The following is a 535,377-nucleotide window of genomic DNA, read 5'->3' on the forward strand; positions in this document are numbered from 1 at the left end:
ATATAGAAATATATTATGTATATTAATATGTAATATATAAATATATTATATGTTAATATATAAATATAATATATATATTAATATATAATATCTAAATATATGTTTAATTTTTTTAACTGAATCTGCATTTGATCTTCTCAAAAAAAAAAATCTAAAACCAGCCAATTCTCACCTCTGACCAGATTTTGTTTGAGAAACATTCTGACTTTCCTTAAAAATTCACCTCCCAACTCATTCGCATTCCGGTGTCTGTTCAGTTTCCGTGGATTCAGGCAATAACAGGGACTTTGGAATCCATTCACAGAAGTTCTGAAATCTAAGCCCTTTACGTCTACAAAATGGTTTGAATTACTTGGAAATGCATCTAATTAAGATTATCATAATGAAAGTCAGCAATAAAAAGTAATAAAGTAACACCACAGTATGTGGAAATTTCCTATTAACTGCTCAGAACTCCAGAAGACCCTTTTCTGACCCACAAGCTGCCTTCTCAAAACACACAGGAAGAATTAAACTTGGCCACATTCTCCAAGGAGCATCAGGCATTTGCCTTTTTAAACACTTAAGCAAGTAGCTTGAGAGGTTATCCACCATACATTCCAGGGAAACAGAATTATACAGCTGGATGCTTAAAACCATTAAAAAGTTTAAAGAAACTGTCCAGATTTAAGGTTTCAAGACAAACAGACTGAAAAACGCTCTTCAAAAATGCTTTAAGATTTTCCTTTCTAGATCTTAATATCAGAGCTTTGTAAGCAACTGTTGGAAAGCTCAGAGCATTTGTACTCTTAGTCTTGGAATAATGATATCCCCGAGTGCATACACATACCGATCTGTACAAATGAACAGATTATTCCAATTCTTCCCTCATTCTGCACCAAGTCCAAATTCAGGACTGACACTAGTCTCTGCAGACAACGGAGGAAAAATGTGACAAAGATTTTCCAGCCGGCCCCTCCCCTCCTCCTCACCCGCCCTCAGCACATACAAGTACACAGCAGATTCAATGCGCGGCTCTGATTCGGGGCCAGTTTATGCACCATGACATCAGTGCAGTATAATGAGCCAAGTTTAAACTCCATCTGGGACAAATAATGTCCAGGCACACTGTGACTTCTTTTGTTTATATACACTGACTAAATATGTCTTGGTGGTAAATGAACTAACTCTTAAGATTTATTTCCCAAGGCCTCCAAAACAATATTCTGCACCCCTGAAGCAACTCCCTGCCTCCAGTTCTCTTTCCAAGGCTATGCGTAAGTGATTTTTAACAGAACACATGATTTTGAAACATATAATTAACATCTTGAGGAGAGACTAAGTCCAAGAAGCCCTTCATCAATCTGAAACAAAGAAAACGAGGAACTGGCAAGCAAATGGGTGCCGTTTCATGGCTCATGGTACAAATACGGCATGACACTTAATTCTGTATTCCCCCTGAGAATCAGAGTAAGCAGAGGTGAGAGATCTAAGGAATGCTCACGGAGCAAAGTGGCCCTTTTCTTTCTCCTTGGAGAATAAACTTGGGGTGTTCTGTGCTTGCAGTTTCGACCTCAGTTAAGGGAAACAATCATAAATTCAGAATGAAAAACAAACAATGTAATAGATTCGAGTCTTACAAGAAGTTGTTAGATTTCTTCAAACACAAAAAACTGTGCCTCTGGGGTGATGTAATTTTTGAATGAAAACGAAAGGCCGGGTTTGGGAGGAAAAGAGGGCAGACAAAAAGGTCATCTCCTTGCTCCTTGGGACAAGGAACCCCTGCTTCCCTTCTTTGGTCACCACTGTCTCTCTCCACAGCTGTGACCCCAGAGGGAACCACGCCTCTGCTGCAAATCTCAGGGAAAGAACTATCCCCCTAAGGAAAGAAAGGGAGGGGCTCTGGTGACCTGGGCCTAAAATGACTTCACTCCCAGCTCCTCCTCCAGGCCTCAGACACCACCACTACCACGTGGCCTGCAAGCTTCAGAAGCTCCAGGCCCAGAATCACTGCCACCTTCCAGAGCTCGTGTGAACATCATCATATAAGATAACAGGAATACTCTTCCCAATGAACTTTATCATGGACTATCAGGTAAAACTGGTCCCAGGTCTCTCCCAACTGTTTACCTGAACAAGAAGACAATGAGACATCCCTAACCCAAGCAACTCTACACCCTTTTCGATAGGTAGGTTCTAAATGGATTCAAATCCAGCTGCAGGTACTTAACCTTTTTTGCCACCAGTTCTGTCTGTAAAAATGATCAGCACCTTATCAGGGTGTATGATTACTGGATGAAACGAGGTATGTAAGCCCCTAGCACCAACTCCCCCGGGCACCTAAGAAGCCCTCAGGCAGTTATCATTCACCCCCCCCCCTTCCTCCACCACAAAGGGAACAAAGAAATCAAAATATCAAAAGCCATTGTTTCCAACAATTCAACATACTGCCCACTAAGAAAGATCCACTCAACCATAGTGGAGACCAAAAGCCTTCTGGTGATCAGTAAGCTTACAAAGTAACATTTAAGATTGAAGTAAATGCCAAAAACTCAGATACTTAGAATTCTTTCAATGTCAAATATCTGACTTTTAATGAATCTTTTACATTGTTAAGGCACTGAACTCTCTGGAAAAGGCAAACTTACAGAATCTTTTATCCCACACTTGCCCCTTAGTTGGAGTAATCATTACAGAAGGAGCCTCTGTAACAAAGCTCCGGTCCAAAGGTGGAGCAGGTCAAGCCGGTGTATGTAGTGCCTACCTTCTGGTCTCCCGAAGAGAGGCCCTTCGAAGTCCCAAGGCAGCTTGAAGAAGCAGTGATGTGCAAAGGCCGTCAATAAAAAAGTGGGAAAACTCTTCAGTGCCTGACCCTGAGGAAACGACTTTAAAAATGAGAACATGGGAGCGCCTGGGTGGCTCAGTCCGTTGAGCGTCCAGCTCTTGGTTTCGGCTCAGGTCAGGATCCCAGGGTTGTAAATGGAGTCCCTAATCAGACTCCACACTGAGCATGGAAGCTGCTTAAGATTCTCTCTCTTTTCCCTCTCCCTCTGCTCCTCCCTAGCTCATGAGCTCACTCTCTCTAAAAATCTAAATAAATAAGAGAAAATGGAGACTCCTGAGAAGTAAATTGGATGTGAACCCCCACCTATTAAGGGATAATGTCCTCTATCACCCAACTCCACCCTCAGTGGATTCCCTGGGTCTTTAAAATAGGTATTATTCACAGACAGGGTATACATAAGCCTAAGGTCTGATTTCCCATCACAACCCCCAAAAGAAACTTATGGCTGCCATTCCTTCGTAATTCCTAGTATATTCACATTTTATATTACTTTTATTTTCAGTCATGACTAAAGTCACCAAATAAATCATCAACAAAACAGTCATTCCAAAAAGATACTCTTCATATGGACTTTTTGCAAGGTAAGGAGAAGATGGGTCTCAAACAGGCCCATTCTGACAATGCAAAACAAAAATTAAAACGGTGAAATCAGGACAGATGGATGAGGTACACGACTCTGGCTGGTTCAGCTACCGAACAACATCCCTGAGCAAAGCAAGCACATGCTTCAGTGTGTCACAGTTTCTCCCATAAGCTAGAACTCAACATTCCCACAAAGACCAAAGAAATTTCTGTCTGAAGTAGTAACACACTTCAGTCGGTGCTGCATTTTTCTAACTACTCAGAAAACACGAGAACATTTTAACGATACCTCTTAAAAATTAAGTCACATAACATAACTAGGTAACAAGCGCAAGTCCGTTACTCTCCAAATCTAAAGTTTGGCTCACATGATTTAATTTCCATGTCTTGAAAATAATAGCAATGGAACCCTGATGACAGCTTTACTGACATATATACTTTCTCGTCAACCTGCCCCCAAAGCTAGACAGTCCGCTCCAGCTCTGTTGCTGTCTCCATTTAACTGCCCAATTATTTGCCAAGCAGAAACCCTTAGCAAAGGAATTTTCTAAATGGAGGCTATCCATTTTATCCAAACGCACACCTACTCTACCGCAAGGAGCAAGAAATGGGCAATAAAGAGTGGATCCAGGAGAGGCAGGGTCAAATTATTCCAATTAATGATCACGCCAAACACACCTGCTGCCCATAAAACACATTCCCTTCCAGCAATGATCTGATCTGATGGTCGCCTATTAAGGAAAAAGGCCCAGGGCAGAGAAGCAATAGCGATGTAGGAATGAACACGAAAATGGCACACGAATTCTGTTTTTTCTGGAGGCCCACTACAGTTCAGCTTCAGTTTATTCGAAACGTAGAGCTGGCTGGAAAATTACTAAGAGGCACCTAACTCTGGCCAACCCCAATTTAAATGGGGAAATAAATGTAGTCTGAAGGTAGCTAAACCCAGAACTGTAACCTAGTTACAATACTGTTGTCACTTGAGCAACTGGCTTCTCCGTAGGCTGTTTAATTTTTACATAAGCATTTGGAACGTAAAGATTCATGTTACTAATTTTATGCAGCTTGCTCACTATTGTCTTGTATGTATCATTTCTATATAATCTTACTTTTAAAATCAATCATTTGAACAAAAAAGAGAAAAGTCTGCCAACACGAAAATGGCTATATGCAAACATATGTCTTAACACATGTAGACGGATTTTTGCTTCCTCTGTGTGTGTATATATATTATTTTTACTGCACTGTGTGATACAGCAATGGCTGTCACATCACATTTAACATGACACATACACATTTGCAAAAGAAAATAGACATTAGAGGTCGGAAAACTATCATATTTAATCTTATCCAAGGAGAAAGTTAATACAGAAATGGTATGAAATGCCTCATCTAGGTAATAACCAGGAAAAGTCTGCTTTGAAAAGATTCTATTTCAATAAGTATTTAAGGAAGCCTCAATTCTTGGAGACTGAAAAGCAAGATTATAAACGCAAGTATCTGCATCTCTGCCCTTGGAACAATGATAGCTTGCATCTGTGTTTAATGTCCCTAACTGGTCTGTGTCTGTAAACAGTAAAAACCAAGGCGCCGGGTTGTTCCTTCTGCCCTTCCGATGCTTTGGTGAGCTCTCAATGTGGCACTGATTGGGGGCCCAAGTTCTGCTCACCGAAAAGCAGAGGCCAAAGAAAACAATACGTGGGTCCTAACTTGTAAGACATATAATTGAAACCCTCCCACAAAGCCAGGTGAACCAAAGCCCACAGCAGTTCATTTCACAAGTCGTAAGTAGAAAACTAAGAGGCTGAAAATCACTTCGTAAGTAGGATACAAAAATGAGTGTGCCTGAAAAGTCAAACATTTTTGCTCTATTTAAAACATGAACTGCGTGAACACAGGATGCAATTTCAAAGGTAAAAAGGTTGACAGTTTCCAGGTTCCAACTCGGATGGCCATAGCACCCGGGCGAGTGCGGAAACCGAGTGAAGTGGACAGAGTGGGGCCTGAGAAAGACGGTCCCCATCTAACGCGGGCAGTTGCCATTTTCTGCCAGTCATTGTTGCCAAACGGGAAGACCAGCCCAGTGTCATCAGATCTTCTGGGATTTCCAGATACATAGAAAGATCCAGAATTTTATGTAAATCTTCCAATTTTTAAGTACTGGCAACCTAATTATTTTTTCAATAATTGTATCAATTACAAAGAAGGGGGGGGGTGGAGAGGCCTGTATGACAGATGCAACAAGTAGCCTGTTTCCAAGCCCTGGTTTAGACGAGTTAAATTTGCTCATTTCACTCATCCTTCACCCATTCTGAAGGATTTACCGAGTGCTACCTCAGACGCCAGGCGTGGTGTGAAAAAGAGACACGGTCCCTGCTCTCCTGGAGTTTACAGTGCAGCCAGACGGTCAAACATTGCAGTAAACTGAAAACAGTCATAATGTTAAAACCACCGTAGAGTTTAAAATTGCCGTTGTTTTGCAATGCAACTTTGCCACTCCAGTGTTCTCCCTTAATCCTCTCCTTTTTGAAGGCAGCTCAATTTCTCCCATTTGAAGGATACGGCCTACGTTTTGTCTCATTATTATTGCCTTTGGCTAATTAAATTCTGAAGTGTCTCTCAACCCAGACAGCTCAGAGCTGTCATAATTACATGTCATATGCTGTAATTATCGTGGGTGCCACATATAACAACAGCCTCTGATAATATAGCATCAACATTTTCCTTTATGAGACAGAGATTATGCATAGGCTATGACTTTTCAGAAGCCTTTGTAGTGAGCGAAACTGGCAAACCTAAGGCAGAGAGGATTGTCAAACCAGACCACAGACCTGGATAAACTCACGCCTTTTTTTTACAGCTGAAAGCAGGCCCTCAGAAGCAGGGGTGGCTGCCTGTGCTGCTGGAAGGTAGTTCTGGGGGAGAGGTCCCCCCACTCTGCATCTCTATGGGGTCAGTAATTCTGAAGGACATCATGGGACACACAGCCACACTGGATGCATCGGAGGACAAAAAGATGCACTGACAAGAACACTGAAGAGCAAAGGCGCCAGAAAAGAGAGGGTAGAATGTACAGATGCAGTTTGGAGCACCGCTAACATTAGCGCTCTCCTGAATATACTATCCCTACAGAGCAGCGTCACTTCAGAAAACAGAACCCGATTACCTGATACGCAAAGCTGAGTAATAATCCCAGACTTCCCTTCAAGTGAGGTGTCTGTTCAGGCTCAGCCTCCCCACAGACACCCTTCCTAGCCAGGTCAGTCTTCCTGCCCGCCTATTCCACTCCCGGTCCACCCCTCCCCTGCGCTCCCAGGGCACGGACATATCCTGCAATCCAAGCACTTCTCCTGTGGCTCTACACATGTATAAATACAGCCTCTTTATTTTGGTAAACCACGTTTTGCTCCCCAACTCGATCGCTCCTTCCTTCAGGGCCGGAACAGTCGCATTCATCTTTGCATTGCCAGCACCTACCAGCACCTAGGGCAACGCTGGGACAGAACACATTGGACAAATACTTATTAAAACGAACAAATCTAGGGGCGCCTGGGTGGCTCAGTCGGTTAAGCGTCCAACTTCAGCTCAGGTCATGATCTCACGGTCTGTGAGTTCAAGCCCCGCATCGGGCTCTGTGCTGACAGCTCAGAGCCTGGAGCCTGTTTCGGATTCTGTGTCTCCCTCTCTCTCTGACCCTCCCCCATTCATGCTTTGTCTCTCTCTGTCTCAAAAATAAATAAATGTTAAAAAAAAAAAAAATTTAAAACGAACAAATCTATTACTGAATCACTCCTTAAATTCAGTCGTAAATCCTACCCTCTCTCTCCTCCTTTCTACCCCAAATCTCCAAGAAAAGATGACCGCAGTCCCTTGACACCTGCGGCCTTGTTATGTGTGAGGGGTAGAGAGAACTTGGATGGCAGCTTGCGGTAACCATTTTCTCTCAACATCTGTGCACAACTTGTGCACTTCTACACCTGGATGCCGAAGAGTCTGCCCTGAGACCCAGCTGCCCCACGATGAGTTTCCCAAACCCAACACTTGACCAACCTACCTCTCTATCTTTGACCCGAGCTCCAGCCTCTAAATAGGATTCTGTCGTAAAAAGAGCTGTTATGTAACGTTGCTCAGCAATAATAGCTGCAGCCTCTATTTTCACCACCGGTCCCATTCTCATTTGAGTATCTTTCTGTTTCCCGGGCAAACTTCCCAAGAACTGTTTACCCATTTGTCTCCGCTGTACTGATTGTAAAACACTCTCTGTGTCTCCCTGACACGGTGGCTATCAGGATATTTAAAGAGTAAACCTGCATGGTGAGAGGATTTGAACTACTGAATGCACGAAGGGAAGCCATCAAGGAAAAGTTATTAAGAAGATATCAACCAGAACAGAAAGGGTCACTGGATTAGGAGGAAAAGCACATTTGATGTAAAAGACACGCCGATGACGAGCACCATCTGAACGTGGAAAGTTTTAATATGTTTAACGTGCTGTCTGGAAATGTGTACTCAAAAGAATGCTCCAGGAAATCTCTGGCTGTGTATTCTGTCTAGTGGAAACAAAGGCTTTCGAAAAGAAGAAACAAAAGGGGGGGAGTGGGGGGGTGGGGAACTCAGTCTTGATAAAATGACATGCTGAATGCTGATCAAAAGGAACAGGCAAAGTCAAGAGAACTACCGACAGGGCTGAGGTACTTTAACCTGTCTTCCAGGGCAAGCCTGTTTACAGGTTATCCTGAACTGGAAGGAGAAACAAGTTTTCTGTTTACATTTAAGGAGATCTACTTCCTGAAGAAGAGGCAGTAAGAACACTCATTAGCAATTAATACTGTGCAAGCTTAAAGCGGGGCGGGGTGGAGAAAGACAAAAGAAATATAACATGGTTACCAAACATTTGCTACTTTCCCTCAAAGAACAGTAGGACAGAGGGGCATCTAACCCATCCCCACTGACCCCTTCATGAACACATATATGAGAAGAGTCACCAACAACATGAGAATATAAAGAGGCATTCCACCCTCCTCTAGGTTACAAGTGTCACAGATTAAGTTAGCAAATCAGCAAACTCTATGTTAACACTTCTGTTCTCAACCTAATGGTTTCCTTATTTAAACCCTGGTGACTGCTGTAATTCTTTTTTTTTTTTTTTTTTTTTAATGTTTATTTATTTTTGAGAGCAAGAGAGACAAGAGTGTGAGTGGGGGAGGGACAGAGAAAGAGAGGGAGACACAGAATCCAAAACAGGCTCCAGGCTCTGAGCTGTCAGCACAGAGCCCGACACCGGGCTCAAACTCACAAACTGTGAGATCATGACCTGAGCCGAAGTTGGGCGCTCAACCGACTGAGCCACCTAGGCACCCCTGACTGCTGTAATTCTTCAGGGATTATTAAAATATTAAACCAATAGAAAAAGTTGGAAATTGGGCTGAGGCTTACTCTTTTGTGCTTAAAACTAGCTATTACATTACCTCTAAAATATGCTAATAGTTTCTAACAAAGGTAGTTAAATTTATATACCATAGGTTCTAAAAATGTTTGCACCAATATTCTGATTATTGATGGGCATTCACTATAATTGATATGGTCATACACAAAAACTCAGGTCAGGAAACCTGATTTTTAGAACACAAGAATAGTATGTGGGCAGGCATATTAAAAGAAGCAAACTTTATTTAGCTAGGCTGATCTATTCAGAGGTAGAACAAATTATAGTGACAGAAACAGAGATACTTTATTTAGAAAACAACAGTTCAAAATAAAGCTGCTCCCATTTCAATCCTAGGTAGATATCCAAGAGAAATGAAAATATACATCCACACAAAAATTTGCACACAAATGTTCACAGCAGTACTATTCATAATGGCCAAATAGTGGAAACGACCCAAATGTCCATCCATTGATGGATGAATAAACAAAATGTAATATATCCACGTGATGTCAGTAAAAAAGGCATAACGTATCGATACATGCCGCTACACAGATGAACCTTGAAAAGGTTACGCTAGGTGGAAGAAGCCAGCCACAATAGGCTACATATAGCACGAGTTCATTTACATGAAAGGTCCAGAACGGGCAAATTATCTACAGAAAGAGAAGGTAGATTAGTGGTTGCCTGGGAATATGGGGAAGAAAGGCCTGGGAAGTGACTGCAACCGGGTTTCTTTGTATCATGATTAGAAGGTTCTAAAATTGTGGTCATGGTTGTGCAATTCTGTGACTGTAGCAAATTCCAATGAATTGTGTACTTTAAATAAGCAAATTACATGGCATTTGGATTATATCTCAATGAAGCTGTTACATAAGCAAAGCTGTTAAGTCGCTTCGGTCCACACTCCGTGTTTACCATTGTTCCTGTTCGTTTTTTAGTTGGTAATATACAGTTTTCTTACATCTTCAATCATAATGAGGGTGGCTTTTCATTTTAAGAAAAGAATCATCTTTTTCCTGCTACCTCTAGAAAATGACCAAAGTTTCAAGCTTTGGATCATGAAAATTAACAGTGTCTCTTATTTCGAGAGCCAGAGTAGGGCCGCGTATCTTGCCAAGGACCCGTACTAACTAAATCCAGAAACCATCAGTACAAAACTCAGGAGGAGGAGGCCTGTGGGGACTGAGGAGCTTTCTCATAACTGCGGTGGTTCTTTTGCATATACGGAAATGTTTAGAATGTCCTCCGCACAGCTGCAAAGTATTAAGAATGCTATAAACACACACACACAAGGTAAGCCTCGCCATACACGCTCCCGGCAGAAATGCAGAGGCACAGCCCCGTGGCCAGTGGGCAGCTCTTTAGAATGGTAGAATTGGAGAGGAGGCTCAAGGGCTGCCTCCCTCAAAATGTCACCCCCAAGGGCCTGCCAGGCAGCGCCTGCAACATCCATCACTGAAGTCAGCCCTGTGTCTCCAAAAGGTCCACGTTGAGATGAAAAGGTGTTGCCTCAGAGGGACAGCGCAGTAAAAACCTTCAAAAGCATTAGTAGGGCTTTCCATGAGGAGAGAGCTCTCGCAAACGAGCCTGGAGCCTGCTTCAGATTCTGGGTCTCCCTCTTCTGCCCCTCCCCCGCTCAATTCTGCGTGTGTGTGTGTGTGTGTGTGTGTGTCTCTCAAAAATAAACATTAAAAGAAATTTTTTTTAACAAAATAAAATAAAAATGTGACTTGATACACCAAAATTATGAAGCAGCTTCTACTTGGAGCTGAGGCAGACACACAGAGCAGTGAAATGCCGCATGGCCTGAAGACGTCATAGTCTTTTCAGGCTCTGGTCGTTTCTAGGTACAAAAAAGTTTACTTCTAAAGAAAGAATTAGAAAACTGTGTGCTAGATTTCATAGACTACAAGAGGGTGTTCTGTGCAGACTGAAATCACAGCAATGAGGAAGGAACCATCAAAACACATAAATGGTGCACAGTAGTAACAGCATGAGTAGGTGGCCTCGGGTCTCCCACGTACACACGTGCAAACAGGAACTAGGTGACGACGCTGAGTCCCAAGATGCGTTCCAAGTTGAGTCACATTTGAGCACGTTGGGGTTTTTTAAACCTTTTAATTAGTGAGAAGGGAGACCAGACACCGCACCTTGAACCATTCATGGCACTCTGTGGAGATCTTCCCATGAGCAGATCAGGGGGAGAACGATGAAGAGCGTAAGGACTAAAGCCAGAAGGCTGCCGGGCCATGGCCCTTCACTCGGATTTTATTCCGGGTGTCACAGGACAGCTCTGAGCAGGGCACTGACGTGATGCATGTGTTTTTTTAGCAACTCTCTCCAACGAGGGCGGTGTGGCAAATACCTTCTGTGGCAAAAATAAAAGCAGAGAGACCAGTGAGAGGAACTGTCCTCCCTGGTGAGAGACATCGGCTTGGAGTCCAGTGGTGGGAGCGGAAGTGAAGTGGACATGGCAAATTATGGTTTCAGCAAGTGGTCCTGAGATGAAGCCAACAGGCCTTGCTGACAGGCTGGGGAGAGGAGGGTAGCAGGTCCAAGTGAAGACGTTGGGGTTGAGGAGCAATGGAGCTAAGGGGGCCGAGGCTGTGCCTAGAGGAGACCTGCCACAAGGGAGCCGAGACAGGTGGTAACTGGGAAGGGCTGTGGAGTCAAGGGAGAGGCTCTGGCTTTGTTGGGTGGGGGAACGGGGTGGCTGTTTGTGCGTTTGAGGTAAAAGACACCACGGTGTGATTAGTGGCAATGATCCAGCACCGAGAGAGAGAGACTGAAGAGTCAGGAAGGGAGATGCCTGTATCAGAGGTGAGAAGGGGTGAAATTCACTCAACCAACCAACGTTTACCGAGCACCATTAGATATTCTTTGCTCTTGAGAGGGTCACGGTCTAAAGAAGAAGAAAGTAATATAAATAAATGAGGCAGCAAAGTAAGATCCAGTAGAGGCAGAGATGCCGCATGAATGGGCTATGATGGAGAAAGGGTGTTCCTGTACCGGGAAGGATTGCGGGGAGGGGAAATGGGCATGTACTCCCATCACCTGAATGGCTGTCTAAAACTCAGTTGAATCACTGACAGAGTTTGGGTAAATACTCTTCAAGCAACTGTTCCCAATTCTACTTTTCCTAAGACAGAAACTTTCACGCTTCTAAAGAACAGCACGAAGACAAACGCTATTTATCTAATAGAAAACTAAGCAGACCCGGTTTTTGTGGTCAATAAAAACCATGTGTTATCAGAACAGCTCATCTAATAATTTCCTTACAGTTTTACTTACCACTTAAATCTCTCTCTTCCCAAGCGTTACATGAACGAGTTCAGAAACATCTTTTCTACTCGGTAGTATTCAATAATACTGACAAAGAAGTTTTACAGAAAAGAAGTACCGTCATCTTCTGAGCAGCAGGCTCTGGGTATGGAAGGGCGGCCCCAGGAGCCAGAGTGGGTTCACATGGGCCTGTGCATCTTGCCCAGGTCACTCACGCCCTGTGTGAGATCAAAACCTGACCCTCCCTCTGAGTGTCCTGCTCTGGCCGACCAGGCAAACCAGTCAAGCATAATATAGGACATGAATAAACAGACATTTTATTCCAAAGACTTGTACATATTTTCAAAATGATTCATTTCCAAAATCAGACATTTTTGTGACGCTTCACCAGGAATACTAACTGAATGAGATCAGATTTGCTGTTCTCAGAAAACACAATGGGATATTTTTTGAAAGCATACAGTAATTCTACAACAGCACCGCCTACCTCCGGAACTATTAATGTTCAAAATCACAGATATTGAATCTCAAGCAAAAACAATGACTGAGCTAATGTTTTGCACTCAGACAACTGTACTTAAATTCCCCTCTTGCTGCACCAACCTGCTGGGCTGCATCTCCATTCACCAAGTGAGGCATCATGGCGACCTCTCCGTTCAGCAATGGTGGCAGTTCCAGAGGGATTTGGTCGGTCATCATCATTGTGACGTACATTCATGGAGAATTTCCCTCAACTGGCTTCCTGCAAAAGAACCACCATCTTTTAAAAAGGACTCAGGACCCCGAAAAGTCATCTCTAACAAGTCAGCAATTTAAGTGCATTGTGATGAAGTCAGCTGAAAATCAAATCATTGTAATCACAGAGTGCTGCATTATTTTTTTTAGTATTTGTTTTTGAGAGAGAGAGACAGACAGACAGACAGACAGACAGAGCACAACAGGGAAGGGGCAGAGAGAGAGGGAGACACAGAATCTGAAGTAGGCTCCAGGCTCTGAGCTCTCAAGCCCAGAGCCCGACGTGGGGCTCGAACCTATGAACCGTGAGATCATGACCTGAGCCAAAGTTGGACGCTCAACTGACTGAGCCACCCAGATGCCCCTAGAGCACTGCATAATTGTGTCAGTCCCCAAGAAGGGTAAAGCAAAAGCAAGAAAACAGCCTAAACTAGGAGACCACAGACTTGAGTTTCCAAGCAGCTATGTGAACATAACCTCCTGGACCTAGACTTCGTCTTTTAGTTATAATTTTTTAAAATATATGAATAACAGCAACTACCCTGCCCCAGGGATCTTTTTGGATCTAAAACTAGACAAAACTGTGAGAAGGTCAAGTGTCAAACAAAAACTGGTGGTATCATTATCTTTAATTACAGAAAACAAGGCCAAAGAGGATGACCTATAAAAACAGGTGTTCCCTTTCATTAAGATCAAAATACTGTTCATAAGCAGTTAATCCAAGCAAGTTAACAAAGGTTATACTGCAATTGTTACAATTTCTGACCTTGCCATTAATTTGGTAATTAATCATGTTCTAATTATCTCTCTCTCGTCATTTCCTTGAATTGAATTTAACCTGCTGTGTATTTATATCTTTATCGCTGTGGAGATCTTGAACTTCCCCATATCCCAGACAGAACCCAAGGCACCTTGTGCAGTGTAGGGCTGAAAGGCAGACTACCTTGCTTCACGGAATAAATGATTTTCAAACAAGTATTCAAAACAGTACAAAGTGCACTCTCATTCCAAAATGGTACTTGGTACCAATAATTAGCTTTCCAATACAATAGTCGGAAAAACAATAACAAATTCCTATACAGAATTATAATTTGTTCTTTCAGAAGTATTTAAACATCCTTCACTTATGCCTAAAAATTTATGGCACAAAAAGTTTAATAGCATGTGCAAGGAAGAGACAACAAATACATGCATTTAAGTCCATTCAGAAGTAAAGCCACATAAACTTTTTGTCATTCATAATAAAGTCCTCCCAAATATCAAATGCAAGGATATTTGATCAATGAACACTTTAATACTCAATGTCCAAACCAGGCAAAACTGTGGGACAAATCCTTTAATGACTGTCTCAAATCTGTCCCAGATGGGTATGACAGAAAACAAATATTTTTCTCATTCTTAAACCCCCCCATTCTGAACATTAAATATACTTCCCTCTCCCACAATTCCACCCAAAGAAAATCCTTCTCTGGAAGTATCAAATGATGCATAAAAGCCACCCAAGAGATTGTAAACTTTTTTATTTTAAATAGGTAAAATTTTACACTATTCATTATAACCCCATTTGGAGAAACTAATTATTTTAAGCACCAAACAACGAAGTCTTGTCCCAAGTAAGGAAGCACATTCTATAATAACAGGTCTTATAATTCAGTGTTAATAGTACCATCATGCTGTTTTATGAGGCAATTACTCAGTTCCTAAGCAAATAAAGGTACAAAACCCAAAGCCCAATAGTTTATCCTGATGAAGGAAACAGATTCTTGCTCAATAAAATTAACTAAGGTAATCCCATTGACACTGTCATGACATCACCGTTTGAGTAGGTCGAACGATGGAGAACTGATGTCCATGTCAATTGTATTCCTAATATACTTAATCCTACTAGTGCATGAGGAAAGACCAGCTACTTTCTCCAGACTGCTGATATTACACAGGCTTGTTTCTTAAGTGGAATGTTTTACTTCACGTTTCTTCCGAACTGCAGGCTGGATAAACAGGGCAGTAATTTACATCAGGGGTCTATGAAGCCTCTGGGGTGAAGAAGCACTCTCCTCTATCTTTTCTTCACTCCTCCCCAGGAAGAGTTCCAAGGCACTTGCTGGCACAGATTATGGCTCTGTCTTCTCTCCCTTCCCTGCTAAAGCAGTGAGGGGCCAAAGCCCTTTGCCACGCAAGCAGTCCCCGGTCATGTCACACGCGAGCACAAGGATGGAACCTGCACCTTTTTTCTCACCCAATGAGGCAGCAGGAGCAAACCAACTTCAGGGCCTGCCGGTAGGTCCCTGCAGCCTGGAGGTCCCGCCACTAGGCCAGAGAACAGTAAATGATGATGGGGGGCTAGGAGGAGGGGGGCCAGGACTGAGGTCCTTAGTCAGGACCTGCTTTGGGCTAAAGCTATTTATGCTCCACTGGTCCAACCCAGCTGCCTGATTTTCAGTATTTGGGGTTGAGACTCAAATCCAATTCACCAGTGCTATTTTATTCCTATTTGTCACTGTCTCTTGGGGATAACTGCAGGTACCGGGTAGCAGGAGACAGTTGTAATCCGACACAAAATTCAACCGTTCCTGGCCCGCTGGCCCTAATACCAAAGAATATCTCAACACCAACATTATATCTTACAGTGACAGTTGCAACGGAAGAAAGCTCCTGGTTGGTGCCATGTTACACAATGGGACTCGCTATTAACAGGACATAGCAATCCTGTCTTGCCAGGTAACACTCTTAAGCACAGATGTCAGTTCCAAATTATGGAGTTAAACTCTAGGCCCTGCAACTCTGGGCTTAGGGGAGAGACCTGAGGCCCACACGGGTTTTATAGACAGATGTAGGATGGGAGCCCAGAGTTGCAAAAACACCCGAAGAAACCCAAGTCCACCGGCAAAAAGAGGTAAGTGGCATTTGCTTTTGAAAACTGTACAGGCAATTCTGGTAATGCAACTATTCTATAAAGAAAAAAAGATGCCTGAATCCTTTTTTTTTTTTTCTTCCCCCCTACTACAATGGATTGTCTACTTCACAGATGTATAGTGGTTATTGCAGACTGCGGAGGGGAGCAGGGGAGGGGAAGGCAGGAGGAACTGCACATAAAATAAAGTCAACTATACGACCATCACTCAGATGGCAATCAGTGAGAATTTATAAACATCAGACACTCCTACTGTCTAAACTCAACCACACTGTTAGTCATGGAGGAAAATGGAAGGATGAATATAATGCATAGAAAGCCACTGTGAACCCTGGCACAGAGTCTCCCTTCTCCATAACCAAAGCTGCTGATCGATCCTCTTTTTTCCTAGGCCACTGGCTTGCTAAAAGCCGACGTCTGTTTTCTAATCTCTGAATTTTAGCAGACATAAACCAGACTTTATCCTGAGTGGAATATTAGGTAAGAGACTCATCGAGGTGAGGTGGTACACACAGCCAGCAATATTTAAATTCCCATTTCTAGGCTCCATATGCATACGTAGGAGAGTTTCATTTGCCTGAAATGCAAGAGATATATTGAAATAATCAGTAAGTTATCTCTAAGCAAGATAATGCCCGGGGCACCTGGGTGGCTCAGGTCATGATCTCGAGGTCTGTGAGTTCGAGCCCTGCCTCGGGCTCTGTGCTGACTGCTCAGAGCCTGGAGCCTACTTCAGATTCTGTGTCTCCCTCTCTGCCCCTCCCCCGTTCGTGCTCTCTCTCTCTCTCTCTCTCTCTCTGTCAAAAATAAATAAACATTAAAAAAAAAAAAAAAAAGATAATGCCCAGCTATTTAGCAAGGAAACCACCTCCAAGTTGTCCCTTAACATTATGACGGAATACAATTTCGCATCACAGATTGAAGGATAAGCGAAAAGGCAAGAAGGGGACTTCAAGAAAAATGAAAACCACAGATGCAAAACATAAAATAGGATACACACTAGTACCTTTTTGGTTATTTCCCAGTGATGAGGAGAAATGTAGCAAGTTTCCCCAATACAAAATGCAAAGTCAAATATTCAGGTATTAAAGTGGGAAAACCACACTGCCATTAAACATTGACAGTTAAAGAAGGTTTAAGTCCGGGGGCGCCTGGGTGGCTCAGACGGATAAGCAGTTAAGCATCCATCTTCGGCTCAGGTCATGATCTCACAGCTTGTGAGTCTGAGCCCCACATCGGGCTGTCTGCTGTCCGCACAGAACCTGCTTCAGATCCTGTCCCCTCTCTCCCTCTCTCTCCCTCCCCTGCTCGCACTCTCTTCCTCTCTCAAAATAAATACTTCAACTTAAAAAAAAAGAAGGCTAAATCCAGCCAGAAGACTTGGGAAGGCTTACTAGGCATCAATCATTCAATCGATCAGCTCCTGAAAAGGTGAGTCTCCTGTGTTTGGACTGGTAACCCAAATAAACTGCACCGGTCCTCCATTGGAACAGGTGTGCCTCAACCCCACCGCTCTGAGGAGACCCATGTGACATACCCAAGAGACCCCATATGACTTTTTAATGGAATGAAAAGATGAAGCAATAAATGTGGAAGGCTTACTACCCAAACAGTTGACCATGAGGACCAAAACTTACTCTATTTGCAATGACTGTGGATGGAAAGTCACACATCTTCATTACAGAGAAGGCTGGCCATAACTTTAGTTTTTCTCAGGGATGTGGGGTCACTGTTTACAACAACACTGTGTGCAATCACAAGGTGATGTGTTAAGGAGTTACTGAAGCATTTTGACCTTGTACGCAGAGAAATTCATGCCTACTTTTTGGGTTTTTTCCTCTTTCTCATTAGGCAACACTGCAAACCATCCCTCCTCACATTTCAGGATGGTATCCTAAATTTGCTGTCTTACCTCTTCCTTGGGCTCCTTAGGAAGCCAGACTGCTAGTCATGTACACGAGTAGAAAGAAACAGTCTCTGTGGGGTCACTGAAGCTCCCCTATGTGCCTTGAGCCACCTTCCTTGACCATTTGCTGATTATCAGCTCTAAGAGAAGCTGAATGGCCAGATGTGTGATCTCTGGAAAACTGAGCTGTAACTGTTTTTTATTTGAGTCAGAAAGTCTCATGACAAACCACCCTGACAAAACATTCATTTTTCTGGTCTGGGTTCTTTCTCCCCTAGACAAATGTGTATCCGGGCTGGCCAAATGGATCACGGAACTCAAGTATTTCAGACAAGGCTGTACCACATTCACACCGTCCCCTTCACACACAACAGAGTTCTTGCAAGGATCTCATTCTTTAGACCACTACCCTTTACAAATAAAGAATAAATGTGCTGCAAGACTAATGAGAATTAAAAAATGGAAAATGGATGATCTCTATTACAATGCTTTTTTCTAATCCTCTGAATTTATTTACTTATTTATTTATTCATTCATTCATTCATTCATTCATTCATTTATTTATTTATTTTTACACAGGGCCCCAAGGTTTCACTCCTGTTCTTTATTTTGTTCTTACCCATACCCATGCTTCCATTTCAAAGAATTCGGTAACAACCACAGGCCTTCACAACCTCTCCCCCTAACCACACATCCTAACACTAAAACCACAAGTGCTTCATGCCCAGCTAGTTCTGTCTTCTGACTGACAGGGGAGGGACGCCACACGAGCACTTGTGGTTAACTTCCCCCTCTCCTGCGAGAGCCAGTCGTTTGCCACCTTGATTACCTGCTAGCAAGGCCCAGCACTAGGGAAGAAGTCCTGAGCTAACAGCAGGCGTGGGGGCTGGGCGCTCTGAGAAACGAACAGATCCTCACTGTTAGTTAAGACATTTAACTCCGTCCAAATATGCCCCAAAGCTTTTAAAGAACACCTTATTTTAAAAGAATATTACAAAAGGTCTTCAGTTTTTACATTACTCTAGGCAACTGGCTTATTACTTTTTCCTCTTATTTGGCTTTCCCAACTCCAAGTCTAAAAAGGTTTTCCATGGTATTTTGGCCCCAGCCTATACCAAGAAACACACTGGCCAAATTCATGAAAAACTGGATTCTCAGGAGAGAACCGCAGATCCATTTCCAAAGGCCAGAGAAAGCAATTATATATGAGGAAGCTTTTCTAACTTGAAAAAGCCAAAGCCCTAATCGCTGTTGGGAGAGTTTTTAAATCGGTGAACCTGGTCTTCAAATTAGTAACAAAATGTCCTGGTCCCTCACTCCATGGGCCGATGACCCAAATTTCCTTACATTAATTCAAAATGTGAGTGGGCAGTACAGTACACAAATTAGTTTCAGACGACAAGAGAAAAAGAAACATAACAACACCAAAAGGAGCAAAGTATAACCCTCAGAACCAAAGGAGCCCACACAGCTGCAGGAGAAGGAGGGGACTCTCTGAGGTACATCTCAAGTCAGGCCCTGAGGCACAGGCTCCCAGGCTCACTTTACCTACACTCTGACGTTGTTTTTGACTGATTTCTAGACGATCCTAGGGAAGTGTCTAAAAAGCAGATGCGGTGAGGAAACCAATAAGAAGAACGCACATGATCAGCGTTAACTTTTCGCCTCCATTCTGCATTTTAAAATGCACTTTCAGAAACCAAATGGGTTCCTTGATGAGTGGGACATTGATGAAAACATATCAATTACGGGAACTTTTTATAAAGCAGTTGGGCAAATAAATAATCTACTAAATATTAACCCGTAATTAATTATTTTATTAAATTTTTATTAAAATTAACATTTATTGTTTATTATTAATATTTATTAAAATATTAATCTAAGTAATACTAATTAGATTGATTTTTTTGGCCTAATAAATACTCTTCAAAATTCATGCCACTGAAGATAACTGTGATTCCATAAGGTTTGTATTTTTTCCAATAAAACAGAGATTAACCAATCACATTCACATAATCTAAACAGCATGTAAACATTTGGCCTGCAACATGCTTGTTCTACAGCCAGAGAAAAATACTGTCATGGGTACATTAGTAAAACCATAGCTTGATTCACACTTCAAGAAAATTTCCTTCTCTACTAAAAATATCAATTGACTTCTAACACTGTGGGCCAGCTTTTAGAAAATTGTTACAAACGTCCCAGAGAAACGTTCTAGCCATTTACACAATACTAATAAGAAAAAGCAACTTTTTCTTGTTGCAAAGGCAAGAAAAACCCCAGCAGTAGTCAGAAAGACAAAAGGACAAACTAACTCAATCATGGAAGATGGGGGGGGGGGGGGGGGGTTACTTTACCAAGTTGTGTTTGGGGCAAAAGGGTGCTACGAGGTAACTAAGAGATCACTGTATTCTTTTACAACAATATAACTATCAGGTAGCTAATGCTTTATGAGTGATTACAAGTTTCTAAATGGCTAAGTCTAATAAAAATTTATTATGACAAACATTTGTGCAGCTGATTTACATTTGTCCGTGCCGTGGCTGTAGTAAAACAAAACAAAACAAAATGTAGAAAAGTCAGAATTATGACAGAGAATCACAGAGCAGAGAAAAAAGAAATAAAGAAAAACTATGTTCACGAACCTTGTCTCATATGGGTGGCCTTTATGCCCATATGCCATCAGTCAAAAGACTGACAACTTCCTAATGTGTGGTCTCCCTTTGTAAGCTTTATTAGCAAGATTCAGAAAGACAAAGAAGGAGGGAGAGAGCTCAGAGAGAGGAGGGGAGAGAAGGAAAAAAGTTAGCTGTACACATTCCTGACAACTAATACGATGTCAAAGTATCATTTGTTATTTTATCTTCCTCATCAGAAAAACCTCTTTCCTTACTGCTCCACACTGGTTTTAAAAGGTAAACCCCTGGACCGGTATTTCAAGACCTGGAAACTCTGAAAATGGTTGTCATTTCTAGCCTTCAGAGCAAAACTAGAAAGAAACAGCTTTCTAATAATAACTATGGAAACACCAATAGCATCAATAGGGGAGGAAAAGCGATTAAAACAAAACAGAAACACTGTGCAATCATCTTTACCTCTGGAGCTGAGAAAAATCTGCCCATCGATCAGCACACATCTGTTTTTACCACCTCCCTGCGCCTATGAGAGGAGAGTTTTTCTCTCCCTTCTCGGCAACATGAAACCAGCTCCCTGCGCCTGGCTCTGCCCATGCAGATTAGCATGTGGCCATTTACAAACCTGGACGTGAGAAAGCTGGGTTGGTTTTAGTGTTTTTTCTTGCCCTCACCTCTCCCGTACCGTGGACTGGAAAGGTACTTGGAGACAGGAAAACACTCCCCTTTGCTTTTTAATAAATCAAATTAAATTGGGGGGGGGGGGGGAAGGATATGGAGAGGGACTATGGATTTTTATCTGAAATTTTCACAGCCCCTTGGCTATCAAGAGCTCAAAGGACCAGTGTGTTATGGTAAAAAGCATTACCATAGTCCGTAGGACTTCAGGACTGAGTACTGACTGCAAAGCCTGAGTTCTAATCCGGGGTTTGCCCATTTACTCTGAAGTTGAAATGTCCCCTTTCATAAAAGGACAAGAGTATAGATTAGCCTTTAAGGTTCTTTTCTGCTCTTAACAGACCACACTTTCAAACACCACTGCTGACTTAACACAGATTAAACTCAAGCTAGAAAGAGGCTTACTCAAACTCTGAAAACCTATAGTTGCTCTTACTTGTGAAAGTAGAACCTGAGCCTCGTGCATAAAAGGGAGGAAGGATCTAAGTAAAATGTTGGAAAAAAGAATGTATTGAGCAAACGGCGATGGTAATCACTGTGTTTTTATGCCAATGAAATCTAATTTTACAGCTGAGTTCCACACAGCTGTGGAAGAAAGACTCTTGCCACGGCTTGCCACGTGAATGAAAGGAGGAGGGGTGATCACTGTTCAAGCAGAAAAACCTCTTGAGACATGAGCAGTACCTGTAGGTATGCACCCAGCTGGTTGGTTGAGGCACAAATTGTCTGGAATTTGTCTTCTTGTCTGATATGGGTTCATTAGCGAAGTTAAATCACGGTCGTCTAAAAAGTTCTCAGCCTTAAAAACATTCTTGCTTTTTGCATCCAATTATAAACACAGGACATTCAGGTGCAGTGTTTAAATCCACAAAGAAATCCTGTGAAATCGAGTTCAGATTAAAACCACCACCACCTCCCTGGATTAAAATAAATAATGGCTTAAGCAACAAGTAAAAAAGAATTGTCCACTGTGATCTGGGGAACAAGGAGGGATGCCAACTTGTCTAATATATAGGCCTTGCCTTCAAGAATACATACATGTTTGTGTGTGTGTGTACTTTTAGTTTGCCTTTGCCTAAATGGCAAAGCACACCCATGTCTGAACTCAAAACTACTACGCAGGGGTGCATGGGTGGCTCAGTTGGTTAAACATCTGACTTCGGCCTGGGTCATGATCTCGCCATTCCCAAGTTCGAGCCCCACGTCAGGCTCTGTGCTGACAGCTCAGAGCTTGGAGCCTGTTTCAGATTCTGTGTCTCCCTCTCTTTCTGCCTCTCCCCATGCTCTGTCTCATGCTCTGTCTCTCTCTCTCTCAAAAAGAAATAAACATTTAAAAAAAAAAAAACCCTACTATATAGAAGGCACCGTTTTTGGTGGGGGAAGGGGAGTCTATATATCTACAGATTATATGTAAACACTATACTAATCTGAGGCTACTTTTATAATTCTCCATAAATAATACAGAGGTTGCTTCCATAACTCAATACGTCCCAAATCTTTTAAAAAACATAAAACCGGGGCACCTGGGTGGCTCAGTCGGTTGAGCGAACGACTTCGCGGTCCGTGAGTCCGAGCCCCGCGTCGGGCTCTGTGCTGACAGCTCAGAGCCTGGAGCCTGTTTCAGATTCTGTGTCTCCCTCTCTCTGACCCTCCCCCGTTCATGCTCTGTCTCTCTCTGTCTCAAAAATAAATAAACGTTAAAAAAATTTTTTTAAATAAAAAATAAAAATAAAAAATATAAAACCTATAGGAAAAAAAAATTACAGCACTGTATATTTACAGTCTCTGGACCTGAGTTCCACATCCGCATATACGTAACAACTCAGTTCTGCAAATATTAGCTAAAAAGGAAAGGGGACCCATCTACAAACAAAAGCTTAACGAATGTTTGTTTGGTTTGTTCAAGTTTGAAGTTTGCTTTGTTTGAAGTTTACATATGTAATTAGACATTTTTATTAGAACACCTCAACTCCAGCTACACTCAGCACAATAAATCTGACCTCCCAAGGATGACACTCTAGCACCTGCAATGAAACATTCCAAAGCTATGAGCCCTTATTTACACACATATCCAACCTAACTTTCCCCACATACTTTATCCATGGATGCAGGTAACTGAAAATACATATTTTCAATGAAATTTGGACTTGTATGGCTCTTTCTTTATATCCTTTTCTATAGGGCATTGAAGAAAAGTCTAGAAAACTATAGTCCAAGAATGTAAAGGTCATTTCTTTGAGTTTATTTATTTTGAGAGAGACAGAAATAGCGTGAGTGGGAAAGGGACAGAGAGAGAGAGAGACAGAGAGACAGAGAGACAGACAGAGAGACACAGGATCCCAAGCAGGCTCTGTGCTGTTGGAGCTTGAACTCATGAAACCATGAGATCATGACCTGAGCTGAAACCAAGAGCTGGACCCTTAACCGACTGAGCCACACAGGCACCCTTGGAAAGGTCATTTCTAAAGCCCCCTCCAGTTCTAAGACCTCCTACCACCATACCACCTACCTCCAAACTGCATGAGAAGGTAGAAAGAGATGAGATGTGAAGTCAGAAGACAAGCTCTCCTTCCCAGCACCCGCAACTCACTCCTTACCCAGCCCTCAGGCACCACTATCTGCCTGAAACCCCCACAGCACTGCCTGTCCTCTGTGGTTCAGGGTATTCCTGCACAGGATGTCTGCATCTCAGTTTCTGCATCTGTAACAGGGGTGCTTAACATGGCTTCTAGACTCCCCTTTAATAAAATCCCAAACGTATTAAGAATTAAGTTCACATTTGTGCAACCACTGAGTACCTAACAGCCACACATAACACCCTTTATTTGGGGGTAAAAATGTGTTACAAGCACCAAACAATTGACTGCTTTCTGGGAAAGGGTTAGAAGAAGAGCTCCGAAGCTCTTCCTTTAGCCTGGGGGGGGGGGGGGGGGGGGGGGGCGGGTGGCAAGAGTTCTGTGTGAACCACCTCGCACTAATGCTCATCCAGCTTCACAATATTCATGTGAGGTGGGCGGTGTTCCTTTTTTACATATGTAGCAACTATTGAGTAATCTGCCCAAGGAGACTCAAATAGAAAGTGATGGTAAGAATAGCCAACTGATTATAACATTCAAGATTCTCCCAAGGAAACGCAAAGTGGACAAGCTGATGCAGAATTCACAGGTTAGTGGCTTTAAAAATTATATAAAACATTATCATGGTGTTTTGCAATGTTCATCGTTGTTGAATCACTGTTGTACACATGCAACTAATAAACTATTGTGTGTCAACTGTATTTTTATTTTTATTTTTTTTTAAGTTTATTTATTTATTCTGAAAGAGAGGCAGTGGGAGGGGCAGAGAGAGGGAGGGAGAGGGACAATCCCAAGCAGGCTCTGTGCTGTCAGTTCGAACCCACAAACCGTGAGATTATGACCAGAGCCGAAATCGAGAGTTGGATGCTTAACAAATGGACTGAGCCACCCAGGCACCCCCTTTTCTTTTCTATTTTTTGTTAATGTTTATTTTTGAGAGAGAGAGAGCATGCACACATACACACACAAGCAGGGGAAAGGCAGAGACAGACAGACAGACACCAAGGATCTGAAGCAGGCTCCACGCTGTCAGCGAAAAGTCCAACACAGGGCTCCATCCCATGAGCAAGGAGATCTCAACCTGAGCAGAAGTCTGACACTTAACCAACTGAGCCACCCAGGCACCCCTTCCTTTTTTTTTTTTTTTTTTTTTTAATTGAACAAGCACATGACACAAAATTCAAAAAGTAACTTTCAAAGCCACTCAGTAAAAGTACATTTCTCACCTATCCTCCACTGCTCCCCATACAACAGCAACAACTCTGAATTTTTGATGTATCCTTACCAAGGTACAGATTTAATAATTTTTAAAACATTTTTAAAGTAGCTTAAGGAAGGTTAAGCAAATTCATTGTATTAGCATGTAGCCCAGATGGTTAAAAGTTAACCAGGGAGGGGGAAAAACCCCTGCATAAACCATATTTTAAACTAGTAGAGTGATACTCTCCATGGTGACTGTTAATGAGATGTGCCAGGACTAACCACAAAAGCAAGAATGCAGCTGACCGAATTATTGATGAGGTGGTTAGAATAAGGCCTTTCGTACAAAGGGTTTCGAGATTCTATTATTTTCAATATCTCAAAAGGACTTAGTTGAAAGATACCTTCTAAAATAGCATTATAAAAGGACCCGAACATGGGGCGCCTGGGTGGCGCAGTCGGTTAAGCGTCCGACTTCAGCCAGGTCACGATCTCGCGGTCCGTGAGTTCGAGCCCCGCGTCGGGCTCTGGGCTGATGGCTCAGAGCCTGGAGCCTGTTTCCGATTCTGTGTCTCCCTCTCTCTCTGCCCCTCCCCCGTTCATGCTCTGTCTCTCTCTCTCTGTCCCAAAAAAAATAAATAAACGTTGAAAAGAAAAATAAAAGGACCCGAACAAAATTATCATCTGTTGGCTGAACAAATATTTGTTGAGCACCCACTGTGTACCAGTCACTGTACTAGAATCCTAGGATTCTAGAAATACAGGCACGGGGTTAAGCAGCATTACAGTGAAATGTTACACTGGATAACTAAAACAGAATCCAAGCTGGATACTTCTGATGAAACAACACAGAGTCAACAGACCTCCATGCTCTATGAACCCTTTCATCGGAGATAAACTCCAGTGTCTAAATTTGGTTTCCCAGCTGTGGCCTCTTTTCTCGACTTAAGTGTTCCAGAAGAGGAGTTTGTCTTCAAAACATGCCCCCTACCTCAATCTTCACTTCTGATCAGCCAGGAGGATACTAAAATTGTTTCTCGAATCAGCTCATATAGAATTCAACCATGTTTACGTTACATACCCAGTTTTGTTTATGTAAACAGATGTCATAGAACACTCTTTATAAGGAAAACAATCTGCACCATTAAGATCGTTGGTGTTTTGTCTATTTATACTTAAGTATGTATTTCAAAGATTTCTGACATTTCATTAACAATCGTAGGTGTTGGTTCAATTTTTTTTTTTTTTTTAATATCTCATTCTTTTCTCCACCTCTAAGGTGGAGGGGGTGGGTGTCAATGAGAGAATACTATAGGATACACTGAAAACCAGCATGGTGTTATTTCTTGAAGAATCACTACAATTGATGACATTCTCATAAGCAACTTGGTATTTCACTTAAAGTGACTAAACACAAAACACACACCAGGTGTTTCTTTGAGCTTAAAACCTACTGAAACAGAAAGTCCACATGAAGTGACAAAACTCGCAAAGAAACAAATTAGCAGGTGCAAAGACTCATGTAAGGAAACATCTATTTACTATTTCAGATTAACTTATTACTATAAAATTTTAGTATGAGATAATATATGCAACCACATTACTAATTTAGACCAACATTTTTTAAAAAAACACAAAAATGTGGAATTCTTTAGGAAAACTATTTTCCTCTTCTCAAGGGGAAAAAAAAAAAAAAACTGTCACGTACCACAGAACATTAAGGAGGTTGGTTTTCCTAGATGAAGATAATGACTCCTATCCACGTGCTTTACGTGCAAGTGGATGAATCTAAATGTTAGAATGTATGATGCCTGCCTATATTCTAAACACTCCCTGTGAACGAGGAGGACATCATTAATTACACTAATATAATTTATTAAGAAAATATAAGGGGGCTACATTTATTCATTTAATAAACACCTAGGTTCTGCTCAGTGCAAGATACTTTTAATCTGAAATCATGCAAATTCTAAACCTGAGGAGTCTGTTAAGATGTCAAAATCTTTCCAGCAAAACAATTTTAAATGTCAACTCGGATACAAAACCCGTATTCTCCAATTCAATTTTCATATTTCCCATAATGACAATGCATGAAAGACACACGCAAAAAATATTGCCATGAATGTCACTGAAGAACTCAGAAGCATGGGAATGAAAAAGACAAAGAACATTTTAGGGTTATTAATAGTTCTCACCTCAGGATCCCCACAAAAGGGTCCCCCACACCACACTGTGAGAACTACTGCACCAAACTAAGCTGCTTAGATGTAAAAGAAGAAAATTTTAAGTTCACTCTCTAGTAGACAAAGATGGCTGTCCTTATATTATAGTCTGTATATTCACAATTCACCTGACAGATTCTGAACAAAATTATTAATCCAAATGAAAAGCTATCCAATTCTAGCAGGGATTTCTCTCTTTAGGACTTTATGTTACACTCTTTAAAGCACTTTGGGGAGGGGCACACTGCCAGTGCAGAGCCTATTTGGGATTCTCTCTCCCTCCCTCCCCTCCTCCCTCTCTGCCCCTCCCCTGCTAGCTCTCTCTCTCTCTCTCTCTCTCTCAAAATAAATAAACAAACTTAAAAATAAATAAATCAATCACTTTGGTGAAACACATTCATTTGGTAAAATCTTGAAGGAAGTAAGAACAGTAGGCTGGTGGGATAAGAAAATGGATGTTGAGGGCCAGGTCCCCCTCTGCAAGGATGGTCAGCAAAACTGGAGGTCAGGAACAGGGGAGGACCAGATTCCAGTAAATCCAGGCCTGCTAGATGGGACTCCCATTCAACCTCTCCTGATCAGATTCATGCCCTGTACTCAAAGCAAATAATCAAGCTCACAACAATCATCGTGGACATGATAAAGTTCCCCAGGTCACACATAAGGCCAGCATGCTAGCTCAGTTCATCATCCAGCTGGTCTGCTTTGTAGGGAGGCTGGAAAAGAGTCATTCTACTGGGAAAATGTTTACTCTTTCAGATGGAGAAGGGAAAACATGAGACCATTGAGTTGATGCCCCTTGATGAAGAAATCTCTGGAATCATGGAAGTAGCTGGAAGAGTTAAGAGCCAAGGCAACCATCATGTGTGCATCTTATGTCCAGTTTAAAGAAGATAACCATCCTTTTGATCTTGGACTTTACAATGAAGCTGTGAAAAATACCCATGAGTTCCCTCGGTTTTTTCCTTTGGGGGTTGTACAATATGATTGATCTTGATGATTTTTTTATGATTGCAAATGAGCTACACTGAATACTATTTAAGGAGGCCCCGGATATTTGAAGGAAAGATTTCTATGGTTTTTAGTATTTAATTTGTTCTCTTTGTAATGTCTAACAGAGTTAGGTAAATGAAATTAAAATCTCTTTTTTTTTATTTATTTATTTTAGAGACAGCAAGCACAATTGGGGGAGAGAGAGACAGAGACAGAGAGAGGGAATCTTAAGCAGGCTCCATGCTCAGCACAGAGCCCGATGCGGGGCTCAATCCCACGACCCTGGGATCGTGACCTGAACCAAAATCAAGAATCAGATGCTCAACTGACTGAGCCACCCTGGTATATGGTCAGATAATCTGCAAGAACAAAGAAGTTGCCCTGAATTTACTTTTCTGTTTTATTAACAAAAGTTTAAATGGTTTTTAAAAGATCTCAAGTCCAAGGAATAAAGACAAAAATTTGTGTTGCCATTCCCAAGTAAGAATCGTGCCTGCTCTGATCGCTAGACCTTCGTTTACTGCTCAACGCCATCATTCAAAATCCAGAGACAACTTGATCTAGTATCTTCTAGGGTCACTAACTTATTTTCTTTTGCCTCAGCCTATTATGTCTTTCATCAAAGAATCCAAAAAAATCTTTCTGAGGCATAAGAACTCTTACAACAAGAAACTCAAGTTTCAAATACAGACAAATCAGTAAGACAGTGACATTCATCTCCTAGAGCAACAAATTAGTAAAATTAAAATACAGCACGGCTAACTGATTTGCATGCAACAAACAATACTAGATAAGAGACTTCCCTTTTATTTTTAAAAATAGATTTAATAAGCCTATTAATTTTCCACCGGCCACTATAAATAAATGGAACTCCAAAATATCTTTCTCTCTGCAAGGGCGTCCTGGCCAGTCCCTGTTCGGCTGACCCTGAGTGGAATGTGTATTTACATGGCCCAGGGGCAGCATTGTGTGCTGGTGGGAAAACACTTCTCACAAACCTCCCATTCAGCGCAGGGCTCCACAATAGGTACTCACACAGGAAGCGGGCCTTGCTAACAGCACCTCTGGTTGTTCCAGAGAGCTTTTCCAAGGCAGCAGGTCCAGTGAAACCCTGCAAATGCCACGTTCACAGGCCCTAACTGCCTAGACTTCAGGGTCAACAAAGCTAGTGTTGCCCACAACCACCACCCCGGTTCTTCCCAAGGTGAAACTGAAATGGTGAACAATTTCGTTTCATTTTCCTAGCTTATCTTTCAGGACATCACTCTGTTCAAAAAAGTAAAACCCACAAACACACACACACGCACATGCACACACACACACACACACACACAGCCATAACATTTTTTTTCTCAAACTGTAAAACACTCCAAGTGTCTATTGCTCTTCAAAGCCAAATGAAATGTGTCAGTATGGAATATGGACTTTAAAATATCAAAGCTTCAAAAATCACTATTATATCTACTGAAAATTATGATTCCTTAAATATTGACCATTTTGTTTAAATGCAAAGGATAAAAACTATTATTTTAACTCCTAATAGAAAAGCAGGCATTGTCAACATCGTATCAATAATGACTTCTGCACAAATATGGGAGGAAATAAAGGTAGCTGCTTATATATGCCATCAAATCCATCAACTGGTGGTTGGAAAATGCAGTTAATAAACAGGTTTTGTCAATTCAATGCTAAACTACTGAACTACTGGTAATTCTTTCTCCTCCCAAGCATGTAAAACACACAACCTGGTTGTTTGAAAAAATGTGTTCATTAAATTCTCAATACCCCAGTTTCTCAACCTGCAAAAGAGAGGTAACAGCTGTTTCCTACAGTAATATTTTTAGACCATTAAATAATTTAATGATATTGGGCAAAGGGCAACCCTCCTGGATAGTTTTCCTCATTTCTCTAATTAAAGTACTGACCTCCATCATCAAGGTCCCTGCCAGCTCTAATAATCTATCAATTTGGGCACAGCAACAAAGAATATCACAATTAACACATACATGGATTTATTAGAAGTGTAATACTTAAGGCAGCCACCGTAAAAATAAAAGGTATCTGCACCCATGCCAACCATAAATAACACCACTTACTAGCCACAGGCAGTCACTTTTGCAAGACAGAAGAAGTAAACCAGAAATACCAGGAGGAAATGCTCACAATGTTTAATCCGAAGGTACATCTATTTATGTAAAAAAACTGAAATGAAATAGTCAAGATGTAGACAATGTTTAACCTACAGATAACGAAATGACGAGTCAACTATATTTTTCCTTTGTACTTACTATAGCTCTTAAAGTAGCCTACAATGAGCAACTGTAGTTTTTATAATGATAAAAGTTAACTTTTAGAAACTTGATGTAATCCCCTTCGTTTTGCTCCGTATGCTTGTTTAAATGTTTGTAACTCAAAATGCTTTCAAATCACTGTCCGACATAAAGTGTAGACCTAAGGGGGTATGGGCTTACCCAAGTCTCACAAAACTGGTTTCCACCAATCAACCGGAACTGTGGGCCAAGGCACTGGAAGAACCTGCACACGGTTAAGGAATAGATTCGGTAACATTTATAGAACCAGCCCTCGGGTCATGCTTGCTAAGTAATCCCTAGATTAGGCCCGCTCACCAGGACCAACCCAAACAGTTTTCTGTGTTTTTGTTTTGTTTTGTTTTGTTTTAAAGGGAGTAGGGGAAAGGCAGGTTCCCCAGCCTTACTTTTTTTAGATAACAAGCACTCCAAAAAATCCTCTTCCAACTGCCAAAATAAATCAAACTTGCTGGGTGGAGGACTCTCTGTCAGTCAAACGAGACTCAGCAAAGATAAACTAATAATAGAAATCTGTTACATACTTACTTAGCTGTGCTAACTATGCTAGTCCTTAACTAGCACAAAGGACTTCAAAAACTCTGGCTCTGAAAAGTACAGGGTGGAGTCGGAGAGTTCCCTCAGGCTTGGCAGGCCTCCTTGTCAGTGGAAAAGTACCCACCCACTCCTATCTTCGTGGGCTCTCTCCACCGCACCCTCCCTCATGTGAAACCTTCTAAAAATATTTGTCCCATATTTTTATTCCCTCATCCCCATATATTATAACATGCAACACATGTTCACTCTAGGAATCTGGAAATACAGAAAAGCAGGAACAAAGTTTCAATTATTCAGAATCCTATCACCAAGAAACATCCACTGTTAAGAGGTGATGTGCTTCACTTCAGTTTTTTTCTATCCGTATGAAATCTATAAAGTTGGAGGGCTACAATTTACACAGTGCAGACCAATCTATTCTTTATTTGATACTTCATGATCCTAACAATAACGTTGTCAACTTTAAAAGATAAGTAAGGACTGGTTCCTAAAAATCACATTTTCAGAGAAGGCAGTAAAATCCTCTTCTAGGGTCCTTGACTTTGGCAGAAAGATAGGGGAGGAAAAACATATTTAACCCACATGCCCAACGTGCACCTAACCCAGTGTGCAGCCAGAGGCATTAACTTCTTTCTAGAAGGTATCAGAGCATAGCGACAGAATACTCTTAGATTGTGTACAAGTATTTAAACAGAAGGGGCGCCTGGGTGGCACAGTCGGTTAAGCGCCGACTTCAGCCAGGTCACGATCTCGCGGTCCGTGAGTTCGAGCCCCGCGTTGGGCTCTGGGCTGATGGCTCAGAGCCTGGAGCCTGTTTCTGATTCTGTGTCTCCCTCTCTCTCTCTGCCCCTCCCCCGTTCATGCTCTGTCTCTCTCTGTCCCAAAAATAAATATAAATGTTGAAAAAAAAAATTAAAAAAATAAATAAATAAACAGAATTATGAAGTAAATGGTCCCCACATATCACTGTAAATTCAATTCTTTGTTCCATGTTTATATATATACAGGTTTCTAAAAAGTAAAGTTTTACTCTCTACCTCCTAAGAGCTATAGGATGTTTTATGTTAACTATTCATAACACATCTCTCATAACTATAAACCAAACCTACCCTCCCAGCAGAATATATATGCCAGGAATCAAGTGTTCTGGTTGCCCCAAAACACTTATCCCCGAGCATCTAGGCATACTGATGCCAGGAAAATTATTACCAGGGAACCGAAGTGACAAAGACTCTGATGTGACTTAAAATATCTTAATATAAAGTCTGAGCATATATATCATCACAGGACAGAATAGTGAAAAGTTGGACACTATCTCATCCATACAACAGAAAACTAATTTTAAAGTGCTGTAGAAATGAATCTATTAATAAAGGAATATGTTTACAATCCACTGTTTATAGGGAAATGACATAAAGGAATCACATATTAAATAAAAGGTCTAAGCCATGGTCTTATTTGTGCAAAACTAGGACTAGTTTATTTTTCACACAGGAAAAAAAAAAAATAGAATATACCATAAAGTGTTCACAATGATTATAGTGAGGAAAGGAGAAGGAGGAGGAGGAAGCTTTTATCTACATGTTCTGATACTTGTTATGATGCTTTTGTCACGAGGGTGGGGGGGAGGAAGTATATGGACCACAGAGCATCTTAAAGGTGATCTCATAATATTTGTCAAAGAATCTCATGGAAAAATGAGAAACGGATAATGGATATCTGGTCAATGACAATTCTATTACATAAAACACACCTCTATGACTTCCTGACATGGGCCACTGGTTGTGCCGGCCCCATATTCTGAAGCTGTGCACTAGCTCACAGGTGTGGTTTCCCCTTCACTTGAGGCACAGCTGGGCAGACCAGCAGTGATGGTGAGGACTGTGAACCTCCTAGAAGCGATTTTCAGTTCCAAGATAGATCAGAGAATCCTAAATCTAAAAAGGAACCTTGAAAAGTTCAGTTCTGACTCAGACTTGTACAATTATCTAAACATCTCTAACAGACCAGAGGCTTGAAACTATCATAACTCAGAATTTTTGTATTATACTATATCCTTCAGTTAGTTATCCCAGGATTTCCTCTCCCAAACAGTCAGTAAAAATATGTTTCTTCGGAATAACAGGATGGCAGGAATAGATAAGGTCAGGATTAGCCAGACCTGTGTCTGAGTCAGTGAAAAGCATAAACTGTTGAACATTTTAAAATCACCACAATAAAAGGAATTCTTCCTTTGACGAAGGATGTTATCCCTGACCCTTCCTTTCCATCATCACCACCACACGCGGCAGCACCCTCCTTTAGGAACTAAAGCAAATCACTTCTAGGTCCTGGAAATACCTGAAACCAGCTTACTCTGCCCACCATCCCACTATGCACCGCCCCCCTCCATCCGTTCTACCCCGCACGCGCAGATCATGAAATTCACTTCCGGAACATCACTTCCGCTAAGTCACTGCTCGCTCAAAACCAGTGATTCTTGGAGCAGAGGCCAGAGAAACACCGCTAAGGGATGCAGAACCACGGACTTCGCGCTGTGGGAGGAGCTGACCCACAGCCCTAACCATTCAGGCGCGTGCTTCTCCAAGGATGACGCAGGAACCCTTCGACGGAAGTAAGCGGGGCGCCTGCTGAGAAATGCAGCTTCCGCACAAATGTTCAGAGCCGCATTATTCATAAATGCCAACCGAGGAGAAACTACCCAAACATCTGTCAACCTCAGGATAAATTAATAAGATGAAGTACAGCCACATGACGGAATATTCTTTGGCAGTAAAAAGGAATGACGTACTGATAACAGGCTACAACATCAACCTTAAAACAGAGTGTGCTAAGGGGCTTGCCTATAGTTTCACGGGTTAGCTTGACCCAGATTGCAATTCTCTGCTAGTCCCAAAACACCATGTCTGTGGGTTAAAAAAATAGATTTATGTATGCTAGCTGAAAACAGCCAGTCACAAAAGGCCACATACTGTACGGTTTCCTTGGTATGAAATGTCCAGAAGAGGTGAACTTTTAGAGACAGAAAGACTGGTGGCTGGCTGGGGCTGGCTGGGTGTGGGGGTGGAGTCGGAAGGGACAGCTGACTGGTACAAAAATGTTCTGGAATTTGACTGTCGTGATGGTTGTATAATTCTGTGAATATGTTCTACAAAGATTGAATTTTACGTCTTAAATGAGTAAACAGTATGGCATGTGAATTGTATCTCAATAAAACTTTAAAAATACAGATCTCTCCCTTCCACCACGGAGCTGCTGAAGCAGAATCTCTGGAGGGAGGGGCCTAGATATCTTCCCTCGGCAGGAGGGAGGAGGACACACATGTTTACTAAGTACCCCAGAAAAGTCATAAAATGCGCTCAACACCCCTCTAGCCCTTTCCCAACGCTGTATATAAACAGACTTGGTATCGTATTCTGTTCCTCAAAACCATTTCTCAGGCCCGATACATCTACTTTAGTCACCCACCCTACATGAATGTATTTCCCACCCACACAACCACCCCTCCTAATCAGTGACTCTCGGGGGAGCGGGTGCCCACTCAACCTTTGCTCTTGGTACTCTCCTCCTGGGACATCAATCTGTTCTGCCCAGGCCTTACCTGCTGCTTAAAGCTACCTTAGGATTGCTCCCATTCATGATAAACTCTACTAAGAACCCTGTGGACATTCATACCCTCAAGTGTGAAACGAGGGTGATGGACTACTAGACTTCCTTCCCTATCTGACAGCTTGCGCTTCTCAGAGGAGAGACTCCAGAGAAATTCTCGACAAGCAGACTTTCTTCCATTCAGTTCGCTTGTTACCTCCAAATAATGTGTCTTGTGCAACTTCTTCCCCTACTTAATTTAGTGTATGGGGAAGTTAAATAACTTGAGGAATTTGTTTGAAAAGGCTGGAGAATGTGTATGTGTTTAAAGGTCCTCAAGATACTGCTATAGGGTCTGGCATATGGTAAGGGCTCAGGTATTTGACAAATTCCTTGATGCCTAAGAAGTCACTCCTTGAGCTCTAGTCTATTCACAGACTTCTAGGTTTGCTGAGGTATCCACACAAATCTTTGGTGTGGGGAGACCTGTAATTTCCACACTGCTTCTGTTTGACATACAATGTTTGCTGCCCTTCTTTTCCAACACTACCAACTCGTGGCAAAAACACCTGTGATGTGTTTTGGTTTTTCTGCCAGTAATGATGGCTTTATGACAGCATCTGAGGGACAGCGGTACATCTAAGGTTAGAGGTACATTCCATGGCATGAAATGAACAAAGATAACTGGCCCATCTTGTGGTCCATCTGCAATCGTATTCTCTGCGGCAGGCTACAGCCATTCATTACAGTCCCCCACCCACACACACAGTGCTAGGTCAGAAAAATGCCAGAGCACTCGGGTAATATTACTGGAAGCAACACAATTTTGAAAATTGTTCTTCAGTGACTACTCTTGTCAAGATGAATAAATACAAATTCCACATGAAAATGTGTGTCAGAAGGCATTCTACTAATAAAAGCCAACTTTTTGAAGAAGCTAATAACTTTCGGATCACATTTTATAGGTACAAGTATGCCCTTTTTTACTTCCAGCAACTACAGTGATAAAGTTAACTTTGTAAAGCTAAAATCCAAGATGCTGCAAAACAAAAATACAGGGGGCTGTACGTGTACACACACACATACACATACACACACACAAACTCTCTCTCTTTCTTTCTCTCTCTCTCTCAAATACTAGGATATTACAGAGTACTTGAGATTACAATGCCCATGTCTAAACCTACAAAATATCTGACTTCTGTAATTTCTAATATTTTTTCAGATGCTTGCAATTAAGAGAAAATATCCACTTCTTCAGATTGTGCTGTCTTTTTACATTTTAACATTACATAGAATAAAACCTTGGTAATTCAAATTAATTGAGGAAAGGGAAGTCCCATCTAAATGTATACAAAGAAACATCTGTAAGAGCAAATTCAAATGCAGCTGAAACTTCCAAAAGCACTGCCAAGTGGGACTCCTACCTGCTCTACTTAACAGATAAGACACACGAGTACCTCTAGCAACCGCTACTTAAAAAATATTTCCCAAGTACTTCAGAAGAGTTTTATTATATTCTACTCCCTCTCCCGGTTCCCCAATCCCAGCCTCATTTTGCTAAGTTATTTTTCAAACTCTTCACAGATGATGAAGAGATTATTGGGGTGAAAAATCAGATTTACCGCATTCTCTTCAGTACCTAGACCAAACTAGGTAAAGAATGATTTAGTTTGTTTTCTGTGCTGGACCCTAAGTAACAGTATCAACTCATATTCCTAAGCCTATCCTGCTACATGAGAAAGCAAAGTGATATCAAATACTACACTGGAGAATCAGGACACCTGGGTTATTCTGATTCTACCAAGAACTATGTTGGTGTCCCTATGCACAAATCCTTCTCCAGCTTCATACTATATGCTGTTTGGTGAGAGCCCTAGATTTTTTTTTTTCACATGCCCACTCCAATTAATTCAGTACAGTATTGAGAAAGATTCACTGCACCAGTTCCGTGATAATGAGAGAGGGTTGCCAAGGCTATGAAATTGAAGGAGGAGAGCCATGTCACATATTTGCCACCCACTGGTTAGAAAAAGCACCATGGACCCTCCCACTTGGGCGTTCTCCTCAATCAAGAACTGTGGTGGCAAAAAAGAGGCATATTTGGTGCTGGGTTAGAAGGATCCAGAAAGTCTCCGGTCTCTGCCTCTAATTCATTCAACATTGCCGACAATATTAGTATCTGATAACTCAATAGTGACTAATTTTAAAAACTGTTCAGCAGGGGTGCATGGCTGGCTCAGTCGGTTGAGCAACGGACTCTTGGTTTTGGCTCAGGTCATGATCCCAGGGTTGTGGGATCAAGCCCCATGTCGGGCTCCATGCTTAATGTAGAGTCTGCTTGAGATTCTCTCTCCCTCTCTCTCTCGGCCCCTCCTCCACTCCCACATGCGTGCATGTGGGCATGCACACACCCACTCTCTCACTCCCTCTCTCAAAATAAATACAAAACCACTTAAAAAAATAAAGTATATTTCCGTCTCACTTAAACCAGAACTCTGAGTATTATTTGGCCATCATCCATCTATCTATCTATCTATCTATCTATCTATCTATCTATCTATCTATCTTAAAAGCCTAACTGCTGGATAAGTGAGTAAAAATACTATTTTTTAATACCTTCTGTACAAACATCACTCATATCCTAAGAGAATGCTGTCAACACAAATGATGAGGTCATACTCTCTTCCATGACAGCTATCTTTTGTAAAGTTTTTAAAAAAGGTTTTTACACGATCAGTCACACTTCAAAATATACCTCTGAAGATGCAGATCTCTAACTTGATATATGTAGATTATATTCCAATTTTTAAAAACATTTCATAAGAGGGGCGCCTGGGTGGTTCAGTCTGTTAAGCGTCCTGACTTCAGCTCAGGTCATGATGTCGCGGTTTGTGAGTTTGAGCCCCACATCGGGCTCTGTGCTGACGGCTCAGAGCCTGGGGTCTGCTTCGATTCTGTGTTTCCCTCTCTCTCTGCCTCTTCTCTGCTCGAGCTCTGTCCCTCTCTCTCAAAAATAAACATTAGAAAAAATTTTTTTTAATATTTCATAAGAAATTCTCACGCCAGACACACTGCCTAAACTCTACACGATATGAGCAAAGAGGATCTCAGTGGCAATCCAATATCTGGAGTTTAATTCAAGTTCTCTTCTATCCACCAGCTGTGTGACTTAGGTTTCTCAGAGCTTACGTACACCTGCAACATCATGTGGCTGGACTAGCTGATCTCGAATTCCCTTCTAATTCTGATTCCGGGATCCCAATACAGCAGTTTCAGCAATGTGGGATAAATCCTACATAAAGGTCTAGTTAGAAGGAATTTTCCCTGGATAGTACTTGCTTAGCTACATCTCTTTAACGAAAAATTACAATAGCCGTACAGCACTCACTCAGGTCACACCTTGAATGATAAGCATTTTTAGGCTGCCAGCTTTTTCTAGAACAAGATGAGGCAAGCACTTCTCTGGTACTAAGCTTCTCATTACTTTGAAACTGAATGGTTGTTTGATGAATGGTAAAAACTTCGAGATCTGAAGGCAAAGTGGTATATACTAGACTATCATTTCTTGCTGTATGTAGTGAGCGATGTCCTGAACATCCCTGAATAAGGTCTGCCTAGAACTTCAAATTCTCCTTCAGCTTTTTCACAAGGTATAAGAAGGTCACAAATACAGAATCACTTAATTCTCATAGCCCCTGGCAAATACCAAAGACTCCAAATCATATTTTTTACATCGGCATGAGCTTTTCTACCACGAGGGTTTGATTACCCCTCTAGCATGTTACAACCTACACTAATTTCAAAAATGCAATCAATCTCAGCATTTAAAATTTGCAATGGATTTTTAAGTTTGTTTTTAAAACAGCAGCACTTTCAAGATTATCTAATCCATCTCTTATTTTTGAGAGGTCACACCAGTGATTAATGGGAAGGGTAAGGTCTCTGGTCTCTCCAATCACTTCATATTTCTGAACATATTTTCTACCTAAGTTTATAAAGGAAATTTGAGCAACTGGGTGGCTCAGTTGGTTAAGCATCTGACTTTGGCTCAGGTCATGATCTCAAGGTCTGCGAGTTCGAGCCCCACATTGGGTGAGCACGAGCCCCTCTGGTGAGCAGAGCCCCACTTTTCTCTCTCTCCCCCCACTCTGTCCCTCGTGGGATTCTCTCTCTCTCTCTTTCTCTCTCTCCCCCTGCCCAAGCTCACTTGCACCATCTCTCAATAATACATATATATATATATATATATATACACACACACACACACACACAATATATATATAGATAGAATATACATATACATATATATATGAAACAACGGAGTTAGAAGCTCTTTACCACACCCACACACATATACACCAACTCTCGTTTATCAAATTCCAATGGTTAATTATCCTCCCGCCTTCTCCTCCCATCCCTGACCTCCATCAGCTTCTATCTGCAAAGTCCCAAACCAGTCAACTACTGAGGCTCTCAGAGAAAACAAGTATTACCTACATTAATAACAGGAAATCTCCAAACGACACACACAAGGAAAAGATGACCACGCCTAAGAATGGTAGTTTACAATACAGGCATAATAAATTATAGGTCTTAACTAGAAGCACATTACCTTAAAAAAAAAAAAAAAAAAAAAAAAAAAAAAAAAAAAAGGTGGAGGGGGAGTCAATACAGAGAGATTTGTTTTCTAAACAAACAGGAAGACTCAAAAGTATCCTCTACATTCCATCTGGATTCTACAGTTTTAACCAAGTCACTGCAAAATATCCCTGGGAGTAGCCTGGAGGAAAAGTAATTGCAAACCCAAGGAAAAGTGAAGGAAACAGATACACCTGTAAGGAAGCGGGAACGAACTACATGTATCTATTTTTTCCTAAATCCATCCAGGTGGGAACTTCCAAAGTATATAAAATGGAACAAATAAGCTGCTTTGTACTAATATATCTTATGTGAAAACAAAATTCTACCATAACCAAACCTGAAAACTCTAGATTGAATAGCTCGAGGTTCTTTAATACTAGACTTCACAGAACTAATATACACTGAGAATCGCTCCAGGGTCACACTTTTTTGAACACAAACTTGTCTCAAGAGCTAGGGTTCATCAGATAATATTCTTTGGGTAATACTGCTGTAGCTATCTAATTATTTTCAACTCTCCTAATGAAATGATGTGATATCTCTATCTTTTTTCACCTAAGAACTTAGCCCAAATTTTTGGTAAAGAGTCAAAGAAAATTGGATCCACTGGTTAACTCCATAATCAAACAAGCCATTCACAAGTCTAAAGGACTGACTGCACAATCTTCTTCTTCCACGTAATATCAAAATATAAGTCGCATTTCCACATTAAACATGGTTTGAAATTGTCTAGTTATTCGAATTTCCCCTAGGAATAGTATGCCATTTGTTCTTTCTACCAAAGAGATCCAAGGCTCAATTTTCCTAGTCCCCAATGCAAAAAGAAACCTACAACATTCACTTCCCCTGGAAGAAGTATCACTTTTCCCAAACAGTAAACTTTTTTCTCAGCCTTTTGCATTCCAGGCCACCACTACAAATAGAAAATAGTCTCTCTAGTAAACAGGAAATGTACAAATGGAGAATGTACACCTTTCGGGCCCTTCTAACGCTGTACCTGAGCACAAAACAACGTGGCCATGCACTTTCAACATCTGAACCAATTACGCATTAACAAACAGTTCAACAAAGGAAGCATTTTTTCCCCAGACCCACATTCCATGCGGCCACTTCACAGTCAAAGCACTGAAGTTCGTTCCTCTAAGTCAGAGCAGCTATCTCTTCCCCCTTGCATACCATCAGCAATCACAGCTACAATCATAAAAAGGCTAGACCTAAAAGAGAGATGTTAGACAAACATTACATCAAGGGGCTACGATGTTCGAATGACTACAAAAGCCAAGGACATAACGTCAATGACTAAAGTGGTCCAGTTTGCCTTTTTCCCTCTTTTGTAAAACATGGCTAGAGAGAAATACGTCTTCACATTTAAAAATTGAAAAGCTGAGGCGCCTGGGTGGCTCAGGAGGTAGAGCGTCTGACTTCGGCTCAGGTCATGATCTCACGGTTCATGAGCTGGAGCCGAGCATTGGGCTCTGTGCTGACAACACGGAGCCCACTTCAGATCCTCTGTCCCCCTCTCTCTCTGCCCCTCCCCACTCATTCTCTCTCTCTCTCTCTCAAAATAAACTTAAAAAAATATTTTAAAAAATTGAAAAGCTAAAAGTATGCACATAATAGTAAAAACCAACAGACAGCTTCATTATCTATGGGTGTGGTAGGGTCCCCTCCCTAAGGAAAAAACAGAACAAAACCTTAAGGCTATATGCATTCGTACGTGACAACATCCCTCAGGACCTTGTGACAGGAGACTACTTAATCAGACTGCATGTCCGTGTGTTACTATGTATGGGAGACAAAGAAGTAGAAAATATATAAAAAACTACACCGCATGGCGTTGGGGGCTCAGTTCTTTGGTGAGAAACCCAACTGAGCCCTGCCGGCACAAATCAAGTTGCTTCCTGGAAAGATAAGGCTCGGTGTCATGCCTCTCTGTGCAAGAATCCTGCTACATGGGGACGGCTACAAGCTGGAGAGTAAATGCCCCTTTAAAGAGGGAGCTCAGCTCAGGCCTCACTACCATGCAGGAACGCAGGCCCACACTGCCAAATTTCCAAGAACGATCAGAAATTTCATTTTAGGTGAAATCCCTTAATTTTTAAGTGTCGCTTCCAAATTCAAGAACAAACAACACTGTGTAAGGTCAAAAAACAAAATCTGCAGGCCATATCCTTCAGCCCAGTTTACAAATTCGATCCCATCAAACCAGATGGAGCAACCAAAACTACCCAGAGAGGTCCCATCACTTGTCCAAAGCTGAAAACATGATCTAAGAAATGAGTCTCATCAATTTATAGCACCATCTAACTACCACACGTTGTTTCATTTAATCACCAAATTTACTGAGCACCTACTGTGAGTGAGATGCTGTTGCAGACATTGGAAATTCACCAATGCACAGGTAGAGGGGAAAAAAACAAAAAACCTGTCCTCCTGGAGTTTACATTCTACTAAAAGGAAACAAACAATGAACATAATAAGTTAGTTATGTAGTGTGTAAGAAAGTGATAATTACACACACACACACACACACACACACACACACACACACACAGCAGGGCAAGTAGAATCAAGAGTACTACATATTAGGGCACTTGGGTGGCTCAGTTGGTTAATGATCAGACTTCAGCTCAGGTCATTATCTTGCAGCCTGTGAGTTCGAGCCCTGCATCAGGCTCTGTGCTGATAGTCTGTGTCCCCCTCTCTCTCTGCACCTCCTCTGCTCGCACTTTGTCTATCTTTTCTGTCTCTCTCAAAACTAAATAAACATTTAAAAAATGTAAAGCGTATTAATTTCATGTCCTACAAAGATTTTGTTGGGGCCAAAATGTTTTCTAAGCCGTTACAAAGTCTAACATGGCTAACATGTAACTAGACAAATAATTTTTGTACGCTTCAATTCCCTATCCCTAAAATAAAGATCCTAGCCTAGCCTACCTAACGCCCACTATTGTTAAGACGATCTTTAGCTACTATCTGAGAAAAGTGAACATGTTCTATTTTAGTGAAAGAGTCATAACACTGCCTATTAAATCTTTCCAGGTATTCAGAATACCTCTTAAATGTCCCAAGAGCTTATTAGATTCTATCCTTCAGATGCAACAAACAGCCACTAAAACCGTTAACATTTCCTTTCCCTTCTAAGATCTGACCACATTCTGAAGTACCATAGTAAGATGTCAATTTACAGAAGAAATAGAATGAAGCTGTTCATATTTTCCTCCCATTTTCATTCTCCTGATTATCCAGCACTGACCATTTTCTCTTACCATGATTTTGCTTGCCAACAGCTATGTAATGTCTTTTACTCTCTGTGAAGTTGCTAGTATGCATTACGTGTGATCGTCTCTTTCCTGCAACCCAGAAACGGACAGAAATGACAGGGCAATATTGTTGTGAGATACACTCCATCAGTCTCTGGTGCTCATACAAGTCCTGCCAGGTAAGTAAAAATGCAAGGCCCTGCTTGTGCCGTACCCAGGCTGTTTCTCAGAGTTCTGTTTGCAGTGAACAACTTTGACAGATGGGATGAGGTCTCTCCTCTGGATAAAGACCAAGTTCACCTACTGCACGCTACAACAGCAGTGGTTTGCCCCAAGTCTAGTGTTCCACGTGTGTGCAGCTCCATCTGGACGCTTCGGATCACCCCTGAGGGTCTGGGGAGCCAGGAGGAACTGACACAAGCATGCTGATGTCTGGGCTGTTTGGTACGCCCCTGTCTGTGGCACGGAAGTCCCTCGTCTTCTGCCAGCATAGGACAAACGGCAACAGAAGAACTATTAGCTTAAGGTAAATCAAATGCCAGACTGAACAATGCCAAATCAAGTTAAAGAAGCCCACACTTACTTACTCAAAGAGGTCATTCTTAGTAAGCTTATAGACAACACTTACAAACCATCTTATCCTAAATGCATGCCTGATTCATATTGTACTTTAGAACTAACGTCCACAAACATATACGCATATTACTAATAGAGTGCCTCCCACATTAGGTTTCAGAAATAGTTAATAAATTCCAATCGAATCCAGCTATCATTAATCCTTACCTCGTCTAAATTAAGTAACTAGAGAGCTGTGTCTGAATCTGTACCTGGCATTACAATCAAGTCTCCCACCCTATCAGCACAGACTGCTTCAGAAGACAGGGGAGCAAGTTCTAGGCAGAGTTCTAAATATCCAGGGGCGCCTGGGTGGCTCAGTCAGTTAAGCATCTGACTTCAGCTCAGGTCATGATCTCACAGTTCATGGGTTCGAGCCCCACATCGGGGTGTCTGCTGTCAGTGCAGAGGCTACTTTGGATCCTCTGTCTCCTCCTCTCTCTCTCTCTGCCCCTCTCCTGCTCATGAGCAATCTCTCTCTCTCTCTCTCTCTCTCTCTCTCTCTCTCTCTCTCTCAAAAATAAACAAACATTAAAAATCCAGATTAAGTCCAACTTCTCAGGGCCTCAATCTGTTTACCCATGAAGTAGGAGGGCTGGGCCAGAGGGACACATCTCTTTTTCCAGTTTTGATGATTTCCAGAATCTGATGATTCTACATTCAGCCTATACATGAGTGGAACATTCTTTACTGCTTTGTTCAGTGCTGGAGTGGTTTTATGAAGTGTGGTCCTGCAGAAAAGCTGGAGAATGAACTAGATGTCCTCTCAAGATACCTCCTGGCCCTATAATCCCATGATGTGCTTATAATGGAATTTGGCTATCCTTATAATTAGAAATGTAACTTGCTGGTCACACATCTGGATCAGATAAATCTGCACAAATAGCATTTCACCAGAAGCAGAAATGCCAAGCAAATGACAGCTGTGCTGTTACATCAGCCTTGCAAATAACAAGGAATACTATTTATCCATAGAAAGTAAGTGACCACAGCAGACAGTAAGTAATAAAGCTGACTTTGGGCATGGGGGAGATGTTTATAAAAAAAAAAAAAAATCTATATTGGTCAGACTTCCTTATTGGTTCACAAGGCTGGTACAGAAAAGAATTCCCATACATACCTCAAATGCCAAAACACTATTTCCTTATTTCCTGCCATCCTAGTTAATGATGAGTTTCTTGCCATTGAACTTTTGTAAATGTAAAGCCTCCTCTGACTTGAATGTCAACGTATCACATGGAACCAGGAACCTAATCCACAATTAAGTATTATCAAAGTGTCAAATGTACTCTGGGAATACTCACAACCATAGAAAATAAATGCATTTCAAGTTAACAATTAATTTCACTCAACCAACGTGCTGGATAATGTGAAACAAGAGGAAATTATTTTCCTAAGAAGAAATAAAAGCTCTTCCTAGCCAATTAGGTAAGCATTAACTACCTTACACTTTGAAGCACATTTCTTAAACCCAAAAACTTAATGTGTTAACCTAACTGCTCTGAGGAATAACTGACAAAATGCAAGACTAACGGCAGATGGGAATTGCTAACCTTACCCCCAGCCGTTCAATCTTGTAAGTTACAACACTGCTGAAAATTTTACTTTCCACGTTCAGAAATACATTCAGACTTTGGGTGATCATGATGTGCCAATGCAGTGTCCATCAATTATAACAAATGCACCACTCTGATGGGGGAATAGGGATAATGGGAAGGCTATGTATGCGTGGAGGGAAAGGGGTATATATATGAGAAGTCTCTATACCTTCCTCTCAATTTAGCTGTGTATCTAAAACTGCTCTTAAAACAAACAAACAAAGAAAACCTTCCAAAAAATGGACTCAGTGTATTATAGATTTAAGAAGAAAGTAACTTTTATATCAAGTCAATGCCCTGCTTTGAAATGTATGTATGAAATAAGATCCTAAGATTTTAACCTATAAAATGTAAGGCTCAAAATCATCACTTGACATACAAAACACAAATACAGAGAAGCACAATATCAGCATAAAACTCAAAATTCTAGACTTGGGTCCAATTTTGTGCCATGTACAGAAAAAACAAAGAGAACAAAGATCAGAGAGACAATGAAACAAAAGATACACCACAGAAACCAGGGTTAGATTTCAGATCAATGGAGAAAACAGAGATGATTGGAGAAGTAAAGTCAGTCAGAAGCAAATTTCTGTGGCCATTAAATGGAAGAATCCAGAAGGTAATCCGATTCTTCCCATTTTGCAATACTAACGAACAACCACTAGTAACAACCAGTGTCTTTGAATCAGTCCTGAAAGGAGTACAGGGATAGAAAACGACGCAACAGATGAATCTCTGGAAAAAGAATAAATCACAACTTCCAACCTTTATATATCAGTTTTTACATATATATCAATTTTTAAACTCAAACCTTAGACTAACATGACATCCTGATGGTCAATCAATTTTCAAAAAAGTGTTAATTAACTATTTCCAAATACTGGGGAAACAGTTTAAGTAGCTGAGGTTCTAAACTGATTCTAATTCCTAAGAAAGTTACTGTAAGGAAAATGAGTTAGCACTTCAAAAAACCTAACCACCAGATTCAGAGACTCAAATAGACACACACATTTTACGCGTAATCATGGGATGTCCTTAATAAACACAATCAGCAGGAGATTCCTAGTCTAGACTTTCTTTGGGGCCCTCAAAGCTTTCTACTAAGAACATATCAAATCTGAGCCCGTGATGGTTTATCAGCAAACCACCTTTAAATTACAGGTGAGAGCAGAGCCTTCTGGCTTTATGCCAAGACGAAACATCACATGGGCAGTTCCCATCCCTTCAAGCTATTGCTAAAAATTCTAAGATTCAAAAGGATGTCTTCAACCTAAAAAGGGCAAGAAGTCTCAGGAGAAGGTCACAGCTGAACCACACTCAACTTCAACAGTCAATCCATGAGAAAACCAAGCATATTCCAAAGCCTCAGGTACAAGGCAATTACTGAAACTGGGTAATGCCGCCCCCCACCCCACCCTTTCCAATAATTCTTTCAGGTAACTGAAGGTCATTATCAACTAGCCTTCGGAGTGAAGTACAAACTTTTGATAAGATAAACCTTATTTTTCTGTTGAGGTTCTTCCATAGTTGTTTTCTTCATTCAGGTTTTAAACAACCTCCTCATTCGTGTTTAAAAAAATAATAACTGGCGCTATTTGTCAGTCTTTTCTCTTTCTCCACCCTCTATTATTCTAAATCCATTCTTTTGTTTTAGAACGCTGTTTGTGACTTCAGATTTTAAACCAAGCATTCGAGATTCTGCGCAGCCACACAGACAGGATTTCAGTTACCAAGGCTGCCAAATCAACAGCCAGTCCAGCAGTGCAAAAATCCAGTCCCTACCTTTTTTTTTTTTTTTTTTTTTTTTTTTTAAAGAAATAGATTTTCTGCCTCCATGCTTTTCATTTCCAGGAACAATACTTCTCTCACGAAAAGCCAAGGCACCGATCAGAACTCGGCCTTCCCTCACCCAACACCTCACGTTAAAAAAACACTCCCAGGTCCTATCTTTCCTTACTAGGAACTCCTCATCTTAAAGGATATTGACAATTTGCCAAATTGTGGCTATTGAGGCATTATTTGCCCTCTCAACACATTTCCCTGTGTACAGAATTGTGAGGACTGAAGGAAGACCTGAACAGTGGCGACACAGGGGTAATCCTAATACCTGTGCTTCAAATACCTGCCTGCAAAATTTCTTTCCAACTATCTACAGACCTTCATGTCAATATCCACCCAACTCGCCTGCCAGTTTGTTCTTCCTGATCTCTCCTCCTATTAAGCTAGCAGGTACACTTGGAACTGTAGATCCAAACACAAAATCCCACCAAGGGCAAAGGCACAAGGACCTTCTAGATTCCTGCAACTGATACAGATTTATTCTTTTATTCTAATCAGCACATAATAGAAGATACTGAGACCTCATCTCAGATTCTGTGTAGCTTAACAGCATAACATTTATAGTACTTAGTAGAAGAAATCATGAATTCATATTTTTCATGTCTCCCTAATCCTGGGGATACGCAGATTTATACAAATGTCCATCCCTGTCCTGTCTCTGTGACACACTATTTCTGTAGGGTGTGGGTTCCATTATCTCAAAGGTTGCTTAAATACCTATGTAGGAGTTTAGCAACAACAACAACAACAACAACAACAACAAAAGTGTGTCCTTTATCTCCTGTATCAAAGGGTCAACAGACAGTCAAGTAAACACATTCCCATAGCAATCATATGACACTCATCACCAGAAGAACTTCCTGTAAAAGGCGGCCATGGCCAGGAATCTCCAAAACTAGCGTCTGAATTTCCTCCCGCAGTTTAGGGAATGCCCCTCAAATCAATGAGAACAAGAAAGATGCCTGGGTGGCAGCAGACAGAAAGCTATTATTAGAGTCAAAAGCATTTTGTGCAGATTGCCCTCATCCAAAGGCGCCGTGTTTTCATCTGCCACAATCTAAATGTCTCAGTATGCTTAAATATTTACTTCAATCAACCTACTGCTCGCAGAGAAGCTACGATGAAAAGGGAGATTCCTTTGTAATCTGAAATTTACCATTTCCACACTAAAAATGAGTACTTTCTTACAGACATTGTCATATTGGTTAAATGGCATCTCTCACCTTCTTCTGACAAAGAGATCTGCATTCAGTTGGACGTGGACACCTGTGCTCACCCTCCCAAATCCCAGGATTCCATTAACATGACATTATTAGAAGATAGCTATTTTCACAGGTTTTAAATGGAGAGGAGGGGTCTTTTAAGGATTAGTACAAAGTGTCATTTCACTTTAAAGAATGTCAAGTGGAAGTTCACAGAAAAAGTTAAAAATAAGAAATCCAATTTGGATTTGCCCGAAATCATACAACTAGGCAGATTCTCCTTCTCTGTGTATTTTATTTGGGTTACTACTTTTGGCTTTGAGGCATCATTTTCTCTGAAAACAAAAATGATTTTTTTCCTAAGGTGATTTTAATACTAGTTCCTTAAGTACTTTTTCAGTTCGCCTTTATGAACTTAAAGTATTAGGAAACTCAAAAGTATTTGTTTTAGGGGCTCCTGGGTGGCTCAGTCGGTTAAGCATCCAACTTCAGCTCAGGTCATGATCTCACTGTCTGTGAGAGTTCAAGCCCTGCTTTGGGCACTGTGCTGTCAGCTCAGACCCTGGAGCCTGCTTCAGATTCTGTGTCTCCCTCTCTCTGCCCCTCCCCCACTCTCTCTCTCTCTCTCTCTCTCTCTCTCTCTCTCAACCTCTCTCTCAAAGATAAATAAACATTAAAAAAATAAAATAAAAATTTAAAGTATTCCAGTTTTCTTCTTTGGAAAAAAAAGTCAAACATTTTTTATAGTGGGAGCCTTTCTACAAGAGATCAGAGAGAAGAATCCATTAATTTTCTCTCAGACAACCACACTGGAGGCCAAAATCTTTAACCAGGGAAGGGAGAGAGCATTCATCAGTTAAGTGTAGTAATGTTCTAGGGCTTTGTTTATAAGTCCATCATAAATTGCCACCTTTCTTGGACTAGAAAGCTTTAACTGATATATATGTAGTTCAGAATAAAGTAAAGGAAGAGGCAGGCCTATGTGAAAATGCCACCTCACAGAGATTTTCCTGCCCCTAGACCAATGCAATCCCAATCTGACTGAATAATGTCACATTTAAGGCTTGGTTTCCTTGCTCTTTGACTCTACACATTTTCTCATGTTACAAATATATTTACATTGCTCATTAATAAAATTCCTAAGTTGTTAATTTTTTAAATAGGAGAAATTCTATTTTTAAAAGAATAAATAAATTTCCAACTACACCTATGCACAGATTTTTAAGTGCTTCCAATCCCTTAAATTATATTCAATTCAGAACAGACATGATTTTTTTTTACCAATCCAGTCCCATTTACTTCAAATGCCAGGTCTCCAGCTACCTCTCTTGAATAATCCTACTTACCTATGATTATATTCAAGTTGTACTTATGTGGCTTTCGTGTACATAGATTTTCTTTTCTTTTTTTTTAAATTTTTAAAGTTTATTTATTTATTTTGGAGAGAGAAAGGCGGGGGGGAGGGGGACACAAGAGAGGGAAGGACAGAGAGAAAGAGGGAGACACAGGACCTAAACAGGCTCCAGGTTCCAAGCTGTCAGCACAGAGCCCGACGTGGGGCTCGAACCCAGGATCTGTGAGATCATGACCTGAGCCGAAGTCGGACGCTTAATCGAGTAAGCTACCCAGGTGCCCCCCCCTTTTTTTTAATTTTTTTAAGTTTATTTACTTATTTTGGGGGGGGCACACAAGCGAAGGAGGGACAAAGAGAAAGAGGGAGTGTAGATTTTATTTTCTAATGTGAATGCAAACTTTGAAGAACCACATTCCTATTTATTTTGTTTACTTAAACCTCTTCCCCCCAATATACTACTTTATATAAGACAGACATTTTTTATTTATGTATGTATTTATTTATCTAATATAATTTACTGTCAAACTGGCTTCCATACAAACCCAGTGCTCGTCCCAACAAGTGCCCTCAATGCCCATCACCCACTTTCTCCTCTCCACCACCCCCCATCAACCCTCAGTTACAACAGACATTTTTTAAAATTCAATCTCTAAAACTATTAACATTGGTCCAAATTTACCCATGTCAAAGTCACTCTAGAAATAGTTACAATTTTATTTTAAAATTATACTTCGTTGTCTTAAAAAGTTAAAGACCCCTCTTGATGCCCTTGTGACCTGAAGAGAATTTACAGGCTTTTATCACATATAATGGAAACTTTCAAACTTCCCTTAACCACTCTGAAACTCAAGAAAAATAACTTAGTATTTTTGTACTGTGATCATTTTTTTTTTTTTTAACTAATTTCCACTTCGTTTTTTTAACGAATTAAAATAAAGGAAAACTGTATACATCCACTCTCTTCCTAGGAGCTGCCATTTCATCTTTGCGGAGACGTGCACTCAAGTGGAAAGGCAGGAAGAGCTCACAATTCAGAAGGGAAACACATACAAGCATACAACACAGAGCCATAAAAGACCACGTGCAATTGAGCAATTGAGCACTAAAAGAGAGCTCCATGGGTGAGGGCATGGCTAGGACTCATCATACTCCAAACGGCAGCACAATTCTCTACAATGTACACTCTCTGAAAGCAGTAATTTTTGTTCTGCTCTCTGCTGTATCCCCATGCCTCAAGAACAGTCCAAACAGTGCTCAGTAAGTATGTGCGGAATAAATACTTGTAAAAAAAAAAAAAAAAACAAAAAACAAAAAAAAAACAGAAATTGTGCAACACATAGTAGACATTACTAGGAAAGAAGACAGGAAAAAGACATGGCAGTGGTTAAATTTTATTTTGAGATTGTATTTCTTCCGGTCACCATTACTTCAAGGTGGGCACAAACTTTAAGTATCTAAGGGCAGATGACCATGATGGTAGTCAAAATATCAAAACAGGGGCACGTAGGTAGCTCCGTCAGTTGCGCATCCGACATCGGCTCAGGTCACGGTCTCACAGTTTGTGAGTTCGAGCCCCGCATCGGGCTTGCTGCTGTCAGCACAGAGCCTGCGTAGACCTTCTGTTCCCCTCTTTCTCTTTCCCTCCCCTGCTCCCGGTCATGCTCTCACTCAAAAATGAATTTAAACATAAAAAAAACATTAAAACATTAAAAACATTAAAAACATAAAAAAAAAAACCATAAAAACATTAAAACATAAAAAACATTAAAAACATTAAACATAAAAAAACATTAAAACATAGAAACATAAAAAAACTGTTTTTAAGAAATTCAAAATATCAAAACACACAAGGAAAACCTTTAAAAAGTAGGGACCTTAAGGCCCTTAAAAGAGAAGAACTAAAGGCAAATAAGCTAACTGTAGTTGAATTTGAGTTAACTTTGAAGAAACAAACCTGTTCTAGGTTGCTATGGAGCAGTATTTTCTGAACTAGAGGCCAAGACCCATTCCTGTGTGATATAATCAATTTAGTGGGTCACTGACTTTCTTTTTAAAAAATATATAATAGTACAGAATTGCATCACAAAGAATAAAGGCAAGCACGGACTTAACGAAACTTTTGACTTTTGATTCAGCTATTACATACATAAATATTTTTGTGTATGTGTATTTACTGAGCTACTATACCTCAAAGCGTATCCTGGTCAAAATATGTGAAAAAAATACTGCTACACAAAGCCTCTCAACCATGACTATTTGGGTTCAATGTAAAAATGAAAGATGTCAAAAAAAAAAAAAAATTAACTGATTCATCATTAAAGCTGAAGACATTCTGTCAGGAAACCATGGCACCTGGGCACCTGGGCAGCTCAGTCAGTTGAGCATCCGACTTCGGCTCAGGTCACGATCTCGTGGTTCATGAGTTCGAGCCCCACATCAGGCTCACTGCTATCAGCGAGAAGCCCACTTTGGATCCTCCCCTCTCTACCTCTCCCCCACTTGCTCACGCCAGCGCACATGTGCATGCTGTCTCTCAAAAATCAACAAACATGAAAAAAACAAACAAACAAACAGGGCACCTGGATGGTTCAGTTGGTTAAGCATCTGACTCTTGACGTCAGCTCAGGTCATGATCTCACGGTTGAGGAGTTCAAGCCCTGAGTCAGGCTCTGCGTTCAGCACCGAGCCTGCTTGGGATTCTGTCTCGCTCTCTCTGCCCCTCTTCTGCCCCTCCCCACCTCAAAATAAATAAAATAAACTTAAACAAAACAAAAGAACTGAAAGAAACCTTAGTGACCACCTGGTCCAATTCTTCCATTTCCCTAATCATAAACATAAAGATACCTCACACCAAACTGGTAGTTAGGGGCACAATGGCTGTTGACCATGTGTCAAGATGTCATACAGGTGGCCTTGACATCAGTTGAAATAAAGAATTAGATGCCCTCCCTGATACCTCAAATCAAAATTCTTTAATGTAAAGCTACAACCAAGTATTCCTGTGCTTATCTTTTGACGATCAGATCTACACATTTTCAGGAAAAAAGATAACAGGGACTTCATTTACATATATGTCATTACTCATAGGACTCGGGACTTCAAACATGATAAAAACCATTAAGGAAAAAAAGCTTCTTCTTTTGAAGTCTGAGAAGACACAAAGACAAGGAAAAACATTTTTTGACCAAAAAAATGCATTAGATAACCCTTAAATAGAAGAAATTCCACCTTGAGGTAAGTTACAAAACTTAAAATGTCTGAAATGGAAATGCCCTTTGCCACGTTTGGGAGAAATCAACTTCCAGTCTTTGAGTATCTGCAGCAAAGTAAAAAGGAAAGATTTGTGAGACCTGCTCATCCAATTTCTAACCAGTCCAGACCCACCTACATTTTCACCACCCTCCATTTCCATTCACAAGAGCACAAAATGACTCCTTAGAGCAAATCCCTCAGGAAACAACTACTAACTTCCATGAAAAACCAGCAACAAACATTTAAAATTACATTAATTCATGTTTTTAAGTCACTGTCCAAGTTCGGGAGGCCCGTCTGGTCCTGTATTTTTTTACCGGCCCTGGGCACAAGATGACATGATTTGGGGCAGCCTTTCTTTGTTTCTTCCTCTTCGTTTACTTAGTAAGAAGAAACCCACAGATTCTCTAAATTTAGAGAGTAGAGAAGTATGGAATCTTCAATTTTTCTTACGTTTCATGAAAATCAAGAAGTTCAAGTATAAGTATGCCCCAATTTATCGCACTTCACTTTATCGTACTTTGCAGCTATTGCGTGGGGTTGTTTTTGGTTTGGGTTCTTTTCTTCCCCCCTCAAAGTGAAGGTTTGTGACAACCAAGCAGCAGGCAAGTATACCAGCACCATTTATCCAACAGCATCTGCTCACTCCGTGTCCCTGGGTCACATTCTGTAACCGTGGCAGGGTTTCAAACTTTTTCAGTATTATTATATTTGTTACGGTCATCTGGGATCAGTGATCTCTGGTATGATTATTGTTATTGTCTGGAGCACCACAGCCACACCCACACAAGATGGTGAACTTAACCATAAATGTTGTGTGTGTTCTGACCGCTCTGCCAACCAGCCACTCCCCCATCTCTCTCCCTCTGCTCAGACCTCCCTATTCCCTGAGACACAACGACATTGAAATCAGGCCAGTTAACAGCCCTACAATGGCCTCTAAGTGTTCAAGTAAGAGGAAGAGTCACAAGTCTCTCACTTGAAATGAAAAGCTAGAAATGATTAAGCCTAGCGAGAGAGGCATGTTGAAAGCCAGGCGGAGCAGAAAGTTAGGCCTCTCGCACCAGTCAGCCAAGTTACGAATGCAAAGGAAAAGTTCTTGAAGGAAGTGAAAAGTGCTATTCAAAAGTGAACACACAAATGATAAGAAAGCCTTACTGCTGATATGGAGAAACTTTTTTAGCGGTCTGGATAAAAGATCAAATCAGCGACCACATTTCCTTAAGCCAAAAGCCTCATCAAGGGGAAGGCCCTGACTCTTTTCAATTCTATGAAAGCTGAGAGAGGTGAGGAAGTTCCAAAAGAAAAGCGTGAAGCTGGCAGAGGTTGGTTCATGAGGTTGAAGGAAAAAAGCCGTCTCTATAACATAAACGTACGAGGTGAAGCAGCAAGTACACGTAGAAGCTGCAAGTTATCCCAAAGATCTAGCTAACATAATTAAGGTGGCTACACTAAACCACAGGCTTCGGTGTAGACAAAATAGCCTTATATTGGAAGAAGATGCCGTCTAGGGCTTTCATACCTAGAGAGGAGAGGCCAATGCCTGGCTTCAAAGCTTCAAAGGGCAGGCTGACTCTCTTGTTAGGGGCTAATGCAGCTGGTAACTTTAAATTGAAGTCAATTGTCATTGACCATTCTGGAAATCCCAGGACCCTTAAGAATTATGCTACATCAACTCTTACCGTGCTCTATAAAAAGCCTGGATGATAAAACATCTATTTACAATATGGTTTACTGACTATTTAATCCCACTGTTGAGACTTACTGTGCAGAAAAAAAGATTCCTTTCAAAATATGACAATGCACCCGGTCACCCAAGAGCTCTGAAGGAGATGTACAATGACATTAATATTGTTTTTCATGTCTGCTAAAACAACAGCCCTTCTGCAGCCCATGGATCAGCAGTAATTTTGACTTTCGAGTCTTATTTTTTTTAATTTATTTTCGAGAGACAGAGTGTGAGCAACAGAGGGGCAGAGAGAAAGGAGGAGAGAATCCCAAGTAGGCTCCGTGCTGTCAGCACAGAGCCTGATGCAGGGCTTGGTCTCACAAACCTTGAGATCATGACCTGAGCCAAAATCAAGAGTTGGACACTTAACCGACGGAGCCACGCAGGCTCCCCTTTCAAGTCTTATTACTTACGAACTACATTCCATAGCCTATAGGTGTCATAGACAGTGCTTTTCCTCACTGAGCTGGGCAAAGTAAACTGACAACCTTCTGGAAAACATTCACCATCCTAGATGCCATTAAGAACATTTGTGATTCACGGGAAGAGATCAAAATAACAACATGAGCAGTTTTGGAAGAAGTTGATTCCAACCCTCGTGGGTGACCTTGAGGGGTTCAAGACTCCACATCCAAAGCTGTGGTAGAAACAGCAAGAAAATGAAAATTAGAAATGGAGCCTGAAGAAAAGACTGAACTGCAGCAAGCTCATGATAACACTTGAATGGCTGAGGGGTGGTTTCTTATGCAAAGAAAGTGGTCTCTTAAAATGGAATCTACTCCTGTTGAAGATGCCCTGCAGATTACTGAAATAACAAAAACTTCAAAATATTACATAAACTTAGTTGATAAAGCAGTGTTTGCGTTAGACAGGATTGACTCCAATTTTGAAAGAGGGTCTACTATAGGTAAGATGGATCCCATCAAACTGCATCCCATCAAAAGCATCCCATGCTACACAGAAATCATTTATGAAAGGAAGAGCCAATCCACGAGGCAAAGTTCATTGTTGTCCTATTTTAAGAAATCCTCACAGCCACCCCAAACTTAGCAACCACCACCCTGATCAGCTGGTTAGCAGCCATCAACACTGACGCAAGACCCTCCTCCACCAGCAAAAAGATTACAATTTGCTGAAAGATCACGATTAGCATTTTTTAGCAATAAAATACTTTTTTTTAATTTTTTTAATGTTTTTATTTATTTTTGAGACAGAGAGAGACAGAGCATGAGCAGGGGAGGGACAGAGAGAGAGAGAGACACAGAATCCAAAGCAGGCTCCAGGCTCTGAGCTGTCAGCACAGAGCCTGATGCGGGGCTCGAACTCACAGACGGTGAGACCATGACCTGAGCTGAAGTCGGACGCTCAACTGACTGAGCCACCCAGGCGCCCCAGCAATAAAGTACTTTTTAATTAAGGTATGGATTTTCTTTCTTTCTTTTTTTTTTTTTTTTTTTTTTTTTTAGTGACATAATGCACATAACAGACCACAGTATAGTGTAAACACAACATTCGTACGCACTGGGAAACCAAAACTTTCATTTGACTCACTTCACCCTGATATTCACTTTATTGTGGTGGTCTGGAACCGAACTCACGGTATCGCCAAGGTAAGCCTGCGGTTATGATTGGCTCATGGTTAAAAACTCTCTAATTCCATACACATACATTGTCACACTTTCACACACACCAGGCAAGAAACTTTTGTTATTGGAAGGAAGTTGGCAGAACAGTGTGAGTAGTGTGACACTGATGACATCAATTTTGCCAGATGTAGGTCTGCAATAAGCTAACTATCGTTTCCAACTGCTAATCAATCATGTGACTGTGGCCACTAATGGACCTGGGGCCTGCCAAGTTTCATGTGCCCGATAGTTACGAAACAGCTTCCTTTGCATGGGTCTCAAGACAGACTTAAACTACTTTTTTTTTTTCCAGGCCTTAAAGCATAATTCATGCTATCAAGTAGCAAACTAAGATACCTGAGACATCCTCCACCATGAAATCATCCTCTTCTAGCAGGAAGGCAAGATGCTACAGTCATAAGCAACTAATCTCCCTAAAACAAGTTACTAACGTGCAAACGCACAAAGTAAAGGGCTGCTCTTCAACAGAACTAGTCTGTCTTTAAATTCGTGACGTTTTCACTCTGGGGTAATGATTCCTGTTTAAGAGGCATGCAAGGCTCAATCGTCCTTCCAAGTCCTTGGTACAGTCTGCTTGTGTGTGTGCAGACGTGACACGTGTGAGCGCACACACATTATGGTTTCTAAGTTACAGAATGCACAGGATTTGGAAACCAAGAACCAGATCTGCACGCTGGCCTAGCATGAGTTTGGAATCGTTGCTCTCTCTAGCACAGCAAAAGGGCCACCTCAGCGGGAGTCACAGCAGACACGGGTATAGCTCAGCACCCACGTGCAGTCAACTGTATATGACCTCTCTCAAGACACAGGCACACGTACCATTAAGTGACTGAAAAAATGGGTCCAACAAACGTTGATCCATTTGTAGGTAACTATCTCAATACAGCATTTGCATGGTCATAACCTGATGAAGTCGTCCTCCAGAGTCATCATTCTGTGACACCAGCCTTGCATGAGATGCAGCACAGCACGGTCCTAAGTTCATGAGGGAAGACCTTGTTTCCAGAAAGAGAACAGTTTGGTTTGGGTTTTTTTTTTAATGTGTTACTTGAGAGACAGCGTGTGAGCAAGCGTGGTAGGGAAAGCAAGAGGGAGAGAGGGAGAGAGAGGGAGGGAGGGAAAAAGAGACAGAGAAAGAGAGAGAATCCCAAGCAGGCTCCACGCTACTAGTGACATAGGGCTCAAAGTCATGGACCAGGAGATCAGGACCCGAGCCAAAATCAAGAGTCAGACACCCAACCAACTGATCCACCCTGGCTCCCCCAGAGAGAATATATATATATATATATATTTTTAATGTTAATTTATTTTTGAGAGAGAGAGACAGACAGACAGAAGAGGAGTAGGGGAGGGGAAGAGACACAGCAAGACACAATCTGAAGCAGGCTTCAGGCTCCAAGCTGTCAGCACAGAGCCCGACGCGGGGCTCGAACCCACGAACCACAAGATCATGACCTGAGTCGAAGTTGGACACGTAACTGAGCCACACAGGCGCCCAGAGAGAACAGTTCTTAAAGGTCACATGGAAAGGAAAGCAGGCCAGGGAAAACACAAAAGAAGAGTGATTTTATTTCCTGGCCAAAATAAGGAGAGTTTGTCTGTGGAGAGGACATAAAGGCAAGTCAGTCAGTAAACTTACCTAAGCTGTGCAGTCACTACCCAGCACAAGGCTGACTTAGTTCTAAAGCTTTGGCTAAAAAGGTAGCTACAGACCACACTCTACAGTGTCCTACATGAGCAAAACTCAACCCAGATGTCTTTAAATAATGCTCACCCCTTCCTTAAATCATCATTAAAAGTGTAAATGGAGAGTTTATTGGCAATGAGGCAGTTAGAATAAACATGCAAAATCATTCTCAAAGCTATCTTTCATTCTACCAATAAACCGTAATTCTCTTTTCAAGAAGTCAAATCACTTTCTTGTGATATGCGGTTTCCCATCCCTAAAGAAGTTTTCACCAAGTGCAGAAGTCAAAGTCCACAGTAACTAAATGATTCGCCCAACTTCAAACAGAAGCTAATACCAGAGCCAGGAATAGGGTATAGTTGCCTACCGTTCCGTACTTTTTGCCTTAAAGTCCCAATCCACTCTCGCATCCAATCCTGACTCTCTCTGTTCTCATTTCGCTACATCTGAGAATCACGAACAGGAACCGAGCAAACAAGATTTGTTGAAAACACCCCACAGCCTTCCGAATTCCCAAATGTTTGTGGAAACTTCTCCATACAAACCTTTCAAAGCAGAGTTCCAGATCCAGTACTTAACATCATAGCTGATATAGCACCTGGCTCTAGGACTCCAAGTCCTTCACTTAAATGCTAATGATAACAGTTCAATCCCATAAACAAAGAAAAGGTCTGTTTTAGAACTGCAGACGTGTTTAATTATGTCTGCTGAGTGGCTAAAGTCCAAAACCTGCCACCATCTGCAAGCTCTGTTGACTTGCCTGCATTTCAGGTCCCCACCGCTGCTGATGGAAACAACCACTCCGGACCTTTTCATCAACATAAAGAAAAGATTAAAATAATTAGGTTTAAGTGCCTCATAAAGGCTTAGATGAAAGCACATTATAGGAGGCAGCAATACCATAGTTTATGTGGTCTCATTTGAAATGGAACCTGGCTTTATTACCAATGAGTGTACTGGCTGCACGTTGCTAGGTGGGAGTTGTGTTCTGTCAACACAAATCTACCGAGCAGGCTGTAGGAGAAAGAAGAAAAACTCAACACTTCCTTCTTAAGAGCTGCTTTTGGCCCACAAAGTCCATTTTACTGTCTTATCATCTTTCCTTGATGTTAAGTTTGACCAAGGAGCTGGACTCTTTACAAGCCAAGAGCTCTCCTCCAAGGCTGACAAGCATAAGGGAATGTCAAAGCAATTTCTGCTCAGCTACAGAGGAATTAACAAGGGGATGCCTCCAGACGTGGTAGGCCAACCATGTCTCATGTTAGTGATCAAACAGGAATTTGTTGTTAGGCATTATGGTTTTAAGCATTCAGTTAACTGATTTGTAAAAGTATTTTTAACTCATAAGAATCACTGCTATTGAATGATACAATCACTGACTACCCTACTGAGGTCAAGATACTGAGTCATAAAATGCCAAGGAGTTGTCATTTCTCCAGGAAAATGCAAACTATAAATTCTCCCCGGTCTCTCAGACTCTAAAACTTCACTGTCCAATACTGGGGCCACTACAGCTACATGTGGCTATTAAAATTAAATAGAATTTAAACTGTCGTTCCTCGTTCACATTAGCCATGTTTAATGTGATTAGTGGTTATCCTACTGGATAACGCAGGCAGGATATCTCCATCATTTCAGAAAATTCTATCGGACAGCAGCGGTCTAAAAGGACATGTTCTCATGGACAAAAACGCAAGGCCTATGAACTAATAGTATTTCACCTTATAAACCAAGTGTGGCACTCTAGCAGAATTGTTAAGGGCTTATACTATGGAGCCCAGCTGCTGAATTCCAACTGACAACTTACGAACTGGGTTGAGACTAGCACCTAGCATCTCGGTGCCTCAGTTTCCTATCTATAAAACAAGGATAGTTACAACATCTATCCCCACAGGACTATGGTAGCAAATAGATGAGTTAGTTAAGCGCTCAGAACAGCAAGTACTAAGCCAATATGTGCTGTTGTTATTATTAAGCCTGACAGTATGCTTCAGAGCCTTAAAAATGCACACCGTTGTTTCTAGTTAATGAGTATTTTGTTCTTTTTAGTATGTGTGACTGCCTGTAACAATCTCCATGCCCTCTCGGGACACTTAAGAGAAAAGATAAGATTAATTAGCCAAAACTTGCTTTTAAGTTTGATTACCTTTCACAAAGTCAGCTCCTCACTTACAAAGAATAAAGATTATTTTATTTTATTATTTATGATAAAAGTAAAATTCTAATGAATCAATTAATTGATTACATATAAACTAGGCTAGTTTCTCTAACTCAGATTAAATTCGTAGCATATAAACATATTTTTAAAATATATATAGGCATATAAATAAAGCCCATAAATCCATTTACTTATTCTATAAAACCCAAGAATTCTCCTTAATAAGCACCTGCAATTAGCAAATACAGTTCTTGAATGGAAACCTACTATTAAAGTTATATCCAACTTACTGGAAATTCCCTACCAGTTGAGCCTAAATGATTGCATGAGCTTAAGGTACACTATTTAGCCTGTTTGAAATAGCTGGGAAATATAAAGGTTGAAAACAAACAAAACGGAAGAACATTAATGGCACTATATAAGAGTTTAAAAATTTATGAAACATCGGGGTACCTGGGTGGCTCAGTCAGTTAAGTGTCCGACTTCTGATTTCAGCTCAGGTCATAATCTCACAGACTGGGAGTCTGAGACCTGCATCAGGCTCTGTGCAGACAACACGGAGCCTGCTTGGGATTCTCTTTCCACCCCTCCCCCACACCTGCGCATGCAGTCACTCAAAATAAATAAGCTTAAAAAAAAAAAAAAAGCTTATGAAATATCTTCATTTTTTCAACAAGAACAATCAAGTCTGAAAAATAAGCTAATTTTAGCACTACCAAGACACGCATTTGTTTGTTACTGTGATTAACTTTTTCCCAGTTTCAGAAAGTTTGTCAGCCAAAAATCTGAAAAGTGCTGATCAGTTAGAAATTGCTTAATCTCAACCACAACTTTATACAGCAAAAATTCCAATGTTTCGTTTGTGAAACTTTTCTAAATAAGAAAATAAACTTTTGAAAGACCTTCTCCGAAAAAATACTGAAATATGTAGAGATTAAATGATAAGAGGTCTGGGATCTGCTTCAAAATATTACAGCGGAAAGTGGGGAAGGGACAGGGGTAGAGTGAAACCAGAGAGACCATGAAGTGATGTTTATTTAGACAATGACAAGGACACAGGGACCCACCACTATTCTCTACTTCTGTGTATGTTTGAATTTTTTCAAAATTGCAACTTTTTTTTTTTTTAATGTTTTATTTTTGAGAGAGAGACAGAGCGCAAGCAGGGGAGGGGCAGAGAGAGAAAGAGACACAGAATCTGAAGCAGGCTCCAGGCTCAGCTGTCAGCACAGAGCCCGATGCGGGGCTCAAACGCCACAAACCGCAAGACCATGACCTGAGCTGAAGTCAGAAGCCCAACCGACTAAGCCACCCAGGTGCCCCTCAAAATTGCACCTTTAAAAAAAAAAAAAAAAAAAAAACCTCACCTAAGTAGAAGGTTCTTTTGCTTAATGTAGAAGGTAAGGGGTAAAAATCATAACAAACGTCCATCGGCAGAATTTATGATTATGCCCCAAGGAGTGTTAATTCTTTCATGTGACTTGGGTTTTGGATTTTGTTCGTCTCTTTCTTCACCAATTCCACAGAAAGAAAACCATAAGGTAGATTAGCTCACATTCTCCAGAAATAGCCAAGGGTCTTATAATTCTTGACTCAAGATGTGCCCCTTTTTTAAGGCTATCAAGAAGCTGCCTTCTGTTGATGGATCTGAGGTTAGTATCTGAACATCTAAAATTACACAATTATGGTAACCTAAGTGATTTCTAACTCCATCGGTCATTTATCAAGTTGCAAAATATTCTACGAACAGTCTCGGAAAATGTTAGCATGGTAAAAGTATTTCACGGTACTTATCATTAAAAGTGCATTAGACACGCACCTACAGATTTTCAGTTAGAGGTTCTTCATTTTTGAGATGATATGAAGCACTGGAAAGAAAAGCGAGTGAGGGGGGTGGAATCTGTTTAAGTAAAAGGCATATTAACTTGTAAACAGCATTAGTGGCCCCTCTAAAAATGGTTTCAGGCTATTCCCTTACTTAGAATGGAGAGGAATAAAGAGCCAATTCAATGAAGAGGACTAACTGGAATTGTTAGCCAGATTCCACCACTGCTTTCCCAGGGGTGAGGAAACAGGAGTAACCTGGCCAGAACATCCAGGCTCTTCGGGCTGAGGCACCAAGGTGCTCTGAGTGGTGAGTGTGGAAGGGGTCTGCACCGCCCAGGAACTGAGGCTGGCCAGCCAGTTAGATTGAAGGACCATGGCAATAACTTCTAAGATTCACCAATTCTTTGAGGAGCTCAACCTTTGCCCAAGAGTGTTAACCCTGTGTTCGCTCACTCTGACCACATAAAAGCCAGCAAACATTTTACAAAACATTTTGCTTAGCTAAGTAGAAGGAATAAATAAATACCAAAGCAATTCTGACTCCAATCCCTTTGAGACAGACGACACATCTAGCCCGAATGAAAGGAGTAGCCGAACAAGGCCATGTCCTGAGGCTTAATTGTGGTTACCCTCTGAAATGGCCCATCAACCTACAGTTACCAGGTCACGGAAGTGGACAATGACGTTTCTCAGCGAAAACACCAGAAGCTGACGCAAGTAACTCTACAAGGAACAATGCAATATGTAACACAGAGAAGATTTATAGAGGAATATGGAGGTTCAGGAGAGGATGTTATTATGCCCTCTCCTCTCCTGTACAACTTACCTATAAAGACCACAACTGCCTGGATTCAAATCCTGACTCCACAACTTGCCAGCCCTCTCAGGGCCACAGTTGCTTCATTTACAAAAAGGAGATGATACAATATCTACCGCATGAAACTGTGAAGATTAGGTGAAATGGGTATAAAGCACTTAAAAAAGTGTCTGGCACATAGCAAGGACTCTGTCTATGTTTTATTATTACCATTATTATTATTATTATTATTATTCTCTTTCCCTACAAAACATTTTTATTCTTGCTATAAATAAGTGCTCCTCAAAAAACATTCTGTCCCACAGGCACTTGGGTGGCTCAGTCGGCTGAGCAACCGACTTTTGATTTTGGCTCAGGTCATGATGTCATGGTTGGTGAGTTCGAGCCCTGCATCAGGCTCCATGCTGACACAGAGCCTAGTTGGGATAATCTCTCCCCCTCTCTCTCTGCCCTTTCTGAACACTCTCTTGTGCATGTATAAGAGATAATAAATAAACAAACAAACAAAACTTAAATAAAATTAAAATTTAAAAAAAAAAAAAAAAACCATTCTGGCCCAAATACCTGCTCCATAGTTTTGAAGGAGAGAACCACACACTAATTCAAGTAAACTGTTTGAGGAAACGGCAGGGTTGAGTACTTAGAGTAGTGGGGCCACGCTCAGGATCCTCAAACACGAATATCTTATCTTCTTGTTTCGTGTTCTTCTTTACTCAGTCGGCACGGCATCGGCTGACACTAGAGATGTAAGAGGTGAACTTATAGTCCCTCCAGAGGAGCCCAGAGTCCAGTGGGAGAAGAAACAGGTAGGTAACAACAACAGGGTAAAAGAACAGAAGCCAGAAGCACCTGGAAAGAGCTGTGGGGGCTATAGCATGGGTTCCACTAGGATGGGCCCGTGTGTTAGGAAATGTAGATTAAAATCTTTAGTACCAAAAAAAAAAAAAAAAAAAAAAACTATGTCATCACCCTATGACTTAAGGGCAGAAGAAGGGCAGAGGAGACACTCCAAGCAATGGAACACAGGTAGATTCCTGAGCGGCAAGCTGACCGGTGCCCATGGGGAGCATGGGTGTGGAGGCCGGGGAAGATGCCCCGAACACTGCCTGCACTCAGGGGCCTTTGGGTAATACCACAACACACAACCTGAAACAGTCATAATCCCACATCCTCTGTGTGGGGGGGGATCTAAAAAAAGGTGTTCTACCATTAATTCTCAGAGGAGGTCTCTTCAAAACAAACACGAGGGGGACACTCCTTCAAACGTACTTAATTAGTCACGAGGGCAAGTAGTACGGAAAATTACTGGGTTCCCAAGGTCTACGAAAGAGCTGGTTCTAGAGTACCACCTCCTGGCCCACAAGTCACTATGAAACTACAACCTCTTATACACTCTGTATAGGCCTCATGTAATTTTCTTAAAGGGCGATGACCTTCCACTCCCCTGATATGGGTACACTGCAGCGAAAACCCAGCAGAGAGTGTTTTTAGATACAAAATTCCTGGGGCGCCTGGGTGGCTCAGTCGGTTGGGCGTCCGACTTCAGCTCAGGTCATGATCTCACTGCTCGCGAGTTCGAGCCCCGCGTCGGGCTCTGTGCTGACAGCTCAGAGCCTGGAGCCTGCTTCGGATTCTGTCTCCCTCTCTCTCTGCCCCTCCCCTGCTTGTGCTCTGGCTCTGTCTCTGTCTCTCTCACAAATATGAAAAATAAAACTTAAAAAAAAATTTTTGTTTAAAAGATACAAAATTCCTGAGGTACGTGTAGCTCTATGACTCACGGTAGTCGCCTCTTTTTCTTAACATACGCAACACTAAGAAAAGGTACCTTTATTTTTATGTTCTTTGATAAAACAACAGCATTAATGTGGCATTCATAATTGTAATAAAGTGACAGGAACTAAAAGGAAAGCCCCAATCTGGTGCCTTTGTGAATGTGGTAAAGCCTCAGAGATCAGATTTACATGAAGCCGCACTAACCTACCTCCGCTCCGCTTTGATCCTTCCCATCAAAAAGGTAGCAGGACTTCAAAAAGCACATCAACTGGAACGGAGTGTTCCTGCAGGTTAGGACCCAATCCCAAAAGAACTCATGATCTGATTACAGTACCATATAATAGAGAAAACTAATACTGCCTGAACAATATCTAAACAGCAGATTTAAAAAGATGACAAAGAGGCGCCTGCATGGCTCAGTCGGTTAAGCGTCTGACTTCGGCTCAGATCACGATCTCACAGTTCATGGGTTTCCGCCCCACGTCGGGCTCTGTCCTGACAGCTAGGAGCCTGGAGCCTGCTTGGGATTCTGTGCCTCCCTCTCTCTCCGCCCCTCTCCCGCTCGTGATCTGTGTGTATGTGTCTCTCTCTGTCTCTCTCAAAAACAAATAAACATTAAAAATAATAATAAATAAAAAGACAAAATTAAGAAGCAGAGTAACAACCTAGAGGAGGATTCTGGAAGCTCATGAAGACTGAGTCAGGAAAAAGTCCTAACCAGGCCTCAGGTCTGCACAGAAAATCAATTGAGAAACGACTCCCCGCAAAGCAGAGACTCGGGAGCAGCTACAATCTAAGCAAAGGGAGAGCTGGCACGAGCCCCAGGTGAAGGAGTATTGTGTGCTTGCTTAACTGAAGAACACAAATCCTCATGCTGTTCAAGACGAGTGCTTCAAAACAGCTACCTCTGTCAAACACCTGGACAATCAACTGAGAGGACAAGAATCAAAATTACAGATGTTTTGTCTTCAACCTACATACCGATATCTCAAAAGAGATAAAAATTCCTTTGTGTGGTCTGCAAACCGAATGTCACTTCCCCATGAGTAGCACTGTCTTCGAAGACAGAAATTTTGTTAGTGTTCTTCAAACTCACTGAATTACACAATAACCACAAGAGTAACCGAACACAGTGCGGGAGCAGAAGTCTGCCTGTAGGCTTAGGTCTTAATCTGAGCCTTGTGACCAAGCTTTACTAAAAGGCTCAGCTTCGACAAACCCCCGGTTTCCCAGAGGAAAATGAGCTTTCGTTCCTGAAGCCTGTGGTCACCTCGAACCTGAAAGGGCAGGATACTTGCAATAAATTCCTCCAAAGCTATATAACGGCAGACAGCAAAAGAGAATGATCTCGTTACTATCTTGGGCAGATATACTCTCTCTCTGAATGTTTTCTCATTTAGAATATAGGAATCACCTCATTCCCCTTCCAGGACTGACACGAAGGTACATAAACAAGGTCATGTGTGAAACTTAAGCTCTAGTGCCCAGGAGAGCAAAGCATGGTAACTGTTGGTCAATGGCACGACTTCTTCCCAGCTCATGGCCCCAGACCCCACCTCCCACCCAATGCTGGAACACCTATACTTCGCTGTTACCCTATCAGCCACAGAATCATGGGGAAACATGAAAAGAGATAAGTAACACCAGCTCCCATCAGAGATGGGCCAAACGACTAAGGAAAGCCACTAAATAACAGTTGTGGGCTAACAGCCAGTTTATCACAGAAGCACACACAACCCAAATGAAGCCTCTGACCTGCATTTCCCAAATCATCTCAAATGGCCCTTGGTATATCTCCGCATTCCAACTCTTCATGCATCCTTGGTAAATACTAAATATCAAGGGTACTGAGATTGACAAAGCAAGTATATGGACCACATATCCTACCTCGATACCACTGTCACCAAGAACAAATGTATTCCAAATATTAGATTCTGTAACTCTAAAGCAACATTTTCTTCCACTCACTTCCTCAGGGAAAAATAATTAAACATAAAAACTTCACAGAGGGATAAAGTAAGAAGTCAATGTTCTAATATAAACATGACTAGCCCAATTCTATCACTGCAATATACTCTTTGACTTCAGTACAAAAATCTTTTCTGACCATCTGGAGCTGCTCTAGGCATGAGGCCAAAACTTTGCAATTCCTTTTCAAAGTAAATGACAGATCAGTAACTGCCACGTTGCTAATGCACAGCAGAAAGGAGCACCTCATATCCTAGTCAGTGTTCCCTGGGGTTTTACACATGTAGTAAAAACAAAGTGCTTCCACATAAATCTGCCCGCTTACCAATATTCCATGTCACTTCTGAGCAAGATGGCATTTTTAGGGTACGATCCTATCACCCAGTTTCACAGGCAAAAGTAGGACCTTCTGCAGGTTTCACTAAAAGAAGCCATCTCTGAACTAGAATGAAACCTATGTATGTCAACATTTCAGTTCTCCAGAAATGGCACATGGGAATCCCCTAGAAATATGGAGTCTGTCCCCTGCAGTGACTGAGACGTCTTTGAGATCGCAATAAACATGGAGTCACATAATACACAGGGCAACAGGAGTGACCCCGGTGATCTATAAAGTTGGTACAGACCTCTTTTTCAACCCCCTTGACCAACCAGCAGGATCACTTTCTTCATTCAACCAATAAACCAGAGAGCCGATTACATGCCAGGTACACACAGTAATGGTCAATGGAAATTGAACTTCTCAACACCTCTGCCAATTTCATGCACTATGCTCATCATAAGAGCAACCTGAAAGCTGAGAGACTTAAATTTGGCAATCTTCCCCTGGAGCATACTGAGTAGAAAGATATTGACCAGCGATGGCTATGGACTTCCTACAAATATTTTCCTCCAGATTTCAAGGACATGAAAGTTATCTCTAAAGTCACACTTTCCATTGGGAAACTAGCTTACCCTTTCAAGAAAAATATTTTAAAACTGAACAATCTGAAAATGTATCTGGTAGCAGGCTGTTTCTTACAGAGATAAGCTATAAGGAGTTTTACGGAACAGTAAACAGTAGCTAAAGACTGATTACAAAATTAAACTGCAGACAGATCACAAATAAATAGAAAATAGGCTACTACAGGTCTCTCACTCCCCTGATGAGCAAACTCTTCCTTGAGGATGCATTCACAGATTCAGAGCTAAGAGAGCTGGAAAACTCATTAGAGATCTTTTCCCCCTGATTCTACCTACTTCACCTCTTAGAGAAGTTATTTTGTGTGTTTGCCTTCAAAGGATCATGTCATCATTACCAAATTATTCGTATCTGAGGATCCTGATATGGATACTCATTTGGAGCCAATTCCAAATGGAACCCTTTTGTCCTGTCCTGAGATTGGAAAAGAGATGGACAATCTTATCTGGCACAGTGGCAAGAGAATTCAGATACCAGTAAGAAAACAGAAGCAGAAACTTTAAAGCAGAATCCTCAGCACAGGAATGCATAAGGAAGATTCTTTGTCCTTAGTCATTTGGAACAGAAGAGAAAGAGAAGTGAATGCTGACAGAATTACCTTTCCCGAAGGGTTTAAGAGGCTCAAGTGGAAATTCCAAAGCAAGTATCACCATCAAAGGAAATTTCTGGGAGGAATGGAGTAGGAGGAGAGGGCTTCAACAACTGCAGGATTCTGAACAGGAGGAAGCCTTCTAAAGAAAAGCAGGACTTTCTGAAGACATTTTGGGGTGAGGCGGGTGATTTGGCAAAATGCAAAGAACAGACCACAAGTGAGAAAAGACCAAGAATGCTATGTAATTTTCAGGTGCCATGGAACACCAGAAGAAAAATGAGAAATATACACAAAACTCAAGGCTTGCCTCAGAAGTATTTAACAAGGAGGAAAGGGAACAAAAGCTACAAGGAAGCAAGTGATGACAATGGGTCACTCAAAAGAAATCTTAATGATCTAAGGAGAATAAATGAGTTTTTGCAGCAATAGCTGATATAGTATTTCGACTTCTTTCAAAGGAGTTACCGATAGTTAATATTTTAAAGAGGGAAACTATCTTTTGACTCCACCTAAATTCACTTAGGTCTTTCATTCGTTCTCCTCTCTTTTTGATCTCTATTAGTTATTCACTTAGTTAAGATTATATTTATTTTCTCTCAGGGGTGCCCCAGTGGCTCCATCGGTTAAGCGTCCGACTCTTGGTTTCGGCTCAGGTCATGATCTCATGAGCTGTCAGTCCGAGCCTCACAGCAAGCGTCCCCTCATGCTTAGTATTCTCTCTCTCTCCCTCTCTCTCTGCCCCTCCCCTGCTCGCTCTCTCTCTCTCTGTGTCTCAAAATAAATAAGTAAACTTAAAACAAATTGTATTTTCTCTCAGTGCTATAGGGGCATCAGGAAATAACAGAAATTAAAATGAGAGAAAGATGAATGAATGAATGAATGAACAGACTGATGAAAAAAGTACTTGGAAATACTGTACATAAAATCAGCCCTGCTCAAATTGCAAAATGTCAATCATAATGCTTAAAGAATCATCAAGTAGTGATAAAGAGAAAAATCCCACTTTCAGGAAGGAGAAAAGTAGCAGATACCTGGGGAACTAGAGACAGGTAACAGGCATGAGCACAGGGGGAACTTGCCGAGCCAGACAAGAAAAAGAATATTATTTACAAATGGCTGCAAGGAGGAGTGGGGGGAGCGGGCGGGGATTGACTCTTGATAGTAATGCCAGCAGGGCACCAGCTTCAGATATCTTTATTGCATCACAAGAAACTGTTAAGAAGGAAGTAAAACTGCACAAACTTAACCTCAGTACCAGCATGAGCGTCTCATGCAACCACTTTTCTCAGTATCCCTAAACAGGCAGACATTCTGATACAGAAAACAAATCATGATTTTTGGTAAGTATCCCCTGGTACCAGGTTCACGCATCATGCGTAAATTTGTGGAACCAACAAGTTAATCCTGGAAGAAAGATCAGAGATCTCTTTGGTTCTTTGCTCCAACTTAGTCAAGATTGTGTAACTTGTACACACATAATCACTTCCTGCCCACTGAACAAAACAATTAATGGACTGGGCACAGTTTCTGAGATGATTAAGGGAAGAAATCAACCCGGCCATGTCTCACTGCAGTTCATTTTTAAAAAAAAAACACGAAACAGGAAAATATAGATATCATTGTTTTGTTGAATAGTGGCCATTCTTTCTTTACATGAGTTTCCTCCCACAAACAGACTGTAAATGACATACTGGGAAAAGAATTTGCTTCAAAATGGCTCTAACAGGGGCACCTGGGTGGCTCAGTCTATTAAGCAGCTGACTTGGGTTCAGATCATGATCTCGCAGTTCATGAGTTCGAGCCCCACGTCGGGCTCTGTGCTGACAGCTCAGAGCCTGGAGCCTGCTTCGGATTCTGTATCTCCTTCTCTCTCTGCCCCTCTGCTGCTCACACTCTGTGTGTGTCTCTCTCGCTTTCAAAAATAAGCATTAAAAGAAAAAATGGCTCTAACAAAATATCCACCATCCATATCTTGCATTCGTTATTAAAGGGTAATGTGCAGACTCTGCCATTTTGGAAGGGAAAAATAAAAACTGATAAACCTTCACAAGTTCAGAAGCATGGACCATTCATACAGGATGGAGCCTACAGAGGAAGAAGTACCAAATCAAAAAGGAAGGAGAGAGAGAAAGGGAAAGAAAAGCAACTATGGCTCCCAGTCATGGCTTTGATGACTTCCCAGGGCTGGTTCCATGACCTCAAGAGGTCCAGGAACACTTTCCTGACCAATGAATCCAACCTTTTGCTTAAGCTGGTTTGAGTGGGTTTCTGCTATTTGCAAGACAAGTAATTCTGGACTACTATTAAACACCAAAAATCTTTCAATCTTCATGTATTTTCAAGCATCTCAGTTATTTTTTTTTCAAAGGTCTGGATTTTTAAGCAATCTCCACACCCATGATGGCACCCAAACCTACAATTCTGCAATCAAGAGCCACACACCCCCCGACTGAGCCCGCCAGGTGCCCCATCTCAGTTACCGTAAAGTGAAAATCTCATATACTTCCAAGAATTAGAACTGGAACACAGCTTTAAAATTAAACCAAACAAGTTTTCTCCTGCTTCAAACACAATGGGCTATTGGTGTCAATGTGCTGCTCTGTTAAGTCATTTATTCAGTAAACACTTAATGATTACTTCTTGTTGGCCAGGCACTGTATTCAACGAAAAAGGAAAGTGTCCCTGCCCTCAAGGAATTTGTTAGTGAGGAACACAGAGGGAAGTTAGAAGTGTCTCTGCTCCTCTCCTTGCCGCACGCCTCGACTCTTGGGCTCAAACACTACTTCTAACTGAACTAAAGGCTCCCTAAGCTTCAGGTACTGGTTCACGCAAACCATCAGTTCCTCTAGTCTTCTACTTCTAAAGGGGAAATGAAAAGTATGATGTGGGCCTGCAGGGTTTTCTCTCACCAAAGTGGGTAATCAGCCTCATGACCTAGGGGACATCGAGGAAAGCTTGGGCATGGGTCCAACTCACAAACATGCCTTACCCTCTGTCTTCTATCACCACCAACTCTCACCTGCATGCCACCGACAACTGCCACCCCGGTGCCCCAGAGCAATGGGGCTGACATTTAAAAGAGGGACTTATCATTTCTAATTAAAATCCACCACCTTTCACTTTTTCTTTAAGATTTTATTTTTAAGCAACCTCTACAACCAACATAGGGCTCAAACTCACAAAGCCGAGATCAAGAGTTGCACGCTCTACTGACTGAGCCTAATAGGAAATTAGGCACTCCCACCAGCTTTCATTACTTATGCAGAGGTTCGTTACAAAATTGAGTCATGAGAATCCTAAGAGTGAACATTCGAGAATTAAGTGTCAACTGGTTCACCATGAGGGTCCTCCGTTGAAGATGGAAGCCCATTGTGGAACATTAATAAGCAACAGTCAATTCAAGCCAAAGACCTCCCACAACTAACAGGAGCTGACTACCTGGCTAAATCTTCACATGCCTGCAAATCCAGATGTGTATTCCCTAAAGATATAGGTCAAAAGATGCCTAACTGGTTTAAAACATTTCAAAATGAAGGTTCTCACTAACTACATCATTCAAAAGAACAGAGGAAGGAATATGTGCTACATGGCTTCTATTTGTCTAAAAGTTTTATTTCACTAAGCTAGATAAACATCCTTATATGCAATCATCCATCTAGTATCCTGGAAAAAATATCATTACGCTAAAGGTTAAGCAAGTTTATACAGGCTATCAGCTGTAATGTTTTCAATGATTACTTTTCCACGACAAAACACGAACTGCGTTACTGATTAAGAAAAATAAACAATAACGCCTAACTTGTATCTCTGCCCTGATTTCTTGCCAAACTTAAATACAGCAGATGTATTTCCAATAAACAGGTTAGACAATCTACAACAAATTCTAGCTAGGTGGTCAATAATCCATACAACCACTTCAAACCTAAATGCCTAATCATGAAAACAATTTTTCAGCTCGAAATGTTCAACTCCCAAACACTCTCTGAATATCAGATGAAATTCTCAAAGCCATTTAACTCTATTTTTACATGTAAGTTTCAAACGTCCCATGCCATAGGGTGCAATTAGTGTCAGGAATCCAAAGAACTAATCTCAAGAGTCATCAAAAAAAAAAAAAAAAAAAAAAAAAAAACCCTGGGAGAGTCTATGGCTCCTATGGAAAAAGCTAACAGAAAGCCATGTTTCTTTTACAAATGAAATTACAAATATGGATTTTAAAAATGTCCCCCAGATATGTTCTACAGCATGATACTGCCAAAATGTGTTTTACAAAACACACATACAAGCTATACGTACTACAATTACCATGAAAGAATCCCCTGCTTTGCTTATTCTTGCGCATAATTATAGTGACAAATGAATGAGGAAAATAAACGTTATGAAAAATGCTGGTATTGATGACAACCAGAAGCAAAATGTTAGGAGCCAAAGAGTCACCACTGTAGGCGAACTGCTAAAAGGTTTTAGGAATTAAGACAAAGAGAGAGGACAACATTCAGAAAAGCTCCCTTGGTTCACTGTTCTCTTCTTATAAAGATGTTACAAACTCCTTTCTCACAGATTGTTTCAGGAAGCAAAGAAAAAGTTGTAGGTATAGTCGATAACAAATATGATGACCTTCAATTATAATGCTTCAGCTCTGGAACGCAAGAAGTTAGTTCTGTTGTACACGAACTACACATCCATTCAAGTAGAATGATTTCTTTTACCTCCTCTGGACGCAAAGCCTGACACATCTCCTTCTTCTAGCGCTGGCTACTCCTGATGTTAAGGAAGTCCCTTCAACTTAAGACCTTCCTTTCACCACGTGTTTCTGGGAAAATCCAATTGCTTTTGAACGTCTTAGAAGAATGAATTATATGGGACGCCTGGGTGGCTCAGTCAGTTAAGCATCCTGATTTTGGCTCAGGTCATGATCCCAGGGTCATGGGATCGAGCCCTGCGTTGGGCTTCACACTGAGCCTGGAGCCTGCTTGGAATTCTCTCGCCCTCTGCCCCTCAACCTCCCACCCTGCTCATACTTCCACTCGCTCTCAAATAAATATGTAACTATATAAAAGAATGAATTATATACCAACTGAGAATCTGTAATAGAACACGCCAAAAGAGCAAACATCAAAATAGCGATAAAGATCTTCTGCCTTATTTTAAAAAAAGATATAGGAGGGACATCAACTTGGTAAACAAATAAAAATCATCTTTTAAAAGATCTTCTAAAAACCAAAGACACAAAAGAAGTCGTGGAAACCAAGTGAGCTGTGAGATTAGGAAATGTAACTCTGAAAGGCAGTATGACTAGGATGTGCAGGGACAGGCTCACATATTTTCTCTGTAACATTAACTAATACCAACTTTTTCTTCTTGTTACTGAAACCACAAAGTAATTGATTGCCCTAATGAATAAACAGATTTTCCTCAACATGAATGTTGCCTTTGAAAAGCAGATTTATCTTCTGAAAGAAAGCTGTGACAAAGCCTTCCTTCAAGCAAGTTTCCAACAGCCAGTGGGAGATGTGAGAGACGGGGCAGTCTGCAAACCTGTAGTGAACAGTCTAGAAGGGAGCAAGTTCTGACACTATTCAGAAAGCTTTTCTACGCACCTAACTTGCAGAAATCCATTCATGATTTCAATGTGGATAAGGGCCAAATGTCCCTACAACTGAGATTAAGAATATCAAGTATTTTTTTTTTCCCATGACATTGTTCTTCTCCCAGCCCAACAGTCAACTTGTATGCTGCATTGTATGATTTTTTTTTTCCTCTCCCCGCAAGTTAGAAAATTTAATTTTCTTCGTTTCCAGCCAGGGGCCACTCAAACAAATCTAATGGGTGTAGACAGCATTTCCTGCCTACTGTAAGAAAATAATAGGATTGCCATTATTAACATGGCCTGAGGCATGCACTGAGGTGGGGCACTGAAGAAACTGACCTTTAATTTTCATCAGTTAGCCTACACTGACTGCCTGGTTTTTGTTTTTGTTTTTCTAATAAAGGTGAAGGTTATTTTTTTTCTCCAACACGAAGGTCTAACACTGGCTCATTCACTCTCATGGAGCAAGCCAGGCTCCAATCCCTATTATCCTTTCCATTCAACGGTGTTTATGTCTAGAAAAACCCTGCCGGTACACAACCAGCTAAAACTCAGTTTTGTTTTTCTTCTCTTACTTTGTTGGACCTAGGCTTCCAATCTGTAAGAAGTTGGTGAGGTTTAGGTTCTGCCAAAACAGAGAAAACTATTCACGGACACTCCGCCAAATAAAGAAATGAGCATCCCAAGAATGAGCGGCAAGGGTGGCTAAGATTTCCGGAAATACTTCAAGGTCTCAACCTGCAGGGCTCTGTTCCCCAGCAGTGGCAGTGTGATGCCATTACAGACATGAGGGACACCGTCTGAGGCGCTGACCCAGAGATGAAAGGCAGGTCTGGGGAGCCCCATGGTTTCACCCACCGATGTCAAGGCCTGATCTTCTCTCTTAAAAATGGTTGGAACAACATCCACAAGAAAAGGGAGAGGGAATGAGAGGGAGGGACTCTGCTTTATTACAACTCCCCTTTGATCCTAGACTTTAGGAGAGGAAGCAGAGCTGTCATAGCTCTACTTAAAAAGGGACAACCTCTCTTTGAGGGGGCAGGGAGGAAGAAAAACACTGGTAGGAGCACATGTAATAATTAAGTACTGCCTGGCGTTCAGACATGCTTCTTTTTCCCCCAAAGGGCTTCTTACATATATTATTTCATTTTACGCCCGCATCACCCTACTAAGGCAAGCAAATTAATGTATGGCTTTGGAGAGGAGATACAAAGCTGTCCCATAAACAAGGATACTCAAGGAGTCAGTGGCAAGACCAAGAGAAAAATCAATGGCTTATATTCATATCCACCTAAAATAACTGGGAACACTTTTAAAATAACGATCATCCTATTAAGAAGTATGTCCAGGAGTTAAATGACTGTAGTCAGTGAATAAAATAAAACAGCAGCCATCACTTGCTAAGCGCTGGCTCCAAGCTCTGTGCCAAGTCAGAGAGTCCTAACAATTCCTGTTCAAAAAGCCACTGAGACTGAGTAACTTAATCAAAGTCAGACTTTGCAATCTGCAGTGGGGTCTCATTCCCCAGAGCACACGGGTTCAGTCATTCCTCGACAAATGACAATTAAGGATTCACCTTTTACCAAAAACATGAATTCCAAATGAAATGAGTAGTTTCCCATGTCCTGCCAACACAGAAATCGTGTGGAGAATCTGCTTTTACAGACAGCAGCTCAACAATTCCCAAGGAGAATGGTTTCTCTTGAACCTTAAAAGAGGTTTCCTTTTCATCTAACCTACCTTGCAATTAAACTTTCTAGAAAATCATTCTATGCTTTTTCATGAAAAATATTATGAAAGCTATTTCTTGAAACCTGTTGTTGAAGGCACACAAATACAGCAATCTGTGTTATAAACACTTAAAACAAAACAAAACAAAAAAAGGTTCTCTATTCACCTGCCAAGCAGAACGTCTGACAGTAAAACTGTCCCTCTACTGAACTCATGGATGACTCAGTGGAAACCAGAATGTGGAAAACTTGCCACCCCACATGAAATATAATAGGAACAAACTCGCTCACCTTTGTGGGGCTACATCATTCCCAAACCCTGGCCTCATCTCTTCAGGCCTACAATCCCTGCTTCTCACAAAAAGCGAAGAATAAAAACTTTCAAGACTTGCAAGTTCATGGCAAACACCTGGGACCCCGAATTATTCCAAATGAAATGAAGCTAAGGGGACCTAGTAGAGAAATGTATTCGAATCCTTAATTCTCTCTCCTTTTAGCCAACTACTAAGCCCTGGTAGGTCTGAACAAACTTCTGAGAACACCAAACTAAACTGAGAGGATCAGAAAGCGAAACAGAAATAGGAAGTGGCATTGTTTCCATGTGTAAATTTAATAGAACAAGCAGCAGGCAAAATCTAAAAAAGACAGGTTTTAAAATTCTTCAGATAGTTACAGGTATCATCAAGATGCAGTGAAAGCCACGGCCCAGTAATCACACAGCAGGATTAAAATATGTCAAAATCAGACAGACCTGGAAATAACTGGGTTTCTTCACTAATGAAGAAATTGTAAGTTAAATGAAGATACCTGTTGCTAGTTAAAGCCTGAAGTAAAATACAAGCCTTTCAAGTTGCTACCCATTTCTTCTCCCTCCTCCTTGAAAAAAAACAAAAAACAAAAACCAAAAACAAGAACAAAAAAAAAGAGCATTTTAACAATTAAACTTACTTCCTAAGAGGCTCAAAACTACAGACTGTATAATTTCTTTGAACAGGCGTCTACATACATGGGCGAGTTGTAGGATCCCTTCACCCAAAATTCAGTAAATTTCCACCTTTTGGGTGACGGTGGCACAAGGGCTGGACAGAAGAGGAGGGTCCAAGCAATTTAAAAACAAAAATAAGGAAATAAGATGCCCAAATCCTAAAATAAACACATTCCTTTTTTTAATAGCTGCTTTAAACTGTTCTCTTCGAACCCTAAGGTATCAAATAGGTTTTTAAAAGTAAGTATTCTTGTTAGTTGCAGCCATGGTAATCTGTGTGTGAGCACCTGCCGTCAGCAAGCCTGAGAGTTGGGCTAAGACCGAGGCTTCCCAGCCTCCAGCTTTCCAAAGAGGAGGGCACTCAGGCAGCCCAGCTTGGGGCAGTACTTCTCCGGACGGTTTCCCATTCACAGCCTCCCTCCTGGGCCGAAGAGAAACAAGAAAAGGTTCAAAGAGCCCTCCCCATTCTGTGGCAACACACGCCCCAGAGAAGCACAGGGCTCCTTTGGGGCCGGGGAGCATTTCCGGGAAGGAGCAAGAAGTATTTGGATGAGACAGCCTGAGAGCTCCATCATTAATTAGCCTCTTAGCCCGCACAGCCCCACACAAGGAATGAAAGAAAGCAAGTCGGGCCGCACTTCAGAGCCTTGTCCTGAACTCACCTCAGTGAGCTCACTTTCTAAAGATGGAGTAGAGAACTAAAAGATTTCTAACAAAGGAAGCATTTAGGGATGCCAGCTCCCCAGGTTTAGCCTGGGCCGTCTGGGAAAGCACAGGGCTCCTCTGAATCCTGAGGTCACCTTTCATTAACCACAGGGGCTGCTGCTTTGAGCTCAGAGATGAGGCTCTCTCTAGTCAGTTCTGTGCTGGTCCCATCCCTGTGGTTGCCTCCGGAGCAACCCAAACACCACAAACTACTAGCCTCCAAAGGAGAGAAAGGGTTAGTATTCGGAGAAGCAGGCTCTGCTTTTCCAGGTGCAAATTAGAAGCACAGGATCTTGCTCTGTGCAAAGTAACTTACATGAAAGGCTTCAAGGAGAGGGATGCAAGTAAGATGAGCAAAACTGAACCACCACTCAGTGAAAAACCTCTCAGTTTCTCAGACGTCCGAATAGGGCAAAAACTTCACTACCATTTCCGAGCCCACTGCTCTAGATTTTTCCCATTCACTACATTGAGTTTCTTATAGATTACTTTCTACCAAGTATAATTTTCTTCTCTGGTTTCTCTCATCCTAGGGTTAAGTTGCTATTACAGAAAACAATTTAGGAAAATCTCTCTCTTGGGAAACATCCAGAATATCATAATTGTTTCAAAAATAAATTTTAGGCTTCTGGGCAATAGACAAGTTCAGCACATGGAAGGCCTTCAGCTAACACTTGGCTTTAGAACCCAGCTTGCTACATTGGAAACACAACTGGACGTTATTCCAAGTCGGAGATACAAATAAGATATTTCATGTAAACTACTGAGAAGCAGTGTAATGAAGCTGAAAAAAGTTCTGGGATCAGTCTAGGTGATATTCTTAACCTTCTCGAACATGCCTTCTAATCTTCAATTCACTTACCATTTCTAGGGCACCTGGTATGCACCAGCTTCTGCTGTAGATACTGGTAACACATACAGAAAAACAAAATAATATCTACCTTCCAGGGCTAGTTTTTTGAATATGGTGCACGCATATATATATATATATATATATATATATATATATATATGTCTGTATGGAAATGCCTGGCATGTGGTAGGTGCTTCACAATTGCTGGTCACTACTATTATATTTCACATCTGACTTGTGGTCACAGAGTGTAAGTTTAGCGCACAAATGACAAGTGTCCTAAGCCAGTTTCTATATAAAACTGCCAAGAGCTGGTTATTGTTTTACCCTAAAGAATATGAGGATAGGGGGAGCCTGTGTGGCTCAGTCAGTTAAGTGTCCAACTCTTGATTTCAGCTCATCTCATGGTTCATGGGATCAAGCCCCGTATCAGGCTCTGCACTGACAGCACAGAGCCTGCTTGGGATTCTCTCTCTCCCTCTCTCTGCCTCTCTCTTTCTCAAAATAAATAAATAAATATTTTTTTTAATAATAATAAAATAAAGACTCCCAGATCCCACCCCAGACACAATGAATAAAAGCTCCCTTGCACCATCCACCCCACTCATGTTATAATACTTTAAAAGACTCTTCTCTTCTCCAGTATACTTTAACTCCACCTAAAATAGCTGAGGCCATTCTCCTCAAGTTTCCATGACATCCTCTTTGACACTTTCTCCATGGCTTAGTTTTACACCAAACACTTTGGCCACTAGTCTAGCAGAATCAACTACCTCAGCTGGGCCCCCAATATCTTAGCAAGGCACATTTTGGTTTTTTTCTATCCTTTCATGTCACCCTTCTAGAATGTCCCTGTAAATTGATCATTTTAAACTACCACAAATCCCTGAAAAGTTACCTTTTTCATAAAATAACTTTTAAGTTTTTATTTTGAGAGAGACAGACAGCACAAGCAGGGCAGGGGCAAAGAGGGAGGGAGAATCCCAAGCAGGCTCTACCAGGGCAGAGCCCCACACAGGGCTCGAACCTGTGAACAGTGGGATCACAACCTGAGCCAAATTAAGAGTCAGTCGCCCAACCGACTGAGCCACCAGGCATCCCATAAAATAAATTTCTTAATTTATAATTCCCAAACTGAGTCCCAATAGATAGGCAAAATATATACAATCAAGGACCACATTTTTAGGGAATAGAAATAGAAGCTGTTTGTTAAAAATTTTCAAAATCCATTAGTAATCTAATATAGATATGAAAAAACTCATGTATTCTCTGGAAAACCCTTATTTACATATTTTTTCTTTTTTTCCTCTTTTTTTTTTTTTTTACCATAAACTTTACATCCAACGCGGGGTTCAAATTCATGATCCCCAGATTAAGAGTTACATGCTCTATGGAGTGAGCCAGCCAGGCGCCCCTTTCATTTCTTTAAAATAGTAATAAATGAAAAGCCAGGCTTGCACTGAAGGTGACTCATGCCTTTGTTTTGTTTAAATATTATATCTCTACTATGAGAAAAAAATCAGGAACACTGTTGGAAACACAAAAATGTCCACAATATGGCCCATGCTTCAAAGAGGTCCACGTCGGTAGAACAAATACTGACTGAGCACCTGAGATAATGCACCAAGTTTAAATGGCACATTCAACCTGGGAATTCATCCATTCAACCATCCAAGGAACATTTACTATGCACTCACCACGAACAACCCTGAGTTAAATCAGTAATCATCCTCACATTCAAGTAAGGGTGACAAGGAGACAACCAGACAGCACGGAAAAGGACAAGTGTTCTAAAAAGTACAGGTAAAGGGAGAGAAGAATTTAAAGAAAATACAAAGTACCTAAAATGATGGTTCTGGAATGGAATGAGGCTATGCAAAATGGAATGGGACATTCTTTTCCTTTGAGTAGGCCAAAAGCAATGAGGAGCACTCTGCAAACACGTTATAATTCTTCATATCTCCACTAGATGTAAAGACACCATGACTCTCAGTACCTTTTGGTATCAGTTGGTAATGATAGTTACCCCTGGAGTAATTAGTGGGCCACGAAAATGGCCTGCTATGGTATGAACGCTATTTAAATACACAGCAGAGAAAATACAGTATACCCGTAGAGAGGGCACAGCGCACACACACTACCACCATACCTTTGCAACTTTACACTGTTTTTTCCAGGAGTTCAGGAATTAACGAACTATCAGGGACAACAAATACTTTTTTCTAATTACATATGCATGTAATTAAAGTAATGTAATCTTCCCTAGAGCTTATTTGTACATGAACTTAAACCTTCCCATCTGAATTTTTGTATCTTCAGTATTCCTAGCATGCACTTCGCATCTGATGTTTAAGCTTTGTACTTTATCACTTCATGAAAATCCCACCACCTTTTTCTAAGTGACCTACCCAAACCCAACACCAGTATCTCAGAAGGAAAACAAAACAAAAACCAAACCACCAACGCTCAGGGTGCAGTAACGACTACAAAATTTTTAGCTGCTAGAGACAAGTTCAGATGCATAAAACAGAATACTACATGCTTTCTTTCACTCTATCCCTTCCAACAGGGTTTAGTCTAAGGAACTGAAGAATGTTAGCACCTAAACACTTCCAACATGAGTACTGAGATGACTTAGGCCGTTTCTTTAAGTGGAAATCAAACTTCTTCCTACAGTACTGAAGATGACCAAATGGAATAAAAAATATGACAGGTCTAATTATACATCCCTGGTTTTTAGATGACTCACAGTGAAATTCGGGATAGACTACCTTTATGTGCCTCTCCATAGTCTGTGGATGTTAATAATCTGATTCATCTTAATATTAAAATGCCTTTTTGTTTTCCCCTCCAGAGATCTACTACTTTTTAAATAGCTTCTTAAATTCAAGTCAGTTAATCAAATGAGGACTCTCCGAACTCTAAAAATGGCCTAGGGGAATCTCCCTTTAGAATGCAATAGGAGGAAGAAAAGGAAAAAAAAACAAAAACAAAAACACTGCATACCAGCATGGAGGTAGACCAAGGGGGAGCAAAGCGAGACAAACTGAGATGGTATGGAATAAATCTCCTTCAATATTTTTTTTTTTATTGTAGTAAAATACACAAAACATCAAACATTTTGAGCACTTTTCAGCATACAATTCAGCAGCGCTGAGCACATTCACAGTGTTGTACAACCATGACCACGATTCGCTTCTAAAACTTTTTCATCATCTCAAACAGAAACTCTATACCCATTAAACAATAACTCCTTTCCCCCTCCCGATAGTCCTAGTAATCTCTGTTCTACTCTGTGACTATGAATTTACCTATTCTAGGTACTTGGAAATACACAGTATCTGTCCTTTTGTGTCTGGCTTATTTCACTTAGCATGATGTTTTCAAGTTTCATCCATGCTATACAATGTATAGGAATTCCAATATTTTTTTATGGTTGAATAATATTCCATTGTATATATCTACCACACTTTGTTTATCCATTCATCTGTGCATGGACACTGGGTTGTTTCCGCCTTTCAGATATTGTAAACACTGCTGCCATAAACACTGGTGTGCAAGTATCTGTTTGAGTCACTGCCTTCAATTATTTGGGGTACATACCTAAGAAAAGAACTGCTAGGTAATTCTGTACTTAATTTTTTAAGAAACCACAAAACTCTACCTTTTACGTTCTCAACAGCAATACACTAGGGTTCTGATTCAATGTATGTTTAAGTATTTTCTGATTCACTAATTCAGAATATTTATTTCTATAACTCTAAATCGGAATGATTTTTCCTGAGACAAGAAAAACCACAAAAGAAATATCCAAAGACTTAGTATTTTCCTCCTAAACAATTTAAACAATGGAAGATACAGAATGTATCATAACAAAAACTTTGTTAATATAAAAGGAAGCATAATATCCTAAAAATATCTTCAGCATCCCACACATACAATTTGTAATGTAAAAACAGGTCAATCTGACCCCTAAAAAGTCACATACTAAAAAATTTCATTGTCTGAATAAATGGATGTAAATATACTGAGATATTTTTAAAGAAATTTACTCTTCTTACCGGTCAGTTCATTCAGCACCTGCAATGAAACTGTCCAGGAAGGTCTTGCTTTAGTAAAAGCAAAGGAGAAGGGTGTGTGATGAGTTTATTTAAATACTACTTGCATCCCTTTCCCCAAGTCGGCCCCAACAGCAGAGGCAGGAGAGATGGGCAACTAAAAGCAATAATGCTGTTCTTAAACCTTTAACACCTGCTCTCACCAATCCGCCATCAAGTGCTTACAGGTGGTAAAAGAAATTAACAAGTAGCAAAGCAAACAGAAAAACTCCAAAACCCAATGAAGAGGCATAGTTGGAGGCTATTGGTGGGGGCAGGGTGAGATAGATATTTACTTGTTGTGGTGATTTACTCTGCATCCAGAAATACATTTCTAACTTTTGCTGGTAAACTGTTCCTAGAAGGGGATGGCATTGGGTAAATCAACAATGTTAAAGGGCTCCTGCATCTCTGTCAAAGTCCAGCAGTAGAACTAGCTTCAACCCTTAATGCAGTTTTGCACTGCTTTTAAGTAAACTGATTTTTCCAAAGTGCTTAAAAGTAGTTTGTTCTCCTAATTTGGTAAATATTCCCTCTGAAGATCTACTTAAACTTCTGTTACAGTAAAACCTTTTCATATAGAATAGGAAACCAAACTTTATCTTAGACCCGCCTGGATACTTGCAAATTCCTAATTAGTTACATCAAGAACAATGGAGTTATTTTTAATAGAGATCCCTTTCACATGTTGTAGAGAATCTGAGTCCCGTAAAAGTAAATTAAATCAAGCTATTTCCTGGGATATTTCCTGAAGATTTTGGAATCTTCAATTACTTCTCAAACATAAGACATTTGCTCATACATAAAGACAATTTTCTAGACAATTATTTCAACAGAAAGCTTTTCACAATTGAAGACTATGAGTTAGTATTAAACCAACTTAGTTTAGGTAAATTTTTCTGATTGGTTGCCTTTATAAAAATCTTCATCTTCCAGAGTCAAAACGGGGATGTATCAGAAGCCTTAAGCTCGGATATAAATTTAGTTTTAAACATAGCCTGTAAGCACTCCAATTTTAACACTTCTCAAATTTCAGAAAGGATTAAAGAACTGAAGTTGCCACCATCCTGCCCTAGGAGTTTGGTGGCAGACACGGTTCTCTACACAACATCCCAAAAATATGAGCAAAATACCCCTTCTCCTGTAAGTTAATAAAAAATGCTTTGCATTTGCCCCAAACAAGTCAGAAGAGAGTAGAATATTACATAAACAAAGAATCTAGTCTAGAACTCAATACATGCCTTCTGAGTCAACAAACAAGTGAATGAAAGAAAATTAAATTTTAAAATCAAGCATAACCATATAATAGAAGGAATATTTAAAAACACTGATGCTTACTAGAATCTCAAATAATGCTAACTTCAGCTCAATCTCACTAAAATCTTCTCCCTCCAGTTGTTTAAAACTGACAAGCAGTTGTCATGATATCAAAGAAACAAAACATTAGGAGCCAATCCCTGAACCAACAGGGAGTATTGCCAAGGGCATCTCATCAGCCAAGGGCATTGCAAATTACACTCCAGGAGTAACGGAATGCTAAACCTGCATAGCTCAACCCGGGACAAAAAAGATTCAAGGGCCAATCCACTGTCAAAATGAGAAATACCCCATCTGTGGATGGCTAAACACCATGTCTATCTTACCCGATTTTCATTTGGTGGCTTAAAAACTTCCTGTCTCCCTATCTCCACCCCGAATCCTTCATATTTCTGGTCAACAAGGACCGATCCTTGCCCATAAACCTGAACCAAAAACACCACCACCACCACCACCCCCCACCCCCCACCCCGCCCCCCGCCACTAAGCTTGTGACCAGGGGCTAGCCTCTTCTTAGCTCTACCCTGCAAAGTGCCCAAGGACCATCAGTCGTGAGCCTGTTCTTCACCCCTACACAGACCTGCCTCTGTCTAACCACAAGGATTCAAGTATTTTCTGCCTCGCTGAAACACGTAACACCATACCATACTGTATAGTCTAAGGCAAAAAAGGATATATGTGTATACACGCTTATGAGTAGTTTCCTATTTTCAAAGGCATTCAGAGTCAACTATAGAACGATGCTTCTCCTCAAGCACTTAAATGCATTCCCCACAGCTGCAAGGATGAGAATTAAGGTTTGCTCGAACATGCCTTACCACAAAAAACTCATTTAATGGATTAACCTCATTAACATGAAGAAAAGGCAATTGTAAGTTCTAAAATGGAAATGCAGGTAAATTGCAAAAATCCCTCTACACTGAAAATATTCTCCTCCCCACCACCCCCCCCCGCCCCCATTTCTCAGCGGTAATTACGGAAAGCTCAAATAATAGGCTTACTAAGATACTACACAATGACTAAAGCCCTGTGCCTCTATCATTCAGTATTGGAAGTTCCTCTAAAAGATTGCACTCTTTTCCCTGCCTCTTAAGAAAAACCCTGAACCACGCAAACTGGCATGCCACGTCAGCAATGCTAGCCAGCTATAGGCTACATCTAAGGAAAAACTTCCCCAAAACATGGAGCTGGGATGACTTATGTACAGTACAATTTTTGAGACGTCACAAATCAACTATTCTACTAGGGGAGGGAGAAAATGAACACAGCAATCTAAAGCTTTAAGCTTTATTTACTCATCAGAAAGGGGAAAATAAATCATTTTTCAAACTGTCCACGTGCAATGTGGACGTCCCTAAAAATGTGCAAATTAATAGAATAGGAACAGCTCAGTTTTAAACTTTGATATATAACAAACTATGGAGTTTGCATACAATTTCCCCAAATACTTTTCAATACACCGACTCATCAATCCCTTGGGACAACTATTTGGGGGGGGGGGAGGGGGGAGAATGACACGGATGAGATGTTTTCTCTTCATAATAAAATCGGGACACCTAAACACCTAAACTGAGAGAGGTTCAGAAGTTTATCAAAACACACAGCTAAAAAGTAAAGCAAGTCTTTGGCAGCGTAGATGTTCTGATTTCAAACTGATGTTCTGAAGCAGCCCTCACTAGACTTCCAAGATTTCTAATCTTTGCCCATTATTTGGCAACCTTTCAACATCTTTCATCTTTCAAGGTTTTAGTAAGTCTCCCATTTGTATCAGTGACTTGACATTCAACAAACGGAACCATGCATCATGAGTTAAACGGTGTTTCCTATATTGGTCATACTCACGAGAACACTGTAATCCTATTTATAACGTGGTCTTTATCCTGGTTCCTTGAAAATAACTGGGCTCCCAAGGGTCAGAAATGGGTATGAAAAGGGTGTTTCAGCTCTCTCAACAGTGTCATTAACTAATGACTTACCTGTGACTGAATTTACAAGTTTGAAAGAGCTTGGAGGCCATGCAATTCACAGAACACTAACATGATACAGATCAACTTAGAGCTGATTTAGAAGTACAGGTCTTTCAGGATCATGTAATGCTCTAGCGTCGGGATGATGAACTGCAACCAACCCTGGGAAATACGGTAACTACGAAAGGTACAACAGATTCAGGTATGTTTATACTGAACCTGGAAGTTACTTCTTTAAAAATCCTAACAAAAAGAAATGACTTTACCATTTGTCTTTCCCTGCAAGTAGTATGCCCCCCACACACAAAAGTATTCGACTACTGGACATTTATGTACAGAATCCAGATGAAGGCTTATTATTTAACATGAGTTGGAATTTTCATGATTTCATACAAAATCAAGAAAGTTGTTGAAATTCCTTCTATTAAAAGAATTCTAAAGTGCAACAGAAATAAATGAAACTCACTAATCAAAAAACCACTTGACCATTTGCCACCAAGTGTTTCTGGAGGTTTATTTTCATCTTAAATATATTCTTCCCAATTCATAGATGAATCTAGTGTTTTATATCTGAATTTTACTCTTTGACAGTAAAGCAAGGATTTTAATTCTTCAGATTACATGTCCACCTACATAAGGAAAAGCGAATGATGGTTTCACTGTATTATTTACCTGCCACTTATGCAGTCATATGAAAAGAATCACCCACTGAACTGGCAAACATGGCTATTAAGCGGGTCATTTTTTTTTTTAACTCCCCATCAGTGACTTTTCATATTGCCTATTTACACTCCTTTATTACACTAAAATAACCAAAAAGGTCTGCCTTTTCAGCAATTCCTATAAACAATTATTTCAAGCAAACAAGAAAATGTCATTTGAAGTTTTGTCCATCAGTTTTAATTATGCTATGTAAGCATTTTTTTTAATGTGCTTATTTTATCCACTCCAGGTATAAAAGCAATACTGAGCTATCACTAACTCAGCATTTAAATTCTACTAGAAGGTTGACTCTAAGCATCTTCTGGTGGTAAAAAAGAACACTGAACTAGATCTAAAAAGCAGTATGATCGCGTTAAATGTGAATGTATCTGGGAATCAGAAAAGTTCTACACTGTGATCTCCAATATGGTAACCACTAGCCACAAGTAGCAGTTTAAAATAACTAAAAGTAAATACAATTTTTTTAAAAAGTAAATAAAATGTAAAACACAGTTCCTCGATTGCAGTAGCCACATTTCAAAAGCACAAAAGCTAATGTGTCTGGTGGCTGCCATGCTGGACAACACAGCCATAGAGCTATTTCCATCATTAAAGAAAACCCTGCTGTTGGTAGCAATGCGATCTTACACAAGTCAGTTTCATTTCTGAGAACTTCAACACCCTTGTGTATAAAATGTTCATAACATCACCTAAATGTAAAGATTGTTATTAGAACTTTAATGAGATAATGTATTTAAAAGCACAGTACATAGGCCTTAGTACACATTAGATATTCAAGAAAGAGTAGTTATTAATACGATTCTACACTAGACTTTCGCCAAGGATGGCAACCGTCCTGGGCCTTGTCTTCCTAAACTGTAATGTTTGAGAAGTTCTTTTGGTTAACTTCTAAGGACACTATCAAATCCTTCCATAGTAAATTAAGTGTTAAGGAGAGCCATCACTTACTGAATAAATTACTACCTAGACTCCTAGAGCTTCCTAACCAATCCCAAGCATTCTTTCCAAAACCCCCAAAGACTGGCTCTCCAATAGTCCGCAAGTCTGATGGGAGCTATTTACAAAGTCTGTCCTAAAAGGTTACGGGAATATCTTTCTGGAACTGTATATACTGTAATTAGAAACTAGAACCCCTATTCCATGATGATATCTTGCACTTTTAACATCTCTTTTAAAAGAACATGATCTTTACAGATACATGTTTCTTTCTTAGTATTTAAACCAAAACACTTTAAAAGCACATACGAGTTTAAACACAACTTTTTAATGATTTTTTTAAACCAGCTATGCCTCATTCTTAGCCATTTGTGGGTGACCCTCTAAACAAAGTGAGAATTACACCTTCATGGGTGAGGTCCCCTTTGCACGGCCAGAAACATGCCCAAAGACTTTACTCTCATTAACAGCTGTTCCCTGGGAACCAGGACACTGAATGAACGCTGGGTCCACAAAGCCTGCCTCCAATGAGGGGGAACCAAGCCCCCCCCCCACAAAAAGCACAAAACCAGGGCCACTGGCTGCCTTGGGTTCTGGACCTCTTCCCCCGTCCTGTCCAGGTCCCCAGAGTCACAGTTTTAGCCTGAGAGTGGAAAAGCAACTCAGGCAGTAGAAATCAGAACAGAGTGGTGCATTTTTGCCCAAGGCCTGTAGCCTCAAAAAAAAAAAAAAAAAAAAAAAAAAAAAAGTGTTATTCCAGAGCAGATTCCTTTTCTTCCGGGTCTGTCTGCTCCCTCTGACTCTTTGCCCACAACCACAGTGCCTCCCCTTTCCCAATGCCCCACCTCGCTCCACGCTTTAAAAAAAAAAAAAAAAAAAAAAAAAAAAAAAAGTGGCTTATTCCTCTCCCTTAGTTTTTCCCTAGCAGGGCCTGGAAACTGGCGGAAATTCAAATCAAATTAGCTGCACATTAAAAAATAAACGGACAAGCAATCAAAGGGTGCCCACCCAACAAAAGACCTCGCCCGTTCCAAAATATGATTAAGCCTGGGTGTAAGAGGGGGAGGGAGACTAGAAACCGACAGGGATGGAGAGATAAAACGTGCGGATTGGGGGCCCCAGCGTCGGCTCATAGCGGCCCAATTCCAAATTTTGTTCCAAGGAAATGCTAGGCAGAAGAGAAAATAAAAAGTTGTAACTTTTAAGGAAGTCGCAAAACGGCACTGTCTGGATAATATGCCACTGCTTCCCTTCGTCTGGGATGGCAGGGTGGGAGCTGAGATTCGAAAAGCTCCAACTCCAATCGCGCACTCCTGGAAGCCTCTCCGCCAACGGCGCCTCCAGGCGGCCCAGCCCAGTCTCCCGGGACACTGGGCCCCGTGCTCGGGCTCCCACGGGGCGCCCGGACCCGGACCTCTGGGAAAGTTCGCTGGCACAGCCCGAGGCCCCACTTTCCTCCCAGGGTGACAGGCCCTTCCCACGCTGGCCGGCCCCCGCCCCGCCGCGGGCACCAGACGGTCCGCGCGGCCCCTCCCGGCCGCCTCCGGGCGCGGATTCCGCCGCCCGCCCCACCCCCGGCCGGGGCGCCCCTCGGGGTGACCGACTGACCGGAGCTACGCTGGCCCACACACCGGGTCGCCCGCTCCTTCCCGCCGCGCCCCGTTCCCCCGCCCGATCTTCCAGCCGCTAGGCTCGCCGAGTCCGGCCGTGGCCGCCGGTTACCGCCCCCAGCCCGGGGGGAGCCCGGGGGGGCAGGACGGGGAGGGAGGACGTGGCGCGCACGGAGGTGGCCAGCGGCGAGGCGGGGAGTGTCCTGGAGAGGCCCGGCCGGGGGCAGGGGGCCGGCTCGGCTCCCGGGGCTGCGGGCCCGGACCCTCCCCGCGAGCATCCCAGGGTCTGAGGTCCCGGCCCGCCCCCGCCCGGCGCGGAGAGGCGGCCCCAACTTCCAGCCCCACTTCGCACGCCCGCCCTCCTCCCTCCACCATATGGAAATCTACAGCCTCAGAAAGTGACACGTCGAAGATTCCTCGGCCTCTCCGCCCGCCCTCCCCCTCCCGGGCAGCGTTCCTGCCGCGGAGATTCCGGGAGGGGGAGCAGATTCCTCGGACAGAATCTGCTGGGAAGGATGGGGAGGGCGAGGGGGGGAGGGAGAGCCCGGGAGCCACTGCCCAGATTTTTTTTCATCAAGAAGAATCTACCCGCTTCTTTCCCTCCTCCAAACCCAGGCAAGCTGGGGCGACGGGAGGGGGGGCCAGAGCCCAGCAAGATGCGGCCCCAAAGTGGAGACCAGCCCCCTCCCGGGCCCCGTGTTCCCGGGGTGCCCAGGCGAGCGCGGGGCGCCCTAGCACTCTGGCGCCAAGTTTTCCCCGGGAAGCCCGGCGCGCCCGGAGCGCTCCGGGACAGGATCGCACTCCCGCGGACTCCGCGTCCGGCCGGGGCTTTCCAGCGCGCGGGACCCGGCGGCCGAGGTGCGGGGTCCCGGTGCCTCCAGTCTGCCGATCGTGCACGCCTTACCTTCCCTCGGGCTGAAAAGCGGGGCTCCGGGCGCGCCACACACCGGGTCGCCCACGCCTTCCCAGCCGGTAGTCTCGAGGATCCCCGCTGCCCCTTCGCCGCTCCCGCCGCCGCCGCCGCCGCCGCCGCTGCCGCCGCCGCTCTCCTCCTCCTCCGGCCGCCGCCGCCGCTCAAATAACTACCAGGAGGGTTTGATGGGGGATTCCGCCATGTCAATGATGTCGGGACCACATGGGGATTTGGGGCCCGCCCACTGCCGTAAACTGCAGAGTAAAACCGCCGCCACAATCTCAGCTCCGCAGGACTGTGGGAGCCACCCGTGCGCCCCAGGCCTGCGCAACTGACGACACACTCTTTGATTCAGCCAGACTAAAGAAGTCGGAGGCTTTGGGGAACTAGCAGCTCCTAAAACTCGAGGGCTGGCGTTCTGCAACAGATCACCAAACAGCAATATAAATGCAGTGTTTGCTGAGTAATAAGCAGAGCGAAGACTCTATGACGCTTTTTCATTTACACATCTATTAACTTTTTTTAAATCCCCACAACCTTGTGAGCTATTTTGTCACTCCCTTGTCTATTTCCCACAGCACTTGTTCACACAACCAACATAGCATGAACAGATTTTATTATACCAAAGTTAAAATGTCTGTTTCCCCCTTTCAGTACTCATATGCGCTCACAAGGGCACTGATCCGTATTCATATCTGTGTTTCTGTCCTGTCAAACATAGCTGAGTGCATAATGGGACCCCTTAGATAACTGTTGAGTTTATATTAAGTAAATGTAACGTATTCCTCTTGTAGAGGCTCAAAGTGGTTAACAGATTGCATCCCCTCCCACCCCTCAAATTATCCAGGAGGGAAGAGGCAGTTTTCCCTGCCCTCTCTCCTCAGCTTCCCAGGTATTCTAAATAATGACATTCAGCATCAACTGTCAGATAAAGTTATTGTACATAGTACTGTATTAAAGCCAGAAAAACATAAAAGAATACTGCAATGAAAAATGTTTTAAAAAGCTGTGATAGCACTCAGAGCTTAGCTCAGACATGTAGAGATGGGATATTATCACAATTGCCTATGAAGAAGGAGGAGGAGAGGGGAGCAGAAGGAGAAGAAAAGAAAGATGTGTCCAGATTTCATGTTAATGAGTTTTCTTGAACCTGGCAAAGAACTGAAATTTAAGGCAAGCAACTAACCCCAGTCTTCTCAATTTCTCTTGCCTGCTTTTACTTCCTTTTGCCAAGTCTTTCCTTCCACATGTGAATTTAACCTTCTGCCCTCTGAAGTTTGCCAATTTATCTACTCATTTCAATTCTTCCACATACTTTACGATTAATTTATTCAACAAACATGTATCGGGGTACTTTATCAAGGCACAATGCTAGGTTGATGCTGGGGATACAAAAATGATTAAGACCTGGGGTGCCTGGGTGGCTCAGTCAGTTAAGCATCTGACTCTTGGTTTTGGCTCAGTGTTTGTGGGTTCAAACCCCACATCGGGCTCTCTGTGGACAGCACGGAGCCTGCCTGAAAATCTCTCTCTCCCTCTTTCTCTGCCCCTCCCCTACTCTCTGTCTCTCTCAAAAATAAATACATAAACTTAAAAAAAAGTTTCTTTAAATGAACAAGACCCAATCAAGTGGAGGACATAAGCACTAGATTCAGAGCAATGTGAGAAGAACTAAAAAGAATTACAGAGTTTAGGGGGACAAGAGCTATCAGACTGTGGGGAGGCGGGCAGTGATTTTAGCAGGAGCTCAAAGACAGACGACTGCATGATCTTAGGACAGTGATGAGGAAGAGGTATGCTCCAAACAAGTGACAGCACGTGCACAAGGACAGAGGTGTGCTTCCAAGTCATGAGAGTTCAGCAGCACTGCAAGACCTGGCTCTGGGGGAAGCTGGAAAAGCTGAGACCAGAGCTGGAGGGGCGGTGGGGGGCACTGCGTTTTTCCTTTCTTTCTTTCTTTCTTTCTTCCTTTCTTTCTTTCTTTCTTTCTTTCTTTCTTTCTTTCTTTCTGTATTTTCTTTCTTTCTGTTCTTTCTTTCTTTCTTTCTTTCTTTCTTTCTTTCTTTCTTTCTTTTTCTTTTTTTTTTCTTTCCCAGGCAGGACTATCACCTAGGATTAGAACCGTGTTTTTAGAAAGATGGCTTCAAGAGCCCCTTTGGAGACATTTGGCTGAAAGAAGCCAATAAGGATGGAGGGCCACGTTTGCCTAGATTCACTATTATCTCACACATCCCCAAAATCAAATCGTAAATTCCAAAAAGAAAGGAGCTATTTCTCAGTATTCTGGTTTTTGGTTTTGGCTTGTGTGTGTGTGTATGCTTTTTTGGTCCTAAGTTCAGCAAGTGCTTGAATCCTATTTCTCCTCGCACACTCCTGTTTCTCTCCTGATTTCAGTTATTTCTGCCCGTTTCTTCCACTAGACTGACTTCGTTCTAATTAAGAAGAATCAATATATAGAATACAATTGTAACTGTATGTTCATATACATGATCTCAGTGCTTCATTCATCTTCTTATCCCAGCACCTCATACCAGTTTCGGCACAGAAAGAAACCACAAGAAATGTTTGCAGAATGAGAGGAAGTATGGGGTAGGCAAAGGGCATGGAAATTATAATCACACAAAAGCCAATGATGATGGGCAAGTTATTAAAGTTCTCTGAGTCCTCTGTTAAACATTTAAATAAATATTTATTTGTTAAATGGTGATTTGCCTTCTGTTAAAGTTGTAAGAATTAAAAGCCTCTAGCAGCCAATACTCAATAAATAAATATTGGTTTCTCTTTGAATGAATGAATGAATAGAACAGGAATTGAAACTTCAAGGAAAAAGATGGACCTTCAAAAGGGCTCTGAGGGGCACCTGGGTGGTTCAGTCAGTTGAGCATCTGACCCTTGATTTCAGCTCAGGTCATGCTGATGGTGAGGAACCTGCTTGGGATTCTCTCTCTCTCCCTCTCTCTCTCAAAACAAATAAATAAACATTTTTAAAAATGTCAGAAGGGCTCTCAACTGTACGTTGAAGGGTTCAAATTGAATACAGTGAGGTTATAGAGTCATGGAGTGATTGAAGTAGGTTTCAAAGCTGACTATTCTGGCAGCAGGATGCAGAAGGCTCTTGTCAGAAAGGCATGCCCTGAACCTACCCTGGATGGGAGATGATACAGACTTAGGCCAGAGAGATGGTCTGCAGATGGGAAGGAGGGCCTGACTACAAGGCAATGAGTCTTCCCATATGGTGTTGACAACCCAAGTCACCTGCCTCTCTAGGTCCTAAATTATGGAACTGTAATCATAACTTTGCTCCAAAAGCATTTTAGAATTTGCTCAATTACAAAAATTAACATCCAAATGAAGATGCCTAGAAGATAAGGCCTGTATGAAAATATACAGACTTGTAAGCCTTTCTGTGTGTGTGTGTGTGTGTGTGTGTGTGTGTGTGTGTGTTGTGTGTGTGTGTGTGTGTAGGCTTCACACTCAGCAAAGAGTCCATTGTGGGACTTGAACTCAAGCCCTTAGATCAAGTGTCTGACACTTAACTGACTGAGCCACCCAGGCACCCCAAGCCTTTATATTGTCCATGCAATATAGGCTGTGTTGCACTAAAAAAAAACAAAAAAACAAAAAAAAACAAAGTGATACTTCCTGATTTCAAATATGTTATAGCAAAAGAAATGCAACTTTAACATGTAAGAAAGCATGAGTTTTAAAACTAGCATTGAAAAAAATCTTAAACCATGAAACCTCTGAACACATTCTCTAGGTCTAGACTGTTGAAATTTAAACTTCTTTCTCAGAGATCACTACAGCCAGGAATACACAGTATCTAGAAGACCTAGTTAGGTTCCTGTCTCAATATCCTTCCTTTGCTAGATTCTCCCAGGCAGGCGCAGTCTTGCCCTCTAATCTTGAAACCCAATCTTGACCTTAGATAGAGGGCATTAACTCTTTGCCTTTACTTCTTGTTCTGATGTCCTGAGCCAGATCTGATACCAGTCTCAATATGAACATTGACAAAAAAGCCAATTAATCCTGTTTGGATTACTCCGAATTTACTGGAGTACTAACTAGAGTAAAGGACAGCCAGCTCAGTCAATAACACAATCTAAGAGCAATACGTCAGCCTCAGTCAAACCCACTTTTCTAGAACAATGTTATAGCTTCACCATATATATATATATATAATATTATACATAAATATATATTTTATATTTTATATATATATTTTGTAAAGTCACTTCAAACAAGAATATCCATTCCATAGTCATCAGAAACTATTCAGGTAAAAGCTGAATGAGTGCCAGGGCTCATAAAACCACAGGGTTGACAGGGAGCTAAAGGTTTTTGAGGTGCTCTTCCTCCCCGATCAGAATCTGTTTCCATGTCCGTGACAGCTAAGCACCCAGCTCAGCCCGAACGCCACCAGGAAGAGGGAAACGTTTCTTGCGGAGAATGCCTTTTATCAGCAACGCCAAATCTATACCAAGTCTTCTGACACCTGCCTCCTTGCCACTTTCCCCCAACGGTCCTGTTTCTGCCCTCTGGAGGCGGACAGAATAACAACAGTTGCCTTCCACATGACTTCCCTTCCAATGAATTGACCATCCCTGTCACATGCTCCCTAAAGGTTCCATTTTCCTGGATAATCATCTCAGACATGCTGAATTCTTATCTCATCACATGGCTTCCAGATCTCTCTCCTTCCCTTTCTCCTGCCACCACTGCTGGCCTACTTGTTCAACCTCTCCAAAAGATGAGTATCCAGATTCTGTTTACATTTTCCCCATCGTCAGAACACAACCACAGAGTGGTTTCCTGCTTCAATTTGGACAAAACGCTGTGTCATTACAGGTTAATGTTGTGTTGATTTCCTTAGCTGCCTCCTCATCCCATTGAATCATTTTTCCTTCCATGAAACTTGTCAAGTTGGCATACATTAGGAATGCAATCGATTTCATCTTACTTGACTTTGATTAATGTTAATTGCTTGACTAATTTTATTACATTTTATTTGTAAGTTTTATACTCACATTCCAGCCTACCTGGGCCTTTCTAGACATTGAGTCTTTCACCAAAAAACCTTTACCGGCTTTGTGACGTTCATAATTACGACAACCATGCTTTCCATGTTGCCATCCAAGTCACTAACAGAAACATGAAACGAGACAAGGCCAAGGATGACCACTAGTAATTTTTCTCCAGTTGGAAGCAAATTTGAGGCAAAGTTATTTAAATAGCTATGAATCTGTCCATCACCCTGGCTTACCTGAACCACACCACCAGAGAGGAGCAGGTTGGTCTGACTCTTCCTCATTCATAGTCATTGTTAGCCCTCTTGCCCACTCTCATACCTGATTTACTCCTATGGTCACCTTCTCTTCATAAGAGGTCAAGAGCTCTGTGTGATACCTGAGTCTCTTCATCAGAGCTGTGCTATATACTGTCTTCCTCGAACAAATTCAAAATTTTCCCTGGAGAGAAATACATGTAGGTAGAGATAAAGATAGAAGTGGAGATAGAGAGATATAAACTAGAGATAGGGAGAATGTGTCTTTCACAGAGAAAGGAAGCAAAAAACACAAACAAATAGTTTTAGCTCAGCAACGTGCCTGAGATACAAACCAACTTGATCAAGGAAAAATTCTGAAATTGGCCAGGAAGCAATGAGTTGAAAATGGAGTAACCTTTCTGCAGAGCCAATGGTGCCCATTCTGTTTGTGGAAGGGTAGGATGTTATATTTGAAATCATCATTTCTAGTCTTTTATGTAGTTACCACAATATTTCTTTTAGTTCTTGGAAGCATGCCCCTTGGTACATTACATGTAATCCTGTGTCTCAGATCTTACTAGCAAGGGGTTACATTTTGATCACATTAGCATTAATAAACACCCTTTCTCTGACTCTGGCAGCCACCATTATTGTAGGATTGCTCACTCCCTTTGTACTCTTTCCAGTTCTTTCTAGAAGTTTCCTGTGAATTTATGAGCAAGTTCTTCAGGTTGCTTCAGTAACTTGTTCACTCAGCCAGGACAGCTAATATTGTATCTACCTCTGTGCTGAGCCCCCTGCTGTTGATAGAATTGTGGAAAGGGAACCCCGATTACCCCAGCACCACAGACTCACTTCCTCTCCCTTGACAAATTCAGTTAATCCTGGTCATCAGATAGAGGGTCCTTGGCTCCCAATATTTGATGATCTATAAATCATACTCCGTTTCCATGAATTTGGCTTTTTTTAGATTCCACATATAAGTGATAACGCACAATATTGGCCTTTCTCTGTCTGACTTATTTCACTTAGCATAATGCCCTCAAGTTCCATCCATGTTGTTGTAAACGGCAAGCTTTCTTTCTTTAAAAAAATTGTTTTTAAGTGTTTATTTATTTTTGAGAGACAGATGGAGAGCACACATGCAAGTGGGGCAGGGGCAGAGAGAGAGAGGGAGACTGAGGATCTGAATTGAAGTGTGCTGACAGCAGAGACACTGATGCGGGGCTGGAATTCACAAACCTTGAGATCATGACCTGAGCTGAAGTCGAATGCTTAACCAACTGAGCCACCCAGGCACCCCCTCTTTCTCTCTCTCTCTCTCTTTTTAATGTTTGTTTGTTTGTTTATTTATTTTGAGAGAGAAAGCTAGGGAGGGGCAGAGAGAGAGGGAGACACAGAATCCCAAGCAGACTCCACACTGTCAGTGCAGAGCCCAATCAATGCAGGTCTCGATCCCACAAACTGCAACATCATGACCTGAGCCAAAATCAAGAGTCAGATGCTTAATCGATCGAGCCACCCATGCACTCTGAGATTTCCTTCTTTCTAATGGCTGAATAATATCCCATTATCTTGATGAAGAAATAAGCTTTTTTATTTGACAATGAGAACAAAGCAATTTATTGAGGTTCCTTTTTCCCTTGGTTGCTAAGGAAGTCAAGGTAAGTTTTGTTCTCAAGTACAGCAGTTATCCTTAGCCTAAAATTTCTGGTGAGACCATTATACCTTCCTCTTTATTACATGATTCATATTCACTTAATCTTTATTTTAATGAACCTATCTTATCTCTGTTTTATTTTATGCTGCTCTATCTTTATGGGAGGTAAGTATATTATTTAGAACTCTTTGGTTTCAAGTGACAGGAAACTAATTCAAACTGTATTGGAGGTAAAAAAAATATTAGGTTTAGAATGAAAGAGCTTATTCTAAACCCATTTTGAAATTCCTGAACCAAGCACTAGCATTAACAGCACATATACCAAAATTGGAACGATACGGAGATTAGCATGGCCTCTGCACAAGGATGACACACAAATCCATGAAGCATTCCGTGAAATAAAATAAAATAAATTTTTAAAATAAAATTCCTGGGGGCGCCTGGGTGGCTCAGTCGGTTAAGCGTCCGACTTCAGCTCAGGTCACGATCTCACGGTCCGTGAGTTCGAGCCCCGCGTCGGGCTCTGGGCTGATGATGGCCCAGAGCCTGGAGCCTACTTCCCATTCTGTGTCTCCCTCTCTCTCTGACCCTCCCCCGTTCATGCTCTGTCTCTCTCTGTCTCAAAAATAAATAAACGTTAAAAAAAAAAATTTTTTTTTAAATAAATAAATCAATAAAATAAAATTCCTGAACCAAAATAACACTAATACAAATGACACTAACTGTAATTTTTTTTTAAGTCCACTTATTTATTTTGAGAAAGAAGGAGAACACAAGCAGGGAAAAGGCAGAGGGAGAGAGAGGGAGAGAGAGAGAGAGAGAGAGAGAGAATCTCAAGCAGGCTCCACGCTGTCAGTGCAGAGCCTGACTCAGAGCTCGATCCCACAAACCTTGATATCATGACCTGAGCTAAGACGAGGAGTTGGACGCTTAGCTGACTGAGTCACCCAGGCGCCCCTGTAATCTTTTTTTTTTTCAAGCTTATTTATTTATTTTGAAAGAGAGAAAGTGAGCATGCATGGGCATGAGCAGGGGAAGGGCAGAGAGAGAGGGAGAGAGAGAGAGAGAGAGAGAGAGAGAGAGAGAGAATCATAAGCAGGCTCCATTGTCTGCACTGAGCCCAACAAGGGGCTCGATCTTACAACTGTGAGATCATGACCTGAGATCATGACCTGAGACAAAATTAAGAGTCAGACGCTTAACTGACTGAGCCATCCAGGCACCCCTGTAATCATTTTTTTAAATTCCATAGTTTACATGTGATAGAGCAACAAATACATTGTTTATGCTTATCAGGATAATCAACATTCTTTCACTTACTTTTCATTGATTAACTAGTAACATTTTCTGTCCAGCTTTATGATAATTATTCCAAAGAAGATGGAATAAGTTTAAACATCCCTCCCTGGGGCACCCGGGTGTCTCAATTTGTTAAGCATCTGACTCTGTTTCAGCTCAGGTCATGATCTGAAGTTTTGTGGATTGAGCCCCACATCAGGCTCCACACTCATAGCACAGAGCTTGCTTGGGATTCTCTCTTTTTCTCTCTCTCTGCCCCTCCCCTGCTTGTGCTCTCTCTCTCTCTCTCTCTCTCTCTCTCTCTCTCTCAATAAGTAAATAAACATTTTTTTAAAAATCTCAGGCAGAAATTTATTTTTATTTATCCTACATAGGACTTAGTGCACTTATCCAATCTGATGATCTGAGTCCTTCATCAATTTTGGAAAATTCTCAGTCATTATCACTTCAAATATTGTCTCTCCTCCATTATCTCTATTTTCTCTGGAACTTTTATTAGATAAATGTAGGATCTTAACCTCTCATATATTTCTTTCTTTGTCTTTTTTTGTTGTTTCCTATTAATATCCTTATCTACCTTCTAGTTCACCAATTCTCCCTTCATTCATGCCTACTTTTCTCTTCAACTTGCTTACTGAGTTTTCAATTTTAAGATTATATTTTTCACCTCTTGAAGTTTTATTTGGTTAGTTTTCAAATCTTCCTATTCCTTTCTTGGAGTATCTTATTTTTCTAAGGTTTTATTGAGATAGTATCATTTTTTAAGCAGTTTTATTGAGATATAAATCACATATTATAGAATTCACCCATTTAAAGTGTCCAATTCAGGGGCCCCTGGGTGGCTCAGTCAGTTGAGTGTCTGAGTTCGGCTCAGGTCGTGATCTCGCGGTCCGTGAGTTCGAGCCCCGCGTCGGGCTCTGGGCTGACAGCTCGGAGCCTGGAGCCTGCTTCGGATTCTGTGTCTCTCCCTCTCTCTGACCCTCTCCTGCTCATGCTCTGTCTCTCTCTGTCTCTCATATAAATAGACATTTAAAAATTAAAAATAAAAGAATATAAAATAAAGTGTCCAGTTTAACAGCTTTTTAAACTACTTACAGAATTCTGTATCCATCAACAGAATTAATTTTAGAGCATTCTCATTATTCCCAGAGGAAACTCACCCCTTTACCCATTATTCCTCAAATCCTCCCAGCCCTGTGAGCCTGAGACAACCACTAATCTGCTTTTTGTCTCTATATTTGCCTATGCTGAACTTTTTATATAAATGGAATCGGACAACATATAGCTATGTCATTAACTTCTTAGCCTACTTTCAAGACCCATTGATGTAATAGCCACATGTATCAGTAAGTCATTTCTTTTCATTACCAAGTAATATTCCATTGTTTGGATATACCACATTTAATATATCACTTCATCCGTTGATGGACATCTGGATTCTTTCCACATTTTTGTTATTAGGAAAATGGTGCCATGAACATTTGTGTACGGGTTTTTGTATGGACATGTGGTTTCCTATCTCTCGAATGTATAACTAAGGGAGGAATTGCAAGGTCATGTGGTTATTCTATGTTTAACCCTCTGAGAAATTGCTAGGCTGTTTTCCAAAGCAACTGTAGTACTTTACATCACAATCTTGTATTTGCTTTCCTTTCTGGTGATATAAAATTCTTTCTTTTATGTATGTAATACTCAAATATGTTTACTTTGCAGTCCTTTTCAGATTGTTCAATTACATCCATTTCTTGGGGTTGCTAGTCTTTCTGTGTGTTATTCTTACTCATGCTAGAGTATTTCCTTGGGTGCTGTATATTGGTTTGTGAGCTTGTCATTACTAGATTTTTCACTGTGATAACTAGGATGTGGGACTATACCCCCATGTCAGGCACCCAGAGGAATCAATAACTTAGCACCATTTTTGTGTTAATTTGTCAATTTAAGCCATTCCTATACTATGAAGATCACATAAACTCCAAGTCTAAGTCCCCAGGAGATATAGGCTGAGAATCCTAATTTCTGAGAATAGATTTTCTTTCCTTTTTTTTTTTTTTTTTTTTTAACTGTGGCCCAGGTAGAGACAGTTTTCTTGTTATCTCACTATGCTAAGGAGCATATCTTTTTTAGCGGAAAACATCCCAGATTTATTTAGAAATCTGTTTTAACTCTCTACTTCCCATAGACCTAAGGGTTCATTTTCTTTCCCTATGTGGGTATTAAAATCAAAACCTCAGTAGGATGTTTAATTTTTTATGTCAACTTGACTGGGCTAAGGGATGCCCGGATAGCTAGTAAAACATTATTTCTGGTTGTGTGGGAGGGTGTTTTCCAGAAGAGATTAGGATTTGGACTGGTAGACTGAGTAAAGATTGCCCTCAGCAATGCAGGTGGGCAGCATTCAATACATTAAGGGCCTGGATACAAGAAAAAGATGGAGGGAGGGCAAATTGACTCTCTGCCCTTGAGCTGGGATATCTATCTTTTTCTGCCCTCGGACATCAGTGCTACTGGTTCTCAGGCCTTTAGACTCAGACTGAATTACACCACCCACTTGTCTGGTTCACCAGTTTGCAGATGGCAGACTGTGGTACTTCTTAGTCTCCGTAATTACGTGAGCCAATACGTATAATAAATCTCTCTTTTTTTAATGTTTTACTTATTTTTGAGAGAGAGTCGGAATTGGGGAGGGGCAGAGAGAGAGGGAGACAGAGGATCCGAAGAAATGGGCTCTGCTGCAGACAGCAGAGAGCCTGATGTGGGGCTCGAACTCATGAACCACGAGATCATGACCTGAACCGAAGTCAGATGCTTAACCATCTGAGCCACCCAGGTGCCTCTAATAAATCTCTTCTTATATGGATATCTGTATATATCCTATTGGGTCTGTTTCCCTGCAGAACCTTGACCAATATACCTAGCTATTACTCACAGGTAATAATCTTCTCCAGAGCTAATAAGACATCAACTTACAAACTCTTCACTCTTCTGTCATGACACACAAGAACTTCTTTTTCTTCTAAACTCAAATATGCATTAGGCTTTACTCCTGTTATTGTATATTATCCTGTATTTCTTACTGTTTGTGGTGGATTTGCAGCATTAGCTTTGTCCACTGCTTTTCTGGAAGTGAAAAATTTCTACCACTAATATTATATTATATTTTATTATTCCCCTTTCATAGATGAAGAATCAGAGGCATGGGAAATTTAAGAAGTGTTCCATGGGGCACCTGGGTGATTAAGCGTCCGACTTCGGCTCAGGTCATGATCTCGCAGTCCGTGAGTTCGAGCCCTGTGTCGGGTTCTGTGCTGACTGCTCAGAGCCTGGAGCCTGTTTCAGATTCTGTGTCTCCCTCTCTCTCTGCCCCTCCCCTGTTCATGCTCTGTCTCTCTCTGTCTCAAAAATAAACAAACGTTAAAAAAAATTTTGCAAAACTTAAAAAAAAAAAAAAAAGAAATGTTCCTTACGTCATACACCTAGACACTGGCATTTCTAGAATTTAAATCTTTGAAATCTTTAAATCTAGCCATGAGCTCTAATGACAATATTTGGTATTATCTTATTATAATATTGGTAAATAATTATGCCCATTATCTAATGCTATGATTTAGTACTAATGTACCAAATCTGTGGTAAAGGGAATGAGAGATGATGTTGAGTTTGTTCTTTACCTGGTTTCCCTCCTGGCAGCAAAAACATGTGCCTCAGCTCTAGACCTCATAACTTCATATCACATCCCTCCAGAAGATAGTCTTTTCCAGTAGAGCTAAGAGAAAGCAAGGAAGTACCTCCTTCCCAGAATCCCTAGTAAATGAATACTAGCACTTTGTCGGCTCTGATTAGATGATGGGCAGGGGGGAGGGGGTGTCAACCCTTAAACTAATTATGGTGATTCAGACAAAGGGATATAACGATTGCTTTAAACCAATCTGGGCCTACCTCTAGAGCTCTGAATAGAGTCTATCTCACTAAAACCAGTGACAATAGGGGAGGAGTCTTCTCCAAAGATATTTGGTGAAATATTCCCAGAAGTGGAGGAAGGAACGTTTGGTAGCAAGAGACATTTCATAAGCAGGGAGGACAGGAAGAGCATTCCAGTAATAAGCAAAGGAAAAGGGTGACGTGAGCATGATAGATAGAACGTAAAAAGGGGCATGCAGTATATTTTTTCTAATTGTTATAATACTGGAATACCGTACAGAGCCAAGCTAAATTTTTTTTCCTGATTTTTTTGTCTTTCTAAAGAGACTATATTTTGTTCTAAGACCAAAAACGTGCTTCAGAGCCACAATCTCTGGGATCACAATCATTCCTCATCCTCGATTTACTGCAATCATATTCTCCTCTCAGCACTCCATGGAAATGGTTTCTGACCCCTAATCAAGGCCTCCCCCAGGCTGAGAGACGTACAAGCACCAGAGCCTTGGGCAAGGAGGGGGCAAGAGCATAGATCCCTTCTAAAAAGCATTGTCCCCCAGTGGCCACCTCCCGTGACAGTAGAGGTAGAAGCAATGTGAAAGAAGAACCAGGGCATCCATTATGTTTACAGCCGTGCCGAGATCATGAACCAAATGGCAAAAAAGGAGTCAGAATGGGGAGGGGGCACCTTTTCAATGCAGTGATTCCACCCCCCATTCCCCACCACCCCGCCAATTCCAGCCCCCAGCTCAGGCTTGTCTTCAGACTTGTACCATCTGATGGTGGAAACTAGCCAACTGCGAGCATACTTTCATCTGCTGAGGATCTGGGTATAGTAAAAATTGAGGGACAGAAAAACAGGTTATGAAAGTTGTGGAATGTTTTATGTGTTTGCATTTAACAAAATAGTGCCTTTTATACTCACAAAGATGCCTGTGTTGTGGAGTTAAAACCCCTGCCTTTACTGCGTCCACCGGTATCCCCCTTCTCAAAGCTCCCTGGCCTTGACCTTGGTGTCTAAAGCTACGTGTTCTTTGATTTTTCTCCCCAATTCGGTCTCATTTAATGGTTCAATACACATGTATCGAGGATCTACTTGTGCATCAGGCACTGTGCTCGGGATGTCAGCAGTGAACGAGACAGACACACTCCTGCCCTCATGGACCAATTTTCCTGGCCTGGCACACAAGACTCATTGCATTCCAGCTTGACCACCTTTTCTGTCTCATCTCCTTCCTGCTGCTCCACTCCTCCCACCCTAAGCTCCAACAGTAACAAACTGCACGTCGTACTCTGAGAACACCAAGATGTTTCATGCCTCCAACGCCCTCCCTTTCCTCCTTTTGTTTAACTAGTAATCTATTTGTCCTTCACATCCCTCCTCTATGAGACCTCCTTAACCTGCTGAGTTTATAATCCTTTCTTATTCTGTGCTGTTTGTATCTTGTGCACATTCTTTTGCACACATCATACCCTATTGTAATTAATCATGTGCTCTCAGTGATCTCTGTCACCACACTGTGAGCTCTTCCAGGGCGGAGAGTGGTTCTGCATCCCACAGGGCCTAGCACAGAGCCTATTATAGACGCTCTGTAAATACCGATGAATGGAATTGTAGTATTTGTATGCTGTTATTAATAAGAGGAACGCTTACGTAGTGTTCTTTGTTTAATTTTGCTTACTCATTAAAATTCATGAACAAAAGGACTAATGCCTTTTTAGCATCTTGATTTAAAGTCATTGAAGAGGGGCACCTGGGTGGCGCAGTCGGTTAAGCGTCCGACTTCAGCCAGGTCACGATCTCGCGGTCCGTGAGTTCGAGCCCCGCGTCAGGCTCTGGGCTGATGGCTCAGAGCCTGGAGCCTGTTTCTGATTCTGTGTCTCCCTCTCTCTCTCTGCCCCTCCCCCGTTCATGCTCTGTCTCTCTCTGTCCCAAAAATATATAAACGTTGAAAAAAAAAAAACATTAAAAAATAAAATAAAATAAAGTCATTGAAGAAATGAAAATGGGTTGAATTTGTGTACCATTCAGAGAATTGCTAGCACTTGTCCATTTGACATTGTGTATATTGTACTTGATTAAAGGATAAAATCCAAATTTGATACTGAAATTTATATAACTACTAAGGGAAATACTATTCACGATTTTGTTAAGATTATTGTTTTTATTTGTTTCAGTCACCTCTACACAATGTGGGGCTTAAACTCATGACCCTGAGATGAAGAGTCATATTCTCTTCTGATTGACCCAGCCCGGTGCCCTGCTATTTGTGATTTAAAAAAAAAAAAATTTTTTAACGTTTATTTATTTTTGAGACAGAGAGAGACAGAGCATGAATGGGGGAGGGTCAGAGAGAGAGGGGGACACAGAATCTGAAACAGGCTCCAGGCTCTGAGCTGTCAGCACAGAGCCCGACATGGGGCTCGAACTCACAAACTGCGAGATCATGACCTGAGCCGAAGTCAGACGCTTAACCAACTGAGCCACCCAGGCGCCCCGCTATTTATGATTTTTAAGTATAATTTGAAGTAGTGTCAAGACTTCCTTTATCGCTCCATAAGCTTTTATTAAATATTGTCCTTTAAAATTATTAAGCTTTTTTCTATCTAATAATATACCCTCAAAGTAATTCATTCGAACAGTATACAAGTATGCAGAATGTTTGTGAAGTTTTCTTTATTTATGCCCCGTGCACACTTCCATATCTTCCCCTGAGAAGTAACCGTAATAATTCTTTTGGGTAAGCTTTCAGAAATTTTTTGTGTTGCAAAAATATATTGTGTGTGATCAGTTGATTACACAAATGGGGTATTATGCATATTTTTAGAATTAAACCATCTAATTCCTTAACCCCTTTCAAAGCTGTTTCATTCTCATACTTCAATACTTCAGTCAATCTCATGTCTTTCCCGACGTCATATTGAAAGCCAAATGTAGTTTTTAATGCATTTGTCTGTGTCTCTAACTTGACCTTATCTCCCTTGATGCTTTGTAATGTATAGATTGGCTGAAAATGCAAGAGAGGTTGTTTTGCGTAAAATATCCGAAAAATTGATTCAATTTTTGGTTGTTTATCAGAGAAGTCTTAACTTTTATCCCTTCTACTTCCCTTATACTTCAGCTCAAGTCCTTCTCTGTCCACTCGATATTCACCTCTACATTTCTGTTATATAATTTTACCTTTCATCATATTATAAGTTTATTCTAAACCGCATTTCATGGGAAGCCTCGCTGGCTCAGTTGGAGGAGTGTGCAACCCTTGACCTCTGGGTCATGAGTCCGAGCCCTACTTTGGGTGTAGAGATTACTTAAAAAGAAATAAGTAAATAATCTTGAAATAAATAAATAAACAAATAAACAAACCACATTTTATTAAATTTCACAAACCTTTCACTGAGTACATTTTTCTAACCCTCACTACTGACCTTGCCATATCTGGGTTCATAAGTCACTTCCATTTTGTATTTGTTCTTTTTGTATTTGTAATTGAATTTGTATTTGTAATTTTTCTTCACATTAGTTTATATTTATTTTTAAAGTATTTTGGCAAAGCCATACTAGTGGGCTAATTTCACCCAGAGTAAACAGATACTTACTTATGTTGGGCAACGGAGACTTCTCCCACCATCTATATACCATACTGCCTAAAATTTTACCAATAAAAACTCACTGCGTCAGCCTAGGTATTGCCCTATTTCTGCTACTTTCTCTTAAAATGTAAGCAACCTAAGGAAGTATAGCACCCTGGAAACCAAAACTGAAGTGAGAACATTCATCTGATTTCAGGTAAATTAACAGCTCAATCAGAAAAATTCTGAGTAGAATAAAAGAGAAGAGCTGTAGCTTTGCCTGATCAAGAGGGCACAGAAAAGGAGACATGAAGAACAAAACTACCTCATTCCTGGTAATCTAAGGTTTGCCTTGTTTTCAACTTGTTAAGGTTTTTGCAGTGAAGTTAGTCATGTCTACTTTGTGTTGGCAACATAAGGTACTCTAATGGCTCTGTGTCTAGGAAAGAGGAGATCTGTCTTCACTCTCTTTCTCTTTTTTTTCCTTTCTTTCTTGCAACAAATATTTATCGAATGCCTATTTTGTGCCAGGCACTGTTCTAGGTACTGAGGATACAATGATAAAACAGACAAACATCCTTGTTCTTGTGGAGCTTACATTATAACAGGGAAGAGACAGACAATAAATGATAAACATAAGGAATCAATAAATGATATACTATATAAGTAGGTGGTATGTTCTGAAAGAAAAAGAAAAGTAGAACATGATAAGTGAACCCAGGTGTCCCTGGGGTATAAGTGGGAAGTTTGCAATTTTCAGTAAGAAGATTTAGAGTCATCGAGAAGATGCCTTTTGAACGAAGGTGATGGATTTAACTGTGGGGATATCTAGAGGAAGAGTGTTCCAGGTAAGGAGAGAGCCAGGGAAAGACCAGAGGTGGGGATATGCCCGGCTTATTCAAGAAATACCAGGGAGGAGGGACCTGGGTGACCCAGTCAGTTAAGCATCTGACTTTAGCTCGGGTCATGATCTCACAGTTCGTGAGTTTCAGTCCCGTGTTGGGCTCTGCAATGACAATGCAGAGCCTGCTTGGGATTCTCTCTCCCACTCTCTCTGTCCCTCCCCCACTCGTATTCGTGCTCTCACTCTCTCTCAAAAAAAGAAAGAAAGAAAGAAGGAAACAGGAAGAAAGAAAGAAGAAAAAAGAGAAAAAAGAAAAGAAAAGAAAAGAAATAGCAGAGGGATCACTATATTTAGAGTCTAGCAAGCAAGAGGTAGAGTAGTACAAGTTAAAGTTGAGGCAAATGGAGGCCAAATGGCGGAGGGTTCTGTAAGCACTGCCTGAGTAAAATAGGGAGTTAACACCAGGTTCGGAATGGAGCGCAAGAATAGCAAGAACGGGGGCAGCTGGTTGACTCAGTGGAGCATGCAACTCTCAATCTCAGGGCTATGAGTTCAAGCCCCACGTGGGGTGTAGAGCGTACTTTAAAACAGCAAAAAAGAATGGCAAGAACTGGCTGAGGTGTAAAGGGGTCACTCTGTCTACCGATTGAGAGTAGGTGATTGGGCGCAAGAGCAGAAGCAGGGAGACGAGTCAGGAAAACTACGGCAGTAATCTCGGGGCGACACCACGGCCGCTTGCACCAGTGTGGCGGATGTAACGGTGGGAGGATTTTGCATCTGTTTCAAAGATGGAGCAAACAAGATGTGTTGACAGATTAGATACGGGGGTGTAAAAGAAAGGGAGATAAGGAGGAGGCCAAGGTTTTTGGTGTGAGCAATTGGCAGGATGATGCCATCAACCAAGGCAGGGAGGGCTGTGGGAGAAACAGGATTGGGGGAACAACAGGAGTTCAGTCTGGGGCACGTTAAGGGCGAGATACCTACTAGATACAACGATTTCGGAATGGGACTCAGATCAACAGAGGAACTCAGATCAATAGCCTAGAGAGGTTGCCTGGCTGAGGGTCTGATCTGATCTGAGGGAAGCCAGGTAACCTCTCTAGGCTCCATCTGTCAAGTGAGAAATTTGGACAGGAAGAACTGCTAAGTCTCTCTAACACTTTTTGATTCTAATTTTTGTGCTAATTTACACAATTACTTGCATGTGCTGTCATGCACTACACTTTACGTTTGTAATTTGAAAACGGGTGGTCAAGGCAGGCCTCATTGAAAAGGTTCTTGTAAACAAAGGAAATAAAGACGTTAGCCATAAAGGTACCTAGGAAGGAATTTTCCAGGTGAAGAGAAACGCCAGGATAAGGACCCTGAGGTAAGAGTAAGCCTGTTCAAGCAATCGCTGTTTGAGAAGTATGGGTTAAATACAAGGCACATACCCGACTGATAAAACCCCAAAGAGAGCAAAAAGTCTTTCATGAGGCATAAAAAACACATTAAAAAGTTTTAAAGAATTCAAAAGTTAGTGGAACGTGAACTAGCTTAAAAAAAAAACAAAACAATTTGATGATCCAAGCATAAATGAATCAAACGTAAGAATTACTTTTACCCTTATATCGCTATAAAAAAAATTCAAAAATAAAATTATCGGCAAATATACTTTAGAGTTTTTGTTTAAACCTTTCCTCCTTTTCAAAACAAGAGTCTAAATTTTTCAAACTGCAGTTTTCAAAAACAATCTCAAATTTAGCAATAATGAAATAATTTTTTTTTTTTTTTTTTTTTTTAACTAGGCTCCATGCCCAATGTAGGGCACAACCCTGAGATCAAGACCTGAGCTGAGATCAAGGGTCAGACACTTAACTGACTGAGCCACCCAGATGCCCCCAAATAATTTGTTTTTTAAAGAAATAATCCCAGGGTGCCTGGGTGGCTCAGTCGGTTAAGCGTCCAACTTCGGCTCAGGTCATGATCTCATGGTTAGTGAGTTCAAGCCCTTTGTTGGGCTTTGTACTGACAGTTCAGAGCCTGGAGCCTGCTTCAGATTCTGTGTCCCTCTCCCACTCTGCCCGTCCCCCGCTCATGCTCTCTCTCTCTCTTTCTCAAGAATAAATGAACATTAAAAAAATTTAAAGAAATAATGCCAATTGAATCAATGAATAGGGTAACTAGAAAAATAATACAAATGACAAGGTAATGAACTTTCTAGTTGTATGAAATGCTTTTTGATACAATTAGGAGTTTAAAAATTAAAAGCAAGGGAGATTTCCTCATGAGACAGGCTGAATCTTTTCTGGTGTTTTCCAGGATTCTCACATTTCCTAAGAGTTTTGGTAAGCCAAAAATATTCTTTTTTATCTGCTCCCCTAATCAAAGTCTGTTGATCGCTAACACAAATTGGGAGAGATACTCCATAAATTTAGATGTCATGTGGCTTCCTGGCTTCCTGAGGCTGGAATAATTGAAATGCAAGTGTGGAAAGAACAGGGAGGAGGATGGGTCAGGTGAAGGAGGGACAGTGAGCGGTGTATGCTGAATGTGAGTTTAAGATAGTTATAAGGCAGGCAGGTAGATTAGAAGTCTCAGATCATGGTCCTATGTTAACAATAACAACAGAAAACCTGTACAGAGCACTTACTATGAGGCAGGGAATGCATTTTACCTGTCTGTAAGAATATCTTTCTTCCATTCTGACAAGTGAAATATATAGCAAACTGGTCATAAGTTCTTTAAAAATTTAAAAAAAAAATTTTTTTTTATGTCAAATAAGCTCCATGCCCAACATGGGGCTTGAACTCACGACCCTGAGATCAAGAGTCACATGCTCTACCGATCGAGCCGGCCAGGAGCTCCATAGCCGTAAGATCTTTAAATGTAAGATTTGAAAATGTATTCAGCTCCCTTTTACCTTCTAATGTTGGAAAGAAGAATTTCACTAGCAGCCTATTCCCACCCCTCCACCCCCACCCCCACCCTCTTCACATGTAACTTATTCATTCTGTCTAGAAGCTAGTATGATTTTCCTCTTTATCCTTGGGTAAATAATAACAGAAAATACTTCAAGAGTGTTTGCTACATGTGCTGGGAAAATATTTAAAGCAGTTCACGTATCTTAATACTTGTGATCATCTTCGCAACACTTTGAAACTATTACAATTGCTATCCTTACTTTACAAGAGAGAACACCGAAAGCAGTTCAACAACCTGGACAGAATTGAGCCAGGATATCTGCTGAAGAAGAGAACATGGGAGATAAAGCAAAATGTAAATACCGTTTTAAAGATACTGATCTTCATAGAGCGCAGGAAGAAAGGAGAAATCCCAGCAAGGATGACCTTCTGCTTAGATACTGGTACCCTGATATGTGCAGCAGAGGAAAGTAACTAACTGAAAGAATTCTTGGGCCCAATGCAGGGAGACCATCCTGGGGTACATCACACCTCTTTCCCTCTAAAACCTACTTAGAAGGAAACAAAATCTTGACCATAAGCTTACGGGGCCTGCCATGATTTGGGTCTCTCGGTACACCTTCCAACTGTAAATATGCGCGTTTTTGTTTGTTTTGTTTTGCTTGCTCTTTGAATACTCTCCCTATGTTTGGGGAATTCACCTCCCTGCCAGATCTTGACCTCCCGCACAAGCCACACAGCTTTTTTTCAGCTCTGCTTTTATCAAGAATAGAAACTACTCTTGATGTGAATGGCTGAAGAACTGGAAATATTTAACATGCAGGAGAGAAGATTTTGGTGGGGGAGGCTGGTGAAGGAAAGCACGGATAGCGGATAGTGACCTCTCCAAATATTTGGAGAGCCTGGAGAGCCGGCACATGAAAGAAGGCTGTGGCTTAAGAGCAGAAACTGGGGGTGGGCGTTGGGGAGGAGATGTGGGGGAGAAAAAGCAAGATAGCCAAGCGGGTGAGGGGAACTACTCCAAGCATTCTCCAAAACGATTGCGTTCCATACAATTTTTCTAAAAGTCATCTTTCTTGAGGTATTGCCTACATACGACAACAATGCATCTATTTTAAGTGTTCATTTTCCTGGATTTTAACAAATGGAGACACCCACGTAACTACTCTAATCGAGATACAGGACATTCCTATCACCCCAGAAGGTTCCCTCCACCTCTGTGTCAGTCACCCATTCCTTCACCCAGCCCTAGCCTGCCGCTGATCTGATTTTGGTTGCTAAATCTAGAATTTCATATAAATGTAACCCTACATTCTATATGTGTTTTCTCTCCCTGGGCATGGTTCTTGAGATTCATCACTGTTGCAGCAGGCATCAGTTGCTCACATCTCGTTATTGCTCAGGAGTGGTCCACTGAATCGCAGCATACCAAATTTGCTTATGCGTTCATTTGTTGCTGGGCATTTGGCTGGCTTCCAAATTTTTATTGTCTTGAAGCTTCTATGACCATTCACGTACAAATGTTTTTGTGGGTATCTGTTTTCATTTCTCATGGGTAAATACTTAGGAGTGAGATTGTTAGGTTACATGGCCGGTGCATATTTAACTTTTTAAGAAATTGTCAAGCTCTTTGCCAAAATGGGTGTGCTAGTCTACATTCCTGCCAGCAACATATGAGATTTCCAGTTGCTTCACACCCTTGCCAACATTTAGCATTGTAAGTCTTTAAATCGGAGCCCTTCTTAGAGGCCTGTAGTGGTGTCTTATCGTGGTTTTAATTTGCATTCCCCTAATGAGCAACGATTTTGGATGTTGAGCATTTTTTCATGTACATATTTGTTACATTTCTGTCTAGACCAATGTGGACTACATTTTGACTGAATATGGTATAAAGGTCAAGAGTCAAACTTTTGCATCTGGAACTACAATTGTCCTATCATCGTTTGTTGAAAATATAATTACTTGTATATTGAATTATTGTGGTCCATCGTGGTCAAAAATCAAATAATCTTTTATGCATGAGTTTATCTTTGGACTCTCTATTCTGTTCCATTTTTCTCTTTGTCTATTTTTTATGCTGGCACCATGATCTTCGTTAATGTAGCTTTATAGTAAATCTTGAAATAGTGAGTCTCCTCCAACTTTGTTCTTCTTTTTTTTTTTTTTGGTTGGGATTCTTTTCCAAAATTGTTTTTCCTATTTTAGGTTTTTTGCACTTCCACATAGAATTTATAATCAGCTTTTCAATGTCACGATCTTTTCAATTTCAGCGATCTCACGGTTTGTGAGTCCGAGCCCTGCGTTGGGCTCTGTGCTGACAGCTCAGAGCCTGGAGCCTGCTTGGGATTCTGTGTTTCCCTCTCTATCTGCCTCTGTCTCTCTCTCAAAAAGAAAATAAACACATTAAAAAATAATATGAAATAAATAAATAAGAACTCTCAGCAAACAACAAGCAGAAACTTCCCACAACTTGCTAAAGAGCATCTCGATAGCCGACATCCTCCTAGGGGACATCACACTGAATGCTGGAACACTGAATGCTTTTCCCTTAACTGGATAAAAAGCAAGGATGTCTACTCCTTTTACTCCTATTCACCCTTGTCCTAGGAGTCCTAACATAAGAAAAATAAATAAAAGGCATAGAGATTGCAAAGAAAGAAGTAAAATTGCACTTACTCACAGAGAATATGATCATATACAAAGGAAAGTTTAAGAAATCTCCAAAAACACAATGTGATCTAATAAGTGAGTTTAACAAAATTATAGGAAACGTCAGTATACAAACTAGCAACAAACAATTTAAAAGTGAAAATTTTAGGGGCGCCTGGGTGGCGCAGTCGGTTAAGCGTCCGACTTCAGCCAGGTCACGATCTCGCGGTCCGTGAGTTCCAGCCCCGCGTCAGGCTCTGGGCTGATGGCTCAGAGCCTGGAGCCCGTTTCCGATTCTGTGTCTCCCTCTCTCTCTGCCCCTCCCCCGTTCATGCTCTGTCTCTGTCTGTCCCAAAAATAAATAAACGTTGGAAAAAAAAAAAAAAAGTGAAAATTTTAAATACCGTTTACAACGGTGTCAAAAACATACTTCAGGAAAACTGTAACAAAAAAATGTACCAGATGTCTACACTGAAAACTATAAAAGACTACTCAGACAATTTAAAGAAGGTCTCCGGAATTGGAGAGATATACGATGTTCAATAGTTTTTGTCAACGTTAAGATGTCAGTTTTTCTCAAATTTACCTGCACATTCAATGCAATACCAGTTTTACTTCTTTCTTTGCAATCTCTGTGCCTTTTATTTATTTTTCTTACTTTAGGACTCTTAGGACAAGGGTGAATAGAAGTAAAAGGAGTAGACATCCTTGCTTCTTATCGAATTAAGGGAAAAGCATCCAGTGTTTCAGAATTCAATGTGATGTCCCCTAGGAGGATGTCGGCTATCGAGATGCTCTTTAGCAAGTTGTGGATGTCTCTGTTTGTAGTTTGCTGAGAGTTCTTATTTATTTATTTTTTATTTATTTATTTAATGTTCTTGTTTTATTTTTGAGAGACAGAGACAAAGCACGAGCAGGGGAGGAGCAGGGAGAGAGGGAAACACAGAATCCCAAGCAGGCTCCAGGCTCTGAGCTATCAGCGGGCTCGAACCCATAGACCGTGAGATCATGACCCCAGTGGAAGTCGGACATTTAGCCAACTGAGCCACCCAGGTGCCCCAAGAGTTCTTCTTTATTTAGTTATAAAGAATGAGTATTGAATCTTGTCAAATGCTTTTCCTGCATCTCTTGAGATGATCATACGGTTTTTCTTCTTAGGTCTACCAAAATGATTGACTTTCAAAGGTTAAACCAATCTTATTACCACTTGTAATAAAAAAGCCAGACAATCACAAGTGTCAGTAAGGATACAGAGAAAGTGAAGCACTCATACATTGTTGAGAAGTACAGCCACTTTGGAAAACAGTTTGGCAGATCCTCAAAAAGCTACACATAGTGTTACCATATGACCTAACAATTCCACTCTAGCTATGTACTCAAAAAAAAAAAAAAAAAAAAAAAGAAACCATATATGTGCATGAAAACTTGTACATGCATGTTCACAGCAGTATTATTCATAACAGTTTTCAAAGTGGAGATAACCCAAATGGCCATCATCTGATGAGCAGATAAGCAAAATGTGATATATCCATTTAATGGAATAATATTCAGCTGTAAAACGATATTAAAAACTGAGACATGCTACAAACTAGCATTTTGGATGAGCCTCCAAAACATGATGCTAATTGAAAGAAGCCAGTCACAACAGGCCACATACTGTATGATCCCATTGACATAACATCCCCCCAATAGGCGAATAGAGACAGAGCAAATGAGTGGTTTGTAAGGTGAAGGAAGAGAGGATTGGGGAGTGACTACTAATGGAAATAGTGTTTTTCTTTTAGGGTGATAAAAACACTCTGGATTGGTTACACGATTTTGCAAATATACGAAATCACTGAACGCCGCTCAAACGATGAATTTTATGGTATGTAAATTACATCTCAATTAAAAAATAATAAAACTTGGGGCGCCTGGGTGGCTCAGTCGGTTAAGCGTCCGACTTCGACTCAGGTCACGATCTCGCGGTCGGTGAGTAAGAGCCCTGTGTCGGGCTCTGGGCTGATGGCTCGGAGCCTGGAGCCTGCTTCCGATTCTGTGTCTCCCTCTCTCTCTGCCCCTCCGCCGTTCATGCTCTGTCTCTCTCTGTCTCAAAAATAAATAAACGTTAAAAAAATTAAAATAATAATAATAATAATAATAATAATAATAATAATAATAAAGCTTTACATTCCTGAGAGAAACGTTACTTGGACATGATGTATTATCATTTTTTACATGTTGCTGGATTTGATAAAGTAAAGCTTTGTTAAAGATTTTTGTGCCTGTTGACATGTAGTCTTTTCTTGTAATGCATTTGGTTTTAACCTCAGCATAATGCTGGCTTCATAAAAACAATTGTATTGAATTCATATTTTCTTTTTAAAATATTTGGTAGAATTCACCAGTGAAGCCATTTGAAACTGGAGTTTCTTTGTGAGAAGACTTTTAACTACACAATTTTTTTTAGTGTTTATTTATTTTTGAGAGAGAGAGAGACAGAGAGACAGAGCATGAACAGGGGAGGAGCAGAGAGAGAGGGAGACACAGGCTCCAGGCTCCAAGCTGTCAGCACAGAGCCCGACGCAGGGCTCAAACTCACAAACCGTGAGATCATGACCTGAGCCGAAGTCGGATGCTTAACCGACTGAGCCACCCAGGCGCCCCAACTACACAATTCTTTTATAGACACAGATTATCTATTTTTTTTTAAGTTTATTTGTTTTTGAGAAAGAGAGAGCACAAGTAGGGCAAGGGCAGAGAGAGAAGGGAGAGAAAGAGTCCCATTCACTCAGGGTTCCATCTCAGGAACTGTGAGACCATGACCTGAGTCAAAATCAAGAGTCCGACACTTAACCAACTGAGCTACCCAGGTGTCCCTCCATTTGTTTTTTTTTAATGAGTTTTGGTAGTTTGTGTTTTTCTAAGAATTTTCCCATTTTGCCTAAGCTGTCAAATTTGTTGGCATGAGGTTGTTCATGACACTCCCCTTTTATTCTAATGTCTGGGAGATTGATGATGATATTCCTGTTTTCATTCCAGATATTGATAATTTTTTTTTAATTTTATTTGAGAGAGAGAGAGAGAGAGAGCATGAGCAGGGTAGAGGGTCAGAGGGAGGGAGAGAGAGCGAATCCAAGCAGGCTCCATGCTTAGCACAGAGCCCAACATGGGGCTTGATCCCATGACCCTGGGAGCACAACATGAACTGAAATCAAGGGTCTGATGCTCAACAGACTGAGCCACCCAGGCGTCCTGAAGCTTAGATTATTTAATTAGGCATTTACAGCTACAAATTTCCCTCTGCACACTGGTTTAGCTTCCTTTCCATGAATTTTGATATGCTGTGTTTTCATTCTCATTCAGTTGAAAATATATGCAAATTTCCTTATAATTACTTCTTTGAGTTACTTAGAAATGTATTTTTCAATTCCCAAATGTTTAGAAAGTTTCCGAAAATCTTATTCTTAATGATCTCTAATTTTGTGGTAGTTGAGAATATACACTGCATGTTTTCAATGCTTTTAAATTTATCGAGACTTCTTTTAAGACCCAGATTATATCCTATCTTTGTGAACATTCCATTAGCCCTTGAAAAAGAATGTGTAATCTCTTACAGTTTTGTGGAGTGTTTAAGCAGAGTGTGAGTGTCTAAGTTGCACGTGTTGTCAGTGCTATCCACGTGTTCTGTCAAGTGTTAACAGAGGAGTGTTGAACTCTCCAGCTATATTTGTAGATTTGTTTGTTTTTCTCTTCCATTTTATAAATTTTTGCTTGATGTATTTGAATCTGTTTTTTTGAACTTTGATTTTATTTATTTACTTACTTACTTATTTATTTTTAATATGAAATTTATTGTCAAATTGGTTTCCATACAGCACCCAGTGTTCATTCCAACATGAATCTGTTTTTAAGCACATGAATCTTTAAGATTGCTGTATCTGTCTGATAAATTGACCTCATTATAAAGTATTATTTTTTTCCTGGTTCTGAATTCAAATTTGTGTGGTATATTTCTTTATTACTTTTATTTAAAATTATCTGTGTCTTTATATTAAATTTTTTTTTAAATATTTTTATTTATTTTTGAGAGAGAGAGACAGAGCATGAGTCGGGGAGAGGCAGAGATAGAGGGAGACACAGAATCTGAATCAGGCTCCAGGCTCTGAGTTGTCAGCACAGAGCCTGACGTGGGGCTCAAACCCATGAGCTGTGAGACCATGACCTGAGCCAAAGTTGTACCTTAACTGACTGAGACACCCAGGTGCCCCCCTGTGTCTTTATATTAAAAATTTTTTTTAATGTTTATTTATTTCTGAGAGAGACAGAAACAGAATGCGAGTGGGTTAGGGGCAGAGAGAGAGGGAGACGCAGAATCCGAAGCAGGCTCCAGGCTCTAAGCTGTCAGCACAGAGCCCAACACAGGGCTTGAACTCACAAGCTGTGAGATCATGACCGGAGCGGAAGTCAGATGTCAACCAACTGAGCCACCCAGGAGCCCCTGTGCCTTTATATTTAAAATGGGCTTATTGTAGTTGGTATATAGTTGGGTCTTGCTCTTTTTTTTTTTTTTTTTTTTTTTACATTTTTAAATGTAAAATATAAATAACATAAAATATTATGGTATTATGTGATAAAATATACATAACATGGAATTTACCATTTTAGCTATTTTTTAAGCCATTTAAAAAAATTTTTTTTTAACGTTTATTTATTTTTGAGACAGAGAGAGGCAGAGCATGAACGGGGGAGGGTCAGAGAGAGAGGGAGACACAGAATCGGAAGCAGGCTCCAGGCTCTGGGCCATCATCAGCCCAGAGCCCGACGCGGGGCTCGAACTCACGGACCGTGAGATCGTGACCTGAGCTGAAGTCAGACGCTTAACCGACTGAGCCACCCAGGCGCCCCTTAAGCCATTTTTAAGTACATACTTCAGTGGCACAAACTACATCCAGATAGTTGTGTAACTATCACCACTATCCATTTCCAGAATTTAAAAAATCAATCCAAACAGGAACTCAGTACCTATTAAACAATAATTCCTCAACTCTTGCCAACTCCAGTCCCTGGTAACCTTTCACCCTTTTGAGTTCCATCCACCCTCACTCCCAATTTCCCCAACCAACTACCCATGCTTTCTTCTCCTGCCTGCTCTAGATCACTTGTAAGGCCCTTTCTGATCTAAAGATTGTACTTTTTTAAATGCCTTTGGATTTAAGAAAAAATCTTGATGTCTAGATGATATCTTGCTATTCACAAAGATTAATGGGCTTCTTTAAGTTTATCTTCCTGGTTTTTCCCTCCCTTGGAGCTGTACATCCTGCAGAAATTATGCTACTATGCATTTAGTAAAAATATTTTATGATTACTTTGAAACTCAACAAGCCATAGCTAAATGCAATTAAGAATTGATCTGAGCACAATGACAATAAAATCTATAAAGATCTTTGGCTTTTCCCTCAGTGCATCAAATTGCTGAAGTTTTCTTCAGATTTCTGGTCCTACAAATACCCATTTGAACTTCTTGATTTGGTGAAAGCTAGTATGCGTGAGTTATAAATTCCTTGATTGCACAAGAGGAATCATTCTTCTGGAAATGTAAACTAGAAAGCAGCAAAAAGAGATTCCTCCTTCAGTCTTTGTGCTAATTGGAGTATTATCTACTATGTACGCTGGTTTCTGCTATGTTCACAAGCTGACAAACTGGACAGTACATTTTTCACATTGTTTCAGCCCATGTAAATTTTTCTAAATAAATGGTTCCTGCTTGCCAAGCCTCAGTGAATAACACTGACTTATTCTCTGTCCACGAAGCTTACCACATGGATTACATATATGCATTACTCACACAACACAATCATTGGCCCATACGCCAGAATGAAATATGATTTTACAGTTGCCTCTAGAGCACATATTTCCAGATTTGGTTCCACATATAAGGAGACAGATTTGCTGTTTTTGTGTTTTTATACAGATTCAAACACGTTCAACTCAAGCCGAAGTATATGCTCCATAGGCTAGTTCTTTTGTTGGAGGAAACGGTTGCTTCTTTTCAATCTGTCACCTACGTAAAAAAAAAGAGCAACACTGTGCTGTTTGCATTGTTAAAACTTAAAACAGGTCCAAAGGAAAATGTGCCTTGGAAATCCTTCACTGATTTGTTTTTGCAGAACAGCTGGAGGTGAGGCCCACTGTACTAATCATGTCCAGTTGCTGCTGGTCGAGTTGCACATTCAGGAAATTCATAATTAGGTGGTTATATCCCCTGAGTTTCCCCTGAAGCACACTCTTTACGACTCTTGCTTTGTCTTCTTCCTTGTCATTCAAAACAACCAAAGAAGAAGAAGAAGAAGAAGAAGAAGAAGAGAAAGGAGGAAGAAGACGAGGAGGAGCAGGAGAAGGAGGAGGAGGAGAAAGGAAAAAGAAAGAAAAAGACGGAGAGACATGAGGGGAAAAGGGAAATTGGAATAAAATTTTAAATCATGACACCTCTAAAATAAACCATATGGTCTTATGACTGCTGGCTCTCTCTTAAAAAAAAACCACACGCACACACACAAAACACAGCCACAGTATGTGTATATATTAGTGTGTGTGTGTGTGTAGTGTTCAGAAACATTCAAAAAAGGTTAAAAGAGTTAAAAACATTTCAAAATGGCGCTGTTCTTAAAAATTACATTCTGTAAGGTTCACCTGCCCCTGCTCATGTTTTTATTTCAAAGAGTGTGGATTTAAGATCAACTGGTACTACATGGTCTTCAAGGTTTAAATTTTAACATTTCATTTCATTTATTTTATTTTTAAGTTTATTTATTTTTGAGAGAGAGAGAGAGAGAGAGAGATAGCATGAGTCGGGGAAGGGTAGAGAGAGAGGAGGCAGAGAATCCCAGGGTTCGAACTCACAAACTGTGAGAAGTCAAGAGTTGGATGCTTAACCGACTGAGCCACCCAGGAGCCTTTTGTTTTATTTTATAAAATTTCATATTATTTTAATAAATTTTACACATTTCCTTATTCTGTCTGCTTCTCTCCCACCCTCCACCTTTGGACTTGTTTGATAGCACAATGTTGGAATTTGTAGTTTAGGTGTTTATCAATCCCTTACTGATTGATAGCATGTTTCTTACTCTATATTGGAAGATCTGACTTTTTTATTTTATTTTTTTAATTTGGTTTAGTAATCTCTACCCCCAACGTGGGGCTAGAACTCGTGACCCTAAGATCAAGAGACACATGCTCTATGGACTGAGCTGGCCAGGCAACCCCTGAAGATCTTTTAGTGTATAGTTGGGAACAGCAGGGTTTCTTAGGATCTTTAATTCCTTATGAGGCAGTTTTAGAGAAAAGAAGGAAAGAGAAAATGCTCCATGAGACAAACTGTGGTGAGGAATATGAATCATTATTTTCCTAATAATCTTATACTACTAACTGTTAATTCATCGATCTAACTGAAATAAACAGAGGTTCAAGTTAAGTGCTACATGCTAATTAAGCAAAATTAAAATCAAACAGAATTCTTCAATAAACAAGCCATAGAATTATCATATGATCTAGTAATTTCACTTCTAGATACCCAAAAATATTGAAACCAGGCACTTAAGTATTTGTACACAAATTTTCATAGCAGCACTATTTTCAATAGTCCAAAGGTGGAAACAATCCAAATATCCAGCAATGGATGAATGGATAAACAAATTGGGGCACATGCATACAATAGGATATTATTCAGCCATGAAAAGAATGAAGTCCTGATCCACGCTAAAAGATGGAGGTATCCTGAAAACATGTTAAGTGAAAGAAACCAGACACAAAAGTCACATACTGTATGATTCCATTTTTATGAAGTATTCAGAAGAGGTAAATCTATAGGACAGAAATCAGATCGGTAGTTACCAGGGGCTGAGGGAAGGGGAGATTAGGGAATAACTGCTTACTGGATACAGAATTTCATTTTGGGGTGATGAAAATGTTTTGAAACTGGGGACCTGGGTGGCTCTGTCTGTTACGCTGCCTACTCTTGATTTCGGTTCGGGTCATGATCTCACACTTTGTGAGATCGGGCCACGCATCGGGCTCTGTGCTGACAGCACAAAGCCTGCTTGGGATTCTCTCTCCCTCTCTCTCTGCCCCTTCTCTCTGAACATGTGCTTGCGCGCGCTCTCTCTTAAAATAGATAAAATAAATTTAAAAAAAAGAAAATATTTTGGAACTGGATGGAGGTGCTGGTTACCCAAAATTGTGAATGTACTAAATGCCACTGAACTGTCCATTCTAAAATGGTTAATTTTAGGGGCGCCTAGGTAGCTTAGTCAATATAGCCTGCAAGTCTTGATCCTGGTATTATAAATTCCAGCCCCAGGTTGAGTATAGAGATTACTTAAAAATAATAAATTCTTAAAAATAAATGAATAAAATGGTAAATTTTATGTTGTGTGAATTTCACCTTAAAAAAAGCAACAGTAGAGAAAGAAAGAAAGAAAGAAAGGAAGAAAGAAAGAAAGAAAGGTGAAAGAAACATAATGCATGTTTTCTCTTAAGATCCCATTACTTCTTGGAGGCTACAAAATTTGAAGTTCTTAACAAAGTTGTACGAAGGGCCACAATCTGGCAAAACAATCTAGCTGTGCTTCATTTTCTCAAAAGCTAATTTAAAATGTTAATTCATATATTAAAAAACAAAACTTATAAACATAGCAATAATCATTTTCATACATTTTTTCTCTAAAAATAGGTTCTCATGTGAATTATAGGTGCATTCTGGGCTTCACTTCCAAATTCTACACCCGATCTTTCTTTAATGTACATGTGAAACCAATACATTACTGAAGGTTAATATAAATTCAGCGTTTCTCCATTAAGTGATATCTCCTCATATCAAACAGAAACACTTCCTCCTCCAGAAACCCTCTCTACCCCTCCTTAATTTCACTAAATCAAATTGGTAACAGAGGAATTCTAGTCCAGTCTTTTCTTAAGGAATATGAGAGCTTAACGTAGAAAAAGGGCAGTAGCATTTCAGATTAAATTATTTTCTTCCCCAAATTTACAAGTAAAATTATAGAAAAATAAGACAATACACATCAGCTAAAGAATAAAATGGGTGAAGTTAGGCAGGAGAGATTTTCTCAACCCCGGGGACTGTGCACATTCTTTCTGGCTCTCAGGTAGAGCTAGACAGGTAGACCAAGTCTTCTCTCCCGGGAGACTGTAAGCTGGGGCACAGACAGACTTCCTTCTGCTGTCTTAACAGGGCTGACAGTCTGCCTGATGTCACCATGTGTGTCCTCGTGGGCAGAGACTTCCAGGCAGGCCACGATTCACTGAACTGTCACTGGGTGACATATACCAGCAGCTGGAGCTGAGCCCTGATGAGCAGATCACTCGAAACCAAGCAGAGAGAGGAGGAACAAGCTGAACGTGGCTCTCTATGAATTAGACTTACTGGAGGGCAGAGAATGTAACTTAAACTTGAACAGAAAAGGTAATACAAGTACCTAATGAGATCTAAGGGGTCCAGAGAACAGACTTCCCAGATTTAAATACAACAAAAACATGATTTTTAAGTTTAAAATCACTGGTGAAGGGGCGCCTGGGTGGCTCAGTCAGTTAAGCGTCCAGCTTCCTACTTCGGCTCAGGTCATGATCTCACAGCTTGTGAGTTGGAGCCCCATGTCAGGCTCTGTGCTGACAGCTCAGAGCCTGGATCCTGCTTCAGGTTCTGTGTCTCCCTCTCTCTGCCCCTGCCCCGCTCATGCTCATGCTCATTCTCTCTCTCTCTCTCTCTCTCTCTCAAAAATCAATAAAATAAAAAGCATTAAAAAAATAAAAATAAAATGACTGGTGAAGAAATTGGTAACTGTTGAAATCCAACTAGTCGCCTGGAAACTGGATGCAAGACCTATTACAAGCCCAGAGCAAAAAAATGTAAATCATAAGCAGAGAGATGAGAGAGAGGTTTAAGAAAACTGACGCGAGAATATTTGGAGTCCCAGAAGGAGAAAATGAGGCACATGAAGGAGAGGGCATATTTAAGCAAAACAAAATGAAGCATACAAAAAAGATTTTTTGGCATTGAAGAAAGGACCCCAAGTTTCAGGCAGGAATGATAATTATGGCAATTTTTTCATTTATATAGATAGATAGTTATAGATACACATACACATTTATCTATATTTGTAGATGTATTAGATTTATTTATATGTGTATATACACACATATATGGCTAGATGTATCCTGGTAAAATTTTTGAACTCCAAAGGTAAAGTAAAAAATCTCATTCTTTCTGTGTAGAAGCTTGTAGGTTATTTATAGAAGAAAAAGATTACATTGTTACTGAAATTCTCCTTCGCAACACTGGAAGCTAGAGCACAAAGGAATACATTTCCAGCTTAAAAATATACCTCACTTATTAGGGTACAAGAGAGATGTTTGTAGATATGTGTGAATTCTGAGAAGTTGCACATCTCATTACTCATCTGGGAAAAATACTAGAAAAACACTTTAATCATAATATTAAAAAAAAACCCAAACAAATAAAACAGAGACTTGACCAGGAGAGAACACTATAGTGAGTCTTGTGTTTGTGATAACTAATTGAAAATGAACGAACAAGGACCCACTTGGGAATGTGTAATGTAAGTACTAAATAAAGACCCTAGAAATAGAGAAGTGTACTAAAAAGGAAGCTTCCAAGAATAATCTTGGATTCAAAGAACTAAATGACCTCAGCAAAACTAAAGAATGGTGAGGAGGAGCATGAGGAGGAAGGAAGCACAAATATTCCCAAGGCTTTATCTCTTGGGAGGGGAGTGAGGAGGAAATTGCAGTAGATGCCTTCTTCCAGTTGTTTGTCGTGAGTGGGGAGTGGTATTGGGCTAATAAAACCCCTCAGTCAGGGGAAAGTTGGTGTCGGTCTTTTTTTCATGCACTACCAGGGAAATATTGGTTTGGTTTTCTATGAGGGCTGGGAAAGGCAAGTAACCATTAACACAATGTAAAAGGGGAGCTAACTCTCAAAGCAGGTGTTATAATAGTAATACTATGGAACATGGAATTGAAGTTTAAAATCTCTAAACAGAAAAAAGAGGGACCCTATATAATGATAAAAAGCATCATTTATGAAGAAAATAAAACATTGCTAAGATTATTTTTTAAGTAGGCTCCATGCCTAACGTGGGGCTTCAACTCACAGTCCTGAGATTAAGAGCCACAAGCTCTACTGACTGAGCCAGCCAGGTGCCCCAACAATACTAAGTTTTTATGCAACATAGCAGCTAAACAAAATTTTAAAATGTTAAAAATGCCAAGTGCCAACTGTTACATAAAATATATAATATTTTATATGAGCCAAAAATACTTGTCTATAAGCAAAAGACTTGAATATCAGGATTGACTAGTTCTGATAGATGATAGATAGGTAGATACATACATACATACATACATAGAGGTAGACAGACAGAAAAAGACATAGATGAATTAAATAATATAATCATTATGCTTGCTTTATATAGATATGCTCATCCTCATTATTATGGATTCCGTTATTGGTGGATTTGCCCATTCGCTAAAATGCATTTAAAATGCATTGCTAAAACGCAACCCTCAAATCAGTATTTGCGACACTTTTGCAGTCATTCACAGACATGTGGCAGAGTAGCAAAAAATTTGAGTTGCCTGATGGGCACATTCCCAGCTGAAGTCAAACAAGGTGACGCTACCTTCTTGTTTCAGCTTTCATATTACAAGCAAGAACCTTTTCCCCAGGATATTTAGTGTCATGTTTTGCACATTTTTATGCTTTTTGTTGGTGAGTTCACTGTTTCAAATGGCTCCCAAGCATAGTGTTGAAGTGCTGTCTAATGTCCTAAGCACAAGAAAGCTGGGATGTGCCTTATGGAGATACTACACGTGGTAGATACATTCCATTCAGACCTGAGTTATTGTGCTGTTGGCTGTGAATTCAATGCTAATGAATCACAAATACCCATTAAATAATGTCTTTCAACAGAAACGCATATAAAGGAAGGTTATATACTGATTGGTTGACAAAAACGTTGTTGGCTCATAGGAGCCCAACCCTGTTTTTGCCCTAGAAGCAATGGTTGCGTGTTCACGGTCACTTTATAGAACGTAGTTACTGTGCTGGGAATAATGAGAATCACCTGTATATGGATTTAGAGCGAACTTTCAGCTCCTCAAACATAGAATAGCCATTTTTTTTAATATTCCATGGAAGATTTCTAAAAATTATTATGTGTTTTCCCTTAAAGAATACCTAAAATTATGGTTTTCTGGTCATAATTCAGCAAATTAAGAAATAAATAAAAATGATACAAAAACCTTCACTTCATCGGAATCAAGAAGTACATACCTAGATAGTTTGCTCCTAAATTCAAAAAAATATTAAAAACTGTCAAAAAAGCAATGAAAAATTTAAGATTATCTAGAAAGTAATGAAAATAATATTTCCTACCAAGGCATATAGTACTTGGTAAAAGCTCCATTCACAGAAAAGAGTAATACCCTTAAATTTTTTATTATTAAAGAATAAAGATGTTAGGGGCACCTGGGTGGCTCAGCTAGTTGAGCGTCTTACTCTTGATTTCAGCTCGCATCATGATCCCAGGATTTTGGGATCAGGTCCCATGTCCGGCTCTGCCCTGAGCGTGGAGCCTGCTTAAGATTCTCTCTCTCTGTTCCTCTGCCCCTCCTCCCTGTTTGTGCTCTCTCTCTCTAAAGAAAATAAATAAAAATAAAAAATAAAGAAAAAAGATGTTAAAACATAGAAATTTTAGAATATTTACAAAAATTAGAAAAAAAAAACAGCTAAAGAAAAAAAAACCAAACTAGGAAGGGGGAATTAAGAAAGACGAGACCTGAAAATAAAGAAATAGGAAATAAAAAGAGTACAAAGAACAAAAAGCTCAAAATCAGTTGATGTGAATGACGTACAAAAGGAGAAACAATTTTCATTTGAGGTTGAGGAATGCAGGGAGAACCAAAAATATACAAGATTGTCAATGACAAAGAGCACGTAAGGACAAATACCAAAGAGAAGAAAAGAAATAAGACATTATGTGCAACTCTCTAAAAATCTGATATTTGAAACCTAACAAATGATATAATAATTAACTCAAATAAAGACAGGAAAGTTGAATAAACCATTTTTAAGTAGGCTTCACACCCATTGTGGGGGTTGAACTCACAACCCCAAGATCAAGACATGAGCTGAGACCAAGAGTCCAGTGCTTAACTGACTGAGCCACCCAGGCATCTCAAATAATCCAAAGTTTTTAGAAGTGATTTAAGATCTAGCATTTACAAAAGCAACAGGATCAAGTGTCTTCATATCTGAATTCTAGCAAAACTTTAAAGTAAATAATGGCGAGACGATTTAAACTGTTCCTGATCTTAGGGGCTCCTGGGTGGTTCAGTCGGTTAAATGTCCGACATCGGTTCAGGTCATGACCTTACGGTTCATGATTTCGAGCCCCATGTGGGATTCTGTGCTGACAGCTCTCAGCTCGGAGCCTGGAGCCTGCTTCACATTCTGTCTCTGTCTCTCTGCCTCTCCCCTGCTCAAGTTCTGTCTGTCTGTCTGTCTCTCTCAAATATAAATAAGTATTAAAAAAATTTATGAAACTGTTCCTGATCTTAGAAAAAAATATAGGAAAGCACTCTAATTAATCTGATGAAGACAGGAAAATTTTAATACCAAAACCCAGTAAAGAGAGTGTCAAATAATAATTCATGTGACCAAGCAGGGTTTGTTCCAATAGTGCAGCCACCCTCACTAAACCCAACAACATAATTTTTGTTCTTTTTCATTTGCAATCATGTCCAACTCGCAGAACAGGACAAGAACAGTGAAAAGAACTCTCATGTACCTTTCACCCAGAGACACTTTTCAAATTTTGCCAACTCTTCCAGCAATGCACTTTATAGGAAAAAGATCCACCCAGTGCCATGCGCTGCACGTAGCTTTGTCTCTAATCTCTTCAGATTGGGAACAGGTCCTCGGCAATCTCTTGACTCTCATGACCTTAACATTTCAAAGACATCACAGGCCAGCTATTTTGTAGACTCTCCCAGTTTGGGCTTGTCTGATGTGTCTTCACGATTACATGTGGATTATGCATCTTTGGCAGGAACAGCACAGAGTGATGTGTGATGTTGCATCCCCTTGGGTGGTATTCGATGTTGATCTGCCCACACCTGGTAGTTTGCTTACCAGAGAAAGGTGGCATTGCCTAGACTTCTCCACTATAGAATTTCTCTTTTTCTCTTTGTAATTAATAAGTTCTTTTGCGGGAAGATACCTAGATAACTAGTAAATATCCCGTTCCTTGTCAACTTTCACTTACTAGTTTCTTGCAATGCTTTTGTCTAGATTGTTTATTTTTGTGATGATGGTTAAGTGGAGAATTTGATAATTTCTTCTACATTTATTGGTTAGCATTCTACTGCGAGGAAGAGCTTTTCTTCTGATTTATTTATTTCTTTATTTGTATCAGTGTAGACTAAAGAATTCCTATTTTACTCAATGGTTTACCATCCCTTACTGTTATTTATTTTGATGATCAGATTGTTCCATATTTTCCAAATTTCCAAATTTCCAAATTTTCCAAATTTCCATATTTGATGTTCCAGATTGTTCCAAATTGTTCCAAATTTCCAAGCTTGTTTCTATGTCTCTTGGGCAGATCCATATCTTTCTGTGAGCATGCCCTTATATTCTCTCCTAGCAAGATGTGCCAGCCTTATCTTTTACTTTGCTGCATTGGCCTTGAAATCAGTCATTTCCCTAGGAAAGCATGATTTGCTTTAAAAGAAAGTTTTTTAGAAGCCAAGATCTGGGTAGTAGGTGTGGCTTATTGCTATTGAGATATCACTATATCACTGTGTCTAGGTTATCTAAGTGGACAGAGTTAGGAAATACACAGAATAAAGTCACAACAATGAGATACCACTTTGAATCCACTAAAATGACTGTCATGAAAAAGACAGCTAATATCAAATGTTGGAGAGGCAATGGAGAAACTGGAACCCTTATCAATTGATGATGGGATGTAAAATGGTATAGTCACTTTAGAACAAAATTTGGCAAGTCTAAAAAGATTAAATACAGAGTAACTATAAGGCTCAGCGATTCCACTTCTAGATATATGGCCAAGAGAATTGAAAACCTGTCCACCAAAATCTCACATATGAATGTTCATAGCAGTATTGCTCATAATAATGGCCAAAAAGCAGAGACAATCCAAATGTCAATCAACTGATGAGTGGATAAAAAATATGGTGCATCTGCACCATGGGAAGTTATTTGGCAATAAAAAGGAATGAAGCACTGATAAATGCCAAACCATGGATTAACCTGTGTAGTGAGTTGAATGGTGGCCTCCCCAAAATATTGTCCTCATCTTTGTTTCTGGAACCTGTGAGTGTTACCTTATTTGGAAAAAGACTCTTTGCAGATATAATTCATTTACAGATCTCAAGAAGAAGAGAACATCCTTTATGCAAGTGGGCCCTGAATCTAATGACAAGGGAGTGACAGGTGTCCTTATAAGAGAAAGGCAGGAGATTTGAAAGACACACATACACAGAAGAAGGTGAGATTAAGACTGAGACAGAGAAGGGAGTGATGTGGCCACTAGCCAAGGAATGCCAGCAGAAGCTGTAAAAGGCAAAGCAAGATTCTCCCCGCGAGCCTCCAGAGGGAGTGCAGCATTGCCGATAACTTGATTTTGGACTTGGCCTCCAGAATTGTGAGACAATGAATTTGTTTTAAGCCACCTGGCTGGCAGTAATTTGTTGTGCCAACCTCAGGAAACTAATACCACCTCAAAAATATTAAACTAAGAAAACGAATCCAGAAACAAACAAACAAAAAACACGTATCGTATGATTCTGTTTATATGAAAATTTCCGAAAAGGCAAATATGTAGTCAGAAAGATCAGTGGTTGCCAAGAGCTGAGATCAAAGAAGGGATTGACTGAATGGGCAGAGGCAACATTTCAGGGTGAAGAAGATGTTCTAGAAATGTATGGTGGTGGTGGATGTACAATTGTATAAATTCATTAAAAACAACAAATTGTACACTTACGTTGCACCTCAATAAAACTATTATAAAAAATAAAAAGTGAAAAATTTAGATATATATTTACGAAAAATTTTTAACACTTATTTATTTTTATGAGACAGAGAGACAGAGAGTGAGCAGGGGAGGGGCAGAGAAAGAGGGAGACATAGAATCCGAAACAGGCTCCAGGCTCTGAGCTGTCAGCACAGAGCCCAACGTAAAACGGAGGGCTCGAACTCACAAACTGCAAGGTCGTCACCTGAGCTTACCACTGGCCACTTAACTGACTGAAACACCCAGGCGCCCCTAGGTATATATTAGACAAAGAAGGAGAAGAACTTATATAAAGAAAACTGAAAAATCATTTTTCTCCCTCCATGGGTATGGCAAGCATTGTTAACTAAGATAGGAAATCCTAAAGTATATTTCTATATGTCATATCAACATATATTTATTTTAAAAATTTGTAAAATTTTTGGCCAAGGATGCCATAAATTATATGAACTGAGAAAATAATATATTTGAAGAAAATTATCAGCAGCTGACAAAACACGAATTTTTCTGATAATGCAAGGTAATCTTAGATGTTAATAAGAAAATGGCAAACAATCCAAAAGAAAAATAGGCAAAGAATATGAAAAGCAAAGACAAATGGTCAATAAATAGATGATAGATAGATAGATAGATAGATAGATAAATAGATATGCATAAACTGAAGCACGATGAGAGAATGCAGATTAAAGCATCGATCAGGTATCATTTTCTACTCCATCAAAGTGGGGAAATTATAGAGCAATAGTATCTATTGTTGGTGGGAATACGATTAAGAGTAACAGTCTCCTATTTCCTGTGGAAATACCTCAAACTGTTATCGGGCCATTGGAAAGCAGTTTGGTAATGCATTAATGTAAGATACAGACACACTTTCGCCCCATTCTTAGATGGTAATTTCACAGAAACGAAGGATCAGCACATGTGAAATATGTACCAGGATGCTTATTTTATAGCATTGTCCATAGAGGTGGCAAATTAGAGGGGAAAAAGAAAATGCACCTCAATGGAGAAACTTGTTCAAACAGTCACGCTATATCCACAACCACACTGAAAAAGATAGAGATAGCAAGTTAGAGAAAGAGATACTAGTTGAATTAGAAATTCTTTCAGGTACTACTGCCTGAGAAAAGCAAGTTGTAGAGAAGTATGTAAAAATTTTTTAAGTTATGTATTTATGCATATATGTGTATGAATATGTGAGTGTCTTTTGCATCTGTCCCTCATAAAAATACCATTTCCTATTATACTTAATAGCGAATATATGAGATGCTTCTTTGAGGCCAGATGAATATCCTGTTCCCCAAATGCGTTTCATTCAGTGCATTTTGTATCCTGGCCCAGATGAATTAATTACATTAGGTAGTTACAAATGAATCTTTTATTTTGTATAAAATAAACTTTATTGGTGCACCTGGGTGGCACAGTCAGTTAAGTGTCCGACTCTTGAGCTCAGCTCAGGTCACGATCTCACGGTTTGTGAGTTTGAGCCCTGCATCGGGCTCTGCACTGGTGGCATGGAGCCTGCTTGGGATTCTGTCTCTCACTCTCTCTGCCCCTCCCCAGCTTGTGCTCTCATTCTCTCTCTCTAAATAAATAAGTAAACTTTAAAAATAAAATAAAATTAAATTAATTTTACTGAAATACACTGAATCATTTTTAAAACCCTGTTTTTGTTCCCTGGTGGGTTTTGAAGTTTGAATGATCTACACAATGGCTTCCTTTCTTTTTGTCTTGGCCTGTGAAGACTCAAAGCAAATAGACTTACTTCATGCTTACTCATTATCTCCATGACCAAACTGAATACAGTCGATGTTTTCTGTTTTCTCTCAGACAATCTGACACTTCCAGGGAAAAAAACTATAACATATTAGCCAATGGGACAGGTAAATTATGCTTTCGATTTTGGCACCTTCATCAGCAGTATAGATTAGTAAAACTGACCAGAATAAAGTTTTATTATTCTAGGTTCTATTTTTCTGCACTTGACAGTTTCTTTTTGAAGTTTCTGCCAAAGCCTCGTTCAATGATATTACCCACAAGTAGCATTTTTCTGAGTATGACATTCAAAATCTGTCTCTATAAAATAAATTAGGACATTCACAATACTGCACTTTTACTGTCCAGTTTTTGATGTTAAATACTTAGAGTCTTTGAAAATAAAGTAGACCCTTCTGAGTACAAGTGACTAGTACAACGGAAATCTATTTCAGTTCGCAATGCTTCATCTAAAATCATTTTTCAAGAGAATCACCATGTGCATGAAAAAGCTTTAAGGTTTGTTTGAATGATAAGGTTTATGCTTTTTTTTTTTTAATTTTATTTAAATCCAAGTTAGTCAACATTTTGTGTAATAATGGTTTCAGGAGTAGAATTTAGAGATTCATCCCTTAGATAAGGTTTATGTTGTATTGCTCTATTAAAGATTCATCTGAAAAGAATCAGGCTAGGTAACTTTTTGCTTAGAATGAGAACAATAGAACCTAAACCCCATGCTGGTTTTTTCCCAAAGGGTAATTTTTTGGGTTTTTGAAGTAATATGGAAACCCCTAGCACAGACCCCTAGACCCCTTAGTGTTTTATCAAATAAAAATACAGAATTAAAAAGTAAATTTTTTAATCATAAAGTTTCACACAACGTACTCTAGTTTTTAAAAACTTTTTAAGTGTTTATTTTTGAGAGAGCGTGCACACGCATGAATGGAGGAGGGGCAGAGAGAAAGAGGGAGACAGAATGTGCAATAGGCTTCAGGCTCTGAGCAGTCAGGACAGAGCCTGACACAGGGCTCAAACTCAAGAACCACGAGGAAATCATGACCTGAGCCAAAGTCAGACGCTTAACCAACTGAGCCACCCAGGCGCCCCACACAATGAACTCTAGAAGCATTAAGAAATCTCACTAAGGGGTTAGGCGAATAACTATTTGAACACTATGAAAAAATTTTTTTTGCTTTTTCTCTAATTTGAACTGAAGGTGATTGTACGTCCATAGAGTTAACATAAAAGCAAACATTTTCATATCTCAGAATGTTGCAGGGGCTAAAATGAAGAACTCAGCTTCAGAGATTTGAATTCTGGTCCCAACTCAGCCATGTGGAGATCTCTGAAGGCTATGGCTTGCTAGATTGTAAAAAGAGGTAGTTGAATTAGGTGGAAAGATTATAATCTCTTTTCATGTTAAAAATTCTATACCATTAAGGTCAATGAAGCTTGGGTACATATAAAAATGGCACCAAGTGATTCATTGATTCAAAAAATATGCATTGAGCACATATTACATGCCAGGTATTTGTTCTAGGCACTGGGAATACAAATAACCTACCCTTTCAAATATGGAAGAAATATAAATATAGCCAGTTAATATAACAGGCATCTAATAAATCTTGACTAAGCCATGTTATACACATTCTGCTGTTACACCATTTCACTGCACCACAATTTCACTGAAACCACTCTTGTCGTCAGTGACCTCCATGTTGCCAAATCTAATCACCAGTTCAGTTTTCAGTTTGATACGTCTGTAGCATTTGACCCAGCTAATCATTCTCTCCTCCTTGGAGCATTTCCAGGAGTTGGTTGCCAGGACGCCATTCCACGATTCTGCTATTAGAATAGCTGTTTCTTTTCCATTTTCTTCGCTGTTTCTTTCCATCTCTCTTAATCACTAAGTGTTGGGGGGCTTCAAAATCCATCACTGGGTCTCTTTTATTCTCTATTTACACTTACTTCCTGGCTGAATTTTATCCAGTCCTATGGATTTAACTACTACTGACAACTTCCAAATCTATATACTCTACTCCACTTCTTCCCCGAGCTCCAGAATCACATACCAAGTACGTATTTGACAACTCTAATTGGAAGAAAATCCAAATGCCACTCTCCCCCTTGCTCACTCTGAGACTCTTGAGATTTACATGAGGAGATGTGGGGGGAGTGTATTTGGGGCCGGTACCTGTGATGGATGGGGATGAAGGAGGCAGCACTGAGAAGTGGGAGAAAGCCGAACTACTACGGCAGTGACGACAGAGTCCTCAGCTGATTCTACAAGGAGCATTAGAGCTGGGATGGACCCTCAGAATTGTTCCAGTTGAGGCAAAAGAGATCTGAACCACCGCATGAGCCAGTTATTGGATGCAGGCTACCCCCAGGAGGGGCACAACCTTGAGCAAGGTAGTTTCCTCCTACAGAGAGCAGTTCCTGGAGAGAACTCAGCTGTGACCTGTCAGCTGCCAATATTCACGGTAGCTGGCGGGTAGGAGTCAGGGGGAGGGGGCAGGAATGAATGTCTCCCCCTGTAGGAGGACCTAGGTGGTGCAGTTTTTGCTCTAAACACCCAGTATCTGGTAGCATCTCATACTCCTCAATTTACCTCCCTTATGCAGCTTTATTTTTTTCTCAAAGTGTAGACTATATGTTTTACTCATTTGTTTGCTCGTAGATCCCTGCTAGAATAAAACACCACGAGAGCAGAAGCTTTCTTTCCCTCTTTCTTTTTTAATCCTATATCCCCAGCATCTAGAAACAGTGCCTGGAACAGAGTTAGGCGCTCAATAAAGACAGTCAATGAGTGAATAAATGCACCACATACTCGCTATATTCTAGAAACTATGCTGTGTTTTGGCATTACAGAAGTGAACAAGACAGGCTCAGTCACTACCCTCACAGAGCTCACAGTCTAGAAGAAATTATATACATATATAGCAGACATAGATAAAATACGCATGTGTCTACTATATTTTTAAAAGTGCGATCACAGCCAGCTGCTATTATATAGTATTTTACTAATCTATCTAGTTTCAGCCCATCTGATAGTCCATCATATAAAACTTTTTACTGAATGACAATGTCAGAAGACTATAAAAAGAGTGGAAACTTTAGTTAGAGAGTTATTTATTGCTCCGGCTAGTTTTCAGAAAGAAAAGTTAGATCACTGGGACACATCTTTTGCCCAATTTAGGAGGAAAGAAATAAGGGACAAAATAGGAGCAAGACAAGCTCAGAGAAAATGAATACTCACTTTTCACTGGAATTTTTATTAACCAACATCCTGTTTTCTAAAACGCTGGAAAGCAAGGCTATAATTGTATCTAAATAGATAAGGGGTAAAATGTTCTGTAATGAATGGATAATTTATAGTCACTTTGTACATAGAAATATAATTTTTCCATTACTTTAGTTTCGGGGACAGCTGAAATGTAATAGGGACTAGGAAATAACACTTCAGTTTCTATGTCCTCATTGTAGAATCATATGCTCATCTTTTTATTTTTTAATTTTTTCAATGTTTATTTATTTTTGAGAGAGACAGAGACAGAATATGAGTGGGTTAGGGGCAGAGAGAGAGGGAGACACAGAATCGGAAGCAGGCTCCAGGCTCTGAGCTGTCAGCACAGAGCCCAACGCGGGGCTCGAACCCATGACATGTGAGATCATGACATGGGGCCGAAGCTGGACACTCAACCGACTGAGCCACCCAGGCACCCCCAGATGCTCATCTTTTAAAAAGCAGATTATCTCCCTAAAAGTTATGTTTTCTGCTTTCTATACGCAGCCATATTTTATTTCCATCCACAACCAACTAAGTGGTTTTGCCTTTTAGAGCGAGATGAATCCTGTTGCTCCCTGAGTGTATTTTATTTGAAATGTGAAAGCCTTTCACTCTGTGTTTTCTGTGTACTGGTGAACAGGAACAACCAACATTTAAATTCTTGGTTTGTTGTAAACGAGGTATTTTGGCATTTCTAGAATAACTTGTGTGCAAAATCTCAAATTGTTCTATATTTACGAGCTCACTAGTCTCTTCTTCCTTGCACATTACTGTCACAATGCAGAAGTATAAACTGGAAATGCATGAGTTTATGTGCCTCTCTTCTCTGCATTACTTTATCCTAGAAGCAATGTACGCCTTGAGAAGAATAAACATTTCTATCTTACAAGTGAAAAAAAGCAAGATTTTTTATGCTCATGGATAATAAAACCATTGATTTTCACTTCAGACAGCTTGACGTGGTCTTTTATTTTTTTTTAATTTTTTTTTTTACGTTTTTATTTATATTTGAGACAGAGAGAGACAGAGCATGAGCAGGGGAGGGGCAGAGAGAGAGAGGGAGACATAGAATCCAAAGCAGGCTCCAGGCTCTGAGCTGTCAGCACGGAACCCGACACGGGGCTTGAACTCACGGACTGTGAGATCATGACCTGAGCTGAAGTTGGACGCTCAACCGACTGAGCCACCCAGGTGCCCAACATGGTCTTTTATTAAAATAAATTCAAGGAGTGCCTGGGTGGTGCAGTCGGTTAGGTGTTCGACTCTTGATTTCAGCACAGGTCATGATCTCACTATTCCTGGGATCAGGCCCTGAGTTGGGCTCTGTGCTGAGAGCATGACAGCTGATACCTGCTTGGGATTCTCTCTCCCCCCACCCCTCTGCCCCTCCCGTGCTCATGCTCTCCATCTCTCTCTCTCAAATAAATAATTTAAAATAAGTTCTAGATTTCTGATGAATACCTTAACTGTCAATTTCATATTAATTTGTTGAGATGTCACCTCTATTCCTGGATATCTTTTAGGGAAGAGTAGACAACTATTAGCCTGGTTGTCATAGTGTGCAGATCCAGTTTAGTTCTATCATTGCTTTGACGACTGATGGTTAATTAGATGGCAAGGTCCTTAGAGCAGGTCTTACAGAGCACACCAAATATCGGAACTCTACAAATTATTTTTGTTGATAATTAATTAATCCTCCTTTCACAATTAGAGGTGATACTTGAGTACCTCTAAGCACAAAAGGGCTGCTGCATCCCTCAATTTTAGAGTTAACAATATTTGATAAGGAGGTAAAGAGCCATGGATAGTTAGGTAGTACAGAATCTTACAAAGGGAAGTGACAGGAAATGATCTCTTACTATGAACTCAAATGAGTGTCAGGTGTGGCAATTCTAACTTGTCCGAAACCTCACACACCATTGCACCTGTGTCTGCCTCACTTTCTCTGTATCTCTCTCTCTCACTTCGTCTTCTTTTTCTTCCTTTTTTAGAGATATGTATGTATGTATGTATGTATGTATGTATGTATTTTGAGAGTGGCTGAGACACCACCGGTGGGGGAGGGGGGGTGTGCAGAGAGAGAGAGAGAGAGAGAGAGAGAGAGAATCCCAAGCAGGTTCTGCACTGTCAGCACAGAGCCTGATGCGGGGCTTGAACCCATGAAACTGTGAGATCATGACCTGAGCCCAAATCAAGAGTCAGATGCTGAACTGACTGAACCATGCAGGCGCCCCTCCCTGTCTCTCTTCTGTTCATCTCTCACTATCTCATCCTTTATTTGCTTTCTTTGAGCTTCCCTGCTTCTTCCTTGTTTTGTGCATTTTTCTTCCTTTTCCTGACCCCAGCTTGTTCGTGTGCACTAACGAGAAAATATATTTGAAGTATATGTTTTAGGGTTTCTAATATTTTTCCTACAAAAGTTTTATTTTTCTGTTAACTTTATTTTTCAGTTTTGGAAACAGAAGAGTAAAATTCTATACATTTCTTCATTTAAAAGCTTTTCAATTATGTCTAGATTTTGGCTTTTATGGGCTGGTGTAGTTTAAGTTGAAAAGAAAGATTACTTACTCCAGGTTTGGTTATTCCTCTAAGAATAGAACCCTGCCCATAATATGTGTCCAATAAGTGATTTTTGGATGAATGCTCAATGTACAAAATTAAATTCTTACTAGGATACTCAGTAGGTGCTCTTGGTAGCATGAAGCATCCCCGAGGCATGGATACGCATTTAAGACATAAGCCTGAGTGGGGCAGCTGGGTGGCTCAGTCAGTTGAGCGTCTGACTTCGACTCAGGACATGATCTCAATGGTTCATGAGTTCAAGCCCCGCATTGTGCTCTGTGCTGACAGCTCCAAGCCTGGAGCCTGCTTCGGATTCTGCGTCTCCTTTGCTCTCTGCCCCTCCCCCCCCCCACTCTCTCTCTCTCTCTCTCAAAAATGAATAAACATGAGAAAAAATTAGTAAGACATAAAAACCTGAGGGTGCTACTTATTTTTTTGCTCATCTACATATCCAAATCTTTGGTAATAGCCAGGTAGAGTTCCCCTGCATGAGATTTCTGTGTAACAATACCCAGAGGGGTTCTGTCATCAGAAATCTTATGAACACTCAGAAACACAGGTTGAGAACTACATATACTATCTCCCATGCTTCTGTTCAGTGAACTCCAGAACAGTGCTTCTCAGACTGTAATGTGCAAACAGCTCACCTGGGGATTGTGTCAAATTGCAGATTCTGGTTCAGTATGTCTGGGGCAGGGCTTGAGATGCATTTCCAACAAGCTCCCAGGTGATACTGCTCGGGCCGGTCGGTAGATCGCACTTCAGCAGCAAGGGTCTAAAGGTAATAGGGTTTTGTTACCACCCCTTGGTTCCTTCACATTAAGGAACTGTTGATGAACCTCAGCTAGAAAGGGCCTGGCCTGTATTTTCTCCTGTCATCTGGCCTGTCCAGGGGTGTCTGTGTTTGCCTTAGGGTTTTGTTACTGATGACGTAGATTCCTTAGTATGGACTTGTTAACCCTGGGAACAGCTGCTGGTTGCTAATTTGTGCACCATTTGGATGCTGGTTCTGGCAACCACATTCTCTGAAGCTTCAATTTTCTTTGTTTTGCTGGGGAGGTAAATGGTGAGAGAAGGGACAGGAAGAGTTATTTCTTGCTTTATATGTAAGCTGCATAGCACTGTAATACTTTCTGTGTGATACCAGTGGTGATTTGGGACACTACCCTCAAATAATATGAATTTCATGCATGTTATCTCCTTGAATTCTCACAGCAACTTGGTGATGTAGGTGGTATTAACATTATAATATCCATCTTAGAGGTGAGAAAGTGGAGATGTAAAGTAGTTCAAGAACTCCTACAAGGAGCTTCCACAAAGGAAGAAAACAGCAAAACTGGGGTTCACACCCTCATATGGTGACTCCAAGTCCAGTAGGAAGATGGACCGTCCAAGCTTTGGGGGTGTCTTTGGATCCCTACACATCCACAGATTTAATTTTCTTTGGTTGTTCATTGGCCTGCTCTCATATCTGCCCTCTTTCTACAGAGTTAGAGCAAGAACAACTTGATCCCCTTGACAGTCTGTTGACCTCAGTTTGAGAAAGATCATTCCTTGGTTTTTTAATTTTTTTTTTTTTCAACGTTTATTTATTTTTGGGACAGAGAGAGACAGAGCATGAACGGGGGAGGGGCAGAGAGAGAGAGGGAGACACAGAATCGGAAACAGGCTCCAGGCTCTGAGCCATCAGCCCATAGCCTGACGCGGGGCTCGAACTCACGGACCGCGAGATCGTGACCTGGCTGAAGTCGGACGCTTAACCGACTGCGCCACCCAGGCGCCCCAATCATTCCTTGGTTTTAAAAGAAAATGGAAGAGGGGCCTTTGGGTGGCTCAGTCGGTTAAGTGTCCAACTTTGGCTTAGGTCATGATCTTGTGGTTCATGAGTTCGAGACTTGCATTGGGCTCTGTGTTGACAGCTCAGAATCTGGAGCCTGCTTTGGATTCTGTGTCTCCGCCTCTCTCTGTCCCTCTCCCTCTCTCTCTCTCTCTGTCTCTCTGTCTCTCAAAAATAAACATTAAAAAAATTAAAAATCAAACAACAACAAAATAAATTAAAAAAAAAACACAGCTTTGTTTAAAAGAAAGTGGAAGAATATAATATGTAAATGGAGAATAAGGAGGCAAAATTAAAATGAGGATAAATGCCGAGAAATGGGGTTATCCTCTTCCCCAGTTTATCTCTTTCTCATCCTTTTTGTATTCCGCTACGGAATGGAAGACAGCTTTGTAGATACTTAGACTCCTGACTTCTACTATTTTAGGAAAACTTATTTTTTCAGTATTTTATTTTTATTTCTTTCTTTATTTTTTAAAGATTTTATTTTTATCAATAATCTCTACACCCAGCTTGGGGTCAAACTATAACCTCGAGATCAAGAGTCACAGGCTCTACTGACCGACCCAGCCAGGTGCCCTTAAATTTATTATTCTTTGAGAGCTTTTCAGCATTTTATTAGGAAACAATTTTTCTACTGTAGTCAATGGTCAAGTTATTTGAAGTTTAGAATCCATAGTATTGCTCATATTCACATTAGACGCTATGCTTTGGGGTGACTGCATGCACAGGGGATGTGATTGGTAGGAAAGTGAATGCTGCATTTGTATTCAGTGTTTTCTTTCTAAAAAATTTCAGAGGGAAAGAATCAGGCAATTGCTGTACATTGATGTTTCCGTGGGGGCAAAAATGTAACTCACACAAATTGGAAAGTGAAAAAAAAAAAAAAGGGTTTAGCAAATTTCTCTTCAAACTATTTCTTAGAGCTCTCTAGAGCTCTCTAGTCTGCTCCATGAGCCACTGGGATGAGGCATAAACTTGTCAGTTAAAGAGATTTTAATGTCTTTCAGCTAAAAACAGGCTCTTTGGTAATTTGTGTATTTTGGGTAAATATTCATTGTTTATGGATACCCTCACCACCACTCAGGTCTTCTTTTAATGGTCCTGGAGGTGAGGCTGGGAGAGGGGGTGCTGGTCCTTGAGCTCTCCTAGAGTTGTTGGATTAAAATAGGCCCTTGATGCCCTCCAGGATGATGGCCCTTATCCCTCCTGGTTATAGGCATACCCTGCTGACATCTGCCACTGAAATCTCTGGTTACGAAATTGGCATTCTCTTGATTCAGCCAAGGCCTAGACTATTGCTGGTGCTGCAGATCCTCTGGTTACGTCCAGAGCCAACATGGTTGGGAAAGCCCATTCTTACCCCAGGCCCCAGCAACCTCCTGGCTGGCCACTGGCTCTCTACTCGGTCATCCCTGACAAGGGTCATGTGGGAACTTCAGATAGCAGCCAAGGGAGACCTTAGGGGCACTTCTCTGGCTTCTCTCCACCTGGACCTGTTCCTCAGCTATTTCCAACCAGCTTGGATGGTGCCATGTTAAAGCTGGGTTTCTCCTAAGGAACTTGAAATCATCACAATGTGTATCCAAAAAAGTTAGGAAAGGGCCCCTGCTCTGGAAAACCTCTAAACATATCTGATTGTCTCCATTTCCCCATTTCTCATTATCTTGATCCAAAAGTAGGCAGGGAGATGACTAGCCCATAGGGATTTTTGGTGACAATTAGAAAATGACACTCCTCAGGTGAATATACCTTTGGGCCAGGCTGCAAAGCTTGGTGAGTGGAGAGACAAGGCCTAGAGAGACCTTCTTACTTGGTTCCTTGGCCAGGTATCTGGGTGCAGCAGCAGATTGCATAACCACTTGCAGTAGGTCTGGAGGAAGAAGCTAGAACCCAAATATCTGAATGCTTTCTTTTCTTCTCCCTCTCTTATCTTCTCAACTCCTCCCCAATGAGCCCCCACTTCCCCTTTCTCTTTAGGGAGTCACGAACTCCCTTTATGTCATATCCTGAGTTACCATTCTTATTGCTCATGTGAGATCCCTATGAACTGAGCCTACTGTGTGTGGCTATCAAATCAAGTCTTGCTATGAACTAATTACCCCCCCCCCCCCCGGCCCCGTGTAGTAATTAAAACAATAGACTTTTATAATCTCACACAGTATCTGAGGGTCAAGTATCCAAAAGTAGCTCAGCTGGGTAGGTTGCCATCAAGCTGCACCCAGGACTATAGTCTCTAAAGACTTTACTGGGACTGGAGGATTCATTTCCAAGCTCACCCATGTGGCTGCTGGAAGGAGGTTTCAGCTCCTTACTGGTGGGCCTTTCAGTAGGGCTTCCCATCATATGGCTTCCCCCAGAGCGGTGATCCAAGATAACCTAACCCAGGAGTGACATAGTATCACTTCTTCCATAGTCTGCTGGTCACAAAGACCAACCCTCCTCTAGAGTGAGTGTGGGAGGGACAGGAGAAGGGTGTGAATACCAGGAGGTAGGGATCAACAGGGGCCATCTTGGAGGCTGGCTACACATAGTTCTGCCAGCGTTCTTCAATGGGTGCAGCACTGACATGTGGGGTAAGACAACTGTTGTTAGGTAGGACTGTCCCAGGCATTGCTGAACATCTCGGCATTCCTGACCTTCACCCACTAAATGCCAGCAGCATTTCATAGTCAATGTGACAATCAAAAGTGCCCCTGCAACATCCCTAAGATGGGCAGTATTCACCCCTTGTTGACAACCTATCTAGTGTGTGAATCAGGAGCACCTACACGTTGGGAGTTCATTAGGATCAAAATAGATCAGTTTATTACTTTCAAAAATATTACAACCATTGCACTGGCACCTCCCCGTATGGTTTGAAGTGACTGAGCGATTGATAGTCCTATAGCATGGAGGACTGTAATTTGAAGGAACACTGAACTTGGAGAAAATGCTTGCTTCATCCTCCCTTTCCCATTTATTTGCTGATGACCTGGAGCAAGTTCTTCAACTCTCTGAGCCTCACCTGTGAATAGGAAATACTACTACTCACCACGCAAGGAGACAGCTAAAGAGAACAAAGCACCTTTGAACCACACATGGCTTACTCCTTCCAAAGGCACTAGAGTGTCCCAGTCCCTGTGGTTTGTAACAGGAGTGTCACAGGAACCAGTTAACCCAACAGGCCTGCGGAAGGGGCCAGGGTTCCCCTGACAGGACAATCAATGCAAGCCTGGCTTCACTCCTTCACAGAGGCCTGAGATTTTCCTAGCTACCCAGATGACTGCTGGGCTTTATTTTGGGGACACACCTGGTTGTCAGCTAAGCCCACCATTTCTTCTATCTTATTGCCTTCCCTGGTCCTTGGCCAAGGTGTGACTCTCCTGGGACAACTGTCTTCTCCCATTTCACTCCTCTGTTATGGGTTTCCTTTTCCCTAACCCGAACTCCACTCCTCCTCTCCTCCAGAGCATTTCCATATTCTTTTTGGAAGGTGATCACATGCACCTTCCACTTCTCCACGAAATGCCTCCACCTTCTGGAAACCTGGCTCACTTCTGAACTTTGTGCTTCCCCTGCAGCATCCTTAAGTTGACTTTTCCTCCAAGATTTCAGGCAGAACTCTTCCATCCATAGCTGTCTGCCTTTTTCATGCTCTGGGTTAGGGAGTACTGCTGGAGAACATCACCCAATTTTCCAGAAACATGTAGTCCAAATTCATTTCCAGGTCACCTGGGCCATCAGCACTGCCCTGGAACTCCTGCTTCCCTGGTCAACATGTTCCTTCAGCCTCCATAGCATCTGTCATAAGCCTTTTCCTTCGTTCGCTTCAGACCTTCTACTTTGCTCCTTTGTACTTCCTCCTCACCTCAGCCCTCAGATGATGCTGCCTGCTACTCCACAAAAACCTAGAAGCCCGATGCGGATGCCCACAATTTCCTGCCACCCCTCCCATCACCTCACCTGTCCCTTTACCTGCACCTACCTACCTTCCCCCAAGACTAACGTCTCTGCCTGAACCCAGGCTCTCACATCTTGGGCTTCTTCAGGTGCTTCCCACCAACAATGATCCTCTCTTCTATAGTTCAATCTTGACGTTTTCACTGGATCCTTCCCATTAACTATCCTCAAGTCTTTTCCATCTTAAAACAAAACAAAACGAAACAAAAACCCCCAAACAAAACAAACGAACGAACAAACAAACAAACAAAACCAAAAGAATAAAAAAAAAACAAAACCACTCCCTCCAACTCTTCCCTTCCTTCCCTGGCCCCACACTTTCCTCCTATCCCTCCTCCCCATCACAGCTCAAGTTCTTGAAATAACTGTTATCATTTTCCTGCCATTTCCTCACCTCCCTTTCCTCTCAATTGACCGCAATCTGCTGGTGCCCACACCTCTCCTCAGAAACTGCTTTCACCCAGGTCATAAACTGTTTCCCCATTGCTAATTCTCATGAACAGTGCTCATTTCTTATCTGACCTGACCTCTGAACATTTGACACTGTCCACCACTCCCTTCTCTGTTGGAAGACTCTCTTCCCTTGCTTCCATGTGACCACATTTTCCACCCCTAGTGATCTTTCTGAATCTTTAATCGTGTCCCTTCCCTCACTCCTACTTAAAATTCTTCAATGATTTCCTCTTGTCCACAGGATATAAAGCTTTTTCATGGTCTGTTCTCTCCCACATGGTGTCTTGCCACTGCCTCCCCCGACTCATCCTTCAACTACACTGAACTATTTGTAGTTCTATCGGGTTATTTGCTGTGTGTTCCTCTGGACTTTTGCACATGTTTTTTCCTGTTCATTCCCTCTTGGCAGGTTAACTCCTTTTCATCACTTTTTCCATGGTGCCTTCTATGGCCTCCTTGTAACAGTTAGATGTTCCTCCCATCTTCTATCATGCGTTTGCCTCCATAATAGTACTCATCTTGCTTTAATTGTCCATCTACTCTTAGATTTTAGGGAAGAGACCTTTCCTTCCTTGCAGTTTTAACCCTAGAGTCTACACAGTGCCTGGTGCATAATAGGAGCTCAAGAGCTATAGGGAATAAATGACCCTATGAATGTGTATCACATGAATGGCATACGAACACTTATAAAAATTAGTTGAATTTGAACTTTAGGTGAGGGAAATATTAGGGAGATAAGAGATGGATTTAAAGGGGATAAAGGACCAAAGAGACCTTCCTCCTTGCATCTCGTGTTAAGGTCAGACAGCCAGATGCTCTCCTATCCTTCCCCTTTATCTTCTTTGACAAGGGAAAAACACCTGCCACTTAGAGAAGCCACTGTTGACCTTGGTGTTGCCATTTCAAAGATGATATTGAAAACAAAAGATGGGCCAGGATGGGAGAAATAATTATTTTCTGGTTTTCTTTTCACAATTCAGGTGGGAAAAAGAAGTACAGACTCAAATGGAAGAGGAGAAAATACCCTAAAAAATACAGCAGATTCCCCGGGCTGAAATTTAAGAAATATTTACTGTTTAGAATTGTTAATGTTATTTAGGTAGAGATCTTGAAACGAACAAGCTTATTACTTTACCCTGCAAGTTAAAAAAAAAAAAAAAAAAGACAACAGAGGCAAATCCATATATTTTCTAACGGCAAGGTCCCACCTGCCTTATTTATTGAAGAAAAGAGTGTACACTTGCTAGTAACACCCACACGTAAGTAAATGAAACACGATTATGCAAGAATCCAGGGAATGTCAACTAAAACCAGCCTGGTATTAAATAAATAGAAATGACTCCTTCCCTTGTTGTAGCCACATGGACTTTCCCTTGCACTGCCGATCTCCAACAGATTTCATTTCTATCTGGTTTGTCTTCAGAACTGGGGAGGAGAGATCCTGGATTTGGCAGGTGCTGAGCTTGGAACCCACACTCACTCCAGCAGTGCTTCTGGTTCAGATGACTCTTGAGGCCAGTAACACTTCCAGCCCCAGGGAAACCTCTGTTCCGGATTTTTCCCTCAATCCACAAGGGAGTTCTTTTTTTGCAAAACGCTTTGGCTGTTCCTAAAGCTTTCTCTCATTTTGTCTTTTGAAAACCATTTTGTGGGGTTGGAACGTTGCAGGTTCCCCCCTCCCCCTCCACCCAGATGTTTCTGGTTCTCAGGATGTACACCTGTGAAGTTGGGCCACTTGGGAGAAATGTTTGAGTTTTATTTACAGCGGAGAAGAATGTGATCTTCACATGCAAATGTTCAAAATGGTTATTTTGTTCTAGGGAGTTGACTGCAAGACCTGCTAGTTAGCAGGGATTTGAAAGGAAAATATGAAGGTAAAATTATCTAATCATCAAATATATTTTGAGTGTCTACTCTGGCTCAGCAGCACTGCTGGGAATCGTGCAGTGGAAAGAAAACAGGGAGAAAAAGAGAAAGAAAGAGACAAATCTATTCTAGTTAGGGAAGGAGGTAGAGGAAGATGACAATATGAAAAAATAATAAGTCAACAAGAGTGCAGTTTGTTAGATAAAATTGTTCTGAACTCTGAAAGATCAAATTACACGCCGAGAGTCCTGCTTTTTGCAAGACTGTCAGGTTATCTCCTTGCTTCAATGAGGGATAATATATATGAAGTATCTAGCATAATATCTGACACATAGTAGGTGCTCAATAATATTATTTCCTGCTCTGGTCTTAGCCTGAGCTACTCATCCATGAAGGTGATTCTGTATACCAAGAATAAGTGCTTTCGCGTTCAGCAAAATGTGCCACTTAACGTCAATCTAAAGGGACTTTAGGTACAGCTGTGATGGAATATTCTTCATACAGTCAATAGTTACTGTTAGTGAGGCGCCTGGGTGGCTCCGTCGGTTAAGTGTCTGACTTTGGCTCAGGTCATCATCTCGCGGTTCGTGGGTTCGAGCCCCGCGTCATGCTCTGTGCTGACAGCTCGGAGCCGGGAGCCTTCTTCGGATTCTGTGTCTCCCTCTCTCTCTGCCCCTCCCCTGCTCATGCTCTGTCTCTCTCTCTCTCTCTCTCAAAAATAAATAAACAGTAAAAAATTTTTTTTAAAGTGACTCACTTCATTTCATATCACTTTCATAATAAATATAATCAAGAAGCTACCATTTGTCAAGCACAGTGATAGGCAATAGGAACCCAGAAATTATGAAGCCATCATCTCTGCTCTCAGGAGTGGTCAGATAGAGCAGCAGTGTAAGATAAAGCCCCAGAGACAAATACAAATAAATTCTCTCGGGGACTCAAAGAGGGAAAGGTATTCTTGGGGGAGAAGGGAAGAAGGGAGAAGGAGAGAAGGGAAGAAGGGGGAGAAGGGAAGAAGAGCGTCAGCAGGGGCTTCAACAGGTAGATGACCTCTGGGATGAGCCAAACAGAAGTGAACTGAACTTGCAGGGAAGGGAAGGAAGGCAGGAAAGCCTCTGGAGTGTCTAGGCCCCCTGAGTTGCCCAGTTTGCTTGAAACACAGAATGGGCAAGGGGCACGGTGGGAGATGGGCCTGGAAGGGGGGTGGGGACCACAACATGAGTGTCTTCGATGGCGCGGTGAGGATTGGTGTTTCATGTGGTCACCTCTGGTTCATGTTGAGATTTTAGAGACGAGAAATCACATGACCGGCCATGCATAAGACAGCAGGTAGGGAATGGGAAGACCAGGTAGGAAGTGACCATAATCAGCCAACTAAGAAGGAAAAGAGATCATAGGATGGTGGTGGCTGTGGGAACGTACAGAAGGTTGGATCGGGATACTTGATGATCCTGTTTTGCTGTGTTTGTGGCATGTGTCACAAGTTGAAATTACTTTTCTTGCATGTTCACGTGACTATGGTTTTTTCCCCCTCCCACGATTATAAATCCCACAAGAGCAGGGACTTTGTCTCTCTTCTTGTTCACTGCTTTTTGGTGGCTCCAATGTTTCCTGAGCCACAGCAGCGATTCAAAAAAACATGTGCTGAATGACCGCATGACTGGTGTGGAAATAGAACCGATGTGACTTGACAAATGACCGATGCAGGACAGGTGGGAGGCAGAAGCGGTGAGATGTTGTGAGGACGGTTTCCAGCTTGGTCCCTGGAAGAATGCTGAACACATGGCTGGACTGGTTTCCCACATATCAACTTACTTCCTTTTGCACTTATGCTGTGTATCGTTAAGAGACGATTCTTTCCTTGCAGTGACTCTCGTTGTTGTCCCTGTTGTTGCTGTCATTGTCCATTTGTCGTTTCTTTCTTTAATAGGTAATCTTTCATTTCCCTTCTAATTTTTCCCCCAGTTTTATTGGATACGTTTTGCCGGAGGTTCAACAAGGAAGTTTGCCTTGTGTTTTTTATCAAGAGTGTTTTCAAGGGAGGAGGCTTCTTCCCTCTTCAAGAGAACAGGTCTCAATATTTTATTCATGAAATATTAGGACCCTCGGAGGTGTATACAGTGAATGGGAAAGATTTATCTGCAATCATTAAGAAAAGAATCTGGGGCTTGGCTGTGTACAAATTCCTGCATGTAAAAAAAAACTTTCTAGTTTTGATAAATACTGCTTCCAAGACTTAATTTTTTTTTTTTAAACAAGGTAGCACATTTTGGGAGTTACTATTATATTAAAAGCAGAGAAGAAAGACATCTGATAAGGAGGGAGAGGGCACGTCAAAGAAGACACCATCACAGAACTGGAAAAGATTGAAGGGCATGTGACTTATGGATGATTTTTGAGGAGGGAATTTGTAGTCTCTAGGAAAATCCCCAGGGGTACAGAGGTTTCTAGGGCCAAGAATTATGGAGCCAGGGATTGGGTAGAAACAATTGGCCCATCTGCTATGAGAAGATGCTGTGGCCTTGCTCCACCTGGAGATCAAGCTAAAAGAGTCTCCATAGAGAAGGTGGTACCTGTGTCGTGAGGACTCAGAGGAAGGAAAATACTGGAGGAACATTCTCTAAGAGGCATTTCATGAAAACTGGCAGTGGTGTTGGTGCAAAATCATAGTGTTAGGAAGGAAGCTCGAAAAGAAGCAGCTCACCCAAGCCCAAGCAGCGGTAGGTATGTGGAGAAATCAGTGCTGATAGATATAGTAAGGAGAGTTTATGATCCCTCATTCTCACATTGCACAATTCTGGGGAGGGGGGCACTCACACATAACTTATGTAAACTTATGTAAACACTACACTCCTGGTGGTGGCAGTCCCATAGATGCTACTCCAGTCACCTAGCTAATATTCCTCATTGCACCTGTCTTCCAGAAGAGTGCAATGAGGAGTACTGTCTATAGGGAGATGAACATCTTGAGTTTTGGTGTTAGAATTCTTTTGGTTGCAAGTCACAGAAACTCAACTCAGACAGCTTTAGCAGTAGAGGTGATCTATTGGCTCATTCCTGTGCATTCTAGGGATAGAGCTGGTCTCTGTTTCCATCTCTTGGCATCATTGCATTCCCCTCTGTGTTAGTATCATTATCTCCTATGGTTGTGTGTGATGGGGGCAGGAAGGGTGTGTGTGTTTTGTTGGGGTGGGCGTGTGCTGGGGGTGTGTGTGAGTGATATTTTCTTTGGCAGCCCCCCACCCCAGAACCATGTGAAAAAAAAAGTAGAGAAAAGCAGTTTCTCCTACGGAAGGAATATAGTTATCTTCTGGATTACAGAGATCGTGAAACCACAAATAAAATGTCCATGAGCAGGCTTGAATAGAGTTGCTGGTGGGCCATTAATTATCACATCTTTTAAACTATACGCTACAAATCACTGCTTTAAAACATCTTTCCTTCCTTGTTGAGGTAATTCCATTACATTCTTAAAGAAACTCAACATGAAGAATTCTGCTTAAAAGTCTTCTTTCATGGTCAATTTACAAATTTAATTAATATGGCTTGGTAAGTGATTATGCAATTCTAGAAATGAATATTACTGGATTAAGTTGTAATGAGTACTTTATAGAGAAAGTCAATACATGGTGTGTGTTTTCAGTCTTTGTCATCTGGTTCTAGTCTCTGTTTGGCAACAGCATTTTATACGTGGCTCTGTTAGTGCAGCCAAAAAACCTTGCATACTTCACAACTTGCCACTCTTTTCAAAGATTTAGTTAGAGACTGAAGCTTATAGCACATGCTGCTGGATTCATCTTCTAAAGTGAGAGTCTCATGGGCCTAAAATATCTCTTGTACCCACACATTTCCTGGTAGGCCAAACTTCACAAAATAAACATAGATGACCTCTCATCCATCCAGTCTTCCGGAAAGTTTAGAAATGATGCAACCTTTTGGCAATATTACATGACACATTGCTTTCCTTGTGCAGAGCGTGAACTTCCTTCATTCTGCACAATCAGGACAAACAAGCCTTTACGTTAGCACTGCCCCGGATTCTGAAACAAATTCTCATCAAGTTTAACAAAACTAGACATTAAATAAATGGCCTTGGCTTGGGGAAGAATGAGTCAACATGAGACACCAGGGGAAGTCTCGCGGTTGCTTCATAGTGACATATTAAGACATTTGAGAAAGTAGAAGCTGGTTTTTCTGTCAATACCTTGGTTTCCTTTCCTTTCTTCGTCCCCCCTGCACGCAGGAATAACAATGTCTGGAATCAATATAGCGCTCTTCTTCTGTGAGGTTGAGTATTTTCCCACACGTGAAGCTTCCTGGCTGTGCGCTTTCCCTACACGGGAGAGTGAGCTGTGAGATTTTCTACTGCTCCTCTCCCTGCCTCGTTCATCTCTGGACCACTAGCCTAGCTCTCCACTCGTTTTCTTGCTGGGATGGCATATTCTGGCTTCTTTTATTCAACAAATAGAAACAAACCTTTGGATGTTGATCAGTGGGCTATGTGCCTCTTTTAACCCCTTTGGTTGTTGCATCTAGTTTCTGCTCACTCCAAGAGGAAGAGATATGCCCTTACTTGTTTCCCAGGTATTTTTGTTTTGTTTTGGTTCGTAAAGATTTTTCTTTGTCCCACCATTGCCCCGTTGCTCTGTTTTCTCCAGTCCTCACAGATCCTCCATGTTTTAAAGGGCCACAGTGTCACAATTATGGGGCATAACTAGGCACAACCCAGTTAAAGAATTCTGGACAGAGAGGTGATCCCAAACTATTGTACTAATAAGGCCTTTCACACTTTGTTCCCAATCTATTTTTCCAGCCTGTACTCCCTCTAATGCATCCCATATGACGGTGCTTCTCACACTGGACAAAGTGAAGAACCAGCTGTTTTATGTCCCATCTATCAAGGTCGGATATGTGGTCCTACTGTGCAGGGCTAGCGTGCAGCTTGGGTGACACTCCCCTCGCCGCACATGCTTGACCACACCTGGTTTATATCCTGCCCCAGGACAAGAGGCCACTGACCGTGCAGTGTCAAGTTACCACCGTTTCTATAGCCTACTCACTCGTGATTTCTTTCCTTATATGGTCAGAGAATGTAACAATCACAGTCCACTGACCACACTTGGAGTAGCACAGCCATAGGCTCTATCCTCACCAGGCTCTTACCAAGAGCCTGAACAAACCTTGGTTGTTATTACTTTTGAACTCTGACCCTAAGTTTTCCAACAGCCTGGGTGCCTCTGTTCCCCTCACTTGCTTGGCATGTCCCTACTTGTCTCTGAAGGCCCACATTAATTTTTTTTTAAGAAATAATTCGCCTAACATATGTTTATCATTTTAATGTGTAAAATTTAGTGTTGTTAGCACATCTACAGTTTTGTGCAGCTGTATCACTACCTAATTCTGGAACATTCCTGTCACCCAACAAAGAAGCTCTCTACCCATTAGCAGTGGCTACCTACTCCCCACTCCCCTCCAGCCCCTGGCAACCACTACTTTATGTCTCCAAGGATTTCCTTATTCTGGACATTTTGTATCAATGGAATCATATCATACATAGCCTTTTGTGACAGGCCGGTCTCACCTGGTGTCATTTTTCCAAGGTTCATCCATGTTGTAGCATATATCAGTTCTTCATTCCTCTTTATGGCTGAATAATAGTCTATTATATGGATATATCACATTTTGTTTATACTTTTACCAGTGAATGGGCATTTGGGTTCTTTCTACTTTTGGGCTCTTATGAATATCACTGCTAGTAACATGTACTAGTTTTATTGTGGATATGTTTCCATTTCTCCTGGGTATACACCTAGGGATGAAATTGCCGGGGTTGTGTCATACCTCTATGTTTGACTTTTTAAGGAACTGTCTACGTAATTTCTTCACATTGTTGCCAATACTTTTTTTTTTTTTTTTTTTTTTTTTAATTACGGCCATCCTAGTGGACTCTATACATATTTTTCTTATGTGAATTCATCTCTGGCTCTTTCTCTTTCCAAAAAGAATCAACTCCCTTTCCCTCTCTGCTCTCACAAGAAAGAATAATACAGTAATAATAAGAGTAGCTAATTTTGGAGACTTTGTGGGTGCTACGTACTGTGCTAAGTGCTTTACATGTGTGAGCTCATTAAATCCTCATATAATCTTTTGTGAAGTTGGTGTTCTTATATCTTCTATTTTATGTATGAGGGCACAGACAGAGAGAGAAAATTGTCTAACATCCTGTACCTGCAAGAGTGAAAGCTGGAATTTGAACTCCTGGACATGTTGGACCCCAAAGCCAATGCTTTGAACTATTAGGCTTTTAATAAATAGAAACTATTAATATTAAAATCTCTTTTTTAGGAGTACCTGGCTGGCTCAGTCAGAGGAGCATGCTACTCTTGATCTCGGGCTAATGAGTTCAAGTCCCATGTTGGGAGTACAGATTACATAAACAAATAAATAAATAGACTTTTTAAAAAGGTTTAGGGGTGCCTGGGTGGCTCAGTCGGTTAAGCGTCCGACTTCGGCTCAGGTCATGATCTCACAGTCCGTGAGTTCGAGCCCTGCGTCGGGCTCTGTGCTGACAGCTCAGAGCCTGGAGCCTGTTTCAGTCTGTGTCTCCCTCTCTCTCTCTGACCCTCCCCCGTTCATGCTCTGTCTCTCCCTGTCTCAAAAATAAATAAAATGTTAAAATAAATAAATAAATAAATAGGTTTAAAAAACCAAAACCCCTTCTTTTAGAGCAGGCCCATGCTGTCTAGTTAGAGCTAGCCATGTTTCGTTGCGAAAGAATTGGTGGAACGTTATCCCTGGTTTACTCAAAAGTATTTCTACAAAGTACAGTCAACAGTTTCATTTTTCCACTCAGGATCTTCCAAAATACAAAGTAAACTGTCCCATTCCCAAAGCTCTCATCAGACCCCCTATCTAAAGCCCTGCAGTGTCATCTGTTTATCCCCAGTCACTATCACACAAAGGGAGGTATTTTTTGATTTCATCTTTGAACTTGATCTTGAAGAAGACGATTTGGAATTCATTGAACACATATTTATTAACGTGTCTTTTCTGACTGAGATGTGCCATGAGGATATTCTTTTCTTTCTACTGATTTTCTTTCTCTCTTTCTGGGCAATAAGAGATTTCAAGATACTACTTCACTGTGAGCAAAATCTCTGTCATTTTTTTTTCTTGTGCTTATTTTTCATCACACATAAACCCTAATTATTTTGTTAGTGGGTATCCCCTGGTGGGTGGGCATAGGCTCTACCACTTACTAGAGGTGTGTGTGTATATCTCTAGGTCTGTACACATAGATATATCTTGCAGTGATCACAGTAATGCTATGAGGTGTGTTTTACTATCACGAGTCTATGGTTAAACCAGTAGAAGTGTAGAGAGATTAAGAAACTTACCTAAAATCACACCTGTAATAGTAAAAGTAAATCTTACAGCAAAGGGTCTGTTTAAGTTATTTGATCATGAACCCCTCCTGCCCCGCCCCCCCACATTTTAAAAAACAACACTTCTATAAATAATTGAAGAGACTGTGTAATACACTCTCCCCTCCCCCTCTCTTTGTCATTCCTGCAAAGCCTTCCCAGAAGGAGTTAATCACTTCCTTCTCCTTCCTGCCCCGGCCATGTTGTGTCACGGCATTTAGGATGCTGTGTTGTAATTTGTTTGTTTACACCATCTGCCTCTTTCTGAGGGCAGGGTCCACGTCTTATTTTCTCTGTATCTTTAAGTGATACCTAAAATCTAAAAGGTGTCCAATCAATGATTATTGATTTAACTCTCTGTCACGGCCACATTTGACATGTGCATACTACTCAGAACCCCAGGTGAGGACAGCAATGAACATTGCTCCGAAACAAGGAAGAAGAAAACAAACTCATCAATTCCCAGTGCTTCTTGGGATAACAATCCAACATACCTAAATGCCTTTAGTTAAATAGGTCCTATGGGTTAGTGTGGGCCTCGGGTTGGCATGTGTTCTTATCAAATAAATCTGCCAAGATGGATGAGTCAACTTACTTGAATGAGTATGCATCAATAAGGCTTAAAAAAAAAGATGCTCGTATGCCATCCTATCTTTAAAATTTTTTTTTCAAGGGGCACCTGGTTGGCTCAGTCGGTTAAGCGTCAGACTCTTGATTTCAGCTCAGGTCATACTCTCACAGTTTGTGGGTTCGAGCCCTGCATCGAGTCCCAAGTCAGGCTCTGAGCTGACACTGTGGGCCCTGCTTGGGATTCTCTCTCCTCTCTCTTCCTCTTTCTCTGCACCCCTCCTCCTCAAAAAAAAAAAAAAAAAAAACAAAAAACCACAAAAAACAAACAAACAAACAAACAAAAAAACAAAAGCACACTCAGTTCCCATCCTAACTCCTGAATTAGAGTTTGCATTTTAAGAAAAAATAAATTCTTTTCTATCCAAAAGTGCTTTCTTTCCTTCTCATACCTTGGCCCAGCAGTGGAAGATTGCTTATTCTGGTTCTGAATAAAGCTGGGGCAAAATTATGTTGGGCTTTCTTCTTTTGGTTCTGTGCTGACAATTCCTTTTATTGTCCATATTCTTCTGTACACTGGTCCATGACCTGATTCCCTTGTCTCCCCTACCTCTGCCTTTTTGTCAGTCCATTTCTGTATCTGCTTTCGAAGAAATATTTTTGGGGGCACACGGCTGGTTCAGTCAGGAAGCATATGACTCTTGGTCTTGGGGTGATGAGTTCAAGCCCCATGTTGGGTATAGAACTTACCTAAAAAAATTTTTATGTTACCCTTCTCTTTTCATTATACACATCAGTGGTACATGTCCCTGTGAATTAATGCAATATCTCCATGAGGAAGGACATCTCACAGAGGTCAATTGGTGGTCCTCAGATCACATAGGAAGAGGAAAACTAAACCCAGAATCCGGATTTCTGCTCTGTTCTGTGCGAGTTTTCTCTCACTGTATGTATAATTGTTATTGCTAAAGCCTCATGTGGTACCCACCCCTGCCCCTAAAGTTTTGGAGAGAGACATGAAAGGTTTTCTTCTCACAGGACATTAAGGGAAAGAAATTGTGAAGAAAACTGTGAAGAACCTTCAAGATAGAGTCATTATTTGCCCAAAGGGCTAGGTTAAGTACACAGGAAAGGGTAGTCTTCCTACCTCCTGAGGGTGGACCCAGTTCATCTGAGGAGGCCATTCTCTGGCCATCCTTGAGATGCACGCAGGCGGTGACCTCATCCTTCCCTGAGCAAGTGTGGCCACTACTGAAAGGGCAGACACCCCCCAGGGAGCAGGCAGGCGGGCCAGGATGTGGGGAGGGTGATTCAGCAGGTAACAGCAGTTCCTTTCACACCACCCTGAAGGAACACCCAAAAGGCTCACCTTCTCAGAGGAGTTTCAGAGGAGAGACACCAAACTCCTAGTTGCCCCTGCTAATTTTCCTCAAAGATGAATTTTGTTTCTCCTTTTAGGAGAAAAAGCCCATATCCTGATTTACATAAATCACAAACTTCCTCATGAATCTGATCACAGCAGTATGGATTCATTTTCTTTTATTCTGGAAAGGATTGACCATAAGCACCTTTCAATTTAATGTCAGCTCCTGATAAAACATTGGGTGCTACAGGTTGAGGAGCCCCTGTATCCATCCAGCAGAGTCTGAGGCCCCCAACACGCAGCTGAGACATGTGTGTCAAGGGAGGAGAAGAATGGAAATTTTGAAAAAGTCTCTCCTTGAACTTCCTTAATCTACTCTGAGTTTAATAAGCATAAAAATATGATGTGTTGGGGTGTCTGGGTGGCTCAGTTGGCTAAACCTCAGAGTTCAGCTCAGGACATGATCTCACGGTTCATGAGTTCGAGCCCCACGTTGGGAGCCTACTTTGGATTCTGTGTCTCCTTCTCTCTTTCTCTGCCCCTCCCCCACTTGTGCACACACATGTGCTCTCTCTCTTTCTCTCTCTCAAAAATAAACAAACTTAAAAAATATGATGTGTTACCAAAACTCTAAATATAATTAGTGAAAAAATAATAATAAGTAAAATGATTGATACCTGAAAGCTTGTAATAAATAAAATTAATTTGAAATGCGTTGGTGTCCTTTTCCTTACTGCTAAACACTTGGATCATAAGAACTGAAATGTTGTTCCCTTGAAGCGTAATTTAAAGTGTATTTTTTCCTTTCACAGTGAATATTTTTAGACTGGACATTAACATGCAAATTATATGGATTAAACTCTACCAGCACCAACCCCCTGCACCTTCATAATAGCCTGTGAAAAGTCAGACCACAAAGGCACAAAGACGGCCTTATTACTTTTAACCTTTGAGGAAAGCGGCTTCATCTACCACTCAGAGTTTACTCGGGTATCAAACTTACAACATACCTATGGCTCCGAAAGGCCCTGCCAGATAACACCCCCACACACATGCCGAGGTGCTCTTTGGACTCTGCTATGGAGACGGCTTGGAAATTAACGACACAGACTGAGAAGGACAAAGACAGGGGGAAAGGGATTTCTGAAATGTCAGGGACTCCCTCCTGCTGACATTTTCCTAACAGCTTGTCAGGGGCTTTCTCTGTGACACTGGAGCTGGATTTTCCCACAGGTAAACTGGATATTCAGTACTTACTAGGGACCCCTGCTTTTCTTGGAAGCCACTTGGGGGATGGGGGTGTCACCTGATGTTGGCTACTTCAGCTTGAAGGCCCTGGGCTAGTTAGTGTTGGGCATCGAGGGAGGTGAGGTTTGGTGCTTCCAAGGTTTCCTTGGTCCTAGCCCCCCCTTCTCCTTGTTTCTTAAGAAAGAAATATGATTCCTGTCATTCCCCTGCTTTAAAACCAACTTTGGACTTTTACCGCCCATACACGAAGTTTAAGTTATTTAGTATAGCATGAAGAATCTTAAGAAACTGGCTCTAGCCCACCTTTCCTTTCTCCTTTTTGACACTCATGACTTGTTTGCCCCAAGGATCCTACAAACCTTTGCTGGTCCCCAACTGGAGGTCACTGCACAGGCTCTCTTCCTGGGTCCACCTGCTCCACTGACCTTGTCTAGGCAACATGCCCATGGGACCCAGTCAACTGTTAGCCATGGCCACGCTCCCTCTAGACTTGTTTAAAACCTTTATTGTGACACTTATTCCATTCGAATATGATTAATTTGTTACATTTCTGAATCTCTTACAAGACTATGAACTCCCCAGGGTGCCAGGGTGGCTCAGTCGGTTGAGTGTCCAACTCGTAATTTTGGCTCAGGTCATGATCCCAGGGTGTGGGATCACGCCCTGCATTGGACCCTGCACTGAGCATGGAGCCTGCTTGAGATTTTCTCTCTCTCTCTCTCTCTCCCTCTGCCCCTCTCTCCCACTCCAACATTCATGCTCTCTCTGTAAAATAAAATAAAATGAAATAAAATAAAATAAAATAAAATAAAATAAAATAAAATAAAAAAAGATTATGAACTCCTTGAAGGCAGTGTCTGTATCCATTTCTCTCTGAATTCCCATCTTCTACACAGACTCTGGCAAGAGCAGTTATTTTGGTGCAAGACATCCATATTATACTCTAGTCATATGCAATTTACTAGCCCTCCCATTTGCTCTGCCTGGGATTTCATTTCCCTAGAAGGGTAGGAGTTAAGTAAGGTTGAATTTGTTTCCTACCTGCAAATGATGTCAAGTCAAATTGGAAGGCAATATTGAATCAACGACTGCTGGAGAAGGAGTCAATAAAATTGGATTCTAGCCCTAGCTCTGATACTAAGTAGCCGGGCATCTTGAGAGAGATTGCTTGGTCTCTCTGACCTTCAGTGTCTTCATTTATGAAATTAAGACTTTATCCTGGGCGATGTTATTTTCTAAGGAATATCCATAGTTTCCTATGGGCAAAAAAAATCCTCGGGGGAGGTTTGAGGAAAAGACAAAATGAAAAGGGGTTGGGTGATGTAGCTTTTTAGACACGAGATGATTGTGAAAGGGTCCAACACTGGCCTGCTTCACAGAGTCCTTAAGAGAGGAGAGACTTATTCCTTCCTGATGTCTTTATGTCTACACCCCAGCGTACTAGAAAAGTCAGTCGTACCCTGTTTCTTCCACTACCCTGATCTAGAGGTTCATCTCCCTTGAGAAGTTCTTCCTCCCTGCCCTAGTACAGGGGGCAGGCTTTGAGGAGGTAAGCACAAAGTAGTGGGAGGTCCTTCACAAACGGAGGCCTGTGATGGGTGGAACTGTGTCATCTAAAAAAGAGACACTGAAGCCCTAATCCCTGGTACTTCAGAACGGACCTTACTTGAAAATAGGGCTGCTACAAAGCTAATCAAGTTAAAATGAAGCCATTAGGGTGGGCCCTAATCCAATATGGCTGGTGTCGTCATGAAAAAGAGAAATGTGGACGCAGAGACAGACACACAGAGGGAAGATGAGGTGAAAACTCACAAGGGGAAGACGGTTCTGTGACTGGAGTGATGCATCTACAAGCTGAGGAATGCCAAGGGTTGTTGGCAAATACCAGAAGCCAGAAGCAAGGAAAGAGTCTCCTCTCAAACCGCCAGAGAGAGCCTGGTCTTGCCAATGCCTTGATTGTGGACTTCCGGTCTCCAGAATTGTGAGACGATACATTTGTGTCGTTCTAAGCCACCCAGTTTCTGGTACTTGGTTACAGCGCTGGGAAACAAATCCAGGATTCAGGCTGAGCTATGTGGGCCGCACAGAGGAAGAACGGGGCACTCGTGCCTGTATGCACATACATGTGTGTGTTAGGAAGATGTTGCTGGTGTTGTAAGGTAATTACATCATGGGCAGGTAGTGGGCCAGCTCCTGGGAAACTCAGCTGATGCCATTTGTCTGAAATGACTTAAACCCAAGAGCAGATTCTGCTTCTCCTTTCTCCCTCCCTGTTTTGCTCTTCTGTCTTTCCTTGCCTTACTGCAACTTACAAACCCTCCCTCACCTCCTCTCTGCGTTGGCTCCTTTAAAAGGGACATTTTATTCTGATGTTTACTTAGAAATGTTAGTCCTACAAACTATGGCCTGGTTGACGAGGCCTCCAGTGAGGGAGGGAGAGAGGCCTCTTGCTTACAGGAGATTTGGGGAGGTTCAGACCCTGGTGGCACCAGTAAAAGGAAGCCAACCAAGGTAACCTTCTTTTTTTTTTTTTTTTTTTTTTTTTCCAGTTCGTAAATCCTCCTTGTGAAACTGGTATAATAGATGCTGTATAAGAACTCTGCTGAATCCCCCCCTCTGGAATCTTCGGGGCGCCTGACATAACCCTCGCCCTCCGCACGGTGGAGGGCAGAGAGGCTTCCTCTGTGTGCTTCATCACCGCTTTCCACTGGATCTGGGTTTGGGCTGCTTGATTTGAATGGAGGATTGTTCGCTGTAGCCAGTGACCGGTATAGCTGCCAGTTCCAACACTTAAAAAATACAGTACTGCTTTTAACGTAGAGCAGAAGGGCGTTGAAGCAAGGACGCAGGGGTTCCTTGTCAAATACACTGCCCATCTGTCCTGGCTCTCCTTGGAGGGGAGGGCCGATGCTTGCCCAGGCAGAGAGACAGTTCCCCGGACCTCCACCTCCAAACCAGCAAAAATGGGGAAGGAGGCCCACTTCATCTCTGAGCTCTTGAACAGACCGTTTATTGGGCGGATTCAGACTGATAGTTCCTTTCCCATGAGCTCACTCTCGGAGTTGGTATTTACAGAGTAACTATGGCTGAGATGTGTGCCACAGACATCTGGTATATGCCTCGAATTAAGTGCTGTGAGAGAGAGATCATTTCTGCGATTGAGGTGGCAAGGGCTGTTTCATGCTCTATGAATTGGTATAGACATGATACACATAGTTTTTCTACGGAGATGAAATGGGATTACATGGTTAAATATTCACGTTTTAATTATTGGAAAGAAATACGTTAATGAACTATTATTGAAATATTTTCCGTATAGAGTCAAGTAGGAAAACCCAAAGAGTTAGGCTTTTTCTGTACGCTTGCAATGAAATAATTTCATTGTTTGCTGCAGAAGGAACATTTTTATAAAAGAACCGAAATTTTTCAGTTGCCTAAGTGCCTTGACCATGACTGAGTACAACTGCTAGGAAGCCAGGCTGCTTCAAAACTCCACGGGAGTGTTTGGATACAAAGAGAAAGGAGATTCCCTAAAGAGGATCACATTTATTTTCTTGGGAATGGGTAGAAGGCAGAATGAGATGGTCTCTGATTATTCTCTGGGATACAGACAATTCACTTAAGAAACAAAACAAAACAAAACAAAACAAAACAAATCTAAGGCATTTTTGTTTCCACGTCCTCATGAAGTGCCGGGAAGGGACTCTCACCTATGTGGAACCTACCTTTGCTAAGCCACTGGTAACATTCTTCATGAAATGGATGAAAGGGTTAGAAATGGCTCTTCTGCCCATCTTAAGGGCAAAAGAAACAGAATGGAGAAATAATAACATCTTGATTTCCTAGGTGAGCGCCAGTGGGGACAGAAGCAATATTATTATGAGAGAACAGGAACACATCACGAATGGGTCTCAGAAAGGCAAAATGACAGGACCACAAACACACCTCATTGAAAAAGAGGTGCGTTTTCCTATTGTTCTTAGGTATAATGAAGGGCAGGAAGATGGAGAATAATATTCAAGGCATCTGCAAAGGAAATGAGCTGCCAAATGGCCTTTTTTGGTGCTGTAGTATGAAAGGACACCTGCCTTATCCACCAAATAGGCGGGGGTTTTTTTCAGGCTTTTTTTTTTTTTTTTTTTTTTTTTTTTTTAAATAAGATTAAGCCTTGCTGTTCTGAGGAATGAATCAGAGGCATTACCTTTACCACAAAAATAACTAATTGAAGGAAGTGATTTACCTCTTTCTTATTTTATCACATCAGAAGGAGCAAAGATTACAAGTAAGATCTAATTTTTCTTGCCTTATTGATCATGTCTGAATGCTGACCATGTTTTTATAAAAGAAACAATGCTATGTTCTCAAATTCTCAAAACGAGGAGGCCAGAATGACTTCATCAAATCTATAGTAGGAAGTGCAGAGCTGAACAATACACTAGCTTGTGTGTTTTGACTCCACTGTCTCCATGGTAACACGCATGAACAAATTAAGAAAAATATGAGCCATTTGTCTTTAGGGTAGAACTTGCCAAATCTTATTTAGGCTAATTAGTTTTTAAATTAATGATATTTTAGATAGTTAAAATGTTTTCCCAAGAATTCTCATGCAAAAACCTGTTGTATTTATTGACTTTGGTATAATTAAATGTCCGTATTTTTAGACTAAGCCAGTTGTAGAATGAGAATTACTAACTTGCATAAATTAAAGCAGTAAGCATTTCAACAAAGGTTGTGTAGGTAAGAAGCCACAACAACTGTTAAAAAGTTAAAATTTTAGTTCGTCTGATTATTTGGCATCGTGTGAGTCCCATTTCTTAAGAGATGGAAATATGTCTTCAAATCAATATTTATTTTAGGCAAATCATACTAGTCTACGAAGGCCATGTACTCAGGGAATGAACAGGAGCACAACGAGGGGCAAAGCTATGGAAATCAAAGGGGTGTTAAAAGTTGACCCTCAGCAGGGGGCACCTGGGTGGCTGTGCTGACAGCTCAGAGCCTGGAACCTGCTTCAGATTCTGTGTCTCCCTCTCTGCCCCTCTCCGGCTCGTGGTCTGTTTCTCTCTCCCTCAAAATAAATAAACATAAACATTTTTTTTTAATTAAAAAAAAAGTTGACACTCGGAGTATTGATGTCCAAGAACCTTATTCAATCTCGAGTATCTATTAACTGTCTTTTATCAATGGCCAAAGCGAGGTTACATAACCTTCTCACCGCCCTAGTTTAAAGACCATGAGCAAAAGGGTACAGAATTGCTCAAGAACCTATCCTGGGGGGCCAAAAACACAACTGGCACTAGGAATTGTGTGGAGCATGCTGAAGGCACAGGGGCCCTCCTTTTGCTATGTAAGACTCATGTGAGGTTAGGAAGAGTTATGGAAAAGAGCCAAAAAAAAAAAAAAAAAAAAAAGTAGGGATGCCTGGGTGGCTCAGTTGCTTAAGCATCTGACTTTGGCTTAGGTCTTGATTTCATGGTTCATGGGTTCGAGCCTGGCATTGAGCTCTGTGCTAACAGCTCAGAGCTTGGAGCTTGCTTCAGATCCTGTGTCTTGCTTTCTCTCTGCCCCTCCCCGACACATGATCTGTCTCTGTCTCTCTCTCTTTCTCTCAAAAACAAACAAATAGACATTAAAAAAAAAAAGTGAAAAACCTGAGCTTTGAGCACCTGCACAGAGACAGCCAGAACCCTCTCTGCAATTGGTGTTAAATGTTTGAACACAAGGGAGCAGTTGTTCCCACACCACTACTGCATGATCCTGAGAAAAGGATCAACAGATAGTGCAGGACTGGCATTATGGGAAAGGAAAAAAAACTGCCCAAAAGACACAGAGAATTCCCTGAGATTCGTGAAGGTCTTTCACATTTTGTCAGTGAGGAAGGCTGGAGACCTCACTGAAGAAACATCCTGTGTGTTTTACTATGAATACACACACACACACACACACACACACACACACACACACACAGAGCTTATTCTGCAGTGCATTGGCATCGTTCTCAATTAATAAAACTTCCTCGGGTTCCAAATTTTAAGACAATATTGTTAAGAACACACAGCTGATCCAGGAGTGTTTGACAATTTTAGTCAAGATTCCGCTACTGAAAGTAGGCAGACTAGCCACACAACACTGCCCCTGTGGCACTGTGCCTGCGGCAGTCCTGCACTGGAGAGGACTGCCCATTGCTTGGGGCGCTGCACCCTCTGCCCTCCGCCCCCCACCCCCCCACCCCCGTCAGCTGGCAAACCCGGAAACATTCATGCAGCACACAGACAAGACTACAAAATGAATTTTCTCCTGCTATTTGGGATGAGGGGAAACGAATTCCTTCTTGTTGTTTACGACAACAGTTTGGGTAGCATTTAGAAATATAAACACATAGTTCAAGAGAGAATAAAGAAGATTCGAATTTAAGATGATAAACTTAGTTATTGGTATATTGTATATATTTTGTATATTACCAATACATATATCAGGAGTGTTCTCTGGATTTCAGAAAAGGCTTTTTATTTATTTATTTATTTATTTATTTATTTATTTATTTTTTCAACATTTATTTATTTTTGGGACAGAGAGAGACAGAGCATGAACGGGGGAGGGGCAGAGAGAGAGGGAGACACAGAATCGGAAACAGGCTCCAGGCTCTGAGCCATCAGCCCAGAGCCCGACGCGGGGCTCGAATTCACGGACCGTGAGATCGTGACCTGGCTGAAGTCGGACGCTTAACCGACTGCGCCACCCAGGCGCCCCAGAAAAGGCTTTTTAAAGTCACCATGCTAAATGTAAAATCTAGAACTAAAATGCTTCCAGAAGAGCACACAGAAATTTTTGCAGCCTTGAAAAAGTTTTCTTAAACACAACACCATAATCCATAAAAAAGCAATAGATTGGATTTCATCAAAATGAAAACAGCTCATCAAAAGACACTTTAAAAAAATCAAAAGGCAAGCCACAGACTGAGAGAAAATATTTAAGTATGTATGTCTGATAGAATATATAAAGAACTTATACAATCCAACAATAAAAATAAACTCAATTTTTAAAATGGGCAACTGTTTCACAAAGGAGATGTATGGATGGCCAAACTGGCCATGGAAATACAGTCAATATCATCAGTCATCAAGAACATGTGAATAAAAACCACAAATGATATATCATTTTACACCCATTAGAATAACTAAATTAAAAAAAATTTTTTTTTCAATGTTTATTTATTTTTGAGAGAGAGACACACATAGAGTGAGAGCAGGGGGAGAGGCAGAGAGAGAGGGAGATGCAAAGTCCAAAGCAGACCTCAGGCTCTGAGCTGTCAGCACAGAGCCCCATGCGGGGGTCGAACTCACAAACCATGCGATCATGACCTGAGCTGAAGTCGGACGTTAAACCGACTGAGCCACCCAGGCGCCACTAGAGTGGCTAAATTTTAAAAGACTGACTTTATCGAGTGTTGGTAAGGATGTAGAGAAACCGGGACTCTCATACGTGCTGGTAGATATGTAACATGGAGCAACCACTTTAAATACAGTCCCACAATTACAAAACTAAGCATACACCTACTCTATAACCTAGTACTTCTCTTCCTAGGAATTTACCTAAGAGAAATTAAAACAAAAAGATCTGTAAAAGAATATTTAAAACAGATTTATTCATAATAGCCTAAAACTGAAAAGAGCCCAGGTGTCTATGAACAGTAGAATGGCTTAAATAAGTGTGATATATCCAATGAAAGGAATACCACTCAGCAAAAAAAAGAAAAAAAAAAAAAAAAAAGTGATGACTCGTTATACATGCAACATAAAACCATTATACTGAGTCAGAGAAGCCTTACTCCAAAGAGTACATACTATACGATTCTATTTATATAAAGTTCTAGAACAGGCAAAACTTTTTTTTTTTTTTTTTAACGTTTTATTTATTTTTGAGACAGAGAGAGACAGAGCATGAATGGAGGAGGGGCAGAGAGAGAGGGAGACACAGAATCGGAAGCAGACTCCAGGCTCTGAGCCATCAGCCCAGAGCCCGACGGGGGGCTCGAACTCATGGACCGCGAGATCGTGACCTGGCTGAAGTGGGACGCTTAACCGACTGCGCCACCCAGGCGCCCCAAAACTTTTTTTTTTTTTAACGTTTTTATTATTTTTTTTTTTGAGACAGAGAGAGACAGAGCATGAAGGGGGGAGAGGCAGAGAGAGAAGGAGACACAGAATCGGAAGCAGGCTCCAGGCTCTGAGCCATCAGCCCAGAGCCCGACGCGGGGCTCGAACTCGCAGACCGCGAGATGGTGACCTGAGCTGAAGTCGGACGCTTAACCGACTGCGCCACCCAGGCGCCCCAAGGCAAAACTATTTTATGATAAAAAAAATTTCATAGCAGTCGTTGCATATGGTGAATGAAAGTGGGGATTAAGTGGGAAGAAGGGACATTCTGGCTTGGTGGGAATGTTCTGTATCTTGGTAAGAGTTTCAGTTATATTTTCCTGAATTCATCAAAAGTACACTTAAGTTTAGTGCATGTCACTGTACATGAATTTTATCCTAAAAATCTGTGGATGAATACTGAGCTCTAGTCAGTGAGATGCATGTTGAAGTGTTTAGGAGTAAAGTATACTGATGTCTGTGACTGACTTTGGAATGCATTAAAAAAGGGGCAAATAAAGGAATAGATATGTGATATGTGATGAAGCAAATTAGCAAAATGCTACTTGCAGAATTTAGGTGTCAGGTACTGGGAAACGGTTGCCCATTGTATAGTTTTTTTTCACTTTTTCTGTATATTGGAAATTTTTCATTAAAAGATGTTGAGAAAAAATTAAGTTAAGGGCACCTGGGTGGCTCAGTAGGTTGAACATCCAACTCTTGATTTCGGCGGAGGTCATGATCCCAGGGTTATGGGATTGAGCCCTGCTCAGGCTCTGCACTGAGCATGGAGCCAGCTTGGGGTTCTCTCTCTCTCTCTCTCTCTCTCTCTCACTCTCTCTCTCTTTCCTTCTCTGTCCCTCACTCCCTCTCTCTCTAAAATTAAAAAAAAAATTAACTTAAATACACACCTACCCTGTGACCCAGAAGCTCCACTCCTAGGTACTTGCCCGAATTAAATGAAGGAATATGTTCACACAGAAATTTATCCGAGAATATTTATAGCAGCATTGTTCCTAATAGTTCTAAACTTGAACAACCCAGGTGTCCATCAACAGGAGTATGGGGGTGTGAATTGTGGTGTATGCATACACTAGAGTGCTACTCAGAAATAGAAAGGAATGAACCACTAACACATACAATAAGATGGCCGAATCCCAAAACTGTATGTTGAGCCAAAGAAGTAAGAGACTGAACTTAGAAACAGGCAATCAGAACAGGGGTTGCCTATGAGGGATGGGAATTGATGGGAAGGCCCATGGGACCACTCTCTGGAGTGAAGGAATGTTTTATATCATGATTGGGATGATGGATATTCAGATGTGCACCTTGATCAAAGCTGACTGAATTGTACATTTAAGATCTGTGTGGGGCATCTGGGTGGCTCAGTCAGTTAGGCATCAAACTCTTGATTTCAGATCAGGTCATGATCTCATGGTCATGAGATCAAGCCCTGAATCTGGCTCTGCCCTAACAGGGAAAGCCTGCTTGGGATTCTCTCTCTCCCCCTCTCTCTGCCCTTTCCCTGCTGGTGCACGTGCTCTCTCTCTCAAAATAAATAAATAAAAACGTTAAAAAAAAAAACCTATGCATTCCTATATATAAGGTTTACCTAAGGTGGGTAGGGGGAAAGCTAGGGAGGAAAGTTCCCAAGATGTAGGCTGAATTGTCTTCCTCTGTGTGACTACAGATGACAATTTAGAGGCAATAGAGAACTCTGAATAGGAGGGGGCAAAGGTGATAGATTCCATGTTGGTAATCCAACTCTGAATAATGGGATGAGTCTATTCCTTGAGACATCCCAAGATAGGAAAAAAAGACACTCAATATTTCAAGGTGTTGTAAGATGAGACAAAATAGTAATATCTTAGTTTGTGGACAATATAGATCCAACCCCAACTTTAACTGTACAGGATTATAGCCACACTGGTACATTTTCCCCTTTGTCTTAGGAAATGTACAGAGTAAGTTCCCATAGGGAAACTAGATGTCAGAACTGATGGATTGAAATCATTGCCCTTTAACTCCCCCCAGGCCCTCTCTGGGAGTCTATTTCATACATAAGGCGAAGAAGGTGGGCTAGCTGCTTTGTTTCCTAGCCTTCAGCAGGTTGGAAGCAGCAAATTAGAAATGGGGAGGAGACAGTGAAATAGCCAGAGGCTGTCACTCAGACAGCAAGTGACAGCTCACAGCAGGCAGAAAGGATGAAGCGAAGAAGAAATATAAAAAGCCAACCTAAATGCTCAAGCACACAACAGTAAGCGAGGGACCCCTGCAGCTCAATTTATTTAAATAACTCCTCAGTGCACTGCAGTGTTTTACAGATCAGCCTAAAGTCTTTCTTAATGTCCTAAAAGAAGAATCAAGAATGTGATGGCATCATTATACAGTTTCTAAGAAGTCAAAGAATTGCTGTATTTTCTTAATTTTTTGATGCAATGTAAGTAGAATAATAAACATTTTTGGTTAGAGAGATGAACTCTACTTATTAAAAAATGCTTCTGTAAAATACTTATTCCCTGACAATAATGAATAATACGCTTCTTACTTCTTAAGATTAGTGGAGGCTAACCCATCAAAATCATACGTTAGGTGGCAATATCTTGAAAAAGAAAAATAATAACACTTACCTCTGTTACCAAAGCTGAGGTCTTGAACTTTCTATCTTTCCAGACTTCTGAATCAGTGAAATGTCATCCCTATTATTTCATAAGGGCTTTATATATTGAGACACGTCTTGGAATTCCTTTCTTCTGAATGTCAATCATTACATCAGATCAGGCCTTGAAAACTTTATAGCGGTTTTGTGAAAAGGCGATCCATTTTGTGTGTTTTTTCACTGAGCAGTGTAATGGAGCCAGCTCCTACTGAGTCGCGAGAGCCCATTGTAGCATCTCTTCCCAAGACTGAGTTCAGAGATTTCACATTGTCAGCTTGAAAACGGCCACGGTGGGAGTATTTGTACCATGAAATCAACAAACACTATCAATCAGTGTTATTTTCTTTTCTTTTCAGAGAGCCGGTTGCTAAACATTTATCAGCACGCCACTGGTTATATCAGATGCTTTAGATACATTGGATGGTCTTAGATTCAATTGCCACCACCTATGGTTCTTTCCTAAATAAGAAATGTAAATTATTACAGCTGGTCAGTCCTGAGCACAATTGGCAAGGTTAGAAAGCTTGTTTTGTTACTTACATTTTATTGGTATCCGGACAATCCAGTTTAATTATTAAATTACTTAAGCAATGGTGACACAACAGATGGGAAATAAGCTAAGTAAAAAAGAAAATAAAGTTTATAGGGTCAGTACTGTTATAAAATATGATCCTAATAATACTTGCGTCAAGAAATCCTATCATTTGTCAGATCCTGAGAGGTCTTGGAAGAAACAGACAAGTAACTGAAGCAAATATTAGGCGTCAGGCTTCCTATTTAGAATAGAAGTGGATCACAAGCCTCCACAGAGACAGTTGTTTTTATCAGGGAGGGTATAAACCCTTCTATTATCTGGATATTTGATGCTCTTGAGACAGGCAAGTTCATTTAAAGCACTCACTCTACCAGTGAGTAACATTTGTGATTGTAGGGAATTCCTAAATGTCATTGCTTATGTAAATCCAACCTGATGACTCTTATAACCTATTTGGGATTTGAGCTTTGACATGTGCTCACCTGTAGGCACTTATGTATTTTTGGCTAGGTTTTATTGCTTTGTAAAAACCACGAACAATTGACTAGGGCCAGAGCTGTCGTTACAGGGGAAAAAAAAAATGTTCAAATAGCTTTTTCCATTCCTCTTTAAAGCTAGGAAAGGACTATTTATATGCTTTCAAAGAGATAGATTGGCTATTCACCCCAGTCTCATATTTGATCCTGAAAAGCAACAGAGACTTTAGGATGACAAATATCTGTTTATCTAATAGATTCTGGTACTTACTGCAGTCAGTTCATCAAATTCTCTGAATAATTCCATCCAAAAATTTGAATTCACAAATGTTTATTTAGTGCCTAATATAAGCAAAGCACTCTGCTGGTCATTACAGAAATATAAAAGGATGGCCAAGATATGGTTCCTGCCTTCAAGGACTTTAATACATAGTGAAGAATACACATTTAGCGTGTTATAATCAATTGCAATTTTTTTTTTTTTTTTTTTTTTTAAATTTTGAGCCCGGGTGGCTCAGTCGGTTAAGTGTCTGACTCTTGATTGTGGCCCAGGTCATGATCTCAGTTTGTGAGTTTGAGCCCTGCATTGGGCTCTGTGCTGACAGTGCAGAGCCTGGTCGGGAGTCTCTCTCTTCCCCTCTCTCTGCCCCTCCTCTACTTCCTCTCTTTCTCAAAAATAAATAAATCAACTTAAAAAAATTTTTTTTAAATACCATAAAATATTCAACTCTGAAGATAAGAACAGACTCCTTCATGTTTAGAAAAATTTGAGAAAGTGTGTCTACTTTCTACTTCTTAGGGCATGTCGACTTCTTAAAGGCAGGAGGTTCTCTATCACGGTTTCAGCTGTGTCCAGTGAAGATTTATCAAGAGTTTTGTTCAATGAATCTTGTCCCTTTGTGTTATTTTTATAAACATCTATGATCACTGAGTCTAAAAATTAATAACTAAAGATCCCTGGGTAGGAAGATGTCAAATAACCAATTTATCTCCTGATGGTCTATGCTATTAAGTTTCCCAAAGTATTGCTTGTACTGTTTTTAATTTTTCAATTTCAGTAGGACACTTGAATTTCATCTGAAGAAAAAAAAAAGAATCAAAATGACTTGTCATCATGCACAAAATAGCAATTCTACTTATAAAGTTCTAATCCCATTACTTAAATGTTCTTTGTTAAAATAACGTTATGCTTCCCAGGTATTAATAAATATTGAAAAAAATAAATATTGAAATATATACAGGAAGGAGAAAATCTGCATTTCATATAAGTGTTTTCATAATTTGCCAACTTCCTTAAGTTGGAATTTTATCAGAAAAAAATAGAGAAAACAGGAAAAAACTGAAGCCAAAAAAAAGGCATATTGAAATCAAGAAAAAAATTGGGTGAATCCCAAAAATGCTACTTGTAAATTTGCCAAAACATTTTAAAATTTCATATGAGATTTCATTCCCCCTTCCATGTGATTTATTTAACTCTAGCCCAACAAATGTGGCTGTGAACACAGGCACTAAATCTTTAATGCCAAAGTTGGCCAGAAGGCAAAAGGCATACTCCATTCTTGGGACTTTGCCGCTGTACTGCCCACCCTCAACACAAACCTCTACCTTCTCACTCCCACCTCCCTCCCCACTCACCTCCCACCCCTGGCAAGCCAAAACAGATTCCTTGGAGGTAAGCCATACTAGGCCAGGGCTAGTGTTCCTTAAGAACCTGCAGTACAGGGGCGCCTGGGTGGCCCGGTCGGTTAAGTGTCCAACTCTTGGTTTCAGCTCAGGTCAGGATCTAGTCTTTCGAGAGTTCAAGCCTCACAGTGTCTGCGCTGACAGTGCAGAGCCTGCTTAGGATTCTCTCTCTCCCACTCTCTCTCTGCCCCCCCACCCCCCACTTGCTCCAACTCTCTTGAAATGAATAAACTTAAAGAAACTAAAAAAAAAAAAAAAAAAAGAACTTTCAGTACAGTGAGCCAGTCACTTCATCAATCTGGGCCTCAGTTTCCTCATTTGTAAAAGGTGAAAATAGCTGGCCTTCCTGACTGTTTTTCTGAGGCTCAACGATCTTGATGTATGAGGAAAAGAAACATGAAAACCCTTTGCAAATGTGGTTACTGTTTATTTCAGATTATCTAATTTCCAAGTACATTAAAGAAAGTTTAGGTTTATGAAACCACATGATTGCAGGGCCGTTTCCTTTCGCTATATAGGGAAGTTCCAAAATTTCCCATGTTTCACCCATTAATTACGTTAGTTCATTAAGGACAAGGTTGAGTGGGTTAGTGGTTAGGTTATGGGACTAGGCATAATACTTCCTGCATTCTTATCTGACTTGGCCATTGTTTTGTTATTGCCTCAGGGAAAATCTTAATGCCGTAATTTGCTGTAAAAACAAATACATATCAGGGATATTTACTTTGAAAAAGGGTTATAAGACTTTGAATGGATTCATATGAGAGGGCTTTCTACGTGAATCTTGTTCTTTGGAGCCAAATTATATTGTATAATTCAAAATCAATAAGAAAGGAACTAATTTTAATTGAGTTTTACCTTGTCTTAAGCACTGTGCTTACATTCTCGTTCAATCTTTACAAGCTGTAAGGTTTTTAACATTACGGCCATTCTTACAGATAAGGAAGCGGAGTCTCCGTAATTTACCCAAACGTCATCAACTACAGGACATAGGGCTGGGATTAAAAAAACTCTCTTCTCTTTAATGTGAAATCTCTACTCCTCTTACTAAACCTCTGCTCATCACAGTGTGGTCTGTGGAGAAGCAGCAAGGGAATCTCTTGGATCTAGTTAGAAATGCGGAAACTCAGGCTTCTCCCCTCTGCTTCCTAAATCACAGTCTGTGATCTAGTTAAGAGTCCCACATTAAAGTTTGAAAATATTTCGCTAGACCACCTGGCCTCTCAAACAGACTGCTGACATAATTGCCCCTCTTCACAGCTGACCTGGTTTCTGGATGAGCCCCCAACACCCACACGCACCCCCACGCCCCCACACCAGCTCAAGCTCCGGGCAAAATTCTCTTTATATAAGGCACTGGTTTATTCCGGCATTATAACCTCCCAGTATTGTTTCATAATGAAGTGTGTGTATGATCTTTTTCTGTGCCACAGTATGCACTCTATGACAGCAGGCTTCGTCTTGGCCATCTTTGTACCCTGTGAACCTGTGGCTTAAACTGGGGTTGATCAAATGAATGATTTAGCAGCGCTTCTTAAGTGTCTCAATACTTTTTTCCCTTTGTTATCTCTTCCCCAAACGTAGCTGCCAGGCCTGACACTCCTCACTGTGAAAGGCGCAACTACCATCAGTTGGAAGAGTGGCTAGTAAGTCGTGCAGGCTGGATCCTAATCTAGCCCCAGAGAAAGGCTACCGTGTGCAGAATCTCAGTGCCGGGAAGCTTCCCCTGTCTTTGCCACCAGGAAACCTCATGACGCTTGGCAAGTCTCTTCGATTTCCTGAATTTTCATTTTCCATCAAAGACAGATGAAGTTTGAGTTCTAAAGTACGGGAATTTTTCACCTATTACAGTCTGCTCCTTGCGTTTCCATCACCTCCAAGCCTTCCAACCCCAAACCTTCTCTTTAGCCAGAGCCTGAAACCGAAAGAGGGGGAAAAACAAGGAAGAAGGTAAGTATGTCTCACAACTGATCTTAAGCCAGAAAAGAAGAGACCTGAGGTAAAGTCATTCACGCTGATGAACTTTTGGAGCTTTTCTTAATCATGGCCATTCCCTGTGGTGGCAGCTCAGGGGTACTACTTCTTGGGTATACTGCTTTGTGTTTGGTACCTAGATGTCCTCTGCGAAAGACACCAGATTGGCCAGTTGGGCGGCAAACTGTGTGCAGTTCCGGAAAAGTAGAGAAAGAGATACATGAGTATACCCTCGGCGCTCTACAGCAATGCTTTACTACTACCTTGTCTCAGTGACACAGTTGTGAGGTGTCTCAGATCTTTGTTATTAATAACGGTTATACGACGTTGAACTTTGCAAATGATTTACTTTCTCTCTCTTTTTAAATTTTTTTTTTCGACGTTTATTTATTTTTGGGACAGAGAGAGACAGAGCATGAACGGGGGAGGGGCAGAGAGAGAGGGAGACACAGAATCGGAAACAGGCTCCAGGCTCTGAGCCATCAGCCCAGAGCCCGACGCGGGGCTCGAACTCACGGACCGAGAGATCGTGACCTGGCTGAAGTCGGACGCTTAACCGACTGCGCCACCCAGGCGCCCCTGTCTCTCTTTTTAAAGTGTTGGAGTGAATTCAAGTATCCCGACCACGGTCACTATTTTTCATCACTCAGTGCCTTTTGTTAAATGTTTATTTGGAGGGAGATAGAGCACGAGTGGGGAGGGACAGAGGGAGAGAGAGAGGGAGAATCCCAAAGCAGGCTCCACACTCAGTGTGGAGCCAGGCATGGGACTCGTTCCCAGGAACCGTGAGCACATGACCCCAGGCAAAACCGAGGGTCAGATGCCCAACCGACAGAGCCACCCAGGCATCTGTCACCTTGTGCTTTTTTGAGTGAGAGAAGGAAATGAAGTTATAGAGAGTTCTAAAGGAATATCACATAACCAAGACCTTATCTTACCTCTGCCACAGCTGTGAAATCCAGATATGGCCAAAGGGTTGTGCGATTCAGATGCATGTGAACATCATTTCTCTCGTGGTGCTCTTGGGAATGTTGACATCGTAGTTTTGCTGACAGGGAGTTTCCTTGTGAGGTTTTCATGGCCTGTTGAAGAAACTAACATGTTTGGAACACAATTCAAGGCTAAACAAAGAGAATGGTTGGTATTTATTTAAAATGCTTTCCATTAGTAAGAGAAGATTTGATAGTTGTGGTTTCTCTCACTACCCTTAGAACAGAGACTTTTAAATTATTTTGACTGTGACCTACAGTGAGAATACACTGTCTAAAGTAACCATGGAGTATGTGTATTATATTTAGAGAGGTTTATGTATAATTATATATATACAGATGTCATGATTTATATATGAGTGTATATATAAATAAAATTTTAGTTTCACAAAACCATGCTTACTTTTAGTGTGTTAATAATATTTTTTATTCTATCTCAGTAACTAAAAAAGACTAAATGCAATCCACTAAATTGATTTCATGACCATTAATGGATTGCAGCTCAGAGTTTAAAGATGTTGCTTCAGAAGCATCCTCATTTTACTGCCATGAACAGTTGCTTACTGCCAATTACTGAAATGATCAATCTAGTGTCCTCTTTCACAGATATAAGTTAGAGTTCTGGCCAATAGATCATGACAGCTGCCTTAGTATTAGATGACTGGTTTGACCATGATAAAATAAAAACACTCTTTCCCATTTAATGGAACTCAGTTAATTCTATAAAACATGTGGTCAAGCTGCTGTTGTTAAGGCATTCATGGATATATTGTCCTATTTTATCCCAAATTTATAAAACACTATGCTGTTGTGTTGATCAAGTCAGTAGAAAAGAAACATCATCAAGATAGCATTATAACATCTCGGTGTACATTCTTTCTTAAAAAAAAGTTTATTTTTTTTGAGAGAGGGAGCGTGCACAGGAAAGAGAGAGAGAAAGAGAGAGAGAGAATCCCAAACTGACTCCATGCCATCATTCCAGAGCCTGACGTGGGGCTCGATTCCATGAACTATGGGATCATGACGAGACGAAACCAAGAATTGGATACCTAACCAACTGAGCCACCCAGGTGCCCCAGGTATGCATTCTTATTAATAAGGCAGTGGCTAGAATATTAGTGTTGGTTTTCTCTATGATATGTAAATATCAATATAAAATATAGCGTATGGTCCTCTTCAAATTTTTCCCATCTATTTTTGCTTCAATGGGATTCAAAATTAGAGGCTAACAATTTTATTTTTATTTTTATTTTTTAAATTTATTTATTTTTGAGAGACAGAGGGAGACAGTGAGTGGGGGAGGGGCAGAGAGAGAGAGAGAGAGTCAGAATCTGAAGCAGGCTCCAGGCTCTGAGCTATTAGCACAGAGCCCTATGCCGGTCTTGAACCCATGAACCATGAGATCATGACCCGAGCTGAAGTCGGACGCTCAACTGACTGAGCCACCCAGGTGCCCCTAACATTTTTCTTTTTTAACTTTTAAAAGTTTCAAATTATACACCATGAAGACAGGTTTATATGTGCAAAATGTTTTTTATTCTTCTGAAACGTTTCTATACTGAAAAAAACTTTTCCGTATTTTTGTCATTGGGATTAATTAACTATTGTTCTCAGGGTGATTTTCTTAAATAAAAGCAAACATAAAAGAAATGTTTCTTTGCTTTTATTTGAAATGTGTTTCTTTTCTGGCCATTCCCTTAGAAGCCAGTGTTGAAATATAGACTCTAGTGCCATATGCCAATTCTGACAAGTAGAGTTCAGGGAACAACCAACGCAGAATATTAGACAGACCCTGGGATAACTTTCTACAATTGCAACAAAGAGCTGTCTAAAAGTAGCTACGCTGTTATTTTTAGAAACTGGATTTTGTGATTTTTAAACATCAAGCTGATTTTTGCCCTTGGAGAAAAGCGGAATGCAGGAATGTAACCCAGCACACCTGCTTAAGCAGGAACATTTTATTTTTTAATTTTTTGAAAAGGTTGTTTATTGTTTAGTAATCTCTACACCCTATGTGGGGCTCGAACTCACAACCCAGAGATCAAGAGTCGCACACTCTACCGAGTAAGCCAGCCAGGTGCCCCAAGCAGGAACAATTTAACGTTCTGTTTTGGAATGTAAACTGGGTGTACTGGTAAGACTCTACCCTGTATAATTTGAGATATTTTTTTTAAACTGATATCCGAATGTAGATAGACTCTTCTAAGAATGAGGATGGGGGCAGGTGGCTCAGCAGCAGTGGAGAGTGGGAGAGAGAGAGAGAGAGATTGAGAGGGTGTGAGCCACGTATGGTACAGAGCATGGGTAGTAGTAAGAGGGTCACAGTGTGTGGGGGCTCTTCCTCTGGTCATAAACCGTCTAGGCAGTAATGTGATGGCAGGATGGGGAGGCTAGTGTGGAAGTTCTAGTTAGACTTGGTCAGGAAAATATATGGGGCAGTTCTCTGGGAAATTTTCAAGTAATGCAGAAACCTTCTGTTGGGGCCTCATTTCTGGACATTTTGTAATAAAAAGATAAAGTCAGGTACATATAGATGATGTAGAGTGTATATTATATAGATTAAACAAGCATGGACACATTCCTTTTATAATGTCACAAAATATTTGCATAGGTAATTATTTTAATCACATTAGAATAGTGATATCAAGTGATATGAAGACAGACCTTTGCCTTTCCCAGCATAGACCAAAGATTCCCTAGCTAGATGCGAACTCATTGAGGAAGAAACAAGCTCACCTTCTATTTTCGTATGGTTTAGCAAAGTAAGTCATTCTTTTTTGCTTGCCATCTTAGAGTGCCTATTTCTGGTGGTCTCCAGAGTGATTATTCCGTAGCTTCTTAAAGAAGGTATAGAGCTGGGTGACTGGATAGAACCTAAGGGTGAACTGTTGAATATTTTGTAAGGCGGAGAAAAGGTTTCCACCATCTGTTTTTCTCCTGTGTAAGCCCGATCCTAGAAAGTCTGGGAAACTCCAAGTCACCTTGGTTTCCTGCACTCACAGAGCTCTCCATTAACAAGCCACTTCGTAGTGGGGCCAGTCAATGGAGACAAAGCATAGCAACATGATAAAGAACAATGGAGACTGGCAACTTACTTTTAAACAACTTGGCCACAAACATTAAAATAAGCAAAAAATATATTCCATATATATATATGGATATTACATATGTATATATGGATATGTATATTTACGTATCCATATATACAGAGACAGCACATGCAGCATGTTCAAGATTGGTAAATCTAAATTTAAAATTGTTATATTAGTTTTTCAACTTTTCTGCAAATTTGAAAATTTTCAAAATAAAAAGTGCGTGTGTTGGAGGAGGAACAGTAACAGAGAGGATAACCAGCACAGATGCTACATTTAATGAGGTTATTACCTTTAAATTATATAGAATTATGCTATCTTATGTTATACAGAACCTAGCTTAGGGCTTTGAACTTAGGAGGGATTCACTTATTTTTTGAATAGCATAGATTAAACTGCTTGTAAGAACATGCTAAGAAAACCTCCCAAGGGTCCAGTCCCTTCTCCGGCGTCTTGGGGCTGTGTGACTCCAGTATCCACCGTCTCACCCTTGAATGGAGGCCGAGGGTGAGGAAGACATATTACCTTCCTCTACATTGGTTGAGCGGTGAGCTGCATGAACCAGCAGCATCTCCAGCCCTGGGACCTTGGTAGGGTGCAGACTATCACTCTAGCCCCAGACCCACTAAGGCAGAATCTGATTCATATGCACCTTAGTTGTGTCCCTGTTAGAATAAAATGGGCTAAAGCCATTTACCTGTGTTAAATGTCTCCACGCCTGCTTCTGAATCAATGATAAATATATAGCCAAAAAAAGATTTCTGAGGACTCATTCTTTTTCTTTGCCAATGCTTAACAGAGAAATGTTTTTCTAAATAACTATAAGTAGCTTATTTTTTCAAAACTTTTTTTTAATTGTGGGTGATAGTGATTTTCCACATGTGAGCTAAGCATCACCCACAATTCCTCTGATCATGGTGACAGAACATATTTAGATTATAGGTCATATAAACTGAAGGTTTCGTTAGCCCTGGAAAATACAATTCTAAAATAGAAAACGATACCAATTGGGATGCTTTAGTTTTAAAAATATGAAACTGTTCTGTGGGTTGTAAAAGTTTGCTAAAAGGTCTTCTTGACATTTATAATTCTCTTCCCAGTAGCCCTTTAACTAGAGACAATTTAAAAGTAGTTTGCTGAGAGTTCAAGAGTTTAGAAATGTTTTTTTTTCCCCCTTTTATTATTCTGCAGTCTGCGCTACCATAGCTGAGGAAAAGGAGAGGAAAGGGGGCCTTCTATCTTCTGCAGTCTCGAGTGAGGGTTGAAACTTAGGGCCTCTGTGGTGATGCTTTAGGAAAAAAGATCAGAGATGCAGATGTATCTGTGACTTGGAGATTTTAGTGAGGTCCTTGTTACAATGAATATTGTGGACCTTCTGGATAAATATGTCCAGTGTAATTATTAAGCTTTAAAAATACCAAAAGAAAAAGAAAGGGAAAAAAAAAAAAACCCCTCACATTTGGAGCTCTGCATCTGGAAGCCTTTTTCTCCCCTTAGGAAATATTTGTGGCTCTTTGTTCCTGTCATGGAGGAAAATGTGCTTGTAAATTTCACCCAAGAGAAAGCATATCTTTGCATCCACCACATCAGGAAGGAATAGATACAATCCCACAAACATATGCCAAAATCTCCAGAAATTTGACCAAAGGCTGGGGGAGGGGGCTTGGGGGAGGTGGGAGGGGTGGAATCATGCAAGAAAAGCAACCCAGCCCGGCAGAAAATTTGCCAGCTGAGGATGTTGTCTGTGCCAACCTTGGCCTCAAAGAAAACACTCCACCCTCTTAAAACTGCTAAGATGGCAAGGAAGGCAGTGCCTTCTCTGGCCATCAGACCTCCCTGGACAAATGGATGCCTCCAAGAGCAGCCAAAGCAAACTTCCCCCTACATGTTAGACATACATCTATATGCACAGAGGTCAGTCTTGTGTGTCAGGTAGTTGCTTGCAGTGTGAAAGGAGCCAGGGAAATCACCCCGAAGTTTCTCTGACTGCCTATCTGGGTGCCTAAAATTCAACCAGTATTGTTCCTTTCCCTTTTAGTCAGGATATATGCTCACCCTCAAATTTCCTTGTGATGTTAAGTAACCCCAGGGTAGGGGGGGGCATCTCAGAGTTTCATCCAAGACTCTTTTGTATTAAAACCTGAGGTCTTGTTCCTAGCACCGGGACCCCTAAGGCAACGATTCAAATGAGACAGGGTGATTCCTTTGTTCCTGCTGCCCACGCTTCCTTATTCTTACTTCTTAACGGGGGTATGAACTGTTTTTACACAACACAAAGTAATTTGCTCTCCAGGTGAGGCGGAAGAGAAGAACTGATGGTTTATTTTCCCCGTTGTTTGCTTCCTGAGTGTGAGGATGGGCTCACCTGGAATTCCTTAGAGCTGCCCCACCATGCCTGGAATCCAAGACTGTCAAAGTGGTTTCCCCCATTTGGGGGGCAAACCCACTCCTTGTATGGGGGACCTCTGGATATCAACTGTTGCCTTATCAGTTAGGGACAGAGTAGCACCTGGAGTTTGAGAGCGAGCCAGTCACTCTGCATATTTTAAATGCCCTCCCTTACAACCCATACAGTTAGAACACTTTATATTGAAATGCTTCCTGAGGTGAAACCCTGTACTGTAACCAGAAGTCTCAAGGGAAGCATTTATTGCATTAGTCTTAAAAAAAAACCACTCTTATGATGAATTAAATCTGTTACCTTGAATATTTAATTCCTACCATACATAATTTTAACCATCCCTTCCAAACAATTTGTTTTCATTACAAGGCTTAATGACCATCTCCTCTTGCCAGAATCACACTAGCCCTTTCAGAAGGAAATGTTTAGCATCCCCCCAGTAATACTAGAGCTCAGCAGTTAGAGGTGAATTGGGGAACCTTTGCTTTGTTGGTTTGGGTAGCTCAGATGTGGGGTCGGGGCCTGTGCACGTGAGACAGGTGCACACACACACACCTTCTGGAATCTTAGGCTGGGAAGTGTGAGTGGCACTGATTCCTACTTCCGGCTCCTATCTCAGTTTGCAGGCTCCTGACATCAGGTTTCTGCAGTGTGCCAAGCAAGAGCTCTCTCCTACATCAAGCCGGGAATGGCAATGGAACATTCGAAAAGCATCTAGGACTCTTGAGAAAATCTCCCTCTAGATAGATAGTGTCTTTGGCCCCTTTTGCCTCCTTCAAGCTTCTCTTCCTGTCTCCTGGGACTTCTTCTTCCCTCCTGAGGTACCTCCCCTGGCCTGCACCGGCTGCTCCCCCAGCCCTGCTACCGCCACTATGGGACACATCCCATAGTCTTTAGAGACCACTCTCCTTGCCTCAACCTCCTGGCCCTTCCCTTTTCTCCAGCCTTGCCTCCAGCTCAACTTCTCTTCTGGTTCTTCCTTGCAAGCAATATTATACTAACTAATATTTTGTGGTACTTGCAGTTTATAAAATACAGATAATTATGTTGAGCACAAACAATGCTGTCAGGATGGTATAATTATCCCCATTTGAACATAAAAACAAATGTAAGGCTCTGAGGGTCAGGCTCATTCAGGCTGAAGAATAACTGATGGGTTCATGCTGTTCCACTCTACGTGTTAGGGAGCTACCTCCATCAACAGGGCAGGCTCTGTGACTGCCCGGGCCATGGCATCTTCTTTAGATCAGTCTACTGGACTTCCCAGGGTCTGCCAAAGCCCCCAAGGTTACATGAGAAAGCTTCTTTCTTGGGTTCCATTATCTCAAGTACATTTATCCATGTATTATATATATATATATATATATATGTATCAGATGTTATCTCACCTTTTGTTATCATCAAGTGACAGCCTTATGCCTGCTAGAAATAGCCCAGTATCTCCTCAATCATTTTTAGGTGGTTGTATTCATTAGAAAGGTAGTGTCTGGGGCACCTGGGTGGCGCAGTCGGTTAAGCGTCCGACTTCAGCCAGGTCACGATCTCGCCGTCCGGGAGTTCGAGCCCCGCGTCGGGCTCTGGGCTGATGGCTCGGAGCCTGGAGCCTGTTTCCGATTCTGTGTCTCCCTCTCTCTCTGCCCCTCCCCCGTTCATGCTCTGTCTCTCTCTGTCCCAAAAATAAATAAACGTTGAAAAAAAAAAAAAAAAAAAAGAAAGGTAGTGTCTGAGCCAAAGTGAGTGTTTGAATTGGGTGGGGTGAACCGGCAGCCTGGGTTCCCACTTTGAACAAGGCCTCACTTTGGGCTCCTTGGTAGGCACGAGGGCAAAAGAGTCTCCTCGATGCAGATGCCTGGGAGGGAGATGTGGAGAAGCACAGGGAAGGACCTCTTTCCAGTCTGAGCATGGAGGGAAGGGGCAGGGAACAGATTTTGAGGACCTTGATTTCTCAAGTGATTTCCTGAGACTCATGATACAAGCAATGTCGGGGCGGGTCCCAACTGGGAAGATGTAAAGGAGAGCCGTGGAGAAAGGCATCTTGCAATTTTGATGGAAAGAGCCAGCCTTCTTGCAGTGTTAGGGAAAAATCTGTTGTAAGATGGCCGACAGGACTGATAAGGGAATTCCAGTCCTTGTCAGAAGACTCCCCTTCCGGGATTTCCTTCCTATTCTGCTTGCCACAGGCATCAAATTACTACCAATTAGGGATGCCAAAGTAGCAGACTATAAATTGTCCCCTCTGTTGATGCTCCGGGCTCAGATCTCTGGAGAATGATCTCCTCTGGGCCTACCGGTGTAAAATAAATATCCTACCTCCTTCCTTCCACTTGGTTCTTCTGCCAGGGTGATCCAGACCAGTTTTCTGTAACAGCAGAGGGAGGCTTAAAGGAAGCCCAGCCCATGTGAGCCTTTGAGGGAGACAGTAGGAGGGGGCGTGAAAGCATCTCTCCTCTAGGGGAGCGATGGAGGCCTGAGAAGGAAACCTGGGAAAGTCATCCCAGACTCCCACAAAAATAACTTGGGGCCTCCTTCAGGTGGGGAAAGATCTAGGCCTTGTAACTATACAGGAAGAGGCTATCAATGGTTATATGGTAATAGGGACATCTATTACCATGATTAGCCAGCTCTTGGGTTGCTGAGGTGCAAATATTGAAGAATATCAACATAGATTCAGGCTAACCTTCCCCTTTTTCTTTTTTTCTTTTTCTTTTTCTCTTTCTCATTCTCTTTCTTTTTCTCTCTCTCTCTTTCTTTTTTTCAAGTTTATTTACTTACTTTTGAGACAAAGAGAGATCGTGCACAAATGGGAGGGGCAGAGAAAGCGCATGAGAGAGAATTTCAAGCAGGCTCTGAGCTGTCAGCGCTGAGCCTGATGTGGGGCCTGAACCCACCAACCATAAGATCATGACCTGAGCCGAAGTTAGATGCTTAACTGATCAAACCACCCAGGTGCTCCCTTCCCATTTTTCATAAACAGTATAGCAACTGCACATTCCCAATTACTGTTTTTGAAAAAAAAAAAAAAAAAGTATTTATTTGTCCACATAATGTAGCAGTTATGGGCAAATGTTCTTGAGGATGACTGCCCACTGGGGACTGCCAGCTTTCTTAGCACAGGCCCATGATGGAGCGGTGTGTGGGCCAGCCCAACCTCTCCGGCCCCTGGCCTTGTAACCTCTGACAAACTCCCCTGTGGAACAGAGGCACGTAGGCAGGAGGCGGTGCTTGGATCCTCCTGTGGAGAATTGAGACAAAGAAAACGAGGGGAAAGTTAATTTTCTGCGAGTGTATTTCCTCATTCTCTTTCTCCATGGAGGCTGTATGTCCAGTGGGAAGATAAGGCTGTGCGAACAAGCAGAAGCAGCTGAGCTCAGCCAACTGGATTGAAATCTTCACTCTTACCCAGGGGAATGGTGGGCAAGTCTCTTAAACCCTGTGGAGGACTGGCTGATGGGTAGACAGATGGCTCTAACTGTGGAAGGCAGGACCACATCCCAGTTAAGAACTCTGTGTTCAGACCGTCAGGTGTGAATCCCAGTTAAACTACTAGTGGGACCTACTAGTGGGACCTGGGGCCAAGTGTTCAACCTCTGCGAGCCTCGGCTTCCTCACCTGCAAATGGAGGAGTGGGCGACTAACTCATAGGGTTGCTGTGAGAATGAAATGAGGAAAACAGATACAAGACCCATTGCTTCTCTCACATTTCATGCACTCAGGAAATATCACTTATTACGGTGGACGTTTTCGATGCACTTGTGTTTATACCTGAGCTGACATTATTTTTTAATGGGTATTTATCTTCATTTTGTTACAAGCTGTTTTTCTTTTTGAGGAGCCATTCTTACCTTTCACTGACCTAAGACCCCCACCCCTAAACTCATTTTTGGCTTAGGGGGTCCCTGTTTTGTGTTCTTTGTGTGAGGACTTCTATTACAGTATTTACCATAGGGCATTTTGCTGGGGTTTATCTCCTTCAGGAAATTCTGGATTGCTTGAGGGCAGAGGCTTTGTTCCCAGAACCCAGCCTTAGTTGGCTTTCACCAAATACTTGTTAGATAAGTATAGAAGAGAATAGATATCCTTATCTAAAAGGAATTTTGATGAACCTGGAAATGGAAGCTTCAATCCTATCCTACCGTATGTATCAGAATATAAGTGGCCCAGCCTGAAGCTGACGTGTGGGCCAAAACAAAGAGATCTGGTCATGTTTTCTACCTGCAGCAGGAGTGGCTGACTATGAGGCTGTCCTTTCAACTGGTGGGTTGACCTGGAAGAAGCTCCCCCAGTCTCAGTATAGAAAGAACAAGGGGGTAGCCCTTGGAACTGCTTTATAGAAAATGAAGAACTTGAACTGAGAACTGTCACTATGTGAAGAATTGAACTTGCCTTCTCCCTCTGCAATCAATTTTACTTCTAGGTGCTCTCCCCAGACCATCCCCTCTGCTGTTTCCATAACCCTGGAATTCAATTCCTTCTCATTTCTTGTCTGAATTACTGAGTCACCAGGCTTGTTGGTGTCTGTCATGCCATCCCATTCTCCATAGTGCTTCTGAGGTGAGCAGTCTATAGAACAGATCTGTCCCCATTCCCTGTCTCTCCCTCACCTGTCACTGTTCAGGGTCTGTTTGCTCCCCCCACTGCTCCCTGGATAAAGGCTGAATCCCTACTCGGGCTCCCTAACTCTTTCAGGGTGGGCCCCTGCTTTCTGTCCATTTCCTCCTTCTCCAGCCCTTCCTCCCACTTCCCTCTTCCTTTTATCTCCAGACATATTAAGCTGCAGGATGTTCCAGAGCAGTCCCCTCTCTCAAGTCCATGTTTTCATGTCCTCTAGAAAGTAACCCTTGTCTCCTAGGATAGTTTACCACCCCATCAATTGTTAGATACAAGGAGGTACCCAGATCTTTCCTCCACTGTGGCAATAACCATATTGGATTACAATGAGCTAATTGCTGAATTCATTCATCTAACTTCCATTTATTTCATCTCCTTTTCAATGCCATTATAGTGTGCTTACCAGCCATCTTTGAGATACATGTTAGAGATACATGTACCCATAAATAAGCCAGGAAAAAAAATCCTGCTTCCATGGAATTTGCATTCTAGTGGAAGGAAATGAATGATAAATATATGAACAATTTATTTTCCAATAAAAATTTGATACAAATCTTTCAAGGAAATAAATAGGGTGAAATGATGATTAGCTAGTGTTGGGGGTATGTGAGTGGGAAATCAGGGAAGCCTTCTCTGAGGGAGGTGATATTAGAATCGAGTCCAGAAGCACAATGAGAGGAAAGCTATACACAGAACTGGAGATGGAAGATGGGTTCCCGAGAAAGGACTGAGTTTGGCGTGCTGGAGGAAGGAGAGAGAGCCACTCTCCCAGGAGCATGGCATGAGGCCCCAGTAGACAGTGAGCTCCTTGAGACTCCAAGAGGAATCTCATACCTTACCATGACCATAGGCTCTAGACATACCCGGTGTGATAACAAGTATTTGAATGAGTAAATATGATTTTGAAATTGGCTTTTCTTTGGTTTCCCACACCAAAAAGCTGAAAAGGTCTTCCATTTTTCTAGAGCTTTTATCCTAGGAACTATAGTAAAATATTATTTTTTCCCCCAGCTTTATTGAGATATAATTGATATCATATTATATAAATGTAAGATGTATGACGTGATGATTTGACGTATCAATACATTGTGAAATGATTACCACAAGGTTACTTAACACATCTGTCACCCACGTTATCTTTTTTTTTTCTTTTTTGTCATGGGAACATGTAAGATCTACCCACTTAGCGAATTTTGAGTATGCAATACAATATTGTTAACTATAGTCACATACTGTACATTAGATCCTCAGAACTTATTCATCTTATAATTGAAAGTTTGTACCTGTGACCAACCTCTTCCCATTTCCCCCCAACGTTCAGTCACTAGCAACTACCATTCTACTGTGTTTCTTTGAGTTTGACTTTTAAAAAAAATTCCATATATAAAGGACATCTATGGTGATGTCACCGTATTAGAGCAGTTCAGGAGAAATTCTCATTGAGAATCAAGGAGAAAAAGTTCTTTTTGAGGAACAAGTTTGAAAACTCTTCCAGAAGGATGCTCAGTAGGGGAAAATTCTTTAAAATAACAATCACAGAAGTGGAGGGAGAGGTTGGTTTATCTTAGAGAAGTTTTTGTTTAGAAGGAGAGGTACTTCAGGGAATAAAAACATTGGCTGCCAAGGAAATTAAGGAGTAAGCAAGCCACAAATATTCAAGACCCTGTCAAGCTGGGGTGGGAATAGGAAGTTCCTGTGAATCTCTATATAGTAGTGAATCATGATGCAAAATTCATATCTTAACACGGAAAGTTCACAAGGATTTTGATTAATTAGAAGACAACTTTAAAAGGATGTGATTAATGCTGGAAAAAAGAGTGAAAAAAAGGATGTGGTTAAGAGATAATAGAGTCATTTTTTTTTAATTCACATATTTCACAATGCTTTATTTCTTTGTTTGTTTAAGGTGTTTAGGGGCCAAGGGCTTCCCTCACTATTTCCAAGGAAATTTTTTGCTTGTTTGTTCCTGTTATTTTGGCAGTGCATCTATTTATATTGATAAGAAGAACTACCTAACTAGCCAGGTGAATAAAATGCATTTTAACCCCAGGGTGATTTTTATCCCGTGTTATGCAGTACTAGACCTGATAGATTTTGGAGAGGATAGGTAGCAATCTTCTCCAAAATGAAAATCAGGGGCGCCTGGGTGGCTCAGTCAGAAGATTAAAAAAAATTAAAAGAAAAAAATCAACATAGAATAGAGTCCAGAAAAGAAACCACAAACAACTCCCAAGAATGAAACTGATAATGGCTAACTCGATGGCTTAATCATGTGCTTTTTAAAAAGATCAGATTTATCTTTATTCACAACAAATTCATTAAAATAAATTTATCCAACACCGAGATTATTAAATGTTTCTTTATACGGAGTATATAGCCTCCTTGGAGCATGAGTGCAACAGGAGTCCCAGCTTGAGTCTATGAAACTTTAGACTTTGGAGGGGAGGGGAGAATGAGTTCAGCGTGTCAGTTGTCGCTTAGATTTAACCCCAGGCCTAAGCCCCACGGGAAATGTATCTGAGACGCATAGAGAGAGTGGGGTTATCAGAGAGAAAAACCCTGAGGAGCTTTATTTTAAAACATGACACTAGGGTGGGAACAAAACTGGGGGCTGCACAATGGCAAGAGAGGAATGAAATATTCTTACCTACTTCCCAACACAACACTGAAGCTTTGAGGACTTTGTTACCTCCGCTGCAGCAAAAGGCAGTGGGACCCACAGACATGGCAGCAGGCACAGGTTGCCCAGTGGGTGATGGAGCAGCAGTGAGTGCAGACAGCAAAAGCAGACCCTCTGGGAGCACATGAGGTATACGTCCAGGGGCATCTAGAAGTATTTGAGAGACACAGGCAATTGAGGTCCTGCAGAAGGTAACCGTGGAAAGTGGGTTAGGGGCAAATAAAACTTGGGTTCTTATTAATTTGACTCCATTAGAACCCTCAGGCTGTGGAAGCCTGGGAAAACATGAATTAAATAAAATCCTGAGTTCTGTGTGGGGCAGAAATAAGGAATAATTGAAGTGAAATTAAAGAACAATATGACTTTGTGCAGTGTTCTTCGTATCAAAAGTAGGTAGTTGGATGGAAAAATACATTGAGACCACAATCCTGTGGTCCATGCAAGTAATGCATGCTTTTATATGTTTTGACTGAATAAAAAGCAAATTCAAGATGTTACTTGGTGACCTACCATCTCCAAAAAAACTTGTAAGGCAAATTAATTATGGAATTTATAGTTGCAAGCGCATTTTCCCCAGTTCTTCTGGTTTCATGTTTTTTACTCACAAATCTTGTTAACTTCTAATATACTTGTGATGTGGATTCCTTCTTAATGTAGAACACATTTTAATATTCTTGTTTTTGGCAAGATTTTACACAAACATGTTACTTCCAGAAAGTGATTTAAGAAAGAAATGTTAATAGAAACACCTTTATAGTATTCATAGGTGTTGAGTCTTTAAAAATACGTGGGATCAGATTTAAAAATTTTTATCATTTCTAAAATTAGCACATTAAAAAACTCTTATCCAGTGTAATAAATATGCACCATGGAATTGCACAGTAGATAAAAGAGAGATGAATACTAATTTACAATTTTAGTGTTTATTGATTTTTTGAATTACAAAAATAGCATTCTCGTTGTAAAACATGTAGAAAAAGTTGAAACACATTAGTAAAAAAATAAACCACAAGCCATAATCCCAACCTGTTAAAGGCAACCAGGTTAATATGGGGGTGTTCCTTTTTTCTATTCTTTTATGTGTATTATATATACATATATAAAACAGGATCATATTGTATAATAGCTTTTACATCCTGATATACTTCCCGCAACTATGTTTTCTTGCCTCTTATTTCTCTAGTAATTTAAACTATAATTACACCTTTTCTATTACTAATAATCTTTATGTTATTTAAAGCCATTTGAAATATTTTTCTCTCTGCTTATCAAGCTTAAGAATATAACTATTAATTATCATATGCGTAAAATGAGAAGTCTTTCAAGCTTTTGCTGTCTTTACTGTCTCTCCCCACCTCACAGTTTTGATTGATGTACTCTGGAATTTAGATGTAAATTACTATTGTTATTTTACATTATTAACTATTCTTTGGAGATTGATTTTTGAAATTTGTTTTGTCTTCTAACCATACTAATCACAGGTTTCAAGATGTTGATCTAGGCTTAATTGGTTTCCTTTGCTCCCTATCATCTGCTTTTATCACGTCATCCTCATTCTTGAGGTCTTTCTTTTGATCCCTCCCTAGGTTGGCTGGATTGTATCCCTAAACTGCAAGTACAATATTTTCTGAGCACTGGCTAATGGGAGAATATTGGTCTTTCTTATAAATGAAAGTACATTGTTCTTTTCCTCCCCAGCTTGGAAGCTCGTCTTCATTTACTGCTGCTATTTGGTTCTCTGGAGAAGGTGATGGTTTTCCTTCCCTTGGGGCAGTAGCTCTCAACCTCCGCTGTACATTCAAATCACAGAGAGGGAGATTTTTTAAATGTCAGTGCTGAGGTTCCATCCCAGAATAATTAAATCAGAATGTCTAAGGATGGTGCCCATACACTAGTATTGTTTAAAGGCTCACCCAGGGGCGCCTGGGTGGCGCAGTCGGTTAAGCGTCCGACTTCAGCCAGGTCACGATCTCGCGGTCCGCGAGTTCGAGCCCCGCGTCGGGCTCTGGGCTGATGGCTCAGAGCCTGGAGCCTGTTTCCGATTCTGTGTCTCCCTCTCTCTCTGCCCCTCCCCTGTTCATGCTCTGTCTCTCTCTGTCCCAAAAATAAATAAACGTTGAAAAAAAAAAATTAAAAAAAAAAAAAAATAAAGGCTCACCCAATGAATGATGGCTGGGGTTGAGAAACACTGCTTAAGACTTAAGTTGTTTTTTTCTTGCCTGGATGCTTGTAGGGTTTTTTCCTTCTCCTTAATTCTTGAAATATTCGATACGATATGTCTAGGTACCTGTGTCTCTTCATTACTGCCTGGTAAACTTTAATTCTATAAACTCAGCAGTTTCCCCCTGTTAGTTCTTTGTATATTGCTTCCCTCCTATCCATTCTGTTTTCTCTTTCTTGGATTCTTAGGACATGTTGATGGTATTTCCTGGATCTCTCTCTCCCTTATATTTCTCTTATTTTCCCTCATCATTTTGTCACTGTTATCAGTTTGTTTCAAAGTCATCAGTACTGGTTCTGGGTCTTTTGGGAGTCATAGACGCCTTTGAGAACTTTATTAAAGTTAGATTCTATTCCCCCCAAAATGGCCACATCATAAAGTTGCATATCATTTCACGGACCAACTCTTTTGATCTCTGTGATCCCTACATGAAAGTTCATGTCCCCATGATAGACTCCTGGTCTAAATGAAGTTCCATTGCTCACTCTCAAAGAGCAGGGGAGAGAGAGAGGCTCAGAAATCGAGTAGCTGTTCCCGCACACATATGAAGTCCACTTGGGAAGGGGGTACTTCCACTGCCCTCGGTTTGGTTTGATGAAACTTATTTAAGTTCCAAGTTTTCATGGTGTTCTGACAAGATGTCTACCATTATTTTCCAGTCACTTGTTCTTGCCCTGCAGGAGTAATCAACTGTATGATAGCTAGCAGAAATCACACGGATTTTCTAGTAAGTACCCCTCTCCTATCTTCTAGGTTTTTACTTAGAAATTTAAAATACAATGGATGGGTCAAGAAAGGGACCATCACTCTCTTTAACACAAGTGCACAATCCCTGTCTCCCAATCCTGCTAAATCGCTAAGAGATTAGCTCTCCTGCTCTCACCGTTTTCACTCCATAGATGTTGCTGCTCCATTATGTTTAGGTTTCTAATACAACAGGAGAGAAATCTAAGGAAAGATGATTTGCCTTCCATTCTGGATGAACGACATTTTTCTTCTGCTTGGATTCTCATAAGAATCTTTATTTTACCTTGAAATTCACACTTTCACTAGGATGCATCTAAATATCTTTTCATTTATGATCTTTTTTCCTTGTATCTAGGAAGCTATGTTGGTCTGCAGATTAAATTTTACCTTTAGCTCACAAACATTTTCTTTGTTTGTGGTTTTAAATATTGCTCGTCTTACATTGGTTTAGATCGTTTCTCCAAAACTGCCATTATCCACACAGTGGACCCTCATTGTTAGTGTTCCATGTCTGTTATCTCTATAGATGCACATTTGTCTTGTCTGCTTTCCCTCTCTCATTGGCCCTGGAAAAATTCATCAAGCTTGTCAGCTGTATTCATGATACAGTTTTCTACATTGTCAGTTCTGCTCTTCACTGCTTCGAATGAAGTACAAAATCTCACAATTGCAAAGTAATTTCAAGATGCTTTTTCCCTTAGTCATCCAGTTCCCTTTTCATTTCTTTAAAAAAAAATTTTTTTTAATGTTTATTCATTTTTTTGAGAGAGCACACGCGTGAGCGCGTGGGGGAGGGGCAGAGACAGAGGGAGACGCAGAATCCAAAGCAGGCTCCAGGCTCTGAGCTGTCAGCACACAGCCTGATGTGGGGCTCGGATCCATGAACCATGAGATTATGATGTGAGCTGAAAGTCTGACGCTTTACTGACTGAGCCACCCTGGCGCCCCTCCCAGTTCCCTTTTCATTTCTCTCAACTGATTCCCTCCTGAACTCTGTCTGTTCAATTTATCTTGTATCACTCAGTTCTGGGTGTACAAGTTTTTTTTTTTTTTTAATTAAGAGCATATATAGATACATCTAAAAATTTTTGTTTCTGAAGTATCTATGTTTCTCTGATATGATTCTCTTCTATCTTTTGCATGCTATGTTTTCTTCCCTTTATACTACAGATTCTTCCGTGGGTTATGGCAGAGCTGGCTAGTTGTGCCCCAATATCTGTTTTGCCTTTGTCCTTTTTTTTTTTTTTTAAGTTTATTTGTTAGTTTTTGAGAGAGAGAGAGAGCGCGCATGAATGAATGGGAGAGGGGCAAAGAGAGAGAGGGAGACAGAGAATCTCAAGCAGGCTCCTTGCTGCCAGCACAGAGCTCGACATGGGGCTCCAACTCATGAATGGTGAGATCATGACCGAGTTGAAATCAAGAGTCGGATGCTTAACCAGGTGCCCCTGCCTTTGTCCTTAGTAATAGAACTCTGCTTTCTAGCTGGGCACCTGGCCCCTGAAATAAACCTGCTTGTCTCTTGGAGCTAGGCATGCTCATAAAACTAAGTTCCAGCCAGTGGGATATACGTAGAAGCACTATGTACAGAGCTTCTGGGCAGTGTCTCTAAATGGAAGGGAGAGTGTCTCTTTGTCATCTTTTCTTGTAGCTGGAATGCAGATGTAATGATTGTAGCTAAAGTAGCCCTTTTGGACAGTGAGGTAAAAACCATGTGCCAAGGATGGCAGAACGATAAGATAAAAGGGGCCCACTGAGCAGCACCAAATAAGGACTGGACTGTCTACCTCTGGACTTTGTTTAGGTGATAGTAAAATAAATACTATCTTATTTAAGTCAGGATTACTTTGGGTTTTCTGTCACAGCCAAATTTAGTCCTAACTGACATGAGACTTTTCTGTTTACTTATATTTATATAGTGAGAATTCTTTTTTGCTACCTCCTCCAGAAACCAGGTAAGGGGATTGAAAAAAAATATGTTTACTCTTTTTTTCCCCACTTTTTAAAAATGTTTATTTCCGGGGGCGGGGGGAGATCAAGCGAACGGGGAGGGGCAGAGAGAGAGGGAGACACAGAATCTGAAGCAGGCTCCAGGCCCTGAGCTGTCAGCCCAGAGCCTGACATGGGGCTTGAATTCATGAACCATGAGATCTCACAAACTGTAAGATCACGACCTGAGCTGAAGTCGAATGCTTAACCGACTGAGCCACCCGGGTGCCCCTGTTTATTCTTTTTCTTAAAAATATTTTTAGACCACTTAAATCTAAAATGGAGTTGTATGGCTAGTTCCTTAGACAAACAACCTGGGGGAGTCAGGGCCATGTGAAATCCTGGAAAGGAAACTTGATCTCTATCATTCCCTCCCCTTGCTAACCTATGTATCATAAATTGCATTAATATACATGTGTAAATATATGTATTTACCATCCAAATCTAGAAATAGCTTATTTCCTACAATCCAGCAGGCTCCCTCCTACCCTTCTCCCGGTCACAATCCTTGCTCTTCTGCCTTCTATAGCTGTGGATTAGGTTTGATGGCTTTGGACTTCATACAGGTGTAATCGTTTGGTAGTAACTGTGGCAACCACACAGGTGTATCACTCAGATCACCCTTCAGGAGATAACCCACCACAAAGAGTGCAGTTAGGTGACAGTCTCCAGATGTATGTGTGCCTCAGCTTTTGGCCTGTGGTTCTTCCCTTCCTTCCTTCCTCCCTTCCTTCCTTCCTTCCTTCCTTCCTTCCTTCCTTCCTTCCTTCCTTCCTTCCTTCCTTCCTTCTTTCTTCCCTTTCTTTCTTTCTTTCTTTCTTTTTTTCAAGTATAGTTTACAGACCATGTTACGTTAGTTTCAGGTGTACAACATAGTGATTCGACAAGTCTATATGTTATGCTGTACTCACCACCCTGTAGCTGCCATCTGTCACCATACAATGCCATTCCAATACCATTGACTATATTCCCGAAACTGTGCCTTTGATCCTAGTGATGCTTCAGCCTTTGAGTTAAGGTCATGTACGTCCGGGGTAGCATCAGTCAATGACTGAGCAGGCTGATGAAGGCTTGCCATTTGTGGCTAGTGAAAGCCCTCTCTAAGGGTAATTTTTGTATTGAAGCTCCTCATTGAGCTCGCCAAGATTTTCCTGGAGCTGCACTGAAGGCTGAGGCTCTTTTTATGCAACTGTATCCTTCTCTTCTAAATGTCAGGCTTGGAGCCTCTCCCCTGCCCATTACTATTCCCAGCAAATCTTTCGTACTTCTTTTCTTTTTAGATTTTTTTTTAATAGACGTTATTTAAAAATTTTTTAAAAAATATTTATTTATTATTTTTTCATGAAAGAATTTACTTAGATAATATGCAAATCTCCCACAAAATTCTCCACACAGGGTAGTGATTATGCCTTGTTACTTTACAGTTTTTTAATATTTATTTATTTATTTATTTATAATTTTATTTTTTTAATTTACATCCAAATTAGTTAGCATATAGTGTAACATGATTTCAGGAGTAGATTCCTTAATGCCCCTTACCCATTTAGCCCATCCCCCTCCCACACCCCCTCCAGTAACCCTCTGTTTGTTCTCCGTATTTATGAATCTCTTATGTTTTGTCCCCCCCTCCATTTTTATATTATTTTTATTTCCCTTCCCTTATGTTCATCTGTTTTATCTCTTAAAGTCCTCATAAGAGTGAAGCCATATGATATTTGTCTTTCTCTGACAAATATCAGTAACTTCACTTAGCATAATACCCTCCAGTTCCATCCACATAGTTGCAAATGGCAAGATTTCATTTTTGATTGCCAAGTAATACTCCATTGCGTATATGTATACCACATCTTCTTTATCCATTCATCCATCGATGGACATTTGGGCTCTTTCCATACTTTGGCTATTGTTGATGGTGCTGCTATAAACATTGGGCTGCATGTACCCCTTTGAAACAGCACACCTCTATCCCCTGGATAAATACCTAGTAGTGCAATTGCTGGGTCCTAGGGTAGTTCTATTTTTAATTTTTTGAGGAACCTCCATACTGTTTTCCAGAGTGGCTGCACCAGTTTGCATTCCCAATCTTTTGTATTTCTAACTCAGTCTTGGCGTCTGCTTCTTGGAGGACACAACTGCCATCTTACTTTTTTGAGTCTCGCTTATTTTGCTCAATGTTATGTTGAGACCCATCCATGTTTTCTCATAGGAGTAGTTTGTTCTTCTTTCATATGGATATGGATAGTCTAAAATCCATATACTTGTTCTCCTATAGATGTTTGGCTTCATAAATAAAGTTGCTATGACCATCCTAGCACATGTATTTTGGTAGATACAAGCATTCATTTCTGTACGGTAAGTACCTAAAAGTGGAGTTCTGGGCCGTAGGGTATACATATGTTTAGTTTTAGTGGACACTGTCAAACACCTTCCTAAAGCAACTTTTTAATCACTACACATCTATCAACAATTTATGAGCGTTCCAATTGCTGCACATCTTTGCCAACACTCGATATCGTTGGCAATTTGCTTTCCTGTTACTAATAATGTTCACACTTACTGGTCATTTTCTAAGCTGACCGTTAAAGCATTTTACCCATTTTTAGTTTGTTTTCCTATTTTATTCTTATTGATTGCTGGAAATTCTTTATATGGTGTGGATATGAGTCCTTTGTCAGGTATATCTATTGCTAATATCTCCTCCCAGTCTGTGGCTTGCCTTATTACTCTCTTAATATTGTCTTTTGACAAATATATATTCTTTGTTTAAATGAAGTTCAATTTTTCCATCTTTTATTTTCTGGGTAGTGCTCTTGGTGTTCTATTTAAGGAGTTTTGTCCAGGGATCATGAAGACATTATGCTCTCCTCTAGAAACTTCATTGATGTACTTTTCACATTTACATCTATGGTCCATCTCAAATTAATTCTTCCGTGTTGTGTGAGAGTGAAGTCAAAATTGAAAAAAAATATATGGTTATCGAAATTTCAACTTACAAAGTTTCTTCTTTGTATTTGGCGTAAGGGCTGTGCTATTTGACAGATTTTGTGGTAGGCTTCCTATCTAGGGCTTCCAGAGGTACCTCCAAGCTTACTGTGGGTGTGTGATACACCCAGGCCAAGGATTCCAGCCCAGCGCCCACTGCATCGTCAAGGAATACTGCTGCTAGTGACAGCCTGAGGCTTCGGGGAGCTACTTAGGCCTCGCCTTCATGCCCAGCTCCTCAGACACAGGGAAGGTCTCCAAAGCTTGGGGAAACCATCCAATAATACAACTATGGCCACTGTTCACAAGCTTTCTGTTCCCAACTTCTACTGTTGTGTTAACCCTCAAACTCACACAATTTTCAAGACTGAAAAGGATCACTGATGTCGTCCGCTTCCAAGGCCTCACCCCTCCAGGGGATGTTTCTCCTTTGGTGTCTGGCAAATTTGGCCTTGGATGTCTTTTTTAAATATGGTCCCAACTGCACAGGATTTAGAAGAAATTCTTTTGAAGTTTCTGGCATTTGTATGGTTTCCTTCCCTAGCTTCCAGTACTGATTTAGGGTTTTGCATATTTTTAAGTTTTCTAGGTCATTTTGGATGGGATTGGGAGGCAGGTGGTTCAAATATGTGCCCTCCGTCTCCCATATTTCCCCTGAAATATAGTAAGATATTTTTTACTTTTAGTCTTGTGTGGATTGTGGAAAAAACTCTGTATTAGTTCTGGGAGAAAATGTATTTATTATTAATAGTAAACTATTAATATTGGCAATTAGAATTTAATATTCATTCATTTACACATTTGTTTATTATATGTTTCACTTCAGGCTTTTTTTTCTAGGCACTTTTTGAAAAGTAATTGCGATCTTGCTGTATATCAAATTTATATATAAGTATTTTTAATTTTTTTAATGTTATTTATTTTTGAGAGAGAGACAGAGTGTGATCAGGGGAGGGGCAGAGAGAGGGAGACACAGAATCCAAAGCAGGCTCCGGGCTCTGAGCTGTCAGCACAGAGCCTGACGTGGGGCTTAAACCCACGAAGCATGAGATCGTGACCTGAACCGAAGCTGGACGCCTAACCGACTGAGCCACCCAGAAACCCCTCAACTTTATATATTATTTGTAAACCTTTTTATTGTACTGTGAGCATGTCTTCATGTTAATTATCAGTAACATGGAGAAAGGAGAAATGCTCACAGTACAATATATATTCTTTATATATGTATTATAATCCAATTTTGAAACACCTTGTAAATGTGAACATATATCTATATTTGTTCATACAGATAAAGGAAAAATTATGGAAATATATACACCAGACTAAACAGTTAAGAGTGAGGATGGTATAGTAGGTGAGGGAGGCTATTTCTTTTACTTCATAAATTTCTATATTTTTAAATTGTTCCCCCCAAAATTTTTTTAAATAAAAATGTTCTTTGTTTCTTGAATTTCTTAATTCAGGGAATGCATCACATTTTATTATCCATTCCATTATGTTGCTATTTAGGTAGTTTCTATTTTTCTTATAGTATAAATGTCTCTGTTGTTAAAGCTTCACACACACACGCACACACACACACACACACACACACACACACAATTCCTTAGGATTTATTTTTGCAAATAGAATTACTCCTTAAGAACATTGACAAGCCAAACGCTCATTTTCCAAAATTATTTTTTCATTTTCTATTTTACCTTTAGACTGTAACCCATTTGCTTCGGTTAGAATTAGGTTTGGCAGTTTATGATAGAAAGTAAAAACTAACAGTGGCAAAAAACAAACAAGCAAATAAATAAAGTCACAGTAACAGCCACTTCGAAAAAATAAAGATATCAAAAAATTAAAACAAAACAAAACTAAGTGGCTGAAATACTTAAGGTTGACAAAGCTTCATGTATAAGATTCCCAAAAGCCCTTGTATTTTGTTAAGTCCAGAGGAAGCAGAATGATACGGTGCTTCATGAAATCATTAGGCACCCAGCTGTGTATGTGCCACTGTGGCTGCCGTCCTTAGGGTCACAGTATGATTGCTGGAGCTCTAGCTGTTACATCCCCATCTGGCAGCAGGAAAGAGGAAGAAAGCTGCCCAAAAAATACTTACTGAGTTTACTTTCCTAAAGTGTTGGTGGACTTCCAGAAGTCATTTCATATGGCTTTATTTTATAATGTAAATGTGAATGTAACATCATGTATAATGTAATGTCATGTAAATATAATAATATAATAAATAAATAAATATGTATATCTCTCTACATATCTACATCTAGCTACAAGGGAGGCTGGGAAATATATCCTCCTATTAGAGCACACTGCTGTCTCAAAATCAAATCAGGATTCTGTCACTGGGTGAAAAGGGGTGGTAAACATTGTATAGGAAACTGGCAAGCTCTGCCACAGCACGGTATCTACCATTCTGCTCTGACCATAATTGAATGTTTTCTGGTTTAAATTGGACTTTTTCTGTGGTTATTAGTGAGGTTTTGTATTTATATACATACATATATGTCGCATGTGGGGTTCTCCAGAACGCACATCCCAAGATGGAGATTTGTGATCAGGAAAGTTCTTGGGGTCAATACCTGTGGGGGAGACAAACAAAGCAGGACTCAACAGAGGGAGAAGCTGGGCTGAGGGGCAATTTCACAATTGTCTCAGATAAACCATGGGGGATTTTGAAGCTGGGATGTCTTTTCAGAATTGTTCCAAGTTAGGGCAAGGGAACAGATTTTCATACCTGCACTGACCAACCATTGGATGAAGGGTGACTGAGTAAGGGGAGCATGGGTGAGGCAGATTTCTTTAGCCAAGGCAATTCCCAAAGCTGGAGGAGTAAGTCCCTCAGTCCAGAAGGATAATTAGGGTGGGGCAATTTCATTTCCTCTTTTGTAATTTACTGTTCACTTCCTTCATTTATTATCATAACATTAAACTTAAAAAAGCACCATATAAAACATCAATGTTCCTTTTATTTAAATAATCCCTGTTTTGACCTGCCCATCAAGATTAGACACTCAAGAACCTTCTACCCAAATCTGACACGTTAACATGAATGTATCATTTGTTTCAAATTTCTCTTCTTCTCATTTTATTTTTGAAAAGAATTTTTAATGTTTATTTTTTGTTTATTTATTTATTTTGAGAGGGAGAGAAAGAGTGGGAAAGGGGGCCCGAGAGAGGGAGACAGCATCCTAAGCAAGCTCTGAGCTGTCAGTGCAGAGCCCAATGCAGGGCTCAAACCCATGAACCATGAGATGGTGACCTGAACTGAAATCAAGAGTCGGATGCTTAACTGACTGAGCCATCCAGGCACCCCTCTTCCTCTCATTTTTAAAAAGCAAGCAAATATTATCTATACAACTAAAGTTCTATCTCTAATTCTTTTCCACTCTCTCTCTAGAAATAACTATTACCCTGTTTGTATCCCTCCTGTGTATGTTTTTATACTTTTAGTGCAGATATGGAACAGATAAATTTAGTGCAGATAAACCTATACAACTGAATATATTATTAACATTTCAATAAATAAATAATTGAATATCTATTAATTAGGGTTCAAAATAAATAGGAATACTATTTCTAAATATTATGTATACATGTTCTTGCAATTTGTAACAAAAAGGAATTTCTTCATGAAGCTACAACTGTTGATTCAATTCTCATTGTTACCCAGGTCCCTGCCTCCTTGTTAGAAAAGATGGAAAATCCTCTCTTGGCAGAAGCACCAGAGAGAGTGTAAGAAATTACTTTAGAGGTCAATGAACAAATCATATTCAATCTCTTCCACAGTGATTCTTCTCTTCAATCTCAGACCAAGAGGCGTTGTGGTAGTGGTAACCTGGGGAGCGTGAATCATTCTATGTTTGTTAAAAAGCAAGAAAAGGCTTCACCATTAAAGTCATTTGTAAACAAGAAGTTTCCTACAAAGAAAATCTCAGGCCCAGATGGCTTAATTGGTGATTTTTACCAAAGGTTTAGAGAATTGACCCAAATCCTTCACAAACTCTTTCAAAAAATGGAAGAGGAAGGAACATTTTCCAACTCATTCCGTGAGATCAATATTGCCCTGAAACTGAACCTAGACAAAGAGATCACAAGGAAAGAAAACAAAAGACCAATATCCTTTATGAATATAGATCTAAAAATCTCCAACAAAATACTAACAAACCCAATCCAGCGGCATATTAAAGGGATTACACAACCACAAACCAAGTTTTATACCAGGAATGCAAGGTTAGCTCAACATGTGAAAATCAATTAAAATAATACATCAGATAAATAAAATAAAGGATAAAAACTACACGATCATCACAATAGATGGAGGAGAAGCATTTGAAGATAACCCAACACATTTCATGTTAAAAAGATTCAACAAACTAGAAATGAACAGGAACTTCCTCAACCAGATAAAAGGCATCTACAAAATACCCACGGTTAACATACAAGATAGTGAAAGACTAAAAGCTTTCTTCCTATGATCAGAAACAAGATAAGGATGTCTGCTATTACCACTTCTATTTAACATTGTACTTGAGGTTATGGCCCAGGAAATTAAGCAATAAAAGAGAAAAGAAAATACATCCAGAGTGGAAAGAAAGAAGTAAAGCTATCTCTATTTGCAGATGACATGACCTTGTCAGAACCTATGAATTCAAAGTGACTGTCAGGGTTGTTTTTTTATGTTTTTTTTTTTTTCATTTATTTTTTGTTTTAATGTAGTTAAGAATAAAGATCAGAGGTAAATAGTTCTTCTGTTTGAGCAGGACTTGTGATGGCAGTGTCTTTGTCACCTGTAAACCTTTAGGACACAGCCTAGAAGTTGGAGATTGAAGAAAGGAAACAAATAATGGCACCGGGGAATAATGTAAAGGTCTATTTTCAGAGTTTATTTCAGGATAAGTCTTTGCAGTTTATCAGAACACGTAGGAAGTTTTCTCCATTTAATATGATTTAGACAATATGATCTCTAAGAATTATTATTTATCTTTCAGATGTGTGTGGGTGTGTATTTCACCCATAGGACACACACAGTCAAGATCAGGAGATCACAAAGAGAATGAGAAATCACGTCTCCACTTGACCCTGGCAGAGGGAATCCTGAAAATATTGGGTAATGAATTGGCAAAGGCCATCCTGGATTACTGTTGTTCTAGATGACAACTTTATAATGGTTATTCTAGATGAAATTGCTCACATTTTGAGAATTAGACTTCTGCTGATTAGGGTGCCTTATGGGTTGTTTTGGTTGTCAAGCTAGATTGCAGGTCAGGGCACACCATTGTGGCCAGGAAGTTGGGGTTTCTATGAATGAGATTCTCATTCTAAGAATTGAAATGTGACCTTTACTAAGAGAGGGAGGAAGTAGAGAGGTGATCCTGGACCAAAAAGTCAGACCTGGAACTGAGGTACGCCAATGAGTAGAACTCTATGAGATGTTTCCTTTAGTTGGACTCTGGAAACAGTTATATATAACATTCATGGCTTTATCTTAGTTTTTACCTTTGAGTAAGTAATAAACACACCCAATACAAAATTTAAAAATTATACAAAAGGTATACAGGGGAAGGAAGGCTTCCCCTCCCCCCTCCCCCACAGATAACTCAAAACCTTGATCAAACCGATCAAACTCAAACCTTGAATAGAGCAGCCTTGTTTAATGGTGCTCTGAGGACCTGAGGGTTGAGACAATGAAGAGAAGTGTAGCCTTGCAGTCCATCCCATCCCCTGAAGCCCACTTGGCAGTGACAGCATGATTTAGGGTAGGATGGGAGGGAGAGAGCTGTCCAGGAGTTTGGGACGGTGCTAAGTGTCAGGGTTGGCTGAAGAGCGTGATGAGGCTTGGAGGAGTCATTGTAAGCATAGTGAAGGTGTAGGTTGTTGGCGTGCACTGACACTAATCCCATGTGAGGCTCAAACCCTCTGTCTCCACATGTACAACTCAAAAACGACCCTTGAAGGAAAGGGGTGGTGGGGTGGGTGGTGGATGGGTAGGAAGCCTCCTTTTTGCTTGTACAAGAATGGAGGTGAGCCAGTCGGCAAACAGCCTACATGTGGATCAAGTCAGGAACCAACATGCTCCCCACAAACACAAATGCACACACACAATGAGCCTTTTTGAGAGGACAAGGCTACAAAATTGCTTTTTTCCCCTACAACCTCTGCCTTTTGTTGCATCTCTCTGCTCTTCCATCTGCCTTTCACCTCCTTCTCTCTGCTTTTGCTCCCCACCCCATCCCCTTATTGGACAAATACATGTACTTTCTTTATTACAATTTCGTTTATCTTTACCCCAAGAGGAATGTAACTTTGATAGAAAAGAGAGTTCTCATTTGATTCTCTAATGATATAGTTTTGTGTCTATTTAAGGCAAGTCTTTAACCTTTCTGAACCGTAATTCCCACATCTGTAAAACTGATGACTACTTACACATTTCCCAGGCTTGCTGAGTAAAGCAATTATAAAACACTCAGTAATGTAAAAAAATAATGTAGAAATTAAGAAATCTGCCAATTCCTGCTTTGAGCATTTTGGGTGGTGCAGACTGGAAGCTCCCAGGCAATCTCTTAATGTAAGACAACTGGCCCTGGAGAAGACACATTATTGGAGATTCTGCTGGCTTCGCCAGAGGGGCGGAAGTCTACAGAAGAGGAGAAAATGGGAGACTAAAATCTGTGGTTTTGCAGATCAAGCCCCTGGGAAGACAGGGCTGCCTCGGGGTGACTGCTGATGGCAGTGGTACTATCTAAAAAACTGAGATTTGAGCTAGCCTCAACGTGGGGAAGAACTGTCTGTGACTTTGTGCTGAGACAAGAGCTTCATTGGGATCAAATGACTGACAATAACCTTAGAGCACATTTCCTCTATGAAGAATAACCATATAAGCTTAAATCCCTGTAACCGTGTAAGCCGTGTAACCATATAAGGCTAAAGCAAATGAGAAAAGGTTGAAATCAGATCTGTACACTGTATGTCACAATTTTGTGTGTAGGTGGTTTTATTATTTTTCTTAGAGTCCACATTTTCAACAATTAAAATCGTTATATAATTAGAAAAAAAATGAATGAGAAATCATTTTATGATGGAAGCAGTCTAATAGCCCTAAATATAGAAATGGTAATGTAATTATGGAACTTTAGAAATTGTTAAAAAAAAACCCAAAAAACAAAATAAAGGGTATAAAAATCAATATGAGAACATGTCTATGATATAATAAATGTAACAAAAAAACAGGTATATGTATATACAGTATGGTTAAAGCTATGTAATATAATTATACATAAACACTAGAAGAAAGAATATACAAAAATACTAATATGTTTTCTGAAGGTTTTTAAAATCTGTGAGCAATTCTAAAACTTTTTTTTCTAATATTAACCTTTCTTAAAAGGTTGTTTATCACTTCAAAACTTAAAATATAGTAAAAATGATACTACTTTTTTCAGAATTCTTGGGGACCGGGGCAGCTGTAAAGAAAACAATAAATCTGGAGTTCAAATGGTTGGTCGGGAATGCTGTGCCTCTGGTGTGGCGGGAATTAGAGATGGCCTCTACCGAGAGGAAGAAATTTGAGGCCAAGGATGGAAGGTACATGGGGTCCCTGCTTCTGTCCTGGGGCCCATGGAATAAGATGGGCTGTGTGATCTGGGAGAGGGGGCTGGATCTCATGAATTTGGGGGATTCATGTTGTTCTCCGAATGTATTTATTTTTTGTAATACTCAAGCCTTCAAAAAAAATCGTGTTCAAATTTGCTGGCCTCATTGCTGCTTGTAGAGCAAAAAGGGGAGATCCCTGTGACCAGGCTTAGGGAGAGCTGTGCTCCACCAACTACAAAGGGGTTGCTGAAAGGAGGAGATGAATCTCACAGAAATGGAGGCAGGAGCTCTTGACTCAGCTTTTCCTCTCCTAGTTGGGCAGTGTGAAGAGGAGATCCGGAAGCTTCGGTGCTTTATTTTTGCTCTGGTTGCAGGCATTTCCCATTAGTGGTCAGGCAGCTTGGAGCAGTGGGAGAGGAGGAGGCCTATAGCCCCAGGATAGCAGGTCGGTAGCTGTGGTCTGAAGCTGCTCTCTGTGCAGTCGCTAAGTGGCCAGCATTCCCCAGCAGTCTTTAGTTCTGTCCAGTTTCAAAATGACACCCAAGCTGCTCAACCTCCTCATAAAAGCCCAGCCACTTCAAGAGGAGGCTGAAGGTTTGACAGCTCAGTATCCTTCTCAGTGATGATTTTTTTCACCCATTGTTCACTAACTTGCTACCTCCTAAATAGCTCTTTCCTCCAGACCTGCTTTTCCATTCCTGCTACCACTCCCTGAACTGTTTCATGATTTTATGTCAACATCATTGCAATAACCTGGGAGCTGATTTCCCTATCTCTGATCTTAGGAGCCCTGCCCCTAAATTACCAGAGTGCTGTTTCTAAATAGATTTGACCATGTGGCTCTTCATTGATTGCAGGGTCTCAGTCTGAGATTTAAGACCATCTACAATTTTTCCCCTTCTGCATTTCCCACTCCATATTTTACCATTGGCCATATGTTCTAGCTACATAACATTACTTAAAGAGCCTTCTCTTCTTAATCTTTTTTTCCATTTCTCTCTCTCTTTTTTCTCTCTCTTTTGTCTTCATTTCTTAAAACAATAAGAACAACAATAAAACCCACAAGCATGGGCAATAAAAATGAGGGAAAATGAAAGTTCACCATCTAACAACTCCAAACACATAATTACTTAGGTATCATTTGATAATAATTTATTATTTCTTTGTGTACATTCTAATTCTAGATTATAGACCTTTTTATTATTCTCCCTTTGAAGACAAAAACACACATTTTCAGAGAAATCATGGTGGTTCTCATTTTTTTTTAAATGTTAATTCACAAATCTCACGGTTTTAATCACAGGTTAGAAGGTATGGAATTTAGTCCCTAAATGCAGAAAAGCAAGATACTTAACTTTCTTTACTTTGCTCTGACTTGGTGTATTAATTTCTGTTTCCACCCCCATTCTTCTGGGTGTGGCAGACACGTAATTTCAGTTGATTTGCTATACCTCTCTCTTCTTTCTCCTTGGTCAGATCTATGTTCTTAGGGAGCTTGCACTGGATCGTCAATTTCGTCTAGCCGCATCAGCATCTTCTGAGATGTCCATCACCGTGATTGTTCCTTGCGCGTTGTTTATCGCCAGCCATTGAAGAAGCCACTGGGGAGACTCCCATAACCCCATGTGGTCTCATCGGATTTCAGGACTCCTTCCGTGCCACTTTTGGGTGTGGGGAGATCATTGTTTGACTCTCACACAACGGCCCTGCTGGGGAGCTGCACAGGGAAGGCTCTCAACCATTAAACATGCTGCCATCTCTTCTCTGGGGCCTTACCTCCTCTTTGGAGAAGAGCCTCAAGGGTAAAGTCCAGGCCCCTGTCACTGTGACCTTCTGCTCTCTATGCTCCTCTTCCAATTCTCCTTTCCTAATCTTTTTCTAGTCTGGGTCTTTTCTGTTCTTCTAAGGGACTCCATTCAGAAATCTGAAGAGTCCCTTTCTCTGCTTAATGCTACCTTGACCTTTTCCTGAGATGACAAAGGTCTAATCCAGTGCTTGAGCAGAGGGAGGAGTCAAAGGCAGAAAAGGAAATACTGGGGAAAAGCAATGTTTCAAAAATATTCTTCTTCCACAATAGCATAGATAAAATTTTGTTTTCTGCTTTTTAAATTGACCATAAGCATGCCTCGTCTTTAAAATTGTAATTCCCACTACTTGTCTAATAATATGTTGCTTAAATTCCACGTGGGTGTGGGATTTGTTGTGTTCTTTTGGTTGTGAGAAACACTCGAAGCTAGCTCTAATGGGGCTGGCTTCATAGAAAGGGCAGTGGGAGAGAGGCTCTGTATCGAAGACAATTTTGGGATCTTTAGCACCTTCTCACTGCTGCTAGCAATCAGGCTTTAGAGATAGTACATCAGTTAGACACATTTTGTTTGGGTTTCTATCCCTGTTTATATTGAACAAAGAGGTTCTAACGTAATGGGCTTCCCTAGCTCCGGATGCTTTTTGAAAGATCCAAGTATGTACCTTATGTCCTAATGTAGTTCCCAACTGCACAGATAGCATCAAACAAAAGCATTTTGGATACACGGAGAGCTGAAGAAAATAAGTAAGAAGACTCAGTTTGTTATGTAAAAATTTTAGTTTGCTGACCATGATGCAAAATCCAGTACACTAGATTTTGAGTCCAATTGTTGAAGTTCAAATTTCCATGGTACTTGATTGTGTTTGCATGAAATGTGACATAATGATATGTCATATAATGGTACATATAAAATGACCTCAGATGTGGCAAACATGTTGGGAAGGGGGTGAGGAGATCAAGGAAATTATTCTGAAGTAGGGTTTGCATAGCAAACACAGATTCTTCTGTCTTTAGATTCTGTATTTGGGCTGGTGGACATTGGTATGTGGAAAAGGACTAAAGTCTCCCCCACTCTCCCATGCTTTCACCCCACCCTTGCCACCAAGGGCACAACCACTGGTGTTAGATATAGGCTTAGAGTATCTGACAGATCTTACTTACTTACTTACTTACAGATCTTGAGCAATATACGTAACTTCTCTAAATGTTACTTTTTCATTTGAAATGTTGATAACCATACCTAACTATTAGGGTTGTTGTAAGGAGTAAAGAAAATGTGAAGTCCCTGGCTCATAGTAGGCATTCAGTAGAGGCTAACTATTATTAGTATTATTATTGCCTGTGAAAGGGTCTGTGAGCATAAATGGAATGATTATGAAGAAAAGATGAGGTTAAAAAGAAACGAACACCAAGAACAAATCATTCAGCCTGTGATGACTGCCCTTTGGGGAGTTTTAACAGCTGATCATTGCTTGATTTCATAATATTTATTACCTTTCCCAAGGCCCCACAAAGGATTGTATGTCATGTTTATTAGTTTAAATGATTTTAGCCCCTTGAGACTTTAGATTTTGTAACACCCTTTGTGGTACTGAAGGTTCTCAGGGGAGTTACCAAATCAAGACTGAGATTTCCTTTAAAATGTTAACAAAAAAAGTAAATCAATAAAGTGTCTTCTTCTTCCTAACATAACATCTAATAAATGGCTGGATTCATATCTTAGCTGACAACAGAATGTTATTTAATCTCTTGCCTCTTTCTTCTATCTCACTTCTCCACACCCCCCAAATAAGCACGAGAAATGAAAAGCTGCAATTTCACCTCCAAGCAATGGTCTGGGCATATAGATAGGACATTCCAAAGGGCGGAACAGAGCATGTGCTAGAAATAAGAAAAGAAGGAAAACCAGAGGGTGAAGACCAGCAACCATGGCCTTCGAGAGTAATTCTAAGACAAGAGACAGAAAGGAAACCCGGAAGTGGGTGTGGGGGGTGGTGGGATGTGGTCAAGGGCATCAGTTCGCACTCTGAATACCCCTAGGGCAGGAGACTTCACTCAGTCTCGTTCTCAAAGCTTCTTCTCTTGAATGATCTCTCCAAAAGGATAAATGTCACCTGAAGTCATAAATTCTGTATAAATGTTGATGCTCTTACCTGAGAGTATTCCAGCTCCCCCTGGAAACCAGGATTTCTCAGGAAATCTGAGTGGCCAGCCAACTTCTGCTGTTAACGGTATGGGAGAGCTCCAGGAAATGATCTCTTTTAACCTCAGTGCCTTCATTTGCATTATTTTGTTTAACAAACTTTTGTGTAGCACCTACCAGGTGCCAGGTATTGTGATTCACCCTGATAATAAAACAGAACAAGAAAGACATGGTCTTTGACTTTCAGATGCTTATCGGATAGTACAAGTAGACCAAAAACAAATAAACAACTAAATGAAATAATTACAAATGATAGTGGGTCCATCAGAGAGGTAAAGAAAGAACATAGGTCAAAGCAGCATGATGGATGGAGACCCTGAGACTGACAAGGTAAGTGAGCATGAGGACCACCAGCAGCGGGAGTGCGGGGTGGGCGCGGTGGGGGTGGGAGTGGGGTGAAGTTGGAGAGGCTGTCCTGTGGGACTAGGCTGCAGAGACGGGCAGGGATGGGGACTAGGCCATGGGTTTCACATGAAGAGAAGTGAGAAGAAACCCATGGAGGATTTTAAGCAGAGATGAGATGATCCATGTGTGGTTTATGAATATTTCAACATTTCTGTCTGTTTGAAAATTCTACTATTCTGTCTACCCCCTCTTAGTTCTTTGGCCCAAGTAGTCCTTTTAATAGAAGAGAAAATTCTCTAATATAAAGAGTAGTCCTTGGGTTAGAAAATCCCTTTGTAGGTACCTGCTGACCTCTCCTGCCATCTCTCTCCCATTTGCCTGGAACATTTACCCCTCTACCATTGTAACAAATCCCACCTTTGAACTTTCTTGGCATTTCCCTACAAATCCAGTGTCAAGGTATATGACCCGTACCTTATTGACTTTTGAGGAACTATGTTCCAACTTGTCTTCAATTCTCTGTGAACCTAGAGTGTCACCTGACTGAAGCCTCTAGCCTTAGCATTGGTAAACCACAGTGATTCTTCTCCACGAAATCATTTACTTTCCCATACCATTTGCTTGAGAACTGTGTGATAAGCTCGTCAAGAAAAAGAGAAGGAATCTAACAAACATTTGGGTTGTGTCCTGTGTCTCCCACAAAGATAAAGTTGTTCTCTCCAAATTATGGCCTCCAAAGACATCCTAAACCCTTTAGGCTTAAGTGTTTTAGGATATCCAGTGAGAGCTCAGCAAATACCACATGGCGGGGAACCATGACCACAATGTCTGCTTTTAAGCAATTTAACTCATGAGATGTGAGCAGAGAACTGGTCTTTCAAGACTCCATTTCTCACAGAAGCACATGTAATTTCTTCACCATGCCTTAATTTAGTCTGGCAGTCAGTCTATTGGCAGGTATTGTGCAGCTTTTGTGTTTTACAGCCCCACATGAGAAATGGGGAAGGGCCGGCTCGGATACCTTTGGATTTTGTATGAGCTGTTGGTGCCCAAAGTTGATCTTTTCCAGCAGCTGGTAAACAGATTTAAGATGCGGAATCTCCTCTTTTTGTTCTCTTTTGCCTGGAGAGCCATAAATGTCAGTCTCGTAACTTCCTCACAAACAAAGCCCATTGGTACGTTAGTAAACGCAGACGGGATGTACGCTCAGAAGAAGCATGTGAAGACACTTTGTCACCTTCCGTCCCGTGGTGGGGCAAGGATAGTGCGGGGAACGCGCCTGCGCAGCACGCACAGGAAAACTATGTTTTTAAAGCTTAGTTGAAAGGTAGACTTAGCATTCACCTGAAACAGGCAAGTTAGGTGCAAGACTATTTTCGTCAGGTTTTTTCTTTCTACAGTTTGAACAATTTTGAATTAAGGAAGATTGGATTATTAGGTCGGAAATGAGGGCCCTCACAATGCACAAACCATCTTCTTAGGATGCTTGCACTAGTTGTACAGGAGTTAAAAAAACAAACAAACAAACAAACAAACAAACAAACAAACAAACAACACATTTCTTTCCTTGCCTTTTACACCCATTCTCATCTTTTCTAAAAACTCCCATTCCACACTCTACCTTTTCCTAGAGGATTATGTCTAAGTTGAGGTTATTTTAAAATTTGCTGTCTTCAGAATTATCTGTCAGTTTTCTCCCCCCTAGAATGTTAAGTCCTCCTGGCAAAGCCTTACAATCTGTTTTCCTTGAACCTACAAGAGCCTTGTTAACTGTGTGATACGGGGTAAACCAAACATTTGTGTAGTGTCTGTCTGCCTGGGAGATAAAGCTGTTCTTGCAATTAAAGTTCTGGAAGACATCAATAACTCCCTTTCATTTTAGGCATTTCAGGAGAGTTGCCTCAAAAAAAAAAAATAGGAAAAAAAAAAGAAAAAACAGTTTTACAAACTCTTTGGATGTGTGGAGAATCTCACCGTGTTGCAGTGAGATAAGGAGTATACTTTTTGGCAAATAAATGAATTAAAGAAAAGATTGATACAGAAATGAACATGTTAGTAACATAACAATGACAATTCCTCCAATTATTTTTGACCAGGTTTTTAAAATGAAAAGCGCTGCTTGATCCTGCTTGATTGAATGACACCATCTCTTGGTTTTTCTATTTTAGTTTCATGTATTGAATTTTTCTAAGACTAAAAACTGCTAATTCCAATAAATTAATAGTTAGAAGGAAACATTCATTTATAGTAAAGTTCTTAGTTTTTACCAAAGGTTATGGAAATGACCAGGCCTAATTCTGGATTTTAGCAGACTACTTTTCCAAATGTTGCAATACAAATGGCTAAAATTCAATTAAAAACATTTTTTTAATGTGTATTCATTTTTGAAAGAGAGAGAGAGAGGGAGTGCGAGTGGAGGAGGGGCACAAAGAGAGGGGGACACAGAATCGGAAGTAGGCTCCAGGCTCTGAGCTGTCAGATGCTGGGCTCAAACTCACGCACCATGAGATCATGACCTGAGCTGAAGTTGGACGTTTAACCAACTGAGCCACCCAGGTGCCCCTAAAATTCAACTTGAAAGGCTTCTCCTAAACATCCCTGAGTTTTTTTCAAAACTTGTATCCAGGGTTATGCCAGTTTGTAAAGTGTCCTTAAAACCACAATGATCCACAAATCCCCCACTGAGGATTGAAATGCTTTGCTTAAGGAGCAAAAGACATATTTTTGTGAAAAACTCTTACATAGGAGAACACAATTATTACAACAGAATGATTTATAAAAAGTAACTTGTCTATTGTTGGTGAATGCTAGTTTTCTGTTATTCTAGGGAAGAGGCCCAGTTTCTTCATTTTCTAGATTAGAATCCCCCTAGATATAATATGTGGTGGAGGTGAGAGTCTCCCTCTGTGTGGATGTGTGTGTGTGTGTGGGGGGGGGGTTGGGGGGGGTTGGGGGGGTGGGGTGGCTGGAGAGAATATGACACAGTCAGTCAAGTCTAAGTACAACTTGTGAGATAGTTAAACCTGGAAAAGCAAACTGCTGTTCCCCTAATTTAAATGCCCAGCAAGCTGACTTGGCTGTTATTGGTAAGTCTAACAGAAGATGAATCTAAATATGCAACGTGGACTCTTTGGCACCTCAACTCACGCTTTGGGTAATTTCCTAGGGGAAGCCCTTAATTAAAGGCATTCTCTTCCTTCTTTCCCCTCCTTCTTTCCCGTTCTTCCTTGATGTCCACTGACGAGAATCAAGCAGGACACTACCATGTATGCAACTAGTTTCGGCTGACCTGCATGCAGTCTGTCTTGAATTTGAAATTAGATCTTCAAACTAATGTCATCAGCATTTTACCAAAATACTCACTGATTTATAATGCGTTCATGCAAATGATAAATGGCAAAAAAAAAAAAAAAATTGATCACAATCTGAGGGTCTTAGCTTTAATTTCTGCACAACGTAGTTTGAAGGGTACCCAGAGGTATTTTCTTCCAACAGCTTTGAAACCATATTCAGGATGGGCCACAGTTTCATCGTGGTTGCTGCAAGGATTCGGTGTCAGGCTTGTTTCAGAGTAGCATGAACTAAGTGGATTTTATTATTATTTTTTAAAAAAATTAAAGTTTATTTATGTATTTTGAGAGAGAGTGCACGTGCGCACGAGAGACAGCATGAGCAAGGGAAGGGTAGAGATAGAAGGAGAGAGAGAATCCCAAGCAGGCTCCCCACTGTCAGTGCCTGGAGGCCGATGCCGGGCTTGAACTCACCAACTGCAAGATCATGACCTGAGTCGAAACCAAGAGTCAGATGCTTAACCAAGTGAGTCATCCAGGGGCCCTGAACTAAGTGGCCTTTAAAGCTCCTTTGTTGATAGGATTCTGTGGTTTTGAGACCCAGAGCCTTGGAATTCTCCAGAAGCAGACATGAGAATTTCTACAGTTATTTGTAGTGCCACAGGACAGTTGAAAGTGATCGGTACTCCAATTCCTAAGTAGACTAAGGCTAAAGAAGGAAGGAAAAGAGGAGGAGGAGGGAGAAGGGAGGAAAAATAAGTACAATAGAAGTCTGTTTAATATTTAAAGGCCAAAAAGTATGGCATACTTACCTCTGAGCACTTTCTCCCCTTATATTTTACGTGCATGTGTGCGTGTGCCTGAGAGAGAGACAGAGAGAGAGAGAGAAAGAGAAAGAAAAAGAGAGACAGAAGGGAACTGGTACAATTGGCTTACATTTTAACCTTCATTTCATTTACTTCGCATGGTCATCTTTAAATGAAGTCTTCTCAATCCCCCGCCTCCCGCCCCACTCAATACACTAAGATCCAGGGCTTAATCCTGCTTGTCTTCAGAAGCCTGCCTTGACCATCCCAGCCCAGGACAGTTTGCCCCTTGGTCTCTCACTTACTATTTGAACTAGCCATTTGGCTCATATCAATGACAGTCTCATGGTGCCACTTATCTTGCCCCATGTGTATATCTTATCTGTCCAATTAGATTCAGAGCTCTTAAGAGCAAGAGAGACTATCTTTTGTTCTTTCGTTTTGTTTTGTTTTAAACTGTATCATACATGGGAGCTTAGCACAGTGCTTTACACATAGTAGTAGGTGGTCAATAAATACTTGTTAATTGATTAAAAATTAATTAATTAATTGATTACAGTTTGTGAAAGGAACATGTTTTGCAAGACCACCTTGTGGGCCCAAAGAAGAGGAAGGTTTAACAATCTTCATGCATCCACATTTTTCTTTAAGGAGAACAGAACTCCTGCAAGGTTCAAATTTGTGTGATTTCAGGTTGAGGATAATTCCGCTTCTGCTCTTGTCACAACGCCTTACACTTAATAGGCAAAATATCCACCCTAGCTGTAGTATCTATTTCAAGTTACGTATTTTAACAAAAGAGAAATTTGGAGATCTGTGTTGAACCGGTTACAGGGAAAGAAGGAATCAGTTGCTGGAGTAGTATTATTTGTGCTTTCATATCCCCCTTCAATATATCAAAATTTGCTTCTTCAAATTTCTCTCAAGAGCACCCTTCTTCATAGCAGCCAAAGATCTAGTAAGGATTAATTTTCTTTTCTGCTATATTTTTGTCCAGATCATACCGTTCAGCCTAGACTAGAAAACAGGGAAATGTATGTGTATATATATATATATATATATATATATATATATATGTATGTATTTTGTATCCTGGATGAGTTTAAAATAGAGTTTGTCACAACAAGCAATAATTATGGAGCACTTAATATTTGTAAAGTGCTTACCAATCTTTTACCAGTTTGCCTTTGAAATAGCATTGTTGATGTAGGCCACTTATCTTCTGAATTTCCAGATGGAGAAAGGGCAGAGAGGTTAAGTGGCTTGCCTGAAATTTAATAGTATGTTACTAGTACTGCTCCAGTATTAATGCTCCACAATTCCTGAGGGGACAATGTTATCCATGTTTCCTTTCTAATTTTGAAGGAAAAGCAATCCTAGAGCTACCCATTATCTGCTGATTTGTAGGATGGGAGAAGTATTCGGTTCATGGCTTTTATTTGTTAAGACATCAGAAGGTACTTTAATCAAATAATACTGAACAAAGAAGTTTTGAGTAACGTAGTGCGTGAAGAAAATCATTTTGTGGTGGAGAGGCCCGTATAAAGCTACAGTGAGACTTTTCAGCACAGTAGCCAAAGAATCAAACCTCAATTTAAAAAGCTAATGAACAAAGCTCTCCTTTGCTAAACGCATTTTTTAGGCGATATGATTTCTATTTTATGTGAGATGATTTTATGCTTTGAGAGAGGCAAGGGGGGATGGGGTCAGACTACTGGTGCTGTGCGGAGGGTATTGGTGAGGTGACCGGCTCTCCCCGAATCTGTTTCCAGAGGCCAGCTCCAGGACGCCATCCTATTGACTTATCACGCCTGAATTCAGTAAGTGACCTGGAATGACCTGGAGCCTTAGATGTTTTTTTCTTCTCTAGATCTGTCCAGGTGATTCATACATGCTTCTTTGCATGCCACCAAAGAAATCCATCTTGGGAATGCTATTTTGCTCTGATTGGCCTCTTGTGCTGTGATTGGTTTCCCTCTTGGGAGATGAACTGCACCTGGAGAGGCGCAACTGTTAGGAAAATGGATTTTTATCCAAGTTCATTACTATCCCTGCTCAGATATGCCTGCTGTTCCGGTTGTTGCTTACCTGCTTGTGGATCAGGGTTGTATGACTCTCACTTAAACATCACTGATGAAGCATTATATTGAGCCTGTCAGTATTTAAACTCTTGGCCCACAAGCCAAATAGAGCAAACAAATCCCACCCTTTTTCAAGTTCACTAGCCCTGAATCACCTTGACCAGGTTTTAAAGGAAACTCCTCTTTAGTGGGGCTCTGGAAAAGCTGGATGGAGAGTTAGCTCCTATCCTTCCTCTGTTTCTTTATATATCAAGAAATGTTTTAAGAGGGAGAGAAGTTTGCACCCTTAATAAAGTCTCCCCAGCTCAGATAGTCTTAGCCTCATCTCTGAAACTGTTCATCAGGTAGATGTTGGGAACCCTGGATATATTTGGAGAGAAAAAGGATCAAATCGAGCAAAACACAGTATTTCAAAAGTTACTTCTAAGGAAGAGATAAAAAGTGCTCTTATTTGAAGTAGCCAGTCTCCTTCATTCTCTGAGAAAAGATTTTTTTGGTTACTTTAGTCAAATAAGTTCACAATAATTCTTAGGATTTATGTGGAAGAAAGAGTGAAAGTTGTCTCTGGCTTTCTGATAGCTGAATTTATCTTATACCTGCATAAAGCCAAGTCTTTAGAGATATGGCCTTCAGTCCCTGTTATTATACTAATTAAAGAGATTTTATAATCTTAATATTGACTTATTTTTGATAACTATAGTTATTCTTTTGCCCCACATGCCCCCCCCCCCCCCCCCACGCCATTAAGGGCCTATTCAATTAGGGAGCATTTTCTTTTCCCTGGAAATTTAGAGTCAAGTGAAAAAGTCATTTTGGAAGTGACACCCTAAAGCAATGTCACTATGATAATCCAAGGAGACTGTAAACCAAAGAATACATTTCTTTTTCATTTCATTGCTGGCATGTTTATTACCTATTTATTTCAGTCTGTCTATCTCTGGGAAAAGCTTGACATTAAAGATAGTGTTTTGTTTTTTTCTTTTTTCACAGTATCTCTGGGTTGTGAGGAAGAAACCTGAGAACCTATGGTGGGGCATTTGGCTATATGCACACTAGTAAAAACCAGCATTTCACCTCCTTGTAACAGTTTTCTAAACTTCATTTTGTGAAGGGCCCTGAGGATGAGGATTAGTTAGTTGGGTTTCTGCATTAATAGCAGAAAATAATAGTAGTTGACATTTATTAGGTGCAGACTATATGAGAGGCAGTGAGACAACCACTTTGCATGTAATATTCTGCACAACAACCCTATCATATACTAACACAAAGCCCATGATAATACTAGAGTATTACTACCCGAGTGAGCAGATGAATGAGACTGAGCTTTGGATGGTTAGGGGAATTGCATGTGGTCCCACTGATCCTGGGAAATAGACCTGGAGTAGGAACTTGGACAGTTTTATCCAGAGACAGGCCGTGGCCCTTCCACAGCTACATCTAGTGGCTCCTTATGGGTCATCGCCTGGGGAGGTAAGAGAACATCTTCCCATAGGTGACAGGCGGTGGTCCACTATTTGCTGAGTACTCACTCTGTGTAGACTACTAGGACTCATAAACTCGAGAAAAAAAAGTATGTTCCCAAAATACCATGGCAGAGAATGGAACTTAATTTATGATAAAGTATATATGTGTGCTGGTTGGCTGATAGGACCAAGAGAGAAGGACAAACAATTTTTGTTTTGGTGGACAAAAATTATTGCTATCTCCTGAAAGCCTTGAAATTGCCAGCCTGCTAATCTCTAGGACTAGTGGTAAGGAGGCATAATGGTTTCTCCCCACTCACTACCAATAAAATGATTTCAGGAAACCATGAGGAGTTTTTAACAGAGGTTGCCGCTTTACAGGCAGTGTTTCAGGAACCTCAAGAATGATATAATAACCTTATAGAAATTGAGATTTGAGAAATAATTGGTGTGTTTAATGAATTAAATTATACCAAGAGTCAATGTGCATACATATATTAGATATGTATATATATGTGAAAAATGAATCTTGACCCCTTACCTCACACCGTACTACGAAAGCAAGTCCAGATGGATTGTAGAACTAAATGTAAAAGGAAAAACAGTAAAGCTTCTAGAAAATAACAGGAAAATGTTTTTGTGATTTTGAAGTAGAGAATTATTTCTTAAATGGAGCATAGAAAATAATAACAAAAAAAGAAAAGATTGATGTATTTATTAGACATTGATAAAACTAAGAGCTTTTGTCATCAAAAGTTACCATGAAGAGAATAAGAAGGTGAGCTCAAAATAGAAGAATATATTTGCAATGCATAGAACTCACAAATGACTCAGAGCCAGAATGTTTAAAGAACTTCTAAAGATCAACAAGAAATGAAGCAGACAATCCAGTAGAAAAATGTGCGAATGACTGGAACAGAGGTGTCACAAATGAAGATAATCAAATGGCCAGTAAATATTATCCATCAGGGAACATAGGTGATTTCACTACCCTTTTACTAGAATGGCTAAAATTAAGAGGACTGACAATACCAAGAGCTGGCAAAGATACAGAGTAACACACACTGCTGGTAGAAATGTAAGTTGGTATAATCACACTAGACAACAGTTTAGCAGTATCTCCTAAAACAAGACATATGTATATCATATGCCAAATTATTTCCCCCCTGCATATATACATAATGGAAATGAATTCATATATGTACAAAAGACATGTCCATAGCAGCATTATTTATGACAGCCAAAAAGTGACCATCAACATGAAAATGGAGAAATGAATTGTGGGTATATTCATGCAATGGTATACTACAGAGCAAGAAAAAGGGATGTATTACCAACACATACAGCAAAAGGAATGAATCTCGTAAATGTAATGCTGAGTGAGAGCAGCTAGACACAAAAGAAACTATACTGTAAAATTATATTTATATGAACTTCACAGACAGGCAAGACTCACTGATGGTAATGGAAACAGTGGTTATGCAGCATAATCTTGCCCACTCTGACTGATGCACTACCAATAATTCCACTTTCTCTCTGAAGCTTTACATGATATTCTCCTTCTGTAATTACAAAGGAATATTGCTTGTACTTCTATTTAGAATTTATGTCATTCTGCCTTTCTTAACAATTAGCTTCCTTTTCAAAAGCTTGTTTTCTTCTTCTATCATTAACTACCTTTTCATCATATACATACATACACACTACCTCATTTCAATACATATACTGAGATAATGATAAAGAAAACAAGGTTGAAATTATTTTAGGATAATCTCAATGAATGTTTAAAAATAATCTTTTACTGTAGTAGAACACACACACACACACATATATATGCACACACATCATAAGCATACAAACCAATAATTTTTCACAAAGTGAACAATCTCATATATTGAACACACAGATCAAGAAATAACACTTTGTAGAACCCCAGCTATGGCCTCTGCAAAGGAAACCAAACCTCAAACCCCAAATTATAATGGTCATTTCTCAAAAGTAGAATGGGGCTTCCCACCCCAAATTTAGTTCAGATGTTAAGATTAATAATGCCACACATATAGCAAGATGATATGAGAAGACTTATCACATAGTGAAGTTTCTGGGGGGAGTAGGCAAGTCTAAAAATGGCTTGAGGGAACAAGAAAAGAAGACTAGCCTTAGATTTTTATAATAATTAGAAGATGGGCCAGAGTGAGTATTCCTTCATGCAAGAAGGGGCTTACATGGTCTGAACTGCCCACCGGCATCAAAGAAAGGTGCACCCAGGGTTTTTTAATCAGCTTGTGTAGATGTGGAACAGAAGGGAAGGGGGGGGGGTGAGGTTAAAAGATATCAGCAGTCCAACATCAAAAAATGGAGTCAGACTTTACATGAAGACAACCTACATTTATTTCTTGCTCATGTTACTTGTCTATCATGGTTTGAGTGGGAGCTTGGTCCATGACATCTTTATTCTAGACCGTCAGAGCAGTCATCATCAGGGACATTGCCAATCACTTTAGTGGAAAAAAGAAAGAAATAAAGAAAGAAAGAAAGAAAGAAAAGCAGAAAGAAAGAGAAAAAGAAATAAATAGAAGAAAGAAAAAATATCCTATCTCACTCTAAATTATATTACTTCTGTCCAGAAGTATCATATGGCAATGTACTTATATTTCAGTGGCCAAATCAAGTGACATAACTGTTGGATGCGAAGGACTGAGAAGAGTGCAATCTACTATGTGTTTAGCAGGAGGAGAACCACAGTGTTGTCTACCCAAGCAGATCTTAAAAGGATGAGTAGAGTATTGATAGGTGAAGGAAGAACATTATTGAAACTGAAGAAATGACATGAGCAGAGATGTGAACGGTTGGGTGGTGTGGCTCAACGAGAGAATGTCTAAAATGAACATATGGGAGATGAGGTTAACAAGAAGGGTTGAGTTTAGTGATAGAAAGCCTTGAAAATAAAGTATTTTGAACCTAAAGAATGGGATGGAATGAACAATTTTGAGAGTAAACAATATGTATTTTCAGTAAGATGGTTTAGATAAAAAATAAGATGCTGGGAAGTTATTGTAATAGGGAAGAGTGGGTGAAGCTCTGAACTAGAACTAGAAGCAGTTGTCATAGAAAAGTGCAGGCTGGGGTCTTTGGAGGTCCAATTGGATATGAGTTGAAAGTGAATAGTGAAAATTATTCCATTTTCTTCCACCCCGGATGATCACGTGGTAGAATGGTTGTGACACTTCGTAGGGCATGGAGGACTACAGGGAGTCAATTAATAAATTTGCTTCTGGAAATACTGAGTTTCTGATGATGGAAGGGCATTGCTATAGACTGAATGTGCCCTCTCTCAAATTCATATGCTGAAATTCTAATGCCCAAGGTGATGGTATTAGGAGGTGGGGGGGGGGGGTCTTTGGGAGGTGATTAGGTCATGAGAATGGAGCCCTCATAAATAAGATTAACACTCTTATAAATGTTTATTTTTAAGAGAGAGAAAGAGAGAGAGAGCACGAGCAGAGGAGGGGCAGAGAGAGGGAGACAGAGGATCTCAATCAGGGTCTGCACTGATAGCAGCGAGCCTGATGTGGGGCTCAAACTCATGAACTGCGAGATCATGACCTGAGCCAAAGTCTTAACTGACTGAACCACCCAGATGCTCCAGATTAACACCCTTATAAAAGAGACCTCAGAGAGTGACTTCACCCCTTCTGCTATGTGAAGACACAGTGAGAAGACAGCTATGAACCAGGAAGTGGGTCTTCACCAGATACCGAATCCTCTGGTGCCTTAATCTTGGACTTTCCAGTTTCTAGAACTATTGGTTGTAGCCACTACATCTATGGTATTCTGTTACAGTAGCCGGAACAGACTAAGACAGACATCAAAGTGTAGAGGAACACTCAGAAATTATTGTCTCACACCTAAGAGCAGACAGAAGACTAAACTTAGATCCTAAAGTCTACATCAGGTAGGAGAAGGTTGAGGCCATGGAACTGAATGAAGTGGCCCCAGTGAGAGATGATAAGGTTAGAGGAAAAGAAGGCTGCAGACCAAACTTTGGAGAACAGGTACGTTTGGGGGCATGTGGAACATAGCAGAAGCTGGTGAAGAAAACCAAGAAGAATCTATCAGAGAAAAAGAAGGAGCGTGAGCTGTAGGAATAGAGAGGTCCAAGAAAAAGGGGAGTGGCTCAGAATGTCTAATGCTGCCAAGAGGACAAGCAGGAGGAGGTCCAAAAGGACGCCATTGGACTTGGCTGTTGATGGCATTTGAGCAGAGAAGTGAGATTAGATGGCAGGAGGATTGTGGCAAGAAAGGGGAAGAAGCAAATATAGATTCAGCTTTTGATAAGTTTGGTATTGAAAAGGAGGTGAGATATGTATGGGAAAGTCGCTTAAAAGAAAGGCAGAGTTTCTGGAAAGCTTAGCTGTATCCCTTGGCATGCCATTTTATACACTTACTTTAAGGCAAATATTTTATTTAAACATAAGTTATGCTCAAATCCAACTACAACTCGTGGTAAGTCCGTAAGTCCATCCTCAGTACCTTACAGGTGCAGCCGAGGAGAATTCCACGAGGGTGGACACGTGACTTGAGGGACCAGACAGGATCAATCCCAGGCCTGTGTCTGAAGTGACCCAGAATTCTTCTGCTGAGCTTGGAAGCTGGCCGAATGTGAGCTGAGAGCTGCCAGTGGTCATCTTTTCCATTACATGGGTTCAGCCTGAGAAAGGTGCCAACCAACACTGAGGAAAACAGAGCAAAAGAGACAGTCTGGAGGTGGAAGCCTAGCCCCAGTGTGCCCCCTCTTCTGGCTGTGCCCAAGGTGCCTTCTAAGTCTGTGCTTTTCTGTTATGTAAGCAAATCAATTCCACTTTTTGTTAAAACTAGTCTGAATTGGGTGTTCTGGCATCTGCAACTGAGAGAGTCCTAATACCTAACATTACCTAAAGCCACGCTCTACTCCAGTATCTTCTACATCAGGAGGAGTGGGATTTAAAAGAGATGAACATTTATTAAAACCCGTGAAGCCGTGATTATGAAAATTCTGAATAAAATTGAATTTGACTTTGTCTTTCTTTAGACTTTTCATGGGTTTCACTGTAGGAATAGGAAAAATGTAATAAGATAAACATGAACTTTTGAGTCATCCGTGTACATAGTTGTCTTCGAGATACAGTTAATGGAGAGCATACACATCAGATTATTTAGTTGTTTTCCTCAGAGTCTCTTTAAAAATAATGAAATTATCACGAACAAAAGGATAATTAACCTCTGATCTTTTTAAGGGAAAAATTTTCCATCTTTATAATTGCAAAGTTCCAAAATCCAAAAGAATCTTTTCCCGTAAACGTTGCATGAGTTGGTCTTCCTTATTTGTGTTTTGGATTAGTTCCCAGTTGACATCAGATACAGCAGCAGACCCTTTCTCTTTTGTGTGGTATGGGGAAGCATCAATTTGTGAGTTGTAAATACCCAAACTCTGTCCTGAAGATTAGCCTTAACTAAATTGCTCTGGGCACAAGAGATGGGGAATTCTTCTACTTGCAAAATTTAAAAAAAAAAAAAAAAAAAAAAAAAAGAATCTTAACTTTCAAAAGGAACAGGAAGCAGCTTGTCCATAATAAATCACCAGCAAGCAAGTGTTCTGCAGAGGAAAAGGTTGATATTAATAGAGGCGGCATTTTTCTTTCAGCAGGAAAGATCTTTCAGTGAATTTGGAACTGACAGCCTTGAAAACCTAGTCAGCGAAGAGTTTGAATGCCACAAACTTGAGAAGAAATGTTATTGTGTTTTATATACTTGAGCATGCTTCTTCCTCTAATTGGGAGGTAGTTGCATTCAAATGTCCACATCATCGACATTTGTAAGCTTCACACAAGGGAGGCCACAGTTCGCTTTTTTGTTTATATGTCAAGGAGTTTGACTAATCCATTTAATTATCAATGGGAAGAAAGCATCAATGGGGTAAAATTGTGGCATGACAAAGAGTTGTTCTCTGCACCCTGCATATAATTAAACAGAAGTTTTTCTTGATGCATTATCATATATTAGAAAGGAAAAGGCAGTGGCCTGAGGGTCAGAAGATTAGTTCCTAGGCCTCTTCTCTTTTACCGCTGCCAATTTAGAAACATGGTTAAACAAGCTAATCTCTCTGGATCTCAGTTTCCTCAACTGCTACGGGCAGTGATTGGAAAGGATTCTATTGACACTTTGGTTGATGTGCCAGTTACTACTGCTAGTAACAAATTATCCCAAATCGACTGGCATAAAACGAGAACCATTTTATCGTGCAAACAGATTCTATCTAATTCAGGCTGGGCTCAGCTGGACAATTCTTTTGCTTGTCCAAGAAATTACTAAGGTCACTCAAAGGTACTCAGATGGCAGATGAGAAGGTCCCAAAGGTTGAAGACAGGTTGAGTCACATGTTTTGGCAGAGATGAGTTCAAGGTATCAACTGGAATGTCCAGCAAGGTCGCTTCTTCAGCCTGGTGGTCTCAAGGTGGTCAAATTTTTTTACATGGTAGCTGGCTTCTCCCAGAGCGATCATATTAAGAGAACCAAGTAGTTTCAACCTAGCCTTGGAAATCAGATACCCTCATCTGCACTGCATTCTGTTTGTCACAAGGCTGTTCAGATTCAATGGCAAATGCTATAGAGCCCACCTTTCTTTTTTTTTTTCTTTTTTTTTTTAACGTTTATTTATTTTTGAGACACAGAGAGACAGAGCATGAATGGGGGAGGGTCAGAGAGAGGGAGACACAGGATCCAAAACAGGCTCCAGGCTCCAAGCTGTCAGCACAGAGCCTGACGCGGGGCTCGAACTCACGGACCTCGAGATGGTGACCTGAGCCGAAGTCGGCCGCTCAACCAACTGAGCCACCCAGGCGCCCCTAGAGCCCACCTTTCGATGAGAGCAATGTCAAAGAATTTTGCAGCCATATTTTAAAACCACCACACCTAGTTATGAGTTCCGAAATATTATTTCTCAGTATTATTCTCCAACAGAGTGTCCATTCCCATATCTTTCTTTCTTTCTTTCTTTCTTTCTTTCTTTCTTTCTTTCTCCTTCCTTCCCTCCTTCTTTCCTTCCATTCATTCATTCATTCATCAAATATTTTAGTCCCTTCTCTGGGTCAGACATATTGAGTAGCCTACAGTAAAATTGAAGGGCAAAACAAACACAAAATCCCTGCCTTTATGGAGCTTGTAGTCCAACGAAGGCCACACACATTAATCAAATGCAGGCCAATGTATAATTACAAACCCTGCGAAGTACTATGAATGAAAAGTGCAAGAATCTCTGCGGTTCCACAGCAGAGAGCTCTGGTTCAATCAGGGTGCAAGGGAAGCTTCATGAGGAAGAAATGTTCACTTTGATATCTAAAGAATGGGTTCATGAAGAGCATCAATATATCCCACACAAGACTTCCTCCTGTTGCTCTGCAGCCCCTAAATCTCCTAATTTAGAAGACCCTTTTTTTCTACCCTCCCTAATTACTCTTTAGCAGTAGTTCATTACGGAAGTTACATGTTCGGTATCTCGTATGTATCCACCTCCTATTTGTTCTTATCCTTATCAGCCTTTATTGACTGCCTACTGTTAGCTGAATAGAATCAGTAGGTTTAGTGTGGCATTGCACGTGTTCTATGTGCTGGCTCTATCCTAACTTTCTGGCCTCATCTCTCCCTATTCTCTTTGGACACCATGCTCCAGCCATACCAGGCTACTTGCTCTTCCCAGAGCATGCATTCATTTTCATGCCTCTGTGCCTCTGTTCTCACTGATCTCTCTTTCTGAGATGAATTCCCCCCTTGTCTCCACCATTAAAATGTCTTTCATTCTTTCTTGCCCCAGAACCATCTCCACTAAGGAGGCTGTCCTAACTTTTGGGACTAATTACTCTGTCCTCCAAGTGTTCTCTGGCCCTTTACTGATGCTTCTTTTCCATTCTGCTTTGTTAGCTCACTGCCCCTAAATTTTAAGATCCTTGAAGACAGCAATCATTAAGAAATCATGCTTCTGTCCTCCAAAGTGCCTATTACAGTGTTTTTGCCATAGTAAGCATTTAATAATTGTTTGCAGAATGGATGGATGGATGGATGGATGGGTGAATAAGAATCCTTTTTTTAAAAAAAAATTTACTTTGGGGCACCTGGGTGGCTCAGTTGGTTGGGCGTCTGACTTCGACTCAGGTCATGATCTCACAGCTCGTGGGTTCGAGCCCCGCATTGGGCTCTATGCTGACAGCTCAGAGTCTGGAGGCTGCTGTGGGTCCTGTGTCTCCCTCTCTCTCTGCTCTTTCCCTGCTCCCACTCTGTGTCTCTCTCTCTTTCAAAAATAAATAAACATTAAAAAAAATAAAAAGCAATAAAGAGAAATAAAAAATCTTACTTTTTGTGAGAGAAAGAGTGTGTGAGTGGGGGAGGGGCAGGGAGAAAGGGGGATCAGAGCATTCGAAGCAGGCTCAGTGCTGACAGCAGAGAGTCCGAGGCAGGGCTTGAATTCATGAACCATGAGATGATGACCTGAGCCAAAGTCAGACGCTTAACTAACTGAGCCACCCAGGTGCCCAATAAGTATCCTTTTAACCAACTGATAAGGATATAAAGCACAGAGACCATAGTTACCATTTTCAATCAGCATTTAGCATAGTGGGTAGTACTCACTATTGATAGTTCACTGTAAATAAACATGTAACTTTCATATGTCCCTATTTCAAATATCACCGAACCTATTAAAACACTTTCCACACAATGCTGGTTACGTTTTTAAGTACTTCTGCTGAATCGTAAATTCTTTGGGGCAGAAACTGTGTCTTCCTTTTATTTGTGTCTGTTATACTCCCAGACGTTTGTTTTACATACAAATCACTGATATGAAATGAAAATGTCTGTAAACTAATAAAAAAGTTTGTAACCTATTTCCTAAGTTCACAAGTTACTCAGATTCTTTTCACATTTATTACATATACATCACTGTACTAATATGTGAGTGTGGTGTGTATATACCTGTATATTAAGACGTGGTGTAAACCATTTGCCTTGGATACGCTATGAAGGAAATGATCTTGAAAAGCAACCATACCTAGCAAGTCTTTGCTATAACTCAAGAATCTTTCAATACGTCTCAAGCTTGCCCTTCAGTGTTGCCATTAAACAGGTGTTATCATTGTATTTGTTTGCATATTGCGTTTTATTGCTTTTGAAGAGAGTGATAATGATGACTATCTTTGCAGAGCAGTGTAGCCAAAGGGCTGGAAGGAGAAATGGGTCATAAAGTGACAGATGATTAGAGCTAGAAGGGACTAGAAGCCTAGTAAATCCAGCTCGTTTATTCTACAGATGGGGAAACTGAGATTCAAGTTGAAGTACTCCACGATGCTCAATTTTGGGGAGTCTGACATAAAAAAAGAGACTTCTTAGATTAAGGGAAGCACGAAGTTTATTGACTCTTTTCTCCTCAGAGGGTCTCTTCCAAACAGCACTGTTCTGGGACACACCTGTTGGATCCCAGTCTGAGCGTGGTAAGCACACACTTATTTATACCACAAATGACATCATCCATCCATCTTGGAAGCCACAGTGCTCACTCCCGTTGGTTGTCAGCGGTGTCTAAGATGTCCCCTGATTTCATTGACCTCTGTGTGTCCTGGAACCTTGACCTCTAAGGCTCCCTGGTGCCAGAATGTCTGCAGCTGTAGGATCAAAGACCCTCAGGGGAAAAATCCACTCCTAACTGAGATGAAATGGAGTGAGTTATTAGGAAAACTAGCTATATGTCCCAGAACCCTTGTTCATCTGGAAAATGCTTGAACTGTATCCCCAATATAAACACCAAGCCCTAAGAGCTAAACACAGCATAAGCCAGAGACAGAGTCTCCTGCCTGGCAGGCAGAGCCACATTCCGCCTGCCCTCCTGATGTGCCTGGCACATAGTAAATGCTTTATAAATAATCTGTGAAATTAATGAAAGAATGAGGCAGCATGTAATTAAAGATACAAAGATAGCAAAATTGGGAAGCCCAAAAGATCAGGTGAAAAGTTACAAATTTCAAAACAGTGGGTTAGATATTTAAATGTAGGTCCTGAAATTGAGTCTAAATTCTGTCTCCAGCTTCCTGGCAAACAGAGCAAAAAGGGGCATGCAGTGGGCTTCACCTAGTTCTCATTCTGGTGGAGAACACAGCATTATAGGGCATCACATATTTTTCTATCTCTGAGAGAAATGAGTCATGCGGGCAATCTATCTACGTCACTAAAGTGTCATTTATGTCTTGAGGACATGTGAAGATGCTTCCTTGGTTGGCAGCCAAAGTAATTGCTTGTAACAGTTTGGTAATATCCTCCCCAAACAGTGGTTGTCCGCAGTCTTTGCTTAGAGAGAGAGTAACTCCATTTTGGTTATCATCCACTGGCTGTCTGTAACTGCTATTTCTTCACAATCCTTAGCCAGGACCCTCCGTTTGAAGCTGAACCTCAGAGCATTCTTAAAATATTTTCTAAGCCCTCTTTACTTACAGATGTCCTTCTTCCACTAGTCTTATAGAGCTAGATGCTAAGATATTTTTACAGTCTTCTATACTTAGTATGGCTTATAATCCTTGGCCATGTTATCTCAGGCGCCCCCTTAAGAATCCCTTAACAAATAAAGTAACCTGAGCAGAATAAAATCCTTGTTGATTGATTGATCTGAGACTTGCAGTGCACTCAGCCCAGTCTTGCTGTTCAGCTCTCTGCTGTGGCTCCCTCCCTCCCAGTGTGTCTATTCCACTGAGATATTTTCTCCTACTTCTGGCCAAACTCCATATTTTTCCTCTCATTGATCACCATATCTGTGATAGCGTCCACCTCCCCATCAGTGGTCGTAAATCAGATTTGAGCTCACCTTCTTTATGATATTTGACAAACAAAGCTTGTGAGAGTTTGAACATTTTAGGTTTTTTTTTTTTTTTAATGTTTATTTATTTTTGAGAGAGAGAGAGACAGAGAAAGAGTGAAAGTGGAGGAGGGGCAAAGAGAGAGGGAGACACAGGATTGGAAGCAGGCTCCAGGCTCTGAGCTGTCAGCACAGAACTTGATGCAGAACTTGAACCCATGAACCGTGAGATCATGACCTGAGCCGAAGTTGGAAGCTTAAACTGACAGAACCACTCAGGGACCCCTTAAATTTGCTTTTAGCACTGGCATGTAATTCTTTTAGTTTTTTAAAAAATGTTTATATACTTTTGAAAGAGGGAGAGAGAGCATGAGTGGGGGAGGGGCAGAGAGAGAAGGAGGGAGAATCCCTCGCTGTCAGCACAGAACCCAATGCTAGGCTTGATCTCACCAACTGTGAGATCATGACCTGAGCCAAAATCCAGAGTTGGACACATAACTGATTAGGCTACCCAGGTGCCCCTAGTCCCAGAATTTTAGAGCTAAAGGGACCATACGATTAATTTTGGCTCCTTTGTTTTATAGACGAGAAAACTAAGACCAAAAAAGGTGAAAAGATTTGCTTTTCAGCCCTTAGCCTGGAAAGTATTGAACCCGTGTAACCTTCATGGTGTTTATTTCTGTATCATCTCTGTTTTGTGAACTAGAAGATTTCAATCTACAAGTCATTGTCCCTTATCCTCTGGTAGTCACTTTACATATTCTTAATCAATAATAAATTAACAAACTAAGTGAAATAATATATCATGGTTCATTTTATATTCTACTCCAACCAAAAAGAACTAATGAATTAACAAATAAATTAAGGTCATTTAAAGTAGAAATAAAATACATAAAGTATGTCAGTCATTTGGTTATTTCATGGCAGAATTGACAACAGATGAGTTTTTTCCTTGTTGTATCTCAGCCTTATCACTATAGCATATTGATTATAAATACTTAAAAAAATCTAATTCTGACAATTCTTTTTCCTAAAATATGTGTTTTAAATACTATGATTTTAATTTTTTTATAAGGAAATTCGATTTTAATTTTTTTAATGTTTATTTTTGGGAGACAAAGAGAGAGACAGAGAGACAGAGCATGAGTGGGGAAGGGGCAGAGAGAGGGAGTCACAGAATCCGAAGCAGGCTCCAGGCCCTGAGCTGTCAGCACAGAGCCCATCGCGGGGCTTGAACTCACGAATCGTGAGATCATGACCTGAGCCGAAGTCAGAGGCTTAACCAACTGAGCCACCCAGGTACCCTTAAATACTATGATTTTAAAAAGCTATGATAAAGTATCTGTCCACATCAGTAAATTCCTTCTTCTAAGAGGCCAAATGGTCAATGGCAGTCTTGCTTATAATAAGCAGATTTATGGAATGGAGAAATAATCAGTCTTTGCAGAAGCTTCCACAAACAGGAGATGTGAAAAGTGTTCGGAACAAAGAAGGGGTCATCCCTAAAACATACAGGAAGCTTTGATCTTTCTTGTTGCCTACAGCAAGGTGAAAGGGTAAAGTCTTCAGCAAGTCTGATCTGTGTATTCAGGTTAAATGACACTTTCAACACGTATGGGCAAGCAGAAGGGTTACTCAAATGGTGAAAAATACAGGCTCCAGACATTGTGACTCTACAAAAATACCAAATGTAAAATAAATTCTTTTTTTCCTTGTAAGTTCAACTCTAGGAAATAATGAATTTCCTTCACAGGAGTGATTAGATAGCGTAAGAATGCAAATTTGGCACAGTAATCAAAACCCAGTAATGTCGGACATTTTACATTCTTGCCCGTGATCTAAGTTTTATAGTCCTTCTAGGCATGTCATGCTTCCCGGGTTGTAGCCACTGATACTTTGAGAGACTGTGGAAACAGTTACTCATGAAGACCTACACCTTTGAGAGAACACCCAGAGGGTAGTGAAGGAAAGGAGTGACAACTCTGCTTGTGTTTTGACTCATCCTAAAGAAATGCATTAGCCCTTGAGATATTTGCTAATTTTTCCAGAGCTAGCATATTGTCACTGCAAGCTCTATCCAGTTACTGTGTCATGATTTATAGATGCACTCCCAATTTTTGAGCTCTGTGTAAGCCGTGCCTCATAGCATCCCTGACACGTATCCATCCAACTGCCACAGAGAGCTTAAACCTGTCTGGCAAACCCAGTGCATTATCTAGAAACATTGCTTCCAGCATGTAAATCCATCAGGGATCCTAAGACTTTACATTTCTGAAGTCATAACCTTTTTTTTTTTTTTTTTTTTTTGGAGTAGAAACTTCTCCTGCTGACTCTCTTCTGACATAAAAGTGCCTTAGCCTTAGTTTTGTTTTGAAACGGACAAAAGATGTGCCAGGAAGCTGTTCTCTCGTCATAGCTGCAGTCATTGCTCGGCAGATGCCATTAACTCCTGAGAGGATCCCAAAGCAGGGTGACAAGCAGAAGAAAAATGACAGAAGCTTCTAAGTCTGGAGTCCTCATTCTGTTGTTTATGGGGGTAGACCTGAGGTCTCCAGAAGAGGCATGGTAAGGTAAATCAAGGGAATCAACGCTTAGTCCCAGGCAGCACTCACCAGGCACCCAGCCACTAGAGCTCACACAGAGGCAGAAATCCAGGAACCAAGTTACGAGGCCACAGATGGACAAGCAAGGACAGTTTGATGTGGAGTCCCAGTATTGGTGCCAGCCCTTAGATTCTTCTTGCCTTGATTCGGGTCTCTAAATTGGTGTTAAGGGCCCGGGCAGTTCTGTCTGAGTATGGAGTCGAGAGCAGCGTCCGCCATATTGAGGGCCATTAATGCCATTACAGTATTGCAATTTGAACATAAAAGTACCTAGCCAGGGCGAAGCCTTGCTCAGAGCCTCTATTCACCAAGCCATGTGCCCCACACAGCCTGTGGGAGCTCACGGGCAGCACTTGTTTATAAGTCCCCCCAAAAGGCTCTCTACATGCTGGGGTGATTCTGGCAGGAGACTCACTGGCCTAGCATTCATAATCAGGCAGGTCCTAAAATGTGCACTTCTGGAGATGCCCCTGAAAGATGTTACACCTACAGGTATAGAGACACCGGGGACTGAAAGCAGAAGAATGACTCGTCATTCAACTTAAACCTGTGTCTGTTACAAGACCTCCTATTGCGAGTGGGGAGACATTTGTGTAAATCAGAAAAAGATCTCGTACCGCTCCAGCAAGCATGGGTTGACGATCAGAGAGTGAGTCATTTTTAATCCCTGCTCTTCCCTTTGGCCAGCATGTACAAGCATCCCTTGTGGCTCTGCCTATATGTCACTTAAAAAAATTTTTTTTTAAATTTTTAATTTGAGAGAGAGAGAGAGAGGGAGAGGGACAGAGGGACAGAGGGGAGAGAGAGAGAGAGAAAGAGAGAGAATCTCAAGCAGGTTCCACGCTCAGTGCAGAGCCTCATGTGGGCCTCAATTCCATGACCCTGAGATCATGACCTGACTGAGATCAGAAGTCAGACGCTCAACTACCTGAGCCACCCAGGTGCCCCTATGTCACCTTTAATAATAGATCTAGAAACTGTTTTGCAAATGGCAAAAGTATATATATTTTGTTTAAAAGTGTCAATTGCTTTAACAATTAATATATTCCACAAGTTGTGTAGCTAAATTCTAGCACACCTTCATTTTAAATATATCAGGATTTTCACAAAATGGAAGTGGCTTGGATCTCTCTCTCTCTCTCTCTCTCTGGCCTTGAGAAGCCCCAGACAAGGGACAGGAGGGAGGGAGGCAGGAGCTGGAGTGAGGGAGGCCCGACACCTTCCACTGCAGGGAACTGAGGCTGCCTGTCAACTCTAATCATTTTCCTGCAGGAAATGTCATTGCATCATTGCATTGCAAGAAAGTGATGTCATAGTATGGGGCCCTGATCTACTTCCTGACTTTTAACCTGAGTCTTGTAACCTTTTTCAGCTGTACAGCACCCAGAGAAAATGAAACACATTGAAATGTAAAGGCCAGCGTGTCTCATAAAGGCCTGTGAGGCCCCAAGATGGGGTTCACTTCTGCACATACATTAATGATCAAAAAAACAGTTTTGTTTGGTTACCACATCCTGGACATGACATGGTCCTAGTACCTAGGAAAGTCAACGGAAAAGAAATAGTCTTCAGGATGTGTCTGAAATTTCTGGACAGGAACCCTTCCGTTTCCTCATATTGGGTTTAATTAGTGGGGACAATGCTAAATTTAATTAGGATGCATGGCTTAGTTTTTGTTGTGGCGGTGTTTTGTTGTTAAACTCTCTGTGAAAATGAATAATGGTCCCTGAACCGATATTTTAAATCTTACATATGGCATTTGTGTCTCCATGTCTTAGGATTGGTTACAACCCCAGCCTAAATGACATTATTAAGCTATTTCCTGGAATGTCAAGAGCTGAAATTGCCCTGTCAAGAACGACTCTGTTCTTTCAGGGATTGCAGAGAGCAAGGGCTCAGATTGCATTCTTGCTCTGTTATTATAAGTTTTTGCCTGGCAGGAAACCACTGGGTCTCAGATAATTTGCATATATCCAATGAGAGTGATCCACTGTTCTATGGAGGTTTTCAAGATTGCATGACAACACTGTGGAAGAATCTCATATGGGGAAAGGGGATTTTTTTCCCCCCTTTCCCTAAGCCCCATTTTAAATAGTTTCCTTCCCACAAGCTGATGTGTCCACATTCAAAGAGCTATAAGTAACCCAGCCTATTTTCTTGCCTTGGCCTCTGTCACTAGTCCAGTAATATTATCAGCCACACAAAACTGGAAACAGGCTGTTTTAAAGTAAAGGTGCCTTATTCCTTCCGGAAGGCCTGTAAAGCAGACTTTTTTTGGCATGTGATGGTAAGCATGAACCAAAAATTTAGTTCTCCCAGGCAAGGGCATAGTAAAATGTCTGCTCATTTCTTTGTGAAAGCAAGGGCAAGAAATACCCCCCACATATTTCTTGAGAACTGAATATAATTTTTAACATGTTCTACATGGGATTCCAGTCAGCTTAAAGCACTTGGTAGTGACTCTTTCACTTATGTATCAGTTTGGGATCTTTAGAACTGTGCTGATTTTGCTGAGCACCAAAGTTCCAGGAAGCAATCACTGGACCTCACTGGCCCCATGGTTGGTGCCATAGCAGCTGAAACTTTAATTCTTGATAAAATGCCCAAAAGTCACCTTAAACCCTTTCAAAACAGAGAGGGATGCAAATAAGAAAGCAGAATGGAAGTAAATAAATAAATAGCCAGGGCACTCAGTCCTGGCTCAAAATGTTCAAATAATATTAAAATTAATTCAGGCTCTATACTGATAAGTCCCAGGCCCAGAGCTAGACGTCTTATAGCTTCTTAGGTGACAGAGGAACATGTGTTGATTGCAGAGCTGAGGTCTGAGTGGTACCTAGAGGACTTCCAGACACCAGCAATTCAGTTGTGTCTTCTGGAACATATTGTTTAGCTTCTCTAAATATCATATTTTTCCATGATATGTCTAAAATGTTGTGTCTACTCAGGTAAGGTCATGATCTTGTGGTCGGCGGTTCGAGCCCCACATCAGACTCTGTGCTGACAGCTCAGAGCCTGGAGCCTGCTTCGGATTCTGTGTCTCCCTCTCTTTCTGCCCCTCTCCCACTCACGCTCTGGCTCTCTCTCAAAAATAAATAAACATTAAAAAAATTTTTAATGTTACGTCTAAAATTTTCATTCTGTACTTGTGCATTCTCAAATGAATGGACTCCGTAGACACTGATATTCAAAGGCATCTAATAAATGTGTTGAATGAATCAACAACACTAGACACTGTTTTTGTTCTTGTGTTTGATTTTCTGCTATGTGGTTTACCTAGATAGTGTCACTGAATTCTCTCAACAATCCTAGGAATCAGCTCTCCTCATCAGTTCCATTTGACCAGGGAGGAACCGAGCCCATTACCTACCTAAACTGACCAGAGGGCTAGGATCTGAATCCTGGTGTTTTTCATTCTGAAGTCCTGCCTGCTTTCCATTATGCTCCATGGGTGCTTCTCAAACTTCAGCATGCATCAGAATCACCTGGAGGAGGGTTTCCCAACGCAGACTGTTGGGACCCAGCTCCCAAATTTTCAGTTCATACAAGTTCCCAGTGATGATGCTGTTGCTGGCATAGGAATCACATTTGAGAACCACTGTGCTATATTATTAAGACCTGTGGGCATAGAGACATAGAGACATATAAGAATATATGACATAGAGAATATAAGAAGCAAATCTTTGGCCAGATTAAAAGAGACCTCTTACATTTTTTTAAAAATGATTTTATTGTTGACTAATCTCTATACCCAGTGTGGGGCTCGAACTCACAACCCCAGGATCCAGAGTTGCCTGCTCTACTGAGTCAGCCAGGTGCCCCAAGACCTCTTACAGCCACCCAAATAAGCTGTGTCTTCTGAATTGAGAGCCACTCAACTGTTGAATGGGGTTGCCTCTTGGGAATGGTTGAGCTGTCAGGGGCATTTAGACCTTGGGACATTTGTGAGAAGTTGGCCAAAAGGACAACTATGGTCCCTTCTTATTTTATTTTATTTTTTTTAATTAATTAATTTATTTTGAGAGACAGAGAGTACAAGTGGGGGAGGGCCAGAGAGAGAGGGAGAGAGAGAAAATCCCAAACAGGCTCCACACTGTCAGCACAGAGCCCGATGCAGGGCTTGAACTCATGAGCCATGAGATCATGACCTGACCCAAAATCAAGAGTTGATGCTTAATAGATTGAGCCACCAAGGCGCCCCAGCTATGGTCCCTTCTGACTATTAAACTGTCATGAGTGCCATAGACAACTTATAGAGAAGCGAGGAGGGAGGCTCATTCTCCCCTTGCAGGAGACCCTTCTCATTACGGCTACTATTCTATGTTTTAATTGTGTTTGAAGATCTACAGTTGCTTTGGTAATGGCAATGAAGAAATGCTGAGCAAAATGGTTGCTTAATTTAGGTAAGATAGAATTATAGTTTAATGAAACACTAAACAGGGACAAAAGGAATTTAAAGAAAACATTCATTCACTGCAAATTTGTATTTCAGATTTAAAAATTTTTATGACAATGATGATAAAATTTCCATTTTAAAAATCATAATATGTAATCAGAAAAAAACAAGGTTAATAATCTAAAAGGCATAAATGTACAATTATCTCAACTTTTATTTTATAAGAACACAGAAAAAACTGTTTGAAGATGAAAATTATTTTTTAAGTATTTCAAAATAATGGCCACAAATATAACAAATTTAAGAGGAACACTGCTTCAAATTTATTGTCCATTCTTTTGACCCTAGAAGAAAAAAAAAATAAAGTAGTGTTTATTTCTACAATTTATCAAAGAAAATAGAGTGTCACTTCTGACATTTAATTTAGCCTTTTTTATGTCACAGGAACCCAATGAAGGATGACTCAAGTAACAGCACCATGGTACCACTTAAGGATTTAAAAGGAATCACCAGAGAGAACAATATTGGCGATATTGGTGAAGGGGGATGGCAGAAAGATATAAAAAAGAAATACATGTGTAATAAAATATCTGGCATAAGCATAAAACAGTTCAGAAGAACCATTACTTTTGTGGGCAGGGACTGTCTAAGGAAGTGAGGAATCTCTCTGTTGAATATCTTTTTTGGTCATTTGTTATTTGTTTTGTCTGGTTTGGATTGGCTTGGGGCATTTTGAAAATTAACAGAAGGTTAAAGGGTTCTTTCTAAAATCTTTGAATGAGAGCCAAGAATTTAAATTTGATTAGAAGTAAGAGGAAGAAAGCAAACATTTCTTGAGCAACTATCAAGGGCCAAGTCCGTGTAAGGGTCTTTGTAGTAATTTATACCATTTCACTTTGCAACATGTTGGGTAGGTGTTATCGCTAGGGCTCAAAGAGGTTCAATATTGATTTGCTCAAGGCTACTCAGATGGTAGGTGACAGAGGAAACAATTATACCTCAAACTGTCTGACTTCAAAAGTACCATGACTTCTCAGGATCTCCACATACCATAAATAATGCTGAAAGCAATTCTTCAATAAGGCACTTTTCCTTGGTATGGAAGTTCCTATCTACTTTTCCTCTGTATTCCTTCCTGGAGCTCTGTTTTGGAGTCCATGACCACAGTAAATTCCTGCATGTTGTGTGAATTGCTTTTAAATTTGAAATATTCCTGACATAGAGTGAGGTAAGATTTTAGCTCTGGCTAGGAATACGTAAACGTGGCATCTAGTATTGCAACCTGCTACTCTCCTGTCTTCTGAGTCTCATACTCCCAGTCCCACCATTTAGCTCACTTTAGTCAGTCTGCATTCTCAAGGAACACATATTCTTGGAAAGGAGCTACACACACATGAATGTCACATAGAGGAGCGTGGCTGTATCTTGAGTGTGAAGGGGAGTCACGGAAGGATGTAAAGCGGGAAGGTAACAAGAGCACATTGGAACTTCAGAAGGTTCAGTCTAGAGCCTGCATGGAGGATAACTTCTCAAGAAAGACAAGATTGGAAGCAAAGATGTCTGAGTGAGAGAAGATGGAGGGCTGGACCAGGGCCATTTGATCAGTACAGAGAGAGGGGGACACAGGGAATAAGGGGTGTAGCTGCCAGGATATGGTGATCAGCTCAGGTGGGAGGAGTCAAGGATGATTCCAAGTCTCAGGCTTGTCCTGAGTGTCACCAGGACTGCTGGCAACTGAGCTGGATTTACAGGAAGAAGAGCAGCTGTTGGGGACAAGGAGATGATCAGCGCCATTATAAACATCTTGAGTTCGATGTGTCTGTGAGACCCCCAGGAGAGTGTCCAGAAAATAGTCAGATGTGGAACTCATTAGAGGAGGAGAAGGGACTGGGCTATAGACATGGATGTGTAAGGTATCAGCCCAAAGGTGATAACTGAAGCCACCAGCCTTTAAGGATTCAGCAGAGCAATGGAGCCATCAGACAGATTGAAAAGGAAAAACCAAGGAGAAAGGAAGAAAACCAAAGCAAATGGTCCATGGAAGTCAGAGGGGAGAGGATTTCATGGAGAAAGTGGTCAGTAGTTTCAAAGGTTGTGAAGAGGTCAAGGAAAATGTGGATTGAAAAGACTCCATTGGGCTTGGCTATGTACAGGTTGCTCATTGGCAGCCTTTGCCATAAGAATGTCAGTAGAAGAAACGAAGAGATAAGTTGTTACATATGGCCTAGATTGAAACTGTTCTTATAGCCCGTGCTCTTCAGCACTAGGTTTATTATGAACTCAAAGCAAGGCATCATTTGGATCTGGTATGTAACCAACTAAAGCCATGGAGTGTCCAGTGGCAAGCTTCAGTACCTCATTGAGTTGAACCCCAGGAAGAAGTCCTTTTGATGCCTTCTATTAGGTTCTTAAAATGGCTTTTTATTAATGACGGGCTATGAAACCCTAAGTGATAAAAGTAGGACTCACCCATTAAATCCAAGGACTGTCTTGTCTCTCACGGTCAAGAAATCCCATGGGGTGCCTGGGTGGCTCAGATACTCAGTCTAAGTATCCGACTTTGGTTCAGGTCATGATCTCATGGTTTGTGAGTTTGAGCCCCTCATTGGGCTCTATGCTCACAGCTCAGAGCCCGGAGCCTGCTTCAGATTCTGTGTCTCCCTCTCTCTCCACTTCTCCCCTGCTCACGCTTTCTCTCTCTCTCTCTTTCAAAAAGAAAAATAAACATTAAAGAAAAATTAAAAAAAAAAAAAAAAAGAAACCCCTTTGCATCTTCCTGAGCTCTTCCCTTATTCCTCATGCTAACTGATAATAAGTTCTGTTGATCCTACCTTCTAAATATCTTTCAAATATTTCACCTCTTCTCCATATCCACTAACACTACCTAATTCAAATCTCATTATTCCTCATGTGGGCTCCTGGTCCTTCTGGTGCAGGTGACATTTCCCCTCAGTTATGGGGGTCCCCTGTAAGTTAATGGGGGACCAGAATATGTCTTGCTTATCCTTCTGTCTCTACCCTTCAGCTTTTAGCATGGTATATGGCAAATAATATACGTTCACTAAATGTTGAGGGGCAAGTATAAATAATGAGTGTTGTATTTAGGGCTTTGGAATCAGATTCCTCAACACGTGATAGGAGGGAAGTCATATACTAGTGAACACAAGATATTCCTCTTGTCAGATAGGTACTAATTACCATCCAGCGCTTAGCAATTCTATTGCTTTAACTAGCAGCTTTCTTTCTTATCCATGACACTAGGTTAGTTATATGAAATAAGAGGAGAAAAACATTTGGAACAACCTTTTTGCACATAAACTGGAGTTTAAAACTCCTTACTTATTTGGTAAAACAATGGTTAAGTTCTGCAACTACACAGATTGATCTAGAGGGTATAATGCCAAGTGAAATAGGTCAATCAGAGAAAGACGCATACCATACAATTTCACTCCTATGTTGGGTTTAAGAAACAAAATGAACAAACAAATTTAAAAAAGGGACAAATGGAAAAACAGACTTTTAAACACAAGAACAAACTGGTGGCTGCCTGGTGGCTTGCCAGGGGGAAGGTGGGTAGGGGAATGGGTGAAATAAATACAGGGGATCAAGTGCACAAAGAGTACACTTATCTTGATGAGCACTGAGGAAATACATAGTATTGCTGAAACATTATATCATACACCTAAAATTAATGTAACACGATATATTACTTTTACCTGAATCATAAAAAAAGACGACCAACAAGATAATTCTGGTTGGTTTGATATGACAGACCGAATACTGAGCAAAGAAAGTTGTTTTCCCAAAGTGGTTAAAGCGATCTATAAATCTGTGACAACTCTCATATCCATCTTGATTGGATAATATTGCTAGTGCATATTCCTTCTTTTTTAAAAAAATTTTAATGTTTATTTTATTCTTGAGAGAGAGAGAGAGAGAGAGCAGGGTAGGGGCAGAAAGAGAGGGAGACACAGAGTCTGAGGCAGGCTCCAGGCTCCAAGCTGTCAGCACAGAGCCCAATGCAGGGCTCGAATCCACGAACTGTGAGATTATGACCTGAGTCGAGGTTGGACACTTAACCGACTGAGCCACCCAGGCGTCCCTGGTGTATATTCCTTCTGGAGCTAGCAGGGTAAAGGCTATGTGGGGTACCCCAGCGACACATCAACATGGCTTAGGACAGGTGAAGAGCCACCCCTGGTTGCTGACAGTCCTCCCTTCTGAGTGTTAATCTTCCCCAATGGAATAAAGTTTTATTTGAAAATCACAGACCGAGACCGATCTGGAAAAGTTTTTGGACGTGGTTGGCCAAGCCCTGTGGTGTTAGAGATGAGGAAGCTCAAGTCCACAACTACTGATGTGTGCAGGGGTGAACTGCTGCCTTACCCACTGTCCCTGCTGGCTGGTAGGGCCTGTTTGGGAGGGAAGTGACGTTGTGTCATTCCTCAATCCTCATAGCCTTGATTGTGTGCCACCCTATTACTTTGCTCGTGGGTCTCTCTCTTCTTTCCCGGGGGAATGAACTCAGGTGCCCAGTAACAGCCACTGCATATTCTCTTCGTTAATTAATACAATGCAAAGTGTCTAGCCAACATTGTTACCTCCCTAAATGGCTTTGTGCTCACATATTGGCATCATATGATTATAGAGAATGGAGGTTTCTGACTTCTGCTCAAGTTTCTGCTCTTTTAGAAAGCAAAAATTTCTTCTGTTTTAAATATATATCTTATTTGTTTTATTTATTTATTTATTTATTTATTTATTTTAATTAAAAAAATTTTTTTTTCAACGTTTATTTATTTATTTATTTTTTTTTGGGGGGGGGACAGAGAGAGAGAGCATGAACGAGGGAGGGGCAGAGAGAGAGGGAGACACAGAATCGGAAACAGGCTCCAGGCTCTGAGCCATCAGCCTAGAGCCTGACTCGGGGCTCAAACTCACGGACCGCGAGATCGTGACCTGGCTGAAGTCGGACGCTTAACCGACTGCACCACCCAGGCACCTCTATCTTATTTGTTTTAAATACAGCACTTAAAGTTTGTTGAAAAATATATTCATAATAATAACATTAAATTTTTTTTTTAATGTTTATGTATCTTTGAGAGAGTGAGAGAGAGGGAGAGAGAGAGAGAGAGGAGACAGAGCATGATCAGGGGAGGGGCAGAGAGAGTGGGAGACACAGTATCTGAAGCAGGCTCCAGGCTCTGAGCTGTCAGCACAGAGCCTGACGCGGGGCTCGAACCCACGAATTGTGAGATCTTGACTGGAGCAGAAGTCAGGTACTTAACTACTGAGCCACCCCAGTGTCCCCATAATAATATTTTAGATTAAAAGTAAGGAGCAAGGAAAAAAAAACCCTAGTAGGATATTTTATATTAAAAGATTAAACTGACTGTCAAAAGGAAAATATGTTGATACTCACAATGGTTATAAAATAAAAACTGACAAAAGGCAGTTTTCAGGTTACCACCTCATCTATTTCTTCTGCTTTGACAAAATATCAAGCTCATTTTAATACATCACAATAGACACTTCCCTCTCATTTCCTCTCTTAGCAAGTTGCTGTCACCCTTGGCATCATCTTGCTGATTAAATGAAATGAAAATATCCTGGAAAAAATAGCTTCCATTTCTGATATGTGAGTTAATTTTTGTCTGTGAGAAACATAAGAAAGACTGTCCACAAAATGCATGCCTATGCAAAGCCACTCGGAGTCTGTAAAACTGAATACACTCTCCAAAAGGTGTGGCTCAGCAGGGTGGAGCCTGGCCTCCAGACCCTTTGAGACCAGGAGCGAATCCTGACTCCACACGGCAGGCTCAATGTCCTCATCTGTGAAAGGGGGAGAATGAGTTTTGCAGTGTTGTGAGGAAGAAAGGAGGTAAAGCACCTGACAAGTAGTCACTGCCCAATAAATAGCACCTACAATCACTCTGCTACTACTCACCAGCATTATTATTCCAGAGAACATAATGAGATCAAGGGAATGCTAATGCCCTGGATTGCAATTATTTTTCTAGATTCTGATTTTTCTATCGACCAAGTGGAGGAGACCACATAAAGGAACTCGTGAGGAAGAAATACAGTGCATTCTGACCGCTGTGTGGTTCTACTTGAGGTTTTACTTGGATCTCCCCAAGGGGATTTAGTTCCCAGAAGCGCCAGAAAGACCTTGGTGTAGCCCAACATGAGGTCTCGGACCTTTAGGATGAGAGTCATGGATGAATTTATGGCAAAACACATTGCTATTGCTGATGATGCAGGGTACATCCGCTAGAAGATTTGAAGCCAATATATTTCTGCAGATTTGTCTTGTGTTTGGAGGAAGACGGTCCTCCACTGATAAATATTCTGTCCTCATATGTTTTTTCACTGTTTCAAGGGTTTACCTACATCTTTTATGGGAAGCAAATATTTCTCAATTCATTGAGAAAAAAAAAATAAAACCATTGTATCACATGTTAAGGGGGAAAATATTTTCTTTCCCCTTTCATTAAAAAAAACAAAAAAACAAAACCCCAAACATAACAATGAATAATGAAAGGAAAACAGAGGGAGCCATTCCATTCCGTGGGGGAGGGGCGGAGTAGCTGCAGGGGACAGCTGCAGCACGTCTGGCGTCCCAATTCTTTCCTTTCCCATCACTTTATTACTTACTGGACCAAGAATGTAGACAATTTCGGCTATGGTTGTTTTGCGTTTTAGTGTCTCAACTTAATCTTATGCGGTGCTCCTTTGCCCCCTGCACTGAGTCCTAAGCCCACAGGGTCACTTCATGGTGTTTCATGTAGCCACAGAAGCGGGGACTCTTACTCCTTTTCCAGCTCCAGCTCCTCCCATGAGGCCCTCGAAAATTTGGAAGGGCTTGTGGTCTTAGTTTGGGCCGCTGTAACAGACTACCATAGGCTGGGTGGCTTAAACAACAAACATTTCTCACCGTTCTAGAGGCTGGAAGACCAAGATCAAGGTGTCAGCAGATTCAGCATCTGGTGAGAACCCTCTTCCTATTTGGCAGATGGCCACCTTCTTGCTGTATCCTTATGTGGCGGGGAGAGAGAGAGAGGAGTCTGGCCTCTTCACCTTCTTATAAGGGCATCATGAAGTTAATCCCATCATGGGAGCTCTACCTTCCTGATCTTACTAAACTTAATTATCTCCCAAAGGCCCCACCTTCTAATACCAGCACAGCGCAGGGGGTGGGGGGGGGGGAGGGAGGGGGGAGGGGTATTAGGGCTTCAACATGAGTTTTGCAGAAAACATTCAGTCTGTAGCACTCATATAATGCTTTTATCAAAATCATCAAACCCTTTATGCCTCTTTCAAGCATTTCTCACTGTGGTTTTAGTTGGCGACCAACTGACTGCATACGCACACACACCAACACTGTGTGACCCTCAACCAGATGCTATCTACTGTTAGCGTCTTCCTCCCAAATCACTATGTTAAAGCCCTACTCCCCACTGCGATGGTATATAGACGTGAGTCATTAAGGAGAAAATTAAATTTAAATGAGGTCATGAGGATGAGACCCCCCCCACGAAGGGATTAGTGTCCTCGTAAGAAGAGGACAGAGTTCGCTGTCCAGGAGCAGGGCCCAGGGAGGACAGTGAGGTGACATCCACAAGCCAGGAAAACAGGCCTCAGTGAAGATCGACCTTACTGGAAAGCTGACCTTGGGCTTCCAGTCTCCTACACCATGAGAAATAAATGTGCGTTGGTTAAGCCACCAAGTCTATGGTATCTTGTTATAATAGTTTGAGTTGCCTGGGATGCAAGGTGACTTCAATTCTCCTAAAGTGAAAAGGCATTTGGGCGCCTGGGTGGCGCAGTCGGTTAAGCGTCCGACTTCAGTCAGGTCACGATCTCGCGGTCCGTGAGTTCGAGCCCCGCGTCAGGCTCTGGGCTGATGGCTCAGAGCCTGGAGCCTGTATCCGAGTCTGTGTCTCCCTCTCTCTCTGCCCCTCCCCCGTTCATGCTCTGTCTCTCTCTGTCCCAAAAATAAATAAACGTTGAAAAAAAAATTAAAAAAAAAAAAAAAAGAAAAAAAAATAAAATAAAGTGAAAAGGCACAGGGAAGAGAGAAATGATGAATATGGTGATTCCTAAGGGACTGATAAATTTCTGAAAACATGTTTTCAGACTTACGGAAAAACTCTTAGAAGTGAATATTTTCTATCATGAGATTGACTATTACATACATGAAAAAAAAAGGATTTTATTCTCTAACACAATACAATTTCCCCCAAATCTTCCTTTAAACTATCACTTTCTTCTTTCTTACAAATTTTCACAGCTTTTGATTTTCCCGATATTTACATACACTTACACGCATAAATATTCCTGTATTTACATATGCATATTTACGTTGATACATTTATGAAAGAAGAGTAAATCAGCATATTTTACAGTATTTATATAGCTTTTAATAAGTTTATAATTTTTAATAAAATTTTAAAAATATGATTTGTCTCTTCCAGCACATAGGGAACCTAACATCAAAACTCTCTGGAGGCTCATTAAATGCAGAATCACCATGTAGAATTCTATATCCTGACCAGTGATCTGCCATTTCTTCTGAGAAGGTTATATGTTTTCTAGAATTTTGACAAACAATACATTATTTCACTGCTGGAAACTGTGCCTAGTATCACTGAGATCTCTACATGGTAACATGGTAACATGGTAACAAAGGTTTGCTCAAGCTGCACATGCTCCTTGTGGGCTCGGGGAGGCGGTGGTGTATTTATTAATACAGAACCTCATATCCCATTATGTCAGCCACTCATCCTTGCTAATGAAACATGATATGCCACCACCATGGATTAAGTGGTGTCAAATCATCCAAAAACGCTCACCAAAGATTTGCTGCTTGTTAAATTTATCGAGAGCTTTCACCCAAACTCATGCTGCATTTTATGCACATGGGAAAACTGAGATTCTGTCCAGAAGTGACACTGAGAGAATCCTGTGCTAGGAAGAGAATTTTTAGCAGAATCTCTTGGGGGCATGTGCTAAAAATGCATATTCCCTGCCTCCAACCCCTGAGTTTCTGCCGGGGTGAGTGGGCCGGGATGAAAGCCAGAAATCTGATTTAATAAGAACCCTGGGTGATTTTGATGTTATTGATCCACATTGAGCAACATGTTGTAGTTGTGTTGGATCTTGCATCCAATTTAGAAATTACACACTTAATTTAGAAATCACTTGTTTTGAGCAAGATGGGCAAAGGCAAAATTCTAAACTTAGAGAACTTTGCTTTGTTCTCAATGAATTTTTTCTCTTTCCAGGAACTTCAGGTGGCTTCACTATTGGGTTTCCATGAGGCTGGCTTACCAAGCTCTGGACATAATTTTTCATAGTTTTCTCGCTGACCTCCATCCATTGTTAAACTTTAGGTGTCATGCCCAAAGATGGCAGCCAGATGTCTGATGCCAAGGAGTTATGGGTGGCTAACACTTTAATGTGTGGTTCTCCTGGGTTTATGTTCCTTTTAACAAAAGGGCTCTAGGAAGTTGGGATAGTCCCCACAAGGGAGAAATTTCAAATACTAAACTTCTAGATGCACTGGCAGTACAGCAGGGAGGTCATTTTGGGCTACTAGCCTCAACTCTCAGTGGGCCTCCTTGCAAAATCAACTCTGTTCCTAAGAATGTACAGGATTTCCTTTGCAGACTTATGTAGAAGTTGAAAGGACAAGACTGACCACAAAAGGTATTGAGAGTGCCAAGTTCTTGTCTTCCAGCTTTGCTGATCTGTGCTGATATGATCAAACCGGGAAAAAAATTGGCTAACATAACTCAAATTCACCTGACCTTAATATAAAACTAACTTGAATCATCAAGCCAGTATAAGAGTTTGCAGTGGGAAATATCTCTTTCCAGGAGGAGGCTGTTCAACCCACAATGGAGTGACCCATATCAGATGTAGGAATTTGGAATCAGAAATCACTTGTACTGTTCTCCCAGTTGATCCTGCTCTAACCCTCCTGGAGGCCAGAATTATGCATCTTGATGTCTAGCGAAGGAGAGAGGATACAATGTGGGTGACGAGAAGCCCAGGATAAATCTGAACTGTTAAGAAAAATAGCTCTGGGTTCTGAATCTGGTCCTCCTGCTCAGTGGCTGTGTGATGTTGGGCAAATTACATAATACTTTTTATTTCTTTTTTTTTTTTTTTATTTTTTTTTCAACGTTTATTTATTTTTGGGACAGAGAGAGACAGAGCATGAACGGGGGAGGGGCAGAGAGAGAGGGAGACACAGAATCTGAAACAGGCTCCAGGCTCTGAGCCATCAGCCCAGAGCCTGACGCGGGGCTCGAACTCCTGGACCGCGAGATCGTGACCTGGCTGAAGTCGGACCTGGCTGAAGTCGGACGCTTAACCGACTGCGCCACCCAGGCGCCCCTCTTTTTATTTCTTTAATATTTGTTTATTTTTGAGATACAGGAATAAATCATGAGCAGGGGAGGGGCAGAAAGAGAGGGAGACACAGAATCTGAAGCAGGCTCTAAGCTGTCAGCATAGAGCTTGACGTGGGGCTCATACAGACAAGCCGTGAGATCATGACCTGAGCCGAAGTTGGGAGTATAACCGACTGAGCCACTCAGGAGCCCTCAAATTACATCATTTTTTAGCTATAGTCTACTATGTGTGAAATGGGAAGTACACTGATACATAGTAAACATTCAGTTCATACTTCTATTACTATCATATTATTAATATTCTTCAAATTTTTTTTTAATGTTTATTTTTGAGAGAGACAGAGGGAGAGAGAGAGAGAGAGAGAGAGAGAGAGAGAGAGAGAGAGAGAATGTGAGCTGGCAATGGGCAGAGAGAGAGGGAAACACAGAATCTGAAGCAGGCTCCAGGCTCTGAGCTGTCAGCACAAAGCCCAACACAGGGCTTGAGCCCACGAACCGTGACACCATGACCTGAGCCGAAGCCAGACGCCCAACCGACTGAACCACCCAGATGCCCCAAATATGATTAATATTCTTATTAGCCATCTGAGAAAAAGTTGGGAAGGTAAATTTGTTGTTGGTGTATATCAGCCTCTTTGCTGGAGTAGAAGTAGAAATAGTGGGAAAAGTCTGATTATAAAAGATACAGTGATAAGTAAGAGAGACAGATCAGGTACTAATAAGGCAGACTTTCCATTTTAGCATTCAGGATGGAAAAAACTGGTTCCCCCTTTCTGAAAACTTACATGTATGTGTCTATTCCAGATAAGTCCTGCAGAAAGCTTGATGAACACTGTCAGGGACACACAGAACATGGCGAAGCTCAGGCACAGGTCGAAGGCTTGAAGCGTCAGGTGGTATGCTTCATAGTGTGGTGGGTCCACACAAGCTGATGGGAATTTTGCATATGGAAAAGGGAAGGCAACTGCATAACCGAGGTAACCGGTCCCTGCAATCCCTGAAAACGAGTAGAAGCAATATGGACCAAGGAGAGCAGATTCCAAGGCTATCGCAAAATGAAGTGGACATCCCATAATGCTTAGAATCACAAAGGTGAAACTAGCTTCCCACTGAAAATAAAACAAAAATAAATTGTTACTTTGGAAACTAGACTCTTCAAAAGCTTCTCAGCGATGTGGAGAAAGAAAGCGTTGTTGGATACTAATCTCTTTTACTGGGAAGTGAAGGAGAAATGGGTTACAATTTTCTCTTTAGGCCCTTTTATTCTCTTCTTGAATCTACACTCTGGGAGAATAACATATCAGCCAACTGAGCCAAAAACTAATTGAATCCCATTCAACAAACATGTATTTATTTATCTTCTATCATGTGTTAAGAGCCAGCTCATGGTGGGAAAAAGATGAATACCAGAATCCCTGCCTTATCCTAGGACCTTGCTAGTCAGGGCATGGTCCATGGTCCAGTAGCACTGACATCCCTGGAAGTTTGTTAGAAATGTAGAATCTCATACCTCCCCCAGATCTACTGTATCAGACTTTACATTTTAACCAGATTCCCAGGTGACTCACACTTATTTGAGCCATGGGAAGATCTATGACCAGAACAAAGTAGTCTTTCTATATCCTGGGATTACTTGGCTCCCTACTATTGAAATGCAATATATCATAGGCTTCCCATCCTTTTTTTGGGGGGGAGAAGTAACAGAGACAGTGGAAGGACATCCCTAGCTGAGGAGTTGAGACTTAAACATACATTATTAAAAACAGAGGAGCCTATAGATCCATTTATTCAGAATGAAATTTGGGAGCATAACATTGGTTCTGTCCTCTCCAAACTGGAATACTTAAATATTTACAATAATCGCAGGAACTTGTAGAAAGTGTTTGGAGAAGAAATCAGATATAAATTATTCATTTAAGGGGCACTTGGGTGGCAGTTGGTTGAGCGTCCGACTCTTGATTTCAGTTCAGGTCATGATCCCAGGGTTGTGGGATCAAACCCTACATCGGGCTCTGTCCAAGCTGAGAGTGGAGCCTGTTTGAGACTCTCTCTCTCTCTTTCTCTCTCTCCCTCCCTCTCTCCCACTCATGCTCTCTCTCTCTCTAAAATAAAAATAAAAAATATTCATTTAAAGCCAGTTTATTACTGAAATCCGTCATAGTAAGGCATCAATCAGAAGGAACTCAATTATAATTGGAAATCACATTCTCTATGTTCCATCCTGAACTGGTAGAGGTTTGACCTTCAAACCTATTCAACCATCCTACTCAAGGTCTATATATTTACCAGGTATCTCTTGGTCCACTCTTTGTGAGCCACCAGCAGAAGTATACCGGTCATGATGGCCTGTGAAAGGAAAATGGAAAAATAATATCCATGATAGAATGTACCTCTGGAAAGAGTTCAATCTGTCTCACGGTTTGACAACTTTATTATGAACTAGAAAGAATAGCAAATGGCTAAATGGATTTATGGCTCTGATCTCTTCCTCATCTGGGATGACAATGAAGAAAAAAGCCATCAGTGTCATAAAGACATGATTCATACAAGCTCATTTTTTTTTTTTTTTTATTTTCTGTGTTGCCTTTGCCATTGCAATTATAACCTCCCCTACTGTAAGGTGTCACTGCAATAAAAGCTTGGCTTTATAACCCTTGCCATATGTTTTATTTTGATTAATTGTCTATCATTCATCTTTCCCACAAATTGCTAAAATTACAAATGGGAGGAACCGGAAAGGAAATGTGTCACAGAACCCTGAAAACTTGCCCAGCAACAGCATTATCTTTTACTCTTTGCTTCTCTTTTGAGATTCAGGAGCCTCAGCCTACTGGTGGGATGCAAATATGTGATCTCCGTTTCTCAAGTAACAAAGATTATAATTAGAGTGAATGCATGGCGGGACATTAATTGTTCTGGGTGCACTGGTGTTCAGCTTTTCAAAAGTTTTGTTTTGTTTTGTTTTGTTTTGTTTTGTTTTTTAATAGCCTCCGTTGAGGGAAAAAGACCCAAAGTGCAGAATGAAAATAGTTCAACAAAGGAGGGAATGGTGTCAGGGCAATATATAATGAAAAAGAAAAAAGAATTCTGGGCTCATCTTTGATTCAGCTCCGGGTCTGGTGAAGGAGACCTTTTGTGGTCACTGAGCCTGGAAACTGCTTATTCCTGACCCATAAATCATTTGTTCCTGGTCAGGGAATGTTTTTAGATTGAGAGAGACAACCAGGAAGAGACGTGCCTGAAACCAGATATAGAATGAGGGCAGGAGTAAAAGCAGTTACGAATTAGGTTTTTGACAGAGAAATAAACATGACTGTATATATAGTATCAACAAATTTAAGGGGGTGGAAATCAGAGCTTCTACCAATATGGTTTTGTGATATGCTGCTTTTGTAGCTTCTGTGTCCAGGCTGTTTTTTTTTTTTTTTTTTAGATCCAGCTTTTCATTTTCCTGGCATATTTTATTTTGAACGCCCGACTTGGAGAATTCGAGAGAGGGGGGGAGAAGTGTGCACATGTACGTTCACACAACACTTCTCGTGTGGCTCAGGCTGAAATTCCAGACGTGGCATTGCCACACCATAAAACTCCCGTGGATAAAAACAGAACAATCTGTAGTCAAAAGAGGTTGGCTTGATTCTCAAGAGGAAAGTTTCCAAGGGACCCTGTGGAGGTTGAGCCAGCATACATAGCACAACAAAACAGAATTATTAAGAGCAATTGTGCTGAGCCGGGGGCCAGTCTACACTTTAAGAGGCAAAGGCATCCAATGGGCACCTTACTCCTCTACGGGCGAGAAACACAGGGGCAAACAAGAGAAAAGCGAAGGGGACACTCCTCTCCTGGTGTAACTCCAAGGAGAGAGCTGACATTATTAGACACTTAGATTCCAGGTTGCCTTAACCACTTTGGCATGAACCGTTTCTTTCCTTTCAAAAGTTGAAAAATGCAGCCGAATTGCAGTCGCCTGATATTTTGGTTGTAGCTGCCAGCTTGAATTTTGCTTTGTTTACACAAAACTTTGAAAAGATCTTTCATGGAGTAGGCTGGTGTATGAATGCCACTCAGTAACTTGGGAAACCCACCCTGTGGACGGAGGTGGCTCAGGGGCGAGCACACCCATCTTCCCTGGTGCCCCTGTCCAGCATGCCTGTGAGACAGAGGGCGGGTGTCCCCTGAGTCATAGCCTCCTGTTTTCTTGCTTTCTTTTCTTTTTTAAACTCTTATTTAGACAGGGAAGAGGGAAGAAAGAAAAAGGAAGAGTTTTGAGGGTAGGGGAGAGAAGTCAAATGGGAAAAGGAAATGTGAGAGGCGGTGTCTGAGAGGCAAGAGCTGGGCACAACAGGGCAGTCGGGTTTCAGAAAGGACCCAGAGGAGGGGCCTGGGGAGGTAGGAGCCCGGAGAGAAGGCCCAGTCCTGCACTCTGCTCTCTCTCTACTCTTCTTGGCAGGCTAGGTTTCTGCTCCACAGGCAGTTCCAGAGAGATTGCTTGGGGTTTGCAACGGTAGCAACTAACACTCTGGTCAGATGATAATTGTGGGCCCTCCCACAGGATCTTTAAATTGCCCCCTGTAAAGGACATAAAGGACTAAAGGTTCCCAGAAGCAGATGAATTGAAGGAAGCGGGGAGGCATCACAACAGTAATAGAAACTTTTAGAGGGATCACTTTATTTATTTATTTTGAGAGAGAGAGGGAGGGAGAGAGAGCCTGACAGCACAGAGCCTGACATGGAGCTCGAACTCACGGACCACAAGACCAGGACCTGAGCTGGAATCAAGAGTCAGATGCTTAACCGACTGAGCCATCCAGGTGCCCCTAGAGGAATCATTTTAATATGGGCTAATTTATTCACTTATAAACATCTGTTGCGAGTCTACTGCCAACAAGGGATGTGATAGGCACTCTGCAGATGGCATAATAGCATAAATTAACATTTACTGAGCCCTTACTGTATGTATGCCAGGCACTACACTAAACATTTTACATGTGGTAACTCATTTAATCCTTATAACGATGGAGATCTTCTCCGACTTTAAAAAGTTTATTTATTTATTTATTTATTATTTTAAAGAGAGAGGGAATGCGCATGAGCGGGAGAGAGGGGCAGAAGGAGAGAGAGAGAATCCGAAGCAGGTTCCACCCTCAGCATGGAGCCTGACATGGGGCTTGATCTCACTACCACCAGGAGACCACGGCCTGAGCTCAAACCAAGAGCTGGAAGCTTAACCGACTGAGCCACCCAGGTGCCCTGATCTTCTCCTACTTTTTCGAAGATGGAACAGAGAGGATAAATAGGACAAGCAAGCTCACCAAGTAATAATCATACACACAGTGGCTCCAACTTTCATTGGAATTTGCAGTCCAGATGTGAAAGTAATGTGCGTATAAGAATGTCCACAAAATGAGGCAGGGAGAGTGAGTACACTCCGTGTGAGAAGGGCCCAGTGACAAGATACCGCTTCCAGGGGGAACGATCGTGGAAGAAAGCAGCATGGGGGAAACGGGACCCGAAGCAGGTTTGAGGGATGGGTGTGATTTCAGCAGGAGATGGCAGAGGGAAGGGCAGTCTGGGCAGTGGGAGAAATGCGTGTAAAGGTGGGAAGGTGGCAGCCAGGCTTGGGAAACAGTGAGACAGGGGCCCAGAGGGGCAGGAGCTCTGGTTCCTGGTAGAAAAGAGTAGGAAATCAGGCTTGAAAGCCACATGAGGCTAGGTTGAGAAGGGCCTCAAAATTCAGGCTAACATATCTCGGCTTCCTTTGGACAATGAAGCAACACTGAAGGTTTTTGAAGGAGGAGCTTGACTGACACGGCAGAGGTCTAGAAAGACAAGCCTGTGCTCAAGTGTGTGCTGGGTAGGAATGAGGTGAGGCCTAGGCGTCTGTCAGAATTGGGTCTTCAAAAAAATTTTTTTTTAACATTGATTAATTTTTGAGAGTAAGAGAGATAGAGCATGAGTGGGGTAGGGGCAGAGAGAGAGGGAGTCACAGAATCTGAAGCAGGCTCCAGGCTCTGAGCTGTCAGCACAGAGCCTGACATGGGGCTCGAACTCACGGACCGTGAGATCATGACCTAAGCCGAAGTTGGACACTTAACTGACCCACCTGAGCCACCCAGGTGCCCCATTTCTGTTCTGTTCTATTCTATTCTATTCTATTCTATTCTATTCTATTCTATTCTATTCTACTTTTATAAATGCTGCTAGCTATGCAATGGATGGATTTTATGATTCATTAATGAATGGGTTCCCACAGTTTGGCTATCAAAGTCATGTAGGCATGAAACCTGGGTGGGGGTGGGAAGTGGTAAGGAGTTGAGGGGGAGGTGGTGCCCAGTGAGCATGAGAGGAAAGAATGGATAAGGATATGCCTCACGGGAAAAATAAAGGTTAGCTAGCAACTGACTGGATACGGTGGGGTAGGAGTGAGGCTGAGGGTGGGTTGGTTTAGGGCACTGTTGTCAGAGTGGTCTTAGGACCAGCAGCATCGGCATCACTTGGAAACTTGTGAGACAGGCAGAGTCTCAGGCCTCAACCAGATTTTGTAAATAAAATTTAAAAAATGTTTATTTATTTATTTTGAGAGAGAGAGACAGAGAGAGAGAGAGAGAGAGAGGGAGAGGGAGCACGAGCAGGGGAGGGGCAGAGAGGGAGAGAGAGAGAATTCCAAGCACAGCGCAGAACCCAAAATGGGGCTTGAACCCTCTAACTATGAGATCATGACCTGAGCCGACTGAGCCACCCAGGCGCCTGGCCTCACCCCAGATTTCCTGAATCGGAATGTACATTTTAACAAGATCCCCAGGTGATTCATATGCACATTACAGTTTAAGAAGCACTAGTTTGGAGGGAAGGGTTGAAATCAAAAGTCACTCTAGGCATGAATCCCCAGGTGATTCATATGCACATTACAGTTTAAGAAGCACTAGTTTGGAGGGAAGGGTTGAAATCAAAAGTCACTCTAGGGTTTGAAATCGAGTTCGAAGCCAGGAAAGTCTGGAGAAGAAATCACTGCCTTTGGTGGTGAGCTGGTTTTTGGGGAACAAGCCGGGCTTACAGAAGTTTAGGATATCTAAGCGGAAATTGGCCATCAGGTGTTTGGAAATCTCAGGACCACTGAACCCATAAGAGGCTTGAGTGATGATGGTACAATCAAGTCCCTTCTCTGACAGAGGAGGAAACTGGGACCTGCACGGGACGTCTTGCCCACCTTTCCCCAAGTGCCTGTCTCCAGGTAGGCTTCTGGATACAGCACTGTTGTTTGCCATTAACTAAGTCACTGGAGGGTGCCAAGCCACGTTTTCCGGGATTCAGGTAGAGCCCGGTCCATCAGGCACTGTGATCTTGCTGCATACTTTCTGGCAGCTGATGGCCTTTAAATAACCTAGTTCAGAAATCCTAGGAAAACTGCTTCTCATGTGGCTATCAGAGTAGAGTGAGGAGAGTTCTGAGGACCGATACTTTGAAGAATTCAGAAAGTCTCAAATGAAGGCACTGAACAAATGCAAAGTTCCGTTCCGCTTGTAAAAATCTATGTTTTCTAAGTCTCCGAAGGGATATGGAGTCATTTGCAAAAGGAAATGTCAATAGGATTGAAATGCACACATTGTCTTTCCACCAAAGGAAGATTCACTCTTCAGGCACATTGAGAAGTGGGAAGGAAGGAAAGTTGTGGCACGAGTCAGAGACCTTTTGTAGTTGACCCCGATCAGACAGAGCTGTGCTTCACTAGGAAACTCACTAGAAAAAGAAAAAAAAATCACATTGTTCCAAACTTAGACATTACTGAAAGAGTGAGCACTCTTATTGCTTTCCTTTTCATGACGATTTTGTCCTGCTTTAGTGTGAATACTGGCTTGACTTTTAGTCCTTGCAACCTAATGAGAGTTCAATGATATGATGCATTTTGTACCACCTGAGCACGGACTCATTCCCTTATTCAACCATATTTATCAAACAGTATTTATGGAACACCTAGTATGTGACTCATTCTGTTCCAAGTGCTGGAGGCACAGCAGTAAACAAAATAGAAAACAAAAAATCCCCACCGTTGTACAATATACATTTTGTTGGGAGGGGTATTAACAAACAATAAATAAGTACATTATGTAGTATATTAGATGGTGATAAGGACCATCGGGAAAAGAATAGAGTGGGGAATGAGAGACTGGGGATGCCACTTGTGGGAGAGACTTACAATTTTATTTTATTTATTTATTTTTAAAGTTTTATTTATTTATTTTGAGGGAGACAGAGTGAAGAAGCAAGCAGGGGAGGGGCAGAGAGAGAGAGAGAGGGAGAGAAAGAATCCCAAGCAGGTTCTGCGATGTCAGGGCAGGGCCCAATGCCGGTCTAGATCTCAAGAACCATAAGATCATGACCTGAGCCAAAATCAAGGGTCTGATGCTTAACTGACTGAGCCGCCCAGGCACCCTGAGATTTACAATTTTAAATAGGGAAATGAGGGTAATGAAGGAAGGCATCGATGAGAAAGTGTTATTTCTTCAAAGAATTAAAAGGAAGTTAGAGAATAAGCCTTGTGTGGGAGGAAGCTCCAGTCAGAGAACAGATAGTGCAAAGGCCCTGAGGCCAAAACACACCTTGGAATATTTGAAAACAACAAGGAGCCAGTGTGATGACTAAGGGAATGGAATGAGCTAAGGGAAGAGTGGTAGGAGATGAGGTCCCAAAGCTAACAGGATGGGGAATTCAGCCACTCGGCAGGGAATGGAATGGGGAAGTGAGCAGGCAGCAAGAGGTTAGGATCAAAGCGTTTGGACAGATATTGGGCATGGATGGGATTCAGGGCAGGCAGCCCCCAAATACGCCACTTTGGTGTATTGATTACTTTGAATTAAAGTTACTTAAGCAACTGGTGCCAGAACATTCCTCTGTCCCCCTGAAATCAGGAAATGAATTCCCCATGTGAAGGGTACCCTCCCAGCACCTGGAGGGTAGAAATTTTCCTCGCTCACAGCACAGACCAAAGGCATGGTATTAACTAGCATGTGTGTAGAGCTTCAAAACTGGGGAAGCTCTTTATTACACAATCTTTGTTCAAATTTGGCCATTCTCACTGAGCATCTTAGGGTTAGACAGCTCTGCATGGACTCTCTTTACCTACAAAATTCCTCATGGTATAGGTAAAGCAGTGTATAACTGGCTGAGTGAGGGTCCTGCTCTTGACCATATACCAGGAATGTCAGAATCAGGACTTGAACATAGGCTCCGTCTCCCCAAATCCTACCTTTCGGATTCCAATTCCCTATGCCATTGGTCTCAAAATCAAATAGCCACCAACTAGCTGTATGCTGGAGACAGACCTTGTCATTTCTCTGGGAGTAACTGATAAAACAGATATTGGCATAGAGCAAATCTATATTCAATAATTTGTGATCCTAATCAACTCTCAGTGTCTGCTGAATGTTCTACGATAGGCTGCAGGGATAGGCAAAGAATTACAAGAAAGGAATACAGAGTTGGACTATAATTATGGTTTTATTAAACACTGGGTCAGTTCTGTAGTCAGAATTAAAAAAAAATTAATAGAATAGAAAATATCAATTCATTTTACACAGAAGGTAAAATATTGTTTTTTTTTTTTGAAGCTGTTTGTTCTATGGTCTATATATGTATCAAAATCTAACTACTTATCTAGAGAGAACTATATACATGTAACTATGTACATTCTAGGTCCTGGATGTAAAATGTTTTTCTTACTCTGGGTCATCAACAAAAAGTGTGGAAGCTGCTTGAATAAACGTCACTGTCAGTTTTGCATTCTGGTAAATGTTTAATAACTGTTTCTTTGAATGAACATATGGTTTCAGGTAGGAGATGGGGGAAAAGAGCAGACCGGCAAGACTGGGAGGTAGATGTAAAAGAATGTATTAAAAAAGAAAAGAGGGGATGCCTGGGTGTCTCAGTCGGTTAAGCGTCTGACTCTTGATTTTGGCTCAGGTCATGATCTCACTGTTTGTGGGCTTGAGCCCTGCAATCAGGCTCTGTGCTAAGGGTGCAAAGCCTGCTTGGGATTCTCTCTCACCCTCCCTCTCTGCCCCTCCCCCCACTTGCTCTCTCTTTCTCAAAATAAATAAATGAACATTTAAAAAATTAAGAAGAGAAAAGAAAAAAGGAAAACATCATCAAAGTGTTTCCTTGTTCAGTCCCACACTCGCACCATTTGGCTTTCTCCCATCTACTCACCATCCTTAAGTCCCACTAGATGGAGTTTTTAAAAATTGAGACCTTGTTTGTTTGTTTTTTTTCTCCCCCATTGTTAACTCAAGCATGTAGTAGGTTATCAATACATATTTACTTAATAAATAGATTAAAATGATATTTTATAGGGTCTTGCTTTTAGGTGATATCTTAGTTAAAGTTAGATTTTTTAAGATTTAAAGTGTTGCCTCTCCCAAGACTGGCTACATTTTAATAGAAAACTCCTTCAGATCAAAAGGCTTTAAAGTCTAATTGTCTAGTCTTCTATGGTGAATGTCATGCATCACAGGAAACAATGAGAGAAGGATTTGTTGCAAGCCTCTGTAACTCCTCTTAAATCATACCGCCATGGAAGACACCTACTCACAAGGCTAGATGTGTTCATTTCTCGGGCTGGGGTACCGGTCTAATCCTTCCTTTGTACAGTCATTCAGTAAATAGACATGGAGAGCTACTTGGTGCCTACTTATATTTGGCACATGCACACTTGCTAATGAACTGTGAAGTTAGTGAAGTACATCACCCCAATTCTTGAATTATTTGCAGTTCAAACAGTTGCGTGCAAAGAAAAATGTGGGAGAACTGGGGCGCCTGGGTGGCGCAGTCGGTTAAGTGTCCGACTTCAGCCAGGTCACGATCTCGCGGTCCGTGAGTTCGAGCCCCGCGTCGGGCTCTGGGCTGATGGCTCAGAGCCTGGAGCCTGCTTCGGATTCTGTGTCTCTCTCTCTCTCTGCCCCTCCTCCGTTCATGCTCTGTCTCTCTCTGTCCCAAAAATAAAAATAAACGTTGAAAAAAAAAATAGAAAAATGTGGGAGAACTAAGGTTTGGGGCTTGCAAATCCTTGGATCATGTCAATACACCTGAGTGTTTCTAGTGAAAGCATTCATCTGAAGATTATTTTACTCGGTTCTCCATTTTTTTTTACATTATTTTTTATGGTTTACATATTTCTTTTTCTAAAATTTAAATTTTAGTGGCACCTGGTTGGTTCAGTCATGAGAGCATGTGACTCTTGATCTCAGGGATGTGAGTTTAAGCCCCACGTTGAGGGTAGAGATTATTAAAAAAAAAAAAAAAAACTTAAAACAATAAAATTCAAATTTCAAAAGATAGATTCCAATTTCTCAGAAAACCAAGGTGAGAAGATTAAAACAACTTTTTAAGAATTTCTTGAACAGCATTTCATTATACAACTAATAGAAATATATGTTCTACAGTCATCTAATTTTCTGTAGAATTTTGACTTCTTTGTATTGTTGCAAAACTTAAACAGGACATGTCATTCTTTTTTTTTTGAAATTAATTAATTAATTATTTTAATGTCTATTTAAAAAAAAAATTTTTTTTTAACATTTATTTATTTTTGAGACAGAGAGACACAGAGCATGAACAGGGGAGGGGCAGAGAGAGAGGGAGACACAGAATCCGAAACAGGCTCCAGGCCCTGAGCGGTCAGCACAGAGCCCGACACGGGGCTCGAACTCACGGACTGTGAGATCATGACCTGAGCCGAAGTCAGACACTTAACTGACCAAGCCACCCAGGCACCCCTTTAATGTCTATTTTTTGAGAGAGAAAGACAGAGCATGAGTGGGGGAGGGGCAGAGAGAGAGGGAGACGCAGAATCTGAAGCAGGTTCCAGGCTCCAAGCTGTCAGCACAGAGCCCCATGTGGGGCTCTTGAACTAGTGACCATGACATCAAGACCTGAGCCGGAGTCGGACACTCAACTAACTGACTGAGCCACCCAGGAACACCCCCAAAAAGACACATCATTCTTTTTCTTCCTTCCCTCCCTTCTTTCTATACTCTCTCAATATATGTAATAAAATATTTTCCTACCAAAGCTCCATTCCAGATGGGGCAAGCAATCCAGACATTCCATCCTGTGAACCAAAGCTTGTAAGAAAAGACAGGGAAGAAAGCGATAACTCCAGAGAATACACTGAGAGTCCCCAGAGAAATGAGAATTCGGCCAGCAGCCTGGGATAGGCTCTGCATCTTCCTCTGTGACTTGGGTCCTGGATCTCAAAGATATTTTGTTACCAAAACATAAGGGTATGTCAGGCCTCAGTAAACAGAAGTTTCTTGGAGACAGTAGCCATGACGCATGTGGACTGTTGATCTACTTGGAAACAAGCTTGCATTTGTTTCACCAAAGATAGTGAATTGTAATGAAGTAATCCTTGACATAAATTTGATACAATTAATTCTAATACTAGTTTCCTGAGAGAAAGAGAAAGAGAGAGAGAGAGAGAGGGAGGGAGAGGGAGAAGTCATTCCTTGTTTTGGATTTCGGCCTCCATTCCCTTCATTCTGCCCTGTCGTGGGGAGTGCCCACTTCCTGGCTTAATCAGATTCAAAGGCTTGCTGACTGAGCTAATTGTTTCTCAACTCAACCTGCCTGGTGGTTCCAGCATAAAGCCAACATCCTTTGTGCACAATAGATCCACATTCCCAGCACAATTTCCCACAAAACAAAGTAAAAATAAGCACTCTGATCACTTTTCATTACATTTAATTTCAATGATTTCAAGCAAACGCAAGACCTCTCCCCATTGTTCAAAGTTCAGTTCTATTACCATACTTTTGAAGTTTTGGTAAAGATTTTTGACACGGTTTCATTCCCAAAGGTGCATACGCTTCATCATGGAGTTCTGTCTTGTTTTCTCGAAACCAGTTTCATTTTAGTTGTTTTATTATTAATTCAATTATCAAGTAGAGGACGAAGGTGGAAGTGTATGCGGTTGTAAAATGCACTTTGAGCAGTAACTTATTAGTCGGATGAAATACCAATCTCCGATCATTCTTTTTTCTTAATTTTTTTTTTTTTTTTTTTATCGCGAGTCCACCCGCCGCTGCCACCAGCCCCCGCCCTCCCCCCCTCGGGCCACCCCACCTCGGGCTGCCCCCCCTCAGGCTACCCCCGCCCCCAGGCAGCCCCCCCTCGGCCTGCCTCACCTCACAACCACCACCATGACCGCAGCCGCCACGCCCCTACTCTCCAATCATTCTTCAATCATAATTCAATTCAATAATTAGATGTTGGGCTTATGTACATTGAAGCGATTGTAAAAGGCTTATCTCTTAATTTCTCATGTATTTGAGAAAGTGGTACGTATTTGCTTTTGACTAATAGGACACGTTTGTTTCTTCTAAGATAATAATCTGAAAACACAGACCGTTTTCTGACGATAGCTGAATAATTTTCCTGTTCTATATTAATACTCTTTCCTTTAAATGAGATGATGAAAAATAATTTTATGAATGGAAATGCAGTGGTTCAGAACACGGATTTTGGTATGAGACAGAGCTAGGATCCATTATCTGCCAGGTATGTGTCCTTGGGCAAGGGCAATTTACTTAACTTTCTGGGTCTTTCTTCATATGGGAATAAAATTAGTGTTTATCTCGCTGAGTGGTGATTAAAAAAAGTAAATGAGCCAATACATGTAAAATTCTCAGCACCGAGCTCTGTATAGCAAAGCAGCTTAGTTATCTCCCTATTATTACGTTCGGTGGTCCATCTTTGGGGTTCTTTCAGCATGGGACAGAGGCACAGTCATTACTGTTGCTTTTATGCATCAACTTACAGACATTAGGTTTGACTCTTCCTGATCAATATGGTAAAACTCCTAAAGCATCCTTCCATGAATGGTGAGGAGGGAAGCTTCTCTCTGATTCTCTGCCTTTTTCTTTCTGTGTTTTGGCCTTCTATAGCTATTCCACAGTGCGACCCAGATTTTGAAGCAGTGGCTTTCTTGGATGTACAGGATCCAGGAAATCAGCTCAGGCTTTCTGCAATAGCCGTTATTTCCCATCTTCTGTCAACATTGTGGGAGGATATTCTCTCTCTCTTTTGTTCCTAATGCCACTAGGTAAGTTCCACCAGGGCAGAGGCCTTCCAAGTCTTTTACAAGCCCTAGATGTGTAAGATGTTCCCAACACCTAGAATTGTGTCTGGCCCAGAATAGATACTTAATACACATTTGTTGAACAAATGAACTAATACTTTGGACCTTGTAGCTGTGCACTTGGGCCCTGAGCGTCTGCCCCAGCATAGAGGTAAGTGTCTCCACTATGCCACACATAGTGCTAACCACAGAGTGCTAGCCACTCTGTGCTAATCCTGGTGTTGCCCTTGCTACAGAGGGAAGGGGTCTGGACTGAGGAAACACTTGTTTGTGTTAGTATCTGGTTTGGGCTGTTTTGACTTTTTCCTTTACTTTTTATCTCAAGGTTATAGCTCCATGGTATGTCAATATACTGTGGGTCAGATCACTCTCCCCTGTTTGCATGTTTGGAAAATAAAGACTGTTGAAATACTCATGTTAAACAGTACAAAGATGGCAAACAAAGAGAATATGTTTTTGTTTTAATCTGGGGGGGCTTTTTTAGGGTTTGTAACACTGTCAGGCTAACCCTGATACTGCCAGTGTGACTTATAAACCTGAATTTATTCGTGATTAGAAGAATTGTTGCCCCTTAATGTGAAGAAGAAAAAGGACAGAGGTAGAACCAGGGATTTCTCGCTGTGTATTTTCCCAGCCACACGTTTCCGCAGGAATCTACCCGCACCAGTTTCCTTAAAGCAAAGAGACTTGCAGGGAAGGCAGCTAATTGGAAAGGAGAGAGTGTAATTCTGCTTGTGACCAGGGATTCCTCTCAGATGGGCCATGTCTTCTGTGTTCCCGGTGTCTGCAGCCAGCAAGGCTCACAGGGCCCCTGCAACCTCCTGTCCCCCTCCAGCGCCCCCCGCCTCCCATTTGGCACCACAGGAAGGGGGTGTGCAATCAATCCTCCTTGGAGGCTGCTTTGCAGACCCTACCTTCCCCCTTACCTAGGGTGATCCAGCGGTCTTTGCTCAGGAAAGAATGGCAGAGGTTGTGCCAAACTCCTCTTCAATCCAGCTTTGCCACTGAAAAAGAAAGAAAGAAAGAAAGAAATGTAACCTAAATCCCCCCCCAAAGGGTGGGATAATGTCAGCAATGCTGAAGGAGAGAAGCTGATTTGGACACTCTCTACCTCTTTACGTGTGAACCCTAGAAATAGCTCTGCATGCATCTTGTTCTGTTTTTTTTTTTTAAGTGGGTCTCAAAGTTACAGAAAGGGGACTGTTTTTGTCAAGGTAAAAGAAAACAGACCTCTAAACAAGAGATGAAATTAAAATGCTTTATTGTCCCAGCAGCTTCAGATGATTAGCTTCATTTGTTTACATATTGGAGAGGTAGCTCCTGTAGCAGAAAGAGCATGAACTTTGACATCAGAAAGACCCGAGTTTGATACTAAGGATTCCATCTAATATATACAAAAGGAATGACAAAATTAGAAAATTAACACTCTGCTACTCCCCTTGTGCTTGGGATTCAAGCACAATGGAAAAGGATACTTTTACAGTGGAAAATATGGCGGTCACCACCTTAACCAAGTGATCAAACTTTGTATCACCAATACCAGGAGAAATTGACATCAGTGCCTCCTGATATGATGCAATGGAAGTCTACACTGTCACCTGAATAGTGTTTTGGGCAAAAATGTTTGGCCTGGATCTAATCACAAAGAAACAATCAGACAAATTCGGGTTACGGGCACATTTACGAAGCAGTAGCCTGGACTCTTCAAAAATGTCCATGTCATGAAAGGTAATAAAATATTTCTGAGACAATTGGAAACATTTAAATATGCATTTAATATTGGATAGCAGTGTATCCATGCTGAGTATCTTGGGAGTATGAATGGCATGATACTTATATAAAAGAATGTCCCATTGGTGAAACTAGTTTAGTGTTTCTTATGCTTTTTTCAGCTTTTCTATAGGTACAAACATTTTAAATTGAACGGTGAGGAAAAAAAAAAAAAGCAAATTTATTAACTGCGTAAAATGAAAGGTCTAACTTTTATTCAGACATATGGCTACAACTGGCTCAATAATCCTTGACAGTATTGATGAATGCAGGCTACAGTATAAGGACAGTAAGGAAAAATCCACTGCCTGCCTTCAACACCAACATGGAGCCCGTCTTCACAGAACAGGGACAATGGAACAGGTATGTTAGCTTACACTGTGAAGATATATCGCTCATGCGGACCCAGTGATGAGTATCTTCTATATACTCTTTTGTCTTTCCAGCTATTCAAGTGTCTTAACAGCATAAAAACCTTCCTAATGATCATTCATTTGCTTCTGCTTTTTACTCACCATTTGACTTCAACTTTGAGTGAACCCTCTCTTCTCATAATGGCTTGGGGTTTAAGGAGAGCAAAGTTCAATTTTTATCATCCCTAACTGGGAATTGTCAAATTTAAAGCCTTCCAATCTGCAAGATGTTTGGACCCAAATGGACCCAAATGTACTTACCTAATTTAGATTTTATCTGCCTTTTGTATATCTGACCCCCGAATGTGTTTTGAAATCATCTGGAATTTATCAGAATTTTCCCATGTTTTTGCAGAGCAAAACAACTTAAGTGTGTCGCAGCAAACTTGTGCAGCTCGCTGTCAGTTTGCTCTCCCGAGCCTTGCAGCTGCAAGGAAATGCTCTTATTGGCAGGCCTGACCTCGCCAGGCAGCCTCCCACAGGCTACTGTGGAGATGGTCTGTCCTTGGAAAGGCTGCTCCTATCTTGTTTAATCATGGAGACAGAGGAGCCATAGATAGAACTGAGATTGTGGCAGCGGCTGTGATTGATTGGTGCTTTGGCCACCAAGGAGCGGGGAAGAAACTAAGAAAACAGGAAGAGAGAAACAGTGGGGGTGTCTGGGGAAGAGAGGTGGAGAGAAGATGGAGAGGAAAGAAGGACAACAAGAGGGGAGTCAGAACATAGAGGAAAACACTCCCGAAGCCAAAAACAGCTTCTTGCGTCACTCACAGATCCAAAGCCTGGGTCTGGACAGAGTTGATTCCAGGACAGAGGACCGATGGAAACCACGGGCCATTCATGTACATTTTACAAAAGATATTTGTAGGGTGGACAAAAGGGAAATAAATAGAGAGAAAGGGCAAAGGAGCAGAATGAGAGAGAAGGAACTCTATGCAACCTGAAATGTTCTCAGATTATGCTTGTTTTTAAGTTGATTTCAGGGACAGACCTTGAAATCCTCTTAGACAGGAAATGTATACTCATTTAGTTCCTTCTCTCGGCATTTTTGAAAAAGGAAAGAACCAAATTGCTCTGTGAGAAACTAAACCCACGTTTGGATCCAATTATATCCATGCAATAAGCAAAAGAGAGGGAGGAACAGTGAGGATGGCTTCACTACCGTTGTCATTGTTTTTCCCATTTTACAGATGACAAAGCTGAGGTTCTGAGGTATTAAATAACAAAGGTGACACAACCAATCAGCACTGAATCCTGGCTTTGAATCTGGGGATGCTTGACTCCGAAGCTGGTAATTTTTGTTCTTCACTACCAGGTCAGTTTACAGATGTACTACATCTTGTAAAACATACATGCATATGTGAAAATTGAACCATGAAGTATACCAAAGCTGTATACCAGGGCTGTACTCAAACCAAGAACATAATAGGAAGGGAGATGATGCTGTGTATACACAGAGGAGACAGTCTTAGAACTGCTGATTCTACTCCCAGTTAGAGAAAGAGAGAGAGGGAGGGAGGGAGCGAGAGATTCTTCGTTATTTCATTTTATAAAATTAGAACAAAGGGGAAAACTGAAACCAAAGTTTCATTTCTATGTACTGAAGTAGAAATCCGAATTTCTGTCTAGAGCATTGCTGTGCCTTGTTTTCCATCTTTCAGTGCTTCACGTGGGGGCTCTTGCCCTTAGTGTGGAGATGATGGCTGTTGCACGCATTGTTCCTGAATGGCTGGCCAAGGGTGGAGGCTAAAACAAATGAATAAGATGGGGGAGCAGCATAATGCAGTAGGGAAAGACCACGGCTGTGTGACCTTGAGTAAATCAAAACCTCTCACCATCTTGATGTCCTTCTCGGCAACATGTGGAGGTTAGACTAGATAATTTTTAAGATTCCTTCCATATCTAAGATGCCGTGACTTGAAAGAAATCCCAAGGGAGCTAAACTGCCTGCGTGGCCCAAATGCCTGTCTCTAAGAAGCCTTTATCAGTAAAAATGCTATCTCCTTGAGGGCTGGGAACCACCAGCTAGATCCACTTGTGTCTGGTATAAGCGAAGGGGACAAACCAAGCACTGCACACTGTCTATTGGCCAATTGGATTTTTGCTGGAGAGATTTCACCTAGAGTTCCTCTCTGGAGGCCTCACTTTGCCCTCCTGGCACACCAATAGGCAGCCCTGAGCCAGCATCCGCCAGCTGGATAATTAACAGCCTTTGAGTAACAAATTGGTGATCTTAGCCCAGCCCTGGTGACTGTGTCATAAAATAATTAAAACTTGTCAACCAACACAGCAGAGGCCAAGAAGGGAAAGGATTGAAGGAACGTAAAGCCAAATCGCTCTTCTTGTCCAGCTCCTTGAAAAGGGATGAAAAGCCAGGAGGCAACTGGTACCATTAGGAGCCATGGAGTACCTCGTGTAGATAAATAGATTGAGGAGAATTAAGTGAGGCTCTGGACATGCAGAGAACTCAAAGATAAATCCCCACCCACTAGCTGAGAGGCTAGGTAGGGTTAACCTCTCTAAACCAGCTTCTGATTGGCCAGGAAACAAGAGTCCTTACTCTACTCTCCAAGCAATGGTTAAAATATCAGGAACCTCACTTTTCTGTATGCTCATAATACAAGAAAGCAAGGTGAGCTAAGGATGGTACAAACACTTGATTCATTCCCACAATTCATCCAGGTCTCTGCTCAAAAAGCCCCTCATCACAGACCTTTCTCATCAATCTCTTCCCCCATCCCTCTTTTGAGCTTAATTTTTATCGTCTGACTTTATTCTTCATAGCTCTTGCCTTATTTGTTAGCTGTGTGTCTTCTCGACTAAAATGAAAGCTCCATGAAGGCAAAGACTTTGTTTTGTTCCCTGTTACATTCCAGAGCCAAGAATAATACCTGGCCCATGGTAGATGCTTAGGAAGTACTGATGAATGAATGAATGAATGAATGAATGAATGAATGAAACTGCTTTTATCTAGACCATTTTGCTGAGAAAGCTGGCTCCTCAGGGCTTCACTTGGAAACATTTAATATCTTGGTACCTTAAATCTCTCCATTCCCTCTCCATGAAAATCCACATAGAAACACGAAGAAAATCTTCCAGGTCGACTCTCTGAGCTGTGAGACCGCACTGCAGATACATGTGCATTGTATGTGAATATATAGGAGAGGTGTGCCCATCCTGGGATTATTTTAACCTTGCTCTACCAGCATGTGACAAACATCCACATGACTCTGTGTTAAATAGAGGAAGAAACAAGGCCACAGACGAACCGCGTGAGTCTAGCAAGAACTTCCGCCTCTGGGAGAAAGCTCGAATGTGCCTTTTAATCCACGGTGATGCCAACTTTTAAAGCGGCTCATATTCACAGGGATCTATCTAATTGAATGATCTTTATGCATCTCTGTCTATTCAAGGGTTTCATCGACTTCTTTATCTGGCTACTTTTCATAGATAACAAGTGTCTTCTCCTACTCTATAGAAAAATGAAATAGTGAAGATATGAAAATTTGTACTCATGAGAAGTGGATTATACAAATTGATGCTTGTAGCATATTTCCATTCAGATGATATTGTGATCTTTTCTGAGATAGGACAACTGGTAAACTAAGTGCATCCTTTTGACATAAGGAGTTGGGTAGCATAGTATAAACACCTACTTTTACCAGATGATGCTATCATTTGTGTACACAAAGGCCCACACTTTCCTTTCTCTTTTCAACAATGCAGATACCCTGCCCTGGTTTTTATTTATTTATATATTTATTTTAAATTTTTTTTTTCCAACGTTTATTTATTTTTGGGACAGAGAGAGACAGAGCATGAACGGGGGAGGGGCAGAGAGAGAGGGAGACACAGAATCGGAAACAGGCTCCAGGCTCTGAGCCATCAGCCCAGAGCCTGACGCGGGGCTCGAACTCACGGACCGCGAGATCGTGACCTGGCTGAAGTCGGACGCTTAACCGACTGCGCCACCCAGGCGCCCCTATATATTTATTTTAAAGAGGAGAAAAAGGCATTTCTAGATACTTCCCCATCTCATTGTCCCAGTACATAAGCCTTTCTATTTCTTCTTCATGATCCACACAAAGCTAATTGACATTAAAGATAAAAGCTCGGCCTAAGCAAGCCTCCTTTACCCAACTGACAAGTTCACTAAAAAACATGTGGGGCAATAAGAATGAAAAGTACATAGTAATGACCCAACTAGAGAATTGCAGAATGGAATGGGACCTGAGAGATCAGCCAGTCCATGCCTGTCATTTCACAGACTAATTCCATGGCCAAAATACCAATACCGAAAGCTGTCTAACTGCAACCTTAACGTAATTTAATAAGCCAGTTGTGACCACTGATCTTTCTGCTATATCTACATTTAGCACTAGGTGTTGCTCTACCGCTATTTAAAGTCAGATTTCTTTGATACGCAGCGGGAGCTGAGCCTCCTAATTTGAGTTCTGTTCTGCAAATGCTGAGTTTTTAAGACGATACCCTGCTAGTATTTGCTATGTTTCATTGAACCAGCTTCATTTAAATGGTGCAGCTCTTGCATACTGAATCTACCCAAACAGCCACTCTGCAAAGGAGTGATCGATACATGCTAGGGAAAGGCTACTCCAAAGTCAAATTTTTCAAATTGTCCTAATTCAAATATTTACTTAAACTCTGTTTTTATATTATGTGCAATGCAAGGGGAATGACATTGTTGCTGTGTGTTTCCTGGAACTGACTGTCTGCTACAAGGCCACAGATAAAGTTTGTTTATAGAAAAACAAAATATGAAAAAAAAAAGTTTAGCACTCTTCTATTTGGGGTTTAATACTCCCACACATACCAAGGGGGAGGAAGGACAACTCTCTAGAACCTTTCTTTCCCCAGGGCAACAGAGGACAGAAATGCTTTAACCCCCTCTAGTGACAGATGCATCATTACTTATATTAGTTCAGTTCTTCAATTTGAATGGCAATACCGTAGGGAGAAACAGGTCCTGCTTTAAGAATCTCATAGTTTTTGGGGAGCCTGGGTAGCTCAGTCAGTTGAGTGTCCGACTTCAGCTCAGGTCATGATCTCATGGTCCATGAGTTTGAGCCCCGTGTTGGGCTCTGTACTGACAGCTCAGAGCCTGGAGCCTGCTTCCGATTCTATGTCTTCCTCTGTCTCTGGCCCTCCCCCACTCACACTCTGTCTATCTTTGTCTCAAAATAAACATTAAAAAAAAAAAAGAATTTCATAGTTTTTCCTAAATTTTCAATTCACCTTTAAGTTTTAAAGGGAATACAATTCAACTATTAAGTATGAATCTTTGACATCATTACTCAGTTGTTTCAACTTGGATAAATTTGATATAAGCTCAGCATAAATGTTCAAGTTCTACAGGTCACACATTATAATTATCTGATACTGAGTTTAAAATCGTCTGGATATATGGAACAGAACAATGTCTCGTATATTGTTGCTAAACTTTTTTTTTTTTCAGTTTTGGTTATTTGCTAATAATTATTTGTGTTACCAATAATCAGGCAATGATGCTAATAATAGTCCTTGGTTTTTATTTTTATTTTTTTAATTTTTATTTATTTTTTTAAAATATAATTTATTGTCACATTGGTTTCCATACAACACCCAGTGCTCATCCCAACAAGTGCCGTCCTCCATGCCCAACAGTCCTAGATTTTCCTAGCAGAGAGGAAAGTGGAAGAAGGAAGCCAGAGTAGAAGCATCCTAATCCCATTACCAGGCTTAGCATAGCGGGAGAGAAGTAGTTAACACAAAGTTAGCTGCTAGGATCCATAATATAAACTCTTTGGTCTAGTCCTAAAGAGAGAGTTCCTTCCAATTTTTATAGTTCAGGCCTCAGGCTGAAAAAACTAAGGGCTTGGCTGAAGTTTGACTTTCTTATAAAATGTTCTTTTCAGCTTTCTCCCCAGCACAAATCAGCCTTTCTTTTCTGAAGATTCTATTTCCTTTACATCCTTTGAGGATAAAACTATGCTTTGTGGTTTTTAGACCATATTCACTTAGGATATTTAAAAACAGAGTGAATTCTACTGTTTCTTCCAATTCTCTCTTCACAGAGGTTCTCCTTTCCTCGCTCCTTATAGCATCAATGATCGCCTAGAGTGGTATCCATTACTATTTTTGCACTTCATCTGTTACGCTCCATATGAAAGATGGGCAGCTTTTCAAAAGAGATAGGTCAGACTCCTGATCCACGTTCTTGTAAACTTGGGGTAAGAGGTGTTTATGTGTTAGGAAAATTGTCTATTTCCTATAAAAGGGAGGGACGGAAGAATTTTTGAAAGCGTCCATTTTGTAAATCATGTTTAGTGAGTGGCAGGAAGGAGAGGCACGATGTGGTAGACTCTGAGGAAGTTTCTGCCATCTTTAGTCAGACCCACTTCTGTATGGACCTTATATAGGTAAGTCCTCTGGTGTGTGTGTATGAGATAAGAAACAGTAAGACCTACGGAAATAGACTTATCATTTACATGCACAGACATGCATACACAAATCACAAAACGCTCATCCTTTGTTTTTCTTTTCTTTTTTTAAGCTTTAAAATTTTATTTATTTTTGGGGGGAGCAGAGAGAGAGGGATAGAGAGAATCCCAAGCAGGCTGTGCTGTTGGCCAGAGCCCCATGTAGGGTTTGAACTCACAAATCACGAGATCAAGATCTGAGCTGAAATCAAGATTTGCATGCTTAACCAACTGAGCCACCCAGGTGTCCTTGTTTTTCTTAATGCCAAACTGACCAAAGTATTTTTTAAAAAAATGCCATTGTATGAGTTCTTCTAATGTCATCTACTACTCTCTTCCATCCTTTTTTTTTTTTTTTTCAATTTTTGTTAATATTTATTTATTTTTGAGACAGAAAGAGACAAAGTACAAGCTGGGGAGGAGCAGAGAGAAAGGGAGACACAGAATCTGAAGCAGGATCAGAGCCTGATGTGGGGCTTGAACTCATGTGCTGGGAGATCATGACCTGAGCCAAAGTCAGATGCTTAACCTATGGAGCCACCCAGACGCCCCTTCTGTCCTTCTTATTCTCTAGACAGGTTACATCTGTACAATTCCAAAAAGGTGAATATAACTCCTGCTTTTGCTTAAAAAAATTGTTTCCAGCTTCGCTTAACAGCCTTTATTTTAAGTTCGTTCCAAGAGTGAGACAAAAATCTCTCTACCAAAAGGAAAATAAAAGCCAAATTCCTATGCTTTTGCCTCATTTCATGTTTTATTATTCTATGTTCCCTAATAATACATTCTGTAAATATTGAAATGGGCACGTGTTCTGTGGACGGGAAGCAAGGCTATGCAGTTAACACAAGTCGTCATCTCCAGACGACGTCCATTTTAGGCCACGTGCAATTTATATATATTTTTCTCTTCTCTTGATATAAAAAAAAAAGAGAAAAAAAACCCGAAAAACATTATAGAACCCAACTATATGCATTTTGAGGTCAATGAGTTCGATGCTCCCAGCGACGTCACAGCTGGCCCGAACTGAAGCCTGGAGATGTGCTTGCTGAGGTCCACAAATGAGAAAATGTAGTGATGAGGGGAGACCATATTATTGCAAGGTGCTATACTTAAAAGCTTATCAAAGTATAGAAGTATTATTATTATTATTATTATTTTCAACGTTTATTTATTTTTGGGACAGAGAGAGACAGAGCATGAACGGGGGAGGGGCAGAGAGAGAGGGAGACACAGAATCGGAAACAGGCTCCAGGCTCTGAGCCATCAGCCCAGAGCCCGACGCGGGGCTCAAACTCACGGACCGCGAGATCATGACCTGGCTGAAGTCGGACGCTTAACCAACTGTGCCACCCAGGCGCCCCTAGAAGTATTATTGATGTCTAGTAATGTTTGTGTACAACCAGCTAAGCCCACACACACTGTGAAGAAGTCATTGTATGTGTTTATAATAATAGCAATAAAAAAATCTCCCCAAACCTGCTTACCTTTTCCTTGTTAATTCTGAGTTAAAGACAGTCATTATAAGAAAGATGTTTCAAAGTGCATTTATACTTTTGTCGAGTGGAAGAAGTATTTACAACATAGGTTTAATTGTGTTTTCAAAAGTATAATAATTCCAGTCAGGCAAAATTTGTGTTCTATTTCCTTAGAGGAGATTTGCAACTTTTTTTGGGTGCACTTTCAACAAAAATTTTTTTAATGTTTATTTGTTTTTGGGAGACAGAGAGAGACAGAGCATGAGCAGGGAGGGGCAGAGAGAGAGGGAGACACAGAACCCAAAGCAGGCTCCAGGCTCTGAGCTGTCAGCACAGAGCCCCACGCCAGGCTCAAACTCATGGACCATGAGATCATGACCTGAACCGAAGTCGGACACTTAACCAACTGAGCCACCCAGGTGCCCCTGGGGTGCACCTTTAAGGGTGCAAAAATTTTCCTTTTAAATACTGGCATTAGAGTAACTTTGGAATGAGCAATCTGTAGGTTCTCTCTAACCTAAAGGAGGTGTTTGTAAACAGAGGACCTACTTCTATAGCACAAGTGAGTTATCTTTTATCAGCATTTTCTCATCATGAATGATAAGGGAATATGCTCTTTGATGTACATCAGTTTTCCCTTCAGATTTTTTTCCAAAATATTTCAAAACACTCTGATTCCCTAGGCCATACCATTTTCCTCTGACCTTACTCCCTCTTGCAGAATTCGGCCGGAGAACGGTCTCCTGTCTCCCTCTGGGAGTCTGCTACTCCTGCCACACAGAATCCCACACTCATTTCCTCCAGCTGCCTCTAGGCGGCCCTGGGCCCTGGGCCTTCACCCAGCAGCTGATGTGAGGCTCCGCTGCATGTCCTTGGCAGATAGTGGGAGTATGGTCTAGTACATTATCTTTGGACGAGGACTCTGGCCTTGACTCTCCTTCGTCGGGAGTTTTCTTCCTCAGGGGACTCCTCAGTCTCACACAAATACAGCTGGCCCTGGAACCTCCCTAGGCTTGTCTGAATTTGCAACAGTTCAGGCCTGTCTGGGGGCCCTCTGTTACATAAAGATTGGGCTCTTGCTCCCAGTCATCAACTGTTTTGTGTTTAGTACTGTCTGACTCTATAGAAAGATAGGCAGGAAGGAGAGTGGGAAGAAAGGAAGAAGAAAAGAAGGAAAAGAAGAAAGAAAGAGAAAGAAAGACAAGAGAAAGAAAAGCAAAAAAGAAAGACAAGAAAGAAAGACAAAACAAAGAAAGACAAAAGAAAGACAAAGAAAAGTAAGGAAGAAAAGAACAGAAAGAAAAGAAAGAAATTTAAAAGGATGAAAGAAAAGGACTAGAAATAAAAATCCTAAGAGGTACACATTTCCTTCCTGTAAAAAAGGTTATTACCTACTTGGTTATAAGTATTTGTAGCTAAATACACTGCAGATTTTATAATAAGATGACTAAATTAGAGCACATATCTAAATGCCAACTTAAAGACTTTTGGGAAACTGTCAGTCAATACCAGAATCTCCTCTTATAGGAGATGTCATCGTAAAGAACACTTTCTCTACCTAGGACCAAATCCAGATTCATGGTTTTAGCAAATGAGAGTAGAAAACATCTTTTACCCATCAGTCTCAAATTCAACTGGGAGCTGGACTTTAGAAACAAGCTTAGCTTTAACAATTTTTGAAAGTCCTTGTGCAATATTTTGCACAAATACACTCAATGGGGAGGAAGTTACAAGTTCGGGGAAATTGCAGAAAGGTATCTGTTCTTTAGCTGGTCTAAGTATTGGGTCCAAACAAGTGCGTGGACTCCAAGAATACCAGCAGCCATAGTATTGGCCCACTGGCACTGGAAAATAGCTCCCAAATTCTCTGGGATGAGGGCCATCTCTCCTTTCCCCACTCCCCCACTCAATGCAATTGGGCCAGTAGGGCACAGATATGCAAGTGATGAAGGTTGCCATCTAATCAGAGAATGGAGGAACAGTCCTCACCTTGTTCCAGGTGTGGCGTCTTCATTAAGGATGCCTAACGTCATGGTAGCTTTGGGCTAGGGAACTGGTGTTTGCAGATCTTCCCGAGCCTGCAGGCAGCTCAAGTTGTTGGTCTTGTACCTACTCTCTCTCCGGTCGCCTCCCATCCCAGGCGTGGAGAGCTGGTTTGCTGAACTGGACACATATCACTGCTTGGTATCTCAGTAATATAACCCATGCTGCTGTTCCTTTGAAGTTATTGTGAATCGTGCTTCTGATATCTTTCCCTCAGTTTCCAGCTGCAAATTTAATAAACACAAATTTGTTTTTTCATGTAAGTTATTAGATGAAGCTATGTGGGGCCTTGTGGCAATTCGCTAAAGGCATTATTTTAGGTTGAGAGTCACACATTATGATAAACACTTTTTGGAGATTATTTAATCAATTTTGGTTCCACATAATAAAATAATCAGAAATACCATGTATATGTATTCTCCTGATTTATCCACTTAGTAGCTCTATCCAAATATTATATCAGGTTTATTTATGATAACTAATTCCTGGGGAACTCCTGCTGACTCATTGTGATTCTTCTTTATCTGAGAAAAATAATAATATTCATGAGTAGTTTTCTGTTTATAAAAGTAATAAGTGGCTCTTTGTCAACAGGTTTTTAACATAAATGCATTAAATAGAAAACAAAAGCCACTCAAAATCTCACTACTTAGCACTGTAAACAATTTGGTTAACTGCCTCTCTATCTCCACTCCCATCTCTTGTCCTCTCCCATGCACGCATTTTATTCAGTCCCTTCCACCATTCACTCTGTTATCTTCCCTTCCCCCCAGCTCAAACAATTGGACAATAGTCACCTGGCACCTTGAGGGGATATGGGTATGACAAAACCAGAAAAAAAGGGTAAGAGAATTTTGATCCTTAATGTCAAAAGCTGCAGGACTAGCTGCAAAATAGAAATGTTCACATGCATACTTGCAGATTGAATATATATATATATATATATATATATATATTTTTTTTTTTTTTTTTTTTTTTTTTTTTTTTTTGAGAGAGAGAGAAAGCATGCATGTGAGTGGGGAGGGGCACAGAAAGAGGGAGAGAGAATCTTGAGAAGGTTCCATGCCCAGCATGGGGCCCAACATGAGGCTGGACCTCATGACAGTGAGATCATGACCCGAGCCAAAACCGGGAGTCAGACACTTAACCGACTGAGCTACCCAGGCTCTCCTAAGAGTGAGTATTAGTGAACAGGTCAGAGGAATTCAAGGAAGGCTGAGGTGTAGACTTGGAGATATCACAGTCATGAAAGCCCTAGATCAAGAGAACACAGCCTCAGCCTGTCATCTGCACAAGGGAACCACATGGGTGTCAAGTCAGTGCCCAGGTGTTCTTGCTGATGTCCAGTGGAAACCACCAGTCAGTAGTGACCAGCCAACTGTCTTGACACAGTGCCCTCTTCAATTGCTCCAAATAATATCGGAGGAACAGATAACTTGATTAGCTTAAAGCCCTACCTGTATTAAATGATGCCCAAGTAAAACCATTGTCATCTGCCCTCCAACATATATGTCCAATCTGACATATGAACCAGAAGCCCAGCTTAAGATGGCTGTTGCCAGAACATCCCCCACTCTGAAGATAGCCTTTCTTCTTTCACACATCAGAAGAAACTTCCATGCCCTTCTCTCCCTGCTTTTTCCTCATTCTTCTTCCCTAGCATTTCCATTCATCAGCTGGTGAAGGTCATTCTCTTTATCTGCACCTAAGCCCTGTCTACCTCTCCAGGTAGTGTAAGGCTGTCCCTCTCTATCCTTGCACTGTACCTATTTTCTGGTCTCCGTTGTAACACTAATCTCTACTGCAGTACAGTAACTTTTTTTTTAAGTTTATTTATTTATTTTGAGAGAGAGGCAGAAAGTGTAAGCAGGGGAGGGACAGAGAGAGACAGGGAGAGAGAGAGAATCCCAAGCCTGCTCTGGGCTGTCAGCACGGAGCCCGACACAGGGCTGGATCTCAAGAACTGTGAGATCATGACCTGAGCCAAAACCAAGAGTCAGACGTTTAACTGCCTGAGCCACCCAGGTGCCCCAGCACTGTATCTTTTCATGATCTAATCTGGGCCCTCCACTAGAATGTAAGCTATAGGTTAGGGATTCTATTTTCTTATTGTCTCCCCAAACTATGCTTGGTGTTTAGCATAGGTTAGGTGTTCAACAAATTATGGCTGAACAATTAGTTCATTTTATCTAGAGTCACATTTTTTTGTTGTTGTTGAACACTGGAAACCAGTTTTCGTTTCTCAGTCTCCTGGTGATTCTTCTTGACTCTTCATTACCAAGCACAGACTCTGCAATTGCAACTACAATGTTTTTAGTGGCTGGAATGTCAAACACCTAGGTTTAGAAACTGGAACTTAGATGAGCTAAGAGTTCTCTAGGAAGAGAAATATTCTTTAAGAAATAGTCTTTTAAAAAATTTTTTTAATGTTTATTTTTGAAAGAGAGAGAGAGAGAGAGAGAGACAGAGTGCAAGCCAGGGAGGGGCAGAGGGAGAGGGAGACAGAATCTGAAGCAAGCTCCAGGCTCTGAGCTGTCAGCACAGGGCCTGATGCAGGTCTCCAACCCACAAACTGTGAGATCATGTGAGTTGAAGTTGGACACTTAACTGACTGAGCCATCCAGACGCCCCGGAAATAGTCTTTTAAATTTGAACTTAGTATTTATCATGAGTCCCCTTATTCAGGGCTTGACACTTAAAAAAATATTAGCATTTATTTTTGAGAGAGAGAGAGAGAGAGAGAGAGTAGAGGAGAGGCAGAGAGAGAGGGAGACACAGAATCTGAAGCAGGCTCCAGGCTCTGAGCTGTCAGGACAGAGCCCAATGGGGGGCTCAAACACAGAGACTGTGAGATCATGACCTGAGCCAAAGTTGAACGCTTAACCTACTAAGCCACCCAGGCGCCCCAGGGCTTGATACTTTCTAATAAAATTCTTACTCTTTTGAATTTTGGGTCCCTTTTTCCATCTATTCTATCTATACTTTGGAGGGCCAAGAAACTTCAAGATCATTCCTTGAATAGTCTCTTGCTATGTAATCACGTCAAAAATTTCTTTAGGTGTTTTTTGAAATCTGCTTTTCTAATGTTTAGAGTTTGTGTGTGAGCATACTCAGGGTTCCCAATTTTTGGCGTGTTGTAAATGCTAAGAAAAAAAATAGACACTTTCTGATCTTAAATCGACAACCCAACTTTACAACTTAGGGAACTAGAAAAAGAAGAACAAACTAAACCCGAAGCTAGCAGAAGGAAGGAAATACTAAATTTTAGAGCAGAGATAAGTGAAATACAGACTAAAAAAAAAAGGAGAAACTCAATGAAAACAAGTTTGGTTCTTTGAAAAGATCAACAAAATTGACAGCCTTTAGCTAGATGGACTAAGGGGAAAAAAAGCAAAAATCACAATTACTAATATCAGAGATGAAAGTGGGGACATTACAATTGATTCTGCAGAAATAGAATTATAAGACAGTACTATGAACAATGTACATCAAAAAATTGGATAACCTAGATAAAATGAAAAAATTACTAGAAACACAAAACCTACCAAAATGCAAAATGTGATATAATATAATACATATTACATATGGTGGAATACTAGTCAGTCTTAAAAAGGAAGGAAGTTCTTGCTACAATATGCATGAAACTTTAGGACATTACCTTACGTAAAATAAGCCAGACCCCAAAAGCCAGTGCTCTACTAATTTTGGGTTTTGTTCTTTTTCTAATTATTTTGGGTGCAAGAGTAGATTGTTTATTTGAGATTTTTCCCGTTTCTTGAAGTAGGCCAGGATCCCTGTAAACTTCCCTCTTAGAACTGCTTTTTTTGTGTGTCCCAAAGATTTTGGAATGTTGTGTTTCCATTTTAATTTGTTTCAGGATATTTTTAAAATTTTATCTTTGATTCCTTCATTGGCCCATTGGCTGTTTAGTAGCATGCTGTTTAGACTCTATGTGTTTATTTTTCTCCAGTTTTTTTTTTTTTTTTCTTTTAATTGATTTCTAGTTTCATACCATTGTGGTTGGAAAAGATACTTAATATAACTTCACTCTTCTTATATTTATTGAGACTCTTTTGTAGTCTAACATGTTCTGGAGAACATTCCAGGTGTACTTGAAAAGAATGTATATTCTGCTGTTCTGGGATGGAATGTTCTTTATATACCTGTTAAGTTCATCTGATCTAATGTATTGTTCAAAGCTACTGTTTCCTTATTAATTTTCCATCTGGATGATCTCTCCATTGATGTAAGTAGAGTGTTAAAGGCCCTTACTATTATTATATTACTGTCAGCTTCTCCTTTTATGTCTATTAATAATTGCTTTATGTATTTAGATTTTCCTAATGTTGGGTGCATAGATATTTATAATCGTTATATCCTCTTGCTGGATTGATCCCTTTATCATTATGCAATGCCCTTCTTTGTCTCTTGCTAGTTTGTTTGATTTTATTTTAAAACAAAACTTAAAATATTTTTAGATGTCACCATGAGCCTAACATGGGGCTCAAACCTACAAAATGCAAGATCATGACCTGAGCTGAAATCAAGAGTCGGTTGCTTAACCAACTGAGCCACCTGGGCATTCCTGCTAGTTTGTTTTGAGGTTTATTTTGTCTGATATAAATATTGCTACCCCAGCTTCTTTGTTAGTTTGTTTCTATTGTGTGAAATCCTTCTCCATCTGTTCACTTTCAGTCTGTGTGTGTCTTTAGGTATGAAGATAGTCTCTTGTAGGCAGCATACAGATGGGTCTTGTTTTTCTATCCGTTCAGTCACCTTATATCTTTCATATAGAGCCTATGATGGGGAGCATTTAGTCCATTTACATTTGAAGTAATTATTGATATGTATGCGCTTGTTACCATTTTGTTAATTGTTCCCGGTTATTTTTGTACTTTTCCCCCACTTCTTCTCTTGCTTTCTTCACTTGTGATTTGATGACTTTCTTTGATGATATTCCCTGATTCCTTTCTATTTTTTGTTTATCTACTAATAGGTTTTTAGTTTGTGGTTACCATGAGGTTCATATATAACACCCTATAGATAGCAGTCTATTTTAGGTTTTAAGTCACTTAAGTTCAAACACATTTTAGTATATGTGCTGCCGAAGCGAGCACAAGTTCAAACACATTTTAAAAGCACTACATTTTTACTCCCTCACTGCAATTTATGAACTTGATGTCATATTTTACATCTTTTTATTTTATGTATTCGTTAACTAATTTTATAGAGATATATCTATTTTACCACTTTTGTCTTTTAACTTTCATGTAAGCTTTGGTTGTAAGTGATGAACTACTAACTTAATTACATGTTTGCTTTTACCAATGAAATTTTTTCTTTCATAAGTTTCTTATTTCTACTTATGGCTTTTTCTTTTCCACTTAAAGAAGTCTCCTTAATATTTTGTGTAAGGCTGGTTTAGTGGTGATAAATTCCTCTCTAACTTTTCTGTGTCTGGGAAACTCTCTCTCCTCCAATTCTGAATAATAACATTGCCAGGAAGAGTATTCTTGGTGGTAAGTTTTTTCCTTTCAGCCCTTTGAATATGTCATACCTCTCCCTTCTAGCCTGCAGAGTTTCTGTTGAAAAATTAGCTGACAGCCTTATGGGTGTTCCCTTGTACGTAACTAGTTGCTTCATTTTTTTTAACTTCTTTGAACAGATTTCAAGTTATTCATTGTTGTCTTCAATGTTTATGTGCAAAATTTTGGTGATACATATGTAATTTGTGTAAAATTTAAAATTTACATTGCTTACTATCCATATGCTGTATTTGGTGTATGGCTAGCTGAATTATATAAAAACAAAACTCTAAGAAAAAACAGAAATTAGTATATTTCTCATTTCTAACTATTGAATCTAAGTTGCATTTTAACATTTATTGCAAAAAATTAATCTCTGTTAAGTGCTAGCCTAACAGACTTCTTAAAGTTTTGTAAACAAAATTATGAGAAAAGATTTCTTGGTGTGTATATATTCTATATTAATCAACCTATTTTCCTAAGGTTGAAGCCTATAGAAATTACTTTATAGTGATTAACTGAAAAAAATAGGATTAACATAAGGAATACTCTGCTTATAATTTATTTATTACCTATAAATCAGAATTTCTGAGAGCAAACATTAAACTATACAACCCAAGAAAAATAACTGGACTTACAATTTTCTGAAGAGTAGGAAGAAAATATTTATTTATTTATTTATTTATTTATAAATAAAGTTGTTTTTAAAAAAATTTAAATGTTTTATTATTTATTTTTGAGAGAGAGAGAGAGAGAGCACCAGCCGGTGAGGGGCAGAGAGAGAGAGGGAGACACAGAATCTGAAGCAGGCTGCAGGCTGTGATCTGTCATCACAGAGCCCGACATGGGGCTGGAACTCACGAATCATGAGATCATGACCTGAGCTGAAGTTGGACACTTTATCGACTGAGCCACCCAGGCACCCAAGAAGAAAACTGTTCTAATAAAATATTTTGGTAAATGCAGGTATCCTCCCTCCAGTTTCTATTGAAGTAAAAATAATTAAAATAATGTGAAGAAAACAATATGGCAACCAAGCATCAGCAAATAATTATGGAAGATGCATAAATCAAGTTGTGGGAGAATGTAAGGAACAAGTGTTACAGCAAATTACACAGTGTTGGAGGCTTGCTATACAGTTGGAGGAAAGAATGAATGTTTCTATAATGTCTGGGTTTCTGTTGGATTCTGTTTTAATTAAATGCAAACAGTAATGTTTGAGTTTCACTTAAGCAGTGGTAATCAGCAGAAGTCATACTGCCTGTCTCACCAGAATATTTTGGAAATGGGACGGGTACATTTTTGATCAACAATGATTAGGGGCTATTTACTGGCATGTGATGGGTACAGGCCAGGGATGCTAGAGGTCTGCTGTGTGTGCAATGATTTTGTACAATGAAGAGTCGTTCTTTGTCCCACACAACTTCCAAAGGTTTTATTGGACATTCATGTAGGTGAAAAATCTGCTAATTATTTGAGCCTAGAACCTAAACTCTGTTTAAAAAAAATTTTTTTTTTAAACATTTTTATTTGTTTTTGAGAGACAGAGAGAGACAGAGCACAAGCGGGAGAAGGGCAGAGAGACAGGGAGACACAGAATCTGAAGCAGGCTCCAGGTTCTGAGCTGTCAGCACAGAGCCTGATGCGGGGGCTCGAACCCACCAACTGTGAGGTCATGACCTGAGCCGAAGTCAGACGCTTAACTTACTGAGTCACCCAGGCACCCCTAACCTAAACTCTGTTTTATGTATACATTCAAAATATTGCTTTCACACTTTTCATATACACTGCATTTTTTGGAGAATGTAACCAGTGTCCAAACTGAGGAAAAATTGTTTGGAACTTTGCTAAGAGTTGTTTACCAACAACTCTTGTTCATTCAACAGTCATGAACTGATTGTTTATAACTCACTTGGCAGCAAAATCTGACCTGAATTTATTTGAGGCTATTTGGAAAATTATGTTACCCATGGCAACACCTTCATCAGTCAACAGTTGTAACTGTCACACTTAAATGTCAATATAAAGAAATTGTGTTCACCCTCCCTATTTAAAGTGTCCAGCTTTAAGGGGACCAGTAGCACTATAATCACTTATGAACTTACTAGAAATGCCCGGTCCTAGACCTCTGAAATCAGAATCCACATTTTAACAAGAGCCGCAGGTGACGTGTATACACATCAAAATTTGAGAAGCAATTTTGTAGCAGTAATTGGATGGAAATTTGTCTTAAACAAAAATGTATTCACCAAAGGCAATACCAGCCCCTGATCCTTTTATTTATGTCTTCTAGTGTGGTTTGTCTGAGAATTTTACATATTGAGAGATAGTCTATTTTATTATAATTTACTTTCTCTTACTTCTCCCTTATTGTCAATACATTATATGTAGTTTTTGAAACTACAAATTAATTCCATTTTAAGATAATAGAGGGGATGCTGTCATAATAAAAAGGGCGTGTTGCTCTGATAGGGCTGGGAGCTACTGAATAATGGAAAGATGTACTGATGGAGAAAAATATATTCCCAACATATATGAATTCCATAACAAAAACAATGTTTTATGGAAAAACTGTGTCAAAATAACCCCTGGTGGAAGAGCTGCTTTGTCTAGAATAAAATTTGGATTCTGGGATAAAGATACAGAGATAGCTTCAAAAATAAATGCATTCGCTGCATCATTCAGAGGCAAGAAGCTCTTGTTGTAAAGAAAGTGAAGCTAAAGTGTACAAATTGCTACCAGATGTTGCTGATAGAGATAATAGTATAAAAGCCAGATCTTTAAACTATTGTAAGCCATTTACTGTTCTTGGTAGAGATGATGAGTGATGGTGAAAACATTTTGTATCATGGACAAGGTCTCCAATTTTATCATAGCTGACTACCTTTCAGAATTGTCCAATTTAAAGGAACTATATGTTCTTTTTTTTTTTTTTTAACATTTATTTATTTTTGAGACAGAGAGAGATAGAGCATGAACGGGGGAGGGTCAGAGAGAGAGGGAGACACAGAATCTGAAACAGGCTCCAGGCTCTGAGCTGTCAGCACAGAGCCCAATGCGGGGCTTGAACTCACGGACCGCAAGATCATGACCTGAGCCGAAGTCGGCGGCTTAGCCGACTGAGCCACCCAGGCGCCCCTACATGTTCTTATTTTTAAAAACACTAGTGTTCCACATTCTGTCTTTTCTGTGATAACAAGTGCCTAGCAATTTTAGAATCGTACAGCAGAATTTTAAAATACATGGTGCCTTCAAAATAAAAGTGCCACTTTAATAGCAAGTGGGAGTTCCTGCTTTTGAAGAAAACTTGGGCTGTGGTGTGATCATGATAGAAGACTTTGCAAAATGCTTCCTTCCTGATTGATTTTAGAAAACTTGTCACCTACAAAAATGGTCACATTTGCCCACTTTTAAAAACTTGGAAGTAGACATTACTAATTTATGTTAAAAACTTTCCCCCAAATGACTATCAAATGGGGTCTTAGCTCACTTGTTTAATACACTTGCTAAAACTATAAAAATGCAACATCTCTGATTCGTTGGCAAAAACAAACAAAAACTGTCCCCTAAGATATTGAATGAATTGGTAGACTAGGAAAAGGCTGTTGACTGCACAGTCTATTCATTTCTGTTTTAATTCAGGTCCCTGGTACCTTACCCACAATTCTAAAACTCAAAAAACTTTGAACACCCAAAGTTTTGTTCGTAATTCATTTGACAGCAAAACTCGATCTGCATTGACGTAAGGCTTTTTACAGTCTTTATTTTTCCATGCAGTAGCTTACTCACATCTTTTGCTGCAGAAATACAAGGTGTTCAGTATGGGGTGCAATCCCAGGCCTTGCTGGGGGTGCAACATAATATGTGCTCTATGAATTTTCTAAAAATTTATAAAATTCTGAGTATCTTAATTTTTTCTGTTCCTAAGGGTTTTGGAGCTTGTGGGCCTGTGCAGATTCCCAGAAGTGAATATGAGATGAGTAAAGGACTGGAAAGTAATTCTGACGATATGCAGGGGCCTTTTGCATTGTATTTTAAAGGCAAGGATCTATAACCCTGAAATTTGTTCCCTGAATTTTTATTGTTATAAGGATAGTGACGTTATATCTCTGGGCAGAGGGCCTGTAAGCCTAAGTTAGCATGTAAGCCAAATAATTTGCCCTAATTAAGAAATCCTCCATTCATCCATCCATTCCACTTTGTTCTTACAGGAAAGTTCTGATTCTGGGGGACATCTAAGCTCAGCTGAAGCTATGAGCTAAGAGATTTTTGAGATCTGCTTTTGCCAGTCTGAGGTGTGAGGGTAGGGGGTGTCTTGACAGGTGTCATAAAACTAGCCTAAGACATTAGTTCGAAAGTGCACTTTAAAAAAATTAAAAAAAAAATTTTTTTAATGTTTATTTATTTTTGAGAGAGAGAGAGACAGAGTGCGAGCCAGGGAGGGGCAGAGAGAGAGGGAGACACAGAACGTGAAGCAGGCTCCAGGCTCTGAGCTGTCAGCACAGGGCCTGATGTGGGGCTCGAACTCACAACCGTGAGATCATGACCTGAGCTGAAGTCAGACGCTTAACCAACTGAGCCACCCAGGCACCCTGAAAGTGCACTTTTCATTCAACAGATTGTAGAAGTGTGAGAACCTATACCAGCAACAGTTTAGAGTGAATGCCCCTAGGATTGCATTTCTACTGGAAAATGAAAAATGATGCAGGGAGATGAAAATGTTTCCAAACTCCTTAGCTGTTAGCAAATGTTTGCCAAGAAAACACTTCCCTAATTCTCTGGAGGTTCTAAACGATTAGAAGGCACATGGGCAGGGGACCAAGTGGCTCTCACCCTGGGAAGTTTTGCCTTTCTTACTATCACTAAAGAAACCTTTTGTAATAAGTCCTTCTATTTCTATTCTAAGTAAAAACATTTGCTGGTATAGCAAACATACTTTTTAAATCTAAACAGAACTAGGAAAAAATAAAGCCAAACCCATATTTACAGAAATATTTTTCTTAAAAAATGCAAAGAAGGCCAATTATAATGGAATAGAACGGTGTCTGAAACTAGATGATTTTGAGACTGAAGGTGTCCTATCTGGTTTCAACCAGCACTGCAGTTAGGAACTAAAATGCTGAATTGGTTGTACGTTTATTTCGGTGAAGGCTGAGTCAAAAACTTGATGGGAGAGAAATCTGTCTGTAATTTTGAAATGGGAGCATGTATGGTACAGCTACTGGTCCAAGGGGGGTAGAACTGAGTCTTACAGGCAAAATTGCAAAAGCTCAAATTTACGTTTCACAAACACATAGAACGTTCGTCTAGCTGAAGATAAAATGCAACAGTGATATGACGAATTGGCTCCACTGATGCCTTTCCTAATTCATCTCCCCGTGAACTGATACCCCTGCCAAATAAGGCTCATCCTGAATACTGGTTTTCCTGACTATTGGCTTCTTTGCTATCTGTACCAAGATGCAGAATCTGACCACTTCCAACACCTGCATGCCTCTCACTCAAGTCTACCCTTGCTTGGATGGTTACTTTGTCTTCAAGCTTCTACCCTCCCCACCATGCAGTCTATTCTCCATATAGTCGTCAGTATGGTCCTTCTAAAACAAGTTAGATTATGTCGTTCTTTGGCTTGAAGCTTTCCACATCAATTAACATTAAATTCAAACTTCTTCCTTTTAGAAACTTGTTCCCTGTCGCCCGATTCCAGTTTTATTACTTTTCTCCTTGTTCACACCACTCTATTCACCTTCGCCTCCTTACCCTTTCATGGAAACACCAAACACATTTCTAGCTCACCGTCTCTGTACCTCCTAGTCCCTCTGCCTAGATGCTCTTTGCCCAGACATCTGACAGCCTTTCTCCTTTTGTTCTGCTCCAAGGCTATCTTATCAGAGAGGCCTTCACTGCCAATTTCCCCAACCCCACCCTGGAAGCTTTTTCCTTTACCCTGGTTTATGTTTTTTCATTGTACCCATCATCTCCTCTATATTGCATTCAGGTCTGTCTTCCTACAGAAAAGCAGAGGCTTCTTCTGTTCATGCAATATCCTTAGCTACTATAACGGTACCTGCAGCATAGTGGTTTTTCAGGATGTATGAATGGATAGATATTTAAATTTGATGTTGAGTGTGAAAGTCAAAAATACAGGAGTATGTTTGGATAAAATAGCTTTGAAAAAAAAGTTTCTTTTTTAATTATACGTTCCTAGAGCCATTACTTTTTTGAGATCATTTTTTACTGTGCAATTTATGGATTTTTTTTTGGAAACCAAGTACAGATGCTTTTATAATTATTTATTTTTAAATGTTTATTTATTTTGAGAGAGAGCCAGAGAGAGCGAGAGCGAGCTGGGGAAGGTCAGAAGGAGAGGGAGAGGGCAAGAGAGAATCTCAAGCAGGCTCTGAGATGTCAGCACAGAGCCCGAGGGGAGGCTCAATTCCATGCACAGTGAGATCATGACTTGAGCCAAAATTATGAGCGGGATGCTTAATCCACTGAACCACTCAGGTGCTCCCAAAGTTACTTTAGCACAATTGTAGCAATCAATTGATACACTTGTTCTAAACAAATACTCACTCTTCCAAATTATTTCATATGTTTTCTTATTTAATAATCATCCTATCTCGTATGTATGTACAAATCCATGAAAATGAGTATCATTTCAAACAACAAGTAAACACTGAAAATACAGAGATATTTTAAACAAGTTATTAGACTTACTGAATGACTGTTGGATCAGAAAACCCTTCAAAGGGACTGGCTAAGGGTAACTGAGAAGATTCATCCCTGGTTGGGGCTGTAGGCGTCAAATGTGGCCCCTTTTTAAAGAGTCATGTACTAGATAGCTTACAAGCTGAACGTTATTGGGAGAAATTATAAAACATGAATGGTCCACAGAAAGCTAAAATGAAGATATAGAGACACAAAGCTTTAATATACTTTGGCAATATGCACTCTGTTCCTCATTCTCTCTTGAGATTTTTGGCCATAGACATGGTCATGTATTTTTTAACTAAATTAAATTAATTAATTAGGTCATGTGTTTTTAAAAACGTTAAGTCTTGATAAGTACACTGTTCTCTCATCTTTCTGTCACTGTTATGATGCCTGACTTGATTTATGTCAGCAGGTGATCAATGATAAAATATCTTCCTCTGTACTCTGTGTTTTCAGAGTAGCTGTGTGCTGTGGTTAATTAGCATTAAGAATCAAATGTTTACAAATTAACAAACAAAGTAAATGGTTGCTAACCAGGGGACTGGAAGGTGGACCGAAAGACACAGAAGTCCCGCAGGTTATGTCAGTGAGGATTACTGGGGGCAAACAATGAATGCAGACCCTTGGCTGTCTGAAAGAAAAGACTACCAGGGCTTCATAGACTTAAGGCAAGGCTGGGAGCAGCAGATACTGAGGAAGTGCAGAAGGTTAAAAGCAAAAAAAAATCAGGAAGTAGGAAACTGTCTCTCACTGGGTCACCGGGGTCAGGGCCAAGTTGATGCTGGGGCTACAACTGCCTTTGCTCAGTGGGTCCCATCTCAAACATCACCTGCTTCCTCGTATGGTCCACCTGGCCTTTGAGGTAAATAAAGTGGTGGTGGGAATAGGGAGGAAGGATCTGCCCTTTGCTTTGGAGACTGCGGCACAAAATTGCTCTCTTGCTGAGACTATACACATTTGGGGAGGGCTAATTCTCTATAAGAAAATGGAACTATCAGAAAAGATGATAGATGCTGGGCATCTCAAAATGACCTAGATGATTTGGACAGCAGTATACATATAAAAACACCATGAGGGAAAATCTAGGGGAACACAACTGTATGCAAATTTTAAAGAACAATCTGTAAATAATATGTGTATTAGCATTCATTATATTTTATAGTGTATTGTATAAGTAATATGTATATGTATATACACATAACATGTTGCTATTAAAAGCATTAATGAAAACTAACAACAGAAATAATATGATAAAAAACAGGAAATGGACATGAATATATCATTGTCAGTAAATAGCACAAATAATAAACACAAAAAAATAGTGTTCATCATTATTGATTGTTGAATGAGTCCTGGTTAAAACAAGATGTGATTTTGATCCATCACATTTTCAAATATAAGCAACTAATACTTAATAGTGGAAGGTGTTTTTACAGCATCTCACAGATCTTTGAAAATGTTTATAAATGTTGATTCAGTAGTTCCACTTTTAGGACTCCATCTCAAGAATTTAGGGATTTGGACAAAGATTGGTATTTACAATGTTCATTCCAGAATGTTTGTAAATTGTCCCAAAGCCTGGGAACATCCTAAAAGCCAACAGTAGGTGAAGAGATTTAAAAAAAATGATTGGAATATTCTTCAACCATTAAAAATCATATTTACAAAATTAGTGACAGTAAAAAAATACTCAGTGAGACAAGGAGGATTCTGAATTGTACAGCATGATGATAATTTGGTAATGAACATTTGTTTAGGTATATAAAATGAACAAAAAAGAAATGCAGCAAACAATAACAGAAAAGAAATGGGTGTGTTGGGAGGGTTATAGATAATTTCCATAAAAAGAAATTTGTTTTCTGTTATCTCCAAAACTTTGTATTTTTGTAAAATATACATGTGGAAATTATTAAAAATGGGCATATATCACTTTTATACTGAGAAGAAAAGATGAAAATTAGAGAGGATTTAGAATATCATTTGATAAAAATGTCAAATGTGTATCCAGATGGATATATAATAGGATCTTGTAGTCACTTTCTTCTTGACAACTCTGAAGACAGGCAAGATTTGGAAAAATAATAGCAACAACCAACAATCAGCAAACCTCTCGGGAAAACAGAAATAATTACATACAGAATCACAGTACACCTAAAACTTCTCTTTGGCAGTCCACAGCGTATGTTTGTCTATCAACAACATATGGCCTTTTACTATTTGATTCCTCCAGCACAGAGAAGCAGAAATTCAATTATTGTGAGGGCACTTAAATAATTTTATTTCTCATTATAGTTAATAGGAAGACCTATTGTTGTAGGTCAGTGCCAAATGTTTTAATGATGACACTTAGGAATTTGGGATGCAATTTTATAGCCTGCTGCTTCTCAATCAAAAGCATTACAATTTCTAAAGACAAGCTTGTAAGAGTGCAGTTAATTGTGTGTAGAACACTTACCAAATCATCTGTGACTAATAAAACTTGAGAAAGAAGAGGAGGAAAGGATATTCAGCCTTTCGGTAACATGCTTGTCTTACACTTGCCAAACTCTTCTTCGGCAATACTCGGTTTGCTCAGAGAGCCATGTGTTTAATTGTAAAAAGCTGTCAGTATCCTAGGATTTAAAAGACATCAATCATTTCTGTCAACAAGGAAAGAGTGACGGCTTCGTGACTCTTCTATCATTAGGAAAAGATGTGCTCAAGAGAAAAAAATGTGGTCTAGGGAGGGATGAGCAACTATAGGTTACAGGGAAAAAGAGTTCCAGACTGCAATTTCACCCCCCCTCCCCTTCCCCTGGACTGGAATACGACATTTTTCATTTCATGTAATTCCATGTTTGCAGTAAGAAATTATGTAACTCATCCAGCCTCAGCTTTGCAATATCCACTAAGTGCTTTAAAGTGGCCATCCTTATTAACAGTTTGGTGTATGCTGGGCCGATTGCTTCCCTCCGCCTTGGCAGAATGCAATATTGTGTAATGAGGTTGGAGCTGGCCTATATTCAAAACTACATTCCAAAAGGCCTGTTGGTCAAGCCACAAGATAACTGGTTCTCTTTCTCTTAAGATTTTTATTCTAGGTGGACTAAAAACATAAAAATTGCCCTATTTGCACAGTTCCATGGGTAGATTGGGAGTTTTCCATTTTATTCCCAACTTACTATTTTATGCTAACATTTCTGAATTATACTCAGCTTCAGTTTTAGAGACATCAAGACACAAATTCCAGAATTCTGTGTTCTAAGTTGGGTGGCATCAGGCTGGATACTTCACTTTCCTGAGGCTCGGTTTCCTTACCTATCATTAGCAATAACACCAGTCTCGGAAGTTGGAAGAAGGCTTTATAGGTGATGTCAACAAGGCTCCTACTTCTTAACTATGTCACCTCAAGCAAATTATTTCCTCTTTCCGACCCGCGTTTCCCTACCTGCAAAAGGGCCACTCGTGGCTACCGGCTCCAGTAGGCGAGGGTATGATAACACAGGCAAAGCTCCTGGAACGGGTGCCTGGGCAGTTGGTGGCTTAAGAGCACCTGAGAATAATAGCAATAATGCTAGTGAACATTCCATAGGTTGATGAGGTTGAGTCACGAGACTCTGGGAGAAGAGAGAAGAAACGGGGAGGAGGACAGAGGCCCGGCCTCTGGAGCCCTTCGGCCCAGCCGTGGCGGCCAGCCTGAGCGGCAACGCACCCGGACCCGGCACCGCCTCGCCCCACCCCTGCCAGGCCAGGGCGAATCCGGGCGGCGAGTTCCGGGCGGCGGCGCAGCGCGGTGCCCCCTCAGGCCCTTCCTCCTCCACTCCTCCCGCGCCTCCAGCTGTGCCAGCTGCGCCCGAGGCCCGAGAATCCGCCGTCACCGCGCAGGTGCCCGCGGCCGCCCTCGCCCTACAGGTAGGAGCCGCGCCGCGGCCGGGCGCGCCAGGCTCCCGCGGGCGTCTGCTTTCTGCTACTCTCGCGCTCCGTCCCTCCTCCCGTCGGCCCCGGGCAGCTGGCCGCTCCCCGCCCAACTTGGACGGGACCTTGGCAGAGGCGTCGGCGGCGGGCGCCAGAGCCCGGCGGCCCCGCGGGACCGGCCTCCCGGGAGGCCCCGGGGCCTCCTGTGCGCGCCTTCGGGCCCAGTTCTTGCAGAGTAGAGGCGGACAAACTTCGGGCAGTGCTTTTTCCAGGGCGGGCGCTGCCTGGAGCGCAGAGCCTCGCGGGCGCCAGGGGAGGCTGGGGGCGTGCCCTCAGGGTGCACCAAGGGCCTCGCCGGGGCAGTGGGGCTGGTGCCCCCGTGTCCTCTCGCGCCCGGGGGTTCTCGTGCGCCGTGGGATGGCGGGGATGGCGGCGCGAGGGGACCAGCATCCCGAACCAACCAGGAAGTGCTGCGCTCGGAGGCTTGGAGCCCAGCCTGCCAGATGGACGGTGCCGGGCGTGTGGCCACACAGCTGCTTGCTGTGCGCCCACGAGGTGATGACGCTGGGGTGGGGCAAGGGCAAGGGCCCAGGAGCCCGTTGTGTGGTAAAGGGCTTGTTTTTCTGTCTCCATCTTAAGGTGTTTGGGACCCCGGTCTCTGATCCAGGAGCGGGTGCTCCAAACGTTGGTTAGGATTTTGTGACGCCCTTCAGAACTGCCCTTGTACAATAAGTCCAGAGCCACCGCCACGCCTATATTTGCTTCTTCTCCAAGTCTCAGGTTATTGCCTTCCTTCCTTCCTCTGTGAAGTACTACATTCAAGCAGATGCTTAAGGACCACAGGACTTCAGTGTTTGATCATCCCTAGGTCTTTCTCCAAAATGGAGAGTTCCATTAACTTTGTCTACCAGGTCTGCCAATTTCAGTTTAGATAACCCCTTGTGGGCCTTCTGAGGGCTTTTGGGAGACTGGGTACCTAGAGACCTCTGTGATTTAAAAGGGCTAATTTAGGGTGGTGTAATGAAAGCGTAAAGAATGAAAAGAATCTACAGCTTGAACCGTTAACAGACACCACATTTACACACTGCGTTACATTTGAGTAAGGATTTCTTTCAGTATTAAATGTTTTGTTAACTTACATACAAGTGAACTTGTACACAGGCTTTTAGCTTGAATTTGTATACAGCCTTTAAATGTTGCTTGGGGACCTTTCAACTAACTCCCAGTCTAACCTTTCAACTAACTCCCAGTGTTAACTCCCAGCCTGTCTTTCCAAGATCCAGTATAACTCACAATCAATATAAGAAGCATGAGTAGTTAAGGATTTGTGGAAGATGTGTCTTTACCTTGTTTGTCCCCAATGTCAGAGTACTCACGAATTACAGTGGTAAGGGCTGTAAAACTCTCGCAAAGGTTTGTTGATCTGCTTAAAACTAGGGAGTGGGAGACCCTTCTCCTTGTCTGATTAATTAACAAGTGTATGTTTCTTTCCTTCTTTCTTTCTTTTCTTTTTTTTTTTTTTTAATCTTTTAATGTTTATTTATTTTGAGAGAGAGACAGAGCATGAGTGAGGGAGGGGCAGAGAGAGAGGGAGACACAGAGTCTGAAGCAGGCTCCAGGCTCTGAACGGTCAGTGCAGAGCTCGATGTGGGGCTGGAACTCATGAGCTGTGAGATCATGACCTGAGCCGAAGTCAGATGCTCAACCGATTGAGCCACCCAGGCCCCCCAACGAGTGTATGTTTCTTAGTTAAAACTAATTATGAAAACTCATTTACCTTTAACCCTTAAACAGAGTTTTTCTAAATTTTATTTTTATTGTGGTGAATACCTGACATAAAATTTGCCATCTTAGCCATTTGTAAGGGTACAGTTAATCGCATTGAGTACTTTCTCGTTGTTGTCCAACCATCACCACCATCCATCCACAGAACACCTTTTGTCTTTCCCATAGGGTTTTCAAAACATTTTGATGACAGTGATTGTGCTGTAGGCTTTAGTTTTCGCATGATTCAAGGTTTGAGTTCCTTCCCATGGCTTTATAGAAATGCACTTTTTTTTTTTTAGAATTTATTTTGTTAGCCTGTAATTTTTTTTAATATAATTTATTCTCAAGTTAGCTATACATACAGTGTATACAATGTGCTCTTGGCTTTGGAAGTAGATTCCCATGATTCATCACTTATATACAACACCCAGTGCTCATCCCAACAAGTGCCCTCCTCAATGACCGTCACCCATTTTCCCCTCTCCCCCACTCGCCCCTGCCCCGCTCCCCATCAAAATGCACTTTTAAAGAGGAAAGGTGAAAAGCCACAGCCAGTTTGTGTTTAGTAAATCTTATCTCCACCAGGACAGATCTGATACATTACTGTTTAAGAATAAGCTGGTAAAGGGGCGCCTGGGTGGCGCAGTCGGTTAAGCGTCCGACTTCAGCCAGGTCATGATCTCGCAGTCCGTGGGTTCAAGCCCCGCATCGGGCTCTGGGCTGATGGCTCAGAGCCTGGAGCCTGTTTCCGATTCTGTGTCTCCCTCTCTCTCTGCCCCTCCCCCGTTCATGCTATGTCTCTCTCTGTCCCAAAAATAAATAAAAACGTTGAGAAGAATAAACTGGTAAAAAAAAAAAAAAAAAAAAAAAAAAAAAAAAAAAAAGAATAAGCTGGTGAGCTATTTAAATTTGCATATAAAGGTATTGTGAAGTCTAGCTATCCAGAGAGAGGAATCCGGGAGGTAGTTAGTTGTTATTGATAGTTTCCTCCCCTTCATATCTCACCTTAAATTGAAATACTTTTGTCTCCTTTAGCAGTGCAGTAGCCTGTATCAAAGGCATGCTTGAGCTCAGACGGTGGCACCTTTTAAGTGACTAGAAGCAGTTTTGACCAAGATAACTGTTGGGTGTGGCGATTTCTTCTGCTCTCCAGGTGTCTACTAAACAATGATGCTCGAGGACTTAGCACATAAGACATGGCTCTTTAAACTCACAGTTGCTCTGAGTCATTGTATTCAGGAGACAGCTGTCACTGTGCCAGGCCTGGTTTTATGTTTACAATCCTTTCAATGTTAGCACCACACAATAAAATGTATTCTCCAGCTGGGGTGTGGATAAATGCTGTTGCAGAGTGAAAATGAGAAACTTGTAACCTAAATTTCCGGGAAGCCTGCGACTTTCCTGATTAGAAAAGGAATTGTACACATCATATCTTTTGCTGCAGTGGGAATGCATTCCAGTGTATTGGTTTCCCTAAATTCACAATGCAGTGTAAAATCTGGATCCCAGATGTTTTAGTGCTGGGTTGTTAAACAACCGTATATGTTATGTAAGTGTTTCATAGTGTCACAGGTTTTTTTTTTTTTCCTTTCTGTTGTGAAATTTTCTTAATTTTTGAATTTGTTAAACAAACATTGCAGGTTAATTTTTGAATTTATTAAACAAACATTGCAGGGACAGAAGAAAATGATTTATTTAATCAGTAGTTATGTAGCGCCTACTATGTGCCTGGCACTATTCTATGCATTTTACAAACATGAACACCTTTAATCCTCAAGATAACCATGTGAAATAGGTATCAATACCATCTCCCTTTTATAGATGAGGTAATTTGAAGCACAGAGAGATCATATAGCTAGCATACGGCAGAGCTGGGGTTCCATCTCTGGCAGCCTGAACCCAGAATTTGGGGCACTGCTGTCTCACCAGTAAAATATAACCTGAGATTCCACCCTCCTAACCAATAAACTTTTTTCAAGTTGTTATATTCCTATCTTGTATTTGTCCTTAGGGAGAAATAATTTGACATAACTGCAATCAGAGTGTAACTCAGAAAGTCGGTTCAACTCCCTTATTTTTCAGAAGAGGAAGTTAAGGTGGAGTTTGGTTAAGTTCAGGGCTGGGAGCCTTGGGGCAGAGTCCTGGAAACCTATTGGGCTAAGCCTTACTTCCTGATTGTGAGGAGGTTGGGATAGAGATCCTGGGAAAGTCTGGAGAGGCCAGGGTTTGTTTTGGGGAGGGCTGTATTTGCCAACCATGGGGGAAATGACCATTTTGGAGCTAACCTGCTCACTTAACTCCTAGGTTATGTCAGGGGTGCACAGAGCAGAAGCTTGTGGCCAACTGTGGGCCGTGGGAAGTCTTGCTGCTTAGGGCTCCAGATCCCAGATTCCTTCTCCAGTTGCTGGTGATGCTCGTGGCCCTGGGCTCCCCTCTGCATGAAGGGAGTAGTTTATTCTGTACTCAATCATGTTTTGAACTTTTTGGATCTCGAGTTGGGAACCTTTGGAAAGCCTCTGACGCATAAAAGAGAATCAGCCAAGAGCAATATGGAAATAAAAATAACTTCATTTAGTCTGTTCTTTTGTTGACACACACACACACACACACAGACACACACACACACACACACGCACATCTAAGGGCATAAACTGACAAACTTTGTACTAAGAACAGGAAAATCAAAGTTCAGTATTCAACAGAGATTTTTTTTTTTCAAAGTGAGCTTTTATAGACAGTACATCTGGATGAAGGAGAATAAGGAATAAACATGGGAAAAGAAAAGTGGTGGGCAGGGAGGGAGAAACAAATGTAGAGAGGAGGAAGCGAAAGAGGGGGCACAGAAGGACAGTGCTAAAACCTTGTCAGTTCCTACACAAGGCTGTGTTTTGGTGTGTTACCTCTTCATGCCCTTGGAGATGCCAGACGGAGTTGAAATTTATCTTTCCTTTGGTTTATCGTGAAGTGACTTCAATGTTGTTTAAAACCATTGCTGATCAACAGAGGATGGGGAGGAGATACCCAGGGATACTTTAGCACTTGCTTGGGATCTTCATACTGATCCAGTCTGTTTTTCTCTATAGCACTTTGGTATGCGTGGACTTTATATAGAGCATGATCACTAGGAATAACTAGGTTTGCAATCTTTTTCTTTATTTCCTGTGTTTCCCATGAGAAGGTAAGATCCTTGGGGCCCTAGACTATATATTTTTTTTCATTTTTGTCTCTCCAGTGTCCATTATGGTGAACAATAGTTGTGAACCGAATGAAAAGGTGCATTTAATAGATGAATGAAGATGGTGTGATTCATTTCATTCAAAATGTATAGATATTTCCAGAAAAGAAGGTTTTTGTGGCTAACGTTTTACTTCGTTATTTGTTCTCCTGTGCCGTTGAACCACTCTTACAAATACGTTTGTAGATGTGGAGCGAGCCGTCTGTGGAATTTAGCAACTGTGCTCAATTTTTTGGCCTTTAAAGTTTTTTTTTTCAGTGTTCTGTACCCAAGTTTTGATGAAAGAGTCCTTTGAAATGAGATTGGAGAGGTAGCAATGGATTGGGATGGAGGTTCCATGGCTTGGAGCAGGAAAACACTTCCAGATGTATGAGGGAGAGGGGATGTGACAATGCAGAACCCAAAGTGGGAAATTTGATAAATGGGGCTAAGAGTAGGAAAAACAGCAAATTGAAGGTGAAATTTGACATTGTTTTAAAAATCTCACCATTGTTCCCACTTTGGAGTAAAAACCTGTAAGCTAAGCTAAGGGTAGAGGATTTGGAGATGAAGTATATTTGGGATGCTAACATGATTGTGATGCCAAAAAGAACAACAACAATAAAAACAGAGAAGGGAGGGGGGGAAATCCAGCCAGAATCCTATATCCTAAGGAAAAACCCACCTGTTTGGATACTTAAATATTTCAAAGCTAGGAACATGGAGCAAAGACTAACCCCAACTCTTACCTCCCCTCAATCCCAACACCGAGCTGCTACTCTTGTGACTGGAAATGCAGGGTGATGGGGCAGTGACTAAGCAAAGTAGGTCTGTGAGGCTTCTGAGGCACAGTTGGGCTCCACAAAGTCCTCACTGGGAAAGATAATGACTAGGGGCCTCAGCCTAGTGCCAGAGAGCTGGGATTCACAGCTGAGGACTCCAGCACCCTGTGGCCTAAGACAAGTAACATAAAAATCTTCTGTGCCTTAATTTCTCCACTTGTAGAAAAGGGATAAAAATAGTACCTATCTCATAGGATTGTTGTGAAGACAGCAAAACAATGCCTATAAAATGTTTAGCATAGAGCCTGGAACATAGAAATGGCACAGTAAATGTTAGGCTCCCTTCTTTCACACATTGCCCTTCCCTCCCTCCCAAATTGTTTAAGAGTGACATCCATAAATAACCGTGCAAACGGGAATTGCTGCTAGGACCGACATGGAGATGTAGCCCTATGGGAATACGACTGAGGGACTGAGGGAGAAATTAATTTTTCCCGGGAGGAAATCTTGGATGAGAGTGGGATTCCATGAGACCCAGTGATGAGAAAGCAGTGGACAGATTTCTGGCTACAAAGCTGATTACAACTAGAGAGAATGAACTGTATGCCTTTGATAATTATTCTTTTGGGGTGTATGTTTAAAAAATTTTTTTTAATGTTTGCTTATGAGAGAGAGAGAGAATGAACAGGGGAGGGGCAGAGAGAGGGAGACACAGAATCTGAAGCAGGCTCCAGGCTCTGGGATGTCAGCACAGAGCCCGACATGGGGCTTGAACTCATGAGCCATGAGATCATAACCTGAGCTGAAGTCAGATGTTCAACCAATTGAGCCACCCAGGTGCCCCTATTGGGGTGTATGTTTTGATGTTAGCTAGAAAATGTGATTTTTCTTTTTTTTTCTTTGTATAAAAATTTTTTTAAAATGTTTCATTTATTTTAGAGAGAGAGAGAGAGAGCATGAGCAGGGGAGGAGCAGAGAGAGAGGGAGACACAGAATCTGAAACAGTTTCTAGGCTCCAAGCTGTCCGCACAGAGCCGGATGCAGCACTCAAACACTGGAATGGCGAGATCATGACCTAGGCCAAAGTCGCTCACTTAACCAACTGAACCACCCAGGCACCCTGAAAATTTGATTTTTATTAATCCATTAGTGTAGCATGGCATGTAATAGAGGAACCCTGGTTCATTTAGTAGAAGCATAGCATTTAATAGAAGCGTGATTCATTGCTCTTTACCAATGAGTATATGTATAGAGGTGTAATTTTTATTTTTATTTTTTTAAGTTTATTTATTTATTTTGAGAGAGAGAGGGAGAGAGAGCTGGCACAGGAGTAGGGGAGGGGCAGAGAGAGAGAGAGAGAGAGAGAGAGAGAGAGAATCCCAAGTAGGCTCCATGTTCAGCACAGAGCCTGACATGGGGCCCAATCCCACAAACTGAGTCATGAGATCATGACCTGAGTCATTTAACTGACTGAGCCACCCAGGTGCCCCTAGGGGTGTGTTTTTAAAATATATTTACAATTAAGAAGAACAATATACTTTCAAGATAAGAGTGAACTAGCTCATGCTATGTTGGCAAAACACCCTTCTTATCACATTCTCTTTTTTTCCCCATCACGTTCTTTAGCTTCCCATTGTATGTGAGGAGGGCATCGCTGGCAGTGTAATGTTTATAGGGGTGTGGGTAATGCGTATCCACACAAATCATGAATGGAAGCAGAGACTGTCAATAATTTTGACCAGAAATTTTCACACTTAAAAAAAATGATGGGTACCGTTCCCCACCTCCCAAGAACCACTTTTCTGAATGAGCTCTTCTGTGAAATCCCAGTATGTAAAATACCCAAAAGGAGAGCTGTTCTTATTGACAGTTCCTATGTGGGAACAGTGAGCTGGCTGCTTCTTCCAGTCTTCCCTCCCTGACTGCCACCTGGCACCAGCTGGCCCTCAGTCTGGAAACCCAGGGCTCCTAGGAGTAGATGTGAAGGCACTGCCATATCTTTATGGTAGGGAAGAGAAGACTAAGACACAAAAAGAGGAATGGAAAGGAAAGGCACTGGACTGCTCTTTCAAAGCTCTTGCCAGAGGTGTGCTAGAACTAGTTCATATGGAGAGGTGATTTTTAAATGTCCCAGGATTTTGTGAGCCCGTTGTTAAAGGTGCCATGATGATGATGATGATGATGATGATGATGATTTTAGAGAGAGAGAGCACAAGTGTGGGAAAGGGGCAGAGGGAGAGATTGAGAGAGAGAGAGGAGAGAGAGAGAGAGAGAGAGAGAGAGAGAGAGAGAGAGAGAGAGAATCTTAAGTAGGATCCTCACTCAGCACAGAGCCCAAAGCAGAGTTTCATCTCATGACCCTGGGATCATGACCTGAGCTGAAATCAAGAGTTATAGACGCTCAACTGATTGAGCCACCCAGGCACCCCTAAAGATGCTATTATTAAAAATAAAATTATCTAAGATTTAGGTTTTATTGCATTAAATAAGTTATACTGAAAGCAAAGGCAATAAACACCACAAGTCCTCACTTACTGATTATATTCTACTAAATCTAACTGTTATTTATGTCCTTGAAGTTGTTTACATCTGTTGGTTCCGTATGGCAAAAATGCTGTAACTATTGCTCATCTTTTCTCAAAATGCGTGTTCAGTGACATCATGTTAGGAGCTTGAAACTGGCCATGGTTTGAATATTTACACCATGGAAATAGGCAGCAGTACAGTTAGGGCTTCTCCCCTGCCCTCAGCACACCACTGGCTTTACCCCTGTGGAATATTAAAGTTTCTTTACTCCCTCCTTCTTTGTCACTGTGACCAAAGAGACTTGCTCAGTTTTTTTCTGCTGTGATGGTTCTCAATTGGACATGTGGTTGGAGGGAAAGAAATACACCGACTTATACAATGTGCTTATCTGTCTTTTTTCTATTACGTGGTACGATTGTGATTGGTTCCAAACATTTTAGATCACAACTGCATTCAATGTAATCCTTGACTCTATTCTTTTGCATAGGTAGGATTTTTCTGACTCTACCCTATTCATAGCCTAGTCTTCCCTCCCACCCACCCCCCCACCGCCCAATGCCCTCTCCCTACCCTCCATCACAGTCATTCTAAGGTCTGCCTAAACAAAATCACCTGGGAACTATTTAAACTCAGATTCCCAGGTTCTATCACATACCTACTAAATTGAGATGCTTGGGGAAGGGAGCTACTTGGTGAGTTCCCATTCCATGCACCTGCTTGGCCCTGTGGGCCCTTCCTGCCCAGCTCTGGTGTCTCATGTACTCTGTTTAGTGTCAGGTCCGTTGGGCCACTGGGCCCTGGTCACATGGGAGCTTTGATTTTTATGTTTGGCCTCAAATTCTCATTCTGTGAAACTGCATTCAAAGGGTGACTTTTTGCCCCATAAATCTATTTGTCAGAATTCAGTTCTGTTAAGTCCTGAATTCCTGGCTAGGGGGAAAGCTCTGTGTAGCACAGGAAGGCTAACAGGGGAGTCGCGGGTGCTGGGTCTATCTCTGTTAGCCTTCGTGTTTGCCTTTCTGAACTGCAGTTGCCCATCCCTTGGGATTATCAGGAGGGTTCTGTTTCTGGAAGACACCACATTGGGTTCCGCCTGGAGGCCTTTGCATGACGCCATTCCCTCTGCCTGGAACACCCTTCTCTTAAGTCCTTGCATGGCTTGTATCTTTTTAACATTTAGGTCCAAGACAAGATGTTCAAATGTTACCTCCCTACAAAAGCTTTCCCTGACCATGAAATCTGCTTCCTCACTCAGTCTGCATTGCTTTGCCCACAGACTCATCCCTCTGAGCCCTTATTACGGGTTATTTTCATCCCAGCACTTAGCCCTATCCGAAGTCTTCCTTGTGTCTTGTTTTCTTGAATTCAGAGTTTTCTACAAAAGAATGTAAACTCTGTGACATCAGGGTCTTGCCTGGCACGTAGTAGGTGCTCACTAATTACTTGTTGGCTGGATGCCTCTCCAAACTGCTATGTGAGTATATAATGGTAGCGTGAACCCTGGCTTCTCAGATGGCTCGACTGCTTTTCTAATTGTTCTTTTCTGAACTTGCAGATGTTATCATGTCTGTGGCAATGATTCTTTGTGGGGATATGACTGCCATTTGGAACAAGGGTCACTCTTGACCAATGGGAAATAAAATCTGTAGCTTTCTATGTGAAGGTCACCTTTCGTTTTCGGAGAGCTTATAAAGATTTGATTCAGCTGCACCCATTTGCCCTGTGGGTGAATGATCTATGACAGAATGGAGCAACAAAAACATAAAAGTGATGTAAAGTAACTCTGATTAATTTTGGGAAACTCCTGTTTCCCCTAAAGTCTTTTTGAGTTCTACCAGGAGCCATTTGGGCAGGGTGATGAGAATTAGGGGGTGTGCATCCCTCTGTAAGACACCAAGAGACCAGAAATGCATGTGGGAGAGGTTTGTCCCATCCCATCTCACCAGGCTTGACTAATGGTGAGGTAATTTTTGCAGATCTGTTGCCAAGAAGGCTAACAGAGTTGACAGTGAAAGCCATCACCCTGTGTTTGGAATGGCTCTTGCTCATGCTGGCATTGGAGAATTTATTAAGCAAAGTCCTTTGAGTGCTCAGCATGTGCTTGTGGGGGTAAGATGTGGTTCGGCCTGCCTGGAGCTTGTGGTCCAAGTCATTCAGTCCGCTGGAGTCAGGACTGTCCCACCATCTGGAATGGGCTGGCACTTGGTAGTGATAACATGTTCCAGTTTTTCCACATAGTGGTTTTCAAACCGCTCTGCGTTTCAGGGGCAGGCTAGGATTGGAACTGGGGTGGGTTTGGAATGCAGAGAGCAGAGTTCTGGAACTTCTCTAAACCCCACTTTCTATAAAAGCATCTCATTAAAAACTAATTTTGTATATTTTCCATTCAAAAAATAAGCTTTTTGTTCCAGATTTACAGAAAAGTTGCAAAGTTCTCTGTTATTAACATCTTACATTGGAACGGTACATTTGTTAAAATTAACGAACTGATATCACTGCATTATTATTAACTTAAAGTCCATACCTTACTCAGATTTCCTTAGTTTTCCCCTAACATCCTTTCTTTTCCGCCTTCTCTTGGCGATGATTGTTTCTCAGACTTTTCTGTGTTTTTGATGTCTTTGGCCGTTTGAAGGGGTACTGGTGTTTTGTAGAATGTCCCTCAGTCGTAACTTTTATGATGTTTTTCTCCTGATTAGACTGGCATCATGGCTTTTGAGAGGAAAACCACAGAGGTAAAATACCACTCTCATCGCATTGTATCAAGGACAAGAATAAATTGTCACTTAGATTTTTCTTTATTTTTTGCAGGAGTAAAGTTAAAATGTAGGTATTTCCGGTGTTTTTTGGAGTGGTGGAGGTCAAAAGGCACCTTTTCCCCTATTGTATACTGACTTTGCACTCAGTACTTTAAATTACTGCTGAGATCAGCTATAGGGAAAGTTGTAGTCATTTGTTTTTTAAAAATTCTTTAGGATGTGGAATAACGTACAGGGGTTTAAGAATAACGTTTGGCTTTCCCATCTCTTTTTCTTTAAATTCTCCTTAAATAGAAACTTTGAAAATGCTACTCAGCATCTTCTTACCCTTCTTACTGCTGGAAGAATGGTAGACTTGTTACAGGAAGCCTCACGCCAATCTTGCATGTTTTCTGTTTTCTAAAACAAATTTCCTATGTATGGCATTTTTCTCTGCTGAAGAATAAAATTAAATAAATTGTATATAAACCTATATATCACCTTTTTTAAAAAGCATCTAAAAGCCTATCATATCCTAACATGCTTACGGACCTGGCTTAAAATAAAGGAAAAGCATCCTAAAAATATTTCATTCCCTTTACTTCTTTTACTGTTACAGATTTTCTTTTGTATTTCATTAGTCAATTTTGTCCTAAAATTCGGGGCTTTAACGTATTCTTGTTTCTGTGCCAGTTCACACATACAGAAATACTTTAGAGAGTGGTTTTAGTCGTAGGCAAGTTCTCCTTTTTTAAAATCAAATTGGGGGCAATTATATGTGGAGACCAGATGACCTGGCCATTTGGGCCAGGTATTGGTTAGTGTTTCGGGGGGAGTGGGTTACCCATGTGGCCCCAGTGCTCTGATGCCCCATTGAGGACTCAGTCTTCCTACAGAGAGTATGAGGCCCATCTCAGCATGGCTGACCCCATAAGTGGCCAAGTGAACTCAGGCCTATGAGTCAGTTCCCAGCAGGATCAAGCAATAGGCCCAGAGCTGGACCTTGACATCTGGCTAGAGAGGCATGATGGGTTTACTGCTGCAATCAAATAAAGAGTAACAGTATTAATTTTGAACATGTAGAGAAGTCATTATTGTATTGCATGATAATTAAGCACAAGTTAAGCATAAAGGATAAGCACTTCACTTGATTGACTATAATTAGAATTATTTTAACACAGTGGGGCACCTGGGTGGCTCAGTTGGTTAAGTGTCCGATTCTCAATTCTTGGTTTCAACTCAGGTCATGATCTCACGGTTTTGTGCATTCGAATCCCACATCAGGCTCTGTGCTGACAGTGTGGAGCCTGCTTGGGTTTCTCTCTCTCTCTCCCTCTCTCTTTACCCCTCCCTCACTCACACTCTCTCAAAGTAAATAAATAAACTTAAAAAAAAATTTTAACACAGTCAGATCAGACATTCAATTCTCATTCTTTCTAATCAAACTGGTGCCTATATTCATACTGTCTTTTGATTCCACCCAGGATTTTTTTTTTTTCTCCATTTATTTGTTTCTTCACTAAGTCATAGACTTACTGATTCATCTTATTACTTCTATGTAGTAAAATTTTCCTTACACGGTGATTTCCTAGGGCCAAGGACCTAGAGAGGCTATGAAATTTGTCCATAACTAAAATGACCATGTGTTCAATGAGCAGGAATGACCAGAAACAATGAATATAATTTCTCTTCATCATAGCACACAGATCAAGCTGGGTGTGGGGCAGGGATGGAGAGACACGGTTTTACATAAGGCCTAGGCTTCTTTAGCTTTGGAGTCTCTTCACCACAGCCCTCAGAGCTGATGTGCAAGGGAGGTGTCACTGCCCCAGGGCAGGGAGGATGGTGACACCCCCACCCCCTCAACTGAGGGTCTTTAGGCCCTGAATTAGCCTGTGGCCTCACCAGCTACCCTGAAGCCTCTACTCCTCAGAGGTTAGGCTTGAGGACATAGTTTCTCAAAACAGAGGCTTGGTTTTCTTCAAAATGTAGATCCACTGCTTAATGCTGCCAAAATGAGTTTAGAATTACATTAGCAGAGGATGTTTAAGTGATGGTAATTCACTGAGCACACTCTTCTCAGCTCTGCAATGCCTCCTACAGCATTGACCGGTCCTCTTTGATCTTATCCAGCCCACTTTCCTGCCTTTGCTGATTATATAACAAAAGGACAATCTTACTCGTGTGTGGGTGAGGTTACCTGGACTCAGTAGCCTGAGCACTTTCCCCTTCTCTTTAAAGTTTCTTTAGGTTTCACATTTTAAGGGGTCAGTGATAACTTCCATTTATCTATCGTTTTACAAGTGAGTCATGAAAAAAATGGAAAATGGGTTTTCCCATGTGATGGCTCGCATGACAGCCATCACGAAACATAAGGAAGAACGGCACTTGAGGAGAAATAAGCCTTTAAGGATTCTAAAGATTGAAAGAAAAAGAATAAGCTCTCAAAAAATGTAGCCAACTTCAGGGTGCCTGGGTGGCTCAGTTGGTTAAACGTCCAACTTCGGCTCAGGTCATGATCTCGCAGTTTGTGAATTTGAGCCCTGCATCGGGCTCTGTGCTAATAGCTCAGAGCCTGGAGCCTGCTTCAGATTCTGTGTCTCTCTTTCTCTGCCCTTCCCTGTTCACTCTTTGTCTCTCTCATTCTCAAAAATAAACATTAAAAAAAAATGTTTTTATTTTAAATAGGAGGCCCAAAATAAATAAGTGAGAAATTTAAAAACTTATTCAGATTAGTAAATGCCAGCTTTTTTTCACATTATTAAGATATTTGCAGTTGTTTTGGTCAAAAGCTGCTTACTTGAAAAATGCATTTAAAAGAAAGATAGCTACAATAGGGTACGTTTTTAAAAAGACAGCCTCCTGAGTCTGCCTCTAAAGCCACTCGGTGAGCATAATTTACTTTTTCAGTCCTGTGAGACGTTTGAGGAACACAGATTCAGTGGCTGATTATTCTTCAGTTCCTGCAGGATCTCTCCTTTCATACAAGCAGGACATCTCTAAGTCAGCCTTCTTGACTAGCTCCACTAACTCATCCTTTTGAAGTTACAGACCAAAAATGACCTGATTTGTACATTCTTAGGTAATTTAAGTGCATTTTCTACAACACGTGGCTGTTTATGCGTGAACTTAAATGGTCTATATTCACAATTAGAGACTGTGGTCATGCTGGAAAGAACCATGGTCCGATATTCACGATACCCCTGAGTTCTTGTTTTGTCTCTGCAACTGACTTAGTGTGACCCTGGGCAATTTATTTCCGGAAATTCCACTAGTGCTCTTGTCTGTTTCAGGCCCTGCCTCCAGAGCTGGGATAAATGAACTGTAGTCCTAGTCACTACCCTCGGGGGATTTACGGTCTAGTTCAGTGGTTCTCACACTCCACTGCACATCAGAATCCCCTGGAGGGCTCATCAGAACGGAGTGCTGAGCCTCACCCTAGAGTTTCTGATTCAGTAGGTCTGGGCTGGGCAGAAAATTTGCATTTCTAACAAGTTCCCAGATGATGCTGATGCTGCTGGTTTGGGGACCATGATTTGAGAACCACTGACCTAATGGTTTAGCTGACACATCAGTAACCACAATTCAAAGATTAATGCTGTGAAATAAGTACAAGTAATGTGGACAACAGGGTGTGGAGAAGTGGATCAAAAGATGAATGAACTGGAGATCTAAGAAGACCTAACGGAAGCAAGAGAGGTCAAGCAGGATCTTGGCAAGTGGATAAAGCCTTGACAGGTAGGGCATTTGGGGGATGGCACCATCCCAGTCCTTTGATGCGAGGATGTGTGTGGGAGCTAGGGAGAGTCTAGCATCAGTGGGCTGAGTGTCGGTGTGGGGGAACAACAACCAGAAACAGATGGAATTGTTTCTGAGAGAAATGAGAGAATGAGAGAATGAGAATGAGAGAGCTAGAAAGTTAAACTAAACATGTTTTTGGTTTTTGGATCTTGTCAGCAAGGGAACAGCATGATCAGAGCCATGCTTAAGAATGGCACCACCTCTGGCATTGTGATGAATGGCTTTGGAAGTGACAGTGGTTTCAGGAATTATTGGGGCAGCTCGATCTTCAAGCAGGAGTGGAGCTGAAGAAGAGCGTGAAGGTGGGAAGGATACAGTGGTGGCATGGATCTATGCACAAGTCATAGATGTGGGAGTTGATTGGCTGCTGGGGATGAGGGAGGTGGAAAGGTCAAGAGAGACTGAGGATTCAAGTCTGAGTTGTTGCGGAAGAAGGAGTGTGGACAGATAAATCCCTCAGGGAAAATAGATTGGATAAGAAAACGAACAGGTGGAACCTTGGTTTCTTTAGGAGGGCGCTGGACCAGATGCCTTTTTAAAGGTCTCTTTTTGGTTGATTGTAATCAATGTTTTGGTTGCTTATTGTCTGAACATCACAGAATGTATTTGTGTGAAAAGCAAATGGCCTGTATGTAATAGGCACTAATTAATATATTTGCTAATTGGTTGATCCTGGATAATCACTGGCTCGAAAATATTTACATCTGTAAGTAGTCTTCTTTTTGAACTTATAGTTCTGCTTAAAGTTTTCTAAGTATGTCTTTCTCCTATTTTATATACTATGCATGTGGACATTTTCTTCTTGTAATTCTATGCATGTATTTTAAATAACTATAGTAGATATTTTAAATCTTTTTGGCTTGTTCTCCTGTTATAATACTCACAGCATATACTGGTATATTTGTGCACAAGCCTCTTTTTCCTCTGGATCATAAACTCCTTTTGAGTAAAGAACATGTCTGATTCATTTTTGTGTTTCTCACTGCACTCATCATGAGTGATTGTATAAAGGGGCCAGCAAATGTTTGAGGAACTGGACTGAATCACTGAGTAAAAGTCAATTACTATCTGTTTCTTTAGTGAGAGATAAAATGGCTCAGGCAATAAAAAGTAGTAGTTTAAAGGGAATGGAAACCCGTGTATTTTGGGAGGTTGAAAGAGGAAACGATTCAGTAGACTTTCAGGACTAGAACGTAGCTATTCATGGACACAGTAGGAACCAGAAGCAGAAGCCCATACAAACCAGGACAGCTTTCAGATCTGTCTTAAATTAGCCATTGAAAACCTTGGGCCAGACCTTTCTACTCTGGGTCTCAATTTCTTCATTTGTAAGGTTGTGGATGTAGTAAACTACAGAATTTTATGCCTCTCTGCATGCCCCTAGAATTCTAAGCAGGGAACAGCATGAGCAAAGCATCAGAGATGGAAAAGAGTATGTGTATTCTTTGTGACCAGGGTGTGACATGCTAGGAAATGAGGCGGGCGAGGTAGCTGGAGGCCCCGTTTCAGAAGGGCATTACTGCTCAGATAAGGAGCGTGGGCTCTATCCTGTAGGAATGTCTGTATGAAGCAGTTTAATTGGGAATGCTCTCTGCGAGCAGGAGTGAGGGACCAGGAAGAGTCATACCAGGAAGCAGGCATTATGGAGTTGGCTATTGCCAGGGGCAACTGATTGCTTGATTCCAGGGGATCGTCTCAGGAGAAGTCTTATGAAATGTATGTCAGCACAGCTCACCTGGAGAAGGTGAAGGGAGAAGCTTTTATCGATTTCTTGTCTCCCGTTGATTAAAGGCAGCTCCACTTTTTCACTGGCTACCCCTAACCTGACTGCTAGGTGGGTTCCCCCGGGCACCTCATGAGGCAGTATTGGAGAAGCCTGGGCTGGAGAGGCCCTGTCAGGTTGCACTTAAACGAAGCTGGCCAGATTCTTCATGGGACTGGCTGCCATCACAATGGCAGGAATACGAGGTGAGTTTGAGAGGATTTAAAGCAGAGCATAAAAGGCAGCCGACCTAGGGAGCTATCAAGGGATTTTAAACAAAGGAATCACCTAGTCAGATTTCTGCAGTGGTGTGCTGGTAAATGTTTAACAACCAGCTCTACAGAAAAATAAATGTGCATGTGTGTATACATACGTATGTATATATGTCTGTTTTAAAATGTCCTCACATAAAGGTTGTGTAGCACACAATTTACAAATAAATAATAAAACATACAATTTTCTTGATGATAAAGTCCGTTTAGCTAATTGAGTCTGACAGGTTTCTGTTGGGTTTATGCTGAACTCTTGTATTTATAGCCAACCTATGATTACAATTGATAAAAGAGGGTAGTTGATTTTTTTCCTGTTACAGTATGGAGTAAGATCAAAGTGAAACAATGAAGGCATATCCCAAACCTTCACTTGTTCATTATGCATCTTTGTGAATTGGATAGTATTAGAAGAATTATTTCCTTAACTTTTCATTTAATTCACAACATAGTTACTACAGGCACCACATATTAACATTTTCTCCATCAGTTTAAAAAAAATTGTTTTTAAGATTTATTTATTTTGGAGAGACAGAGCGAGATAGAGCACGAGTCGGGGAGGGGCATAGAGAGGGAGGAACATAGAATCCAAGGCAGGCTCCAGACTCTGAGCTGTCAGCACAGAGCCCAATGCGGGGCTCGAACTCATGGACCGTGAGCTCATGACCTGAGCCGAAATTGAACGCTTAACTGACTGAGCCACCCAGGTGCCCCACTCCACCAGTTTTTTAAGGCTAGACAATCGACAAAACAAAAATCAGACTATGATTTATAGGGTTTGTCAGTGTCCATGTGAAAACCCTCCCATTACAGCCCACTTCAAGTTGCTGTAGCACATTTCATGGTATTTTCACATGTGGGCAACATAGATCTAAATAACCTCAAGGTCATAGATCTTAGTGAAATGAATTAAAGTAGTCAAGAAGTGATGCATTTTAAGTACTTACTATCTTTGGGTTTAATATAATTTATTTCACTGTAAGTTTATATAATTTAGTCTTTCATAAATGTTATATTTAACAACTGATTCATAACATTTTTGAGAATTTACCAATGAGTTCTTAGGAGCCGGGATGAGCCAGCCTAGCACATGACTGGAGTTATAATTTTAGAAGATCACTTTGGTAGCGATCTGTAGAAATACTTTGAAAGGGGGTGTAGGGAAAAAGCATCTGAGTTATAGTAGGTATGAAAAGCAGAACACAGACGGGGAGAATGTCTTCAGACTCTACCGGCATGAGGATTCAAATGAAGTCAGGTTAATAGAGACAATGCAAATTTTACTGGTCTGTGTTCAAATGTGGATATGTAGGACCTTTATTAAGTCTCCTCCAGGTACTCTGGGAATGTTAGAGATATCTTACCTGTGCTTACAGAGCTTGTGTCCTTGGCTGTCTTTGGCTTTGGCTTCTTTGTTGATGACCACGGGCCACAAGGATTTGAGGGTGAATCCCTACCCCTGCCATAGCTGTGGGTGCCTTCCTGGAGCCTGGGATCCATGCCAAGGAAGCCATGTGCCAGGCCTTATTTTCCTGTTTGCAAATCTGGGGGAGGAGACACTAGAAAGATTTTGGAACCTGGTGTGTGCCTCACATGCCTTGCATAAATTTGTGTCAAGGAGCCTGAAGTTGCTCGGTGTGTTTTTCCGTGACTCACAGAGGCAAGGGGGAAGATAGCCTTCTGCATTTCTTCAAGCAGCTGCTGACTGCAGCCCCTTTTCCCTCTCCTGGTTTGGCCCCCAGAAGTCACAGCTGTCTCCCTGTCCAAAGGCCCCCTCTCCCCTTGCAGATTAGCTGGTGTAGATGAAGGCCTGAAGGCCAGGAGCCCCCTGATCCATCCACACAGATGGATGAATTTCATTTTTGGGTCATCCAGCCCCCACTACTCTTAGTAGAAAAGTAAGGTAGAGTAGATTCAAGTGTGGAAATGGCCTTTGGGTGCACGGTGGTGCCAGTAACTGAGGTGTGGAATATGGAGGGCGGTGCATGTGTGGCCGGGCTGTGGGAAAGGGAAAGAGGATGTAATTGAGGTGTGAGGCATATTTGAATTGTGCTCAGTTTTGAACTTGATAAACTAGGTGCCTCTGGAACAATAAGTTCAGTGGGTTGTGGACATTTGGGAGAAAGAGAGGAAAGAAATGGCGATATTGAGAGTAGTAAAGCAGGTGAAGCCATGATGGAGACAAACACCTCTCCTGTGAGAATGGTGAATGGGAGACATTGACAGGTAGACTAGCCAGAGCTCAGAACCCCAAGGAACACCAGTGTTCAGGAATGGTGTCAGGGGTGAGGGGCCCCAGAACCAGACAAGGAGGAATGTCCAGGCAACTCTGAACGGAAGGAAATGGCACAAAGGACCTGAGGCACCACCGTTGCGGCTCATGCTGGGAACAGTTTGGCCCATTGTGTTCACACTTACAGTTTCCCAAGTTTATCTATTCAGACTTATGATTATGTTAACTCAGCTCCTTTCCTCCCTCTGAAAAAAAGGAGTCAGAGACTCTGCAGTATCATAAACGACCCAGGGTCAGGAAGACCTCTGACACTTTTGCACCACGTCAATACTTTGATCCGGCCTTTTATAGTCCGTGTGAGGAGCAAACAAACTTACTTTAAGCTAAAGGGAAATGTCAACTTTTTCCTGTTTGATGTTTCTTGCTGTGTTTTCCATATTAATCACTTCATTTTCCCTTTGGTCATGGGCCTGATATTTTTTTTTTTCCTCTCACATTTGTCATCTGCGTGGTATGTCAGGCAGTTTTTCACCCTGAGAGAGTGACATGGTAGAGCTCAAACAGGCAAGGCCACCACCAAAAGTGTGTGCGACCCTTGGTGGTTATGTTCATGAACATCCCAAAAGCCCAGTGCTACTGAACGGAATTATAGGCTTTGAAATGACCGTGTGGTTTCCATTCAGCAAAGAATCTACTCCAGGCATGTTCAAGGGTTGTTGGTTTGGGAGACGTTAGATGACTCCAACATGAAAAGGCAGAGCCTATCTAAAGGGATAGTAGAGGAATTTTCTACATCACAAATATGTCGAATAAGTGGATTTGGATGTGACCACAGGCTTGCCATGTGAAATTCTACTCTATGGGAATGAAAGTTAGTGGCTTCATGAAGACATTTAGTGCAGACTGTGAAAACGTTCTCGTATTCTTTTGCCAGAGCATAGAAGCACGGAGAAATAAAGATGGACCTGCACTGTAACTGTTTGTCCACTCTAATCCTCTTAAACACTTATGTGTCTCCATGCACATAGCGGTGGAATTAAATATAGCTATTCCTTCTAATGCACCAGCATGAATGTGTTAGTTTACTGCTCTGGGAAGAGGAAACCTGGAGAAAAAAGTCCTTGGATCAGTTAGGTATTGTGTTTAGCTACAAGTATCAGAGACCCACCCCAGATAGTGGCTTTACGTGTCCTGTAAGAGCAGCCTGGAAGCAGGCAGTTGTGAGCTGGCCTGATGGTTGTGGGCACCCGCAGCTGGTAGCTCTCTCCAGCTCTCCAGTCCGCTCTCTCCAGGTTATGGCCCTTGTCCAAGATGGCTGCTGGAGCGCCAAACCTCATGTTTACAGAGCAGGCAGAGGGTGAAGAGGGGGAAGATGGGCCTGCTGTCTCATGCCTCAGAGTTCCAGGATTCCTTACTTGTATCTCATTGGTCAGAGCTGAGGCACACTGGCCTAGCTGTGGCATTGTGTTTAATTCACTCCATCTCTAAATTATTATAAAACTCATTTTTTAAAATTAATTCACCTCCGATCTTCTCCCATTGCATGAGATTGGGAGAGAGCTTATGGAATAGTCAGATTCTTTAGTGATAGAGCTAGTGGGTTACATGGATTAAGGGATTTATTGTAAGGAATTGGCTTACTCAGTTGTGGGGCTTGCTAAGCATGCTTAAAATCCATAGGTCTTGAAATTCAGGCAGTCAAGAAGAGTATATCATGACCAGGCTGGAACCCCAAGAGCAGGAGCTAATGCTTGGAGTCTCTGAATTCAGGAAGGGTTTAAGTCTTTTTTTTTTTTTTTTTTTTTTTTTTTTTTTTTTTTTTTTTTTTTTTTTTAGAGCTTTCAGCTAATTACGTCAGTCCCACTCAGTATTTCCTTTGACTAAATTCAACTGATTACATACATCTGCAAAATCCCTTCACAGCAGCACTAAATTAGTAATTGACTGAATAACTGGGAAAAGGTGTGTGCTTGCTTTAAAAAGGCTGCTGCCTCACTTCTTTCCTCTAGCACTCGTGAGAGAATATCCGTGGCTACCAGCTCATGCTGGAAACATACAAGAAAGGTAATTTTGGGGCATGTATTTAGGCTAGCCAAGTAGACACATCACAAAGTCATCGAATGCACAATTTAATTGTCACCTAGAGCGAGAGAGCTCGGGTGTTTCCTCATTTCTGATATTCTGGAAGAAGGTGGACTGATACCATCATTGGTAGCCAATGAGAGCCTGGTTTTGTGCATTTTAATTATTTTCCCTCTCTGTTTATTATAGATAGTGAAGACTTTATTTTTGATGTTTTCATTAAGCAAGTAAAGGGCTTTGAGGCTCATCAGCCACTGTGAACTCATCAGAGTTAACAGAACTTAAAATTTGCTTTTAAAACTAATGGCAAGATGTCCAATTTTTTTTCATAGCACTAATTATTTTTCTCACCTGTACCTTTTTTGTCTTTTTGTAGATAGAGATATGAATGTTGCCTTTCATTCTTTATTCAAGCTAATAATAGCTTTTGTAACTATAGGAAAAATTAGCATTGTAGATTTGTTTTTACTGATCAGATTCAGATGCTCACTAATCTATTATTGGAAGAGTCCTCTATATTGTTTTGTAAAATAATGGTTCTATTGATATATGGTTGACATATGATAAAGTTCACCTTTTTAGAGTGATTTTTAGTATATTCACAAAGTTTTGTATTAATTACCACTAATTCCAGAACTGCCATATTCTTTTGTATTAAATATAGATGTATCTTTAGACAGTGAAGAATTTGAAAACTTAGTTCTGTTATCTGATTTAAATTCACTTGAAAAAAGAAATTGGTGACTTTTGGGAAGAGAAGAGTGACAAATGTTTGGGCTTAATTTTGTGGAAAGAATACACATAAAGTCTTCATTATGGGATTTTCTACCAAATTTAAGTATATTATTCCCTCAGATGTAATTCAGAATCGGGCCTTTCATTCATTTGTTCAGCAAATATTTATTGAACTTTACTCTGTGCCAAGCTAGTGTCCAATGAGACTTTCTCAGAAACCTTGTGGTCAGGTGGGTGGAGGGATTGGTAAAGTCCCTGCGAGCCCAGGAGGCACAAAATTGCCAGAGCTAGTATAACCCATGAGTGGAGATTTCATAACTGTGGATTTGCAGGAGGGAACAGACTACAGGTTTTGAGAACACATCTGAACATTCCATGAGGAACCTAGATCTTCTTGGGGGCTGGTTTAACAGCAAATGGGAACAAAATTACTAAGGTCATAGACCTTAGTGGACATAGATTCTGAGAAGGGCAGTGAATGTTGCTGCAGTTAATGAGATATGAATTGAAGGGTTCCCACTGCGATGTGGTTTATATCCTTCGTCTCTGCTTAAACATAACCTGTCAGAGAGGCCTTCCCTGGCCATCTTTCCAATGTAGGACCTTGTCCTGCTCCATCACTTGCTCTGCTGTTTCTTCTGAGCTCTATGCTGTATGTTTGCTATTGCAGCCTCCCTCCCCACTGCTGCCAACAATGACAGCCCCCTTAGAGCAGGTGCTGTGCTTTGTTTGCTGTGCTGTCTCCAGTATAACGTCTAGTACCATGTCTGGCACATAGTGCTGATAAAGAATTGTTGCATGCATGAGTGACCGATCTAAAAAAAAGTGTGTGACTTAAGAACCTCCCAAAGGTCCCACCTCCTACGTCCATTTATCTTTGGTGGTTATAAGTTCAACATCTGAGTTCTGGGGGGGACACAAACAATCAGACCATAGCAAGACCTTTCTTAATGTGGCAGTCACGTGGCTTTATACACACATCCTCTCTACTTCGCTCTTTCTCCGCTCTGTGCCAAGATTCTCAGGGCCAGACCATGCCATGTGCTCTCTAGCCTTAGGGCTCTTTGAATAAGATGCCCTTCCTCCCTTGTCCACTTACAGATAAAAATATCCCATGCTTTTCTGGAGTCTTCCCTGACCACCCATTTTTCCTGCATGCTGGATCACTTTTGCCCCCCCACTGTTGTTCACACAGCCCTTTGATGCACAGCTTTGTGGGTGCACAGTATACTTTTGTTGTTGGGCCACATAGGCAGCCTCCTTCATGAGTTTGCCAGCTTTTTGAGGACAGTGTCTGTCTTACTCATTTTTGAATCCCCAGTGCCTAGCAGAGTGCATAACAGAGAGCAGGTATTCAGTAGATACTGGATCGAAGAAATAAAATTCAAATAAGCAGTCTTACTAATGGATGCAAACCAACCTCTATAAATGGCCACAGAGAATTTAAGTGCAGACAGAACCTTGGACTTGGCAGTAGAAGTATATAAATAGAACTCTAGGAAGTGGGAACGTCCTCGGGGGTGATGTGTTTTTGTGTATGTGGAGAACCAAGGATCAGCAAATGTGTCAAAGCTATTTTTGTCTAGGACTGAACTGGGTTTCATCCTCATTTTGATGGTACTTTCCCGGGTCAGTGTTCAGGAGACATGAAAAGTTTTTTTAGAACCATTCAAAGAATGTGTAATCAAAGTTTGTTGTTTTGTTCTGTTTGTTGCTATGTTGTTTGTGTCTGCCGGGTTTTGTTCTTATTTGGGAAGTTAGAAAAGCAGAGGCAAGCTGTTTGGTTTCTTGACTGAATGGATTCAGCTGTATGAGTGATCAGAGCCTCCTGTGCATTAAAGGGAAGTTCATCCGTGCCGCCTCCCTGGTGTTGTCAGCCTGTGGGCCTGACCTGATTTCTCAGCAGTTGGTAAACTGATAATCCTGTTTATGTCTATCACCCATCGGCATCCTTCTTTTAGTCCTCACACAGAGAAAACGCAGGCGCACTCACAAACACAAAGGTTCCTTTTGTTCTTCAGGCTGGCAGTGATAATAATTAAAAAAATTGTTTTCTCTTTTTTTAGTCCAAATTTGTTCTTGTATTATCTGAATTTCATTCGATAATGAAAGAAAAGGTATTCCCTTTTCCCAAATGAAAATTCAGGCCCAATGAATTTGCTGCCTCATAGGAAGAGTCTGCCCTCACCCTGTATCAGCCTGTGCGGTTTATACTAGAAACACCGCTGCCCCCTCCCTGAAATACACACCGTACCATGAACGTCAACCACCACATCCATGAAGACCCTACCATGAACATTGAAAAGGGAAGAATATCCTTAATTTTTTTTTCTGGGCATGTTGACATCAGATACATTATAGTATGCAAATAGACTTTAGGTTCCTTTCCTGGTGCTTATTAAATTCATCCCCTTCTCACTTAGGTTAATATTATGGTTGTGAGGTTTTTCTTGGTTGCTGCATTTTGTCCTCAGTTCTTACAGTGTGAGAGAAGCATCAGCCACTTGGGGGCACCCAGGTATTTATTTAATGGAAAAAAAAAACCCAGCAGGAATTGCCAACAGAAAGTCATTTGATCTTAAGAAAAAAGGGTAAAAAAACTCAGTGCAGATAGGCCGTTTCAACATATCTAATTTGGAAAGTCAGTCGGTGTTGAACACAGATGACCATATTCTAAGGAAGGAAATTCACCAGACAGCCTAGTTTACTGTATACAGAGTCCGTAAAACCCTAGCCAGGTTCCTGTTAGTAGGTACTTCTGCACAGACCTGCAGCCTTGGGCATCTCAGAGAGAGACTAGCAGTGGAAAAGCAGAATGAGCTGTGAGAATTCAACTGTGAGCTTCCCCGGGGCCAAGACCACATTTTCTTACTCTCTGTGGTGTACTGGGGATGTGCATTCCATGACTGTTCAATGAAGGGCTAGATGGATGCCTTGGGTGAATGTATAAGGAACAACGAATGGATGGACAGAGAATGGAAGATTTAAGGCAATGATGACTTATTAATAAAGGGTTTAATTAGCAGGAGACATAACCACAAGGCAATGCATGTATTGTAAGATATATTTGCCTGGCTAAAATATTTGCATGGGAGACCAGAATTGGTAGAGAAATTCCCATGTTACCTATTCCAGTTGAAATTTTGTCAGGTTGAGCTTTGTATTATATATGTGATCTAGATGTAGATATATATACCTATATCATATATATGTGATATCAGATATATATATCTGATATATATATATCAGATACATATATAATATATGCATTTGAGTATGTAATCAAAATCACAGAAGCTCAAACAACACTAATGTTTAAATTATAATTTTTATGGTACCATCCAACATAAATTTACGATTATAATGTTGTTTTGAGGCATAAGAGATTCTGAAATGCCTTTTGAATTCTTAAATAATAATTAATTATGTTAAGCATTTTTAGCGTTCTTACTTCTTTGCTCTATTCTAATTCCTTGAGAATTCAAGGCCCAAGTAACGGCTTCTGTGGCTCAGTTGCTTTATAAATCCCCGACCCAGTAATGGAGGGTCGGTCTGACCAGCCGTTTGAGATTGGCTCCAGCCTGGATCTCGCTTCCTGAATCTTTTCTTTAGCTCTGCAGCTTCCAAAATGCACTATCATTAATTCAGCCAGGGGTGAATGAACCCTACATATCTGCTGGAAATCAAACTCACTGGGACTGATGAAGACCAGGGTACTATTTTATTTATTTAAGAAATTATTATTTCTGTGTAGTTGGGATCGTTTATTGGTAGCTAGAATATTCTTATATTAGGAACACATGCCCTGAAGCCACATTAAGGTCACAAGTGTCCTTGGAGAGGGCAGAGCAAAGAGAGCTTGATGGCCTTAATCCTGAAGTACCATTTCCACGTTGGAAGTTCAATCCCAGAAGCATTTGAGTGTCTGTTGCATGTAAAGGAAAGGGAGCCGCTGTTGAACCCTTTCTATGCAGCAAGCATTGTGCTTGGTGCTTTTCCACGTTTGATTTTAGCATGCTTGTGGCACTTAAATCACTGTGGAATGTGTAGGGCTGAAAGAAGCAGCCTCTGTGCTCAAGGACATTCTAGACCTGTGTTGTCTAGTTTGATAAGGATATGTGTGGCTATCAAGCACTGGAAATGTGGCTAATCCAAGCTGAGGTGTGTTCTAAGTGTAAAATGTACACTGGGTTTCTAAGATTGAGCACAAAAGAAATGTAAAATATGTCCTTAATAATTTTTGTATGGATCATATGTTGAAATTACATAGTATATTGGATATAAATTAGGTTAATAAAATGTCATGAAATTATTTTCACTTGTTTATTTTTACTTTTTAAAAACTGTTTGTTTCTTTTGAGAGAGAGAGAGAGAACATGAGTGTAAGAGCGGGCAGAGAGAGGGAGAGAGAGAATCCCAAGCAGGCACCATGCTGTCAGCACGGAGCCCAATGCAGGGCTTAATCTCACCGAGCCACCCAGGTTCGCATCTGTGACCCACACTGTATATCTGATGGACAGTGCTGTTGTATAGGTAAGGCACGTACATAAATTGTTGGAACCTCATCATGGGCATTTCGGTTGGGGTAAACTTTTTGAAGGATAATTTGGCAGTAGCCCACGATTAAAAAATCTGGATCTCTAAGTGTATTAATTTACTACTGGACACAGAATGCTGAGCTTAAAAATAGGCACACCCACCATTGTGTTGAACTTTCCCTTATTAGTCCCTCTGAAATGTGTACTTGTATTGTCAACAGCTGTTTATTGATTAGGTATTATGCCAGGCACTGTGGGAAGCATTCGGAGTCCAATACAAAGATAAATCGTGAAGAGTTCCAGATTGAAATATTAGATGATTCTGTGTCAGAAGGGAGATTCTAGGGGTACCCAACAGCTATACCAGCTACAACTGGATAGCCATCTTAAGAGGTGCAGATGCAGAGTTTTGGCAGTTCCAGAGGACTGTGGTCACTGTTTGGCTTGGAGTCTATGTTTGAGATGGAACCTGATGGATGGATAAGAGGATGTGCGTAGGCAGAGACTGGGCAAGTGGAAGGGATGGCCCAGGTGGAGGGAACGGCAAGAGCAGAAGATCAGAGGTGAGGCAGGAGGGGTCTTGTAGGAGGAAGGGGGCAGTCACATGCCTGGAACATGATGTTTGTGCAGGGGGTGGTAAAGGCCTGGACTTGAATAGAAGGCCGGGCTGGGGAATCTGGACTTTTTCCTGTAGAGCTTAAATGCCAGTGAGTGTGTGGTGTCTTAAAATAGTTTCTAAAATACCCAATTAGTAGTCCATCCAGAATTCTGAATGCCTGGGGGTGCCTGGGTGGCTCAGTTGGTTAAGCATTCTACTTCAGCTCTGGTCATGATCTTGTGATTTGTGAGGTGGAATCCTACATTGGGCTCCGCTCTTAGCACAGAGCCTGCTTCAGATCCTCTGTCTCCCTCTCTCTCTGCCCCTACCTGGCTCATGTTCTATCTCTCTCTCTCTCTCTCTCTCTCTCTCTCTCTCTCTCAAAAATAAATAAATATTAAAAAATCATTAAAATTCTGAATGCCTGAAACAGTGACAGCATTTTTTTTTCCTTGAGAGTGAGGTGACTTAATGCTTAAATGTTTTTTCAAAAAAAAAATTCTTTTGAAGGAATGACTTCAAGTTTAGGTTCTTCAGATCCTTCTAATGTGGTATTTAAGTAGTAAGTCATTCTCTTTAGGATTGGGAAATATAAGACCAGAAGGGATGTGTTAAGACATAGGAGAATAGATTTTTCTCTCATAGCCAGTTTGTTGAGATGAAAAATCATACCAACTCTTTTTAAAATTTTTTTTTTGTTTATTTTTGAGAGAGAAAGAGAAAGAGTGTGATTGAGGGAGAGGCAGAGAGAGAGGGAGACACAGAATCTGAAGCAGGCTCCAGGCTCTGAGCTGTCAACACAGAGCCTGACATGGAGCTTGAACCCATGGACCATGAGATGATGACCTGAGCTGAAATCAGATGCTCAACTGACTGAGCCACCCAGGCGCCCCTGTTTCTCATTTTCTTATTGATGGACATCTGAGCTGTTTCCAGTTCAGGTTATTATGAATAAACTAGCCATGAACAAACACAAAAGTCCTTTGTGGGTATGTGTTTTCTTTTCTCTTGACTAAACACTTAGGCATGAAATTATTGAGTTATGGGTGTGTATATATATGTTTAGTTCTATAAGAAACTGCCAGAACTTTTTCTAAAATGGTTGTATTGTTTTACACTCAGATAAACAGTATATGAGAATTCTGATTGTTCTACATTCTTGCCAGCATTTTGTCCATTCTGGGGCGCATGTGTGTGTGTGTGTGTGTGTGTGTGTGTGTGTGTGTATGTGTATATATGTAGTGATATTTCATTGTACTTTTTATTTAAATTTCTTTGATGAATATTAACATTAAGCACTCTTTCATGTGCTTACTAATCATTAGTTTATCTTCCTCTGTGAAATGTCCCATCAAATATTTAGCTCTCTTTTTATTGAATTGTAGTCCTTTTTCAGATAAATGATTTGCATATATTTTCTTCCAGCCCGTGATTTACCTATTCATTTCCTTACTGGTGTCTTTGTGATGAATAGGAATTTTTAACTTGGATGAAGTCTAATTTTTCTCCTTTTGTGTTTATTGCTTTCTGTGTCATATCTAAAAGCTTAATAGTTTTAGGTTTAACATTTAGGGCAGTAATCCATCTGAAATTAATTTTTTGTATGTGGTGTGAGGTTGGAGCTGAGATTTATCTATTTTTGTCATGCAGGTATTTAGTTTTAGCATCATTTGTTATAAATTCTTTCTTTTTCTATTGGATTTCTCTGTTGATTGGTAAAAGTTCAAATGCCCTTGTAAGTGTGGGTCTGTTGCTGAGCTCTCTGTTCTGTCTCATCGGTCTATTTGCTAATCCCATGTGAGTATCACACTGTCTTGATTATTGTAGACTCACTTGTCAAAGTCTTAAAGTCAGGTAATTTAGGCCCTCCGATTTTGGTCTTATTTTTTATGATTGCTTTGCTTAGTCTAGGTCATTTGCTTTTCTATACATATTTTAGAATTCGCTTGTCAATTTCTACAGAAAAGTCCAGTGAGATGTTTGTGATTGGGATTGTTGAATCTATTAGATAAGTTTGTGAAGAACTAACAATAATATTTAATTTTAAAATCCATGAACATGGTATATCCACTTATTTAGATCTTTAATTCCTCTCAGCAAGGTCTTATAGCCACATTCTCATTTGAACTCACTCCATTTGGGTTTTGGGGCCCTGTTCCCCTGAAACCACTCTTGTCTAGTCACCAGTGACCTCCATGCTGCTGTATCCAATGGCAAGTTCAGGCATCCTCTTTCTTCATTTCTCAGCTGCCTTTGACATAATTGATCATCCTATCCTTGAAGCATTTTGTTCACCTGGCTTCTATTCCTCAAGCTTTCCTGGTTTTCTTTCCATCTAACTATCTGCCCCTTTTTGGCCTCCTTTGCTGTATCCTTCTCTTCTTCCAAACATTTAGATGTTAAAGGGCCTGAGCCTCAGTCCTTAGACTTCTGTGCTTTATCCATTCTCAGTTAAATGGCATAAATATGTTATTTAGAGCCAACTGACTCCCAATTTTATATCTCAGTTCAGAATCGCAGACTTATAGATGCAAACCCCAGAGTTACATATACAGTTTCTTACTTATCCTCATTTGGGCATCTAAAAGGTATATCAAACAAACTTAATCTATGCAAAATGGAAATCTTAATTTGCCTCTGAAATGTATTGTTCCTCCTTACTCTCTATTACCCATTATGCTGCCAGCTCAATAAATGGGCTTTGCTCCCTGTTGCTCAGATGCCAATCTTATAGTTTTCCTGGACACCTCTTTTTCTTTTACACCCCACACAGAAGACCGGCAACCCGCACCAGAAAATGCTTTTGGTTCTATCTTCGCAATATACCTTAGATCTCTCTATGTAGCTGTCCTTCTAGTCCAAGCCACCAACATCTCTCATCTGGCTTACTGTAGGATTCTCCTAAGTAGTCTTTGTCCCAGTCTGTTCGTTAGCCACACAACTGGAGTTTTAAAATGTCACAGTGTTGGGGCACCTGGGTGGCTCAGTCGGTTAAGCGGCTGACTTTGGCTCAGGTCATGATCTCGCGGTCCGTGAGTTTGAGCCCCTCGTCAAGCTCTGTGCTGACAGCTCAGAGCCTGGAGCCTGTTTCAGATTCTGTGTCTCCCTCTCTCTGACCCTCCCCCATTCATCCTCTCTCTCTCTCTGTCTCAAAAATAAATAAAACATTAAAAAAAATCTTAAAATGTCACAGCATTTCATTCCCCTGATTAAAACATTTCAGGGCTTCCCATTGTATTTAGGGGGAAAAATTGTGCAATGGTTTACAGAGACTTATGTGATCAGACCTCCCTGTTTGCTCTCTGACTTCATTCTCTTCTGTCGCTCTTTCTTTCACAGCACTCTGACTACACTGGCCTTTCTGTTGTTCTTGAACACTCCAAGCTTATTTTGTTCAGGGCCTCTGCTGTTTCTGTTTCTTCTGCCTGGAATCTTTCTCTCAGATAATTACGTGGCTTATTACCTTACTCCATTCAGATCTCTGCTTAAGTATCGTTTCACCAGAGAGGTTTTTTTCTGACTACCCTACCTAAGGGCGTTATCTGGTTTGATATTTAATTGTTGATAGTCTTTCTCTCCTAGTAGAATACAAGCTCCCTGAGGATAAGGAATTTCTGCTTGGAATTGTTAATGCTCTTAGCCATGCCTGGCATATAATAGGTGCTCCATAAATATTTGTTAGATGGATGATTGTGGGCAAGTTAACCTTGCTGGTCCCATTCTCTTCTGAGAAATGAGAAAGTAATGGTACCTACCTCATAGGGCAGATGTGAATGTCAAATACAATATTGGGTGTAGTAAGATAGTGTTGGCTGTTATTATAATTACTATTTAATAATATGAATGATTTAAGTCTCATAAAACAACACAGAAATATGAATGCCATATAAGGTAGTATTAATTTCCCTGGCATATGCTTTTTACAATGGTTGATTTTAGAGGTATAACCTATGATCCAGTTATTGATCACTTAGTTGGAGGAAATAGATATAACTACATGAAACGCTAAACACCATAGGATATTTAAATAACCAAACCAGACAATAATAGAAAAGTCATCAGGTATGACTAGTTTCCTAATGCATTTGCTGCTGATTGTTCTAGGTGTAGTAAATAAAAATGTTTTTTTCCTAAGCCAGGAGGATCTGAGAAGGCTTTGGGGAGGATGTGGGTTTGGGCTGCCCCAGGAAAAGCTGGGGAGGATTTTAATCTTTTACTGGTCGTCAAGGGAAGGGCATCACAGGTGGGGGCAATGGCACAAACCCAAAGGGGAGGAAGAACTTAGGGGGTTGGAAAAATTGAATAAGCCATTGGGACTGGTGGAAGATGTCTAATGAAGAAGCTGTTTGAGAGCAATACGAAGAAAATAGGGTAGGAACAGAAGTAAGTGGCTTGAGGCTACAGGAAGTGCCACCACACAGGAATCCTTCCGTAGATTGGGCAAGCTAGGCAGGAAGTGCTTCTGGGTGGTTAGGAAAGAAGGTAACCTATCAGGGGCTTGTTGCTGCCAGATTCAGTCCTTCCTTCCCCTGCAGGGGAGGTGGCCAGGGAGTTACCCTCCAGGGCGCTCACAGTGGATGGCTGTGTTGACTCCATGTGCCATGGACAGGCAGCAGCAGCAGGAGGGCTCCATTCTTCCTTTCCAGGTTCTGGAAACCAATTTTGAACTTTCTTTTTTGCTCACAAGAATTCCCATTCTAGTTCTTAGGTGATGGGAGTAGAAGGCAAGTGATCATTTTTACTATGGCTCCTTATTGAAGGAAGAAAGAATAGGGAACTTAGAAATTAAAGGCCCATTAATAAACATAATAATTTATGTTTTTTTTAATGTTATTTATTTTTGAGAGAGAGAGAGAGAGAGAGAGAGAGAGAGCAAGCAGGAGAGGGGCAAAGAGAAGAGACACAGAACCCGAAGGAGGCTCCAGGCTCTGAGCTGTCAGCACAGAACCCGACACGGGGCTCGAACTCCCGGACCGCGAGATCATGACCTGAGCTGAAGTCAGACACTTAACTGACTGAGCCACCCAGCCTCCCCATAATAATTTTTTTTTAACATGCATGTTAAGAAATAACTTGTTTTTCAGAAGACCATACTATATTGGTCATATAAAGCCATATTCTAAAAAATTTTTTTTTAACGTTTATTCATTTTTTGATAGAGACAGAGCGTGAGTGGGGGAGGGGCAGAGAGAGAGGGAGACACAGAATCTGAAGCAGGCTCCAGGCTCTGAACTGACAGCACAGTGCCTGACGCAGGGGCTTGAACTCACAGACTGTGAGATCATGACCTGAGCCACAGTTGGACGCCCAACCAACTGAGCCATCCAGGTGTCCCAAAGCCATGTTCTAAAAAGGAAATGCATGCATTGTATGAGAAGGAGCCAAGTATTCTGTGAATTGATCAGGTTATTAAAAAATAAAGATAGGTTATTTAGTCAACCATGAGATTAAATATATCATAAAATATTAATGATACAATTTTGTGTAAATTGCAGTAACGTAAAAGGGTGTTTGTCCCTACACCTTAAGATTTTTCTTATTACCAAGTTACAAAATGTTGTTACCTTTTGGGGGGTTAGAATATATTATACAGCAATTTGTGGCAGTTAAGAAAATGACCCTATAAAAGTAAAAGAAGGAAAATAAATAAAATATAGACATGAGCTACGACAGATGTTGCAGAGTAGGGAGTGGATGTGAAGACAAAAAGCGATGTTGTTGTTAATGCAGCCCTGGCAACACGCGTCACAGATTAAATAATGAACGCCAGTTAGTGGGCACAGCGAGGAGGGAACAGAGAGGGTATTGTTTCGGCTTGTCTATCTAATTTCAGACTAATTGCTTAAGTACAGGCTTCTGTTCTGGTTATAGCCAAAGGAAAATTGAACAGTTGAAATACTGTAAATTTTGTAACTCACCCTGGATCGCCAATCAGAACTAAACGAAAGAGCTTTGAGCAAAGAATGCAAATCAGTTGTTACCCTTGCCTGCAGATGGAAGCCTGGAGAGAAGCAGGATGCACTCAGTAAGCTCTGTACTCGCTATTCCTTCCTCTCTGGATCGGGTTCTAGTTGATTTGATACAAGGGATGGACTCTCATGTACTCTTCTGTGCTCAGGGCTGCAGCCCCATAGAGCAGGTGGCGGATGCCAAGTCCTCCCCACACCCCCACGCCCACCCTGCCCGGGAGTGGTGTCTTCCTGGGCTGCGGCCTCTCTGAAGTTTCAGGCAGTTGGGGTAGACTTTTCCTACTCTGGGTCTTTGTGACGAGCTACTGAGCTGATAAATGTGAAAGCACTTTGCTGATACAAATGAAGGGATGACTATTTTTAGGGTGTGCAGTTGGTGGAGGAAAGAACACAAGTCAGAGGTCCTGGGTTGAATCCTGGGTCATCTCATACCATGTCCCCCCTTTTCTGAATTCCTTTTTGAAATATCTTCCTGTGGTTTTTTTCTTTTCCTCCTTAAATCGGATAGAGGTTCTTTACTTCTGTGTGTGTGTGTGTGTGTGTGTGTGTGTGTGTGTGTGTGTGCGTGCGCGCCCCACGGGACACCTTTGGCATTCTAGTGAAGTTAATGTATCCCTTTTCAGAATAATGTTTAATGCGTAACTCAAAGGTCTAAACTTAAATGCTTAAAATTCAAATGCACGGGATTACAAAGGAAGCCAATGATATGATATACAGTTATCTGTAGAGCAAAAGATAAGTGGTATTGTTACATACATCCTTTATTAATGCATTCCACACCAAGAACTAGTGGCAGGTCTGGGAACTACTGTCATTTGGAAGTAGAGATGGGTGGAAATGTTACTTTGAGGTACTTGTAATAACTGTAATGTGATATGCAGATATCTTTTGATTTCTACTTGTGATAAGTTACCAGTATGGTTAATTTTAGCATGGACTGTTGCCTGCATTTGTAAAAGAAGGAAACCCTCAATTTCAGTTGGAGGTTCGTAAAAATTAAAATGAAAATTTTCTCCCACTCACATTTTGAATTCTGTTCGAGATCCTCCGAAACACCTTGCCTTAGACTTTACCCGTGGGGTGCCCGGGTGGCTCAGTTGGTTAAGCGTCCGACTTCGGCTCAGGTCATGATCTCGTGGTTCCTGAGTTCAAGCCCCACATTGGACTTTTTGCCGTCAGCATAGAGCCTGCTTCAGATCCTCTGTCCCCCTCTCTGCCCTCCTCGCCACTGCCTCTCAAAAATAAACATTAAAAAAAAAACCTTGGGGTGCCTGGGTGGCTCAGTCGGTTGAGCGGCCAACTTTGGCTCAGGTCATGATCTCGCAGTCCGTGAGTTCGAGCCCCGCGTCGGGCTCTGTGCTGACAGCCTAGAGCCTGAAGCCTGTTTTGGATTCTGTGTCTCCCTCTCTCTGACCCTCCCCTATTCATGCTCTGTCTCTCCCTGTCTCAAAAATAAATAAAAACGTTAAAAAAAATTAAAAAAAAAAAAAACCAAATCCTTTACCCTTTACTCTTGTGGCTGGTGCTCTTGGGGGCAGACCCCCTGTTGCTGCCCTCCAGCTGCAGCCATCCTTTCTCTGCAGTGCCTACAGATGTGCACCTCTATCCAGGCAGGGGACTGGAGCTCCAGACCTGTATCTCCTGCACATCCACCCACTCGGCCTCCAGAGTCCCAACTCCTGGGCCCTTCCGTGCCCCTCTGCTCCTCCTCCCGTGTTCCCAGCTCTGCAGATGGCCTCAATAACCTGCACCTGGCTCAGGCTCCAAACCCGGCTTGAGCAAGGGAACTAGCAAGAGCCACTGCTGCCTGCATTACTGACCCAGCGTCCTTGGGGAATCTTGGGAAAGTGTAAACTTTTACATTTGAAAGCACTGGTCTGCCCTTCCTTCTACTTGGAATGTCTTAATTTCTACCCCACCCACCCATTCCAAAAGGCCTCGATCCTTACTTTATCTTTCCAGTGCACACATCTGGTCATTTTACCATTGAAACTCTCTCTCTTTCTCTCTCTTTTTTTTCCTAAGAATTTTTTTTTTTTTTTAAATTTTTTTTTTTTTCAACGTTTATTTATTTTTGGGACAGAGAGAGACAGAGCATGAACGGGAGAGGGGCAGAGAGAGAGGGAGACACAGAATCGGAAACAGGCTCCAGGCTCTGAGCCATCAGCCCAGAGCCTGACGCGGGGCTCGAACTCACGGACCGCGAGATCGTGACCTGGCTGAAGTCGGACGCTTAACCGACTGCGCCACCCAGGCGCCCCCTAAGAATTTTTTTTTAATGTTTATATATTTGTTTATTTTGAGAGAGAGAGTGCACGTCCAAACACATGGGTCCAGAGGAGGGGCAGAGAGAGGGAGACAGAGGTTCCAAAGTGGGCTCCACACTGACTGCAGAGAGCCCAATGTGGGGCAGCAGAGAGCCTGCTGTAGGGCTTGAACTCAAGACCAGTGAGATCATTACCTGAGATGAAGTCAAAGCTTAATGGACTGAACCACCCAGGCGCCCTCTGGTTTAAACTCTCTTGATGTCTCTTAGCCTCTGTGATATGACATCAGAGGGCTCCTGCCTCTCTTGCAGCATTTTCTTCTGCTCCCTGTGGTCCCTTCAATGGCCTGTTCACCATTTCCCCCTTTTCTTTGGAAGGCTGAATGGGTGCTCTCTGTCTGGGGATCCCTTACCTGCCATGTGGCCTTCTGTTTTCATCTCTGTGGCTGCTTCCCTGCAAAGCCTTGCCCGGTCTACACCATCATGAGGACTGTCTACAGAGCATTTCTCCTCTCCCAACTCCCCCTCCCTTGTGTCTGACCAGAGTCTGGCAGGGTTTCCCAAGTGGTATGCACCTAGAAGGACAGATTGATTAAAGTACGTGGTTAGGAACACTTACTTCAGAGCCAGACTGCTTGGGTTCTAATCCCAGCTCCACCAAGGGCAAGGTACTTACCCTTTAGCTGCCTTGGTTTTCTCATCTGTAAGGCTGGTATTATAAGATAGTGGTGGGGGGGGGGGGAAATGGTGAGATTTAAATGAGTTAATACTTGTAGAGCAGTTTAGAACCATGCCTACCTTATAATTAGCTTTAGTTTCAGTGATGTGGCTTGGGCTTATTAAGAAGTCACATCCTGCTTGGGGTGCCTGGGTGGCTCAGTTGGTTGAGTGTCCTACCCTTGATTTTGGCTCAGGTCATGATCCCAGGGGTCGTGGCATCGAGGTTCTCTCTCTTCCTCTTCTTCTCCTCCTCTCCCTTGCTCATGCACTTTCTCTCTCCCTAAAATAAAATAAAAAATTTAAAAAAGTCACATCCTACTATACTGTTTTTTCTGGGTTTTTACTCTAGTGCAATTTGAAACCAAGTATTTATTCTTCATCTCCATTGACATTGATATTGTACATGGATTTTTGGCAGAAATAATTTATATGAGACAAAAGGAAATACTTTTGACAGGAAAAATCTTAGGGATACAGCCTTTTAATACAGTGATGGACACTGTCCCACCAGTACTTAGCTGGTTAAGTTGGGGGTTTATCCATATTTATTCCATTTCAGAGATTATGTTGACTGGCATTTTACTTGCAGATTTTTGGGTAAAGGAGGGATCAGCATTATTTATCAGAGGATTTTTCTGGGAATGTAAATCATTGTATATATTTGCAAACCAGAACTACCGAAGAGATGGTTTTGAGTGTAATCACTTTTTTTCTTTTTTGCATGAGCATTTTCATATCTTCAAGAAATATTCTGCTCTTGTAGGGGGGACAAACTTTCCTTGAACCTCACCACACACTTATATTGTATGTGACATTAATGCACCCTTATAACAGATCGTCTTCTGCTTTTATTGTGTTTTCTTCCAGCATCAAAGTTGTATTTCCCCTGAAACTTAATTGTTCCAGCCTTTTCTTGGTTTTGCCACCAGGTGGGGTTCTGGCTCCTTCTTAAGGCAAGGGACGCATATCTAGAGGCCAGTTTTCTCATGGAGGTGATTGTCTTGATCCCCTCATTCTAAAGTGACCCCAGGAGAAACCATTGAGCTCACCTGGGAGTGGGTGGGGGAAGCAGGTGGGGCACATGTGAGGTCTCTGGGGGTCTCCAGGTTTTTCATGCCTTATCTTGTGCTTATGTGCTAACGTCTTCTGTTGCACCGGTTTTGAGAAACTTGATTTTACCAGCAATACCTATATAAATCTGTTTGGCAGGAAATGAATCCAGTGTTCCTTGGAATATTTGGTCCGATGTTATATCTTAGAAGAAACAATAGAATTAGAGAATCTTGACCGTGAAATAGGTCTTTTTTTTTTTTTTAAATCAAGGTGAAGTCATGAAGTAAGCCATTACAACTGACACTGTTCTTGGAGTTGAAAACTAGGGGTAAACTATGTATATGGTACTGTGAACACGTCGTGTTAAAAAGCAGAGCGTGGATTTTCATTATTTCTTCAGCAGTATACTGGAACTTTATGGACTGTTTGGAGATAGAAATGCCTTTAGGAAATTATCAATTGTACTTTTCTAGAATGAGAAATGAGTTCACATTTCTTCGTTTGAAACCATAGCGAGTCCTATTCAGTTCCATTTTAAACTGTAAAGAACTATAATACGACCAAAAAATCTTTTATCTTGTAAACATAACCTAAATATAGATGGTAAAACTGAATTATGAGTGATTTTCAGATTTACAGACACCAAGAGGGAGTCATAAGTTAGAATGATCCTCAGATGGTAGCTACATTTGAGGCGAGCGTAGCATAATATACAGAAATACTGAATCACTCACTGTGCTGGTCACCTCAAACTCATGTGACATTGTATGTTAACGATATTAAAAAATTAGAAGGTTTTTTTAACACATACTCCTCTCGAACATAAGTTGATTTTTAGACTTTAGTGATTAATGAGATATTAGGCTTATTTAACGCTACCCCTCAAAATTTGAAAACGGTATGTAACTTTGATTCTCAGCAATGGTCCCTTCATGTGTCCCTCTTATGCAAAGTGAAATTGCAGTGCTATATGTTACACCATCACCACCATTGAACTTCATCTCATGACCCTAATGGGGAGCGGATCGCATTCCTCCTGTTTAAAATGAATGAGTCACTTTACTACAGCGTCTGAGAGAGAAGGGAGTAAGGGTTCTCTTTGTTTAAGTTTGTGTGTTATGGTTTTCTTAGGCAGCAAGTTCAAAATTGAAGCCTGAAGTCTTTGCTCATGGTGTACGTGGTTTTTATTTCTCACAGCAGCCCAGTGTCTATTTAACATATGGGGAGTGGTTTCAAGTTCATTTCTAAAGCTTATAGGCTAAAGTGCTTTGTGGGCTTGGCTATGACTTAAGTTGCCAAGTTCGGAACAAACTGCTTTCCTTGTGTTTGTGGATTCCCTGGGTAGTCCGAGTCCTCCCCTCTGGGCTGGATCAGCTGCTTTGGAGATTAGTTTCATAGTAAAGATTCTTTCTGTAAAGCAGTATGGAGGGACTGCTTTCACAGGGGCACCAGGTTAGTAAATAACATTTTGAACTTTTCTGCTGCATGTGTCAGACTTTCTCTCTACTGACTGCGGGCGATTACATGACAGCATAGCATTTGTGCCGTCGCTGTGTTCTTGTAGAAAATGATGTGAGTTCGTGGAGGTTTGGAGGTTATGATTCTCCTTATCACATATGCGTTGTTTGGCAATATTATATACACATGGGAGCTAGAATGAAATGGCATTTATGTGGTGGATTTGTAGTCCGGAGATTTGGACTTGTTTGTAAGCATTTTTAGTTCCTTTTTCCGAATTCCTTTCTTTCTGCCCTCCTGTTAAGTCTTCTAGGCATAAGTGTGATTTTTATACATGGCCGATTGTACTGTTTTTGAACATGAGGTGGCCTTGTGCTACCCTCCAGCTAGCGATGTCGTGCCTCACACCGTTGTGCAAAATTGCCTGGTGCCCAGTTTTCCCTTGGGCCTACTTAGAGTTACAATGAACCAGAATGCCGTTTTCATTTTCTCTTTGAAGAGTCTGACATTTTTCTAGAATGCCTCCTAAAATACCCACATAACTATTGATGTGGGCACCGTGTACAGGTGCACAGCTGTCACTGTTTTCATTCTCGAGCAATTCCTCACGATCCGAGACTCCTTCTGGAGTAAATCTGATGGCAAAAATGGAGCGTGCCTTGTATTGCTAATAGTAATAACACGAAATTCAGTACGTAAGTACCAAGAGAGTATCTTCTTTAATTTCATTAACTTAAAGACCTAGAGAGCAGTTTTACCTTAATTAATTTGTCACCAAAGCAATCCAGCAAGAAATTGTTCTGCACGAGTAAATTGGATGATGTTTTAAAGTTTGTAACACTCTATAAAATATTGTTGTGTTTATGTTACTTTAAGTGTGCTTTGGTTGGAAGTAATGTGGGAGTGTTTTAAAATAATGCTAATATGCCCCTGTTATTGCCCTTTTCTTCTGCTCTTCCCCCCCCCCTACCCCCCCCCGCCGCTGGGAATTACAGTGTATTGGAAGGGATCTGTTCTTCCCTGTTCTCCTCTGTTCAAAAAAATAAAATTGAGGGAGAAGAGAGACAGAAAAAAGAACTTTGAAAAAATCTTTGCGGTGACATGCTAAATTTTAAGGACGCTACTTCCTTGAGGATCACAGTTTCCATATCTGCTGAGGCTGAAGTTATAAAGTTATGACTGCATGCCATTTCAGGATCACAAATTTGACTGTACTTTATACCCCCAAGATACAATTGTATCACTAATGATTGCCCCTGCCTCTGCAGGTCTTTTCTTAACAGCAAATCCACTGGGTCATTTTAGCTTTCAAAACAAAACAAGACAAAAAGGCAAAGATTGCTGTAACTTGCTTAATATACACTCTTACTGCATATACGTACTCTTTATTATACTGTTATTAATAATTAAATGCTCTTAATTTAAAATTTAAAGAAGGACTTTTGTCAGCATGATTATTGCTGCCCAGTGATTTTTCAAGAACAATGTTAAGAACATTTTGCTCCCTGGTTACTTACTTGTGTTTAGTCGGCATAGATAAAAGTCTTCAAAAGCTCACGGGAAACTCATTTGTGTCTGGTGGATCTCAATTTCTGTGTTCCCAAGTGCTTCACAGCCTTTCCTCTAGCGAAGATACCCAAACAAAATACCACTGAGTAGAAACACAAATAAACAAATGTAGCAAAGTATAGGAGAAACTCCCTGAAGGCCAGATTTTAGGGTTTTCCCAAAGAATATTCATTACATTTCCTTCAAACATGGGGAGAAAAAAAAGACCATACATACAGTAGGGTGTTCGAAATCTGTAATTTGAGGATAAAGTAAGCAAATCTTATTCCTGATTCTAGGTTTGAAACTTGCATTGTAATTCTTGTTCTCATCTTGCTGGACTAGTTTGGTTTTGTTACAACTCTGCCTTTTGCCTAGAGTCAAGTAGAGACGGGTATTTTTCTCATTCCATACCATCTAATTTTTTTTTTTAATTTTTTTTTTCAACGTTTATTTATTTTTGGGACAGAGAGAGACAGAGCATGAACGGGGGAGGGGCAGAGAGAGAGGGAGACACAGAATCCGAAGCAGGCTCCAGGCTCTGAGCCATCAGCCCAGAGCCTGACGCGGAGCTCGAACTCAGGGACCGTGGGATCGTGACCTGGCTGAAGTCGGACGCTTAACTGACTGCGCCACCCAGGCGCCCCATACCATCTAATTTTAAGCGAAGCTTTGAGCTGATTAATTTATATCAAACTGATTTCTTGTTGGAATTCAAAGTACTCTAGATGTCTCATAAATCTCAGATGGCTTGTGAACCTAGCTGATAATGCATAAGCGTGTGATCCTTATTTTCTTTTAAAACGATTCAGAGCTTCGAGGTTGGAGACAAATCCTCAGGCAAACCATTTCAGTATGAACTGGCCCACACACTGGGAGAACTGACTGGCGGTAGAAGATAGGCACTCAGAGGAAAGAAATGAATACATAGAAGTAACTGTGATATCAAGAGTCGGTTGGTTTTCTGACTGCTGAACCTTGATAAATCTATTCATGGCCCAGGTGGCTCTCATTCCCACCCCTAGTCAGGATCTTTTCGGTGCCCCTTTGGGGAGGTGTTAGTCTGTGGTCTCTGGCCTTGGATTCATGATCTTTCTTGTGCCTAACCCCCAGGTTCTGGCTCAGCCCTGCTCACTGACGGTGACGATGCGCAGAAGTCCTGTGTTTGTGTATCAGAAAGTGGGGAGGACTGTGGTGCCACCCACCCCAGACATTCAGTATTTAATAGTGACAGGAAAACTGACTTCCTGGGCGGATTTTACTCCCGAGGCTGATCTGACTGACCACAGTCCTCTCCATCTAGTTCCCTCTTTCTTTTGGAAAAACCCAATTTAAGTTTTACAGTCTGGCATTTCTTTTCTTTTTTTTCTTTTTAATATATTTTTAAATGTTTATTTTTGAGAGAGAGAGAAAGACAGAGTATGAGCAGGGGAGAGGCAGAGAGAGAGAGAGACAGAGACAGAGTCTAAAGCAGGCTCCAGGCTCCGAGCTGTCAGCACAGAGCTGGATGCGGGGCTCGAACTCATGGACCGTGAGATCATGACCTGAGACAAAGTCGGACGCTTTACTGACTGAGCCACCCAGGCACTCCTACAGTCTGGCATTTCTGGAGGTAGAGTAGAAATAATAGTCCTAGCAGGAATGGTAGAGGTAGTGGTGGTAATAATAATATAGTAATAACAACAACTAATACCAAAACCATTCCCTAAGGGCAGTCCCTGTTCTGAGCCTCTTCTCTGTTTCTCACAACAACCCCAAGAGGCCAGTTGTTCTTATCCTCATTTTATAGTTGAGGAAACTGTCCCAGGAAGATTCTGTCATTTATCCCAAGTCATAGCGGATAGCAGCATTAACAGTGCTGTGCCTCAGAGAAGTGCTCTGGTGGGAAGAAAATTTAGTACGAGAAGTTTATGTTCTGGGGAGCTATAATCCGATATTTGTTATTAATGAGAAACAAACAGGTGAGCACTGATACCTGTGTCACTTTTCACACTCAGAGATGCTTCTGTTGACTCACTGTCAACCAGTAAGGCATGTCCTTTGTGTTCTTACTCTACTGGGTGGGAGGTGGGCTTGTACTGTTTTCTCACCTGTTCTGCTGGTGATCAATGGCAACATACAGAGTTTGCCCATGGTCAGTAAACGAGACCAATGGCGACCATGGAAAGTCATGACCATGGAGAGTCAGCCCACAGCATTGAAAATTGTCTTTTGACTACATACTTAAGCTCATCTTGGAACTTCTGAGACTTTTAAAGGCTAAAATAATAAAACTGCTAAGGCTAGGAACTTGGATCTTGAGATCGTTTAACTTAATTTGGCCTGTATGAGTGTCCTCCTCATTCCTGCCCAGTATGATTTCCTGCTGATAATCAAAGCTCTGGTTATTTTGTCAGTCCTGGAGGCTTTCTGAGGCCTAGTGGAAAGCCAAGAATATGAGACAAGTGTTTCCTTTAAAAACGTAAATGTGCATTTGAAAATGTTGGGCAAATAGCTTACTTTAGCTTTTGCTAAAACTTAGACGTGTGACAAGTTTGGAGTCCTTTTTTAAAAAATCTTTTTTTGTGTGTGTTTATTTATTTTTGAGAGAGAGAGACAGAGAGAGACAGAGTGTGAGAGGGGGAGAGGCAGAAAGAGAGGGAGACACAGAATGCAGAGCAGACTCCAGGCATGAGCTGTTAGCACAGAGCCCGACGCGAGCTTGAACTCACAAACCGTGAGATCATGACCTGAGCCGAAATCGGGCGCTTAACCAACTGAGCCATCCAGTGCCACAAGTTTGGAGTCTTTAACAGTATTTGAAAACATAGCCCATAGATTAAGGAACTATGTTTAAAGAGAAAAGAAGGAAAGAAAAGAAGTCAAACAATAAAGATTTGGATCTTTGGATGGGGAAGCACTTTCTCATTCTAAAACCAATAGAGAAATCACAAAAGGAACAGGGTAATAGATTGGAATTCTCCAGGTAGGAGTATAAAACATTTTAAGTACAAAAATACTAACTGAAACATTACTTATTATCATAAAAAGTTGGAAGTACTCAAAACATACAATAGAAGAAAATTGTATGATGGACCATTATGCAACTATTACAATTTTGCAATGGTATGAAAAAAGTGTAATAGCAAGTAGTGATGACAGATATTTAATTTAAAACACTTAAAGTTAAACTATTTGTGCACCATGTACTTGGCCCTATTTAAAATCTACGTATCTCTGTCTGTATTATGCTTAAGGCGATAGCAGAAATGATGGTCACCTTAAGTTAATAGAGGTTTAGGGATTATTTTGAAGTTGAGACTTTCTGGTAGTTTGTATTTTCTTCTCTATATACTTTTCTGCATATTAATATTTTTAAACATTATAGTTGAAGAAAAAAAAACCTACTTAAGAAGAGAAAAAAATGAGAACAATATGTACCAAAATTTAATTGCAGGTTAACATCACCCATATTCTATTTAATTAAGATGGCGGCTTTAAGAATGATTTTAATTTTCCTCAGTTTGTAAATCTAAGATTTCCTTTCATAAGAAATTATAGTTTTTATAATAAAAATTAAAATAGGTTAGGAGTGACAGGTTAGATGAGGCAAGATCAATTTTTATAAAGGATGAGATAATTTTACTTTGGAGAACAATTATTTCACTACGTTTATGCATTATTTTAGGAAATTGCCTTTTGATTTTTATCTATCAGGTTTAAAGTTTTAGTCAGTGGTTATAGCCAATGCAATTTTAAGGTAGAGAGTTTATTTAATAAGGGATGTGGGAGGAAGCTCACTTAAATACTTGAAACATCAGTCTAGGAATGACACTTTCATGGATTTCCATTGTGTCTCGAGAACACTTTCCTCCTCATCTTATACTGAAGCCTAGAATGATTGAGTCCTCATTTTATACCGAAGCCTAGAATGATTGAGTCCCAGAGGCCACAAGGTTCCAGTTGAGTTGGAGTCTTTGGGCCCTTTGAGGTCTTTTGACTCCCCAGTTATTGCTATTTCTAATACTCCATTCTGTCTGCTTAAAAACATTTTAGTAATGATGAATGAATATTTCCATTATTTCTGGTTTGGTAAAAATCAAAAGCTAATACCATTCAGCACTTACCTAGTGACATTTGAGAAAGAGGCTGAAGGCCCGTTAACTGCTTCCAAGGAAAACTCACCAACTTCATAGGCATGGTCTTCATTCTCCTCATTGTTGAACATTTTGTTCCTGGGTAAGGCTTATTTACTACACATCTGGTTTTCATGTTTATTCTGGAAGACAGCAGCCACATGGAATGACTAGAGATCACTTGATACTGAACCCTGGAAAAGTAGTTTCTAATAGCTTTCTTGACATTTATATATCACAAAGTTAACCCCTTTAAAGTGTATAGCCCAATGATTTTTGGCGTATTTACAGAGTTGTGTGACCATCACCGTAATGTAATTTTAGAACATTTTCGTCACTCCAAGAAGAGGCCTCGTACTCATTCCCTTGCTCCCATTTTTTTTCCTCCCCCAGCCCTAGGTAACCCATATTCTACCTTCTGCCTCTCTAGACTTGCCCACTCAGAATATTTCATGTGAATGGAATCATACATTATGTGAGAAAGCTGGACATTTTAATTTGATGCTCAAAGACTGCTTAGGTGAATGTGACCTGGCCGCTGTGTGGGCCCTTTCTTCTTCTTCTTTTTTTTTTTTATTTTATTTTTTAACGTTTATTTATTTTTGAGACAGAGAGAGACAGAGCATGAACGGGGGAGGGTCAGAGAGAGGGAGACACAGAATCTGAAACAGGCTCCAGGCTCTGAGCTGTCAGCACAGAGCCCGACGCAGGGCTTGAACTCACGGACCGTGAGATCATGAGCTGAGCTGAAGTCAGATGCTTAACCCACCAAGCCACCCAGGTGCCCCAGCCCTTTCTTCTTAATAGTGTCCTGAGGCATGAGATTGAGACAAAATGAACTCAGTGTTGTTACCTGTTTATTAGATTAAGTGGCTTATTTGTGTTTTCTTTCCCTATATTCAGATTCAAATTAAGATCTTCTGTAATCAGATTTAAAAACTATGTGGGAGTATATAGCCGTTAATGAGATTGTTGTCGACTATGTTGCAAAATTGTGAGGTTATACTAGTTAATAGTTGGGGCCTTGAGTGAATCACTTGACTTCACTAAGACTTATTTTTTTTAATCTATAAAATATGGGTTAAAATATAAATACTTCCCTTGTAAGGTTCTTATGAGAATTAACTAAAATAATGCATATAAAAGGCCTACTGTAGTTTGATGCTTCATAGGTGTTAAGTGATGTTAGCTATTGTTATTAGTGTCATTTATAATAAATTGTAGAAAGTTATTTTCCTTTGCTTTAAAAAAGGCTTGTTTATGTTTACCCATTTTTGATAGAGCATGAGGGGTGGTGGCAGAGAGAGAGAGAGAGAGAGAGAGAGACAGAGACAGAGACAGAATCCGAAGTAGGCTCCAGGCTGCGAGCTGTCAGCACAGAGCTTGACGCAGGGCTCGAACTCACAAACTGTGAGATCATGACCTGAGCTGAAGTTGGATGCTTAGCCGACTGAGCCACCCAGGTGCCCCTATTTTCCTTTGTTTTTTAATGACTACATCTATGCCCTCCTAACGATTTGAGTTGGCTTGCAAGAATATTTGCATACCATTAAACACACATACAGATATACACAGGGATGAAAGAAAACCAGAGCTGATAGAGTTAGTAGAAAAATAATATCAGAAGAAAGTACAATAAGAATAGTAATGGGGGCGCCCGGGAGGCTCAGTCAGTTGAGTGTCCAACTCTTGATTTCGGCTCAGGTCATGATCTTGTGAATTGTGAGATTGATCCCTGCATTGGGCTCCATCCTGACAGCGTGGAGACTGCTTGGGATTCTTTCTCCCTCTGCCCCTCCTCTGCATGCACACAAATGCACGCGCACTCTCTCTCTCTCTCTCTCTCTGTAAATAAATAATAGTAATGATAGCTAACATTTAGGTAGCAGGTTTTCAATGGGCATTTCTGTAGCATCTTTCTTGGCGAATAGTGCCAGGGAATAATGCCAGATCAGAAATGGGCAGAGATAATCCAGGAGAGCTTCAGGCCGGGAGGCACCTTGAATGTTCTCTACTCCACCTTCCTACCCCATACATGAGACATTGCCATCGATGACAACTCGGTGTGGTGTTGGAACTCAGTGTAAAGGTGAGTGTATTGTCTCATAATGTGTATAGCAACTGTTTATTAAGCATTTCCCATGAGCTAAGCTCAAATTAGAACCCAAACTGACTCCAAAATGATATAATTATGATGTAAACTCGTCTGCTCAAGGCAACCAGTTTCCTTGTTAATCGTTCTTTTTTTTACAAAGTTCTTATACATATTAAAGTGCAGCGTGTACTATCATAGTGCCCCCTGCTCCGATTTTCATAGTCCCTTCTACATGGAGAAGCAGACACCTAATCAGACAGTTCTCCTGATATCGGAAGATAACTATCATTCTCTTGCTCAAACATGCGGGGTTACTTTTCCATTGTTCTTTTAGATTACATAGATTACACTGCAACCGTTCCTTTTTCCTGGAATGTGCCTTCTTTTCCAGTACGCACAGTGAACTCCGAAGCGATTCTTCAAGATTCCTTTCCACTGTACCTTCCCGGCAGTTACTTTCCCCAGTCCCCAGATCGAGCACTTCCTCCTCTAGGCTCCCACCACACTACCCTTCACGTTCTGAGAATTAGTTCTTTTTTTTTTTTTTTTTTCAACGTTTATTTATTTTTGGGACAGAGAGAGACAGAGCATGAACGGGGGAGGGGCAGAGAGAGAGGGAGACACAGAATCGGAAACAGGCTCCAGGCTCTGAGCCATCAGCCCAGAGCCTGACGCGGGGCTCGAACTCACGGACCGCGAGATCGTGACCTGGCTGAAGTCGGACGCTTAACCAACTGCGCCACCCAGGCGCCCCTGAGAATTAGTTCTTAAGAGTCTGTCTCCTCCCCTAGACCGTGAGCCTCTGTCAGAGAGCTGTTGACCTTTGTGCTCCTAAACTCCATCCTGGCACCTGACACGTGATGATGGCTCCAGACAGTAGAAGAGAGAATTTTGATCTCACGTCCTATAGATTCCTAACTATATCTGACTTTACAGATGATAGAGGTCTTTGGATCAAGGGTGTGCAGGTACACTTTGATTACCTGAGGGCTGAGGTAGAAAACCAAAAAAGCCATAGCCTGTGGCTTCTCTCAGACCCAAAGTAGCATCATCTTGGGAAGCAGACTGAAGGTTGGTCTCATATGGCTCCTGTGCCATTCATTTTCACTTGGTAAAATTCTCCACTGACTGCCTGATGTAAGCATGGTACTTGCTTGTGCGTTGGGCAAGGCTGCTACCCACACCTTTGCTCAGAGAGCTTTAGATAAAATGATTATGACATTGACAAGTGGGGTTGAATCACAAAGTTCACAGTAAACTTAATACCAGTATTCAAGTAAATGCTGATAAGAAGATACAGAACATTCTGTTTCAATGTGAAATTATAGTAGTTTTTCATAGAGTGTGGAGTTTTCCTTAAAGCATGGATAGAAGGTTAATTTAAGAAAAAAAATTTGTAACTGGGGCAGTAAGGGCCTGTCACTGGAGGAATGAATGTGTATGTCACCAAGGGTTGCTATAATTCAGAAAACTGGTCTGAGTCTTAAATGGATTCATTAGGCCCTAATTAGAACATTCTACACGTGGTAGGTGAGGTGCGGGTGTTATCTGGTCTCAGGAGTTGTGGAGTGCCTACTCTGAGGGCTACTCTGAGGGCTACTCTGAGGGCTAGACCCTGGGGCCCTACCTCTTGCCATCTGAGTCTGGATTTGCCAGCCTTCTTTATCCACACTGAGTCTTCACCTCCCGTGTGGATTATCACGATACCAGGCACCCCGGTGAATGCACCTTCTCCTTTAACTTTTTGCCACTTTTGTGCTAGCTTTTCCCTGGAGCTAGCTGGAGCCCGTGCCCTTGGAGGCCGTCGCTGCTCTGAGTGGTCCCCAGAGGTCTGGCCTAGGTCTGGAGGAGGAAGACCAAGGCATAGGATTCTAGAGTTGACGTGGACACAGGGTGCAGCCGTTAAGAGCATGAAGGAGGCTTTTCTGGAGAGTGCTGATGTGGTGCCATCCAGGTGCTGATGGTGCACTTCCTATTTTAGGAAGCTTTCCATTTCCCAAGGCCCCTTCCGTCCTAGAGAGCCCAAAGTGTTATGAAGTCCTCCTGTATGCTGACGTGACAAAGTCCTCTCTAGAGTAACCATCCTCGTGTGCCAGCTCCATTCCCTGGAACCACAGAGGAAACATCTACTTACATCCACCGGGCTTGATAGGTTTGAAAGGCTTCTCATTTTTGTTCAGCCTAAAAACTTTAGATTCTTTCGACTATTTCTCATACCATGTTTTTCAGACTCTTCTCCACACTTGTCCCTATTCTCTGAATGTCTGTGGTTTACCCTTGTTCTGTGGTCCTCAAATTGAATGTAGTACTCCCAACTGTAGGCTGACTAGCAGGCTGGGATTATCGGCTGCTTTCCTGGATACTGCTCTTCTGATAATGTATCCTAGGAATGCATTAGATCTTAAAAACAGCAATATATCTTTTAAAGTGTTTATTTTTGAGAGAGAGAGAGAGAGAGAGTGCGCACGCACTCATATGAGCGGGGAAGGGGCAGAGAGACAGGGGACATAGCGGATCCGAAGCAGGCTCAGCACTTACCACAGACAGCCCAATGCGGGGCTTGAGCTGCGAGATCATGACCTGAGCCAAAGTCAGATGTTGAACCCACTGAGCCACCCAGGCTCCCACAAATAGCAATATTAACATGTGCCATTTTTGGACAGTTATTATATTTGAAGGCAGTGTGCCAAAGTGCCTTAAATATGTCACTCAATCTTCCCCACACTAAGGCCAGCATTACTGTTGTATTTCCTTGATTTGAAGACACTGTTAAGGGCTAAATATACCATCAATTAAATTCCAGCTTTTCAGGGGAAAAAGAGGAAAGAAAATGCCATCACGTTGAATGTAGATGTCAAGTCCAGTAGTCATGCCAATTTCAGAAAAGTTAAAATGCGTGTGTGTTGGGGAAAGGGGGCAGAAAGTACATGTTGGAATCAAGGAAATATGGTATTTTCAGTCTACAGGTAAGGAGACGGACCTTAAGGAATTTGAGTAACGGGCCACAGGCTGTAGAAGGGAGAACTAGGGTTCAGGTCCAGGTCTGCCGACTGCAGTGTGCATTCCTACCATTCACGCTGTTCCTGCCCAAGGCCTGGAAGGTGAAGTTAGCTCATCTCCAATTCCTGGGGGAGGGGGGGTTTCCTCACAAAACAGCTGTCAATCTAAGCAGCCCCAGCCTGTGCTTGTAAGTGTATTTCAACCTAAATGCAGATATCTGCATTTATCCTTGGCAGCAAACAAATTTCTAAGCATTCCTTTCCCCATATTTTAGTGTGTTGACCACATCAAAGCATATAAATGTTTTTGTGGCTCTACAAACATTTACTTAGGTATGCCTGAGAGTGGTATGTTCATTAATGCTACTGGCGATGAGGTTGGTTTAGCACAATTGTTGCAATTTAAAAAAAAATTTTTTTTTAATGTTTTATTTATTTTTGAGACATAGACAGAGCATGAATGGGGGAGGGGCAGAGAGAGAGGGAGGAACAGAATCGGAAGCAGGCTCCAGGCTCTGAGCCATCAGCCCAGAGCCCGACGCGGGGCTCGAACTCACGGACCACGAGATCGTGACCTGAGCTGAAGTCGGACGCTTAACCGACTGAGCCACCCAGGCGCCCCTGTTGTAATTTTTTAATACAATCCACTACTGGTCTCATCGGGCCTGGGAATTTGGTTCTGTTTGGGGAAACTCATGCATTTGATGGTCCCATGGCTCCCTGAAGCCCCCATCCTAGGCCGACTCAGGCCTGTGGGCTACCCTGTCAGTGCTCCTTCATAGTTAATATGTGTGCTTCTGTTTCTGTGGCCTCTGGACTTGGCCCTGAGTCAGAATCCATGAGGGCCACACTGCGCTAAACTTTGCTCTGCTTCTCACTTGCCCTCTGACTGCACATGCTCACATCTTTCTGTTTTTGTTTTTTGTAAAATCCTGGGTTATTTGATGCAGTTTATAGAAAATCTCTGAATCATGATGAAAATCTCTGAATCAGGATGATCATGACAGTAACAGAATAGGTGGGTTGGGAATTAAAAACACTTCTTTTTATAGCTCAATTGTGGTTGAAGGAAGAATATCTTGCGAACTTTCTAAGAGATATCTGGATGATTAATTAACAAGAAATCCAATCCAGTTGTTCTAGTTCTCTCTAGACGAAGACGGGGAGGAAGTAGAAAGTGTCAAAAATGTATAATTGAAGGTTTTAAGAAAAAGAACCTGCCTAGTAGCTTTCAATGACAGAAAGCATAGAACTAAAGAAGAAATCTTCAGTGTAGTCTCAGCTCCTGGAAGTGTAGATTTCTTTTTTTTTTTTAAAGTTTATTTATTTTGAGAGTGAGAGAGCATGAGGAGGGGAAGGACAGAGAGAGAGAGAGAGAGAGAGAGAGAGAGAGAGAGAGAGAATACCAAGCAGGCTCCACACTGCCAGTACAGAGCCTGACATGGGCTCGAACCCACAAACTGTGAGATCATGACCTGAGCCAAAATCCAGAGTCAGATGCTTAACTGACTGAGCCACCCAGGTGCTCCCTGGAAGTGTAGATTTGTCACTGGCAAACAGATTTAATGTATTTTTTAAAAATGGGAATAAAGAAAAAAGTCAAATATACTCCAAACCTTTTACAAAGACTACTTTAAATTATGTGCATGGCTTTTATATGTGGAGTTATTAGGCCTTCATAACTCTGTTTAAACAGGTAAGAAATATTGAGTAAAAGTTAAGTCCATCAGATGCCTCTTTAGATTTTGACTCGTAGCCCAACATAACTCACACCTCTTGTGAGAGGATAGTTACTGTCCTGTACTTCTTGGCTAAAAATAGAAGCCACTTTCTGTCTAAAAATGAAGGTGTACGGCTTAAAAAGAAAACCATGTTGAAATAACTCAAGTTGAAATCAAGTTTAAACTCAACTTTAAGTTGACTTTAGTGTCGTACTCCAAAAATGTGATAAAGTTGCCTTGATAAGAATTGCCTCCTGGATCGTGAATGAAGGTGGTAATAGTATACAGATCTGGAGGTTTATCAACCCACAGCAGAGCTCTACTCTTTGCCTGATGAGCGATTCAGTATGTGCCACAGCCTTGGTGTGTTTTTATTTGCTACGTGGTAGATACTTCTAAAGACATAAGTTTGGAAATTTTAGAAGGGAGTGGGACTGTAGATCTACCCCTTATAGATTCAGCTTTTGCCTCTATTATCAGTTCCCTAGGGATCTTTAGAGGTCCTTTAGAATATCTGTGGGCCATTATGCAGGTGAATTAAGGTCTTGATAGAGCCATAGCAAGCTGGTTTTGTTCTCACTGAGTATAACCCTTCTGCCATATTTTCCTTCCCAGAACTTCATTCCTCCTATCATTAAAGTAAATACATAGTTTTGGAGTAGTCTAAATCCATGTCTTTCAAACTGATGCCCATATGAATCCCCTGGGTATCTTGTTAAAATGCAAATTCTGTTTCTGGGGTATGGCAAAGATTCTGTGTTACCAGCCATCCAACAGACCACACTTTGAGAACCCCAAATCTGAAGGTTTTCACTGTCCGTGCTCCCAGGGAGACAGGTGGTGGGAAAGGGTGAGTGATAAAACACACATTACATGGAGGAGCCTCATATGTTCATTGCTATGATTACTTTGGCATGTGACCGGCTGAGTTCAGAGAGACAGCAGTGTACATATTGAGAACCTTAAGGGGCGCCTAGGTGGCTCAGTCGGTCGAGTGTCTGACTTTGGCTCAGGTCATGATCTTGGGGTCTGTGAGTTCAAGCCCCACATCGGGCTTTGTGCTGACAGCTCAGCCTACTTTGGATTTCGTGTCTCCTTCTCTCTCTGCCTCTCCCCCACTTGTGCTCTGTCTCTGTCTCAAAAATACATAAATGTTTAAAAAAAGTTAAAAAAAAAAAAAAAACCAACAACTTTGGGACCTGCAGTCCTCCCTCTGCCCTTCAGCAGTTGGATCACATGGGCACATTACTAATCTCTCTACACCTCAGTTTCTGAATTTGTGGCAGGCAGTTAATATGAAAACCTAGGTTTAAGGTTAAAAGATATAATGCATATAAAGTACTTAGTAAGTGCTTGCTATTCATAGCTATTGGTGGTAATAATTCAGGAAACATTTACTGAACACTTACTACATGCCTGGCGTGTTAAGATAGGTATGTAAGGATCAAAAGGCACCTCTTTCGACTGGGATTGAATTGGTTTATTTGGAGTCCCTGGAGTTGAGATTGGATCTAAAACTTTTAACTCTAAGTCCAAAGCCCTTCCTGTCTCATTCTTTCTGTGTGCTCACTGGCTGTTTCTTATGATGTGAAGCCACATTAAAACAAACCTGTCTTCAGACAACTTTAAGTAAGTAGAACCCATATACTGACTCTCTGTGAATTCAACATGATCTAACTTTTAAAACCAAAAGTGAGTCCTGTTTGGTTGCTTGGGTTTACACGAGTTATCTGGGGGGGTTGAGACTAAAGTGTAGGTTTTTGTTTTGTTTCTTATCAGCTGAATTGTTTTGCTTGATCAGCGGGAAAGGAGTAATACCAGAGAATAGGTGTTATCGATTTCTATTCTGGTGGATCCTAAGCATTCATCTGCCTTCCATTTGCCATCCACTTTTTCAAGTGATTTCAAAAGGACTCTGTCTTTGCATGAACTAACTTGTTTTTCTCATACAGACTTAAAAAATATGCACCCTGCCTCTTTTGCAACAAGGCAGCGCAAATGCTGGGTTGCTGGGAGCTGGGTGTTTTCATTTGTCTTTGGTACCTTTCTTTGCAAAGGAAATGATCACTGCCTCAGAATTTATCTTTTCTTTATCTAATAGGTTTTTTAGTTATTGAGAAATGCAAGCTTTTTTTCTGAGCTTACAATAGTTTGTGTGTATATGTGTGTGTGTGTTACATACCTTTGTAATTTTTTAAAAAGATACTGGTTTGGCAGAAACTTAAGTGTGACTATTGTGTTTGTTAAAGCATGATAATCTCACTGAGCAGTCTATAGATAATGAAAACAATGGAATTTGAAAATGTTCATTGTAGGCATTGACAGATTGCTTTCTTTTAGTGCTTTGACAATGTCTTTTTCCTTTGTGCCTTTCTGTTTATAAGTTTATCTTATAACAAAAATTTGTCTATTTTTGTTATAAAAACTGGAGAAGTGATTTTGGTACTGGCTAACTCTATAGGATCGTTGAAAATTACCTGCTCTTCTTTGAGTGTTGGTATATGTCAATCGATTTTTTTTTTTACAACTTATTATTCCTGTGTCTTTGTAGATTTTTAAAAAATAACTACTTCATTAGGCTATAATTCACAAACCATAGAATTCACCCACTTGAAGTGTACAGTTCCAAGTTTTAAGTATATTCACAAAATTGTCTTTGCAGATTTTTGCCAGTCCATTTTTCTTTCCTCTTTGTACTGTGTAGCCCAACCCTCTTCATTTTACCATTCCTTTAACGACTTTTCTTGCTACTTATAGTTTTGGGCATATATAGGTACCCTGACAATGCTAAGAAGCTACATACTTCCTGATTACACTGTGGTTTTTTATTAACTTTATATTAGTGCCATTTTAATGATGAATCATAATCTGTCAACTGTGTCCATGCGTTATTAAGCCTGGCATGTTTCTCGTTACTCCTCTATCCTTCCTTCCTGCAAACCTCACCCTCCACCATATCCAGTTTGGCTTGTTTACTTTAAATATTGCATTGATTCTAAAATGTGACAGAACTGAACTGGGATGGTTCCATTAAGACTTCACACAGTGGAAACTCCTCTGGAAATGGTTGTTCACTATAGTAACTGTGTAAGCAGAGCCAGCTTTCTGTTCAGCTCAGTATCTTTTTTTTATTTGTGAAAGAACACCATTGGCTGGCTAATAAAAAAGCAACCAATTGAAAGCAATGTTACTTATCTGACAAAATTCTATTTGGGGCAGTCCACCTTATTATTATTGAATGCTTTTTAGCTCCAGGCCTTCAGCATCTAGAGGAGGGGATAGGGGATGGTGGGTAGAGACTTTGAGGTAAAGTCTAAATGCGTTAATCACCTGCCTAGACCCTATGCTCGTCTACATGGCACCTTTTTTCATTTCCTTATACCTGCCATGGTTTTGGATGTGAAATATAGTCATCATGTTGAAGAGATATTTAGAATCTGGCAGGACTTATTAATTGATTGGATATAGAGAATTAAGGAGAGATAATTGCTAAGGATGAGTTCCAGGATTCAGTTTTTCAGGGTAGATGATATTTGCAGTTCATTCAGAAAGGAAATACAAAATGAAGAAATGTTCTGGGATTTGGAAGATGATGGATTCTTTATTATAAACTTTTTAAAAATTTTTACTTATTTTTGAAGGAGAAAGAGAGAACATGAGCAGGGGAGGAGCAGAGAAAGAGGGAGACACAGAATCCAAAGCAGGCTCCAGTCTCTGAACTGTCAGCACAGAGCCTGACGTGGGGCTCAAACTCACGAACCATGAAATCATGACCTGAGCTGAAGTCGGACGCTTAACTGACTGAGCCACCCAGGCGCCCCAAGATGATGAATTCTTTAAAAAAATGTTTATTTATTTTTGAGAGGGAGCGGGAGAGGGAGCAAGAGAGAGGCAGGCAGAGCATGAGCCAGGGAGGGGCAGAGAGAGAGAGGGAGACAGAATCTAAGCAGGTTCCAGGCTCTGAGCATTAGCACAGAGCCTGATGTGGGGCTTGCACTCATGAACTGCGAGATCATGATCTGAGCCTAAGTCTGATGCTTAACCGACTGAGCCACCCAAGTGCCCTGGAAGATGATGAATTCTAATTTGATCATATTGAGTTCATCCAACGGGGAAGTTCATAGGCAGATGGATATATGGTTCTGATGCTTAGGAGAAAGAACAAGGCTGGAAACAGATATTGAGGGCCCAGTAGACACTGGTGACTAGGAATACAGAGATGGCTTCTGCCTTCAGGAAGCTTCCAGTCTTCCAGAAGAAGCAGAGGCATGGACTCTGTGAAGAGGAATGTACTCAATGGTGTTTTCCCCCAGAAGCCATTGAAATACCAAAGAAAGGAAATCTCAGCATGCATTGTAACTGAGAGGTGGGTAGAGTGGAAAAGCATGATCCCAGGACTCTGGAAAAATACCAGCATATAAAATTGAGCAGAAGAAAAGCCTCCAAGAAAATTCCATCTCAGTGGCCGGAGAAGGAGGAGGACCCCTGGAAGAATGTGGGAGCATGAAAGCCAAGAGAAGACATGGAGTCAAGAAGAATGGAGTGCAGGGTTATGCAACAGGAAGTTAACAGAAAACAAGCACAGGGAGGTGACCTTTGGGTGGCACAGTATACGGGTGGTTCCGGACTTTGGTGAAAGCTGGCAGAGTATAGAGGTAGAAGCCAGGTGCAGTGGGTTGAAGGATGAAGGATGAGGGAGGAGTGATGAAATACAAGGAGTAAGTAGACAATTTTCTGAAGCAGTTTGCCTCTAAACGGGGGGAGCTAGTAGGATAGAGTCAGCTGAGGTCCGAGTCCAGCTGAATGCTTCTTCTGCACCCATGTTTAAAAACCCCAGGGATGGGGCGCCTGGGTGGCGCAGTCGGTTAAGCGTTCGACTTCAGCCAGGTCACGATCTCGCGGTCCGTGAGTTCGAGCCCCGCGTCAGGCTCTGGCCTGATGGCTCAGAGCCTGGAGCCTGTTTCCGATTCTGTGTCTCCCTCTCTCTCTGCCCCTCCCCCGTTCATGCTCTGTCTCTCTCTGTCCCAAAAATAAAATAAACGTTGAAAAAAAAAATTAAAAAAAAAAAAACAAAAACAAACCCCAGGGAGGGGGACACCTGGGTGACTCAGGTAAGCATCCAACTTTGGCTCAGGTCAGGATCTCCTAGTTCATGAGTTCGAGCCCTGCATCAGGCTCTCTGCCATCGGTGCAGAGCCCGCTTTAGATCCCCCGTCCCCCTCTACCATTGCACCTACTCTGCTCGCACGCGCTCTTTCTCTCTCTCTCTCAAAAAAATATATATATGTGTGTATATATATATATGTGTGTATATATACATATATATACACGTGTGTATGTGTATATATATGTGTGTGTGTGTGTATATATATACGTGTGTGTATACGTGTGTGTGCACGCGTGTGTACACGTGTGTGCGTGTATACGCGTGTGTGCGTGCATGTGTGTGCGTGTGCGTGCGTGTGTGTATATATATACACACACATACGTGTATGTATATATACATATATACCTATATATGTATACATATACATATATAGGTATATATATTAAAAAAAAAAAAACCTTGGGGAGGGGGCCAAGAAGTCAGAGCGTTGAATTGGCCCAGGGTTCGATTTTTCAGGTGATTGCAACGGAAGGACAGTGGGACCATCAAGGAGAGGTTTTCAGCAAGAGAGGAGTTAGAGTCGTGGACTATGTGCTCTCAGCTGGATGAACAGGGGCATAAGGGCTGGCACGGGCTGTGGGAGCAGGAACAGCTTGTCTGAGGTGCAGTCGTTGCTGGGTGTCAAAGGTGTGTTTGGATGCAAGTTGGATACAGGCACCTGTGAGGAGCCTGAATGCAAAGAGTTAATCAGGCAGTCTTGCTGCTATTCCACCAAAATAGATGGTGATCTCCTGGTTTTAAGAATGAAAGAGTCACAAGGCAGATCTGTAGCCATTTCATCATGAGCCCTAAATTTGAGATGTTTTGCGGGCTTGGTGGGAGAATACAATGCCACTAATCATATGTGTTCATCCATCCCACCAGAGGAAGATGGAAATAGTATCTCTATTGTCCTGGCTATGTTAGTTCTTTTTCTAGACTGACTTCTTTTGTCAAAAATTAAGTAAAATCTGCTTATGTCCCTTCTAATAAGTAGTTTGGTTAGGCACAAAGCATGTAGAACAATTTCCAGCTATCAGGTTTTGATGAGGAGAGTTTATAGAGTATTGTGTCCCTCTGAATATGAAGATAGTAGCTTACAGGGAATGGACGGAGCAGGGAATGTGACGTTTAGGAGTCATGATATGATTCTCCGACCTAATACTTACACAGTGTGACCCTGGTCGGACCTCTTGATCATTTTAAATCTTTGCTTCTTCAGCTGAAAAGAAGGTGAAAAATAATAGTTTGCCCGCAGAATGAGGAAAATCGGATATGCTGTATATGTGAAAAATACTTTGTAATCTGGAAAGCAGTATGCTCACGTTCTCTGTTTTGCCCATATTGTGAGCTGTTCTAAGTCTTAATTCACATTTATTCATTCCTCCTTTGGTCTATAGTTACTGAGAGTCCAGAAGACACTAGGAACTGGGAATCTAGAGATGACCTCTCCCTTCAGGGAACTGAGAATCTTCTAGGGGAGGCAGAGGCCAAGCAGAAAGAGTGTTCTTAGTGGACTCCCCTAAATTCTGTAGAAGCAGTGAGCAGAGGCATCTAAAACAGCCTGGGAGGTCAGGGGAGGCTTCCTGGAGGAGGTGGCACCTGTGAGGAGCCTGAATACAAAGAGTTAATCAGGAAAAGAAGGAGGGTGGAAGAAGGCAAAGCTACAGAGGGAGCAGCCTTTTGGGAGGCTGAGAGGTCGGAGAGCATGGAGCATGTTTGGTTCAGTCCGGCTGAGCAGGGAAACATATTACCTTCCAAAGCTTGACTGTGAAATAACAGCAAAAGAGAAGTGAGAAGTACAGGGGACCATACGTATAAAGGAGGTGCTTTGAGGATGTTTTAAGTGGTAATAGGAAGAAACATGAGAGCAGGGAGGTTGATAAGGGAGTTGATTAATGGAAAGGAGGGTTTGAAAGAAGCCCGGGCTTGAGAGCTGGGTGAAGTGGGAAGAGCGGCCGTCTTCTGGGGCTTTGGTGGGAAGGAGGCAAATACATGGAGTAAGGTGAGGAGCAACGAGAGGGTTCCTTCCCTAAAGTGCCTCTTCTCACAGTGTAGGAAGATATGTGAGGTATTCCCAGAGCCCAGCACGGTGGGTGCTCAGGACGTTGTGGTTGCTCAGTAAATAGCTGCTGATTGAATTACCATCATCCTGGCCGCTTGAGAAGCCCCACAGACAGAGTGGCGTGACTGGAGAGCACAGTGATGTGCCAGTCTGGCTGGCACGCACTGCCTGTCTCCAGTGCACTGAAGTTCGGCAGCCTCTCTTGCAGTTTGCCATTGCTTGTTAGAGCCGATACGGTCCCTGTGCTTTTGATCCCCAGGGATGTTGCAGAGTCGGGTGTCGCTAGAAAATTCTGTTCCTTGGCGACAGTCACGGGAGTGACGGTTTCTTGAGCAATCCCACACTAGTTTTTTCCAGTGAGGCTGGCAGCCTGTCCACACCTACTGAGCAGAGTCTGGCTGCAGCCGAGACAAAAGCGGTTCATCCTGCCTATCTGGTCGTCCTTCTTACACATACTGGACGTGGTTCAGAGCTGCATTATGTGGAAACAAGCCGGCCACAAAACAGACTTGTGTGAGCATGCAGGGGACAAAAGAGGCCTGAGTTCTAGACTTGCCTCTGTTTTCTCTGCATGACCCTGGGCCTCTGTCTTCTCAGTGCATTGAAGGAGGTTGGACCAATGGATTGCACAGATCATCATCATCACTGACCAAGTTTTGTATCCGTTGGTTTCATTAGTCCGGAGATTGTATCCTCATTTCTTACTTCGTGTCTGCCACGAAATATATGTGCCACAGGTATATTGAATCAGATTGCATTAGCTTTTCTTTCTTCTCAGATACATGCAGATGCGCAAAGTAAAATAGTGCCCGTTGACCATGTAATTTACTTGTTCGTTCAGTTCATTTCTTCTCAACAAGTGCTAAAGATCTGAGACAGATCATACTTGACGTCTTTCAGAAATGGCAAGGAGCTTGAAACCCCTGAAGAGAGAGTTCAGAGGAACTGAGAAACTTTCCTGAGGCTCAGAGGAGACAGCGGCTGTGCTCCCATAGTGGGGCTGGCCATGGGGATATGTCTAGAGAGTCTGTTACCCAAGTTCGACACATGGTCATTCAGGGTCTCCAAGGAGCTTACAGCTCAGGAAGAATGAAACAGACACAAACAGATGACTTCACCTTAGCAAAAGACGTTGCATTTGTATGATGGCCACCAAAGGAACAGCAGATTTGCTAAGTTTTCTACTTTCCGCAATTTGTTTGGCATTTAGGAAACATGTCTGTTACCAGGTTTTGTTTTTTCACTTCTCTTGGCTAGAATGTCAGTGGTTGATTGATGTACCTTTCCCATTAATGTTACTAATAGAGAACAGTAATATTTATAATATCAATTATGTATTGAGTTCTTACTCTGTGCCAGGTACCAGATTAAGTACTTTATTAGATCCTATTAGATAAGATTAGTCTCATTTTATAGATGACAGAACTGAGGCTCAGAGAGGCCCAGAGTAATGTAAGTAAAGCAAGAGGCTACTGGTTCTAAGACTCATAAGTGGCAGAACCAGGTAAGAGGCTGTGTCCTTTTTTTTTTTTTTTTTTTTTTTTAAATATTTCTTTAAGTTTGTTTATTTTGAGAGAGAATGTGAGCAGGGGAGGGGCAGAGAGGGAGAGAGAATCCCAAGTAGGCTCCATGCTGTCAGCGCAGAGCCTGACGTGGGCTTGAACCCACACACGGTGAGATCATGGCCTGAGCCAAAATCAGGAGTCGGATGCTTAACCAAGTGAGCCACCCAGGTGCCCCAAGAACCTCTGTTTTTAAGCCAACTGGGCTCACTCAGGGTCTGTACATTGTTTTCAGATAGGCCAAAGGAATGAGTGAGGATAGATCATGGAAAATTAAGGAAGGTGGGGGTCTTGTGACAGGCTAAACCTGGTGGATTCAAAGTTCTCACCTAATTTTTAATTTTTATTGACTGGGTTTGTTTTTGTTGTTGTTTTTGTTATTGTTGTTTGCTCAGAAAAGAGTTTTGAGTGCTTACTGTGCACTGTGGGGATGACCCAGTTGCCTGTCCCCAAGAGTTTACAACATCACAGAGGACATGAGGCGTGCCCCCAAACCTCTGAGATATAAGCGCCACCGAAAACTTAGAAACCAGATGATGCAAAGCTTAGTCAAGAGAGATGTTGTCTCTACCTGCAGGGGATGGGTTGGGGAGAGTCGGCAAAGTTTCAGTAAGAGGAAATGTGGAAAGTCTCAGCAGGCGGAGACGTGGAGGATGGGAGGGTATTTAAAGTGACAGAAGATGTCCGGGTGGGGAAAAGACCAGGGCCAAATGTAGAGTTATGTGCATAATTATAATTCAAACACTCAGGTAACCACTACTGAGATCAAGAAAAAGAACTGTGCCAGCCACTTCAGAAGCCGGCCTCATATGCCCCATCTCAGTGCCAACCTCTCAATCCCAAAATTATCACTATCTTTGTATTTCTTGATAGTTTTATCACCTCAGTGTGCAGCCCTAGACACTAGGGTTTAATCTTGCTTGTTTTATCATTTTCTTACTTGGTATGTATTTTGAGCCCATTTTAATCTACAGATTCTCTTGCATCCTTTTCTTTTCCTTATAATTTTTCTTGAATAAAATCTTGGGCTGTTTGACCTATAGACTTGCCCATGGTCTGAGTTTTGCTGGTTGTATCCTCATGGTACAGTTCAGTATGCCCCTCTGTATTTCCTTCTGTAAATTGGCAGTTGGCTTCAGAGGCCTGATCAGATGGAGGCTCAATCCCTAGGACCCATTTGACCAGACAAATGAGTAGCAAGTGAGTATAACTTGAGTAGGAGCTTGGGCCAAAAAGGCATTTTGAGTAGAGATCAGAAATCCAAATGCTATAATCGTGATCTTGGGCTATGTATGGTCCAACTCTCTCTCTCTCTCTCTCTCTCTCTCTCTCTCTCTCTCTGTGTGTGTGTGTGTGTGTGTGTGTGTGTGTGTGTGTGTGTAGGGGGCAGGGAAACTAGAAGGGCCACTTTGTAGGTTTTGGAACCAGGGGACAGCATCTTCACAGGTATCTTTTCCAGCCACATATTTACATGGAAGTGACTCTATTGGTCACAATGTTAAAACGGTGGACTAAGGAGTGTCTGAAGTCTTGAAATATTATGCAGATGGTTGGTTGTCCTTTTCTTTAGTACTGTGCTATAAAGTTGCTAAGAATTTCCTATAAATGCTCTGTAAGTAAAACTATGTGATAGGGAATGGTAAGTTCATAATATACATACTTTTGTGACTAGCATACAAATATCATGAGTCTAGACAGAAATATGAGTCTTAAATCAAGAAGAATAAAAAGAACAAATCTAAGTAAAAGGAAGAAATCTAAGAAGGTTATATGTTGAAAGAGAGGGAGATTTGTACTTAAGAAAATCTGAAAATACTCACTTTTTCCAGATGGCTTATTGAAAACTGCTACCATAAGTAGAATTTATTCATTTTTATTATTTTTTAAAGTTTATTTATTTATTTATGTAATCTCTATACCCAACATGGGGCTTGAACCCATGACCCTGAGATCAAGAGTCATATGCTCTTCCGACTGAACCAGCCAGGTGTCCCTACCATGAGTAAAATTTAAATAAGGCAGTGGTCTCACAAGTATTATTTCTTTATTTTTTTTTAAGTTTATTTACTTTGTGAGAGACAAGAGAGAGTGTGAGCAGGGAAGGGGCAGAGAGAGAGGGAAAGTCCCAAGCAGGCTCCGTGCTGTCAGTGCAGAGCCCGATATGGGGCTTGAACTCCTGAAACTGAGATCATGACCTGAGCTGAAATCAAGAGTCGGACGCTCAACCAATTGGGCCACCCAGGTGTCCCTCACAAGTATTATTCCTTAGAGGAACTTCTTGGTGTCCTTATTCCCCTTGTGTTGCATTTGAAAAGTAAGAAGGCTAGTTTATAATAATGGCAACTAAAATGCACATGGCACTTACTTTGGGCCAGATATTCCATTTTTAGCATTTTATATGTTAACTAATTTAATCTTACAACAACCCAATAAGGTAGGCATTATGACTCTTCCCATTTTATGGACTGGAAATTGAGGCACAGAGAGGTTAAGTTACTTGTTTAAATTTATACAGCCAATAAGTGGGGAATGGACATACAAACTTAGGTAGCTGTATCATTCTAGTGCACTACCCCTAGGCTAGAATCCAGGTGGGAGCTGGGGCCAGTGGCTCAGGTATTTCTCTAATAGGGAGGCTACATATCTGTTTTCAGTCTGAAATATCTGTTCTTAATTTCAGGAGAGCTCAGAAGTAAGTCCTGGCCCCACTGCACACTGTAGACAAATGAGCCAACACGTGGTCCCTCTCCTTTTTCTTTGAGCCTTGATTTACTCACCTCTGCTGTAGAAGGAATAATAATACTTCCCTTATAGAGTATCCTGAAGATCAGTGAGATCGAGTATTGGAGAATGTGTTAAAAGAAGTAAAATGCTATGTTGGCTATAATTTTAATAATATGCATTATCATCATCACGTCTCTATTTTTGAGGAACTTGTGAAAAGAGCTTCATTTTATTTGAAATATTTGGACTTCTAGAATAAAGAGAGGGGGCTTCCTAATTTGAAGTGTTAGACTACTTTGGTGTTAAGGAGAGGAAATTTTCAAATGAACATATTAAGGCTTTCCTGTTTCAAAGGTTTAATTGAAACAACTTTAATAACTTCTTCAAGAAGGCAAAAGCAAATTTAGCTTTAGTTTTGATGATTGTTTTCCCTCACCTGAGCATCACTATCATTAATAGTGGAAGCTCCAACGTTATAGATAAGAGCCATGGATCATCAAGGCTCCACTCGGAAGGTTTAGTTGCCTGAAAAAAGGCCAGGTTTGGGGTGCCTGAGTGGCTCAGTTGGTTGAGCGTTCAAGTCTTTTTTTTTAATTTTTTTTTTTTCAACGTTTATCCATTTTGGGGACAGAGAGAGACAGAGCATGAACGGGGGAGGGGCAGAGAGAGAGGGAGACACAGAATCGGAAACAGGCTCCAGGCTCTGAGCCATCAGCCCAGAGCCTGACGCGGGGCTCGAACTCCCGGACCGCGAGATCGTGACCTGGCTGAAGTCGGACGCTTAACCGACTGCGCCACCCCGATGTTCAAGTCTTGATTTTGGCTCACGTCATGATCCTAGGGTTGTGGGATTGAGCCCCATGTTGAACTCTGTGCTGAACATGGAGCCTGCTTAAGATTCTCTCTCTGTCTCTCTCTCTCTTTCTCTCCCCACCTCTCTCTCCCTCCCTCTGTCCCTTCCCCTCCGCCCCCACTCACACATGCGTTTTCTCTTTCTCTTTCCCTCTCTCTCTCTCTCTCTCTCTCTCTTTCTCTCTCTCTCTCGATAAAATAAAATAAAATAAAGGCCAGATTTGCTTTCAGTTCCAGTACAGGCCCATTTAACTTTATCTTTTTTTTTTTTTTTTAATTTTTTTTTTTCAACGTTTATTTATTTTTGGGACAGAGAGAGACAGAGTATGAACGGGGGAGGGGCAGAGAGAGGGAGACACAGAATCGGAAACAGGCTCCAGGCTCTGAGCCATCAGCCCAGAGCCTGACGCGGGGCTCGAACTCACGGACCGCGAGATCATGACCTGGCTGAAGTCGGACGCTTAACCGACTGCGCCACCCAGGCGCCCCTTAACTTTATCTTTTTAGCATTGGTGTTGAACCAGTCCCCAAACATGGCCAACATTTGTGCATGCCAACTGTTGATTTTTAGGGTAAATTAGATTAGAGTTTACAAATATACAAGCATTCCCGAGGGTGGGTGAGGGATGTTGTGGAACAAAGCACTTCACAGTATTTTACATATTACCTTGTTAGTGGGTCCCCAGTATCTGCTGAATATAGAAAGAATAGTGAATTTCATTTTTGCAAAGAATGTAACAATAATTAACCAAGATTGGATTTAAAGACATTAGTAAAATGTCACTTATATTTGATAGTTTTTAAATTTGTCTTAAATGAAATGTTTCAAAAGTACAGATTAACATTTAGGAAACAAAAACCTGTGTACCTATAACATCCAGATTTAACAGGTTTTATTATTTAGACCTATATCCTTCTGAATTGAAATAAGAAGCAAAGAAAATGTTACGGGTATATTAAATCCTTTTAGTACCCCTTCCTAATTGCACTCTTTCCCATCCTTGCTCTCTAAAGGGACTACTCTTCTGAAGTTGTTGTATATTATTTCCTCAATTCCTTTTATGTCCTACTTCTACATATGTCAATGGACAACATACAGGATTGTGCTGTGTATTTTTTAATCGTAAACCAAAATTCTAAGATGTCTTTTTTTCACCAAACTTTGTGTTGAGATTTATTCATGTTGATACATGTAGTTCTGATCCATTTATTTTCTCTGTTGTATAGTATTTCATTAAAAATATTATTTATTCTTTCTCTGATAAATGGACACTCTCGTCCAGTTTTCTTTACTGTGAACAGTGCTTCAGTGCTCATTCATAATACATTTTCTTATGTAAACTCACTCATCGTTGAGTTTCTTGGGGAATATATTTAGGGGAAGAATTGCTGGCAGTAGTTTATGCCATCTTCAAGTTTATTGCCAAATATCTTTCCAACGGGTTATTTTAACTCCCATTTCTATCAAGCAGTGCATGAGAGTTCCATTACCTTACTGATACATTATAATTTCTGACTTGCAAAACTTTTCCTAATTCAATGGATATGAAAAAGTATCTTACTGTTTTAATATGACTTCTCTGATTACTGGAAAGGTTAAACATGTATAAAGATTCACTGTAAATTTAGAATTCTTCCTCTGTGAGTTGCCTGTGTATATTCCTGGTTTATTTCCTGTTGGCCTTTGGATCTTCTTCTTTATGTATTTATAGGAGTACTTTGTATATTCTATGTATATCTTCTCCAAACTTGGATTTGTTGTTTAATTTTGCCATTTGTGTAACAAGTTTTAAATTTTAGTGTAGTTAAATTTATTAGCTTTTCCTTCATGGTTTGTGCCTTTTAGGTCTTGTTAAGATTCTTTTGTGACCCTGAGGTCATAAAGACATTCTTCTGTAGGTTAATATTTTCCTTATTCATATTTAGGACATTAATCAACATAGAAATTATTCTTATGGGAGCTGTGAGATAGAGAACTAATTTTATTGTGTATTTCTTTGTGAATTGCCGGTAGTGCTAGCATTATTTATTGAGGGTTTATTCTTTCTTTACTAATTGTTTTCCATGCCACTCTCGTCATAAACCAAGACCTGTATATGCATAGGTTTGTTTTGGGGGTCACTGTTTGGTTCTCTGTGTCTCTTTCTCTGTTAGTACCATACCATTTTAATCTCTCCAGCTTTTTTTTTTTTAAGTTTATTTGTTGAGAGAAGAGAGAGGGAGAGAGAGAAAGAACTAGGGAGGGACAGAGAGAGAGAGAGAGAACTGGGGAGGGACAGAGAGAGAGAGAGAGAGAAAGAACTGGGGAGGGACAGAGAGAGAGAAAGAAAGAACTGGGGAGGGACAGAGAGAGAGAGAGAGAGAGAGAGAGAGAGAACTGGGGAGGGACAGAGAGAGGGAGAGAGAATCCCAAACAGGCTCTTCCTTGTCAGTGCAGAGCCCAGTGTGGGGTTTGAACTCACAAAGTAAGATTGTGACCTGAGCCAAAACCAAGAGTTGGACACTTAACTGACTGAGCCACCCTGGCACCCCTATAATAATTCTTTTTTTTTTTTCAACGTTTATTTATTTTTGGGACAGAGAGAGACAGAGCATGAACGGGGGAGGGGCAGAGAGAGAGGGAGACACAGAATCGGAAACAGGCTCCAGGCTCTGAGCCATCAGCCCAGAGCCCGACGCAGGGCTCGAACTCACGGACCGCGAGATCGTGACCTGGCTGAAGTCGGACGCTTAACTGACTGCGCCACCCAGGCGCCCCAATAATTCTTGATATCTGGTTCGACAAGGCTTATTTGCCTATTCTTAATTCTCTTCTGTTATGAATTTTAGGGTCATATTGTCAAGTTCTCTGAGAAATTCTTTGAAATTTGAATTAGTAGATTAGTTTCAGGAAAAATAACATATATTCATTTATTTGGTTCCATATTTATCAAGTTTGGGGATATAATTTTACTGTCTTATAGCCTCCTTTCGTTTCTGATGAGAGATGAGTGGTCCTTAGTATGGTTCTCTTAAATTTTGTAAGTCCTTTTTGTCTGGCTGCTTTTGACATCTTCTCTTTTCTTTATATGCTAGCAGCTTGGCTTTATTGTGCATAGATGTGATTTTCTTTGTATTTATTCCTGCTTGGGATTCACCAAATTTCCTCAATCTGTAAATTTATTTTGTTTACCAAATTAGATAAAATTTGTGGCCATTATTTCTTTAAACTTTTTTTTCGCCCTCATTTTTTCTCTAGCCCAACTTTCTGGGCCTGAAATTACATGTATGTTGGGTCTTTTGATGTTATCACATAAGTCACTGGGACTTTGCTCATTTATTAGAAATCTTCCCCCTCCCCTTCATCTGTTCTTCAGATTGGGTAATTTCTAGTGATCTGTCTTCAATTTCACGGATTCTTTCTTCTGTCATTGCTATTCTGTTAAGCCCATCCAATGAATTTTTCTTTTATTGAGATTCCCTTTACATTCTTGAGCTTATTATAATAGTTGCTTTAAAATCCTTATCAGTTGATTTTAACATCTTAGAATGAGTCTTCATTAACAATAGCCTTTTCTCTTCAGGATGAGTCACGTTTTTTGTTTCTATATCTATGTCCAATAGTTTTAGGTGACATTATGACTGAGATATTGTAGAAGCTCAATTCAGTTCTGTTCAAGAGGTTTGTTTTTTTTTTTTTTTTTTTTTTTTGGTTTTTGAGTGGGCAGTTGATTTGGCTGGACTTAAACTCCAAACTCTGCCTTTCCTGTGGTGGGCAGCTGCAGAAACCTCTGTTGAAGTCACTTTGGTACTATCTGAGTTGCTTTGGAGTGTACCCACGCCTGCATGGTTCAAAGTCAGCCTGTGAAGAATTTGACACTCCTCCTCTGTGACTCTCCTTTCCAAGGTTTCCCACTTCAGTTTTCAGCTGCTGTGAAAGCCAGGAAGCCTGTTATCTGGTTCTCCAAGCCAGCAGGATTATGGATTTTAGTCACCCAACCTGGCTCGGACTTAGTCTGCCTTTAGACAAAAGCAGTGCCATTCTTTTCTTCCAAATATAGATTACTTTCCATTTCCTGCTTCTTTCTGGTTGTTCTGTAGCCAGTTATTTTTTATAATTGAATTGGTAGTCCTCATCTGCGGGATGGCTGGCGGATCTAATAGGGGCAACACCACCATCACTGAAAGCCAGAAATTGGAATCCTAGATCAGTTTTATATAAAGTTTCTCATTTTGTAGTTACCTCAGTTCCATGCAGTTTCTGCCCAGGGCTGCTGGGTACAGTTCTTCTAGTCTCTTTTAAACAGTGTAACTCTTTGAGGCTCTAGGTTATTCGGGGAGTCCGGCTTCCAGGCACCTGCCTCCTATCGTCCTGGGGTCATGTCTGCTAACATTCATGTGGGGACAGACCTGTAATCTCAGCTCTTTTATCCAAGACCAAAACCCCTGGGTGCCTTCAGCTTCAGTTCCAGTATACTCATCTGACTTTCATTTGTTTCTTCATCCTTGGAAATTGAAGGTTTTCCTTCATGATTGCTTTTGTTGTTGCTGCCTTAGCTTTTATCCTTAACTAAGTATTTTTAAAATATGATTACAGTTTATTCAGCAATTCTGTGTTTGTACTGGGAAAGAGACAGCTACATTAGCTTAATCCATTTTGTTTTCAGACATTTGTGGCAGTGTTTTCTATAGTGTGTGACATCAGACCATCCTCAGAATTCAATTCTGACTGCTAGTTCTTGTCCTCAGGAGGGGACTAGGCTCTGATGTGGGTACCAGGGACTCGGTCAGAGGCATAACTAACATTATTTCAGCATCTGTTAGAGCCCCAACTCCAAGCCACTCACTTTATATCATTTAATTCTTCCAATTCTTTACTTCCAACAGCATTACCCGATTATAGATTAGGAGACTGAGACTTAGAGATGTAGAGATTTAGAGACTTGTTTCAGCATAAGGAGATTCAGAATTCAAGCTGTTTGACTCAAAATCACATAACTTCAGTGATAGTCTGCTGCCTCCACAGACATTTTTTCTGTGAATTAAGTATGTGAATGGGTTAAAAAAAAATGAGACTTTGCTGTGTTTATCAGCAGCCATGACAAAATTTGAGGGCTCATTAGCACGGGGGAATGTCTGGAGGAGTCTACACATGTGTTTGCCAGCTCCATTCTTCTCATTGGCGAGATTTGTGGGATATCACAGAAAATGCTCAGTTTTGCCTCAACTCACTCAGAAGGAAGTTGTTTCTTCCTTTGGAGAGAAGTGAAAGGGAGGATTCATAAGAAGTTTAGACAGCTGGAAAGAACTTTAATGACAAAGTCTACATGAGGGAATGCAGGTTCTTCCTGAATGGGGCTGCCATCATAAGATGCAAAGATCAGTTTTAAGAAAAAACAAAGCAATGATAGTAGAAAATGATAAAGTCAAACCTTTGAATTCACAGTTTAGCTTCTTAATCAACATGTGTTTTTATCAAAACCAACATGCACCCACTAAAACTAATATTTAATATTTTGAGCCAGTGAAAGAAAAATGTTCTTAAAACCATTTTTATTTTGGAAAAAGTATTTATTTTGTTCATGTGCACGCACTGAATCATTGGTGGTCTAAGTCTACCTTAGCGAGAAAAAGGTTTACTTAGTTTTTCAAGGAGCACATTATTTGTTCCTATAAATTCATGTGTAGTTAGCTTCCTCTCCTATAGACCCAGCACAATACATAGGTATTCTGCTCTTGGCCATAAAAAATTGCCCATAAACACAAAATGATGTTATTTTCAGAAGTCTGATCATAGTTTTTAAGCCGTGTTAATTACCTTTTTATTTTAATAAATAATATACCTTTATTTTAATAATATACCTATACCTAAAATAATATACCTATATTTTAATAAAGAATTTTCCCTGTGGGATCCTTATTGATTTAAGTCAATCCAGTGCTTATACAAAGTCTCTCACATACACTTAATAAACTTTGGAATTAAGAGGGGGCCCTCCCCTCCAAATACAAATGTTTATATGTATTGCCATTAATAGAAGCAGGAGCAAATCTTACTTAGATGTTTGCTCAGAACATCTAAATTCCCTTGGCATTTGGGGTAGGTTTTTATCTCCTGGATGGGGTTGCTTAGAATGTATTGTTTTCTCTGGCATTTAGTGATGCTGAAAGGGGAGTCTTTTTTCCAATAATATCTCTGTTGTATTCATTTCAGTGTTTAGGTGAGGAAACTGAGCACTAAAGTGACTTTGTCCAGGTTAGTCAAGGCAACAATAGGAGCAAACGAGGCAGTTGTCTCCCATCAGGTTTCTGTGTGACCTTGAGCTAGTCATTTAGCCTGTCTGTGCCCTCAGTTGCCTTGTCTGTCAAAAGGGGCTAGGAATAGTAAAGGCGGTGGAGTTAATGCAGGCGAACCTCCTAGATCAGTGTCTGACACAAAAGCACCATGCAAGTTTTCTTTTTATTATTACCAGTAACTTCACAGAATGGATGTCTGCAGGAGGCAGGATGGTTCATGGTTCCTGTTGGTTTCAACACTACCCTAGTCCGAGTTTCCTGGATAATAAAGTCTGAGCTAAGGTTGCATGGTGGGCTTTATCCAGCAGCAAGAGTGAGGGGAGAAGGGAAGAGAGAGGGAAGGAGCATGAAAGGTGGTGCATTGCCTGGCTGCCATAGCTTCACAAGAAAATCAGCCCGTTGCTCAGTCACATAGAAAGCTTCTAGTTTGGCTGTGTGGTACCCATGTGCTCAGTGAAGTCAGGCAGGGAGGGGAGGGGAGGGGCATGTGTCCACCAGCACCTTAACTCCCCTGATCTCATAGGCTGTGTAACTCAGTTCCCCATGCTCCCTCTGCCCCTACACACAACTCTGGAGGTGACTGGGTTCCAGCTCTAGTGTAGCACTGCTGCCTTGGAATCCAGAAGCCTGAGGATGAGCCAGTGTCTCTGTGGGTCTGGCCAGAGGTGGGTGGAGCTGGGGTGCTGGAGCCACACCAGCTCCTGCTGGACCATGTGCTGTGCATGCTGTGCAGGAGCCCTGCCCTCAGCCTGAAGGAGGCAGAGATGGATGGTGGTGTGAGGAGAAGAGGGGACAGTGGCAGTGATGTGTATCTCCGTGGAGCCCAGTGGCAGAGGCTGGGGAGGCGGGCAGTGTGGAACCATCAGTGTGGTCTCTGCCCCGGGACCAGCCTTGCCACTCACCTCTGTGCAGCCTCAGTAAGCTTCTGTCCTCAATTCTAAGTGAGATTATCACGCGAATTAGAAGAAATATATGTAACGTGCCTTTAGTGCTTGGCCCAGAATAGACAATAAATGACAGGGAATACTTTCCTATCTACCTATATTTGAAATAGAGATCACTTTCCCTTAACACTTGTATTTGCCTCTGGAAATAAAACATCCACTTGAATTCAAAGTTATGACTGAGATGAACCAAAGGAGGCTGGTACTACAGCAAAGGGGAATATTTAACCCTAGGGCATGTCGACGGAAATGGCTAAGAAAGCTTATGGCAGAGAAGAGAGGCCATCCAAGGAGGTCAAAGGATTCAGGGAAAATCATGAGAATCAAGAAATGATTCCACGCTAAAATTTGTTTTGTGTAATTATAGATTTGTTTTTCTTTTTAGCTAGGGAAAAGGGAGAACGCATGGTTTCCAACTCCTGTCCCGTGGGCGCAGTGAGTCTAGGTTATTTAGCACCATCATCTGCAATCTTGACCCTCAGGGAGGATAGCAGTGTCAGTGTTAGACCAAATGGAGGCTGTGACAGGAAACCAGGAAGGAAGGATAAGCAAACGGGAGATTGCTAGGCTCTGGGGGCCCCAAGGTCAGATCAGATCTGAAACTCAGAGGGAGGATAGTGTTTGGGAATCATACTTATAGTTCCTGGAACCATAGAAGTGACAGCAAGTCTGAGTTCAAAGGCTATGCACAGAAGGGACTATGATTCCACAGAGCATCTCCTTTTCCTGAAATGGGTACAAGCAGAACACGGAAGCAGAACAGGGGGATGGCTTTCGAGTCAGCCAGAGCTGTGCTGAGAACTGACTTACTGACCTTCGGACTTGTCACCTTGGTCAGCCTGTCTTGTTATCTGTAAAGGGGGAATAGCAGCCATACCTCCATCATGACCTTGTTGTGAGGACGCGTGAAAAGCTCTTGGTGGAAGCCTGGCACACAGTTAGCTCTGATAGCAGTTCACTGTCTTACTTGCTACTGCTTCAGCAGCCTGTGTATTTCTTGCAGGTTATATTCCTCTTGGAGTTCTTTCAACCAGATGGCTTTTCCATCTGAGAGTATCTGTGGTATATGAAGGAAATGTCTTTGTGGCATTCACTGGATAACCTGGAGCTGACTGGTTTCTCAGTAGATAGCTCACTGATGAAGTCATTTAATCAATAAATATTGATTGAGCAGGTGCTCAGCAAGGTGTCAGGGGTAAACAGTCTGGCTCTCACCCTCCCCCACCTTAGAGTGTCCTCATCTGGTGGGACGAGGGACGCGTCAGCACCTCAGCTCATGATTACTGCTCAGTGGAAGGGCTTCTTAAAGTAAGGTTTTGAAAGGGACATCCGTGAACCTATGAAAATATATGCAAAATACTGTGTGTCAGGATATATTCATTTTTTTTTCTGGGGTTGGGGGTCCATAAATCTCATCAAAGCCACAAAGGGTACTGGACCCAAAAGGGGGCAGGAGTCACTGCCACAGACACAAGGGACATAGTAATGCCTTACCAGCCAGGGAGAGGAAGATGAGGCCAGGGAGATGTGCAAAGAACAGGAAATGCATTAACTGGGCTTGACTGCTTAATGCCTGGTGATTGTTTTTTTTTTTCACTCAAAGTCTTGGTGGCTTCTCTCCAAATGGGGGAATTGAGTCCAGAAAATTTCAGGACTGGTTAAATGGGAGAGCCCTAGTCTTAGAGGAGCCCATCCAGGAAGACAGTTGCTAGATGGTACATTAATTTGGGAGCTAACTAAGAGATGAAAGGCAGGATATTTCCTAGCCTGTCAGCCCTGAAAAATACTGAAATGAAAGAAACTTTCCTAAGGTTAATTTTCAGGGGCCACCTGTTAATAGAATTCAAGGGAATATTAGCAACCTAGATTACTTTGGCCTGTAGATGTGTGTGCATTATGACACTGGTTCCTCAAGCTTCCTGAGGTGGAAAGTATAGGTGGCACTGTTTCCATTTTACAGATGAGATGCTGAAACCCTGGAGGCTGCGGGTTGCCCAGGTTACACTGATAAAAAGGGTAGAACAACCATGGTCATCTGGCCTGTCCCCTCCACCACGGACATTTAATTATCTGCCCAAGGTGCATAATAAGCCCTCCATTGATATTTGTGGAACTAATGTTCTTTTATTAAAAAAAAATCAAAGATCCAAGTAAACACCAAGATTTTTTTTTTTTTATTTTTTTGATGTGTTATTTTCTCAAAATATATCATCTGGAATGTAAACTATGATAATATCATTTACTTTATTCAAAGTCAGCTCAACTAAAAAAATATTTATCCAAGGTTTACTGTGTCACCAGAGATTGAGTTAAGTACTTGAATCCACATTTACGATGTTTGCATTTCAAGGAACATTGAGTCAGTTCTGCACAAATCATTGCTATATAATGTGTTTGGGGAGGTTATGTAGTATGGGTCCACCAATTAATTTCATCATAATGAAAAATGGGAAAACAAGAAATCCCCATGACTCAGTTTGGTTTTAAATGATCTAATTATAATTCATTTCACGTTCAAACATGACTCTTGGTTTGGAAATCCATTCCATTTATTTCTCTAGGTAAGCACAAATAATGTATTGGAAAAAATATGGGGAACTCTGCATGTTCTGTTAGAAAGGGAAACAAGAAGTAAATCGGTTACCTTCACAAAATGAGTGTTAAGTTTTGGGTTATTGTTGTTCCTTTTTGAGCTGTTTTACTCTATGAGCATGTAAAATGGGAGTGAAAGTCTTCAGTGTCTGTCCCTCCTGCTAGCTCCAGTTCTACTTCTGGCTGGTTAAGTAGCTGGACTTTGGAGCCAGATCGACCAGGGTTGGGTCCAGCTCCATCACTTCCCAGCTGCACGGCTCTGGGCAAGTTGCCCATCTAAGCTTCTCATCTTAAAAATGGGGGTAAGAATAGGACTCAGCTCCTAAGGTTATTGTGAGGATTCAAGGAGATCATGCGATTAATCTTTTTGAATAGTGGCTGGCATTTAGTATGTACTCAGCTAATATTGAGTAATGTTAATATTTATTTTAATATTAGTAGTTATATTTGCAATATATTGCATATATATGCAATGCCTTCGCTAAAATACAATAAGACTATCAAATATAAATATATTTACTAATATATATATATATATATATATATATATATATATATACACACATACTATCAGAAAGGAAAATATCTGCTTCCTTTGATGTCCTATTTTCCAGTGATGTTGAAAATGAAGATCAGAAAAAACTCTAGAGTTCTCTGATTTCACCCCTGAATAACGGGAAGTAATTAAATGTTCCCTGCAAAAAATTTTAATTCTAGTATTCAATACCAGAAAAGAAAAAAAGCAACCCTATTTACTTTCCAGTTAGAGATGCAAACAAAAATAAAGCACAGCTGCTGTTACTGCTCCATGGGCACCATCTCTACTTGGTACCAAGAGAGATAATGATCTTGCAGTATAATTTTATAAGGAGATAATGAAATCAATTACATTATCTCAAGGGTAAACACTGAAGGCCTTATCCCATTGCTGGTTAAGATGGACTGTAACTGTGGCAGCTGCTCACCCACCGTTATAGATTATTTTGGATGAAAGAAAACATGGGCTAATAAATTAAGATTTGACAACATAGGAGTGTCGATGGCCTTACAGTTTGATATTCAAGAATGAAAGCAGCAATACAATTGATGGATAAAAATTCAACACAGAGCAACCACGGACATGAGTGAAGGCAGTGATAGACAAACAATTTGGTTCATTTTGATTATTAAATTGTAAAGTTTTCACAAAAGCTTAGAAAAAAAAATCTGCAAACCGTTTGGGTCCACTGAAACTCCATGTGATCTTATAAAATATTATGAACCACAAAAATAAGAGGCTGAGAAGAAATATAGGAGGCTGTCGGGATATGTTTCTATTAATTATAATGACTATAGAGTTAGTAGGATTCCTTCCAAGGCATGGTGATTGAAGTAGATAACATCTTTTGTTGTTATGATACTTAAACTTTATAGAAAAGATTAATTTATAGACATTCAACCCATTAAATAAAATCAATAATTATGAACTTCTATAACCAAGTCCGTGAGATTTCAGGGCCAGAAAATCTGCTTTATAAATAAGTGAATTCAACACTGACACAAGTTGCGTGACCTTGGGCAAGTTCCTTATCTAACTCTTTCAGAATAATCATAAATACCAGGTAGTATCGTATCAAATAAATGTGCTAAAATTGTGCTTATTAGCACATAGTAAAAACTTGAATTAAATGATAAGAGGCTTCCTTTCTGCTTCTTTTCTCACTCTTAAGTTTTTTACAAGTTTATATGCTTCTTTTCTTTCTTTTTGAAAAATGATTTTTATTTTAGCTTGATCTAGTGACTCTGTACTATTTATTCCAGTTATCTTGCAGTGTATAATTATTCTAGTCTCTATATCTTAAATTTAACATGCATTTTAACAGACACTCTGTCCAAGAGAAAAGTCATTGGAATAACCCTTGTTTTCCTTTGCTGTGCTAGGAAAGTTGGCAGAGTTAACCATAAGACAGTTTAATCAATAGAAAAGGGCTTACAAATTCATGAGTAGCAACGATATGATGTAATTTCTTACTTGTTTTTCCTTGTCTCATTTCCTTTAAGTTTCTCATTACCTTGTATTTTAGATAAAGCAAAACCTGGCTCACGGTTGGCATCTAGTAAGTGTTTGTTGAATCGAGAAGGAAGGAAATTAATATTTTAATTGTGACCAGAGGCAACAAGCTCCTCGATGGAAGCTGAACAGACAGTCATTAAATTATGCAGATTAGGAAACATCTGCCACCTGCTTCTCGTATTCATATGAAGAACTACTTGGGTTAATTTCTTAGGTTAAAGTAAGTACATTATCAGGGGAAGCGGAGTAATATATATAGCATTTTTTGTCTATAGTTAAGGTTCCAGTGTTAAAAGGACCTTAGAGAGGAGATGGCTCAACCTCCTTAGTTTATTACCAAGAGGAGTTACCAAGGCCCTGAGAGTGTAAATGGGCCCATCCTGAGGTGCTGAGCATCAAGAGGAGGTCATTTCCTATTCTTCCCATTTGAATCTTGCCGAAGAGCACTTGTTTTACTGAAACTTCCATCTGTTCCAGGGGCATTTACATATCTACCAAAACTATACGGAAAGATAAAGACTGTGGTTGAGGAGATCAGCTTTTGGGTCAGAGAGACCTGGTTTTTTAAATCCGTTCACTACTTACTAGCTCTGTGACTTTGGATGCAAATTACATAATCTCTCTATGCCTCAGTGTTTTTATCTGTAAAGAGGGGTTGATAAACTTCCGTCATCTTCGATGGAAATAACAAAACTTCATAGATTATTATTGATGATAAACATGATAATGTATAAAAAGGACTTATCACCAAGCCAGGTACATATGAAGTGATTGGTACACGTAAACTGTTATTATAATATAAATGAGAAGTGGAGAAGAAAGTTGAAGGGAAGTGATGTAGGCAAGGATAGGCCTGTGTTTTGCTAATAGTGGGCCATCGATACGGCTGCAAGCTTCCTTACGGCCAACGTGGAGAAAGAAACATGATTGATGACATACTTCACAGAGAACTTTGTCATATTAATTATGTATCTCTGGCCCAACCAGAGCCACATTTCTCCAGCCCAATCTTCTGTATTTCCAAACAAAATGTCTTTCTACCAGACACGGCAGTATAGGTTCCTGAGACTTGACGGATTACAGTAAGGGCGGTCCAAGTTTGGCCAAGACTCTCGTAGTGTTTCCCACAGAGACCCCCAGCTTCTTGATCACACCTGTAGGAGAGAACCTGGCCAAGGGTCTTCCACTCAGCACATGTCGTTCTCAGGAAGGCCTTGGACCTTGGAGAAGGCCAGGAATGAATTTGGGGTTATGTAGCTTATTCCTCTCACCCATGTCAGGAGCTCCTTAACTGCAGGGACCAGCCTTATTCACCTTTACAGATTTCCTCATTGCCTCTCACAGTGAATGGCAGACGCTCAGTAAATGTTTGTGATTTGCAGGAATGAATGGACATGTGTGGTGGAATTGCTGGTATGAAAAACCTGCTGTTTTAGGGCCGGGCTGTAACAGAGCAATTCTTTCCAGCAGTATGAATTTGCCATTCAGCTCCGAGGATGGCGCTCAAGGTTTAAATCTTAGTATTTATTTATTTTTTTAATTTTATTTTTTTTCAATGTTTATTTATTTTTGGGACAGAGAGAGACAGAGCATGAACGGGGGAGGGGCAGAGAGAGAGGGAGACACAGAATCGGAAACAGGCTCCAGGCTCTGAGCCATCAGCCCAGAGCCTGACGCGGGGCTCGAACTCCCGGACCGCGAGATCGTGACCTGGCTGAAGTCGGACGCTTAACCGACTGCGCCACCCAGGCGCCCCTAAATCTTAGTATTTAAAGGAAAAATAAAATCTATATGAATATGAACTCTTCTTCCCTGGGTACTGATGTTTAAAGACTTGTGTTATTAAATGTCGAAATGAGATAGAACTGGTTTTCTTCAAAAAGGAGAGAAGTACGATTTGAGCACCTCCAGTATCTTTCAGAATAGGTAGACTAATCAATTACCTTTCAAGACACGTACATTATTATAAGTCATGGGAAGTCATGGCCCGAACCTCATGTTTCGAAAAGATAGTATTTACACTTTGCTTGGGATATCACCTACAGAGGAAATGTGGAAAAGGTTATGCTGTCATGAAAATGTCTTAAATCTGCTTATGGAAATTGTTGTAAAATGCCCTAAAATGTCTTTAGAAAATATTTAAAGTTGCTTAATTTCATGTGATATTTTTCCGTGTGTTTGTTAGAGTTAAGTATCAATTTATTTTCTCTGAATAACCATTCCCAAACCAGTCTCCCTGGAGTCTTCTCATTTATCCAACCTAATGAAATTGGGTGAAAGCTATGCTGGCATTTATTCAATGTAGTATTTCTCTTTCGTACTTGCTTGTGATTAAGGATCTCACTCCAATTTAATTTACAGGCTAGGAATCTTCTGAATGTTAAAGAGGAAAATAAATGAAAACATTGTTTGAGTAAACTGGGGCTCACACAGAGCTAGCTGACTTGTTTCCATATGCTGTATCTAAGCCTGGATTCATATTGTAGAATAGGGTTTTATTTGACCAAAATAATAAATCCTTGTAACCCCTCTTTTTTCCCCAGCCCCTTTGCTCTTGCCCTGTCTGAAGCCAACATGTCACTGAAAAATGAGCCAAGAGTAAATACCTCTGCACTGCAGAAAATCGCTGCTGACATGAGTAATTTGATAGAAAATCTGGACACACGGGAGCTGCACTTTGAGGGAGAAGAGGTGGATTATGATGTGTCTCCCAGCGACCCCAAGATACAGGAAGGTAAAGACTGGTGGTCTGAGCGAGAAGAGAGTTTCTCAGAGTTGCCTGGCAGAGAGCAGACTTGAAATAACCAGCAAATGATTGATCATCCTTGCTGATGTCCTACCCTGGGCTGAGACCATTTCACTAGCTGTATTCTTGTTGTAGCAGGTTATGATTCTTAAACAGATGCCCATAAAAGGCAAGTTATGCTAATATCGTGTATTCTTACAATATCATTGTGTCCTTGCAATAACTTTATTTACTTGTTTATTTTTTAGTGTGTATTCCTTTCTCTGCTATTTATAAGACTCAAGGATTTAAGGAGCCTAATATACAGACGTATCTCACCGGCTGTCCAATAAAAGCCCAAGTTCTGGAAGTGGAGCGCTTTACATCTACAACAAGGGTCAGAGCATTTATGGACTCACCTTGTATTGGTCCACGTATACCAATTAACACACTGACTTCCATTTTCCTTCCTCATAGCTATGATATGTTTTTAGCTTTTTTTTTTTTTTTTTTTTTTTTTTTTTTTTGTCAAATCACTTGTCTGTCCTATTCACCTCTCAAGAATTTGCTTTCCGTTGAGTCTTGATTCTCATATGCCTTTTTCCTCATTCTGGAAAATGCTTTTTTTTTTTTTTTTAAATACACACCTAAGGCAATTTATAACTTTGATATATAACTTTGCTGAGTGCCGCTCCTAGTCCTCCTCTCTCCTCGATTTTCTGTTTAACGTGGGCTCTTGGGGCATCACCATTCCATCTAGACCATCACATAGAAGCCAAGGAAGAGTTTAGCTTTCCTAATGCTGGTTTAGCAAGAAAATAATGATGCTGCCTGGCTCTTGAAAGAAAAAGAAAAAAAGCCAGGATGTTGGACCGACCAGTGTCCTCACCCAGAGACGGTGCTGAGAGAATACTGCTGGCATCTTCTGCTGCTCTCTGATCTGCTCCTGGCACCTGTCCTTTAGGTCTGTTCGTGGGGCCTGAGTGCTGGAAGACGGCTTCCATGAAGATGACATCATCAAGCAAAGCATCACTCTTTGGTGTGGATTAGACTAGGTTGTGAGGGGAGCCACCATTGCTCTGTTACCGACTGTACATCACAGTTGTCAGTCTGATAAGTAGAGGGCATTGCCGCAGGCAGGTGGCCTTTGTCCCCTCAGGTTGAGCTCTGGCCACGGCAGACTAAGGCCACCTTTGCTCCTGCCTCAGGGGAAGTGTAGAACAGCCTTTCTCCAGAGACAGGTTCTGTCTGCCTTTCCTCCTTGTCTTTTGCAGAGTGGCATGTGTTACCTGGGTCCTGATAGTTTTGCTTAGTGGCCTGTCCTGACCTACCTGTGTGTATGTTCTGACTCCTAACACCCACCTTTGTGTGCAGCCTTTCCTTTAGGCCCTTTATATGAAGGGGGGTCTCTACCTCCCTGATATACCACTGAGCACAAGGCACTCAGAAATGTCTCTGATGTGGCCTTTGCCTTCTTAGTTTGCCTACCAGCTTTTAACTTCAGAGGGGATACGCATGCTCAGAGGGTGAAATGCCCAGACTCCAGAGCCAGACTGCATGGTTGAAATCCTGTCTTTGTTTTGTGATCTCCAAAAGTTACTTAATCTTTCTGTTTGTCAGTTTTCACATGTGAATAATGCTAAATAATGGATGTAACGGTGCCCACCGTATAGGTTTCTTATGAGGACTTAATAATAATAATAATACACAGCATTATGCAAGGGTATTGCGTATTGTACTGTTGGGGAGCAAGAATGTTCTGTCTGTTTCCAAGATCCTCCTAGCTGGACTAAGACTCAAATTGACATGAGACCCATTAACATGGGTCAAATTTGATTTCGTTAAGTATGGGCAATCCACACAGACGTGGAAATTCCAAAGACAGGCACGTCTGGGACTTCAAAGAGAAAGAATGCAATTCACAGGGAGATGACAAAGAGCAAATGTTTGGTAACAAATGTTTACCAGGCCACTTGGAAATAGTGGGACATATGGAGGACTTTGATCAAACAGGCCTTGCTAGTTCTTCCCTGTCTACCATAGCTGGTTCATCGTATAATCTGTGATGGTGGCTCTCCTCCTGGAGCGGGTCCTCTAGCTCAATTCTTTCTAGGCGCTTGAGGGGGAGGTAAAGAGCTTTTCCTGGATCTGCTGGGTTTTGACTGGTTTTTAACTCAAAGTAGTCTTCATGACAAAGTGGCCCATCTTGGGGTGGCCCATCCTTGGCCCTTATAGTATTACATAAGCATACACTAATACTACATATTATTATTAATAGTAGGTGTCTCCTAAGGTTATTCACAAAGATAAATAAATATTCAAGACCCCCAAACCAGGGACTTCTCTGTGCTTGGACTCTTCTGTTAGTTAGGTGAGATTGGTTTAGTCCTATTCTAATCTGAGTCTGTGTGAGAAAGCTAAGGATCATCTTTTTAAATTTCTTTTTAATGTTTATCTATTTTGAGAGAAAACGAGAGACAGCACACACGTGCATGCAGGAGATGGGCAGAGAGAGAATGCTAAGCAGGTTCCGCACTCTTACTGCAGAACCCCATGTGGGGCTTGATCTCACACTGTGAGATCCTGACCTGAGCTGAAATTAAGGGTCGGATGCTTAATTGACTGAGTCACTGAGGCACCCCGCTAAGGATCATCGTTATCCTACTTCGTGTTTAGTTTACTAAGAAATATGAACTAAAGTCATGCAGTATAAATGTGATTCCAGGTAAATAAAAACACACTTTTTCTAATTACTGAACACATTCTATGTGCTAGCTCAAGGCAAGGCCCTTCTCTTTTCATTTCTGTGACAGCCCAATGAGGTAGGTGTTCTTCAGGCCCTCTCAGGCTGGAGATCTTCCATTTGCCCTCCAGTGCCTCCTCCTACCCTTTTCTACCCTATGCTCTGCCCCTCAGGGCTCTCTGCTTTTGTCCTCTGGTAGGGCTCAGACAGTGAAGAGCCCAGATAGGAGATTGGGGTTACCTTGGGCTGACTGTGTCCCTTGACCAAAGGCACCCCTTTCCCCAAGGCAGCCATCCTTACATGGTTCTCTCCTTCTTGTTCCAGTACCTGGCCCTGCATCTTGTTCCTTCAGGACTAGGAATGCCTTCAGAGTCCCAGGTTACTGTCCTTCCTTTATGGTTTCCTTACCCCTATCACATCTTTATAAGCAGTCCCTTTATTAAAACTCTTCAGATTATTCCAATTCCAGAGAATTCCAATAATTCGGCTGGGATGTTGTCTGACAGAAGTGACGCTTGGCTGAGGCATCACAGCTGGTAGGCTGCACCACAGGGTTTCAGACCTTTAAAATCTTCAAGAAGGATGTGGCAGCTTGTTTTCATCGTATCATACCACTTCACAATTGCTAAGAAGTTTGGTGTACAAAGTCTTGGATTTATATGTGAGGGCTAAAACTTGGCATTTGAAAAAGTTTCGAAGTATTCAGTTTTTGTAGATACAATCCTTGGAAATGTAGTAGCTTTCCTAAATTGTATAATTTTTCTTATTTATTTGGTTCATCTTAAATTGAGCATTTTTGGGGTGCCTGGGTGGCGCAGTCGGTTAAGCATCCGACTTCAGCCAGGTCACGATCTCGCGGTCTGTGAGTTCCAGCCCCACGTCGGGCTCTGGGCTGATGGCTCAGAGCCTGGAGCCTGTTTTCGATTCTGTGTCTCCCTCTCTCTCTGCCCCTCCCCCATTCATGCTCTGTCTCTCTCTGTCCCAAAAATAAATAAACTTTGAAAAAAAAAATAAAAAATAATAAATTGAGCATTTTTCACTTGAATGCAAAGTTTCTGGCCACTCAGAATTTTCCTGCATTCTTCTCTGTGACACATGATGAAGGATGACACCTGTAGTAATGTAAAAGTAAAAGTGAACATAAAGTAAAAGGCAACATATAATATTGAACCCCAGAACAGTTTTTTTCTACTTCCGGTTGTAGTAATTGTCATGAATCCTAACTAGAGGCAAAGCAAATGCTACATTTGAATATTTACCAGTGATATGGCTGGATTTCAGACTTAAGAGCACAAGTTGCATTGATACTCTTGCTCATATTTTATATAGTAAAGCATGGCCACTCCGTGTAGATGTAGAAGTTAGCAAAATAGGACTGTGGGGGATGCCTGGGTGGCTCAGTCGGTTAAGCATCCGACTTCAGCTCAGGTCATGATCTCATGGTTCATGAGTTTGAGCCCCTCATCAGGCTCTGTGCAGACAGCTCAGAGCCTAGAGCCTGCTTTGGATTCTGTGTCTCCCTCTCTCTCTGCCCTCCCTAACTTACTCTCTGTCTCGGTCTCTCTCTGTCTCTCTCAAAAACAAATGAACATTAAAAAAAATTTAAAAAGATTAAAAAAAAATAGGACTGAGGGCCAGGAATCACGCATGTGGTTGCTGACACCAGAGCCTGGATAAATAAAGTAGCAGAGGAGACATTTACTTTCTTCTACCCCCAACATCTTTGGTGCCTAAATCTTCCAGGAAGGGCCAGTGTCCTTTGGGTAGTCCAGAGTGCCCACTGCCTAGCCACCCTACACACCATCCCCCTGTCCACGGAACTTCCTTTAAGATCTCCTCCGCTTTATAAACATCCCTCAGTCTCCTAACACTTTGTACTGTATCAAAACTATCCCCCAGGCCTGTTAGTTCTGATTGAAATCATTACTAAGATATGTTTGCATTTTAATAAGAAATTTTTTTTTTTAATTTTAAATGGGGATTCATTTTAGTTAAGTAATTGGGAAAAATATTTTGTGTGTAGTCTTTCACTTTTTCCCTCTAATCATCCTGTACCTTGTTGGTCACTGGTGGTCCTTCAGAGCAAGGAGATGTTGTAGACAGGGATGGACCTTGGAATATGTTTCAGAAGGAGAAGGCATTAATGTCATCTGTGAAGGACGAGTAGCTGGCTAAGATCATGCTCCTGGAATCCATTTCCTCCAGCTTTCCTCTCACCCGCTCCAGTGGTCTGTTCACTGTTTATACTTTGGGACAAGCAAAATCACCGCTGATATCTAATTAGGGTCTTCACTCATTGTCTCCTTTACCTGATTTCTTGTTTCAGGGCTGTGTGTGTGTGTATTTAGAGCAATACGACTTGTGGAAGTTTATCTTTGGTGTTATTCAGAGTTTGTCTTATGTATATTATATACATTATATATATATATATATATATATATATACACACACACACACACACACACATATATATATTTAAGGAAATTTTATTTCTGTAACCACTTGTTTTAGGAAACATTTTGTCTGAGCTATTGTTCATTGAAAGACTTTAGACTTTGTTATCTAAAATATCAATCATTTTCATTGATCACTGTAGGTACCAAGTATCAATCTTTACACTATTGAATTAACACATGGGGAATTTAAATGGCAAGTTAAGAGGAAATTCAAACACTTTCAAGAATTTCATAGAGAGCTGCTCAAGTACAAAGCTTTTATCCGAATCCCCATTCCCACCAGAAGGTAACTGTTTCAGAATTAATTATAAAGTTATCCCAGTATGCAAGCTGGATGGAAAGAGTATTTTATCTATATTATGGGTTAACTTGTCTGTTGTTGGTGGATATTTCTATTAAACAGGCTCTTCTAAAAATAAGCATAAAATGCTTTTATGCTCATATTTATGCTTTCATTTAAATGAGAGTAATACTCAAAGAATAATAAATGTTTCCATTTGTGTGTGTGTGTGTGTGTGTGTGTGTGTGTGTGTGTGTGTGTTAGGCACACATTTAGAAGACAGAATGTCAAAGAAGAGCCTCGAGAGATGCCAAGTTTGCCCCGTTCATCTGAAAACATGATCAGAGAAGAACAATTCTTCGGTAGAAGGGTAAGCCCTTTCAGTCTTCTGTTGTTCAAAATATAATTTTGCAGCACTGTAGAAACATGGCGGCTCCTGGGAGGTGAGGGGGACCTGGCTGCAACTTTTCTTTCCCCCTGATCCCTCACCCAGGCTAGCTTAGCATCTTTGGAACTTGTTAGGCAGCCTTCTTCTCCAGGTCAGAATGGCTGCACTCAGAATGGTTGCATTTCCCAGAAGAGGAAGAGTGTTCTATGAAGAAGTTTTCCTCTGCAGGAACCTCTTTGGGCTGGTTGTGAGTCAAGCTTGAGCTCACCATTGAGGGTTTTGAGATATACTCCTTTAAAAGCATTTATTTCTATCCGTTTGCTCCAGACTTCATAGTGGCTTGTCCCAAGTATATGTGAAGTCTAATTACCAAACTATAAGTGGGCCCTTAGGGTCAGAGAAGAGTAGGACAGAAGCCCCAGGAGCAGGTGCTCTGCCTCAGTGATATGGTGCCACACAGGGTAGAAGATGAATTGTTTTTCAGTAGAAAATTAACAAGGAGGGGCGCCTGGGTGGCTCAGTCAGTTAAGTGGCTGACTTCGGCTCAGGTCATGATCTTGCGGTCCGTGAGTTCGAGCCCCGTGTCGGGCTCTGTGCTGACAGCTCAGAGCCTGGAGCCTGCTTCAGATTCTGTGTCTCCCCCTCTCTCTGACCCTCCCCTGTTCATGCTCTGTCTCTCTCTGTCTCAAAAATAAATAAAAGTTAAAAAAAAATTAAAAAAAAAAAAAGAAAATTAACAAGGAAATATCAGTTCTGTTTTGTAATCTGAAACTTTTATCCTGAAAGGGATATTTGACTTCTCCTTTGTATAGTTGCCATCTTGTTTAAAATCCTTTTAGGGATCTAGAATACATATTTTCCATGATACATGGACATATAAAACTCTACAGTTTGGGGTTACTATGTGCACTTACATGAAAATGCAGCTGAAAATGAGAAGCTGTGGCTTTAACAGTGCAACCACACATCATCATAGTCGATGTGATTGCCATTAACCTCTCACATTTGACCATATTTGAAATCAGAATATAAGTACTAGAAAGTGTCTCTCTCTCTCTCGTTTTAAACTTCCCCCCTTTCCCCCTGAAGAGCTGTTAAACAAACTGCAGTATATCTACCAGTAGTAAATTCAGTGTTGAAATTAAGGAAATCGAGGTTTTTGATAAAATCAACAAATGCCTTAAAACAGTCTACTATGGGCAAGTCCTGTGCTAGTGATTATGGAAGATCGAACGAATATACAGCTTGGGCCTCTTCAACAGTTTGTAAAAGACCTAAGCACATGAAAAGTTGAATAGCAGGAAGCAATTTAAATAAAAGTTCAGGGGAACTATGGAAATAACTCCTTAGTGCTATTCAAGATTCCTTGTCCACTGACAATATGAACAAATAATTGAATAAATTGCAGAAGTTAAGATTGGATAATGGTCACACCACTGTCACTGTTTGAAATTTTAAGTATGAGGACATTATCGCTTCTCTCCTATATTTGTGTTACAGAAACAACTGGAAGACTATTTGACAAAGCTACTGAAAATGCCCATGTATAGAAACTACCATGCAACAGTAAGTACCGTTCAGTGACTTAAATTTTGAAGTACTTTGTAAAAGCATAAATCGGCTGCTAAATTTTGGATCATTTTATCAACACAAGTGCTTGTATCCACTTGTGCATTCCTCGGGTTAAAATTAATGAAATGGATGCAAAGTTGATTTGACAGCAATAATCTAGTTCACAGTGATGCTGTTTTTAAAAATATCAACTATAAATTGATGTGTCTAGATGAACTTGTAACACTGGTCTAGGCTAGATTATCTAGAAATCAATGCCCTTCTCTTCTCAGGTTTCCAGAATAATGCCCCAAAGCATTTCTAACCCTGAAGAAAAAAACCAAAAAAACACTGAGTATAAGTGATGAAAACAGCTGAGCAGAGTTGAATACCCAAAGATTAGACAGAGCGTACTGCTTGGTTGGCCATCTGATTGGCCTGCGATGCTTATAAAGGGCCTGTCTTTTCATGTGAAAGTGAGAAGCATGGGAAAAGCTAGGGAGAGAAAAAACTCCCGAGAAATAAGAGAAAAGAGGTGGTGGGGCTTAGAAGCAGCTGGGAGGCACACAGCTGGCAAACAGAAGGGGGTGGGCTTTTATAGGAGTTCTCAGAAAACAAGCTCAGCCCTTTTAGAGGCCTTGGAGGTGGGGTGTTTTTAAAGGGTTCACCTTCAATTATCAAAGGTCCAGGTAACTGAGACGATATTGGATTATTGTGTTTTTATGTCTGTGTCTTATAAACGGTACTGCTGTGGGGTTGAACGTACGCATGTAGTGTGTGTGGAACTTAAGGACAGACACGGATATGTCCTACAAGATGTGGCCTCCAGTTTAGAGAGTGGTGGCGCATAAGGGAAGCTGTCTGTGTATTGAGGAAAGGAAGCAAGAGTACCTGGGCTCTTTGGAGTTTTCCGGTGGGACTTGCTGCCCGCCAGGGTATTATTTGGAGGCCGGGACGTGTACCCGGCCGGTCCCCTTTACACACAAAGGATCCGGGGCCGAGCCACAGTCCCCCTTCTACAGCAGTTTGCTGTATGTCTGTTTGATGGACTTGAAGGAGCGTCTGTGGTTTCGTAATCCTGGAGAAGTATTTTCCCAGGGAGACTGGCAACATGGGTCCAACCAGAGGATCTCAGGAGGAGGAGGGTGGGAGGGATTTCTTCCCTCCTAGGACTCAGGAATGTGCATCTTTGAAAGAATATAACGAGTGAGGATATTACTGCTATTATTTACAATTAGTTAACTGCTATTTCTCCTGCTAAAAACGCTGCTTCCTGTTGTGCTCTCTGAAATCACATATGCTGTTTTCTTTAATAGAGATTTATTTAAGTGTGTACTAGTACCAGTATGCAATAATTTTCTATTTGTTTTACTGTTCTGCCTGCCCGTGACTTTACTTGTACTATTTCTTGTGGCTTTGAGACAGTGATTGCTGAGTTTAGTCTTCTCTTTCTATGGATAGTGCTACATTTTGGATTCTAATGCTGATTAGATGATGATTACCTTTTTTTAAATGTTCATTTTAATTTATTTTCCAATCATAAAACATTTTCCAAAGTTGAGCCATAGTGTATCTAGAAATTCTAGAATGTCTTCTAAACATTTCCTTGGAGAGGGAAAACCTGGTTACAACTCGCCTAATTTATGTTATTCCACATTTTTTTTTTTTAACGTTTATTTATTTTTGAGACAGAGATAGACAGAGCATGAACGGGGGAGGGGCAGAGAGAGAGGGAGACACAGAATCGGAAACAGGCTCCAGGCTCTGAGCCATCAGCCCAGAGCCCGACGCGGGGCTCGAACTCACGGACCGCGAGATCGTGACCTGGCTGAAGTCGGACGCTTAACCGACTGCGCCACCCAGGCGCCCCTGTTATTCCACATTTTTAATGGCAACTTATTTACCCCAAGAACTTTCGTTCAAAAGTTTCAAAATGATTCAAATTTTGTAAGATACAGTTTGATCTATCTTAATTTTCTTTCTTTCTTTCTTTCTTTCTTTCTTTCTTTCTTTTATCTTCTAACATTATTTAACTTTCCTGTGAGACACTCTGGCCTGGAGACTAGATTTATGGGCTTTTGCCTCATATTTGTCAAATTAGATTGGCATCTTTGTGTCTCATTTTGATAACTGTGAGAAATATTAAAACTCTTGTCTATAAAATCATATTAAAAGTTATTTTTATACAATCATATATAATTAACTTATTTTTATAAGTGTAAAGCAAACCTATTAGAAATTAATTTGGGTTTTTAGGCCAGAGGACATGGATCATAGGCCAAGGGATCAGATAGGATCATATCTCAAATTTCAATAAAATTTCAGTGAAATTAGACATGGACAACTTTTCTTATTTTCATATGGTCATTGGTTAAGTTGGTATTTAGATAAGTAACTTTTTATTCAGGAGAATGACTTAAAAATTTTTTTTAATGTTTGTTTATTTTTGAGAGACAGAATGTGAGTGGGGGCGGGGGCAGAGAGAGAGGGAGACACAGAATCTGAAACAGGCTCCAGGCTCTGAGCTGTCAGCACAGAACCTGATGTGGGGCTTGAACTCACGAACTGTGAGATCATGACCTGAGCTGAAGTCAGACTGAGCCACCCAGACACCCCAGAGAATGACTTTTTAAAAATTTCTTTTAATGGAAACCAATTTGACAATAAATTTCATATTAAAAAATAATAATAAAATAAAAGAAAATATTAAGTACATAAAAAATAAAATACAATTTCTTTTATACTCTTTGAGGTTCTGAAAAACAGAACATCTTAGTGTTTTAGTGGATTTAACATCAGATAGTTCCCTCAGAGATTATTGGTAATTCATTGTTTTCTTTACTCATTTGTAAAATAGGGATAAATGTATTTTGACTCTCTTCAAGGCATAATATGCTAAAAAAAAAAAAAAGAGAGAGACATATTTACTCAATTAACATACCAAATCTCAAGCAGAATTCCTTTTGTGTTCTAAATTTTATTGGTGCTAGCTCTAGTACTGAACCTACTAGCTGGGCATTTTAATTAATAACTGAAAAATGCTTAGATCCCAGGGAATTTAAAGGAAGAGTCATTAGGAACAGTAAATGCACTATTTTTGTAGCTGAAGATTAAAATCTAGAAATGGAACAAAGTGCATAATTTCCAAGAGAAGGGTCCTAGGTTGATCCGATGATGTTGCTAACTTCTGGTAAGTCATTTTACTGTAACTCAGATTCCTTACCTCTGAGAGGCTAATTTCAAGCTAATTCCCCTGTTGGAAGGAAGGAATCTGAAGATAAACATCCTGTAGGTTAATAATACCGAGTTCACCCCTCCCGTGTTTTGTGAGGTGAATGAATTTAGTTTGAGGGGAAGAATGGGTAGAGATGAATAAAGGTGTTTCCATGCCAACAAAGAAGCTGTACTGTTAAACAGCTGCGCCTGCAAATTAAGGGAGGTGTTGTCATTCTCATGATTGAGTCTTAAGAGTTAGGAGAGTCCAGCCTCTCAGTTTCCTCCACAGATGAGCCATCTTCTCTTCTCTCTGGTATGGTGTTAACCGTCTGACCGTGAAGGCAGTCTTTCCTGGCATAGTTGAGCCTACCTCCCAGCCTCACCATAAAGGCCCTGCCCAACCCAATGCTCTTGTGTCCCTTCTGAGAATTTCCTACTTCGGCACTTGCTAGAATTTTTGTTACCTCAGGCTTAAAGGGGACTGCTGAACACCTCCCTTCTCTTCTAGTACAAAGATGAGGTAGGACAGTAGTGTATATATGACTGCCAGGTAATTTCCAGGGTTTGCTGTTACCCCTTGGGTTACTTGCTTGTCCCTTGTCATTTACTTCCCTGTTTCTCTAATGTTTAATTGCATTTTTCACAAGTTTCTTTGAAAAAAAAACATTGATTAATGCATTATTCAAAAGATCAATAAGCCCAGTGGAATACTATCCAGCTAAATTGATCATTAATTCATGTTCTTGAGTATCACTTGTACAAATAGAGAATGGAATTATTATCACTAAAGATACACTGAAAAGTTTGGACAACACAATCTTTGTTAAATTTCAAAATGTGTTATTGGGGTTTGCTTTTTTTATGTTTATTTTTGAGAGAAAGACAGAGACAGAGACAGACAGAGACAGAGACAGACAGACAAACAGAGAGAGAGACAGAGAGAGAGGGAGAGAGAGAGAGAAGGGGAGGGACAGAAACAGAGGGAGACACAGAATCCAAAGCAGGCTTCAGGCTCCAACCTGTCAGTAAAGAGCCCCATGTGGGGCTCGAACTCACAAACTGCAAGATCATGACCCAAGCTGAAGTCGGATGCTTAATTGACTGAGCCACGCAGGTGCCTATTGGGGTTTGCTTCTAAATTGACCTTGCCACATTCACTTTTAATCTGATAAATCTATATTAGAGCATGCATGGCCAGAGATTTTTTTTTTTTTTTTTTTTTTTTTGTCTATAATAGAGCTAGTTTTTTTCTTGAAATCTCACCCAGGTGCCCCTGGACAATTAATGTCTTTCTCCACACTAGGGGTTTCTAAAAAAAAAAAAAAAATTAGAGCATGCATGGCCAGAGATTTTTTTGTGTGTGTCTATAATAGAGCTAGTTTTTTTTCTTGAAATCTCTCCCTAGTGAAACTAAAGTGATGAAGATCATTTTTCATTTTATCTTGGTGCACAACTTTACATTTTCTGTATTACTAATACATATATTTTTAATTTACACTTAGCAGTTTTATTATGATATTCTAAAGTTATGATTTTGGAATTATTTCAAAGAATACTTCCGGTGTCAACCCTATGATAAGAGCTATATGAATAAGAAATTATCCAGGTATTAGATAAATGGTTTCCTTGATTTCTGCTTTTCATTTCCTGTTCTACCATTTATCTGTTCTGTAGCTTTGCATAAATTAGTTACACCTCTGTCATAGTTTCTTCCAGTATAAACCAGGATTGATATTTTCTCTCTGCTCCCTAGAGGTGAAATGAGAAGTTGTGGTTTAGGGTTTTGAAACAGTTTGGATTCCATGCTCAAAGTCTGTGATGTCACCTCTAATAAGTCATGCATTACTACATTCTCTAATTTGAAGCATTTCCACAAATCAGATAAAAAAATATGATACCAAATTGCCATCTTTTATATAAGAAATGAAACATAAAGACTTTATATAAAATGTTTATGAAAAATTTAATGTGAGGATATGTTTGATTTGGGGTTTCTAAGTCTTTCTGAATTTTAAATACTTCCTCAAACAACCCTAAGAAAGATATGGAAACAATTGGATAAAGACTGACAGCAGTGAAAGATTTGTAATTTTTTTCTCCCAAGGTTAATATTAGATTATTTTCCATCACATATACAAAACTTTAAAGGAAAACTGTTATGTTTCATTTTATTAATCCCGTTTACAAGCCTAGATCAAATGCCATTTCGTCCGAAGTGTCACATCAGCAAGGAAGTAGTCCCCTTTCCTCCATAACTACTTTGATATGTAATTGTTGTGGTTCTTCCCACAGAACTTTGTGGATATGGAGTGTTTTCCGTGTCTGGTCTCCGCTCTGCTTCTTGACCCCAGGAGCATATCTTTTTTGACTTTGAATTTTCTGTTGATGCTGTTACTGCATGGTTTGCAACCTCTGGTAGATCTGGGCTTACTGTGGCTGCTTTTAAAGAAAATACTGTAATTTGGGAGCAAACTAATGTGTAACTCTAGTTGTTGCAAGGAATACATGAGATAAAACTCGTGTGTGTGCTGAGAATCACGTAATGTTCTTGGTTTTCCCCTCTGCACTTTCATATTTTCATCTAACACTCATGGGGAATGGCTTACAGCTTTTGCAGCTTTGTTTTGAGGAAACTGACTAGTCTGACCTAATTCTGAGTCTATCCCTTGCTAATTATTGATATTGGACAGTAGCTTCTTTTTTTTTTAAGTTGATTTATTTTTTTTGAGACAGAGCACAAGCAGAAAAGGGGCAGAGAGAGATGGGGACAGAAGATCCAAAACGGGCTCTGTGCTGACAGCAGAGTGTCTGATGTGGGGCTCAATCTCACAAACTGTGAGATCATGACCTGAGCTGAAGTCAGACACTCAACCGACTGAGCCACCCAGGTGCCCCTGGACAATTAATGTCTTTCTCCACACTAGGGGTTTCTAAAAAAAAAAAAATAATGTTTATTTTTGAGAGAGAGAGACAGACCGTGAGTGTGAGAGGGGCAGAGAGAGGGAGACACAGAATCTGAAGCAGGCCCCAGGCTCTGAGCTGTTAGCACAGAGCCTGATGCAGGGCTCGAACTCAAGAACTGTGAGATCATGACCTGAGCCAAAGTTGGATGCTCAACCAACTGAGCCACCCAGGTGCCCCTCTACACCCGGGGCTTTTAAACTATGACCCATGGACCAAATCAAGCTCACTGCCTGTTTTTGTATGGTCCGTGAGCTAAGAATAGTTTTTACATTTTAAATGTTTGAAAAAAATTTATAAAGAGTAATATTTTGTGACATAAAAATTATATTAAATTTTGTATTAGTATGCATAAATTAAGTTTTAATGTAATGCGGTCATGCTTATTCATTTATGTATTGTCTATGGCTGCTTTTATGCTACAATAGTTAAAGTATATGATTCACAGAGCCTAAATTCTTTGTCTGACTCTTTGCAGACAAAGTTTGCCTATTCCTGTTCTAATCCTCAGTTTCCTGTTCTGTACAATGGGAAAAATAGCACCTATTTCAGACAGATTTGAGACAGTGTGTGAAAAATGCTTAATAGGGGGCCAGCAGATAGATATTAAGTACTTAGTAAATGTTAGCTATTGGTGTCATTATTATAATATTTGTAGTTTTTATCTTATAATTTGCATAGGAAAGATGGGCCTAAAATTCGCTTCCTTTGCTACTCAATAAAAATAGAATTATTTTTATATTATTGTTACATAAAATCATTTTATTTCATTTGTATTAAAATATTCTGGTATTCCTGATGTTCAAAGACCTCCCCAAACTCGCCTCAACCTACTCTGCCATTTAATTTCACATAACTATCTTCATCTTCCTCACTCTAGCCCAAATGTACATCCCAAGAGCTCTTTACACCTTCCCTGTTCTGTTTCCCCCTTCATCTCCCACTTCCACATGCGAAGTCTAGCTCACCTTTCAGAAGCTGGCCCCAACATTGCCGCCTTCACACACCGCTATTTATGTGCACACTATGTGACACAGTCCCCCTTCCCCAGCAAAGAAAACACAGAAGAGTTTTGGGAGTAAATCCTCTCTCCTCAACTTTCTTGAACATTCTGTCTCTACGTGTGAGAGCAGACATCACTTTCTAGGTTGTGTTTGAATTATGTATACACTTCTGATCTGTTCTCTCGCAGAGATGAAAACAGGGCAATGCCATTGTTCTGTGTAGTCCCCCAGATGTGTTTACACATAGCAGTATCTAATGCATGTTTTTTTTTCAAATGTGTACGTTTATCTTTGTTCCTTCTGGCTTTCTAAAGTATGAATTTCTGGCCTCTTTTCAGACAGAATTCCTTGACATAAGCCAGCTGTCTTTCATCCATGATTTGGGACCAAAGGGCATGTAAGTTCCGTGTTGCATCTTAAAGAGAAGTGTGAAAGTTGATAAGCATTACCATTTGATTTGCCAGCATGCCATGGTGACATGGCTTTCCTGCTACCTTCTTTTCTCCTCAACAGAGTCAGAGCTTCTCAGGGACTCTATTTATACACAGTGGTACCTTGCTATGTTGAACAAGGGAATCAACTGCTCCACTCTCTTATTACAGCCCAGATTTCCTCTGGCCCAGCAGTAGGAATGTTTAATACAGGCGGCAAATATGAAATACGGGAGAAAGCATTAGAAATAAATATACACTATTGTATATTGGAAAGTGGCAAGAGAACAGATCTTAAAAGTCCTCATCACAAGGAAAAACTGTATAACTGCATGTGGTGATGGAGGTTAACTAGACTTGCCGTGGTGATCATTTTGCAATATATACACATATTGAATTAATGTGTTATATACCTGAAACTAATATAATGTATGTCAATTGAAAAACAAATCAAATATGCCAGATCCCTTCTTTTAACAAGTTACAAAAGTTAGCTATTTATCACTCATTTTCATGATTAAAAATAATACTGTGTAAAATTTGTTAGGTAACAAGATTGGAATTTACTTATTATTTTCCTTCATAATGAGAGAGCTTGATGTTATTTATATAGAGCCTACTTAGCTTCTTGAGTTAAGAGCATTGTTAGTAATTGTTTTAATTTTTTTCTTTCATTAAACCATTAGTATTTTTTTAATGTTTATTTATTTTTGAGAGAGAGAGAGAGAGAGAGAGAGATTGAGATCATAACTGGGGGAGGACAGAAAGAGAGGGAGAGAAAGCATCCTAAGCAGGCTCTGAGCTGTCAGTACAGGGACCCACACAGAGCTCGATCTCATGAACCATGAAATCATGACCTGAGCTGAAGTCAAGAGTTGGTTGCTTAACCTCTGAGCCGCCCAGGCGCCCCAAGCCATTATTATCATTATTTCTTGTCCTATCTTTCAAAATCAAGATATTTCTCTTTCCAAAGCTCTCATAGCTGTGCTCTACTCCTTTGGTATGACTTGGTCCTAGAACTGTAGGTGAAAAGATGCAGAAATCCCTGGGAACATGTGGGCGAGCACCTCCAGTGGTCTCAATGTGAGCTGAACCATTCCTTTGCAGGCATTTGGCAATGTGTGGGGTCTTTTTCAGCTTGTCACAATGACTAGAGGGTACAGTCAGCATTTGGAGCCAGAAGCAAGGATGCTTAAGGTCTGCAGTGTGAGTAAGAGAATGTTGCTGGCTTCAATCCGACCAGGTGCTTTTAGAGATCAGCTGCTAGAATATCCAGACTAACGAATGTGACATTAAGCAATTTGAGAGTGAAGGAGGAAAGGGTGGGGAGGAAAGTTATGTAACAGTTTATTTAGTCGTAAGTTGCGGGGCTGTATCAGCTAAGTGTGAGTTGGAAATTTGAAGATGCCGGGTTAACTTGATGTGTCTTTCAGAGAAGGTATGATAATGAAGAGATCCGGGGGACACAGAATACCAGGCTTGAATTGCTGTGGTCAGGGAAGAGCCTGCTACCGCTGGTCAAAAAGGTAGGACTTGGCAGCTTTGTGTATTCGTTTTAATAGACTGGGTATTTGGGAAGTTTTCAATTATGAATCAATTATATATCCTTTGAAAGTCACAGCAGAGCAAATTTTAAATTATTTTACGTTCCAGTCTTCAGCATCCATTTAACCATTAAAACTCAAACGTGGACTTGTAGGTAGAGTGTGCAAACTTTATTATATACATAAAGACCTGGTGGGCCACAGAACTCCACAACTGGTCGGCCAAAGAACACATACAAGTGGCCAACGAGCACAAGTAGATATCTCAACATCACTAGTCCTTAGGGGAATGTAAATCAAAACCAGAGCGAGGTTCAACTTCATACCCAGAAGGATGGCTCTCACGAGAAAGATGCACAAGAACAAGGGTTGACAAAGATGTAGGGAAATTGGAATACTCCTACATTGCTGGTAGAAATATAAAATGGTGCAGCCACTGCAGAAAACAGTGCAGCAGTTCCTCAAAATCTTAAACATAGGAAGTGAGATTACTGGGCCATATGGTAACTCTAGGTATTTACCCAAAAGCATTGAAAAAAAATATGTCTGTATCAAAACTTGCAGATGAATGTTCATAGCAGCATTATTCAGAAGAGCCAAAAGGTAGGGACAACCCAAATGTCCATCACCTGATGTATGGTTAAATAAAACGTGGTTTATGCATACAGTGGAATGTTTTGTGGCCATACAAAGGAGTGAAGAAAATTAATGGATATGGGGTTTCTTTCTGGGTTGATGAAAATATATAGTTGTACAACTTTTTTGAATATATTACAAACTGGTGAATAAATACAATTTTAAAGGGTTTTAAAGTATGTGAATAGATGTCTAAAAATTTTTAGTGGAAAAAAAGAGAAGTACTAATACATGCTATATTATGAATGAATCTTGAAAACATTATGCTAGGTGAAGAAAGCCAGACACGAAAGGCCACATATTGTATGATTCCATTCATATGCAATGTCCAGAATAAACAAATCTATAGAGATAGAGTCTGTGAGTGGCTTCCAGGGGCTGGGACGAACGGACAGTAGAAAGTGACTGCTAATGGATATGGGGTTTCTTTTGGGGGAGTCACAATATTCTGAAATTAGATATTAATGGTGATGGTGCACAACTTTATGAATATACTAAAAAGCCACTGAACTGTATACTTAAAAAAATAAACTAAAAAAAGAAAAGAAAAATTGGTCAGACTTCAGGGATGATCATTTTAGATCTACATTTGTGAGGATGTGTATTATGGTAAGTGTGATATAGACAGAGAACTTTAATTCATACCCTACCCAACCAAAGACTCCTGTGGGTCAGTATTCTCATCTGATTCTGCTTTGTGTTCTCAAAGCATTTATCACAATGTTTTGGATATAATAGACAATAGTTACTGGTTACAATAATAATTTACTGGAGTTTTGGAAAAATATTAAGAAATATATATTATTTCCCCAATTTTGAAAACGATCTATGAGCTCATGTGTAATTATGAAATTGAGCTAAGTGTATATTAAAAATATATAAACCCTAAGATTTACTTTTATACATATTTACACTACCAACAAAAAATACTGCTCAGTCAGGCTCTTATTTTCTCAGTTTTGAAAGGATGGAAGAAGTTACAAGGGAAAGATCAGGAGATTAGACTAGATAAAAATGGAAGATTCTTATGTTCTGACTAAACGATTATACTAAAATAAAAAAGGTGGGGCGCCTGGGTGGCGCAGTCGGTTGAGCGTCCGACTTCAGCCAGGTCACGATCTCGCGGTCCGTGAGTTCGAGCCCCACGTCGGGCTCTGGGCTGATGGCTCAGAGCCTGGAGCCTGTTTCCGATTCTGTGTCTCCCTCTCTCTCTGCCCCTCCCCCGTTCATGCTCTGTCTCTCTCTGTCCCAAAAATAAATAAACGTTGAAAAAAAAAAATTAAAAAAAAAAAGTAGGAAAAAAAAAAAAAGGAAGTAATATACTAGAAAATACTTGTTTTCAAATGAACTGCTGTAACTTGCATAATCGCCCAGTAGGGGGCCCTGGTACAGATTCCTCCTAAGCAGTCCTCCCCGCTCACCAGCTTTGGCTGGGGCCAACCTCAAGGTTGCAGAGGGCAAGCCCTTGGGAATCTTTGAAGACACTCCAGGCAGTTAGGGTCTGCGTGCAGAGCAGAGTGGAAGCGTTCACAGCCCCCAGAAGCAGCCGTTAGCCAAGAGCTGGCAGGAGTCCGGTCCCCTCCACCCTCTGGTGGCGTGACACTGCAGCAAGCCCTGCACTGTCTCCGGAGTCCCCTGGCAGGTTTGCAGCCCAGCTGCCCACAGTAAAGTACATGCAGACACAACAAAACACGACACATCCTTGATGGCTCCTTTCTTGCTCTACCTTCCGATCCTTCCCTGCCAGGGCTCCTAACAACTCCCTAAGATGCCCCTTTTATAAACTACTTTTACTTACATCCTTTACTCAGAGCAGACGCGTGGGCCAGCCCAACCTGAGAGATCTACTCAGAAAATAGGAGCCTTGGTCTGGTCCATGCAGTCATTTAGTGAGTGCCTAATGTTGGCCTGGATGTGCTCTAGCTCTTGTAAGAGAGCATGCCCCCACAGAGCATTACCAGAGGAGCAGTGAAGGCAGTGACAAAGTGGACAGGCCGTGTAAACAGTATCTATGCAGCAGGGGGCCGGAGCTTTGAAGGACAACGAAGGCAACGGGATGGTGACGGACTTGAGGATGGGAGAGGGTGACTTTAGTTCCAGATGTCAAGGAACTGCTGTTGGAGTTGTCACCTCCATGAGAAAGGGCAACCAGAAAAGATGGGGGCCAGACTTGATTATATAAAAGAATATACCTCCCTTACATCTTAAACTTTGTCTTGGTTGAAGCCTGATTTAATCCAATCTAAAGAGATATGATCCACCCTGGAATGAAATGTGTCATCATTTTAAAATTGTGTAAATCTTTCCATGAAGATTGAAGCCTTGGTTCCCCCATTAATAAGTATTTCCTGAATCACATTTGTGGGATATAAAATATCAGTACCAGACAAAATGATAAGATAGAGCTGACAAAATTAGTTGAGAAATTTTCTCATGGTAGAAGCTATTGGTATCTAAATAGGAGTTACTTTTAAGGATGATGCGCTCATAACTTGCTCTTTTTTATATTTAGACCCAAAAAAGCATTCTGACCACTTTCTCATTTATGCTATATTGACAAACCAGATAAAGCAAACCGGGCAATTAAACTTGCAATCAAGTCTCACGATGACCTTCTGTCAGGGACAAGTAAAAAGAAAAAGAAAGAAAGACAAACAGGGCAAACATTTCTTCCCACAATTTAAAACATCTGCTTTAACAGCTTATCTAGGAAGCAACTCTAAGTTGCTCTAAGAATCTTCTTATCTCAAATAATGTCTGAAGAGAGGGAGAGGTATAGATTTTAAGAAATAAATGTAGGACTTATTTTGCTGAACTTTGAGCTATACCAAGAATTCAACGGACACTAACGAAGCAGAGAAATAATTTGAGGTAAGTGTTAGGAGGAAGCTAAACATGATGGAGCAGTGGACTGGGGTGGGCTGGGCTGGGTCGGGGACAGCTTTTTAAGATTGAGTAGCTTGGGAAGGCCTCCCTGTGGAGAAATGTTGAAGCAGGGAGTTGAGTAACAGGAAAGGACTGCCCATCGGAGGATCTAGAAGAAATCATATGTAGGCAGAAGGATAACCAAAATGTAGAAGGCCCAAAGAATAACCTTGGCAAGTCTGCGGAACAGCCAGACCTAGGAGTTGGGAGGGAACGGTAGAAGGTGAGGCTGAGAAGGTCATGGCTGGTTCCTGTGGTTTGGCCACATTTTAAAGCCCCAGCAAGTAGTGGCCCAGGCAGGAGGCATCTTGTTAGAACAGACTATGATCTCACGTACTTTGGAACGAGAATGTTTGTAAAAGTGCATATTTATTGGTGGGAGGCACGGTGCTGAGCTATGTAGGTGAATCATCTGTTACTTCTCACAAACGTGTCTGAGCTGCGCACTGCTGTTATCCCCATTGTATGGATTTAGACCTCAGGCTCAGTTACCCAAGTTCACACAGTCAGGCGGGTGGCAGAGCTGGGATCAGAGCCCAGGGAGCTGGGATCGGACTCCCAAAGGCTGGCTGACGAACTCCTTTCTTGCTGCATATCCTCCTATTAAGGAAAAAAATCGATTGACAAAAGAGAAAGGAAAGAAATCAGGAGAGTTTTAATGAATGGCATAGTTAAGAAGAGCTTTATATAAAGGCCAGGAGTCAATTTACCCTGATATCTAATGACTATTGAAGAGAATTTGTTACCAGAATAGAAATTATTATCTTTTGCATTCAGCGTTCAAAATCCAGCTGTCACTGCTACGCAGTTCTCTATTTCCAGGCTGCCGCCTCTTGGAGGGGTAGGGCAGGAATGCACGTAGGATGCCTGCAAATGTGTGGCACCCCCAGCGCTGACCAGGGCTCTGGCCCTGCAGTCCACCAGCTGTCATTGCCATTGCTGAGGAACGCTGTTTACAGCCTGTACAGAGCCTCTGCAAAATAAAGAAAAGTACCCATTTCTGCAGGAAGACACAGCCGACCTCGGAGCCCCCCTGCCCGGGGTATCCTGGTGCGGGCTACATCTGCACACTGGTACCTGGTGGCCTGTTCCTATGGACGTGTTTTGCAGCCTTTGCCCTGGTGGTTGTGCCACCAGTCTCTGCTCCCAGAAACATTTCTTTTTTTTCTTTTTTTTTTTTTTTTAATTTTTTTTTTCAACGTTTATTTATTTTTGGGACAGAGAGAGACAGAGTATGAATGGGGGAGGGGCAGAGAGAGAGGGAGACACAGAATCGAAAACAGGCTCCAGGCTCTGAGCCATCAGCCCAGAGCCTGACGCGGGGCTCGAACTCACGGACCGCGAGATCGTGACCTGGCTGAAGTCGGACGCTTAACCGACTGCGCCACCCAGGCGCCCCGCCCAGAAACATTTCTGAGATGTGTTTTGTCATGCCGACCATGGGAGCTGGTACACCTGGATAGGGGTCATCCCATCGTCATCCCACACTGTTGTCCGTGGCGTGGAGCTCTGACGAGAGCCAGCTCTGATGCCATTTGTGTATCCTGGACTTCCAGGTAGACAGGTTCACGGGTCTGCTACGGGGTCTTTCTTCTCAGATTGGCAAACCTGACAGCCGAGGGGTTCAAAGCCTCTGTGGCTCTTTCCCAGTCATCAGCATAGCACAGCAGTCCCGTGGGGCTGTGGCGTGCCATGTACTTGTACTGGTACTGGTACGTGGTACTAACTTGTACCACGAGTCAAGCCAGGACAAGGGACTGCCTTTAAAGAAGGAACTTTAACAGATATGTGATCCATCCACTCCCTTTTATTGCTGAGTTTTATCGACAGGCAAGCTACATGTCGGCACTCATAACTCAGGCCCTCAGAACCACTGAGTCCTTGTTTATATCCTGGCCTGGGCATTTTTGTTGAGCAGTGCTATGAGAATTCTTATAAAGTGTATAATTTCTGCATTTGCTGACAGTTATTGAAAACGTTATCCATTATACTATTCAGTTGCCTTCTTTTAGGTCCCACACGAGAAACTTCTTTGGAATTTAATTTTTGAGGGATACCTTTTTATTTCTTTAATTTATTCACTGGGTAAGAAAAACCGGGAAGCTCAGACCCACCCTGGCATGCCATCACCATAATAATGTTGATGTTGTGGTTCGGTATTTGCTTTCTGTGACCTTGATGCTTTTCCTTTTCTTTAACCATATCACATGTATGCCCTTTACTGTACATTATCCAAGATCCATCCCACCCACTTTTATTGGGTAGGAGTCAGCCTATATTAAAACACAAATGAATGAAATGAAACTACGTGGAGACTAATGTAGATTTGTCTGTATTAAATCCCATATCATAAAGCCACTAAATCGTAAGGTGGTTAGCAAGTTCAGTAACAATTTATTATAGATTTACAGCATTGTTTAACCTGTGTTCCAGTGTTCTGGCCTTTCCTGTTCCATAATGTGCTTTACTTTGTCTAATGTTTGGTATAATATGCCCATTGATATTTTATGCAGTTATGAACTGATTTATTTGATCAGTATACAATTGCAAGTAAACATGATTATACGGTGGTGTATGCAGTGTGAGACAGTTGCCATTTGCATTCACTTTATTTAAATTTTATGTATTTATTTTGAGAGAGACAGAGACAATGTGAGTAGGAGAGGGACAGAGAGAGAGGGAGAGAGAGAATCCCAAGCAGGCTCTGTGCTGTCAGCGCAGAGCCCAGTGTGGGGCTCAATTTCACAGATTGTGAGATCATGACCTGAACCGAAATCAAGAGTTGGATGCTTAACTGACCGAGCCACCCAGGCACCCCATATAGTTACCATCTGTCACCATGCAAAGTTATTACAATATTATTGACTATATGCCTTACGCTGTATTTTGCATCCCTATGGCTTATTTATTTTATAACTTGAGGTTTGTACCTCTTAATCCCCTTCACCTATTTTGCGTGTCCTTCCACCCCTCCTTGCTCTGGCAACTAACAGCTTGTTCTCTGTATTTATGAGTCATTTCTATTTTGATTGTTTGGGTTTTTTTAGATTTCACATATAAGTGAAATCATGTGGTATTTGTCTTTCTCTGACTTCTACCACTTAGTGTAATATCCTCTCTAGTTCCATCCATGTTGTCGCAAATTGCAGGATCCCTTTTTTATGGCTGAGTAATAGTCTGCCACATTTTCTTTATTCTTTCATTGATAGACACTTAAGTTCCTTCCATATCTCAGCTATTGTAAATAATGCTGTAGTAAACTTGGGGTGCAGACATCTTTTCGAATTAGTGTTTTTGCTTTCTTCAGGCAAATACCTAGAAGTGGAAATGCTGGATCATTTGGTATTTCTGTTTTTATTTTTTAGAGGAACCTCCATACTATTTTCCAGAGTGGCTATACCAATTTACAGTCCCATTAGTAGTGCACCAGGGGTCCCTTTTCTCCACACATCCTCACCAACACTTGTTATTTCTTGTCATTTTGATAAGACAAAGAATTTGTACCCACAGAATCTGCATTTTAACAGGATACCCACGTGATGCATATTCACAGCCAAGTAGAAGAAGAATTATTTTATGCTATTCTAGTAGCTTGCTAACCTGCACATTACATCTCTCTTTATCCTTCATACTTTTCTTTCTGAAACATAGTTATAATGATATTATCATCCTATTTCTTGCCTGGGCATGAGGATTCTCTTATTTAATAAGAACCCTGGTGGTGTGATCTTTTTGTTGTTTTTTGTTTCTTGTTTTGTTTGTTTGTTTGTTGGTTTTTTAAACACAGATTGTTAGGCCTTTTAACGGATCTGTGGTGGGGCTTGGGAATCTATTTATTTTTTTGAACAAACATCTCAAGATATTCTGATGGCAAAGCAGGTTTAGGAAACACTGGTTCAATGATATAAAATCAGCCTCCTGAGCATTTCCATCAGACCCTCCTCAATATGGCCTTTGTCCATTTTCCCCTTTCTCCACTCATTTGCCCATTTTTCTTTACTATCCTCCGAGACCCTGGCCTCACCAAACTCTCTTCCAACACGTGCTGCATTTCCACACCTCAGTGCCTTTTCTAACTCTTCCCTCAGTGTGGGATGCACACCTTGCCACCCTGCTTTGGGCTTTATTTAATAGGATCCTTTCTGGCCTTGCTGCGATCCACATCTTTGGGAGAGTGCCTCTAGCCCTTTCTCTGAGAACTAAGGACTCCCTCCTCCTTACACCCATTACCTTTTCATTTTCTAGTACCTTGTTTGCACCCCACTAGCCTAGTAAGCTCTCTGGAAACCTCTGTGCTGTTTCCACCTCTGCCCTAACTCCCAGCTTATCACTGTATTTTTCCACTACGAAACTCTCAAATATATGTCGAATTGAATACATACATACTTTGGAGAGATCATGTCCTATTGAATATCATTTATGAATAGTGCTTAAAACCACAAGTAATTTGAATTTTTTTGTGTTTATTTGTTTTTGAGAGAGAGAGAGAGAGAGAGAGAGAAGAAGCAGGGGCGGGGCAGAGAGACAGGGAGAGAGAGAATCCTAAGCAAGTTTTGAGCTATCGGCATGGAGCCTGATGCGAGGCTCGAACTCGCAAACTGTGAGATCATGAGCTGAGCCGAAACCAAGAGTCAGACGCTTACCTGACTGAGCCACCCAGGCGCCCCAAACCACAAGTAATTTGAAATGAAAAACAGAATATGTGGAGTATTCGATGCTCATTGGGTTATTTTCAAAGGATGATTTTTATCTCCTGAGAGGCTTATTTGCCTCTTTTATGATAGTTTATTTTAGTAAACATTTTTCCAGTGCATTTCCATTTTTCCAACCGCTTGGGCTCCTGCTGTACTTCCTGCAAGCATCACCTGCCGATGTTGGGGACATTCTTTCAGGCTTTGCCGTTAGTGTATAAAAAGCTAATGAATTACTTTGAATTGCTTGGTCCGAGTCCTTCTTAGGAAACTATGATAGACTTCTTATTAGTTTTCGTTGTTGTTTCATGGTGATTTTTATTTTATTTTTTAAAAAAAAATTTTTTTTTTCAACGTTTATTTATTTTTGGGACAGAGAGAGACAGAGCATGAACGGGGGAGGGGCAGAGAGAGAGGGAGACACAGAATCGGAAACAGGCTCCAGGCTCTGAGCCATCAGCCCAGAGCCCGACGTGGGGCTAGAACTCACGGACCGCGAGATCGTGACCTGGCTGAAGTCGGACGCTTAACCGACTGCGCCACCCAGGCGCCCCTCATGGTGATTTTTAAAAAAAAGAAATCCTCTGTGTAAAAAAAAAAAAAAAAAACAATATTATATCTACAGTCTGCTGGAATGTTTACCTAGCTTGTCATAATTTGTTGTTTTTGTTTCAGTAATTCAATACAACTCTAAAATACTTATTACCTTCTTACAGGTGGTTGATAGTGAAAGATTCCTTTTTACTGTATATGAAACCAGACAGTGGTGCCATTGCCTTCGTCCTGCTGGTAGATAAAGAATTCAAAATCAAGGTGGGGAAGAAGGAGACAGAGACAAAATACGGGCTCCGAATTGATAATCTTTCAAGGTAGAAATTTCAAGTATTTTAAAAAGATTTCTCTCAAAAACAAAGTTTTTCTCCCAACCTTAAGTGAAGGAGGAGGTACAATAATTTAAATGTTAGAACATTGTTATTTAGAACTCATCTTTGATCAAAAATAACGAAACTACTTTTCTTTATATAAATTTTTAAGAATTAAATATTCAGTGTGCAACAGAATAAATAATCGCATGTATTGATTTGTGTTTGTTTTAACAAAATGTATGCCTATTAATAAAATTAACTACTCAATGGTACCAGTTTACCAAACAGTAAGCTAAGGAGTGATAGTTTCACATTTTTAAGAAACAAAACTTTATAAATTGATATCCTTTAGTTAACATAAAAACGTGATTTGATTTACAAAAATTCTGTTTACACATAGATTTTAAGAAAGATCTCTTGAAAGGATACTCAAGCATACATTTACTATAGATTTTATTAGTGAGTGTGTGTGTTGATAAATGTTTCTTTCTGGAAGGCTATAGTTATGTAATACGTGTTGTCATTTTCTCTAAATATACATTCGGCCTCATGTATATGAATATATTATAAATTTTTCTCTTTTTCACACATTGACTATATATGTGTATACATACATACACACACACACACACACACACACGCACATCCTTTCTAATACACATTGGCATGTGTTTTGTGTGTCTGTGCATGTATGTATGTGAAAAGATGTTGACCTTCCTGATTTTCTCTGATGGTAAAAGGTTCAAGATTATCCCCCTCACAGTCTGGTACAGTTCTAGGTCATAGTAAATACCTTTATGCATGTTAGCATGAAGGAGTGAGTAAATAACCTGAAAATTTATTTTTGCTATATTGCCATATATTGCTCTATATATGCAGTTTAAAAGCTTGCTGAAAATGTTCAGAAGTCTGCTTTTTTGATAAAAGTAAGATACTCTTTGCTTAAAATTTTCAACAAAATGGCATGTGTTTAATTGTTAATTTTTTTTTAAAGAGACAAAACACAGAGTGATCATTCTTTTCCACATTTTGCTTTTCTTTGAAGGACTCTTATTTTAAAATGCAACAGCTATAGACATGCTCGGTGGTGGGGAGGGGCTATAGAAGAATTCATCCAGAAATATGGTACCAACTTTCTCAAAGACCATCGATTCGGGTCCTATGCTGCTATCCAAGAGAATACATTAGCCAAATGGTAAGATCATTTTGCTCTAAGACTGTTGAGGTACTCGTAGTATCTAATATAATAGAAGGTATAAATTCATCTGGAATCAATTTTCGAGGCTGTGGTAAGATAATATGCATTATACTTAACAAGGGCCTTTCTTTATAGGACTACCTGAGCATAGATTAGTTTTCCAACTTTTGTTTTTAAGATTTTTACAGTGAGCTTGAGACAGCTAGCTTTAGATTTGGAAGTTTGGCTTTAAAAGCTTAACGTCATACATTTTTTAATGATGCAAAGAAAATGTTTATTTAAGTTATTAGCCATAATCTAAGGACGAGAATTTACTTGCTAGGTATTTCTTTTAAATAAAAAGCATTGCGTGGTTTTCTGCCCATGGATGGGAAACTGGTCTGTTTTCAGTCTCAGAAGAACAATGGTGTGAGTTCAACAGGATGAGAGAATTCATCTGACTCATGTGATGATGAGACCAATTTGTTGTGCTCTCGGCAGAATCGGGTCGCTTGCTTCCGTCTACTTACTGTGCTTCCTGCTAGTAGACAGAAGATGGTATTTTCAATCCTTGGTTTACAGTTATGCAAAGTAAACTGGCGGCTTTGTAGAAACTCAGGCAGTGGCTTCGGTCTTTCACTTTGCCGTAAGATATGTTTGCTTTCTTTCTTTCTGTAAAACAGAAATAAATGACACACACACAAAACCCTTGTTTTTTAGGTACGTTAATGCCAAAGGATATTTTGAAGATGTGGCAAATGCAATGGAAGAGGCACAAGAAGAGATTTTTATCACGGATTGGTGGTTAGTATTTGTCTAGGGGGATTTGGTTCGGAGGCCTCTCTGTTTAGAAATGTAAAACAGTTGTGCTGTTCCAGAATCATACGTTATGAAAACCAGCAGTACCTGTAGATGGTCTGGCCAGAGTCTCAACCAATTAACTGGAATAGCCTTCAGTGAAAGGTCTTTTCAAAAAACTTGGCATCCAAATATATCCTTAAAATATTTAGTTTTAACAGTTTTGGTTTGTCTTTCCAGTTGGAAGTAGACACTCAAATATTCATTTCAGTAAAGATTATTTTGCAGTGCAAACACAATTGTACAAGTGAGAGAAAATAATCTTCCTTGGGTGCCTTCCTCATTTGGCATTTCAGTCACCAGATTCAGTGAATATCGTTCTGGATTGTCCCTTTGAAGCTGGAAGAGTTCCATTTGCCTATTACTATTAAAATGTCCTTGGTATTGACTAGGCCTATTCAGCTTTTTTGGAGATACATCAGATTTCAGCTTTTTGGCCCCCTTTACAAATCTCCATGAGAGCTATGATGCTTCACAGAGCCACTGGAAATCTTGTACCGAAAACTCATTTAGCTCTTGAGAAGTTGTTCTCTTGGAGTTGGTATATGCTTGATAGTTTGACTTTAGTTCCAGTTACCCATCTGCCTGGACAGTTAAAACCCACTGCAGCTGCCAGAATTGACTGCAGTGGAAATGAACCTGTCTTGAATCTGTTTTCCTTCTAAGAACTTAGTTGTTGAAATACTCTTTATTTTTCCCTGTCCTGTTTCCTTCCAAATGCTACCTTTCACATCTAAGCTGTGAAAATATCATCATAATTTATTTCCTCCTCATTCTAGATTTTGAGGGGGAGGGAAGAAGAATTAGGAATATGAACTCATCCTCTTCTTTTGTCTCAGTGATGTGGAAATCTATAATTCTACAGCATGCTTTCCCAATCTGAGCACTATTGATATTTTAGACCAGATAATTCTCTTTGTTATGGGAGGTTGTTCCGTGCATTGTGGGATGGTTAGCACCATCAGCAGCCCTGGCTTTTACGGATTAGATGCCAAGTAGGCTCCTAGTCTGTGATAATGTCTTCAGACATTGCCAAATATCCCCCTGAGGGCAGAGTCCTTCTTAGTGGAGAACCATTGATCTAGGGTCGATAGATGAGGTATGTGGGGGTGCCTGGGTCACTCAGTTGGTTAAGTGTCCAACTCTTGATTTTGGCTCGAGTCATGATCTCACAGTTCTCAAGTTTGAGCCCTGCATCGGACTCTGTGCTGGCAGTGCGGAGCCTGCTTGGGATTTTCTCCCTCCCTCTCTTTCTCTGACCCTCCCCTGCTCGTTTTCTCTCTCCCTCTCTCTCTCAAAATAAATAAACTTAAAAAGATAAAGTATATGATGGTCAGTATCATGTCTGTGATGTTTATTCTCGTGTGTGCAGAGGAGCTTAATCTTGGCCTTTATAGTCACAATTTGTCTCTCTACTCAGTTACTGGGAATAAAAGAAAGTTTCATACTTAAGAGCTATTTCTTTGGTTGAATACTTTATAAGCACTTATGTGAATAAATTCAAGCTTAAAATAGTACTATATTCCTTCAGAAAATATTTCTGAAAGTTTGATGAAGACATGAGAGAGACTGAAAATAGTGTTTCCATTGAGCCCATATTTTCATGTTTTATGCAAGAAAATAATATTCTTTTGAAGGTTCTGAACACTAAAATACAGGCTCTCATTTAAACATCTAAAGAGTTGGAGCCTTGAATGTTTTCTACTGTCGGCAAGAAAATAAACCAGGTTATTTCTTTTCTATGGCTGTCTAGGATAACATCTTATTACCACACTACCTTTGAAATAAAACCTTCGTTGTAACTTCCCTCATGACAAGCGAAGAAAATTCTTGTCGTGCAAGTATATTGCAAAAGAGAGCATCAGAAACTGAACCAGTGCTGATATGTCCAGATCTGAGAGAGTGAAAAGCATAAGTAGAAGATGCACATGTCCTATAGAAGCTTCTGATCTAATTCAAGAGCTGCCACATGCTTAAATGAAAACTGTACTAATAGGTTTATAAAATAATTCATGTGCAAACAAAGGGGGATATAGTGAAATGAGAAGCAACCTGGGACCTTCTAGTGCTTAGTTCCTTTGTTCATTAATTCATTTAACCACCCAGCCATTCACTCATTAACTTATTCACTCATTCATTCTAGATCTATTTAGTGAGCACCCACTCTGTGACAGGTACCAAACTAGGCTGTGCATATATAAAGATGACTGAGAAGCAGCCCCTACTCTGGAATGAGATTGAGTAAGGAAGTCCTATGGAAGACAACAGATCGGGGAAAACTGAGTGATGAGCATTAAGATAGCAGGAGGCTGTGAAGAAGGAGGGAGCCCTGAGGCAGGGCGATAACTGAGCCTACAAAGCTTCACCTAAGAGAAGGCTGGCCTGGGGCTTAGTGCTGGAGTTGACCAGATGGAGATAGGCAAATGTTTTTGGCAGAGGGATAGCCAGGACCAAGGCATAGAAGGGTGAGAGTGCACAGCAACTTTGGAGGATGGTGGAGGTTGTGTGGAGCTGAAGCATAGCATCCTTTGGAATGGCGGGTAGAGATGGCCCCCAAAAGATGGTTCAGGGGAAAACTGTGAAGGGTGCTGGCTGAGCTGCTAAGGAGTTTGCACTTAGTCCTGTGAACACTGGGAACCACTGACAATTTTTAAGCATGGGGATTTTAATCCAATTTGTTTTCTAAAAGGCATCATTCTGGTAATAGTGTAGAAGAGGAATTAAACACTGGTTCTAGAGACCACTTGGCACGCCCTTGCTATAGTCCAGGAGAGAAATGGCAACGGTCTTTGCTCAGACCACCTTAGGGACCTGATGATTACGGACTTGGGGCAAGTCCTGTTTATCTTTCTCAGGGGTAGTTTCTAAGGCACAAAGTAACATTGAAAATAATAGTGATTATTTGTTAAATTCTTACAAGTGCCAGGGGCACAACCAACTTGTTATAGTTGAGAAAAGTGAGACCCATAAGGGGGAGGGGAAGGAAACTGCCCACAATCACCCAGTTGGCAAGTGCCAGTGCCGGCTGGGCTCCAGGTGTGTCTGCTGTAGCGTCCCCATGTCATGAAGCCACCTCTCAGGGGAGCCTGCTACTCGGATGGTGTCTGAAGTGCCTTTTATTTTTATTTATTTTTTTGAAGTTCCTTTTAGATCTAAGATTCTTTAGGTGCAGATTGAACTATTTTGAGGCACTAAATAAATTTGTAATCAGATTGGGATAGATTTAGTTAGGAGAAATTTTCTTTTTTTTTTAATTTTTAAAAAAATGTTTTATTTATTTTTGAGACAGAGAGAGACAGGGCATGAGCAGGGGAGGGGCAGAGAGAGAGGGAGACACAGAATCTGAAGCAGGCTCCAGGCTCTGAGCCATCAGCACAGAGCCCGACATGGGGCTCGAACTCACAAACCGTGAGATCATGACCTGAGCCAAAGTTGGACGCTTAACCGACTGAGCCACCCAGGCGCCCCAGGAGAAATTTTCTAAAGAGGTAAATTCTGAGGTAGGCTGTCCAGTTAGAAGAGGTAATGACTCATTAAACAGCCCAGACTATCTAAAAACTAAGAAGAGTACATTTCAGCTGGATGTGAAGGTGTCTTAAGAGATAGTTTCCATATAAAGATCAGTGAGCATTCTCTACTTCGTGTGTCTGGATTAACCACAAGAACATTTGTTTTCTGTCTTTTCTGTGCTTGGTGCTATTTCAAGGACTTAGCTCTTCAGTGTTCATTGAAGTATGTCCTCAAATGAGGTTGGACACCAAGAGGTGGCTCCGAGCTCCATTGGTACATGGCTAATTGCTCTTAGGACAGATCTGGAGAGTGTGGCTTAGCTCAGATTTCTTCTTGATGGTGGTGATTATAATTCATCAGGCATGTGTCAGCAGGCACGTGTACGGTAGCATGTGGAATCTTCGCCGTGGTGGGTTCTCTCCCCAGCCTGTCAGGGTGAGGAGTGCAAGCCGCGTCTGCCACAACCTCTGTGCTGAGCCTATGCATGAACCATGTCAGAAATTGACAGGATTAGTAAAACTGAAGAGTTTTAAAGACCAGATTTTCTTTTTTTTAAATTTTTTTTAGCATTTTATTTATTTTTGAGACAGAGAGAGACAGAGCATGAATGGGGGAGGGGCAGAGAGAGAGGGAAACACAGAATTGGAAGCAGGCTCCAGGCTCTGAGCCATCAGCCCAGAGCCCGACGCGGGGCTCGAACTCACGGACCGCGAGATCATGACCTGAGCTGAAGTTGGACGCCCAACCGACTGAGCCACCCAGGCGCCCCAAGACCAGATTTTCTTAAGGTTTTAACTTTAATTCCGGTATAGGTAACATACAGTGTTACATTAATTTCAAGTACACAATATAGCGATTCAACAGTTCTGTACATTACTCAGTCCTCATCATGATAAGTGTCCTCTTTAATCTCTATCACCTATTTCACCTCCCCCCACCCCCTTCCCTCTGGTAACCATCAGGGTGTTCTCTGTAGTTAAGAGTCCGTGTTTTGGTTTATCTCTTTTTTTTTTTTTTCCTTTACTCATTTGTTTTGTTTTTCAAATTCAACATATGAGTGAGATCATATGGTAGCTGGCTTTCTCTGGCTGATTTATTTCACTTAGCATTATACTCTCTAGCTCCATCCATGTTGTCGCAAATGGCAAGATTTCATTCTTTTTTATGGCTGAATAATATTCAATCACACACACACACACACACACACACACACACACACATCCCATCCCACATCTTATCTATCCATTTATCTATAGATGGACACTTGGGCTGTTTCCATAATTTAGCTATTGTCAATAATGCTGCTATAAACATAGGGTTGCATGTATCCCTTTGAATTAGTGTTTTTGTATTTCTTGGGTAAATACCCAGTAGTATGATTACTGCATTGTAGGATAGTTCTATTTTTAACTTTTTAAAAAAATTTTTGTTTATTTTTGAGAGAGAGAAACATGGAGGCATAGGAGTTGAAGCAGGTTCTGTGCTGATTGAGAGCAGAGAGCTGATGTGGGGCTCAAACTTATGAACCGTGAGATCATCACCTGAGCCGAAACCAAGAGTGGGACACTTAACTGACTGAGCCACCCAGGTGTCCGTATTTTTAACATTTTGAGGAACCTCCATACTGTTTTCCACAGTGGCTGCACCAGTTTGCATTCCCACCAACAGTGCTCGAGGGTTCTCCTTGCCAACCCTTGTTACCTCTTATGTTTTTTATTTTAGCCATTCTGACCATTGTGAGGTAATATCTCATCGTACTTTTGATTTGCATTCCCCTGATAATGAATGATATTGAGCATCTTTTCATGTGTCTGTTGGTCATTTGTATGTCTTTTTTGGAGAAATGTCTGTTCATGTCTTCTGCCCATTTTTAAAAATTGGATTATTTGTTTTTTGGGTGTTGAGCTTTTCAGTTCTTTATTTTAGTTACTAAATCTTTATCATCAGATATGTCATTTGAAAATATCTTCTCCCATGCAGTATGTTGCCTTTTAGGCTTTTTGTTTTGTTTTGTTTTTTACTTAAAAATAGTTGTATTTATATTCTACAATGTACTCAACTACTGGTTTTCTTACAAACTTTCTACAGGATGTTTTTTGAACAGATTCTTCACATTGTGTCTTGACTGTGTTCTTATGGAATTGCAGGGAAATAGTTTTGTGTGTTTCTTTTTTTTTTTTTTTTAATTTTTTTATTGTTTATTTATTTTTGACAGAGAGAGAGAGAGAGAGACAGAGCATGAGTGGGAGAGGGGCAGAGAGAGAGGGAGACACAGAATCCGAAGCAGGCTCCAGGCTCTGAGCTGTCAACACAGAGCCCGACGCGGGGCTCGAACCCACAGACTGGGAGATCATGACCTGAGCCAAAGTCGGATGCTCAACCGACTGAGCCACCCAGGCGTCCCAGTTTTGTGTGTTTCTATAGCTTAATTTGTACTAAAGGGATGACAGATGGTCACATGCAGTCCATAAAGGATTCTGACATGACAAATAGTCAGTTTTTTGACATGGGCCATCCATCCCTTTGATGTTGAAGGTAATGCATCTGTTGAAAGAAGTAATTATAGATTTGGATTACTGATCTCTGCCTCTTCCAGTTTTTCTATATTGTCTTCCCATATAATGTGAACTCTCGTGACTCTAGGATTAGATGCCAAAATGTTCCTTTGAAGCTTAGGAAAGTCTGGTTTTCCTGGAAAATTTTCCCATACTTCTGTCTCAGTATATTCATTATTTACATAGCAGCCAACTCTAATAAATTCTTGCCCTCAATAGGTGCATGTAATTAGCACAACTGTTATACCTACTGCATCTGCATCTGGAATGAGTCTTGGATTAGGTGCCTCAGCTGGAAATAAAACATATGCCATCCTGAAGAAACAGGGCCCACTAAGAGTCTAAAACTTAATCATATTCTTCACTTTCTGCAGAGCCCACATAGAAAATTTTCAATTCCAAGTCTTCAGACAGGTCCTCGATGCACTTGAAGGAGTTCTTGAACTGGAATGGGTTGTAGGAAGGAGAACGATTATCCAGCACCACTACATTGTTCATTTGAACCTTTGGAAAAAAGCAAACAAACAATGGGAACAAGTGTCTTCTTGTGGCACAGTAAAGTCCAGTGTGCGGCTGCTAGAGACAGCGTAGACCCTGACCCTCGAAGCATCTGCCCCGTGTGGTGCAGCAGTGATTTGAGAAACTTTTTTCCTCTTTTTATTTATACCCGAGCACTCCACAGTGTTTTGTAGCTTTCCTGTTTTACTAAACTACAGCCCCCAGTTGACTTCACCCAAGCTCTGACCCTCCTCCTCCAGCGAGGGCCTCACTGGGGAGCAAGATGGAGTCCCTCTCCCAGAATGGGTCACTTCAGCTCCACCTGCTGGTGTGGATTAGGACTGGTTACCTTTTCCTTTTGTTGATGATTTCCTTTGCTGTGGGGAAACTTTATTTTGATGTAGTCCTAACAGTTTATTTTTATTTTTATTTCCCTTGCCTCAGGAGACATATCTAGAAAAATGCTGCTAGGATTAATGTCAAAGAGATTACTGCCTGTGCTCTCTTTTAGGATTTTTATGGTTTCAGGTCTCACATTTAGGTCTTTAATCCATTTTGAGTTTATTCTGGTATAAAAGTGGTCCAGTTTCTTTCTTTTGCATGTGGCTGTCCAATTTTCCCAACACCATTTACTAGAGACTGTCTCTTCCCATTTTATATTCTTGCCCCTTTGTCATAGATTAATTAATTCATTATATAAGTGTGGGTTTATTTCTGGACTCTATCCTGTTTTTCTGTGTCAGTACCATACTGTTTTGATTACTATCGCTTTGCAGTATACCTTGAAATCTGGGGTTGTGATACCTCCAGCTTTGTTATTCTTTCTCAAGATTGCTTTGGCTGTTTGGAGTCTTTCATGGTTCCATACAAATTTTAGGATTGTTTGTTCTAGCTTTGTGAAAAATGCTGGTGGTACTTTGATAGGAATAGTATAGACTTTTTGACCATATTTATTCTTCTAATTCATGAACATGGAATGTCTTTGCATTTCTTTTTGTCATCTTGAATTTATTTTATCAATGTGTTATAGTTTTCAGAGTACAAGTCTTTTACCTTTTTGGTTAAGTTTATTCCTAGGTATTGTATTATTTTTGGTAGAATTGTAAATGGGATTTTCTTAATTTCTCTTTCTGCTGCTCCATTATTAGTGTATATAAAGGCAGCAAATTTCTGTACATTGATTTTGTATCCTGTGACTTCACTGTATTTATTCATTAGTTCTAGTAGTTTTTCAGTGGAGTCTTTAGGGTTTTCTATACGTAGTATCAGGTCATCTGCAAATAACGAAAATTTTGCTTCTTCCTTTCTGATTTGGATGCCTTTTATTTCATTTTCTTGTCTGATTGCTGTGGCTACGACTTCTAATCTATGTTGAATAAAAGTAATGAGAGTAGACATCTTTATGTTGTTCCTGATCTAGAGGAAAAGCTCTGTTTTTCTCCACTGAGTGTGATGTTAGCTGCAAATTTTTCACAGATGATCTTTATTATGCTGAGGTATGTTGCCTCTAAACCTACTTGGTTGAGTTTTTCTTTTTTTTAATCATGAAGGATGTTGAACTTTGTCAAATGCTTTTCTGCCCTATTGAAATGATTATATGGTTTTTATCCTTTCTGTTGTTAGTGTGATGTATCACACTGATTGATTTGCAAATATTGAATCATCCTTGCATGTTTGGAATAAGTCTCATTTGATTGTGGTGAATGATTTTTTTAAAAATATGTTGTTAGATTTGGTTTGCTAATATTTTTGTTGAGGATTTTTGCATTCTGTGTTCATCAGAGATATTAGCTTGTAGTTCTCTTTTTTAGTGGTATCTTTGTCTGGTTTTGGTATCAGGGTAATGCTGACTTCATTGAATGTATTTGGAAGCTTTCCTTCCTCTTACATTTTTTGGAATAGTTTGAGGAAAATGGGTATTAACTAATTTTTAAAAGTTTGGTAGTGTTCACGTATGAATCCATCTGGACTTTCATTTTTTGGTAGTTTTTTGATTACCAGTTCAAATTTGTTGCTTGTAATTGGTCTGTTCAGATTTTCTTCCTGGTTCAGTTTTAGAAGGCTATATGTTTCTAAAAATGTATCCTTTTCTTCTAGGTTATCTATTTTGTTGGCATATAATTTTTCGTAGTATTTTCTTGTAATCATTTGTATTTCTGTGGTATTATTTTCTTTCTTCTACTCATCTTAGGCTTTTTTTTTTCTAGTTCCTTTTTGTGTAAGGTTAGTTTGTTTATTTGGGCTTTTTCTTATTTCTTGAGGTAGGCCTATATCACTATGATCTTCCCTCTTAGAACTGCTTTCACTGAGTGCCAAAGATTTTGTACCACTGTATTTTCATTTGCATTTGTCTCCATTTATTTATTTTTTTAATTTCTTCTTTGATTGCTTCATTGACCCATTGGTTGTTTAGTATCATATTGTTTAGTCTCCATGTGTTTGTGTTTTTTCCAGGTTTTTTTCTTGTGATTTATTTCTAGTTTAATGCCATGGTGATTAGAAAAGATGTATCGTATGCTTTCAATCTTCTTAAATTTATTGAGACTTGTTTTCTGTCTAATATGTGATCTATTCTAGAGAATATTCCATATTCATTGAAAAGAATATGTATTCTGTTGTTTTTTCATGGAATGTCCTGTATGTATCTGTTATGTCCCTCAGGTCCAATGTTTCATTCAAATACATTCTTTCTTTATTGATCTTCTGTTCAAAGGATCTATCCATTGATGTGAATAGAGTGTTAACGTCCCCTACCCTTTGTGTTACCATCAGTTTCTCTCTTTAAGTCCATTAATACTTGCTTTATGTATCTAGGTGCTCCGGTATTGGGTGTGTAGGATTGATCCCTTTATTATGTAATGCCCTTCTCTGTTTCTTGTTATAATCTTTGTTTGAATGTCTGTTTTGTCTGATATAAGATTGGTACCCTGGTTTTTTTGTTTTTGTTTTTGTTTTTTCCACTTCCATTTGCCTGGTGAGTGTTTACTCATCTCTTGGCTGTGGTTTAATTCTCAGTTCAGTTCTCAAACTTTGGTATAATGTTTAGGATCAAATCCATGGAAGGGCAGCTTGGGAGTGAGCTAGAAGTTCATAATCTACTTAATAGGGTTGCTTTTCTAAGCTCTGCTTTCTTGAAGATCTCTCTACTACGTTTGGGTTTGCTGTAGCTTCCCCCTACCCCCCCCAGCCCAGTTCTCTAGAAAGGTGGGGCTTTATTTGCCCTGCCCTACTGCACACTTTCTGCAATGATACTTGTGTCTGGAGCCAAGCAATGGATATTTATTTATGTTGTCCTCTTGGAACAGCAGCTCTTCTAGTTGGAGAAAAAAGTTCCAATCCCTCAGTGTTGTGGTGCCTGTGAGCCCCTGGCTGTCATCTGAACTCATTCTTTCTCCTCAAGCCTGAGATAGAGAACTTCTACCTGAGTTCTCTGTACCTGTGCCAAAGCCCATTTCTGGGTTCTCCTTCAGGTTGATGAATCAGATGGGGAAAAAAATGGTAAAGTCCCCATTGTTTAGATGGTACATCAGATTCTGTTCTTCCTGAATTCATGAACATCTCTCCTTTTGTTCAGATCTTAATTTTTTTCAACAACGTTTTGTACTTTCTACATCCAGTAGTCTCCCTTTGTCCATAGTTTTGCTTTCTGCAGTTTCAGTTACCTGAGATCAACCACGATCTAGAAGCAGATGATTCTCCTTCTTACCCATTGTCAGAGGGTGATAGTGGCCTAATGCTGCATCACAATGCCTACATCATTCACCTCACTTTATCTCATCATTTAGGCATTTTATCATCTCATATCATCATGAGAAGGGGGAATCAGTACAATAACATATTTTGAGAGAGGGAGAAACCACATTCACGTAACTTTTATTATCATTTTATGTACAGTTTTACTTATTTTATTTTTTTATTACAGTTTTATCACAGTGTTGTAATTGCATTATTTTATTAGTACTATTGTTAATTTTTACTGTCCCTAATTTATAAATTAAACTTTATCATTGGCATGTGTGTATGGGATAAAACTTTGCTTATCTAATGAGCTTTGCTTATCTAATAGTTGCTTAGTGAAGATCCTGAGATAATGATGCTTGTAAGTCATAACTCATATAGCTGCTTTTTCCTCATCAATGAGACCATTGTTTATACTTTGTTTAAAGCATGAACACTTGTTTTTTACCTTCTTATGCATTATCCCCAAACTGAGGGTTCCTTGAGATCTATCTTGAGATTCTCCAGAGCATCTAATAGAATGTTCTACATCCAGGGTACACAAATGCTTGTAGGTTAAATAAAGAGTGGTAAAGACTTAACTGCAGGGTATAGCATTACAAGTGGCCCCCAAACAGAAGGCCTCTGAGTTTATAATTAATGTGTACATCAAAAAATTTCAAGAATCTATGTTGTTTGGTACCTCTCACCTTCAGTGAACAAACAGTGCATAGCAATGCACATTTCTACCTAAAACAGACCTTTTTTTTTTAATTTTTAATTTTTTTTAAATTTTATTTTTTATTTTTTTAAATTTACATCCAAATTAGTTAGCATATAGTGCAACAATGATTTCAGGGGTAGATTCCTTAGTGCCTCTTACCCACATAGCCCATCCCCCCTCCCACACTCCCTCCAGTAACCCTCTGTTCTTCATATTTATGAATCTCTTATGTTTTTTTTTTATTGTATGAAATTTATTGTCAAATTGGTTTCCATACAACACCCAGTGCTCATCCCAAAAGGTGCCCTCCTCAATACCCATCACCCACCCTCTCCTCCCTCCCACCCCCCATCAACCCTCAGTTTGTTCTCAGTTGAATCTCTTATGTTTTGTCTCCCTCCCTGTTTTTATATGACTTTTGTTTCCCTTCCCTTATGTTCATCTGTTTTGTCTCTTAAAGTCCTCATATGAGTGAAGTCATATGATTTTTGTCTTTGTCTGACTAATTTCACTTAGCATAATACCCTCCAATTCCATCCATATAGTTGCAAATGGCAAGCTTTCATTCTTTTTGATTGCTGAGTCATACTCCATTGTATATATATGCCACATCTTCTTTATCCACTCATCCATCAATGGGCATTTGGGCTCTTTCCATGCTTTGGCTATTGTTGATAGTGCTGCTATAAACACGGGGGTGCATGTGTCCCTTTGAAACAGCACACCTGTATCCCTTGGATAAATGCCTAGTAGTGCAGTTTCTGGGTCATAGGGTAGTTCTATTTTTAGCTTTTTGAGGAACCTCCATACTGTTTTCCAGAGTGGCTGCACCAGCTTGCATTCCCACCAGCAATGCAAACGAGATCCTCTTTCTCCGCATCCTCGCCAATATCTGTTGTTGCCTGAGTTGTTAATGTGAGCCATTCTGACAGGTGTAAGGTTGTATCTCATTGTGGTTTTGATTTGTATTGCTCTGATGATGAGTGATGTGGAGCATTTTTTCATGTGTCAGTTGGCCATCTGGATGTCTTCTTTGGAGAAGTGTCTATTCATGTCTTTTGCCCATTTCTTCACCAGATTATTTGTTTTTTGGGTGTTGAGTTTGATAAATTCTTTATAGATTTTGGATACTAACCCTTTATCTTATATGTTGTTTGCAAATATCTTCTCCCATTCCGTCGGTTGCCTTTTAGTTTTGCTGATTGTTTCCTTCTCTGTGCAGAAGCTTTTTATTTTGATGAGGTCCCAGTAGTTCATTTTTGTTTTTGTTTCCCTTGCCTCCAGAGACGTGTTGAGTAAGAAGTTGCTGCAGCCAAGATCAAAGAGGTTTTTGCCTGCTTTCTCCATTTTGATGGCTTCCTGTAACAGACCTCTTTTTAATTCATTTTAGATCCTTTGCTAGCAATTGCTGCATTTTTGTTTTTTTGTTTGGACATAGATTGCCTCTGTGTTCCTTTCCTACACTAAATGAAGTACTACACACACCCCACCATTTGTCTGTTTTCTTATTTATCTTACACAGTATGTATTTCCTTAGGGTATTTTATCTTTGGGGCTTTATTTTTCTTTAACTGAATAAAATAGAGCATAAAAAGATTTTAAAAGTATCTTTAGCTCCTTAGGCTAAATGCTCAGAGGCCTCTCTGGCAAGGCAGTACTCCGGCCTGGTACTCTATAAGGCTTTAATCCTTGCAGTCTACTCCTGCTCCTCCAGGTCTAGCATTTCAGCAGATAAAGTTTCCTTTATTGTACATATTTTGTTCTGTTTTTCCTCGTCATAGAGTAGTTACATCATATATAGATTTAACTCAAACACTGACTTCAGATCTCACCCCATTTTTACATTGGAAAAAAAATGTCATCTATCAGCAAACCTGCCTTCTTCCCTGCTCAGAAAGCCCCCAGTCCTATGGACACTGCTCCTTGGTATAGAAAGTCAGTGTTTATGTTTATCAATTAGAATACTCTTGGCTTGGATTAACAGAATTCTCAACTAAAGGTGGCTTAAACAGTGAGGATTTATTTGTCTTGTTTAATGAGAAATCCAAAGTTAAGCAGTCCTAAAGTTGGCAAAATGGTCTAGTGATTTCAGGGTTCTGGTTTTCCCTCTAGAATTTCAATATGGCTATACCTGCCTAAGCATCATATCCCCAAACAACATCTGTTGTACAGCTACTTTTCCTGGTGTGTGTGTGTATAAGAAAGAGAGATCAAAGAGGAAAAACTTTCCCATTAAACCCATGCGTGCCTCCTCATATATCTCATTGTGGGAGGTAGACTCTGACTGAAGAAAGAAGGTGGAAAATGGCTGTTGTCTGGGCAATCACCAGTATCTGCATATGCGTATATATTTGCATGTGTGAGTAAGAGAGAGAGAGAAATCATAGTGATCTTTTTTTTTTTTTTTTTTAATGGCTCAAGGCTGTTGTTCCCAGGTAAAGTTATACGTGAACTCCTAGCAGAGCTTTCAATGACCCGCCACACTGGAGGAGGAGGATGGTGGCATTTGTGCTAAAATTGCCTTTGCTTCCGATGGCACAATCAGAATTTTATATTTTGACTTTTGATTGGAGCATTTAGTCTATTTACATTCGGAGTGATTATTGAAAGATATGAATTTAGTGCCATTGTGTTACCTGTAAAGCTGCTGTTTCTGGTGATGTTCTCTGTTCCTTTCTAGTCTGTTGCTTTTGGTATTTCTTTCCCACTCAGAGAGTCTCCTTTAATATTTCTTGCAGGGCTGGTTTAGTGGTCATGAAGTCCTTTAGTTTTTGTTTGTTTGGGAAACTCTTTGTCTCAGTTTCCATTCTGAATGACAGCCTTGTTGGATAAAGAATCCTTGGCTGCCTATTTTTCCCATTTAGCACGTTGACTATTTCCTGCCATTCCCTCTGACCTGACAGGTTTCTGTGGACAGATCTGCAAGCCTGATCTATCTTCCCTTGTAAGTTAAGGACTTTTTTCCCTTGCTGCTTTCAGGATTCTTTCCTTGTCTGTGCGTTTTGTGAATTTGACTATATGATATGTCTAGGTGATGGCTGGCTTTTGTTGAATTTAATGGGAGTTTCCTGTGCTTCTTGGGTTTCGATGCCGGTGATCTTCTCCAGAGTAGGGAAGTTTTCAGTTATGATTTGCTCAGATAAACCTTCTTCCCCCCTTTCTCTCTCTTCTTCTTCTGGGACTCCTATGACATGCATGTTATTACATTTTAAGAAGTCACTGAGTTCTCTAAGTCTACCTTCATTTTACTTTTTAAAACTCTTGCTTTTGTGATTTCAGGCTGAGTCCAGAAATCTTCCTGAAACGCCCGGTGGTTGAAGGAAATCGTTGGAGGTTGGACTGCATTCTTAAACGAAAAGCAGTACGTATTCCAAACCTTGGCTGATGTAATTTTTTCAGTGTTTATTGTTTCTGAAATACCTTTTCTTTTCAAAGCCCTTCATATATAAGCATAGCTTTTTTCTTTAGAGTTTGATAAAAAGTGGAATATTTGTGGTTTTCAAGTTTATTTGTTTCTTTTTTCCTGTTACTATTGACTGCATAAATATGTTAGCCTAATTCACAGCATGGATTATATCAGGAACTCTAAGTTTTGATTTTTAATCAGTTATAGGCAGTTAATTTTATAGGCAAAAAAACTGTAACAAGATTTTATCATTGAATAATAAAGGGTGAAATGAAATGTAGCATTTTATTTTTTATTCATTATTCTGCCATTTGATCAAAACACAAAGTCATTAGGAGAATGATTTCATTCAGTTGGGGCCAAGATAATGTAGAAGAATATCAAAAAGAAGGGCAGTAAGAATTGGTGTTGCTTTGGTTCCAGTTTTGAGACAGTTCATGGTAAAAATGTGGAATTGTCTCCTCTCCAGTTGACCCTGTAGATTCTGGGTAAGCATTGAGTGTATTCTTTTTGGTATAAAAAGTAAGTAACTGAAACAGTATAGGCTCATCAATGACTACTTTACATTCTTATTTCTAATGAATGTTTTTATATAGTTGGCTCTCAACCAAGGTAAATTAAGTAAAATTAGAATAGATCTGGATTTGTTATTAATCATGTCCAAATTAGGAAGTGCCAGCTTTTTTTTCTACTATTACTTGAAATTGTCTTAAGCTTTTTTATTCTATCATTTTTTAAATGTTTATTTATTGTTTTTCATTTTTGAGAGAGAGAGAGTGTGTGTGAGTGAGAGAGAGTGAGTGCAAGTGGGTAAGCGCAGAGAGAGAGGGAGACACAGAATCCGAAGCAGGCTCCAGGCTCTGAGCCATCAGCAAAGAGCCTGACGCGGGGCTCAGACTCACGAACCAGGAGATCATGACCTGAGCCGAAGTCAGACTCTTAACTGAGCCACGCAGGCACCCCTTTATTATTCTATCATTAAACATTCTAACATAATTTGTAGATCCTGGGTAATTGGGTAAAAACAAGAATTTTTGTTTCTTATAGTTGTGACTCATTTCTTCTTTCCCGTTCTCCACATTCTCTTATTGCTTTCCCCATTTACCCATCCTCCCTCTTTCAGTGTCTTTCCCCATGCCTTTAAGATTTCTAAAGAAAATCCATAGATATAGTCAGACCTCACTAATACTGATGGCAAAAGAAGTTGATAAGCTTTATTTCAGACACATGTTCTGCCAAACAGCATTATTTTCATGGCTAGTCTAATTCATTGCCTCAAAAGAATTCCATTCACAAAATTGGAAATTCTATCTTCAAAAGCGTTATTTGTATGTTCATTAAATAAATAATTCAGCATAAAGTTACTGAGTGTCTCCTAGGAGCCAAGTACTACACTAATTACTAAAGATGCCATGAATGTGAGTAGGACTCCATCCCTGCCCATGGAAGGCTTGCTGAAGGACTCGTGTCCCAGGTTTAGTCCTAGCCTTATCAAACTTCCTTCCACATATTGAATGGGCTATAGCCTTCTCCACGTTTCTGTCCATCAAACAGCGTTTTTCCCATCTCTCCTCAAGATTCCATTTTAGTTAAGTTGTTCCAATCTGGCCTAGCAATTGTCAACCATACTAGTAAATCCTCTCTTCATAGTACGTATCCAACACTTTACTGTTGTAGGTTTCAATCAATATGTATTTGTTGAGTGCCTACTATGGGAAGCTCTGGTGGGGAAGTCCCTCACAATATGAGGAATTTAGGGCATTTAGGATGGGCAAAAAAATTTAAATGAAAGGAAGAAGTTTCTAGGTGTAGAAACTGTGGTGAGGAAACATTCCGGAGGCAGGAATTCCCAAGGCTTTGTCAGTCACAGTAAAGTGACAAGGCTGATTATAGCTGAGTGTTAGCGTAAGTACGATGAGGGATCAAGCTGGAAAGACCATTGCAGCCAGATGTGGAGGCTTGCGAGCCAAGTCAGTCGTTTGGACTTTATGGAAGAAAGTAGGAAGTGACTGGGGAAGGTTCGAGTCTGGTAGAGGAGTCTGGTGATCTGATCAAAATGGCGTATTAGGAAGGTGAGTCTGGCAATGGGAAGAAGTGGAAAGAACTCGGGTTCGATGAGCTAAATTCCAGCTGACTTGAGTGTGAGGTGCCTACAGGACATCTGAGTAACTTCCAGAAAGCTAGCAAATGCCTGAGCAGGGCTTAGGAGAAAGATTCTAAAGATCCTGCAGGCCTGGCCCTCCATGTTGTGTTAGCTCTCATATGTTTGTTTTCCCCTCAGGCTACTGTCTAGTTGACTTTTCTATCACTAGTGTGGGCTTTCTTTGCTTTTATGGCCCATGAACCCTGGTGAGGTCCTAGGTGAACATCATGGCCAAGTAAATACTATTGCCTGATAATGGTGCTTCATTTCAATTCCATCTGCTTTGTGAAACTTGGAATTTTTAAATTGCACGTAATGATTTTAAAAATTTCCCAAGGGGGGGTACCTGGGTGGCTCAGTTGGTTGAGTATCCTACTTGATTTCAGCTCAGGTTATGATCCCAGGGTCATAAGATCGAGCCCTATATCAGTTTTTGAGCTGCGCATGGAGCCTTCTTGGGATTCTCTCTCTCCCTCTCCCTCTGGCCCTCTCTCCTGCTCTTGTGCTCGCTCTCTCTCTCTCTCAAAAAAACAACTTCCTAAGGAAATAGTAATATTATTAAATATTAATTTCTTAGTGGTACATTTGGCAGAATTGCTCTTCCTTAATTTAGCTATACCATATTATTTTGGTCATAAATTTTTAATACCCAGATCATTGTAAATTGTTATTTTCTATGCCTACAAACACTGTCTCACCTAAATTATTTAGCTTCTGAAAGCCACTACTTTCACAGAGTACTGGGTTGAAAAAATAACATTTATTCTTACATTAATGGATCCCAGAGATCCACAAGGTTGATTAAAATAAATACATTTTTTTTCTTCTATCTCATTGTGTAGATTTGGGGGGAGGAATTTTGTGTCTCTGCCTCATAGCCAAGATACAGGCAAACATCTCTTACAATGGCTGTTTTTATGGAAGAAATACAGTATTTTATTTCTCTAGTGATAGCCAAACTGGTAATTTCCTATTTCTTTTGCCTTTTGAATAACAGTGTTATCATTTAAAGTAGCATAAGCCAACCTTGACTTAGAGGCTGATTATGGCTCAAGTCAGCATCCCAGGGTTTCCCACAGGTCTGCATGGACTGCCCCAAGAGTTGAAATAAAGTGCATCATAGTTATGGCAACTGTATGCGTGTACCCAATGTGTATATTTCAACCTTAGAAATGTGATGATTCTTTTTTTAAAAATTTTAAATGTTTATTTATTTTTGAGAGAGAAACACACAGAGTGCGAGAGAGAGAGAGAGGGGGGCAGAGAGAGAGAGACAGAGAGAGAGAGACATAAAATCCGAAGCAGGCTGTAGGCTTTGAGCTGTCAGTACAGAGCCCAACACAGGGCTCAAACTCACAAACGGTGAGATCATGACCTGAGCTGAAGCCAGACGATTAACTAACTGAACCACCCAGGCACCCTAGGAACATGATATTTCTGATGGGACTTGCACTGAAAAAAATCTTCAAATGCAGCCACCTGGAGACCTACAGAAAAGGGTTTAGGTCCTCAGGGGTGATTTTGTTGTGAGGTAGTTTCTTTCTGTCCTGGACCACAAGCCACATTCTAGAGTTGCAATCAGTAATCATTTAGGAGGAAAAGATGTTCAGGTTTGTCAAATGAGATAATCACATCTCCACACAGGAAAACCAAACAGGATCTTATCAAAGTGGTGGGCTAGAAGGGCATGTGTGGGAAAGGAAAAATAGATCTTCAACCTTGAAGACTATGCTTCAAATAGAACTGGTTCAAAAAAAAAAAAAAAAAAAAAGATAGGAGCATTTGTGCTTTTTCACATTGCTTACATTGAATGGTGAGGATGTGATCTCCTGTCCTTTATTTTTCATTTTCCCCAAATATTGCACACTCTGCAGAAGTCCTTGACAAATGATAAAGTTGGTGATTATCCTGGGGATGCATAAGTTAAGCTGTCTCGAGGCAGGAGACAAACCTGGCTGCATTTAGAAAATATTTTGACCACAGTATTTTGAGTAATCAGAGAGAAAACAATGGACTCAAAAAAGTCTCTTTGATGTCAACTATAAATTTTTTTTTACTTTTTGTTGTCTTCACATGTATTTTGTATATGTGAAGTTCCTAAAAATTCCTACTATGTATACTCTTATGTCTGCTCTACTTGATTCAAAACTAATTAGAAAAGAGGTCAGAACTTTCAACTTTTGAAACTCCGGTTTTACGAAGTTTATACTGTGTTTATAGTGTGACATGTGTTCCGTTAACCTTTGGGTTACGTGACTTCAGCAGAGATGAGAAAGATGACATTGTGTAATCCCCTCCAGGCCATTCATTTTTCTACTTGGCCTATTAATACTTTACTTCCTCCTCTGTAATAAGAAGTAATTTCCCCTAGGGTCATGAAAAGGTATTGGTAAAACATTGGATGCTTCAGATGTGTATTTCTTAAATTACAGAATTCACATCAGTCCTTTTTTCTTTTCTAATTTGGCTTTCATTTTGCACAGTTATTTCTCACATTTTGTGTAAGGCTGCACTATTATGAGCAGGAAAATGCCTTCATTTTCAGGAAACATTTTTCCTTTGCCCTTTGTAGTTTAGGGTTTATGATAGTGTTGTAATACTTTGACCAAAAGAAGAGGAATTTATTGCTTTATGATCATAGACATCTTGTCACTAATTAACTGTTCATTCTGATACAGATATAAGTAAATAATTGTAAACCAGATTACCTAAAATGAACAGTTTTCTTACTTCCTTATTAGTCTTTTGTATATAAGCTAAAAAGACTTAAAAGTCTCTACCCTATTTCCTTTGGAGTTAATTTATTTCAATGAGAAAAGAAAAAATATAGAAGAAAATGTAAGGCATTGATAAATGGAGGGTAATAATGTAATCCATTAGTGTTAACATCTCTATTATTTCAAAAATCCATTAGTTATGCAGGTCAGTAGAAAACTGTAAGAATCAGGCCAGGGTCTGGAACTAGAAGGTAGTATGCTAAGCAAAATTAGAGAAAGACAAATATCATATGACTTCACTCATATGATGACTTTAAGAGACAAAACAGATGAACATAGGGGAAGGGAAGCAAAAATAATATAAAAACAGGGAGGGAGACAAAACATAAGAGACTCTTAAATATGGAGAACAAACAGCGGGTTACTGGAGGGGTTGTGGGAGGGGAGATGGGCTAAATGGGTAAGGGGCATAAAAGGATCTACTCGTAAAATCATTGTTGCGCCATATACTAACTTGGATGTAAATTAAAAAATAAATTAATTGGGGCGCCTGGGTGGCGCAGTCGGTTAAGCGTCCGACTTCAGCCAGGTCACGATCTCGCGGTCCGTGAGTTCGAGCCCCGCGTCGGGCTCTGGGCTGATGGCTCAGAGCCTGGAGCCAGTTTCTGATTCTGTGTCTCCCTCTCTCTCTGCCCCTCCCCCGTTCATGCTCTGTCTCTCTGTCCCAAAAATAAATAAACGTTGAAAAAAAAAATTAATAAATAAATAAATAAATAAATAAGGAAAAAAAAAAAAAAAAAGAATCAGGCCAGGGTCTAAATTGCAACTACTATCCTTCAAGAATGGTAATTTCATAAGCTGAAGAAGCACAATTTCATTCATTTAAAATAAACGTGATGAAAGATGTCAGGTATAATGTTTTATAATTTGGGTTGCAATTTTGGGTTTTAGACTTTATACTATATCCTTAAATGGGAGGCTATTTTGTGTTACTGTTATTCAGTACCGAATCCTAAAATACCCAAATAGCAGAGTGTATATGAACACTAGAGGGAAAAAATAATGTTCTAGTTTGCATTTAGAGCTCTCCACCAGTGGTTCATTGCAGAGCACTAAGTGACTGAACTCTTAGAAGCTAATCTGTTCATGTCTTGCCTACACTTTCACTTCCTTATTTCTTTATCTGGTCTGTCCTTATGCACTTGGTTGCAGTAATAGTTGCATGATTTTAATTACTAATAAGAAAATTCCAAAAGTCAGCTATTAACCAGAGAAATAGGATGACATATATATTTTTTTATCCTATTTTTTTTTCAGGGTCAGAATGCATTTTACTTTTCAGATTCAAATTTAAATTTTAGTTAACATACTCTGCAATATTGGTTTCAGGAGTAGAATTTAGTGATTCTTCACTTACATACAATACCCAGTCTCATTATTACAGGTGCCCTCCTTAATATCCATCGCCCATTTGACTTTCCTTAATGCAGCTCAGAACATAGATTTAAGTATATTCCTCCAAAAATGTATGCACTTTTCAGATGTTACATCAAGAAATAGAGTGTTAGTATTTTGAAATTTTTTTGAATGCTTATTTATTTGAGAGAGAGAGAGAGAGAGAGAGAGAGAGAGAACAAGCGGGGGAGGGGCAAAGAGAGAGACAGAGACTCAGATTCCAAAGCAGGCTCCAGGCTCTGAGCTGTCAGCAGAGCCTGATGTCGGGCTCGAACTCACAAGCCATGAGACCATGACCTGAGCCAAAGTCAGATACTTCTCCTACTGAATTACTCAGGCACACCGAGAGTGTTAGTATTTTGAAGGGATGTGTTCTTATAAGGATTTAATGGCCAAAACATGCTTCTTAATATTGGCAGACCAATATTGGGGAACTATATACATATATTTGGTGTACTCCAAGATTTTGTACCTGCAACTTAAAAATATTAACTCTTATGATACTTCATATTTTTATAGTGTTGCAACAATAACCAATTCTTATAAATTAGTTGCGTTCGACCCAGTTGGCTTCTTAAATTAATGACTCAAATTTCCATTATGAAGTATATCTAATTACCATGGATTGTTAATTTAAATTGTAATTAAATTACTCTTTGTCACTATAGTTTATTTCATATGCCAGTATCTCTAATGCTTTATAAAGTGCTGTACTGTGTACAAGTTCTTACCTTTTATCTCTAGGATTTTAAATGCCTAGGTGTAGATACATTATCCAATATGTATGCAGTATGCTTCAAAATGGCTTCAGAGCTGCTGGATATAGAGAACGCAAATTCAAATGTTGCAAACTGCACAGAAGTACTGAGGATACAAACCTAAAAAGTAAAAAGGTCATATAAGAAGTGGGGGTAAATAAGATAAGAGTTTCCTGGAGGAATACATTCTTAACTGTATGTTGGTGAGGGGACTAGAAGAGGAAGGACATTCAGGTGTGGGGCAATTTAGCTAAAACCTTATCACTATCCAAACTAGCAGAGAAAATACTATTTTTTTTATACTACCAGCTATTAGACATTGTCTTTTTTTTTAAAGAATATTGCATTTATTTGTTTATTATAAAGTTGACTTATTTATTTTTGAGAGAGAGCGACAGAACATGAGTGAGGTAGGGGCAGAGAGAGAGGGAGACACAGAATTCAAAGCAGGCTCCAGGCTCTGAGCTGTCAGCACAGAGCCCAATGCAGGGCTCAAACCTGCAAACTGCAAGATCATGACCTGAGCAGAAGTTGGGCACTTAACCAACTGAACCACCCAGGCACCCCGACATTGTCTTTTTGATAGTTAATACTAATAAAAATATTACTAACATAGCATGTTCAAGTTTATCAGGCACTTTTGATTTAATTTGACCTTCACAATGGCCTTATTTGTCTTCTTTTAAGTCCAAGGTCTAAGGTTGAATCAATGTTAATTTTGTGCTGCTGCTAAATCTCAGGGATTTTTGAACATTAGAGAAACTTCCAAAGAAGTCATGTCACAAATAGACATTAATGATGTAATTATGAGTTCCAAATGTGAATCACTATATTCATCTTTGAAGATAAAGAAATGTTTTTTTTTTACTTAAGTAATTTTTCATAAAGAAAAATTCTATTAAAATACTCCAGAAACATTTAAGGGATATTTAGTGTGATTTATTGCCATCAGAGTTTTTTGTCACTGCTATTTTAACTAATGGAAGTGTAATAAAAACAAACCAAAAACCCTAATCCTGCAACCTGAATCAGGCCAACACTTTCCTTAATGTTGTGTAAGTGTTTGAAAATGTTCACAGGTATAAGACCATCACTTTTCGCTGGTAAGTTTACCATTTCAGCCTTTTCAAATATTGACACTCTGTCTTGGTATGACAAGTCCTAAGAATGGAAGGGAGATACATTTTTGTTATATTTGTATCTTAATATATACTTATGTTTCACCTTCTCGTATTGCATTTTTCATTAAATATCTTATTATACTTGTTTATAGAAGAAACTTTATAATACACAGGCAAGAAAAAGACAAGAAAAAGCATAACCTACTTTCAGAAATTCTCATTCCTCCTTGTGTTCTCTCTTGTGGCAGCAAGAGGGGGTGAGAATCTTCATAATGCTCTACAAAGAGGTGGAACTTGCTCTTGGAATCAACAGTGAATACAGCAAGAGGACTTTAATGCGTCTACACCCCAACATAAAGGTAATAGGTTCATCCTTCTGAACAACCTTTCTGCTGTATTATTCTGTAGTCTTTCAGGTGTGCTTTGCTTTGAGCAGTGGTAATTTGTAGAATTCCCTAATGTACATTTTGAGTGAATAGCATTGGATCCTTCTCAGAAATAAAACAAAAATACTTTCTTATACTTCTGATATCGATGGGGTCCGCAGAGTTCACATTTCTGTTTCTCCTAACCTGATAATTTAGCCAAGAACACACCTTCTACAATTGTTTCAATACTCAGGAGCTTCGTCAAGTTCCCTTGCTCCTTGTTGAGATTATCCTGGAATGTCTTAGATGTGGTCTCCCTGTGATGTCCCTTGAATGTTCATAGCAACAGAGAGCTCATCTAGGATTTAAAAAGCTTTTTCTTAATAGGTGTTATATACAAAACTAATTAAAATAAATAAATACAATAAGCAATAAAAAAGAGCAGTTTGATATTTACTAAAGACTGAAAAAGCTATCAATAATTATTGCCAAGTCATTGAGATACACCAAGGCATATGAATTAATAAATCTCCAGCAGGCTTACAGTATATAACAATTATGTGTTTTTATTTGGCTAAAAGAAGATGTTCCACGTAAATACTAATCAAAAGAGAGCAGCAGTGGCTATACTAGTATCAGATGATATTATAATAGAAAAAGTTTATAATATATAAGGAAGGACATTATATATTATTAAAAGTTTTAATGTAGCAAAAAGATACAGCAATTGTAAACATATACATACCTGATAATGACTATCAAAATATATAAAGCAAACACCGACAGAATTGAAGGACCAAATAGACAATTGTACAATCAATTGTATAATAGTTGGACACTTTAATATCCCAATCTCAATAATGATTTGTATATACATACAGTGGAGTATATTTAAGTCTTAAAAAGAAATGAAATTCTGATGTATGCTAAAACATAGGTGAACCTTGAACACCTTATTCTAGATGAAATAAGCCAATAACAAAAAGGCAAATAGTAAGATACTTAGTCAAATTCATAGAGACATAGAATGGTGTTTGCCAGGGGTTACAGGGAGGAGGGAATGGGAAGTTATTGTTCATTGGATACAGCGTTCCAGTTTTGCAAAATGAAGCGTTCTGGAGGTACATAATGGTGATGATTGAACAATATGAATGTATGTAATGCCACTGAACTGTCCATTTAAAAATGGTCAAAATGGTAAATTTTGTGTTACGTGTATTTTACTACACACAACAAATGTAGGTTACTAAGAACTTTAGTAGTCTCCAAAGTTTTTGGAATGCCTTACTTAAAGATATACAAAAATAGGATAGGTCAGTCTGGGATCATCTAAAGAGATTTCTCTTTAGGGGTGCCTGGGTGGCTCAGTCAGTTAAGCCTCCAACTTCAGCTCAGAACAGTTCGTGAGCTTGAGCTCTGCATCAGGCGCTGTGCTGACAGCTCAGAGCTTGGAGCCTGCTTTGGATTCTCTGTCTCCCTCGCTCTCTGCCCCTCTCCCACTTGCACTCTGTCTCTCTGTGTCTCTCAAAAAATAAATGAGCGTTAAATTAAAAAAAAATAAAGAGAATTCTCTTTGAAAGCAGGAGAATAATAACTCCTCAAAATATCTTTCAAATCAAGAGCTGCCAAAGTATGTATATCCCTATATCCATATGCTTGCAATTTCAACTCAGTGGCTGCCAAAATATCAATATACCTATTAAAAATTTTCTCAGAGGTAGATGTTGGTTAAACATTTTCAGAGTTTTTTGTTGTTTTTAAAATAAGATCAGGTATAGCATAAGCCTTTTAGGTAGAAAAAAAGGAATCAGCTCTTACATTACAAAAGGTATTACAGCTTTTACTGAAATATGTGACCACATTTCTAGTTAAATGGCAGCTTCCCCCAAATGTGGTATGGGGCAGGGCTGGTGGGGAGGCTTAAAAAAGTAACCAGGAATCTTCCTCTTGTAAGCACTGAGAATGAAATTAGAAGTTTGGTGTATACAGAGCATATTCTGGTATTTGAATTATAGAAAATGCTATTCAGGGGATAAAACAGATATATTTTATTAAAACATGAAGAACTTTTTAAAAAGTGCATTACTCGTGGGTTTTTTCTTTTCCCTCCCAAGGTGATGAGGCACCCAGATCATGTATCATCCAGCGTGTATCTGTGGGCTCATCATGAGAAAATTGTTGTCATCGACCAGTCAGTGGCTTTTGTGGGTGGGATCGACCTGGCCTATGGAAGGTGGGATGACAACGAACACAGACTCACGGACGTGGGCAGTGTGAAGCGTGTCACTGTAGGACCATCTCTGAGTTCCTTCACAGTAAGTAAATCTCACCTTTATGGAACTGCATAGAAGGGACATGATTTGTATAAGTATGTGTTAATAGCATGACTGATTGATTGGTTCACTGGGGGAAGCATATTCCTGGATGGACAGACCTGGTTTCAAAGACCACCTAGCAAGTCTGTAACTTTGCATCTCTTAATCTCTTTCTTCTCTTGTAAGAGAAAACAGATCCAACAGAGCATTTGCCAGCTCATAATTAACTCCTGTTTTCCATTTGAACGAAAGATTCATTTCCTATTTGGAAAAAAAAATGTTCATAAACAAAAATGTGCATCAGTTGAGCTTTAAGTTAAATAAGCAGCCTTACTACAAGTACCTGCAAAGGTTTTTGAAATCTTCCTACTTAAAAACATGCAAAAATAGGATAAGTCAGTCTGGAGTCATGGAGGGACTTCTTTTTGAAAGCAGGAGTTTCATAACTTCTCAAAGTACCTTTTAAATCAAGTGCTGCCAAAATACCCATATGGCCATATCCATAAACAGTGCTTAGTGGTTTAACTCTAATGGTTGCCAAAATATCAATACACTCATTAAAAATTTTGATGGTCTCCATTTTATCTTGCTGCTGTATATGCTGGTGACTTTTCTGGAAAACGTAGAGATTTAGTGAATAAGTAGCAAAAAAAAACGGTTGACAGAAAAAGCACTATTCACGTTTATCGGAGGAAGCAATTCAGTAGCTCAATGGTGAATATAGCTCATGTAATTGTATTTGACATAAAAAGGTTAACTGGTATGAAATTTCAAGAATTTAATCTACTTCAGGGGGATGTACAATGGAACGCCTGGTATTCCTTTGCCAGTATTTAAGCAGCTCACAAGAATCCTCCAATGCCCTGTGGCTGACCTCACACATTGTTGTGTGTCTATTAGACCATCATGTGTGAACTTTACACGTCAGCTCAACTAGAATTAAAGGGTCACATTGCAGCATATCCTATGAGGTATCTTTTTTCTTTCTTTCTTTTTTTTTTTTTAAATAACTCTCTCAGGCTGAAACAACAGAGTCCATGGAATCCTTAAGCCTTCAAGATAAAAACAAAGCTAGTAACAATCCGCCCACCCTGAGGAGCGTTGATGATATGGATTCAAAACTGAAAGGAGTAGGAAAATCCAGAAAGTTCTCGAAATTTAGCCTCTACAGACATCTCCACAGGCACCACCTGCACGATGCAGACAGCATCAGCAGCATCGACAGTGCCTCCAGTAAGTCTTCGTCTTTGCTAGAATTTATCTGGATGATGTTCTGTTCTTTCACAGCCGGACACTGTGGACCAGGTTTTAAACCTGTCTTTCTGTAATGGAGTAGCATGAGTAATGCTGAAAGGTGGCTATCACCTATTCAATATCATTCCATTTTGTGGCTTAGTTTGCCTCATTTTAGAACAGAGTTATTGTTGTAGTCACACAAGTAGTTGTGACAACCACAATTCATACTTCTGATGGTAGCAGGATGTCTAAGCATTTCTAAAATAATGCCAAGTTATAAAGAAAAAAAGAAAAGTATTAAGCATCCTTAACTTCTCATAGAAGAGATTTCCTGTCTCTTCCTAGCCAGAAATATATGAAGTTTTATCTTCAAACACTAGATTTTCTACATCTTGTAAATTTACTGTTCTTTCCAAATTTGTCTTAAAGCTCTACAGTTTTCTGTAGCACAGAATTTGTGACTGGTTTTATAGCCTTGCCTAGTTTTAAAAATGATCGAGCCTGCTTTTCAGGGCAGCAAATTTGATATATATCTATTTCTGTGTTTAAAAAAAAAAAAAAGAACTCTCAACTTTCTCCAGGTTATTGTAATCACTGTAGAAGTCGTCAGAATTTAATCCATGGTTTAAAACCCCACCTGAAACTCTTTCACTCTTCCAGTAAGTCTGAGCAGGGACTCACTAGACCTAATGTTGGTAAGTGATGTGTGAAGCCGCAGAATGTCCTTAGGCTTCAGCTTTTGCTGCATGAGCAGAGTGAGTGTGTTTCTGGATTGGCTTTCTGTTTGCGCAGTTTTTACACCACATGTATTATTTGAAATGGTTATCTGAGGAGCTTTTGTAAGAACTAGGTATTTGAATAAATAGGGCCTAAAATGTGGTGGTGGGGATGAAGAGGAATTTGGCAACAGATCAGGGGACAAGTAAAGGGACAAGTAATGTTCGTAATGAATGGCAACCATAGTAAAATCATAAGCTAGAGCTTATTGTGTGCAGACTTCCTGTTACTACCCTAAGCACTGGTGGTGCTTGGCCATAATAGTGTTACAGATTGACTCCCTTTTACAGATGAGGAAACTCAGGGTTAGAGATCAAAAGTAACCTGCACAATGCTGTTCCAGTTTATCACCCTTCCAGAGCTCATAATTCAGATTTGTGATTTAGCAAAAATGCAGATTACAACATCATGAGGTTTTGGCTGGATTCCAAGGCCACGATTCTAGGGCACTACTTAGAAGACTTAGCTAGAGCCCAGCTACCATGGCTGGATATGAGTCACTCACTTGTGGACCCTGGTGTTTCTCAGGGGCTCTGAGGGGGTATACCAAGCAGCTGGGCCCTGGATACTCCCGTCTCTATTGGTACTTGCTTCAACCAGAAAAATTCTGTGTGTGTGTATATATGTTTCTGTGTGTGTATCTATATGTATATATATGTGTGTATATATATACATGTATATATACATATATATACACACATATATATACATATAGATACACACACAGAAATATATACACACATATACACACACATACACACATATACACACATATACACACACATACACACACATACACACACATACACACACATACACACACATACACACACATACACGCATATACACACACACACATATACACACACATATACACACACATATACACACACATATACACATATACACACATATACACACATATACACATATACACACACATACACACATATACACACATATACACATATACACACATATACACACATGTATACACATATATACACATATATACACACACATACACATATACACACATATACACACACACATACACATATACACACATATACACACACATATACACATATACACACATATACATACATATATATATACATACACATATACATACATATATATATACATACACACATATATATATATATATATATATATATATATATATATATATATAAAAGCTCCATGTGAATTTGTGTTGGAAAAAAAAAAAACAAGGTTCTGCTATTAATAATGAAAGGAGTTTAAAGAGCACAGCTCTACATTTAAATTATGTAGTGATTTAAACATAGTGTCTCATAGGACTTGAAACCTGATTTAAGCACAGAGTAACTCTTCATAAGAAATCTGAAACTGAATATTTGCTTGAGTTAATAACTTCCTTTCCTGAGGCTACAAACTGGGTTAGCTTCTTAGTTCAAATCAGTTTTACTTGAACGCAAAAGACCACGATGACCTGGGCTCCTAGTGAACCTTACTGGCTGTGGACAGAAATTAGCGTGGAGCCATGTGCAAGATCACTATGGGTTCATTAGATAATGCACTAACAGGAGGATCCAAAGAGGGCTCTGTGCTGAGAACAAAGAGCTCAGTGTGGGGCTCCGTCTCAAGAACCTTGAGATCGTGACTTGAGCTGAGGTCAGAAGCTTAACTGATTGAGCCACCCAGGTGCCCTGGTAGATGTTATATCTTAGGACACATATGTGGGAAGTGCCAAAAGTGTTTATTTCAGCATGTCAGATGTAGGTGTGGAATGAGGTAGATGCATAGAGGTCTATAATTCCTTATTCAAAATTCTAGGGGTCAGATGTGCTTCAGAAATTAGAAGATTCCAGATTTTAGAAAGGTAATGCAATACCTATACTCTATATTATGTTATACTGCTTGCAGGGTCTGGGAAACACCTAAACAGATCATTTATATTTGTGCAACACCAGGTGGGTTAAATAAAGATTATAACTTCTTGTCAGTTCAGGTCAGATTTTGCTAGCAAATGAGCTATGAGAAAACATTTGAATTTTCAGAGCTTTTGGGTTTTGGAATTATGGATGAGAGTTAGTAAATTTTGTGTATAGATTGGATTGGTGGGATAGATCTGTACCTGTAATGGAAGGTTTTGAAGGTCAGGCTGTGACCTTGAACTTCATCTATCAAATGTCGGAGAATCCCTGGTGGGTGAGGAATGGAGGTGGGATTTGGAGAAGACAGGTGGTGGGGGGTGGGTGGAGAGTTAAGGGTGGTGTTTTACTAAGTTACACTACAGACACAGAGAGTCTGAGTAGCTTGTCCCAGGAATGAAGTGAATGGGAGAAACTTTTTCCAAAGGAAGAATCTGCAGAATTTCAATAGGATTTGGGAAGTGGCGACTGGGAGGTAGGTGGAGAAGAGAGCAAGGAAAAGAAAGGAGCCAAATTTGATCCTGAGGTTTGAGCTTGAGTAACTATGAACAGAAAGCAGAAATCTCACAGAAGACTTGATTTTATGGGAATAATAATGATTCTAGTGTTAAACACATGGTTTTAAGGCCTGGTGGGACAACTGGGTGGAGAAGGTTGAGGGAGTCTTTGGAACGGGCTGTGGATCTGAGAGCCAAAGGAGAAGCCAGAGCTCGAAGAGCACATTTAGAAGAAGATTAGGGAGAACTTTGTGAAGGAGGAGGGACTAGGAAAGAAGGTCAAGAAGCGGGTGTTGCAGTAATGGTGTAGGGGATGCAGCCTTGGCAGTCAAGAGACCATAAAAAGAAGAGAGGAAGAAGGAAAGCCAGAAGACATGGGTGAAGGGCAGGAACACACCCTTTCTATGAACTTTACAGCCTGTGTCTGGGCCGCTGAGGGATGAGGATTGCAGAAAACTGGCATAAAACCTATGCCAAAGACAAGGCAGGTGCAATTATGAAATCAGCTGGAAGCCAAATGCAGACTGAGGAGGACCCCTCAGATCAGCATGGCTGATGTAAAAAGCCTCTCTTCCTGCTCGTAGGTGCTCATGCACTTCTGGGCAGCAGTCACACTAACTATGAGTCCTTGGCTGTATTGCCTTAATATTTAACTTGTTCTGGGGAAGACTGACTTATTTGGAATAATTTAGGCCATGACTGAAACCAAAAACAAATTTGAATTATGAGCAGGTTGAATCCAATCAGTACCAACACAATTTTCTGAGATGAGAATTTGCTTTTTTTGTTTTTCTTATCATAACTGATTGTTAGGTGAAAGTTAATTTTTAAACACATGTATGCATATAAATGTTAAGCTTTAGCTTATGTATATATTACCATATATATAATATATATATTTTTTTTATTTTGGAATTTGACCCATGATTTACCTCATTCTTTGTTCCTGTTTCCTTTCTATCTCTCTTTTTTTAAAAAAAATATAAAATGCCACGCTTATTCTAAAGATTTTACAGGTGAGCAAACAGATTGCCAGTACTTTGGCCTTTCAGTCTCAACAGAGCAGGAAAATAAATCACTGGGAGAAGTCAATAGAATGCTATTTTTAACATTATTTAGTTTTGTTAATATTTAGCACTTTTAAGACATTTTTCTTTTATAGATTATGTCAATAACCTTTGAAGGTTAATTATTCAGTTTAAGTTAGAATATTAGCAGTGTGTGTGTGTGGTGATTGTTTAAAAACCTTTGTTCTGCAAGTACGTATTGATTGCCTACTAAATGCCAGGAGCTACACCACGCAGTGAAGGCACACTCTCCACCCCGAAGAGCTTCCAGACTCGTGGGGAGCATCCGTGCACAATTGTGTCACAGAGTCCGAGGCACCAGGGTGTGCAGCTACTGATGGTTCTACGGCAATGCTAGTGGTAGCCTCACCCTTCTGGGATCTGGGAGGTACCTGTAGGGCAGGTGACAGCTATTGTAGCTCTAGAAAGATGTGGAGTTGAGGATGAGAGGGAGGGAAGGGCATTCCGGACGGGAAGGAATAATGTGCCAACTGTACCAAGGCGTAACAAACCACGCCTGTCGAAACACTGGGAGAAATGTGGTGTGCACGGGGCCTGGGTTGGGGAAGAACAAGGGCCAGAAAGGGAGATTGGCATCAGTTTGGGAAGAACCTTCTGTGCACACTCAGCTTTTAGGACCTGACTCCCTGTGGGCAGGCAGCAGGTGATCTTAGAATGCTTTTAAGCCAATGGTATGTGTTTTAGAAAGACCATTCTGGGACATGTGGTGGTAGGGGGCTGGTCCGCTCCTCTCACTGGTACGTGCTACCATTTATTCATTCAATGAATAGTTTTGTACCCAGCGTGTTTGTTAAGTGCCTCTTTTGTGCCAAGCGCTGCTTTGTGATTTGTAGCTCTGCTTGTCTTCCTGCTTAGTTGTTTATGTGGCCACCATATCCCATAAATGTACAAACTATTTAAGTCGGAATTTTCATCCTTAAGTAAAATGGTCCCGACAAAGCTCTTTGTGAAATGCTGCAGTGGGTTGCTGCTTTTGCGCCTTATGTGATCATAAGCTCTGTGTGTTCTTGTGATAGTTATTATGGATGTCATTTATGATGTTGAGAGTATGGAATGTTAGAGCCAAAGATCTTAGATGCCATCTAGGCCAAATTCTTCCTTTTACATGTAAAGAATTTCTGACCCAAAAAGATGAAGCTCGGTGTCAGTCAGCTTGACAATCCCAGGGCAGGAACAGGGGCTGTGTGCTGATTTGAGGTTCTTGATTCTGAGATGCAAGAGACAAAATTATGTATTGGGCATGCGCCATGTTGGTTGAAGAGAGCCAAGGGCATGACTTCTTCATGGCCTCTCCCATTCATGTTTCTCTGCCTGACCTGGCTTTATTGCTCTCTCGTAGTCCCTCTCAGCAAGTTCTTTATTCATGGTTAACTTTGTGATCTGTTCTTCAGTCACCTAGTAGATGGGGAGAAGAACGTTGAATTTCATTGTCAAGTAATGAACCTGGTTATAGCCCCCACTACTCACTAATGGTAAACTCATATGGATTATGAAACCTCACCAGCCCACAGCCTCAGATAGAATGAACACATGCTACCCTAGTTCCAAGGCTTAAAGATAACAGTTCGGAAGTCTCTAGCCATTCAATAAATGAGACGTGAGCCTCCCTCCCTGGGGCCCACCTGAACACAGTCTCTGCTGCCTTCACAGACACCAGCTCCCTCCGCAGTTTACAGACAGGCATGGGAGAGCTCCATGGGGAAACCAGGTTCTGGCATGGAAAGGACTACTGCAATTTTGTGTTCAAAGACTGGGTTCAACTTGATAAACCTTTTGCTGGTGAGTACCATGGTCGTGGGTGGCTGCTTGTGTTTTGTCTTTTACTTGTCAGCATCTCAGCAAGTATGCATGTACAGGATATAATGTCCTTTATTCTGCTTTGTTTTGTTTTGAATATTTGGTAAAACTTTGGGGACTATGATCCAGTCGTATACACAAGGACATTTCCTTGTAAGTATAATAAGAAAAGAGCATGAAACATAGCTTACTGTTTGAAACCTCCAGGTTCCATCAAGGCATATTTGGGGGGTAATAATCTGTAATTCTGCAAGAGGTGACTTCCTTTGATCTCCTTTTCTGCTTATCATCTTCATCTTCCAGCATTAAAATGACCCATTTTCAGATTATCACTGTGCTTATGTGTCTAAGAGAAGAGAAAGACAGAACTGTATATACAGCCTGAGGTTATTTCAACAGGATTTAGAAGAAAAATGTAATATTAACTACACAGCCTTAGATAATTTACACCAATTCACATCTTGCCTTGACTAGGGATTATGTTGTACTAAGTGAAATGGAAACCTGTTGGGGGAGGAACTTGGGGGACCGTGCTCCTCAATGTAATAGATAGCTATGTTTTTCTTGGCTCTAAAGGTATTGTCCTACCCAAGCCAAGTAATATACGCATAGTGAACATTACCATGTTTCCTTTTACATATCATGGTTGGGGTGAGTGCTGGAATCAGATGGCTGTGTCTGTGGCACAGAAGTTAGTGATGATCCTTGCCCGGGGCACCTGGGCAGATTTCATTGACAGGCACTCCACTCCCCGGATGCCATGGCATGACATTGCCTCTGCAGTTCACGGGAAGGCAGCTCGTGACGTAGCACGTCACTTCATCCAGCGCTGGAACTTCACGAAGGTACGTGGATGGTTTTATCATGATTCAGTCCATGTGAAGAGAAATAGCCTGGAAGAGGAGGAGCCCAGAGGGTTGGCAAGAAGGGGCTGTGGTGGCCCGTCTGCTCTTCAGTGCCTGGTTGCCAGAGTGCCGGGGTCTGTGGGCAAAAGAAAAAGAAAATGTCCCTAAACTTTCACACCACAGGCAATTCGAAGCATGGAGAGATAGATGCTACTTTCAGGGCCTATTGTGATCTTTTGAACATTTTGGATGCTCAGTGTTGATTAAGCATCTGGTTTGGACTGATGGTCACCTAGAAGGCTGTTGTAGGGGGCAAGGGCCTTGTGTGGAGGAAAGAGCTCGAGCTTTCAAGTCCTTCTCGTCCTGGCGTTGTACTGGGTTCATACTGGTCCAGGCTTCTGGAAGGAGATTCTGAGCAAAGGGAAGCAGTGTGAGAAGATAGAGCCAATTTCCTTTTGTCCAGACTGTGACGTCTTTAGTACGCCTTCATTACATAGAGGAAGAACTCAAGTACCTACCATCCTGGTGTCATTAAGCTTCCGTTTTATTTACTATGAATTATGACAAGGCATTAGCGTCCTTGATAATTTGGGACAAAATTATTTTATCAACAGCTTAGAGTCTCCCCTTATTTTTCATTAACGTGAGCTTTCGTTTACATAAACTTGATAACCTCTTAGAAATAATGGAAATATTTTTAACCAAAATTGAGGGAGCATGAATGAATAAATGAAGGGACATTACTTTTAACCTGCTAGTATCTGTGATTGGTTTGGGGATTTCTGTTGCTTGTATACTCTGTTCCTGGCAGGATAAATTGGTAAGCCCCAAAAAACTTTTTAAAAAGTATACAACCTTTATCTCAGAAAATCTTTTTTGGGTACTTACGTTAAAAAGTAATTCAACAAGGTAATTTATTTGGACATTGCTTCTAATAATTCTGATAAAATGGGAAATAACTGAAATGCACATTAATAGGAATTTATGACGTATGGTTCTTCTATATAATTTTCTTGTGAAATTATTAAAATATAATATACAGTTATACATTGCTGTGACAGGATAGTAAGAAATCAGTTTACAAAAAAAATACAATTTTTGGAATTATATACCTCTATAACTCTAGATTACACTTAGGCTTTCTTTAAAAATATAAAACAGTACATGCCTTACTCCAAAAGGTAAAGGAGGAAGGGAAAAAGGAGTTCTCTGCCACTGGAAAATGGAAAGAGCACAAAAATAAATCATCTATTGCCTCTTCAACTAGAAACATTCACGGTTAACATTTTTCTTTTTCAAATGAATCTTAATTTCTTTTATAATCACAAAAGTAGGGAGGAATGGAGCTATTTTCTCATCTGGATCTTTTTTTTTTTTTTCTTTTTAATCTGTTTTTCTTCATTTTAGATAATGAAATCAAAGTATCGGTCCCTTTCGTATCCTTTTCTGCTTCCAAAATCTCAAACAACAGCCCATGAGCTGAAATATCAAGTGCCTGGGTCTGTCCATGCCAATGTACAGGTAAGTCTGGCTTTTCTTTTACACCAAATGCTCCTGGGTAGACTTACTCTTATTAGATCAAGTGCCTAGTACATTGGCTTCATATTTTTCAGTGAGTGCCACTCCAAAACATATCTGAATAGGTCTTGTAAAACTTAGTATTATATTTCCTGTTTAAAAATCTATTCCATTTATCCTCTTTTTAGAGCTCTTTTATAAATATGATCAATGCACATTTTTCCTTCCTCAGCACGTGTTACATCTGTCACTCGTCTTTTATTCTATACTGTAGGGTGTTCATCATTATCTTTATATGTCCATCTTATTTCATCTGTATTATCAGTTTCTTTAGTGACACACTCATGTCCTTTATGCCTCTGTTCCTCCCACTGTAGCTGTCATAGAGTCTTACACATGGTAGGTGATTGATAATTTTCTCAGCTGATATAAAACAATCATTAGGAAGCATGTCCCTTATGAGAGTGTCTCACAGAAAGCATATTCATTCTTTTTTTGATTATTTTTTTAATGTTTATTTAATTTTGAGAGGAAGAGAGAGCATGAGCTGGGGAGGGGCAGAGAGAGAAGGAGACACAGAATCTGAGGCAGGCTCCAGGCTCTGAGCTGTCCGCACAGAGCCCGATGCGGGGCTTGAACCCGTGAACCATGAGATCATGACCCGAGCTGAAGTCAGATGCTTAACTGACTGAGCCACCCAGGTGCCCCAAAAGAATGTGCATTCTTTTTTTTTTTTTTTCAACGTTTTTTATTTATTTTTGGTACAGAGAGAGACAGAGCATGAACGGGGGAGGGGCAGAGAGAGAGGGAGACACAGAATCGGAAACAGGCTCCAGGCTCTGAGCCATCAGCCCAGAGCCCGACGCGGGGCTCGAACTCACGGACCGCGAGATCGTGACCTGGCTGAAGTCGGACGCTCAACCGACTGCGCCACCCAGGCGCCCCAAGAATGTGCATTCTTAATCTATATAACCTTTCATACATAAACTGTAAAAACATCAAATGCTCAAAAAAATTTATATTTCTTTTTTCTTTTTCTTTTTTTTTTTTTTTAATATGTTTGATATTATCACTGGTGGGTTGCAAAATGACTTAAAAGGGTTAATCAATCTGGAATAACTCACCTACTTTTACAAAATATGTTTAAAAGTTTCTTTGTCCTCCATTTATAACATTTGCTATAAAGGGCCTGGTTTTTGTTCCCTCAAAAATGTTTTAAGTTTACATGTAAATGAAGAAATCTTTATGTCACAAGGATTCTAATAAATGTGTTCATAATTGGAAAATGAGGAAATAAATAGCCGTAGAAAAGGCCAGTCAAGGAGAGGCTTGTCCTGTAATTCCTCCTGAAGTCACTCTAGCAATCTGACATGAAGTAAACCTGGGACTGATACCAGTTAAGCACCAGGAATGTGGCTGATACTTCATATCTAAGAAGCTAATTATAGGTCAGTCTAATTTTAGTTCCCTCATTAACCAAAAGCCTTTTAGAGGCGTTTTTAATAGAACATGGAATTTGCTTATTGGAGTCGCATAATTTTACCATATCCCATCTAGCCATCTCAAACTACCAATTGGAAAATTAAGACCCAGTGGGGCTAGGGGACTTGTCTAGGGTCACCAGCTAGTTGGTCGCCAGTAGAGTCGGAGCTTGAAACGCTGTTATGGTCCATTGTTACCCCAGCTCAAGTAAATGAGATCATCAGGGGCAGAGCTCGGATGGGCCACCTTTGGCATTGCTTTTTGTTCAAGGTCATCACTATCAGCATCAAAAGTATTGTTTAAGTAAAGATCCAACAGTCTGCTCCTGGCATCGCTAATGTGGATTTATAGAATCTGGCCATGGACTCTAGTGAATATGATTATATATATGAATGAAATGCCTAAATTAGTTACTTTGTACTATATACAAGTAGAGGTATTTGTATTTAAGAAGTAAAAAGACTTTCAGGCCATAGATCAAATAATAGAACCATCAAAAAGATAAGCCACTTGAGAGAATATTTAGTTATCCCAGGCTATAGGAGACAACTAATTTAAACTTAGAGGCACAGATATATATATATGCATTCGTATGTAAGTTAATGAATATTTTATGAACCTGTTTAATTTTATTCTACTTGGAGGGAAGAATTACCCATGCTATAAGATAAAATAGGAGCCTTCATGTTAAGAAAATAAGATAATTTAAGATTTGAGACGGCATTAAAATTGACTCAGTGATCAACTTATCAAAGTCAGCAGATGCTAATTAAGCATCTGTTAAAAAGGAATTTCTGGGAATTGTACATTTTTGTGATCAGCAAAGGAAGTTTTATCCAATGTTGCATGTACCTACATCTTCTACTATCCCTTGTTAAAGCCCTGTTTTACATATTCTCATCTGGTCCCCCCAGCAAGGTAGATAGTTACTCTGCATGGTCTAGTCTATAAAATGTCTCCCTTAAGTCACTTCTCTGCATCACTGGATACGGTGTTAGAGATGGGGCTGGATCTGTGATATCTCCTGATACGCTTGTATGTTCATCCTCAATCTGCTCTGGTTGGCCTGGACTCAGAAACCTGTAAAGCCAATTGATGTGAAAGGAAGTCCACCAAGACTTACTCATTAATTCATTTATTCAGGCAACATATGTTTATTAAGTGCCATCTGTTTGCACAGTGAAGTCATCAATGCATACTTGAGTGCTGAGGAAGACAAAAGTTCTCTGCCTCTGGAAACATAGTTAGCTGAGGGAGAGAAAGCTGCCACGTGGAAATATTCAGTTAACAATGCTAGGTGTGGCCTAGGACTAAATGCCAGCCTGAGAGTTCGGCAGTAAGAGTGAGAGAACCACGTGGGTGTCTCCTGTAAGGGATAAGCCTGCCTGCTCATCCATGGGGGAACTGACTGCCGCAGGCCATTTGCTCTTGAAGAGGGAGTAGATGAAGTTGAGGTGGCATAAGGCCAGATTAGGGAGGCCCTGGACTACTGACCTGGTTAATTTGGACCCGATCCTGGAGGCATAAATGAACTTTGGAACTTATTTTTCATCCAGGGAGAAGCACGATACAGGAATGCTTTATGAAAATTAACTTAGATCAGAATCGTACAAACCCAGTTTTACTCGTGAAATGCTAATAGCTCTTCCACAAAAAAAGATTCCATGGACAGATAAGTTTTTGCAGATTTTTCAAACCCAGGATTTCTTAGTGCCTTTGTTATGCTAATATGCAGCATGGAATCACTAGGAATGAATGTGCTGTGAGAAACTTCCCAAGCTAAATTGACAGAGGATCTCTCTCATTTTGTCGCATGTCTATTTCCATCTCTGAACAAACACACTTTGGGACCTAAAGTTTTTACATGGGAAGAACTTAGATTAGAAAGAGAGCGGAAGCAAGGAGACCAGGAAGGAGGCTGTGACTTTCATTCTAGCATCTACAAAGTTTGCATTTATAAATTCGTGTTCCTTTTCTTAAAGAGGACTCCCCCCACAATTTCAAGTGTTAGAACTCACAAAACCTGCGTCTCTACTGGCTGCCAGGAGGTGTTTTTCAGAACTGCCAAAATAAGTTCAATTGTGAAAACAGTGGGCGCAGCCAGACAGCGCAACTTTTTGAAGTCAGGAAAGTCTGAGATGACCAGAAACCAAAAAAAAGAAAAGAAGTGACCCTGCTCCGTTTCTCCTTTCCCGTAAAGTGCTGACCACGGTGTTGTTTCACTTCACATTTACTGTCTCTAAACGTTATTCATCTTGTCTAGACATTATTGTTTCAAGTCATGAGTGTATGGAGCTTAGAGGCCAAAAGCAATAATCTGGCTGAATCCCTGGTTTTCCAGAGAACCCAGGAGGGAGCCAGGAGATAGGACCTGGTTGTGAAGTAGGCAACTTGATTTTTTTTTTTAATTGAAAAAAAATTTTTTAATGTTTATTTATTTTTGATAGAAAGAGAGAGAGGGACACAGAGCAGGAGCAGGGGAGGGGCAGAGAGAGAGAGGGAGACACAGAATCCAAAGCAGGCTCCAGGTTCTGAGCTGTCCACACAGAGCCCGATGTGGGGCTCGAACCCATGAACTGTGAGATCATGACCTGAGCCAAAGTCAGACGCTTAACTGACTGAATGAAACACCCAGGCACCCCAGCAACTTGATTTTTAAAGGGTTTATTATCCTATTTCTAGACCCTCCACTCTCTCGGCTATTGTGTGGCAGTAGCCATATAACTCTTACATACTCTTGGTTGAGAAATGTAACACTGTTTAATAAAGTTCTTTCTTAGGGCTATTCTTTTTAAACTTTTTATTTAATGTTTGTTTCTGAGAGAGAGGGAGAGAAGAGACTGAGCATGAGCAGGGGAGGGGCAGAGAGAGAGGGAGATAGGGAATCTGAAGCACGCTCCCGGCCCTGAGCTGTCAGCACAGAGCCCGATGTGGGGCTCAAACTCGTGAGCTGCGAGAGCATGACCTGAGCCGAAGTTGGATGCTTAACTGACTGAGCCATAGGGCTATTCTTTTTAACAAATTTTAATATGATTTCTAACATAGTTTATTGTTCATAATATAATTTAGAGACTACAAGGTTAATTAACTCAAAGGGAGCAAGGGGCTGGAGCAAGGGGAAGAGGTAGAATCTAGAGTCAGACTGTGTGCAAAGCCTAGATTTGCTACATGCTAGCTGTGCAACCTTGGGAAAATACTTCACATCTCTGTTTGCATTTTCTTCATCAATAAAACAGAGACAATAATAGTATCTGCTTCATAGGGTTGTGACGATGGCTAAATAAGCAAACCCATGCAAACTACTTAGAGGAAGTGCACTCATGGTGGATTATATCGATACTACCTTCAGTCTTCAAGCTTTCCCTAGTGTTTTCAAGACTTTGGAACAAAGAAGTTGACATTTTTCTGGATGGGTCGCTAGGCTACTTCTGGATACAAAGTCTTTATACCATATATTTATTGAAGGGGAGAGAAGCATTTGACATAATAAAGTAGATAAATCATAGGGGCAATTTGTGTTTTTTATTGGAAAAAGGGAACCCGATTATTTAATTTTTTTGACACACAACCATTGGGTTCAACCATCCTTGGTGATTCCACACCAGCCCTGACACATAGCCGTTACAGAAGGCTTGCCACAGCCTGCCCGGGAGACTGGAGCCAGGCCTGCCCCCACCAACACAGATTTCTGCTACTGAAAAAAAAGAAAGGAGAGGCGAGGGGAGGCGAGGGGAGGCGAGGGGAGGGAAGGGAAGGAAGAAAGGAATTCATGCTGACTTCAGCAACTTCCACCAGCACTTTTAGAATAATCTTGGGTGTTTCCCCTCAGAGCTGGGCATTCTCAGAAGCCTGCCAAGAACATTGAGAGAAGACAAAGCAGGAGAAAGGCATGGGGCAGAGAATTGGAGGAAAGACAGTTCTGAAACTGCTTATGCATATACTGTATAAAAGAACTTGTTTTCCCCCTAAAAAGAACAAACTAGATTCCTGAATGCTATCACTGCCACTTCAGGTAAATGACCTAGACAGAAGACATTCAACATGTCTATTAAGGTAAAAGAAAAAGCCTGATGCCAAATTGGCATCAATATGGAATCAATATAGGGAACAATCTTTTTTTATTAAATTGGGCAGCTTCGTGCAGAAAAGCTATCCCTTAGACAGTCATTGTTGGGAAGTGCTGCCAAATTGAGGGAAATAATTCCACTGGAGTTAGGTCTTTGATCTCTTTGTCTGTTAAAAAATACATTAAACAGAAAAGAAACTAAACAGGCAAGTGTGAATGACATCCAAATTATATTACTGGAAAAATGTGTTTCTGCACTTGGGGAGAATGGCCAAATGACTCTCCAAAGGCTGTCAATGTAGGAATCAATGTAGATTTCAAAGGACCATGCGATGTTTTGTATTGTGAAAAAGTAAAGTAGGTAGGTGAGGATAAAAAGAAAGCCACTTAACTTACTTCTAAGGCAGTTTCCTAACATGGAAGCTGTTTTCCATTTATGGACTGGGTCTTCATGCAGTAGCATTTCTGTACTTGCTACTTGTCTGAAGAAGTCCTGTGAGAGGGGAATGTTTACTCCCTGTCCAGCACTGCATTGAGCTTTTTGAGGATTATCTCCTTCAATACCGGAAGGAAGAGCCTGATAGTATGAGGCAAATTCTTGAACTAATTTCTATTTCTTGGTGCTCCTGGCCTGCTGTGCCCTCAGTATGGACTGGCAGAGTGAGGGCCAACAGTCTGAGTACCTCCCTGGTCTCCTGGCCCAGGCCACCAGTGACCTCTGCTTGAGAGACATATGAAAAGTGCTCTGGTCCTAGCAGTCTCTGGTCCATGATTGACCTGGGATTTTAGGGAAATAAAAAGAAATTAAGTTATGTGCTGAATTTATAGGGAAGCAAAGCATAATAGTAAGAGAAAAGCAACTTGGGACAAATACTAAGGAAGTTTTGAAAGTTTTCCTTCAAGAAGAGACTTCTGTATATTCAGCTTAGGCCCACTGTATATAAGGGGATCAGGGCTTGTGGATAAAGAGAAGGCTATCTATCTGTCTGTCTGTCTGTCTGTCTTTACAAAGTGATTCCACCATTCTGTACATTACTCAGTACTCACCATGATAACTATGGTCACCATCTATTGCTGAACAACATTATTACAGTATCATTGACCATATGTGACTTATTTATTTTATAATTAGAAGTTTGACCTCTTAATCCCCTTCACCTATTTCACCTGAGAAGGCTATCTTTAAAGCTAAAAAAATACGACATGGTACAATGGAAAATAACTGGGTCTAGTTACGGTTTTGAGGCTAAAACATAAAATTAGAAATATGCTCTTTTTATATACTTTAAAATTGTGTATTCAAACTTGAGGTTTCAAAAGTGAGGGTTAGATTTGATTCTCAGTATGTACTTGGGGTGGGGAGTAAGATGAGGCCCATTTCTGCATGTGTGAGCAAGGGTTTGAGGCTTGTCTCCGTTACATTGGTTTAAAACAAAAATGCAGGCCAAGTTGGTCAGATCAGTTAAGAAAAAGGGGAGAGTAAATCTTAAATTTAAAACAGAAGGGTCAGTGACAATGTGTTTGACCTATGTGGCTCTTTATAAGCTTTCTAGACCATCAAGCGTTTCAAGCGGTCAAGCTGATTTATAGATCACCTCAGGGTCCCTGGTTCAGGGTTAGAGGCAGGACCAAAGGGAAATCTGTGTTTTTAGTTTTTTTGTGGTGATAGATTTTAACTAATTAGGATAATAGTAAATGAATAGTAATCCCAAGTTATTTTTTCTTTGTATCACTTGAAAGATATGTTCAAGTTTAATACAAAATGATGACTTGTTAAAGTTAGATGAGTTTTCAGGGTGAGAAAACAATGCAGGCTTGGACTCCGACAATCGAGTTGGTAATGCGGAACCCCCCTGTATAGGGGGGCAGCCTCCACATGCTGAGGTTTAATAGGCATTAGGGGGCTCCCCTCCACTTTGCTTATGCTGTCCTTCACGTTCTTCTTTTGGCTTACAAACATACTTATTTTCGGGGCGCCTGGGTGGCTCAGTCGGTTGAGCATCGAACTTTGGCTCAGGTCATGATCTCATAATTTGTGAGTTCGAGCCCCGCGTTGGGCTTTCTGCTGTCAGTGTGGACCTGCCTTGGATCCTCTGTCCCCCTTCCTCTCTTGGCACCCCCTCTCAAAAAGAAATGAACATTACAAAAAACAAATATGTTTATTTTAAACATTTAAAGGCCTCCATGAACAGAAACATTTACCGTTACTTTCACAGGAAAGATGGTAAATACATGACCTGCATACATTGCCTTCATGGCAGCCATTGGCCATCAACCTTAGCTTCCCTCCCCAGTGTGTCTGGTTCCAAGGGAGACTCTTTTCAGCATAATTGTCCAGGAAGCCACTTTAATTAGACTTGAACCCTATTTGGCACTCCCAATTTATATCTTATGTTAATGGTTTGTTAAATCTTTGAATCAGGGCAAATTTTGAGAGTGAGAAAGGAAAGAAAAGTATAAGGTTTCAGGATTTGAGGGGAAGACTGAGAAGTTACCACCAAGGATGGTATATAAATTTTGCCTGGAAGTTTTTAGAGGTAGAAATCCCATACATCAAATAAATACTATGTGCCACATACCTACTTCTTTTTGTGTTTGTTATGACATTTATTTTTTTACCCAGTAGCTGTGGGTGTGGGGATGGGAGGAAGGGAGGGAGGGAGGGAGAGAGAGAGAGAGACAGAGAGAGAGAGAGACAGAGAGAGATATCTCATATCTCAGTTGTACAGTGGAGGAAACTGAGTCTCCCTGATATTAAAATGACTTGTTCAAGGGCAAAAAGCTAGTAAGGGCAGAGGTGTAGCACAGATCTCCAGATTTCCTATCTGTCCAGTATACTCTGCAATTTCATACATTGTTCCCAGAGTTATATAGAATCAAATCATTATTTGTAATGTAAGAATTTTGTCAAGGTAGCCTGCATTTTCAGGGCTATGCCCCTTAGCAACAAGATTCAACATAAATTTGAGTGGACTAACAATGGAAACTTCCATTTGTTCAACACTGTGTTATTTCTACTGATGGACAATAATGCAGTTCCTTAGAGATTATGAATCAAGGTATTTTCCCCGTGTGGATCATATTTATTTAAATTTTCCTTAGGAGTTTGTTTTTTTTTTTAAGAGAGAAAGAGAGAGAGCAAGTGGGCAGGGGCAGAGAGACAGGGAGAGAGAGAGAGAATTCCAAGCAGGTTCCACTGTCAGTGCAGAGCCTTTGCAGGGCTTGAACTCACGAACCATGAGATCATGACCTGAGCTGAAATCAAGGGTGGGACGCTTCACCGACTGAGCCACCCAGGTGTCCCCATTATGAGTTTTCTTTTGAGATATTTGCCTGTTGCTGTTCACAATTAAATTTTCCAACTGTACATATTCATCTGATAAAATTAAGTAAATGTTTCGAGGAAAACTATTTTGTAATAAATACCTCATAGTAAATAAAGGAATAACATTTTGAGGATAACATAATCAATGATGTTAGTAAGTACTAGTTTGAATTTAATTAGTGTTATAGAGGCAATTTTTAAAGCTATTGATTAGATCAAGAATTTTACCAACTTTTATATATAACAGACATAAAACCAATTATGTACTAGATTGCTTTATACATTCCTAATAATGTGGAGCCATTCTTTTATTTTCAATTTCAGTTGACCTCATGAGAGACAGTTTCAATATTCATTTCAAATCAGGAGGAGCAAATAGTGATTCTTCTGCAATGTCATGCTACTGCTCAAGGAAGTAGTAATAAGTGTCTATTTACTGAGCACCTACTGTATGCTTAACATAATATTTATTGAGCACCTACTGTGTATGCTCAACATAATATTTATTGAGCACCTACTGTATGCCTAACATTGTACTGCAGTCATAGTTAGAATGCTGGAAAAGTGACCAACAGTGGTTCTTAGTGCTGAAGGTTTGCATGTCCTCCAGACCACCCTACTGTGCACAGCCCCAGTGTACTGTCCAGCGTCTCTGACATGATCTGCCAGAGCTCAAATGCATCCTCTAACGTTCTAATTAATAATAGCAATACCACATACTAGGTAAAGGCCTCCTGCACACTTCTCAGAGATTCATTTCATCCTCTCCACAACCCTATAAAATAGATATTCAACTTAATAAAACAGAAATATGAGGCACCAGGAAGTTGAGAAACTTGACCAGGATCAAAGCTACAAAGTGGTTGGGCTAAGCTTTGAACTAGCTGATCCCACTAGGTATCAGCGTACTTAACACACACTCAGGCACCTGAGCTGGAAGCTCTTGATGTAATCCAGGTGGGAGCAAGTGAGTGTCTGAATAGAGGGAGGCAGTAGGACTGAGAAAGATGAACAATGAAGAAGCACACCAAGAATCAGACAGCCGATTAAAGCCCAGTCAAGATTATATGTCTAAATGAATCTATTGGCATTTTAAAAGGTATTAATCTGAGCACTATTTGGGGAAAAAGGAATCAGCACATTATCACGTCAGAGCTACGGTGACTATATCACATGACTCAAACCAGGACACTTTGGAGAGTAACGGTGGTACTATTAATAAATAGTAATTGTGGAACCATCATGGAAAAAGAATACCAATGGTCACCCTACTCATAACCCCCAAAAGAGCTACTTTTGAAAGACTCTTGGTAGAAACCACACTTTGTGGTTTGCAGTGTTGACAAAATAATTCTGGGTGGAGGAGGATATTTTCAGGATTTGATTTCTAGCTGGGCTCCTTCCTTATGGATTATGTCCAAGGACCAGTTTCCCACCCATCTACTCTACTTGGCCCACACATGACACCCACGCCACTCACACACAATCATTCGGTTGTGTAGAAGAAAAAAGATTGATTTCATTGTATTAACACATCTGGTGTCATCTCAATTGTTTACTCATTTCTGATTGCTGCCTTACAGTTGCTCCGCTCTGCTGCTGATTGGTCGGCTGGTATAAAGTACCATGAAGAGTCCATCCACACTGCTTATATCCATGTGATAGAGAACAGCAAGCACTATATCTACATAGAGGTAAGTGCTGCTCATGTAAACTAGTAGGACAACCTGCCTTCCCATAAATAGCTCACAGACACTGCAGGGTCCCCAAACTCAGGATCTGCTACATTAATCAGCCTATGTTGAGATGTGAATTCAGGTAACCTGAATTTTTACCTCCCCGGCATACCTGACATTCACTTTGTGTTTTCATTAACTCAGGACTCTGATAGGAGTCCCCCAAGTTCTTGTTATTAAAATGTATCAACTCACTATGATATTATTAGCCAGAAATACCATAACATGGATGAGTACATTTTTTACTTGTCTTGAGTTGGAGGGTCCAAGTGTAAGGCGTGTGCTGCTTCAGGAGAGCACATACAAGGGTAATTTGCAAAAAATGGAGACCACTGGATGCCTCTGGTTTGGCGATATTGGAATAGGGAGAGTATAAGGAAAGGAACATAGAAAAGGAAGATGTGAGAATATTGAAGGCATGTACCACTTTCTTCAATCCTCTATGAACCATTTAAAACTTTTGTCAGATGCCAGAGTTTGTGTTCAGAGAATAGAAGAAAATCTAGAGACACTGGGTTTAGATTGGGAACCTTAACTCAACTTCAAAGTAGATATAAAGCTAGCTCAGAGCATTGTAGAAAATCCTGAAAAAAAAAAAGTCACGATAATGTAAGTCAGAGCACATCTTTTGTCTTTATTTTAGTCTTGTCTTTCCCATTGAACTTTTTTTTTCTTTTGTAATATGTGGAGGGAGATGAGTTTCCTGGAGAAAATCATCCTAACCCTATATTCCTTCCCATTGAGTCTGGGCCTCTGCCTTCCATGCAGTGACTACTCACTAAGGGTGAGTAGGAGAGAATTAGACCTCTATTTATTTCATAGTCCTGGAGAAAGAGAAGTTGATTACAAATATTAGCAGGCCAAATGCAATACAGTATTCTGGATGGGACTATGCAGCAAAAAAAAGACTCTGAATATCAAAGTCTGGAGCTTTGTATTAATACTAATACAATTAGTATTATTAATTTCAACAATTATACCATAACAATATAAGATATTAATGGCTGCCTCATCCATTACCCAGAATCCTTTTGCTTTATCTCTTTTTAGTAGCATTAAGTCAGCCTTTCTTATTAATGCTACCACAGTCTTAAATGAGGTCAGTAATGCCATGTGGATACACATGGCTGTGGACACAAACCTTGTGGTTAACACCTCTAGCAGAGGTAAGTGGTTGGCATTTACCCTGCTCTCCCCAAAAAGGAAGAACAGGCCATGGCATGTGGCCATGTTTACAGCTGAGGAATGCTGAGCCTCTCTGTAATATGAATTCAGAAAAACAAACATGGTTTGGTTGCCGCTGAAATTTTTATTTGATGCCTTAAGGGGAAACGGATTCTCAAATGAATTCCCGCACAATGTCTTCTGGTAAGTTTGTCTTATGGAGGCAGTTTACAGACTTCTGTACTTAAGTATAAAAACACGTAAACTAGTAAAAGTGATGATGTTGCAAAGGGATGATAACCATAGTTTGAGTCATTGCTTATATGTCTCTTTAAGATGATTAGCAAAGATTACTTTGTGATGATGAGACTTATAAATCACAAATATATTACAACAGTGTATATAAATATGTAGTAGTGATAATATTTGTACCTAATTACTAACATCCCCTTTATGCAGCGACTAAATCTTTTATACCAATATGATGATAATGTCTTGCCCTAGTTTTTTAGTAAAAATTTTAAAGAATATTTTATAGGTAAATGAATAGTATAGATTACTTAAGCAAAAAGGAAAAATATTTCTTTTTCCGTTTTATTGGTTTATTTATATATATGAAACTTGTGAAAGAGATTTGAAGCTACTTAAAATAGATGTTCGGAAATAATAAGAGAGCCAAACAAATGAGACAAGGCAAGAGAAGATACTAGGAGATAATAGAGGATGGATGGAGAAAATTAGACCAGGATTCTGCCGTCTACCCTGCTAGAAAGGTAAACTTAGCACAAAACAGAATGCTTACCAATATAGGATTTTAAATCGTGAGCATTTGCACAATACATGTATCTGTAAACCTAATATCCCTATTGATTAAATTTGGAATGTTCCTCCATTTCTCAAAATGTAAGTGACAAAGAATTCACATGATGAAATACTAGTGCAGCCTCCCATTTGACTAAGGTATTAGATGTGGTGTTACATAGATGTGCATGAGACCCAGAGTTGAGAAGAGGCTTCTCTTATTCTCGGCGTCATTTACTTTTCTAAATGATTTTAGTAATAAGAACATGTCTGCTATGTGAAAAAAATTTTTGTAATATCAATGTTGTGTTCGTAATATAGCACACTGTCTATATATATATATATATATATATATATATATATATATATATATACACTAAGATAAGAAAGACTTATAGGATCACTCTATTTCTTGTAGAACCAGTTTTTCATAAGTTGTGCTGATGACAAAGTTGTGTTCAACAAGATAGGTGATGCCATTGCTCAGAGGATCCTGAAAGCTCACAGGTAACATTTTGGCATTTTGGTAAAAGTGGTTACTGCAAATGATTCTTGCATTTACTACTAAAATGACTTTTGAAAGCCCATTTTAAAATACTGTCTTTTTGGGGCGCCTGGGTGGCGCAGTCGGTTAAGCGCCCGACTTCAGCCAGGTCACGATCTCGCGGTCCGTGAGTTCGAGCCCCGCGTCAGGCTCTGGGCTGATGGCTCAGAGCCTGGAGCCTGTTTCCGATTCTGTGTTTCCCCCTCTCTCTGCCCCTCCCCCGTTCATGCTCTGTCTCTCTCTGTCCCAAAAATAAATAAACGTTAAAATACTGTCTTTTCCTAGCAGGCATAAATTGGGGTCAGCTAGCAGTAGGTTATTGGTTCCTTCAATCTGATTTCAGTGGCTGAGAATTTTGAGTCTGTTTTTGAAGGAATCTGAATTCTTCCAGGGCACAGTCATTTTTTCCTGGCCAGTCTCTTTCCCACGCCGTTAGACTTGTGATTTGATTTATTTAATGGCACACAGTTACTGTGTTCACTTAAAAATCAAAGCAAAATAGTCATCATATTTTTCCATGAGTTATATTTAAATTCTGGCTACCCTCTGTCCTATTTCTTCAGCTCATGGGATTCTTTTTAAAATAGCAGTGTTTTTAAGGTATGGCCACACAATCCACCCACTTAAAGTGTACAATTCAGTGATTTTTAGTATACTTTTAGTATACTTAGTTTTAGAACATTTCATCACCCCAGAAAGAAACCCTTTATTTATTAGCAGTCGCTACCTAATTCCCCTTATCTTATCCCCTTGCAACCACTAAACTATTTTCTTTCCCCATCGATTTGCCTGGCCTGGGCATTTCATATTAAATGGAATCATACAGTATATGGTCTTTGTGACTGACTTCTTTCACTTAATTTAATGTTTCCAAGACTCATCTATGTTATAGAATGTTACCAGTATTTCATTTATATTTATTGCCAGGTAATATTCCATTTTCTGGATATACCACATTCTATTTATGCATTTGGGATGTTTCCACTGTTTGGCAATTGTGATTAATGCCGCTATAAACATCGTGTATTAGTTTTTATGCAGATATGTCTTTATTATTCTAGGGGTAGAATTGCAGGGTTATATGGAAATTCTATGCTGAACATTTTGAGAAACTGCCAGGATATTTTCAAAAACAGCTACACCATTTTATATTTCCATAGTGTATGAGGGCTCCAATTTCTGTATCACTGCCAGTAATCACTATCCTCTGTTTTTTATTATAACCATCTTAATGGGTGTGAAATGATATCTCATTGTGGGTTTGGTTTGAATTTACCTAATGACTAATGAATGATGTTGAGTATTTTTGTTTGTTTGTTGGCCATTCCGTGTATTATCTCTGGATAAATAGATATTCAGATTTCTTGGCCATTTTTTAATTAGGTTGTCTTTTTATTGTTGAGTTGTGAGAGTTCTCTTATGTATTCTAGATACAAGTGTCCTATCAGATTTATGATTTGCAAGTATTTTCTCCTATTCAGGCTGTTTTCTTTTCTACTTTCTTCATACTACCTTTTTTTTTCATACTACCTTTTGAAACACAAGTTTTTCATTTTGATAAAGTCTAGTTGATCTGTTTTTTCTTTTGTCACTTCTGCTTTGGTGCCAGGGCTACAAAATCACTGCCTAATCCAAGACCATGAAGACTTAACACCCCTTTTCTTCTGAGACTTTTGTAATTTTAGCCCTTACACTTAGGTCTTTGATTTATTTTGAGTTACTTTTCATACATGATGTGAGGTAGGGGTCCAACTTCATTCTTTTTCACAGGAATATTCACTTGTTCCAGGGCCGTTTGTTGAAAAGACTGTTCTTTCCCCACTGAATTGTCTTGGCTCCCAGGCTACTTCTTTTTACGGCTGATTTTAATTCTGTGTAGAAGCAGCAAAATACACAAACAATATCATTACATTTTATTATTTCAACTCATTAAACACAGGCAGTAGAGAATGGTAAGTACATACCCATTTGGGAATTCAAACATTTTTGTACTTTGAGCATAACATGGTACTTTAATATCCTCTTTTTAAACATAGTATATGGGGGGTTTTAGATCTAAGAACATTTTATAACAGTAACTACCAGTATTTTATGTGATTTATGGTTTATATTTATACTGTTACTGAATCTTCACAAATACTCTTCAAAGTAGATCATATAGTCTTGTTGTTGTTGTTGTTGTTGCCGTCCCCATATGTAGAGTTAAAAACTAAGATTCAAGAGGTGATGTGGCCACTAACAACAATAGGCAAACATGGCTTTAAGCTCAAGTCTTAGGACTGCCAAGCCAGTGCCTTCTCCCATATCACATAACTTCAGTTCATTGCCAGATAGATTTGAGACCCCTTCAGGGTTGCCACCTAAGTGGGTTGGTCCTTTGTGTCCCCTCTTCCCATTGAACCAGTCATCAGGTACAGGCCCACTCGAGGAACATGACCTTGGGTGAGGCAGGTCCCTTTGCCCAAGGAGTGCAAATCCCGGAGAAGGACTTCACTGTGAGTGAGTAGCCAGCAGCCAGCACTCTCCATAAGGGAGTGCTGTCTTGAGCCCATGGTGAGGGCATTTAGGCAGCACACCACAGTACCCACCACATCCTGCAAGGTATACCATAGATCTCGCCATTTACTACACGTCAAAATCGCCATTTGACTTTTACAAAAATCTAGGGAGCTGGACTCCATCCAGACTTGCTGGGTCAGAATTTCCTGGAGTGGGGCCCAGGCACTTGTATTTCATAATGGTCCACAGGTAACTCCAGGGCAAAGTCTAGACGGCTCAGTACTCACCTAGAACAGCACGTATAGCCATAAACATTGATGATGATCTGTGCTTTTACAGGTGACTTCTATCTTTTGCCTTCTCATATACTTTTTTTTTTTAAGACAGTTACCATGGCATCTGTTTCTGAGATAACTTAAAATCGGCTTGTTTACAGTTAAACGTAACCGCATACACCAAGATTTCTTGCATCGTGCCAGTCTCTCAATTCTGTGGGTCAATTTATGTCTAATTTACAAAATTAAATTATTCTGTTAACTCTTGCATTTCATTGATGCAGGAGTATCCGCTTTATCTATAAAGCGCATTTGACAAAAGAGAAAAAATTTTTTTTTTCATGAAATTGATATAAGTCGCAGAAATCCATTAAGTTGACAAATGAGCTCACTGGGCCGAGCAGTGAGTGGTGAATATTGCAACGGTGATCAGTTAATAAGGAGACTGGGCTGAATCTCAGCTTCACTCATCTGAGTTATTAGTTCCCTACAGTACGTGTGTTAATAAGTACCTGCAAGATTTGTTTTCAAAGGCGTTGGGAGCCTGAAAGAACATTTTTCTTTACCATATTAATTTGTCTTTAAAAATCTGGACTTCTTCTAAAATCACAGTATTTCAGGACTGTAAAGAACTTGCAGTTATTTTCTGATTGACTATTTCCCAGTGATCCTATGAGCTGCTTCTGAAAGGAATGGGGATCTCTAGTGAGAGAGCATTGTAGGGTAGCATCTGCTGCAGATTGTATCTCACACTTGGAAGTTCACAGAGCACGTTAAAGATGCAATTTCAAGCCTACTCTGCAGAAAACGAGCAGCGAGTCCATTGAATTGCATATTAACTGTGTGTTATTTAGCTCTGATGTCTCAGTGGTCTCCCTTTCTTTGACAGTCACATTTTAAAGGGTATGGATGTTGCACATAAAATTTTTCGTGGCTATCCATATGTATCCTGGAAATATATTTTACGTTTCCCCCCTTCTCTGTATCTCCACATTATTGTTCATCTCCTGTGTTCATTGTAGCTATAGAATATATTTTCATTTAATAATTTCAAGTCTGTGACCTTGTATTCTTAGGAAAGGGAGGGGTGGGATTAAAAGGCTCATCTTGCAGCCTGCCTGCAACGGGGCTCCCTGCTTTCACTGAGGGCCGTGGTGTACCATGCCCAAGTTCATCCCCTTTCTTCCTTCATTGACTTCTCTGTGCTCCACTCTTCTGAGACTCCGAACTTCCCTGCCAAGGTCACATGCCTAGCAACAAGTATAATTTTGGCTGTTGGAAAAAGAAGAGAATAAAGCACAAAGCAGATGGAGGGAAATGACAGTCAGCATTCAGCCAGGCCTGACCAAGGAACACAGGCTCTCTTCCAGGTCCCTCCCACCCTGGAAAGATCAGAGTCTTTGAATTGCCAACTCCCTCAACTGAGCTGAGACTTTATTTTTCTGCCAGTGCTGGACTCCAGGGAACACCAATTCCCTGTTGTGAGTTCTCTGCTTTCCTCACTTCCTCCTGGTTCCTTCTCAACAGCCATAATTCTTTGCAGAAATAGGTTTTTGCAAAGCTTTCACGCTCTGATCCATGACCTAGAGCCTCAGAACATTGCTCATTCCATGGTGAACTGAGAGTAGCTATGGGAATCTCTGCAGAAATCAAAAGGTCTGCTCTAATTAGTAAAACTGTCTTGGCTCCCAACCCGCTGGAAGCCCGTCTTTAACAACTCAAATCTGACTGGAGGTCAGGGAGAAGAAATCATTATCCGTTGTCTAAAGTCAACGGGTTTATGCCATATTTGAAGAAGCCAAGAGAAAGAGCTGGAACTGACTGATCCAGGTAGAAATTTTACGTGCCCTGAATGAATTGTTCCTGAGGATGAAACAGTTTTGTTTACGGAAACTTGACATGCATAATCCTGCTGCCTTGACAAACAGGAAGCGAGGGAGTGCATTTTGCACGGTTATCAACAGAGTTGATACATACAGTGAAGACAGGCAATGGATTTACCGCCTCAGCATTTTCATATTAAACTGCAGTGAGAGATACAATCTTACAGTACATTGAAAAATACCCAATTTTGAAAACTGTTCAAATTCTTCATGCTTCCTCTAACTGTAGAGTAGTGCCAGATAGTGCTTGCAGTTTGCCCATGAGTGAGTGGTATGGAAAATGTTCCTGTGGGGAATCTGAAATTATTTGGGGACCAGGTGTCTTGGGACTTGGCTTCTTTTCAACTCTGTTGTCTCCAGGTATGTGACCTTTTGAGCATGTCTGTTTAACTTCTGGATGCTCTGTTCTTTTCACTAATGAAAACAATACCTGTTCTGCCCAGCTTTGAAAACCATAGCACATCAATTTGTGGAAGAAACTCTTACATTATTTCCAGGAAATTCATCTTCTGGAAATATGCTAGCTCACCGTACAGTTGAACAAGGATCTAGAAGCACTATATTCAAATCAGCTGTTTCAGAAATACTATTTATGGTAGAAACAGAAATGTTTTAATTAAACAGATGTTTAAAGTGACTTATTTTAAATTGTTAGATAGCAACTGCTGGACAGGTAAGCTTTACTTTGGTTTTCTACCTCTGGTGCTTCATTATTGATGCAATAAACTTCCTCCCCCAGCTATAAAATAAGGCACTCAGTAGCATAACATGAATTCAGTTCTGCTTTGTTTTAATTTTAGGTGCTATTTCTTTATTACTCTTTGAAGGCGTGCAGGCTTTCTCATTGAAATCAGTGGTTGTAGATTGAATTAACGATGTTGCCCGGTAATTCTTGAGTCTCTCTACATCGGAGGTACTTTACATGCATTGCTTCACTTAATTCACACACCTACCTTATGAAGTGGATGCGTAAGCTTTCCCATTCTACAGATGAGGCAGTGGAGCCCAGTGAAGTGAAGTAACCCGCGTGAATCCGTCACACAGCTGTCGATGACGGGAACAGAGACTGAGACCTGAGACCGTGTCTCTAGGAACTTTACCTTGTACTCTCCACCACTCAGCTACAAAGCTTCCCTCATTTCAAGGGAAGTAGAAATGTTCGAGTACTAAGCCTCCCAGAAATCTATGAGAGAAACTTTATTTTAAAAATAATCAGATGAGGGGCGCCTGGGTGGCGCAGTCGGTTAAGCGTCCGACTTCAGCCAGGTCACGATCTCGCGGTCCGTGAGTTCGAGCCCCGCGTCAGGCTCTGGGCTGATGGCTCAGAGCCTGGAGCCTGTTTCCGATTCTGTGTCTCCCTCTCTCTCTGCCCCTCCCCCGTTCATGCTCTGTCTCTCTCTGTCCCAAAAATAAATAAACGTTGAAAAAAAAATTAAAAAAAAAAATAATCAGATGAACGTTTAATTTTTTTTTTTTTAAGTAATTGCATGATAGATGAAAAGTTATTTGGCTTAAAGAAAAGTCTGCCTCCTACAATTACCACGTCCTATAATTTGTGTACCATGCTGGGTATGTTTCAGAAGCACTGTCTTAAAGAAATTTAAACCGTGGTTCTAATAAAAAGAACACAAACCATGTAGAATAAGTATGCCGATGGCTGGTTTCACATTTTTTTTTTTTCTTGTAGGCTAACCTCCAAGCTTTGTAAAATACCGGGACGAGAGGTTACACTGGGGCAGAGATGACAGTCAATCGTGGCAGGAGAACATTTGATTTAGATTATTTAACTGCTTTTATTTGATTCCAAGAATTATATAAATGGCAATCTCAGAAGATAGAGAGATGTAAAGATTAGCACAGGGCAGAGGCCAGCAATCATTTTGTAGGATCTTATTTGGGGGCAACTGAAGGACCTGCCTGACAAAGCTTATCAAGTTGAGAGTGAAGTCTTAGTCAGACGTGCTGGGCTAACCTTCGACGTCCTTACATTTAAAAGCTTTTGTTTCCAAAAGATAAGCAATGAAAATAATTACATGTGTGTGCGCGCACAATATGTATTATGCCATAATCTATAAAGTTGAACACGTAATATGCAAAGTCACTGCTAAATAAGGCCAGCATTTCTAGTGGACCAGCAGCGATTTTAGCCAACTCCCTCATTGACAGATAAGAAAACTAAAGCCTGGAAAGGGCTACTGCGCTTCTTAAGATTTGCCAAACACACAATAAAATGGTTTATGTCCCAAACCACAGAGAAGGCTACAGATCCAGTTGTCACATAACCAATGCCACTACGGTATAATGTTCTCTCCACAAAAATACTACGCCCCGAGCACAGTCCTTAGTTCTGGCAGCATTCACTGCTGCAAAATCTACAATGATAGGATTTATACCAGCTGTTGAAGTTTATAGCAATGAAATATGATCTATAAATTCCAAATTCTCAAAAAGCAAAGCATCTCATCACTGGAGAAGCATGACGAGCTCCTTAGGGGCCTTCTTACAGATCCTGATACCCCGCTCCAGGCAACCCCACTTCTGCCGATGGCCCTCTGTGATGAGGAGGGAAGTGGGGATGAAGGAGGGAGGGGGGTTTTCCTGAGAAGAACAAGGAGGGAAATGTAGAGGAGCGCCATGACCATATACATGGTGAATTAGCACTCTGATTTTAAAGGTGCAGGCAACATTACAGCAATCAGAAAAATGGAAAATATTAAAGCTCTCACACTCTCACCACCCTAAAAATGGTTAACCACCCTCCATTATTGGATATTGATTTCCAATTTTCAGATATAGATAGCACTGCTATAAGAGTTTGTGAGTTTTGAAAGAAAACTTATTTTAACCAAAAGCCCAAGAATACAATTTTATAAAATTGTTCTGAACTGCAGTGGATGAAATGATTGCTTCATATATGATGGCTTGGAGCCCATTAGCTCTTACCTTGTTTTTAAGATCATAAGTAATTCTGCCCATTAGGGGCTCAGGTTCTTGCCCTAACCTGATGCCTATCCTTTGCACCACCCCAACTTTATGAGGATGCAGTGTTTCCCTGGCAGCTGAGAACTATTGTCTTCTGGGGATTGGATCCAGGAAGGAGAGTGGACATAATATCAAGTAGAATTTTCTCTTCATTGGCTTAAACTTAGCCACGATTTTATGGTTTGAAATTCAAGAGCCCCTTTTTTCTACAACAGTGAAAATCTAAGTCATTTCTCCTAACTTGCTGAACACAGTTTAAAAATTTCATCATTCAAGAAATTGAAGAACTACTGCATTGGTAAAAGGCAAAGACCCAGATAGGGAGCTAACAGAGTCCTAAGAACAAGAAAATGTGAACCTTCTGATTGTCACAAACTAAATTGGCAAGAATATTTTATCTGAAGATAAAGAGTTTTATAGGACGTTTCTCAGTATCCTACTGAAATCTCTAATTGATATGGGTATGATATGAGATCTCCATTTCGAGGTCATCTCAAAATAATAATCTCAAAATAATAAAACACAATGATAAAAGGGAACCATGTTTACAAACAGAGTCACAAACCCATGATGTTCAAGACCAGCAATCCCACTCCTAAGTGATATTCATGTTTCACAAATGTGAAAAATGATTTATGGGGGTCAGAAGACATAGCAAAATAGATACTTTGAAATAATAAAAAAAAATTGGAAACAATTTAAATGCCCACCAATAGAGAGCTGCTTTAAATATTATGGAAAAGATGTACGGGGAATACTGTATCACTATAATTAAAAAACGGACAAATCTCTATGTACAGATATATAAATAAAAATAACATTCATAAAAGTGTTTATAGTAGTCTAGCATTTGAATAGAAGAAAAATACATATACTTGCTTATAAATTCATAGACTATTTCTGAAAGAACATGGAAGGTAGTAGGAGTTGCCCTCAGGGAGGGGAAACAGCACCTGGGGACAATGGAGAGAAAGAATTTTTTTTCTATCATATCATCTTCTACCTCTTCTATTCTGTACTATGAGCATGTATTACCCAGTGGAAATATCATTTATTTGATGATTCCTCAAAAAGTTAAGCATAAAATAACCACATGACTAGGCAATGCCATTCCTGGGGATATTTCAGAAGAACTGACAACAGGGACTGAGATCTATATACCTGTGTTCACTGCAACATGATTCACAATAGCCTAAAGGTGGAAACAACCCCGGTGCCCATCAACAGATGCCTGGATAAACAAAATGTGCATTGGATATCCAATGCAAGATTATTCAGCCACAAGAAGGAAGGAAATTCTGACAATCTTGAGGATCTTATGCTAAGTGAAATGACTCATACATGAAAGGACAAATATTGTATGATTCCCCCTAGAGGAAACATCTAGAATGGCAAGTTTCATAGAGACAGAAGGTAGATTGGAGGTTATCAGGGGTTTTCAGGGAGGGAAAATGTGGGAGTTATTGCTTAACAATCACAGTTTCTGTTTAGAGTCATGGCAAAGTTTTAGAAATAGAATCGTGATGGTTGCACAACATGTGACACTCATTACTATCACTGTATGGTATACTTAAAAATGGTTAAAATGGCTAATTTTGTGTTATATATATTTAGCATGATAAAAATTCACATAACATGTAATTTAAAGAGAAACTTATTGTAAGTTTCGCAGCTTGATCTCTCCTGTACCCGAGGCTTCCCAGAAACAAACATTCTTCCAACCCGACCCTAGTCTCCCAAAGCATAGAGTACTGAGTGCATAACATGTGCAGGGATCCTCTGTGGGGCACTGCCCCAAATAGAAAGATATGTGGACGTACATCCTGTGTTTCAAAAGAGCTTATCACATAGCCTAGGCAGCAGATCCCTGTGTCACTATCGTGTAAAGCAAAAAGGCTGAATAGACAAAAGCTGAATAGACATCTGTGCCGTGTGCCTTGGGAGTCCAGAGGCAGGAGCAAACCAGCTTTGACTGGAAGATTCAGGATGACTTGACCAAGGAAAGTGCCTTTTAGCTGCCTTGGAGGGAGAAGTGGGATTCTGTGGGCAGAAAGGGTATTCCTGACTCAGAAAGCAGATGAGCCAACCTTCCTTAGTAGGGAGGTGCACCCCTGAGCAAAGGGCAGTGGTCTGGCACTGGACAATGGGTGTGTGAGGATCCAATGGAAGGCGATTCTGGAAAGGCAGTTGAGGCCAGATAGTGTCAGTTTTTAACTGTCTGGTTTAACTCATTTGGACTTTTAAATGCTGGTGATGGGGGAATGGCTTAGGTATGTTTTCTGTTCTTTCCCACTATCTCATTTACCATTTAAGGCTGTGAGCCTCTTACCCTTATCAGGCAGAGAGCTTGAGGAGTTTACATTCTTGAAAATTCTTTTTTTCCAAGTCAAACTATGTTTGCCATCTAGTGATTAATCCGTGCCATTGCAACAACCTACTTGTGATGCCTTGGTCCTCAGCGCTGCGGTTAAGCTCGGGGGCCCACAGACACCATTGTGTTGGCTATCACTTCTGCCCCGAACTTCACCTTCCACGAGCCCTGATACATACATTGGTGTTTGGAGACATTGTAATGACATCCGACCCCTCAAAGAGTAGTAGTAATACTCACATGAAAGAAAAATGTAGTTGTTTTGAAGAAAATGAACCTTAGAAATTAAGTATTAAGAGAAGTTTAAATAGCAGCACCTTTGTGTGAATATGGATGTCTCAGATCTATGGACAAGATTTTTCGACCACAACAGATACCACAATCATTTCCAGCTTCCACTTCTTCCTCTGTACCCATAAATGGAGGCAAGGACTTTAACAGCTTTGCCTCCAAATAGTGATAACCTGTTTGAACATGATTCTCCAAATTTTGTACTTTCTGAATGGAGTCTAAGTAAGTAGCCCCACTTCCTTCTTTTATTTGTTACATTATGGAGTAGCAAAGGCTACTCAAAGACTATTCTTTCAAAGGCTGGCCTCAATCAGTTGGAACAGTCGGCCAAGAAATGATGCGTTATATATGCAGAGGATTTAAAATCATCAGTCACTCAGGATTCTTGAAGGGCGCAGGATAACATTTTGCAGGAGAACCAGTTTTCAGAGCTGAATCAGAGTTTCTAAGCAATGATGACACGACTTGTCATACATAAAATTATTACGATGATATCTTTTTCAAAACTTTGTTGCAAAGCCCCACCCCACCCTCCGTGGGTCCACGCATGGGTTGCTTTCAGTGGATTTTGTCCTAGGAAAAATTATGCTGTAGAAAGAGTAGACTTCCCACTCTACTGCCAAGTTCAGCTGGTTTTTTTGAATTGTTACCTGGATAACAGCTTCTGGCCTCCAATCCAATGGCACCTTCCCAGCCCCGAAATGTGATAGAATGTATTGTAGGAAGCCATCAGCTCAATCTCTAAAACCATATGAACTGCCTACCTATATCATTTTTTGGTGAATTGCTCTGCATCTGACTTTTGTAGGGAAAACCAGAGATACCGGGTGTATGTTGTGATACCGCTGCTGCCAGGATTTGAAGGAGACATTTCAACGGGTGGAGGAAATGCTCTGCAGGCAATAATGCACTTCAACTACAGGTGCCAAAGTTCTAAAGTCGTCTGTTTTCAGCTTTCTATCAGTCACGCGTGTAAGCTGGTGAAAGGAATGGAAATATTTCCCCACATCTATTCAGGGAGTGTTGAACAGATGAACACTTTATTTTACTTTTGAATCTTGGCCTGTTTACTAGTTGATAAAATTCAAATAGAGCCTAAAATCATAAATGGCAGGCCTGGGACACATGGCGAATATAAAAAGAACTAAAATATAAAGCTGTCTTTTATACTCATTGCCTATACACAAGACATACATATACATAGATCTTATAAATGGAGACAAAGACTTTATATATATATATATATATATATATATATATAATACATATATATATGTATTATATATGTATTATATATATGTATAGGCATATGTATAATATTGATTTAAAAATTATCTTTAAGCCACCAGAGAGTTATTGAGCTTTCCATATTATTTGAAGAAAAAAATTAAATTTCCATGTGTTTGTTTATGGTTCTTTAGGTAGCAAGTTTTTTCACCAAGCTTGGGAATGGTAGACTTTGACAGAAAATGAAGTATGAAGGTTCTTTCCTATCTTCTGGAATTTTAATTCTATTTTCTCTACCACATCTTTGCTAAACTTTTAAGGAAAGTATTAAATCCTATTCTCGATATTCTAAAAAGCAGAATTGCCATATTCACTTGAAAAAGACCCGTGAAGCTTCAGACTTGGCCAGTAGAGCGATATGAAGAGGGTTAAGAGGTATGTCTGGTGAGCAGACAGAGAGGTAGTGTAGAAAGTGATGGGAAGGCACCCCTAACATTCTGTCTTGGTCACGTAGCTGGAAAAGAGAATGGGAGTGAAGAGGTAAGTGAACAGGCCTGGGCATGAGTCCCAGCGCCCAGTTACAAGCTCTGGGACCTAAGATACAAAAGAACCCTGCTGAGCATCACAGTTGTATTAAGTCAAAGCAAGGACGGGAACCTGGATGTTTTCTTTTAATATCCCTTGTTTTTCAGAACCACCTGTAATTTCCCACCTTTCTGATCAAATCCTTTTGTGAGGGAGGAGACAATGAGGCCTGGCGCAAAACCCCCAGTGTGTAAAGCAGATAAGGTCTCAGGAGCTTGGTCAAATTAGGGGTAGGGGCTTACATGCCTTCCTGCTGCCCTCCCCTATAATACCCCCCTACAGGATCTGAGGGTCCTCTAGGCACAATTGTGGTCACCACTGTGGTGATTTTTTTTAATCCTCTTGTTTCTTACTGACTGAGTTATTTCTATCAACCAGGATTTCAAGTAAAGATTTTTTTTGTTTCTTCTGGGGTAATTTTGCCTGGTTACAGTAAGAGAGAACTTTAACTATGCTTTGGGATATACACTTTGATTGAAGATTTGCCCATTTCTAATATTACCTGATTTATAACATGACAAACAAAGCTTTTCAAGTATTTAAGGCACTGACATAATGTTTAATTGGATTTTATCCACTTCATTTGCCATTCTAATATTATTTTTGGAATATTGTCAGTTGTAATTATTTTCTATGACTTTTCCTGGGTTTGAACCAGCTGAATGAAATAACATGCTTGGCGTTTGTTCAGCAGCTAAAATTCTAACCTTTTATTATGCAAAAACATCTCTATTTGCTGGCATCATCTTTAAGAATATCAGTATTTCCCAGGGATAACTATATTTTTAATTACTTCTACAGAACAAGCAGATGGAGCATAGAATTTTTTGTTTTGTCAGTCTTTATAATTCATTGACTATTATCAGAGTTGTGAAAAACAAAGTCATTAGCGGAGTCAGTTATCTGCAACTGTATTTTTCACTTTCAAGGCGTTTGCCGACTTTGCAGAGACAGCCAAGGTGTATAGTTTCTTTAACTCAGAAATTATTCTGCTAAGTGTTTGCCCTTTTTACCTCTGAAAGTAACGTGAGTCTGTAAGTGTTCTCATCTATGGAGTTATTCTAAATTTATCTGAGCTGTCACCAAATTTTCTAAGAGAGAAAGTTCATTCATAGCCCATCTTTTGAAAATAGAATCTCTTTCTGAAATCTAATGTCAGTTTTATGACTTTTCCATTTACTTGCCTCAAAACAACCTGTCCCAGCAGTACCATTACAAAAGTGATATCCAGGTGGTTTTTTAGCTTCCTAAAAGTCCATGTAGCATCTTCTCTTAAAAGCACTCGTTCTGTTTTTGCTTGGGTTAGGACTATACTTCACAGATACTGCAGTTGGGATTGGTTCCTTTGAAACCTCTGTAATTCTTTCTTTCCTTTCCGTGTGTTCAGAACCATGTGCAGAGGAGAAAATTCCATCCTTGGGCAGTTAAAAGCAAAGCGTAAGTAACAGCTTTTATTTTCCTCCACAGTTGTCTTTGGTGACATATCCATAATCATTGTGAAACTCTCTTCACAAGAGGTAGCCCACAAACGTTTAACTGAGATTAATCACTTATTCTCGTTAAATTGTCCAAAGCAATGTTCAAATGAGGACCTCACAACTTCAGATGCATAGATAATGAAAAATAAGAGTATTTTCATTATTTACTTTTATTTCTTTATAATAGTTATTTTGATAATAAGTGGGATTTATAAGGCACTTCACAAGGACCCTTCATGTATCTTCTTCTACGATCCTTCACCACAATCCTGGGAAGGAAGCGGGACAAGTGTCATTTCTGCTTTAAAGCTAAGGACACAGATGCTGCAAGGTCAACAGGTATTTATGCGGCCTCTTGTTATACAGAGGTCCCCAGGTTGTCACAACACTGTCTTATATTTAGGGAAGAAAACCAATTCTATTTATTTTATTTTGCCACCATACACTGACTAAACCTTTGAAGGTATTGTACTAGAGGCAAATAAATCAGAAAAAAAGCTCACAGTAATACCTTTCACTTGTACAGTTCTTCACATTTTCAAAGGCACTTTCTCAGATATCTTTATTTATTATTTTATTTTATTTTATTTTATTTTATTTTATTTTATTTATTTTGAGTGAGAGAAAGAGAAAGCAAGCAGGGGATGGGCAGAGGGAGAGGAAGAGAGAGAGAATCTTAAGCAGGTTCCATGCCCAGCGTGGAGCCTGATGTGGGGCTCCATCTCACTACCGTGAGATCATGATCTGAGCTGAAATCGAGAGTCTGATGTTTAACCAACTGAGTCACCCAGGCACCTAGATATCTTCTTACTCAACCCTTCTTTAAACTCCCACCTACCACATATTGTAACTGTGGGTTTACTTGTCTATTTGTCCTGATGCTTGGTTTAGCACATAGTAGGTCCTTGATAGTCTTCTATATCTTGTACAGTAGGTACAGGAAGTCCCACAAAAGTTAAGCTAGAGTCAGAACCCAAATTGTCTGACTTCCAGTTCAGATGGGATACAGATTGTGAAAACTTGGAGGGCCACATTAAAAAGAACTAGATTGTATCCTGAAGAAGACAAGGTTGGTGGAAGCCTCTGCTTCGTGGAGTGAAACTATCAAGGTGGTGTTTTTATGGAAAGATTCACTTACTGTTGGTAAGCAAAGTAGAGAGAGACTGGTGGCAGGCATAAGATAATGGCACGTGGCAAAGGAAAGAAAGGTTATGTATGAGTACAGCTGGGAAAGAAGACTTGAGAGGATGTGGGAGTAGGAAAGTGAAAGGAGTATCAGATAATCCTGAGAGTTTCCACCAGCTGACCTGGAGAATGGAGCTGCCACAGGGAGGTCTGCAAAAGTCATGAGGAGAAGTCACAATTATATGAGGCCTTGTGTTATGGCCTTCACATATGCTATAAACCTCAACTGAGGTTTTTGAAGATTTTATTTACATTGGTAACCTCCTAAATGGAGTGCACTGGGTGATGTACCAGAATGTGGGGAGAAAAGATTAGTCTTTCCATGTATGTATATTTTTCACTTAAAAATAAAGAATTGGAACATGAGCAGAAATGACATAGTAAGGATCTCCAAAAATCCACTCCTTCAAAAAATCAACAAAAATACAGACAGAAATTGTTAAAATGAACTTTTCTTGAGAGAGAGAGAGAGAGAGAGAGAGAATGAGGGAGAGTGCAAGTGGGCAGAGAGAGAGAGAGAATCCCAAGCAGGCTCTGTGCTCAGCACAGAGCCCTACACAGGGCTCTATCCCATGACCCTGGGATCATGACCCAAGCCAAAATCAAGATTCAAATGGTCAACTAACTGAGCCACCCAGGCACACCAAAATAAACTTTTTTAGAACTCTAGAAATTAACCAAAGTCTTACAACAATATGAGGAGTTTTTATTCAAGAAAAACAACACAATCTTGGTAAAAGCAGCAAGCTTTGTAGCCGTTTAATTTGCTATATACCCATCATCCTCTTCTCAGTTCCACAGTAGCCTTGAACATCAACTCCTCATCACTGTGAAAACTAGCAGCCTATCAGCCCCCAGAGGGAGGCATGGGTTTGAAGCTCCCATCCTCTGAAAGTTCTCAGAAAATTGTCATAATTTGACCTATCTGACAGTTTAAAAGACTTTAAAACACCTAGTTTAATATTTGAATATTCTTTGAATATTCAAAGAACTAAAGGAAATAATATCCAAAGAACTAAAGAGAACTATAAAAACTGTATCTCCCCAAATAGAGAATATTTTCTTAAAAATAGAACTTTTTTATTAGAAAGTTTCCATAAAAGTTCTTAAAAAAACAGAAATAAATTCTGTAGTTGAAAAGTATAATAACAGAAATGAAATATATGTTAGGCTCAGTAGCAGATTGGAATAGGCAGAAAAATCAACAAACTTGAAGACAGATCAATTGAAATTATATAGCCTGAGGAACAGGAAGGAAAAAGAATAAAGACAAATGAACAGAACCTTGGAGACCTGTGAAATGCTATCAGACATACCAACATACACATAATAGGAGTCCCAAAAGAAGAGGAGAGAAAAGTGTAGGTAGAATATTTAAAGAAATAACGACTGAAAACTTCCTAAATGTAATGGAAAATATGAATCTACACATCAAAGCTCAACAAAATCCAACAAGGATAAAGTGTTTCATACCAAAACACATCATAATCAAACTATCCAAAGATGAAGACAAAAAGAGAATCTTGAAAGCAGCAAGAGAGAAGCAAATCATCAAATACAAGGCATCCTCTATAAGATTAATAGGCAATTTATCATCAGAAACCGTGGTGTTCTGAATGCACTGTGATGACATATTCAACATACTGAAAGAAAAGACTATCAACCAAGAATTCTGTGTCCAGCAAAACATCCTTCAAAATGAAGGAGAGGTGGAAGTTAAGATGGCAGAGAAGTAGGGAGACACTGGGATTTCCTGGTCCTTCAAACACAGCTGTATTGAGGTCAGATTGCTTGGAACACCCAGGGAATTGATCTGCAGAGTGGTGGAAGGATCTCCACAGTTGGAGGGAGACAGCCTGGCAAGTGTGAGGAGTGTGGATGTGAATTGGGGGAGAGATAAACACTAGTACCATGAAAGGGAGGGAACCCTTTCTGTGGACAGATGAAAGGGAGATTGAGAGGTGTTGAGAGAGTGCAGCATCGAGTTAGCATAAAAGGAAAACCTCTCTGGACCACTGACTAAGGAGTGAGAAGTACTGAGTGTCCCAGTTCTTTTTTTCCAAACAGCTCTTGGAACTCAGATTCTGAGGTTTTGGAAGTATATGACTTTCTCTGGAGTGGAACTTTGACAAGTGCTGCTGGGGAGGAGGGACATGGCCCCTGAGTGCATAGCATGGTGTAGTGATCTCCAGGGTGCACTGGGAGAGAACAGTCCCCTTCCTGGAGTACTTTTGGAAGAGGGTTTATTGCCTCCCCAAAGACAAAAGACCCTGCAGGTGCTAGCCAAAGGCCTTTCATCAGCAGGATGGAGAAGCTCTACTCCAGAGGAGGGGAATGGATCTATGCTGTGTTGCATCCTTTAAGACTTTGGGTGTTGAGTCCCAGCCACATGCCAAAGAAAAAATGCAGGAAAGTTGTGGTGCAGGGTGAGCTGACCATCCTCACTATTTTGTGAGGGCTGCCTGAAGAGTGGAGGTTGAGATCTCTGATCTGGAGATCAGAAATTGGAGTGGCACCATTTTCTCCCCAACACCAACATGGTAGAACCTCAGAGAGCAACATAGCAGTCCCCAGTGGAGGTGGGACACACTTAGACCAAACCCTGCCCCTCTGTGCCTAGCAACTGCTTGTTTACTGGGGCAAGAGTGACTCTGAGCCAATGCAGCTGACCTCCCCCCAGACCAGCACAGCCACCATCCTCAGGCACCAACAGACAACTCTTTTTCTTTCCTTACTCTTTTTTTTTCATCCTCCTTCTTTTTTTCTTTTTGAATCAAGCTATAGTTTCTTACTTGTTTTTTGTCATTTACTTTTCTCTCTCCCTCTCTCTCTCTTTTTTTTTTTTGAAATCAGCCTTTTTATTCTTTTCTTTTTCCTTCTTTTTTCTTCTGCTTTTTTTGTTTGTTTCTTTTTCTTTGGAATCAGCCTTATAGTTTTTTGACTTTATTTTTTTTTTTCTTTTCTCATTTTATGGGATTCCTTTCCTTTCCTTTCCTCTTTTTATAGGATCAAGCTTCCCCCACCCCCCCACACACACCCTTTTGTCCCCCCAGGGTTACATCAATACACAAATAAAAGCACACCTAGTTAAAGGTCCAAACACTCAACCACTGCCAAGTAAGGAAGAACTCTGTAGAGGACTAACCAGTGAGATAGAGCAGCCAAAATGCAACAACAGAGGGCACAAAGAATACACCAGAAATGCTTTCTGAAGTGCCAAGCCCTGGACAGTGTATGACCCCTTAATATAGCAGTACTCTCAGGTGTGGGAAACATAACAAGCTTTTAAAACATGCAAAAGACAGAAATGTAGCCAAAGTGATAAGATGGAGGAATTCTTCCCAAAAGAAGGGTCAAGAAGAAATCACAGCCAGAGACTTGCTCAAAACAGATGTAAACAATATATCTGAACAAGAATTTAGAACAACACTCATAAGACTACTAGCTGGCCTTTAAAAAAGCATAAAAGACACCAGAGAAACCCTTGCTGCAGAGATCAAAGATTTAAGAACTCATCAGTACAAACTTTAAAAATGCCATAACTGAGATGCAAAATAAACTAGATACAGTAACAGAAGGATTGAAGAAGCAGAGGAGAAGAATAAGTGAAATAGAAGATAAGATTATGGAAGATAATGAAGTTGAAAAAAATAGGAAATGGAAATTACTAGTCACAAGGGGAGACTTAGAAAAGTAAGTGATTCCATGAAAGGAAACAATATCCATATGATAGGAGTTCCAGAAGAAGAAGAGCAAGAAAAAGGGGTAGCTGGTTTATTTGAAAAAATTATAACTAAGAACTTCCTTAATCTGGAGAAGGAAACAGGCATCCAAGTCCAAGAGGCACAGAGAACTCCCTTCAAAATCAACAAAAACAGGTCAACACCACAACATTTCATGGTGAAACTGGCAAAATACAAAGCTAAAGAGAGGATCCTGAAAGCAGCTAGGGACAAAAGGTCCTTAACCTACAAGATAAACACATAAAGTTAGTAGCAGAGCAGTCCACTGAAATTTGGCAGGCCAGAGGGGGTGGCACAAATATTCAGTGCACTGAATAGGAAAAATATGCAGCCACAAATCCTTTATCCAGCAAGGCTGTCATTCAGAATAGAAGGAAAGATAAAGTCTTTTCCAGACAAACAAAAACTAAAGGAGTTCGTGACCACTAAACCACCCCTGCAAGAAATTTTAAGGGGGACTCTATGGTAACAAACAAACAAACAAGACAAAAAGCAACAAAGACTAGAAAGGACCAGAGAACATCACCAGAAACATCACCTCTACAGGTAACAAAATGGCACTAAGTTCATATCTTTCAATAATCACTAAATATAAATGGACTAAATGATCCAATCAAAAGACATAGGGTATCATAATGGATAAAAAACAAGATCCACTACATACTGCCTACAGGAGATTCATTTTAGACCTAAAGACACCTGCAGATTGAAAGTGAGGGGAAGGAAACCATCTATCATGCTAATAGAGGTCAAAAGAAAGCCAGAGTATGCATACTTATATCAGAAAACGAGATTTTAGAAAAAAACCATAACAAGAGATGAAGAAGGGCATTATATCATAATTAAGGGGTCTTATCCATCAAGAAGATCTAACAATTGTAAATATTTATGCCCCCAACTTAATAGAACCCAAATACATAAATCAGTTAATCACAATCATAAAGAAACTCATTGATAATAATACCATAATAATAGAAGACTTTAATATCTCACTTATAGCAAAGGACAGATCATCTAAGCAGAAAATCAACAAGGAAACAATGGCTTTGAGTAATACACTGGACCAGATAGACTTAACACATATATTTAGAACATTTCATCCTAAAGCAGCAGAATACACATTCTTGTCAAGTGCACATGAAACATTCTCCAGAATAGATAACCTACTGGGTCACAAATCAGCCCTCCACGGGTACAAAAAGACTGAGATTATACCATGCATATTTTCAGATCACAACTCTATGAAACTTGAAATCAACTACAAGAAAAAATTTGGAAAGCTCTCAAATACATGGAGGTTAAAGAACATCCTACTAAAGAATGGATGGGTTGACCAGGAAATTAAAGAAGAAATAAAAAATACATGGAAGCAAATAAAAATGAAAACATGACAGTCCAAATCCTTTGGGATAGAGCAAAGGCGGTCCTAAGAAAAAAATACATTGCAATTCAGGCCTATGCCAAGAAGCCAGAAGGGTCCCAAATACACAACATAACCTTATACCTAAAGAAGATAGAAGAGGAGCAGCAAGTAAAACCCAAAGCCAGCAGAAGAGAAATAATAAAGATTAGAGCAGAAGTAAATGATATAGAAACAAACAAACAAAAAAAAACCCAGTAAAACGATCAATCTAAAAGCTAGTTTTTTGAAAAAATAAACAAAATTGATAAACCCCTAGCCAGACTTCTCAAAAAGAAAAGAGAGAAGACCCAAGTCAATAAAATCACGAAAGAAAGAGGAGAGATCACAACCAACACCACAGACATGCAAACAATTGTAAGAGAATACTATGAAAAATTATAGGCCAACAAACTGGACAATCTGGAAGAGTGGAAAAATTCCTAGAAACTCACACACTACCAAAACTCAAACAGGAAGAAACAGAAATTGCAACAGGCCATACCAGCAAAGAATTAAATCATTTATCAAAAATCTCCCCAACAAATAAGATTCCTGGGCCAGATGGCTTCCCAGGGGAATTCTACCAGACATTTAAAGAAGAGTTAATACCTATTCTTCTCAAACTATTCCAAAAAATAGAAATGGAAGGAAACCTTCCAAACTTATTCTATGAAGCCAGCATTACCTTGATTCCCAAACGAGACAAAGACCCCACTAAAAAGGAGAATTACAGGTCAATATCCCTAATGAACCTGGATGTTAAAATTCTCAACAAGATACTAGCAAATTGAATTCAAGTATGCATTAAAAAAATTACTCACCATGATCAAGTAGAATTTATTCCTGGGCTATAGGACTGGTTCAATATTTGCAAATCAATCAATGTGATACACCACATTAATAAAAGAAAAGATAAGAACCATATTGTCCTCAATAGATGCAGAAAAATCATTTGACAAAACACAGCATTTTTTTCTTCATAAAAGCCCTCAAGAAAGTAGGTATAGAATAAACATACATCAACATCATAAAAACCATATATGAAAAGCCCACAGTCATATCATCCTCAGTGGGGAAAAACTGAGAGCTTTGCCCCTAAGGTCAGGAACACGACAGGGAGGTCCACTGTCACTATTATTGTTCAACATAGTACTGGAAGTCCTAGCCTCAGCAATCAGACAACAGAAAAGAAATACAAGGCACACAAATTGGCAAAGAAGTCAACCTTTCACTCTTCGCAGATGACATGATACTCTACACGGAAAACCCAAAAGACCACCAAAATACTGTTAGAACTGACACCTGAATTCAGGAGTCACAGGATATAAGATCAACATACACAAATGGGTTGCATTTCTAAATACCGATAATAAAGCAGCAGAAAGAGAAATTAAGGAATCTATCCCATTTATGGTTTCACCAAAGACCATAAGATACATAGGAATAAACCTAACCAAAGAGGTAACAGATAAGATGTATGCTGAAAACTATAGAAAACTATGGACTCCATCATCAACTTATGAATGGATAAAGAAGATGTGGTATATATGTATATAAAATGGAATATAAAAGAATGAAATCTTGCCATTTGCAATCACATTGATGGAACTAGAGTGTATGATGCTAAGCAAAATAAGTCAGTCAGAGAAAGACCAATACAATTGGATTTCACTCATATATGGAATTTTAATAAACAAGAGACAAGCAAAGAAAAAGAGAGGGGTGGGGCGCAAATCAAGAAATAGACTCTTAACTATAGAGAACAAACTGATGGTTACCAGAGAGGAGGTTGGTGGGAGTATTGATGAAATAGGTGATGGGGATTAAAGAGTGCAATTTGTACACTTGAAGCTAATATTACACCATATGCTAACTGGAATTTAAATAAAAGCTTAAAAAAATGGCACAGGCTCTTTGGAAAGCAAATTAGTAGTTCCTTATAAGTTAAACATAGAGTTACCATGTAACCCAGCATTTCTGCTCCATAGTATATCCTGAAGAGAACTGAAAACGTATGTCCACATAAAAACTTGTACGTGAACCTTTATAGTAGCATTATTCATAATAGTGAAAAAGTTGAAATTACCCAAATATCCATTAACCGACAAATGTAGAAACAGAATGTTTATATCCATACAATGGAATATTATTTATATATAAAGAGAAATGGACTGATACAGGGTACAACATGGATGAACCTTGAAAATGTTATAGTAAATACAAAGAAGCCAGACACAAAAAGGCCACAATTGTATAATTCCATTTTTATGAAATGTTTTTAATAGGTAAATCTATAGAGTCAGGAAAGTAAATTAGTCATTGCTAGGGTATGGAGAGAGTGGAATGGGGAGTGACTCCTAATGGGGATGGCATTTCTTTTTGGTGTAATAAAAATATCTTACCCCCCTCTCTGCCCCTTCCCCGCTCATGCTCTGTGTCTCTCTGTCTCTCAATAGTAAATAAACATTTTTTAAAAAGTGGCGGGAGGTGCCTGGGTGGCACAGTCAGTTGGGCATCTGACTTCGGCTCAGGTCATGATCTTAGAGTTTGTGAGTTCGAGCCCCGCTCAGAGGCTCAGAGCCTGGAGCCTGTCTCAGATTCTGTGTCTCCCTCTCTCTCTGCCCCTCCCCCACTCATGCTCTGTGTCTCTCTGTCTCTCAATAATAAACGTTTTTAAAAAATGTCTTAGGGGCGCCTGGGTGGCTCAGTCGGTTAAACATCCGACTTCGGCTCAGGTCATGATCTCATAGTTTGTGAGTTCGAGCCCTGCATTGGGCTCTGTGCTGACGACTCGGAGCCTGGAGCCTGCTTCTGCTTCTGTGTCTCCCTCTCTTTCTGCCCCTAACCCACTAGCATTCTGTCCCTGTCTCTCTCAAAAATAAATACACATTTAAAAAAATTTTTTTTAAATGTCTTAAAATGAGATAGTGGTGGTGATTGTACAACTTTGTGAAGGTACTGAAAAAAAACACTGAATGATATACTTTAAAGGAGTGATTGTATGGTATATGGATTTATAAATGATTTGGAAGCTTTGAAAATAATGAGTTAAGCTTTTAGTATATGATAAATTTAAATATATACTCTGTGTGTGTGTGTGTGTGTGTGTGTGTGTTGGCTCTTTCATAATTTTTCACTAATGATATGCTAGTCAACTCTCTGGAAACATGAGACGTGTTTAGACATGGGGCATGCACATTACGAATATTAAATACTTTCAAAGTTGTATCTCATTGCATCTAGGACAGGGAAGATTTACTAGAGCATTATCCCTGTCTCTGCTTCTAATGGCTTAAAATGAAGATGATAATGAATGAATAAGTCTCTAAAAGAAATATTGCCAAAAACAAAATCAGGAAAGCCATTCAGTGCTGACAGTGACTAGTAAAAAATGCAAAGGTGAAGTTATAGGAAAATAAAAAGTCAGAATAAGCCTATTATTTAGTTTCTCGACCATAAAAATGCCTGAGCTTATTATAAAGCATTCTTTTGGCTCTGGCCCCTTTTCCTGTCTTTGGCTATTCAGGGGAAAAATTGGATTTTAACACAAGAAGTAATTTCAATGCTAAGCCCTCTTATGAAAAGATTTCCAAGTACCCTGGGAACAAGTCAAAATCAGGCATCTCAGTGGGAAAAATGTTCACACTCTAAACATAAAGAACAGATTAATTACATAACGCCCCTTTCTGAGGCACAATGTTGTATTGTTCGTTTTTTCGTAAATGTGTAGTGGGTTTTAAATACATGAACTAGCTAATCTCTAACTGTATAGATAACTGTAGTTCTGTACTGTTTCAATTCTTTAGAAATAACAAAACTGCTATGAATATGTTAAAATTCCTGAAAAGAAAACCAGCAGCTATTAGTGTACTATAATCATCATATATACCAATCTTCAGGGATTTAGTGTTTAATTTAAAGAATTTCTTTATCATTTTTATAATTTTTCTGTATTCTGGCATGTCAGCAGCCAATTTAGTATAATTTAACACAAGGTCTAGAGGTTTTCAGTCAGGATTAGAAGTATGCCTGTATGAAGTGCTACTTTTTTTTAAAAATGTATTTATTAATTTTGAGACAGAGAGTGGGGAAGGGTCACAGAGAGAGGGAGAAAGAGAGAATCCTGAGCAGGCTCCATGCTAACAGCACAAAGCCCAATGCGGGGCTCAAATTCACAAAAGTCATGAGATCGTGACCTGCGCCAAAGTCCAGTGCTTAACTGATTGAGCCACCCAGGAGCCCCACAAGAACTACAGCTTTTTAAGTAGCAAAAGCCTGTAACAACTCTTGAAATCCTTTCACAAAACTTTCTCACAAACATCAAGAGTCTGTTGTATTGAATTCCCATCTTTTGATGGTACATCTATAAACCAAACTTCCTAACAGATATGTCCTAGGGGTCTATATAAAACCTCCAGATCCTCACATACCTCCATGACATATAATTTGGAAATCTCCTGATACTTTTCTATTAATGGCTTTATATTAATGCTTCTACATGCCCCAGGCTTTCTCATACTTTCTTCAAAAGGTACTTGTTACCTCAGCATATCCCCACACTTCAAGTAAACATTGTGAACTTCCCTGTCGTGTGAGCAGGGGAGAGGGGCAGAGAGAAAGAATCTTAAGCAGGCTATGCACTCAGTGCAGAGCCCAACGTGGGGCTCGATCCTACAACCCTGGGATAATGACCTGAGCCAAAATCAAGAGTCAGAGGCTTAGCTGACTGAGCCACCCGAGTGTCCCAACCCAGTTTTCTTTATAGAACACAGTACTGACCAAAATAGCTTTTTCTTTTTTTCACATAGCATGTATGGTGGGATAATTCACATATTAGATGGGTGCCCCCACTTTACCTGACAGGCTACGCTGTATTAATCTAAAATGTCCTAGGCTCCTGGGTGGCTTGCTTGGTTAAGCGGCCAACTCTTGATTTTGGCTCAGGTCATGATCTTACAGTTCATGGGTTTGAGTCCCACGTCGGGCTCCGTGCTGACAGTGTGAACCCTGCTTGGGATTCTGTCTCTCTCCCTCTCTGCCGCTGCCCTGCTCATGCCCTCTCTCTCTTTCTCTCTCAAAATAAATAAATAAACTTAGAAAAACATAAAATGTCCACTTTCTGGCTGGGACCCTGATCTTTCCTTTTGGGTTCTGTTACTGGTCCTAACCTTTAGTTTTTTTAATCCATGAGAGACATTTTTTTGCAAAGAAACAAAGTTTTTATCACTTCACAGGAGCTATTTCATAGGCAAGGAAGAATGGAAAGTAGTATGGATCGTGGGCTGCAAGGCTGTCCTGCTAATTGATACATTGCAGATACTCTCCAGCCTTGCTATGGAATGACACAAATCTGCGCCTTCAAAAATTCCATTTATTACACGTCTTCAACCTTCAGGCTGCTAAGCTAGTCAGTATCACTAATCTTTTTAAAAAATTATTTTAGGGGCGCCTGGGTGGCGCAGTCGGTTAAGCGTCCGACTTCAGCCAGGTCACGATCTCGCGGTCCGTGAGTTCGAGCCCCGCGTCAGGCTCTGGGCTGATGGCTCAGAGCCTGGAGCCTGTTTCCGATTCTGTGTCTCCCTCTCTCTCTGCCCCTCCCCCGTTCATGCTCTGTCTCTCTCTGTCCCAAAAAAATAAATAAACGTTGAAAAAAAAATTAAAAAAAAATTATTTTAAAATAATTTCAGACTTACAGAAGGCCTTCTAGAACTGCCGTATACCCTTCATCCTGATTACCCAAATGTTAACCTTTTACCTTCTTTGTTTTGTCATTCTTTCATAATAGTTAGATTCGTAGACAGATGGGTTTTTCTCTTAAGAACCATTTCTTATTATATATATATATGTATATATATGTGTGTGTATATATATATATATATAATAAAATATGATATGATACCATATCATATATATCTTAGGATATATAAGTTGCAGCTATAATGCCCATTTACCCCTAAATACTTGAGTATGTGTTTCTGAAAAGAAAAAAAAAGACATTAAAAAAAGCAGGTAGAATTCCATTATCAAATTAATGAAATTAACATTGATATAATATTATTATCTTATTTGTACACCTTATTGAAATTTCACCAGTTGAATTACTGGTGTCCTTTATAGCAAAAATGTATGTATTTATGTATTTATTTATGTATTTGCATTGGTATGGACTTATGGATTCTTATTTTATTTAGTGAATATAATTTTAATGCCCAGCTTGCACAGGTTTGGCCAGTGAGTACCTTTATAAGCTGGCTCATCTGTGCTTTTGATATGTTCCCATCAGCATTTTTTTCTTGGTGGCACAAGAAGAGTTCTATACTCTTCTTGTATATTCCCAGAATTAGCCCTAGAATCAGCCATTCCTCCAAGAAACCTAGATTCTTCTAGTGGAAAGTGACATTTAGAAACCAAAATCCTGGTGCTAGAAATGATCATTGCTACCGGGATGTCATTGCTTTAAGACCTGTGGTATACACATTACCTATCTATCACCCATAAATATATCTGTTTGTCCATCTGTCTGTCTCCACGCTAAGGCTTCCAGTTCCAGTCCCATACCACAGAGTTCTTTCTGGATATCTCTTTTTCTATTTTTTTTTTCAACGTTTATTTATTTTTGGGACAGAGAGAGACAGAGCATGAACGGGGGAGGGGCAGAGAGAGAGGGAGACACAGAATCGGAAACAGGCTCCAGGCTCCGAGCCATCAGCCCAGAGCCTGACGCGGGGCTCGAACTCACGGACCGCGAGATCGTGACCTGGCTGAAGTCCGACGCTCAACCGACTGCGCCACCCAGGCGCCCCCTCTCTTTCTATTTTTAAAACTCCTTTCTCTCACAGTGAGAAACCTGGCTCCTTTTATCTACAATGTATATATTTCCTCAATCCTATAATACACGGAAAATAGTTTTAGAATTGCTAGCCTATACTACTATGAAAAATAAATCTATTCCCCAAAATTCAATATTTGTTTATAGTTCTTTTTGTCTTTAGCCTAATGGTATATACTCAAATGTTAGTGTTCAAAATTTACTTGGGTTATGTTATTAATTTGAAATACAGTTAGATTCATTTCTTTAGTCTGTTCTATTTTAGAGGTTTTTTTCCTATATTTTTCTTGATTTTTTTTGAGTGTGTGCAATATACTTCCAATAATCAGAACCATAAAAATGACATACTAAGATAAATATCACTTCCCTATACTTTGTGTCAGTTTCCTCCCCACCCATCTTCTCTACCCTATTTCCCTTACATCTGCTATCTGTAGCCAATTTTGTCAGTTTCTAGAATATTCTTACAGTGTTTCTTTTTGTACAAATGAGCAGATATAATGCATATATTCTTACTTTTCCCATATCAATTCATGGAACTCTTCATTTATTTTGACATCTGCATGGTCTTCCACATATAGATTTGCCATAGTCGTTCAATCATTGCCCTCTGGGTGGACATTTAGATTGTTTTCAGTATGTTTCAGTTACAGTTATGCAATGAATAACCTTGTCCACATATATTCTTTTTTGTTGGAAGTGTATATTTATGGTAAATTTCTAGGGTGGGATTGCTAATCCTAAGTGAAATAAGTCAGCCAGAGAAAAACAAATGCCCATATGATCTCACTCATAGGCGGAATTTAAGAAATAAAACAAATGAGCAAAGGAAAAAAAAGAGCAACAAACCAAGAAACAGACTCTTAACTATAGAGAACAAACTGATGGTTACCAAAGAGGAGGCAGATAGGAGGATGGGTAAAATATGTGATGGGGATTAAAGAGTACACTTTATCATGATGGAAAAATAAATAAAATAATTTTTAAAATATACTTTTTGTTAAATATTGCCAAATCCTCCCCCCCCCCACCAATTTGTATCAATTTGGTTTCGCGCCACCAATATATGAGAGAACCTGCTTCAACCCAGTCTCACTGACAGAATGTGTTGTTTTTTGCCAATACCATAGGTAAGAAATGGTTTCTCAGTATAGTTTTGTATTTCTGTTATGAGGAAGAATATCTTTTCAAGTGTATCTTTTTGTGTGTGTGAATTGTGTATGTCTTTTGCACATTTTTTCCATCACGATTTTGATCTTTTTATCCCTTAAGTTATTAAGAGTTCATTATAGGTTTGGACTTCTTAGCTCTTTATCTGTGATATATACTTACTGCAAATACCTTCTCCTGCTTTGTCATTTGTCTTTTTTTTTTTTTTTTTTTTTTTTGCTTGTGGTGTTTTGTGTCATGTGTTTGTTTTTTTTTTTTTTTTTTAAATCTAGCCAAAGTTATTGATGTTTTTCTTTTATTGTCTCTAGGTAGTTATAAGACTTCTTTACACTCAGGTTATATAAGAATTCACTCTGTTTTCTTCTAACACTTGTATCGTTTCATATGCTTGCATTTCTATTTCTGGTCCATTTGGGGTTTATTCTTGTGATTGGTATGAGGTATGTATATAATTTTTCTTTTTCAAAGAGCTATGCAATGATACTAGAATTTTATTTATAAGCTATGGATCTTTATGTAAAAGTCTTTGCCATTTGAGATGCCACCTTTTATCATACACAAAAATTTTTGTATGTGCTTTTGTATGTGCTTTCTATTGAATTCAGTGGTTTTAACTGTCTTTTCATATGCTGGTGCAGCATTGTTTTAATTATACAGATTTTATAGTATGTGTTAATATCAGATAGTGTTAATGCCCCCTCATAGTTTTTCTTTTCCAGCTTTTATCATAGCCATTCTTGGATGTTTCTTTTTCTGTATGAATTATAATATTAAGTTTTCTAGGTCCATAAAAACAGGTTGGTATTTCTACTGAGATTATGTTAAATTTATAAGTTAAGATGGAGAGAGTTGGCATCTTTTTAATGTTGAATTGTTCTATCCCAGAACAAGGGTGTCTTTATTTGCTCAAATCTATTCTTGTGTCTTTTGATAGTGTTTTAATTTTTTCTTCATAAAGATTTCAGACACCTGATGATAAGCTTATTGTTTATCTTTGTGTTTTATCCTTTTTCCTGCCATTGTAAGCAACAGTTTCTCTGATTTTTATCCTCTAAATGGTCATTGTTTGTGTGTATGAAGGCTATTGATTTCTATATATTAATTTATATCCTATTGTCATATTTAATTTTTTTATCATTTGAGATATTTTTATCATTGATTCCCCAGGTATACTATCATATTATCTGGAAATGGAGATGGTTATACTTATGTGACTTTTCTTATCTAAATACATTAGCTGATACCTCCAAGGCAATGTTAAATAGTATTGAAAATATTATATACATGCACACATATTATATGTGTATAATACATATATATATATATTACATAGTTTTAAGCATGTTAAGAAAGGATTCATTTTCTGTTTTCTTCATTATTTTTATCCAGAATGGGTGCTGAATTGTGTAAAAAGCTCTTCAGCATCTGTTATAATAATCGTATGATTTTTCTCCCCAGCTTGATCAATATCATGTTTTATATTAATGGATGTCCTCATACTGAGCAGACTTGCACCACTGGAATGCATCTCACTTTGGCATGGTGTATCATTTTCTGAATGTGTACCACTAGTGTTAAATCCATAAATGCCAAGCTCTGCAACAGTGTCATTCAGAGAATGATATCCCCCAAAAACCAAAACAAAAACCCCCAAAAGAATGATATCCCCTAAGGCAGTTATTGGATTATAGATTTCTACTGACTCAGAACCTCTGGGGAGGGTTTCCAGATTCCATTTCTGAGAGGTCCTCACAGAGGCAGTCCTTATGCACACTGAGAACCATCAGCCTACCATATAGCTTAATGTGGATTTTTTATGGGAAGTTACTGCAAAACCTTATTTACTCTAGCAAGGAATTTTCTCCACGATTCCTTTAAAAACCTGCTTTATATCTTAAAGTTTTAGATCATGAGCCAGCTTCAGGAAAATAAATTGACGATACCAAAAGCTAAAATATTAGCTGTCACCTGACTGTCCATTTATCCATTTATCCATTCACTCATTTATTCACCTTCCTTTAGCACTATGCAATGATAGGGGTACAAAAATGTATAAGACCTCCATAAGAGTAGAAGAAATGGAGGATTAAATGAATGTAAAATAATATACTAGGTGTTATGTTAGAAATATTTTCCAGGAGGGGCGCCTGGGTGGCGCAGTCGGTTAAGCGTCCGACTTCAGCCAGGTCACGATCTCGTGGTCCGCGAGTTCGAGCCCCGCGTCGGGCTCTGGGCTGATGGCTCAGAGCCTGGAGCCTGCTTCCGATTCTGTGTCTCCTTCTCTCTCTGCCCCTCCCCCGTTCATGCTCTGTCTCTCTCTGTCCCAAAAATAAATAAACGTTGAAAAAAAAAATTTAAAAAAAGAAATATTTTCCAGGAATTTTATGGGTCTGATAGGCTTAAAAGAGGAAATACTTCTTTCTCCTGGATCAGAGATTTCAGGAGTTGATGCTTTAGATGAGCCATCTTTCCAATATAACATTAACAAATGGGGAAGAAATTTATTTACAAAATCTTATGTACGTGAACCTTTTTAGGAACGCATCTCTTACACATCATGTACTAGTACATCAACACATCAACTCTTGGCAAACAAAGCTACAATATTATTTACATATATAAGGGAAGGGTTATCTGTAAATGGACCAATCTCTCTATATAACCTATGAATGAATTTCTTTCCAAGACCCTCATATTTGATAGAAATACCGAGTAACATCAACAGGATAATAGAAAGCATCAGTAATACATGGAAACTTCAGTAAACAGAACATGAACCGCCATTGTTTCTGTTAGAATGCTTCAGATTCTCTTAAAGGAGAAAAATTATATTCTCTTTCTATTAGAATTCGTGATGGTTTTGCTCTGCTCCATTTATTCTTAGTATAAGACTTTCCTTATCCAGGACAACTGCTGTGTGGGAGAAGGACCATAAAATTGTGTGACTGACATTCATGCCAGGATAATGGTTATGGGTTGGCTTGGTATGGAATGCATTTCTTCTTATCACACGAATGGCCTTCATGTGATGAGAGGGCAGCATTTTAAAGTACAAACCTGGTACTGCTTGCTCTGGAGAAAATTCTCCAAAGTCAAATGTAGTTAGGTTCTTTCATTTCCTGATTTTAATGATTTAGAAGGAGTGTTATTCAATTGCCAACATTTTTATTTACACAAAGTCTATAAAATTTAACTGCTGCTGTGTGTTGAAAATGCTGCAAACTATGTCTATATCAAGTAGTTTAGGCATTCATATTTTTGCATCTGATTTAAGCGGCAGCAAGTGTGAACCAAGGTAGATGCAAATGTGACACTGATGTCTTGGTTATCTACTCTGGCTCTGCTTTAATTATCACTCGTTAGTAGTTGCTCATCCAATCATTAAAATACATGTTCACATTTGATATGTTTTTGATTGCCTCAGAAAAAGTAATTCATAGCAAACACTCCAGTATGGTTTTTTAATGTGTATCCATCCATATTAATAGTACAAGATTCTTCTGATAGCAAAAATAGATCCTGGGTGAGTTCTGATATTACACACACACACACACACACACACACACACACACACACACACTATACAATCTATTCTTAACCACCTATTTAATGAGTATATTTGTTTTGAAAAACAGTAAAATGTAATGTGCCTTTATTGAGCTAGGTCATATTCATTTGAATACTTTCTTTTTTACTTTATAGTTGGCAATCAGTGGATAAATTACATATCATTCTGTGGCCTTAGAACGCATGCAGAGCTTGAAGGAAACCTAGTCACTGAGCTCATCTATGTCCACAGCAAGTTGCTAATTGCTGATGACAACACTGTTATTATTGGTAAGTACATGGTCTCTAATTGTGTTGCTTGCTGGTTGACTTCACGCAAAAATCCTTCTTTCTCTTCCTCCCAAGATTCCTTTGCAGTTGACAGGGACTCTAACATGTTATCTAAAACATTTCTGGAGCAGTCTTTTTCACTTGTGTCCTTTCTAATAATCTCTGTTTTCATCTGTGAAGAAACAAAGGCACAGAGCAACTAAATAACCATTGTGCAAATTACAGTATCCAGAGCAGTGGTTTAACCCAGCAGTATAGTAATCAGTTGTTCTCATTAATTCTTTATTACCTCCTTATTTTTATTTTGAATCTAAGTACCTAGATTTTGGGGGCTGGAGGGGAAGACATGGGGAGGGAAAATGAACAGCCCAACTGTCCATTGTCTGATGCATGGATAAAGAAGTACTATATATATATATATAGTACTATATTTATACTATAGTACTATATTTATATATATATAAAGAAGTGCTAGCTCTCTCTCTCTGTCTCTCTTTCTCTCATGTATATATATGTGTGTATATATGTGTATATATATGTATATATATGTATACACACACATATCTATATCTATATCTATATCTATATCTATATCTATATCTATATCTATATCTACATGTACTAAGTGAAATAAATCAGAGAAAGAAAATGCCATATGATTTCACTCGTGTGGAATTTAAGAAATAAAACAAATGAGCAAAGGGGAAAAACAAGAGAGAGACAGAGAGACAGAGAGGCAAACCTAGAAACAGATTCTTAACTGTAGAGAACAAACTGATGATTACCCCAGGGGAGGTGGGTGGGGGCACGGGTTAAATAGGTGATGGGATCAAGGAATTCACTTGTCATGAGCATTGGGTGATGTATGGAAGTGTTGAGTCATTAAACTGTACACCTGAAACTAATATACTGTATGTTAACTAACTGGAACTTAAATAAAAACTCAAGAAAATAAATTTCCAGGAAAAAATGTATAAAATGTATTTTCTCCACTATAATAAGGTACTTCCCTATTCTTTGAGAAACTAAATGTTGTAGAGTGTTTTGAAATCTTTTGGCAGTAAATATGCCTTTTCCATCCCTATCCTCCACTGATAAAAAACAAAACTTCATATCTAGGAATAATGAGATTGTCTTCTCTGGAATATGAGTTGAAAAAACAGAAAAAGTAATTCTGAAACCAGAAAATGTATAGACCACAGTGTGGTGATACATATATATGTGTAGACACACACACACACACACACACACACACACACACACACATTCTTTTAATACTTACCCAGGGCATTTGGAAAAATATCTGTGTCTTCTGTCTGTTGCTCTCTTAGGATCAAAGCTCGTCCGGGATTTATCGACTTTCCTATTCCCCCAATAAACAAGGTTTCTCTTATTTTCCCCAAGCGACTCAGGCCTTGCTCTTCAGAAGCCAATCTCAGAATATTTTCATATTAAATTTGTCAATGACAGTTGGAGAGGAGGAGTACTGATGTTTGCTGAAATGGAAAAACAAACAAACAAAGCCAAATAAAATTCAGTTGATTTCTTCAGCAAGATTTCAAAAGTCTGGAAGTTAAAATTGACAGATGTACATATTTTCCTTTTAAAGCTCATTTTGGCTTTCAGCCTGCTGTACTTTAAATAAAAGTATAGATGAAGAGTACTTTGCAGTAACAGAGCTAATGATTAAATAGATTTGTTGAGTTTTTTAACTGACTTATTTTCTAGAAAGTTCTGTGAATTTTCCAAGGCTACCGTTTATTTAGGCTAGCAATAATCCGTCTTGCACATAATTCTTACCCATTTTCTCGAAACCAAAGTAGTGGCCTTGGGAGTCTGAAGAGGTCTTACTTGCTAGTCTTTAGGGGCTGGATTTTTCTCTTTCCCCAAGGGCAAAACAGATTTCCCCACAGAAAAGCCAAAGATACTTTTGTGTTCTCTGTCTCAGGGGAAACTCTAAGAGAAGCAAGTTTGTTGCTGCTCTAAATTCATAACACAGAGAACAGTATTTCAAATTCTCAGAGAGGAGTTTGAGAAGTTAGGTTGAAAATAACTTACAGGTGTTAAGCAAGCATTTAAAAGCTTAAAAGAAGTTAAAGTAGCCTGTGGCTAAAGTTTCTAACATGGCAAAAGTACGCCAGGGTTATTGAACAATTGACAGAAGAAAAACATCTAATTTTTATTCTCACATTTTCCTCACAAGGAAATACTTGTTTTCCTGCACTACAGATCTCTTCTGTGTGGAGTTTTAATTATCCCTTGCCCTAATGCCCCTGCTGCTCATGAAATCTGTGGCCAAGTCCACTTTTCTAATCCATCTTAATATTGGCACTTAACCAAACTAACATTTTGTTTGCTTTCCTAAACAAAACAAGGCTCTCCTTAACTAGAATTAGAGTATCCTGTTGACTAAATGAAATGATGTGTGTGTGTGTGTGTGTGTGTGTGTGTGTGTGTGTGTGTGTAATCCACTACAGAGCACAATGGGGAGACATAAAACTTGAATCAAACAATGCCACTGCCCCACAGGGCTCAAGGTCTAGAGGGGAGGGAGGTGCTCTTTCCACCTAACACCAGAAACGTCAGAGTGGGTATTGCCGAGCGGGAGTCAGAGGGCCCAGAGGCGTCAATGAGATTGGTAGGTGGGAAACTATGTAGAAGTAATGAGTATCAGTCCTGAAAGGACAGGCTTCAGAGTGGCTGAGGAAAGTGTGTAGTTGAACGGCTGCCTACACTTAGCCTAATCCCACAGATCCCAACCCTGGCTGCATTAGAGTTGACTGGGGGGCTTTAAAAATACAGATCAGTGGGGTGCCTGGGTGGTTCAGTCGGTTGAGACTCTTGATTTCAGCTCAGGTCACGATCCCAGGGTCATGGGATCGAGCTTTGTGTCGGGCTCTGCACTGAGTGTGGAGCCTGCTTAAGATTCTCTCTCTCCCCTATTGTCTCTCAAATAAAATCTATGTATAAAATTTGGGGGGAAGTTTATCCGTATCTACAATTTACTGTAAAATGGATCCCCTAAAAAAGGTGCCTTAGTGGATAAAGGGATGGAGGGGTACTGGGGGAAAACTGGTTCCTATTTCTGGAAATTCCAGGATTAATTGGTCTGGTTGGGGCGCAGGCATCAAGGTTTGTTTTTTGTTTTTTTTGGCACCAGTATTTTTAAAAGCCTTGTGGGTGCCACTCACATGCAGTCCAAGCTGAGAAATTCTGAACTGGAAGAACAGAGAACACAAGTGGGTAAAAAGTACTGAGTAGTGCATGTGGACTCCGTAGAAGAATCAGGTTTCCTTTAAAACAAGCTGGGGGCGGGGCGCCTGGGTGGCGCAGTCGGTTAAGCGTCCGACTTCAGCCAGGTCACGATCTCGCGGTCCGTGAGTTCGAGCCCCGCGTCAGGCTCTGGGCTGATGGCTCAGAGCCTGGAGCCTGTTTCCGATTCTGTGTCTCCCTCTCTCTCTGCCCCTCCCCCGTTCATGCTCTGTCGCTCTCTGTCCCAAAAATAAATAAACGTTGAAAAAAAAAATTAAAAAAAAAAAAACAAAAAAAACAAGCTGGGGACACCGGAGTGGCTCCGTTGGTTAAGCATCCGACTTCGGCTCAGGTCATGATCTCATGGTTCATGGGTTCAAGCCCCGCGTTGGGCTCTGTGCTGACAGCTCAGAGCCTGGAGCCTGCTTCAGATTCTGTGTCTCCCCCTCTCTCTGCCCCTCCCCCGCTCACACTCTGTCTTTCTCTGTCTCTTCAGAGATGAATAAACATTAAAAAAAGAGAGAGAAAACAAATCAGCTAAAACAGAGTAGAACTGGTGAATTAGCTGTCTGTGACTGCTAAAACAAATGACTACAAATTTAGTGGTCATTTATTACCCAACAGTTCTGTAGATGAGAAGTCCAACGTGGGTCTCACTGGGCTACAATGAGGGTGTCAGCCGGGCTACATTCCTTCCTGGAGGCTCCAAGAGAGAAGCTAATTCCTTGCCTTTTCCGGTGCTAGAGTCTGTCAGTGGCCCTCTTCCTCTATCCTCGGAAGCAGCAACTTTGTTTCTCTCCGAGAGTTCCCAAAAGTCTCAGCCCAAACTTCTCTAATTACATGTCCCTCTGAATCCTCTTCACTTTTAAAGACCCTTGTGAGGGGCGCCTGGGTGGCTCAGTCGCTTGAGCGTCCGACTTCGGCTCAGGTCATGATCTCGTGGTTCATGGGTTCGAGCCCCGCGTCGGGCTCTGTGCTGACAACTCAGAGCCTGGAGCCTGCTTCGGATTCTGCGTCTCCCTCTCTTTCTCTGCCCCTCACTCACACATGCTCTCTCTCTCTCACTCAAAAATAAACATTAAAAACAAAGAATTAAAAAAAAAAATACTCTTGGGACTGTGTTGGTCCCACCTGGATAATCCAGGTTCATCACCCTGCTTTAAGGCCAGCTGATTAACAACCTTAATTCCCCTTTTCTGTGTAACATAACATATTCCTAGGCTTTGGGGATTAGAACACAGTCATCTTTGGGGGCCATTTTTCTGCCTCCCATAGAATTTTTTTAAAAATGTTTATTTTTTATTGGGAGACAGTGAGAGATAGAGCATGAACATGGGAGGGGCAGAGAGAGGAGGAAACACAGAATCTGAAGTAAGCTCCAGGCTCTGAGCTGTCAGCACAGAGCCTGACGCGGGGCTCGAACCCACAAACCGTGAGACCATGACCTGAGCCAAAGTCGGACGCTCAACCGACTGAGCCATCCGGGCGCCCCAAGACACTTTTTAAAACACAAACCAAATGGGGCGCCTGGGTGGCTCAGTCGGTTAAGTGTCCGACTTCAGCTCAGGTCATGATCTTGCAGTCTGTGGGTTCAAGCCCCGCGTCGGGCTCTGTGCTGACAACTCAGAGCCTGGAGCCTGTTTCAGATTCTTTGTCACCCTCTCTCTCTGACCCTCCCCCATTCATGCTCTGTCTCTCTCTGTCTCAAAAATAAATAAACGTTAAAAAAAAAAATTAAAAAATAAATAAATAAAAATAAAACACAAACCAAGAAGGAAAAGACAGGTAAACCCAACTGCATTAAAATTCAGAACCTTATTCATTAAAAAGCACTATTAAAGAGAATAAAAACATAAACCATAAACTGAAAAAAGGATAATGGCAACACAATATTCAAAACCTACAAAATACTACCATAAATCAATATGAAAAAACATCCAAAGGAAAACGGGCAAAGGAATTGTATAGGCATGTCACCAAAGAGGACATACCTGAGGCCCATAAACATAGGAAAAGACGTTCATCTGCATTAATATGACACAAAGAACAGCTTTTAAAAATACCATTTGGCAAAAATGTAAAAGTTGGACAATCCAGGTATTGACAAAGCTGGAGCACCAGGGACGCCACTCCTATGGAGCACTGGTAAACTCCCACGTGTGCAAACAGGAAACAGATCGCTATGTAGAGTGTTTGTGCATCATAGAAAAACACTAAAAATAACCCAAAACACCCATCAACAGTAGAATGAATAAATAAGTCCTGCTGTGCTCGTTCAAGGAAAATAATGCATTACTATTAGACACAGATAAATCCCAAAGACATAATACTGAATGAAAGAAGCAAATCTCAAAAGATTATCTACATATGGATACATTTAAATTGTGCATGTATGCATATTTAACTTGTACATACATGTTTGCATACATTCTTTTGTATTTTTTTTTATATATCACAACGTTTAAAATGTTTTCTAAAAAGCAGACTTAGGAAAGGTCATTCTCTAAATATTGAATGGTTTTGGGCACCTGGGTGGCTCAGTCGGTTAAGCGCCCGACGCTTGATTTCAGCTCAGGTCATGATCTCACGGTTCGTGAGATCAAGCCCCGAGTCGGACTCTGTGCTGACCGTGCAGAGCCTACTTGGGATTCTGTCTCCTTCACTCATGCTTTCTCTCTGTCTCTCTCTCTCTCAAAATAAACAAACATAAAAAAAAATTGTAGAGCAGTTTATAGATTACTAAATTCTTTCACATAGTCTCACTTAGTTGTCACAAGAACCCTACAAGATCTGTGTTATGATCTCGATTTATGAAAGATCAAATTAAAGCTGGAAAAGGTTAAATGGCTCTGTCCAAATTAACGCTGGGCCAACTGTGAAGCCCAAGGATACGGCTACAAATTTTACAGAAAAATCAAAACGTAAGTACATGCATAAAAGACTATTTGTTGCTAACAAAACAAAGCGTGTCGATGGTTCCCAGCTTACAGAGCTCCAAAGTGCTCCCAAATTTCTGTGAAGTACTTGCTCCATCCTTTCTTTGTCACCCAGGGTCCCCACGGGACCACCATTCACCTCCATAGTTATCGTAGACTTCCGTATCAACTATGTGACGATATTGTGGCAAATGGCAGTAAAATCTCTTTAGGAAGGGTCCAGCTTTTCCTCACGTACAACATGCTGCCATTTAGTCTCAGGGCGGGGCTGCTATCACCTTATACCCTGACTGTCCCCATCACAGAAGGTAGCCTCTGCTCCTGTTCCGTCCAACCCTTCTGCTCTGTGTCTGCAGAAGCAGTGGCATTTGTGACTAAGGGAAGAGGAAGAGAAAAGGTCAGGTTCCTTCTGTAGTTTGTAGGACATCTCAAGGATTCAAAACCATGAATCCATAGTGATGAGTGCAGAAAAACGTGCTGGGGTTTCTGAATACACAGCAGAGGAGTGGAGAAAGCACAGGTTGAACTAATATTAAAATACTTGCCCTTCACATGTGAAAGTCAACATTCTCAGCTCATTTGGATTTCAAAATAGCATGGAAGGAAGTTGATAGAAGCTGTTCGCATACCACACAAGTTAGGCAAGAGAATGTTAAGTCCAAAGCCACTAATGATAATCCGTATTTGAGAGTGGACTCTCTCAGTTGTGAGGCTACTCTGGGGTTTGGCATTCATAAGTATATGACGGTGAGTTAAGTAATCAGACTCTGCAGAGTCTGATTCTTAAGTCTAAATGCTGACTGGGCTGAACTCTGAACTGGTGTGTCTTTTCTCTTTGTGTGCTTAATGATTACATCAGTTAGAATCCTTTGAGCCACCAGATGAAAACTCAGCTAGAATTGTGTGAGACAATAAGGAAAATGTATTACTCTACACACCAAAAGGTAAGAAAGTTGGCTAGTTCAGTGGCCTGAAGACCCGGAGTTTTTCTTCATTCTGCTCTGCTATCTTCAACTTGTCTGCTTGTCCCCTCTTGGTTATAAAATGGCTGCAGCAGCTCCTGGCATCATGTCTTCATCCAACATTCAAACCAGAATATCCAAAGGCTGGAAGAGACCACATTCCGGGCTGGTGTCTGTTTATAAGAAGGAGATAAACTTTCTCAGAAGCCCCTGCAGACTTTTCTTCATGTCACACTGGCTACAATCTTGTCAAGTGCTCATTCCTAAGCCAGTCACGGGCAAAAATCATGAAATTACCATGGCTGGCTTGGACTGATCAAGACTCATGCCTGGGTTAGGGCGGGCCTCCTCTTCCTAAAACTCAGCATCTCTTGATAACCTGAACAAAAGTAAGGTTTTCTTAGCAAGGAAGAATTGAGTGGGGAGGGCAACCAACCGTGTCTGCTATGACGAGAATATCGTCCCATGTCACTGGTTCTCCTTATAGGCTCTGCCAACATAAACGACCGAAGCATGCTGGGGAAGCGTGACAGTGAAATGGCTGTCATTATACAGGACACAGAGACAGTCCCTTCAGTAATGGATGGGGAAGAATACCAAGCTGGCCGGTTCGCCCAAGGACTTCGGCTGCAGAGCTTCAGGTGGGCCGTCCAAAGCTGTGTCCTTCTTACATGGTTTCACTGTGGTGTTTGCTGAAACCCAGCCCCACCTCCTGCCCTTAGCAGTCATATCATCCCCCAGATTCTTCGTCTAAAACAGCATCTCCCAGAATATGAGATGTGAGTCACCAGTAGTGTTAGAAATTACTTTATCTGGGGCATAAACATTCTCTATTTTAATCGTTTTTTATTATTATCTTTTGAGAGATAGAAGATGAGTGGGGGAGGGGCAGAGGGAGGGAGAGAGCACCCAGCGTGGAACCTGACACGGGGCTTGAACTCACGACCCTGGGATCATGACCTGAGCCAAACTCAAGAGTCAGATGTTCAACTGACTGAGCCACCCAGGTACCCCTGTTTTTATTATTTTTATGTGTAATTGAGACAAATAGCATTTTAAATTTATTCATTGATTTAGGACCAGGTTGGGTCAACCCATCTGTGTCTATTTAAGGTTTTCAAAGTAAGTCCATTTTTAAAAATTGTAATAGTCCCAATAATACCGGGATGTAAGAAAAATTATTAAAGGAGGGTGTCAGTGACTACTGATAGTAAAGTGTGGAAACTTCAGCTGCAGACATGAAAGATTCCTGATCTCCTCCAAGAAGATGTGAGTTTTAAACTAATCTGTGGTCAAGCTAAGAGAACACTGGGCTGGGAAGCAAAGGCCATATGCCCCTAAAGGAGTCTTTTCGTTGGGTTAATGTTTCTGAGAACTTTCTGGTGCTGGGCTCTAACTAGTCTCACCCCAGCCCCTTTAGTCTAAGTGGTCTGAGCAATCCTTCTAGAGCCTAGCTCAGATCCCGTCACTCTGCTCATGGTCAATAGAAGATCCTGACCACTCTTCCATCCCAAGGCCTTTACAGTAAGCCCACGTTTCCATGATTCTAGAGCTATATCTGCCGAGATGGGTTTTCACCGTGGCCTCCACAGCGAGGGGCAGCGAGTGTCCCTGATTAAGCTTTAAGCTATTTGGGGAAAGCATACTATGCTTCACAGCACTGCTGTTTTAAGTTTTTCTGGCATGAGTGGTTGAGCTTGGAAACGGGTTCACTTGTAGATAGGCGCATAATGAGTCCTTCGCTCCCTGAAAATGCTACCAGCCACTCCCTTGGTACCTCGCCGTCCAGATTCTGGCTTTTGAGAAGCGAGATAAGCTTCAGTTCCAGAGAGGGGTCATTCTGCTCCTCTCTGCCCCAGGAGCTCAGTGAATCCATCCCTCAAAATCTGTCAATACTACTTAACAGTTTTTATTGCTTTTGTTACTAATTGTTTTGCCAGTAAGATTTTTTTTCCCAAACCATTGATATTTCAATTAGCTTCTAATGTTAATTTGTTGTTTCGTGCGGAAGGGATTAAAATTAGTACCCTGTTAATCAACCCATTGATTGCCTACTGCAGCATATATGAGGAAGCAAATATTTCTTCGTGTAAGCTAGAAACAAATGTCTTTTCAGTTCCATGAGAACTGAAGTATTCTCTTTAGAGTGGTGAGTTTCTTTATAACTTTCTAAAGGTATAATTAAAAAGGTGTAGGTGGTTTTGATTACAACGTATTTTTGTTGTAGAAAATTTGGCAAATACAGGTGAGCAATGAGAAAATTAAATTCATCGGGTCGCCTGGGTGCCTCAGTCCATTAAGTGTTCGACTTTGGCTCAGGTCATGATCTCATGGTTTGTGAGTTCGGGCCTCACATTGGGCTGTCAGCACAGAGCCCGCGACGCATCCTCTGTCCCCTTCTCTCTCTGCCCCTCCCCCACTCTTGCTCACTCTCTCTCTCTCTCAAAAATAAATAAACAGTAAAAAAAAAAAAATGTAAAGAAAAGAAAATTAAATTATCTGTAATCCCACTGCCCAGAGCTAGCAATTTTAACATCTGCTGTATATCATTCCACTTTGTTCTGTACATATATATTACTATTGTGTATTTCTTTTTTAAAACATAATTAGAATCTTACAGTCCTATGAAGTTCTTTATTATTTAAATAATGTTACACACACTTTTCTGTGTCATTAAGTATTCCTCTATAACATTTAATGATGCATTGTGTTACATCATATGAGTATGCTGTAATTCTTCCACATAATAAGACCTCGTTGATAGGCAGGTTTTTCACAGATATGAAAAAGTGGTATAGGGATGCCTGGCTGGCTCAGTTGTGGAGTCTGCGACCCTCGATCTCAGGACTGCGAGCTCAAGCCTCACATTGGGTGTAGAGATCACTTACAAATAAAATCTTTAAAATAAATAAATGAGGTGGGTATTTTCGTAGACAAAATCTGATTTACTTTCTTTTTTTTTTTTTTTTTAATTTAAAAAAAAAATTTTTTTTTCAACGTTTATTTATTTTTGGGACAGAGAGAGACAGAGCATGAACGGGGGAGGGGCAGAGAGAGAGGGAGACACAGAATCAGAAACAGGCTCCAGGCTCTGAGCCATCAGCCCAGAGCCCGACGCGGGGCTCGAACTCACGGACCGCGAGATCGTGACCTGGCTGAAGTCGGACACTTAACCGACTGCGCCACCCAGGCGCCCCTGATTTACTTTCTTAATTGTTTCCTTAACTAGATCCTTACTGTGGAATTTCAAATCAAAGGAAGTGTACTGTTTCCTTTATCCTCTAACTTCTTGCTGTTATCATGAATAATGCTTTAGAGGGCTCATTGCTCCTGTCTCTACCATCACTGGGTTCTATTATTTTATTTAATCTTTGCCAATTTGTTGGATTTCAAATGGAATTTCATTATTTTAGTTTGCATTTTTTGAGGGTTTTAAAAAAAAATGTTCATTAGCCATATTGTTCTTGTAATTTTTCCACTGGAAATTACCTAGCCTATTCGTGTCCTTTGCCCATTTTGTTGGAATGTTTCCCTTTCTTTGAATGATTTGTAAGTAATGTAAGTATATAAGAGGCTAATTCTTTTGTCACATTGGTTGCAAATCTGATCTGTCAGTTGCCTTCAAATCATATTGAGAGTATTTGTGGGAAACTTCAATTCTTACTAATTAAATCTAACAGGTTTTTCCCCCCTCCTTTTCTTGCATGCTTCGTATGGTTTCCCCAACCCAAGATCAAATACTATATGTTCTTCTAGTTCTTCTTTGATATTGCTTTTTACATTTAACCTCTGTAGCTTATTTTCATGTAAGAAATGAGGTAGCGACTCTTAACTTTTCCTCCCAACCTACCAGTTGATCCAGAACTAAATGATCTGCAGTATTCTCTGCCTCTCTGACATGCAGTGCCTCCTTATGACACATCACAAGGCTATAAATCCTCACTTTACCTGTAGTCTCTCCACTACATGATAATGTAGTTTGCTTACTTGTCCCAGCGTGACACCACTTTAATTGTAGCTGGGCACTTGAATACTGCTTCTTGCCACCCCACTTCCCAAATCAATATTCTTTGGCAGAATAATCTTGGCTGCTCTTAAACATTCACTCTTCCACATGAACTTGAGAATACTTATTCACATTCTCTTCAAGTTTTTTGTTGTTGTTGAGGACACAATAGATTTATAGATTAATATAAAAAGAATGGACATATTCATAGTGTTGAGTCATCCTGTTGAAGAACAATGCATAAGCTTCAGTTTTTTCAAATTCTTTTCGGATTTTTCTTTAATAAAGCTCTAAGGTTTTCATTATTGGGGTCATTGCTCTTCAGTAATCATTAGAGTTTTATTTTAACTTTTTAGTGCTGATCCTATGCATTTCGTGTTAAGTATATTCTTGGGTGCTTTTATTTTTCTGACAATTTTCAAAGCGTCTTAGAGAAGCAGTTGTCCTTGAACAATCATTTTCACGTTGTCCCAGTGGCAAACACAGATAATATAGTATAAAGCACCACAAAAAACCTTGATTGATTTTATTAGGAAATGTTCTGAAAGATAATATTGGGGCCTAGAGCACAGCCATTTTCTCACACACACACACAAAATTGCAGCTTCCATCCATTTTCCATCTGGGTTATTTTTGAATAGAAATAGAGAGACACATTTCAATGTGAAATCAATTCTAAATAGAGCCAAACATCAGGGTACTGCACTTAATGTCACAGCCATGTGCTGAACAGTTCATTAAGTCCTAGAAAATTATCCAACTTTACAGATGTAACCATCACTCAACAGGAACCATTATCCACACAAGTAGAGCTCAGAATCATTTAAAGTGATAGACGTGAGGAATGGAAAGAACAGGAACTATTTTCTGCAGTTTTCTTCCTGTCCCACTGATGCATAAACAAACATTAAATAATTCCCATGATACACACCAGCATTAAATCAGACTAGATTTCTGTCAAACCTTAGTCCTCAAAAGAATATCCAGAAGACTTCATAGTGTTTTTACTGTGCATTGTAATATGAATCTCTTATAATTAAAAAACTGACAGGACAAATAATTTATTATGAAAAACAATCTGTTATAGGAGCCTGGGTGGCTCAGTTGGTTATGATTTCAGCTCAGGTCATGATCTCAGGGTTGTGAGATCAAGCCACGTGTCAGGCTCTGTGCTGAGTATGGAGCCTACTTGAGATTCTCTCTCTCCCTCTCCCTCTCCCTTTCTTTCTCTCTCCCTCTCTCTGCCCTTCTCCCACTTGTATGCAGCTGCACGTGCACTCTCTCTCAAAATAAAATAAAACAAAAAAATCATTAAAAATGATCTATTGTAGACTTACTTAAATATGTATTCTACAAACAAGCTCTTAACGGATACCTTGGTGGACACATTGTGTCACCTCTTGTTTTCATTTAAAAGCAAAGTCACAGAGATATTCTTTTGGCCAAGTTTTCAGCTGGTTGTATCTGATCCCCATCAAAGGTATTATTATAAGTGATACATTGTCATAACTTGCACTGGCTTTCAAATGTGGTGCAGTCGCATTTTGCTTTGGGTCTTAGGAACAGCCGGCATCTGTGTGCAAACATCACCCCTTAGATCCTTTTTTTCAAAAGTTATTCCTATGTAGTTTGAAGGAGACATTATTTGAAGTAGACATAAAATTTTGAGGTTGTAAAACCCTAAAAATCCTAGTGAGCCCATAGTGCCAAATCCATTTATTTTACAGAATTTTTATACAGTGGGAAAAGTGCAGACTGAAACTAAAAAGAGATGTCCTTTTATCCCTGTAAACCTGGCTGAGCTTTTTCAGAAGTTAATAAAGTTGGAGATGACTGGGGAACATATGCACAGTTACAGTGTGTGTGCCAGAACAGCCTTTCTGGAAGTAAATTTTAATTCTAAAATTTCTCCTGGTGAAGTAATCATACAAATTCACAAAGGATTCTACATGATGAATAAATTATGTTCATTGTAAAGTTGCTCCCAATAATGAAAAGTTGGAAACCATCCAAAAGGTCATAACAAAATAATCGGTTAAAGAAATTTCACATTATGGGATTTTGCAACCATTAAAAATGATGATATAGGGGTGCCTGGGTGGCTCAGTTGGTTAAGCATCTGACTGTTGACTTCAGCTCAGGTCATGATCTCCTGGTTCGTGAGCTCGAGCCCTGCATCGGGCTCTGCGCTGACAGCATGGAGCCTGCTTGGAATTCTGTTTCACTGGCTCCTGCCCCTCCCTGGCTGGCTCTCTGTCTCTCTCTCAAAATTAAAAAAAAATAAAATCAAATTTAAAAAAATGACGATGTAAATCTACATATATTTAAATACAGAGAGGGTGACAATAGAATGACCTCCACAGTGTTGAATCCAACAGTCAATTCTCCTCTGAAGTTGACACAGTTCTCATGGTTCGGGGACATGACATCGTGGCTTTTCTCCAGGCTCCCTGGATGCTCCTCCTCTTCCCCACCGTTGAGGCACACCAGGTCCTATACTCACTCCTTTGGTAAACTCAGTTAAGGTCCCACGGCTTTATGAACATAAATATGGGGACAATTCTCAAATTTCTATCTCCAGCCAGGCCCTCTCTCCCAAACTCCAGATTCGTTTCTCCAGCTGCCTACTTTGCATTACCACATGAATGTTTAATGGGAGTCGCAACAGGTTCAAAATCCAATTCCTGGTCTTCTCCCACTAGCTGGCCCTACCAACAGAAGTCCCCATGTCGGCCAATGGCAACTACATTCATCTGTTACTCAAGCCAAAACCCTTTTTTTTTTTTTAAAAATTTTAATGTTTGTTTATTTTTGAGAGAGAGAGACACAGAGAGATGAGCAGGGGTGGGGCAGAGAGAGGGAGACACAGACTCCAAAGCAGGCTCCAGGCTGTGAGCTGTCAGCACAGAGCCTGACATGGGGCTCGAACTCACAACCTGCAAGATCGTGACCTGAGCTGAAGTTGGACGCTTTACCGACTAAGCCATCCAGGCTCCCCCAAGCCAAACCCTTTTAGTCATCCCTGATGCTTCACTTGTTCCCGCATCATACGTCTACTTTATCGGTAAAACCTGGTGGCTCTGCCTGCCTCTCCACCGCCCAGGCCACCATCATCTGTCACCAAGATTACTGCAGGAAGTCCTAAGTGTCCTCCCTGCTGCAACCCTCACCCTGCTCTCAATACAGCAGCCGTGTTTTCATATGTCAATCAGGTCCTGCCACTCCTCTGCTCCAGTGTTTGCAATCTGTCCCAGTTTCACTCAGTGTAAAATACAAAGTCCTTCTAAGACCTATTTCCTTACTTCTGTTTTCAATGTAACACTAGCCTTTTTGATCTTCTTGGAACCTATCAGGCATGTGAGAAAGGGCTTTAGACTCCGTTTGAAATCTCGCTCTGTTAGTAGTAGGTCTCCAAACTTTAGCTTCCCGTCTGCAAAATGGGAACTCTGTGCCGTCTGCCTCACAGGACTGAGGTGTAAATGTTTTTTGTTTGTTCGTTTGTTTTTGTTTTTTTTTACTCCAGGGCCTTCTATAAACACAGGGGCTTTTATCATTTTCAAATACATCCTCTAAAACTTAGCTTGCTTTGCTTGAGAATTTCTTGTTATTTCTAGACCACCGCTTATATAGGATCAAGTCAGACAACATCTAGTATGTGGTTTCTTTTTTGCCAGGCACTCTGGGGATATGAGAGTAGCCAAGTCATGCTCTCTCAAAGAATTCACATGCTAGAAGTGGTACAGAGAGCTGCTAAAAACAAAAAGTGTATAAAGGACTGCAGTTGTTCTGATAAAACAAAGCATAGGTAAAGTGCAGTGGGGGAGCAGAAGAAGATTCACATTTCTGGGGACTGAAAGAGAAAAATGGGAGATGAGAGAAGGGGAAGCCAGGAATCAAGGGGAAGACTTGCATCAAATCCTAAAAGACAGGAGGTGGGGCCAGGTAAACAGGAAGGGTGGGGGAACACCCCCATGCACTCTCATGCTTTTAAAGCACAGTCAGTATTTTCATTCATTCTTTTTAAGGATGACTATTTATTCATTGTTGGTCTTCCCCATTAAATTTAACTTTACCCAAAAAGGCTCCACATCTTTTGTATTCATTTCTGTACCCTAGAGTTTGGCATTGTTCTTGGCCCAAGAGAAGGGAGGAAGGGAGGAAGGGGAGAAGGGAGGGAAGAGGGGAGGGAGGGAGGAGAAAGGGATACATCATTGTGGTTAAGAGCACAGGTTTTGGTGTCAGATGGTCTGGAGTCCCAGATCTGCAGCTTACCAGCTGTATGACCTTGAACAAATTACGTATCCTCTCTGTGCCTTAGTTCCCTTATTTGTAAAATGAAGATAATAATAGTTCCTTCCTTATGAGATTATTGAGGATTTACTGAGACAGTTCTTGGAAAGGGCTTAGCACATTTGCTGGCCCTTGTCTGGAATGCTAACCCTATCCTCCAAGGTTCTCACCCCCTTAGGCCAAATTCCAAGGATTCTCTTGGAACTAAATTAAGGTCTTTCTGTCTATCCAATAGTTAAGACTTTCAAGCATCAAACAACTTAGGTTTTGTTTTGTTTTGTTTTGTTTTGTTTTGTTTTGCAGCTAAGGTTTTACACACACACACACACACACACACACACACAGTTTTAATGGCTTCTTTGATTTTCTTTAAAAAAAAAAATGGACTTCTCTGGTTGAGTGCCTGAATTGCATTACTATTTGAAACAATACCTGCTGCAAACTTCTTTATGCCAGTTACTCATTTCACAGGGTGCTTGTATTTCAGGGTTGTCCTTGGCTATCTTTCTGACCCAAGCGAAAACATTCAGGATCCAGTGAGTGACAAATTCTTCAAGGAGGTATGGGTTGCAACGGCAGCTCGAAATGCTACAATTTATGATAAGGTGAGGTTTGCATATCACCGCCACCTTTTTTAATTGAATCACGTCACAAAAGCACGTCATTATTTCTGCATATTATTGGGACAGAGTATTCTTAATGAGTGTAAAAAACTGGTACATTTCCAAGTTGTAATAAAATACCTCTTTGTAGACATTGAAAAACAAAGCCAAAAAGTATCATGGATTATGGTTTCAAAGAGACATTAGTGACATTCTGATCTCTGATCTGACACTGGGATCCCATCATGAGCATCCTTAGCAGGTGGTTATCCAGCCTTTGGACATGTCTAGCGACAAAGAGAAAAGAAGCAGATGGGATCCTAAAATGAGTCAGACTGGGGTACAACCCAGCTCACCCACTTGCTGGTGATAATTTTGTGTGTAGTGATTTGACTTTCTGAGCCCTCCGTTCTTCTATAAACTGAGAGGGATAGGTCGGTTATGAAAATAAAGAATAGTCTTTTAAATGCAGTTAGCACATAGTGCATAGTAAATGGCATCCATCCTTATGATGAAATTTATTAATAATGAAACACTTCCTCTGTTGGACAGCTCTCATTTTGGAAGGGCATTTTAAAACCAGCTCCATATGTTAGGGAAGCCAAATGTATCTTTTGGTAAGTTTTGTTCATGGTTATGGTAAAAAAATGTAGAAGAGTCAAGAGGTGTCCAACAGTGGAACAGGTTACTTCATGAAGTAGCCAGTTTTCTGTCACAGAAAATATTCAAGCTGAGATCCACTGACCATCTTTCAGAAGTTGCATAAGAATGTGTTTTTCTTCTTCATGACTGCCAGAGTCCCTTCCAGGATGGAGAATTCATCATTCCTAATGAAACATGACAATCTACATAGCCTTATTTCATACTGAGGACTCAAGGCCATGATCAAATAGGTCATGTGCATGGAATATTTTAAAATGTAATTTTAGCGGTGCCTGGGTGGCTCAGTCGGTTAAGCGTCCGACTTCAGCTCAGGTCATGATCTCACAGTTTGTGAGTTCGAGCCCTGCATCAGGCTCTGTGCTGACAGCTCCAAGCCTGGAGCCTGCTTCAGATTCCGTGTCTCCCTCCCTCTCTGGCCCTTCCCCTCTCGAGCTCTGTCTGTCTGTCTCTCTCTCTCTCTTTCTCTCTCTCTCTCTCAAAAATAAACATTAAAAAAAAATTTTTAATGTAATTTTAAAAATGCAGTGCACAGCCTTGTTTGGATCCTTGGGGGGAGGGTGGGATAGCAGCTATAGAAAGCATTTAGGGAATAATAATAGGGAAAATCTGAATATGGACTATATCTTAAATGACTTGGAATTGATTTTCTGAGACGTGAGAATGGTATTGTGGTTATATAGGTGCATCCTTATCCTTAATACATGCTGAAGTGTTCAGGAGGGAAGTATTCTGATATATGAAGCTCATTTTCAATTAGCAAAATAAGTGTGCAATTGATAACTTTCATACAGGTACAGATATGAACATTTTTGAAAATAAAAAGCTAAGAGAAAATATAATATGCAATTTTCCTCTTAGAGCAGAACCTCCAGTGAAATTGGGGGAATTATTATCCATATTATCCAAAAACTTAACCTTAATGTAGAATAACATCAGTGGAATTCCTGTACCACTAGCTTGACTTTATCCTGAAGTCAATGACTTGTGTAGATCATATAGAAGGATCTATCTATGACTTTTTTTTTTTGATGGAAACAAATCTAGTAGTTTCTTTGGAGCAAATAAGAGAAGCAATTCTTCAGTGAGGTCTGTGCTGTAGCATAAAACTAATACGTGTTTCATAAAGCAAAGATTTTGTCTGTTGGAATTAGTATTTTTCCATAAGGGGATATCTTTCCTTTTAGACTTATGACCTAGTTTCTTCCCATTTGTGTTTTAATCAGGTGTTCCGGTGCCTTCCCAATGATGAAGTACACAATTTAATTCAATTGAGAGACTTTATTAGCAAACCCATATTAGCAAAGGAGGATCCCATTAGAGCCGAGGAAGAACTGAAAAAGATCCGTGGGTTCTTGGTGCAATTCCCCTTTTATTTCTTGTCTGAAGAAAGCCTACTGCCTTCCGTTGGAACCAAAGAAGCCATAGTGCCCACAGAGGTTTGGACTTAAGGGTTCTATTCATTTGCAGCTCAAGAACTCCCACCTCGAAAGGTACACTGCACACACAGTGACATTCTGGAGACCCTCACAGCCAAAGCCAGCCCCGATGCACTATTGTATCCAACCCACAGACCCTTTGGATTGGCTGGGCAGGGCTGTGGTCCTACTGATAGAAGGATGCTGAACATCAGGTGGGCTTTATAATTCCTCGTGCTTATCCTTGTAAAAAGGGACTGCATTCTTAATGGTAGCATATGCTCAACAACTTAAACACATACTCAAATTCCATGATGTACATCAAAATGCATTTCCTTTACTAACAAGAATTTACCTGTACCTGTGATCCAGGTAGCCAAAAATTGTCTAAACCTTTTTGTTCTCCTCTGACCTTCATTTATGCAGCTGGTGACTGACTGCTGGACCTGCCCTCATTTCATAGTGCATACAGACACCGTTTGAGACATTGTTTAATAATAGAAGATGTGAGGCTGCTTCCAGGTTCTTCAAGGTTACTTGAGATACCCCTGCCCATCTGATCCTGAAGTCATAGTGTTTACCCACCCAAGATGTGGGCCTTATTCCTTTTCAGTGACTGAAGGCACAGGGCAGATGCTATGTACATAGCAGCCCATGTAAGGCACTTCTGATAACATTGACACTATAGATCTTAACACCACAGAGGAATAGGAAGGAATTAAATTTGGTTATTGAGGCAGAGATTTCACTTTGCCTCCAAAGGCAGTGACAAGATATGTTCTTTTGATAGGGCCCACCTGATCAAATTTGAAAACATATGTAGGATATTTCATTACACAGCAACTGATAAAACTCAGAGCATGCAGCCTTCAGAAACCTCCAAGGTGTCAGCAGGGATCTGATTCAGACAAGAAGAGGAGATTTCTTATAGTCCTGGAAAATGTCCTATCATCCTTAGCTGCTGGACTGATTGAAATTTGAGTTTCTGCATTTGAAAATCAGACCAGTGAATGCATTTTGTCTTTCAAGAGAATCAGAGGCTTCATAACTCCTACCACATTAATAAGTTAGGAGCCTAACCTTAGTTGACATTCAGCTCTCCAGCTATGTTATCTTCTTTAAGAAAAATTAATTGATTGCAAAATATGTGCTACTTAACTTGCATTATTCAATATACATTAACATTCCACCAGGCTTCTAAAGAGGTTAGGATCTTTATTAATTCACATCGTCCTGGTCTATGAATTGTTCTGGAAACCCGTTTTTCCTTTTTGAATTCTAGCACACCCTTTGGTACACCATAGCTCTAATTTTACAAAGCAGAACTATTCTTCTAGCCTAAAGAGCTGATGTAGGTTCCCAAAAGGCCTGTGCTCATAAAACATGGTGTGGGGGCATTGATTACACACGTATGGATTACCTGGGCAGAACCTCATTTGAGCCATTCTTCAAAGAGGCAAGGACCCAATCCATTTTCGTGGAGCTAATAGGCCAATGGAAAAGGTTAAACAGGAGCACAAAGTCAATAATCTGGGTGGGTAGGAGAGAGTGTCACATTCACAAAAGGATTTCACAGCCAGAGAACATTTCAGACCAATGAGGTAGAACTGTGCTTTATGAATAAATAGTTTCTCAGATAGCTGAAGATGGTGAAAAATGACTTCATTCTATAGCAGCTGTACATAAGACATTTGCTATTTATGAAGTTTAGATTGGCATTGAAAGTGCTGAGTGTATATGGAATACCTAAGGATGTCTTATACTTTACTTTTAAATATATTGTAAACTGTAGAACAGTCAACATGCTGGCTTTTGATTTTGTGCAAGATGCTCCTTTAACACCATGAAAAATAAAAGCCTAAAAGCACCCCTTCTCTTTTAAAAAAAAATCACATAAGCCAACCTCTCCCCATTTTATAGATGAGGAAACTGAGGCCCAGATTGTTTGAAGGACTCACTTGAGTTTCACTCAATTGAGAGATGGTGGAGGCAGGACTAATGAACTTGCTGTGGTTCATTACTGGCCTCTCCCTTGACTTCAACATTGTCCAAATGCAAGGAGATGCAGTAAACAGATTTCAGGCAGGATATGTCGTGTGATGTACTCATGTGCTCATCTGTCTTCCCCTGCTTGAATGTAAGCTCCACAGGGCAGGGGCTTTGCTGTGTTTTGTTCCTAGTGTATCTGCAGAGCTGAGACAGTACCTGGCACATAGGAGGGGCTTAGTAACTCTTTGTTAGGTGAATCAACGAAGTCGAGGGGAGAGCTAATGAAATGACAGATTTATGGAGTCTCAGACAAGAAATCTTACTGTTGGTTTCAGTGGCAAGTTTTCTTTCCCCTGCATCTCCTCAAAGGCAAGATGTTTATTTGCAAAGATGGGAGGCTACTGGCTTTACTTGGCGGATCTTATGGAACATTCCACACAATAGTTGCCTATTTGCAATAGCAGCTTACATAGCGCAGCATTCTGCAGAAGTCACATGGGATGTGGACACGAGGTGTACTGCATGGCCTAATTACCCATCATCCTGACACCGCTGCTACCTAATAGAAGTTCAAATACTTTAACATTGCCATACCTGATATCAACTTTAAAATGCAAAGGATTCAAAGCCTTGCAAAGGCTCAACATTTTATGAATCTGCTCAACATTTTAAATTGACTATAATCCTCTGAAGCACCTATAAATGCTGTACCCAATACTCTGATCATCTCTGTGATAATTTTTGTTTTCAAGAAGGAAAAAAATCCTCTGATCACACAAAACGAATGGTAGAAAGTAGGGTAGCTAGCAAAGCTATTCAGGTTATCCAAGCTTAGTTGTTGGAGGATACTCAACATAGCAGGTCTGATGCAGGCATTTACTCTGTATTAAGTGTCCACTCAGTGATTCACCCTTCCTTGGAATGTTCTTAACTCTCAGCTCTGATGCATCATGCAAAGGCTTGGAGAGGTAGCCATTAGATAATTGAGGGGCACATTGTAATACAAAATAATGGTTTTATTTTACTAACACCTTTGGAAAAAAATTTCATCTGTAGGTAGTCAAAAACATGAAGAGTTAATCTCTTATGTAATAACTTGAGCGATTGTAATATATCATGAACGAACAGTCTCCCAGAGGAAAACGGCAAGCTGAGAAGCCTTTCTGCAGATTAAGACCATCTGCGAACAAATTTGTGTAGACTTGAAGAACCTACACACTTCTTTCAGCGTCTCCTGACTCCTTCTTCCTTCAGCCTCTGGCCCCATGCAGAGCACCTCCTTATTATGTAAAACGTTTTAGAGGACAAGGAAAGGGTTTCCGGAAAAAAAAAAAAAAAAATTAGGCCTCCACAACGAATCTTCGGTTTAACTTCTACTTTTAAGTGACTGACAAAATATTATTATTTTTTTAACAGAGGTAATCGTTCTTTTTAACATCCCCAATCTGATGTGGCACTTGAGCCTTTTCTGATGTCTGTCACCCTCTGTAGCAGGGTAAAGAGGATCCTTCACATCTTTTCATCCCTCTCTACTCTCTCTCGTATAAAACGAGCAAATGCTAAAGGACTTTAAGTGTGCTTAGGAATATATTTTTTATTTCCTTGCAAGATCCTCTGAGACCAATTACTACTGGCAGCTTGGAAATTTAAAATGGATGAGCGTTGAGAAATTCTTGAATCTAGAAATTCACTGGAAAAGGAATTCATCAACATCTCTCAAAAACTTGCAGGTGAAAAGTCAGGGAATTTACATTATTTTTAGGGGGGTGGGCAGGTACCATAAAATGATTCCTAATGGCATTCAATTCACACGTGAGATAGTACAGACTCTGACTTGAGATTGGAAGCATTCATGAAAGGAGCCAAACATTTTATCACTTAATTTCTTACAGGTTATTTTTTTTTCCCTAATACTATTTTTAATTTTTAACTTAAAAAAAGTAATCAAACACAAGATAAATGAAAATTTGTCATGCTGATCATTTGGAAGGTGTAAAGTCAGAGACTAGGATGGCAATTCAACCAAAATCCAGGCTTAGTTACTCTTTCCTATCCCCAAGCAACTATAATTGCTCGCTTTATTCTAGATAAATGCACATAAGTGGATGTCACCCTAATTCTGCTCCCCACTAGGGAATCGAACATCATGCCCTCCTAATGTATATCTACTTGGATCCTTCACACAAAATAGTCTGGGCCAAAGGTACAGATCTTCTCCTAAACTGTTCTAAAACCTCATAACGAAGTATTGCAGTTGGGGCACATGTTACTGACACAGAAAACATACTTGGCAATGGACATCCATTTAGATAAATGGACAACATTTAGATATTCTGGACAGAACTCAGGCTCCGAGCCTCACCTCTACTGCAGCACTTGGCAAACCAAGCGGGGCCTCCTGTTTTTGTAAGTAAAGCTCTATTTGAACACAGCCATGTCCATTCATTTACATGCATTCATGACCAAATGATCCACAAATCTTAAAATATTCTCCATCTTTAAGAAGAGCCTGCTGGGGCGCCTGGGTGGCGCAGTCGGTTAAGCGTCCGACTTCAGCCAGGTCACGATCTCTCGGTCCGTGAGTTCGAGCCCCGCGTCGGGCTCTGGGCTGATGGCTCAGAGCCTGGAGCCTGTTTCCGATTCTGTGTCTCCCTCTCTCTCTGCCCCTCCCCCGTTCATGCTCTGTCTCTCTCTGTCCCAAAAATAAATAAATGTTGAAAAAAAAAAATTTAAAAAAAAAAAAAAAAAAAAAAAAAAAAAAAAAGAAGAGCCTGCTGAGCCTTCCTCCAGAGAGAGCAGAGAATGTCCAGACAGAGTACCTCAACCAAGCAGATCTGGATGAGTTTTAACCTCTTCCATAAGAAGGTTTTCAAGTCTCCCTTATCCCAGAGCCCAACATATGACAATGGATTTATTCTAAGAACAAGGTCAAGTCCTTCCAGGAATAAAATCACATGGTTTTTGGTTCTGGAAAGAGATGTCGTCAGCTAAAGCAGGCCCCTCCCAGCTGAGGACTTATAGTCATACATGGATGACAATGTTTGTAACTCAAGTGTTCAAAAAAAAAAAAAAAAAAAGACGATGGATAGGCTGAAGGATTTGTATTGAATGAGAACCATGAACTCAGGAGACTCAATTTCCCCTGAATTTTCCATCTGTGAAGCATTGGAAATGATATGTGTATCCATTCCCTGCTTCACAATCAATGCTCTCTACGCCTGGTCCCTTAACTGCTTTTTTAAAAATGTAAATACTCATTAATTAAATAATTAAAAGTGTGAAATCAGCAGTGTCTCTTCATTTACAAACCAGATTCCTCATTCTGCACAGAGGTTTTTGTCTCAAGTTTGAGCTTGAGACAGAAATGTGTGTCTTTGGAGTCCTACCCCACACAACAGTCATGGGTCCCCATGAAGGTGAGCCTCAGAGTCTCAGCATCCTCTGCAACTCCCAGGCCTCTGTCACCTATGAGGTATGATGATGTAGTGATGTGGCGAATTTCTTTTAAAAGACCAAGACAGGAGTGCCTGTGTGGCTCAGGTCACGATCTCACGGTTTATAGGTTCAAGCCCTACATCAGGTTCTGTGCTAGTAGCTCGGGGCCTGGAGCTTGCTTTGCATTCTGTGTCTCCCTCCCTCTCTCTCTCTGCCCACCCCCCTGCTCGCTCTCTCTCTCTCTCAAAAATAAACATTAAAAAACATTTTTTAATTAAAAAAATAAAAGACCAAGCCAGCTTCTAATAAGCACATATTTGAGCAAAGCCAGTGGAAGTGCTGAGGTGCATCAGTGAACAGACCAGGTGGCCCTTGATGGTGCCCACATTCTAGTGAGTTGGGAGTGCCCAACAACTGTCTTGGCCGGGGCCTCTTCTAAACACTTTACATGTTTTAGCTTATTCTGTAGCTTTGTAGTTCCATATTCAGGATGTCGTCATGGCCCTAAGACTGCCTTTCCCCACAATTCAAGACTCTGGAGGCTTACATACAACTCCCATGTGCATGAGGTATAGGTGTGGGACTGAAGCAAACACCAGTGGGAAAAACATGGGCTTCAGCATTCAAGAGCTCACCCCAAAGCTCTACCCTGCCACTTGCCAGCAGTGGGACTCTGCGAGCAAATCATCCTCTCTGAAGTCTTCAAATGCAGTAATAAGGGCTCAGCCAGGGAGGCCAAGGAGTTACCTGGGTAAAAGCACAATGCCCCTCACACAGTAGGTGGTTTTGCTCAAGCTGCAGCAGATGCCTTTCTTCCACTTTCTGAAAGTTGAGACAGGCCATCTTGAATGGAGAGGACAACACACCCCATGCCCACATCCATAGTCTGAACTTCTTTCACACTTCCAGAAGGCAAGAAAATGATAGTAACTTCTAGATCATTTTATAATGTATAAAAATGTTGAATCACTATGTTGTATATCTGAAAGTAATAGGATATTATATGCCAACTATACTTCAATTTGAAAAAATAAGAGCTTAAATATCCATCAACTGATGAATGAATAAAGAAGATGTGGTTTATGTAATACAGTGGAATACTACTTGGTCATGAGAAAGAATGAAATTCTGCTATTTGCAGCAACATGGAACTGGAGGCTATTATGCTAAGTGAAATAAATCATTCAGAGAAAAACATATCATATGTTTTCACTCATATGTGGAACTTGAGAAACTTAATAGAAGACCTGGGGGAAGGGAAGAGGAAAAAAAATAGTTTCAGAGAGGGAGGTAGGCAAACCACAAGAGACTCTTAAATACAGAGAACAAACTGAGGGTTGATGGGGGTAGGGGAGAGAGAGGAAAATGGGTGATGGACATTGAGGAGGGTACTTGTTGGGATGAGCACTGGGTGTTGTATGTAAGTGATGAATCATGGAATTTACCCCCAAAATCAAGAGCACACTGTATACACTGTATGTTAGCCAACTTTACAATAAATTATATTTAAAAAAATAAAAAATAGATAAATAAACCCAGAAAAAAATGAAATAGATAAATAAAAATAATACTAATTTCTAAGTGGAAGTTCTAAGCTGGAGGGAGGGCAGAGAGAGGTGTCTAAGGGGAGGAAATAATGGTGGCTTTCTCCAAATTCTTATCATGCTTGCATTGTTGGTCTCCTACATGGCAGAAATAAACCAAAAGTTACAAACTGATGCCCTACAGGCCAAAGAGAGAGTATAGATTTCTTAAATCTGTTTCCACTTTTATTTGGAGAATGATGGTCTTTCCTATTCTAAATCTTGCTATAATCCAAGGCAGAGGTTATAAACTCAAGGCTCACAGGCTGCATCAAGCTCATGGGCATATTTATTTGGACCACATAATGTTGTTTAAGATTGTGAAGTAGTTGCTATGTATAAAAATTGAGAGATTTCACAGAACGTTTTAGGTTTCTGACTTTCATGCAAAATCAGAATATCTAGGAACAGTGGGCCACATGGCATCCAATCTTGTTGGTGCCAAACAGCTGTCCCCTTCAGACGAGGCATGTGCTGTCTAGGTCCCCATTGTCCCCACCATTCCCTATTGTTAAACCAGGGCTGGGCTTATGATTTGCTTTGACCAATAGAACACGGCAGCAGTGACACTGTGCAACATTCAAGCCTATGCCCCAGGAAGACTATAGCTTCCACTCTTATCCTAAAATGCTGTCACCAAGTGAGGAGAGACCAAGCCAAGAGAGAGGACCAGATTACAGCCAGCACCAACTACCTGACATGGGGGTGAGGCCAGGCTAGATCACCCCGACCCAGTCGAACCACCAAGGAAACAAGCAAAACTACTCAGCTGAGCCCAGCCAAAATGGCTGACCCACAGAATTATAAGCAAGTAAAACAGTCACTGTCATAAGCCCCTAAGTTTGGGGATAGTTTGTGACCCAGCAATAGACAATTGATAGCCAAGCTTCTTCGGGGTATTCTGTTTTTCCTTTTTCACATTGTAGTTGCTCTATGACCTACTGCCATCTGGTTTCCAGCCCCTCTACCTAAAGTGACCTACCTATGGTTCTTTTACACTTTTTATTATGATATAACATACCTACAGAAAGTGCCTATGTGATAAACAGGCAGCTTGATGTTTCTTCACGAACTTAACGTACACAGCTCAGCAGCACCCAAATCAAGAAAGGGAAAGGCCCTTCTGCCTGTTCTGCCTGTCACCACCAATTCCTTGACTTCTTCAACCATAGATTAGTTTTGCCTTTTTTCGTATCTCACTGGTCTTTTTCGACAAAGACACATTCCGTCTTTATCTCACTAGGCCTCTCTGAAGCTTTCCTTGGCTTCCAGGTGACTGGTCACTCTTTAAAATCACTATGGCTCCCCTTTCTCTATTTCGCATCTCCAGGTTAATGCTAAGTCTTCTGGTTGTACACAATGCTCAGGTGATCCCACCAACTCCTGCAGCTTCCCTGGCACCTGTGCGCTCACCTGTAGCCCGGTTTACTTAGAACTCACTTTCAAGAGTGGGTAAAGCAAACAGGGACGGGCAAAGCCAATCAAGAGTGGATTAAAGAGGGAGTAACCACTGAAGGCAGCAGGGCCTGATCCTGCTGGGACCCCTGAAGGCTGGGGAGGCTGGGGTTCTTATCCACAAGCTTCCACTTCTCATTGGTCGAATGTTTCCCGGGTGGTGCCCCAAACCCGGTGTTTCTGGCGCTTCCCTGCAGACAGGTTCAGCAAGCTGCTGTGGGTCAGAGAGCCAGTGGAGAAGCAGCAAGAATCCCACGGAGCAGAGCTGCAGCATGAGGAAGTCCTCAGAGACAGGCTGAGGACTTTTAGAGTGGGGCATCGACCGCGCCCCTCGCACGGGCCTCTGCGTTTTCGTGATGTAGTCATTTTCATCCTTTTTTTTAGAAGCATGTAACTTCCCTGAAGGCAGGGATCATCTGACTTTTTTCATGCTCTTTAATCACCATGCAAAGCACATTGTTCAGATTATGTGAAAAGTGGATTGAAAAGTTGCAGTCTCTACCTTCTTCCCCCCAGTCTAAGGGTGCTTATTTTTTTTTTTTTTAATTTTTTTTTTCAACGTTTATTTATTTTTGGGACAGAGAGAGACAGAGCATGAACGGGGGAGGGGCAGAGAGAGAGGGAGACACAGAATTGGAAACAGGCTCCAGGCTCTGAGCCATCAGCCCAGAGCCCGACGCGGGGCTCGAACTCACGGACCGCGAGATCGTGACCTGGCTGAAGTCGGACGCTTAACCGACTGCGCCACCCAGGCGCCCCTAAGGGTGCTTATGATACATGGGATGCCTTGGGCCAATCCAGAAAGCACCAAGGAGGACCCAGAGGAATGAGTTGGTTTTATGTGCTGTGGTAAGATTTGGATTTCTAAATTTTTCTTTAGTATTTGTTAAGTCTCATTTAAAAAAAAATGTAGTTAAAGCTGTCATAAGGGAACTTTTAAACATGAGGTCAAAATCTCATTTGAAAGATCATGGAAAATTAAAATTCAATAGTTTTCCCCATGATATTTGACTATTCACTTGCTGGATGGTAGCTTAAAGGACTAGTTAAGAATTACACCAGATAACTCAGTAGGCAAACACTTGGTAATTTGTGAAAAACAACAGAAGGAGTCCTTTTTAAGTGTCTTTAAAACACACACACACACACACACACATACACACACACACACACACACACACACATTTCTGGAGCCTCGTTTTCATAACCCTTCTTAAAATACTTACATGACAATGCACTCCCCTAGATAAAGACACGGGAACCCCAAAGTGAAGTGAAAATCAGGAAGTTCTTGATTGGCAGTTTATATCATCTTCCCTTCACCTGACAACTTTCCTGCTTTTTTGCCTAGAACCCAGCTCTATCACAGACTCTTTTTTGTTTTGAAACTCAATTGAAGGGTCCCTGGATACAACTCTTCTTTTTCTATCACTGTTTCAATGCCCTCTCTTTTTAAGGTCTGTGTTTTGGGAGGGGGGGAGCTCAGAGGCGCCATAGTAGGAAAACCCTAGGCTTCTCTCATCCCATGAATACAACTAGATAACTATCCAATCATTCTGAATATCCCAGAAATCACCCCGAAGACTGGCAGAACAAACTCCACAACGAAAGAGAGAGAAGAAACTGCATCAAGGAAGGTAGGAAGTATGGAGACATGGTTTGGGGGAGAAAGAGATTGAGGGTGTTGTAGAGGGGAGGCAGCCCTGGTCGCAGAGAAAGGCAAGAGAGGAGCACCCAGGGGAATGCACAAGGAGAACATTTCCCCAAAGCCATTGGTTGGGAAAATGAGAGAGGCTGATTTGGGGGAGTTCTTGAAACAGGTGGGGCTCCAAGACTGGAATTTTAGAGGTCAGGGACTAGGTTGGGTTAGAACCTTGAGGGTGCTGCACTGCACCTGGGAGAAGGCAGGCAAACACCCCCGGGGCAGGCAATGTGGAAACACATCGGGCACACAGTGGGGAGGTTACTGGCTCTTCTCGCAGTGTATCCATGGGAGGTTGTGTTCATAGAGGCACCTCTCTGGGGACAAAGAAGCCAGCGGGTGTCATTTGCCTCCCCTCCACCCTCAGCGCCATCTGCAGAGGGCAGCCGGGACTGACACTGGCTGCCTAGCCTCCTTGTTCCAAGTCCCACATCCCTGTGCTCTGGCATGACTGCCCTTGTCTTTCAAACCCGCATCCATCCCAGTGTGGCAAGATGCTCCCCTGGAAGACCAACACAGGTCTCTGCCACACCATGTCCCTAAAGCCTGGAGCTTGAAAAGTCAGCGGCCTGGCTGGGGTAGACCCCAAGGTACAGCACTGCTCCTGGAAAGAAGGCAGGCAAAAAATCCGGAGGCAGACCGCATGGAAACAGCAATCTGAAAAACACCTGGGATACACAGGAAGGAGACTACTCACTCTTTTTGGAGTGCTTCTCTGAGAGCAGTAAGGATGGAGACCCCTCTCTAGGGACAAAGGAGCTAACTGGCGCCATTTCCCTCCCCTGCTCCTCAGCAAAAGCACAGAACCACCTGTGGTAAGCAGCACAGTGCCGACACTGGCTGCCTAACCTGCTTGTACCAAGTCCCACAACCTGTGCTCTGGTGGGATTGCCCTTCTTGGTCATGGCCTCAGTCCCAGCACAGTGGGTCTCTTCTCCGGAAGACCAGCAGAAACCCCTGGCCACACCACGTCTCCTGACCAGAGATTTCTGCAAGGCTTTGTTTCTAGTAGAAGTAGTATCAGGTCTCATTTCACAAGCAGACCAGAGCACACCTAGTTAAAACTCACCCCACTCTGGCCAAGGACCAAACATGGCCCACAGCAGGCAAGGAGACTAGCAGATGACTAGCCTGAAAGAGCAGCTAAAATCACAGCAGCAGAGTGCATGCAGCACACATCAGAGACACTCCTTGAAGCACCAGGCCCTGGACACTATATGACCTCTTCTTCATAAAGCCATTACTCTCAGGAGCAGGAAACATAACAGGCTTTTCTAACACAGAAGAAGACAGAGGTTAGACAATTGCCAATATGGAGGAATTCGTCCCAAATGGGACAACAAGATAAGGTCACAGCCAGAGATCTAAGCCAAACAGATCTAAGTAATATGCCTGATGGAGAATATAAAGCAACAATCACAGGGACACTTGCTGCGCTTGAGAAAAGAACGGAAGACTTCAAGACTTCCTTAGCACAGAGATAAAGGAGTTAAAAACAATCTGTCAGAAATGAAAAATGTAATAACTAAGATTTGAAACAGACTTGATGCAATGAACACAAGGATGGAAGAAGTAGAGAAATAAATGATGTGGGAGATAAAATAATGAAAAATAATGAAGCTGAACAAAACAGAGAAAGAAGAATCATGGAACACAAGAATAAGGGAACTCAGCAACTCCATCAAACATGATAACATTCTTATCATAGGAGTCCCAGAAGAAGAAGTGAGAGGGAAAGGGGCAGAAAATTTGAGGAAATTTCCTAATCTGTGGAAGGAAACAGACATCCAGACCCAGGAGGCACAGAGAACTCTCATCAAAATCAACAAAAGCAAAAAAAAAACCCAACAAAAGCGCGCCAACAACAAGACATATTATAATTAAATTTGCAAAAGATAGTAATAAAGAAAAAATCCTAAAAGCAGCAAGATGAAAGAAGCCCCTAATTTACAAGGGAAGATCAAAAGGCAAACTGCAGATCTGTCCACAGAAACAAGTCAGAAGAGAGTGGCATGGTATATTCAACATGCTGAATGGGAAAAAATATGCAGCCAAGAATATTCTATCCAGCAAGGCTATCATTCAGAATAGAAGAGTTTCACAGACAAAAACTAACGGTGAGTTCATGACCACTAAATGAGCCCTGCAAGAAATATTAAAGGAGACTCTTTGAGTGGAAAAGAAAGACCAAAAGTAACAAAGTCAAGAATGGAATAGAGAAAATCTCCAGAAACAATGATGAAACAAGTAATAAAATGGCACTAAATACATATCAATAATTACTCTAAATATAAATAGACTAAATGTCAGCTGACATGTGCTGACAGCTCAGAGCCTGGAGCCTGCTTCGGATTCTGTGTCTCCCTCTCTGTCTCTACCCCTCCCCCACTTGTGCTCTGTCTCTCTCTCAAAAATAAATAAAAATTTTTAAAAAAATTGAAAGTGAGGGAATGGAGGAACATTTATCATGTGAATGGACTTCAAAAGAAAGATGGAGTAACAATGCTTATATCAGACAAACTATATTTTAAACCAAAGACTATAACAAGAGATGAAAAAGGTCACTATATCATAATAAAGAGGACAATCCAACAAGCAGATCTAACATTGTAAATATTTACGCACCCCAAAATATAAAAACAATTAATAACAAATATAAAGGAACTCACTGATAATAATACAATGATAGTAGGGGATCTTAACACCCCCTTACAGCAATGGACAGATAATCTAAGCAGAAAATCAACAAGGAAACAGCGGCTTTGACACACTGGACCAAATGGACTTAACATGTATATTCAGGAAATTCCATCATAAAGCAATAGAATACGTATTCTTTTCCAGTGTACATGGGACATTCTCCAGAATACATCACATACTAGGTCACAAATCAGCCCTTGACAAATACAAAAAGACTGAGATCATACCACGCATACTTTCTGAACACAACACTATGAAACTTGAAGTCAACCACAATAAAAAATTTGGAAAGACCACAAATGTATGGAGGTTAAACAACATCCTACTAAACAATGAATGGGTCAACCAGGAAAGCCAAGAAGAAATTAAAAAATACATGGAAACAAATAAAAATGAAAACACAACAGTCCAAAACCTTTGGAATGCAGCAAAAGCAGTCCTAAAAGAGAAGTACATGGCAATTATAGGCCAACCTTAAGAAACAAAAAAAATCTCGAAGAAACAATCTAAACTTACACCTAAAGGAGATGGAAAAAGAACAACAAACAAAGCCTAAAGCCAGCAGGAGGAAGGAAATAATAAAAATTAGAGCAGAAATAAATGATATAGGGGCGCCTGGGTGGCGCAGTCAGTTAAGCGTCCGACTTCAGCCAGGTCACGATCTTGTGGTCCGTGAGTTCGAGCCCCGCGTCAGGCTCTGGGCTGATGGCTCAGAGCCTGGAGCCTGTTTCCGATTCTGTGTCTCCCTCTCTCTGCCCCTCCCCCATTCATGCTCTGTCTCTCTCTGTCCCCAAAATAAATAAATGTTGAAAAAAAAATTAAAAAAAAAAGAAAGAAATGATATAGAAACTAAAAAAAACAATAGAACATATCAATGAAATCAAGGTTGGTCCTTTGAAAAAATTAATAAAATGGATAAACCCCTATCCAGACTTGTCAAAAAGAAAACAGGACCCAAATAAATAAAATCACAAATAAGAGAGAAGAGATAACAATCAGCACTACAGAAGTACAAACATTTTAAAAGAATATTATTAAAAACTATATGCCAACAAATTGGACAACCTGGAAGAAATGAGTAAATTTCTAAAGCATAAAAACTACCAAAACTGAAACAGGAAGAAATAGAAAACTTGAAAAACTGATAACAAGAGAAATTGAACCAGTAATCAAAAATTTTCCAACATATCAAAAACTCAGGACCAGGACCAGGTGAATTCTACCAAACGTTTAAAGAAGAGTTAATACCTATTTTTCTCAAACTATTCCAAAATATAGAAATGGAAAGAAAACTTCCAAGTTCATTCCATGAGGCCAGCATTACCCTGATACCAAAACCAGACAAAGACTCCACTAAAAAAGAGAACTACAGGTCAATATCCCTGATGAACATGGATGCAAAAATTCTCCATAAAATACTAGCAAACAAAATCCAACAGTACATTATATGATCAAGTGGTATTTTTTCCTGGGCTTTAAGGGTGGTTCAGTATTCACAAATTAATCAACAAGATGTATAACAATAAAAGAAAGGATAAGAGCCATACAATCCTTTCAAAAGATGCAGAAAAAGCATTGGACAAAGTACAACATCGATTCATGATAAAAACCCTCAACAAAGTAGGGTTAGAGGGAACATACCTCTAACACAAAATACCCACAGCTAATATCCTCAATGGGGAAAAACTGAGAGCTTTCCTCTATGGTCAGGAACAAGACAGAGATGTCCATTCTCACCACTCTTATTTAACATAATTTGGAAGTCCTAGCCACAGCAATCAGACAACAAAAAGAAATAAAAGGCATCCAAATCAGCAAGGAAGAAGTCAAACTTCCACTATTTGAAGATAACGTGATACTATTTGAAGATAACATGAGACTCCACCAAAAAATGGCTAAAACTGATACACAAATTCCATAAAGTCGCAGGATACAAAATCAATGTACAGAAGTCTGTTGCATTTCTATACACTAATAATGAAGCAGTAGAAAGAGAAATCAAGGAATCAATCCCATTGCTAATTGCACTCAAAACCATAAGATACTTAGAAATAAATCTAACCAAAGAGATAAAAGATCTCTACTCTGAAAACTATAGGACACTTATGAAATAAATTGAAGATGATGCAAAAAAAAAAAAAAAATGGAAAGACATTCCCTGCTCTCAGATTAGAAGAAAAAAATATTGCTAAAGTGTCTATATTACTCAAACGAATCTGCATATTTAATGTAATCCCTATCAAAATACCAACAGCATTTTTCATGGAGCTACAACAAACAATGGAAACAATGTGGTTCCAAGATTTGTACGGAACCACAAAAGACTCTGAATAGCCAAGGCAACCTTGAAAAAGAACGGCAAAGCTGGAGGCATCACATTTCTGGACTTCAAGTTACATTACAAGCTGTAGTGATCAAGACAGTATGGTACTGGCACAAAAATAGATGCTTAGATCAGTAACACAGAATAGAAAACCCAGAAATGAATCCACAACTAAACAACCAATTGATCTTTGACAAAGCAGGAAAGATATTTTTTCCATTGGAAAAAAGACAGTCTCTTCAACAAATGGTGTTGGGAAAACTGGACAATGACATGCAAAGAATGAAAATGGACCACTTTCTTACACTATTCAGAAAAATAAGTTAAAAATGGATGAAAGACCTAAATGTGAGACAGAAAACCATTAAAATCCTAGAGAAGAACATAGGAAATAATCTCTTTGACCTTGACCATAACAACTTCTTACTAGATAGGTCTCCTGAGGCAAGAGAAACAAAAGCAAAAATAAACTATGGGGACTTCATAAAAGTAAAAAGCTTGTACACAGCAAAGGAAACCATCAACAAAATGAAAAGGCAACCTTCAGAATGGGAGAAGATATTTGCAAATGACCTATCTGATAAAGAGTTAGTATCCAAAATATATAAAGAACTTATCAAACTCAACACCCAAAACACAAATAATCCAGTTAAGAAATGGGCAAAAGACATGAATAGACGTTTAAAGGAGACACACAGATGGCCAGACATACAGATGGCCAACAGACACATGAAAAGATGGTCATTGTCACTCATCATCAGGGAAATACAAATCAAAATTGCAATGAGATATCACCTCACACCAGTCAGAATGGCTAGCATTAACAACACAGGATACAAGAGGTGTTTGTGAGAATGTGGAGAAAGGAGAACCCTCTTATACTGTTGGTGGGAATGCAACTGATGTAGCCACTCTGGGAAACAGTATGGAGATTCCTCAAAAAGTTAAATATAGAACTACCCTACAGTTCAGCAATTGCACCACTAGGTATTTACCCAAAGGATACAAAAATTTGTAATTTGTAATTTGAAGGGATACATAAATCCTGATGTTTATAACAGCATTAACAACAATAGCAAAATTATGGAAAGAGACCAAATGTCCATTGAATGATGAATGGATAACAAGGAAGTGCTATATAAATATAATGGAATATTACTCTTCTATAAAAAAGAACGAAATAATGCCATTTGCAAAAATGTGGATGGAGCTAGAGAGTATTATGCTAAGCAAAATAAATCAGTCAGAGAAAGACAAATACCACATGATTTCACTCATGTGGAATTCAAGAAACAAACCAAAAGATCGTGGTGGGGCAGGGGAGAGACAGAAAGGCAAACCAAGAAACTTAACTATAGAAAACAAATTGATGGTTATCAGAGGAGAGATGAGTGGGGGATGGGTTAAATAGGTGATGTGAATTAAAGAGTGCACTTGCCGTGATGAGCACCAGGTGTTGTATGGAAGTGTTGAATCACTAAATTGTATATCTGAAACTAATATTATGCTGTATGTTAACTAACTGGAATTTAAATAAAAAGGCAGGTGAAAGGAAGGAAGGAAAGAAGGAAGGCAAGAAAGAAAGAAGGAAAGAAAGGAAGGAAGGAAGGAAGGAAGGAAGGAAGGAAGGAAGGAAGGAAGGAAGGAAGGAAGGAAGGAAGAGGGAGGGAGGAAGGGAGGGAAATGAAAATCCTCATACCATAGGACTGCTTGAGCCATCTCACAACATGGCAGCTGGCTTCCCCCAGAGTGAATGGTCCAAGAGTGAGCAAAACAGAAGTCATACATCTTTTATGACCTTGTCTTGGAAATCATAAGCCATCATTGCAACAATATCTTATTGATTACACCAGTCAGCCTTATTCAGTAGGGGAGAAGACTATACACAGCAAGAATATCAGGAGGCAGGTATTACTGGTGTCATCTTAGAGGCTAGCTACCACACACATTGGCCATTATGCTCCTTTCCCCACCCCCACTCCCACCGGATTTCTTGTTTTCCCAGGTAGATATTTGGTTATTGCTCTATTTTTTTTAAGTTTTTTTTTTCATCATTTATTTATTTTGAGACAGAGAGAACATGCACAAGCTGGGGATAGGCAGAGAGAGAGAGGGAGAGATAGAATCCCAAGCAGGCTCCATGCCGTCAGCACAGAGCCTGATGCGGGGCCTGCAATCACAAACTCATGAGATCATGACCTGAGCCGAAATCAAGAGTTGGACCCTCAACCGACTGAGTCACCCAGGCGCCCCACTCTATTATTTTCATGAGTTGGTTATTTGGTGATAACTCTGCATCCTAGAAGATGGACATTACCTTCCTGGCAAAAATTCCAAAGCCTTTGTCTTCATAATCACACTGAGTTCTATTATACGAATTGTTAAACGGTTGTCAAAAGCTGCCATGATAGATTTCTATCACGATAGATTTCCAATACCTGGAAAAGAAGTCCATTGTATTCAGGAACCTGAATTCTGATTAAGCCATGGTATTTCTTGTTCACTGAAGCCAACCTCAGCTCTTCTTTCTATTCTTGTAAGTAGTGGGATCTGTTTCACTTGACCTCATTTTTCAAATATACTTGCAAATAACATATTAGTAAGATACCTTGCCTTTTTAGAGGTTAAGAGAGTTAAAGAAGAGAGAAGCATCTTCTTTGATATTTTAATAGGTCAGAGAAAGCTACAAGTACAGTGGTTCCTAAAAGGAATGTTGTATTACAAACAGAAAATGGCCATTATAACAGCTCTGAAATGATACTACATGAAAAGCTTAAATGATAAGTATTCTTTTTGCTTCTGTGGCCCTTGCATTTTTGAACATGAAGACACGGATGCACATCAAATAAAATATTAATGATCATAAATAATAGCAATACAATAGAGAACCAAATATTCAGTTCTCATTAGGAAAAATGAAAAGAAAGAATTTAAATTTACCCCTGCCATTTTTTATTTATTGAAGCAAAGATGTTGTTCAACACAAATGCATCCATTACCATCCAAAGCGAGATACAGATGAGCACGGAGCATCTGAAGGGAAAGTAAAGTCACTCAGCCTGAGAGTTTCTCCATCATGTTGGCCAGAGAAATAAATTATTGAACCTTACCTGAGTTTGTATAGTTACCACTATTGAGGGCCTCAGTACAGAAGCAAACTACTTCAACATAATTTTTATCTTGGCTACTCCTTTTATTTTGAGGTGCCCAGAGTATCTGAGGGAGTGTCTGAGACCTCAAAGAGCTCTTTGTTCCTATCCAAAATAAGCACATGAGGAATGTTAACAACCTCCTTTGAGGTTGTATGCAGTACTCAACTTGTGTCCAACTTAAGGCAGACACAAGCCAAATGACCATCAATTTATTCCTTTGGCAAATGGCACCAAAATCATTAAACTACGAGATTTTTTTTTTTTTTTTGCCTTGTTTGATCTCTCCAGAGATTTGTAGTTGGGAATAAATATTTGAAGGAATTAAAGACAGTTAATGTTAGTTGAACATCCATTGTAAACTAAACTTCTGATTTTACTGTGGAAGGTAGGACTTGTAATAGAGAGTATATAAAACAATAAGTGAAAATGCTGTGCAAATTGTAAAAGACCGTATAAACATAAATCATGTACCCACAGCCAGATATTCGTTCAGAATTACTTCAGGATTTCTGAGACCATGCACCCAACCCAAGACTCCTGCACTTGCTCTGATAAAATAGATCTCTCCAACTTGATATAAGGAGTCACGACCAGGAAAAAAATTGGGGTCTCGGATGATTTGGAGTGTATGTGTGGGTATTTTCCCCATAGACTTGCTGCTATTTCATTCACCACTTGAGGACGTTCATTCATTAGAATGTGATATTGACCAGCTAAATGTACAGAAGAGCAGTGTAATGCCATCAAATAGTTTACCGTTCTCCAGAGAGCTTAAAACATTTCCAAATATGATCCCAGAATAGCTGGGCATGCTCATGGTAGATCAGAGCAGCTGTTATTTTTTCACACTTTATGGAGCAGAGAACTGAGAGATTAAATGACCTGGATAAAGTCTAAATAATGGGTAGAGAGAAAGGAACAGACCTCCCAAATATTTAGAGTTGACCCCACAAGGTTGAGGGAGTAAGTCCAGTTGAAGCAGCCTATAAACTGTGCTGTTTCCTTTCACTCCCCCACACTATCAGGCTACAAAGAATACCAACTTCAGCCCAGGTTTAAATGCTTCACTGACCTTTCTTGACCTTCTCCTTCCCATTTTCAAAAATCCCAATGATCTCTTTGATTCTTGAATCTTATCCTCAAAGTATTTGGGGAGTTTTAAAAACATATACAGTTGTAACTCTGAAGGAAAACATAGGTCTAGTTGCTAAAACAGTCTTTAGACAAAGGCAATGTTGTTTAATAATTAAGAGAATGGATGCTGAAGTTAAATCCTAGCTCTGTCAATATTTTATTGGGCAGTATCTTTGGGCAAATAACACAATCATTCTAAACCTCAGTTTCTTTTACTACACAAATATTTATTGAGTACTTACTTCGTGTGAATCCCTGTGCTATGTTTGAAAGAGACTATTATGGGAAACATGGTAAGGGAATCTATAAGAAATGAACAATAGGATTATTGAGTGCTTTTGGAATTAATACAATAACAGATATGGAGGGGATTTTTGAGAATCCTAAAAAACATACACATACAACAAATGCCTTAATATTATATTTCATTACTCTCTACCTATCATCTACCAATCCTCTGTTCACTCCCACCTAAACCACAGAGATTTTTCATTGTTTTTTACTGTTAACTAGGGTCATCCCATTGTCCAGATAGGTAGCTCTTCTAACACCTTGACCTCTCAGTATCTTGACCTCTACTCCAATGCTTGTGAAGTTCACCTTTACTCCACCTTAGTCATCCCTACTATGACTCATAGACATGGCCGGAAATGATTTTCAGGTTTTTAAACTATATGTGTTTTTATAATTATTTATTTATTCATCAAATATTGAACAAGGGTCTTCAATGCCTTGAGCACTATTCTGACTCCTGAGGATACAGTGGTGATCAATACATATCTGGAGGCAGAGGGAAAGGAGACAGACAATAAGGAAGTAAAAGAAAAAGAAGAGAATTTCAGATGGTCGGAAGTCCTAAAAGAAAAGCAGAGGTGTTGTGAAGTGAATAATAGATTTGCAAGTCTTAGAAGAAAGAATGTTATGTTAGTAGAATGATTAAGGGAAGGTCTCTCTAAGAAAGTGGCATTTCAGAAAGATCTGAGTGGTGAAAGGAGTCATCCATGTGAAAACAGGTGGAAATGTTTCAGGCAATGGGGATAGCAAATGCAAAGTGTCAGGCAGAATGACTCTGGTGTGATTAAGGAGCAAGCAGAAGGCCAGTGTAGCCGAAAGTGAATGAGGAGATAGTAGGAAATGACATTGGAATCACAGCAAGGGCAGGCCAGGTTGAAATTTTACATCTTAGTCAAGAGGTTGAATTCTGTCCTAATTGTTAAGAATCCATTGGAGGATTCTAAGTGGGTTGGAGGGGTACTGATACAATAAATTTTTAAGAGATCGTTTTGGCTGGTATAGAGGACAGGAAGGCATAAAATGGAGTGGATGATGATACTTACTTGTCATAATTGGTGTTTCCCCAATGGTGGGCCCTGCACAATGGACTAGGGTGCAGTTAATTTGCTGGGGGTAACCCCAGAAAGCACAAAGGGAGAAGAAGGAAAAGTGAGGCAGGGAAGGGGAAGCACCAATATGAGAGCATTTGTGAGTAGGCTGTGGCTGTGAGTAGCAGGCTCAGTCCTGCTTCACAGGTATCACATGGAACATAACTCTTGTAAACCCTCAAGCAAAGCAACAGAGATGCGTGAACACTTGAGAAGCTCTCAGTGCATACAGCTCTCTGTCACAGCTTTGGGGGAAGTCAAAGGTAGGCTGTGATTGTCAGGTGCTTTTTTTTAATGTTTATTTATTTATTTTGAGAGAGACACAGAGAGAGAACAGGGAAGGGGCAGAGAGAGATGGTGGGAGAGAATCTTAAGCAGGCTCCACACTACCAGCATGGAGCCCAATGTGGGGCTTGAACCCATGAACCATGAGATCATGACCTGAGCTGAAACCAAGTCTGACACTTAACCGACTGAGTCATCCAGGCGCCCCTGTGATTGTCAGTTTTATGTGTCAACATGGCTAGTTAGTCCCCAGTTATTTGAACAAACATTCATCCAAATGTGGCTGTGAAGGTATTTTGTAGATATAATTAAACTTCATAATTAGTTGACTTTCACTAAGGGAAATTATCCTGGATACTCTAGCTGGGCCTGAGTCCACCAGTTGAATGGCTCTAAGAGCAAAACTGATGCTTTCCTCAGGAAGAAGAAATTCTGCCTGCAGAGACAAGAGTTTGTACCTAACAGTTCCAGTCCATCATTCCTGATGGCCTGCTCTACAGACTTCAGCCTTGCCTTGCCAGTCCCCACAATTGCATAAAGTAATTCTTTGCAATCTCTTAATATATAATCCCCTAGGGTTTTGAACCCCGACTGATAGGAAGAAAGAGAAAAGAAGGAGCCACATTGGTCATTTTAACAGAGAGCATTGAATATAAGTATTAACTGAACAGTCATTGGAGGATTGTTGATAACAAAGACCAAAGGTTAATACTGAAGTACCAATTCAGCACATTGAATACATCCTGCCACTCCTTTCTGACCTGCCAAGTTTCTGTGGATAGGTCTGCGGCAAACCTGATCTGTCTTCCCTTGTAGGTTAAGGACTTTTTTCCCCTTGCTGCTTTCATGATTCTTTCCTTGCCTGAGTATTTTGTGAATTTGACTATACTGTGCGTTGTTGATGGCTGGTTTTTGTTGAATCTAATGGGAGTCCTCTTGCTTCCTGGATTTTGATGTCTATGTCTTTCCCCAGGTTAGGAAAGTTTTCTGTTATGATTGCTCAAATAATCCTTCTACCCCTTTTTCTCTCTCTTTGTCTTTTGGGACCCCTATGATTCTGACATTGTTCCTTTTTAATGAGTCACTGATTTCTCTAATTCTTAAATCTCCCTCTTTGTTTCCGCTTCATTGTTCTCCATAAGTTTGTCCTCTATATCACTGATATAGCCTTTGCCTCATCCATCCTTGCCACTGTGGCATCCACTCGAGATTGCAGCTCAGTTATAGCATTTTTATCTCATCCTGACTTACCTTTTATCTCGGCAGAAAGGGGTTCTAATCCGTTTTCAACCCCAGCTATATTCTTATTATTGTGATTCTAAATTCTGGTTCAGACATCTTGCTTGTATCTGTGTTGATTAGGTACCTGGCTGTCATTACTTCCTGTTCTTTCTTTTGGGGTGAATTCCTTCATTTCGTCATTTTGAAGGAAGAAAAGGAATTAATAAGGTAAAAAAAAATTAAAATTAAAAAAATTAAAATTAAAAATTAAAAACAACCCCCCAAAAATCAAATAAAGGATGCTAGATCCGTGTATTCTGGTCTGGTTGTTGCAAGGAGCTTGATAGAATAGAGAAAAAAGGGAAAGATAAGAAAAGAAAAGAAAAAAAAAATGAAAATGTTTGAAAATTTGAAAAAATGAATATAATGAAATAGAATAAAATGAAATGATGGAAGTAAAAAAATAGAATTTGAAAATTTTACGAAAAAGTAAAAAAATATAGTAGGAAAAAAATTAAAGAAAAATATCTTTAATGGATATGGAAAATAATTTTTTTTTCTCTTTCTGTATTCAAGAATAAGAAAAAAAAATTGAATAGATGGACCAGCAAACAGAGTGAAGTACTATTGAAATTACATTGGTTTCCCCTAGAAGTCGAACTATGAAGCACTTAATAGTCTGTAAACTAAGCCAGAGGAGAGACTTGTGTTCCTGAAGAGCGAGATTGGCCCAGTTGGGTGGGGCTTAGTGTAATGGCTCCGTTCTCCACTAGATGGCGCTGCTTAGCTTACTGGGTGGATTGCCATAGGTGTGCATGCGCATGCGCCGGAGGGGTGAAAATGGCGTCACCCAGATAACAAGTATCTAGTGTGAGAACTCTGTGCTCTCCCCGACCAGCAATCGCGTACCCGTCTTTTGTCTCCGGCTTCCGTCCCCTCCCCACTTTTATAGTGTCCGTGACCAAGCCATCACGTTGCCAGGCGGCACCTCCCTCCTGAGTTTTATGTCAGATGCGGCTGTGTTTCCCAACCCGTCACTTCTGAGGGACTGCGGCTTTGACCCTCTCAGACCTTCGGGGGAGGGTCTCACTGAGCGATGACCAGGTGCCAGCCACACCCAGGAATGTTCGCGGGACTGTGCTGCCTCTGATGCCCAGAGACTGTGGCCGGGTGCCAGCCCGCCCCAGAAAAAGTTCACGCGATCGTGTAGCAGCAGCGTTTCAGGGATTATGGAAAATCACCACACACATCTGGCGCCAGGCTTCACCCTTAACGTTCTTGCTCCAGCACCAGTGAATGTGGTTGTTCTCCTCGGTCCCCTGGGGCCTTTGCCTATGGGGAAGCTGCGCACAGCCTTTACCAAATGTCCTTCCAGCGGGGGAACCGCCTCTCCCCTGTGGCCTGAGGGCTCCGAGGACCGCACTCTCTGCTCCTAGGGATTCGCCCTTCCCACCAGCGCACTGCCAGGTAGAGCGGCTGAGTTTCAGACTCTGCACTGTTTATAGAGTCTTAATGGAATTTAAACCCTCTCCTTTATCCTTTCTCCCTTTTTTGTTCAGTCCCTTGCATACTCTTGTTTTTTCTCTCCAGCTGCTTTCAGGCAGGAGGGATGTTTTCCATACTCTCCCCCCCACCCCGTCTCAGTCCTCTCTCCTCAAGCAAAAACAGCTCCCTGCCCTCTGGGGCTTTCTCCCCCAGTTCACTTCTCCCCGCTGCATACCTGCTGAGTTCTCTGGTTCAGGTTGTGCAGATTGTTGTGTTAATCCTCAAATCAGTTTTCTAGGTGTGCAGGATGGTTTAGTGTTGATCCAGCTGTATTTCAGGGACGGGAGACGCAAAAAAAAACTTCCATGCTGTTCCGCCATCTTGGCCCCTCCCTCTGTTCTTGAACTTCAGGTAACTTGTTGGGCTTCTTTTGCTTGACATGGTATCTGTAAGATTCATCCAGCAGTGGTGGTTCATTATTTTTTTATTGCTCTGCGGTTTTCTACTGTATAAATAAACTATACTTTATCCATTCTTCTGTTAACGGACATTTGGGTTGTTTACATCTTGGGGCTATTATTAATAAAACTTCGATGAACATTCTTGTATTTAAACAGCATATGTGAAACAAACCATGATCGGACAGCGGTTGGCATTGCCAGCTTCCTCGCGTGGAGCTGAGCCAGATCCTGTGGCTGAGCAGCAGAGCAACATAGGTGCTAAAGGTAAGCAGGTGCATGGGGACCATTCACTATGGCTGTAGGCGGATTTGGAAGTATAGCGAGGGACATTTGGATGGTACATCAACAGCATTGCTATACTACTCGATAGGGGCATTTGGAGGTTTAAATGTGGTAACGTATATACAGCATATAGAGATAGTGATTACTCAATAAAAAAGGTTGTTTTTATTATTATACTAAACTTATAACCTTAGACTTTTAAAGCAGCAGGGCTCAGGTGGTACAATACAGTTATTTAGAAAGACCTTTCCAAAATAATACCACATCTGCTACCCTATCCCATCACTCTTCTCTTGTGCTGTGAAGCCTTTATACTCAAAAAATAATTCACAGGGGCGCCTGGGTGGTGCAGTCGGTTAAGCGTCCGACTTCAGCCAGGTCACGATCTCGCAGTCCGTGAGTTCGAGCCCCGCGTCGGGCTCTGGGCTGATGGCTCAGAGCCTGGAGCCTGTTTCCGATTTTGTGTCTCCCTCTCTCTCTGCCCCTCCCCCGTTCATGCTCTGTCTCTCTCTGTCCCAAAAATAAATAAAAACGTGGAAAAAAAATTAAAAAAAAAAATAATTCACAGACCAACAGCTTCAGCATCAACTAGGAAGATGCTAGAAATGCAGGATCTTGGGCCCCACTGATCAGAATCTGTGTTTTAACAAGTCCCTGATTGATTCTGTGGAAAACTGCATTTTGATAAGCAGGAGCTTTAGGCAGCACATTGGAATCACACAGAGAGTTTTAAAACTTACGTATTTCAAATTTAGTGGACAATTGAACTCTGTCACAGAATGTCTTTTAACCATGGCATGAAATACACTTTAGGAAATGCTGATTTTTACTTAAAAATCAACTTTAAGATTAGAATTAAAGATACAAAATGTAAGTAGAGTTTATCTTTGGGTGGTGGTCTTATTTCTTCTTTTATTTTTCTTTTTTATGTTCTTCTTTCTTTCCAAAGTTTGTGCTTAAAATTTTTTTGAATTTTTTTAACGTTTATTTATTTTTGAGAGAGAGACAGTGTGCGAGTGGGGGAAGGGCAGAGAGAGAGGGAGACACAGAATCTGAAGCAAGCTCCAGGCTCTGAGCTGTCAGCACAGAGCCTGATGCAGGGTTTGAACTCACAGACGATGAGATCATGACCTGAGCTGAAGTCAGACGCTTAACTGACTGAGCCACACAGGCGCCCCTCTTTCCAAAGTTTTTATAACACTTACAGAATCGAAATTAAAAGGTTTAGTAATTATGTTAGATGACAGAAATATTTTTCAGAGCTGCGTGTGACATATTTAAGAATGAAGTATCATTATATTCTTTTAAAAGATACAGTTAAATATATAAACTTATAGAAAAAGAGTACATATCACAGAATGAACCTAGGTGGAGAGTATATGAAGACTAATGCTTTTTCAACTTTCCATATGTTTGAAAGCTTTTATAATAAAAAGTTGGGGAGATAAAAAGTAAAAGATTCATTTTGGAATAACATGACCATTATGTAAAGTGTTTATAAGTACCTATCTAAGTATATGTGGTTCCCTTTGGGAATGAAACTGAGATTGGGGGCTATCATAGAGAAGATTTTAGCTTTGTCTCTAATGTGTCAGATTTTTTAAGACTGACTTTGTGTATTATCTTGAAAAGAAACAAGTTTTCATGGGCAAATGGTGTTCAAGATACACGGTGTCAGAACCACACAAGTCCACGTCTTACTGACTTCAGAGTAATACCTCAAGTCTAGGATTCCATTAGGTCCTTTTTGCCAGCACTTAAGACAAGTACACCTACGTCTGTTGCAAGATCCAATGGAGGACGTCTAATGGTGCTTTAGGCTAAAAAGAAGAAAATCCTACTGTCAGAATATCGAAGCCTTCAGCCATGCAAGAGGCCATAGTCTTTTTTCTGAGCTTCAGGAACAGGCATGACTCCTTGTGTGCCTGTTTGTTAACATATGCTTTTATGAAAGAATCCCGTTTGAGATTCCTTTAGCTATAGCATACCACCCAGTAGGAAGGTTGTGGGGGAAACCTATAGCTCTCACGAACTCTAGTCATGGGAGGCTAGCAATGCCCACCAACACAGAACCTACGTGAAAGACCAAGTTGGTTTAAAGTAATACACCACCTAATCTTAATGTTTAAAAAAATATATTATTGAATCCAGGTAATAACGGAGAAAGAAGAACACCATGCTTCCTTTTCCTGCTTTATTCTCTTAACCACTTTCTCCTCTCCCTCCTTTATTCAGAATATATGTTCAGTCCAAAGTTTTCATTACTTTTTTTCATAATTTCTCACTTAAAGCTCTGTGCTTTCATTCTGTTTAGCCCATGATGCAGATAGTTCAGTAGCATTTATGACTGCAATTATTAGGAGTTTGGGTGTTGGCATAAATGATTCTTGTCTGCTGGAATCTATCCAGTTTGAATATGGAGCTGTAAAGAAAAGCCTAAAAAGAGATTTTCCAGGGGTGATGGTGGTGTGAAAATGTGCAACAAGGTGTTATGATTTCAAATTATAAAGATCCCAGTAAAAATACACAGCATAAAGTTACTGCTCGAACCTCTTATGCTTTGTTTTTTCTAAGTCAAACTTAGAAATTCAGACTTGCCAACGTACTGAGAGGTCCGATGTCAGCTGTTGTTAAGAAGATCCCTCCCTCTACCTAGAGCCATTTTTTTTAATGTTTATTTATTTTTGAAAGAGAGAGAGATAAAGAGTGTGATCTGGGGAGGGGCAGAGAGAGAGGCAGACACAGAATCCGAAGAAGGCTCCAGGCTCCGAGCTGTCAGCACAGAGCCCGGCGCAGGGCTCGAACCCACAAACCATGAGCTGAAGTCGGACGCTTAACTGACTGAGCCACCCAGGCACCCCCCGAGGGCCATTTATGAAACCCATGAACCTCAGTCCAGAAAACTTGGGGACAGTCCTCTCATCTTGAGAACTTTGTAGCTGTTTTTGCCATGTGTGCTGTATGGTCTTCCTGTTCCACTAGTGATAGGTAACTATTGGCCCTCCTTCCAAACCTGAGCAAGAGGAGTTTGACTGCATCTCCCAATGCCATTGTGGTGGCTGGTTCCAGGAACGACCCCCAATGAATCACATCTCCTCTATTTATGCCCTTCTGTAGATCCCTCCCATATTGACTCCAGCTTTTTCCAGAGGACTTGCTTTGGCCAATGAGATATTCACAAATGTGATGCAAGCTTGAAAATAACTTGCACACCAAGGCTTGTTCTCTCTTGTTACTGTGGGACTGCCATGTGAAGAAGCCCAGGTCATTCTACTAGAGGAGGAGACCATGTGGAGCCATGTCAAGCTGAGACCTCCTAGACTAATATGCTCCCAACCAACCTGTCAGCTATCTGTAATCACATGAGCGACCTCAAGTGTCATCAGCAGAATGGCCCTGCTAAACCTAGCCCAAACTACTGGCCTATGGAATCATGAGGAAATATTTTTTTTTTAATGTTGTTTCAGCCCCTATGTTTTGAGATGGTTTGTATGACAACGGTTTGTAGGATGGCCCCTACGATTCCTGATCCCAGGCGTTCACATCTTTAAGTGTAGGCAGGACCTGTGACTTGCTTCTGGACAATAGGATATGGCAAAGGTGAAGGGATTTTGCAGATATAATTAAGGTCAGTTGATTCTGAGTTAATCAGAAGAGAGAGTATCCTGGGTGACCTTGACTTAATCAAGTGAAAGTCCTTAAAGCAGGAACTAGGTCCTCTCTGAGTCCAGTGACTCTTTCTCTGTTATTATACAAGCAAGCCATCATGAGTTCTGTAGATGCAAGAAAATTAATCCTGCCAACAACCTGAATGAATTTGGAAGCAGATTTTTTTTCCGCAGACAAGCCTTTATATGAAAATGCAGCCCAGCTGATACCTTGATTACAGCCTTGTATGACCCTCAGCAGAGGCCCAGCTGAGCCATACCCAGACTCCTAACTCAGAGAAATTGTGAGATAATACATGTGTGCTGATTAAGCCACTACATTTGTAGTCATTTTTCATGAGGCAATAGAAAGCTAATAAAATTTGTTACTTGGCAGTGTATAACCTATACAGCCACATTACCAAGCATTCTGTCCCTTTGCATCCATATGCTAACCCTTTCAAAAGTCTGTCACCTTCTAGAACATAAATCCAGTGACTGGCCCAGTATTAATACTGAAAATCTTATGTCCTGGGAAATCCCTCAGTTCAAAGCAACTGGATGTCACCCCAACAGCATGGTAGGTCAGAACCACATGCAGACAGCCATCTACATCTTTCCTCCCTTCAAGAGAAGCTAAAGTTCTTTTTCTGAAGATCATGCCCATCTCCTCTTTAGCGTCTATCTTCAGCTCTCAGTGAGACATTGACTTAATCCCCTTCGAGGAGGTAGAACGCTGTTATTTCCTGGCAGGAAAATAAAGTAGTGGGGGCACGTAGCGGTAGGGAGTGGAATAAGTTACATGTTAGGAGCACAGACATATTTGAAGTACAAAATTCCTGGTTGGCAGCGGAAGAAAGACTGTTCACTAGAGAGTTCTAAGCAGTTCTAAAAAGTTGGAATATACTAGGTGATTTTTGTCTTCATTCCTTTCTTTATAATTCATCTTGTTCAGACAGAGATAAGGATTCAGGAAGGAAAGCCAGCATGAAGGAAGGGCTCCCTGCTACTTATGATTGGCAGACTCAGACCCGTACAACTCTCCCATCTCATTCTCAGTGAGCCTCATTCCAAACTAGCCCGGAGCTCTAGCCAGGCAAAGCTAGTAGCACCTACCCAAATGCCCCCAGCCAGGTACTGGGGCCCAGAGCGTCTCTTCAGGCCCTGGTCCTACCTGCTGTTCTGGCATGTTCCAGCTGTTCCAGTCTGGTTCTGACTCTTTTGCCTCTTATTGGTGTCTTTCTGTCCAGTCCCTTCACACTGGTGCTTAGGACTGGCCCTCGCCTCATATCTCTGCTGTCTACCGGCCCACTTCAACCTCATACCCAACTCAGGCTTCTGGAATTCCAGCCTGGAATCTGAGCCCTAGCCCTCCATTTATCCAAGATGGAGTAAACATGTATGAAATAGAAAACTTGGAATTGTTGGTCTCAAAACAATTAGGAACAAAATTCCAACGTGGACCTGACCCCAAGGTTTGTCCCAATTCCTGTGTCCAGTCAGCTCCATCATGGATTCCCTGGGCTGCCACCATGGCTCTGACACCTGCTCCACTCTTACTTTAAGCCAGAAACCTTTTGCCAGCTCTTAGATGTACCAGGGTTATTCGAGAAGGCTGACAAATGAGAATTCATGCTGCACAAAACCCAACTAGATTTGAAAAGAGAGGATTTCAAGGAGAGACACAGAAAACTGACAAGTCTTCTGGCATTTGGGGAGGGAGGGCGTGAAAAGAGGAGTGTCTTCAGAGTGGGCTGCATGAGGTAGAATTAGTTATCTAACGTTTATTTATTTTTGAGACAGAGAGAGACAGAGCATGAATGGGGGAGGGTCAGAGAGAGAGGGAGACACAGAATCTGAAACAGGCTCCAGGCTCTGAACAGTCAGCACAGAGCCCGACACAGGGCTTGAACTTACAGACCGCGAGATAGTGACCTGAGCCGAAGTCGGACGCTTAACCAACTGAGCCACCCAGGTGCCCCTAGAATTAGTTATCTAAACAAAAGTCCAAGCACACTTGTCCCCAACCCCTATCCTACATAAATCTGTACAGAAATTGTTTTCTCGGTTCTCGGATGGCCCAACTATCAATTTTTGATATAGGAAACGCTCAGGTTTCTGTTGAAAATTTAACTTTCTATTATCCATACAGAATAAATGTGAAGATGAAGATCTGATAGTTCTCAGATTAATTGTCTCTCAGCTTTTCTGTCAACTAGCCCTATAAAATAGCCATTTATATCAGTAACTTAGTGTCACAATAATGCTGCTTGACAGCTTCAAAATCCTACGGCTTTGAACAATGATTACTTACTCTTGCTTGTACATCTGTGGATTGGCCAGGGAGTAGCTAATCTAGACTGAATGTGCGTCCAGACCTGCTTCATGTGTCTCTCTTCCTCCTACTTGGGCCACTGGGCTGGCCACAACATTTTCTTCTCATGACAATGGCAGAGGCACAATAGGGCACCGAAAGCACAAATGCTTCCTAAATACTAAGCGGAACTGGCACGTGGCCACCCTGCCCACAATCCATTGGCTGCAGCAAACCTCATGTTCCAACCCAACACCCACGCCTCTAGTGAGAATTGCAAAGTCACAGGGTAAAGGGTGTGGCTACAAGGCGACAGAAACTGGTGCCAATAAGTCAATGTGCCAAAATAACCTGCTAGGATTGCTATCCTCCATACTTGTATCTCACCAAGTCAGTACTGTCTGATGTCTCCCTAAGAAGGCCTATAGCATATCTGTGTTTGTTTCTGTGCCTGACTGAACTGTGTTCTTCTGGTGTCAGATAAGTGCATCCAATGGCTTTCCCTCTTCAGATTTTGGCTTATTCAGCAAAAAGATTTCTGGAACGCATGGTTACTTTGGCCTCTCAAATTTACACTCCAGTGAATATAAAGGTGTGTGCAGCTCACGGAAGTCTCACCTGCCCTGCCCCACATGAAATAAGAGTCTTCAAATTTTCTTGGAGGAAAGTCCCTTGATTTAGCCATTTTTGAATATGCTGCCTTATCATTTTATTTTTTATTTATTTATTTATTTTTTTTAATTTTTATTTTTGGGACAGAGAGAGACAGAGCATGAACGGGGGAGGGGCAGAGAGAGAAATAGACACAGAATCGGAAACAGGCTCCAGGCTCTGAGCCATCAGCCCAGAGCCTGACGCGGGGCTCGAACTCACGGACCGCAAGATCGTGACCTGGCTGAAGTCGGACGCTTAACTGACTGCGCCACCCAGGCGCCCTGCCTTATCATTTTAAAGATTATGGTTTTGTTGAATCTTGGACATGTTTCCTGCTACAGAATACGTATTTCATTCCTTTGTTTTCCCAGAGACTTAATATGGCTCTGGCCATGTTTTCCTAACTACAGATCAGGTGCACAGTCTACAAGGGGAGGGACAGCAAAAAGGACTATTTTAAAACTGGCACTTACTGCATTTGACATATTGCCTATTACTGAGAATTTGTATTCTTCATATTTCCCCTCACAGGGTATTAAATTTTGATTAAACCCAAGAACCTCTGACTGGTTTCCATAAATAGAAAAAAACTCTGTAGAGCCTTAGCAATGTTTTTATATGCAAAATGAGTTGCTAACTTATCATGCTAATTGTTCTGGTATTTATCCCCCTAAGTCCTAAGCACTCCCTTCAGATTTTCACTACATCTTCCTACCAGCCTATGGCATTCTGGGTGATAAGCAATATTTTTTTAATGAGGTTCCACTTCCACAAACATTGTATTACCTCTAAAATAAATTTATACCTCTGTTTGCCTGGATCTCAAGCCAGAAACATCCAATGAAAGCACATGAAACATTCGCTGGAGTAAACAGCAGTCAATGTCATTATTTCTGGGTATCTAGAGCACAATCCAACCCTACAAAAATAACATCAGTACTCACTGTGTGCCAGGCTCTGTGCTAAGATTTGGAAAGACTTGGAAGATTTACATTCACCATCTTAACGAGTCTTCACATGGATATCTTCACGATGAGGAAGGATTATAATGGAACCCCCAACCTCAGATGCATTAGCAAAGTCTGTATCTGCTACATATTGCATTAACTCAACAAGAAAAAATTTCTTACGAATGGTGTTTGAAGGGTGCCTGGCTGGCTCTATGGGAAAAGCATGCAACTCATGATCTTGGGGTAATAAATTTAAGCCCCATGTTGGGCATAGAGCTTACTTAACAACAACAACAACAACAACAACAACAACAACAAAGACTGTCTTTGAACCCTGTTAATCCATCAAAGCAAATCTTCAATTATTTCCCTACACTTTGCTTTCCGAAGAGTATATTCCCAAGAGCCCCTTGGTTCCTGGGTGTGTGTGTGTGTGTGTGTGTGTGTGTGTGCGTGCATGTATTGAACGTGAGACCCAAATGTCTTTCTCTTGGGCATCTCCAGAGAGTTTATCCTAATTTTCCCCCAATACACATAGTTTATGTAATCAATCTCCTACTACACATTTTATTCACTTCCTTTTTTAAATTTTTTTATTACAAAAATGTTTAAACATTTATTCATTTTTGAGAGATTGAGAGAGAGACAGAGTATGAGTGGGGAAGGGGCAGAGAGAGAGGGGAGACACAGACTCTGAAGCAGACTCCAGGCTCTGAGCTGTCAGCACAGAGCCCGACGCAGGGCTTGAACCCACAAACCATGAGATCGTGACCTGAGCCCAAGCTGGATGCTTAACTGAGCCACCCAGGTGTCCCCACAACCCTTTTAAGTAACGAAAGACTCTTGCTTAAAAAGATGACTTTCACACAAATGTTATTCATAATAGAAGAAACTGGAAATGACCCTATATGTCCACCAACTGGTTAATGGACAAGTAAAATGTGGTCTATTGATACAATAGAACACTATTCAGCAATAAGAAGGAATGAAATCCTGATAAAGGCTGAGCCTGGATAAACCTCAAACAGATCATGCTAAGTGGAAGAAGCCAACTGCAAAAGAGCACGTGTTGTATCTATGGAATCTCCAGGAATGGCAAATTTATGGAGACAGAAAGCAGAGTGGTGATTGCCTGGGGCAGGGGTGAGAAGGGGGATTCAGTGTGAAAGAGGCTGGAGGGATCTTGCCGTGCTAATGAAAATGTTCCAAAACTGCATTATAGTGATGGCTGCACAGCTCAGTAAATTTACTAAAAAATTATTGACTTGTGTATATTTAAAATTAGTGAATTTCATGGTATGTAAATTATACTCAAATACCATTGCTAAAAAAAAATTAATTCATGGAGAATGCTTGGTCACATGAAAAATTGGTCAAATTCTTTGTACAGTAAGCTGCTGACAGATTAATTTCTTCATCCATACAATGAATATAGGAAATCCTATCTCGAAGAAAATTACCTAAATATCAGATGAGATATTAAGATGCAAATGCCTTGAAAACTGCAAAATGGTTAACAGAGGAAAGATTCTTGTGACTCAGCGGTGGGCGGGAATTATTTCATTCTCTCCTCTAGGTGGTGCTAGAATCTAAAAATGAGCAGGCCCCTGGTGGACACGGAGGCTTGGCGCAAAATTACCTTTCCCTTTAAGGTTACATCTCTGAAGGGAATTTTTAGTCCCAGCGTCCTTGAGTCTGGAGCCTTCCCCCGAATTTTTCTTAGGATAATAGAAATCCAACGTCAGTGCTTCTTACCACTCACAAACTTTCAGTTGCGTATTCCATGTTATAGGTTTCCCTCTTTGTCCTGTGGAATTATTCCTATGACTGAACCACGTTCATCTTCCCTTTCTTTTCATTTTCATGGGAACCATTTCTTTTCGTTTTCATGGAAACTTCCGTTTTCATAATAGCTGCACACACTGATTCGACTGCATTTTCAGTTCTCTCAGTACTTTAATATTTAATTAAATAGTTAATATTTAGTAATTTGAAATGTAATTAGTGTCATCAATTCATCAAACCATTTGTAAAGTGTCTCAAAACCTACACCTAGCACACACGGCCACAACAATGAAGAAATGCGACCGAGAGCCTGTGCTGGAAGCATGTGTTGGTGGCAGTAACAGCTGATGTGCTATTTGTTACTTTGCTGAGTGCCATGTGGCTTTATATATGAGAAAGTTCAAGCTTTGATAGTTGTAAGGTGACCTTCTGTAGCAGGTTCAGGACTCAATATGAGTTCTACCCCCTATCTCTCTTTAAAAAAAAAATAGGTTTATAGATTATCTTTTTGCTCTTCATCTGATGCTTTCTAAAAGCATTTGGATCAAGTAGGAGAGCTAAGAGCTCACAGCCTAAGGCATTGGGCAGCAAGGGCACACGGTGCTGTTATCTGAACCCCTGTACAACTGTTTTACTCAGTTCCGATGGGTGCAGGGCTGGTCCTTTAAGGAGATATGAAAGCTGAAGCTTGCTCCATGATGTGTCTTGCAAAAGAAAGAATACGGAAGCAGCATAAAAACATATACACAGGAGCTATGCAAACAGACAGCTCACTACCAAAAATTCCTCACTGGCAAAACTACTTTCTCACAAGGGGAAGGGTTTGAAAAACAGCTCTTGCCTCTTGGAGCCCTCTCTTTGGTGGAAACAAATCAGCTTTTAAAATACAATACCATACAAGCTTTATAAAGTGGTATTTAAGCAGCATTGAAATAGCCTACGAGAAATTAATGCAAAATCAATTCAGGCACACAATTTACATCTGCTGCGTTACCCAGAATGGCTCTCTTCTATAACTGGAAATCTATGGACCTAATTCTGGGATGACTGGAAGGAGTTTTATGTCTTCTGGGATGTAGCTGTGCAATCTGTCACTGGGAGGGAAAATCTGTAACCCTTTAAGGATAGCAGAACCTGGGGCCCTATTGTGAGGAAATGCACATTTAAAAATAACACTCAATGAAATAAGTGTTTCTCATGGGTCTAGGCCTTTAAAGCCCCGCCCTCTGCCCAAACCTGCAGTCTTTCCATACTCAGCAGGCTTTGTCTTTCCTAAATATAGTTCATAGCAAACAATGAGCTGCTCCTGCTTTGAAGGTTGACAGTAAATGCTCAGAAGAGACACAGCCACGCTCATGGCCGTGCTGGAGCTGGGAATCCAGCTTCTCCCTGAATCACTGGGCACCTCAAGGCTCTCCCCTCCAGGTTTTCTCATTCTTCCAGTGGACGTGATGCTGATCAATTTGGTCAAAACCATTGTAGGTTACTGATGCACAAAGTAGGTTTAAAGTTCCAAGTTTTGAAATTAATTGTACTGAAAAAAACCATGAAGTAGCATCAGAGGGGTGGGAGGGGTATGGGAAACAGGGTGGTTTCTGAAAGTAAAACTAGAGTTGCAAGAAAAATTAGTTTCCAGGAAGCGGAAGTTGGTAAGAGTGTCAAATGCCACAGAGAGGAGTTACATGAGGTCTCGGGCCTTCAGGACAGCGTTGTTCACCTTGGGCAGCATTTCACGAAGCTGGAAGGGAAACCCTGAGTTGAGTAGATGAACAGAAAGTGGGTGCCCACTTGCCACCTTCTCCTGGGAGCAGAAATGGGAGGGTTATTGCTGCATGAAAGCATTAAATAAGAGAGAGATTTTTTTTTTCATATTACAAAGGACTTTCTTATGACCTTGAATGCCTCTATCCAGTGCTGACATCAATCCCTAGACATCAGACTAGGAATTCTAATCCTGCCCAAGGCACCATCCTTCTCTGAATGGCTCACAGTAGGGTTTCAGTAAATGTTTGTGGAAGGAAGCAAGACTACACTCTTGAGAACTGCCTATATGCAGCTTGTATTGAAAGCAGACGTCCTTTTTAACCATAATGAAAAATGTCCACTCTTTTGTTATGTAAAGTTTTGCACTACTTAGTTGTATGACCTCAGACAAAGTAATGGACCGTCTCTGGACCTCAGTTCTTCATGTATGAAAGTCTAAAGTGCATGGCTCATGTATAAGAGTGCATGGCTCAGAGTAAGCAGATTGTACTGTTTGCTGTTGTTATAACTATTATATATAACTATTATTATAACTAAATATAACTGTTTGTCATCCTGGAAGAAAGGGAAGGCATGAAACATCTGTACTATGCATGCAAGTCACTCAGAATATTTTTATACAAGGGGAAAGGCATGAAAAACAGCTCTTGCCTTCTAAAGTCCTCCCTTTGGTAGAAACAAAATGGTTTTTTTTTTTTTTTTTTAAATTTTTTTTTTCAACGTTTTTTATTTATTTTTTTGGGACAGAGAGAGACAAAGCATGAACGGGGGAGGGGCAGAGAGAGAGGGAGACACAGAATCGGAAACAGGCTCCAGGCTCTGAGCCATCAGCCCAGAGCCTGACGCGGGGCTTGAACTCACGGACCGCGAGATCATGACCTGGCTGAAGTCGGACGCTTAACCGACTGCGCCACCCAGGCGCCCCACAAAATGGTTTTTAAAATACAATCCTGTAGAAGTTCTTTATAAAAATATCAAGTATAATTCCAAAAAAAGTTCATTAAAAAAAATCAAAAAAAACCCTCATCACCAAGAGTAAACCTTAACGTAAACGACGGACTTTGGGTGATTGTGATGTGTCTATGTGGGTTCATCAACGGTAACAAATGTACCCTCTATACTGTTAATGGCAGCAGGTTGTGCCTGTGTGGAGGTAGGAGTGTATGAAAAATCTCTGGGCCTTCTGCTCAATTTCACTATGAATCTAAAACTCTTCTAAAAAGAAGAGTCTCAAAAACAAATTGTGGATGGGGATGCCTGGATGACTCAGTTGGTTAAGTATCCGACTTCGACTGAGGTCATGATCTCACAGTTCACGAGTTTGAGCCCCATGTCAGGTTCTGTGCTGACAGCATGGAGCCTGCTTGAGACTCTCTCTCTCTCTCTCTCTCTCTCTCTCTCTCTCTCTCAAAATAAATAACCTTAAAAAACAATTTTAAAAATAACTCAAATGTGGGTGAAAATTACAGCATAGAGAATATAGTCAATATTATATAATAACATTATATGGTGACGGTTACTACACTTATCTATAGAATTATAGAATCCCTATGCTTTACACGTAAAACTAATGTAACATTGTATGTCAAACTATACTTTAATAATGGAAAAAAACATTTTAAAGTCTGACAGAGATGCCCTAATTGTGTTTATGAAAGACAGGAACTGGAGTGGCTCAGTTGATTGAGCATCTGACTTCGGCTTGGGTCATGATCTCACAGTTTGTGGGTTCGAGCCCCGTATTAGGCTCTGTGCTGATTGCTCAAAGCCTGGAGCCTGCTTCAGATTCTGTGTCTCCATCTCTCTGCCCCTCCCCCATTCATGCTCTGTCTCTCCATCTCTCTCAAAGATGAATAAACATAGAAAGAAAGAAAGGAAGAAAGACAGGAACCAAAGCACTTTCCAGGAACATGGCTGGCCAGCCACGCCAGAGCAGCTGTGGCTCTGGGGGGCTAGATATCCTCTGTGTTCTGTGAAAGGCAGCCAGAGGAAGGTACAAACCCAGGACTGGGATTCTAACAGCACCTTATGAGATATATTCTGTTCATTTTCGTGCACAGTTAGGATGTGGGTGAGCACTCTGGGGGAGCTTCCAGATTAGACTCCTCTGTTACAGGCAGTGCCCAATACTCTTGTCCATGTCCATGATGAAGTGAACTGTGGGGTTTCTGAGAAAACATTCTAAAATGAGACAAAATGGCAATCTTAGAGGAGTAGGCTTTGTCAATAGAGGCCGGGATGCTAAGAGGTTACTGTCCTGCCTTGAGAATTGTGCAGGCCTGGTTTGAAGTCTTTGTCTTTTCACTTAGTATGTGATCTGGGACATGTTACCCAACTTCTGGCTCTCAGCTGGTCATCTGTCAAATAATAACAGGACCCAGCTGAAAGGGCTGATGTGAGGTTTCAGAGAGATAAGTGTGAGGCACTTTATAGTGTTTGGTGCATAATGACTTTTTTCTTTTCTTAATTTTTAGAGGGGAAGAGAGAAAGAGAGCATGCATGAGCACATGAGCAGGGGAAAGGCAGAGTGAGAGAGAATGAGAGAGAGAGAGAGAGAGAGAGAGAGAGAGAGAAACAGAGAATCCCAAGCAGGCTTCACACTCAGCATGGAGCCTGATTTGGGGCTCAATCCCATGACTCCAGGACCAGAACCCAAGCTGAAACCAAGAGTTGGATGTTCAACCAATTGAGCCACCCAGGTGCCCATGACTTCTTTTTAATTTAAATCAGGGAATCTAACTCTTAACAGTTTTCTGCTTTTTACTCTTCATAGGAAGAAAAATTCTGTTACTACCAATTCCTGATGTTTCATCAGCTACTAGGTAGAATGGAAATTGCTTTCCTTTTTCTCACAAAGATCCAGGATTGAAGTGAGCAGGGATTAGTGATAAAATTGTTTTTCTTCTTTCTAAAGGTCAGAGCCTAAGTTCATGTTTCTCTTACTGGTTTCTCTCTGACTCATCTTAGTCCCCAAAGCAAATTATATATTTCCAGTCTTATTTTCTTTATCTGAAAAATGGGCTTTAATAATTTCTCTTCCCTGCCTTGCAGCATAACCTTATGGTTTTGGGATAATGTCTAAAATGCATTCAAATGTTTTGCTTCCAATTTCCTCTTTCAACAGATATTTTAGATTCTTTTCCATCAATAAGGAGAGGGTGGGGGCTGTATTTCTCCAGTGGTTTCGGTGGAGAACAATACCATAAAGTAGTGGTTCTAAACTCGGGCTGATATGCTTCCCAGGGGACATTTGGCAAGGTCTGGAAATGTTTTTGGTTGTCACAACTTGGGCAGAGGGTGCTACTGATGTCTAGTGGGTAGGAGGCAAGGAACACTGTGTAACATCCTACAATGCAGAAGATAGCGCCCTGCAACAAAGAATCATCTGGCTCCAAAGGCCAGTAGTGCCTTTGGGAACCCCTGCTGTAAATGGTCTCAATATGTTAGCTTTTCTCATTGCTTTTTCTTTTTCCTTTTATGTTGCTATTGTTAGTCTGTCCTCTCCTTCTCCCCTTAAGTAAACGTGCCTTCCCTTTGTCCCATTAATCCTTCTGTTCCTTCCCCCTACCTACCACCAAATCTTTTTTCATTCTCTCTTTCTATCATTTAGTGTATCATGATCCTCCAAAGTTCCCAGTCCTTGGAAAATATTCAAAGTTGCTTTTCCAGCCAGGTCACAATTAACCGTGTGCCCTAGGGCGGGTCCTGTCACTTCTCTGGGCCTCAACTTCCTCCCTGTAAACAGACATAGGACTGAGTGTCTTTGATTGACAACTGTCTTGGCAATTCAAATGCCTAACAATCTTACAAGAAAGTCTTAGTGTAAGAGTCCTTATAAGAAAATTAAGAGTTTATCGCTACATAATGAAAAAGGTGTTGATGCACTTGCGTGAATATGTGGAAATACAATCCTTCCAAGGCAATTAGGGGCAAGATAAAATCAGCAGGTGACTAATTTTCAAAGATATGTATGGGAAAGTTACGCTAAAAAGATATTGATTGTAGCATTATTGTAATAATAAAAAGTTGGAAACAACAAATAGCCAACAACTGGGGACTGAGACAAAAATGTATGATATATTTATATGATAAAATACTATGCAGCTGTTAAAAATAATACTGTGGGGGCACCTGGGTGGCTCAGTCGGTTGAGCATTCGACTTTGACTCAAGTTATGATCTCGCAGTTCATGAATTTGAGCCCCGCATCAGGCTCTGCAATGTCAGCACAGAGCTCACTTTGGATTCTCTGTCCCACTCTCTCTGCTCCTCCCCACTTATGCTCGCTCTCTCTCTCAAAAACAAACATTAAAAAAATAACAATACTTTGCAGTTTTTTTTTTAACAACATGGAAAATGCTTAAATACAGGTCAAAATTGTATATAGTTTATATTCACATAGAACTTTTTTTGTTTTAATTCCAGTATAGTTAACATACAGTTTTATATTAGTTTTTATATTCATTAGTTTTTATATTTTTATAAATATATTATATTTTATATTATTTTATTGAATATTTTATATTCATTAGTTTATATTCACATTTAGTAAAAGAGAGCACCATTTTCTATACTGGATGTATTTTTTTAATTAAATAATTTTGTGTTTTCTGACTTCAAAAGTAATACATGGGTACTTGTAAATAATTTTTAAAAACTCAGATAAGAAAAAGGGAAAAAAGTTATCTGTACCACCAGAGTCACCCCTGAGACATCGTTCTAGTCTTTGATTCATTCTAGTTTTTTTTTAAAAAATTAATGTTTATTTTTCAGAGACAGAGAGAGACATCACGAGTAGGGGAGGGGCAGAGAGAGAGGTAGACACAGAATCCGAAGCAGGCTCCACACTCTGAGCTGTCAGTACAGAGCCTGACATGGGGCTCAAACCCACAAACTGCGAGATCATGACCTGAGATGAAGTTGGACACTTAACCAACTGAGCCACCCAAGCACCCCACGTCGGGCTGTCATTCTATTTTTTAACTGCCGGCGGGGTTATCCTGCTCTTGTGGCTTGCCTTGCCATCTTGTCATTACAGAGCGTTCTGCAGAGGTACTTATGTTACTTGTGTAGTATTCCTTTGTATCCGTACTGGATCTATTTTGGAGGAAAGGAAATAAACTTTACAAAAAATTTAATTAAAAAACTTTTTAAGTTTATTTATTTATTTTGAGAGAGAGAGTGCACCAAGTGGGAGAGGAACAGAGAAAGGGAGAGAGAGAATCCCAAGCAGGCTCCACGTTGTCAGTGCAGAGGCTCAAAGTCACGAACCGTGACTTGCACTGCTCATTTTTAAAGTTTATTTCCTGGGGCGCCTGGGTGGCTCGATCAGTTGAGCATCCAACTTTTGATTTTGGCTCAGGTCATGATTCCACGGTCATGAGACAGAGCCCTGCATCAGGCTCTGCACTGCTTGAGTTTCATTCTGTCTGTCTCTCGCTCTCTCTCTGTCTCTCCCCACACACACTTCTGCCCCTCTCCTTCTCTCACATGCTCTCTCTCTCTCTCAAATTAAAAAAAGAAAGAAAAATAGAAGGAAAGAAAAATAGAAAGAAAGAAAAAAAGAAAGAAAGAAAGAAAGAAAGGGAGGGAGGAAGGGAGGAAGGGAGGGAGGGAGGGAGGAAGGGTGCCGATTCACAGCTAGGGACCTGATGGACTTGAATTATTGATGTTCCCCTTCATTACTCATTACTTGGAAGGTATGTCAAGTGGAGGTTTGGCTCAGGTCAGGCTTGTTCGTTCCTATCACAAAATCCTAAAATGGCAAGTGGGGTCATTTAGTGAAGCCATTTAGTGAAACCCCTTGCTTTCTCTCTCTCTCCCTCACCACTAAACGGATAGGTAGGGCCCTAACCTTCTGGTGTCCTTGGTGTGACCAGCCCAGAGCAGGGGAACCACATCTGTAACATTTCATTCTCCTCCAACCCTCCTCCAACTCATCTGGCTGAAATGACGGAGCCGCCTGTTTCCCAAACCCTTTCTCCCAGGGTGGGGGTGTGGGGCCTCAGGCTCTCTTATTTGTCATCAAGTTCCCGTGAAACAGGGTTCAGTGAGACGTCCTTCCCCCTGTGATTCACTGTCCAGTCTACATTCTGCTTTCCTGTCTGGGGATGTTGTGACATCAGATTTATCTGGTTAAAGGAAAAAAAATGCTTACCCGCTCATTTCTTTCCCAGGCACTCTTAAAGTCTTGTAAGGTTCACAGGGGTCTCACTGTGAGGATCAAAGCCTCAAGAGGCCCTAAGGGATACTGCTCTGGCCAAGACCTGCCCGGCCTGAACAAAATTTTAAAGGAGACAAAACTTTCCTTTCTTCCAGCGACTCCTCCCTCTGTGTCTTTGTCTCATCGCAGATATCCCTTCCCTGTCCTTCACCGTGCTCTCCCAGCAGACCAAAGATACCCAACAAATTGGTTTTCCCATATGTTTTAGGGAGTCAACATGCTGGCGTTTGCAAAGAGAGCTACGCTGTCGTGAGGCTTAATCCAAAGGTGTGACCAGGTCACTGTGGGGCCTCCGGTCTCTGAGGGGCTGTTTGACCCAGAGATGCTTCTAAGCTTTCACCACGGGCAATACCCACTTCCCTCACGCTTGCTTGCAGGGTGGGGGTAGGGGGAAACCAAAATCCGCAGAGTATACCGGGCACGGTGCAAAATGCTTCCTGTGGACTTCCACACTTACTCCTCCCGGCACTGTGCGCTGGCATTGTTATCCCAAAAACACAGGATAACGGAGACTTCACGAAGTTAAATCGTTGGCACAAGGGGCAGACTCAGGGATGTTGGTTCTACCATCATATCATAACACTGCCTCCCCATCAGATCAGAGCCTGTATATTTTCGAAGGAAAACAAAATGCCTGAGCCCTATATGAATGTCCTTCTGTACGCCAGCTTAGAGGTGAATCCAAATGTCTTTGTGTACAGTAAACATCTGTAGGCCCTTTTGCTCCAGAACATCTGGGAGGCTCTAGGTTCAAAGGACAAGTCCCCTCCAATTCACTTATACTGACTTGAATCATTGCTTCCCCTCCCCACACCCTTGTCCCTTTGCAGTTGCTTCCCCAGAGTCACAAAGGTGAGCCACAGAGGACTTGTAGCAGTGGTTCTCAAAGAATGGTCCCCAGACCAGCAACACCAGCATCCCCTGGGAACTTGCGAGGAATGCCAGTTTCTGGGGACCCATGCCAGACCGAAATCACAAATTCTGAGGATGGGGCCCACGGTCTGTAGTTTCACGAGCCCCCCAGGTGATTCTGATGTGCTGAAGCTAGAGAACCACTGACCTAAAGAATGTCATTGTCAGAAGTCCTTGGCTCCACCCCTATAACTGGTTGCTAAGCCCTGTGAATTCTGCCTCTGCCTTCTTATTTGTCTCTATCCCAGTTCGGGCCCTGTTAACTCCTGCCTCCATCATAGCAACAGCAGTCTCACCTCTCATCCCTCACCATCTTCCAGTCCACTCATACCACATTATTTCTCTGCTCTGATGATGTCATGCAGCTATTGGAATAAAATCCAAAGCTTCTTAGCTTGATATTCAACATCCTCCAAAATATTCATCTAACTTTCACTTTTAATCTTGTTCCCTCCTTGCCCCTCCCTTTATGCATCCTATACTCAAGTCATACAAAGCTCCTCACTGTTTCCTACAGATCCATACTTTCTTACTTCTCTTCCTTTGCTTATGCTGTTCCTTCTGCCTGGAATTGCCTCCCACCCATTCTCACATACCTGTTGGGGTCCAGCTCAAATGTCATCTCGTCTATGAAGTCTTCTTCCATCCTTCCAACTACTTCCTTCCCTTTCTTGAACGCTCATAAAACGTATCGTTACTTCTCTTGTAGCACTGATTAAATTATATATACTATATGCTTGCTTGTGAACATGTTTGATCTCCCCACTAGAAGGTAAGGGGACAGAGCTGTGCCTTTTTTCATCTTTGCATCTTCCACAGCACCCAGAACAGTGGCAGGCTTAATACATGGTTGTTGAATGAATAAGTGAATGTTGGATCCACATAAATAAAACTGAAAGATTTTCCATCCCTTATTTGTCTAAAAATGCCTGTCAAAACCAATGATATTATTATGTTGCTTTTCTAACAAAGTAGTGTGCATTTAATCTCCTTTCAAAACTGGGGCCAGCTAGAAAGCATGGATTATAACACAAAGTTATCAGGGATAGCAGTGTCAGTACGAACCAGATCGTTCCCACAGTTATCTGGCTTGAGTTACAATATAGGAGAATGAAATTACAAATTTTGTTGCTAACCTTCACCTTGAACAACATAATGGACAGCCAAGCCCTAGTAGTTTTTCTTGCTAAGCAAAGTAAAAATAAAGCAGAAATGACTCTCAGGCCATTTCTGAGATAATTGCCAGAACCTTGGAAGTCCCCAGTAATACTGCTGGCCTGGCTTGATTCCAAAGTTGGGAAAGAGAACTTCTGCTCAGACAAAATGAGTTATGTGTAACACAATACTCTGCTCCATATGAGGTCCCCACTCATAGAAGACCCCTGTTCTCTGTGGGCTATAAAGGATGACCAAGGAAAGTTTTCAGGTCCTCAGCCATGAAGCACCAGCAGCAGTGCATTAAACAGTGAACAGAAACCAGAACAGAAAAGAAAACCCTATGGGGTGCCTGGGGGCTCAGTGGGTTAGGCATCCAGCACCTGATTTTGGTTCAGGTCATGATCTCATGGTTTGTGGGGTCGAACCCCATGTTGGGCTTTGCACTGACAGAGTGGAGCCTGCTTGGGATTCTCTCTCTCCCCTTCTCTCTCTGCCCCTCCTCTGCTCACGCTCACTGTCTCAAAAATAAATAAACATTTTCAAAAAGAAAAGAAAAGAAACCCCTGGATCCCCAGGTTTACTTTTCATTGGGAAGGTCTATCACTGTGGAGAAGCAGAAGTGCCTGGCGTACTTCAAGATTTTGACAGGTTTTTAAATTTTCCTGAAAATCCAAGTGTTAGAGATGCAACCTCTCCTTTCATGGGTTCTGGCTTCTAGCTCGGTATGGTACCTGACTTAACAATTGTCATCTCTTGTTAAAGACTTTGTAATCTGTCTAAGCCTCACTTTTCAAGAGGGCAGTATGCCCTTTCTCCCTGACTTCTACTTGGGCAGAAGGAAGAGTTAGGGAAATGGCCCAAAGCCAAAGTCCTGCCAGGCTGGCAAGAATCCACCTGAAGGATCCACATACCTTAACAGAAACCCATGGAGGAGGGGAAGGAAAAAAAAAAAAAAAAGAGGTTAGAGTGGGAGAGAGCCAAAGCATAAGAGGCTGTTAAAAACTGACAACAAACTGAGGGTTGATGCGGGGTGGGAGGGCGGGGAGGGTGGGTGATGGGTATTGAGGAGGGCACATTTTGGGATGAGCACTGGGTGTTGTATGGAAACCAATTTGACAATAAATTTCATATATTGAAAAAATAAATAAATAAATAAATAAATAAAGCCCAATTCTTTGAAAAAAAAAAAAAAAAAAAAAAGAATCCACCTGAAGGAAAATGCCTCTTCTTCTCCCACGTTGCTAAGCAGGATGACTCCTCAGCAATGAGCAGCCCCCTTTACTGTCATCTCAGCCCTGCACTTCTGTTGTGTGTGGTGGCTTCAGGTGACTAGTCTCTGGGTGATCCTCTGTCATTCTTGCTTGGTGTCTGCCTTGTAAGAAGCAGGTGCATTTCCTTGGTCCATATTCATTTGTGTCTATCTGTAAGACTTTTCTTTAAATGTTTTGAGGTGCCTGCACATCTGTCCTTAGCAGAAGGTTCAATAATCTTCCCTATCTCTCCAGAGAGTTATAGACAGGCAGTCCATGTTGGAGTTGGGTGTCACTGTGAGGTAGCCGTCTGGCAATGTCAAAAAGTGCAAATACAGAGGCACCTGGGTTGGTCAGTTGGTTAAGTGTCCGACTCTTGGCTTCAGCTTAGGTCAGGATCTCACAGTGTGTGAGTTCGAGCTTCGCATCAGGCTCTGTGCTGAAATCACATTGCCTGATTGGGATTCTCTCTCTCCCTCTCCCTCTCCCTCTTCCCCTCCCCTGCTTGCTCACTCTCTCTCTCACACACAAAATAAATAAATTTTTTAAAAGTGAAGTTATTGAGGACTGAATATTTAATGACATGGAGAGATGATCACCATATACCAAGTATAAAATACAAGTTATAAAGCAATGAACATTATAATATATGTACTCGCACACAAATATGTGTAACAAGGATAGATATTAGATAGTAAATGTAGTTATCTCTAGTAAGTGGGTGGGGGTTTTTCTTTCCCTTGTTTTTTTTTTTCCTCCTGGTACATATTTTATATTCCAAATTTTCTACAATGAACAGATTTTGTTTTGGTGATAAGAAAAGACAAGTAAAAATATTTACAATTTTCTAAATACATAAGACTTCAGGGAAAAGACGTTTCTAGGAGAAGCCCTGAATGGGTACATCTAGGGGTTCAGGTAGACAGCATGAGCTCTGCTTTTACCAATAGGGGGCAGCTGGGCAGGGGCTGCTGGCACTTTGCACAAGCCCACCCCCTGAGGGAGGTGACACTCAGGTTCCAACGCGTTGCAGCTATCATTGACAACAACGGAACCAGGCAAGCCTCAAAAGTCAGGCAGGTGGGCTTTCTGCCTAAATCAGATTTGGCAACTGAAACTACAGGGTGGGAGCAGCACCTGCCTTCCCTCGGCCCTTTCCTTACCATGGGGAGTGTGTTCTGTTCATATTTCAGCAAAGCTCTTAAGCCTTAATGCTCCCAGAGTATCATGCCCATCTAGTAACTGCTAGTTTCAGACACATCGCTTGTTTTCCAAGGCCTGAGTAAATTAGGTGGTAGAATTTTGAAAGATGTCATTTACCTGAGCCATTTGGGAAGGTCGCATCATTGTGTTGAATGCTCCCTTCCTGATAGAGCAGCTTTTGCATTTCATTTTCTCTACCTCCTGATTACAGTTGAAGAGTTGAGGGGGTCAATGACGCTCATCTGTATAACAACCCCCACTGAAAGGCAGTCATCACTGTGGTTCTGGTGGATGTTTTAATCAGAGACAAAGAGCTCTGAGCACATAGCAACCTTGGAAACTGCCTTGTATGGCAGCCTCAGGGGTCTCTATGCCCTGAATCTGGGACTGGCCAGGCTGGGGCAAAATAGGAGCCCTTCCTCCTAGTACTGTTGCAATTCCATCTCGTCGAGTCCCTCAAGTACTGTTCATCTTGGCGAACCTGCACCTTGCAGATGCATATAACAAGGGAAATGAGTTTATGGGGGTACTGGTTCTCTTTTTGAGCTCATGTTTTGTAGGTAGAGCTACAAATCTGTTTAAAGTTTGAGGCTTTACAGAAACTTTGTAAAAAAAAAATTAACACTGAAATCACCACTTAGTAGCTCTCCTTCCCTTAGGTGTACCCTCTCTCCCTCTCCATATAGCCTATGTGTTTATGCTCCCAGGGCAAAACCCTTGGGGTGTGGGGTACACTGGGATTCTCCTAAGGCTGCCTTCAAATCTAGTGGTTCTAAGTCAAGTCTCTGAGGTTTGTTAGGAGATAATACTAGGAATAGAATAACCGAGTTATTGCCCCATTTTTATAATGGTGAATTTCAGTAAATGCCTAGGAGTCCCATGGAAGATGCGTGTGGGCAAGAATTTGAGATTTGGTCTCCACAGCTTAAGTCCAGAAAAACTATAACCTGTGGCATTTTTTAGGAAGTATTGGATCTGCTTTCTTGGTGGCTAAAATTCTGCTGCCCTGGACTTGGGCTTCCATCTCTCCTGAACCCTTGAACATCTTACTCCAAAGAAATTAAGTAACATAAACCTTCCATCTACACTGAGAGAAATTTCACAATGTCCTTAGAAGTATGACTTTAAGCGACGAGACTAGTATGAGCTCAACTTCATTTAAAGAAATATTCCTCTGCATAGAAATTCTCTAGAAAATATGTTAACATGAAATCTTTGGGTGGTGAGGTTATGGGAGATTGTTATTTGCTCCCTTTGTTTTCCACAGTGAGTACGATTGACTTTAATTATGAAGAAGACAATTAACCACTTAATAAAGGAGAGTTGATTGCTAAACCACAATTGTTCTATGGCTCATGGAATCAGCGTCTTGATTTTCGCCTGTAGTTGGGTCCTTTTCCCCTGGCATATCCCTTATCTGTTTGGCCAACGGATCCTTTGGGACACACAACTGCCTGGGTTGTGTTTAAGAGAAATATGTTTTTTCAGCTACAAGAGAAAATTCCAAGTTGTCCGGGGCAGGGAGTCAGGGAGCGGGGAGGGGAGGGGGGGCAAAGAGTATAAAAAGAAAGCTTTTGAAATAGAAGGCTTTTTCTCCACCCTTTGTGCATTCCACCCCATGACCCAGACCGCATTAATGACAAAACTCCTGTATGCGGACATGTGTGGAGAAGTTTCTACAACAGGGCTGCATTGTACAGAGATCCTGTGTCCCGCAGGCCCGCGGCAGCTGTGTGCCCTCGGGTCAACATGAACAAATTTCCCTGCAGAAAGGGAGCTGAGCCAGAGGGCTCAGTGAAACCTGCCCAACTTGGAAAGAACTCAGTAAGGGTTGGAGCTGTTGAAACAGTCACGAAGTTTGGGAATCTGCAGAAGATAATCCTAAACAACTACCCTGCCTTTGTGACTCTGTTCTAACTGAAATGTGTGGGGGGGGGGGAACTCTCCCATAGCACTGACTTTTTCTTTCTCAGCTCTCTTTCCTCCATCATCGCTTCAAGCCTGGCTCCCCACAAGAGCTTTTTGCCCTGTGGGTAATTCCCTTAGCTGGCCTCCAAGAGTGGAAGAGAGAGAATTAGAAAAAACAAAAAACAAAACCCTAGGGATCTAAGCTGTGTGCTATTACTTGCTGTGAACAAGAGCTAGAAAGGCTAAGTGTGTGACTACAATGGAGAGCTTGGCTGTTGGAGATCTATGGGAAGAGGCCTAGGAGATTATATCATCAGCTTGCAGATAGAAGAGTCTAGAAAGTATATATATATTAAAAATATGAAGGAGGAAGAGGAGGAAGGGGAAGGGGAAGAAGAAGAAGAAGAAGAAGAAGAAGAAGAAGAAGAACAACAACAACAACAACAACAACAACTCCAAAGCTTCATAGTCCTGTAATTCTGACTGCTAAGGCTTAGTAACCTTCCAGGGCCTAGACTACTGGGTATCACGGTTGGAAGCAACATCGGAGATCATCTGACCCAAGGATTACAACCTCAGATGCCTACAGGGGCCAGGAAAGGGACATAAATGAATGAAGAAGACTGGGTGGAAGGTCACAAGGAATGGTGGGGGCTGAGGCAAACCAGAAGTACATGCATTTTAAAAAACACTGTGTGAGCCAAAGAAAACAGGGCTGCCAGCCAATGTTGTCACATAGGCTGCCCATTTGTGACATATGGCTTTAAACTAATCCAAACTAATTTTGTGGGTGAAGAAATAAAGACTCAGAGAGGTAAAGTGTCTCACTCCAGGTCACACAGCCAAGCAGTAGTGGAACAAATACTGCAGCCCAGTCCCTGGACTCCTGTGCCAGGCTCTTTCCCTCCTCTGTATCACAGCCTGGATGGTATGTGGAGTTGGATCATGGGAGAGAGTACCTCTCTCTTATTATGAATGGTGATGTTGGGCATTTTAGAGAGACTCAGAGACCTTTTTCCTGTAACTCCACATCGGTTCTGTTTTTCCCAACAGGTCATGCCAGCTATAAATGCCACAACCATTTATGGTCTTTCCCACACCCTGACTGTCTTCCTTTAACAGCACATGAAGAATTTCCCTCTGTTGGGTTCCCTTCTGGGTACAATTTGGGAACCTACTGCTCCTCATTCTGAGGCTTCGGGCAACAAAACCATGGCCTGGTTCTCAAAGTTCTGAGTAAGGTGTTCTGAGCATCAGTGCAAGTTTTGCTGAAAGCTCCTTTTAAATTTGTCTCTAGGATGTTGGAGGAATTAATTACTAGTTGTAAAGCACTTTGAAAATTAGGGATGAAAGGATCCGTGGATCTAAAAAATATTATTATAATTAATGAACACCTATCAATAAGCTGTGATTAAGAATAATGGGCATCTTTCACAGGTTATCAAGCTGAGGCATCTTTCACACAAATACTTTGAACCTCATCTATTTTGCCAGAAACATTCCCTTGCCAATTTGTTCATGGAAGTTTTGTCCAACACAAAAAGTACATTTTAAGAGAACATCACTGATACTTTTATACACCATAAGTTAGTAAGAATGGATAATACACTTAATTTCCATTTCTAATTTCTCACTCTTGAGAAAATTTTTCAGATTTTCACAAGCTTGGTTTCAGGAAGTATCACAGGTATTTTTAAGTTTTCTCCTGACTGGTCTTCTGTCCAAGAACTCAACACCCTTCTGGTTTTTCAACCAGGAGAGATTCTTTTGATGGGTAAATAAACATCAAATACCATGCAGAGCTCAGGGGCCACACATAGTAAATGCAGAATAAACATTTGATGAGTGAGTGAGTGACAGGCCACAGTTGCCTGAGTCTAGGTGGGAAGCATGGATAATATTAGTGCTCTCAGTTGGGAGACTACATTGGCTCTTCAGGTAAATATGACAGAATGTTCTCTGGTAATAGGACTTGGCTGCAATTCTTGATTTCTGAGACTGGGTTTGGATTTCCAGTCAATTGCTCAAGCCCATATAGTGACTGGCAGTGGTCTTTCTGCTCACTGGTGATGGAGATTGTGTTCATAACTTCATGTGCCTGTGGACCATGTATAAAAATTCCAAAGTTATTAGGCCTGAGAACAGAACAAAGAAATTAATTACAGTAATTCCTGTGAGACTCACAAGCCACATAGGTGCTGCTTTGAAACAGACATACTTAGTAAGTTCAACTCCTAGCCAATAATAACAGCAAATGTTTAAGCAGCAATTACATTATGCCAGGCACTGCACAAGGCACTTTTCACATATTACCTCATTTAATCCTCATAATTAACTTAATGAAGGAGATACAGTAATTACATATCATATATGCATATATATGCAAACACACATATATATAGTAAACATAAATATAACCCATATTTAGGTGGAGAAATCAGAGGCAGAGAAGTAAAGTAATTCATCCCAGACTACTACAGGTAGGTAGCAAAGCTGGGATTTGGGCTCAGATCTATCTATTGTTGGAATCTGAGCTCTTATCCCTATAACATATAGCCTCTCATCAATCACAGCTTTGCACATATTACCTCTAAGAGACTTAAAGGAG

At 40.7% G+C, this 535,377-nt stretch overlaps 3 protein-coding genes, 2 long non-coding RNA genes, 1 other non-coding gene and 2 pseudogenes across 26 annotated transcripts in view; 4 read left to right on the forward strand and 4 right to left on the reverse strand.

The window, feature by feature from the left end:
• The window catches only part of FNDC3B (fibronectin type III domain containing 3B), a 359,057-nt gene extending 270,185 nt beyond the window's left edge, over positions 1–88,872 (reverse strand). For 2 of the 6 annotated variants that reach the window (XM_045502967.1, XM_045502966.1), the window contains exons 1-2: positions 88,765–88,872; positions 12,720–12,858 (exon numbers count right to left, since the gene is read on the reverse strand). In XM_045502967.1, coding sequence (XP_045358923.1) covers positions 12,720–12,834 — 115 coding nt within the window. In that variant the 5' untranslated portion in view covers positions 12,835–12,858; positions 88,765–88,872. Of the gene's footprint in view, positions 1–12,719; positions 12,859–20,763; positions 20,787–87,858; positions 88,167–88,764 lie in introns of those variants that run through there. The other 4 variants (XM_045502970.1, XM_045502965.1, XM_045502964.1 and 1 more) reach the window with 3 other exon arrangements.
• LOC123610361 lies at positions 15,042–28,454 on the forward strand (annotated as a pseudogene).
• Positions 88,873–95,996: 7,124 nt separating the features above from the next.
• On the forward strand, positions 95,997–96,100 carry LOC123576247. The gene has a single exon (XR_006701266.1). It is a non-coding gene; the product is annotated as a U6 spliceosomal RNA (small nuclear RNA).
• Positions 96,101–153,142: 57,042 nt separating this feature from the next.
• On the forward strand, positions 153,143–154,043 carry LOC123576148. The gene is made up of 2 exons (XR_006701192.1): positions 153,143–153,285; positions 153,648–154,043. It is a non-coding gene; the product is annotated as an uncharacterized LOC123576148 (long non-coding RNA).
• A 72,670-nt stretch (positions 154,044–226,713) lies between these two features.
• TMEM212 (transmembrane protein 212) lies at positions 226,714–281,889 on the reverse strand. 12 transcript variants are annotated; one of them, XR_006718509.1, is made up of 8 exons: positions 280,919–281,801; positions 280,327–280,431; positions 279,355–279,511; positions 276,903–277,083; positions 264,604–264,881; positions 253,407–253,484; positions 240,636–240,695; positions 239,407–239,458 (listed from the first exon to the last, which is right to left on the reverse strand). XR_006718509.1 is itself a non-coding variant. In XM_045502978.1 (4 exons), the coding sequence occupies exons 1-4, from the start codon at positions 250,565–250,567 to the stop codon at positions 227,136–227,138; spliced, it is 558 nt and encodes a 185-aa protein (XP_045358934.1). In that variant the 5' UTR covers positions 250,568–251,428; the 3' UTR covers positions 226,714–227,135. The 12 variants fall into 12 exon arrangements, 2 of the variants coding, with proteins under 2 accessions (XP_045358934.1, XP_045358933.1); XR_006718510.1 differs by lacking the exon at positions 280,919–281,801 and adding an exon at positions 280,591–280,694; XR_006718508.1 differs by lacking the exons at positions 276,903–277,083; positions 280,919–281,801.
• PLD1 (phospholipase D1) lies at positions 280,705–486,501 on the forward strand. 5 transcript variants are annotated; one of them, XM_045502972.1, is made up of 27 exons: positions 280,705–280,790; positions 358,540–358,730; positions 358,991–359,118; positions 364,061–364,206; positions 364,465–364,570; positions 366,089–366,154; positions 373,659–373,717; positions 375,185–375,277; positions 384,264–384,416; positions 385,459–385,608; positions 386,311–386,394; positions 400,732–400,813; positions 409,301–409,411; positions 411,535–411,735; positions 412,755–412,968; positions 413,553–413,666; positions 418,903–419,031; positions 419,776–419,894; positions 421,302–421,415; positions 431,869–431,979; positions 434,405–434,493; positions 445,640–445,753; positions 448,031–448,080; positions 466,153–466,287; positions 473,925–474,078; positions 482,221–482,338; positions 484,222–486,501. In XM_045502972.1, exons 2-27 carry the CDS (start codon positions 358,571–358,573, stop codon positions 484,444–484,446), a joined length of 3,225 nt encoding a protein of 1,074 aa, XP_045358928.1. In that variant the 5' UTR covers positions 280,705–280,790; positions 358,540–358,570; the 3' UTR covers positions 484,447–486,501. The 5 variants fall into 5 exon arrangements, with proteins under 5 accessions (XP_045358928.1, XP_045358930.1, XP_045358931.1 ...); XM_045502971.1 differs by lacking the exon at positions 280,705–280,790 and adding an exon at positions 313,765–313,863; XM_045502973.1 differs by lacking the exon at positions 280,705–280,790 and adding an exon at positions 319,151–319,298.
• Positions 392,413–397,209, reverse strand: LOC123575969 (annotated as a pseudogene).
• Positions 461,212–468,249, reverse strand: LOC123611249. The gene is made up of 3 exons (XR_006718511.1): positions 467,570–468,249; positions 464,960–466,459; positions 461,212–461,254 (listed from the first exon to the last, which is right to left on the reverse strand). It is a non-coding gene; the product is annotated as an uncharacterized LOC123611249 (long non-coding RNA).
• Positions 486,502–535,377: the final 48,876 nt, after the last annotated feature.

Source organism: Leopardus geoffroyi, chromosome C2, assembly GCF_018350155.1.
Source record: "Leopardus geoffroyi isolate Oge1 chromosome C2, O.geoffroyi_Oge1_pat1.0, whole genome shotgun sequence".
Taxonomy (NCBI): domain Eukaryota; kingdom Metazoa; phylum Chordata; class Mammalia; order Carnivora; family Felidae; genus Leopardus; species Leopardus geoffroyi.

Excerpts from the sequence above, each read along its gene's own strand:
- TMEM212 (XM_045502977.1), bottom strand. The coding sequence starts at position 250,567 with ATGCAGAGCCTATCCCAGGCTGCTGGCCGAATTCTCATTTCTCTGGGG. Across the intron at positions 240,696-250,408 it reads CCATCTGGAATGGAGCTTTG|GCCATCATGACCGGTATACT; the intron begins GTAGGAAAATAT and ends TTCCTTTCACAG. Across the intron at positions 228,273-239,134 it reads TCTGGAATAGACACATACAT|GGTCAAAAGAATGGACAATA; the intron begins GTAAGTTTTCAG and ends TTTTTCTTCTAG.
- PLD1 (XM_045502971.1), top strand. The coding sequence starts at position 313,802 with ATGCAAATCAGTTGTTACCCTTGCCTGCAGATGGAAGCCTGGAGAGAA. Across the intron at positions 411,736-412,754 it reads CATCTCTGAGTTCCTTCACA|GCTGAAACAACAGAGTCCAT; the intron begins GTAAGTAAATCT and ends TAACTCTCTCAG. Across the intron at positions 448,081-466,152 it reads TGGGCAGTTAAAAGCAAAGC|TTGGCAATCAGTGGATAAAT; the intron begins GTAAGTAACAGC and ends TTTACTTTATAG.